We start from the raw sequence: 576,716 nt of genomic DNA, 5'->3' as shown, positions 1-576,716 counted from the left end.
CTATAAGGAGAGCTGAATCTGCCCATTCTGTACCAGAATTAGCTCTGCCAGCGTTTTTCCAAGAACAGCTGCTCTTGGTGGCTATCCCAGCCCTACATTTCTGTAGCATTCGGCAAAAGCCCCTTCCCTCTGCACTGCAGCACTGCCTAATATTCAGATGATGAGTCCTCATGCAGGCACCCAGCAGCACTGTCCACCGTTGTATTCCTGCTATCTCCTTCTGTGCAGAATGCCAAGTAAGAAAAATGGTGGGATATTTCGTGCTATTGACAAATGGCGACAGGATTCAGATGGCTGAGCTCATTTCCACTCTAGCCTTGAGCAGGTTTGAACCTCCATCTCCGGTATTGAGAGTTTTAGCATATCATCTGCTACCCTTTGCTACCTGCTCCAAGGTCAGACCTACTAAAGAAAGGAACTGCATTAATTGTCATGGAAAAGAGGGAATTTCAAGGTAACTGTCAAGAAATGAAAAGGCTGGAAACACAGAGCAAGTAAATTAGACTACTTCCACTTACCCTCTTAATGTTTCTATGCTGCACATGTGCTGGAGAAGGGCTCCCGGGCTGTGCTTTACCCGTCCCTGGACTCTGGAAGGCCAGGGGGAGTGGTATACGGAAGCACACAAAAACATAATTGTTTTCAATTTTCCCTTTTAAAGTGAAATTTTATGATCAGGATGCAGGGTGATCTGCAAGACAAGTTGGCAGAGGTTTTGGGCCAAACATCATTTGGGATCGCTGCCCCAGAACTACTGGAACCAGATAGAGACATAAAAATGCTCTGCATGCAGGTTGAAAACTAAGTACAATGTTTGTTATGCTGTCTGTCTTTGGCAAGATGCTGGCATAATAAGAGGTGGGGAAGCATTGTTTCTGCTATTGATACAGCATGATTACTTTTTCTTAGAATGTGTCTCTTTAGAAAAGATGTACTAAATTGACAAAGGCAATCTATGCATTCCCAGCAAAAGTCTGCAAAATTACAGGCTGCAATCTAAAAGGTAGTGTAGCAGAAATGCAGTGGGATCAGCTCTAGCAGTGACTTGTAATTTCCCACCAGCTATATTCTGATGGTAGAGAGTGAGTAGGACAGGAGGAGGGATGCAATGCCTAGGAGGAGAGAGCTGCTATTTATTCAGAAATACATTAATAACCAACAATGATGAGAAATGAAACAGAAAACTCACATGGCAGTTTAATAGGATTTTGGTAACATCTGATATACTTACGAAGTTTTGCATCAATCCGACAAGGACTCCAACAAATTCCTTTCCCCGTTTTAATGGAGGTTAAACAGATTTAAGCAAATCTTAGGGCAGATTTATTAAATATTATGTAGATTTTTACAAACCCACTGGAGATTCAATAACAGTTATTTTTGAGTTAGCAAATCTTTCCTTGTTCTTGTTAGAGATCTTGGTAGATTAAACAAGGAGCCAGGTCTAGCAAATGTTGAAATTTAATATTTAGAGTCAGACTGAATAAACCATGGGTGGATTTTGCAATGACGTGTTCAAGATTTAACAAATATTGTCTCATCTCAAGAAAATAAATGTTAAATAAGGATGAAGCTAATAAGGTTCAGCAAGACAAGAGCTCCATTTACAAATCTTTTATGTATTTAATAAATACATTTATTAAATGAAGTGCAGCGCTCATTGGAGATTGTATCAATGTAAGAAATTCATCTCCAGTATGACTTAGTCAGACTAATTCCCCATTTATTAAATGTTCTTGAGATTTAGAGAGTCCACATCAAGCTTAATGTGCATCTGGGAGGCTTTATAAAGCGTTCATAAGAAATGGCAGCCAGTGGCAGCCTTGGGGTTAGGAAGTATTTTCATCTTTTTTGCTTATGCTTCTCCCCAGGAAAGAGACAACTGAAGGAAGGAAGAGAAAGTAATTTTGAAATGAAAGTGTTTCTAATATTAAATATGTGTGGGAGAGAAGCTTCTGGAGATAGTCATGGGAGAAAGGGAAGCTCATATCCAGAAGGAAGAGGACAATGAAGTGACTGGGGTTGTGGTAGCTGTAAGATTATATAGACTCAGCACACTGGAACAGACACCAGCAAGTATCTGGGACACTGAATATTCAACATTTTTAGCATCAGGGAAAAGATGTATCCTGCAGATTGCAGTGGACTGACCCCTTAGCCATAGTGCAGGTGGAATAGCAGGGCAAACATCTGTTAGTCATTTGTCTTTCTCTTGCTCTACCTGTGATATCTATTCCTGGCCAGCTCAGCTCTTGGCCACCTTGCTGAGACCAGCAGAGAGGCAATGAGTTGTTCTGGTCATTTTAAGTGTGGATGTCTGTCCCCTGAGAGCTGGAACAAGGCTCTCAGGTCGTGCCTGAGGCCCCTGGAGAGCTACGAGATGGTCTCAGGGCTCAGCAGCTGCTGCTCTGGAGTATGTCACACTAAGTACTGCTCCCTGAAGGACGTACATAAATTAGAGCTACAGTCTCACAGACGACCCCATGCATGGTTTGGTGAATCAAAATTCACGCCGCCCGATGTCACCATGCTCTTCCCAATGGCATTGCAGCAGCATGCTCGCTGTTCCCAGAGCATTAACTCTTCCATGAACTCCTACTGCATTGTGGTGCCCTCAAAGATTGGCTACACGAACACACTAATATTTGGGGTGTGATTTGACTGGAGTGGGACAAATGTATTTGACTTACTTTCACATCTAGCAAACATCCTTCAGAGTAAAATCTTTAGTGATGATGGTTGCGAAGTGAAAATCTTGAATTCCGCTTGACATAGGTAGTTCAAAAGATAGTGTAAATTAAATGTGGAAGAGAACCAACAGTACGAAACCACATCATTTGCAGTCAGCTCCCTGCACTGGGACATTCCAGGTTTCCTGGAGACTAGAGGGGATGACTTCATCGCTTGACAGTGGCATCACCATTTTCACAAATGGCTTAAATAATGGAACAATGATGCAAATCCATTTCACTTAGATTCCCCTTGCCTGTGCCCATATCAAGCCTCAGCATGCATGCAGCAAGTCTCACCATTTCCCAGTCCTGCACAGTGTCTGTCTCGCAGAGGAGGTGCTGTTCCTGAGTATTTCACAAGAGGGTGTTTCGGCAGAGTGTGTCGACTCCCTGCTGTCTGCAACCCATCTTGAGAAAGTCTCCAACCATCTCTCATAGAGGGGGACAAAGCAAGGGGACCTCAACAAGGCAAGGGGAGTCCAGTGGGAATGCACACTTAATACAAACAAGACTATTTACTGCTGTCTGTTGCTGTTTCAGAGCAGATCAGCTAAAGAGATTTCCCAACAGCAGAAAAAACATCTCTCAGAGGAGATAAAAATTGTAATTGAAATCAGAAAACCTTCAAGTATCTTTGTGCATACAGTAATAGCACGACATTTAGAATCACAGTGGGATTAATAACGGGGAGCGTCGTTCTGCCACTTGTGGTCTGTTTCGTTTGGGGCGGGGAGGATGATTTGCACTGCCGTTGCAGCAGTCCCCAGGAATGGCTCCTGCCAGGCTTCTCCCCCAGACCCTTGCTGGGGGTGAGGGTGAAGGTGAGGTGGCATCTGGTTTGCCATTCAGTGGAAGAATGACTAGAGATCACACTGTAACCCCTGACATGATGGAAACGAAGCTATTTAGCATTCTGCCACTCCACACGGGAAGAAAAGAAAAAGCGCAAGAAAGCTGAGCTGAGATTCAGCTCGCACCAACCTTTGCAGGAACAATTATAAAATGCAAATACTATGGACACTTCCTTAACAAAACAAATCTATCCATTACCTGCCTCTGTTCTTTTATCAAGCATTTATTTAAAGAGAAAATTCTTCTCTATTTCTTTTTTTTTTCTCCCTCCCACGGTCTATGATGTTGATACAAGTCGTCCATCAGATTCCTCATATCACCATGCCAAAGTAAGCTGACTCCTAAATGCTTACTGCGCCACATCAGATAACCATGATAACACTTCTGGGCATCTCCTTGTGTTGAGCAGCTTTTTACAGCATGAAGGTTTATGGCAGGTGAGAACTCATTTTACAGTGGGAACAGAGAGAAAACCACACTTTGCCAGAGCAGCTCCCACATGTTGGCAGGGAGCCACCAACCAGATTAACCCATACCCATTCAAAGAGCAAGCAAGATGTGCTAAAGAAACAACCATTGCTCGAGACGGTCACTTTTATTTCTAAACCAACCTTGCCCTGGATCTGTATCAGCTCTGACTACAGCATCACCTGCTGATGATCCCTTCTCTCTTGGCCAGGGTCCAAGGGCAGCTCAGTCCCATCCAGTTCAGAGCCTGAGATAGTGAAAAAAAGCTCAGGTTACCGAGATGCCTGGCAAATATTGAAAAACAGGCAAGAGCCCTGAATACTGGGAAAAAAGCAGTATACAGCTGGAAAAAACCTCTTCTCCCCAACCCAGACAGCTGGGGTTTTTTTCTTCCTGTTAAACCTGCTTCATTCGTCACAGTGCGGACAAGCTTGACACGGCAACCCTCCTGCTATAAAAGCAGAGACTCCCTTTACGGAGCCAGAGGAGCCGGTTCTTTCACTGTTTTCAGGAAGATGGCTATGCCAGGCGGTTACGCAGCAGGTGTCAGCAGTGACGCGTAAAAACAGACAAGCGTGTCTCAGTATTCCCTGCCTGCCGGCCCCTCTCTTTCTCTGCCATTTGCATGATGTGCAAATTATCAGAGTATTTTGCTGCCTTCAACAGGATTTTGAAAATAGATCATCCAAAATTAAGGTCCCTTTTCTCCCTTTCTGATTAGCATTGAGCTGCTTCCATATCTCAGGGGTGGGAAATAAAATTTAAATGAGGTTCAACATCTATTAGGAAATTTTCTTTAAGATGCTGTTACGTTCTTGCTTCTAAGATCTATTTCCTTGCAGCGATCAGTTTTAAGAGTCTCTATTTAATTCAGGTGACAGGTCCGGTGGAGTGAGACATGGGTAAATCTGAGGCTTAAAGTTAGAATAAAAGAGAAATCGAATGGAATTGGGTTTTACACGCCGCCTTTCACACTGGGCGCATTGTTAATTCACATTTATCACCATCTATAAAAGACGCAAGAAGAAGAGGAAAAAAGCAGGAAATGAAATGCCAAAAAAATAACCGTCTTTAAATGATGAGCAGCTGAAGAAAGCCAGAGAATTGAGACTAAAAAGGACACCCTGAGATAAGGCCCTGAATGTTGGGTTTGTTAAAGGGAGAGAGGAGCTGGAAGACATAAAGTGTGATGTGGGAATTTACAAAACTGTTCACAGTGAGAACTCAGCTAATTCCTAACTCACTTAATCTGCAGACCCAATTATCTTCACCCCATCAAAAAGTCCTCCACAACAAGCAAAAAAAACCCAGAAAACAACCCACTGTAACATTTCTTTCCCATTTTTGCCAGTGTTTAATAGCAGAGTGCTCTGCTGAGATTTCCCAGCACTAAGAATCCATTACTTTTAACTCAATATGCCACAGTACTTTTATGAGTATGCTAACTAGCACTGTAAATAATTGAAAATAAGTGATACTTGTTAAAATAAATGAACAAAGTGTATTTTGTAATGCAGTATCTTTGATTTTTTTATTGTGTTTGATTGCTAATTTGCAGAATTCTGCACTCCCAAATACATCTCTTAGTCATTAGTGGAACTTGTTCTGATCCGCTTCATGAATAGAAATGACTGCATGGTTTTGATATCAATAAAATAGGGGATTGCATAGCTATGGAATATGTCAGTTAAAGAAGAGGAAGGGACAGGAGTTGCTGTTGTTATGTAGTTTAGGAATTTATCCTGCTTGTTCCTCATCCTCCTGAAACTGGAGTGCTTTGCAAGTGGGGGCAACAGGAGAAAGAGGAGTTTGGAAAAAACTGAAGTCAGAGATATTTCTTCTACATGGGGTACAAATTTGGTTTAAACTCAAATCTCTCTGGTTTTATTTTTGGTGGTAGGGGTGGAATGGAAGAACCATGCCATGAGTTCAATTTTTCTGAAGAAAGGAGATTTTTGAAGGAAGCAACAGGCTGAGCTGTTCCTTCCCTGTGTCAGTGAACACCGTTACTGTCATTTCAAGAGACACCAGGGTGAATGCCATTAGCCTGGTCTCATGATCCATGCTGGCCAAAAGATAACAGACAGTATCAAGTCAAGCAAATTATACCAGGAACCAGTTTATGGCTGCACCAGCAACCACCCCAGAGCCTGAGAAACCACTGGGCATCCCGATCCAGCAGTGCACTGCACAAGCAGGCACCACGCTACAGTCAGCAGCTCCTTGCTGGGGTAAAGGATCTGTATCTATTGACTCAGTTGCTTAACCAAGGTGTGTTTTTTTGTGCCTGCATTTACATCCAATGTCCATTGCTACTCACTTTGTATATGCTCATGTCTTCCCTCTGTTTCAAAACCTGCTCGTTATTTTAGAGCCTTATCCAGTACTGCTGATATCAAATAGGAATGTTTCCTCTCTTATACAATTATGGGCATCACATTTGGAAGGGACTTCAGCAGAGCAGCAGATCCATTTCCCTGCCCAAGGGCAGGATGAACTGTCCTCATGTCATCCCTGACAGAGGTTTGTCCCATTTAAAGACTACCAGAGACAGGCACTCTGCTGTATTCCTGGTGCTCTGCTCTCTTCATCAGTTGAAAGCTTTTCCTGATACCTATTCTGAGTCTTTCCTGCTGCAATTTATTCCTATTTCTACTTACCCTACTAACTCTGAAAGCGGAGGACAGATTATAGCCTTTCTAAGTGCCTTTTTAATGTTATTCAAAACTTAAGTTCCCCACTGAATTTTCTCTTCTCTCAGCTAACGATCCCAGGCTGTTCAGTCTTTGCTTGCAGGTCATGTTTTGGAGACATTTGATCTTCCTGCTTTCCTTTGGTCTCTCTCCAATCACTCTGCCCGTCCCTTGAAGTGTGCATTAAAACCTTAGGCCGATTGCCTAGCAAAGCCTCCAATACACCAGGTGTCGTTGCTGCTCAAAAGAGAGCGAAGTCATATCTCATGGCCTAAGATTTCTATTACAGGCTTCCACATTTCAGGCAAGCAGATACAATGAAACAGTCTACAGCACTCGGTCTGGCCACCTTCAATTGCTTACCATTCAGTTAGAATAAAAGTTGGCTACACTCACTCAAGCCAAACTCCCAACTAGCTTGAGCAGAAGATGTTATTAAGGACTCCAAGATTTGACCCTGTGTCCTAGATCATGTGAATGACCTCAAGATGTACCAGAAAACAGTCTATTAATTAGCTAAACTGTCTCCTCTGCATTTTTTAATAAAGGACTCTTTCAAAGTGAAAGAAGTCTAGCAGTGTGTCAAATTTTTTTTTCACTATATATGAATTTCTATGAGCCATATGGAAAGGAAGAGGGGGAGGGCACCAAATTTCCATATAAGGCCTCTTCACCATGATAACAAGGATTCAAAATTCTCTTTGCAGGCAGAATCTAAAAGGTTAAACGTGCCAGTGGAGCTGCCACTGTCACCCCCCCAGTTTCCCCCCAAAACAGCTCATTTTTTCGACAAAGCCAATTATCTGAAAATGACAGGAAATGATTAGTCATGTTAATTAAAAATAATTTTCTTTCCCACTCCTAAAAAGGTCAGATCGTCAGCTGTATGGAAAATTGAGCCTTCATGCACTTTCATTTGATTTCCCATTCAAAGTCTAATTAGTTACAATTTGTTGTTAAAAGAGATCATTTTTTTTGATAAAGCGCACATTTTTTATCCTCTCCCTAGTCATTATCAGGTTGATGTTATTATTGTACTATATGTGTATATGATTTCATCGTGGCTAGCCCAGAAAATAATGAACAAAAGCTCACCCAGAGAGGTGTATTTGGAGACTGTTTCTGTGCACGGTGCCTCTCTCGTGTCCTCCAGCCTTAGAGGTTTCTCCAGCTGGAGCTACACCAAGAAGCTTTCTATGGTTCAGCAACGGGGAGAGATGAGGCCCTTTCGGACACTCAGCAGCTTCTCCCTGTTGTGCACTTCTGGAGAAGTTAGAAGATAAAGATGATACTATAAAACAGAGTTCATTCTCTAGAAAACCAAATGGAGAGAGCAACATTCGGGGAGAAAATACGATTCTTGTCCTAGTCCTCACTTGGTGTTCCATGTGTTACCGTTGGTGAAGAACATCTTTAAGCAGTATAGGGTAGAGTTCAGCCAGTTTTTGAGGTTATTGACCGGCGGCTGCCTGCTGCCGTAAGACAACACTCCCAGCCCCTCCTGTTATTTCTCAGTGTCTTGTCTCGGTGACAAGAGCCGCGTGGCTCCAACAGGCTTTCGCTTGCACATTTGCTCAGTCAGGAGGAGTCAAAGTGCATCATCCGCAGGCGGCTTCCTCGTCATTAGATTTTCTTATTCCTCCAACACTAACAATCTCACTGGTGAACTCCAGTGCTGGTTATTTTAACTAAGAAGTGGTGCAGAGGGTTCAGCCTTCAGGCGAGGAAAATCGGCAGTCCCATCACTGTCCCAACTGGGTGATCATTACTAGACATTGTCGCTGTGCCTGAGGACACTAGACCGGGACCCCCATGCCTCATCATGCTACAGCTGTACAGGCATATAAAAATAGCCTTATATGATAGGCACAGAGGGAAAAGACAGAGTGGAACTGGTGAACGAGCGGGGGAAGAGGGAAAGTGCAAAGACTTGCAGTCATCCTTAAGCAACAAGAACTTGAACAACACAAGGCACTTGCACCAAAGGCATCACAGTTGGAGGGTTTTCTAACTATGCTTCCTTCCAAAAAAAAAAATGTTTGGAAATACCATTAGGGCTGTCCCTGCTGTTGTGTTTCAAAGCTCCTGAATGCAGAGCCAAGGCAAGAGACAGAGTGGGTAAAGCAGCAGCGGAGAATGGTGGAAAAGGTTCATTTTAATTTCTCAGTTAGAGAGGCCAGGGAATTTCCTGGGCTGACTAACCGGCTCTGCCATTTGCTCATTCAGTCCATAACCTTACTCACCCCATGCTGGGTGAGTTAACTGGTGGCTTCGGCTCCTGCGTGCAAGACACAACCTGGCTGTTCCCATCCTTTCTGTGATAAAGAGATAAGTCCAGTGAAAAATGCATGTTTTTCTGTCTTCCATGGAGAGTTTTCTTAAGATCTTTCTTGCCTTTTTTTTTTCCCCATTCCTTTCAAGGAAAATAAGTCACATGACTGGCGACTTATACATGGAAAATAACGCTGAAAAATGAGCACTCACAATTTGTTTATGTACAAGCTCTACACAGAGACACAATGCTGATAAGAGTGAACATTTACAACATTCAGCTGTAAAATATTGAGACACTCTCTATTCTTAGCATAGAGACTACCCGACAGGCTGCGAGTGATAAATATCATTTGGGGAATCTCCTCAATAAGAGAATTGATTAATTTAAAGATTTCCAGTCTCAGCTTGACTTGTACTGGAACCAGTGCTCTGTCCCTTTCCAGTCGCCTTGAGGTAGCTCACTCCCAAAGAAAATTGCCTTTTCTTTTAATGAGAATTTGTGCTTCCACATCTCCTCCCACCTCCTGTGGGTGCGGCAAACCTGGGGAACAAATAGGAGTGTTACTACTGAAAATAACGGCTTAGAAGAGTTTCAGACTAACTCTCAGTGACTTAATAGAGCCCGTCAACATGGAAAGACCATTGAGTAGCACAAGTCAAATGAGAAACCACTTAGCAGCACAGCAGTGTGGGAGATTAAAATGCCTCTTTGCAGAATATAAAGGTCAGTGAGGCAGTAAAATCCTTAAAGGGGAAGACAATACATTTCGTGCATGAAGGACCAAGCCTGGAAAGGTATGTGTCAGCCATGTGTGTCAATAATCCCTCCTAAAGGAAAATATATTTATAGATACCATTTGAGGACTTAATGGTATGTGAAGGCAACGGCAGCCCTGTGGCCAGCCACAGGCTCCCCAGCTGGGATGAAAACCCTCAGAGACTTAGGCTCATTTTTCTGTGCCCTGATATAAACCCACTGCAGATGCCTGAAAGAGCAGCTCATGCCATGAGACACCAACCCATCCTGCCCCACTCTCATTTCCACTGCTCTCTGCCATCCAGGCTTAGCCACCTAATGGGATTGCTCATCGAACGGGCACACAACCATGCATGTGTGTGCTAACATCCATCCTAAAGACTTTTAAATCGTACTTGTCAACCAGATATTTGAATGAATCTGTGCAGCCAGCAAGCAGCAATGGCCTCGTCACACTGTATGAGTCCACCTTGCTTAGCTAATTGGAGTGCTGTCGAGCTCACCTCAGTCCAAAGACTTCCCTTTCCTGCGCATTGGTGCTACCTTTCTATTCTATCCAATTGGCAAAAAATAACGGCAAAAAGCACAAAAGGAGCATTAAGGAGTTAGTTTTGATGTTGCACCAGGCAGTAGTAGCATGTGAACAAGTCTGCCAAGGAGTGGAGGAATGCGCTGAGTGCGCCTGATGTACTCACAAATAGAAACACGGAGGCAAAGAAAGGTGGAGAGCATTTTGTAGAGGTGAATTCTCCTGTCCTTTGTGACCCTGTGAATCCAGAACGATATTACTAGTGAACATAGAAAGCCGTAGCAGAATCTATCCTCCTGCCTCTGTTTTCCAGATCCATTTCCTCTGCATATTATTGATGATAATAATAACAATAATAATACCCAGCTCTTAAAGCCTTTCCAGAAAAAGCTAATGTCTCTAAGCCTGCTGCCAGCGGGGGATACGGAAGAGCTTGCTATGAGAAAATGCTGATTCTGAAAATCTGAATGTTTCAGGGGACAGTATAAATTTCATCTGACTTTTATTTAACATTCTGCTTGGGTAACGTTGAAGCACTTTGTTTCAGCCTCATCACATTGGCTCTCATATGAATTATATTATACACCAACAAACGTCGCAATGAGGCAATTTGCAAAAGCAGTTTGGGGAAGGGAAACTTCATTCCATGAGAAATTTCAAAATGCCAGAGTCCTTTTTCAGAAATTGCTCAGTCTTTTCTGAAATTTCTCTGGGATGGAAAGAACAGAAACTGCAATGTTTGGGGACCACTAGCTGGAAGCTAGCAGCTCGATAAAGACAGTGATTTTGAGAGTGAACTAGCCTATTCTAAAGACCACAAGGGGAAAAAAAGGGAGGCTGAACTCCTGTGAAATACAAGGATCAGCTTTCCTGAGGACAGCTATGTCTATGACTGTGGTTTTTTCCATCTTTTTCAAGAGCCCAACAGCCTTTTAGAACTGCCTCAAGGTTTCTCAGCAGCTTGGGCAGGACTGAGCACTGCCATCCCATGGACAAGGCGCTGGGACATCAGAAGGAGCACAAAGGAGGCAGCGAGCTCAGAAATGATGGCCGATGGCCAGAGCAGGGCTCTGGATCTCTCTCGGCATGGGAGACACAGTCATACAAGCTTCCTGGAGCTGTGCAGTTGGGAAAGCAAACCAAAGGCACTTTGCTGCCTGAAAAACACTATGTCAACACATAGCGTCATCCTCGAAGGTACTGCCATCAGGACACTATTACTAACTCAATGCATGTGGGCTTCCATCCATACCACTGACCTGCTCTGCATCCCTTCACAAATCGCTTCATCTCTGCCTGCCAACCACCTTCCTCCAGTTTTGTCCAATTTAGCTCTTCCTGAGGGCAGGAACTCCAGGTGGCTCTTTAGTGTCTAACACAACCTTGGTTAGTGCTTCTAGGCAGGAATGTGTTACAGATAATAAACTTTAGCACTTGGATGATGAAAATAGCCTGGAGTCTTCATTCAACATTGCACTCAACATGAGCATATATGAGATCAGATCTTGCATTATCTTGATCTTTGCAATGGGTTTTGTGGCACTAGGAACTCAATGAAAACCATAAAACTAAGACATGAAATGCTGCTGCCTGCCTCCATCCAGTCTTCGATTTGGATGTTAAACCACGTGGAGACAGCACACTCATTGTAAATACATTAGAAAGGCAAAACAAAAAACATCTTGAGGAAATGGTAAATGGGAAAAAGGTTTCTGAATTTTTTAGTAACGCATGCTCTGTTTGACGGGTTTGCTGAGGATCTTGTTTATAATCCTGCTGCAAATAAAGTACGCCGAAATAAAAGCTGTTTGGTCCTTTCAAGTTAACAGCCCTTTGTTCGCAGCACATTAGTGGAACAATTTTTAAATAATGACTTAATTTTTCTTTTCTCTTGAAAGACACTTTTTTGCAGTCAGAGGCTGGTTCTTTATTTTCCCAGTGTGCACTCTGATTCATTAGTACTAGTTGCATCCAACTTGTAGAGGTTTATTTGTTCAGCTAGAAATGGGACATTAACATTTTAAGAGAATGATGCATAGCTTTTGGAGATAATATTCTCTCTGCCCTATTCTGCTGATGCTCTCTTAGAAAGTGCAGAATGCCACATTCTCTCCCTCCCAAACCATGACTTTATCATAAACAGTTTATCACTTGGGGCATGATTTTCTATTTTTCTTCCCCCCGCCCCCCCCCCCCCCCCCATTTTTTTTTTCTAATAAAAACACTTAAAATTTTCTGCATGCATTTATTGGGCTGAAAAGTTGGAGACTGGCAGTATTATTCAGACTCAGGAAAAATACAGGCAGGTCATGAGCCTCAGTGTCCCCCCTCTGGAGCCTTTCTAAAGGCAAGCCAGGGTCCCTCGGCCACTCCTGCCGGTGCACGTTGGCCATGGTCTGGAGCAGTCACTTCTGGCCAGGCCTGATATCCCATACCTGAGCGTCAGCAGTCACTGTAGCTCTGGGACACCTGAGTAGGAGTTAAGCATCCAGATCACTCTAAGACACTGGCCCATTGAGGGAAGAATGAAGTCCTGCATTACGTGCAAAATACTGCATTGGAAGGGTGTTAAGGCTGTAAAATCAAGTGCTTGTAAATTAAGCCATGCCATAATTATAATTTCCTACACAGTCTGGAAATATAAGCACTGCGACATTCCACGTGCTTCGTATTGTCTCTTTTGCTGTTTTTAACTTGGCTAAAAGAGAGTAGGTGAGATATAGGGAAAACCTTATGTTTCTGATACAGGATGATCTCCTCACCAGCAGATTACATTCCTGTCCCTGTTGCAGAGTATGTGGACTATAGAATTTTTCCGTAAGATTGCTGCTAGAATTTCTTAATGTCAGTAAAGCAAAGAATTTCTACCACTTCAGATACTAGTAAATGGCTGAATGATGTGAAAAGTAAAAGTTAAAAAAACAAACAAACAAACAACCCAAAATGAAAAAGGCAAACTCATCTGGCATGAAATCAGGCACCTAAACAATTTACCTTAAGCCATGCCATAAGCCTATAGCTTATGAGACTATTGCACTACGTACCTGTGCCTTTTTAGCTTAAATATTTACCAAAATATAAGTATTTCTAGCTCCTCTAGTCCTCTCTCAGGAATACATTTTCATTTTGCCTTCAGCTGCAGCCCAGACAGCACTCAAACCTTGGAAATCTGCTGGCAGTGGCAAATGCACATCTCCTTCCCCTCACCTGTGCTGTAGTTGTGCTAACCCAAGGCAAGCTGCACGGTCCAAGATGCTCACTTCCATCTTCCAGGCACTGGCTTTCCCTGCTCCAGCTTCCCAATCTCAAATACATGGTTACATCTGCCAGGGTTAATTTTTTGCAGTGCCGTGAACCATCTGATACCAGGCATTGCAAGAGGGGAAGCAGGGGGCTGTGACCAAATAGTCAGAGCTGGTAAAACATGGGGTGATTTAGGTCTGAGAATTGAGCCTGTGATTGAGGTTGAGAGACATCATCCACTCCCTGAGCTGCCAGCATGAGCTTGCATGTTCCTGGGTAAACCACACATTTTTCTGTGACATCTTTCCCTTAGCACTTAGGTCATGGGGTAGTATCCACCTGGCTTTGAAATCCACTGGAAAAAGTGTTGCTGTGTTTCCTAACATAATGGCCATAGACACATATTGACTATTCTGTGACTGCACTTCACGTCCGGAAGTCACAGCTGACCATATTTTAAAATAAAAGGATATGAGGATTGTACTCTAGGTTTGAGAATGGTCTGGAGTAGGAGGAGGAGCATGGCATCATTTGTGTGAGTAAATGTAGTGTTTAAATGTGTCTTTATTCAGAGTGGTTCAACAGCAAACTAAATTGAATGCACCAGCTACCTGGCCACAAAGGGACATTGAAGGTACACAGAGACCAGATTTGTCAGACTGGACAGATTCAGGCAGAGTAACAAGAATAAAAATGTAATTCTCATGAATTTCCTGGCTTTTATCAGCTTGTGTCATACATAGTCCTGGTATTAACTGAATCTACGTTTGTATCTGTTATCATCTATTTGGGTGACCGAGACTAGAAATTAATAATAACAGCAACAGGAATAATGCTGCTTTCTGAGCTGAAGAATATCTGACACTGATTAAACTGCAAATCTAAATAATTGATATTAATTACATGAAGTTTTTAGCAATAATCTGCACAAAAGAACTCTGAAATTAGAGGATTACAAACCGGAGATAATGCTCAGCAGCTGGTCCAGAGGCATTATGCAGACACGTCGGTGACGTGAACCCAAAGACTGTGATTCATAGAGCTCTTCGTCTTCCTTTACCCATGTTAAACTGGCATTTGCTGAAGTAAGATGTCCAGGCTGGCAGAGAAGGGATTGCTTGGTCCCTGACTTGTTAAAAATAAAATCATTTTAACTTTCTGTCTTTGAACAAGCAAGCATTCCTGGATGATTTGCAGTAAAAAGGGTCTTATTTTATTATTTTGGACCCTTCTTTCCACTCCCAATTTGCAATCTCAGGACAATGTATACACAATCAAACACCATCCCACGGAGATGTGACCGGACAGTGAATCCAGATGTCGTGGACATAGCTTGGATCTCAAAATCAACAACAAAATTTTTTAATATTTATCTTCCCTGGAAAGGCAGTGATTTATGCTAAAGCTGCAGCAGTGGGAACCTGGTGGATAGATGTCAGACACCAGCTGAGCATCTGGCCCCTTATTGTGTTTTAAACGATACACATTTATAACTGTAAAGCAGACCGACAAGCGATACTGTCTAACATCACCATCACTAATAGCTCTAATAGCTCATGTATCCACAGCCTGCTTCATCCCATCCCATCTCAAAGCAATTTTGAGACAACGGGCCCAGCTCTTCTCAGATAGATATAAATGAGATGTATAGAAAAGGCACAATTCCCTCCACAACAATCAAATGACGCTGATCCCCCTTCCAGTCTGAGCCACCAGCCACCCAGTTGTACCGCAGAGAGGCAAATGCCATGTAGAAATCTGGGGGAAATTTTTCCATTTCTTTTTAACTCATTACTCTCACCTTAGCAAATGTTTCAACACTTTTTTTTTTTTTTTTTTTAGTGGTGCAGTCTTTTTAAGGAAAAAAGCTGAAATGTGCAAATATGCAGTACAAGCCTATGCAAATCCATCGTCTGCTAAGCCTTGCTGGTGAGGGTGCAGTTCCCCTTGAAGTCAGCATCAAGAATCGCCTTTCTTGTAGGGAAGGTCCCAGGGTGCAGGCAGTATTAGCACGTCTTTACCAAATACCTGCTAAGGCAGCCTTAGCACTTATGATTTTGAAAGCCACATTATAGCTCATAAAGGGAGGTGTGCAGACTTTGGGTTTGCCAGCTGCTAAAAAGCCTGTGCTCTGCCAGCATCCAGCCCAGTACCTACATGTGCTCCAGAAAGGGATACACCAGTGCATCCCTTTCTCCTTGGGCTGTGAGTGATGGGACACTGGAATTGGCCTCCTCCCAGCAAAGCAGAGGTCTAGAAATGCTCCTCTGGAAGGGAAAGGGAGGAAAGAGAAATGAGGCTGAAGTAATAATAAGCACTGGGAACCCATGATATGACATGTTTTGGCTCTTTCCAAACTTAATGCAGTTTTTATATGTAGACGTAAAAGAGCACATTTTCTGACTCCTCTCAAATAATTACCTGATAAACCCCCACTTTTGGAGTTGGTCCGAGCCATCCATTACACCGCTGCCATGAACTTTATTTCATACCACACCAGGGAGGAGACAGAGCAGTTGGAGTGCTCAGACATTACATGTAATAACTGGTCATAAAAATCAATGTAAAATTTAATGCAAAAGGTCTGTGGGCACCCAACCATTGGAATCCAGTGATAAGGCAGATGGAGAGCAGCACTATGCTTTCCAGCAAGTACTACATTTTCTTTAATGTTCCTGAGTTATATGTAATACTGTTGCTGTTTTGTCCATCTACATACTAGTTAAATGTGCTGCAGCCACGATGTTTATGTCTCCGGGTGGTTTTTGGTTGCAGTTTCTTGGACACAGGGTGTGTTTCGTATTCTGCATGGATCACATCACAGGACCTGGGAAGAAGAAATGTGTTTCTGCTGTTTTCTCCGGTGCTCCCTGACTGATACACAGCTAGTAGTCCTGCTGTGCCCTACTCTTCATGGAGGGACTGAGCACAAAGTTGTTGTGAACCGTGTGTGCCTGACCTAGAGAGTCCTAAAGAGCAAAGGTTGCATTTACATGCAAGCTCAGTGTCATGGGTATCACTCAGATGGTCTTCAATGAAGTTTTGGTGCTCAGATGAATAATTTTATTTTAAATAACTGTTCTTGTCAGCCAGAGGATCCTTCCCAACTCACTGGCTGCTTCACAACATGCAGGGGAGAAGGGAGTGAAAAGGAGCCTTGGACCCACCTGAAATATTAGAAAAGAAAAAATAATAGAAAAGACTAGAAGGTCATTGACCTTTGCTTCCAGCCTTACATGAACGGGAAGCTGAAGTCCCAGCAAAGGGACATGTCTCTTCAGTTCCTATCTGTCCTTGCCACTCAGCATACGACTTTTCACATGCATTCCCACAGGAATGAACAAAGGAAGAAGGAGATTGTTTGGTTATATCTATTTTAGCATGTGCAGGTGTTCAGAGAGTAAGAACTGAGACCAGAGAGATAGTTGATGCTCTGATGTATCTGTAAAGGAGAAGAAGCAGAAGTTTTACTTTGGTTGTAATGCTAAGAATTACATTGTTCCTAACCATTTTAGCAATGAGCTTATTTCAAACATCAGTAACCTGTAGAATGAGTCACTCTATTAGCTTCCTTTTAGATATACAGCTGTAGTGGCTGTGCACGAAGCTTATTAAGTCTGGGGCATTTTCTCTTAGTTCTGGAAGCTGCTATTGATTTTACCCTGATAGATACTTGGCTCCAACACATGACGAAAAATCATTTAAAAGAGAAAGAGAAAAGAATTCTTAACTCCTCACATTTGTGATTCAAAACATCCCTGTTTGGATGTCACAGCAAAATTCCGAGAAAAAAAAATGGCCTGAAGGATGGGGGTCACTGCAGATGAACTGGAAGAAGCTGAAACAGGATTTTGTGAAGCCATTTTACAGTGCAGCTAAAGTGCTCTGAAGTATTTATTAAAGCAAACAATTATGCCATTCTGTACTGTTTAAGGTTATTATAGAACTTGTATTAGAAGAGTAATTGCCTCTGGATGAGCATATGGCTTCGTCTGCTGGTAAAAAGGAGAATATTTCCATAGGCTAATGATTTCTGTATAAGAACTGGACTGCAGTGATTCAGAGGATGCAATAGCTGAATTTTCAGGCATAATCAGAAGGTGATTAGATAAAAGTCTGCCTCACAGAAATGTGAGTGTGAGATGCACAACAGGATGAGATGCTCTTGGATGCAGCACATGAGAGTGTGTCACTTGTATTAATACATATATGTATCAATGTCACCTGTGCACATATGCATTAAGGGAGAGCACCTTTCCTGCAGGTGCAAATGCCTACCAGGCTTTGCCCACAGTACCCAAACAAAACGATAAATTCTGCACCTTGGAAAATGTACGCATCTGCCCACCTCAGTACCTCCTGCAGTTGCTGCTTGTAAAAATAACAATTCAGTAAGTTCCATCCTGCTGTAATAACGTTTTGCCAACCCAACTCTGAGATGGGTTGAGGCCTCTTTGAACATATCCCTGAAATCACGAGATCAGTTCAGACCACCTCATTTGACTGATGTAGGGCTCAGCAGAGATATTTGATATCCTCACAAACACTCATTCCATCAACTGGAAATGTTTGGGACTTTGGGGTGCCAGGATTGTTTATACTGAATCAAGCTGCCATGGTTCTGTATAAAAGATAACATGGTTCCCTTCCATTGCTTCACGATTTACAACAGGCAAGGAACTGGCTAAGCTGGTGGGAGGTCAGCTGAGTGGTAACGGAGAAGTGGATAAAGGCAAGCTTTTGGTGCAAGTGGTATTGAAACTCCCTTCTGAGGTGTTTTAAACATGATTTAACAACTGGAGATGTTGAGCCTGGACCTGTCTAGCAGAATAAGCAAATGATATCTCCATTTCACAGAAAGGTAAACTCACCCCTGGAGGAGCTGCCTGGGCTGCTGGTTATTACACAGTAAGATAGTAGTAGAGCTAGAGAAGTGTGCGGAGAGCAACCTACAACCTCATCCAAGGCCTCCCTGGATGGAGCAGCAGAGAGGGAGGAAGAGAGCAGCAAGGAGAAGGAGCAGAGGGATGGTAAAGAAAGTGAAGTACCATCTAACTTCCTAAATTGTGCTTGGCACTGAGGCACATTGCTAAGTGTCATGGCTATCTCGAGAACACCGTGTGACAAGTACATCGGGGTCACTGCCTGGGAAGAGGCTGAAGTGATGAAAACTCACTGGAGGGCTGCAGATAGAGGGAAGTGCTGGGAAGGAAGCCAGCACCTCAGGCACTGGAAAACTGGAGGCTGTCCAAGTGACGTATACGGTGAGAGCCAGCGGGTGTCCTGTTCATGGGGCTATTTGTCACGCTAAACTAGATTATCAGAAAATAAAAGTCCAGCCTACATGTTTATAAATCCTTCCACATCCCAGCCACAGGGCTCTGGATGTGATGTGCAGGTAGCTGGCAATGAGGTTTCTGATTCATGAAAAGCAGGGCTCTCGCCATTCCCCATCCAGAGAAGGGAAAGTAGTTTGGAGGTTGAACTCTCCTTACAGCTGAGCTCTCCCTTACACATCCCTTCCCATCTCTTCTCAGCCAAGCAGTGTTCATCTTGTTGGCTGCAGTGTTTCACATATATGAACTGCGAACCTGCAGAAGTCAGGGTTGTTCATCTCTGCTGTTGAGCCTTCCTCTCACTGCAGGCACTGCCACACACGTAGGCAAATCATCATTGCTATTATCAGCTACTGTTGTTAGTGTTAAGAACAGTTAAACAGGCTGCACAGAATATAATCATCTCAATTGATGCTGAATTTGAAGTTTCCAATGTTAAATCAGTATAGAAACATCCAATTCAGTTTTAGATCGTGTTTTCATTTGCACAGTGAAAATCTGAAGTTGGTATGGAGAGAGCCAGGTAATTCTGGTAGTCTCGTGCTCTGGAGTTACGTCTGTGAGCCTAAGACCCTCAACTGAGGATGTCCTGCAGACATCTCTGGGGAGCACTCTAAGGACCCAAAGCAGAGACAACCCTGCAAGGCCAAGCCATCTTTGTGGCTGTGGTTCTGCTTCTCAGATAAAACTAGGACTGGGAGAAAAAATATAGGCATGGCCAGGAAACAACAGAAAAATTGTCATGAGTCAGGGCAAAACACTGGTTGCTGCTGCGTGGTGGCTCTGCTCTTGTTCCTGTGTCCCACCAACTGCCTCTTGCACCCACTGAAAACTAACCAAAACTTAAATTTTGTATAACATCCAACTTAGTTCTACAAGGCCTCTCTGAATGGGAAGTGACGGGCGTGTGTGAGCAGAGGGACTGCGCATCTTGAGTAATGAACTTGATTCATTACTCTGCAATACAGCCACCGGAGTCACACGGGGATAGAAAACACAGCGATGAATCAGGCCCAGCATTTGCTGCAAATTTAGACTGCTGTCTGGTTGGCAAATAGCTCTGAAACCAGTCCCAGTGCTGTGTAAGTAGCTTCATTACTCTTAAGTGCTATATTTACTCAATAATTTGGACCAATCATTTTCAGGTTCGTTAGTCCCAATTGTTCACTTTTCACGTGGTTTGATTGGTTTCTCAAACCACATGGTTTTGGTTTTTCTCCAAAACTGAGAGTAATGGGTAGAAAAGTGCTAATAACAAACAATGCACCTTCTGGAAACTTGGTTTGTTTGTTCTTTTTTAACCGAATAATGACCCGAACAAAAGCTCATTAAGCTCTAGGGGTTTGGGAACATCGTCTGGATGCACTGGAGCTCTCTGCATATTTGGGGAAAGCAAAACTAGAAACCCATATTAAACTGAAGATAATTCATTCTCTCAGGACCACTTCAGATTATATTTAGCAGTCTTGAACCTTGACCTTCAGCTGCGCTTCATAAATATGGGTGCAAATGACTCCTGAGGCTGTGCTCTTGTCCTCTAGGCTAGTGGCCCTCTTCTGCAGATGATAGCCTGATTTCAAGATAGCTGCACCTACACAGATACCATGGAGTGGCTGGGGTTGATCTGAGCCCACTTGTCCTGGGCATCAGAAGCAGTCAGTGATCTCCCTGTTACACAAACTTGCACTTCAAAGCTAGCCAAGAACAAAACCCTGCCAAGACTTGCAATTTTACAATATGAGGTTAAAACCTCCATTCTCAACCACAATTTCTCCAGCCAGCTCCTTAGAGGATCAGTCACCCGATCTGCTTCTTCATTTACTCCTCTGTCTGTTCTCCTCCTCACCCCTTTGGCTCACTCATTTGCTTCTCTCCACTGAGACTGTTCTTCCATTCTATTTTTGCTTTACATCTAGCACCTAAATGATAAAAAATGGCATGCAGCAAATAAGTGCTTTATCCAGAGGCTAGAGGATGGTTAAAGTCTAAATGAAAACAATTTGTAATAAAAGCTCCAAATCTACTGCCATTTAACAAAAAGTTGAAACAAATGATCCCCATAAATCATGCTAAGATTTATTAAGGATTTTCAAGCCACATGTATTGCTTAATTACAGAACAATAACATGCAAGGAAAATGCTGATGATAACTGTTCAAAATATATTCTTGAATGTCACACCAGACTTCTTGGGGGTAGTTTCAATCACCTGTGTATTTCTGTACAATGAAGAGGAGATAAAAATCAGCCATGTGGTTAAGGGAAATAGTTCTCAGCACAGACTGCAGGTTAAAATAATGTATTGAACCAATAACACAATATCATGAGCGTACCAATATCAGAACCATTAGCTTTGCAGACTAAGCATTGGCAAGTCAGAGATTTTAAAGTCTTGAAAGGGACTATAGAGCTGATTGTCCGTGTAATCCTGCCCAGAGATGCTACACAGACATCTGTGTATAAAGTCCATCTTATTCACACCCTGCAGCAGGAGACACCTAAGGGTCTCTGAGGAGGGCAAGTAGTTCAGAGTAGGGGAAGCAGAGGTGGGACTCCAAATGAGCTCCCAATGAAGGTACAAAGAGTTTAGGGCCTTCTGTTTCAAAAGCCAGACCCTGGTAAGTCCGCCAGTAATAAGGAAGCCCTAATATCCCTGCCACAAGCAGCAATGACTGAGGATGCTGCAGCAACTTGTATGAGTTTTATCTGGGAAGAGGTTGTGTATTCATACAGAGCCCCACAGAGGTGAGTCAAGCAGGCTGTTCTCTCAAAGCAATGGTATACCTTTGTCCTCAGTGCAAATAGAGTTGGCTGGGAAGTTTCACTGCTTTGACTGAAGATCTCTTGCTTGTTTAGGGTTCGTTTCGAGTGTTTTTTCTTAAGTCTCTTTTCTACCTACTACATCTGCGTTTGGAGCTTGGGAAAGGCTCATAGTAAAACCAGACTTATTTTCTTCAAGACATCAACACAAGTTTTTTACCCAATGTTAGGGTGGGTGATAGTATTGGACAGAGACTGTTGAAAGCTTGCATTGAAAAGGACTATATTATACCTGAGCTGGCAAGAGGACTTCCATTTTCAGGAGTGCTAGACTAAATTGACCTTCTCCCAACCCCAAGTCCTCCTGAAATGAGGAAAGAAATAAACAAATTAGCTAATGTGAAGATTTATCTTGTAGCATTTGGAATTTGCCCCCTTGAGCAAGCAAATTCATCAGCCAAATCTCAGTGGTGAATGGTAAGGCTTAAGGGTTGCTACAAATCTTGTGCTTTAGCACACCCAGAATGAACCTTCAGGCTTCCAACCCTCTATGAAATAATCCCAGAAAAGCCAGCTGACCTGTCAGAGGCTGTGCAGATAACACTGAAATACATAATATTAATGAAGTAGTGGAACTGTCACAAATAGTAGGGAACGTTGTAAAAATAAGCAGTGAGAAACTGATCTATTGCATTACAGTTGTTGTGAAAGTAGCTGGATTTCACTCCTACCCTTTAATTTCTTCATCTTAATCAGAGTCTGTCAAGGTTTCCATCCTAGATATGAAGCAAAGGAAGTCTGGAGAGCCACCTCCACTACCTGATGTAACGGTGTAACACAGCTCTGAAGTGGCATCTGTGAAAACCAGAACAGCCAGACAAATCTGATAACACAAGTTTGTACAGCCTGGAGTGTCTGGAGGAATCAGCTCCACAGACCAGACAAGGCGGCAGAGAAGTAAAAAGTTTTAGGTTCTCGCTTTGGCTTGCAACATTGCAAAGCAAACTGTCCTCAAGTCCTCTGGAGGGACTTTCTGTGCTACAATTATCCAGCTCTTCGTGTCTGAAACAGGATTAGTGCACGTGAAGCTGGCAAGGTTCAGAGAAGCATTCAAAAGTTCTGTCATTCAAGACTTCAAAATATGATCCTGCAATTGCCAGAGACCAGCTAGCACCTTCCTCCAGAAGCAGGGCAAACTAACCTCCATATCCTGCTTAACTTACATGTTGAGTGAACTTACTCCATCCAACATCCCTCCCTACTCCCTTTCCAGCTGCAGAAAACACGCTTCATATCCCACTCCAGTCCCAGGGACCTGGAATTGCATTGCACTGGTTCATCTCAGAAGCTGCCCTAATTCTGGTTTATTTCATTGTCACAGAGATACACCGAGTCACTTAATCTCAGTTAGTCCTTAGCACAAACAAGTTTTCACAGAAAATGTTGGCTAGTGGCACCTGCTGTGCTCAAGGCTGCAGCCCTGAAGATGACCTCTTTCATATGCCCCGCTTATTTCAAAACGACACCTAGCTGATAGAAAACTGCCATTTCTCCTCACTCTCCCAGAGCGCCAGGAGCCTGTGAAGAACTGTTCAAGTGTCCGGTGGTCCCTGGGCAGTCAGAGGGCACTGCTCTCCCAGGCGGGCACATCTGAGATGGTACCCGGCACCACCGCAGCAATGCACTCACCGCACAGTCCTGCAGGGACTGGGGTGGCTTTTGACAACACTAGCCCAGTAAGAGTCACTCCTTCCCACACCTTGAGGTCTTCTGCTTGGCCTCTGAGCCAAAAGTGAAGTCAGCGCCTCTCATGAGCCCCACAAAACTGCCTCCCAGTGCAACCCTGGCACTGTTTTCCCATATTTCATTCCACCAGGTTCACTTCCAAACCCTGACTCGTGGCTTGTGGCATCACGGATGGTTTGATGAAGGCAAGGGAGAACCAAGATGGAATGGTACCTGTTCAGAGTGGTAAAATGGGTAGAAAATTATCAGAAGGAAGAAAAGATTGAAATCAAGCTTCCCATGATGCAGTTTCCATGGCAACTACCCTTCCACCTACAGTTTTAATCCACTTTTTCAGGCAGCCATTCCAGGAAGTGCAGGGAATCACACAACAGCTGCACATATCCTATTTCTAACACATCTCCTGATTAAAATAATTATTCCATATATAGAGATTGTCCTGAATGGCCGTGGCTGAAGGTTTTGGATAGCCTGGAGGAGGCGTTTTCTCACAGTGCTAGATGCTTTCTGAAATAACAGATGTGGATGCAAATCCTAGCGTTTGCTGGAGGTAGAGTGAAGGAAGCACATCCCAAAGCTATTGCAATGGGATACTTCCTGCTGTCCCTACAGGACATAAGCCACTATATCCTGTGTATGGCACCCTGTCGTGGATGTATTCAAAACTAGTCTTGTCTATGCCACAGCCTCTAAGCTGCAGGTTGCTGAGACCTTATATTATCAGAAGTAGCAGGGACCAGGTTTAAAGCCAGAGCACATGACTTGCTGTCACACTCCGTGTTCAAACTCTGTAAAGATCTGTGACAGCACCAGAGCCACCTTTATGTTCAAATCGTCATCTTAGGAGTCCTAACTGATGAAGTATTTTGTAGGTGAATAATTTCTGTAATCCTAGTGGGACCAAGTGATGATTGCAACACTGATTCTCTGTGGGGATTATGTGGACCGAAATCAGAAGACAAGGAATCACCTTTGTAGTCCTGAGGATGTTATTTCCCATTGTCATTGTTATTGTTATCTCTACTCTAGTTTCTAAAGGCCCCTGCAAAGATCTGTGTTCCCTTCTGCTAAATAATGTGACAGGATGAGACAGAGACTATATCTAAGAGCTTGTAACTTATGCCAACATGGTAGAAAAAGAGTTGAAGGAAAGTAAAATTCTTGACAGGTAGAGAACTAAGGAATAGGGAGATTAAATGGCTTTCTTAAGGTCACACACAGAGTTTGTGGCCAGAGCTGAGTGCAGATCGCTGGAGTCCCACCCAGGTCTTTTATCAACGTGATGGCTCTTCCTTTCCTGCTGTCCCAGGCTGTCAGTCTCATTTGTCCTATAGAAATATTGAGATAGCTCTGGCAGATGCATTACCTAAAGAGGAAAATGTCTGAAATTATCCTTTCTTCACTCCAAGGAGTGCCAGGGGAAATCTACATTTCTACACAGTAACTATGTTAACCACTTAATTCCAAAGGAAGCAGATAGCAGGAAGATATTAGTGTGGGAATGAGTAAGTAAATAAAAGAATATTTCTCCCCAATAAACCTCAGTTCTCTGGGAATTATTTTTAAAGTCTACAACGTTAAATTACAAAGAAGTCTGCCAGAACAGGTAATGACTATACTTAAGGGAGAGGCAATTGTCCTAGAAAACTTTATGTACTATGGTTACAGTGCTGGAAACAAGAGTTTAGCCAATATGAGGGGATCTCTGGGTAACAGCATCTCCACCAAGGACTTCAGGACAAACTTTGGTACTTCCTAGCATTTAATATCTAAACAGTAAGGGCTAGATTACGAGTTCTTGACTTTTTTGGCTTAGCACCTACTCACACAAGTAGCTCCAGTGTCTTCAAGAGGCCAGGAAGGGCTGAAAAACCTGACTCTAAAATCCAGCTGAATGATGTTGAAATTTAGTGTTAATAGAGATAAAACGTCTCCATTTCTCCAAGATCACTTAGGTTGATACCCAGTGTTGAGCGACAGTGGAAATTAGAACAACACTATGTTTTCAGCAGAGTTGGTCCATGTTCATGAGACTTCCTGGCTTCACAAGGATGGGCAAGGCTCTGTGAGGAGTGTCATGTTTGATTGGAATGAGTAATGACCAAGAAGAGGCTTGTGGGTAGGGAATGCCAGAGATGGGATGGTGGCTATTGTAGGGTCATAGATAAAGGAAATTTTGGGTGCATTTTTGTTTAGCAGCAGTTCAACTGTGTCTGAGACAGAGGTGTGCAGGACAACTGCTGGGTGAATGTGACTCCACGGAGTGTTATTTGCCAAGTACAATGCGTACAATGCATAGAGAAGGAAAACTTATCTTGCACTTTCCAGGGTCCCCATTTCATAAATATGATACATTAATATTCATTACACCACATGCATTATCATTTTGGAAGGAGATTACTGGGGATTCACTATTTTCTCTCCATCATATTTTCCAATTAGGATCCCCTCTTTTGCAAATAATAAGCTTTTTGTTGCCAGAGGCTTTGCAGCAAAGTTCCAGTCAGGGCTTTGGAGTTCTGCTCAGCTCCATTTAAGAAAGAAGTGCAAATTGAAGAACAATTATATTTTTAATGACAGGTTAATCTTGCTGTACTAAATATGATTAGAGAATCGCCTGGCTAGTGTCGGAGAATACAGGAGCTGTTAGGAGTTGTTGCCAAAAAACTCCAGGGGGATGGGTAAGGATGAATCCTTACAAACGCACTGCTGAGTCAACAGGGGTTGATGAGACAAACTGACGGAGACTTTGGGGTTCTTGGAGGATGGACAACAGGATAGGAGAAGAGTGGAGAAGCAAAGAAAAAGGGGTAGCCTGAGTCCTTGTTCCCCACACCATGAACAAGTCTTTTGGCTCTGTGGTTTGCTTACATGAACAAAAGCATTCAAGGCTGTTCTCATTTACCACTAGCAAGAAAGGTGATTGGGGATGGCTTTGATGTACACTGCTGACCTGTGCCAGGCAGGGGAAGACCAGGACATCAATTTTGGAGAGTTGCCTCAGGTTCCTCTGTACCTGAAGTCCTTCTCTTAGGCTCCTTTGTGCAGAAGAGGCGGACCCAAACTCTGTCCTTCTTCAGAGAGGGAAGAAATGGTGAGGAAAAATGCAATAAAGACTCTTGAATTCTTAAACCTCAGAAACCTGGACACTAGATAATGCTTGAGATAAACACTGAGATCCCACCAAAGGCCACTGTGTGGCTATGTATGCAGCCAGCAGTGCATCACGCTTCTGGAGAGTGCATTACAAACAAAGGGAAAGAGGAAAGAATGGAAATGCTACTCAAAATGCACAGGAATGCCAGCAAAGCCTTTCCCTTCCTAGTCCTCCACGGCCTCTCCTCTCTGTCCAATCACCACAAGATTTTTTGCCTCAGTCATGTGTGGTAGAAAGAGGTGTTTCCAGGTGAACCTGCCCTATAGCTTTGAGGGCAAGCAGGCACGTGATGCCTACAGTCCTTCACGCCCATGCAGACCAGATGCAAAGTGCTCCAACCTCATTGACTGTAATTAGCTGGGCTCTAGATTTCACCTTCAATTAGCACAAGTTTTTAAAGAAAAAAAAGAACAAATCCCACAGAAAAACCCCAAACCAAAACACAAGAAATACAAATTTACAGTCAGCCCTTTGAGAGGCTAACTATTCCCTCCCCCCCCGCCACATACACATGCTAGTAAAAGGGCCCTTCAAAGTTGTTGGTATTGTCAGTTACAAGAGCGGCATTTAACATTTAATGGTTGTTTTTGGTCAGAGCTGTTACTTTTCATTGTTTGCTAGATTTGTTCCTTAAATTTGCTTGGCTCTGTGCCATGCACTTCCTCTAGTTTTGCTTTATATTGTGCTTGGGGTTGAAGGATTTTTTTTTTTTCCCCCCTTTGAAAACATATTATGAAATGATTTTCAGGTTTCTTGCCCAGTGCATTGTCTTGTCATGTCTGATATGTATCTAGAGGGCACAGATGTCCCCTTACAAGCCCTCTAAAAGTGCCAACTTGTTCTCAGTCTTCTCCTAGTGTAAAGTCACCAACTGTAGCAGTCACAGTGATCCCTAAGGAAGTTGTTGGGTTAATTAGATTGGGCAGAAGACTTCAGAAAAAATGGTACCTGGTCTGCCAATGCTGTAGCGCTATAGAGGTCTAGGGGAAAACCAGAGTAAAGAGATAAAAAGATGACTCAAATAAGTGTTTTGTCGCTACTTATTTTCCACTATCATAGGCTGGATTATCTGTTCAATGAAAACAAATGCAAAGCAAGGAAATCTTTCTGCGCATCTTGACCTTTTTTATAAACTGACATTCATTCCTGTGAATTGACCCATTATTTGCCAGGTCTGTTTTAACCAAAAATTCAGGCAGTGAGAGGTTTTCGCAAACGTTTGCCAGAGACCCTCTGTAAGTCAGAAATTGTGACCAGTCATCGAGTCCACATGGTCCTGTTGTCCCCAAGGTCCTTATTCCTGATGTGTGTGACCAAAATACTTATAGCAAGATTTTGAAGGCAGGGCATGATGATCTAGTTGTTAGAGCTCATTTCCAGCTGAGAATGTGTACAACATGTTTCCACAAAGGCCCCCAGCAGATTGCAGTGAGCGCTCAGCAAACTGACCCTGCAAACACTGAGGCCACAAACTTTACATTCCCATATATAGAATGTCTTTCCTCTACCTAGCCAGATCTTTCCTCAGCTAAACAGTATTGACCTATAGGTTTTTGAGTTCAATTTCCACTCCTATTACATGCTTCCTGGCATGTTTACAGTGCTTCCAATTAATTATTTGTAGTTGCCTGGGTTTTTCCCCCCTTTTTGTGTGCCTTTGTTTCTTGTTTCTCTCCCAGTCTTGGTAACAAGACGTTGCATCTCTTGAGGCTACAAGGGTAAAAGCGTATTAATAAATAATTAAGTGGTGAGGCTCCGGCAGTGTGGAGTCACATCTTGCCATCACATGGCTGTAGTCTCCATGGCGACTCACCAGTGTGGACTGAAATGTTCTCTTTGGGAGGAGGCGAGAGGAGGTTATACAGGGCAAAAATGTGTGAAGTTAAATTACGTTTTAAAAAATTAAAGGCGCTGTTACACTAGCTAGTTCCCTAAATAATTTGGAAAGATGGAAAACTCCTATTAGCCCCATTCCACCAGCATCCCTCACTTCTGTCTGCCACTGCTCCGTGTTTTTGTTCTGGTCCAGAGCCTCCAGCATTGAGGCTTTTCCACCCTGTAGATGCTCCTCTCTGCCAAGCAGCATTTTCCCTGTACCCAGTGCCCCTCCAACCTTCCCGATCTGCAACAATCCTGCCGCCGAACTGTGCAGCCTCAGTCCCAACGACGAGAGTGACTGAGCTCCGAGAATAGCGAGCATTGAATAGTTTGTCATGTGTCACCAAATTAAACCTTAAGGCCTGGAGTCCAGAGGTTCCCGCTTCTCTGCTCCTCTGTGTTCTCATCCCCTACCACAATAATATGTCACCTTTCCCCTGGAGTCACCCTGCAACCTACGTTTGTGCAAAATTCGCACCTGCTCCTCATTAGAGCCAGATTTTGAGAAGCTTTTGCTGTGCTTTTCTCGTTTTCTGGCAATACTCAGAGGCAGTTTCATGTGCTGGCACATGAAGTAGCCCTTCTATTTTTTCCCATCACATAATCCACCTCTAAGTATAGCAAAGACATTTCTTGCCCATTCAAAGCAGTAGTTTTCAAATGAAAAGCAGTGAGCTCAGCAGTTCCAACATCTGTAAAAGTATGTCCTTGTGCGGCAGCGTGATCTGAAACCCCCTTAGCCTGTTATCAGCTTTCCATCTGCGTTAGCAGCTACACTATTCACAAGCATCCTGATCGATGTATTTCAGCCAATATAATTTTCCCAAACCCCCACCTCTCCAATAATGTTTCATGGGAACACGAGAAATTTTAAGCTCCTTGTAATGCCAAGCATGTAAATCACACTAATTGTCTCCCAGATTTCAGAAACATCCTCGGCTTTCATTTCCTCTGCAAACTTCTGGAGCATTTACATTAACTTTTGGCAGGTAAATGGTAGGGGGCCCAAATCATCCATCACGTAAAACTGTATTGAAAACACATCAAGTTAGGAGTCATGACAGGTGGACAGGTCTCAGCTCTGAGGGAATGAAGATTTTGATATCACAGCTCCCTTCTCACAGGAGGACATGATGTGTAAGCCTAGGAGCCTCGCTCTTTCCACCCACTGCCAGGGACCATGATTTGCTGGCTGCTCAATGTCCACGGCCCCACGTGGAGCAACACCCGGTGGCAAGACTATCATCTTCATGTTACTATCAGTTTTCTTTAAGCTTGTAGGACAGGATCTGCTTGACAAAGGGTGGTTCTGGCCTTGCAGAACTGAAATCTGCTGCAAATTGGGTCTTCAGGGAGCATACAGCCCCAAGTTCAGCCTGGGAATGGGTCCGTTCCTTTTTGTTACCACCGAATTTCTGGGAAAGACTGTGAAATAGAAAAATCTCTCCCATCAATCTTCATTGGCCTGTTTTCCCCCTTTTCTTTTGTAGCAGAATCTAAAAAGGAGGTGAAGATGGTTTGAGTGAGGTTATCATAGGGATAAAAGAATACTTCAAGGAGTTTCAGACCTGTTTTCATGCTGCTCTCCTGTAGCCACTGCACAGGTTTTCAGAAATTGTTTCCCTGCCCTTTTCACCTTCATACTCCTCTCCTCCCAACAGACTGAGGCCTGGGTCAAACTGAGAAGAGGGAAATGGATTAATAATTTTTTTCCTCAGCAATCTGGCATCCTGTCTTTGCTTCCACACTTTCAACATTCACCAGCACCAGTGACAAAAAAGCAAGCAATCTGAAATTCAGGGCTTGTTAGGTAAAACAAAGAATAACTATGTCAATTATGCTGATTCTGAGGATAAATGTTTGCCTTTTTTTTTTTTAAGATTGCCTATGGATTCTAACACTGATTAGGGATTTAAAATAGTTCATCTATTTTTAAGTGATGTTAGCAACCTAATTTTGATTCAATAGTTCCATGATGCTGAAGGAAAAAGAGAAAAAGAATAATTACAAAATAAGCAGAAATGGTTTCAGCGAGGTGTTTTGATCACCCCCGTGAGCTGTTTCCTTGCTGTGGTGTGCGTGACTGAAAATCAGAAAGTGAATCTGCCTATTAACAAATGGGAAGCTGACCAAACCAGTTTCATCAGACTGCAGTAAAAATAGAGAACAAGGGAAAAATAAACTCAGGTGATTAGAATTATTTCCATGCTGACAAAGAGAATTCATGAACGATACAGGAAAGGCTTCCTGATAAAGAAATTTAAAATTCAAATTCAAATTCTTTGAATGGCGGAAAGTTAAACAGATTCCCATGGGTGGTGTCACGGACTGCCAGTGAAGGAATGGCCTTTGGATCTGCTCCCAGGGCAGTCCCTGAGAAGGGACTCCATCTCTCCCCTGAACCATAATCTGGTCTCTCTGTATGCTGCTGCTTGCTTTTGGAGTAAATTGCAAACCTGCACAAGGAGTTGAATAAACAAATTACTGCTTGCGCATGTGTGTTCATTAGAAAAAAAACATGCTGATTACTTGGCTGCCTGGTATTTCATAATATCACAAAGAGTTTTGAGAGATGAACAGCTACAGCAAACCCTCTGTGGAAACCAATATCTCCACCTGTGGGAAATGCAAAGATAACAGGCAATTGTGGCTAAAAATGCAATTACTACAAGAGCAAAAGATTCACTTTCCTCCATATGCATAGAAATAATGAAAAGATGTTTTCATCCTAAGCCAAGAAGGCCTGAAGCTGGGTTTTATTCTTCACTTAGAACCAGTAATAATCTCTTTCACCTATTATGTATCTCCCAGAAAAAAATGTATTCTTCTCCATCTCACCTAGAAGGCTCTCCACTTCACACAGATGCAGAGAAATAAGATAGAGAAAGTAAATATTTGACTATGAGCATTTAAAATTCCTGTTTGCTCTCTTTTTTTCTTTCTGTCTTTCAAGATCAGGTTTCTATTGCAACATGAGTGTGGACAAGACAGAGTTTTCCAAGTTTTAAAACAAAGCATCCTACATTTTAACCACAAGCAAAATTTGAGAAGCACAAGACCACGCAGTGCAGAAAACAAGGAAGGCACATCCTGCACATTGTGGGATGGTTGGAGCTGGCAAAACCCTACATAAACCTCAGCAAAATACCTTGTCTGTCACACTGCCTTTGCTGTTGCGTCCCTTGACCTGGCAGCTGATTGCTCTTCCTTTAGGTAGAGAAGCTCAGTCTCCTCTAAGAGGGTAAATTTTCTGATTTTCGTAACCAGAGACCAAAATATTCATATGAAGGACCCACACACCTGGGGTAAGCTGGATGCAGGGCAGCTTCAGGAGCGATGTGCAATGATTGCTGCTCTGCAGGGCTCCTCCGCTGCAGGATGAGGGGCTGCCTCTCAAAAAGAGGCGTTTCACTAGTAGCTCCAAACCCATGGGCTGCATTTAGGCTCATTTGCAGCAAATCTAAATTAACCTCTGCTTCATCCAACCTCCATTTGCACCCAGTGTTTGGAATTGTAAAGGTATCCTTTGGAAACAAGCCCAGACCACAAAGGCGATTCAAAGCAGCAGGGGGAAAAGGAGTCAAATTTCAGGATTATTTACTAATTTGGGGTTTGTGACCATGCAAAGCATGAATATAAATCCCAAAGCTTTGCAGTCAGACCTCTGTAGATAGATTCTCTGCACCATACACATTTTCAATGGCTTAGAGGGAAATTGCACAGGAACGAGGAGCCATCTTCATGGCCCTAGGTCTAGCATGGAAGCCTCAGGGCTCTCTTGCATTATCTTTTTGCTGCAATTCCTCCAAATTCAACGCACTGACCTCCAGATACAGCGTGCTGGCCTTCTGTCTGCAAGTCAGTGTACAAAGTTGACCTCCGGTGACTGTTCTGTGAGTGGGGTCAGCTAAGGAACACCTCCTTAAGGTTAAGCGGATAGAGGCCCATGATTTGGCAGAAGGGACAAGGACTCAGTGCAGCACATGCATTCTTGTCACACAGAGCATTGCTTCTGCACAACAGAGACAGAGAGTGCTTCAGCGTTCCTGAAAAGCCTTTTTGTTAAGAAGAAAATGGCTTAAGAATTTAAATTGTTACCCGAATCTGTCACTGACTCAAATACAGAGGATGAAACTATTGAAAAATAGGTTATTTCTTTCACCTGAGTCTTTCAGTGTAAGGCTGAGCTCCACCAGAGGTGAGGAGCATCACCAGTGTGTGAATCAGCCGGCAGCTAGGATCGGCTCCCCAAGGTTTCCTCAGGGTGCTTTCAGGGTCAGCAATGGCCGCAGCAGAGAGGACAGTGAGATCAGGGCATGGCAGGTGAATTAAAAGAAGAACTAATTTTCCAATCTATTTTTAAGGTATTATATTAGCTGGGGTAGTAGGTATAGTTCAGCAAAACCCCGTGACCACACCTTTGGTGGGTTGTGAATAACAGATTATCACCATTTTACAACAGCTACAAATCGTGGCTGTGCCATTACATCTAGTGAGAAAACACAGCTGCTTTCTGAGCAAATAACGGTCCATTGATAGGCAGCTTTCTGACTTAGGAGAGGTTTGACAATGTATAAAGCCTTTCAGCAAGGAAACCACTGTAAATCTTGCCCAGGCAGGCTGAAGTATCTGAAGAAATACTTATATCTCACTGATCACCGAGCCTTAGATTTGTGATAAGACAGAAATCATTGCCATCTGATCCACTAGCCTGTGAGATATGAATCAGAGAGTCTATGCCCTGTCCGGAGTTGACAAGATGTATCAACATAACAAAAACACATCATCGGTCTGACACCTCTGTTGGCAGCCTCAGGAGAAAAAAAAGAGAGGGTGACGCAGTCCAGGCTGCCCTCTGGTTCCTCCAGGGCAAAGCTGAACCTTGCTGGCAAGGCGAGGAAATCCCTGCTAGTGATAGCCTGCTGAACTGGAGGTCTTCAATGACACTGCAAAAAAAAAAAAAAAAAAAAAAAAAAAAATTATATACCTACCTGATTTTAGTAGCATCATCCCCATCAGATAAATGCTTTGCACAAAATCAGGCACAATGCCTCTGCCTTTGGTACCATCAGCCCCAGCTGGTGGGGTTATAAAGTTTGAGTGAAGAAACCTCAATTTTATGTTCTCAATAAAAAATAGAGAACAACCTTCCCAAGACAAGATCTTTAAGTATATGGTAACTTTCATTTCACCTTTCACACCTGAAACAGTGCATGCAACTATACAAAGCAAACACAGCCCTTTCTGGTGTGTTTTGAAATAAATTGTCATCCACACTTAAACATATTGCGCCGTACTACATTTCCCCAGGGCCTCTGATGTTGTTACTATCCTGACAGACACAGCCGCCTCCCAGATTATACTTATTCTGACCTTATACACACTGACACAGAAATGCCTTTAAGACAATGTTTTATCTCAGAGGTGCTGCACATTCACACACGCACACATACACACAAAATTATATCAGCCATTTAAGTAATCCTTGCTCAGCTGTCTTTTAACGTGCCTTTTCCATCTTTCTGTAACCAAGGGCTTTAATATTCAAATGTTCATGAGCACCAGCTTTATTAAAATTAGGGCTTGGGGAAATGGGTTCGAAAAGGAGAAACGAATATTACCCAACCATTTAAAAGATGCTAATTAATGGAATTCTAAAGCCCAGGGAGGCCATTTGACGGAGCAGAGATTCTTTTACCAGACAGATTTGTAACTTAGCAGTTCGAGTGGCAGAGGTGGAAATAAGAGATAAGTAAAATAAAATGCAAGTAGGTTAAGAAGAACAATCCTCCAGGTGTTATGAGGACTCCAGAGTTTAGTTCTGTGCCAGCGATTTGAGTTGTCTGCCTACAAGCTCCATGCATGAAGATTTTTTCCTGGCCCTGACACAAAAAAGAGTTTGCGTCTCTTCCCTGCTGGATCTGCCCTGTGCTGTGAACAAGAGAGCGTAACCCACACGGAGTTCAGCCACAGCCAGCCAAGAGCAGCGGCTGCCAGCTGAGATTGTGCTGTAGGAGTCACCAGGGGATTTATTTTAAGATAAATCCAATCTCGAGGGTACATGGGCATATAAATACACAAGTGCATAAGGAAAGAGCTTTGCACTGGGAGTAGCAGAGACACACCGGTATGGTCAGAGCTTTCCATGTAGGCTTTTTTATGATTATTTCACCTCAGTGTGTAAAATCAGGGGAACCTCAGCAGCCTCCCACTGTCATACTCCCCTAGATCCTGCTTATCACTTCTACTCTCAGCAGAATAACTGAATTCATATTTATATCTGTACCACTGAGCATAGGTACTAGTGCCCTAATTTTTTCTGTCTCCTGCTCCCCCCTCCTGTCCTGTTGTTCTCTCTGCGCACAGATATAACCCTGGGTCAAGAACTGAAAATACTCCATGGACTAGAGGTATAGATTCTTTGGGTAGGCCTACGTACATACATATCTACTCCAGCTCCGTAGTAGAAAAGACATCTCTGAAGTTTTACAGTGATTTGTAGCTGGAATTTCAGTCAGAGGATCTTTTTTACTGATGCAGTTCTTGCCAGGTCAGTTGCTGTAAAAAAGCCAGGGTGGACTGGTGATTTGAAACCCGTGATCCAAGAAGGAAACTGTGAAAGGGAAGGTAGCAAGAGGGACGGATGCTGGGAAAAACCTCCTCCCCAGCCTACCCCAGCATGCAGGGTGTCTTGGGAGGAAGGAGCACTGCATCCTATCAGCACAATTGCCCTCCACAGCTGTTGCTGAACTGAGCGATGAATTTTACAGGAAGAGTTTGCTGACCCTGTTCTGCTGTATTTAATCCATCACTAGGACCTCAGAGCTCCAAGATATGCCAGTTCAGCAAGCAGATGAGGGAAGTTACCTGTATTCTGTTTCTTCCAGGTGGGAGCTCTGTCCTTGTCCTTCTTGCCTACTTCTTTTCTCCCATGAACGCACTTGCTGAGCCAGGCAGGTCACATTGCATGTGGCTGTCCCCCACCTCCTGGTAATTGTGTTACAGTAGTGCCAGGAGGTGCTGTGGAGAGCAGCACCTTTGTATGCCATTCACCAGGCAACTTTAGAAGAAAAAGACAATTTGTCATCCAGATATTAATCCCAGCCTGGAGAAAATAATAGGAAGGAACAGGACAAATGAGGAAATCAATAAGGAGCCAACCATAACCTCAACCAACTAGACATTCGCATGCTGTGCTTGCCTTGTTCTTTCATTTGTTATTCTATAAATAATATAGAGAGCAAGTATCAGCCCTCGCCCTCCCAGTTCCATCATCTTCCCATAGATGGCAGTTTAAGTGGCCATCCCTATTTCCCCCAACCCACCTGATTTTCAGGCCTTGGGCTGAAGCTAGACAGCTTCACCCCTTGCTGGCCCCAGGTCCCAGGAGGGACAAGAAAGGGAAGCTTTGAAAGGGTCCTGGGAAGCAGTAGCCTGGTTACAGCTTCCAGAGGACTGGTTGGGATGTAACTTTCAGAAACATTCCCATCATTAATTCCATCCCTGGCAACTGCTAGGTGCTGCTGACATCGTGACAAAAGCAGAAGGAGCAGAAGGTAACCCAAAGAGGGGGCAGAGAGATAGGTGGCTTTCCAGATACACAATAAATAAAGTCTTCCTTGTCACTTCCTCTACTCAACCAGCGCTCAAGTTCTCTTCTCGCAAAACTTAGCCCTCCAAGGTGAGCACTAATCCCACCATCCTGCCCTGTCTACAGGAAGACTCCAGCCTCTGAGATCCAACCCGGCTTTCTGGAGGAAATTAGGGCAACAACAACCACAACAGAGCAATCCACAGCAGTGTACAAATGGAGCTCAGAGCAGCTCAGCACTCTCAGCTGAGACTGTCGCTGCCCTAATGAACTCATTCATGATTGATTTTCCATTTTCAAGCTCTCATTTTCTCTCTTTTTCTTTTTAATTCCCAAACCAAATACTCCTGGTTCAAAGTAAGTTCCCTACATTTTCCTAGTTGTTCTTTGAAAGCCTCCAGGGTGCCATTTGCTGGAGAGGGCACCCCAAACAAGTACAGGGAAAAGGCCATTTAAGTCTGTAAAAAGCCCTTAATGTTTGTGAGGAGGCTGAAATCCAGGCATTTCAATTGTGCAGCTGAGGCCTCTTTCTATAATGGGACCCTGTTTCGATTGACCTGAGTATGAATTAAGGTTTAGACGTTTGACCTCAGCTTGAAGATTTGAGTCTGTCCTGTGGCACGTTGTCTCCTTATGTTGCTGGTATTGAGACTGCAGACCTCATATTAGCTCACTGCAATCTGTTTGCATTACATTAATCTGCACAGGGGGTGGTGTGCCACTGCTGCCGTTCCCTGATGAACTTTGGCTAAAGAATCCCCTTCAGCTGATGTGGTAGAAGCTTAAGATATTTGAAGCAAGAAGATCTGAGGGTTTGGATAAAACATCGGGTCATGGAGGCTTAATATGTTATTGCACATCAGCAGAGTGAACGTACCTGTCCATACATATGCTCTTTGTCTGGAGCCAATGCAAAACAATATGATGTAGCTTCACTTTGTTTCACTGTCAGCTAAATTAAATTGCATTATTATATCTTTGTCACAAGCCAAGAACGTGTGCCCAGACTGCTATCTCAGCTCTTCTGATGTTTGGTAACTTGTTAAGTTGCTCTCGCTTGATCATATGTCAGAGCCTGGAGTCCTTCACAGCTGTCATGAAGTCCTTGGGAGTCCTGGGTTTGTTACCCTGGGATGTATTCTTATTTGCAAGGACTTGTGGCTGCATATAGCACAGATCTTTTTGCCCAGATTTTTTTACATGGGGTGTGGCAGATTGGATGCTTTTTATTGATCAGGAAAACCAGTGTACACCTCCCAAAAAACCAGCACTTTCTGATTCAAGCCCTTCCAAGTCCTTTTACAAGAATTAAAAATAAAAAAATAAAAACTGAAAAGGGATTTTAAAGATGAAAAAGGTTCTGTCAAATCTCTGATATCTGCAAAGCTATAAATAAAGAGATACTTTTTAAGTTCATAGAACTTCATCGTTTTCAGAGCGCTATTGGGAGGAACAGCATGAAAAAATGGTGTCTGTTTCTCTAGTGAATATAGATTGACCCTCCTAAATGAAGACAGTTGGCAAGAATGATATGATCTGAGACAGAAAAACAGCAAAAATTCAGAGTTTATACAAATTTATCTTTTTAACTTATGTCTCAACTCCAGTAGCCTGCCATAAAGAAAATGAAATGCAAACTGGAAACATAGGCCTGTTCTAATAAATGCGGGGGGAAGAATAAAACTAACAAATAAATTTGTTTCCCTACTAATCTCTCTTCATTATAGGACATAGCTGTTTTGCTTAATGGTCACAAATGAATCCAATATGAACTCAAACAAAGGGAGGTTTCTTTTCTGTTTGTAGAATAAATCATTTGTAAAAATATTTCAAGTGCAGTCGGCATCAACAAAGTCAAATAAAACCTCTGTCTCACACAAGCAAAAATTTACCATAGTGACTATCTTTCTATGACAACTGGTAAGAGGTAATTTTTCCCTGGAGCCAACTTCCATTGGATCAGTAATGCTCCAGTCTATAGCAGAGAGAGTTTGCGTTAGGCTCTGTGTACCAGCACGCATAATAATGAATCACACCCTACATTGATTTAGTAAACCAATAGGTTTTATTAACTCAACAATGAGATTAAAATGGATTAAAACAGGAGAGGGGCTCTATCATTGCACTAGTAATTTACCCCGATTCTACAGCAAGTGCAATTCACTTTGTTTTTAATACCTGATTAGACTCCTCTCAGTACTGCTGAAATGTTTTCTCCAGGGGGAAAAGCATAGCAGATATAGGCGAATCCTATACCCACATGTAACTACAGAGAGGGTAAGCAAACAAGCCAACTTTAATCAGAGTTGGGACTTTTCAGTGTTATCCCAGACAAAGAAGTCAATGATTTTTCTTGGCAGGGAGTTCTGAAGCCTCCTGTGCTAAAACACATAGAAAAGGCCCCCAGGATTGCAAGGAAAACACTGGCTCAGCCCTGATGCTCACTATGCCTGCACTGCCCTCCTCACCCTGATAGCCAGTGCCCGCAGTGCGGCAGAGGTAGCTGGGTCGCAAGATAGCTTTAAACTGCGTAGCTCTGGCAGCGCCACGGTACCGAGCAGCAGCCCAGAGCTGTAAGATCTGCCTGGGAATAAAGTAAATTAGGTCAAGCAGAGCTGCGTTGCTACCAGTACCCAAGCGGGCAGTTTTAAAGCCATGAATACTTCTCCACTCCATTATCTCTAGCTGAAATTTGTGCCTGTCCCATTAGTTTCAGCACATTCAGGATGCTACACCACTGTTCTGCAGGACTTCTTTGGGAGTCCTTTAGTGCAAACCAGTGGTTTTCAACCCATTGACCCAAGGATGCTTGGGGGTCTGTGGGCTATTTCTAAAGGATCTGCAGTGGGCAGCTATAAATCTTGCAAAACTGTAAAGTTATTGACGGTAGACTCAGAATTGCTGGACAGGGCTTACACGTGGAAAGCGAGTAGGTTTTAAAGGCCAGCAAACTGAAAAGGGTTGAAAACCACTTGCACATAACTTGTCCTAGAGTCTAGGGAGAGTGTAGGAGAGCTCCCCATTTTGCCTGGCCAAACCACCTACCCAAATGCTCTTTGGACTCAAAATGGATCTTAATGGAAATTCCTGTTACTGCCCAGGTGGCTCTGAGCCCAGCCCGGTAAAGGCCAGTTTTGTAAGGGTTGGCCTATGGGGTATGGAAGCATAGAAGACAGGGCTAGAGGAGACCCCAGGGAAGTGTCTAGTCCTCCTCCTGAGCCAGGAAAACTAACATAATGAGTATTTAATTGCTTTAGTATGTTTTGGGGGTTTTTTATAAATTGTATGTAATCATCGAGTTATGCTGTACATAGGCAATAAAATTAAGCAAATATTCAATGTCTCTTCACAGATAAAGCTAAAATAAATCTAACTCTCCCTTCCTGAGTTAATCCACTATGAACAGCTCGATCAATAACCATCCTTCTAAGCCATCATCCACCCACCTCACTCCTTCCCACCTCCTCCTGTTTTCTGGGAGAGGTTTGATTTAAATTGCCAATAACTATCCTCATGATCACTGTAATTATGACATTCATTATTGTTGCTATTTGTTATTAGATCAGTAAAGGAAACGCTTTTTCTGTCTGTGGGAATTTGCAAGATTTTGAAATGGTTTTCCCCATTCTGGATTCATCAGTGTTTGTTAACCAATAATCTGAAAAAAGTACAGATCAGATCAATGCATAATTTATTTAGATACCTTGAAAATATTTCATTTAGATGGCGGTGAGCTTTCTGAAATAAAAACATAATTAACTTAGCTGTTGAAAATGAGGAAATAGGATGTTTTTGCCATTTAAAAAAATTATGGTTTCTTCAAATGGTGAAATTCATTTAAACTGAGCTCCTTTACAAACAGTTTGTATTGACCTACTGACATTCACCAACAGAAAAAACATTTAATCTGAAAATTGTCAGCTTACCGTTTGCTATTAGAAGTTTATATAACACATATAAAGTTGCATAAATAGTTATTGCTGGTGTTCTCAAAAAGGAAAAAAAGAATGGCCTAAAGGAGTTAGGCACAATCAGGGATTTAGAGCCTGAAACTTCTTAGATATTTTTGATACCATCTCAGCCTTCAGGTCACACAGAAATGACCTCTAATTCTGCAGCTCTAAGAGAGCTTTCCAGAGCTCTCAGAATTTTATTCCAGGATATATAAGTTTATTTTTATACAATTATTAAACAATCACCAAACCCTTATCCATCCTTTTAACTCTGAAGATGTTTATTTAGAATGAATCTGATCTTATTACCTTTAACCATTTTTGTCAGTTTTTGTCAAGTGCTGTTCATCTCAGATATTTCAAATCCAGCCTCTCAAGCATGGGCAGCTGATACAGACTTGACTTGTCACGGAGTTCAATCTGTGAACTTGGCAATTGCATGAGCAAGTGACTCATGCCCCAGTTCGTGTTTGTCTCTTAGCTCAGACACATTCGTCTTGAGAAGAGCTGTGGAAATAATTGTTTCTTGGGGATTGGTGGCAATTCTGATTGTATAAGAATACTATAAATCACATTCAAAATCTGATGCCAGCTTCCTTTACCATCCTGCTTTAAAAAGGTTACATCTAAAGAGGTTTTCTGCTCATTTCTGGCATCTTGAACTTCTCTGACCCTTTGTCTTTGTCTCTTCGCCCTAAAACCTTGAGGCATGTAAAGTCTTTACGCCATTAACTGTCATTCCTCTACGAATGCCCTGACTGTGTTACCTTTGCCTGGTCTAACTCCAGCCAGATGATTTTGTCTGTATAAAGCAGTGATGCTCAGGCTCAGCAGGTCCTTACTGTGAGCCTCAGCAACAGTAGCAGCTCTGGGAGGAGCATCTGCAGACCACTTGTTTAACCACCCATAGAGGTATTTAGTGATGGCTGCACCAGCAGCTCCAAGAGGCAGCAAAAAGTCCATTGTCTTGAAGAGTATTTATAAGCCCTGGAGATTTAAGGATGCCTGTGGCAAATTGTCTCAGTTCCTGCCTTTGTAAAAAGGGGGTGATTCACTAAACTCCACCAGAGAAAGAGGGTTGCAATCAGCTGATACGTTCTGCTGGAGGCACTGGGGACAGTCACTATGACACTACTAGCTCCAGCATGTAATGGAGTTGAGCAGGGTGCAGCAAGCCCCTTGTGACTGGGTGAGAAGTCCAGTAGCACACAGGACATCTCCTTGCCTGATAAAGGAAGGAGTGGGACTGAAAATAGTACGATGCAAGGAAAAGCTATGTAACTCAAAGGGAGATAAAAAGAAGCTCATAAAATATGGTTCCCAAAGAAATGACGTAAGCTGAGAAAAGAAAAATGATGTGAAACTCCAGCCTCACCATTTCCTTACCCTGGTACCCTGCTGCCATGTTAACATGGGCGTTTGACATAGCACTCTGTGGGAGCATTTGCCTCAGGTGAAGAACAGCAATTAGAGTATTTCCAGTGTACCATCTATTTCTCCTTAAGCTATCTGAATTTTCCTCTGTTGAACAAAAAAGGCCAATCATATAAAAAGGTCTTTAACTCTGCTCCAAGTGATAGGAGGAAAGGGGAATATTTCTGAACATACCCACAAAGTTTGTGGGAATAGCCTGGGGAAAATCGTTCCAACAAATGTCTGGTTCCTAGCTAGGTTCTCCAGATGGCATCAATATATCATAAAGAGTCAAAGAGAGCCTTTCTGAATGCAAATTACTATTCACATTTTACCTAATTTATGCAAATTAGCTCATTCAGTCTTCCACCTAATCCTCTCTGGAGTTACTCCAAGGTTTGAAAGGAAAGATATTCTTCTTGCAAAATATATATAATCCATATTAATTGCTTCTGATGGAGATGAGTGGGATGGACAGCTATTCCAGCAGTTAATACTTTAATCACTTCACCTCAGCAGCAGCCCTGCCTCAGGTGAACAGACCCTGACTATCTGTCCCCATTGCTAACGTAAACCGTAAACGGCTGCCTATCGGGATGCTCCCAGTGGGGGCTGTCAGGCAGGCAGATTTCGGGAAGGAACCGATCGGCATTGACCAGGGTTGAGGAGAGAGCTGGTGTGTGGGCAGATCTGATAGGCAGCAGCCCAAATCGTCTTGGCTAACCCAGCTGGGAAGAGGGCTGCAGGAGGGGGATGAGGCTCGGTGATGGAGCTGCATGTATTGCCCCGGGGATGCTGGGCTTTGCGCAGGGATGTGGCGGCAGAGCTGTGAGTGGGGTGAGACTGAACCATGATGAGAAGTACCAGAATGCACCTTCTCACCCCTCTGGCAGAGGAGAAAGGAAGAGGTCAGCACAGCATCTCTATTGGGCTAAGGCAGAAACATGGGAATACTCCAGGACCCATCTGATCGATGGACTTTAATGCATCCCAAGCCCAGCCAGCATCAGCAAGAGTCACTGGTGTGCTCCAACAGCTTTCCCCACTCCATCCTGAACCAGGAGAAGAGGATTGATTTGTAGAAGAATGAATGGAAAAAGCAGAAGACGATTGAGTTAGGAAGTCTCTCAAGATTATCCACTTATTAAGAAGCAATTAAAATATGTTTGGGCATATTGACTTCAGTCTGTCCTTGTTTTAATGTTTGTGTGTTATCTCAAATAGCTGTTCTTTAACCACACACTGGTACTTATAGATTTCTTATCCCTGTCCTTTGTGTCTGGATGGCTGTGATCAGATACAGAGATAAAATAGAAAGACTAATGCTGAAATCAATGAATTAGAGATTTAATACATTGATATTTCATCGCTTATCTCTGTAGAGAGAAGAGATTAATATGCAAGCAGTAAAAAGTACTGTGCCAGTTTGTTGTACCTGACAGACCTCAGAATAACTCACTCACAGATTGGGTTTTGTCAGGATCAACGGAGAGCACGTGGCAACCTATTACAGCTGTACCAAAATCCACCCAAATCCGAGAGGCTGAAACATACGTTAGGTGCAACAGGTGACAATTGGACCTGGTTTAGATGTACCTTACTGATATCACCCAAGCCTTTAATACACTTGGCCCAACGGTGGACCTGCATCAAATTACACAATCCTTTTGCATTATCTGCTTCCCAGACCAAGGTAAGGGCATTGGCCAATGTTTTTCAGCAGATTTTTTTTTCCTATAGCACTGTCAGTAACGAGTCTCCTTTTGCCAGTCAGGAAAACTTGTCTCTGAAGCATTTTGAATTGACATTTCAAATACATTTTTTGTGTAAGGTCTGCAGGAAAACGCTGAAGCAATTGATTGGTGGCTTTCAAGAAATACGTATTTTTTTCTCCTCTGTAGGGAAGACATGGGGTTTTCTGACAACCCCTAGGGACAGGCCTATCACTGCACTGCACTGTATAGCTGTATTTATATAACCTGACTGACATCGCCTGCTACATTTCAGAGGGATTTGTAAGGTTACAAAGTGCAAGAAGGTGGGAAGAACCTTCTTTGCCCTCCAACTACACATAATGGTGGGGGTTTTTTTAATGTAAGTAATAGTGGAACAGAGAACATTACAGTAATTTCCAGGTTATATCACCTGAAATGGTGCTTTGATCACAATAGGTTGATCACTTTGATGTAAAAAATGGCTATGAAGTATATAATTCGTATAAAACCTTAGAAAGTTGACTTTGCTTGTTCAGACCTCCTCTTCAGCAAGATGATTACTTATGGGTGTCCAGGGACAAATCTCACACTTTTCAGCACAAGCTGTTACTCATTGCAGATGCCTACAGGAGCTCAGCAAATCATTCACGAACTGAGCTTGGTCAGTCAGAGCAAGCCCCACTCTTAAACTGCTTGGAGAGCATCTCTCATCAAATTAGCATTAAGGTGACTTCGAAAGGAGCCTTGAAAGGAAGATGTTTAAGTGGATCTTCATCAATTTCTAAACTGATTTACTTGAATCAATACAACTTTTGACCACTGCCAAGCCACACTTCTTTAAAAGCTGCGGACACTTCCACAAAACAGATCTCAGCACCTCCCCTTTCCAGGGCTTAGGACTCTGTCCAACAAATCACTTAAGCTTGGGCTTAACTTTAAGTACATGAATACCTCATTAGCATCAAGGAGACTATGTTAACTAAAGAATATGTGTAAAGTGCTTTGCTGGATTGGGGCCGTAGATACTGCAGTCATCCTTGCTAGGTAAAAATATAAGCCAGACGAAGTGTTTCGGCAAGAGGATAGTATGATCTTGAGAATTACTCAACAACAGCAAACTGTGAGAGCAGGAAGATGATTGACTGATTATTTTTCCAATTTTTGGGAACCCATGGGAGCATCTAAATCAACTCCTTCTGAATGCTGCAGGGTGACTTCAGACCAGCGATTACAGCTGAGTGAAATGTTTTGATTGAGAATAAATTAATTCAAAAGTACTGTTTTGGCTAAATGGAAATCTTTTCCTGACCTATTTTGATTTCCTCTAATTTTCCATTTCCGAAGAAAAATCCCTAATGAAATTTTTTAAGCTTTATGGATGTTTTTAGTCTAATGTGTATTTCCTTTTTGGTTTTTTGTGGGAAAAGAATCCTACTTAAATGAAAACATTGTGGCAAAAAATCAAAACAGAAGAACACACGCTTTCATTTTTAGCAATATCCCACTAGGAAAAAAAGATTTAAAAAATTGTGGTTTTTAATTGAAAGATTTGTGTATCTTTTTTTTCTCTTGGGAAATACAATGACTCTTTTTTTTAAAAAAGACTGTTTTAAATGTGGCAAGTTTTCATCAAGAAAAAAAAAAAGAAATTGAGTGAAATGAAGGACAAAGTGCCTCTGTTCTACATCTACACAAAATAAACTTTTTTATTCCCCACTAGCTCTCACAGTTATGTAAAGCTATTGAACTGGGAACTTTCACCTTCAAAGAACTGCAAGGAGACACCAATTTGCAAGTGGAGGTTTCTTCCTGTCCCATATCAAAAGGGAGTTTTTTTCATAGATTCAAATAGTTTTATAATCAAACTTTTTTTTTTTTTCCCCAAAAATCACAGGATAACCAGCTCTTGTTATCAGAGCATGATTATATTTTATGCTCAAAGAAATAAGAAAATAACGTACAGGATAACATCACTGCAGGCATGTCTTAGGGAGACTCTTTCCTTTGAAACACTATTTCCCCACAAAGTCAATGAACCAGAGAATGGTCTTACCCCACAGTATTCCCATTTTAAGATGAGCTGTACAAATATTCCCCTCACTTGCCTTGTGCTCATATTCATGTAAGAATTCGCTGCTCATGGTGACACCCTCATTTCCTAGAGATGGAGCTCATCCTCACTCCAGGGGCCTCTGCTTAGCTCCAAGTACTCCAGCACTATTCAATCAACCAGGATTGTATCTTGTTGCCTGTAATTGAATCATATTGATTTTTAATGAGTTTAATTGATTGTTATTGTCTCAGGGGCTGCCGTGACAGCTTTTTGTCAGAGGCTTGATTGTGTTGTAGAGTCTGAGGGCACATAAGGGGTTAATGAAAGGCTACACTAGTTAATGGGGAACTGGGAAACCAAAGGGAGGCCTAGAATGAATACCTATGGAAGAAGCCAATGATGAATAAAGGCAAACAATTTATTTGACTTGAAACAGGTTATAAAGGACAATAATTGTTTTAAATAGAAAGCTGTTGAATTATAATTGGAAGTAATTGAAACTTACCGAAATATTGAATAAAATATTAGATATTTTAAATGGTGTTATCTTCACAATTATCACTAGAAATAATTGCAGTGAAGCCCATGAACTGTTGTGAAAGGAAGAGAGTCATCCAGGGCCCATTGTTTTCCGCAGTCATTATGCGGAGTGTTTAATGGAGAGGTATTTATAAATAAGCGGCAGCATTTGTTTCTGATCTGGCATTTCTCGAGTAAATGCCAGTCCTACTAAGGGTGAGAAGGGAGGTAAGCAAGGAGCAAGAGGGAAGCATCTGCTATTTTCAGAGCCATTGCTTTAGAAATTAGTCAAGAAGACGCACCTTCCTGGAAGTCTTCCTGTCTTGTTTATTGGATTTGGGGGTTTAAAGACACATTTTCATGGCTGTGCGCTGTCATTCTGAAATGTTTTTCCTGAATGTTTTCAGGACAGCATGTACACATTGTCCTTTTTCAACTAGCAGAGCTGCTTGAAAACAAGGAACACTTTTCAGCAAAGAGTGTTAATTCGTCACAGCACTCAAAGGTTGTCACATCAACATATATATCTATTTTTGGTTTGGTGTCAAAAGTTGTAACTGCCTTAACTTGCTAGCTTCAAATACAGTTGTTTCACAGCAGAATTCATGGAAGACACATTACTCAGCTTCTCAGCTCTGACCTGAACATCTGCCCAGGTATGGCTATGTACTGTCCTCTCTGGAGGGGGAAGGTTTGAATAATCATTTTGTAGCAGACTATGGCTTCATGGTGCGTGACATCCTGCCAGAGTATCAGGGTGATTAATATAATTATTACACTGGGCTTGATGAATTTTGAGACAGCAACCGTTATAGGAGCAAAACAGCATTCCACATACAGAAACATCTCCACAGATTCTAATCAGCTCATACACGAAAATCAGTTTGTCAAGTTCTCTTCCTAATTGCCGTGGGCTAAATTTTCCCAGGTGGACAAAAACCAGGCAAGGGATTGAATTGCAATGATTTCAGGTTATTTTTGGTCCCATGGAAATAAACCATTTTCCCTCCCCTCTGTATAGAACTGGATATTAGATATTAGTCTATTAATGCTACGTTTCCTATGGACTAAACTGAAGAAAGAGGAGGAGTATCATTGAAATATCAGTTGGGGAAAATTGCTGAAATGGAGTGGCAGATGAAGAGGATCTGAATGATGGCTTACCTATAAGGCAATAAAGAGAAGGGTGAATATGGAACATGTACAGAGAAAAAAGCAGCTGGGCTTCAAGAGACTAACATAAGCTATAGCAGTCTGCTAATATTCCTGAAGGATCTATTAACAACAGGATGATTTCTTCCCAGATGATCATCTGTTCTGTCTTAGACTAATATCTACCAAAGTCATATGCTGGGCATCTGGCTTCTTTGTGCTCCTTCTCTTGAAGGACAAATTAGAAGGGGGATTTTGCGTTCTAATACAGCTTACAAAACCTTTCATGTTCCACACGGGCAGAGGGAGCAAATGAGAGTCAGCTGAAGGGGAAAGGATTGATCCTGCCATTCTCTGGGCCATGCCTGTGCTCCACTGCGTGGCGTGAGAGGAGCTAAGCAGGCTGCTGGTGAAGGTTTGGCACAGCTGGACAACTCCAGGTGCTCTTTTAGCATGCAGTGACATGTCAGAGTTACTGGTTGTGAGCTTGAACCCTGTGCTCTGTGTAACACCTTAATGCAATACTTCCTAGGGGGGTCAGACGCTGAGGTGAGGCCAGCTGATCCCCTCTCTGTCACAAGCTCTTCCACTGATGTGCCCATGCAATTTTCACAGCTCTATGTCTACAGATGTATCTCTTCCCACAGTTCCATCTTGACTGTTTAGTCTAGGGCAGTTGGCCCTCTCATTACTAGTAACAAACACCTACGTTCACATGATGTGATGGCTTCTCTAAAAGAAGTATACTTTCCTCATCACTGGAGTTCTTTCACTGTGACAGAAAAATAACAGCAAGCGGGCAATGAGTTGATACCATTTATTTGGATCTGCAGTGATTCTGCAGTAAAAGGTCTGATTTATCTTCCTTGGGAGACTGGGAGGCAAGGATCAGAATCTGATGCAAGGAGCCCTTGCTGACACAAGTGATGCAAAACTGGTGCAAGGATCCGTCAGTAACTGGAGAAGTTGGGACCTCATGGCTTATTGTTATGATGCAATTTCCAAACTCCTCCAAGGTTGTCTTCATTCTTTTTCTGAGCATAAAGTGCTGTGTGATGTATCTATCTGGAGATTCTGCAGGGTGAACGGGGGGAGCATGCAAATGTAAATTATAAGCACTAGTAGGAGAGGAAAGAAGCACTTGCTAGAGATGTCTAGACACCACAAAGAGCAATTAGCCAGGTTTAAAATTCTACCAGTAAGTATACAAGGCAGGAAACACAAACATAAGGAGAGCAAGAGCCACCAGGCTTCACTTGGCTCCTGCCACTTCATCAGGGCTGATTAAAGTGTTCTTCCTTGAGTCCTTAAAGAGATCGACTGTGACAGCAAACAATTTCAAGTGAGATGCACTAGTCTAAAGTGAGGGAGGGGAGGTAGCAACAGGGAGGTAGCAATCTGCATTGTCAATTCCCATCCTGATATGCTCAGCAGAGAACATTCAAAGCTAGGTGAAGCAAGGCCAAAGACAAGGCAAATGGATGCTCTCAAGTTAATTTGTGTTGCCATACCATTTGCCACATCTGAGGCGGAAAAGTCTCAGCCGTCTGCAAGGTCCTAGCCATGCTCCTCATGCACATGTCACTGCTCCCGCGCTGGAGTTTTACAGCCACATGATGCAATCACGAACTGTATTTGCCACATGTTCCTCAGGGAGTCTGGATGTAAGAAGGTGCATGTATGCATGCACTGCGGCCAGGCAGGCAAAATGGTAGCACTGCTTTTAAGTAAGCACGTGCACATCTGTAGAGGCACTGAAGGTAGAGGCTTCTTCTCCAGTCATTTTCATTGCCCTGTCCATCTTTGCATCATTTCCATAATGAAGTTGCCCTGTCTCCCAGTGCTTTGGGAGAAGGATCACAGGACACTGGTGATTTGGAAGTTACTGTTGCGATCATGTAATGAAATATGATATACAATTCCAGGTGCATAAGAGGCAAATGAAGTTTGCGCCGACAATCCTACACTTTCTGAAGTTTCCACTTTGCAGCCAAAAAATGCAAATGTGCGTGTGTATAATATAGATACATCAAAACTAAAGTCACAAGTTGGGCCAAAATCAGGTTGGCAGCTTCCCTTTAAACAGTTTTATGGATCATTAAGTACCCCACAGGAGGCTGACTACACCAACTACATTTTATTGATAGTTGAGAGTTTCTAGCCTGAAACAAAACAATTATTCATGTTAACTAGAGGCTGGAATAAACTGCCCCAGACCAATGTCCCCTCAGAACACAGGCAGACTCAAAACCCAGTTTCAGATTTATTTCTTGATGTATATTTCTGTCACCCAGGATTATAATATCCTGGTGGATGCTTTCTTGAAACAGGTTAGCACAACTGTTTTCCTGGGAAGGTCTTTGGCAGGCAAATGGACAGGATTTTTCACATGTGCTCCAACAAAATGTCAGCATATTCATATAAGTAACATATATTCCTCTAAGAAAATCAATGAAAATTAGCTTATCTTACCAGCAGAGCCAGCCTTCACAGTCCTGTGTGTCACACTTTCACATGAAGTTCTACATTCAGGGGCAAGTTGAATGGTGCATGGTATTTCTATTTACTGCTTTCCATCTCAGATAACTAATACACCAGTGAAACTTTGGAGATTCAATGCTACAAATTCCCAAGAAGCCCTTTAAGTATCGCAAATGCTTTCAAGGGAAACAAATATGAGCTAGTGTACATAAAAATTGTTAATTCACTCAGTACTTAGCTCATCACTGAACACTTCACCATCTCCCACAAGACCCACCTCCCTTAAGCTGCTGGGCAATCCTATTTATCCCTATTTCACAGATGAGGTACAATATGATGAAGGACCAATGGTTTTCCAAAGAGCCCAATATCCTCAGTCAGTATTAGCTTCCCAGAAAACTCCAGCCTTTTAGATGGGGAAACAAACTGGAAAATCTGCCTTTAAGCGCTGCAGTGCGAGCTAAGCTCTTCTGAATGTGGTTCTCATATGCAGGACCTCTCACAGTCCTGCGAAACTTGACCAGTATTGCACAGGAAAGCGAGGTAGCTGCACAGCAGAGGAGGTAGCTGAGCCTAGGTCTGCCAAAATCATGACCTGATCATTAGACCAGCAGATGACCAAACAATTTTAACATTCACTGCAGCAGCAGCTCATTTTAAAAATCTCATCTTGTCATTCAGCCAATGCTAATCTGCTACCACCAAAATGAAAATAGTCATCTAGCCCTAAAAGTTCACTTATTACTTGCAGTTTGTTGTTCTAGTGAAATATATGTGGGATTTATTGCATCACTACCACATTCCTCACAAACCCAGGGCAAAATCAGAAAAAATCCTGGACAGGTAGGTTAAATGTACACAAAGCTCCCCTCAACTCAGCCGTATCTTAATATTTTTCTCTTGGTATGGAAGTCTTCATGTAAAGAAGCTAAATCTGGGAAGTTTCTGAAGTGATAAATCAGTTATGAAATGGGAACCTCCATTACAGGCTGTCTATTTAATTATTTGACAAGTTAATTAATCTCCTAAGCAACTGTAGAACTGCTGTTTCCTTGGTAAGTGATGGAAACAAACTTTGACAGATCCCATAGGTCTTGGCACTATAGTATCAATAAGGCTCTAGAAAGTTATGTATAATAGACAATAAGTGAGGTCAAACTGCCTCCCTAAGAGTAACTGGAATTGTTTATTGCCTGAAGGTGTTCATGTCGCTAATTATTTTGCTGCAGCAAATTATGGTTTGCCTGTTTAGTTGCAGCTAAGTTTTCAAGAGATGCCTTTATTCCCTTCAGAAATATATCGAATCATGATAGGAAAGGACAGAGCCTCCTGCCTCGTTAGAACAATGGCATTGTCTGCCTCTCCTCAACAGACAACACAATTACAGCTGACACAATAATTGATGCTGAAGTTTTCCAGTGAGAAAGATAGACTCACATTATTATCCCTTCAATCTTGTTCCACATGGTGTCTTGTATCTCTGGTTTTTCCTACTGTGGCAGCAAATTGATTGAAGCATGCCAAACAGTCTGTTTGCATTCCCAAGGGTACCCCGTGACGGAGTGAGGGCATCTTACAGGGCACAAGGAGAAAGGTGAGCCCAGAGAAAAGATTACTCAGTGTGAATTGAAGCCAAACTTACTTCCACCACCTTCTTTACCTGCTTATGTCTCCATTACATAGTATTCATTTCAAAGGAAACATGAGAATGTCCAACATTTACTTATTACACGTGCATTGCATTACACTGAGCAACTGTTTGACCATTAACAGCAACTGTCCCTCATTCACACCCAATTCTATCTGAGTTTAAACACAGACTCCAATGAGATATCTGCCAGGTTTGTGAGTACATGGAAACCACAATGTGAGTGAGTTATTATCTATTTGACAACTTTCCAGTCATCTAATCTAAGCTTCAGTTTTGCCCAATTTGTAATAACGTTTGGCACCTGTTTATGTGTATTTACTACATTTCATGTGCTTCATAATCGCTACATCCAAATCATGGAGTCGAGCTTAGTCCAAATCCTACATCTACTGTTTTCTATCTCTTCTTAAAAACAATTTCTGTTCATATCTGAAAGATGCCTGATTTCTACCTGTCCACTGCTTTCCCAATAGCTGAGCAGAAAATTATTTTCTTCAGTTAATGACAATAATATGATTAGTCTACAAATATAATCGCATATTCTGTTTAAAAAAAAAATAAAGCCACTAAAATACAGTGTTTGGCACAGCTGTATTATTCCTGTAATGAATAATCACTAAAGATATTATTGTGGATGCAGTTACCATGCGGCAATGTGAATAAAATGCTTTAGATGGAAAATTGTACTTCAAGAAAATGTATGCAATAGTACAAATGTATTACTTCCCATTAATATGTATTAATTCAATGAAAAATGCCTGACTGAGCTGGTTTACATAGATTAGGATGGCAGGCCATGAAAGGAGGCACTTGGACTTGGTTAAATGGGCTGTGAAGATAGGAGGAACTCTAATCCAAAGTGTAGAAGTGAACTACCAGGATAGGCTGTCCAGTTACGCTGGTATGGTTTGTTCCTTCTCTCATTCATATCAGTGCTTTTATTATGATGAAGAATCAGCATTCAGTGCTCCTGATGCATTAGCTCTACTCAGTCCTCTTGAATCTGTATTTAAAAGCTTTCTATTTAAAAATAATAAAAATAAGACAATTCTCCCCAAGGTAGCTACTTAGCAAGAACCATCTCATTTGCTTTAGTGTCTCCAGGATGCAGAATCTGAGCTCCTGACATGCTTGTCATTGCCAAGACAAGCTTATCTGTGCCTAAAATACTCAAGTAATTCACTCATTACTCTAACTTCTGTGCACGACATGCAGGGTTTGTTCCAACTCCCCAAACTGCACCGAGTGGGGTATTCCCACAGCCTTGAGGGGGAGCTTTCATTGAGACACATCAGTGTTTCAAATTATGCCAAATGCACCCTTCTGTCCAGGCATGGTTAGTTACACACATAAAAAACAACAATTTCACTCTCCCTTCTGGCTAACAATCTTGTTATGAGACAAACTATTATGGCAGTCATATGCTCAGCATAAGATGTAGTTTTCCCTGCGTTTATTTAAAAAACACACAGTACAATTCATAAAATAATCCATCAATTTGTCAGCTCTCTCAGCCCCACTGCCTGCACAAAGTCCCACTTTTGGTGTGGGGCTGGCTGACACCTTCACTCTCCTCTGCCTGTGCAAGCGGGGAGGTAATGTTGGAGAAGGTTGAGGTGAGGAAAGGCAGAATACTCACTTCAGAGTCAGCCTGGGTTGGAGGGCAAGGCAGCCTAGTGTGAATCGAGTCACCAGGGATAGAGTGTGAGGAAGGAAGAAGAACCTGAAGAATTTGGAGGTCTCTGGACTCAGGATTACTGGAATATCAACAAACAACAGATGTTTGGAGGCAAAATATGCACATGATGGGTTTTGAGGACACAGGGATATACCCTGCAGCGTACATGGATTTTTTCATACTGCTCAGTATCAGTGTACAGATGAGTCACTACCAGGAATGTCCCTTGGAGATTTTTACTAGCAAAGTAAGAAACATCCCAAACAAAAACAAAACTCTTCTGTGAAATGCCCATGCTCAAAGCAGGATCAGATCAGGATTGGGCAAGAACCTAGAAGAAAAACTCTGGTGCACCAGTTCTTTAAGGGACAAAGTTACAACAGCTCTAAGGCTCAGTTTAGAGATCTCTGTTACAGTGATAATAATATTTGTCCCAAGAGACACCTATTGTTCTTCCACACTCTGGATAAAGGTTTAGGACGAGAGATGTGTTGGTGACTACAAATTGGGGCTGAGCACATTGAAGCCAGCCTCCTATCCTCATGTAATACCTGTGTGTCTCCAGGAACTTTAGTGGAGACTTCCTCCAAAAAACGAGGATTTATTTCCATTTGAGACTGGAGTCAGCCTTTGTGAAAGCAATCAGAACAGGTCTATCTCTTGCATGCATGATAGTTACTAATTCTGCACAGACAAGTCTGGTGAAGTTAAAAAATATGAAACAGCTCTGCCTTGGAACAGCACCACGTGTGATCTTCATTTAACCCATTTTGTATGTAAAGTCCTCCAGATATGACCAGTAAAAGATCTGGTACTTCAGCAGCCTTTATTTGCATAAACCAATTTAATTTTGACACTCAGAACTTGTTCCATAGCACTTTCATATCGGGGTACCAGGATATAAGCATGCCTGAAAGACAGAAAGACAAAAAGGAGGGCCTTATGTTTAGAAAAAGATCTTTATATATGACCTTGCTAGGACACAAAGGTTATCCAAACCAGTGAAAAATGATATTATAAATGACTACAAAAGATTTACTATCTTCTTTGCCCAAACAGCACCATAAATTGTATGTCTAATCGCCAGCCTTGCCCACATCCTCATCCAATTTCATCTGCCTTGCATAAAACTTAGTAACCTCTCAACAAACACAGCTGACCAACATGAAAGCAAAGAGTGAGGTCCCTGTAGTATGTTAAATCTATTTCCTCCAATAAAATATGATGGGATCTTTAATGACCACTTCTTATCTAGGAATTTTTGAAATGATGGAGCTTGGATCATTCTTTCCACTCTCGTTTTTGTGCACATGGTTCCCAGGGCTCTAGTGACATTCTAATAAGTGTATTGAATTTTGAGCTATTCAAGGGATTTTGTATATTATTTATGAGAATGGATTGATTTGTCTCTCATGTGAAGGAATATATGTAAAATTGAGTTTTGTTGTGGTTGTTTCTTTGCTCAATGTCTCTGATATGATCATGGCTTCATAACAATTTCAATGTATTATTGCCAGAGGTATTATAAAAGAGGGAGATATTATCCTTCATGTCATAATTCTTTCTCTGCTGAATAAACTCAAAAGCTTTTTTTGTTTGTTTCTTTATTGATCCTTACTTTGGAACATAGTAAATTAAGTGAGTGCTCTTAAACAAGAGGCCAAATTCCATTGTAGTTTTCACCAAAATGGACTTCAATTAGCTATGCTTCTATGACTATGCTATGATGCTATTCATAGGCAGGTTATGACATTGTCAACAAATCAGTGAAACTTAAGCTCCTGTTATTATCATCTTGAGCTAAAATATATAGATTATTTGTGCATATACCTTGTTCCCTGTATAATGGGAGCTTTAGCCAAAGTGGTCAGAAATAGTGCTGACATGAAACACCTGCAAGTTACATTGGCATTGTAAGACAGATCAGTCTCAAAGTAAGTCTGGGAAATGGAGGGAAGGGGAAAAAAGCAGAAAATACAGGGTCTTCGAGCTGTCCTAATTTCTGCCATCCCATTGTTCCAGCTGTGCAGCAAAGGGATATTTGTGACCCACTGTCTGACATGCCCTCAAAGCCAGAGTCTGTCGTGGTCAAAATTGGACTAAAATTATGGACACACAAGGAAATTGTTTCCTTCTGCTGTTATTTCACTGTAGACAATATAAACATGGAATTATCACGCACTGGCTCTTTCAGTAAGAGAAAGAGGGGTTATCAAATAAATTTAGTTGATGACAAGTTCAAAACATACATCAGGAGATTACTCTGCACACAACGCCTCTTTGAACCCCTTGCCACGGGATGTTGTGGATGCTAAATTTTTATATGGGTTTAAAAAGGGGCTGGATAAATAAGGAGAGAAAATTCTGTAAGGGATTATTGAATATAAGGATATCACCTCTAGTTCAGGAGGTCCCTCACCTGTAAGCTGTCTTTCAGAATGAAAGGTGCTCTGACACTATTCACAGCCAATTTGCTGCTAATGGCCAAGCTTAAAGAGTGCTTGATAGAAATAACATCTCAGCTAATCTTTAAATGACTTCTAAGTTCCTAATAGCAGGGACTGTGAGTAGAGAAGTTTACGCCTTCTCTGATGAAAGGCTGAAGTTGCTCCAAAATGCAGCTGTGTTGACATTACCGCAATGTCTTGATCTGTTGATGTGTATAGCAGGGACAGAGCCCCACAGGGCTGTGCAGTGTGTAATCGCTGCTACAGTCGCGCTGTTTGTAAGCTCGCAGCAGACCATCCTGATTTAAATCTACTTGATTTTACTCTGGGTTTGCATTTACACCGCTCACTCTGCATTATCCTCATGTCTACTAAATGGATTCCCAGTCCAGGGTGTTGAATTGATGTTTTATGGATTAGTATAGAGGGTGAATTCTCTGAGTCTACTCTATATAGTCATCACTATTTATCTTGCTGATGCCAATATCACCCCTTGTCCCCTACCACTCAAAAAAGATGCCCTTTAAAGTTTTTAATCCTATTTTGAAATATTTTGTTACTATTCAAAGATTATTCCTTTGTCTTGTCTTTTTTTTTCTCTTCAACTAATGGCTAAACAGCTGCAGCAGCATGCAACTTCGGAGCACCCTGCTGCTCTTCTCAAAAACGAAAAAATCTGTACTTAAACCAATTTGCTTGTAAACTGCTTCTATGCCTCCAGCCTGCTAAACTGTTCATGCCCATCATGTCAATCTGTTTTTCCAATGCAGAGATCACTCTATCAGTGCCAACTAACCCACTACAAACTAAGGCTGCAGGCTATGCCTAGGGAAGAAAAAATAATGTCTCTGACCTCATCAGCTAACTACATTTTATTGGAGCAACACAATTTAGATTGACCACTGAGGTCTGGATGAAAGGCAAGGTCATTTTAAAAGGTGAATAATACATCCATGTCATTGGGGTGCAGGATTTACCTCTGGAATCCATATTAAAGGGAATCTCACAGCTATCAGGGAGCTGTGAATATTGTATTTCAGTCTGAGCTCAATGTACCTAACTGCAATGCAAAAATATGTGCTAGAAATCGACTTGAACTGGTAAGATATGAGACACTGAGAATGAACACAAATAATTCTAAGCCAAGGCACCAGCAGGGGACTGATAGAACATATAACCAGGAGACTAGCTGTTTGTTTCCTTATTCATACTGTTTTATGATTTCATTTCTCTGTGCTGATTAAAAAGGGACTAAAAAGCAGTGCTGGAGACTGAATTTTTTGGGCATGTGCTGTTCAAGTCTCCCCAAAACAGCTCTGCCACAACCAATCCCTTTCCATCTTTAAATTAGCAGGCTTTTTAAAAACCATTTCTCCTAACCAATGTTCAGTATTCTGGTGGAATGAGATCGTCCTCTGAAATCTAAGCTGAATGTGTTTCTGAATATCTTTTACTAACAGGTATCTTCTTGTCCTTTAGGTTAAAGTGCTTTTGCCCTCTCCTGGTGTTTACAGTACTACATAGTTATCTCAGTCTTCACATTTTTAGGCTGTACAAGCCAGGTCTTTCTAATTCTTCTGGTAGGACTAGCTCTCCATTCTCTCAGTCACACTGTCCTGTTCCACAGCTACTCCACTTTGAATCCACCCCTCTTGACCGTCAGACACCAGATCAGTAGATCTGATCTTGCACAATAGCATCAGTACTTTTCTGTTTCAAGTAGAACTATCCAGCTGCTATACTCAAACCCCATATTGACTTTTTAATGGTGCCATCATGTTGGTGGGTCATAGATATCTTGTCATCAATTGTTACACCTATGTTTTTCTCCTTTTATGTCATTGCCAAGTGACAGATCCACTGATCATAGTAAAAAATATTGCTACTATTACCTAAATACATGACATAGCAGTCTATACTAATAGATTCCATCCTGTTTCTGTTATTCCAACTCTCAAAATCATCTAACTCTTCTTAGAATATTCCAACCCTTCTTCCCATTTGAAACATTTTCCAGGTTTGTACCCACAGACACAAATGTTATATGCACTTTGTGTACACAGAGTATTCATGAAAGTTTAAGCCAGATTGGACTCCAGGAAGCCCCTTTAGGACTGCCATTACTACTCTTCTTTCCACCTGGTGCTTCTCCCTTTAAACAAACCTACTGTTGTTTCCCCTTCAGCTGTTTCCTTGTTTGCCTTACAGTTCCTGTGCTAAACCCCATATTCGCCAACAAAACTAATAATTTCTCATGCAGCACCGTATCGAATGCTTTACTGAAATCCAGATAGATTAGATCTACTGCATTTCCTTTGTCTAGAAAATCAATTATCTTATCAAAGAAGGATATCGAGTTAGTCTGGCACTCTCTCTGTCTTTGGTAAACATTTTATCCCATTTTACATTTACTTCCATGTCTCTAATTATTCCTTAAGAATTTACTCTAAAGCCTTTATGTAGTCATCTCTATTTGTGATCCGAGTGGCTTTGACCTTGGTTTGCAGGGACCCTGCACAATGTGGTTCATTGTTCGGACTCAATATTTAGATGCAAATGCCTGTACAGTATCATGATGTGCACTCAGAAGTATCTGTGCACGGGGAGTGCAACAGGAGAACTAGAGCAATGAAGGGCTAAAACCATCAGGAATTCAGGAAGATGTAAAGAAAGCAGCATAAATTCTTGCCCTATTCTTATGCTCTTTTTCAGACCCCTGCTGAGACAGCTGCCCCTGTGCAGCCATTTTAATGATATTCTGATGAGGACGTTCTGAGTTTACCTTGCTTCCACCAAAGTGTACGTTGCACTAACAGAAAAGGGTCTCAGAGGGTGAAGGTTTTGGCACAAATAAGCATCTGCAAATCTACTGAGGCTGACTGAATTACGTCCTTTCATCTGTTCTGTCTGTGGTGTCCTATCCAAGTCCCAAAGGGAAATTCAGGTGTGACAAAAGCATCTTCTGCACCATTGCTTGATATTTTGCTAGCCACTTCACATCCTTCAGAAGAACAGGACCAGTAATTGGTTGTGGGGGAACACCTCAGAGATAAATACTGTTCTTTTGTTTTTCTCTTTTCTCTTGTCGCTCTTTTCTGTCCCATGAAATATACTACTCTTGTGCTACTGAAGCTGCTATAAATGAAAGTCTGTCAGTGCTGCCATTATAAGCCCTATTTTTAAACAGTTTATCATTCAAAGGCAAAGATTCATTTTCTTTCCTCGCCACAATTGATGCTGGGTGAAAAAGGTCAGGCACAGGCTACTGTCTAAAATATAGTTCCTCTGAATTTTAAAACACAACCATAAGCATTGTTGAGCAGAGATGGGCCAACAAGACTCCAATAAAAAGAGACACCAGCATTTCACCCTATGAAGCCAGGTGCAATGCTGGAATGGAAACCTGAGTCTAAAATAATGAATATTGTAATTATCCTTTATCCTGCAAACAGTCTTAACTGGATTCCCACAGTCAGGCTCCTTCGGAGTTTGGGAGATACACGAACCAGATCTGTTTTTGTAATCTGTGCTCATAGAAAAAGGAATTATCTTAGCTCTTTCTAAAGCAGGCAGAAATAGCAGAATTTCCAGGAACCACAGGGAGACAAAGAGCAGAACACAGTGTCAATAACTCCACATAAATTTAAACCTCTGCATAAGCTTTGGGATTCTATTGGGATGAACAGGGAAGAGAGAGCGATCCAGGAATGAAAGAGAGAAATTTGACCTGCATCATAGATGGATGATCTGTTGGTAGAAGATTAAACGTAGGATAGTCCAATGGCAGTTAACCTCCCTGTGTCCGGATTTCTCATCCGTAAAATGACAATAATGATACTTGCCTTGGTGAAGTACTTTGAGATCTGTGGTAGAAAAGTGATATATAAAGACAGACATTGTTATTTCAAAGGGACAGAGAATAGCGGGTGTCACAGATCTGGAATTACACAATAGACAAATATTGCAAGGAGAACAGTGGGAGCCAGCAGTACCCTATAGTTTGTTGTAGCTTTAATAATGTTGGTGGCTTTCTTGTTCAAGTGCGGTATTTCAGGTAATTACTCCACTGCTCACTTATCAGGGAGAGGATGAGAAACAGTTTATTTTGCTGGAAGGACATAACTGGAGTTGAACAAAATAACCTGGTGTGGAACAATTAGCAAATTCACGTATTCTATGCAGTTTTCCTAGAGAAATTCCCAAACACTCTTGCTCAGTTGGAGGATTTACCAATTTCTCAGCCATCAGTGACTTTCTGTAACACCAACACAAGTTGCCCTTTGGGGAAAACACTTTTCCTTCCCCCAAAAATCTACATACTTCCCTGTTGAGGATGGCACCTTTCATGTGATTCCTCATCAGGCTGAGTGTTTGTACCCATATCTACCTCTCACACATCACTCCCAGCCTGTCCCAGGATACAGTCTTGGGGAAGCCACAGCCCCATCCTTGCTGAACCCCTGCCGCTTCCAGGGGTCGTGCCTGACTTTGCACAATGCCTCCTTTCATCTTCCCCTGTGCTCCAGCCCAGTGCTTACTGAAGGAAATCAGAGTGAAATACAGCTGAGCAGATTAATATCCATCGTGAAGGGATGTGGGGAATATGCAATCATACAGCCTGGATGCTTGGCAGCTCCATGTGCGACAGGAGAGGAAAATCAAAGTGAAACGTGCACGCATCAGAGGGACAGCAGCCGAGGGCCCTTTGCTTAGTCTATACAGAGTATGCCTGGAAAAAATCAGAGGGGATTCTTGTCCAAACAGTGGCATTAAGGTCAGGCCACAGCTCACACCAGCACCAACCCCAAGCAGAGCACATCACTCATGCATCAACTGAGCAAAGCTCATGGAAGCTGCCAGGCTGATGGCCCATGTGCAAACACACCTCCCTGCAGACTGCATAGGGGAGGAAAAATCAGTGCAATGTATTCAGTGCAATGTATTCAGTGCAATGAAGTCAGTCCAGAATAACTTCACCAGTGGTAACATACAGTCCTCTTTATATCCCTGACCTCATGGCTCAAAAAGCATTTCAGATGTTTAGATGTCTAAATCTAGGCAAAGATTTCAACCTCTGAAGCTTTTGAGTTCATCCACAAGGAAATAAATTATCTCCTCTATCAAATGTATTCAGAGAGGCCTCGAGGAAAGAGTTTAGCAAACCTGCTTTGCCACAGGTTGTTCTCCAGTGCAGAAGGGAGAAACCCAGGGAACAACAGTGAGAAGGCAAAGGAGGAGCATGCAGACACGCACACCTCTCGCCTGCCTGAGGTGAGCCACCATCTCCGCCGGTCGCCTGCTGTCCTGCTGACTGCAACGCGGGGCTCCAGCCAGCAAATTGCCACCTAAAGCATGCACAATCACGGGCATTTCAAGTAGCTTTCAAAATCCCTGTCTGGATAATGATGGAGTGGGCGCATCAGGCCAGGCCGTCCAGCTGAGCTAAGTACACGTCTGAAGAACAGCGTTGAGGGCGACGAGGCAGCTGAGAAAAGCAGTTCCATCGGCGTTGCTCAATCGCCTGCGGATCAGCCGGCTAGGATCAGGCAGCGGCTCCTTCCCTCCATGTGCTCTCAGATCCTGAGCCAGGGAAGGCAATGTGAGGTGTCCATGATGAAGCACGGGTTGGAGGATACTGAGAGATTGGCTTTTTTCTGTGTGTGCCCATAGGTCAGTTGAAGTCTCCATCGCCAGGCTTTTCTCGGCCATACCCACCTGCCGGTGTGTTACACACTCAGAAAAGGGCTTGCTGCTGACCGATGGCCAGTGGTGCTCCCTCCACGCTGCAGACTGGGAGATCAACATCTGCCATGCCTTTCTAATTCATCCCCAGTCCTCCTCTGCAAAACCCACGTGGCTCCTCCATTTGCACAATTGTACTAGTCTGGGAAACCACTATTTCCCCCCACCTCCTTTTACTTATATTTTGCATAAGGAAGAAAGAAATGCTTGGGATAAAATACAAAACATTCCCGTAAAATTTGTGTCACTCCCTACAGCCCTTCTCCCCAGATTGAAACTAAATATAACAAAAGCCAGTCTGCTGATTGGAACAAATACAAATAACTTCAAGAAAGGTATGAGAAATCAAGCCCAGGTTGCTCTCATACTGCGGTCTAGATGAGGTGACTATCTTCTGTCTATGATGGCACTAGCAGGACATTTTTATGTACCAAATTACAAGGGATTCGTGATCACTGAACAGAGACATTACTGTAAAGCCTAGGGGTGACTTGCTGAAACTTTAGCTAAAACAGCTCTGCACTGTGTCCAAGAAACAGCTGCCTGATCTCTTGCATTTGTAGAATCATTTTTAGATCAGAAAGACATTTTGGGATTATTTTCTTTCAGTGGGCAATGCAGATTTGGTAACAGCATCTTTTTGCAAATTTATATTTGCTTCACTGAATCCTTCTCTGAGGCTGGAGGGGGAATTTATAAACTTCATTTTGACATTGAATTTGTTGTTCGAATCTAAATGTTTCATTTTGCCACTTTCAAACAAAATATTTTGATCTTTCCTTTGTAAATTTAGCTTGGTTAGAAATTGCCTTCCATTTTATTTTTAAAGGTGTGCTCAAAACCCAGCTGTTACCTCTTATAAAGGGACAAAAGAAATGTTTTGCTCAAACCAAGATGCTTTTTTTCCTTTACTTTTGGCTTGAAAATAACTGGTCAAAAACAACACAGAAAAGAAGTGTTCTTGCTAGTGAACCAAAAATTCAATTACCTGAAAAGCTCTTATTCTCGTTTCAGTATAAGGTCTTGTCTGCAGAGGGAGGTGAGTGTGTAGTGCACTCCAGCACACATTTACAACCCAGCCTGCTGCATAATACCTCCCCCAGATGGATGCCCTCCATTGAGGACAAAGTTAGACCATTAGAAGATAAGTTTTCCCAATCAAAGGCAGAATGAAGCTTGGATTCAACCCGCTTTCCTTGGCTCACCTAAGGTCTGAATTGCCATCTGGACATGCCTGTTTCTCTTCACTGGGTACCCAGGGATTCTGGGGCAACCTTCTACCAACTCAGACACCTTGGTGAAGAAGCTAGAAAGGAGGAATCCCAGCCTTTTGTGCCCATTTGTCCTCCCAGCATTGGGTGACTACATGACTACATTTCAGCCCAATGGTTAAAGCATCAGTGACCCTACAAAACCAAAAAAAATCAGCAGATTTTTGCACAACACCCTTCCTATGAGACAGGCTGCCTCAGGAAGGCTATGGAATAGTTTCCCATGAGCTCCTCCTCGGACACTTCTACCAAACCTGAGGGGATACAGAATGTGGAGAAGGTTCAAACAAATATCCACATGCCCAGGCCTTTATCTGAGTTGGACATGGACTTGCTCCATTGCAGTAGGCTGAGAAATGCCTCTTAGGAAGATACACCTGATTCAAAGGCTACTATCATGACCAAGGTAATTCTGTGAGTCCAAATAATGATCCTAGACTTGTTGTTGGGGTCTGAGTAGCATCTTCTGCAATAGGAAAAAAGTAATATTGCACCTCAGAATTTAAGAGTCCCAGAAAATGAGGTTTTTTTAATTTCTTAATCCATTTCATGGGCCAAACAATTCCTGTTTGTGCCTGAAAGCTTCCTGTCTCTGATTCATCTCCTTTCATGCTCCGCCTTGTCCATGGGATGAAACTTTAGACCCATCAACTCCTGTCATCCAGAATGTAGTCTGACGGTGACTACAAAACCTCCCTGGGGAGACTGTGAGTGCAAGCAGCTGCTAAAGCCGCACAAATAGGACTGTGTAGCAGTCCACAGATCTGACCTGCACAGTCGACATATCACCCTTTCAAACACACAAGCGATGCTCTTTTGTTGGCCTGGCTGATGCACCACCACTGCCCCTCTCTAGCAGAGCTCAGCACGTAGGGGAATGCAGGGAAGCAAATGCAGAGCTGCTTTCCTCCTTGTTCACCACTCTATCCAGACCCTGTTTTCCCATCAACAGCAGAGTCTGCAGGAGGCAAGGTTGGAGGCTCTCTTCTGTGGGGTGTTACGCTGCTGCATCATCCCCATCAGGCTCAGATGTCAGCAAGCCACAAGGGATCGGCACTTTTGCTACTATGATAGGAGTGTGACCTTTGTTTCTCCAGTAGCTCCATCTGCTTTATCCAGGGAAATCACAGCAAGTGCACCGTGCCAAGTCCTGATCCCACTGAAGTCAGTGACACAGCTCCAGTTGACCTCAGTGGGACTGGGGTTTAAGTAGCACCATGTAATTCCTATAGGCTTCTTGTGCAGTTTATGAAACATATGTGCTTGTTCTCTCTGCACGCTTATTTGACTTTCACACTCTTGATGGAAATGTGTCTTTATAAATTTACAAATAGCGCAGCAGCTGTGTGTTTATATAACCTCATTTGAGGGCCACATGTATTCTCACCCTTATGCTATTAATATTTATACTGTCACAACCACATACACACAAATACCTCACACAAATACACATGCATGCTGTGGAACAATAAGGAAAATAGATTAAAAACCCTTCTGAGTCAGTCATGCCTTTAAAAAAATCCATGGGAAGGCAGATCTATGTTCCTGAAAGACATTATGAAGGAACTTTTCAGTAGATCCTGGTGACTTTGTGCAAACCTCTATGCTTTTGCACCCTTAGTTTCTGCACAGCAACACCTATCCCTGATTTGAAGTGACCTGAGTCCAAAATGTTTTGCAGAGCAAAGTCAGAAATTTCAGCCAGTCGGGAGATAGACAATTTATAGGGCAGCCAGGACTTCAACCACTGCAAGCTATTGATGGCAGGGCAAGCGACGCCAGCTGCTGCTGCTGCTTCCCAGCCAGTGTAATGAGCATTGTTCAGAAGGCCACAATGGAGCTGGGTAACAGCTCTTGAAGAAAATCACTTTTTTTTTAGGCAAAAATGCAGAATCAGGCTGCTTTAGTCAATCTGCAAATTACTCAACTTGCTTCAAATGCAAACAGGAAAAAAACCTGCAAAACATACAGCCTAGATGTTTTATTTTGACAGCTCAGATGAAACATTTTGATTTCCTGATGCTGAAAAGCTTAGCATTCTTGAATTTGCCTCCATTTAATTTTGTCTGTTCCAAAAGATGAAAACTATTTGTCCTATCCTAAATATTAATTATTTTTTAACTTTCTGCTTTGCTAGAGACATTGGTTTAAATTATCATTTAAGGTTGGCCAAGTGCAATTTCTTCTCTTCCTTCCCTCCACACTGATTTTCCAGCTCAGTCAATGAACCAGCTCCCTGTAAGGAGCCCAGTCCAGTCTTTTTTTCCAAGGTCCTGAGACCAAAGAGCAAACATGTGAAGGTGTGAGTAGGACAGACTTTGTGCACCCATTTGCACAGTATGGACGAGGCAGAGACCAAGCAGCCTTGCTAAGTCTCCTCCTTTCCTTTTACAAGGAAACTTTGCTGTGAGACCACATGGCTGTTCTGATGCCAGCAAGTTCCCTGCAGATGGAGAGAGCAAATAAAAATGTGCATATTTACATTATACATGCAGATTAGATAGTGTGCATTCCTCACAGCCTGTCCCTGAAACACCCTCCAAAAGGAGCGTGGGGGAGAATGCAAAGAAGTTAAGTCCAACTCTGTTCTCTCATTGTCTCACTCCCACACTCCTGCTCTTAAACAATATGCACCCCTGGCTGATTAACCCTTTCTAGTGACCTGCATCATGGGCAAAACTCTCAGTGCTTGGCAATCTCTACCTTAGTGCAAAAAGTGGAAATATTTGCTTTCAGAGTACTGCTAAATTCAAAAGCAAGCAGAATTATCTGCAGGATGGCAGTGGTAATGATGGGCAAATAAATTACTGCATTTCTTAACCTTTGCATTATCTGGTGAAAGAAGAGAGGGGGGTGTGGGTACATGTGTGTGCACGTAAGGAGTCACCCTGACATGGAGCCAAAGCATTGAAACGGTGAACTGAACCCTGCTGTATTTACAAAGAGCTTTTGCAACCAAGCTGACTTCCACAGACCATCTCATCCCGGAAGCTCTCTCTCCAAACATCCCTCCTCAGCACCCACAAGCCTGCTCCCTCTCAAAGCCGGTGGCAGCCTCTCCTTGTTCACCTCCCTCCAGTACCCGTCCCTCCTCCAGCCTCACCTCCCTGTGCCTTTGGGGGGAGCTCCTAGGGCTCTGCAATGCCCTCCTGAGCACAAGTGTCCCTTCCCATGGAAGAGCTACTGCGAGCTCAGTTTTGGGAGAAGTGGGTTCTTGGGCGGAGTAAGTAGCAAGCCAGTGATGGACCATCCAAAGTCTGCTCCTGGGGAAGGTCAAATATAGCTTCTTTGAAAGCAGTAGAAGTACAAATGGGAGAGCAGCATCAGACCCATCTCTCCCCATACTATGTTGGATGATCTTTGGACTCAAAGCTCTTGCCTTCTGCTGAGCCAGGTCCTGGATACCTGCCTGTGGACTAGGCTGCTCAGCCCCATCTGCAGTGACACCACCAAGACAAGAGCTTGAACCCACGGTGAAACCATCAGCTTGCTCCAGTTGTCTCCTTCTTAAAAGGCCTGGAGCTAGACCCCCGCGCATACAAAAAAAAATCTGTAAGGAAAGAAGTCTGGGATCATGCTTCACCGCAGAGCCAGGGTAGCAAGAGCCTGTGGGCAATCAGAGGCCATCGCTTCGGCCATGAAGAATCACGCTGCTGAGCACACATGCTCCCGCACTCATCTGTATCTTCTCTCACACTGCAGCACTCATGTCTGCCCTCCCAAATGAGGTTCCTCGGGGCACTTGTTCTTCTGGCTCTTCATCGAGCGAGCAACATGCTCGCTCACACGTGCTCCCCGCACCCTCCCATGCAGCTCAGCACCGCAGCTCTCTGTTAGGAAGCTATGCCCCATTTCTCTCCAGAAAATCCTTGCTGGGCTCTGCCAGCTGCCACCTCACTGACAGATGTTCTGCTCAGGCACACTCTATCATTTTTACAAAGTGGCAGCCTGGTTAAATATTTCACACCTCGTGCCAAACTTTTAGTGGTCCTAGTCGGAGGGAACAGCATAGCCAAGTCCTGCCTGGGCCATGCATGACTTCGGGGCGCTGATCCCTGAACTCTTTGTGGTCTTCCCTGCAGGTGGGTCACAACGCTGTGCTTGGGAAGAAGCTTTCCTTTGAAGTGAGGTTGACTCCAGCCTTTTGAGCTGCAAGGAAAACTGCCTGACAGTACCAGCTGCAGGAAAGAACTTGGCTGAATATTAGATATGGAGGAATGAGAGATTCATGGCATCTCCCAGGCAGACGAATAAATTATACTTTTTGATATATTTTTAAAGATGCAGTTTTCCAATTTATAACCATGAGGTATAAATGCCTTTGACTTTTTCCATATAGAGAAATCAACAGAAAAGCAAGAGGTTATTAAGCATTGCGGAGTGGGATAAGGGGGGTGAATGGCAAAACCCTGAGTGGCAGATTCTGGGATGGACCACAAAGGGTGGTGGGATTTCTTGGGGTACTGTGGGTTTTAGGGATTATGAAAAGTGAGTCTTTAGGTGTTGAGGTGTAAGAAGCCTTCTCAGCTCCTTCTGACAGATTTTATAATGTTCTTACTGCTGTGATAGCAATGATAGCAGTGCAAATGAAATACGGCTTAAAATCATAAGGAAGCTAAAACAATTTCCCTGTTTCATGTTGCACATTTACAGTCTCTTCTTCAACGACCTTGCACGTAGCTATTTTTTTCTGTTCTAAATTGGCTTTCACACCACTTTCACCAGCATTATAGCTGGGTGCTTCCAGTATTACACCAAGGAATGTGACTAATATCACTTAAAGGTAGTTTGTGATGGTTCTTCTTTCTCATGAAGGATATTACAGGCTGGACCAACGCAGCTGTTTCTGACACTGATTAGCTCATATGGCTGTGTGAGATTAAAGCTGTAGCTAAAAAAAAAAAAAAAAGGCGCCTGTTTAAGGTTCCAAATCAACCCCTGAATATATGTGCAGACTTAAAATTAGGAAATTGCTTTTGCATTTTTAAAGAAGCTGTTTGAACATCCAGCCTTCATTCACTTAGCATATACAATGTTGCCCTTCAGAGCCTTGGAGCCCAGTTTACTTTAGTGTTACATCAATTTTACTTTCAGGCGCTGTAATTCTCCGGTAGGTCAATGCCAGTCCTCTTGTGTTCTTTTAAGGCGCAGTGTATCAGTTCACAGAATGGCAGGCGCAGAGTTAAACAATTAGTCCGTTGCTGTCCTAGAGCACAGGAAAATGTAATGATGACCCACGATTTTACTGCAGAAAGGGAGCCCCCGATGCACTGCATGAAGGAGGCTGACAGATCACCACATTTACAGCATCTTAAATGAAGGTCTGAAGTCATTTTGTTTAAAATTGGAGGAAAATAGTAAAGTCAATGTGGCACAAAGTACCATGCAAGTGTTGTGAATAAAAGCTTCAAAGGGTACTAAAGTGCCATTGATTACCTTTGAGAGGATCTTTAAGATCTCAAGTCCAAGATAAAGAACTTACACATACACTGTAATGTTAAACCATCATCTCTACATTTCTAATAGTCACCTCTTCTCCAGTAGATGAATCCAGCCATTAGCATCCTCTCAGGGGGTTCTCACTAAAGACACACAAGGAAATCACAGCAAGTTAGATTCCTGTTAAGTTCAACAGTATTATACCCTTCAAAAGGCACCAGTGGTCACCTCTGTTTTGGCAGCTAAGATTTTAAGAGGCATTAACATATCTGTTCTTAATGATGGCTTAATATCTTGCATATCTAGAAAGCCAGTCAGAATTCAGAAGTGGCAACAAGATGCCTCATCACCTTTCTCTATATTTTTATTGTACTTCACATCATGGCTTGTTTTATAGGAATAGAATCTAATAAACTAAGATCATATACTTTTGGGGAGAGGAGAGGAGGAGAAAATTACACGTTTCGTTGATAATGATAACAAGATTGCCATATGAAGCATTTGAATAGATACTGACTGTCATTTTGAGGAGGAATTTAGAACAATGCAGGATAAGCGTGGCATGGGTGAAGTGGATTTAAACCTGACAGAGTGCAAAATGGAGACAGAGAATGAAAAGGGAAATTCACTGAGAGTGTTTCCATGCGTAACCTCCAAGGACTAGTATTTCTAGCTCTCTTTGAAAGCAGTGACCCCCAGAAACACATGCCCATAGGTGATTTCAGGCTGGAACGTGTTCAGTGTCCTCTAAGCTAATAGGCTGAAGACAAAGGGAAAGGAGAGTAGGAAGAGCGAGCTGGTATTAACTACGGGCAGGTATCCACACTGGAAAGCTGTGCCATGTGCTGGTCTTCACAGTTCAAGAAAGCTATTGGCAAATGAAAGGTGCTTCAGAAAAAAGCATCAGTAATTGTTTCAAAGACAAGAAATGTCACCTTAGACTCAAATCTCCACCCAGGTACCTTACCAAAGACCAGTTGATGGCCTGACTTAGACACAATTTGGAAACTCTTACATGAGGAACATTGTGGCAATAAGCTCAGCCTGGAAGACAGAAACAGTCAATTACAGTGGCTTGAAATAAGAGCTAGACAAAGCATTTTAGTGCATTTAGCATAAAGCATCCTTCCATCATTACTGCTTATCTCATTCTTCTTCACTAGGACCCTTGTTGCTGTTTCAACCCTTGAGCAGTTTTCCTCATTTGTTTTTGATACTTTGGGCTTGTCCTAAGCATGCTGAGTGATGACATTCCCCGAGTTGCTTTTCAGGGAGGTGGAGTGAGAGGGAATGACAGCAAGGCATGTTCTGGGAGCACCATCCTCTGCTTGCAAGACTCCCATGAGCATTTTTAGGGTCAGACTACCTTCTGAGGAAGGAAGCCAGCACCAGAGACCCACTCTCTCCGCCTGTGTGGCCAGTACCTCTCTGCTGTTAACACATAGGCTGCATGCACTGGGACAGGGAGCAGCTTGTGTTTGCAGGGACCTCCAAGGAGAACAGCCTGGAAATGTCAGAACTCCTTTCCTTTACAGGCCCACTCTTGGGAAGCGCAGGAAGAAGCTCAGTCCGGCCATGGACTGCGGTAAGGAGGGTGCTGTCATGCAGAAAATCTTGGCAGAAGCCTTCAACTGCTGAACGCTCTCCCAGCACCACACAACCAACCCAGCCAAGCGAGCGACAGCTACTAACAGGCCATCTCCCAGCCTGGCCCAGATCCGACTCGCTGCCTGAGCCAATGCTCGCTGTCGCTGTGTTGCTTTACCTAGACAGAGACGGACAGGTGGCATTGGCAAGAAACCAAAGAAAAGCAGTTCATTCCTGGGGAGTAGTCTTCCATCCAAGATGGCACGTGATAGGAGATGTGGTGTGTATTGGCACCAAGATCAGATGTGCCTTATAACAGTTTCTGAGGCTTTGGAACTAGCTCAGGCTTGAAATTCAGAGGAATTTGGTTAACTTGTTCTGTTTTGTCTGAATAGCACTTTTTTTTTTGCATGTGGCTTCTGGCTTCAGCTCCTGTTGGGAGTGCTGAAATTCCATCACAAAAGCTGTATCATCACTTAGCTTTTTATTATAGTCTTTCAGAACTACATGACTGCTAGTGAATCTCCAGCCATGCTGGAAATGGGAAAAAACAACCAACAGCTCTTTAGATAACACAAAAAGACCATGTCTTTCTGCCAACAGCCACCCCCATTTGCATCTCCCCTCTCCTCCAGCAACTGATGCTACCACAAGATGGGATTAACTGGAGGTCCCCTTTACCTTCAGGAAGATTATCTGCAGTGGGAGGTATTTTTCAGAGTGAGTGACAGCACTGTGGTAGGAGGGAGAGATCCCTTGAGGGGTCTGTAATACCCCTCCTTGCATTTCCCATTCCTTAGTAATCTCTCCTTTGCAGTCCTGTCCTACCCAACCTTGCTTAGCTAGTAATTGCTGAAGGAATCAAAATACAAGGTATGGCAGCTGCAGGCATCCAGTGGAAAAAAATCCCTGCATGCACGTGCACAAGTCTAAAAGAGAGAGAGAAGGAGAGAAAACACATTAAAGGAAAGACAACGTTTGCAGGAGGCTGGTATGCCCTTGACCGAAGGAGACATCAAAGACAGCTTCAGTGATTTACTCTTTGACAGGCTGGCGTCTCTGTGATTCACGGAGCTAATCAATTAGGTGATACATTCCCCCTCCCTGCCACTCCTTTATTTTTAACAGCTTCTTGCCAAGAGTGGAAATGCTCCAGAACTGAATGGGTACCGACATTCAGACCACGCTGCAAGAGCTGACAAATACCATCCCAGTGGGTCTGAAAGGGAGTCAGGACACTGCTAAAGAGGATTTGTCACAGGGGCAAGAGCAGTTTAGCCCCATTGACAGTGGATGCCACCTATTCCTGGATCATACAACACAGTCAAAGTTGCACAGTTGCACAGCCCCTCCATTTAACTGGACTTAGGTCTATCCCTGCCTCATCCCTTCTGTGCCACATGCAGGCTTCACAAGCTGTCCAGCACTGCAGTCCTTCAGTCATATGCAAACAGAGCCTCAGCCTTCAGAAGCACACTTCCCTCTGAACATACATATCTACTCCTACAGGCAGTAATAGGGACCCTTTCTTAGACCCAAAGTGACTCTTCATAATTTCTCCCTGCTACATTCAGGCACAGAGACATATACATGCACACAAATAAAAGATGCACACAAAAATGTAGAGGCACTTCAGGCACCCACGTGCACACAAATACATGCCTTGATCATGTGCATATTGATGTTCAGTTGCCTGATCCACACTTTATGCATTTTACACATGCAAGCACCCACCCTTATTTCATACACTCTGTGGCATGTATGCACCAACCCCAATGTATGCACCAACTTTCTGCCAGTGGCTGCTCTGATGACTGCTAGTGGGGAAAAAATTAGTAAAAAGCAACATTCTCATTGTCTGTCTCCTCTAACTCATTCCAGGTGGGATGCAGGAAAGCAGAGTATGGTTTTACATCCCAAACCAACAGCATCTGCAATAACAAAACCCTTCAGACCTGTTCAGTTTTGAATCCTTGACATCTAATGATCAAAAATAAAACACAGCAATCCTGCATTTTCCAAATGCTGCATCGAGGGACAGCGCACTCCTCTTCATGTGAAAACATCATGTTGGCTGTCCCATTGCAAGATGAGAGACACTGTCACAACAGAGCAATTCTTAGTGAGGAGTGAGTCCCGGGAGGCACAGAGGCTGGGAAATGCACCGCAACAGGCTTCTTGGACTGAGAGCTGCAGCTGGCCAAGTACTGCGGAAAGCAGCCTGCATTTAATGTTCGTGCTTCCTCTCTCCTAATGAGAAGCTACAGAAATCTGGCCACATTTTAGCACAGTCAGGGAGATGAGAGCAGTTTTGGGGGTTCGGGGAATAAACTCCTCCATGCATGGGATTTTCTGAAGCCCACGGTCATCCCAGGACAGAAATCTTCTCAGGGACACACATAGAAACTAAACCATTTTGAGTCATAGCCAGAGACTGAATGAGCCAGTCAGTGCTGGGATGCTGAGCCAGCCATATCAGTATTTGCAGTGTTTAAAATTTCATTGAAGATAATATCAGAAATCTCTAGTCTTTATGGCTGCAAGACTTATCTTCTGAACACGGCCACTGTAGTGCTCCTCATATGAATATGCTTATGCACAGCTCAGAGCAGCAGGCATGAGTCTGAGCAGGTACAAAGCACAAGGAGAAAGCAACAGTGTTGCCCTGATGTAAATCCAGGTTCAGAAAAGAGTCCCAGTTACTCCTGAAAGAAAGGGGATTTTTCCCTACTTGTCTCAAGACCCACGACCTGTCCTGGTGCTTGACAGGAACCATTTCAGGGTAGTTCTTGGTGAATGTTTCACTGCTGATCTTTCTAGGAGAAACACTATGCTAACAAAGATGAGAGGACAGTGTTGTGCACCAGCAGAGCACCATCAGACAGAGATTTGTTGAGAAGGTGGGAACTCACACAGGTTTTACCCCTGCTTCTTAGCGTCATGAGATATAACATAGTTGCATGGTGAAGAAATCCTCCCCTCTGGGTTCAGACTGGAGATCTCTCACTCTGGCACACTGGGTTCAGAGAATGCAGGCAAAAAAATGACAGTCTTTACCTCGTTCTCTCCCCCTCATAGCACAGACTGTCTTGAGCATCCTGGGGCACACCCAGCTTGAGCCCTGGCTCCTGGCTCCCTCTCGCTGCTCAGAAGCGTCTCCTGTGAAAACAGAGACATTGTTGAATATTCTCTGATTTGATCTGGATGAGATCTCTCATCAGATCCTGCTGCTCTTCATGGCAAAATACCCACAGGCAACAGAGTCCAATTTTTACCCGTTCAGCTTCAGGCATAAATTTGCTGTTTTCAAACTGGAGACAGCATCAGATGGCAGAGCGAAGGGGAAAAAAAAAAAGTCCTTCACCAGCTGTGAAAACTGCCCTTTTAATTTTCATGAAAAGATATGAGACAAGAACAAAAGAAACATTCTGCTGGCTGTTTCATTCCTCATTGGTGTTGTCGACAGTGAGCATTTCCTCTCAGCATTCAACTCTTGGATGTCATTAGTTGCTGGATCTCTTTTTAGCTTCCCTCCTTTCCCCTTGTTGAATTACGTCTTTCTAGGTATCACCTCTTGAATTCACATTCAGTTTTGGGGGGCAAGTTTTATCTGTCCTCCCTGTGACATGAAAATGGTTGTTTCCTCTTCTCCTACCCAGGTTTCTCTGTTGAGGTAAATCCTCTACCTGTTTCTGTTACTCCACTTTGAGGTCCTGCTTCAGATGTTAGTCTTTCTGTTTTACATCTACACTGTATCTCATTAAAACTGTGCATCGGCCCAGATTTCTCCTCGTTACAACAGGCAGAGCTTACGGGAACACAGTTATAATGAGGGCAGAGAGTATGGCTCAAAACCAACTTCTAATAGCTCATTAGCAAAAAAAGACAAGTCAGACACCGCTGTTGTTTCCTCATTCCTTTTAAAGATCTGAGAGCCATCCCCTTCCCAGCCCATGGAGGTTAGCGTTTAGTCTTCAAAATCAAGGCAAAGCTGTCGTCTTCACTGAGGACTGTCTCACAGCCTTAGAAATGTCTTGGACTCCTGTGTCCTGTGATAATATCTGCAGATGTTCGTGAGTCACTTAATGTGGTTGCTCAGTTCTCATTTATCACCTTCTCAGTACTCCTACTACACCTGGGAAACAGCAAGGGGAGCAGCACTACACACTGGCAACCCAACTGCTGATACTCTTTCCTCTCCTACTTCAAGGTGGATCTAGTCCTGCCTGATGTTGTCTCTCTGATATTCTGCTTCTGCTCACTCATAGTTGCTCAGGTTTGTATGTTAGCCTGACCCAAATTTGGAGTACAGGTACAATTCCAAATATTTGCCAGAATCTTGGTGGTTGGATCCTAGTCTGGGCTGGTGATGTATTGCACACATGGAGAATGTCAGATTTCCCCTTTTTTTACGCAAATAGACAAAAACAGAGGGAGGTGCTCAAGCTTGCAAATAAGCTTTAAAAGAGCCCACCTTGTCTTTTGTCTTCTTCACCTTCTGGGTAATGTCCAGCAGGAGCTGCTATATACTTGGAAGTGTTATCAAGAGCTACTGGTTCTTTGAACTGTAAAGGAGCAGAGCTAAAGTCATTGCCTAGGCTTTACCCTGCCCTTACTCAGGCAAGGTGGCTAAACACTATGTAAAAGCTGTGAAAACCAAGCAAGGACCTTAGAATTTATGTGCTCATGTTGTTACTTTGCTGGGACATCTCTCAGGATGAAGCAATTTACATTGTAAAATATCAGTGCACTAAACAGCTTAGGAGGAGCTTCATTACATTGACAGCCTGGCTCATGTATTCTCATTAGCTACTCACAGTACCTATCAGAAAAAAGACTATCATCGGTGATATTTAAAGCTGAACTTTTGGCTCCATTCGGTGCAGGCTCAAAACGTAACATTTTGACATTCTCCCAAGATGCTGTGTCTCTTTTTAAGGGAGAGCTGACACAAAGGGTGCCTCTTCTGAATGGGTGATGTCTGGCCTTCAGAGGACTGAAGAGTGATGATGCCACAACTAGAGAGTGCCCCATCCTCAGGAAGAGTGTGGCTGGCGTCATCTAACAGGCACAAAGTCCTGCGCTGCAGCTGCAGGGCAATTAGGGAGCTGCTTGCTTTTGGGCTCAGCGTGTGGCTGACAGTGCTGCCCAGTTGAGATACGAAGGTATCATCTCCCCTGGAGGAATATGCTCCTTAGTCAGAAGTAGGAACACAACTATATTTGAAAGCATTTTATTTTTAGCTTATCATTCATAATTTCGCTTGTGTACGTCACAGTGACTCATGTTTTGTTCCTCCTTCCTCAAGCGGGTGCTTGCAGGGACAACATGATTCTTTGTTTAATGCATGGTCTCTCTATTTGAGGGCTTGTTGTTGCAGTGAGGTTTGGCAGTAACAAGGGCTTCTTCTCAACCAAACACTTTTTTGCTGTGAGAGTTTGGACAAATGTCTTCTTTTTTCCCCAAGAAATGTGGTTTTGGTAAAATGTAGACATGGTAAATGCATATGCGTTGGTCATATCCGTCTGAAACAGAAAAGGCCTCCAAATGGAAAAGGAGCTATTAACACAATGGAGAAGAGACTATCCCATGCATCAAATCCTGTTCCTCACTTCCCTGCCAATCCCTTAGCAGATGTTCAGTCCAGATGATTCCCCAGAACATCTGTGCCATATCCTCTACCTGCTGCAAGCCACAAAACACCTCCCTGCAAGACCTCGCAATAAACTTCAGACCCCGTGTAGAAAAGACAAAACCTTCAAAACTGCAGTGTATTACAGAGAAAAATGGGAGAGATCAAAGGCAAAGAAAGGAGCAAACAGCTCCTAATAGTTACCTCATGCTTTCTACATGCACTGGTACTGACTTTTCCTAATGTAAAGCCATGGCACTGTGCTAACAACTAGCACTTTTTGTTACCCTGAAGCTCACGGCTCACCTAAGCTTTCTCTGATCCCTCCAGTGAGCCATTAGTGCACCAACTGTTGTGAGGTTGTTTTAGCAACTGTTTGAAAAGTGATTTTTTATGAGCTGTTTATTACCTTCTCAGATTTATTATGTTCCATTCAGACCGATAATGTGAAACGAAAAAAAAAATCTCTAACAAAAACATGAACTAAAACAAAACAAAACTAAAACAAAACAAAAAGTCCTTTCTTTCTTTTTTTCTTTCCCCTACACTTTTGGAATAAATGTCAGAATGAATTTAAGTCAACACTGTCAAAAGCAATCATTGGTCTTCAATATTTCAAACTTTGAGTATTTAAATAAAGGTTCTTGTGAGTGAGTTTAGTTGCAGCAGGTGATTTGTGGATCCATCCCCAGTGATTGCAAGGTGATTATCTGCTTCTTCCTCTCTTCGGAAGTTGGGTGTCTCTGGCTGGACATGTAGAAGAGGATATACCTTAGAAAGCAAAACATTTTCAAACTTCCAAACATTTTCAGAGCTTGATGGTGCTGATGGGAACCTCTCCACAGCCCAGACCTGAAGGACTGCCAGGTGTTGCACCAAGCAGAGGTTGTGGGAAGGATTTTCTCTCCAAGAATATGGGGCTATGCAAACTAACGTCAAACCGGTCAGAAGCATCTCAGCTAGATGGTAAAGGGGAGTTCTTCTGCCAATAGCACTAATCTCTGTGGTTGCACTTTGGATAAAAGCTGGTCCATTGACAAATCAGGGTTTTTTTCCCATTTACCCTGTATTTTCCTTTAATGGTCCCAGCTGGAGATCAAAGCCACAAATTTCAGCCAATTTCCAGTTTTTGCTGTGCTTTGGAAGTGATTGTTCAAGCAAGCACATGTGCAAAGCAGCTACCTGGCCAGCCAGTCCCCCAACACGGCTGCAACAAGCCCAGCACCCCTCCATCCCAGCCTCAGCAACAAGGGAGTTATCCCACTCCCCTTGATGCCAGTGGGAGCAGGTCTACAGATTGTAAAATATAGCCTGGGAATTGCAAGATGAGGCCCTAGGAAATCCAGTGAGACTGAAAGTTGGACACCTGGCTGAACGTTTTCACTTTCCCCTGACAGTTAATGAGATGAAAGCCCAGGAGGATTCTCTGACAATTACAGCGTATGATGGGAATGTGGTTCCTGTGCAGCGATGAACAGAGCTCATATGAGCGGCCTCCTGCAGCGAGGAGGTAGCAAGTCTTTGTAGGAGCAGATATATCCCCTGGCTGTGTGAGGCACCAACGTGTCCCTGACACATCACTCATTGTGGGTTCTTTGCCTTTTTTCTGGTCTGTCCATCGACTGAAGAGGCCACAGAGAACAAACTCTCCTTCAGCCCTAAAAAATGGATTCTCTCAGGTTTAGCTGTGGCATCAAGATAGAAATAAAGATCTTCAGTCTCCACAGTAATTAATACCCATCCATCAGCTTTAGAATCACCTGCGTATAATAAATGCACGAAGCTAAACATCTTGCTGCTGAGCTTCCGCTAGTTGTCATCCAGGCAAGACAATTTATGACACCTTTCCCGAGCATCCTGTCGAGGGCTCGTTCATGTAGTTCCTCTAAAGGCCAGATGCAGCCCTGAGAATATGAGAATTCAGAGATTTGCCCTGCTGTCTTGTTACTCTGCGTGATCATTTCTGATAAGTGTTCTTGTTTAATCATTTCCCTGCATAAAACTCAGGGTTCTCTTGTGTTTGTCTGTGTCATATTAATAAAGGTCCATTTGGGAGGATGTTGGAGGTGGAAATGATTTGACCGAGGTTAAGTAACAATTGTACAAAATTGTTTTGACATTATGTTAATGTCTGCTCGTGTATTATCCCCAATTTAAAGTTAATCACCAAAATTACCATTGCAGTTCCCAAAATCTAATGAAATAAGATTTGTTGAGGTGTGAATAATACAGAAATTGAGAAGCGCACAGTCACTATTAAAAAAACCAAAATAAACTCCTAGCTTTAACTCTCTGAGTGCTCATATAAACTGAGGTGAGTTCACAAATTGTATCAGACCATTAAGACTTTGAAATTGTGCTGGTGACTGAGCGGGGTCTGGAGCTGAGTGTCCTGCTCATGTGCCTGTGTGTGCGCACAGGGCTCAGCGCAGTGGGGTCCCACTCCATGTCCCAGCTGCCGGGGCACGGCCGGACGTTTCAAGCTAATAAATATGAATTGGTGCTTTAACGGTCAGTGGGTTTGATCATGACTTGGCTGTGCTAGGATGAACATATCTGATCTGGGAAGATAAAGACAGACCATCGCTATCATGAAAAAGCACTTGAAAAAATTGATTACCATAAATTCAAATCAAAAAGCTGTGGGGAAACACTGGCACAAGGAACTAAAAGAGATGAAGGAGTCTGCCTCTTGTGTTACACCTGAATGAGTATGGAGAAAATGAAGGAGGAAACATCAGTGCTGCATTCGACCCAACAGCCCGGTCCACAGCTCACTGTTAGCTGATTTAAAAAAAACAAATACAGAATTTTTTTTCAAAAATCAGCTAAATCCTTTCCCACATGGAAGATTGGTGCACGAAGAATTCAAAGCAAAGCATGTACAACTGGAAAGAGAATTTTAGTAGCTGTTTCTGTAGAAACTGGAAAGTGGGAAATGATGGTGTATTTGAACCAGTGCTTCAACCACAGCAAGAAAATATATAGTAGTCAGGTTTGGGAAAGGGCATCCAAACAGCACACCTAAAGGCTTGTTGCCTTAGATATGTGAGTGGGGTACAATGGGAAGGGTGGGAGAGCTGCTAGGCTGCAGGCTTGGCTGAGAAGGAAGGAATTCAGAGACACAGTTGTGATCAAGGCTGGGTGGCTCAGGGTGAGTTTGCAGGGAGAGTGAGGTTCTCTGCTTCATCTGTGCCATTTCAGGTCCAGGAAGCAGGCACAGAAAGTAGGAAACAAGTAACGTGTGGCTGTAGCAATGGTGCACAAAGCAAAACACATGGATCCAGCTGCCCAAAAAAAAAAGAGAAAGAGAAATGAAAAGGACCCAAGAAAGGATAGAGGGGAAATCAAACTCAGGCAATTGCAGCAGCTTTCCTTCAGAGTTGCCCCAGGCATAACTAAAAGTTGCCATGAATTACAGAGCTAGCAACATAATCTTATGTCCAGACTGAAGTACAAGAAAGACAATAATGACTCACTTAAGGTGCTTATACAGTCAATACTAGAAGCAGCCAAGATGATCCATTTTTTGATCCTCACTTCACACTCCAAACTGGCTGACTTACTGGATGAGGCAGTAAGGATCACATTTTTTGATAGAAAATTCCAATTTTCACATGAAAAATGAAACAGTCTGCATTTGCATCTAGTTTTCCTGAGGCTGGATGTGCAGAGATATAGTCAATCACAACCCAACCTGTTCTGGCACAGTAATTGCAGCCAGTTTTGTGGATAACAAGTGCAATTTCAAGTGCGGAAACAAGCTTGAAAGAGGCTGAAGACCAGATCCTCTGTATGCCTCAAAAAGCTACAGAATAGCTGTATTGTTGGCTTTAATAAATTCCCCATGGAGATTTCATATCCTCTCTAAAGTGGTTCCACAAAATCCTGCTTTCAGTTTCTTTACCTACCAATATCTGTAAAATGACCCTTGTTCTTCTGGCCACTTTGGTGTTGGGACTTTTGCTGTGACTTCCAAACAAGGATGTTTAGATTCACAGAGGTGAAGAATTAAAGATGCTTTCCTCTTGAATTTTTTAATGATTTTTTATAGTACGATGGAGCCAGATACTTTCAGGACAAAACTGATAGCAGCTCCCAGAAATAAGAGAAAATGGCTCAGGCATAACATACTTCATGTGTGGACTCTAGCTGTATTTCAAAATGAAAACTAGTAGATTGAATTATTCCATAAGTTATTGGAGTTTGAAATAAACCCATCGCTACAATGGTTAGGAAGGAGGTAAATTTTAGAAGTATTGGTAAAACAGGGATTCTTCCTCCCTGAACTTTCAAGTTCAGGCTCAAAAATCTGTGGTCTTTGTAGACTTTGTCTAATCTCTCTTGCCTTATAAGTACCATGAGAAAACTGAGATAGAGAACATGTCTTCTTCTGGTTAAAATGGCATTAATGCTGAGCTATGTGTGACAATGTCACCCTCTTGTAGCTAGGAAAATAACTGCAAGCGTAAGCTTTGTAGTAGCACAACCACCTATGGTCACATCAGACTGCCTGCAATCAGTCCAGATCTTGGAAGCCAATTAGTCCCAGGCTGGGCTAATACTGGGCTGGGAGTGCAAGAGGGGATTGCAGGCTCCGAAGGCACAAGCTGAGAGCTGTGGTCACAAATGCAAAGTAAATATTAAACCACAGAACAACAAACCAATTTAGAAATAAAAATAAAAATCTTTGGATCCCATTGCTGTTACCGCTCTAGCAGTAGGCAGGGATAAAAAGGAAAGAACCGCATAGTGCTTAGTGGAGATTGTGAATTAGCTAAGGGACTGGGGATGTTAGAGGGAGCAGCTGCAGCAAAATAAAGGTCAAAACTGTTCGGGTGACCTTAATCCAAACATGAGACCACACACAGACATCAGGAGTAGTCTAGTAGATCTATTATTTGAACTCCCCTCATTTTCTGCGACACACCATAACTACCACAAAGCAACCAAATATGTTTCATGGGCTGATACCTAACTCCACTGGGGAAGAGCTAGGCTCTTCCAAACTGAACTACTAGTCTAGTTAAGTCTTTCTATTGCATGATCTCTTGGAATAACTTCCATTTCTAATATGGTCTTGTTAACGTAGAGTTTTCCAAACTTATCCAAATCAAAAAGCTCACTGGTTCTTAGCAATTGCTAATTAGACAAGATTTAATACCTTGGGAACCCTTTGCTTTATCCTTGACATGACCATTTTGCTTTTAATTGGAGAAGGCTTTGTGGACAGACTGGTGCCTGCTCAGCCATAATTTTTTGTCCTTCTCTGATTAACAGTCTCAGCACCATCTGCATTAACAAGTGTTCAAAGTTCATTGGCACTTTTGTTTTCTTGCAGAGGCTTCTGGGAGGTTACCAAGCAACTTAGCATTTCTGTAAGGCTGTGTTACGATAGTATCCCATATACACAAGATTACTTAATTCATTAAATTTATTTAGTATGCTTATAACTACAATTACAAGCACTAGCTTCTATGTACAGTTGATTGCTTTTAAAGATTGTCAACAGCCAGTTACAGCATTCATCTGAGCAATCCCAAACTTCTCATGACTTCAGGCACAGAGAGCCTGTTTCAGCTTTACCTTCACTCTAGCTGAGCCATCAGCCTTCAGGTTGTGTGGGTGACTTTGGCTAGCCTCTTCCCACAGAAAACAAATCATCTGCAAACTGGAACTCAGGCCAGCCTTGCTGAATGGTTCACAAAATGTTCACTTAGCCTGAAGCTGGGATTTGTGTTGTCTGAGCCAAATTTCAAGAGAGGCAACAAGGGTTTCTAGTGTTGGGTGGATGCCAGGCAGGTTATGGAAGTTATGAGCAAGTGTTGAGGCCGGTTTCAGACCCAGTTTTCAGAGATGCAGGCTTAGCAAACTGGAAGCCCTGAGAACTGAAATTCTCATGTAGAGCCCTAAGAACTGACATTACAGCTCTCACTGCTTTTTCCTTTGGGATCTGGCTGTCAGCTGGGGCCCATTTGCACATAACCGCAGGTTTGCAGGTACCTCCTGGACTTCTGAGACAGAAGTAATTTCATTTCAGCTTGTGATGATGATGCTTTAGAAGCCACAAGGAGAAACTCCTGCTTACAGGTCTCCTTAGCCATCTCTCCAAGTTACTTTCCAAGCTTTATGGCTTCTCCAGAGACACTGGGCTGCTTTACTAATAATTTCCATCGGCAGCCAGCCTGATAGCTGCCTGAAGCACTGTCCAGTCCCCTGCACACAAGGATTAGATGGTGCATTAAAGTTCTGGATGCTGGTGCATTTGCTCTGCGCAAGCACTGCAATGCTCTCTTGGGCTCTGTTCTCTCTTCACTACCCTGTCCTGGGCCCTCCTTGAAGTTGCTTATGTTTTGTCTGCAGGATCAAGGTCCTTCTGAATCTGAAATCATAAGGCATTGAGCACCTTAAAAACATGGGAACAGATGGGCCAGGGGAATTTACAGGTTCAGCCCCTACACAATGAGACTTTGTGGCAGTGACTGGCAAGTTGGATGGAAGAAGGGAGCTTGGAAACAGTGTTAGTCTTAAGGTGAGTCCTGCTTTGCGTCGTTGGCCTAGTACTCTGCTCAGGGGAAAAAACAGATTACTCCGAATATAAATCTAGGATCAACAGTAGAAGACTCTTCATGTTGGATTTATTAATCCATTTTCCCTTGGTCCTCTTGCTCCAGGCTTTCTAAACAAGAGACCTGTGTTGCTTGGCTGGCTGTGAGGGAAAGAGGTTAATACTGAAGACTACACAAGGTTCTGCAAGTAGACAATTTCTTTGTAGCATAATGTAGGCGCCAAGATGACCTCAGAGGCCTTTTTTGCTGTTGCAGAAACATATTGGATGTTTGCTCAGCAGCTATGCATTAGTGTTCCCTATTAAATGGGCTGATTATAAATTACAACAGCTACCCTAGGATCTTCCCATCACTTTGGATTTCTTCACAGCAACTTTCTTTCTTTCTTTCTTTTCCCTGGCCTCCAAGGGCTGCTTTGCAAATATGTGCCATCTGATGGGAAAGTAGATGGAGGGACAATAATAGTTATGTTTTATGGATTCATACAAAGATTGCTCTGTCCTTTTTCTCAAAAAAAGGACTTGCTTCATATTTCTTTTCAGGAAAAGAAGTTTCAGGCTAGCGGTGTGGGACTGGTAGCCATGGGAAAGATGGAGGTGTGCATATACCACAGTATCTGAAGATAGAAAGGAGAGATTTTTTAGAGGTCATGATATAGGTGGATTTTTATTATTGTTGTGTTGCTGCACCTTAGGCTTTTTATTTATATTCTGGTTAATCCATACCACCTGTACTATCTCCCTCCACACAAAAGCAAGTCCAATATATGGTGTGTTCCTGCTTGCTGGAGTGAAGAGCTCATGAAAGAAATTTGGGGAGAAGGGACTAATCACAGTCCTCTCAGCTGCCTGGGAGAGGCCACGTAGCTGCTTGGCTGAGTGCAGGGACCTCCAGACTAGAAAAGTGGCCCAGCTGCTGGGCCTCAATTTCCTTCGCACACTGAAAAGACCCATGCAGGGCGATCTGTGGTTTAGAGTTGCTGGGGTCAGGAGAGGGGGCTTTGTTGATTGGGAGTTTTTTGGTAGATTTCCCCCCAAACTCTAGCTGACTTTAGCTGTAAGATGTGTTGCTGGCTTTGATCCCCCTTAAATAATTGTTTCTTCTGTGTTGCCTGTGATGTTTTTCTTTCTCTTTAGTGTTACTTGTGAGGAAAGTTATGTGTGAGGGCTGTGGGTCTGGTGTGAGCAACTAGCAAAAGCTACGTTCTAATTAGATACATTTATTTTTCCAATTGCTTTCTGGGGAGAGCTGGAGTGTCCATGCTTTCTTAAGTGAGGTTTGATTTTTCACTGAGAAGCAGATGCTCTTTGTCGTGGAGAAAAAGGAACACAAGCTCCTCTTCAGCTGCGTTGTACCCATGTCCTGTAATCAATGGGTCTTATCCCCACTTGCAATGTGGGCCCCAAAAATTTTTGAGTGGCATGATGAATTTTCTTCCTAGAATTTATGGCTCTATTTGCTCTCCTAACTACCTGTTATGAACTCTTAGAAGTGGTTTGTGGATCCCAGGAGTCCTTAAGCGGCAGATTGAAAACATGGTTTGCAATTGTTTGTGAGCTAAGCCTAGAGCCTAAGTATTTTGGCTGACTTCTGAGCTTTGTCTTTTTCTCTTTTCTTCCCTTCTCCCCAATGCATGCATCTATCTCAAGGGACCTGGACACTCCCAGTCTAATTTTAAGCAGCTAAACCGAACCGAGTGTTTTTACAATGGTGTCGCAAGCTTTTTGGAGCCTGAAACACGGCAGGAGGTTTAGGCTAATACAAACCAAAAGCACATTTGCTAACCTGGCCTTCATGCTTAATGTGAGCAAAAGAGCTGTTAGGATGAGGTCAGTGGCACACAGCACCTCTGAGTTGGCTGAGATGCAAGGGCATGAAAGCAGCCACCTGATCTCAGGGACAGGCATGGGAGTGGGGCCCTCCAAGCAGAAAAACACTGAAAAGCCAAACTGCTCGGGCTGAGACTGATGATGAACCAGCACATTTTAAAGCTGCTGTATATCTGTTGTCTGTATTCTGCTCTAAAACTTGCATACCGCATAGATGGTAAGAGTAGCTTGTTCACAGTTCAGGGGAAAATACACAACAATACTAAATGCTAAGAGGCTTTTTAGACCAGTGGAGAAAGGAATGTAACAAGATCCAATGCCTGTGTTTGTCTAACATTGATTTCTGATTGGGAAACAAGGTGGATGTTTTTAACAACGGGATGATGAACCCCTGGAGCGGTTGCCTAAGGGATGCGGTAAGCTCTCTGTTACTTAAATCCAATATATCAAGTTCAGATCACTTTTCTGAAGGAGGCAATCCAGCTCAACTAGAAGTTCCTGAGCTCAGTAAAGGACCACCAGGTGAATTTTTACGTCCACAGGTAAGTGGGAGGTCAGATTAGATGATCATAATAGTCTTTTTTACCTTCAGAGTTGAATCCTTGAGCATGTACTTTATAAAAGTGAAATCAAAAAGATGAGAAAGGTCTTAAAGCCAAATATTGCCTGCCAAACCCAATTATCAGGACTGCAGTTCAAAGTGATCTGTGCCCTTGCTGGGCCAGAAGCATTTGACCACTGATTATGGCAAAGGATGTAAGTGCTAGAAGTGAGAGGGCTGCAAGAAAAGGATTTCCAAGTGCAGGAAACCTGCACTTTCCCCATGTAGAGAAAAGACTGGAGTGAAATGCAAATTGCCTTAGGCTAAACTAATGTCTACGTTTCAGAAGAGGACCTCCCAGAAGGGTGCAGGACCCAGTGCGTTCACAGTGTGGCTGCAGGGAACAGAAGAAGCGAGAGCCGCAAGCAAGCCACAAAGATGGCTCTGAGCCTGAGCTGGGATGAAATGTGAGATGGGCAGCTAGTGCCAAAATGACAACGTGCCTCAAAACCCATGCTTCCTCTCCTACCACAGCAGCCACCGTGCAGGTGGGCACAAAGCAGGTAATCTCACACCTTCAGTGTTTCCCTGGAATCCCTTGTAAGACAGCGAGAAGAGCCCTTGCTTCCCAGTGTAGAAAGGAGGGAGCTGGCAGCTCCATTAATGAGGATTTGCAGCCAAGCCTGTCTTGTATCCGATGCACTGCATGCATATAGGTTATGAATAATTTCTTCCCTAAGAAATGAGCCCAGGTTAAAAATAGCCTCTGCATTTAGCTGCTTGCTGCCTCCTTCCTGCTCACTGAGGCCGGAGATCTGTTGAAGTGCTGGCAGTCATTTTTAGTGTGGAAACGTTTAGAAGTCAAAATTGTCTGGCATCTCTTGCCAGTACGGGGAGCTCTGGGGACAGCTGCAGGGCAAACAGGGGAGTCTGGTTTTCTCCTTACCCTGGCCTGGAAGGGGTTGGTAAGAAGTTCCCTCTGGAGACAACTCCTCCATTGCCCATTCCAGACTTGACCCTCTGCTGAGGTTGTTAATGAAGGGCCAATTAACACTAGGTAGTTTTGTAATGTGGTACCTGGGGTTCGATTAAGATAAGGTATTTTAAAGCTGCTACGCAGACAAACTGAGCTTGATACTCTGCCTGGTATATGGGACAGCCCCCTGCGTGTAACATCCGTTCCCTGTTACTGTCTACAGTGAACTTGTAAAACAAGGCTTGTGTTTGGAGGGTACATGGTAACACTTTCCCTTGTCTATCCCTGCTCCTCTTCGGTGGGATTATATCTGCAAGGAGCGTGCAAAGCTGGAAGGGTTGCAAGTTTAGGACCTAAATTATGCTGATGCTTTCTCATTAATTCTCAGCTCAGGGCTTGCAGGAGTTTGTCACCATATGAGAAGCAGGGGCACAGAAAGCTGGTAACACATGAGGATTCCCTCATCACCTGCTGACCTGAAGGACTGAGTAATAGCCTAGAATGGCACTGTAAGTGATGAATTATTAAAGAAATTCTTGCAGTTTGCAATGAAATAATCAGGATTCAGGCCAAAGGCGTGATTAAAACTATGCAGCTCACACTGTGGTGAAGAGGATGAAAACAATCAGGTATTTACTTACTGAACTGTTAATGCGGTGGTTTTTACTCTGACTAATCAAAGCTCTTGGGGTGGGCAGGGTTTGGCAGATCTTGCCTGAAGAAGAGATGGAGAATTCTGGTCTCTGTGTTTGGAAGGAGAGAAGGACGGGGGAATGCAGGGATATAAAACATCTCCTGGCACCTCAGATATCAAAAACTCTGTGAGGAATGTCCTGTTTGAGTTTCTGGCATACAGATCCCCACACAGACAAGATCAATCATTGACGGATGGTGCTAGGAGGGTGAGAAATTTGATTTACACTGGCTCCAGAAGGGCCTGATCTAGGTGCCAGTTACTGAGACAGTTTAATTGGAGCCTGAAGCGAACTCAGAAGCTGTGACCCTCCATCCATATTATCAGGGCCATGGCCACACAACAAGGCAGGAGTTGTCACCAAGTAAACCCCTTCCTCTTTCCCCAGCACTTTGAAAAGACGCCATGGTTGTCTTAGTTTTGGACCTTTTGAGCCTGTAGTTTGTCCCTCACAGTGCAAACCTGAATGGCTCCCTGCTCATCAAATGCAGCTATGCCTTTGCTGTGGTGGCATCCTGGAGCATCCTTTCTGTGGGTGCTGTCACGTCCTGTCACTTCTTCCCTTCCTCAGCTGCCAGAGCAGTGCCTGCCCTCAGGTCTCACTCAGCCCTTCTCCCTTGTTTTGTGGCTACACCTTGCCTGCTCCCAGCCTCAAAGGTTCATTACAAAAAATGATCCAGTTTTCAGAAATCACAAGGTTCTGTGTCTTCCACTTAATTATTGTTTTATTTTAATACGCAATTATGTTTTGAAGGCACCTCAGGGCTCCAGGCATTAACCACTTATCACCTGCTGAGTGATTTAAAACTAGTGAAGCACATCTCATTTGCAGGTTGGAAAAAGGCCTGAATCCTATCAGCAGACAAATAAGTTCAGAAATACTCCATGTTTGTAACTCATGGTTTCATCTCCTGGTCCTCAGAGAGGGGCCAGTTATGCACCGGAGGGATGTCTGTTCCCTTGCTGTTCTGATATGAAGCAAAGGGCTCATCATAGGCTGTGAAAGGGAGACTATCTTTTGGCAGTTCTGTACTATTTACTTTGCCAAGTATCTTCCACAAGTCTCTCTCCACTACAGACCACAAAACCCTAGCTGCTAAATCAACCCACAGCTCAGGTATCCCTCATGTGAGAGATGCAAGTCACCTCCAGGGTGAGACTGTTGTAGAGGCAGGAAGCCAGTGAGTCTCAGCCCTAGAACTGATACAGAAAATAAACATAGTCTCACAGGGCTGAGATATTAGGTACAGTTATTGGTTTGTCTTCAGGACTTGTAATTCCCTACCAAGAGGCAATTTGTTGAGCCTACTCCAAGAGCATGAAACTCACTGGCTGTAGCAATTTGCAGGAATAAATCCTGAGCATTTCCATAGATTGCAGGGTGCTCTGAGCACCAGCACCTTTGAGAACAAAGACTTGGGTTATCAAATGCTGGCTGGCTTTCTCCTGGAGCTTTTATGACCTAATGGTTTGTTTTTCATCCTCCCACATCTCCTTGACTTCCAGGTGGCACAGTTGGAAGCCTATTTGAAAACATAAACCCATTACATCTTCTCTATTTTTATGTCACACATTAAAAATACAGCAGCCAGGCCTGCATTGAACTCCTCAGTTGGAATGCTGAGCAGCCCAGCTCGTGTGCCGTAGAACATTATTATTGGCATTATGTACAGTGTTAGTCAGCATATGTGCCATATGCTCCAAGGTGTACGTCCTCCACGTATTGACTGAGTCATTTAAAGACTCAGGGGAGTCTTTAAACACGTTTAAATCTCAGGGGAGATTTAAAGGCGGTGTAACCGAAACTAGCACTCAGTTGCCGAGGCGAGCAGCTCCGGTGCCGGCATGATCTGCAGCGGAGCACTCCAGTGCGGTGCACGGGGGTTTCCTGAACCGGGGGAGCCGAGAGACCCGCCGGGAGCTGGCAGCTCACGCGACAGCGGCTGAGGAGACCCGGGTGGGGCCACGAGCAATGGCGGCCAAGCCCCCCCCACCTATAAAAGAAGCCCTTAGGCAGTGCGAGAGACCAGGGCGGGCAAACGGGGCGTGGCGCATCAGCAAGGGCGTGGTGCGGCAGTTGGGGCAGGAAGGGCGCTGAGGCTCTGCCAGCTCGACCAGGGAGCAACGGCATCCACCCGGCAGAAGGCCGCGTCCTCTCTAAGCTCTGCACCCACCACAACTGACGCAGCTCCGCAGACCGAGCTGCGGTGGGAACAGGCTGCCGCCCCGGTGTCAGGCTGCGGGCTGTGCCCTGCTCTTGCGCCAGTACCGCACGGCAGCAGTGAGCGCACCCGTGGGAGGTGCGCCCAGGGAGAGGAGCTCCTCTGCTTAGTGACAGCTCCGGGAGGAGGTGAGTGGGTTGAGGAGTATCAGGGAGTGCAAGAAAGACACACCCTACACACCCTGGAATCGCACCCTACCTTCCCTGGGACAGGCCCAACAGGCAGACAGAACGCATGATACGGAGGATTCCCTATCCTCTCTCTGCCTGGCTGAACACAGGGACTTAGGGGATAGGGGGCAATGGCGACAAGGTCCTGCCCGGCGCAGCAGGCGTGTCTCCTCTGTGACTACCCCACCTTCCCAGGTGCCCTTGCATAATAGGTATGAGGGTCTGCAAGTGGAACCAAACAATAACAAGGACAATGGTTCATCTAGCTTGGAGGTGCCACTGAGGTTAAGTCTGCCTACGCCCTGTGTCAAAACTGCTTCCATAGCAGAGAGGAGGGCAGACTTTGGCCTGTTTAGGAGACTGGTTGACAGAGTCCCGTGGGAGGCAGTCCTGAAGGGCGAAGTTGTCCAGGAAGGCTGGACATCCTTCAAGAAGGAAATCTTAAAGGCACAGGAACAGGCTGTCCCCATGTGCCGAAAGACGAGCTGGCAGGGAAGAAGACTGGCCTGGCTGAACAGAGCTTTGGCTGGAACTCAGAGAGAGTTTATGACCTTTGGAAGAAGGAGCAGGCAACTCACGAGGACTGCAAGGATGTCGTGAGGTTATGCAGGGAGAAAATTAGAAGGGCCAAAGCCCAGCTAGAATTTAATCTGGCTACTGCTGTAAAAGATGATAAAAAATGTTTCTATAAACACATTAACAACAAAAGGAGGGCTAAGGAGAATCTCCATCCTTTATTGGATGTGAGGGGAAACATAGTGACAAAGGATGAGGAAAAGGCTGAGGTACTTAATGCCTTCTTAGCCTCAGTCTTTAACAGTAAGACCAATTGTTCTCCAGGTACCCAGCCCCCCGAGCTGGAAGACAGGGACAGGGAGCAGAATGAAGGCCCCAAAATCCAAGGGGAATGGTTAGCGACCTGCTACACCACTTAGACACACACAAGTCTACGGGGCTGGATGGGATCCACCCAAGGGTACTGAGGGAGCTGGCAGAAGTGCTCACCAAGGCACTTTCAATCATTTATCAGCAATCCTGGCTAACTGGGGAGGTCCTAGGTGACTGGAGGTTAGCAAATGTGACACCCATCTACAAGAAGGGCCGGAAGGAGGATCTGGGGAACTACAGGCCTGTCAGTCTGACCTCGGTGCTGGGGAAGGTTATGGAGCAGATCATCTTGAGTGCCATCATGTGGAACGTACAGGACAACCAGGTGATTGGGCCCAGTCAGCATGGGTGTATGAAAGGCAGGTCCTGCTTGACTAACCTGATCTCCTTCTGTGACAAAGTGACCCACTTAGCGGATGAGGGAAAGGCTGTGGATGTTGTCTACCTAGACTTTTACTAAAGCCTTTGACACCATTTCCCACAGCATTCTCCTGGAGAAACTGGCTGCTCATGGCTTGGACTGGTGTACTCTTCACTGGGTAAAACTGGCTGGATGGCTGGGCCCAAAGAGTTGTGGTGAACGGAGTTAAATCCAGTTGGCGACCGGTCACAAGTGGTGCTTCCCAGGGCTCAGTATTGGGGCCAGTTCTATTTAATATCTTTATCAATGATCTGGACGAAGTGATCGAGTGCACCCTCAGTAAGTTTGCAGACGACACCAAGTTGGGCAGGAGGGTTGATCTGCTTAAGGGAAGGAAGGCTCTACAGAGCGATCTGGACAGGCTGGATCAATGGGCCAAGGCCAATTGTATGAGGTTCAACAAGGCTCAGTGCCGGGTACTGCACTTGGGTCACAACAACCCCATGCAACGCTATAGGCTTGGGAAAGAGTGGCTGGAAAGCTGCCCAGTGGAAAAGGACCTGGGTGTATTGGTTGACAGCCGGCTGAATATGAGCCAGCAGTGTGCCCAGGTGGCCAAGAAGGCCAATAGCATCCTGGCTTCTATCAGAAATAGTGTGGCCAGCAGGACTAGGGAAGTGATTGTCCACCTGTACTCGGCAATGGTGAGGCCGCACCTTGAATACTGTGTTCAGTTTTGGGCCCCTCACTACAAGAAAGGCATTGAGGTGCTGGAGCGTGTCCAAAGAAGGGCAACGAAGCTGGTGAAGGGTCTAGAGCACAAGTCTGACGAGGAGCGGCTGAGGGAACTGGGGTTGTTTAGCCTGGAGAAAAGAAGGCTCAGGGGAGACCTTATTGCTCTCTACAACTCCCTGCAAGGAGGCTGTAGCGAGGTGGGGGTCGGTCTCTTCTCCCAAGTAACAAGCAATAGGACAAGAGGAAATGGCCTCAAGTTGCGCCAGGGGAAGTTTAGATTAGATAGTAAGAAAAATTTCTTCACCAAAAGCATTGTCAAGCATTGGAACAGGCTGCCCAGGGAAGTGGTTGAGTCACCATCCCTGGAGGTATTTAAAAGATGTGTAGATGTGGTGCTTAGGGACATGGTTTAGTGGTGGACTTGGCAGTGCTAGGTTAACGGTTGGACTTGATGATCTTGAAGATCTTTTCCAATCTAAACAATTCTATGATTTTATGATTTTATGTTTTCCATATGGGGTCTGTCTGCCCTCTGAGGCACCGGGATAATAATGAGAAACATAATAAGCGTAATAAGGGATCAAGAGGGCTGAACCTTGCAGGGAGCCCCTGAGCAGCAGGAATAGGAGGCTTCTAAGCTCATTTCTTCCTCTTGAGTTTGGAGATAGGGAGGGAAGGAGAGGTGGGAATGAGGTGAGGTGAAAGGGAGGGTGGTGTCCTTACTGCAGGGAACTGTTTCCTTCCCACTTGCTGCCTGATGTGTCCTTTGGGGGTAGTAAACTTGAAAGAGTCCTGTTCCATGCTGAAGATGCTTATTTAAAACTGTAGTTGCTCTGAATTAAGTAGGGGGTAGAAGTCCCTGGTGAAGCTGGTCCCTGGTGTGCTGTTGCCCACAAATGTTTCCCCCGAGGTGACCTAAGCTGTTTTGCTGTTGTTCCAAAGCTCCAAGCTCTTGGCCTGTGTAGGTAATGCCTCCTGGCCACTTTCTTCTCCACACTGCCCATTTTTCCAGCCAGACAGAAATGAGGAGAGCAGCTTTCTTTTTGGAGAAACACAGCCATTTCTAAGCAACAGCCAGCCTGAATTACATGTCAGGGCAGCCCTTGTTGTGTTCCCACCTGTGCATCATCAGAATGGGCCCAATAAAAAGCCCCGTTTCTCTTTATTTCCTTGTGATTTTACCTCCTCTGGCCATTTGACCTTCCATTGTCATCCTCTATTTCTTCCTGGCCTTATGTCTGCTGTGATTTAGAGACCAATGGTTCCAGTATGTCTCTCGACAGAGAGCAGGACACACAGAAGAGTCTGTGCATCAGTACCCAGAAATGTGGCGTTTGCAGGGACTGTTCCAGCCCTCCTTCCCCGTGCGAGGCCTGGGTAGTATTTGCTCTGTACCTGATTCATCGCCTTCCAACCCGAGGCTCCCTGGAGCCAGCTGGCCTAGGATGCCTCAGCTCTTTTCCACAGCCGTTTTGGTGTTCTCAGTTTGGATTTGGGGCACAGCTCAGCAGTATTTACTTGTCACATCCCCACCAGGCTGGGGACAGCAATGCTAATATTGCAACAAATTTAGCCGAGCTCAGTGATAGGATTCGACCCAAATTGCAGAGGGAAAAAGAAGCAGCTCTGTAAAAACTGAAATTCCTCTGGATGATAAATTCTATTAGAAGCAAATAAATAAAAAAGCCAGGTATGAAAGGGGCACATTCTGATTCTTCTCTTTTCTTAGTGTGATTTGAACATAATTTGATGGGGCTCAGATAAGCAAACAATGCAGAGACCTTGAGGAATGGGGCTATGTTTGCTGAGAAGGCAACATCATGCTTCCACAACGGTAGGAGAAGAGGTGTGAATGAGATTGCATAGAATCAGATCCCTTTCTCCCTGTTGGAAGCTTAAAGAGATTGGAAAGGCACTTGAAACCAAATAGACATAGCTGGACTTGCAGATTGTGTGGGCATTTTGATTTTTCTTGCCCTTCCCCAGGGCAGAGCTCAATGAAGAGAGCAATGAAGATGCCCTCAAACTGACTTGTGAAGATAGGACTGGGCTCTAAACCAGTGTGCAGGCCTACCAGGGGAGATGGTTTGGGGTAAAATGAAAGTAAGAAAATAGTGGACAAACTCAGTTAAAATTGAGAAGTACTAAGAGTTTCTTGGGTGAAGATATCCAGCTGCTCATTACCAATACTTAGCATATGATCTATCAATATTTATGGTCACATCCCTGCTTGATGTAGGGTCTATGCATTCCCTCCAGTCTAGTTATTGTGTTTCCCTGCAACTAGAAAGCAAGGTTTCTTTGAAACACGATGTTTTTCAGACAGCTGAAGGGACTCCCTTGCTGCACAGCACTCAGGGTGAGAGCGAAATATTTGCAATTCAATTGGACATGCTTTTAGGGCTGCATTAAGGAGCAGCAACCACTATCTAAGTGTGGAGCAATTATGTAGATGTCAGTTTATGCTTGAAGAGCTGGAACTTGCACATGTGAGCTAGACAGAGATATAGGGCTTGGTCTGACTAGTGATGGCAAAAGATGCATGTCTGAGTTGCACCAGAGCACGGTCCAAAGGCCATTGAAGGATGTGACCCTTTAGAGTTGTAAAATGCAGATATTAGAACTGGAGGTGAATCTTTGTGAGGTCTTATGATGGTGAATCCATCCTCCTTGCACTTGTCCTATGGAGGCAATACAAATATATTTCCTAGAAGATTTCCTCAAGTGTTTTTTTTCCTGTTGCTGTTGAAGTGAGGTAATGTTTTTCATACATAGTCTTGGTGGATGTGCCTGAGGCAATGCTGAAACATAAGTTCTCCAGCTCATCTGTCTCCATTGTTTCTATACAAGGCTTGGACTGGGGGATGAGCAACTACTTTGTAGTGTATCCAAGCCACAGAGGAATGGCTGGTGAAACAGGAGGGACACCTTGATAGAAGAGCCATTTGAAGGAATATTAATTATCAGGCAACTAGTTCTGGACAATTGAATCTCAACTCCAGATGTTCCCATTCTGACTAAGTAAGCGCTTTAGCAAAATGCTTAACTGATTACTATCTTGTGAGGTCTGTGTGTGTGTATGATAAAATCCAAGGCTGCTGAGCTAGAGGGATTGTCTGTTGATAGCAACACAGTGCAGTGAGTGTTTCTTCACCTTTTTAAACTTATGCTTTTTTATCATAGGGAAACCAGGCCAGGCTTCAAAAATGCTCTTTAATTTATAATCTTTATTGTAGTGTCATGGTTCTTATTAAAGTCACTGAAGGTCCCACTATACATAGCTGAAATGAAATAAAGACACATCTGTGTTTGGCCTGAAAGGCCTCTGAGCCTTGTTTAATGAGGGACTCCAGATTTAAGGCCTTCTTGATTTCTATATGTCTATATAACAAGTGCAAGGACAGCAGGGCAGATTAAAGAAGAAATAGCCTGTTGGGATAAAATGAAATCAACCTGAGCTTTTGCCCCAGGTTGTAATTGAACCAGAGCTGAAGTTCAAATTAGAAATTCTTTTCCTTTTTTTTTTCCTGGCCTTTGAGCTCCAACCAAGCTCAGAAATGTCGAACAAGTGTAAGGCTGTTCTAGGTGACATCTTTGGGGGGTGGGCTCTAAGCACCACAAGGTAAAGGAAGATGTATAACAGGTAAAGTGATATTTTGCAATGAGATTATAAGGTCCCAGAGATTTGATTTGGATTCCTGCAGCTGGATGGGAAGAGGTTTCTGTTGCAGACCAGATCCAGCTTCTGGTGAAATCAGAGAGATCTTTTCATTTAAGTTCAGTGGAAGCTTGCATGACCCTAAAGGAGATGGTGCTCACAAAAAGGTTCTTTTCATGGTGATTATGAGTTGATCCAATGTGATTTCTCACTGGGGCAAACACACTGATTTCAATGGAAACATCCCTGGCTTTTAGGTCTCATCCCTTTTCCGTACTACAAAAGCTAAACTGAAAGTAGTAGAGGAAAAAAATTAGTTTCACGCTTCTGAAAATACAAATGCTTTTGCTAAAATTATGAAAGGTACTCAATGGACAAGGCTTCTATACAAAACAGCCATATCGCTAGGTAATACTAGTGTGTTGTGCTGAGAGCAATTTTATGTTTTATTTTTGCCTTTCCTCTCCAGAGTTCCAGGGCATGAAATTCTGCTGTGTTGAAAACTGCTATGAAGACCTCAGCGCTGCCCATGACTATTTGAAAAGGACAGATTTAACAAGGGAAAGGGATCCGAATTTGATTTGCTGAAATACCCAACTACCTATTCCTTGGTGTTTGGTTATGCTGAATGCTTTTGTTCCAGACAGGGCTGCTCACCTGTGAGCAACAAACTGATGGCACAAGCCTCTGCACACAACCTTCATGCTTCTCCATCTGTGGCTTAAGAAGGTTCACAGCCCGCTTAATTTACAGGCACTGTCTGGATATGCCAGTCTCCGCCATCACTGGTGTGTGTGTGAACAGGTAAATGAAGATGAAAAGCCAATCTGAGGGCAGCTGTAAAGTAGAGACTTAATAGTTCTAATATGCAGAAATTTAGGAGTCATTAATTTGTTCTTTTAAAAAATAGCATCTATTTTTAGCTCTCAAAGGGGGTTGTTTTCTAGGGATTAGTGACAGGCTGTGCTGCCAAGGTGTATAGGCTGATTTCAGAGAAGCATCCAGCCAGCTTGCATGGAGGCTGATGTCTTGCAGACTCCTGAGAGCACACTGGCAACGGGAGACTTCTTATTAGACTTGGGCTGTAAAAACTACAGCTGAACTGTTCCTTTTTACCGACGGCCCTAATCCAGCCAGCTCAAAAGGAGCTGCAACTCTGGAGGAATCCAAGATGCCTTGGCTTCCCTTCTTGTTGACAAACCAAGTATGCTTCCTTCTGAGAGCACTGCTGCAGATAAGGCAGGGCATCCTGGCATCAGGGTTTATGGGACAGTGGCTATTTATATACAAAACATAAGGAAGGAAGGTGGGATTTTTTTTGTCGGCATACAGCTACCTGATCCCATTTCAGATGCCATTGATCCTCAGCAGAAATTGTAACCTTCTAGGCCATGAACTGACTGGCAAGAGCTATGCTCTGTCATGGCTCACATGGGACTAGAATCCAAATACCCAGAATGTCATGGACTCAGATCTGGGCATCAAATCCGAGCCTCTGGCAGGAAGATGTCAAATCCTGGGCTGAACCTCTTCTAGTTTGTTAGTTCCTGAGCTCAAAATGACAGATGGTTCCTGCAGCTAACAAACTGCTGCTCCAAGAGAAGAGATCAGTGGGAGCAGTTGGGCATTGATGAGCAAAGGCTGAGAGTCCGCTCCATGATGTTTAGAGCTTTGTGATAATAATTAGATCTTAAAATGTGTCAGTTCTGCATGAGACCAATCATCGGCGTAGGCCAGGAGTGTGTTTCCATGGGAGTGTGAGCATGTGTGCGTCTGTGTGATTTGCGCAAGAGCTAGCTAATGCAGCTGTGACCCTGCATAGCCATATCCCAGTTTGCAGACTATAGGAGTGGGATGGAAATTATGAGAGAAGGAGAGACTCTTCCTACCTCCTAATTTCCGCTACCTTCACCACTTCTGACTTGCATAAAACCTTCCCCCACAGAGCTGCAGTCAGCGTTGCTGCTGTAAAGACAGTGAGGAGCACAGCTGGGGTACAAGGGTATTTAAGTAACAGCCTTCCTTTCCCATCAGAAAAGCTGTTGGCTATAAATTGTCATTTGAGTGTTTTAAGAGAACAAAAATGTTATGTCTGTATTGTTTCTGTTTCTGTCGCTTCTCTTATCTCAAAAGTTTTCTTGCTCTGAGGAGGGAGGAGGCTGTTCCTCCTAGGGAAGAGGAGGTGCTGAGGTGACCAGGGATAACTGCAGAAGCAGGGAAAGGAGGGATGGTCACATGAAGTGGATTTGCTGGTCTGAGCCATTGTGGTGTTCTGGAGTCATGCTCTCTCTGTGCATCCATGCAACCACGTCATCCGGGGGCACCATGGCAAGCAACCTCAGCTGGTCATATCTGGCTTCTACAGACCAGTAATGACCGGGGAAATTTCCCCTACCTGTGATCTCCACCTTCTCAGGACTGAATCAATCTTCTATGTTCAAGAGGGTGAAGAGGAGGATTTGCTGACATCTTTGGGTCTTTCCAGGATCTATGGCACAAAATTGCAGCTTGCTTTCAAGACAACTGTAATTTTTTACCTTCTAGACTCTTCTCTCTTTTTCCCCTCCGGTCTTCTCAGTATTAGCTACATGGAGTATCCACAATCCTTTCAGTTGTTGCTCCTTTCCTTTCTTTTATACTTGCTGAGAGCTGGCTCAGGATCCGTTTCCTGTCCCTTTGGGTTTAGATCCTGGCCAGGTGTTTGTGAAAAAAATCATGCATCCCATTTGGAAACCTTTTCCTTTAGGATTTGGTGTAGAAGCTTGTTGAAGATCTGGACATGAATTCTGCACTCTGCTCCTCTGAACGTGACTGCTGCCATCTGCCAAACGGGTGGGTTCATGCAGGGTCTATTGCTGTTGGTTGTGAGACCAACATTGCCATCCTTGGGCCTGTCTCTTTTGAAGGGGTTGGCAAGACTACCAATCTTTACCCCTCTTTTCTAAGCCCTTAACTTCAGGCTAACCTTTCAAAGGGAAGAGCACTACAGTTGCTCTTGCACAGCCCCGATCCACCAGCATGACCTCATTGAGAATTAGGTCAAAGCTAATGCAAAATAAGTGAAACCTTGCAGAGCGGAGAATACCCAGGGGGACTCCAGACTCAGAGACCAAAGTGCTTTGTCACCATATTAAATCAAATCCACAACACAGCTAGTTTATTGTAGCGTGCAGGCTGCAAAGGCTTTGGAGGATGGGGGAGCAAGGTGAGAAGGGATCTGAGGAGCTATTAATTTTATTTGTGTGCAGTAAGTATTTTTTTCGACCCCTGTAGAGAAAGACAAAATGCATATAGCTTATGGAGCCTGAGGTTGCTGAATTTCACGTGGATTTGAATGCCAGCATCATAACTGTGGCTTGGGAACTCATCAGGCCTCATAACACAAGCAAACATGTTGATACTCAGTGCTGGAGAAGTCAACTGAGCAAATGAGCATCCCACAGAAACAATGGTTATAACTGCCACAGCAGTGCCAGAACCACCAGTTCCACTTTGAAGTGGAGTCCATGATGTGTGGCGGGAACCTACCAAGCCAGAGAGAGGAAGATGTGTTTCCTTTCAGCATCTTGGCTGGATTGCAAAGCAGATAATCTTGTTCTGTCATGCAAAATTCCTTCTTCATTTCTTTCATCTGTGAGGGGTACTGTCTTCTCTTCTGGCATGCCAGCTGCTTTGGGGGCCGTGCTGGTCTCTACTGACCACCAATTTCTAACATTGGAGAGGGCTGCATTTCAAGGATCAAACCAAGGAATTCCTCTGTCAGCTCATTGTGAGATGTCTCTGGCTAAAAGCCTGGGAAACAATTTTCTTATGACCTACTGTTTGATGATAGTGGACTGTTTTATGCTGCCACAGTCTGCCCCACATGCTTGGCTTTGACTGATAAAGCTCAGCTGAGAGAGAAAAAACCTGCTGATCTATATTGCTGCTGCTGGCAAAGGCCAGAGTCCTGCATGGGGCCCCCCGAAGAGGGACAAGAATCTATCTGTTGAGATTGAGCCTGATTTAATTCTTCTTATAAAGCATCTTGGCAGCTGTCTAGATCTGACAGGTTGATAATAAGACTTTCCCTCAATGCAAAAGGGAAAGTAATTTACATTGGCTTCACACCTCTGGCAAGCAGGAAGGATCCTGCCCTATGTTAGCATGAATGGGGAGCAGACGTGAGAACGAGAGCAGGCAGCTCCAGGGGGAAAGGAGGAAGGTTTGCTCCGTGCTTGAGCAAGCACAAGAAAATACCATTTGGAAAATGCCGATGGGTGAGAGAACTGGGCTTGGCATCAGCATTCTGTCCACGGTTGTGGTTCGGAGCAGCTTTCCAGCCAAATCCTGAAGGATCACTCTCTTACAAGGAGCAGCAGAGCTACCTGATCTCATTTTGCTCCATTTAGCCCAGCGCTTCTGCTGATACGCTGCTTGCTCTGCCTCGTTACAGGCACACAAGCACTAGCACCAAGCTGCCCTAAGGTTTTTTTTTTTTATCATTTCTTTGATAACCAGCTGATAGCCTCTAGGGAAGGACTGTGGCTCTCATTGTGCAGTGAACGCCTCTCCAAGAGGTACAAGAATGCAATTACCCAGCCTCTAACTCCCCCACTACCTGAGGAGATGCAGCCACCCCCAAGAGGACTGATAAGCCAAGTCCAAGTCTTAACCTGTATCATGTTCCACTTCAGACCTGCTGTCATGCTAGTTCTGGTTCTGAATTTAGTGCCCCTCGTAAGCTGGGCACTCACCAGCTTTCTGTTGGTCTCATCGCCTCCAAAAGGAATGACCTGAGGCAACCTCTCCATGCTTTGCACACAGACTATAATGCCCCCATACCAAGGAAGTAGCAGTCCTGGGATGCGCTTTGAAATCTTCCAGTGAAAGCATGCCAGGACAGTGCTATGTCCTTCAGGGAAATGTAATTTAGAAAGCTTTGCTCTTCACAACCCACCAGCTTCAAAGGCCCCTGCCCTTCCTGCCAAAATTGAGCTGTGAGGTGGTGGGGAGGGGAGAACTGGAATTATGTCGAAACAAAGTGGGTGGGTGGTGAAAGCATTTACTTTGCTTGTTCCCTGACCACTGGGATCATGCAGAGGATTTCTTCTGCTAAAAGGCACTGGCTAGGCCCCAGGGCTCTTTCTTTTGGAGTGCCCTCTGTTACAGAGATGTTTTTTGGAGACCTGGTTCTTGAATATGCTCAGCCTGGGGCAGTGCAGGCTGGGACGCTCTTGAGAGCTTTGCAATGCCCTGGCCAACCTTTGTGGAGGTGGGAAGGAGGACACTCAGGTGTAGAAAGCTACTGAAGGTGGCTAGGAAGCAGAGTAGAAGAGGACCTTGAGCTGTTTGGGACACAATGACCAGAAGGTGAGTTTGGTTTCTGACCCCTTATTTAATCTGTCTATAAAAGAAACCTGTGCTAAAGTTTGCGTTAGTGTATTCCAGCTTTGGACAGTGTCGTGCGGCTGCTTCAAGGAAAGTGGAGGTCCCACCTCAAGGTTGTGGCTGATTTAGGGTGTTGGCAGGGGTGAGTAGGGCCATAGAGTAGGGAGGAAGTGTCATTTGGTAGATGGGAAGGTTTAGGTGGTCGGAGAAGAGGTCTGAAAGGCAGATCTTGTGGAATGTCATTAGATGACGCTGTGGCAGAAGATTGCTCAGAGGAAGGTATGTGATCCCTTTTGGGGGAAGTAGTCTCTAAAAATCAGGACTATGAGAACTTGACCTGAGTATTAGTTGGAAGAGCAACGTATCTAGCTGTGGAGATTGCATCTGTATCCTGGCTGAGCTGTGCTGGAGGGCAGTGTGCTTCTGCAGTGGGTACATCGTAGCCTTGTTGTCTGGAGGTCTTAAACACTGCCTGTCATTGTGGCAGGTAAGTATGGGACCCTGCTAGAAAGGCTCAGCACTTACAACAATCTTTACAAATGAGAGATCTTGCCTGAAAGCAAAAGAGATGAAATTAAGACAAGTGCAAAGCACTCCTCTTAGGCAGGCAAAGCAGAATACACAAACACAAAACAGGGAATACACAATGAGGCAGCAGTACGGCAGGAGAGGACCGGGGTTGCACTGGTTCACAAGTAGAATATGAATCAACCCTGCGATGCTGCTGCAAAACAACTCATTGTATCCAATACTGTATTAACAAGAGTGCTCTTTGCCAGATATGCGAGGCAATTATTACAACCTGCTTGGGGCTGGCAGAGCTTCAGCCAAGTGTGGGTGTCCGGAACTGATGTGAAACTTTGTCTACGCCCATTAAGAAATTTGGAGAGAGAGCCCAGGGTGGAAAAAAAAAACAAAACAAGTGAATGATAAGAGGTTAGGCAAACAAGTCCTATGAACAAAGATTGAAGAAACTGCATTTGTTCATTTTAGGAGAGAAATGATGGAACTGGGATGCAGTCAGTCTTCCTACACATAAATTGTACTGATAAAAAGGCTGATGATGAGCTGTTTTCCATGGTCACTGGTGTAAGAAAAAGCAAGTGCTTGAATTCATGGTGAAGATGATTTAAGATGTTTATTAGGAAAAGCCTTCTAATCCCTACGGGGTAAAACACTGAAGCAGGCTGTCTAGGAAAGATGTGGCATCCCCCTTCTTAGTGAATTTTAGGAATGAGCTAGACAAACAACTATTAGGACAAACAGTTATTTAAGTATGTTTGATGCTGCCTCTGATGATCCCAAGAAATGCCTTTCTGCCATACGTATCTATAATTAAGCACAATATAAAAACACAGCCTCTTCCTTGAGGAGTTAAAAACCCATCTATAATTAGATAAAGTCTTTATCTTTTAATAGTAAAACTAGGTTAAACGTGCCTTATGTGACAGCTCTGTTAATATATCATTGTGGAACAAACATCAGGAGGAAGGGGAACTCTTTAAACCAAAGAACAGCACTGGTGTAACAACATGAGTATAAAACTGGCCAGGCATAAATTAGGCAGGAAATTGAAAGAAAGTTTTGAACTGTCAGAACAGCGATGTTCTGAAACAGCCTTTCATAAAGGGAATGCTGGGGGCAAAAATCAGAACTTGTTTTTAAAATGGAGCTTGCTAAATTAATTCAAAGGATTATAGAGAACTACTGCCTGTCATAGCGGAGTCCAGGACTAGGAGATCCCTTTTGTTGCTGGATTTTAGGAGCTGAGAGGAAGAGAAGTATTTTTTTGCTAGTGGGACTGTTTTCTGCTCTTTACTGACACAAATGTACCTCTTTCATCCCTGTGCTTTTTCATGTGTGAGGCAGTTACTGATGTTCCTTTTAAGATCTGAAGGTCACATCTCTGTTTAAAATTGCATAATTGCATGGAGGTGAAGGAGGGAAATCCAAGTTTGGGAAGACCTTCTTGAAAGGGACTGCAAATCCTCAGGTGCTGGGTGTTCCCCTTGACTTTTCCAAGGCTGCAAACACTTTGTACTGATTTGAGTGAGTGTCATTTGGGGATAATGTGAGCAGCTGGGAGAACTGCCTTGGGGAAGAGCTGAGCCACTGTAGTCTGCTAAACTGGAGCTGAATCTCCTGTCCCAGGCAGTCACTACTTGGCAGCTCTGGTGGGGCAAGGTGAGGTGTCAAAGTGGGGCAAGAAACTGCTGCAAACCAGTGCAGTGTGCCAAATGTAGCTAATAGGACAGTACAGGCTCTGTGCCAGGAGAGGAACTTAATTTCTTTGCTGACAAATGAAACAAAGATGTGATTGGAAGTGCCACGCTTTGGAGGTATGAGCAATTTCCCTATAATCAATCATCCAAACCAAATTGTTTTCATTTCTTTGCATTATTTAGCAGCCATTTGATGGCAGACAATATGAGCTGGATTTTGTTTTTCACCCATTCCTTACATTGATGTGATTTGTGGGCTTTGGCAGTGGGATGCTGGGGTGATGGAAGGCTGAACTGGGCTTCTGTGTTCAAAAAAACTTGGCAAAGACCATGTCTGTGATTATCAGCTAATCATTCAGACATAGATGTTGTTTGTCTGCTCTTATTAGGTCTGTAAAGTATCTGGCTGTGCAAAGCTGACAGTGAAACACCTACAGGAGCGGATGTCAGAAGCAAGAGGGAAGGAGTGAGGAGGTGATAAGGTAGAGCTGAGTTTGATAAGAGCCCCTGGCTCCTCCAGTAATTGCAAGAAAGGTGAGACTGATATTATTAGACCTATCAGCTCTCCTGGGTATTCCCAGGAGAATGAAGCCATTGATGTGGTTAGAGACCGTGGAGGGAGGGCTAGGTAGAGCAGGAGGGCTGGTTCCTATATCCAGGGCTGAACCGTATAGAACAATTCCCTTTCTTTTCCTAGGGGGAAACGTATCTCTGGATCTCGAGGGATCCATTTTACTTGCCCTTGGACAATGTGTGTGATATGGGAGAGGAAGGAGGAGTTAGTGGGAAGCATACATTAAGGTGACTCCAGTGGCTGGTTTATTTTCTAACATGGATTCTGCAGCTCAGACTTTTTTACAGCATTTGCTGGTACTGGGTCAGGCTGAGAGAGAACTGCTTGGTGCAAATATAGTAAAAAGAAAAGTTGTGGGGAGATATAGCAAGAGTAATGTCTACTACAGAGGGTGTGCTTTTCATCCCTTTTAAGTCTGATGACTTTGGCCCCATTTCAAGTCACAGCCAAAGAGCCTGTTGGCACCACACAAGCCAGCTAGAGCCTGATTTATAGAAGGGCATCCTACAAGTGCCAAGTAACACCCCATGTCCTTAGACGAGACAGGAGGGGCTTTTCTTTCAGGCAGGTTGAGCAGGACTTTCTCATGCATTAAATTTGAAGCTGCTCTTAAGCTGCTTTGTACCAGGGTATGTCTCTGCAGGCAGCATCCCACTTCATAGCCAAGATGCAGATCTTGCTGCATGCATATCAGGCCAGGTGTGTGTGACCTGTGATGCAGCAAATGTCCTGAAACCTCCTGTTAATGGAGCCTGTCCCCCTCTGTGGTGCTCCCCAAGGGATGCTTAGACTGGGATTGTGTGATCCCATGGCAGGGAGCTGGTAGGCGGCACTGCTGGAAAATCTCCACTCAGCACATCCCAGAACTGCCCAATTTTGTTGCCCATCAGGGCAGGATGCAAGAGCCGTCTTTCAAAGAGAGCTTTAGGATGGACAGAATTGGAGATTAATTTAAGGACTCATTTCTGCTCTAACTACAAGGGCTTGAATATTTGTTTAAGTATCACTGGTGTGTTTCAGTTTTCATTTAGCTGGTTTTCTAACAGATACCAGTGGTGTGGCATGTGTGGGAGTGGCGGGGGGGGAGGTGGCTTTGCTACTTGTTGTCAAATCTGAACAAATACAAGGCTAGGAGCCTGTGCAGTTAACACTGGGAATCACAAAGGCATCAGGGCCTCCTAGCATGTATAGGTAAACAAGAAAGGCATGTTGATTATATCACTGGCACAGCAGATTAGCTCTAAGTACACACTCACACCTCTGTGGCTCAGCTTCTTGTACAAAAAACAGGGATCATGATACTTTTCCTCCTGCCTTTGTCTGTCTTGCCAGTTTGGCTGGTTGCTCGTGGAACAAGGAGTATTTCTTATTGAGTATTTGTACAGTGCTTTGTACAACAGACCCCTGATCGCAGCAGGGGGCTTTCAAGTGCTGCTGCGTTAGAGCGAGCACAGAGATGTCTGAACCCTGGTGGAAGCAGCAGCCTGTGTAGCACTAACGAAGGTTACGGATTAGACGTGCACTTGTCAGACTGTAATGTAGTCGAATTTCACTGTAGCAAATGCTGCTTATAACAAACCACCACTTACAGACATCCCAACAGTAAGAAACATTATTTTTCCATTGCAAATTAGTTCTTGATAGGGCAAATGCTTACATGAAGTTGAATGGATACAAAGATCTTTGTTTTCCTGCTTTTCCCGAGGTGTGCTGTATTTACCCCTAAGGGTACATCTTCTCTTCTCCTTCATGTCTTTATTTTTTTTTTTTTAAGTGCCATTTAAATGTTGAGCAGTGCAAAGCCTCGAAGTACAGGGTATTTATAGACAATTCAAATTGAGTGTTTTTCCTCATTATTCTGAGGTGGTGAATTGCCCTCTCCTTTTATAGTCACTATCAGGATATAATGAAAATTTAGGTCAGCCTCTTGATGGCCACTTTGTGCAATACTGAAGGCCTTTATCTCTTCTTTCACTTCCTCCATCCTCTTTCTCCTGATCTTTAGAAAAGAATAAATCCACCCCCTGATCATGACGGTTGATATTTCTAAGTTCATTTAATTAAGCATGTTTTCCCTTCATTCTCCCCAACCCCAACTTACCACTTGTCTCTGAGGTCAGATTTGATGGAAGCAGAAGAAGCTTCAAACTTCAGAATTTATTCAGGTGAAACCAACAGAAGATACTGGCTCTTCAGAGAACAGCTTTTTTGCGTGGTGAGGAGTGGGAGGGCAGGAGGAAGAGCAAAAGCCCTTTAATTCAGCTAAGTAGAAGAAAAGTCAACCTTCCCCAGGCAGACAAGGGATGAAACTAGCTAAATACTTAGATAATGTTCGAGGTAAGACAATATGTTTGCCCATCATTTAAACTCTGAGTACTACTCTATTTGAGAAGGTAAATAAAATACAATATTTCCCTTGAACACTGTCCTTTTCCTCAGACTGTCCTCCATGTGTCGTTACTTAATGGCTCCAACCAAGAATCTGCTTCAGTTCCTGCCCTCAAAGCCATGGCTGCCCTAGTGATGAGGGCCAGTTTGGGGGAATACTCTGCAGTAATCATGAAAGGAACCTTTCACTTGTCTCTGAGCTATTGGTAAAGGTTGGCACTTGGGTGGAGGTAACAAACCGAGAAACAGCTCTTTTAGCTTTGCTGGGCTGGTGGAAAAAGCCATGCTGTTGATGCTTTTACTATCAAACCTTAAGCAGAATTACACAGTCAACAGGTCTTTAGAGTCCCTGGGATGCGGAGTGGTTTAACCTGTTCTTTGGCTCAGATTTCACTGATGTCTTGTTGCCTCAGTTCAGAGTTTACTTTCTTTTATTGGGAAGCGTGTGCTAGGGACTAGGAATGGGGTGGGGTTTTGCTGTGTCTCGTCACTACCAGTGGCACATACCAGCTGCTTCATGAGGATTATTAACATCCAGAATGAAACCCTCCATGCTGCAGCAACTGTTGAACCAGAGGAAGAAATGTGGTAGCCAAATAGTCCATATTATGTCTTTTGCTCTTTCTTCTCCTATATTGTCCTCCATGCTTGGCTGCTCTTTGCTGGTAAAAGTACAGTAGTACTTAAATACCATACGCAGGTCACCCTAATGGCCTCAGACTTCACTTGAATAGGGATGGACTGGCAAGAAGTGGAATCAGTATGTGCTGTACACTTCTCTGCATGTTCATGTGTGCTCAGGGAGGCTTGGTGTGTATGTGAGCAGACTGAAATTACCAACTTTGCTCTTTTCCATATCCTCTCCTTTTCCAGTGATCAAGCCTTCATAACCACCAGAGCCAACACACAAATATAGGTCCTTGAGATTCACCTCCCTTAGATGAAGGGGCAAAAAATTCCACCAGCTCCTGCTGGCAGAGTCATTAAAAGCTGCTTTGCCAAGCTTGCAGCAGCTAGAGAAACTCATCCTAAGATGTTCTGTGAGGAAAGTTCAAGTTACAATGGCTGCCACAGTCTGAGCAGCTTTACCTCCTGGTGTGAGCTTGTGATTACACGGTAGTGATGGAAGGCTTAGTCATAGCAGCAGGTGTCCAGGAAACCTTGTGTGGGGGAATGTTGCCTTGAGGCAGCAGTCAGTGTTATCAAAAGCCTACCAGGGACATATGCAAAAAATGGGAGTTTAATTGCCAAATTTCTCCTTTATCTTACTATAATTAACAAGCTGGTGTCTCTGCAGCTCTAGTTGAAGGGAATGCTCAGAAATGTGTCATGGATGTGTTAAGGAGCATGGGAGTTGTGTTACTGTGGCAGTGTTTATGAAGTCCTAGTGGCTTCTTTCACAAAATAGTTAGATATCTAAAACATTATTGAAGAATGATCCTTTCTTATAAAACATGCCAACAAAATAGTAGCTTTGCTATCAACCTTCATGGGTTATACTCGTCTCTCCTCCAGTCCTTGGCATGCAATGGGGCTTAGTTGACCATTCACTTGTAGCAAGAAATAGGCACTAAGTTTTCAGATGAGAGGTGGACCGATATTCCCTCGTAGTTGAGGCTAGCAGCTATCTGTGAATGGTGACTCACAAACTAATCGGACATACATCCACACACGTAATTTCAGCAGAGTGGTCACAGCGTGATATACAATGAATGGGATGACTCAACACTGCTGTCTTGCAGTGTTGCATGCAAACTACGCAGGAGGTGACACCTGGCAGTACCAAAAGATGAAGACTTGAGTTAAAATTTCCATTATGACTCAGCTTAGTGTCACGTAAAAACCCACCGGGTCTGACAACTTGTGCCTTGCATCTGGCGACCACAAAAGTCTGCTCGATTTGTGACTAAAGAGGCATTTTACTGTAAGAGCTGGGTTCTACCTCTTCCCTGTTCATATATCCTTGCTTTGCAGACGAGATGACATGTTTAGTCGCAGCAATGAGAAGCAGAGCTCTGGAGCGTGAAAGCGAGCTTTGCTGAGCTTGGGTGCGAGTCAAGTTCGAGTGGGACTTATCTCGGGAAGGGACTGGCAATGTTTTTGAAGGCAATACACTCCCAGGCCTTTCTGAAGCCTTATCAGGGATCTGGCTGTTTTATCTATAATGTTTTTTCATAGGGGATGCAGAATGCTCCAGTATGTTGCTCATGCATGGAGTACGCACAAATCATCCTGGTTCATAGAGCGATAGGTGGAATTGCAAAACTGCACTTAATAACTGAGTGACAGCCATCTGCAGTACGTGCTTTCAATGTGATATTATGAAGGATAATTTTTCTCCTGCCTGTGAAGCTGAAAGAAACCCAGGGGAGAGGATCTCTTGGGTTTATTTACTTTGCTTTTAATTGATTTTGGAGATTAAAGCCTGAGTGAAAGTATCAGCTTGAAAGCCCTGGGTACTGAGAGCTTCTGTTTTTGTCAGAGGCTGCACATGGGAAGCATATTGTCAGCCTGTCTGGGCCCTGACCAGAGGCTGTCAGGATGGTGTTGGTTAGTCCAAGTGATGTTGTTATGGGGGATGTGACATTGTTTTTACAAGCTCAATGGACTCAAGCTAAGTGCTTGAGCTGTAAAGCACTGAAGACCAGAAAGATTTCATAGGCTTTGAATCTGTCCTTCATAGCCAGACGCAGACAGAACAGGGACCCTGCTGTCTGGAGCTAGCTCTAACTTAGGCTGCAACCTGGTCTCTGTGGTGTTAGAGAGGATCTGATTTTTGGGGGAAGCAGAAACCGTTCTTGTGGCAGGTGCACCCCTGGTGTGTCTGTCCCTTTAGTGTTCACCCATCTGAATGCTAGGGTGAACACACTGATGGCTTTAAAAACACATGTGGTGGCTAGGTAAGCCAGTTCTCCTCTTGCCTTTCAAAAAAAACTCTGTGGAGAACTTGCTCTCCCCTCTGCCCCAGGAAGCAGTACCTGCCCAATACTCTAACAACCCTGTTCTGGAGGTAATGGGACCTTAGCAACACTGGTGTACATTTGGCTGTGAAACACAGGCATGGAGATAAAGCCCCATCCTGACACCAGCCCTTGTTCTGGCTCTCAGGGCGCAGTGGGATTTTGGAAGAGCTCCAGCCCTAACCTGAACTCTAGCGACAACTGCAGCAGTGGTCTGCTGATGGAGGTGGGGAGAACTACCCACACCATATCTCAAGGCATTTTGGGGCAGGGTATCATAACTGAAGCTTGCTTACGAGAGAATTGGTCTCTCATCTGCATTTTGTTGTTATTAGGGATGGTTTTTCTTAAATGACTTTGAAAGCTGGCTAGTTGTTTACACTCCCAACTTACTTGACATCTTGTGTCATAAATCTTACCTCAGTCTACCATGTATTTAATAAATAAATAACACAGCTATCCTGCTAGAGAGCTGACTTCCTAGACCTCCTGCCTTCTGCAAACACACGCACGCAAAATGCTTTTTCCTGCTCTGTTGATGGTTTTTAAAACAGGAGATTGGACAACAACAAAACCAAAGTGTTTGTCCATTGCAAATTGTTCCCAAAACTTCCCTCCCACCTGTTCTGACTCCATTTCTAATCTGCCTGTTTTTCTACTAGCTTCTTTGGGCACTTAAAAGTTATTGCCACCAATTATAGCACCTTTGAAGGACTTCGTCATAACCATTAAAGTGTTGCCTGGAATAGCATGAACAAAGACTTCCCAGTGAGAGGATGAATTGGCTGTTGGGCTCTTTTCCTGGGCAAACTAGGCCTGGCTCTTCTTTCAGTTTAATGACATCACTCACGCATGAGCTCCATGCTTCTGTGCCTTCCTCCAGCTGCAGCTTGCAAAAGTGAATGTCTGCATCTGCATACCCGGAGCTCTGTTTAGACACTGAGATAAAGTGCCTTGAAGATCAGAGGGGCTGGGTCTTTGTAGCTATGATTAGGGTGTGTCCTACGGCAGGGAGCTTTCCTGGGCATTGAGTATGGAGGGGCTGGGAATCCTTGGTTGACCAGCATTTAGAGATACTATGGAAATATCAAGCTGGAGGGCTATGAGTGAACCCATCTGTCAATAATAGGACAGTTTCCCCAGCAATGGGTGTTTTCTCTGTATTGTGCTATGGCCTGGAGCCTGATGTGGATAGGATCCAGGATCATAGCAGCCAGCAGGTGAGACTGGAGTCTGCTAACTGATGTGTGCTGTTTAGAGTTGCTTAGAAGAGTAAGATCAGTGTCTGGCATAGGGAAGAGAGGGGAATCTTTATTACTGGGCTGATGATTTGTTGTAGGCTGTATGGCAATTTTATCCAGGCCTGAGGAAAAGCCAACAGCCTGTTTCATTCTGGTCTTCATTCTGTGCTTTCCTGTCCAAGGAAGGTGAGGGCACAGCTGCAGAGCACGCCCTGCAAATGACTGTCAGACTCATGACCTGTATGAATGGGTAGCTCCTTGTGAGGACAGTGATTCATGCTCTCTCATCCTGCTCTTGCTCAGTTGTGCTTGGTGACCTCCTAAGACACACCAGGGCTAGGTCTCAGTGAAAGTGATGTGGAAATACCCAGGTTTGTCAAGCACTTTGCAGTGTGCAGCAGTTTTGCAGAGCCTGACTTTGCCTTAGTGCCTGCATCAGCCTGTAGCAAGCTGTGCTGCCTTGAATGTTCCTTGCTTCTGCATTCCCTGCTCTACATCTTCTTTGGATCATCATGATCCATGTGGTTTTCCCTGCTAGCCGTTCCCTCCAAATCTCTCTCCCACGTATGCCTCCTTTAGCACATGCCTGGCAGATCACACAAGGTGAGCAGGGGAGGTTTCCATGATGAGCAAGACAGCAGAGTGACTCCAGGGCAGAGGAAATAGCCTTAAATGATATTGCTGCTGGGAGCTTACCACTGGATTGGCTGTAATGACCTTCCTTTTATCTCAGAAAGGCTGTGTGATGCTCCCTGTCAGGAATTTGCTGAGTGAAAGAAAAAAAAAAAAAAAAGATAATTTTGTTTCAGTGATGCACAACCCTTGCTCTGCAGGCAAGAAAGCATGTCTCCCTGGTGTCTCCTCCTGCCATACTGGGAACAGGCTCAATACAAGATCCCAGTTTAGCATCCCCTGTGTGCTTCCACAAGGCTTTAAAACCACAGACGTCCCTTCCCTGAGCTGCTGACAGGTCAAGCATTCAGTCTGATGGTTGTGCTGTTAATCTGAGATGTCAAGGGGCATGCAAGCACAATCCTTTCTTGATGCATGACAATTCCAGCCTGTGTAGCTGTCAGGGATTTTGATTAGGCTAATTTCTTTGGGAATCTGGAAAAATCTTGGGGCCCTTCTGTGTTTTTTCTGAAGGCCCTCTAGAAATCCATTTGCATAATTAGCAAAAGTGCACATGTGGATGCAAATGGAAATCTTGTGCTTGCAGAACCATTGATCGCATGCTTGTAAGCAGACCTGCTCACCAGTACTCTAAACACAATCTAGCAACACGTAGCCCTTTCCACATTGAATTCATTCTCAGCTGCTCCCATGTAATGCATTTCTCTTCTCCACATATCTCTCAGCTGTGACACTGCTGCTGTTTTGGTGGATTGCTTCTTGTAATCTTTCTTCTTTTTTCAAATGGTAAACTTGTTCCTGATGTAATTACTGTGATAAAGTTCTGCGGCATGACGGATCATCCTTAACAGCACTGTTGCTCTTGACTTCAGATGAGGATATTTTATTTCCAACTTTTGCAGAAAGGGTGGTAAACAGTAAACAGGTTTGTTTTCCCCAGCACCATCTTCCTCTACGTTATGTCTGGCAGAGAAGATGGTCCCTGCGTCCATCTTCCACAGCACTGAGGTTCCTTTGGGACTTCTCTGCAGCCTAGAATAATACTAATGAAGTACTGAAAGGTGGACAGCATCTTCTGTAGGAGATGAGTTAGGTGTCACCTTGGTCCTCCCAGGCGTGTGCCCACCATGCTGATGACCGTCTCTCCCATCAGTGCTTCCACTGAGGGTGTCAGTGTTTGTGTGTTGGACTCTGCAGAGCAACCTCCACCCCCCCCCCGAAATGCAGTGACTCTGGGATGAAAAGGGTAATACTGTTGTGAGGTTTCTTCCTTGCTATAAGCAGAGGACAACAAATTGCAGTCAAAACACACTTGCTGATCAGAATGCAGGAGAGTCTTGTATGTAGTTGTTGCCTGAATCCTGTTTGTCCAAGTGTGGAAAGGCCTAATAACTGTATGATTCAATGAATTTCTGAGTAAGGGGGGTGGTAGAAAAACAGGTTTTGGGCCAGTCTGGCAGCTTCTCTCTTTTTACAATAGTCTGTGACCTATCTTGTCTTTTGCTATTTAAAAAAAAAAAAAAACCCCGAACAACTACTTACTCTCTGAAACTCATTTTTACTATTTGTTTTCACAGTCTCACTTGACAACTAAAAGCTGTAGCAATTGCAGTTTTCCAGGCTCTGTTGTACTGCGTGCTGCATGCAGTGGTGCCTCAGAACAATTTACAATAAATAGAGGGATCCATGGGAAAGAAGGATAAAAACAGATGAGTTGTCAGCATGATATAGGAGCAGGGAGTTTGCTCGGTTTCTGAAGGAACCTCATTGCAGTGAATTCCCAAACAAAGGGGAAAGACGGGATGAGAAAACAGGAAATATTGACAACCTCATGATGCATTAGGGATTTACCCCCCGGAGGAAGCATTTGGAGGACGTCAGGTTGTTTGGGGAGTTAGTGGGGTCCGCAGGGATTATACCACTTGGCATCTGCATGGCACGGTGTAAGAGAGGTTTGGGTGCATATGTGTGAGATATAGGACTGCAGGTCGTTTGGGGTCAGGAGAAGAGCTTTCAGTGCCTTTCCCTGTGACTCTACGAGCTGCACAGAATTGTTTTTCTTTCATGCCAAGTCCTTTCTTGGCCTACAAAATGGGTGTAGTCCCAGGTATACATCTCTTCTGCCTGTGGAGAGGTCGATCCCTGCTCAGCAAATGTGGCTACATGCTCTCCTCCACCACCTTGTGGGAGTGTTCATGCCACCCTGCTGTGGACATTTAGGAGCCTGGGCTGCTTCTGAAGCAGCCTTCTGAAGCCTTCTGGAGCCTCCGGAGGCCGATTTTCCATTAATTTGGTCCTTTGTGATCCTCAGGACTGACCTTGATAACTCCTACAAACCCACCTGTAGCAGGAGGAGTCCGGGGAGCCCTCTGGTTGTATTTCTTCGGTGACGTGGCTCTTCAGAGCTCAAGGACAGTAATTGAATGTAATGTCCAAACCCCAAACCAGTCTGCAAATCCCAGTGCTGTGAACAGGAAGCTTCAGAAGAGCTGCATCCCTCATCTTATCTCTCACAGACAGTTACTGTGTTCTTGATGTAATTATAGTGATAAAACAATGTGACATAACTGCTGGCTTCTATCATGGTATCACTGCTGTTGACTTAAGTGACAGGGTAATAATTTTATAAGAGACCTTTTATTTTTCTTTCCCTGGCAGCCACTGGCAGTGTTTAAGCATAGGAGCTGATATCTCTGATAAAGCACATTATGCACGTTCCACGAGTCCTACAACTTTTTATCGGTTTTATTTATGCACTTCTCTTCCAGGTGAAATGTCCGTTTTCCTGCGGCACCCAGGCAGTGGCTCTCCCCAGCTAGCGCAGGGACTGGTGTTTGCACAGTTGGATTGGAGCTGCAGTGGCAGCAGTCAGTCATGCTCAACGTTTGGGAGAGGAGAGAGAGAAAAAGGCCTTTTTCTGCACAATTCCCTCACTTTTCAGTTGTTGGTGCATTGCAGACATGCTGGTCCCCCTACTCAGCTGGAGGAGGTGTCCTTGGGATGGCTGCTATGACAAAGCCTGGTTAAAAATGAGCCACATCAAGAGGATTAGAGTGGACTCAGATACCCCCCTTTTTTAATATATCAAAGCCCTGACAGAGTATATATCTGTTGCTTCAACTTAGCTGGGAAGATGCAGCCCAGAGGCAGACTGAGCGGGGAAACTTTCAAGCCAACGGGAATCTAATCATATATATTTATGTCCCCGCACTCCCTTGTCTTGGCTGTACATTTATTGATGTAGTTTCACAGGAATGCAGAGCCTTGCTGATCTATGCCGCTGTCTAACGCTGTCAACCAAATCTCACTGTGAAGCACAGACCATTGGGTAAGGAGGGACATGTGGTACTTCTGGTCCATCTTGCAGCCATCCACACTGCCTAAAAATACTTAAGAGTGCAAAGCGTAGATCTTCACAGTGCCTCACAGCATATGGAAAAAGTGCTGTTCTTCTCCATAAATATTTCCAGGTGATATAAGAGGGCTGTGCACACAGTGGGGCCCGTAGGCTCCTTCCAGGAGCACTCGTGGGATCAGATTAGCTGGTACGACTTGCTGGATGTTGCTGATATTTCCTTACCCAGCCAGCTTGGCTATGAAAATCCCTATGGGGGATCTCTACAACTATGCGGCCCAGAAATTAGTTCCCTGTCCATTTTGGTTGGACAAGCAAGCCTAGGTGTGTAATGCTGAAAGCTGGAGGGGGAGATGCCCTCATAAGCTCTATTTCACTGTGTGCAAAATTGGTTGTGCAAAACAGAGTAAAAAATACATTTTGTTTACCTGTACAGAGTTGTCAGGAAGGATGATGAGCTCAGGCAATCTAGTTATAGGTAGACTGAGTGCTCATTTGCAAGATCTTGGATATTCAGATTATTTTTCTGACTTCCTTACTTTTTTGTTCATTACAAGACATGAGAATGTCTGGAAGAACTGATGTTTGCATTTGGTGACAATCAAATAGAGGCAGGAATCATCCAAGAATATTAATGGGCAGTGAACCTTACAGGGTTTATAGTTTGAGCTTGTCAAAATGGCTCTGTGAGGAGTTTTGACAGTCTGCAGGTTTTGAACAGGAAGAATTTTTCATTGCTTTAAACCATCCCAGAGTCTTCATATGAGGAATGTGTTTTTTATTTGGATGGTTCAGAATTTTCTGGGGTATGCCTCTCCATCCAAGCAGTAGAGGAGGAGGGAAAAACCTCAAACTTAGTGTAAAATCATTTTTCTGTCTTTGGTTTCTCTTGGAAAATAATACCAACAAGTTGGGGTGGGGTGGGCGGACAGCTCTTTGGAGAGGCAGGATGGGCTTTAAAAATTTCTACCAGTTTTAAAAGCCGTAGTTGGAAGCAAGCCCATGGAAGGTGAGACCATCATGATGTCTTTCCCAGAATGAACAACTGGGAACTGGTGCATTTGCAGAACTGTACGAGAAAGCCAAAAGCAAACTTACAATAACACTCTTCCTCTCTTGCACTGAGAAACCGCCTTCCCCATGTTTTATCATCACCTTTAGGGAAAAAGGGAGATCTCTGGCTGATGCAGGGGTACCAGTAGCTGTACCCCATTGCCCTGTGTTGCTGTGGAGGCTTTTCTTGCCGGCAGCATGCCGGGGGAGCGGGAGCTGCTCTCTGCCTGTGTTTGTTCGTGCTGCTCGTTTGTGATACAGTCACCTATGGCAGCCCCTAATGACAGGCTGAGAAGTTGAAACAGGCACCAGGGGTAAGAGAGGGATGTACCTGCTGTTTTAATGCTTCTTTTGTAGTCTTTTCCATCTGTGTTGAAGGTGTCTGTTTAATACCAAGTGATGACTGCCCTGACTGTCACTCTCTGGGAGATATTGTGTTTAGGTGCCCTCCTGGGCTTTTCAGGCAATCAAATGGTGGCATATGGCTGCGATAAACAAATGCCTTTAAAAATTCTCTGCGTTGCTATTGAAGCGCCGATCCTGCTGGACGCGCAACCCATCACACAGAGGAGCGGGGAGAGCTTTTCACCTAGCACTGTCATTCTCGCAGCCAGCAGCTTTTGTGTAGCTCAGAGCTGTGGTAGAGCCCCAGACAATGGAGAAAGGGATGTCTTAATAATAACCCTTTCTGCAATCGACCTGCTGCTGATGAGAGCCGCCAGGAAGGGCCCTGGGGCTTAGGGCTGGAAAAGGACCAGGTTTGTCCTGGATCTTGGTTGCATAGTAAGTGCTGCTTGTTGGAAATGATGCTTGGCTGGGGATGGAAGAAGCTGGGAATGAGGAAGAGGGGCAGATCTGGGCTTGAAATAAATTAATATTGATCGTGCAGGTGAGAGGGTACCAGACTTCTTCCCCAGTTACCCAAATGAGCCAGCAAAGAAATGAGATCGGGCCTTTCGTTGTGCTGAGTTTAGCCATTGCCATTGATGAAGAGGTGGCAGGATCATTCCCAAACCTTGGGCCTGTTAACAAAAATAGGCTAAATCTTCATTTGGCTCAGAGTAGTGGCTCATGATGCCAAGAGCTGGTGGGATAAGTCAGAGCTAAAAGTGGGGTGTTAGTTATTCCTGAGTGTGATGGACACAGGCATTTCATGCAGCCTGGTGTGGGGACCCAGCTGTGTATTAGACCCTGGGCAATTACTCTTGTTGCTTTGTCCCTGGCCCATGAGCAAAAATATCCCCCATTTCCCTACCCTGCCATAGCTATTAGGCAACTGATGAAGAAATTGGCTGCAGTTCTGTATGTCTAAAGGGTGAAAAATAGCTCTTGAGAAGCGAGCAAGCTCTAAGGTGAGAGATGCTGTCTTGCCAGGGTTCAGACACATCAGTGAAGAGGGAGTTGGTGGCCTTTGGCCAGCCTCCATGACGCTCCCCGCATGCACAATGCCAGGCAGCCCATGGCTGTGCTGGGGAGAGCTGGGTAACAGGAAGAAGACAGATGAGATTCCTTTTTCATTATTAATATAATCATAAAATATCTTACAAATAATATCATGTGTAGACATTTTCATAACTAGTGCTGAGACCTAAGAGGAACATGGCTTGCGTGAGCAAGTAGGTGCTGCTAAGCATGGGGATGCCTGGCTGGTTGGACAGGGGATAGATGGATGGAGACTTCAGGTCTGCTGTGCAAAGGAGGCACATTACGTGGGGACCAGCTCGGGGAGGTGTGGGTTAAGAAGCTGGACCACACCAAGTGCACATGGGAAGGCTCCTGCTCCTGACTAGATTTTCTTCATTCAGCACCTCACCCGTTTTCTTCTCTCTTCATTTCCTCTCTCCTTCTCATTTCCTCCTGCTTAGATTAGTTATCACTGCAGCTCCCCTAGCCTCTCCCCTCCCATCCCTTCCCATCATGAAGATCTGTACAAGAAAGGCCTAGAGCCCTGCAGGGATTTCTGTGCCGTTTTCATCTTTGTTAGGCCCTCAGTTCACCTAGAAGATGGGCTGTGGAAAGGACAGGTCTCCAGCAGTGCTTTCTTCTCTTGGCAGTGATGAATCTCCTCTTGCTCTGTTTCCCCTTCCCAAAGCACAGATCAGCTTCAGGGCCAAGCTTTCCACTGCTGTGTATGTGATAGTTTTTTAGAGTAAACCTGAACCATGTGAGTGTGTTTAATGGCTTATTGCAGCATCTGAAAAGGGATCCCATGCCTTCATCTTGTCTTCCCCTTCAAAAGTAATTCTGTTTGTTAGTATGATCCTGCTGCTGGGAGGGGTGTATGATTCTGCGGGGGAGCTGAGGGGTGCTAGCCTGTGTATTAGTTGTATTATACATTGCAGGCATGCCTATGAGGCTATGCAGCCTGCAGGGATTACATACTTCCAAAGAGTTAAATTAATTCTGATTTCAAAATAACATTTTGTTAAAGTGGAAAAGGAAAAGTTTTGCTTCCTTCTTTTGAGGCAGCTTTCATATTTTTGGGGGAAAGGAGGAGAGAGGAGGGAGTGATGGAGTCAATCCTCTGTTTCAGCTCGTCCAAAGTAATATCTCATTCTTATAAATATTTCAGCAGCTCTCAGTCACTCTGAGCATTATGCTTTGGCCAGGTAGTCCAGATTTATAAGGGATGTAACATCAATTAATTTGCAGCCACAGTCATCTATATTATGTCACCTACTCAATCACAGGCACAGGAGAGCTGCTGACCCAGGGCTCCAGCATCTTCTTTCCAGGTCAAGCCACAAGTCACCTCTAAATCTTTCCAACCTCTTTCCCTTTCCTGTTGGTTTGGGGATTAACTTCTCATCTGACAGTCCTTTGCTGTGCTGTGAGATCTCATTTTGGTTCCTGGTAAGTGAAGTCCATGAGGCTGAAAGAAATGCGGTGTCTGTTCTGGTGCTTTTCATCAATTCTCTTTTTAACAATAGATAAATAAAATAAAAATCAGTTTATTTTCTCAACAATCTCTCTATAGAACCAGTTTTGGTAGGTTGGTAACAGGTGGAGGAGCTCAGCTCCTCTGTCCTTGGGTGAGGTGGGAGCTGGGCAGAGGGTCCTTTGGAGATGATATGGTTGATGAGCACATGTTCTTGGAAGACTGGCACGTGTCCTGCCAGCGAGAGCCCAAAACAAGGAACACTGTATTGTGAACTGACCCAGGTCTTCAAGTGAGTCTTCAGCACTGTGAAGTGTTGCCACTTCAGTGCTCCTTCAGGACTAGGAGTAGACCTGGGACACTTGCTCTAAGCCATAAACATAAGAGCTAGTGTGGGTTGAGGGGCATGTCCTCAGATGCAGATCTGTACACATTCAAAAGAGATGGACTGTTCAAAAGAGGCTGGACTGCTCCATGTCTTTCCATGCATGAACACAAGAGGAGATATTTGGTTTAGTAGGGTGTTTTGTTGGGGTTTTTTTGACTGGTGGATCAGGTGTTCCCAGTATCCCCAGGGAAAGGCAGGCAGGACGGAGTCATCCTGCAGCAGAGGCCTGTCTGCAGACCACCACCTGATCTAGGCTGCACTCTGAACTACTGCAGGGCAATGCATTTTATTTGCTTTCTCCTGCATTGAATGCAGGAATGTGTTTGGCTGAAGGATGCCTCCCAGGGATAATTCCAAGTGTCTTCCAAGTTTTAATTTGAAGGCATAAAAAAAAAAAAGAGAACCCATCCTTTCTTCCTATTCCTTATTATTGCAAATGTATGCTTGATTTCCCATTTGGGTTCATCTGGCTTTATCTTTCAGCTGCTGTTGGTTCTCGCTATGCCTTTCTGTGTGTGAGCAGAAACCTCTCTAATATTTGAGATCTTTGCTGCTGGAAGTTGCTAAGTTGCTATCCCCCACAACTATCTTTTTTGATAAAGCAAATTGAGCTCCTGCTAGTCCCTCGCAGCAAGGCGTTTTCCACACTGCATCTGGTTCTTATAATTCTCTCCAGCGCCATCTCTAAGTGCTTCTTAGCAACCTTCGAGAAACATATTTGTGAAAGCTGTTATCAGCACACTAGCATCGGTCTCACTCGTGTAGTCTGAAGTTACAAGCCACCTCCTCCATCCCTTTGCATGCAACTAAAGACTGTACTAGACACTACTGACTATATCTTTCTCTGGGAGCTCACAGTCAGTTACTTCTTTATTAGGAAATAACTCCTCTTTTTTTGTGTGTGTGTGCGCATTGCTTTCTTTTCTTGTTCTTACTGCACAGAGACTCCCTCACACTTCCCTGCAGCTTTCCACCCACAGCTGGTAGGTAGATCTGTCCTGCTTTGTTTGTTCCCTGATGTATACCTCTGTGTTTGCCTCTATTAAGGTGTTTGGTTTGCGCAGGTCCAGCATACCAGGAGGTCTGCAAAGCTCTGTGGGACCTCCTGCTGAATCACTATATGCTGCTCCGCCAGCTTTTGTGTTGCCTGCAAATCTTAGAGGCAGGGATTTTATGCTGCCTTGCTGAACAGCACTGGAAAGGCTGACTGGCATCGGGCAATACCAGTCCCTCTGGAACCCTACTGAAACCGGCCTTTTCGGATGCTAATTTCCCCACACTTCCATCTGTCCAGTTTTATGATTTCAGCTCTTCGATTTATTCCCTCCTCCTTTCTCAATCCAAGATAGGTGACTACTTTATAGCGATTGTGGAGAAAACAAGACGTGGGGTGAGAAGGGCTGGGTAATGAGGGGGATAAATGGGGAATGGGGAAAATGCCGGGTTTGCAGGTACCAGACACAAATCTCTGTGTGTATGTGTACGTATTACAATGCAGAGCAGAAAAGCCTGAAGTCTCCTTTAGCACAGCCTGTAATCCTATTAGAAGGATTACTCTGTTGTCCTAGGCTATCTGATCGTGGTAAGAACTCATTTAGGTCAGCTGTTTAGGAAATTTACACACACACACAAAAAAATTAAATAAGCCTCTTGCTCTATTTCATAGGGATCGACAAGCTCCTTTCAGACTTCCTCTGTGTTACTGATTACATCCCTGCTCTTGTAGTTTCTCTGCATCCCTCTTAAACCCTCATGTAAATTACTTGCTTTCAGGTTTTTACTTCTAACAGCAGATGTTGGATAGATGGCGTGGTAGCTAGACCCCAGGTATTTCCGGACCTTGAAAGGATTAGAATTTTAAACAGTAAAGTACTTTGGTTTTTGCTCTCCCTCTGTGCGTTTGTGCACATTATAACTTCGAGAGCAAGGGTATGGGCAAGTCTGATTTGTGGGCAGAACTTAATGAAAGCTAAATCTGGTCTGGCAGGGCCCCAATCAGTTTAATCCCTGGTCTGCTGATTATCAGCAATGTTATAATTTAATTTGAAGCCTCTGTATTTAGAAGGTCAGTGAAGCACTCCCATGCTTTCGTTTATGGAGAGAGAAATCAGGGTGGCAGTCAGTTCAAGTGCCTGTCTCCCTTGGTGCTCCAGCAAAGCCAGGTATTAAACAGGGGAGAGCTTAAGACAAGCAACCAAACAAAGCAACTGGACACAGAAACATAACTATGCAGCCAGGTAGGAGGCCCTTCAAGTTAGGAAAAGCGTGATGGGAACTCCCACCTCCCGACTGGAATAAAGCCATGGCCATCCTGAGCTTTGCATTGTATTTCACAGCCCTCACCCAAATCTTTGCTGCTGAGCCGGGAGGGAGGTGTGTATCAAAACCTCACCTTTTGCTGCCAAAACACAACCCACTCACGAGGGACTCCACTCTGGTTGTTGGGAGGGCTGAGTCTACGACGGGCAGTTGAGCTGTTTCTTTTCCACCCAGTTGAGCTGTTTCTTTCCATCCAGAAGGAAATGTTGTCAATGCACACACCAAGGTGTGAATCCCTGTTTTTACACAGCATTTTGGGACATTAAGCTTTCCAGCGTCTCTGATCGGAGGAATCCACCTGCAGTCTAACAGGGCTTTGAGGAGATCCATGCTCTTGTATCTGTCCAGGAGCTCCACATGTCTGGCAGCCCAGTGTGGATCATGTCTGCCCAAGCTGCTGCACGCACTTTAATCCCAGCCATTTCTGCAGGAAGCAACCAGATCAACTGTGCAACATGTGTTTGTGAGGTGGGGACCCTTCCAGAAAGCATCAGACATAGTGTGACTGTGCTACCGTGGATTGAACAACTGGTCTGGTGTATACAGGCTATGTCTGTAGCAACACCTCTCCTCCACAAGCACCCTGTCTCTCTGTGTCCCTCAGTGCATGGATCTCATTGACAGTGAGCTGGGGCTTTATCCAAAGTTTTCTCCTCTTCTCCCATGGTGGGGTCTGAACAGCAGCCAGGTTGAGATCTTGTCAAGGTTGCTCCTCTCTTATACTGGCGTAGGGCCTTGGGGTAGAAGAGTGCTTGGTAAGGCGAAGGGAAGTGAAAGGCTTCAGTGAGCATGGAAGTCAAGGTGCTGATGTGCATCGATAGGCTTTCTTCATTGGGAGATATCAGATTATGGTGGCAGATATTTCTCCTTTGTACTGACAAGCAGGGCCCTCTCGAGAACCCTTAAGGCATGTTGGTACGCAGGATTTGCAGGGGGAGGGGTGGCCTCCTCCATCCCTCCACCTATCTTCTTTGGCAGTTGTTAAGGCTTGTGGACTGTTGGATATCTGGGAGATTCTTACGCCATTCTTGGTCTTGCTTTTCCCTCCAAGCTAGGATAGCAATCTCCTTTCATCCATTCCTTCGCCTCCTCACCTGGGTCTCTTTTGCTGGACTTATTCTGGTTCTAGGGTACGTTAGATGATCCTTGTTAATTCATGCCCAGCCAACACTTACTCTTTTAGCTAACCACACCGCTTGCTTTAAGAGTGGAGGTTTTTACTGCCAGATACCTGCTCCCTCCTCTGTGTTTCCAGTGGAGTGCTGGTGACATCCAGTGTCTAGTTTGGCTTATCACTGGCACGCGTGTGTGTCCTATGCCGATATCCCCAGGGGATGCTATAGATCTAAAGACTTGTTTTCCCCCTCAGCTAGTCTGCATTTGAATGAGGAATCATGCACCATGTCGGAGGTGTTTGTGACATCTGTAATTCACACATGAAGAAAAAGGAACCTTTGAGGCCAGAGCTCCTAGGAAAAGCTGCCTTTAAAAGGAGAGGCAACTGTGTACAAAGAGAAATGAGAACTGAGAAACAAATCACAGCTTCCATTGGAGATAATGAGGATCTCGGATAGTAACACAACGTGCAACTTGCTGAGGCCAGAGCGGTCCTGTCTCTCCGTTCCCCAGAGAGAGGCTTAGCATTTTGTAATACTCGCAGGGTCACTGCTTCCTTTCCCTCATTGAAAGCCATGCTGGCCCTGCAGGAAAAAGGTGCAGAAGAAATGCCGAGGGCCAGTGGCACACGCAGCTCTCCGCTTGCTGCTTTGTCGCTGCCAGGGGCGCATGCAGAGGGACTCTATTTTCACAGGCAGGCAGGGAAGGAGGCAAGTGCCCATAGCCCAGCTGCTGAGGTCTCAGTTGGGACTCACACTGGTGAAAAGGACTTTGCTGAAGCATTGGTGGTGGGAGATCTTATACAAGCCTGCCCCAAGTACTCCAGAGGTACAGCACAGGCTAAAGGCAATATTTACGCTCATCCCCACTTTCCACCCCATTTAGTTAACTGGGGCAAACACAGGCTGTGCCTCTGAGATTTCCTCCCATGGAGAATCCTGAAGCCGTAGAGTCATTCCCTGAGAGAGTAAATAGAAGCCCTGGTTGCTTGAGTCATTAAACACAGGACAAAGCGCAGGGGAGCAATCTGTTACTGGTGGGCTAGGAGAGAGAGCAAATGGACCTTTCCATCCCTAAATGCTGTGATTTTCTTCACTCCTCATTTCCTTTATGAGATCCAGCCCTAAATGTAGTTGCTGCTCCCGCAGCTGTGTGCCCAACCTTGGGGGCAGAACATGCTGCTGCTCTCATTCCCAGCATCCTCTCTCCCATTTGACACATCCTATTAGAAAACAGTCCTTCCTCAGCAGGGCTCGAGAGTTCCAGTTTGGTGTGGGTGCAAGAGAAGCCTCTGAAAGTCAGCTTTATACTTCAGCAACTTACAGATATCTCAACTGCAAATGGTGGGACTAGGCTTTAAAGAAACAGAACTTAGCTGCACATTAATGAACTTGGGATGGACTGCGCCTCTCCGTGCTTTGAAGAAAACTTGAGATGAAGGCAAGTGTTTTGATCCCTGAGGGGGTGAAGGGGCCCTGGACTGAGCTGCCAAAACCACTTGCTGCAGGACCTCTTCTGTAACTTCACCTCCCAGGTGGTCCTGTTCTCCCTGACCCCTTCTGGTGCAAGAAGTGCAGAGGAGTAATATGTTAGCCTGCCCAAGGCCAGAGGCAGCTGACTCCCAGCAGGATGGTTTCCCCGTCATCTAGCTCTGATGATCTTAGTTTATACTGTTTGTTTTCTTTAATTGAATATTTTATAAATTAACATGATTTCTGCATAGTGTTTATCTTTCTCTCTGTGAGCCTTTATGGCCAAGATAGCCTGGAGTAGGCTAATTAAAACACTGAACCATGACTGTGTCCCTAGCCAAGGAGTAAGAAGACCATATAATGTATGTGATGCTGATACAGATCTGGGAGCTGGTGAAGCAGAGCACCAGAGGATCTGTCTGTGCCCATCAGTCTTACTTAAGAAGCCTTTTCTATTCATTGCTGTTGAGGCCTGTCTCTTCTCTGCCTTAAGTGGATGCTAAGATTAGGAGCCTCTGGGTGAACATCATCCTTCCAGATGCCAGTGCTGCCAACGATGCAGTCAGGTACTTCTGCAGACGTCAGTGGAAAGCTCCCAGAATGCAGAGGCAAAGCTGCGCACCGTTAGCACCTGGAAGGACTTTTCCTCTGCACTTTATTGGTGAGCACTGCCTTGAGAAGTTGTCTCCCTGCCCCTTCAGATGGGTAGCTGTAAATGGCATGTTCACGCTTATCTCACTAACCAGAGACAAGGCTGAACTGTAGCTTTTCTAACCCTAGGTGCATTAAGGAACTGGGGAGAGAGCTGCCACGCACAGGGCTGGAGGCGTAGGAGTTAAGTCTCCTATGTTCAGCTCTGAGGCAGTCTTAAGGGGACTTTTCAGAAGGCTGCCTCCTTCCTTTACAGGCCTTTTTTCACTATTGTTCTTTCAAGATAAAGAACTTGGCTCTGTAAAGGAGTAAGCCAAGCACTGTTTTATTGCTACCAGCTGAATAGTAAAAAGCCAAGCATAACCCATTTGGTGGTGTGCAGTGGTTAAAATCCAGCTCAGTACTTTGCATTCCAAGACATTCTGCCTCATCCTTTTTCACAGATTCCCTGCAAGCAGTAAAAATATCTTGCAAACGACTTACACCCAACCACAAAAGCCCCTATGTAAATATGCTGGTGCTCAATTACAGAGGGGAAGTGATTGCACAACAGCAGCTATAGGAATCTTTGTTTAATTTAAAGGAGGTAATCGCTTTCCGCATCTGCAAAGGCACTTTAACGTTAACCTCAGACTGCAGGCTGGTTACCTGCACAAACAAATTCAGATCATAGCCAGGCTGGTGCTAATGCCTTAGGTCTTAACTGAACAAAAGCCTCCTCTGGGCATGGTCTTTTTAAATGTTTATGGTTACAGCCTGTGCTTACATATATCTGCAAGTATCTGGCTCCTCGACTGCATAACCAGACACAGGGTCCTGGGTAGGTGGGTATCAAAGCTTGTTTGACAAATTAGTTTTCCTCCTTCCTATCTGTGGTCATCTTTACCTCTGTAACCCACGTTCCTGTGCTGAACCTTGTCATTTTGGCAGCAAGCGCCTTCCTCTGTAAGACAGCAAGGCATGCTCTGTATTTACACTTGCACTGAGAGGATGGGCAAACTGGGGGCCTGGAGGAGACTGGAGGCAGAAGCTCTGCAGGGAAACAAGGAGACACTGCTGGGACAGGTGCCCTGAGCCTAATTCCTCCAAAGCTGTAGGCTCAGAATGACAGAGGCCAACCAGAGCTGTGATGGATGAATGGTTCCCAGTGAATTAGACAGTGGGAGCTGCTCTGTTTAAACTCATTCCTTCCCCTCCACAGTGTCCTTAAGGTCTCTGCTGAAGACCCTTAACATAGTTTGATGGGTACAAATCCTTTCTTTCATATTACCCTCTCTTCTCATTTGGTTTAATTTCCAGTACAGATCTGGCTTCCCGTTCTGTTTTCCATTTACCAGGAGTGACTGTATGTGAATCTCCTTGTAAGAGCAGCAAATCCAGTCCACTTTCCTGCTTGTCCTTTCCCTCGACCATTTCTGTATCGCAGTTTGAGCTGAGCTTTTATTACTTCTGACAGCTAGGGTTGTGGTCTCTGCAGCATGGCTTCCCCAACCCCTGTAAGCTCTCTGCCAAAATTAGAGTTAGCTGTTCTCAGATTTAACAGCCTCCAGTTCCAGACACAGATTTTCAGTATCCCTGGCCCAACATTCATTCCTGCCATAGCTCACCTTGTCAGCACCAGAAGCAACCTAACACTCACCTCATTCATTGTCTCAATCTGACCCCACTCTCTGCCTTTAAAAACCAACAAAGCAGTAACCTTCTAAGATGCCACCGGTGCTGCCACCCGTGAGCGAAGCTAATGGTAGGAAAATAAGATCACCAGGCTGTTTTCTGTCATTTGTTCCACGTGAGGGACTTGAAGTGCGTTTGTAGTTTTATAATGCATGTAAAACAGAAAGGAAGAGCTGGAAGTGTGGCTCTAAACAGGGAAACAGCAGTTCGGCTCCTCGCAGTCTGAACCCAGCAAGATGCATTTCTGATTGTCGTTCTTCTTGCAGGGACTCTGAGAGCCAGCAGGACAGGGCTTATAGGGCTTGCTCCCTTCTCTGCTTGGAGCAGAGGTAATCAGGATGTCTCCATGGGGTGTATGGAGATGACAACTGCTGAACCCTTCAGACCCTATTCCACCCCAAGGTTTTGGCTGTAGCTGCAGCAAGTAAGGATTAAAGCTGTTGGTGAGATCCCAAGCTCTTCGGTGTTCACTGGTTCCTTATGCAGACAGGGAAAGTTTTGGCAGTCTTGCTGTGGTGCTGTCATTAGCATACATTAATTTCAAATTAATTAAAAGCAAAGATGAGATTCCCAAACTCATTTAACTTCCTAAGCTTTGTTCTCCAGGGACTGATAGTGGAAAAACAGCTGGGGACCCAATGTGTCCTTTAGAATGGGATGAAATGCAGTTAATCCTGGTTATATCAAAGGGAGTGGAAATGAAAAGTAAATTCCCATTTGAAAAGAGTTTTTTTTTCCCCTGTGCATTTTCCCCACTCTGTTTTTCCATACAAGAACTTTCTTGTCCAGGAAGGTTGGAAGATATTTGTAGCCCTGATTGTTTAAATATTAATCTGTGCTTTAAGATTCGTTTGTGTGCATGAAAGAGAGAGACAAGTGCAATGGAAATCTTACAGATGTACTTTCTATCCGCTGGATAGAGCTGCTTCAGAGCGTGCAGTGATGTTAGCCAAAGCCAGAGATGTTATATGCTTTGACAGGACTAGTCTATTATGGGTTTCAGGAGTACTAACCTGCAGCAGTCCCACAATATTAGATGGGGTGCATGGGACCTGAGTTTGCCTAGAATCCATTCGTTACTGTTCCTAACCTGGAAAAATTCCCTTCCTGAGCTGATAGTCTTTGCAGAATTGATATCTGTGTTACATAAGGGAGGGAGTTTCAACTGTAAAGAGAGGAAGCAGAGGTCAGGCTGAGAGGGTGGGCTCCTGAGGTACTGGCTCTGAAGAAAAAGGTGTAGGCGCACTTTATTCTGCAAGTGAAATGTGTGAGTTGACAGTTATGTAAATCTAGAGTAAAACTGCTCTTTCCCTCTCCAAATAAGCCTCCACGTAGCTGGTTATTATTTTGAAGCAATTTTGCTCTCTGATGATTCAGTGAGGGAAGCTGCTGAAACAAAACAGAAGTGAATTGCAGAATAGTTAATATTGCAGAACAGCATAGGAGGCACACATCATCTTTAGTTTTTGGGTCTCGGTCCTCACTTAAGGCAGTTAACCCTCATCCAGCCAGGGAAGAGTTGCAGTATCTGTGAACTAGCTGTCCCTCATGCTCTGGCGCTGAACGTGGAGAACAAGTATTAAACTACTTGCAAACAAGCTCCAGTCCAAGAAGGTAAAAATTCGTAAACAGGCTGGTGAAAACATTTGAATAATGAATAAATAGGAGAGAGATGACAATTTATGTCAAGGAGGAACAGGCAAATTTTTTCACTACACTTTTATTCATCTTCCATTAATTGGCATTTTCCACTAAGGTAGAATGTGAGGCTGGAGAGCCAAAGACCGTGAAATTGAGATTTGGGATGTCCCGGTGGCAGTGGTTTTGGGGGCAGGCAGTTGAACTAAGTCCAGCAGAGCAAGAAGGTGTTGCTCTGGCAGCATTGCTCTGGTGCCGTAGGATGCGATGGAGCTGCACTGAAGCGCTGTATGAGGAAGTTTTCATAGCACCTGCCCACGGTCTGCTCGGCTACATCCCACAGAAATCTCAGGCTTTCACACATAGCTTTTGCGGGTCTGCAGTTTTTCTAAGTACACATGAATGATGGAGGGAACGAGCATTTCCTCAGAGAGCAGCGAGTTAATTAATGGCTCCAAAGCACATTGCTATCGCAATGAGTTGATGTATTAGAGATCACTTTCAACCAGTGACTGAAGGTTGTATCCATGTGCCATGAACCTTGCATGTGTGCACACAGTTTTCCCAGTCTTCAGTGAACATGGTACGTCCTTAGCTGAAATTGGAATTCAGACCTTTAAAACAAGTGGGCATAGAAACCACACTCCTGAAGTGTTTGAAATAAACCCTGCAGCTACTGCATGTCTGAGCTGTGCATCTAAATAGATTCTGGTGAGGCCTCTAGGGCTTTGGAGAAGCCTTTCCAAATGGATATGAGTCATATGCTACTTAATCATTTAGATACTGATGTAGATTGTTTGTTTGTGAGTTCTCCTCCTTTTTCTGTAAATTGAGTTGGCTTTTTTGGGAAAGGCAAGTGTTGCCTTTGCTGCGAGATGTAACTGGTCTGCAGCTGCTTGTTAAAACCGAGCTGTTCTTCCTTGTATCTGTATCACTGAGAATCACCGGTAAGCATTGCTTCCTGAGATGGAAGTGCCTTCCATTTAAGACAAGAAGTCATGAGGTGTAGGGAGACTGCGAGGGGAGAGGAAAGGGAAAAGTAGAGAGGAAGCATGTCCTAATTTTGGCTGGTAAATGGATTTATGCATCTGTTTGAATGAGAGCATAAATTTGCTGATCAGACTCACTATTTCACTAGTTTAACTGCATCATCCTCCTGTTCAGCTGTTGTGTGTTGCTGAGGGAGTTGGAGAGGTTTACAGGCATTACGTCTCCTTTCAATATTTGTGTTTCATTCTGCCCCATTTATGATATTTTCCTTGGAAATAAAGTTATTTCCACTGTGTAGGCTTTTGCTTTTGCCTTCTCTGTTTAACAAATGTTAATTTTATACTCTCTCTGAATCCTGTGGAGAATGGAAGTCCACCTAAAATCTGAGGTGGCTTGAAAATTGCGTTAATGAGCAGTTGTCTTCCTGTTACCTATGCAGCTACAACTTCCAGACAATTTCTTGAGACCAAATATATCGCGGTGCCTGATTCTACTTAATCCAAATAGAAGTAGACTCCTTTTGCAAAGCTAAACGGGGTTCGGAAGTATTTCTGAAATATAAGAAGGAATAGATCAAACTAAGATCTAGATTTCTGGATGGGGTAAGCTGAACTGGGAACATGCTGGAGAAGGGGAGGGCAAAGAAGCACTGACACAAGGCAGTGGGTTCAGCTCAAAAACTGGCAGCTGGTCTCCTTCCAGAGGCTTCTCCAGAAGGCAGGACCTCAGGGGAATAAGAAATACAGTAGCTACACTGCAATTAGAAGGAACCCTGCAAACCTGCTCGAGGCTCTAATGGATGATGTGCATCACGTGTCTCGCTTTTCATTTCTTGTGACTAAGGTTTGCCATACTGAGGTTTTCATCTCTTGGGATGAAGCCGTCTGCACTTTTAGACCTCCAGGACCTTCTGTACCTTTTATCTTTGATTTGATTCCATCTTGTCTTTCTAGCAGCCTTTGATTTCCCAAGTGAATTAAAGTTCCAAATGTCATATATCTGAGGATTGGCATAAAAGGGAGTTTAAAAGGACTTATTTTGGAGCAGTAGGAACCACATGCATCCAGCATTGAACAGCTCCCAGATGTTGCAGCTTCATTTAATTGCTGAAATCAGAGATGTTGGGAATGGATTTCATCTGAAAGTCTGATCTCCTAAACTAAAAGGCATAGGACAACATTTGCTCATCCCCTGGAGATGCTGCCAGAAGTCTGTCTCTGATTAGCAATGTTAATGGAGTATTAACATAAGCCACGCCAGCAAGGGAAACTGTAGAACACATTATCATCAGGAGAGCCAGCTGTGTAAAGGCGTGTAAAGATGATGATAAATGTAGTTTGTGGCTTGGGGAGCCGGCTGCTGAACTGCTCCATCCCCTAATCCAGAAGGAGCGGAGCGGGGACGGACACACCAGCCTGCTGTTCTCCATGCCATCGTACCAACAAGGGATGGAGCAGGGAAAGACTAGAACAGATGTTACCTTCATAGGAACAGGGAGATGAAGGGGACTTCCCAGCTGAGTCAAGACTTTTGCTGTCACAGGCTGAATACTTTTGGCTCAGCTCCATCTTTCAGCTGTTTAGGATCTTGCCTTTTGCAACCTCTGTGGAAGATTGATCCAGGGTCTAAATATCATGATGGCTCTGATTTCCACTCTAAACATCTCCAGAGATACTTTGTACTATTTGTTCTTGTTTTGTAGTTTTTTTTCCCCTTGACTCAGAGTCTGTGAATACTCTGGTCTGAGAGTGAGGCTCAGAGATATCGTAAAGCTACGCATTTCCTTTATTGCCTTGGATCCTTCATAGTCAAATACGGGCCATACAAGTCTTACAAATCCTCATACACTTGCCCCACCACATCCCTTATGGTGTCAATGTTGCCAGCTGAAAGAAGTTTGTTTCTCTGAGTTTGTGCTTGAAATCTTGAACATTCAAGTGGGCAAACTCAGTACATAAGCTGCTTCATCTATAAATTGTGGGGCTTTCTGCTTTGCCGTGTGAAGAGAGCAATGAGCTCTAGATCAGTAATACACAGAGCTCTGGAGCAAAATGCTTGTGCTTTAATGTGACAGGACCAACAGGCGCTTTGCAAGACAGTGCTAAATCCTACTGACATGAGCTTATTTGCATAGTTTCCTGATGGAGCTACACATTTCACCCATTGACCTTTTTGACATTTTCCTGGTTTCCCTCCTGCAGGAGCACTTCAGCAGTACAGTGCCATACTCTACTGAACAAATTTGGCATCTCGTCAAGCTGACTTATTTGGTATGTATTTACACTTGTAGACTTTAGTACTCTCCTGGCAATTCAGCTTCCTTCCTGCCTACATAAATATGATTTCATTATTAGCTTTGTTTAGTTGTTGTTCTGCATCTGCGTGCTTTCCTTTCCAAAGCTGCCAAAGAGAATTGCAGGTGTCGATCTTGATTTGTGCCCAAAGCATCCTGAATTCTCTACCCCACCTGCCAACTCTAATAATGGGCAGCACTCTTGACCTCCTACCTAAAACAAATCCTAAAAACTCACCCCAGTAACTTTTTACATTGAGAAGCCTGTAACTTCTGTTAAAGCTACGGCCGGTGTTTTTGTTTGTTTATACTTAGAAAAAAAGTATTCAGTTTCTCTCAAAGGTACTTTTCTGCCTTTTCCCTCTTGTACTTAGACCTGTAACGTTTACTCAATACACAATCTAAGCCAGAGAAGTTGCCTTTGCACAAAGGGCCCCAAAGTACGTGGGATTCATCTTGTTTAAGTTCTTGTGAAGTGCAGGGGAAGGTGCTATAAGTGTGATCTCGGCAGGAAACAAAGATCTTATTCCCACTATAAATGCTGTCTATTTGAGCAGGTCAGATGAAAGATCTCATACAATTGCTCGTAACATTGTATTAGCCCTCCAAGGGTGTTAGCAACCTCAGTTCCCATTGATAGTAGTGGGTGCCCATGTTGATCAGGCTTTGTGGGTTCAGGTGATGACTTCCAAAATGCCTCCTAGGAAGACAGGGTAACTTCCACTTAGGGGAAAATGAAGAGACAGTGGTTTGATCTCCAGTTTCTTTTGCACTCTAGGCACTGCCTGGCTGTTTCTGGTCCAGGCACTGCCAAGGTCTGACAGCAGCTGGCTTTGGCACTTCAACAAAGAGGCAGATGAGCTGCAAGCACACAACTTGCCACAATTCTGGCTTAAACCAGCTGCTATGCCTTTAGGAAGGAAGGAGGAAGTTTCTGCACAATTTCTGGACAATTCCTGTTTACTGGAAACTAACCATAAGGCTCCTTTAAGCCCCTACATCACTTTTTCATTCATGAAACCTTTTCTGGTTGGAAAAAGATGTATTTGTATGTACTGGACTGAGGATGCACCGAAGATGTGCTAATGCCAGTAGTCTGTGAATGCATTATCTTCTGTGCAATCTCGCAGCCCACGTACCTGTAGTTCTCTCCAGGGAATCTCGGAGTCAAAGGAAAGCTGTAGGGAGGGTGGCATTCACTGCGTGTTCAGGTGACTGTCACTTTGAATGACTTTTCTAGATTTCCTTGCAAGTTTTGCAATTTTCCTGCAGAGGAAAAATTTTCCTGCACATTTCTTGGAATTAATTTCTACTTCAAGTCCCAGAACTATGTTTGAATCGAAGCATTTCTGCTAGAAAATACCACAAATCTCACTTTACCAGGCTGGGACCTGGCTCTGTAGTAGATGGAGAAGCTGCTGGAATAAGGGTAGATTTGTTTTTCTCCTGGGTGGGGGCTGACAGGAAAGGTTTCATGAGATGGAGGAGAGCTGAAGAAAGAAAGTGAAACCAAGCGGTTAATTTGCTAGCTGCAATCTTTGATCTGTGGCTGTCTGCAAACAAAATCACAGCTCTGTGATTAGATGTACATGCTCATTATGTGCTGTACGCTTCAAGCAGGCATTGTACATACAGCACAATGTATTCCGCTTCCTTCTACCCAAATATCTTTTTTTCATCTATATTGCATTAAGACCTTGAGGCCTATCATCAGGGAGAGAAAAAATACAATTTTCTTATTGTACAATGCATTTCATTCCCAGCTGCTGTATTAAATTTATTCCTATTTGAAGTGGTGTCTGTGAGTATAAATCATTTAAGTTTATATGTTTTTGTTGCTGTGGCAACTGTTTGACTAATTGAATTCCAAAGTGTCTCTCTCTATTTCAAAGCCATGATAAAGGGCACACATATTCTTAGCAGCAGGAGTCTGAAATGGGGGGGAGGGGGGAGACAGGCAGCCCTGTCACAATGACATGTCCTCAATCTCCTGTCCACAGGCTTAGCAGTGGCACCTTTGGCAATGGGTGGGGAGGAGGGCAAGGGCTGTGGAGGAGCTGCAGCTACCTGCAAGCTCTCCCTGTGACTACCATGTTCATGCCCATAGCAGGATGGAGAAGGCATGGAAAGCCTGTAACTGAGGCATTGGGAAGGTCATGTTTTACCTGTGTCTGTTTTCCCCATCATTCACCAGCTCTCAGTGGACCTGAAATGCTAGAGTACTTCATGGTTATAAACAAGCCCAAGTTACAATAAGTCCCGTCTTTCCATGGGGACTTTGTATGAGCTCCCGGGGCTTGTCTGCTAGCTGGGATCATGCATGTGTTCCTAAGGGATTTCTTTCCCTGTCAGTTTTTAGCAGGAAAAGGCTCCTCAGAGCTATGGCAGAGGGCTAGGGAATACTGGGGTGTCCTGAATCTCCCCTGGGGGACTTGCAGGGACAATTTCTACCCTGCTCTGTAACATTTTTTTCCAGCTGCAAAGTAGAGGTAGATGTCCTCCTAGACTGAGCCAGGAGGACAGAAACGTTAAAACACAACTCTTTGCAAGGGAATTTGTCCCAGGAGAATGGAAGGAGCAATTCCTTTGCAGGCAGAAATTTCCAGGCAGGAACCAGTCTACCTGTGCTATTCCCAGCTTGTTCTGGCCACTTCTGTTAGCCTAGAGAGGGCTCCTTTTTTGTGTTAATTATGTAGGTGTTTATTACGGCCACAAAATGTTAATAGACAGCCTAATGGAAATCATGCTGGCTAATGAGAAGCTCCTGAATAACCTGCTGCTTTTCTCTGGGAATAACAGCAGCCACAATTCAACAGGAAATAATTTGCCCCGCTCCTGCCCTGCGCTTTTAGCTTGTGATTACATTGCGCCGTTAACCTTTCGTCTGGCTCTCTCTGCAACCTGGGGGAAGGCCAGGACCTCTCCCTTCCCCCCAACCAGAGGGGATGTGGGGGTCTGCTTACCTTTCCTGCTTTCTAAAGGGTAATCTGTGAAGGGTTTTATGGAGCTTGAAAAGGTTACTGTGTGCGCCTGAGCCGATTCAGGGTGGCTGTGGCAGGAACGAAGTACAGGGAGCCCTGAGCGGATCCAGTCCTTCCTTCGCCCACCTTCCTGCAAGGGAAGTTGGCTGGTCTGGGGCATGTGCCTGAGGACCGACAGCCCGGTTGTAGGCAGCCTCAGCTGCTGTTTATTGTGGTGTGGTTTTATTCCCAGCCCATTAGATGCTCCACCAGCCGCTGCATGCTCATGTAATCACCTCGTCTCGGATAGGCAAAGACAAATTGCAACAGGTACTGGGAGGAGGCAGAACAAGGTGACTCCTAGAGAACTTGGTCAAATTATGAGGGTTTTTTTTCTTCTTTATTGTATTTTTAATGAATTTACAAAGGTCTCTGTCACATAAATGCCTGAAATCGGTAATAAAGGGAACCCTGTCCATCAGGCTGCCTGGCCAGAGCTAATGTGGCTAAAATGCAAATCATCAGCTTCTGGTTTATTATTCTGATGTAGAGAAAGGAAAGGGAGCTGTGTTTGATGAGGGGTGAGGCTGCAGCCTGGTTTGGGGGTTCAGAAAGCAGCAGGAACTAATAGCTAGTGCAGCATTTATGTGGAGAAGAGCAGGCTCCTGTTGAACAAGAGCAGGAGTAGGCAGAAGAGCGGTGGATTGGAGTAGTGGGGTATATGTGTGCGCACTGGGTTGGGAGCAGTGTCACACTGGGAGGCTGTTGGTGAGAAGGTGGGTGTGTGCTGGATTGGGGGTGGGACGGGTAGACTTCTGGGGGAAAGGGTGAGTTTGGCTACGACCAAGGCATGCTTGTGTGTGCATCCGCTGGAGGAAGGCACACATCTTTGATTTCCACAAGGCGGCAAAGGTCTCCCTTAGCAAAAAAAAAAAAACCAACAAACCAACCAACCAAAGAAAACAAAAAAAAAAAAAAAAGAAAAAAAGCCCAAACTCAGGAGGCATAATCCATTGGAGATATTGGAAAGCTGCATAGTTGAAGCCGTGAATGAAATAAGAGACTCTGTTCACTGGGCAATATGGGAACAAGCTGGGACCAAGTTTCGCAATTTTTCCCCTGTGGGCAGAAATTTTATGCTTCTGTCTTTGCCTGCCAAAAATAATAATTAAAAAAAAAAAAGTGGTCTTACTGCCGCAGAAAGAGCCAAACATTTCCCTCGTGGGCTGTCTTAGTGAACAGTTGTGAAAACACCAGATTTCATTGTAAAGGTGGGATTTCTCAATGGTGAGGAGCTGCAAATGAGGCATGTTGCAGGGTCCATATGGAGTTGCCGGTAGGAACTCAACACCAGGCTCTTGGAAGCGTTTCAGAAGAGGCTTTCGGGAAACAGCAGAAAAGCATTTCAAAAGGTTGGCTCTCAGTAATACATAATGCTGTAAAAATAGCATCTGAGCATCTTCTGTTACCTGGGCACTGGTACCCGGATCCTGTCGAGTGATTTCTCTGGCATCCGTTCTCCCTGCCTTGACTTTAACGGGTTGTGCAGATTATTTTATGATCAATAAATATCCAGGCAGACACTGTGAAATTCCAATCAGAAAAATTTACAACATTAAGGCAGATATTGTATAGCGGGATATAAATAAATAGAAATTGTCAGTCAAATTCCTGGCAGCTAGAGTCTGGTGTCTGTTGCAGTAAATTAAGTGTTACTTCACAAATCACCTTTATGGTTTTGCCTAGTAAGTGTATCTGTGCAAAGGCTTTTTTTTCAATTTGCAATGGTAAATATCCTCTGGTCCCTGTGATTTCAGCATAAAGCCAGTGTCAAGAGTCAAGGGGAAGCGAGTGACAGCAGTGGATTTTGCCATAATCCTGAGCCTTGTTTCCAGCCCCAAGATTTACTTGGGGGAGTTGAGTTTAGGTGCTGAGCAATCCACGCAACAACAAACGAACAGCATGACAGGGAAGTGACTGGATCCTTTTAAGTCAGGGAGAGCTTTCTGCACCATGGGATGGTTGCTTGATGTAATGATGTGGAGACCCACTGACAGAGGGGAGGAGCAGCATGGACTCCTGTCATCTCTACCAGGATGAGGTGAACTATGGTTGGTGTAGGCTGTACCTGGGGGTAGGTGGGAAGAATGAATCAGGTCAACAGCGAGATCTTCATTTACTGCAGTTGGGACAACATTTCACCTGCAGTTTATTACATTTTGTTAACAACCATTATACTTGCTGGCCTGACCAGCAATACACAAGTCCTAAAGCATCATCTGGAGGTTCCTGCACTGTTGGGATAGCTGGAAACTGCATTAATTTTCAGCATAGACTTTAATGAATTAAAGCTGAATGTTCAGCATGGAACAAAAAGGAGAGGAGGACCTGCTAGTGGTAGTTTTGTACTTTATTTGAGAAGAGAGAGCTACATAAACTATGTCAGGAGGGTACAGGTCTACACACAGTTTCATCAATCAATAAATGGAGTTGTTAACATAACACTGAGGATATGATATTTTGAAGAAGACATAGACACATGACCAAGGAATATTTACAGCTCTAACATACAATATATTTATATTTGAGAGAGAGAGATTCGTGTGCATCTGTGCACACAGATACCACTGTGTACAAGTGGTGCACGCACGCACACACGTAAATAGGTATAAAAGGCTTTAAAAAAAACCTTACATAATTCAAGAAATGAGTCTGCCTTTCATTTGCAGCAACTGACTATTTTCAAGGTGGAAATGGTTCCAGTTTGTGGTGGTCTGGAGTAGAGGTTTCGGTTTGAAATCTCTGTTCTCCAACGGTCGTTGGCTGAACCTGAAGCAGGTTTCTGGTGTGCGGTACGCTGTGGTGGGGTGGTGACCGAGGGATGTGTGAGGTGAATGAAAAGGAGGGCAGTGGAGTTATGGGGAAGAGGGGATGCACAGCCTCTGGGGCTGGGGCAGTAACACGGAGATGAAAAAAATGACCTTTGGTGATGCCATTAAATCATCCTTTATACTAAACATAAATTATCGACACAGTTTTAAAAAAATAATTTTCTGTTTCATTTCAAGGCTGGGGAGAGAGGAAGGGATAAAGCAGGGCGGGAAGGAAGGAGAAGTCTGGGGAGGGTAAATACCTCAGCACTTTAAAAGGTCCCTTGACCTCACTGCAAATCCTTACTTTAAAAGGTCGTCTTGTAAGTCTGACTAACACTGTATCAGTCATCTACTTCCAGGGTAGCAGCGCGCTCGATGCACGTGATGTGGCAAGTAGGGGAGAAGCAGGGACCCTACCTTGGCCAATACTCAGATCAGGGTTCCTCATCCTCTGATTTGGAGCCAGTGGAGGTGGGATGGGCAGGCAGAGATCACGACCACCTTGCTTCCACCAGGTTCTCCCTTGAGGGGTAACCTGGGTTGTTCCCAGCAGGGGAAAATGGTGAGTTTTGATTTGGAGAAGGGGAGACTGCAGGATGGAAAATGTTGAGAACCGGCAATTCAGTTGCAAAATGGCAAATAGGATTCAAAAGGTGCAAAAGAAGCCCCAAACTAAGCAAACATGTAGATGGGTGCATGGGGTGAAAAAAGCCTGCCAAAAAAAAATCAATTCAGCAAACATCACCAGAGGATTTGTTTTGATCATGCAGACTTTCAGTGACATTAACTGAGATTAAAATAAGCTGTTTTAAATAATAGTAACAATAAAAATGCTGTCAAAACGTCTTTCCTCCGAGATGTAGCCCCATCCTCCTCTCAGTACCAGCTCGCCTGCCAGAGTGAGCTGTGGAGCAGCACCTTCTGGGGCCCAAGCCTGCCTGCGTCATTGAAGGGCAGTTCAGCTGCGAGTAGGAGTAGTTTCCTGGAAGTTCAGTCTACCCTTGCAGTTTTCTGGAGGCTGGGTCTTTCTCCTTGTGGCAGGAGTGCCAGCACGGGAAACCACAGTGGTTTCTCTGCCTAGGCCACCACACTGCCACACAAGCCACTGATGGACAATACTGTCTCAACACAGATGTCTTGCAGAAATTACCAAACGCGAGTGCACAATGCAGCCCCTAAACACCATCCCAAACACAGCCTGAAAGCCCCAAGACAGCCTTCACCCAAGAAGGCTGTGTATCCTCAACCTTTTCCTGAGAAAACCTTGCCTCCTTGCCTGACCCGGAAGAGGCAGAGGGAGCTGTAACACTCACTGAAAGCTAAATTAATGCCAATCATTTGCCTGCACAAAAATCCTTCATTTCGGTTGAAATAACTTATGTAAAATAGCACTTTGTTAAGATAAGGTGGGGGAGGGGGAGGTAATTTAGTGTATTTATTTATTTATTTTTGTTCTGCTTTAAGCCTATCTATATGAAGCTCTCATGCAAGAAATTGCCTCCCAGTTTAGCTGAAAATTTAAAGGACACTTCTGAAAAAAAAAAAAAAAAAAAAACAAAAAAAGAAAAAAAAATAGGCAATTCTCCTTCACACAGGGAATTGGCTGGGTGTGGGGGCTGAGCAGGGGGAGTGAGGGGAACTAAAATGATCTAGCCTGCTTGTACTGAAACCAGAGCTGTCAGAGAGCAGAATAAATGCAGTGAAAACTATGGTATTTGTAAGGGTTTGAAGTAGAGAATGTGGTCCTGGGAGAAGCCCAGCAAGGCTGAAGGTTTGGAGAAACCTTCAGGACTCATTTAGATGAGCACACATCATTTTGTAGTGACTGCTTCCTCACATCCATAGTTCTTCCCCGACCAGGGTTCTCTTCTGCTTCGCCACAGCTCACATCTGACTTTCACTACCCTCACGATCACTGACCCCTCACTGGGAATTAAGTCCTTGCCCATTTCCTTCCTCTCCCTGTGTCCCAGTAGGCTTCCTTGCTCCCTTCCCTTAGCACCATTTATTCTCTGAGCTCCTTATTAAATCATCTTTGTCATCCCCTGCAAGCTCTTCCTTTCTGACCTCCAGATGGCCCTAAGCATCAGAAGTCTAGCCTCAATTCCTCATTTTCAGTATTGTTACTTACAAGTTTTGAGGTCTTGTGTCTCAGGCACTTCCCAGTCCTCACTGTCTCTGAGTGTCCATCCAGATGTCCCATTGTAGTACCTGCCAATCATAGGCTGGGGAATATGTGGGAGATGGGATACAGAGGAAACTGCTTCTAGGAAGCAGCATGTGTTGGGCAGGGGGGAACAGCCTAACTTTCTGGCCCACTTTTCTGGCTTTTCTTCCTCACACTAAATTTTTCAGGGATGGAATGGGCCTGCATGCTCCTGCTCAATAACTTCTCACCATGATGATGAGGTTCAGGAGATGTTCAACCCTAATTTGAGGGTATGTCTTCCTTAGTGTGATCCAGGAAAACAAGTGGGATAAAATCCCAAGTATGCAGGCTGAGCAAGCTGGATACTGAAGTACCTGCCTTTTTTGTATGTGAGATATAACTGTTTCTCCATTTGGAGTCTTGCCTGTTGATGCCTGCACTTCCCTGCATGGCTCTTCATCTTTGGCTGACTCTTCTGACAACTCTCCACTACACAGTAATGTGGCTTTTTTATGGATTGATGTCAAAATAACTTTCAGGGGCCACGGTGTCATTTATATGCCCCTTTGAATTTTCCAAGAGATTTGTCTGTTTACCAATTACCAACAGTAAATTTAGTTGATGGCCAAAGCTGAATCACATGATGCTGCCAATAAAATACTCTGTTTTTAAAGGGCTAGCACTATAGTATCTCTCCATTTGTCAAACTGTCCCAATAGACGAGAAGATAGGAACCTTTCACAGTCCAAATTAGAGAAGGAGCCTTCATAGGTGGAACACCAGTGCAGGAAGAAGTGGGGCAGAGAGTTTAATTCTAAAGGAAAAATGGTTCTCTCACACATTGGATTGATTGTTTTGCATTTAAACCATCCTGCCTCCATCACTTGAAAACAAGATACCAGCTAACGATTTCACACCAGAAAAAAGTATGGGAGAAAAGAATGAAGGGCGAGACAGCCATGCCCTGACCGGTGTGGGCATGAGGTCCCCTGTTCCTTCAGAAGCGGGGTTCCTCCTTCAGAAGCAGAGTTCCTCCTTCAGAAGCGGAGTTCCTCCTTCAGAAGCGGAGCTCCTTCAGAAGCGGGGTTCCTCCTTCAGAAGCGGGGTTCCTCCTTCAGAAGCGGAGCTCCTTCAGAAGCAGGGTTCCTCCTTCAGAAGCGGGGTTCCTCCTTCAGAAGCGGAGCTCCTTCAGAAGCGGGGTTCCTCCTTCAGAAGCGGAGCTCCTGCAAGAGCGGGCAGACACCCAGAGGAAGCGGCGCGGGCGGCGCCGGTGGCGCGGCGGGCGGCGCCGCTGTCCGCGGTGCTGATCCGCAGGGACGCGGCTCCCCACGTCTGTCGGTCCGCTAAAATCTCCAGCGTACTGGGGCCTTTTTTATTATTATTCTTGGGGACTGAACTGTTTTATCCTCATTGTGAACACTACTTGCACCAAACAGCGGTTGTATTAAAAAAAAAAAAAAAGAAATTAAAAAGAAGGGGCACACCAGACACTTGCTACCAAAAAGGTGCTGGGCTACAAAGCTGTTATATCATCCAGCAGGATCTGGTCTCTCTCTTCCTCTCCCAAATCTGCCTCTTACCTTAATTTCAGTTTTCAAGAAAGCCATAAGCCAGGATTTGTTCTGTATTAGCAGAAGAAGGAGAAAAAGGAAATTAAAAGCGAGAGGCGGTTTGTAGGATAGAGAGCTGCTCCTATCCTGATAGCCAATGTTCTTGGTTGCCAGGGTGAATATTCTGAGTCTTTTCTCATGTACAGCAGTGGATTTTCTTGTATTATAAACCAACCAATGTCTTTTCTGATATAATGTTTGTTTTTTTCTTGTAGCATTTCTCTTCCTCTCTCCTGCCGTTCTGTTCCTAACATCATAGTGATCTTCAGTGCCTCTCAGCATCCACAGCCTTTACTGACTTCAGACAAAGTTGTGGGTGTTCAACCCCTTCAAGGTTTAGCCTGGTGTTGCACAAGAAGGTTTAGTTACACAGGAACAACAATTCATTCCCTTGCTGATTATTTCTATTGTCTAAATCTACCTACAGTAGAATGAGGCTGGACTCGAACAGATCGCAGCCGGAATCAATCCCAAACATCTCTCCAGCAATCAGAACAACCTGCTGGGAGCTGAGTAACAGCTGAATTCTTGGTGAGAGAAATTACAGGCATAAAAACAAAATCAAATAGACTCCTTGTGCTCATTCAACATTTCAAGGCATATTTATAGGTGCTGCTGCATGGCATCTTAAAATCTGAGTTTAAAAAGAAACTGGATCACTTCTGTTGGGGAAAATAATCTTTCTCTTCTGTCACTTTCACTATCTTTGCCCCTGATGAAAAAAGAAGGAGGAGAAAGACACTGAATTACACACCCATTCAGCCCCTGTCATCTCTTCCTTGGGCTGTTTGGGTACAGCCTGAGATGGATCTGTGAAGATAAGGAGATCTGAAGGTCATTCCTCAGAACTGGAGGAGGAACAAGAGAGCTGGGCAGGAAGCTGCTCATGAAAAGCTGGGGGTTTCTTGCTATATGAAGCTGGCAAGGGCCTAGTAGGTAAATAGATGACCTTCCAGTCTAGGTCCTAGTTGAGTCCCTTCCTTAGACTGCTCCACTGTATCTGTCTCCCCCTGCTCCCAAGTCTTGCTGTCACTGGAAGGAAAAGCTGAAAAGAAATCTTACCACTGATGAAAATCCCTACATAAGGGAGATAATTCCACCCTATATTTTCACTTTTACTTTCAAGAAGACAGACGACCTGGAGACCTGGGAAGAGAATTTTTTAGATTTTAAGATTTTAAGAGGGAGAATGTTCTTCCAAAAGGTTCACAGGAAAAATTGAAAAATGGGTCAACATTCGTTATAGAGAGCTGAGGCAGAAAGCATATGGCTGCCAAGGCCAGTGCTCTTTAATGGTCTGGGAGAAAAAGCACTGAACAGCTAATAGTATTTGCCTTGGGAACAGTAATCAGTGAGCCTCAGGTGGGGAGAAGTGTAGGAACCAACCTAAATCAGCAAACTTGCCATTGGTCCAGGACCAGAATGAGCTAAAACTCCTCTGTCGCATGCCTGAGACTCAAGTGCTATGTAATCTCTGTGTCATAGACATCTAGGAACCACTGAGGATAGCAGATGGCTGCTGAATGGTGAAAGCAGATGACAGATGCTGGGCAGTGCAAAACCAGAAGACCTCAAATCCTGATCACAAAAGTCAGTTCTTGAGATTAACTCAAACCAGCCACCTGAGCAGAAGGGAGCCACACAGCATTGCACAAAGCCAACATACTACCAGACATTGGAGGGCTCTTGTAAAAAGCTCCATCTCCCTTCCCCCCGCCAACACACATACACACACACTGCCACATACAGCAAAAACCATCGAGGTTATGTGTTTCCTGAAATATGGTTGGCTGAATAAATACACTTACAGAGAACTCTTTGTAAAGCAATAGCAGAATGAGTAACAGTGCATCGCTACCATGGGAAATAAAAAGAAAAGTAACCCAACTGCAATTCAGCCAGAATCATTCCAAACCCCAAAGGTTGGCCTCTTTTTTTTTCTTTAATGTGTCTGACATTTTATGGCATCAATAATGCAAACAAAGAGGAAATCATATTTGCAGAACACTAATGCACGGATGTCTAAAGCGAAATACAATACTGATTACTTTTTAAATGAAGCCACCAGGTTTTGATGTGCTGTGGTGGTTAAATTGGTCCATCAAATTCCTTCCAAAGCAAATTCCAGTCCAAAGCAACAGCTTGACCTTCTCTATAACCTTGGGTAGCCCTTTCAGCTGTATTCTGATTGGGGGTAGTAAATGTTAGTTTGAAGCAATCTTCCTGATGGGCCTGACTACAGAAATGCCAGGGGCACACAACTCCGTCTGAAGAGGAGGGGAAACTATGGGCATGTCCCCTCTTCATAGGCTATCCAAAGCCTTTGACAAATATAATGGTAAGCCTACTATGAAGAGCTGTGGGTGAGAGGATGGGTGGGCTCTGAAAGAGATTTCTAGAAGTACTATTGAGATTTTGCCCTTAGGGTTAGTGGCTAATCTGTTCGGCACCTGATAGCTTGTCTGTTGCCTAGAACCTCCTGCAGATGACTGCAGAGCAGCGTCTGAGTATGAAAATAAGTGTATGAATAAGAAGGTGTGGCAAAAACACACAAATAAAAAAACCTTACCTTCCTCTTCCTTTTATTTTTAGATGCTAGTGTTTTTTTCACAAAGAAGTGCATCTCAGAGATGCATCTTGAGAACCACAGAGAAGATTGTCTCTTCCCAGGCAGAAGCACAACAGCTTCTTCACTCTTGTGTGAGTAATCTTGCTGCTTGACCTACTCTTGCAGCAAAAGACAAAAGGGCTTGGGGTCTGGCCTATGCTTCCATCTTAAAAGTGGGAGCATTCAGTTCAGGAGTCAAGAGACTTCTTTTGCAATGTCCTCTGACTTGCCCTGAGTGAACTGTGTGAACTTCTTTAATTCGTGCAGTTTGGGTTTGGTAGACAGAGTTAATAGTGTGCCTGTGGGCTAGTGGGTAGGATTGGATGCCGTCGTCTCACATCAGCTGGGAGTTTGTCTGCCATTTAGTCCTGGATCACGTCTGATCAGAGCATCGTGTGTGGGAATTGTATGTGTTGGAGTTAATCAGTGCAAGCAGCTAATTGCCACTGGTTAACTAGTGCCTTTTAATTAGGACTGTGTTGCTGGGTGGTTACGTGAAGGGAGCTGTTTGTCACTGGCAAAAAATGTCAGCCTTGTGATGTAAACCTCTTTGGGGAATTAAAAAGAAAATACAGGCTGGAGCTACTGTCACTTTAGCACGGTAGAAAATCGGTTTCAGCAGAACTGGCCTGGACGAGGTTAGAGTCACGCTCTGCTGGGGTCAAAAATTATAGCGACTGCTCCCCGACCCTTTCTCCTGTGCAGAAGGGTGGGACACTATGGGCTTCAGCTGGGATTTACAGGAGATACCCCACATGCATTACAATGAGCTTTGCTGTAAAATTCACTGCACAGAGGTTAATCTAGATGTCAACACTGCCTGACAGCAGTGAAATTACTCCGGGGCAGTGCTCCTTCTGAAGTCTTAATATAACAGTCAATTCCATCCTGCCTGCAGGAAATGAAAGTTTTCTGCTTTGTGTGCGGAATCATTCGGCGCCAATTTTCTCACTGTTTGAAGTCCAAACTGTTTGTGGTCTTGGGATTCACCTCACATTAAGACTTTCGCTTCATTTAAAAACTCTGCTAGTCAAGTCCTGAGAACTGCAAGGACAGGAGCCGCGCAGGGAGAAAAAGAAGAGGGCAGGGAAGAGAAATCTTATCTCACCTACCACATTGAAATCAAACAGCTTCACCAGCTCTCTGTGCTCTGAAAAGGGAATGAATGCAGAAACTCAGCTATCTAAGTATCAAGCAGCAAAGATTGGGGAGGTTGGAAGCCAGCAGAGAGCGAGAGAAAGCGTACAAGAAGGCATGCGGACCTCCCAGAGCTATGATTTTCTTTAGAGGTATTTCAGTCCTTCCCTGCTGGGACCTTGTCCTAAGCAGCCAGTAGTTCAGCAGTTAAACACCCCCTCAGAACAACTGCTCAAGTTTTCAGCTGTAGGATCAGTCGCTTGTGCTGGGTGGGAGATCAGTTTCTATAGAGGACTCCTGACAGTGTGAGGAAGCGATGGTTAGATTTGTTTTGCCTCCTTTCCCCTTGGAGAGATGCTAAAATTGTGGGACTAGCAGAAGGAAGGAGAAACCAATGGTCACTCCTTTAGTCTGAAAAGACCTGTCAGATTGGGTTTGTGAGAAACTCAAGCCATCGAGATGAAACCAACCTAACAGCTCACTTAGCCCCTGACGAAAGCTGTAAGATTGTGTCCTTCTTTCTCTTTGGTCTCTTATCTCTTTCCTCAGTTCAGTTTTTCAAAGTTGCAAGCAAAGGGGCTCCTATCACTTCTCTCAGGGAGCCGTTTCATGGCTCAGTAGTGTACTGGGAAGGAATAAGAGGCACAGGAGAGATGGAATGCTCCTGCATTCCTCTTGGAGCAGCAACTGACGTCTCTGCCTGCATCATTTATGACACTGTCAGCCAGAACGGATGTTTTGAAAACACCTACTTTCTCCAGGCTTGAAACTCAATATCCCTGCTTACAAGGAGAGCGGCAAACGGAAAAGATTTTTTAGAACTTAGCAGCTACTTAAAGAAACATTAAGTGCATACTGATGTAAGAGACGCCTCGGGGTGGGGGTGGGGAAGGCGCCTTAGAGTTAAGCAAGTTTGTCCACTCCTGGAAAGCAGTGCTGAGAGGGGAATTTTCTCCTTTTCTGTTTTTGGTACTCATTTGGAGACAGCACTGTTATGCCAAGGCTCCATGACCCTACCATCCATCGGAAAGCTGCTGCATCTGAATGGAGAACAAGCCTTTTGGGTTGTGCCAAAGCATGCCTGTGCCTGCTGAGTCTCATAGCAGAGGAGCCCTGTTGATCCCTATAGCCTTCCAGCTATCAGAGGAGCCACTACAGCATGGTATCAGAGCCAGGATCCCATTTATTCAGCTTACTTATCCTCACCGTTGCCTTACGACCAGAGAACACATCTACAGCTGTTACGAAAACATTGGGTACGAGCCATGGCTGTAGTGGTTCAGCTGATTCCTGGCCAGATCAGGAAGCAAAGATGGACATATGATGCACCAAAAATTCAGCTACTTGCATTGCCTTTTCATTGACCATTCAGAGTCACAGTTGGGCAAGGGATGTAGATACTCCCTGGGGGGGTCGAGGAAATGAGAAAGATTTAAAAAAACTTCTTAAGATGACATGCTGAACAAAATACTGTCTCCACGCAGACTGGCACATGAAAGCCTGCTGATCAAGTGTTCAGAACTACTTCTGGTTTCGTGGGCTTGCGGTGACCCAGGTCTGCATTCTTCAACCCATATACTGAACTCAAGGAAACTCATGCATTTGAGTTCTGGGAGATAAGAGCCTTTCACATGAAAGGAAACAGCTCATGTAGTATTATACTTCTGTCTGTGGCCCTGAAAAAACATAACTTTTTCAGACCTTCTTTTAGTTATATTTTCTTATAGGAAAAAAAAACCTCATAAAAAAGCACAAACCCTAGTGATTTTGTTTTCTGCCTGCATAAATGGTCCTTTGCTTTTATTGGTTTCTGTCTCCTTTTTAAACCAGTATTTGCCCAGCGTTATAGCTAACTTTTCTTGGAGCTCCAGTGTGTTGCTATTTTCTTTTGTTTTTGCTTGTATCCACTGTGCTACTTAAAATTCTACACCACACTCCCGAAACCAGTCTCAATTTCCCAACCCAAGATACTCACTTGCCTTCTAAAACCAGCCTTTCCCTTTCCTTGGCTTTTTTATTTCCCCACATATTTTCTCACATTGTTCCACCCACTCCTGGGGACAAGCAGACAGCTCAAAGCTAACGATGTCTCTCAAGCAAGCAGCTTCTCTAAAGGCATTCCAGATTTTTCACATTTGTCTGTGCAGCACATGTTCCCAGAGTCACCTGTCTGCAATTCAACACCCTGTGGACCCAAGGACAGGCCTGAAATGATGCAGCCCAGGCTCTTTTTCACTCCCAAAATACATGCATTGAGGGACATTTAAAAAAAACAGATGGGCAAGCTTTGTGGGAGACAGGATGGACTTTCAGTCTGGCAGATCATTGCATGTCTTCCCTTTGCTCATTTTCAGTTTTCATCTTGCAACCTGACAGACTGGGCTGGAAGGAAAAGTAATGGCTGGAGAAGACAAGACAGGTCACTGATGAGACCCTAAGGCAGGAGCCACATTTACTGCCCACAATTTGTAGCCCTGACATACGATTGCCATCTACACCTTCGCCTCCAAAAAAGCATCATTTCAGTGACACCCTTGGGTAACTGAGTTGGTGCTAACAATTTTAATTTTTAGGGAGCAGGATGCAGTTGGGACAGGGAAGACCCCATGGCCCCTTCTCAGCCCAGTGTTCCTCCCAGCTCCCTTTCACAAGCCCCTTGAGAAAAATGCAGATGGAAGAGGCTAAGTGGTGGGAACGTCTGCCTGGGCATGCTGGGAATTAGGGCTGGCTTGCCCCAGAGCTGCGTGAGACCTGTCGGTGTTCCCAGGCAGCAGGGATAGCTCTCTGCTCTTAGTAGAGGTAGGGCAATGAGAAGTATTTCTCCTGGAAATGGAGAAGGAACATGAACTCATTTCTCTTTGCCTCCAAACAGTCCCCACACTCAGATTTATGGCACTCTGTGAGAGTTTCCCCCCAAATCTGCTCTTCTTCCTCCCCTCACATGCAGCGGGGCCACCCCAGAGCCTGTCTTCCTACAGGGAAAAGCACCATCACCCGTGCTGATGGGCAGCTCCGCTTCTGGTCCAGGGAAGGTGCTTCTGGAAATGAGGTCTCAGAGTGTTCACCAGGAACTCAGCACAGCTGCTTTCCCTCTTCCCCTCCAAAACTGTCATGCCAACAAGGGATGTAGCAGTTTCCATCACATCTTCAAACACAAAACAACCTCCTCCTCCCCCCGAACAAACCTCCATCCAGCACCAACAGGCCAAGGGGCATAAAGCAGCAGCAGCAGTCGGGGAGACGTCACACCGCAGAATTGCAGCTTATCCTGCTCTTCTGAGCAATTGTTCACAATTAACTTACTTTGACAAAAGGACCTTTTTCCGAGGCAGTCACTGCACTTAGTGGGGCTAAGAGTAAAGCAGTCAGACAGCCTGAACCTTGGTCTCAGCCACTTCACGTCTTCTGGGGACCCATCTCCTTGCCTTTCATAGACTACTTATTCCTAACCATGCAGCACCAAGGCTCGGTGTCACGCTCGGCTCCTGAGCTCGCCTCGCTGTCGTGACCATACAAAGAGGTGGCAAAAGGGACAGGGTGGTGGTGCTGGGGAGGAAGGGAAGGAGGAAAGAAGGAAGGAAAGGAGGATGTAGCTGCTGTGCAGAATGGTGACAGGGGAATCTCATTGACTATGGGAACACGGTGTCTGTAGGTGATTTGATAGTGTAAAGGCCTGTGACATTGGCCAAAAAAGAAATGAGAGCATGAGAGCGAGAGAGAGGGGTGGACAAAATGGTGGCCTTGCACAATCTGGCACAGCGCCTGGGAGCCACAAGAGCAAGAAGCCGTTTGGGGTAAGAGACAGGCAGCCCCAGGGAAGGGTTTTCTTTTGGAGACGCTGGGCAATTAACAGCCATTGCTTGTTCTCCCCCTGTACAGAATCTCCAGTCCTTTTAGCCAAAGCAGCCTGCATACAAAGGGAGCCAGGCCAGGGCTAGCAACCCTTCAACCAATCTTCTTCACTTTCAAAGCTGGACCTAAGTAGGCAGATGAGGAAAACTGGATGTCCTCTCCCAAAGGAGCAAGATCCTGCAATTGAGGGGTGGCATGGTACGCTGTTCCTGTGTGCGGACTCCCGGTGCTGGTCTACACCCTTGTCCCTGACCATGCCATCTTTGGTGTCCATGCTGTGAGCTGCTGGTGCCTGTTCAGTGGCAGTCTGTCCAGCCTCCATTGGCACGAGTCTGTCCCACTAGCCCAGGTCTCTCTAACACACAGAGGAAGGTTACATCCTTACTCCCACATGGTTACCGCCACCCATCATCTCCCATGCTAGGCTTCCACTGCTCTTTACACAAGCACAGAATAAACCCATGGCCACTGCTGCTGCCACAAGCCTCCTTGTAGCAGTGTCGCCTGCCTCTGTCTGAAACCATAAGCCAGTTCATGCCAGAGCCATGGGTGGGAGGTAGAGATTGGCAAGAGACAAGGAGGATGAGGAGAGGATGCAAAATCTTCCCTTTCAGTAGCCAGCCATAACCAGAGTCACCTATCTCCCCTTGCATCCTGGCCATGAACACTACTCTGGCCATGGGGAAGGAGCCAAGATCCCTCCTCCGTCTCCTCTTCCCCCATCTGCATTCCCTTCCAGGCAAGCGCCACATCCAAACAGGCTATTTTTGTGCCGGCGGTTGTTGCCTTCTCAAAATTGCCTTGACAATGCCTGTGCCGCCCGCTCCCTGCCTCCTGAGAGCAGCTGCCAAGACGAGGTTCCCCCTCATCCTCCATCAGCCACATGAAAAAAAGACCCAGAAAGGTTTTGTATTCTCAGCCCAGTTTGGACAGACCGGATTCAGCATCTGACTCAGCCTTTCCCCAGGTCAGGATTATTTCCTGCTCGAGGGAGACGGGCTACAGGGAGGATGCTTCTATCTCTCCCTCACTGTCCCCACCACCCCCTGTTGCTGCCTGTCAGGCCTTTATCCTCATTGAGATGCGAGGCTGGCTGCTGCGGCCATCCGCTGAGCCGTCTGCTCCTGAAGGCACCTTCCCCTCCTTCCCCCCCTCCTCCCGGGGCTGCCTGTGGAGCTATTCTTCAGCCTCTGCATTTCACAACAGCTCAAAGGCAGATGCATCAATCCTTTCAGGGGATGGGGACGTGAGGAGAATGGCAAGGGGGCTTCAGGCAGGTGTTGGTAGGTTCCCAGCCATCTTGCAAGCCTTGTCCCCCTCCCTGTCCCCCGCTGGCTTGTGCCTGAGGCTTGGACTGAGGCATGGGGCAGGGATGGGGAAGGGAAGAGGATGGGAAGGAAGAGTGCTGGGATATGCTGACCCCATAGGCATGCCCAGCCAGGATGCAGGCATGCTCCCAGCTGTCTGCACGCTGCAGTCTTTCCCCCATGAGGGGAGCAGGGATCCAACCCTGTCCGCTGAAGGTTTACACCAGGGACCAATTTGGCCCTGGTGCAGACAGCTGAGGGAGGAGGAACAACCCCGTGGCCGCTAGCAAAAGTGAAGGGTGAGGAGAAAAAAGAGGGGTGGGGATGGGGGGTTGTTCCTCCCAAAGTCTCCTCCTGCGCTGGGCGCCCTGGGTGATGGCACTCCTGTCTCGCACACTGAAATGGGTTGGGGATGATTCAGGACCGGGTCTCCAGGACTCGCCCTCGACTCCCTCGCGCAGCCGCTTTGGTCCCGCTGCTCTCCCAGCCCTGGCAGCAGCCGGCATGGGGCAGGAGGGAGGTCTGGGTCAGGCCAGGTCACGGTCTGCGGGAGGGCGGCTGGTTCCCGGTGTGTGTTTTACCCGTAGGTGTCACAATCCTTTGACTGTGTGTTCGAAAGCCTTGAGTCTATACATTTAAGAATCAGCAAATTAGAAAAATTGTCCTGAAATGTTGGAGGGAGGAAAAAGGCAGGAAGGCAGAGAGGGATGGGGAAGGACTGAGAGGGACAGGGGGAAGGGGTTGGTAAAAGAGAGTTCATCCAGGGGCACTGCCCTGGCTTTGCGCCCATCACCTGCGGGCTGGGAAGGAGGGAGGGAGGCAAGGACGAAAAGGGAGGACTGATTTCACACATTCAGTGCATATCATACAACCAGGGCAAGGCTTTCCTCCCGGGGCTCCTACCCGGGATGGCATCGCTGCCATAGCCAGTCTAGAGCCCTGCCCAGCAGCCCGAACCATACTCACAGCAGGGTTACAATTCACTGCTTCATTGCTCAGGGAAAAGATACCTTCTCCTTTCTTTCTCTTTTTTTTTTAATTATATATATCTTTTTAAGTACTTTCTTCTCCCTTTTTTGTTTCTTTTTTTTTTTTTTAAAGTCTTATAATTTTCTGTAACAGCAGCTTCTTTCTGTATTGGTGTGGAAGTTATATATAGAGAGATATCTATAAATATATATAAGCCAAACTGCCTTACAGGTTGTTGTTTTGTGGGATTTTTGTTGGTTTGCTTTTTGTTTTGTTTTTTTCAGTGTTGTATGTGTAGCAGGCACTTGAGTTTATATGAAGATGTTTGCTTGGGAACTGAGGGGCAAAGGACTTGGGAGGGAGAGAGGGAAGGAAGGACGGAAGGAAGGAGCAGAGACTTTCGACAGGTGGCCACTGCTAGCCAAGGATGTCCAGGTAGATTGGTGTGGCCTTGCCCAGAGCATGAAGGATCTTGTAGATCTCCTTGATGTTGAGCCGTTGCTGAGGTTCTCTCTGCCAGCAGCCCAACATGATGTCGTAAACCTCCTTGGGGCAGACTCGAGGCCTTTCCAAAACTCGGCCTTGGGTAATGCACTCAATGACCTGAAAGAAAGAAAGAAAAGAGACGTTGAACACCAGTCAGCCAGTTCCTGGAGGACGCCCTGTCCCAGCTACTTCTTGGCTGATGCGTTACTGTTTAGTGAATGGGAGTGCTGAGAAGCCAAGAGGTCTGCAGATCCTCAGCACTCACCTGTTTGTGTGTTAATGATAATTTTACAGTGAAAAGTTTGTCTCCAGCTGCAGTCTTGCGGTTCCCAAAAACCTTCCCCATTTGACACCTACCTACCTCAATGCGCTCTCCAAACAGGAGGTCACAAGCAAATGAAATGAAGTTTTAATTTATGTTGTCAGTGTTTTCTGCTAATTGAAGAAGGAAAAAAAGCCTTAAAATCCCCGAACTAAAGTAATATTTTGCGCAGCTGAAATGATATTTTTGTTCCCTGAAAATCAAGAGTCCTTTCCATCACAAAGCCCAGGAGAGTTCTACAAGGGAGAGTTCAGAGCATCTTTTCCTACCTCCATCTCCAAGGGCAGCTTTGCCTCATTTTGACATAGAAAAGCAGCCAAAAGAATGAAATTTCATCTCAAATCACGTCTGTGATGGAGAAAAAAAATTTGCAGTGCTAACACTGTTCTGGGTCAGGTTGGTGCTGCTAATGACAGAAATGTGAGCTCTTGGATAGCATTAAAGTCTCTTCAGAGGGATGCCATTGGAAAGGACTCCCCTAAGTGTCTGTTTGTGTTTTGTTCATCGGAGGAATGGACGCAAAGGGAAGGGAGGGATGATTTGTCAGAGAGCTGCTATTACTGTCTGGCCTCCTTGGTTGGAGTTGATGAGTCCCAGCATTGCAGTGTGCGAGTGACCTGCCACGCTCTGCAGATAAACACAGATCCCAAGCAGTGTGTTGAGGGAAGCCACCCAGCAAGGAGTGTTTGGAATTTATCATTTATAAATAGTAATGAGCCTGCCACACAGCTCAACAGATACTTATCGCTTTGCTGTTTGCATATAAATACAGAGGGGAGAGATGAGGACCTGCTGAAAGCGGGGCAAGGAAGATGGAGCATACAGAGAAGCCTGCATTGCCATAAAGCTGGTGGCAGCGGTGACTTGTGGGAGGAGGTGAGTTGTGGTTTCTGACAGGACATCCTGGACATGCACAGGAGCCTTGTGGTGGGCCCTTTCTCTCCAGGGCAAAGGAAGGGCACAGACAGAAGTTAATGGACTGGCTGAGGCTTTCAGACAAGGTGGTGCCCTGCCTCGTTCCTCTGCTCAGGCAGGGTCTCTTCCAGCCTTGAAAAAAACCTGCTAAAAATGCTCTGGGGGTATGAGGCCATGCGGATGCCACAGGAGGGAGCGGGCATCCCAGCCTCGCTAATGCCCACATCCATCAGCGGCGATGCTCGACCAGCCTGGTGATTGCTCACGATCCAGTCCTGGCAGCCTGGAGCTTGGCACAGACTCAGTTAACCTGCCTCTCCACGGGGCTCTGCCGCTGCGGCCAGGCTGCCGCTGAGACTTGCTTTGATGCCTCACCATCCAGGAGCTGGTGGAGGTGTCAGCCCTCTGCAACCACCCAGGTTCTCCCCAGCTCTCCACAAATTGTGAAAAATGAGCCAGATGATGAGAGCTAATGTGGCTGCCTCCCACCAGGATAGTGTGGTCTGGGGTAGGAGTCCTCAGCTCTCAGAAAATGGATACAGCAATATGTAAGGGAAGGACAAGATTTTTTCCAGGGATGGTAGCAAAGCCAATACAGCTGCATGTGTGCAGACTTTAACCAGCCCTACTCCCTCAAGGGTAAGGGTGACCATTCTCAGTCCAACTGCCCTGCAAAGGAAACTGAGGCAGAAAGCATGGGGGTAGCTGAGCTGTCATATTTCAGCGTGCCTATCACCCATGTACAAGCTACATGTGCTCATTTGTGTGTGTTTGTATTTACCCTCCCAGGGAAATGCAAGAGCAGCTCATTAAATAGTGTGACAAATAACTTCTGTCGCTGTCAATTCCGTTGTTTGTGTCTCTAAAATGTTTGCGTGTGCTACTTTGGGATATACAGTCAGGCCCCATTGAGCACACGAACGGGCAAGTATTAGAGCTGTAAAGCAACACCTTGGATTTGCCATCTCTGCAACTCACTTAATTAAGGGATCTGTATCCAGAAAGCAGAAAATGCACATTTCTCATTACAAAAGGTGAAATTTCTGAAATCCATTAGATACACAGCAGGATAAGAATGTGCAAGGTTCCCACACACTGCTATGTCAATGCATCTTGTTCCTCTTCTATAATACCCCCTGCTATTCTGAGCAAAAAATCTTCCAATGCATTTCTGCTGATGTGCCTCAAACCTCAGCTCTGACACCCTGCTAATCCCAGCCAGCCTTCCCTCAACATTTTTGCAGTGCAGCCCTACGCTGATAGGCTGCAACTTTTGCTATTCAAAGAAATAACAAGGACAAACCAGCTTCTTGGGTTCCACCCTCAAAGAACCGGGGCATAATAGATACCCCTATGGCAAAAAGCCCCACAGAAACGTGCTACATGCTATATAACAGGCTTCAAACACGTTCTCACAAACTGGAGACTGCAGTAAGAGCCTCAGCTACAAAGGAGAAAGAGAGCAGAGAAAATTCAGGGCATGACAATAACTTAGATCCCAGCGGTAATTTGGGTATCCCCAGTTCTGCCAGCACCCCGAGAGTTTATCAGATGTGGCTGTTATAGAGGTATGTCAGGAACCTAGAAGGGAGAGACTGAGGATGAGCCAGTACGTGGCTTCGGCAGAGGCCTTTGATTCCTGCATGCCTCAGTTTCCCCAGCTCTTAAATGGAGATAATGACACTTGTCCCATGGCGAAGCCATGGGAGTGCCAAGGAGGGGACCATCGACGTACGAACTGCTTTGCAAGCAATCTGGAAAGGAGAGATGGTAAAAAGTACAGTTTCCAGCTGAGGTGTCTCAGCACTGTTGTACCTCTGTGTTCGAGAGCTGAAACCAGGGCTGCTTCCCATACGTGAAGATCTCCCAGAGGATCACCCCGAAGCTCCAGACGTCACTCTCTGTCGTGAACTTCCTGTACATGATGCTCTCGGGAGGCATCCAGCGGATAGGCAGCATGGTGTGTCCTCCGACCTGGGTGAGGGCAAAGGCACAAGGAAATCTGAGTGATGAGAGCCCTGACAAAGGGGTCAGCCCTGACATGATGTGGACAAAGTCAGGGCCTCTCTGTGAGCTACATCAGCAAGAAGCTGTTCAAAAAAGCTAGGCTGGCTACTGCCTCCCCGACCGCCCATGGGCTTACCCGCCAATCCCACCTGGTTAACATGACGGATAGGGAGTGAAATGTATCAAGATAAATGATGTCCTCTCCTCCCAAATTGGGCTTGTAAAGAAATCAAATGACAAAATGCCAAGAGCATACTCCAATCCTCCAGTCTGACGAACCGGGAGGCAAGGCAAGAAGCAGTGTTTAGCCAAGTATTGCACTGAGTTTTGCAGGGCCTCAGTGCTCTGAGGCACCCACCAGAAATACAGTGTGAGGTTTGTCCCTCTTTGGTAAGGTTTTCTAAAAGCCATGCACAGGCATCTGCACATCACCTAATTGCACGAAAGATTTTGTGCTCATAAAACTGTGCTACAGGCCTTTTCAAAGAGTGCTTTGAATATGTAAATGACTGCAGGACCGCACTGCAAAAAGGCGGTCTGTTTGTAAAGAACAGGCTCTTAAAGGCAGGGATATGCCCAGCATTTAATGGAGGCAGGAAAGCCAGCCCCTTTGGAGAGTCTGGAAATGGAAGAGCCCATGGGCAAAGTCCCATTGGGGTATGCCAAGCTGGGGAAAGGCACTTTCTCAGTCAGGGTCTACCCTTCTCTAGGGCACATGAATCCAGCAGGTATACAGCAGGTCTGCAGCATACACGCAAACAGTTTGAAAGCAGATGGATTTACCTTCAGATTCACTAGAGATTTCTAAACAAGTGTTTCTGAGCAGGACAAGTTTTTCTCTGTTCTGTCCTTCTACATAAGAAGCACCATCTGTGGGGAAATAGCTAATTGATAAGACCAGCCGGTGCTGGAAGCAGTATGGCTGCAAGTCTCCAGCACTCGTTTCTGCTGAGGGTAAAGTGTCTGAGGTTTTAGTGGTGATGAGAAACAGCGCTTTTGTGGCGCTACTTGGAAAACTGCTTGTCTTATTACGGACACCAAAAAAGCAAGTGCTAATAACTTTGTAGCACTGCAACTGAATCAAACAGGCAGAAATCTCTCTGGTCCTATGAAGGATCAGGGGAGAAGGTATCTGGTATCTAGGTTTCCAGCATATGTGTGGCTATTCAAAATAATGAGATGGTTGTGCTCGCTTGGATGAAAACGTTTCTTGTACAAACAAAAGCTCTCCTCTGAGCTGCCAGTTTTCCCAAGCTACCACAGGTTTCTTTGCCTGATTAAAGCAGAACTAGCGTGGGGAAGGGTCAGTACAGAGACACACTACTTGGAAGCAAGAGGGATAGTGCTGGGGAGGTGTGTTGGAATAGGGTGTGAAATGGGTATGATGCTTAGCAGGCTTTCTGCACGGAGAGTGCGAGTCAGACTTCTCTGGGGTTTGACAGAATTTGGACTCGGGCTTGCAGTGTTGTACTCAGAGGTCTGCAGACCAGACCCTTTTTATAACTCTGAAAGAGATCCTGCCTCAAAAAAGAGAAGGAGTTTTAAAAGTCTCAGGAACATCTTTCTTTCCTAACTGCAGAGGTGCTCAGACCTGCGATGCATGAAGATAAAAAGCTCTTTGCAGCTCTACACCTCCTGTTGTGGCTGGTGTGTTCTCAGCTCACTGCTCTGAACTCCCAAGAATGTTGTCCTGTAATGGAAATGGAAATATGCTTTTCTTTGTTTGTTCTTTTGAAACTCTGGCTGCAATTTTAGCTCTTTCCTGCATTCCCAGCTTTTACAAGTTGCTTTCCCTTCTTGTGAAGAGCTCTGAGGAAATTTTGTCAACAGAACAGGACATACATCAAACTTGATTGTTGCAAAAACTGTTTTGTGCTAATGCTTATTTTATTGTCCTTTAAGTAGCACTAACTCTTCCGTTTTCCAGCACTCTCAAAATGATTACTTATTGCAAAGCTCTCTACATTTGCAATATCCTGAATTTTGCAGGATCATTTGAGATTACAGGTAGTACAATGTATTGAGCACAGATAACTCCCTTTCGAACAGGTCTTACAGCAGTTCATAACCTATGAACCAGGTCCTCAGCTTAGACAAACAGTATTACAGCAGTATTGCTTGAATGGAAGTGCCCTGATTTACACCACTTGGGGATCTGGCCCTGAAAGCAGAGCAGAAAAGCCAGTAGTCGCATCTCAGTTCTAATAAGCTAAAATAAAGTCGAGGTCTTTGGTCTCCTTTAGACACATCCTGGTGAAGAACTGCCAGTAAAGTGACATACACAGTCAACAGTCGTCCCAAGGATGTGACGACACAGTCTTGGCTTAGCTCATATGGTGGAGTCCAGGGACTGTCAAAGCATTCCTTCCAGCCCTGTATGTCATGTGAGACATATCTTTTACTAAAAATTAATCTGGTAATAATTAATAATCAAATTTTGGGGGAAAAATACCCCCAAGCAGTGCCCAGAAATGTGTGGATCCCAAAATATGGCTCAGCTATGCTCATAGATAAGAAGGTATTCTTTGCAGAGGTATTCTTTGCATCTCAAATAAGATGCCACATTTTTGAGAGCAAATGTTAAGTCTTGCACTTACTAGCTAGCTATAAGCAGAACAGGCATCAATTAAACTGTACCATAAAACCACTCCAATGTCTAGCCTAGCACATAAGGCTGACTATTACTTTTTAAAGCATCGCCTTTGACTATCCCTTACTGCTTCCCTCGCAAACTGATTAGGATTAAAATTCCCATTTCACAGATGAGAAAACAGATGCAGGAAGGCAGGGAAAGGCCCTGCTCTGAAGCTGTATAGTAAGTGAACACTAAGTCAAGTCTTCCTGGTCTGCGGTCAGCCGCACCCTGTTATTTGCTGAGGTAGCAAAACGATTTAGAGCTGAGCACAGAGGGATTGTGCTACTGATGCCATAGGAAGCAGAGTGTGTCCAGGGTGACAGAAATCCTTTGCATAACATGTCGTGGCTGTGATCTGTGTTATGCCACTGTAGATTTGCATGTGATTCCCACGGCTACGTACTTCTTTTACAGGACCAGCCATTGCCAGAAGCATAAAAGCAAAATTATGCTATTAAATCAGGCTAAAAAAAAAAGATGCTGTTTTTTTCTTTTGCAAAGCCAGTTTACATGGCATGTCCTTGAGTTTGGAAAGAATCGTTATTGTGTCTTTAGAGAGAAGCTGGAAGTTTGTTTCAGTCAAGCCTCTGTTCGCTCAGAGCTGGGCCTGGCAGGTTTCAGAAATAAGTGACCATGCAGGACTGATGCTTGTCAGGAGCATGCTACTTCTAAGTCTTTTCTAAAACAGTCATGTCATCTTCCCACCCCATCTTCCTCCATTTCCCTTGGGAGCCAGGGATGGGGGAGCCCAGCCATCATGCAGGTTCATCTTCTAAAGGCCCCTAAGGGTGAAATGTCCTCGAACAGTGGCATTGCAACATCTTCCCTGGGGACACTCCACAACCTGGAAGAGGGATTTGCTTTCAAGCAAATAAGGCAAGTAAATCCTCTTCTGTTCCTCTCTTTAAATCCTGTGATGCTGCCAAGCTCGCCCTTTCTCCTTGTTATTTTAATGCTTCATAGGCCTGCAGACTGGCCTCTTTATCCCATTGCCATGGCTGTCTAGCTTTGTTTGACATTTTTAGCTCTCTAACTTTCTCTCTCTAGATCAATTCCTCATGCCCACATCGACATGTTATTCCCACTGCTTTGCTCTTTCAGTTTACAGTACTATCCTGGTAATAAACAGAGCAATCAGTGCATATCCTCTAAGCAGCCAAAGTTTCCTTCTTCTGTCTCCATTTCAAGATCGCAGTATCACCTACTCCATTTCCATTTTTTTCTAATGGATACTCCCAAGTGCATGACCTTGTCTACAGCCACATGTTTCTGGTACTCCAGGGCACCTGGCCTCTGCTCTGAAGCCTCATTACACATCCAAGCCCATAGACTTGCAAGATAACCAGCCACTCCCTTTGAGCAGCTTATTGCTGTATTAGATATGAACCTCAGGGAGCAGAGGCAGGTTCGTGAAAGGCCGGCATTAATGGCCATTAGGGAGAGAGATAATTACTTAATGCTAGTACAGCACTTTGACGATGTAAAGCTATATAAGTGCTATGTACAAGTAGTATTATAAGGCTTGAGGTTTGTCTGCTATCAAGGAAAGCTGGTGTCTGGGGAAAAAATTCTCCTTGTCCCAGCTTTCTGAATGACATCCAGCTGATTAGGAAGGGAAAAGATGACATGTTATTCCCAATGAGTTCAACAGTACAGCAGCAGGTAGCGGAGCAGCAGTGTTCAGCAAAGACTGTGCAATATATCCGCAGTTTGGGCCACTAACAGAGATACCATGGAAATCAAAACCAGAGTAGGGCTGAAAAACCCTCATGAGAACTTTGGACTGGTGGGAATTGAGATTAACATGTTAAAGGCAGCTTTTGGTGGGCAGCCCTGTTTTCCCCCTCCTGGCTCACATACTAGCTCCAGGGCTGTAGCCCAAAGTAGCGTTCAGAGGGGAGCTACTGAGCCATCCCCTCCGTGCTCGCAGCTGAAGGTTGCTTCATGGATCTCAGCTAAGAATGGAGTTTGGTCTCTGGCAGACTCTAAGGCTGTGTTTTATTTCCCTTTTTGTACAGTTTCCTTCCCAACTTTGAAATAAAATAAAAAATAAATCAGTGCTTTTGTTTTCCTTGGTCATTTGACATTTGCTTTCTAAGGTCATTTGACAGCTTTCTTCCTGTTCCTGGCATACTTCAGGGAGGCTCTGCTCCTGCTCCTGCCTTGGGAAAGTCACAAGAACCACTGTAGGTGTCTTCATATGGTGCAGCATTATTTGAACTTCCCTTTTTTGTGCAGGAAGCTGAGACATTTGAGTTTGTACAGAATCACGTAGCAGTAGTGGAGACCTTGGCACCATTTCTCTCCAGGAAAATCCACTCAACACTCAATCCACTCGACCTAGTGATAAGACACACATTCTCTGATTACTGTAGGTAGGGATGACCTGGGATCTTTAATTGCAGACCTGGCTGTCATCCCAGGCTGGGCTGCACCAGAACATATGTCCTTTAGACCTCAGCTCTAGGAGCTGGGTGATCCCTGGAAGATACTTAGCTCTGAACCTTCCCCCAGCAGCCAGATGTATGTCCCCATCAGGACACATCATTGACTCCTGCTGCAGGCAGGATGTGTTATTCAGCAGTTCTGGACAGCCTTGTATGAGTAAGAGCCACAGGTGGCTGAGTCACTCGAGAGCACACAAGGGCAAAAAAAAGCAATGCAGGCAAGAAGCAGGAAAAGCTTCTCTGTTTGGCTAAGTTGAGCTCTTGGAGAAAAACAAACAACAAACAAAACTGCTGTAGATCACGCCTTTGTGAGCTGAAGTTTGTCAGATCAGGTTAGGGCATGAGAAGGTGGCTTCTCAGGGGTGAGGCAAAGGGCAGTACGTGCTCATGGCTGGGGATCCAGGAGACACTCCTTCCCTGCCTTCAGTGCTGGATCCAGCAGCACTGGGAGAGGTTTCCCTATCAGATGTGCCCGTATCTTGCCTGTGTGAGTCCTGACAGATTCCTGGGCACCTTTCGCAAAGCAGAGGGATTAACTCTGACATGCCAGACAGAGCTGAGCTTTGCTTAACATTAGCTGTCCCACACTTCATAGTTTTAACTGTCACCTTACTAGGCTTTTAAGTATCCAAGTAGTTTACATCAGAGGTAGCTGAATTTAACTGCAAGTTGTGACTGGATGTGATTCCCAAGTACTTTATCTGTAATTTCCTTTCAGCTTATCCAGAAAGAAAGGCGCTAGCTATATCTGAGACTGCGCCATTGCCGGAATTACTCTGGCCTCAAAAAATCCCCAAGGTGTTCTCCTGACTGAAAGGCATCATGCGTTATGGCCATACCAGCCTCCAGGCCGAGCCTCTTCTAAGTGATTCAGAAGCCATCTCTGCAAACTCTCAGCATAGCCCTGTCCTTGCCTTCAGGTCTTGTGCCTCTGCTGCTGCTGCTGTCATAGTGCTGAACATGAGCTTAAAAACAGTCAGCAAACAACAAAAAGCTTCCGCCAAACATTTTGGCTTACTTGACTTATTGTGTCCTCACCATGCAGCACTCTGCATGTGTATGCTCCACTTTCTGGGAATGGCACATCTGATCCTCTCCTAATCCTCACTTTCTACACCAACCATCTCTTCCGTTGCAGGCTGTGGCAGTGCAGCAGCTTGGGGCTTGCTGCCTGCTCCCTTGCATGCCAGTGACTGGAGACATCTCACAGCAATTTGCAAGGGATCACAGAGGGGTTTTGGAGTTTTACAGAACGCACAAAGCAACCTGTAGCTGTTTCTCCTACTTGCATGCAGCTGCACTGGGTATCCCAGCCTTGCCCAAAGCAGGGGAGATGCAGGTCGCCTGCTGCCAGAGGGGAAAGGGTTGGACTTTTACCCAGAGAGAGCATGGGGAAAGGAACCAAATGTCCCTGTTGTGAGGTGATGTAAGGAGCCAGATGGACTTGCTCAGGAGCAGGAAAGACTGACCAGGCAGGGTTAATGCAAAAGTGAGAAGGGGGTGAGACCTTCCTGCTGTCAGTAGGACTGTTTGGCAAGGGACTGTTTGTTCCCCCCAGATGCACATACTGTGTTTAAACATGAGTCTAAAAATAAAGCCTGCCATTGACATTGTTTTTCCTTACTTCATTTAACAATCTAGTTGCTTTATGACCTGTAATTCTGAATCACGTTGAATCAAGCAGTGTAATTTGCAAGCAGGGACAGCGGCCTCTCTCCCCCTTCCCCTCATCTCTGCTCCACTGAGTGTGTTTTAATCCCACGGTTTTCAGCATTCTTAATGAGCCATTAACAAGCTGCCAATTACTTATGCAAATGAGGGGGGGTAGACATGGAGGGGTGGCTGTAGCTAGAGGTAAATTCTGCTACCTCAAAACAGCCTGAGATAAATCACTGCTGCTCTAAGAGCTGCCTGTACCCAAGAGTCCTCTCAGTTATATTATCTGCCATCTAAAAATGCCAGAGGTAATGCAGAGGATGGTTAAGAAAAGGGAAACAGAGGAGTAATCGCACATATATTTTTAATTATGTTTGCCAATAATCTATTTGGTGTGCTCCTTACCACAGTTCAGCCCTCCCCTTTTCTTCCCAGAACTCAAAGCAGCAGCACCCACTGCTAGGAAAGGGCTGCACAACCAGCCTGCAGAGGAACAAAGGTCAGTTTCTCATTTTCACATAAATAAATGCTCCAAAAGCCATGAGCTCCAACACCGGGACATAAACTGTGAGAAACCCCAGCCATGCCTCATTCAGCTGGGGAGGCATGGGAGCAGAGCAGCTGTAGTTTGCAAAGCACCTAGTGAAGAGGTCAGTGAGGCCACCACCAGGTCCTAGCAAGTCCTAAACTGCTGTCCTAACAGTTGCTGCTAGAGCCTTCCCAGACGAAGGAGAGGTGATCCCCTGGGCCACCTACTGAAGCTTCTTGTGGCCCAGAACAACAAGACCCCACACTAGGATCTCAGACAGTGGAGGAAAGTGATAGCACTGGGGAAAGATTCACTGGTGGGAGACCCAGTGGCTTCCCAGGAGTCCCACTGTCGGCTGTGGGTTGGCACTGGGCAGCTGTGCAGAGGGGTGCATGCAGATGGTGGCCTCTGCGGTCTTCTGCACCACAGCCACAACATGGGCACTGTATCTGGGCTATTCAAAAGCTACCAACTAAGCCATCTTTCTCCTGGTCACTGCCCAGATAACAGCAGAGGCTGGGAAGGCCACTAAACCTATTCAAACTACAGCCATCAGATAGTTTGTCAGGCACTGTATGCATTTACCAATTTGTCTCCACCAGGCTGGAGACCCTTGCACCGCATCACACTTTTTTAGGACAGGCCTGCTCAGAGACGTGCAATACCCATGAAACAGCACAGCTGCCGGCTGGTTCCAGCTTCAAAGGGGATCTGTAGTCTGCAAAGACTGCATGTGCCAACAGAAATTGTCCATGACTGATCTGCATTATCATTTTGCAGTGAGCTGGTAATACTACAAGAAGTGTTTAATAGCTCAAAAGCTAATCAGATAGAGGCTAGGTTAAACCATCATGATGCAAGAAATGCGTCCATCAGGGTTCCGCTCTTTTGGCGACGCAGAGAATGAAAATCAGCTCAGTTTCTGGCTTTGGAAAGTAGGAAGATTTGCCCAATAAATCTTAACCTGGCGATATAAAAGCAAAGTCTCAAAATGGCCTGAGAAATGCAGCTTAGGAAATAGGACCAATAAAGCACTTGCATGTGCGATCACTTTATGCTAAAATGCTTTCAGATTGGTATCTCATAATCTCCCCTTCCATCGTCCCTCTCTCTGTCCTGACAGTGACTCCCCTCTGGGTAACCAATAATGCTCTGTCTTTGTCTGCAGCCAGAGCCATTCCTGACTGACGACTATACATGATTTAGATAAGGCTCCATTACTTAACTTCTGGATGCTGGATAATCAGTTCAACTGCCTTGGCATTAATCATAATAATATTCAAAATTCATTAGGCTAGATTGTTTGGAAATCTCTTTCTTGTTAATGTCAGATTCACTGAGCATAGGCCCGGCAGCATACAGACAGAAATTTAATACAACGCAGGGTATGGGAACTCCCTATAGAACCAGTCCGTTTCTTTTCGTGCAACTGGACCGTGATCTGGCAGCTCCTGCCTGGTTTGTCATTTGTGACTCTTGTTAAGTAGCAGTGAAACACTGTGAGCATGCTGCCTGTTGGTTCATCAAGGGGCGTCTATAGAAATATATAGCTGAGTATGGAGTTTTTAAGGGGGAAGGTTAGACGCTCAGATCTGCGCCCACAAATCTTAATAGTATCTTTTGTATCTAAAAACTGGGCAGGCAAACCAGAGACTTTTATGCGCAATCATGGTATGGAGGTACGAAAATCGAAAGTCTTTTTAAAATAGAAACCTGTTCCTTGCTTTCCTGAAAACTTACAGTACTTTAGATTAGGGAATGGGGCCTTAGTGCTTTACCAAGATCAAAAACTTTCAGCAATAAAATAGCTGGATTGTTCCTTCTAGCCAGTTTCCTGTAGGCCAATTGAGGATGGTTCCCAATGGTGTGCTTCCTAATGGTTTATTATTTGGCCTGTTCAAGCGTTTTGGGTGATGGTGCTTTCCTTCAGGTACGAGTTCTCACCCTCTAGTTGAACAGTGGTTTCTCAGCAGGAAAACATCACAGAAATATAGAACAACTTCAGAAGATGCATACACTTTCTCTCCTAATGAAGGCAGTGCAGGCACAGATGGCATCTCAGACAAACACGTTGCAAGCTGTGTTAAAATAAAGAACTCATCATTGGAGGCTGCAGTGTCACACCTACTAATGATGTGATTAAACTAATCAGTGCCGGTGGGAAAGCTGTGCCAGCTCCAGCACTGCTGAATGGAGAGCTGCATTTCACGGCAGAGGCAAACCCCAACCCCCGCCCCTCCATGAGTTAGGCCACTGTAGAGACACATTGAATATATGATGCTGATGGCTAAATTTCCTGAGACCTAAAATAGGGGAGGTTGCCCTGGACACGCTCTTCCCAAGCCTGCCTGAAGCATCCCTGTCAAAAGGTGGTGTGGCACGCAGGAGGAGAGGCTGCAGATGGTGACAACAGCCAAAGAGGGACGGGCACAGGAGAAGAGAGCGACTGCACCCACCTGAGCACAGCTGCGATGGGGGAGCAGCAGCAGCACTGGGAAGTGGCAGAACTAAAACCAGCGATAGCCAAAATGGTGGCACGTGCAGAAGGTGAGGCTGGGGTTTGGCTGCGGGATTCTGCTGGAAAACAAGCTAAATTTGAAGGAATCAAGCATTGCATCCTCTTCTACTCTATTTTTCCACCTGAGACTTTCCGTGCATTGAAGTTTCCTCCATTCTTTATCAAGTTTTCCAGATGCCCTTGAGTAGGACAGAGTTGCTGGAGTCCTATGCATTTTAACCACTGTGTTAAAATTCTTCCTCCCTACTTTATTTAGCCAGGAGCGTAAATAAATAAGCAAACCCACAAACACAGGAACCTGGTTCCCAGACGCCATTAGAGCCCTCGAGCACTAAGTGGCCATCGCAGATATTGCTAGTTGCCTTCTGCTCCCCTTCCTGCAGCCAGCCAGCCGCTCCACCCCAGTGAGCCCCGCTGGGACTATTTCACAAACCCAGCACCCGGTAGGACACATCTGACTGGTTTTGCCGTAATATAGGACTGCTTCTATATGGTCAGCTCTCCGAACTGGGCAAGTTTTCCTAGAGGAGTCTCTAGCCACCAGCTCTCCATTAGGGTTAGCCACAAGAGGAAGGACGGAAGGAGAAAGTGAGTTTAAAGAAACTGCTAATGATGTTCTGCAGTGTCTGATAGGATGAATGCCCCCTGCAGACATATGCTGAGCAGACAGGACAGTCCTCAATTATGTCATTGCTGGAGCATTTACTTCAAGGAGAAACGTGACTACAAATGCTGGGCTTAAAGCCTTGGCTGGTTTCACTGCCTCTGGATAAGCCGCTCTAGTCCAAGAGCGTTAGGTACGTGTATGCAGCATGCACAGGCAATGACATGCATGTCTGCGTAGGAAACAGCTTTACAACCCAAAGAGTAGAGCTGAAAAAAAACCCTATTAAATTTCATTCTGCCATCTTTCCTTTGTGAGAGAGGGCCCTAAAGGATTTGCTAAGGTATTGATGGGTGCCAATCCATATAGCCCAGGGGACAACCCACAGCCTCCCTCAGGAAATCACAAGCAAATCTTGCCTACATGATGGAAATTTCCTGCCTGCCACACTGATTTTCCCCAGCCTCATTCTCACCGCATTATCCCTGTGCTAACTTCTATATACTTCTCTCAATGTTTTCTAACCTTCAAGCTCACAACTTTGTAAATATTTGCAATCAGGTAGCATATCTCCTGTCATGGTTTGACCCCAGCCAGCAACTAAGCACCACGCAGCCACTCCCCCCTCCCCTCTCCCAGTGGGATGGGGAGGAGGATCAGGGGAAAAAAAAAAGGTAAAACTAGTAGGTTAAGATAAGAACAGTTTAATAACTAAAGTAAAATAAATGTAATACTAACTAATAATAAAAAATACAATAATAATAATAATAATAATAATAATAATGATGAAAAGGAATATGACAAAAAAAAAGAGAAATAACACCCAAGAAAAGACAAGTGATGCACAATGCAATTGCTCACCACCCGCTGACCGATGCCCGAGTAGCGATCCGCCCCCCCCGGCCAACTCCCCCCTGTTTATATACTGAGCATGACGTTCCATGGCATGGAATACCCCTTTGGCCTGTTCGGGTCAGCTGTCCTGGCCGTGCTCCCTCCCAGCTTCTTGCACACCTGCTTGCTGGCAGAGCATGGGAAACTGAAAAATCCTTGGCTTAAGATAAGCGCTACTTAGCAACAACTAAAACATCAGTGTGTTATCAACATTATTCTCACACTAAATCCAAAACACAGCACTGTACCAGCTACTAAGAAGAAAATTAACTCTATCCCAGCTGAAACCAGGACACTCCCCACTCTGGTCATTCCTTAGACAAACTATTTACGTATAGCTCTTTCTATCCTCAGGAATCAATTGCTTCACACTGTCTTTGTTTCTGCTGCACCTCTCCAGAAGCTGTTGACCTTACGGATAGTCTTTGTGGGACTGAGTCAGGGACATGCGGCTGTGTAATAGAAGAGTATTTAAAATAATGATTGCTGTAGAGACACACACGTTGCTCTTTGACTTGGGTTCTTTACATGGATGGCTTCAGAAGAGCATTTGTTCCACTGGCACACTGCAAGCCACAAGCTTGCTGGGGAGCTGCCACTTCACAAGGGACTGTGCTTGGTTCAAAGAGGACAGGGTTTATAAAGACAAAATGCAACATGGCCTGGGGTGGGCACAATCTCACTTTACAGCGATACTTGCTGTATATTGATCAGAACTGGCTCGGTGCTTTATTAGCCACCTGAGAGGTGTGATGAGCTGCTACTAGAATTTGTGCTTGATAATCCAAGTTATTTGTCATTCTTCAAAATGCTCCGTGGGTAGGTGTTTTATTTGGATGTGTGTGAAAAATGGAGGATAGCAATCTGGAGCAAGAGGCAGGGAGGCAGCAGGCACGGGCAGGGTGTCCTGCTGCCCACCCCTTGTTCTGACCCACGGGGCATCCCTGCTGCGGCATCCCACATGGCCCTGTGGACGCCATCCCATGGGGCAGGACCCAGCGGCCGTGCAGCTCTGAGGCTCAGCAGACTCCTCCACCACTGGCAAAGCTCTCCCTGATGAAGCTTGAAGAGCAGCAGCCATTGCTGCCGTTCAGCCCCCAGCCGCCTGGCACACGTAGCTCCCTCCCTCAAAGCCCTCCTTTCTGTTTTGGCTTTCCCGCATTTCCTAGACAAACTGCTCTGGTTTTTTTTCCTCCCTCTCACTGGCAGGTACAGGTGGCCTTGCTGCCCTCTCATTGCACCTCCCCCAGCTTGAATTATAAACTATTTAACAGCTTTAAACGCACCTAATGAGGTTTCAGGCTGCACTTTGCTGCCATCCCTCTGCTTCTCTGACACCGGGAAGAAGAGTGGTTTGGAGATCTATCGTGGACTTCCCTGTGTTGGAGGTCTAATTACATGGTAACTGGTGACCTTGTAAGTACAGGGTAATCTGCTGTGTAATAACAGGGTAAATTATCCCAGTACTTCCGTCTTTTCCACTGCAGCCTTCTGCAGAGATGGAAATACAGCCAGTTAAATGGTGATTAATCTTTGAACCATTTGACACTTGCCCAACCCAGTGAGGAGTAACCAGCAGAAGCCCACCGGCTCTGTGTGGGGCACAGGACCAGCTCAGGAGCCACCGCTCTGGGAGTGTCTGCTGTCACCTGGCCAAAGCATGGGCTACTTTGTCACCCAGCCTCTCCGGGTGCCAGCTGCCTGGGGCAGCAGGTATGGGCTGCTTTCTCAGAGCTGGATGTGGCTGTCTCCTGCCTGCCTGTGTCAGGCATCGCTTATTCGGAGGGACACATCCAGAGTCATCTGCAGGAGGAAGGGGGCACGAGGGGTACGTGGATGCCTGAGGGGAACAGGCACCGGCTCTGCCTGTGTTAGCAGGATGGGGCCAGAGGTTCAGAGCGGCTCATCCATGATGGGGGTGAGCTGTCTGGAGCGCTTTCTTACCCTCACCGCGAGGGAGGTGCATGGGAACAGCACCAACGCTTTCCTCTGAAACCATCCAAACCAGCCAGGCACAGCCCCAGGCATTCACCCTGCAAAACTCCAGGAAAACCAGCCAAGAGATCCACTTTCTCCGTCCCCACTGTGAGATGCACTTCGTTCCCTCCCACGCTAACAGCCTGTCACCCTGGGGCTGGGGGCTGCCTGTCTGACCCCTGGTACCTTTATGGCAATGAAATATATTTGCATACATTTTAGACCCGCTGACATCGTTCCCTCTGGAGAGCTTTGGGTTTTTATAGTAACCACAGTAATGATTTTCAGATTATAGACTAATAAAATATTTTAATTTGTTAGGAAAATTAAGGTGGGCACTGTACGATCATTATGACATTTAAATAGTGCTTAAAAAAAAAGGAAGGGGGGGTTCTGAGTGCATTTCTTTTCCAAACAGGAGCACTGAAATAGAAATTCAAAATCCCACATGCTGGTGCTGAGATCAGCTCTGACACCTCCTCTCCGTGCCTGTTACACTTGAATACCTGCCAAGTTAAATAAGCAAACATGGAATTGTGGCGTCCTAGTTGCAAACCTGTTTTTGGCAAGTGAGTCCTCCTCCTTAGTCACTCTAGTTATGCTGCACAGCAGTGACCCGATCTAAGCATATACGACTCCATGTGCCATTGCCCTCTATGGGCTGGGCCACAACTCATGGGTAACACAGAGTTTTTGCGCTTCAGCCTGTACTCACCTATTTCTCGCCCCTGCCCATTCATTGTGCACTCTGATTAACTAACCGGAGAAGACTGTAAAGGAAGCAAGTCACGGGTCTAGAGCATCCTATCATTTCCATGGCATGCAACACACACTGTGCCACAAGGCAGACTGCTGCACCAGCCCCTTTCCTCTGGCTGGGTGGCAATTGCATGGTTTGGAGTGAATAAGACTGCACTGAATAAAGCAGGGGCATTTTGGAGGAGGAAAGTTGCCCTTGCAGCTCTACGGGTTGATATGGCTGATATAGCTCTGTGCTTCGTTTCCTAACCTGTAAAATGGGGCAACGCAACTCACTGACTTCTCAAAGATGCTGTGCAGGTAATGGCTTGTACAGTAAAGAAATAAATGGCATGGAAAAGCCTGCCAAGAAAGGGAAAAATAGGCAAATGTTTAGCTCAGCGTTAGTTATACCTGGCGAAAGAGACAGAGGGTTACACAATGAATATTATGGAGAAGAATAGCAAAGAAGTTCCTTTGTTCTGTGAGTACTTTTGCCTTGTACCTCAACCGGATCATACAAGATTAACGGCAGGTGATTATGTGAAGTCTGTACTACAAGGCAGAGGCAAGTGTGAGCTCGGGCCTGCCCATTATCATTACCTGACCTTGCACATTCCCTTTTGCAACCTCAGCATTTTTTTGTGGATAGGATTTCTGGGTGGTTATTTTAAGAAAACTGTGTTAAATTTCTTGCTTCTGTGCCAGGTACCTGCTGTTTAACAAACGGGCCATGACTAAGCATAGACTGGAAATCAGAAGCATCTACGAGATAAAGCAATGAGATTCTGGGACTGTCTTCCCTTAGGAGCACATTTAATAGTGGTGCTTGATTATGAAAAGAATAAATCTGATGTGATTGATGCAATGGGGGATTGGATTTGATGATCCAGGGAATCCCTTCCAGCCCTCTCTACTCCTAATGAATTTATTTTTTAAGGGCGGGGGGGGATGCAGTGCTCTACTGATGGCAAACAACGGCAAAGCATGTAGATACCTGCTGATGGTTAGTGGGTCTCCGTCCCCAGATTTAACCACTTCCCATCACCAAGAAGGTGGAGCAGGTCTCTCTCCTGGTTCTGCCCATCCTGAACATACCAAACAGAAGTGGGCGCAAGGATCCTACCTGCTTCCCTCTTTGCATTTTCCAACTACTAAGGGCTTCAAAAAATCGCTCTCCTTGAACCAGTACCACAAATGTCTGAGCTCACAGGTTCCCTATGTGTTTCTAAGGTACTTACCCGTCTCCCAACACCATAATGACTGTCCCCCTTGCAATCTTTTTTTCGTGTGAATCTCCTCGGTGAAGATGAGGAGGGATCACCTTTTAACAACGGGAAACTGAGGCACAGAAGGACTAACTGAATTTCCTATGGTGGCAGAGGACAATGGTAGCATGGAAGGGACTTGCACCCAGTCCAAGGCTGGGATCTCTGCTGGACTCTTCTTCTCCATGCACCTAACTGGGCTCTCCCTTTCACAACAGGAATAGCAGAGCAGAAAGTATTTTTCAGCCCAAGCATTCACTGGTCTGGGATTCCCATCCTCTGTCAACCCAAGGGGGCTGAGCTTGGGGTTTCTGAGGGCACAGTGCAAGATTGTTTCAGAAGGGATGCACAGGGAAAGAGGTTATGTTCCTTTTTCCCCCTGAGTAGTTTTAATTCTTTAATTCCTACTTGCCAATAAGATAAAACGCTGTGATTTCTGCAGGATCAAATGGTGCAGGATAAGCTGAGGGAGTTTGTTAATTAGCATGCTTTCAGGGCTGGGAAAAAAATAATAAAAAGAAGCAACAGGGTTGTAGATGATCGCTACAAATATGACTCAAGCATTACCTGCCATGACATTTTAGCCAAGAGGAGGCTGTCATATTAGTGCTGGGCATGGCACTCTGATAGTGAATAAAAATCATAAATGAGAGGATAAGGCTTTCTCTCTCCAAAATGTGGCTATTCACAGACATGTGCTACATTTCTCCAGGGCCTGAGCCTGCAAATAATACCAGGTATAGCACTTCTATGTGTGAGTGCTCCTCTGGCTTCCCCAGGGATTGCTTGGAGCAGTGAGTGCTAAGCCCAGTGGCAGGCAGTTGCAGGATCAGATTCATAGTGTGCCAAGCATTTGGGATGAAAAGAGCTATAAAGAAGTCACATATTATTATGTCACATTGCAAAGGTCAACCCCAGTATTTGTTCTGTCATAAGGACATAATTGAAAGGCAAAAAAATAGTGTCAGGGCACAGGGGAATATAATTTTTTAAAAACTGCCTTCAGGGCTGAGGATACAAAATTACATCAGTGCTTAAAACTAAATTCCCATCCACACCCTGCAATTCAATTTTGGCTCAGAAAGGCATAAACGTAACAAAATCACCTTTTGGTGGCACGTCTTCTTATCCGCTGACATATTCCCTGTAAAACCAGCGATATCTAAACTCACACTCCCGTGTGATTCTGGCAACAGTCAGGAACTGCCAGAACCCTGCTCCGGCAGGGATCCCAGGAGGGCTTTGTGAGATCCACTCAGCTGCTTAACACCGCGTAGGCATTCGCTTAATCCCCATCGCTGCCGGGGTAGGAGGAGTGGTGGTGACGCTGGGAGGAGGCTGGGCGATGGGACAGCTAGTCCTTCATCTCCTGGCCAGGAGCATACACCTCCCCTAGCAAGGTCACAGGGAAGTCTGGGTAACTGGACCCTGGCAATTTGTCCCAGTCACAGCTACTTTGCAAATATTTATGCCCATCTCTCTGGGCTTGCTGGCACAGGGAAGCTATTGAGAAATAAAGTGTGGAAGCCATCACTTTCCTGTCTTAACTTATGAGGGGTCATAACTGTTCTGCACAGACAGTGTCTTTGGGTGGATTAGCTCGATCCACTTCCAAAACAGACTCAAGCAAAGGTTCCCCAACTTTCTGGATCAACAGAGCACTTCCTTGTGTGCCAGCAGCAAAGCCGCACAGGACAATCAAGTTCAACGTTTGCCCCTCTCACAGGCTTCTGCAGCTCACCTCCAGCAGCTTTGCAGCTTGCTGGCAGTGGCTTCTGGGATGCTGTGACAGCTGGGAACCCACTGGGCTGAGCATCCCTACACAGAGGCTCCAGCATGCAGCGAGCACAACGGGATGATGGCTCACCTCTGTGGGAGGGAGGGCAGGGCGAACAGAGGTGCTACCAGCCCTCAGTTGGCTCACACGGCTCCCGTCAGCCACCACCTTGGCAAACCCAAACTCCTTTGCCCTGTCAGAGCATCAAACCCACACCAATCCCTCACTGCCGCTCCTCCGGGCAAGGGATGGGAGCAGCAGTGGGGCAGTGACAGTTGACATCCACTCAATCTCAGCTGCAAGCACCCAACCGGTCAGACACCGAGGCTGTGTCTAGACTAGCAAAAAAAAGGTGTCAGGGTTGGCACGTGATGGTCCAAGTGTTCAAATGGTCTGTTTTAGTCCATGCCAATTTGACAGCATCCAAACTGTTGAGAGGACAACACAAGTCAGGGACAGTCCCCAGTGAGCAGTGCAAATGCCTCCCTGCTTGGAGGCGCAGAGTAGTTTAGCTGCACAGAGACAAACCATGCTGTGCCCTCTGCTATCAGAGCCAGAGGACGGCCCACGCTGTCCACTAGTGCAGACACAGCCTGAACACCCACGGAGGAAGATTGCACTCAGGACTTTTGCATTCATCCATATTATCTCACCATACAGACAAGCCCCAGAGAGTTGCTATAGTAGAAACATGTGCAGTTCCCATCACACACAAGAGCCCTTTCGCTGCCAAATGCAGTAGACCCGACCTAGTCCCAAAGCCGCTCAACCCCACGTGTCATTTCATGCTCAAGCAGCACCAGTCCCCCGCTTCCAGCTGCCCCAGGGGTCGAGATCCACTCACTGTTGCAGCTGCCGGCGGTGCCAGTCTCTGTCGCTGCCACGCTGCGCTGAACTGGCCCTTCGGACACGGCCCTTCCTGACAGTGAATGGGTGAAAACAAGGGAAGGAGACAAACAAAAGAGAAGGGAAGGGTGAGAGAGGGAGGGAGGGATGGGGGGGATGAAGCAAGGGGACAAGAAGGGAAAGGGTATGTCTTTAACCGAACCGTACGTCTTTCACTGGCTGCAACATCCCAACACTGCGCAACCCTTGCTGCAAGGGCATGGGGCAGGTGAGACCCTCTGGCCCTGGTCACCACCACCTTGCACCCCACACCATCACCTGCACCAGTGCAGAGGGAAGGCAAGCTGGGCAAGAGTCAAGGGGGGCTCGGCCTCCTGAAACTCCTCCTTGGACTGTGAAGCCACATCCCTTCGGGGACACAGAGTCCCTTTCCAGACAAGTTTTAGGAGGCTTGAGTGGTTCCTCTGTATGTGGTACTCAAGAATCCTGCTCCTTACCCATTGCCAGCCCTCCTGGGCACAGTGCAGGGACCCATCTGCCTCTGCCAGCATAACAAGACCCAGGCCTGATGTCTTTACTCAAGCAAGCTCGGGTTAGCCAGAGGTAAGGGCATCACTGGCCAAATGTCCCAGTGAAGCAGCTGGTACATCACCCTACACTTCCCCAAAAGTCTTTGTCCCATCAGTACTGTCTCAGGTTTGGGGAGAAAGAAAAAACCTCATCCCACAGCTTCTGATCACCCACAAACCTGCCAGCGCTTGCAAAACTGAACCTTAGGAGGGGACAAGGGAAGCGAAATGATGGAGCAGAAAATACAGCACTACATTTTCCCATGTATGAAAAGTAGGAAAGATTTGAGGAACGGGAGGGAGGAGAAGGGATAGGGATCTCAGTGTGCAAATTAAGAGCGAATGACAAGCGTAAGGTCCGCTGACTTTCTAGTAAGGTGTTCGTGTTCCCACCGGGACAAAAAGGAGAGAAAATCCCAAGACGAAAGGGCAGTTGGTGAGCATGGTGGTTTTAGGGGGGAGACTTCTGGCTGTGCTACTTAGGAGCTCAGGCTGACAGCTGCCTGGGGAATACCAAAAATACGACCTCAGGGTGTGTCCAGCTAGTCATCACCCTGGGCGCCTTCCCACCCCGCACCAGAGGTGAAAATTGAGCTGCTAAATGTAGAAGACAGCTCATTCTACTTGGGGAATTGCCCCGTGAATGACTGACTCACCTCCTTTCCCAAAAAGTTGAGGTAGGAAATGGGTGGGGGAAAGGTTTAGAAAATTGTTTCATGATGGTTGTTTAAATTGCCTCTGCATTACAATGTTACATGTAGGGAAAAAGAAAAGAGAGATCTATTGCATAAAGCCACATCCTAAAGCCAGCTGTGGCAGAGGTATGGACATTGGAAAGAAGCAGAGCAAATGAAGTCATCCAGCAGTGGAAAAAAACCATCAATATAATATAGTGCAGAACAAAGCAAATTCTACCTCAAACACAGAGCTGAAAGAGAAACATCTTCCTCTGTCAGATCTATTACCATGCATTTATTCCAATAACAAATAACTAACCCAGAGAGTAACCCAAACCTGATTTATTCCTCCATCTAAGTAAATATGAAGAGGCAGCCGAATCTGACTGTAAAAACCACTGATCTCATATGTTTTCCTTGTATGTATTGGAAAAAACAGGAATGGAGTTCCTGCCTTACTGCCAGGGGATGCTGGCAAAGCATTTGAGCTATAGATATTGTATCTTGTCACTAATGACTGCAGGGAACTAAAAGGGATTTGGGTTTTTTAATGCTTCACATTAATTGATAATTTGGTCTCAGAATCCACAGTGGAACACAGGATTTGCTATATTGGATCAGTCTAGTGGCCCATAAAATCTGGCGTCTTGCCTCAGTGATGCTCAGAAAAATTATCATCCAGTGTCTTTGCTTGTAAGGTTGCTGGCCATTTCTGTAAGGCCATACAACTGAAAGAGACAAAAGGTCTTTCTGGCCTGCACAGCAAGCCTCTCTAAAACCCTGAAACATGGTTTTGGCAGGGCTGTATTACTTTTTTTTTTTTTTTTTAATGCAAGGAAGAAACTCTGTAACTACAAACATTTTCAACAGACATGCTGCTGTTTTCCCTCTTGGTCACCACAGTCCAAATAGTGAGAAGGTGATCTTGTGTTTTCAGAGGGCAAATGAGAACACGACTGAGGCCAGAGAGGGGGAGATGCCTTGTACTGAGCAGAACAATATTGATTAGGCAGCGTAAAGATTTCCCTCACTAATTCCTTTAGCAATCTTATCATGTGTTGCCCAGATAATTGGATGGGGAAGAGAGAGGTGGAATCACTTAAGCGTTCAAAGCTCAACACACACCGAGAAAAGATTCCTGTTTTGTGTGTGTGTGCAATTTTGTGCATCGTTGCCCCTTGATTGTACATTGAACATGCTGTCTTTGACAGCCTAGCCCTAAACAGCTCTGTGTATTAAAGACAGCTGCTTGCAAATAGGGGCTTTCTCCATCCAGCTGGCGTGGAGAAGGAGCTCACTGTGGCTGTGAGAGAGGCAGGACTGTGAAACAGAGGGGGATCAGGAGGGGAAAGCCTGCAGAAACTCTGACCGTGCAGGAATCAGGAGGAAAAAAGAAAGGCAATGGTTTCTTTCCATGCAAATATCTTAATTAAGGAGGATGATGAAGATATTTGCATCTTAATTTTTCTAGGGAGGTCTTCAGTTTGTCTTGAAGCAAGGCATAATTTATCCATGCTCCCACTAAACTGGCTTATAACTCCTCTGCCTCCAGTTCTTTTGCTGATCATACTGAGGTTTGGGGATGCTCCCCACATTTCCCCACCGATGTGTGATCTCATGGCTGTCCCCATGGTAAAGGAGAGCTGAGATCATGGTCCTGCAGGTGGGAAGGCAGGAGGAGGCCACTGGCCAGCTGGGATGCAGTGGGGAAATGGGTCCAACAACCTAGATAAGGTGAGAGGGGAGGGTTTTACACATCCAAGTCTCCCTCGATTGTAAGCGGCAGTGCTCCTTCCAAAGCATGAACGATTCATTTCCGTATGCTCAGGAGCACACACACTGTTTCTGGTCCATCTGGGGCTAGAGTAATGAAGCTCGCTGGCATATGGTTCTCCAGCTTCTTCTGCTCTAGCTACAGCTTAAATCAGGCCACCTTGGTAAAACCCAGGAACCAGCAGCTTCTCTGGCCTGCCCTGTACAAAATGCTTCCTTGTTTCTGGTGACACCACAGAGGAACATGTTTTGGATGGATCTCCACCATGGGAGAGTCTCTCTGGCTCAAAACTAGGCACTATGCTCTTTTCCATGTATCTCACAGCTTTCAGGCTAACGGGATGTTCAGAGTGCGGACAGCGGGAGGAAAGGAGCACATTGCATGCAGGCAGCCTCTAGCAGATGGTTGGGAACCAGACTTGGACAATACAAATTAGAACAGGGGAAAAAAACAGTTTCACAGTCAAGGGTGGGGAAAAACTACTCAAGGATGGGTGGGGATCACAAGTAGCTTCTTTTGCCTGTCTGCATCTGTTGGCTGCACCCAGGGAACACTGAAAATGGAAGAGTCCTGTCCTCCCTAGTTAAGTTTTACGGGAAGGGAATTGCTTTGAAGGAAAAGGTTCCTGAAATCCCTGCAGGAAACTTGCTGTCTCAAATTTTCACAGCAGAGGTGAACAGGCTTGGGTAGTTTGGCGACGCTGAGAAACAATCCCAGCTTTCTGAACTGAACTGAATCTCTGACTTCCTGGGGATGGTGTCACTACCCCTCACCTGGGTCCAGCACTTGAGTGGTTACTCCCAGTACTCTCCCCAGCTCCCAGGAAAGCAGAGGTCAGCCTGCACAGCTTTTAAGAGCAGCCAAAGTCCAGTCAGCTGGGACCCTGACCTCAGTCAAGAGGGAGGGGGTCCTGCTGCATAGGGGAGAGTATGGAAACAGAAGAGCCCACAGCATATGTCCCACAATATCTTCCAGTCCTCAATAATCAGTGGCACAGACATTTCCTGAAACAGGGGAGGTATTTTATGTCTGATAGCCCCTGATAAATTACTTTCCTTTTACAATTCTGTTCAACTGCTTTTTCAACCCATCTCAGCTGTTGGCACCTACCATCTCCTGAGACAAGGAGTCCCACCACTTTACTACCCACTGTAGCATCTCCATTGGATCTGAACCTGCCATGTACATCACCAGGTGTTTTAGGTCAGCAAATACTGAACAACAAACGATTCCTCCCTATTTGCCTACATCTGTGACCTCCACAAATGGGAGATCAGGAGTTAAAAACCATCAGGAAGCTAAACTGAAAGGCTTTGAACTCCCAGCTCTCTGGAGCTCAGTCCAATGGTTGGGAGAAAGCAAAAGCCTCAATTCAAATGCCTGGGAATGGGGCTGAGCTTTGATTGAAAGATCGTAAGTTTGATTAGCTCTCAGTAACTGTGTGAGGGTTTGGGTGGTTTAGGGGGAACAATAGTGGGGTTAAGGATGGAGGTCAGTGTTTGGGTGAATATTGAGACTATATTAAACAAAAAATCTGAGCCAAATGACTTGCAATGCAGCAGCAACGTATCCCGAGCAGGAGAAGAGGTGACCGTGGAGGTCAAGTACCATAGCAGGGAGTTTATATTTTTTAGAGTTTACTGCTCTTTTGTGTCTGTTCTTCAAAGAAGATGTCACCAGATTGTGAGAGCTCTTCACCTGCCACATCCCTCTCATTACTGAAATGAAATAAATGGCAACAGCATGAAAACAGCAACTCAAGCAGGAGAAAGACAGGTAGACAGTGAAGAAAAGGGGCGGGGGGAAACAGGGAGTGGGTGGAGGTCTTGGCAGGGTGGAGAATTAGCGCAATTACCATTTCTGAGAAAATGCCAGAAATAAACACAACCTAATTTCCCCAATTAATTCTTCTGCACTTGACCTGCTTTGTGTGAAGGGCTCTTAATGTTTCAAACAGGAGGAAGAGGGGGGAAAAAAAAAAAAGACAACATTTGTTTTTCCCTCAGTGTAGAAATGGGGAAGTGTTGAGGAAAAATGTCTGGCTAAAACACAAGATGATGCTGTTACATCTTCCTTTCAGGAGATAAGGAACTGTGCCGCGAATTCAATTTGCAGAGGTTTTTATAGGAGCCACAGAGATATCAAAGACCAGCACGTTCAATATCACACTGACTTTTCCTGCACGCAGAACACACCAGGACAGGCACAGAGACACTTAACCATGCACCCACATTGAGTGGTTCCCTCACCTCCCCTGTTTCCAGCCCTACTGCAAGTTAGGGGAAAATTGGTTCTTTTGCCCCCGAACCACCAGTCAGGGCAGTTGTGAGGCACCATGGCATGAGCAGTCCACATCTCATGGGACATACAGGCGTAATCTAGGGGGAATGATGGCAATGAAAACAAGGAAAGAAATAACAAATCAGGGGTTGGGGTGATGGGACACATGGGGTAAACAGATGCTGAGAAGGGCATGTAATACTTTCAACAGCAGACACGGGCTCCTGCACATAGCAAGACTATGGCTCTGCCTGGCTGGCCCATCTGTATCAGTACTAGGGGTCTCCAGGTCACATCTCCAGGTCACTATGAGACTTTTTTGCCCTTACTTATGTAGATATGACAAAGCAAGACATGTTCTCCAGGATCCCACTTAGTACAGGAGAAAATTAAAGCACTTTTCACTTCTAAGTCCTTTCCTTAGTGGAACATATATTCACAGATATGAAACCTTCCCAACACCCAAGCAGAAAGGATGGAGAGAGAGTAGTACATTATATTTTTCACCTCAGAGAAGGGGTAGAAGAGACACAAGGTAATGCTCAGCTGCTTAGCATCTGCACAGCATTTAGGTGCTGGAAATGGTCCTGATGTTGGAAGCTGAACGTGGCGCACACACATTGTACCATCTACCTAAGATCCCACACAACAGCATGGCCAGGGATTGAATTTGCTTTCCCCCACCCATTGGCATGGAAGCGGAGCCTGAGCACACTGTTTGGGTGCACCCAGCCTGGCTCGCTCTCTGTCCAGAGCTGGCTACTCCTGCCAGTGTACACCAGGTCTACTGTAAAACCTGAGAGTGGCAGCTTTTTTCTGCCCGCAAAGTGAGTCAGCACCATATCCCAGATAGATAGAAATTCAGAGGGATTTTCCTCCCCTCTGCCTGTTGGTATTCCCCTTCGTAGGTGATGATGCAGAGCCCTCGCACACTCGTCGCATGGCTCCTTCCTGGTGCTAACAGGGCTGGGCAGCAGTTTCCCTCTGCTAGGATTGATCTCCCATGCTGTAAACACGCTGCATGAGATGGACAGCAAAGCAACAAAGAGAGCATCAGGGGACACAAAAGCGGGTGTTGTACAGCTGAAGGATACACACGGGCATTAAGGGGCCCTGGCAAGGATGCACAAAAAAATGCTGGCGGGAGGGTACAGCTAAACCTCTGCAGAGAGTTCAGAGCTGGTGGGAACAGAGCACCATTCAATGATGGTGTGATCATTTAGGGACCCTCTATCTAGGAGAGTGTGGGTCAGACTAAATCTACTTTCAATGTAAGGCTTGTCTATTAGTCTTATCTACCATGCTGAATGAGCCTCCAAAGGAGCACGACCCAGGCAGCTGCTAAACCTCAGTAATCTATTACTTGCATGGAAACTTCACTGAAAAAATAACTGACTGTACCCAGGAGAAAGAAAACAATTTTGAACTCTAGAGCAGAAGAACTGAAGTAAGAGATGATCTAGATGGGAGATGGTCATCAGAAAGCAACCTAACAATGAGTACTGAAAATTATCAAGAATATGGGGTTTTTGCTAGCCATTTTAAAGAAAGAGAAGAAAGAAAATGTTTACACAGTAAATCTTCATGCTTCAGAGGAGGAGGCATCTGCCAGAGGGATCCTAGACTTTTTAAAGAACACTGACCTAAGGCCAAAGTCATAGCAGAAATGTTTTGGTTCTGATGGTCTAAGCATGTGAGAGCCAAGGTTCATAGGAAGAGATATCAATCTTTTATTAAACTTACTGATACTACTGGGGGGAAAAAAAAAAAAGAGCTCAGAGAGGGCTTGTGTATCTAAAATTCATTCTTTTTTCCCCCCTCCAACAATATCGTATGTTCTATTAAAAGATATTACTTCTTCCTGCAAACCTTGTCTCTCCCAAACCCAAACAATGCTCCAGAGTGGTAAGGACACAGAAACAGGGAGCATTTCTTGTTATTATGTTTAGCTCTGTGTAGCTAGAAATAGAAACGTATTTTCAGAGCCCTTTGCAAATCCTGCATATGTCTTTTTTTTGACAAGCAGGTGTCCTCTGCATGGTGAACTGTGACCAGGAGAACACTCAGGATAGACCTCTGGGAAAGGATGGAGCTAAATCCCCAAGAGGTTTCAAGCCCAGCCCAGGATTTGGGGCAGGATGCCAGAAGGGTAAGACATAGGAGATTTGGACAGAGGAATGTCTTAATGAGGTTTAATGCCTACATAAATCCTTCCTCTACTTGACATGTGTCTTCACTGCTGATGTCCCACCCAGGTCAGGACATTACCTTGGAAGTTATTAGGGACTGTTGACTACGATTTAAGACTGTGTTCTCTTCTAAGAATGAAGAAATACTGCCCTTTCCCTGGGAAGCTGCCACATGATTTTATTTTGGAATTGAGTTATGCATTTTGGGGGACAAAAGGAAAATGATCTGGATTTTACTGGAGCACAGGTGAGTTCAGAGCCACAGAAGAGCTCTGGGAGCAATCAAATCTCATTCTGCTGGGTGAAAGAGCAGCTGGGGGTCCTAAGCCCAGCCCCGGTGATGCCCCCAGCTCTGGACAACCCCCTGCCAGCCATTGTGACAGCCTCCAGCTCCCCGGGCAGCACTGGGCAGGCACTGTGTGCCTGATTTGCTGCAGTCTCCATGCCACACTCAGCTTGGCTGAGGCATAATGTCCCTGACCTGCAGCGTCCCACCACCTGCTGTCACGGTCCTGAGTCACACCTAAAAAAATCGCCTACTCACACATTTTTTTAAAGAGAACAACAAGAAAAACTAAATCCGCCCAAATCTTTTCTCTCCAATATGGATATATTCCATCCTGCCTTCCCACAGAGACCCACACCAAAGATTGCACAGCACATTACACAACACATCACAGAAATGCTTCTTCAGCATCCCGCCTTTACTTTTCACACAGAAGCTGGGCTACTTCTCCTCATCTCTCCAGTCCCTCCACTTTCCTCTGCTTTCTAATCAGATGCTGTTTCACCTTTCCCCACCACCTACACCTCCTCAACGATCTTCTCTCCATCCTGTCTTGTTGAAAGAATGTTTAAAGGCAACAGCTGACGGGATCCCTCTGTGATGCACAAGGAAGAGGACGCATCTGTCTTCAGGCAGAACATGGAGAGCCTTGCAGAGAGGGGAAACAAGCCTCTCTGCTGCTTTTGTTATGCAAATGTTTGTTTTCTGTATCCAAAAGTGTAACAGGAAATTAAGCAGTTCACCTTTGTTAAAGCACTTTTGCATCCCACAAATGCAGGAGCCAGATGGTGTTCGTTCTTTGTTTTAAAAGATTAGAAATGAGAAAGAAAGGAAATGGCTAGGAGCTAATCCTCAGCCTGGAACACACTCACATATCCAGTTAGTTATCCATGTTTGTGGGGCCTGGGCAGGAGCAAACACGGGGACCCAGCAGACTGAAGTGAGTCTGCTTGCAGAGAGCTCCAGACCTGTCACTTTGTGTCAGCTTTGAGGTGGAATCCTTCACTGTATTCCCAGAAAATGACAAATTACAGTATTCTCCCCAGGCTGCAGCTTGGACACACCAAGCAATATTTTCAAGAAACGACCTGAAGCAGAACTTCTGGAAGCAGAACCTGCTCCAGGTCCTACTGGTGGGAATGGCAGGCTGTCGGCAGGGGAGAGCTGCTGTGCACAAACACTGAGAATCAGACTTGGGAATTTCACCAGGCAGGTTGTAGATGTGACCAGGGACAGTACCAAAGAGTTTCAAAGTTCAACTCTTCAGCCACATCTCCACCTTCCATAGGTGAGACCCAGGAGCAGTTTGGTTCTCACACTTGAGCTCATTTGTTCTCTGTCTGTATCCATTCAAAAGCCCTCACTTAGGGTACCTTGGTGAATTTTATGACAGGTCTGTGCACTCAAAAAGATTGTCTCAGGAGCCTTGAAGAGCCAGTTTTCATGCAAGGGATGTTAGGAATTAAAATTACAAGGAAGACAGAGCACAAACGCACAACTGTTGTGAAGCCATATTGTTTTTCTCACCTACGTTTGCAGGAGAAAGCGAATGCTTCTTACCAGAGTTAAAGTCAAGTCTAATACAGTCCATTCACATGAGCCCCATGTGGCTTCATTAGTGTCACAAGCAGGTTTCTGTTCAAAGGGTTGACTACTCTTGTTCGTAGGGAACTTGGAAATGCAGGTTGCCACATAGAAACCAAATAGATTTCCCAGTCCAGAGACAGCAAGGCTCACACCAGTTCTTGCAGAGAATGAATGCAGCGGTGCTGTGCAAAGGCAGAGGGAGGGGAGAGGACAGGTACAAGACAGTGGTGGATGGGGAAGGACAGAGACTGTCACATAGCCGTGAGTGCACCAGAAGGGTGAATAATGAGATCAGCTCCATGTGCTTTCCTGGTAAACATGTCCCACAAGGTAATGATTAGAGAAGGAGATTGAGAAATGAACCTGTCTGCGTTCTTCTCATATGCTGGAAGGAGTGTGGTTAGGCTGTGGCTGGAGGAGGGATGAAGGACACTTGGCCCCTGGACTTTTGTTCCTTGCTGGGGGGAATATATGGCCTGGATGGGCTTCCCAGCTCTGCCACCGAATCTTGCTTTGGCCTTGGGCAAGTCACGTAAACCCTCCGCCCCTCACGTCACCAATGTAAATATGGGCAATCAGAACCTTATTTTGCTAGGACCCTTCTTTGGACTGTAACAGAGAAAAGGTCTCCATGCATGCAGAGCACGGACTTACTGATCAAGAGTTTTAAAAGTACCAAAAGTCAGTGAAAACAGAGAAAGGAAAATCAACTAAGAACAAAAGGCTGTGCTGGTCTGAAGCTCAGCTCTTGCTCTGGTCAACAGGTGATAACTAGTTACTGCTGTGGTCATGCGTGGCAATTTGTGTTAGCAGAGAAAAGTCCACTAAAAAGCCTTATGACACTGCACAAGAAAGCATGGAGCAATCCTCAGCAAAGCATTTTGCACAGACAGGATGAGGTCTACAGGACACCACCACAGAGAAGACAAAAAATCCCATAACAACGAACTGACCTGTGGAGATTATCTCATTTCTCACATTTTGGGGGCCCTCCCAGCCTTCACATGTCAATAGCAGCAAATTCTCCCATTGCATAGAGAGCTCTCGGTGCTGCAGGAGCACAAACTCAGCTGGGATTGTCTCAGGTGGTGTGACGCTGACTGTGGTTGGATTAGGTCTAACACGGCTGAAGGAAAGGAGGCAGGCAAGAATGCGCGTAGTTGCATGGGCTGCTTTTCATCCTCCCCCGGGCTCTTCTCTTGCCTACTTGCTCCTTCATGAAGTTTCAGCAGTCATGGGACCGTAGCCACCTCTCTTCCCTCATCACTGCCCAGTAACTGCACCGAGAGCTTTTCCCAACATGGGTTTTGTGCTGCACAATGAAGATTGGTTCCCTCACTGGTAATTAAACTTAGTGATAAGCCAATGCCCTGGGCTGGGAGAGGTGATATGTCTCAGCAGAAATCTAATCACATTTTTCCTCCTCCCCAACACAGTAACTCCACTTGGCAACTGCCTATCACACAAAGAAAACCTTCTGAATCAGATCAAGACCATAGGTCAATCCTTTTTAGGGTAGCTGATAGAAATCATCCTCAAAGCTAAACATCCATGTTGTAAGCAGAAATAAACCAGCCTTAGTCCAAGCATCAGGCTAGAAACCACTGCTCCTTAGCCTGAAAAGCCTTTCCCTGCTGGTGGATGGCCCAGCCACAAATGCCTACTCCAGTGTGCTTCAAACGCTTTGCACATCACAGCTTCTCCTGTAGCTGAGGAAGGGTGAGAAACACGCTGTCCCTCCAGGGAGGCTGCCATCCTGGGCAGATAAGGCAGTGCAGACAGGTACAAAGGGAGTGTGCAAGACAAGGGGACAGTATGAGCACAAATCACAGAAGAAAAGGCTGGAAAGGCATTCCTGACTCATTGAGTCCATCCCCAGAGACAAGTGCAGGATTAGCCTCTCCACTAAACCCAGGCATTTTTACTAGTTGCTTCCTGAACTTCTTTAATGACAGGCCCTCAGCAACCTACCTCGGGCAAATTATTCCATTGTCTAAATGATGACTCTGCTGGAAAAAAGTGTTTTGAGGTTGAACCTAAATTGCCTATTATTTCCTCTTCCATACTTTATGCACTTATCAGTCTTTCCGTTGCCTTTTCTCTAGATCCCTGTATTAAGTTTCTTTAATCTAACACCAGAGGTCACAGCCAGTAGTTTTTGTCGTCTCTTTGGATTACCTTCAATTTATCACTGTCTTCAAAAAAGAGGGAGAAAAAACAGGAAGGAAGGAAGAACGGGATGACTTCAGAGCCATCCCAAAGCATGTGACTGTGTGCTGGGGTATCACAGAGAGCTCTGCGTGTAGGCATCTGCATGGATATCTGAACTACAAGCATGCCCAGGACTGAAAAGGAGTAAGGACAGTGGTTCAGGGATGCTTGATCGACATCTGTGCGCATGTTTCAATGAGTGAATAACCAAGCAAGTGAGCCCAAGAGCTCCGAAAACTGATTTACTGTAACATTTCCTGGTCTCCCTTTGCTCTGAGCATCAGACTGCCGCTGGAGCTGCCTTACCCTGTAGTAATCAGTGCTGTAGACATCTCTTGACATCCCAAAGTCTCCAATCTTCACCAGCAGGTTGGCTCCGACCAAGCAGTTCCTGGTGGCCAGGTCTCTATGGACAAAGTGCTGGGAGGCAAGGTACACCATTCCAGAGGCGATCTGGCTAGCGATGTGGAGCATCTGGGATAGCCCTAGCTCCCCTTTGGCTTGTCGAGGCTGCCCATCCACGAGGATCATAGCATCTGGGCCATGTGCCCTATAGGGAGGAAGAAGCAAAAAGCATAGAGTTGGGTCTCAAAAGTGACCAGGAGATAGGAATCCCACACGGTCGCTGTTCCTGTGGGGGTGGGGACTAGCCCCCAACTCTGCACTGTGAGGATGTACACACAGCTCCAGTGGAAAGAAAAAAAAGGAAAGCTTAAGAGAACAGGAGGTTGGGGAAACATTTGGTGGGTAAGTGGGTGCCATACAGTCTTATCCTATCCTCACTCTACTGCAAGTAACCTCTTATGGTCACAGATGGAGACAGACTGCCAGGACAGAGGGACTGTTGGCTTGATGCAACACGGACATTATTCTCTGGCAAGACCTATGCAAAACTAATGAGCCTCCAGATATTTACATGTTGGTTCCAGTTAATTCTTAGACCTTGGAAACCTTCCCAGAGGTAGAGATATCACCCCCTTTTCTTCCATAGCCATCATATTCTTGCTACCTAGTCTCTTTATTAATCCCAAACAGCCTCCTCTATTTCCTCCAAACACCATACCACTGAACAACCACTCCCTGATCAATATCAGTACAGCCAGAGATCACAGAAAAGGTTTCAGAGGAACACCAGCAGCTTCATCCCTGGAAAATACCTTTTATACCCTAAGCTATCCCAGAGGTAACAGAGGTACTGCGAACCGTGAAGGCACGAGTACAGGTGCAAAGGTTAGACCTGGATGTCAGCAGATGCAGAGAACATCCTGGGCAACAAAAGGAAGTATTTTGCTGAACCAAGTGCATTGTAAATGCAGGACTTAAGGTGAGTCTCATTCCTGTCCTGTCCCCTTTTTAGTCACCTTCCTTGCTGTGTACCTAGCCTGTCTTTGCCATGCTCCCTCTGTGATGTCTCTTCCCCTGACAGAGCTCACCCCGTGGTAGCCTGTGTGAAGGTGGAATAACAAAAGCCCTCATATTTAGGGAAAAACAAGAGATTTTGCTGTGACCTTCCTCCTTGTGACTAAGATACAGTACAACATTTCCTCCGAGGCTTTCATACTGCTCTCTTTGAAATGATTCTTGGCATTTCACCCCTGTCATCAGCAGTAACCCCACAGAGAGATAGCAAATTGAAATTGCACATACAGAGCTTTCCCTCCTTCTTGACATGGGACTGAACAACCCACAACAAGATCCAAACTGTTTCCCTCCTTCTTCTCCATTCCCTAATCGCTCTGTTGAGTTTGAGGGAGCACCAAAGTGATTAGCACCCAGGTGTTTGGGGTTCAACCGATAGTTTTTCAAATGCTCCCCTCTTCAGCTACCTCCTACTGCCCTACCACTGGGAACATGTCTCTGAAGGTCCCCTCCTGGTAGAAAGGACAGCTGGAAGAGGAGAGGAACTCCAGAAATGAGTGCTGAGGAGCCAGGAGTGTTTTGGGGGAGCCACGAGTGGGTGATGCTGCAGTGAATGTGGGATGAGCCGGCTGGGAGCAGCACCATGGGCAGCAGGGCTGGGGCTGCCAGAGGGATCTTGGAGGGTTGTGGGCATGGTGGGAGCAGCAGCACACTGGAGGAACTGCTGAGGGCAAGGAGGAGCTGCAGAAGAGTGTATGCAGAAATGACTCCTTGATGTCTTATTTAAACAGCCCACAGACGGGTTTACCCCAGGAAATTAGCTGGTGGTGACAACAGATGTCGACAGCAGGTGAAGCTGAGCCAGGACTGAGCAGGTTAGCTAAAAACAGCAAAGCAGGACAAACATAGCTTCTAAAACTGTGCTGGACAGTTTGTACCAGTCATGCCTTGCAGTTACACCATATTTAGCTGCAGCTGATGCCTGTTGTCATCAAAGGTAAGCATTCCTAGGTGAGAAGTGAAGGATATATTACTATCTCATTACTGCCACCTTTTTCAAATAGAATAATGGCCCCCAAAGAAATGTCTGTGTCTGAAAGGAACAGGTGATGTTTAAAAAATTGTCAGCCAACACCTTTATTTCACTAGCTCTTTGTACGTCCTACTATATAGGACACATCTCGGTATGTCCTATATAGTACCTACACTTCCCTCCCTCCCTTTCTCCATCCCACATGGTTATAGTCCAGAAGAAAGAAGTATCAACACATTTATGAGATTAACAGGAAGGATAATAGTACTTTTAGTTGTGTCAAGAACCCTACAGGGAATATGAGAAGGGTCTGCCCATCTTTTCTCGGGGAAAGGGGTTTAATTCAGCTTTACAGAGAGGCCATAAAATTGGGTGGATCCCCTGTTAAAGAACTCTCGGGGTGTTTTTACTTTGTGGCGTGATGGAGGATTTTATCAATGTGGGGCAGAAAATCACCCCTCTGGCTTCCTCTGCTGAAATTCCTCTTTCTGTCCCAAGACAATCCAACTATGGGGCTGCTTCATTGGAAGGGCTGACACAAAAACCTCAGAAATTTGCAACCTTTCTAACAAAATCTATTGCCTGAGTTAAAAGCAAATGGCAACAACTTACTGTAGACTGCAAAGAGGGTCTGTAATGGCAACGTGCAAATAACCCTACTTCAAATTTGCTGCCTTCACGGGTAGAAAACAGAAGCTAGAAAATCAGTGACAGAAGGAAAGGGAGGAAGCGATGGAGATATTCGGTAGAGCAGAGAGGGAAGGCGGTTGCTGCAGACCCCCGAGCAGCGGGTCTGTGTGCCGGGGAGCACCCAGCCTTGCCACACACAAAACCTGCAGGCAGTCTCCAGCCCCTGTGTACACCACCAGCCCTAGGGATGCTTGCTCCCTGGAGAGCAATGCCTGTGTTTCTGTACAGCAGGATCTTTTCACTATCCCTTTTCTATTAGCCAGGACACCATGATTGCATGTCCCCCGGTGCGGACAGCAGGGTAAGTTTTTGCACCACCAGCAGTGGTCTTACATGCAGGGGCCCTGGGAGGCGTGTAGAACCATCCCAATACATGCCACCTCTAACCCACCTGGTAGGTGTTGATCCTAGTGCTTCCCCTTGCCATACCAGTTAATTTTACAGACCAGTAAAATCCTCTCTCTTCTCTGGGAAGCACAAAAAGGTCTTACAACACTTAGGGGAATTTATTTATTGTGCTTTTCTCTAGGAAACTGGGTCTAAAGTGAGCCTCTTCCATTTTACTGCTTTTCCAATTTCTGCAGTTAAACTGGGAAAAGCCCATCTGAGTGTCTCTTACAGACTCCCAGCGTCCCTGGCCTCCAGTGCTTGGGAGCAACCGTCTCCTGCTGCGGGCTGGGTGAATCATGCCACAATAAAAACTGCTGCTTGCCGAGGGATGCCAGGCAGCCCTGCACCACCAACCCTCTCTGACCCCCTTGCAGCCCCTGTCCCCCAGAGTATCCCACCAGCAGATAGCTGACCTGACAAACAAAGCCCAAGACTCTCTTTCCATATGCCCCCTTAGGCATTTTGAGTTCCCGTTTGCTGGGTATAAGCTCCCTTGTCCCAAAAGCCAGCTTCCTTTGGGACACAAAGGGATTTCACTGTCTATCACACACCAACATGCAGAGAACAGAGCTCGTAGCTGCTTGCTCCATAGCTGCATGAGAAGGAGAAGCTGGCAGCTAAGTGCAGCCGGAAGATGAGAGGCTGCAATCCCAGGGACAACACATCTGGAAAGTTTCTTTTCCTTCATAAAGGCCGAAGATAATACAACAACGAGCTTTCTTTTCCAGTGACACCGGGACAGGCTCTGGCCTTCCAGCGTGTGAGTGTTTCTCAGACATGTCCCAAGGCAGGGCTGGGACATGGGGGTGAGGGAGTCCGTGGCTCCAGCACGATATCAGCCTTAGGAGCACACTGTTGTGTGAAGCAATTTCACGAGGCATTGGCAGTGGGCACGAGACATCCCTCTGAGACAGCAAGAGAGCCTGTTTTGGACTATACTGTTTGGGAGGTCAGTTAGAGCAGTGAAGGAGGCTATGCCTCAGCTGTAATGTCTACCTCCTCTAAGGAGAGTAAGGTTGCTGGTTCTGCCAGGAAAAAAGATGGGTCAATTTTCCGCTCTTCCTTGTGAAGCACTTCAAGAACGCAGTCTCTCATGCTCTTTTTTAGACTGCCTTCCTCCAGTCACTAGGCTGAGGCACTGTCCTTAACACTACATCTCCGATCTGCACTAAAACATCGTTTCAGCCCAATGCACGGCTTCATGCCAGTAGGCAGAGTTCGGTCCGCTGCTGCTGGGAGGTTGCTGAGCCCCTGCAAGACAGGGTACCACAAGAGAGGGTCCTAGGGTAACCAAAGCTGCTTCTCCTTGAAAGTGGGTCTGAGGAGCTCTGCAAAGCTAGCGTAGCATCAGCCTTCACTTATCCTACCTTGCCAAGGATGTCATCTATCCACAGCCTGAGACAGGGACTGAGCTATAAAATCATATTTAATCTACCCACAACTATGCCAAAATGAGGAGGGAAACCAATGCAGGGGTGTTCCCAGCTCAGCCACTGCCCTGCGAACACCCCAAGGGAGCTGCAGACAGGTTGGCACTGCTTGGCAGAGGAAAGAAGAAACCTCTGGGGTCCTTCCCCATAGCTCTTCTGGTGTAGGTCATTGCTTAGAAATCAAAACCTCAGGGAAGGACCTGTGTTTCCTGGTCAGAAACTGACTGTGATTGTGCAAAAATAACCACTGAGTGTATCCCAGCCCCAGATCTAGACCTGCTGCGTTCAAGCTTCTTGTTCCTGCTGCAATCATGTTCACACTTAACAGTCAAAACAGGAAAATATCAAGGGTCCAATTTTCTAAATACTGGGAAATAAAACTACTAATTATTTCAAGAGGTAAGTACCACTCCACTTGCACGCAGGTTTCAGAGCGTAATTTCTGTATCATGGGAGAACAGCACCACAAACATCCTCCCACAGTTGCTCCCTGCCCCTCACCACTGGTGGATTCAGGGCACACAAATGATCTGCCTCAAGCTGATGAAATGGTTGAACGATGATTGGGGGGGGGCGGGCTCCAGCAATTTGCATCTCTCTAGAGGGAGGGAAGGCAATTACAGCACTTCGTCAGGCTTTGCCTAGCTTCTTGAGTAGCGTGATGCCACAGGTTAGCATATTTTGTATCTTGGTCAGGATCTCTGTCTGATAAGGCTTAGAGAACAAGGACCAGGGATGGACTCCACAGGCACCACCTGAGGCCCCTGCAACATTTCTCACGTCTTTTCTGGATATAGGAATGAGAACTAGAGATCAGTAAATGCCCAGGATACTAAACAGAGCAAGGACTCCAGCAACTTTCTCAAAGGAATATTTTGGTTCTTGTGCTATTGAACCAGGAGCTGGGTGACATGGGGAGTGATGGCTAGTGGCCTTCCTGCTTCAGCAGGGCATGGCTTTGCTGGGTGTATGGGACTCGGAGCTGCTGACAGCCATGGCTTCATGTCCTTCTACCCCCACAGGGCAGAGAGGGATTGCAGCCATGCTTCCTGCAGCTTCAAACTTGCTGGGGTGGGAGAAGACAAGTCTGGTTTCCATAGCTCACAGGGACCATCCCTGGGACTACCTAAGAGGAAATGTTGGGGTAGGGCTAATAAAGCACCACATCTGGTGAGGACCACCATCTCCTACAAGCTGTCCTTGGAACAACCGTCTCTCATTACTCAGCCCACCAGCATCCACGCAGTAATGGTGTCACTGGTGCACCACAGATCTATAACAAGCCACACCGAGGCTGCGGAGCGGCTGTACAGCATCTGCCGTGCCCTCCTTCGCACATACCTCAGGAACTTGTTCAGGTCGCCATGCTTCATGTACTCGAAGACCATGATGAGTGGGTCACCATCACCACACACGCCGTAAAACTTGACGATGTGCTCATGCTGCAGGTTGGTAAGCAGCTCTGCCTCCCTCTGGAAATCCTTGCGGGCTGCCAAGGTGGGGTCTTTCAGTGCCTGAAAGAAGGGGCACAGATACACACAGGGTGGGCTCAGGTTGGGGCAAAGCCAGAACAAACGGGTTGCAGCATCGCAGAGAAGCTGATGAGGAAGGGAGGGGAGAGGAACGGCTGCCACCGGCCCGGTTGCACTGGGAGGGCTGGTGGTTGGTGCTGGTGGTACCACCTCGGCATTTTGTTCATGTAGTTACCGGCCCAGCGGGTTCCCCAACTCATTTCCCAGGCAGCAGCAAACATGCCTCAGAGGGTAATAGCTTCCAATTATTCCCAGCTTGGGCAGGATTTGTACTGGTGACCTAGGGGTGAATGGCTTCATATCTCATTATTATTAAAGTCCTGAGCCAGCCAGTCCTTGCTATCTGTCTTTTATTTTGAAATAGCTGACTACACTGCCTTTATTCAGAAGATGGATTTGCCTGGGTGTGCAGTTATTGTGTGGATTTTTCAAACTGCCTCTGAAGAAGGACACTGTCAAGTCTTTTCTCATAATTTTTAAAATCAAGTTTTTATTCCCTGCTGTTTATAACAGCTCCCCTGGCAGACTGATGCTGAAATCGGTATCCTTATTGAGAATATCTCATCTTCCACGTTGCCACTGCAGGGTAGCTTGCAGGCTCCCGGCTGGCGTGGACCAGCCTGACGTCGCAGGGTTGCTAAGAAGATGTTGCTGCGGGTGCAGCCGGTGACTGGGGAGGGTTCCTCAGGGTTAGAGTCTGGCTTGTCCATGCATTACTGTGCAGTTGCATCGGAGAGCTAGTTTGAAAGCAGCATGTTGTCATCCCAGGGTATCAAGGGAGGGCACTTAGTAAAAAAGTTGAAGTCTGGAACATTTGACAAGATGGGATGGCCGTGAGAATCAGCATGGTCTTTGCAAACATTTAAGGAAATGAAGAGGCAATTCTGGTTTTGAGTTGCTGGGTCTCAGTTATATTCTCCCCACGCTCCACATGCCAGAACTCTTTAGTACCAGTTCTGGCTTGAACCGTGCAGCCTAACAGGCGTCAAAAAGGATTCAAGGCAACTTGTTCCTGTTATCCCCAGACTCAATCTGATGTGGACCGGTTCCCCCTCAGTGGTGGGGGACACTAGGTAGTTCTCCCCTTACCTACACACAAATATACCTGCCCCCTTTTCCCCATGCCTTGAATCTCCCCGTGCGGACAGGAGAGGTGGCATCAGGAGGTGCAGGCTCCAATTTATGTGCACAAAGGGATGTTAAGCATCAGAAAGCTGTGCCTAGAGGAGGGGGCCAAGCACACTGTTAATGCACCTCCGGCTGGTCCATGGCACTGCTGGGTGCAATGCCATGCACAGCGAAGTAGTGAGTCCTCCAGAGTAGGTGCTTTTCCCCTTGGAGCAGATCTGCTGTGAGGTTTTTACCCAAGCCTTAGGACACTGCCTCATCTCCTTCTTCTGCCCCCAAACTGCTAGTCACATGGCATAAGTTTATTTTAATTCTATGTCCTCTGGGATAACTTGACTAGAGCTATTTAGATGGATGTTAGTTACACGGTGCAGATGGCAAAGCATCCATCCTTATCTCAGGCACCCAATTACTTTCAGTAATTTAATATCTTCATAATGTTGATGCTACCTTATTTTTCCCCAGGAAAACAGTCCCCTCCTCCATCACCCTTTTCTCCCCCTTTTTCCTGTGGTTGCTTGTACTATTTCAAGCTGCAGTGAGTTTAGGTTTCCTCTCCTTCACACACAATCATTTCTACAAGGTTTTAGGACCGTAAGTTTGTAAATATCACATACACACACGAAAAAAAAAGATATTAAAACCCCCACATTACTAAGGTTGCACAGCCAAGCATTTAGAAATGAGGAAAACAGGAGCTGGAAGTGGTAGAACAGGGAAAGAAGACCAGGACCAGAGGAAGAGAAGGGATGTCTCAGCAAAACCACTGAAATGCCTCTCCTAGGAAGGTTTGGGGTGGATTGTATTTGTGCCTCCATCACACAATTCCTTCGTGACATCTGGCAAGTCACTCAGCATCTGCAGGTTGCAGCCATTGTCACGAGTGTCAGTTTTTCCAATATTACCCAGGAAATCCCCTCTCACGTGGCGTCAGGGCCAGGTCTGCACAAGCGCTGCGTGTTTATTGCTGCAGCAGGAGTCAATGCGGGTCTGGTACCTGCTGTCCACGGGGCTGGAAAGGCAGGTCAGTAACTCCATCCTCCACTTAAGGGGGTCCTTTCAGTTCAGTTTCCCTGCTTCTCCATCTGCCCTCTGCAAAATGGGGATGATACAACCCCAGCACCTCGCTGGGAGGCTGTGAAAATGAGCGCACTCACATGTAGGGAGCTCTCAGACACAGGAGTGATCATCACAATGGAGCAGCCCATAGAGAAATGAAAAATACATGTTCGGAGGACATGCCCTGAATACCAGCCCCTGCAGCATTTCTAGTACTTGACTTTGTAACCTCAACATTCTTTGCTGAATATAGTTTTTGTGCATTTCTTAGGATGTTTTTAGAAGCAAGCTGAATAAAACAGGAAGCTTGTCCATGCCATCACATCAAAACTCAGCTTATCTGCAGGGCTGCAACCTTTAGATCTGCTGAAAATCTGAGTCCATTTAACTGAGTGAGTAACACAGCCACTTTCTTTGGCACTGGGAGGGAGTCCCTGAGAGCAGAGCAGAGGCAGATTCTGGGCTGTGGACTAACCAGTGTGTTCTGCTGCTGCCCTGAGCTGCAGTGACTGGGGAGGTAGTTCTCAGCCTCCGTCGGGAGCATGAGATCTTCGGGAAATGCAGCCAAATCTCAACTTAATATGTAAAGCCTTTTTGTCTTTCCTTTTTTTTTTTCCCCTAAGACCTATAATGTGTCCCAAATTAGAAGGATTTTTTCCCTGCCCACCCTCCCAGAGCTGGCAAGAAGCCAGATTTCAAGACCCTGCTCTGAAGCTGGATCTGTATGATCTTGCAGGATGAAAGGCACTCTGGAGATGTAAGCTCATAGTAGCAATTAACAGAAACAAGTTCAGATGCTGTTTCTGCTTACATGCAAATGAAACTCAGAAGACACTTGAGAGACAGGATCGCATAAGGGATGGCTGACGTTGATAGGCAGGTACCAGCCATATAATCAGGCAATTAATCATATGGGTAGCTGTGCTACCTTGGCTTTAAGCAGTTTCAGAGGTGAAAGGTGCAATCTTGGAGTTCACGGCTGGAGCACAAGGGGACAAATGAGCTAAAAAAAAAGGCTTGAACTGCCAACGATTAAAACAACTCTCAAGTAACTGGGTGCCTCCAGCATCCTGGAGAGAGTGCTGGAACCTTTCTCCCTGTAGATCATTGGTTCAAATGCAGCTCTTCTTCCAAGGAGTTAGGAGGCATCAATTAACTCCTGGGGATTAGACTATGTGTGTCTGCCAACTGGTGCCACTTGAGAGGAGAGCACTTTTCTGCACTGAGTGGTCTCCTCTGCCCAGAGCCACACTGATGGGGCACAGCTCACGTGAGGATCCTCACAAGGATGCAAACAGCACAGCACAAGCCCAGCTGAACTTGTGTTCATTCATAATCAACAAAACAGGAGCAATCTGTGGCTATGCAAGCAGGAGCTGAGTGGAGCCGAGCCGAGTTGCTTTGCCCGTCCTGCAGCAAATTGATCCCAGCAAATTGGTTAGTCGTGCTTAGCTTTTAAGTGCTCATTTTTGCTAAGGCCCTTTTTTGTTTCAGCTTCTGCATGTTCCACAAAGAGATAAAATCCGGAAAGAGAAGGGCCCTGCTCCCTCGCGGAGGGAAGGTGGACTCCACACTGCGCTGCTGCAGCTGCACGGGAGCTTACAGCTTCCAGACCAGCTTCTCCTCCCCGTCTGTCTCCTGGCCGCGTCGGCAGGAAGAGAGGCTTTGGCATTGGCAAGAATAGACAACCTTGAAGCGAAACACTGAAACTTTGTGTGACTAAGTGGATTTACCACAATCTCCAGTATCAGATAAATCTCCGCCCCTGGCCCCCAGCCCTCCCCTGCTTCCCTTTCCCACGCAGGCTCATCCAGCCTCGCTTCGCTGGCCAGCCCCTGCCCTACTCTCTGCCATTTGCCCTTGGGATTTACCTTCACTGCCACCAGCATTTTGTCGTTGGTGGGGCTGAGGTTGTAACACTCGGCCAAGAACACCTTCCCAAAGGCACCTTCTCCCAGCTCCCTCTTCAAAACGATGTCTCTCCTCTTAATATGCTGGACATCTGTTGGAGGGAGGGGAGGAAGAGGGAGAGGGTTGAGGGAAGAATGAATCAGGGTTAATTCAGGGAATGGAAAACAACTAATTCAATTTTCTAGCAAGCTGCAAAGGATCTGAAATTGCTTTGCAAAAATATCTACAGGGATCTTTTTACCCACCCACAGAATGCAGCCATCTCTGGGATGGAGCTAGTCTCATGCAAAACATCTGCAAGGAAAGTACTTGAGGTTTATCATGTTTTCACTACAAGCTTGCAGCAAGCTTGTCCTCAGGGAGAGGAACTTTTGGGGCAAAATCTGCTACAAAGACCTGAATTTCTTTGGAATGATCCTGGAAATAATTCATCTCCTGCAAGGCGTAGCAAAGGTCACATACCTCTGGTGACAGGCCAGGTGAGATTAGAAGGTCCTGTTGAGTTTTGCATTTCAATCAGGATCAGTTTAAACCCAAACTCGGGCAGACTTTTGAGACTGAGCCTTGGCAAGTTAAAGCGTTCCCAAGGGGAGGAAGACCACTGACCCCCAGGCACCTTAGAACACTAGCAGGAGCTGGTTGGAAGTGCTGAGTGCTGCCCCACAGCAAGACTCTGACCCTGCAGCCATCTCCTCACACGACTGTTCCCTCAGAGACAAGGTCATCCCAGGATAAAGTCACTGGTACAACGGACAAACTGAACCCATTAGTTTCAATGATCCTTTCCACTGACGTTTAGGACAGCGAGGACTGACAGAGAATAGCAACTGAGGTTTCAGGAAGAATCAAAAGAGCAATAGCTATTAATTAACAAAGGTACAGAGGCCTATGAAGATTGGTCTGCTCAGCTAACAGGGTCATTCATAAGGGCTAGATCTACCCAGGTACTAGGCACCTACAAAGGTAGATAAGCGACTAGCAGGATCTCCACAAATGTTGGGTCATGATTAAATGCCACTGGATGCTGGGAGAGCCTGGGGGTCTCCATACTCTCTTCTGGGGACAACACTAGGGCACAGCTACTTGCTGCCAAACCTTTAAGCACCTTTCTGACATCACAGCACCCATACAGCTCCTCTGGCAATACAAAGAGGCTTTTTTAAATGCCTAGAATGAACTGTGGAAGCAGCTAGAGATGCACAGCCACCATAGCATTTTCTGGAGGCACAGTACCCAAAACTTCATATCTCTAAACCGCCCTTCACTGGAGCTTACTGCCTCCCTTGAGAACTGTGGTAGCACAGACTACCCCCAGCTTCAGCCTGATGGTCATGGCAGGGCAGTGAGAGCTACACACTCTTCTCCAGTGCTTGGTGAGCAAAAGCTGATGCATTAGAGGTCTCCTCAAGCAGAGGCATTAGATGGGACAGTGCCCTCTTTCCACTCCTACCCTGAAGCGTTCATAACTTGGCCCTGCATCTGTTTGCTCACAAACAGGACTGCTTTTGAGTCTTTTCCATCTCTTCCATGTGCCACAGGAGCTGTACAGGTATGCACCCCTTAGCTCAGATGCATTTCCCTTGAGGCACTGGAGATGCAGGAGGTGGAGGTGACTAACACCGGGTTTCAAACTGGCTGCAGGGAACCATCACTAACAGCAATCCCTATCTGCCACCAGCTCCTACCACCCAGGCGCCCCAGTAGGCGCCCGCACCAACCCGAGGAAGCATATGCCCCACAACAACACAGGTACCACTTAATGCATCAAAAAGCCAATGGATTGGAAGACTAACATCCTAAGGACTTTCATACAAGTAAGCTTTTTAATTAGGAGCTCACAGGCAGGTTTAAGAAGCGGCCATCTCTGGCCTTTTTGCTTGTTTGGGAAGATGGATGCTGCAAGATTGCATAAGCAATGGGCCTTGTAATGAACAATGCCTCTATAGAGAATTCCCGTTGACCTTTTCATTAATTGTTCAATAGACTGAAAACTGTTAGTTACCAATATTAATAATATTAGTAACATTAAGGCACAGGATGGTAGGCACATCCAAAATGACTTTGGTTTTAAATGTGCGGTGACAGCCAGGGAGAACAAATCACATGTGGACTTTGCCTTCTCCACCTGGTTTAGTTGAGTGTTTAAGGAGTACCTTGAGAAATCTGAAATATTATGTGTTGAAATGTTAAGTGATGCACTTGGGTGAGGAAAGTCCTAATCTAAGAAAAGCTCAAATGGCACCAATTTACTTAATAGAGTAGAAGAAAAGGGTTTTTCCCTCTTTCTCTTGGCAAGCATTTCTATAGCACTCATCACTACAGTACTTAGGATTTACTGTATTGACAAACCATGTATTTGCATTCTTGGTCTCCTGAATAGCAGCAGTCAAGCAAGCTGCGGGGAAATGATCTTGTATTAAGAGGAGCCCAAGGACAGTTTAAAAAACTCAGAATCCCAACAGAAATGTAGCAATTGCAATCCGATTGCCCCATTTGGTATGAGATAAAGTTAAAAAAGAAACTATGTCAGAATAACCAGCAATATTATTTGAGATTATTTACACTTCTAATGAGTAAGTAAGTAAGTGGTAACACCATGAGAACTGAAGTGAACCTCTCTTTCTGAACTCCACAGGGTCTTTTACCCAAAATTTTCACCTCCCAATTTTCCCTCCCAACAACATGTTAATAAATGATCAGATATTTCTGAGAGCCGGCATCCAGATTGTGTAATTATGTCTACATTATTAAAATAATATTCCATCTGTCTTCAAGACCAGATTTTGCAGCAAATTGTTAGGGTCACCTGAGAAGCTCCAGGGAAAATTTATATGAAGAATTAAAGGAGATACTGTGGCAGACAGAGTTGAACTGAGGGAGGAGCAATCCTTTTGAGGTAGTGGGCTCACGTAGCACTGCTGCTTTTAAAGTAAACTTGGATGGTTATAAAAAAAAAAAAGGCTAATGAAGTTAAGCAGTTTGACAGCAACTGGACAATCTTAATGTAGAGTCAGAAAAATACTTTTGCTGATCACAATTTCTCTCAACTTCAAATGGCCATAAATTTTGCTTCATAGTATTTTAGGCACAAATGGAATAATAAGTGAGTTATAATAAATTGCTTTTTGACATGCTATAGGCCTAAAATACTGAAGTTTGCATCAAATTCTTCCATTCACAGTGAGATCAGCACTATGATTAATTCTACATTACTATTAAATACAGGCTTTAAACATAAAGTAATGACAAACCGCCCTGGCACTGTGCAAATGGCTGTGTTATTGTGTTAACCTTGCATCTCTCTGCTCGTCTGTCCTGGCTGTAACTCATAAGGAAGGCCGAGTAGCCATGAAAGATGCTGTGCTGCAAGGGCACCTGGGAGGTTCATCTGCATAAATCTGTTTACCTCCTCCTGGAGAAAGCTGAGCCTTGTCTGATAAACAGCTGGTGTTTATTTGTTTTAGGCAGGCAGTGGTGTGCTAATCTGTCTCGGCTGTGTTGCAGTCAGCCCTGCTGACAAAGTGTATGCAAACTGTCTTCCCATAAGTACCACTCTCTTTTTTTTTTTCCTCCCCCATGTACCATTAACTTATAAAAACAAGCCAACAAGACAATTCAAAAGAAGAACCTATGCAGGAGCCACAGCAAGACCTGACAGGAAAATAACCAGACTTGACAGCATGATGGGAACTCGTTCAAGGCCGTGCTGTATCTACAGGAAAGATGTGAGTGCACAACACTGAAGCAACTCCAGTTTTAAATGAAACATCTTGCAGTCCTTGTTTTGGGATTACTATGTTGCTGCATGACACAGAAGGAAAGTTGGGCAGATTCCCCACCTTCCTTCCTGTCCATCAAGATTTAACGCACGGAGAATGTGTTTCAAGCTCTTGCCTTCACTGTTGTTCTGAATAACACATGAACCACATCAGAAAACACCCGACCTGCAGCTGGTTGGAAATGCCCATGACTTCAGTTCAATGATGGTAGCACGTGGGTAAGCTAGAGCATTAACAAGAGCGTAAGTCTGGGACGCTGCACTCACCTTTATAAATTGCCTCCAGAGCTGAAAGCTTTCCTTTTCTCTGGAAGAGCCAAGGCAGAAGGGTTGCAGCTTTGGATCTGTGATGGGATCTTACCTAACCTCCTCTGAACCTTTTGCAGGATGGCTGACTTCATCTGCGCTTAAAGTGCACTCAGTCAGAAAAGTGGCTGTCTAAAAACAGCAACTTCTTCCTCCCCCTTTTCGCTCCCATGTGTCCCTTAGTCATTTCTGCTCCTCTCCTCGACACAAACATATTCTAGTTTGCTAGCCTTGCAAACCCAGCACAGCCATGAGATATAGGAGAAGAAGAAGAGGGAACAAGATTAATTCTGCTTTTCTCATACATCAGTCTACCATGTCCTGATGGGTCATTTCTGCACTGGCCCCTGGGATAGTGCCTGGAAAAGCCAGAACTTTTTGGCTTAAATCACTGATTCAATGACTCTTCACCCATCTTTTATGCTCATATTGCAGAATCTCTCTTGCTTGTGACAAGGTCAAGGCAAAAAGACCCTGACTCAACCTCCAAATCCCAGGCAGAACATATAGAGCTGGTAACAGACTGTGTGCAATGAAAACACCCTTTTTCTAATAACCACCACATTTCAATCACATGAGCAGAAATCGGGAAGTTGCATGGGTACATTTCATGAATCTAATTTTCCAATTATTGTCTCATTTCCAAATCAGTCCTCGGGGCCAGATGAAGAAGAGATGGGTTCGGTGACACTGCAAATTCTGCCTTTCAGATTCCCATCACAGCCAGCATCCTTAAAACCATGGTTTGATAATACTCTTGAAACCTGGATGCGTATAATTGTGTTTGGACACAGGTGACTACAGTGGGAGGTAAATGGACAAATAAAACTCCAAACACAGTAAACCACGAGCAGTGCCAGTACTTAAGTTACAGCAAAATGCAAAACTACTTCTTAAGCTGGATCATTTACACCAGGTCTGAAATTAACTCCTCACATCTCCTTCTTTCAAACTCCCGAACAGCGGTCTGTCTGGTTGCTGTATTTCTAGTGGGTTTCCTGTCCTTGTCCTTAATTCACAAACAACGTGTAGCTCACTGGGGAAACAGAGCAAAATTATAGAAATGTCTCCTTTTATTTTTGCCACCCTCTTTATCAGCAGCTTTCTCTTCTAGCCTAGAAAAGACCAATATCAATTTTCTATCAGTTTCTTCTTCTCCTCCACACACATGGCCCTGTTTTCCCTAGAGGTAGGTCCTTTTCTGCACCTCTCCATCACCAGCTCCTCCCTCCCTTAGCTTCGTCACGTCATGGCATTTCTTCTCTCTTTTTCTTCTTCTCTATTTCTTGCCCCTCTTGCTGTTCAATCTCTGTTTTAAAACTGACTTCTTTTAGATGTGTTTCTAGGATATCCTGATTTGAGTCTGATCCTGGGCATTTTGTGGTAATGGCCTTGATTTTCATAAGCTTCTAAAGCCTCATTTGCATCAACAGCACTTTATAAATGATAACAACAATGACATTTTTCAGTAGTGGCTGAGTCATTTGCTGTAACAACTAATTTATGCCAAAAAATTGTCTCTTTTTTTCTTTATACATAAGTTGTCCACAAAAAAGTAGCAAAGTTCTCAGTCAATGTGATTCATTCACTTCTTTCTTGACTTACTGCAAAAATAATTCTTATGAATAAACACTGCATAGCTTCCCTGCTCCATGACAATTAAAATCAAATAAACAAAGCTTACAATTTACAGTGGAAATCTTGTCATTAAGACATGTAACTACCAAAGAGAGTGCCTTTCATGTCAGGCAGTCAGTTGCAACCTGGATGTTAACCAAACATGTTGAGTTACCCAATGCACCTGATCAGAGCAAAGTGTGCAGATTGGGTAGGACCAGATCAAAAAGCCTTTGCGCTGGAGGGCTGATAAGTCATTCTCTCACAGACTTGTCTCATAGTGAGAGAAGATAATGCATAGGCTAGCTGCACAGAGCCTGAGTCTCCCTCCTGGCCTGGCGCAAATCCATCAAAGTCAATGAAGGATACTGATTTCAATCGTAGACTGCTGTGAAGTACAGGCAAACAAAGGGGGCATCAGTCCCACATCATTTAAAAAAACGGAGACATAAACAGACTGTTTCTTATCACTGTATGGACTCCGAGTAGATACCCCTCCACTTCTGGTGGCTTCTCTCCCAGCTCTGACATGAGCCACCTCTGGGAAAAGGCCCGGATACACACTTTGGCAGGTCGGCGCTGTGCCCAGATGCTGGTTCTTTGCCAAGTTCCTCTGTTAAGGCACCCTTCAAGGACTCAGATTCAAAAGAGTCATGATTATAAGCACCAAGCAGTTCTGAGAGTCCTTTCAAAAAGACCCCAAATCATAGAGCATATCTGAATCTCTGGGAACTTGGTGGAGCAGACACAGTCCTTGGCTGAGCCACCTGGGCTCCAACACGTGGGTGCATCAAGGTCCTTCCCACCCCGTTCTTTGCAGGCCCTGTGGACAAGACCACCTCGCTCAGACCTTTCTCTTCACTTTTGGGGCACTATTTCAATCTTACTAATTCTGCATGACAGCTCTCATCATAGCCATTTGTGTGTGTTCAAACAAGAATACATAGGGAGAGACTTTCTCACGTCTTCCATCCATCTCTCCTTTGGCCCTGATGGAAACAACCTGAAATGCAAAGGATGCTCTCCCTTTTACTGTGTTACCCCTCTCTTTGCATCCCTTCTCAGGCTTTTTGATCTCCAGCAAACCAATATGTGTCATTGGCTTCACAGCCTCTCTTCAGACTGTTTCTCATCTCTTGTACCTTGCCAAGATGCTGGCAACTTGCTTCCAGGCAGCCCCTGGTGCCTGACTATATATTACGTTTTCAGACAGTCATGATCATACTCCTTCATAAAGACCTTAAAAGACAACTACTGTATATTTCTGCAGTTCTTTGCATTTTCTTACCATCCCCTTCATTCCTTGGGAGCCGCTGCAAGGCACAAGTGCAGATCCCAGATGTGAAGGAGGCATTATTGCCCAGCTGACCCAGCAGACCCGGAGCTAATGCGCTACATGCTGCTAAATGGACCTTGGTAAAAAATACCAGGCCTTGACACATTTAGCTGGACAATCTGGGCTAAAAAAAATTATCCAGGAATACCAATCTGCACCAAGAGCTGACGTTCAGTGTAATCAAGCTCAAGAAAACAGGAGAAGAGCAACCTCTGCAAGACAGATCTCTGATGCCTTGAAAATACCTTACATCCACCACTTCCAAGCATACCTCTAGCAATCAGGACATCATCAGCTCCTCTGGCTTTTGCTGTTGCAATAGCAGGTGGAGAGGAAGCCCTGACCCAAAGGGCTGCCTTTCAGTCATCAGCTGACTCCAGCCAGCTTCGATTCGAGGGAGAGCCGCATTTCTGCAAAACAGCCCTCAAGCTCCACAGAGTGATTTGATTAGCGGCACGGAGCGACTGGATTAGCACCCGCTGAGCTGCCGTAACTTGAGCTGCTGCATCTCTGCTGCAGCACCAGCTCTGATATCAGCCACACAGCAACCGCCGACAATGAGAGTCTACATGTACAATGCTCTGGGAGCTAAAGGTAAGTGTAAAGGGAGTGTGTGTGTGTGTGTGTGTGTGTCTGTGTGTAAAGGAGCTGACAGAAAGGCAAAGCACAATCACTCCTTAAACCAATAACTCATCAGATGCAAGCCCAGAGCCTGCCGGACTCCCTCACCACATCACGCTGAAAACCATTTGGAAGCAGGTGACATTACCTGGTGTGACATACCTGCAAAGTTTAAACCCAAACCAAAGCAAACTCTCATTTTCTTAATGAAAAAATTCTGAAAAATAATAATGTTAGAACGTGTTTGGCACCACTCCACACACACTTTTAAAGCAAAAAACCTCTGTCCCAGCTTAAACCACCTGACATTCCTACAAAAACAAAACATGATTTCAAGCTCTTCTCATCCATTTCAGTCCCATAAATCCCAGTACTAACCACTTAGTAATTATTTTATGAAGAGAGCAATACAAAGTGTCCCATGGATACTGGGTGCTGAGCAGTCTCAGCTGGGATGCACAACACCACATAGTCCTGCAGAAGCACAGCCATCCTGGGGAGATGCCAAAGCAAAGGAGCTACAGCAAGAGGAAGGCTCCTGCACATCACCCCCAGCAAATGCTTGACAATGACTACAGAAACAAAGAAAGGAAGCCTCCAGCACATCTGGGCCTTGCAGAGCAGCGGGCTCTTGCCTTTAAGACAGCATCCACCTCCTCCTCTTTCTGCAGATTTGCGACTTACTGAAATCACTCGAGCAAGAGCTCATCATATAAATAGGACCCTTCCTTGATCCAACAAGGTAAATCCGTTCACCCATGCTGTTGTCAATGGTTAAAATGTCATTTAGTATGGAGACCTGGAAGACTTCCCAAAAGAAATCTAACGCTCGCAAGGCTCCCTGCAGCCGCTGGGGTCAGGGTTAGAGAGCAGGCACGCAGCTGTAAGCGGGTTCCCAGTTGTGCCCCAACCCAGTCTCTGCCTCTGCCCAACCTGCTTGTGCTCAAGGGACATGTCAAGATCCCCTCGGGTTAGAACAGACACCCTGGTCCCCCTTGCTGCTGTCACCTCTACAAAGCCTGGGTGCACACTGTGCCTGCCCATGCCTCTGTATGCACCAACTCCTCCTTAGCTGGCTCCCAGGGGAACACAAAACACTGTTGATGGGACCCAAACCTTATTAACATTCCAGACAAAAGACTGAAAAGCTGACCAATGACTCCCATCGTCTCCTGCACCTTCTCAATTTCTGGCTGACACTAGGCTGCAAAGCCAAACTGCCTCTCCAGCTTCAGCAGTCTGTCACCTTAGACATCCAGCACCAACTTCACATCCCGAGGGGACACTTGGGCTCTGCCTTTTGTATACAAGGGTTAACTACACAACTGCGCTCTTCTGAGGAGGAAGACTAAGCCCATCAGGAGACAGGTAGAGGAGGGACCAGAGTGGGCTGCAGAGGTCTTTGCATTGGGTGAAATGCCCAAGAGCCCCATGGCAACATATCATAAAAGGGACCTTACGCAAAGCATTGTCCTCACCAACTCACTGGTACACTCACGCAGCTCTCGGAAACAGGGATTGGGATTCTTGGCAGGGTGGGAGGAAAAGGGAAAGAGAGAGGGAAAGGGAGTCTTTCTGGTGAACATGTTTTCTTTCCACCAGCCAGGCCCCTAGGTCCCCTGCTGCCAAAGCACTCAGAATAAAACATTAATTCAATACCACACATTTAATTACACATTATTTGAAAGTGAATTTATTTAACAGAGGAAAATAGTCTTCAGAGAGCATCTGCCTCCCTCAGACTCATGTGTCTGCAGGGAGGGGGCTTGGAGAGGAGATAGGAGGAATAATGGTTTGTTATACAGCAGCAGCTATTGCTGTTCAGTTCATCCCTTCAAAAGGGCAGATTTTAAAGAGATAGAGTTGTGTTTTGCAGGAACTTACCGGCTGATTTGATTTTCCAGCTAGTTTTCACTTGATTGGAAAGTGCTGCTGCAGACAGATATCACTTGTCTTTCTTTTTTATTATTTTTCCGAGGGAAGGGAGGGATTACTGGTGGAGGGATGGAGGAGGATTGGCTGCCCCTCAAGGGACCACGCAGTAGTCAGATTTCAGGCTTAAGGCTTTAACAACGCAGTAATCAGACACTTAACAGCATCCTATTGCCGAGATGGATAATCACAAGAAAGCTGGAAGTGACCGGGTCTCAGCAGCAGCCTCACAGCTTTGAGACTGTCTCCCAGCAGGAACGCAGAGGCTTACCTTCTGCCCCGGAGGTCTCAGAGGCTCTTGGCTATCGGCTCCCCCAGTCTGCGAGTTCACTGCCATGGCTCTGCCTGCTCCAGTGGAGCCAGAAGCCTGGCAGCGCCTGCTTTCAGGCAGCGTTGAGCCTCCTATTTCCCCAGTCAAAGCTCCATTGCAGAGAGACGGGGACTGACTCCAGTACCTGGCACAGGCAGCAGCCCCTCCTCGGCTGCATGTGAATCATGCTGAGCTGCTGCAAGGCCAGAAAAGAGCTGCTGGGTCCTTTGTAGGAAGGAGTTTGCTCTCAGTAAACTCAGCCTGAGCTTTCACCTTTGCTCTCCTCTGGGTTTTGGCACCCCTGCAATGTCCCAGCAGAAGGATGTCACTCAGGGCTGGGTTAACTGGCTCATGCCACGACATCAGCCTTTCTCCCAGCCCTCATCCCTGCACTGGGTCTTCGTCCTACTCCTTAATTTGGGAGCAGCACCAAAAAAATCCCTCGTCTTTGCAACAGCCTTAATTAGACTGCAGTCCCCACCTGGAGTGACAGGCAGACATGAAATTGTGCCATGCATCACTGCCGCTAGCACCCAGTGCTCCCTTCAACTGGTAACAGGAGAGCTCAGTCCAGCTAGTACTTAGCCTGCAGCGGGCTACGTCTCTGACCAACAGACGTCCCATGGTCAATCTCTTGCCCTTTTCGGCCTCACCAGCCAGATCCTGCTGGTGCCATCCTGGTCCCAGCAGTCAACCTCAGAGCCATGTTGCAGTTTGCTTGCACACCCAGGTAGATACTGCAGCATTGGGTTCAGGTCATAGTGTTAAGCTTTTCCTTGCAATTTTGAGGATTTAGGGGGTTTTGATACTACTGTTTCAATGTTGTTCAGTCTCTTGCCTGATCCATGGTTTGAAGGATCTAGCCACAGGCGTGTGCTGCTTCTGCCTAGTCCGACTCTACTGTCATTGTCTTCCTAACAGTTTCTGATCTTAATGTGCCCCCACCATAAATGCTAAGAAATTCCAGATATATTGAATATGTTCTGGGGACTATTTGACTATTAGAAGGGTGGCATTAAAGAAAGAAGTATGGTTTGGAAGTGGTTCGAGTGCCAAACTACAGCTGTGGTCTTTAGTGCAGAACCCACTCTGAACAGAGTAAGAACTGGCCCCAAAGTTGGGTGCAAAATGAAGAAGTATTTTTAGAAGCAGCGCAGTTCCCTCCAGATGTGGAAGTGCGAAAAGACTTTCAGAAAAATCTGTGGTGACAGAATTTCTGGACCGTCTCAAAGCAGGAAATTTGGTGAGAGGGCCTGGTCTTCTGCATTTTCCAGCTAGAGCTCCAGGCAGGTTGGAAATGCTTCTGACTGTTGCCAGCCTCACCATCATCACAAAGGAAAAGGACAATTTTGGACAAAACATAGCGTCTTCTGCTTTTTGTTTTCCTTTTTTTTTTGCTTCTGTGATCTCTGGGTACCTATGTCTTTTCTTGCCCCATGCCCAGTCACTCTCCCACCAACTTCCTTTGGTGGTCATTAAACGAGTGGCTAATGCAGCCAAACTCATGGAACAAGAAAATTCCAGAAGTGAGGCCATATGGAGTAAAAACATGAGGTGTTGAAAGACAGATCTCAGGTTCAAGTTATGATTTCATTAGAAAGCCTCTCTCCAATTTGCCCAATTTCCATCTCTCCCTTTCCTTCCCACCTCCTCCCACTCCCTTTCTCGCCGACTGACACAGGAGGTGCGCTTACATCTATGGCTTGATGAGGTGTTCCCTCGGACTCATGTTTTCCTAACATCCCGAAGGGACCTTGTTCCGTCTTTGTTTCTGCCTGAGGTTTCCTTGGCTTTCTCCCTGCTTGTTCTGTCTGCACAGCCCCATCCCTTTTTTCATCTTGCCAGCTTCTCCTGCAGAAGGAAACCCCTGAAGGAGGAGTAATGTGAGACAGCTCTGCCTGCTGGGCTCTAAAATTACTGTGGTTTGGGTGATTTCGGCAATTGTTAAGAGGCAGTAAATTATGCAAAGAGGAATAAAGAGAAGGACGGACCGTACAAAGGAATTAGCTAATCTGATGGAGATAGCAGCTGGTCCTCATTTAGCTCTCCAGGTCTGTGTGTAGTTGGGGCTTCCTGTACTCCTTTGGTCTATGTCTGAGTCACAAGTAGGATGCCATCAATATTGGACTGGTGCTCCTGTGATGCTTCACACAAAGAGAAATCCACCTTTCCTCTCAGGTCTCCCTCGCTGCTGAAAAATGAACAGGGTAACGGCAGGGTGGCTCTAGACGACAGAAAGGAGCCCACCAGTACCCTGGGTCCATCCTGCAGAAGAGGACCTCTGAAAGGCAACGGCTCGGCCATGCATCGACTCTGGAGCTGCTCCATGGTGGGATCCAACTCATTTCACAGATACTGGCTGAGCGGAGGCACTGTCGTGCCAACACCACCTTCCTCTCCTTGGTTTAAACAGAGAGCTTTGAGGAGCAAGAAGTGAACCAGAAAAAGTTCTCCTTGGACAAGGCTTTGGAAATCCCTCATCACCAGTTCAGGACTACTTAAGGAACCACATGCTCTTGTTAGGACACTGCCTTTCCTTCTTTGATGGTACTGCTTTATCGTATCCCTGCCATGTCCTGCCTTTATTATGATTATAAATGAGAATCAACCTTGGTTTATTGTCTCTGACACTCCCAGCGTGGGGAGAACATGGGGTAATAAAACACTATATATTTGTCCATTTGTCTGTCTGTCATCTTTTAGTGATGTCTCATGCCATTATGAGCCAGATGGTTGGGGTGAATTTTCACAGAAAAACATCACAAACTTCACTGCGTGCAAGAGGGAAAAAAAACCCAAAAACATCCTACAGTTTTCTCCTGTGGCAAAACATCAGTGCCTGCACCAGGGGAAAAATACCCAGTTAATTCTTCTTAAGGGCCCTGGTGAGACTCGAAAAAACATTTTGCAGTGCTGGTAGCCTCAGAAGACATGATTAATTGCAGATGGTGAAAAGGTGCATGTTCAGCTTTAACCGAACTATGTGTGAGGACTGGATGATTGCTAAGTTGGTATTCAAGACACATGGGGAAGGCAACCTACTAGGATCTTCAGCTACAAAACCAGGATTATATAAATATACTTTTATATATATATCATATATGGCTTAACAGCTTAAATTTAAATGTGTATACTGAAGTTTTACAGCAAGAACATACTGCTAGTGGAAAGGACCAAAATGAGCAAGATTGCTGAGAAAGGACGGAAAGGGAAATAATGTTTTGCAGTTAGCTCAGGATGCAGAGGCATAAAAAGGACCTCCCAAAGCTGGCAATAGCAATTTGTAAATGAATATATGTGGGTGATGCTGCAGAGCACAGAGTGGGTATAACAGTGGAAAGATCTCCGATATGCCATTAGCTGTTTCTCCTCACTAGCCTAGGACAGGTCTCATTTAATCGAAAAATGTCTTGAATAAGAGTATATATGTTGCTTTCCTGGATTGTCTTAATTGGAGAGCCAGCATCAGATATTGGGATGGTTACATGGAAAAATCAGAGGCCAGTTTCCACTAATCTAATCCATTAGTCTGCCTGCAAATCCTGTTTCATTATTGCAATCTGAGCTTGGAAAGTGACCCCAAATTCAGCTTGTATTATAAAGGTCACCTTGATGTCTCTTCTTTATCAATCAGAGTTTAAATCAAGTCCCTTAACCTTTTCCCAGGGCAGACATTTTTCAAGCAGGTAATGGACAAACCTACCCAGGTCAATATAAGAGTGCAGATGAGCACCCAAAGTTCAAAACTTCACTCAGACTTCTTGCATTTACACAGCCAGGCTGCAATTCTCCTGCAAACAGAGCTCACATCAAGTCATCCGAGGTCTCCAGACTAGAAACGGGTATTGTAGAGACAAGAGGACAAAATTAAAAAATAAGGAAGGAAAAAATAATTACCGAGCTGTTCAAAATCACATCTTCATTTCTGGAAGGAGTTCAATGAAGGCAAAGATTCCTATGCTGTCCAGCTTGCTTCATTTATCCTTTCTTCACAGACAGTGCTGTGTCTCCGTTGCATAAATTGCAGTCTCCCCATGCCACATCTCCTCCGGTGTGAGTATATTCCCAGTGCTGCTCACAGTATTGCAGGAGGGTCAAAGAGGTCTTCTTTCTCTCTCTGCTTCTCTTCTCTCAAACACATCTCAAATCAAGAGAGGCACTGGGCACGCTTGAGACCTCGGCCATAGTCAGCACTGGTGAAAAATCACTCACGTCCGTGGTGTTACAGCAGTGACAACTCTGGCTCCTGCTTTCAGTGTTTTCTTGCAGATCATTAGCAGACATTATGAAAAACACAGATGATTAAGACTGACCTCCAGGACACATCACTTTCAACCTCTTTCCAATTGGAAACACTTTTAGCAGTAGCTCCTTTCTGTCGCTTGCTCTTAGGGCAGATTTCTACGCAAGCTCTTATTTTAAATCCTACACCAATGCTTCTACCCCCAGTCATTAATCTCTGATGCTGGTCCTTGTCAAATACTTGCTGAAAATCTCAGTGTACTATATCCACTGAATTTCCCTTATATATAGTGGCAGTTAGCTCCTCGGGGAATGCTAGCAGATTAGTTGACTGTGAACTCCCACTACTTCAAGCCACATAAGTTTGGCCTTCACAGAGCGTTGCTTTTCCAGGTGTTCTCCCACAACATCCCTTAAAGTTTAAGAAGATTTCCAAGAATTTCCCAGAGCAAACATTAAACTTACTGGTCTGTCTCTTGTCCCCATTATGTCCACCACCTTCCAACTCTCATCCATCTGCCCCATTTTAGACAGGCAATTTCAAATGTCAGTGAAGAGCTTAGCAAGTCGTGTGCATGCCCACAGGTGTGTACGTTAAGGGATGTGCCCTCCATCGGTAGAGGATGCTCACTTTGTCCCATGCCCTTGAACTGATATGGGGAGATCTTTCTCTTCATCCTCTATAAAGTTGGATGCAATTTTGGCAGATGAAAAATATTTAATAATCGTTCTCTCCTCTTATCGCTGATATAAGCTGGCTTTCGTTCTGTCATCAGTCTAACTTCTCCATATATCTCCCTCAAGATAAGCACTTTCTCCTCCATATCCTCCATACCAGCTCACCTTTCTCCTCGAAACTCCAAACCCCTCCTTGCTGCGAGGCCAGTTTTGTTGTCTCTCAGAGATACTTATGTGCAAAAGGACCTTGCTGTCTGAAATACACCCTCAGCATCCTGTATGGCTGCTGCTTTCTGTCCCTTTGTTTTCTCCTGCTTTCTTCCTCCTCCCCTCTCCTTTCACTGTGATACTTCAGCAGTGCCCCATCATGGCCTCTATCTCTTGCTTAGCCAGCCTGGTGTACGTCAGTCCTTTCATCCCATCTTTTATTGTCTTTATTTTTACTAGACTGAATGTTTAGGGCAGCCTTCCCAACTGTATCTTAAAGACCTGCATTAAAGCCCAGCCATTCTTCAACTCATTTTGCATTCCCTGTAAGCCTGTTTGCCGAAAGGCCAGTGGTTTGTACAGCTGCCCTTTCTGCAGACCCTCCTCAGCACTTCAGCTCTGCAGGGAATATAATCACTGCATCCTAGATGCTCTTCAATTTCAAGTGTATTTATTACAGCTGCTCAATTTCCTTTAATCTGTCATATCTCCTTCTCCTCCCCCCACAATTGCCTTCTTTTCACTGAACTGTAAGTGCACTGAAGGAGGCTTTTACCTCTGACCCTCACTGCCTGCTCCAGCCCCATCCCTGCACTGACTCACGCTGGGTGCCTTGTGCACTGATTATCGCTCATTACCTATGTGGCTTAACGAATGCGCCAGGCCCTTTACAAACAAGTGCAAATGTCGCAGACAGCACGCTCCCACTGGTGACCCCTCGGGACTAATTGAGGGAGAGAAGACAACACTTTCATGCACAAATTGCCTGTATCATCAGCGCTGAGATGGAAACAAAGACCGAGAAACTCTCCCAGGCCTGCCTGAGAGAAGAAAACCTTAACGACAGAGAGTGCCCATGTCTGCCAGAGTCTTGTAAAACAACGTACTTCTGGGGGTAGAACTATGTTTTTATGTAGGGGATGCGTGTCCCTTCGGTGACAAGGTTGAGCGTAAAACCACAAGCATCCCGTCAGAGCTGGAGCTGAAACAGCCAGAGAAGCCCCAGTTGGTATGAAAGACATCAACGTGCCTTCCTGTATGTTAAGCTGTGTGAGCACGCACACACCCCGAGGTTTAATTGGTGTATTAATGTATTAAAGCACTGACACAAACAAACAGGGACTGCTTTCATAAGCTACAAAATCCTTGAGTATATTGTAATTAGCTGGGCTTGTTAAACCACTTAATAAGCAATAGATAGCACGTGTCTGATACCCCCGTGCCTTGGCTCAGTGGGAAAGACAGGCAAGTGCTTAAATATGAAATGAGTTCAGTTCTTAGGTGAGCCCCTAAGAAATACCATTTCATTCCCTGTCATAGGGAACTTTTGTCCAGGGCAGACACAGCGGAGGCCAGTGCCAGGGTCACAGGTTTCTCTGGTCACAGTTCCCATTCTTCTCCCGGCGTCCTGTTCCCTGTCTGGCCATGCACTCCCCCGTGCTTCTGTATGAACTGCAATAGCCTGGAGAAGGCAACTCACTTGCCTCAGTTTCCCTTCCTGAAAATGGCCTCCAAACTATACCCTTAGCAAGTCTTATTGACTATTGATTGCAACAGTGCTCTAAAAGCCTTCAAATAGGACAGATACAGATAAAGGGAAGCAACACAGCAGGACAAAACACCACGTAGACAGCATTTCTCAGTAGATCCCAAAGCTTTAGAAACTAACTGTAGATTGATAGGAGTCCTTTCTCCTTTGCAATCCTGTCCTCTCAACTCACTACACAATGATTTCACAGTAGCAATCTCACCCTTCAGCCTTGGCGGGAAGGGGTTATGGGGGAAATGCATTTCCCTGTGCTTACCCAGGCCCTTTATTTGGGGACCAAACCTGGAACCTGTTGGACTAGAGGCTGTATGAAGCTCCCTGAGGATATGCCTGATCCGGTTAGAGAAGAGGAAAGAGCTGCCACGTGCTTGCTCCACGACCAGGCAGCTCCCAGGCTGCGTCTGGTGGTTTCCAAGGAAAGGTGGGAAGGGCTGGCACTGGGATCATGGGGGAGAAAGCAGCATGCTGGACACGGTGGGGGTTACCTTTTCAAATGTTGGGCTTCTTTCCTTGTGATATCTCATCTTTTGGGTATTCTGGGGAGGAAATACCTGGTTTCTGAACTAGGTAACTAAGGAGTGTGAAGCATATGGCTGTATCTTAGCGTCCGGTATGTTGATTTGGATGGAGTAAGGAGAAGGGAATATATTCACATAACTCCATATGACACAGTGGTGCTACCATGACTTTCACCAGCTCACAAAGTGGACCAAAGTAGCAAGAGCCATGAAACCATCCAAAACACAGCCCAAAAGCTTTCTGTCCAGCGAGTCATTACCAGGACTTATGCTGTGATCACCCTTTTCCCACTCTGAGAGGTCCCAGGAAAGGGAAAAATCAGCACAAACACAACCAGAGCAGGCAAGACATCTCTAGGGTTACTCAGCATCCCTGAATGCAGAATGGGCAGGCAGTGCCTTAATTTTATCCCAAATTCCAGCTTACACCCACAACGATACCACAAATCCAAGCGCTCCTGCGCAGTCCAGCTGACTATCCAGCACCTGACTTAACTTTCCCCAGCACATCACCACGCACAAAAGCAGCTTTCAGAGACTGGGCAGAGAAGCTCCCTTAAACACCGCCTCCACCCAAGTCCACCACGGGCACTTGCAGCTCTGCAGCTATTTCTAGATCCCAACTGGATTCTTCTTTTCATCTTTGTTCTGCCTCCTATTCTAGTGCTGAACCCCAGGCCTGCTGCCTTGGAGCTTCCTCCAAACGCTGCATTCATCCATTTTTAAAGGTGACCTTCCAACTTTAAAGGAAGTTAGCAAGCCTCACTGTCTTCGTTTGCCCTCTCCTTCTTTTCAACCTGTTCTTTATTATGAATTAAAAAGGGGCCTGAAAGGTTTCTCTATTAAAAAATAAAATCTTTAGAAAGAGCACATGTTTCCAAATCATTTCTCTCCCAGTTTTTGCAGCAGCCTTCTTGGGTGTCATGGTGCTTGCTTGCTGCAAACTATCAGCTGTCAGCCCTGATGGTGAAACCTGCTTGGGTGTTTGGCCTCCTCTCATCCCCACGGATGCCTGCCATCCCCACCCCACCACTGGCCTCCCCCTCCCTCGTGCTGTCACTGCTGTTTGGCAAAGCAGTGCCCTGAAATGTTCTGGGTGAAAAATAACCTTTGAGGGAGCAGGGGTGGAAGTGGGGTTGTTTTTAACTTGGATCATACTAGACACCCGGGTTAGACTAGGGCCTCATAAGCTCATGTGCTGGCACAAATGAAGAGCAGCAAATAAATGAAGTTCTCTTTATCTCACCTTACTGCCAAAGCTGCATCTTACAAGCCCCGGGGCCATATAGCAATGGAAAGAGAAGGTGTCTCCAGCCCTTAGCAATAATAATATTACTCTTGACAATGAATTGGTCACAGTAATTAAAAAGGCAATAACAAAGCAACATTACAGTTTCCTGCTGTTGTGGTACAACATTTTGCCATTTAATCAGGACAAGCAGAACCTGATTTTTTACTGCAATACAACTGAAATAAGAAAGAAAACTATGATCTTATAAAATGAAACTCAACTTCCAGCCCTTCTCTTAGATTATAGAATCAAACAAGAAAAACCACAAAGAAAAAGCAAGCAAGGAAGCAACCAACCAATCTCTCTTCCACCCTTTTCACTTTCTTGGCTATGAGTTCTGGTGCTGTTCAGACAGGTCGTGTTGACTATTTCTTTTTGCCAAGAGGTCAGGACACCACAAACCAGTACCATGCAGCCATGCTCTGGGTTTAGTCATCGGCATTTGCCTCCATCTAAGAAACCACAGACATTTTCTGTGCTATGGACATCTGGCTGCCAGGAACGAGGCTGACACCCACAAACTCCTTTCATGCTGACCATCAAGTGACCACAAATGAGCAGGAGCCCTTATTCAGAGCTGGCTTGTGCCCCACCGAACCTGGAAGTGCCTGGCTCAGTCAGAAAGCAGCCAGCCTCTCTCTCCAAACCATTCAATTACATGTTCCCCTGCTGCTGTTTGCCAGACCCAGTGCTAACCCTTCAACTCTGCTTGATCCCAGAGCATACCTAGGACTCTTTCATTCTCCATCCAAGCCAACGTGTCCATGCTTTTCGCAGCAGCCCCGATGTGCTCTCACATGCTCACAAGGACATACCCTTTACTCCTTTAAAGGCCAACCATCAAGCTGCACAAGGGAAGCAGCTGATTAGGTTCTTGCTACAATTATCTACTGAAAGTAGGAGAGTACTTCAGATTTTTAGGAGAAAAAAGGGCTTCGCAAAGCAAAGGCAGGATTGCAAAGAGAAGGTGCTACCAGGTCAAGATTTAGTACAATAAATAATGGAAGGTTCCTTGCCTCACACCTTCAGCCTTTCCTTCGCTCTGATGCTCAGTTTCATCTTTGGGCTATGAATGATTCATGGAGCCTTAAAATATATATAATCTATATCTCCTAGAACAAAGAGTCTTTATTCAGGGGGTTGTGAGGGAGCAGGGAGCAGCATGTGTGATGCCTGCACTTGGGCTGGGATGTCCCTTGGGAAAGGACCCTTGTGGCTCCCCGCTTCTTTCCAAACCCAGAAGCAGTTCTGAGCTTGAAGCCAAGCTCTGTGGGAGACCCCAGCTCAGTCTCTATGACACAGGGATGTGCTTCCTGCTGAGGGTCTCAAGAATTGCTTTCTTGGATCACGCCCAGGACGAGCTCAGAGCCAGGCTCTTCTCATCCATCCTTGGCAGCCGGAGTATACAGATACCACCAGTGCACTGAGGGGGACTTAAATCATTTATGCAGGATTACAGATGGGGAAGCTGCAGCAAAAACTCACCTCCATGTCACAGCCTAATCCACTGAAGACTTTACCTTTCCGACTTCCAGTTCCCTGCCTTGGGCAGTAGATCACATTTAATGATTGTGTCTCTTCCCTTGGAAATCCAGCACCGCCTTTCCACCATCAATATTTGATTCCTACTATGCATACAACACAAACATACACACATCCCTGCACCATGATCAGCGAACATCTACTTACTTCTCCAGACAAGAACATCACTTCGGGCATTTCCAAGGATTTTATGTCAAAGTAACCTCGTTTCCAACCAAAGAGATGGCCATCCTCTGATTTCTTGTTGGGGAATCTAAGCATGGGCCTGGGTAAGATCTGGTGAAAGGTCCAAGCCCACGAGTATCCGTCCTTACTCAGAAGGGAGCACAGGCAAAAGCACAGGCAAGAGATGGAGAGGTCTCAGACAGGGCAGGCTTGGCAGCAAAGTCCTCCGTGGCTCGTGTCCAGCAAGCTATAGGATGCCTCCCTCCCTGTGCTGGCAGGCCAACAGCCCAGGTAGCTGGCAAACCTGAGCTTCACAGTGCTATAAACTAATGGTACAGACATGCCCCAAAAGGTTGAACCATCCTTTCAAGGGATCACCCAAATATATTCCCGTGCAGCCCATTTGTTTTCGGTGGTCCTTTCAGGATCAAAGAGCCAGGTTTCAGTCTATGCTGTATCTACAGCTAACGATCACCACATTTCCTTGCTCTTTGGAGCCTTAGAGATCTTCTTCCTTAGAAGGGACATTGTCAATCCTCACCCATTTGGGTGTACCTGATGATATCTTTTATGCTCAGGAGTCTTCTTTATTTCCTAAGGGTGATTCTGTTTTTTTGGCGAGACATATTCTTCTTCCCTTGTAAGACTGCTATCGATATCAATCTGCCCATTTTCTTTGAGGCTCAGGCCAGCACCACTGAATCCAGGGAAGGAAATTTGGCACAAGTTTAGATGCTTCAGGCATTACAGTCATACAGAGGAGCTTAAGGACCTACACAGAACAGTACCCAACTCCCAGGAGTCCCCTCTGAGGTTAACAGGATTAAACTGAACTTTCAGTCTAGTCACAGGCCAGTATTTTCATCCAGGATGCACTGTCAGGGACTTTGCTTCCTTCTTTTGAAGCTGTGGCTATACAGATGATCTGTTGGGATTGAGTGGCAAGCGTTTCCTATGGCTGCAAAAGAGGCGATCCGTCTGTAATGCACGCTCTGCTGGCACCAGGCAGAAGGGTTAAGGCACACCAGAGGCTTTTTTGCTTATTGTCATTGAAAATGAGAGACTGGTACTATCAAGTAGCCACCCGTGCAGTTCTGTGCTCCTGAGCTTTCTAAAGGAGTGAACAGCCATGCCGAACACCTCCCACAGCTCTGCCATAGCTGCTGGCACTCCGGCTGCATCCACCAGCTGCCAGCCCTGACCTGGGCAGTCAAACAGGAGCAACAGCGGGCATTAACCCCAGTCTCCAGCAGCACTTGGCTCTTCTGGTTTTCCGCCCTCACACAGTGCCAGATCTGCAGCATTTCCAGCCAGAAGAACCCCTGCTAGTTCCTGAGCAGGGACTGACAGTTTCTCACTGATACTGTCCAATGCAGTCAGTTATCCTTTATGCATTTAGAGCAGATCCATCAAAATAATTCCTGCTAGAGGTCTGAATTCAGCATATTACACACAATAGCTCCCTGGAAGGAGAAAAATGACACTTACCTGTCTTTAAGCGAGTCCCTTCTCAGACGCCTGCAATGTCTGTGCACTGTGAGATGTGATGGCTTTGGGGGACGTGTACCTCTGGAGTTGTTCTAGCAGCGCTGAGCATATGACTGGAGCTTAAACACTCTTAAACTTGCAACCCCCTCTGGCACCATTCGATGAACAAATGTGTCTCAGGAAACACAAAGCAAACCTGCAGCCACCTTCAGCAGTCTACGGGGGACTGGACCAGGCACTACCAAGGAAGGAGTGACTGTGCACAGCTGCTCCTATCTTCCCCAAATATTGCTTGGCACTGATACAGCAAAACCAAAATGCTCTGTTGATCCAGAATATCTCTAAAATAACCAGGCAACAAGGCTTCATGAGGAAATATGAGCAGAGGTACAACTCTTTAGCCTGGCAAGATGAGCTCACATTGGTGGTGTTTGAAATGTGCATACTGCATTATCATGATGCCACCTTACATCCCTGTTATTGGCACCAGAGACTGAACCCCAGCAGGACCAGGCCCTGAACACATGCAGAACATCAACTTGCAAGACCATGAGCTCCTTCTCTCTTGTATCAGATGTTGCAATACACTCCACCGCCTCACCGGTCTAGTCCACAGACTGCAAACATCCCTCCCTCTCTCTCCCAATTATCTTAATAAACAGCCTGGACACATCTCTGACTCACTTAAGATAATGATGACCTGGCCACGATTAGCTTATTCAGACATCCTGGCAGTTTACTGAGCTTAATGCGACTCCAGTCTGGCTCTTTCTGACTTCTCATGCAAGAGGCTGACCTCCAGCAGCGGCTGCACTCTGATCAGTGGATGGAGACCCACATACAGATCAGACACAGGCTGCTCCCAAAATTCAGGCTGGAGCCATGAAGGCTACTTGCTCTGAAAACAAGCTCTTAACTACTCCAAAGGCCCGGGGAACAGCAGTTTTTCTTGCCTGCAGACAGACCTGGTGGGGTGGTACCAGTCCCAAGATATGAAACAGAAACACGGGGTTAAGGACAACCCCAAATACCAGATTACCAAAGAGCATCTCTGCATATTACATTTCTGGCTGCCTGTCTGAAACATTCACTCACCCAACCTGAGAGCAAAAGCAGCACCAGTCAGCCAGTCACACAACACAAATATTTGAAGCAAACCCTTGGAGGAAAAAGGCTAAATAGTCTGAAATCATAGGCAAATCCTTACAAAAAGTCAACTCCTCTGCAGGAATCGGGCACAGGTCACAAATGACTCACTAACAGCAGAGCAAATCATTTAACCAGCACTTGGAATGAATCCCTCCGCTTTGTAGAGAACAACAAAAATTTATTCCTGCTGATTAGTCAGCAGTTACACTCACAAGTTCAAAATTAATATCAAAGTTCAAATGTAGCTGTCTTGTACTTGCACTCTGCTTTACTGCTGGAGAGACCATCTTCTCTTAGGGAAGGACTCAGCCTGCATTTATTTACCAGGGCTGGGAGTGTGGGTTGGGATTTATTCCAGCTCTTAACTTGACAAACTCAAAGCCTGAACTCCACCTCAAAGTGCTGTCTGGCAAAAGCTCAGTTAACACTCCTTTGAATTTCTGTACTGATTTCAGTAAAAACAGGCACTTACCACTTCTCTGGAAACCAATTACCAAATCCCAATAAGGAAGATGGACAAACAACCCCCAAAACTCCAATGGTGCATCCAAGGAGGTGAAATTCGGAACTGAAGAACGTCAGGAACTGACACAACTGAACTGAGCTCCCAGCAGAAGCAGAAAGGCGTCGTATCTGCACCCCTAAGCCCTCTGTGTCTTCCCCACATGTCAGTTTACAAGAAACACAAAGGAAGCCACATAGGGCAAATTAACTTATTTTTACCATTGGGTTTCCTATGTTGTTTTTTAGGGGTCAAGGCAAAGCAGTATCTATGTGATCCCCCATGGTGTGGACACAGGGTAGGATGTCCTACAGCCTGCCGTGCACCCCTGTGGCACAACAAGCTCAGGCCACCAGAGATGTGGGGCCCGTGGCTGATGCTCTGTGGCATCAGACCACATGCTGGCACCACCAAGGAGCCTGCCTGTCATGAGGAGAGTAGGCAGGGGGGACATCGGAGAAACCACAAAAGGTACAGGCAAAGCAAAACGGACCACAACAGCAGAGTAAGATATGTCATCGCTTCACCAGGTAAAGCACCTTTTCCAGCTGTGTGTGTGCCGGTCTCCTGTCATACTCTTTCCCCTTCAAAGTGGCTGTATGTACTTTCCCGCAGCTTGTTAAACTTTTCTGCCAATTGATCAGGGTCTGCAGGCACTGGTAAATACACAGTTAATAAGGACTCTTTGACTCACTGCATAAACCGCACCAGAAGCACTTCAAAATGTTAAGCAAAAATGAAGTCACCCTGTATTGATTTCTTGCATGCTTTTTGCCTGCTGCTCCTCCAAACCTGTGGTTTTTAGCTCTACTACTGTCTCTAGGCCTCTTTATCCTCTGCTAATGCCAGGGCTTAACCCCAAGGATCTGCAGCTTGTTCTGGGTACAAATCAGAGCAGAGTGGTGACGCACTGCTGCAGTTTGCTGAAACAGCAGAAGCACCTTCCTCTGACTGTCCACAGCTCCTGGAACTTCTGCCCCTGCCTCCCTGGACAGCAGGGCACAGACACATGCTAGAAAGGCCAAAGACCCGGTGGTAGAGAAAACCACCACCTTCAAAAGAAGCTCCACCCCCTTGGGAAAGAAGGGCTGACTCCTTAAAAGCACATCTAAATAAACAAAAGAGCAGCAAAGAACATCAAGACTCAGCCGGTGCAACTTGGATAAGCAGCTATGGAGACTCAATATACCCCGATCGTGACCTACAGCATCACAAACATCAAACACTTGCCTGCAGCAAGTCCAAGTCCAAGCCCAAGGTCCCACCGAGCCATGCGTTGCTTCCATCATGCAGAGAGGTATTGTGACAGAATCATACCGTGCCCATCACGCTCACTCCAGGCATGAACTAAAAGAAATGTGACTCTATCTTTTTAGAGTCAAAACACAAGGAAACAAAACTTTGCTTCTCTGCTTGTTCACATGCAGGCTCCACACTCTACAAGAACCAAGAAGGCAGGGTTGTGATTTTCAGGAGGAGCTGATATGTACCACTGCCTGCACCCTACCAAACCAGCACCCCAAGCTCCTTCAGTAATAAGCTCTGTAAACAGCTCAAGAGTCATTTGAAGCCAGTGTGGGGAGGGAGAGCAGGACAGCAGTATCAACTCATGGTCCAGCTGTCTCGAAGAGCATGGAGCCTTCACATGGGTACATCAGGCAACAGAGGCGACCAAGAAGCAAGCACAAGGAGAAACAAGTGCCCAGCCCCTCTGCAATGCATGTCAGAGCCCGCAGGCATAGTTAAGCTAGCTCCTTGGGAACTGGCAGCATCAAAAACATTGTGGGAACTCATATGTAAGGAGTCAGTTGCCCTGAAATACAAAGCAAAGTGAACTAAGGCTGACCATACCAGCAGCCTAAGCAATTGCCTAATCAACCCCCTGTTTGTAATGTTTCTGGGCTGTGAAATCTGATAACAGACCCTGGAGTAGTGGGGAGGAAAAGACAGAGCTTCCAACACCCATGTTTGTTTCCCACACCTCAGAAAGGAAAGGGAAATAGGGATGAAATCCGATGCAGCTCAGCTGCCCATCCCATGTGTAAGGTTATATGTCAGGAGACAACCATTTGTCTCAGGCATTGCAGACATCCCTGGAAAGGTAAAGATCTCAGCCATCACCTAATCCTGTGAACCACAGCACCCGATCACTTCTAGAGGCATACTCATTAGAAGGGAATAGCATGCAGAAATTCACTTATAGCATCATTTTGAGAGATTTGCTTGAAAGTCGTGCCAGGAAGTTATAGGAACAGAAGGATGCTGGAAAACATGTTTCTATTTTGCTCATCAAAACTCTCACCAGGTTTTCTAAGAGAGTTCAAGCACCATCCACCAATACCAGTTCAAACACACCCCCAGCCTCATGCCCACAGTCACCTGCAGGTTGGCACAGCAGCTTTAAGTCACATAAATGACATCTCCCATTAACGATACTAAGACACAGCCACTAAGACACATCCTCATGCTGAGCCCCGCATGCTGCAGAATGGTTCCTTTCTCCTCCTGGAGCAACCAACTGTCCTTACATGAACTCCTGATGAGGAACCCGAGTGCAGCACTCACTTGTACCCCACCGCCTCTACATCAAACACATCCTTGCTAGCTTAATAGGAGGCTAATTGTCCCTGATGAAGGGACAACAGTCCAACACCCAACAGGAGAGCAATTTGCACAGCCAAGCAGGGCGACCTGCAGCAACAGGATGTTCTGAAACAAGAGGACTGCAGCCAGAACAATCTTTTAGTGTCAAGCTCCCTGAGAGATAAGGCTCCTAATAAAACTCCTTCTGCTAAGTGCAGAAACTTGTCTTCGCAAATCCTGACACCATCTCCCAGCAGTGCCGCCTTGTCCCTGAGAATATGACCTTTTTGAGCTACAGAAACCAACAGGTTGTCAACTGAGTTCATCAGCAGCTAAGCTCTCAGGCAAGAAAACATCTTTGTGCCTGATGAGGGTGACAGAAGCAAGAGCTACACCTGAGCAATGTTCACATCACAACTGTAAACCCACCCTCTGCACCCCCCGAAGAAGCAAACAAACCAGACTCCCCCCACATGGACCATCTCAGAAGAAGTAGACTATAGGACATGTCATTCTGAATGTTTATTTATTTTGTCTTCAAAGAAGAGACCTGATGCAGCGCTTTCGTTAGAAAATAAAGTGTTTATTAAGAAACTAGACATTGAACACCCCTATAGTCTCTGTGAAAAGGGACCGTCCCATTTCCCATTAGCACAGGATGATAGTTATGGCAAGATAAGAATGCTCAAAGATGGAGGAGTCTCATTGACAGAAAATGAGGTAATGATTTACAATAATTAAAAATAAAATAAAATTTAAAAAAAACCCCATCCTTAGACTTGCTACTTAAAGCCACCAATTGCAAACGGCCATGACTGGCTTTCGTTTTCAGCAGTGAGGAACCAGAGACTTTAATTGGTGTTAAACAAATTGAGACATCGATCACAGTGGGGAGAACTGCTTTAAATTATGCTGTATGGTCCGGAGGATTTCTTCTAAGCAGAGATGGACCTGAGCTGCAAAATTCAACCCTTCCTCTGCTAGGGTGTTTGGATATAGGCTTCTGGTCCAGGCCCACAGATGTATCTCTATGACTGATACACACAGTTGAGAGCAGAGTCCCCTGAACAGTGCTAGGGAGAGGAGACAGTTCAGATGGACAAGACATCCCCAGGTCAGGTGGGCGACTTCCAGGAGATGGGGAAATTCAGTTCAGACAAGCACCCAGTGATTCACATGCTTGGCAAAACTCCTCCTCACTCTGTGAATCTGCAGAATTGAGGTGTCAATAACACATGGCCGCAGGTCCTCTCTGCTGGTGCACCTCTTGCATTTCCAGCTCCGATGCGGGCAGGAAACACTGTTGGGAGCATTGGTCATGGTTTCTGAAGCCATCCAACCTGAGCCAAGCCTCCTCGTCCTAACGCAGATGCCCCCCTAAGGCATGTCCATTAACTTAAAGCGATTTGCTACCGTTTCTCCTGTACTCTTCTATTGCACTTTACCTTTTTACGCGAATGAACCAGGAGAAGAAGCAAGAGAATGGAATATTCCCAGGGACATCCCTATGGGAAAGCTGACAATAAAACTTCCTGGCAATCTCCAGGGTGGTTCATGCAGGTCACCTGTAAAGGCAGGATGAAGCAGAACATCCCATTCTGAGGCTTCAGACCAGTTCTGGCGGAGGGGGACCGTGACTCTTTCCAGCGGCAGTGACCCTTCAGGGCTGGTGATTTAGAGACATCCCTGATGTGATAAGGTCGTCTCAGGCCACCAAGAAGGCAAGCAAAGCTGAGTGGCTGGTGAGAAATCTCCTGGTTCAATACTCCTCTCAGAAAAGGATCTGGCCACAGCTGAAGCTTTTGGAAGGTTTTTTTCCTCTAGAGAAAATCTGCCTTGCTTATAGGTTATCACTGACATGTGTGAGCAAATCTGTATTTCCCATACACGTGACATCCAGAGAGTCCAAGGAAAGCCCAGCAAGTTGCCGCAAGGGCAGCTGGCTTCTCTTGAGGACAGGATCAAAGGGTTTACTTTTCCATCTGAGAGGCTTTGGATGAAGTAAGACAAAAGTGGAATGGGAGAGGGGGAGAGAATATGAATATCAGCCAGAGAACAGGATCAATATTCCTGTTTATGCCAGAGAAGAAGCAACAGAATACTTATTTTTCCTCTCCTTCAGTCGGTCAGCCTCGAGCTGATGGTTCTGGGTACGTGACTGGGTTACAATCAATCTCTAGTTGGGTGGGAATACAGGGGAGAGCTAAAGGAGGCTGGAAAAGGCCCAGCAACTGGGACCTGCGTGTGTCTGATACACTTTTCCACTTTGCTTACTGCCCTAGTCCTGGCAAGGACACAGACCCTCCTGCACTATGGATTCTCCATCCATGCGGGAAGTCCAGGCAACTCCTCAGATAAAGCTCATCATTCAAGCAGCAGGGAGAGACCAGAGTACGACAACGATATAGTCAGATCCAACGAGCCGCTCTAACACACAGAGACAGACAGACAAACAAAAAAAGCCTCCTAGAATATGTGCACTTCAAAGATAACCACATTCTCTTCCTGTCAAAGAAAGATTTTTTTTTTTTCTTTCCATTATTATTCCTTCCAACATTATTTTCTGTGCAAGAACTGGGAGCGGGGCTGCCTTTGTTCTTACCAAAAGTCTTCGTTCTGCTTTAGTTTCTTCCAGGCTCCCCACCTCGGCTCGCTCTGGGAGACCTCCCGTGGAGGTGCCACATAAGAGGTGATGCCGGCATTCACTGGGTGTTGCGAAGACACAAGCTTACAAGGAAAACTCCAAGCAGGGAGGACATAACTAAAGATGTCAGTTTGGTTGGCTTGGTTGGTTTTGTTTTGTGTTTTATTTTAAAGCAAAAGTACAATTATTTACTGTGTTATTAGGATGACTCCTTTCAATTGGGTTTTAATTCTCTTTATTTGCTCTCATTGCTGCTGTTGTGCCTTGCAGGAATATTTAACGAACACAGCGACCATTGGAGGAAAAGAACAACCCTGTTATCTGGTGACAGAAAACCACAGTTTCAGTTGGCTTTAACGTGTGTACAGGCAGGGCTGTAGAGTCCTATTAGGAGGAGACCTCAATCCATACAGACCACGCTTACTGCTTCCCACCATTTTGAGGGCACAGCCTATAAACTTGACATCAGAACAGGGACTTTTAAGGAGTTTTTAAAAGCCATGACGTCCTTTGCTGAAATAAACACTGACATCCTCAACATAAATGCCTTGGTTAAGAGGTTTGGAATGTCCAGGGAGGCTTATTGGATTCAACATAATTTCTCTGAAACCTAAAGGGGAAAAAAAAACAGAAAAAAGAAAAAAGCAAAATAAAGTAAACGAAAAAACAAAAAAGAGCAAAACTAGAAAAAAAGAGAGATATCGACACACATGTAATTATTAAAAAAGAACCAAATGAATAACCAGCAAACATCTGCTGTTAAATTAAAGCCAAAATGCCCTCTCCAGGCAGGGCTACCTCGCTCTGTCTTTCCATAAAGAGCAGGCAATTATTTCATGTGGTGCGTGCAGGCACAAGTGCTCTGAGGACAAGGGGCATGCAAGCAGTATGGACAGAGAACGGGGAACAACTCTTTTCTAGAGGTTCCCACTAATCAGGGGTGGAAAAGTCCTAATTCCTACCTAGTCCATCTTTCCCCTAGGCAGGGAGTGAGGAAAATGGAGAATCCTTCCTATGTTTACTTTTCTCTCATGATTTATTTAGTCCGGCTTAACATTTCTGAAGCCAAAGAGTACCACTGCAAGACTGGGGAGACCTGACTCTCATAACTCTATAGACTTCCTTAGCCCCAGCTGTCCCATCTACCCTGAAACCTGCACACTGGAGGCATCTTCTTACACAAGCCCACCTCTTTGAAAGTAATTTGAAGGTTTAGGATTTGCCAGAAATACTGGCCAGATGAAAAGGAAAAATAAGTGGAGCAGAGAACATAGGCGTGCTCCTTCCTTCAGTCCCAACGAACTTACTGGACAAATACAACATTTTCAAGGACTGTATTAACCATCTCTTCATAATGCTCTTGCCTTGGGATGCCCCAGCCAGGGAAACCCACTACTAGCATATTTCTAATATAGAAATGATTAAATGTTAATTACTATTAAAGATGAACATTATTCTCTGAAGCTAAATAAATGCAAATATTCAGGACTTGTCAGAGAATAGTTCTCTGGACTGGAGGGAGCAAACCTGGTGTGGAGCACTGGATGTGAGCTCCAGGAGGGAATCCTTCTGCTGAGACATCGAGTCCCACAGCCCTCTCCTCAAGGTCTGACTGAAGGAGGGCACATTCTGGTTCACTGTTAGGACACAACCTGATGTTTAGCCTACATTTCCCTTCTTCCTGACTTGAACCCCTGTTTTCCATCACATTCTGTGCGAAGTCCTGCAAGTTCTTGCAGAAAAGACCCATGCATTTGTCTTCAGGTGTCAGCTCATAATTTTTTACTTTACTTTCTCAGACACCCGTTTGTAACAGTATTTCTACATCTGAGGCCATCCCAATGGACTAGAAAGAGACATGGCAGGAATAGGCATAGGTCATTGAAGATAGCTGCTAAGACTGCAGTGAAGTCGCCCTTAGCTCAGATCAAGTATGTGGACATAAGAGGCTTCTACGCCACCTTACCAAAATCCCCAGTACAGATCCACCAAGTTGCCAGGACCAAGACATGCATGGCAGGATCCTGGGGATTGCTCTAATCTGTCCCAACTTCTCATGGGCCCAAAGGGTTTTTCCAAGAAAATTACTGGGATGTCTTGGCTACACAATTGCTCTAAGGTCTGGAAAATGCTCCTGCTCCTCATACAGTCACAGGATCCTCAACAAATCGGGTAAGCCCAAGTCTGGCATCACTAGAGCAGCATGGAGCTTGGATGCCCTTGTGAATTGATCTCAATAGGAAAAGTGCTTTCCGCTAGGCTAGGAACAGAAAGTTTCTCACATCAAATCTACACCAGCCAGAAGATTTTTTTTTTTCCCTATTTCTTCTTTCTATTTTTTCTTTTATATCTATTTATATTTCTTCCCTGCACTATCTTATTCTATCTGCTCATCAAATGCACACTTCTTTTGATGAACCTGAGGATGCAGACAAAAGCTGTTTGTTTGGTTTGGAACTGTTTAAACTTGTTTGGGGGAAACTATCTGTTATTCTCAGTGGCCCTGAAGGGCTGATCCACATGGGAGAGGAAGCCAGGCTCAGCTTCAGTTCATGTGTCATACACAAAATTCATAGGCAAATTCCAAGTGTTGAAATATCATTAGTAGTGAGAAAGAGCCTAGCTCAACTCTCAGAGCCAAAGCAGAGTTTAAAGTGCTGATGCTTGGAAATGTGTATGTAAACTAAGTCCATTTCTTATCAGAGTCACTGGGAGACAAATAAACATGGCATCCCTGAACATCACTAGTTATCGTGTTTTGTTTTTCATAATATAAATATATTTTATGGCCACCAAAGGATAGCTGGGAAAGTCTATACTCAACAATACCAAGTATCTCCAAGGAGCACTCCTGTCTGCTTTATTTTCTTTGTATTTCTTAGCTCTGCTAAATTAAGGCAATTCCACTTCTGCCGGACCACATCCAACAGACCTAAAAACCCACTGGGGACACACAGCCTCAGCAAAGGGACATGTGAAAGATCAGCAAGACTTAAGGCTGGGGACACCGAGGGCTTTGCTCTTTGTTGTCAGCACTATGCTGTGAATCCCAGCTGCAGGGATTTCCAGTGACAGCAGGGTCTTTGCAGAACGGGACTGCAGTAGGGGTTACCCCATAACTGACATGCAGTCGCTACCAAGGGACGATGAGAATGTGGCAGGAGGACAGCCTACATTTCTGAAGCTTAGGGGCTGAACACACATACCGCTGACTTGGGAAAGTAATGCAGCGTCGGTCATTTTGGCATCCTCTCCTTCTGATTTATTAAAGTCCCCAAAGAATCTGAAAAAACCATGCTTCTCTCCTGACTGGTTTTCTCTCTTTCCTCCCTGCTGTCTCCCATATTGTACCTTCAACCCCATTCTCTTGTATGGAGCAGAAACCAACAAGGCTTTTGCTAGGTTTATGTCTTCGCTGTCAGATGTGAGATGGATGATGTTCACTGAGATGTCCAGGGTTAAAATGGGTGAATCTCAACAGGTTCAGAGTTTGGATGCTGCTATGACAAATGTCATCTTTCTACCATCAAAGCTATTAGCTCATGAAAAACTAGCTTGGAAATGTCTTAATGAGTGTGGGGGGGGTTGTTTTACTTTTTTTTTTTTTCCAAAAGAAAAAAAGAAAGAGAAAGAAAAGTGTTCACCTTCTTAGAAGGAGTTGGGGAAATTTTAAAAACAATCCCTTTTGTGGAGTTTCGCATTTGTCAGTGCTAGCTGGAAAATGGGAGGAAAAACACTATCTTTGATATTGGTTGTAGATTTGGAGGGAAACTCCAATATACAAGCCTGAAAATAGTAAGGAGGTAAAAAACCCCACCCTGTAGATTCAAATAAAAAGCATCTCCAAAGACCTACAAAATTGGGAAGGGTCTGACAGATTATTTGTGCTTCTCCCCACTCTAGTGAGACCACTTTTTGAATTAAAACATGATACTGTCTCTACTAATAGCCATGGTATGGTAGTGGAATAAATGTATGGAGAGTGTTGGAGAACAGGGAAGGAGGAATGAGCTCAGATTTGCTGTGCAGCTCTAACAGCTTGAGATGGAGGGGGCAGATGGGGCATTTCTCTAAGCAGGCTGGAAGGATGTGGCAATGAAAGGACAAGAAAATTGAAGGCAACCGAACCATGCAAACAGTTTTTGCCATCCACTTAGTCCTCCAGAGCTGTCTTGCATCTCCCAACACCCTGGCTAGTGGGTCTCAGCCACTCTGCCCCATGCACATACCCAATCCAGCCTACAGACAGTGCCCTGCAAGGAACACCCTTCCTCCACTGACTGAGAGCAAGACTAAGGAGACAAACCAGATAATTTCACCTCTCCTTCTCTGTTTGCCTTCTGGTAAAATTGCAACCATTCAAATATACCATGCTTATAGGGCTTTTGAGATCTGAGGCTGCTCCAGGTCACCTGAAAAGAGCAGCAGGGAACGTGACGTGGGGAGGTGAGGGAACGACGCAGAAAACGATGCACAACTCCTCACGGCTGCCCCATCTGCCACGGCAGGAGTGGTGCAGTCTAGTTTTGAAACTCAGGGATGGAAACTGCTTCTAAAACAGCAGCATGCATTGCTGTGGGAAGAGATGAGAAAAGCAACGGGATGCCATGTAACGCCTGGCAAAAATGGGTTAAACAAAACCAGCAAATTAGGGGCAACGAGCTGGCCAAACATAATACTGCTATCCACACAGCCCACGTTAGGCAACAGAGCTTTGATCTCTCTTCTGTGTTAAAGCAGAATTTATGATATACAGGAAAAGCAATAGGAGACTCCAACAACTGTGTACATTTTATCTTTCTCTATGCACAGATATAAAGTATGAATAGCATCAAAGAAGGCATGAAAACCATAAAGCCTGGCCCGCATCCAGAGCGAAGGAAAGAGCCATCCATCTACTCAAAGCCAGGACTGATACGTCTATATCTGAGGGGAAAGTAACACAGCAATCCAGGTTTCCTATCATGGATGGGTTCATCTGCAGGGCTATGATAAGAAACCCTCTTCCCCCCCCCCGCCAACATATAGCAGGGGGAGATGCAACCCAGCCTGAGGCCTTGCTTGCCACAACAAAGCAGGTCACAGAAGCTCAGCAGAAGCACACCATGAGGTTCTCCTTGATGCTCTCAGCTGCAGATAAGCACATCGTCTCCTCTACTGTCCAAGGTAAAGTCAAAGAGCCTAGACCTTCTCTCCTTTACACCAGCCCAACACTTGACCACAATGGAGAACCGCAAGAAAATTCAGCCCACAGATGAATTTCACGCCGATACACAGACCGCAAGCAGATCTTCAAGTAGATAACAGCTCTTTTAAGATTCACAGAAAGGCTCTGAGAGCTACAGAAATGCTTATGATTGTTCATTTTCATGTAAACAGGGTCCTTATTCCCCTCCACAGCAGCTCACCTTGTATCTTTGTTCATTTTCCATGGTTTAACCTCAGGCATAAGAGTCTCCCACTTTAGTCAATGAGACTTGACGTCACTGGAAACCTCTTGGGAATGTGCTAGATGGAGCTTTAGCTACAGTTTGTGGCATCTTCATCTTCTCCACGACCCAAAATCACGAGCAGGGGATTGCAGCACTGCATGTGTTTTTGAGCACAGGAAAGGGAAGAGACGGGCTGAGAGCAAGAGAAACAGCAGAAGCAAATGGGTCTAGAAGATCCCATTTCCACACAAATTTCTCTCATGCTTAGCTAGAGCAGAGGAAGGGGTAGGAGAATACCACAGGCACTCAACAGCTGAACAATGTTCCTTGAGAAAAGGGCAGCGTTCACAGCTTTCCACGCAGTGAACTCTTTAAGACTATGTAAGATTCATTAAACCTTTGGTCGGAGGAATTCCAGTATCCATTGCATTTCTACTGTTGCCGCCGTTAATGTGGGCCATGTCCATATTAGCCGGGATCACAAGTTTGTTTTCTCTGGAACTCTTTCATGGATGGAGTAGTTCCAAGATACTAAATGATGTAGCCTGATAGCTCAGGAGGCAGAGCTCCAAGATTCCCCACCGATCCCCCTCAGGAAAAGCCCCAAAGTAGGAAAGCACTTACCAGGGTATAAAATAAAAAATAAGAAGGAAAAAAAAATAATAAAAAAATCTATTTAAGACCAAGGACAAAATAAAAAGGCTATTTTCAGGTCTGAGATGCCCTGTGATTTGAGTCAAAGCTACCCTCCCTGTCCAGAGACACAGCCAATGCTTTTCTCCAGGCTGCACAGAGGTGCAGCTATTTAAAGCCACTCAGAGGCCCACTGCATGATGGAAGGCAGCCAGATCAGTTGGGCCTCATCGGTTTTGTTTTAGTTAGATTGAAGCCAGAGTATGTGAAATTACTTGTAAGAGGACCAGGGAAGGGGGAAGGACTGGGCATCCAGCAGTTTCACCCACTATATGCAGAGCTTAGTCTCTGCCTCATTTAAATCGTACTGGGTCAGAAAGAAAGTACCTGAGGAAAGAGGATGGCTGTTTTGTCCCTTGTGACACCCATGGCCGTGCAAAGGTGCATGGCAAAACTCTTGGGGTTTATAGGTCAGCCATGAGAACAAGCTGCAGGGAAGTGTTTGCAAAATGCCTGAGAGTTTGGTGGTAGCTGACATCCTGGGCATTATCAGGCTGCTGCCCTGCCTCCGTCCCTCTGTGTGCTTGCACCACTACGTCCAGGAGCCTTCTCCTCTGCAGTTCTCACCGCCTGGAGGAACAACCGCATCTCCCTGCCTCCGCGAGTCCCCATTTCTCACTGTCGCGTACTCTCTCTGCTTCTGCACTCCACAAAGCCCATGGGACCCGGTATGAAAGATCCCATCCCAACAAGTAATACATCATTTTCATCACTTTGGTTTTCAAATACATTCTTTTGTCAATTTTTAATTTATTTTTTTTCAAGTCAGCCCTCAGAGTGCTGCCAATTTAAGCACTGTGCACAGTGTTACAAGAGCTTCTCATTTCCACTTTGCCTGACAGGTATCCTCATCCCTCTGACACCGCCTCTGTTCCCCAGCTGCTTCAGATAGCAATAGTTACCCTAAGCGTTTTACACAGAGTTATTGAAACCACTGACTAATCTGCCCAGAAATGAATATCCACTGGGAAAGAATCTGGTTGGGCTCGTGTTCCTTAATTGTTGATTAATTCCAATTATGGTACAGCTGATCCACCAGTACCACAGATCACCACATCAAAGAGCCAACCAGCAAAGGAAGCCCCTAAGTTAGAACAGAAGAAGCCCTGTTGCAAGCTTCTTTTCAGCCAGAGCACGCTTCATAAACATTAATTTGTTACGCTTCGCTCATTCCCTGGGGAGGCAGGAGCTGTTATATTCATTATGCAGATGGCAAAACGGTGGCATGGAGCAGGACCATGGTTTCTCCAAGGTCCTGGACGAACCGATGCCACTCATGGGCACTCAACAGGGAATAGCCCCAGCTCCCAGGCTCACGTCCTCTCCAGGAGACCTGAGGTCTAGAAGGGGACAGAAGCACTTGGTAAAGCCAGATAGCCAGGATATGAGAGCAGACACCAAAGGAGAGACACACGGTGGATAGGAAAGCACACAACTGCTGCAGTCTGTGTCTGGGACCTTCCCTGCCCAGGCAGGGCCAATGATGCTCTCCAGCTGTTCAGAAGGCTGGTGGAGGAGCTGATCAAGGCCGAGGATAAATCCTTGCTTGCTCAAGTCTCTTTACTCTGCCATCTGCTCCAGCATTACCTTATGTCGTCTAGAAAGGCCAGAGCTGCCCTCCAGGAAGCCCAGGAGCAGTACAAGCCCGAGAGCCTGAAGTGCTGACAGGAGCATCCTGTGGGGAAATGCCATTTAGTGGAGTTTACAAGCTGAGGATGGAAACTGAGGAGCACGGGAGATCTTGGCAGGCAAGGAGGCACCGAGCACTACAGGGGAGTTGTAAACGGGAACAGGAAGAGCTGAGGGCAAAAACACAGCGAGAGCAGCAGGGAGCCTTGAGGAACGAGGTTTTGTTGATTTTTTTAGGCTGTTTGGATGCTGCGTTGTCTGGAATTATTGTCCTTCATCTGTGTCTCTCCAGCGCTCCTACTCTGCTGATTGTTTTAGAAATGAAGGCGGCCACCATGGCTCTTCTCTTGATAATTGCCCCACTAGATGGTTCTCAAAACAAGTTGCCTTCTGCACCAGAATATATCAGAAGAATGTCATTAATCTTCCCAGGGGAGAGCTCCCACCTCTAGATTTTGTTTCAAGACCATGTTTTGGTACCTGCCAGTGTGTGGCAAGCTCTAAAACACACACCCCAGGGCACAGGGACAGCTGTGCTTTCCCCAGGGGAAGAGGGGACAGCAAGCAGAGGAACATAGGTTTGCGCTGGGATCATGCTGCTCCTAGGGAACAATTTGAGTACTGCCCACCAAACGAATGGCAGGTATTTGTGGTGGCCTTCAGTCACTAGGAGGGGAGAAAGGGCTTTGCTCCCACAAAATACACGTGAAACATAGTATGTTTTTGCAAGAGAAGGTATGAAATGCCTGGAAAGACCCTTACAGCCTGCAAAGCAGAGATGAGATGAGTGGGAAGCCCCCCAAGCAGTGCTCCAGGGGGACTGCTGGGGGAGGCCACTGCTGTGCAAGGAGACCCCTACTCCACCGTGCAGCAGAAGGTGAGCTTTGCAGAGTGGGGAAGATCTGGCACATCACAGCAGGGCAGCAAATGAAGACCTAAGCCCAAAATGTGTGGCTGCTGTGAATTAGGAGTTTTCATTCAAAGGAGGGAGGAAGGACCAGGGTTTCTTTCCTATAAGGTTTTTCCAGCAAGTGGAATAGCTGTGAATTTTTGCTCTGGCAGTCAGCTCCAAGCTTAATGAACTACATGACTGCCAGACCCTTCTCTGACCCAGTTTCATTTTGGGTCTGAAGATAAGTCTCCCTCTCTCCCTTCTCCCTCTCACTTCAAGTCACCTAAATGCACAAGGCATTTAAAGCACTTCAGCCTAATCTTATTTCACACCATATAATTCTGTGCAAGCCTTTGTGTCTGCCCCACTGGTATCATTGGCATGTGCTGATCAAATATCAGCAGAGATGAGGGACAGGGAAGGGGCTGAGTTCCCAGGCCTCTGGATGGGGAGGCACTGCAAAATGGAAACTCCCAGGAACGCGACTGTCCAAAACCCATTTTCCCCCTGCCAGAGGATTTCACGTTTGAGAAAAAGGGAAACAGCTTTACTTAAAAAATAAGTTCTTTCCTATTCTCCATCATCTATCATCAGAAGTCCTGCCTGCCACCACAGCCAGGACATGTGCTCTTCTATGTACACTGCTTGTCGAAGCAAGAGCTGCCCACACCGGGGCAAAAGCATGCAAAATCATACACTTCTAATGGCACTGTCATACTTGTACGTGCAACTAAATGTAAGAGATCACAGTCCACAGCCCTGAATTCAACCTCAGTGTCAAAACTAGCCTGTGCACAGAGGAAATCAAGCTGAGCGATACCAAAAGTGCCAGCAGAAAGCAGGGAGAGTATGCACATAACCGGCTGCATGTGGGACACGTGGGATGGCCAGTGGGGAAGCATGCGAGAGGAAAGCGGAGAGCGATGCTGCAGCACAGAGCACGTGGCAGGGAGCAGAGGAGTGCCAGAGAGGGGCTGGAGAGAGCGCGAGCGCACACGTGTGGGGCTGAGAGCATAACGCTGCTGAACATTTACTCTCACTTTACATTACGGATTTAATGGCTTTTAACAGGAGACTTTGTAAGCGATCAGGAATTGGAACAAAAGGAGCTGGGGGAATAATTATTCTAACCAGGGGAGCTAAAGAACATGGCAAAATCGCGTGCTGAGCAATCATGCTAATTAAAGGCACCCAGAAGAATCAGGATAGAAACGCCAAATGGTTTTCACTCTGCTGCCCTAATCCACTAACTGCCTCGTCACTTTGACTCCCACCAGCTGTGGGAAGGACAGCTCTGGGTGAGTCGGTTTGTAGCAATAAAGGATGGAGCTAAACAAGTGACATGGGAGGGCTGGTCCCCTCTGCAGTGGGCTGGAGCGATGCTTGGCCTGCCAGACTGAACAGCAGCTGCTTTGCACCAGCAGCCCGGGGGGGGGGGGCAAATGCCCCCACAGCCTCCAGCTGAGCAGCAAGGATCCAAACACACTTCCCAGAAAGCAGAACAGCTGCTGGCAACTACCAGCATGAGGCTAAACACAACCCACAGCCACAACCCTGGTCCTTTCAGGCTGGTCAGCCCTGCTGTGTGACTGCCTCTCTGTAATTAGCTGCGTTACGTGACTCAGCACGGTGGTCTGTCCTGGGCTGTGTCCGGGGAGCATGTTTCCAGTGCCACACCAGAGCTCTGGCAGCACTGAACATACTGTTTCCCTGTCTCCACAGCTTTGGTCATCACTGGGTTGGGTCCATTCAGGTTGGTGCAGGGGCTTTCCAATGGGTAAGGACATCTTCTAAGCAGTGGGTATCATCCTGACCTTCTAGCACTTAAAATGCCAGCTGGGGTTCATGCCATGCTAGCATCAGAAAAGCAAGAACTAACACTACAACATGGGCAATTTTTCACCCGGAAAAAGTGGAGACTAGGAAAACGTCCTTGTTGTAGGGAAAGGAAATGAACACAATATTGCTCCAACAGACTAGAGGCTTCACAGACCCAAATAAAAACTCCCATGCACTCAGCCTGGTGTAAAACCCAAGACAGACTCCTCAAGGAGCTGCTGGGTCTCAACCTGTTGGGGATGTCAGGGGGAGATCTTCCTCGGACATTGCCGGAGTCCAACAGGGCATTACATGCCAAGGCAGACGGGTGCAGAAAACACAATTAACAGAACAAGACACACAGTGGTGAAATCACACGCTGAGTACAAAGAAGTCTCTCTCTGTCCTTTCCAACCTCCAGGACAAGGTCCACCTCTGATAACTGCTTGGGTGAGATGCGAGAGCTTTTCTCTCCAGCAGTGCAGACCTGGGTTTTGTTGCAGCAGTCGCCTGCATTGGCACAGAGTGAGAGCTGTACGTAGGCGAGGTGGGGCACCAGAAAAGCAAATGCTAACAATTGCCATCAAGTAACACCTTTCTATTTAAAAAGCAATGGTTTGTTTGTTAATCAACAGGTCCATTAACATGGAGCAAATGCTTCTCTAATGGATACCCACAGGATCACAGACTGAACTATTTGTGTGCGGCATCTTTTGATTGATTCATCCTAAAGATCATCAAGTAAATGAGAGAGGATGTAATATTTCTGCAGGAAACATTCCACAGCGGATACATTGATTGCGACACTCAGCCAGCTGCTGTGTGCCAGTATCTTCTTAAAGAGACTTCATATTTGATTCTCTGATTAAATATTTTGAAACCGAGAACAAATCAGGGATATTGGTTCGACTGTGCCAGGCGCTCAGCCCATGGAGACCTGGTATCCTGCCAAGGAGGATCACACGAGTGGCCAATGTCCAGCCTGCTCCCTTTCTTCCTGACCTCAAGGCTCATGATCCTGTTCCCTTGGTCCTCGTCCATCTGCACAGATCACTGCCATGCTTCAGCCACTCCGCTGCCTGGCCTCTTCCTGCCACCACTAAATCCTTCACCCAAGCCAAGGGAGCCTGCTTGGTGACACACCAGGAACACAGATCTGTTGACTCATTTATTCAACTCCTATCTGCAGCTAAAGCTGCAAAATCATGGTCCGTTTTGCCTGCCAACGACTCTCTGACTCCTGCTCTGTCACCACAGCAAATCCATTTTTAATCAAATGCCCAGTGAATGCCCAACGGGACAGGAGGAAGCAGGGCTGAGAAAGAGGAATACCCTGAGAACAAAGGAAGAAAGTCCAGGACCCATAAGGAAAATAGCAATGAAACCATCAGCTGAATAATTTGCCACACCAGCAATCCCAGCTGGAAGAGATGGCCCACAAGCCAGAACTAAGCACTTGCTGCAATCTTCAGTTTGCAAAAGCGGGTTCTTTTTCCCACAGACCAAACACTGGGCTGACACCTCCTTTGAGCTGCTGAAAAAACCACTGTCTTCTGAACAAGCTCAGCAAAAACACAGTGACACTTCCAGTTTATGAGCAAGCCCTGCCACTGCTCACCAAGCCACAGCCTTGGAGCTGTTGAAGCCACCCTGAATGAGACCAGCGGGGCCAGGAGACCCGGGCTGCTGCCACCACTTCTGAAATGACATGCTTATTTCACGTGCAAATGAGCCACACAAATTGAGACCAGACCCTCTTTTTCCCCTCTGAGCTACTCATAAATAACAGAAGCGTAAGACAAGTTAAGGGTCTTGAGGCAGGTGAAACACACAGGTACAAAGGACCGAGCATCTAACTGGAGACAAAAGGAGAAAGCTAAACACTCACCCAGGTCCCACGGGGAGACACAGCTAACCCTGCCCTCTGGAGATAAGCTCCATCAAGAGGGTGTCCAGCCTGCTGGAATAATGACTCCTTGAGGCAAATCAGAGGTGCCAGCAGCTACAAATGAGGGCCTTTCTCTGTTGTAGCTTCCATCCTTTCTCCCCTTCAGTACCGGCAGGAAAAAAAAACCAAAAAGAGCCTGCAGGTCCCATTCAGGCTGAACTATGTGCGCCATCACAGCCAGGCAACAAGGTAAGAGCTGCAGGTATAAGCTTGGCCATGGATGCTGGGCTCCTGCCCCCACTTCCTTTCTTCTCAAAGAAAATAAAATCGAGTTTGTATCGACTACTGAGAAAACGAGACAACATTATACAGGACACGACCCTCCGCAATCAAATTAGGTCATTGCAACACCATAACCAGCACAGAATATGTAGCCCTGATAGCATATAGGATCAAGGAGAATGATTTTATGCAGCAAACATTAAATGGCAAAAGGAAAATGAATCATATCAGGACATCAAGCATAACCAGAGTGTGAGATAAGTTTGGAGTGGCAGGAACAAGCAGCACTCCTGTCTCAGGGCTTCCCTCTCAAGCCCTTCCTGTGTCCCCATTCAAACTGGCCTGCCACTTCTCAGAGCTGGTCATTAAAAACATGGCAAGTGCTGGGAAATATCTTTGCCACTTGCTGCACAGCTTCCTCACTTCCCCTCCCCAGAGCTCCGACGGTTTCCAGAAGAGCAAAGCCGCTATTCACAGAGCAGGTTTCCAGCCGTGGCCCTCACTGTGTCAGCAAAATGCCCAACAGCAACACATTCAAGGTGCTGATTTCAGGAGTGCTGAGATCTGTTTAGATAGAGGACTTAACATCCTACTTTTGCTGTAAGTCACCACTTCTGTGTCTATATATACATTGCACACAGATCATCAGAAAATAAAACCCAAACACACGGGCCAGCTGTGCAGACTTTTGCCATCATGGTTTGGCACTCAGCTCTCCTCCCACCTCCCTCCCCCAGCTCACATCTCTCAAATATCCCCTGTCCATGCCCTCTTCCTCGGCGTACCCCTACACAGGTCACCCCCCATCCCAGCTCTCTCATACCCTGAGCGCTTGGTCTCCCATAGGAAAGCCCTCACCACCCAACTGCCGAGCAATCACCAGCAGAGACAGCTCCATAAAGCTGCTTCAACCCAAACATCCCTCTATGAGAGGGGAGGGAGGTCTCCAGCGGTCCAGGTGCACATGTTGGTAGGTATTTATGATGATGTGGAGGCCACCACACGTCTCTGGAAAGGTGAGGGTGGGTTAGCACTAGGCGTAGCAGCAGTGCTGTTCATCACTGTACCAAGACTGTGAGGATCTAGGTGCGGAGCCTGAGATCTGCGTAACCTGGGAGGCTGGTACTGCCACCCCAGGCAGGTCAAAACCCAGCTCAGCACAACTCCCCCAGCGCCTGTTTCACCCCACTGAGCAGAGGAATATGCAACCAATCTATTCATCCTGCTACATGCAGGAAGGAGGACACAAAGAAACCTTCCTAAAACCTATGATTTACATAGCAGTCTGTGGCAGTGGTTTCCCAACTGCATAATGAGTACATTAACTTTAGCTAAGCTGATCCTCCAGAGATGAAGAGATGGAAAAGAATAATCGAAGCAAACTGTGATAGAGTTTTTGATTAAGCAGCTGATGATCAATAAAAGATATCTGCAGGGCACAGAGTGTTAATGAGCTACCATTCCTGTAGCAAAGTAACACCTGAGCCCACGTTCCCCGCTCAACATAGCCCACAGAGGTCAGCAAGACCTGCTCCTCCAGGACTGACAATGCGAGAACATGGGCCACCGAGTCCACAGGTCTCCCCTGCCCTTGTTCCTGTTAAAACGGCAATGGTGGAAGAAGGAAAAGAAATAACCTTAAAGAGGAATGAAAAAGGTTAACAGCCTGATTCAAGGCTTGAGATGCTATGTTTGGGGGGAACAAAAATAAATTGAAAAGGCATTCATAACCTTCTCAGACAGCTCCATTAATTTAAAGAGGCCTTAGAGCTCTGCAGCTGTAACGCCAGCACCTAGCACACCTACAGCAGGGAGCAATAAGGACCAGCCAGCTGGGCTACCAGCTCTCTGCAACCAGTGATGCAAAGCAAAAATGACCCACAGCACATCCTGCAATTACTATCCCGCTATCCCTTCCCCCACAATGATATCACTGCAAAGAAGTATTAGGTGTTAAATCTTAATACTTATTAATATCTTAAATTCATCCCCAAAGATTCTAAGGCATTAAAGAGTGGACTTTATAGAGAATTTATCATAATAATGTAGCCACCTGTTTAATAGCATGCAGCAGCAAGGCTGCACAAGGGTTTCAGAGAGCAAGTGGAAAGGAGAGCTTCATATTAAAGCTACAGAGAAGAGACAAGGCTTAGACCGGCAGAGACATAGAATATATTTACCTCCACCTGAATTTAGCTATTTCACTGTAACTAATCATTTTACTCTTCCAGAAATGTGCAGAGAACCGTTAGTGACCACAAGGAGCTGCTAGGATCTTTGTATTATATTTCCTCCCAAAGTTGCCTCCTCTGACAGGCCAGCCCAGCCTGCCTACAAAAGGGATTTGTTTTCCCAAAACTCACTTAGCCTTCCCTTCCTTGGAGGGTCCAGGGAAAGCTGAGAAAAAAATCAGCAGACAGGATACTCTTTCTGGAGTGTCCCAAAGGGAACAGAGGGGATGAAGAGCACATTAGGATTTCTCCCCCAATTTCTCAAATTCTCACGGAACTGGGGTTTGCAATTGCCCTCTGCAGAGACCATGTCAAGACAGATCATTAATACTACTTGACACTGAGGATCTCTTGTATTAAAAAAGCACTGCAATTACTTAGTTCAAATCTCTATATTATTCATAAGATCCATATCTATCATGGATATAGTATTTACACTGCTATGGGGAAATGTAATAAATAAGGCAATAAGCGCTTCCTTCCTCCACGTCAAGATGAAAGTCTGCATCTTGGAGAGCGGTGCTTTCCTTGGGCAGCAAAGCTCGTATCCCAGGCTCCCTGCTCAATTCCTTCAGCCAGGAACTGAAGCCAAGGTAAAAAATAACTGCCTTTCCTCGGAGCCCAGCACCCAAGCTCCAACCAACTTCAACTCCAACCAAGTGGGCCAGGAGGCAATGCCTAGGTGGAATGAGGTTGGCAGAGCTCCTAGGAGGTCAGCAAGGAAAGGGCTCTTCAGAATTAGTCAAGAGAGCAAAGCAGAAACAGGTTAGACTGTAGCATGGCCCCCACAAAGGTGGAAAGGGAGAATTTCATCTAACCTATCTGAAAGGGAGCAGGAAAAGCTCAGAATTGCCGTTTTGTGGGACCATAATATACAGCTGACAGCTCCAAGAACTTGTTTGTCCATCTAAACTCCTGACTCCAAAAGACTGGCTGTGAAAGGACTTCAGGTGGTGACTCATAAACACACAACACGGTCCAGTGGGCTGAACATGGGCCAGACTGCTAGCTGTCAGCAACCTGGTGTGACCTCGAGCAAATTTATGTCTTTCCAGCTGCCTCTCCTCATCCATAAAATGGAGATGAAGATGCTTGGCCGCCCCTTGATGGGCTGGAAGGAGAAATGCCTCTTTCCAGGAAACAGCGGAGGTGCAAGATGCCAGGCTACTTCTCCTTGTTAAGAAGAGGATAAAATATACCCCATCCCTCAAATACTCAGCTGCCTGCTGTGCTGTCAGTAAGGTTCCCCTGACATTTGGGCTCTGCTGGGATCTGGCATGAGAACAGGACAGTCCCACCGCACCCCGTCTCTGGAATTTGCCCGGAATTTATTTTTAACACAGCCCTCAGTGTGAACATTTGTGGTGGGATTCGTATGAATTCATGCTGATCTCTGACTCTGAGCTAGCCTCACCCTGGCTGCGCCAATAGTCAGGACCATCAAGAGAACAGACGACACAATCTCCCCCATCCTGAACAAGGTGTCTAACATGGGACAGACTCAAAGCATCCTATCTCCTTCCACATGTAGGAAGGAAGCTTTGGGCAGCCACCTCAGATGGAGCTTCTCCTGCTGTCCAGGGGTAACTAACTTGTCTTAGAGCATAAGACACATCAAACAGGGCCCTAAACTGGGCTTAAAATGACCTTTCAAAATCATGGAGCCCTTTGCCAAGCTCTTTACTTCCTTTTGGGTTTGGACTGTGAGCAATGGGATAGAGCAGAAGCTGTGGCCCATCTGAGAGAAGACTTGAAGATTAGGCTGCAACTTTCTGGAGTATCAAGACCTCAGGTATGGCTTGAAGCATGAGGTCCTTTGCTTTGGTATACACCTGATGGCCATCATCTCCCCTTGCTCAATGCTCCACATCAATTACAGTGCCGAGATGTAAAATGACTGATACTTCTAATACAAAGGGTCTGTCATTTATTTATTAGCTGGCGACAGGCCCTGCAGTCCAGGATGGATGCATTATAAATTAACAGCATTTCTAACCATTAAAAATTCATCCAATTCATAATGTAGGACGCCCGTAATTTCCTTATTAGTGTTGAGTGTGAAGGATTTTTCTTTCTCCTCCCTTGGTTTTACTTTGCTTCTTTGCTTTCCCAAAGATCTTGCTCGTCTGAGGATTAGCGTAGCTTAATCCTGCAAGAGGGAGGTGGAGGGGTGGGAAGGGCTGGGGGAAGGGAGACAAGGGCTGAAGTAATTTTGTTCCAGTGTTTTCTTCTAATTGCAAATTTGCCATATATACTTAGGAGACTTAGCTGCCTTGTCTCCTAGTCACGCTTATGGGAGCCAGAGAAACGGCTTGTCCTGAATTTAAGAGATGCTTGTAGGGAAAAAAAAATAAAAGATCCCTTTTCCCTCGCAAAGGGAAAAAAAGGAGGTATGGTGGTGGGACAGGGAAGGATGATGTAAAACCTGTTAAAATGTATTAGCAAGATAAGAACAGGTGTCCAAACATTATAAAACAGTACATTTCAAATAGATCAAACATATATATACGATATATATATAAAAATAGTTAGGTATAGTAACCTTCAGACTCAGTGCTCCAATTCATTGAGGAAAAATAGGTTAGTAGGGCTGAAAGAAAGGTGTGACACTTTTGCAGACCCACAACTGTGACAGAGAACCACAGGTACTGCTGTGATATCAGCAACAAATAGGAACTTGGAACTAACATCAGGAAAAACTGAGTACACAAAGCTGTAAATCATCGCTTAGTCTGAGTACTGCATCCCGTATTGACCACACTTAGCTGCAGACGGCAGGACAGCCCGATCGTTGATGTACATACAGAAATTTTCATGCTTTCACTGAGTCTCAGTTTGTTCCTGTCTCTTAAACAGATCTATCCGGGTAGGGGCAGGGAGAGGGAGCCCGAAAAACAGACTCAAGCAGGGTTCAGCATTAGGTAACTTGCAGTCTGTTTAGGAATGAGCGTGCAGGAATCTAAAAATAGATTATGCAGTAAACCCTGCCTTAATGGGAGACAAGCCCAGGCATCAAGAGCAATCCTTACATGCTGTGAATTCAAGGTACTTTTCACCTCGAGACACTTGCATACAAATCTTACATCAGCTACACGTGGAAATGGGTTTGCTGAGTTCTCAGCCAGGTCTGTTCACTTCAGTAAATCACGGCGAGTTCAACAAGGCTAGTGCTTTACGCTTAACCGCGGTGCAAGACAGCTGCTTCAGGTCAGGGCTTCAGGAGCACACCAGCAGAAGTGGTGCTTCCATTAGCAGCAGCATCTTCCTCCATCCCATTGACCCCACTGGCAATGAACCCACTCCCTGTCTGCACCCATGACTGACGAGAGCAAGACAGCCCGAAGGATGCTGAGGCAGACTAGAAATGTTTGGCAACCAAGAACGACAACTGCTTCTTGTATAATATAACAAAAATGCAGAAATCAAGCTCCACTCTACAGAAAGCAGTGCTGCTCCGCCTGCCTGGTGCCGCCGGGAGGCAGGAGCCATCACTGCCTGCACACACCATCTCCTGGGAGTCAGCCACCACGCTAGGCTGGGAAACAAAAGCCCCCTTTGACATGAGAAGCTGTTTAGGCAGAATATCTTTTTACGTGGGTCTTTCCCCAGCTTTCAGGACTCAACAGGGTATTTTGGGCTGTCTAACCCAAAAGCAGCACTCAAGGTAGGTTTTTATATTTTTTAACCTCTACTGACATACAGCTTGTCTGCTAGATCCTGGGCTGTACTTCTTGTCCCACAGGGCAGCGCTACTAATAATGTTCCTGCTGTGTGTGCAGTCGTGCAAAACTGCTCCAACTCCGAAACAATAGCAGCTATTTTTAATTAGGATTCATAATTTAACCGGACAATGAACAAACAATGAGAGCCTGCAATCTTCTAACCAGAGAGACAGCTCCTGTCTGACCACGACAAGTCCCCACGCATTCTGAGAGCTAGATTTTAAACCTGAAAACTGGCCTGGTTAGACTAAAAAGTCACAACACAATGTCATTCCAAACTCTGGGAGCTCCCAGTGCCTCCAGGGGTACCCCACAGCCAGGTACCATGGGCATATCCCCCTTGTCCCAGGAACACAGAGGTACCATAGCCTCCCAACAGCCAAGCATTATAAGCTGCAGTAAACTCATTAAAAAGCAAGACAAACGTTTAACTGATGGCCAAAAGAAATCAGTACCACAACTCTACCCACACGCACATACACACACCAGCTATCTTTAAAGCAACCCACAGCAAAATTCACACAATCCATGAGCCATTAGGAGAATACTCTTGAACCCCCTTCGTTACCCTGGCCTGAGTTTGCAATAGCCTCAGGTCATGCATCCTGTCGCTATCTCTTGTCTTGTAGGGATGAAGCCCTGGGCATGAGGAGCGTTGGCTGATGGACAGAGCCCTCCTTCCTCAGGCATGGACACCTCCTTCAGGTTTAAGAGCACCGTGAGGTCAAGAGCACTACAAGTGAGAAGCATCAATACCTGGGCACATAGCCAATAATGTAGGGAATGACAACCTGCTTTATCCCCTTTTCGTCCTACTCCTTTTCTCTCACCCTGCTGCAATGAGTCTTGACTCATGTCAGATCACAGGTGAAAAACACGCCTGTGCTGTCAAGCCCTGAACACCCACTAGAAACTGGAGATGCAACCATCCTTGACAGCTTCGGGCAATCCTTGGCAGGGGAACTGCCTGGTCAGGAGCATCGTGGCGTCCCTGGCTTTGCCAAAGAAAGGCAGAACTGCAAGGGTGCTCAGCAGAAATCCACACGTGCTTCGGCAGCATCAGTCATGAGGTGGAGGTGATCGCTGTGTAGGTGTCACCGCGCAGGAAGCTGTGCCACGGGGAATGAAGAAGAGCTGATTCAGCAAGGGTTTTACACCATGCCCATCCCACGGTGCATGGGTTAGCAAGTGGGGAACAGGTGCCCACGTACGCAGGGACGGTGGTGTGTGCGTGGGGACCACGGGATGCTGCAAGAGCAGTGGGAGGGTGTGTGAGCCCCTCTATGAGAAGAGCAGGGGGTTGGATGCAAGACGGAGTATCAGGAGTGCACGTACACATCCTCCATGAGATGGTGCATGTCTTGGGCAGTCCGGTCCAACCCATTTGATGCAGAGATGAGGCTGCCACGCAGCGAGAGCAGCCTGCTGTGCTAGAGCCGCTCCAAATCCAAGAGGAAACCAGCTCAGGGCCTCCCCTCATCTGGCTTGTTAAGTACTTAAGAGTTCACACATCACGGGCTCCCTTTCCGAAATCACCGCAGGCGAGCCAACCCTGCTTCCTACCCCTACAGACACCAGGATTAAAGGGTCCGGAGGAGCAGGCAGAGTTTTGCATGAGAAAACACTTCCCTCTCTACTCCTTGATGTCTGTATCTGGGAGTATTTCCATCACCAGGACAGCCTCTCTGGAGGCAGGTCAATGTTAGAGCCCAAAGCCATGTTCTCCTTGATTTAAGAGTTTCTCTTCCTAATGGATCCTGGTCCCCAGGAATGTCCCTGCCCGATGTGTCGTCACCCACAGCAGCTGTGCTGCCACCATCATTTCCCCACGACAGAGCTGGAGCCTGCTCAGCCCCCTTTGATCTTGGGTGTTGCTATTTTTGGTAGACATACGTTGAAGTAACGGAGATAGGATCTAAAACTCGAGTAGCTGCAGGAGGTAACTGGCCTGTGTGCAAACCAAGTCGCTGTGCACATCGCACCTGGAGCAAGGCAGGGCTGCACTGCTGGCTACAGCGGCTCCTTCCAAAGCAGGCAGGGGCCAGGCAGAGCCACGTCTCCCACCCTCCCACGCTGCTTTTCTTCCTCTCGATACAACAACGCAGACAACCCCTGCAGAGCTGGCCGAGGGGCAAGGTATATGCAATGAATTCTGCCGGCCTTTCCAAGACGGCCTGAAAAACTCTCATTTCTGTAGCACCATCATGGCAGGAAGGTCTGAAGATCGACTTGCTGAGCATGAGGTTGCAACTCAAACTACAGGTGCAATAGGTGGGATGGGCACTCCATTTCTGCAAATACAGGCTGGACTTCTGAGTTCTGGAAAATGTAGATATTTCTTCCATTCGCTCTTTCAGAGCTGGATGAAACGACGCAGAGCATAAAATAGCCACAGGTAAGGAAAACCAGCTGAGAGGGCTGGGAAGAGCTGAGCAGGTTGGAAAAGTCCCACTGGCCATGGGACCTCTCCTGTTAGTCAGATGTTGCAGCCTGGAGAAGGGGACGAGAAGGCGATGCTGGGCACAGGAGTTCATTCCTGCTCTGGGGGGTGACAGAAGCAGTAATTTTTATTGCTCACACTTTTCTTCAGGTACCTGCAACATCTGCTCTGGGTGCAGCCAGCTAGAGCCTGCAGGGTTTCTTCGACATCCAAATCTTTTGCAGGACATTCACATCAGCACTTGGAGCTCAGAGCAGTTTCTATGAGAGGCAACCGCAAACCAGAAGGAAGGGAAATGTGGAGGCAGAAGGTCATTGCAGCAACCTCCAATGCCTTCCACCTGCTAGCAGCTGAGGGCTTTTCCACAGACCCAAGCCAGAAACCCAGGCTTTGCTATGACAAATGAGGAGACACAGAATAGAGTAGCAAAACACAAATAAATGAGTATACAGCGACTCATAGCTCCTCATTAAATCCTCTAAAAGTATCTCACATGGGTTGACTGAGAAGGACAAGACCGTAAGACAGTGAGGAGCCCCAGTGCAGAAGAGTCTCGACCCACAAGTGCCTACTTTGGAGAAGTAATGGGTGTTGGGTCCTGCTGGAGAAGAGCCTGGGGCTTTCATGTTAGAGGAGAGAAGAGGAAAAGAGAAGTTTGGAGAAACTGGAGAAACAGCAGAGACCTGTGGGAGGAATTGAGACCTGTACAGCATGGCCCCAGGCTGGGCACTGGGCAGCAGAGTGCTGTTGTCACTTCACACTGCGCTCCACATTTACATTGCATGAAAATAATGTTTGACAAATCCTCTTATCCCTGGGGAAAAAAGAAAGAACACTTTCCCTTTTCCACCACCAACAGTTTCAGTTTTCTTTTTTATCCAAATGAAACTGCAAGTATTTATGGCTTTTTTTTAATGTTGTTGTTGGTTTTGGCGAAAATGGGAACATGAACTGACCAAAAATAGAAATGATGCATACTTTTTAGCTTCCCATGCCCGGGATGAACAAAACACACTAGGCAAACAAATTTACAGTGGTAAGGATTCACATTCAAGACCTGTTAGAAACAGAGGTGAGGAAATCTATTTGTTTAAAAAATATGATTTTTGAAATGACCACAATGTTCCTTTTAAACTGCACTGAAATACAAGATAAAGACAGGGTACTGAGTGAAAGAGTGCTGATGGCGCTTTTATTGTGTGATTTGCCTTGTTTTTTTCTGAAGTACTTCTTTTTAGCCGATTACCATGTATTTACAGTTAGTGTAATTATATCTAATTACTTAATTAGCATGAATACGTGTAATTACTAACTTCAAATATGTAATTATGTCAGGGCAGCCTGTAATAAATGAGGTTGGAAAAAACCCTCATTAGGACTCTATGGAAGGACGGCTGCTCCACCCGTGTGGAGAATGCATCCCAGTCCCCAGACTGCGCCAGTCCTGGAAGAGGAAAACGCAGCCCACTCCAGTCGTGTCTGGCAACAACCTCCACCAAAATCAAACCATTTGTCCCAAAAGTCTAGCTTCACAGCACTGGTGGGAACCGAGCATCCACTGATGGGAGACAGACAGGGATCTGCAAAGGATCTGCCCCCCAGATTAATTTTCTCCATTAAAGTTTGGATTTTTTTCTCTGATTTGTGTCGTTCTTGAGAACACCTCTTCGGTTGGACAAGAAATATGAGAGAATAGAATAAGTGCAGAACTGTGCTATGGCATTTGAGTAAAGCTTGAGAGATCAGATCCAAGAACTAATCTGCATCTGATGCATCGTGCTAATAATTAATTACTACTACTAAAGTAAAACAATCTTCCAAAATGTTTCTTCTGAAACACTACCAGTCTTTCACCACAAAAATCTCCAGCTACTCATAATTACCCATTTTGCAGATTTGAATCCTAAACATCAGGAGAGGGAGCTAAGGTTAAAAGTTGCTGTTACTGCCAAGAAGTATACGTATGAAAATGATGTCCTACCAACAGCCTCATGAACTTATTTCAAGCCGATGTTCCCTTTTTTCCCACTGATCAGGAGCTGTCCGCTGTAATGAGCTGACTTTTCCTGCCCAGAAGAACTGATAGCCATTTTCTGGACACAAATGAGGGTAGACTGGATCATGTTTTGCATTACCAACACCCCTGACGATAGGATTGAGCCACATGGTCCTACACCATATCTCCTCATCACATATTCTGTCCACAGTGCTTGCTCCACAAGTCCCGTTCTTCTCTTCCCATCTGTTTGTTTCCAAATATAGAGAGGTGCACACTCATCACAACCTGTCGCTCCTCCTGCTGACATCTGCCAAGCAGATACGCCACTTGGTTTCTCTTCCATGTGCAAAAGATCAGGAGAAAAAGACTATTTCAGCTTATTCTTCTGAAATCGATTTGTGGTTGGACTGTCCCTATTGCCAAGCTCTTTGTTTAACCCTCCAGGTAGGGCTGAGGATGGCTGAAACAAGGACTGGTTGCAAATCCTAGTGCTGCCCAGCATGCCATGGAGTTACAGCGTAAAGATGGGGGGAGCATCTTCTCAAAGAGTGCTTCATCACAAGAAAACAGGGGTGTGCAGTTTCTTCCATGGCTCTTTGAGAAGCCCTCAGCCAGGAAGGGAAAGAGGACCCTGAGCCACACTTGTCCCTCCTGCTCCTCTAAATCAGGCAGTAGCAGAAAGGGGGTGAGAGACAACTGCAAAAATCCCAGAAAATCAGAGGCAAGAGCTGGTTCCTGCACCCTTCATCCCATCGATGCGAGGACAGCACATTCCCAGTGAGGAACACGTCTCTATCTCCTTGAGGACACATTAACAAGAAGAGCCCACATTGCACAGCGGGAGCGAGAGGGGCTGCAGCTCCGCGGGCAGGGAGCTGCTCTCCATATTTCAGCTGCAATTCCATTATGCAGAGCTAAGTGGCTGGGAATAAACATCCGTCATCCCTGCGTGATAAGCGATGTTTGCTAGTATAGAGGGTGACAGAAATCTATATCACATCAATGTACTATTAATACTGCATTAAGCATACAGAGTTTGCTCTCCTCGTTGCAGCGCAGCAATGGGTATCGGCGTGTCCTCAACCCAGACAACATCCAAGAGCACAGGGATGCTTGCAGGAGGAAGGAAGCAGAAAAGCTTCACGATGGAGAGAGAAATTGCTTGTTGAAAACATTGCTCTAGCAACACCTCAGTGCAAAGTAGAGATGCTGGGTGCCATGGAGCACCTTTGCTCACAGCTGGACAGCAGCTCTGTGGGAGGTGGGTGGCAGGAGAGAGATGACAGCTTGCATCAGTACAGGCTCAGCTGGGCATCGAGGCATTCCCCAGCCCAGAGCAGTTCTCTTCTCTACAAGTGACAGCAAATGAAGAAGTGTTTGTGTCCAAGCTCTGCACAGGGGGAAAGAAATACCCTCTGGCATGAAAACCACGGGGAGAATGGCAGCAACAAATATTCTCCAGCTCAGGTTTAAGTTGAGCAGAGCACATCAGATCAAACAAACCCCTTACAGCAAAAGCTCCCCAAAGCATGATTAATTTAAAAGGTGAATTATGAAACTTTCCAGCCTCAAGCAAAGCCACCAGTGAAGTCAGAAGTTTTGTCCAAGTAAAGTCTTGGGGACTAAAATACAAAACACACACCAAATCCAACCCTGCCTGAGGTCTCAAAGCCTGGGTTGTGCCCCGTGAATGACAAGCAAATCTAAAAAATATAAAGGTTTTTAGCTTGCCAGCATCCAGCTGTCGTTTGCCTCTTGTTAGCACCCAAAGGGAGTGCCTGTGTGCGGTTTCAGCCCCGCTGCCTCACAGCCCCAGGAAACCTGGAGCTCGGAGGTGGCGATTTGCTGTGGATTTCCAAGTATGCACAGTTGTCACTACTGCTGCATTTCCCCCCCGTGGCACCTTCCACGGGAGAAGCGGCTCCAGATGCCATCCCCAAGCATCTCTGTGAACTCTTCAGATCCTAATCAAATAGCCCCGTGAAACTCTGAGGCCAAATCCTGCTGCGAGCGACTTCCCCTGCAACCCGCTCGGCTCTGACAAAACCCACAGGGCAAATGCTCAGAGCACAACTTAATCCTCTGAGGTTTAAGCTCTGCTACTGCACAGCTGCAACAGCACCCACGTCTTGCAATGGTCGGCGCATAGATTAAAGAGATTTGAGAAAGCACAGGAGGGGAAGGAAAAAAAAATAAAGTGGGGAAGCCCCCCCTCCCAAGCCATCAGAGTTTGTAAATCATTTTGAGATGAGGTGCTATAAGAAACGTAAAATATGTAATTAACGGCACAGAAAAACCACGCTACATTCAGCTTCTCTGCTCCTGCCTAATCACCGCCCTCCTCCTCCCCTCTCTACAAACAGACCAAATTTAGCACATTAAAATGAAAATCAAAGGGAGAGCCGGGTGCATTCATTGGGTACACCCCATCGTTCTGGCAAGCAAAGCATGGTGATAGTGGCTTGGGCACCTGGGAGGGGCTGCCCCAGGGACACCTCCACGGGAGCAGCGGCTGCAGGTCCCCATCCCCTGATGGGAGGAGCGGTGGCCGGGGAGCAGCGCGCTCCTGCGGAGCGCTTGATGTTGAATGAGTTTCCGCAGGTTGGGAGATCAGCCTGCTCCCTGTTTCCAGGGGCAGAGTTAAGTCTCCTGCACTCATGAGTCAGCAGCAGCCAAGGGGAGAGCAGAGGCGACTCCAGTGCAGTACTCCCTGCTTCTGGCTGGGCCACAGAGATAGCACAAGTTAGGGTTTTTTCCCCTTTTGTTTGCAAGCTTTTTATTTTTCACGTTCTACCTGGAACCAAGACACACCAAAAGGATGAGCAGGAGAGAAACGTTATCCAAACCTCCTGCATTGCTTGGCTTGCATCTCAGAGTTGGTAAGAGTCCTGGGAGAACTCAACTACCAGCTGCAAGCCACGTGTCAGGGAGGTTGCATTTCACTGCTCGCATGGGAAGCAGTGTGGGACTCCCAGAAAAGCATCCTTTTACCCGGCGCTTTTCTTCCATGCTCAGAATTTAGGAACGCAAAACGGAGAGGACCACTTGATCACCACCTGCTAGTCTAATGAGCCCAGTTCAAAACCCAGATTTATACAGGAAAGATGCAAAAGCTTTACAGAAGCCCATGAAAACAAGGCGTCCAGCATCTAAGCCTCCTGGTTTTTATCTTCATGCATCTGCCCCATCTATGGCCATGTGTCCTGAGCTTCTCCCTGGCCCAGCGGAGAGCCAAGGAGGCAGGCCCATGGCTGGGAAACTGCTGGAGGAGGAAGGGGAGGCAGGTCCTTTCCCCAGCCAGGCAGGGGTCATGTCCATCCCCATGCTCCCAGGCGGCTCTTGCTCACGCCTGGGACCTCATGCTCGGAGCCAAAGAGGCAGAGCCCAGCTTCAAATGACACTTTCAGGCAAGGGGGGAAGGTGACTGGTGGGTGGCAGAGGGAGGGTGAAGGGAGGTGAAGGTGAGGGTGGAAAGTCTTCTCTGGAAACACCTACATGTATGTTGTGATTTCTGAGACCTGAGATTCACTTTGGTTTCTGGACCATACCAAGACCCACTCTCCTCAAAAACCTCCTTCTCTTCTTCCTCATCCTCTTAACCTCTTCCTCCTCGCCCTCCTTCCCCCATCCCCCCAACCCGTCCCCTGGTCCTTGCAGGGGGCTCCGGCCGGATCGGGCACTCACACGTGTCTGGCTTGTGGCAGTTGTGACCTTGTCGGAAGTACTGGGGGTTCTCGATGACGGGAATTCGGGTCATGCCGATCACCACCGTGTCCGGGCCAGCATCCAGGGACGAGGGTGTTGTGATGCCGTGGTTGATGTGGTGGAGGGGACTGGCTGAATCCTCCTCTCCGCTGATCACTGCCACGGGACCTGCAAACACCACGCACATCCATCAGGCGCAACAGAGGAAAGGGGACCTGCAAGCCCTGCTGACCACACGGGTACGGATCACTGCAGGTTGGCAGTGGACCACCACCAGCCCCTGGACAAGATGCTTGTCCTAGCACCTCTGACAGTTGGACCATCCCCAGGCAGCTCACAGGGCAGGGAAGACACCTCAAGTTTTCTTTCCTGGTTTTGGGGTACCAGGCTGACAATCCTGCAGGGGTTAAAGTAGCTACAGGTGACACCACAGCAGAGGTGAGTGCTGCACAAAGTCCCCTCCTAGGGCTGTATCAGGATAGATCAGTCACTGTGGTGTCTGTAGACCCTGACATCGTGAACTTGGCAGAATACATAGCCGAGCTTAGACTGGAGAAACACCACCCCCAAAGAAGATCTATTTCACCCCAAACTCATGTTCACAGCATTTCTCTTGCCCAATGTGTCGCCCATCTTGTCTCCCCTCCTCCACTTTCACTCAGGCACACACATGGAGACCTTTGGTCAGGCTGATACCTGCAGGGACACACGATGTACTGGAGCAGATCCTGCTTAGCTCATGCTGCATCCCACCACCACCACCACAAATGGCAACGTCTCCTCCTTACCCCCCTGAACCCAAAAAACTCACAACACCATCAGACAGGCAAGGAAATGAGGCAAAGTAGTCACCCCCCCGCCCCGGACAGGAGTAATGGGAGTCTCCCATCCCTCCACAGCCTCTCTGATGTTCGTTATTTGCTCTCACTGGAGCAAGGACACAGAGGGAGTTTCCCATGAGAGGAGCCCTGTGCCATGCTGGCACCCCTTGGAGGCCACAGGCACCCAAGGATGGCAGAGAGGAGAGGCCCCAGCAAAATATGGAGAAGTCAGCGCCACAACCTTTAAGCTGAACTGCAACAAACCCAGAATATTCCCTCCTCTTTGTCTCCTCTAATTCATCTGCCACCATCTCAAGTACTTCTTAACTCCCAATTCCCCATGTGCTGCTTGGTCACGGGACCCGTTATCGATCCCCGCCAGGCTGCGAGGGACCTGGTGCTCACAGTGGTCCCTCTGCACTGACCCCCATGCAAAGTTCTGAGGTTGCTGTTCCATGAGCATGGAGCCCTCAACACCCACCTCCTTGGTCAATGCACACAAGAGACCTTCCTACTCCCCAAGCATCTCAGCACCTACCAGCACCCCAGCCAACCTCCTGGGCCAGTCCACGTGCCTCCCCCAAGTCCCACAGCACCCACTTAAGCATTCTTGTCTACCTCCGTGGAGCAGGTCCCCAAAACACCAGCATGCCCAAATGCACCCACATCGATCTCCCTCCTGCAGACAGACAGACAGCAACCGTGCTACAGCTCCTTCAGCCTCCTGCCCCAGCTATGACTCCTTACACCCAAGTGCCTGCGCCCAAGAGCATCACTGCTCTAATCTTGCCCTAACCAATAGCAGGCTTGTTCCCATAGGTAAAATAAAGTGATGAGGAAAAGAACATCCATACCTGAGAGCCAAGGCCTGCTTCCCACACAGAGCTATTTCACAATATGTAGCTGTACCCCAATTTTTGGCTTATGCTTTATTTTATTTTTAGACCACCTAACTTCAGCCTTTGCTATCAGCTGCCAAAGCTGGAAACCTCAGAGGACATCAGGCCATAAGACATTATTCTGCACTTCCATCTACTCTCACCCATCCTGGGGTCTGACCTGCCAGCCAATATCACAAGCACCTCCATCACGAGTTGAAACCCTTTAATCCATGCTGCAGCCATTCGTGCTGTGTAAACACAGGATCGTGAGGAGTTGGGCAATGTGGGGACCGCACTGCAACCTTTCATGAGGACCTCCCTTATATATTCACATGGGAAGAAAAACCACACTCAACTTGAGATGCTCCTTTTCTTCTGTCTGGATGCTACCAGGGACTACCAGAATCTCAAGCAAAAACAAGCAGAGGTGCTGCATTGAGGCTTCAAACCTATTCAGAGAAGCCTGTTTTTTACCCACATCACATAGAAAATGCCTCTCTCCCATCAGTAATCTACTTCTAATTGCACAATTACTTTATTATGTAGCACTAGCAACAAAGAGAGGAGTCTTCAAGCCATTTTACTCTCTGGAGCTTCTGGGAGGACAGGGTGAACACTGGCTCCATGCAGTCATTAATCTAGTCTAAAGGCTGCTCATTTTTGGAGCTTCAAGTATCGTTTGTTCTTCCAAGCGGGATATAATAAATTTATTGTGTAATTAGCAGAGTCCTAGCAGCCGTGACAGGTGTTTTAGTCACAAGGAAAAAAAGTCTCCCCCTTTATTGTGAATTCCTTCTGGCAGGTTCTGGCTTTTTTTTACATTACTCCCTGGGCCCACGTGACTTCCAGCTTTTGAGATGCAAAGGCAAAATTCAGCTCTTGCAGCAAGATGCCTCTGTTGGGACTACACACGCTGTATTTCTCCAAACACAAAAAGCAAACAGGCAATTTCAGTTTGAATGACTTTTGTTCTTTCACGTTGTCAAGCCTTTGCATGCAAACCAGGAGGACTGGGTTTTGCATGGTGCGCACGTCCCTTTGGCCGTACCCTGCACCGCTGGCTGGCCTGACTGCGGTGGGAAGGGGAGACCTCTGCATTTCAAGGTGCAGTTCACAAAACAAGTCATAAAAATATCAGCTGGTATAGACTGGTGTAATTTGAGGAGAGACCATAAAGATCTCCCTTGTAGTGGAGTGGTGGGAGAGGCTATTGAGGGCTTAGTGCTTTCCCTAAGCAGCCAAGGTGTTGCTTCAAAGGAAGGTACCTCATCACGCAGTGGGATGTGAAAGGCCTCTCTAGTGAATGTTGTGAAGGAAGTCTTCGTCGTCCTCTGCTTTGAGAGCAGAAATCACACCTTTGTGACAAGGAGCAAAGAGGACATCTCCTACAGCATTAGTACTGGAGAGAGATGGTTGGTTTCATAACCAGCCACGGGATGTATGCCAGGCTGGCACAGACCCTGCTGGGGACGTAGTTCTTGGGGGCTCACAAAGCCCTGCCAGCATGTAACCCTTACTGTCATTGCTTGCACAGCACCTCCTCGTTTTTAAGGAACACAGATCACAGCAGTGTCCCTCTGGCACAAGCAAGTTAGAAGGACACAGCTACATCTAAAGGAATAGGGCATAGTCAAGGAGGTCAGGTACTTGTGAAACTAAGCACGGCCAGCATCTATTACCCGATGTCCTGACGGCAATTTACGTGCCAATAAACAGACCCAGAGTCTGACCTTCTTTACACTCCACAGGTTTTTTTTCTGCAGCTCACTTCTTAGGAGGACTTTCTACACGTGTTATCCCTAGTTTCATGCCCCAAACCTGTTCAGGTTCTATGGGCTAAGAGGTAACCAAGTCTCAGCTGATCCACAGTTGCACTCCCATTCCCCTGCAAACACTGGGTCCTGTGAATGGACTCAGCCTCTTAGTCATCCAGCTTAAGTAGATGCTGCCAAGCTTGGACATCTACAACATCTACCAACCCTCAAAAGCCTCAGAGCCAAACTCTGATGCTCCATGGCCATCTCAATCCCTTCCCATTTCTGGAAAAGTGGGAAACCCCAAGAACTGCCAAGGCAGTTGCAGTCCTGACACCACAGGGATAGTACACCACATAAAGTATATTCCATCCTTGCAATAATCCAGGGACAGTTCACTGCCTCTGACTGTATTTCCAGGTCTAGAAAAAAACCAAAATAAATCACATTCTCAAGGCATCTAAGGAACATACTCAATGGACACAATGCACTAGCTTTCAAGCTTTCAGAAACGTTTCTGATGACAGTAGGCACTGAGCTAGCATGGACTACAACATATCATTCAGTCGATTCATCCCAGTATAGTCCACAGGATATAATTGGATTAAAGACATAATTTACAGTTGAGGACTTCTCCAAGTTTCTCCTATTAACTTTTAGGGCGGACGGGGGAGGTGTAGAAATCTGGACAACATTAACTCCTATCACACAGTCATGGCTTTTTATCACTTTCATTCTTTCATTCCCATCTTTTATGGCTGATCACAGCTGAGGTCCAGTTCCCTCTAAGCACACGGCCACTCTGTTGCCCCTCTGAGACTCAGACAAGTCCTGGACTCACTGCACAAGCCTGAGACAAACTTCAAAAACATCATTGATATCAAGCAGTCACCGATCACTTTTATAGGTTTAACTATTGCTCTGATACTCAAAATATATATAGCCATTAGTAACTCCTGGAAATAAAGCAGCTACCTAGACTTCAACTTTTTTTATCTATCTTGGCAATAGCATACATTTTGTGCTGTTAAGTAGGTAAAGAGGTTGAGTTTCTGATGTATAATGCTGATGAATGGCTTTATTTGGAAGAATTCTCACCAGCTTCAGCAGTGCATTTTCCAGGTAAGGTTAAAGGAAAAAATGGAGTAAAAAGAGAAAGAGAGTACAGATTTTAAGATTTAGGTCTACCTGCCACTTGACAGAGAAATAGAGGGAGGGACATAGAAAAGAAGCCGGTTTTGTACTGTAAAAACACAGAATAATAGTCAAGGGTAACCTGAGGTAACTCCTGATATACCATCCTATGATCTTAAAACACAATATACAATATTTTGGAGCTCCTCTGAAACTTCAAATCTAAACAGTGATGCAGTAGCTGTTTCTGTGAGTAACTCAGCCTGTGCTATGGACAAACGTACTGTGGATATTAACTGTAAAAAGAGTCTAATTTTTAACATTTTAAGAAGCCTTTGTATGTTCTGAGCATTGAACATGTCATGTCTATACTCTGAAAGGCTTTTGATGGCTCTCCTTCCATCCAAGCAGGGGTCTCACTAGCCAGCAGCATCCACATTGCCTGCAAGGACAGAGTTTAGCTGTTCTCCATGCTAAGCTCATGCAGTTTTCCTGCCAGGGAAGCAATGTCAGCAGCAGTGATGGAGCCACAGAGCTGCAGGGAAAGGCTGGGGAGATATTAAGGATGTCCCAGGGCTACCCACGGGCAAAGAGGCAGTCAGCCTCTGCTCCAGCCCAGCGGTACAGCCACCGCCAACATGCCCCTTTGCAATGCCAATAGGAGAGTCAACCACGACGACCAGAAAATTAGAATCAAAATGAATCTGATGTTAACCGAAGAGCAGCGAGACAGCTTGAAAATGTTGCTTTTGGAAACATCACAAGGAGCAATGTGGTTCTCCCTTCCCTCCCACATCTCCTCTACAGCCAACTCCTCTTTCCCAAGAAAGATTCCTCATTCAAACACCACCGTTCCTGGCCTCATCTCCACCCTCTTTTCTCCCCCAGCCTCCCGGTCAGGCTATGCTCCATCCGTCCCAGCAACGTTCCAGCTCTTCTTGCTTTGCATCCATCCCGGTATTATCATCTCTGCAAATACTGAGCAAATACTCTTCCAGATTGCCCCAAAATCTCTGCTTTTCAGAAAATCTCCTGTCGTTCTCTACTCAGCACTCTTCCCTGTGGCTAAACTGGAGTTTTGCTTGGTGTTTTCCTTCATCTCCTTGCTTATCTGGAAGGTCTATGAAATAGGATATACCTTTTAGTCCATGTCTGTGAGTCGCCTGGTTCACTCGCAGTGTTATATGGACAACTTGTTACTTAAGAAAAATAAAGCAAATAATAAATAGCTTAGGGAGCCCCTGTTTGCATGATCATATCATAATGGTAAATTATTTATCAAGGCTAAGAGCTATACTTTCTGATAAAACATAGGCTCAGGAATACAGGGTACTTTATAAACAACCACAGATTAGAGAAGATAAGATAATGGTCACTTCATACACATCTGTAACATAATGAATGCTCGAAGGCAGACAGGTGAAGAAACAACAAAAACTCCAGGTTGCTATCACAGTAACCTCTCCAAAGCAACAAAAATGATCGAAGGTGTACAAAACATGACCTCCAAGGGAAAACGGAAAGAACTATGCTTTGTATTGAGAGGAGAAGACTGAAGGGACACATGAGAACAGCCTTCAAATATGTAAAAGGTTGCAGCAAAGAGAAATATAATAGCTGTTCTCCGTGTCCGCTGGGGATAAAACAAGAAATAATAGGTTTAAATTGCACTGAGGGAGATTAGGGTTTGAACGTTTTCCCTAATGCCTAGCAGTACGGATGGTTGAGCACCTGAACAAATAATCCAGGGATGCTGCGGGGGCTCAGCCACTGATGGGCTGGGAAGGGAAAGGTTAAAGAAACTTCTTTCAAGGACTTTTTAGCTACAGGACCTGACACTGCTCAGAGCCCTCCCAGGCTGCAGCACTTTTCACTTGCAACCTTTTTGATGGTTTCAAAGAAACTCCAAGCAGGGACCTCGCCGGCGCTGCAGACCAGGTTTGGGCAGCATCTGAGGCACTGTGGGTGCAGCACTGGATCGGGATGGGGCCGTGGTCTCTCCAATGTGGTTTCAGAAAGGACAACTCCATCCACATCCCAGGCAACGTGCTCAGGACAGAAACTGAGTTTGCTGAAGCAGAGAGCGATGAGGTGCGTGCTTAGGGCTGCAGGGCAATCCCCCTCTCACCATCCATGCCTCTGGGAGCTGTTGCTCAGAACATCAGTTTTTGATCAAAAATGATCACTGCAAGAGCTAATTGTGCCTTCCACATTTGCCTGTGTAATATAAAGGAGCCATATAATTAACCTAATTAATTAGAAACTGTATATGACCCATAACTAGCAAAAAAATGTTCTCCTAGTAAAGTGGGTCAACCATGCATTGTATAGCAAGTGCTGAAACAGACCTCATTAAACTCCAGTATATATTATATATAAAATCCCCTCCTCCTCTGACTTCAAACCTCTGTTGGCACTTCCATATTTCCTTGATCTTAATCTTAAATGCTGTTCTTCAAAGGGCCATATGACCGACTGGCAAGTAGATAATTCCAAGGCAGGATCTCTCAGCCTAGCTTTACAACTCAGAGCTATACATATGCACATACGCGTTTATTTTTAATGCAGATAGAAAACTAACCCCAAACTTTGGCTTACCAGGAAAACAAACAAATAAAAAAAAAAAAAAGTTTAAAAAAACTCCAACCTTTTGCTGGAGCTGAAATCAAACCATCCCCCAGGGCTGATCTCTGCACCAGCAAGGAAGGGAACGGAAACTCATAAAACAATAAGCGAAAGCACAACAAATACAATTAAAAATCTAGCCGTGCTCAGAGCAAGATTGCATTTACTGTCTCATAAAAAGAGCCTTGTCTTGTCAGGCAAACAAAAGGAAATCAATTTCTTAATTTTTATTGGCAGATGTTGGCACGGGGCCAAGTCAGCGCTCGGTGCCTAGGCAGGACCTGCTTGGAGCCAGACTGCTGTGGGCTCCAGCCTGTCCCCTGCCCTCCTGCAATGGGAAGCAGCCGCTTCTCCTCATCCCCAGGGTCACCGATCCCAACCACAGGATGGTCCCTCGTGTGGTGCCTCTTCCCCTGAGCCGCAGCAGACCCCTTGCTTGTACAAAACACTGGGCTTTAACCGGAGACCCCCCTAATTCTAGCTCTCTGCACGCTTGCTTTGTTGCCACAACCTCAACCAGGTCCAAGCAGCTTTTCCCACACCCATACAGCTCAGTTCTGTCTCCCTGCCCCAAATTCATCCCAGGTTGTCCTCGCATTCTTGCACAAACCCTGCACACATCACACACAAACCCTGCAACACATCACAGGAGCTGGAGAGCATCGCTGCAGAGGCTGGTCCGTACAGCACGGCTCTTGCTCGAACCACACGTGGCCAGCTGCGGAGCCTGCAAAGGTGCCAGCCCCTCCTCTGCCACGGCCCATGGGGTGCAGACTCTCCCATCAGCTTTTTGGGGAAACAGCACCTATAAAAAGTCATATCCTTGAGCTTTGCAGGCAGATGAAGACTCTAAGAACATAAATTTGAGATCTCAAAGGGGTCTACTCCAAATCCTCAGCTTCCAGCCCCTCAGGCAGTAAAGGTAGGAGAAAATGGCCAAGCAGCAATCCATTTTCCCCTCTCCTGAATGAGATGATGGCTTTGGGGCCCTGACCATCTCGAGGAGGTGAAGATCCCACCGAACTTCGGGGTGAAAGGGAGCGAGAGACAGGCCTGGACGCCCTGCACCCACCACCGCTCAGGTTGGACATGTGGCTTTTCCCTCACCCTGCTGCCACCTTCCACCCTCTTATAAATGCAGATGCATTATCATATAAAAAAGGGCTGTCAGATCCATTGTCAGTGGACGATCCCTACATAAGCGATCCTCAAAGAACATTCTTCCCTGACGAAACAGTGCTGTTTACAAAAGCGCCTTTCCTGCTTTACATATTGACATTTCCTTCTCTCTCTGATTTTTTCAGGTGTTTGCAGGGGGAGAAGGCAGCTCTTGCTGCAAAAGGGGATGCATCAGGACGGAGAGGCCGTGGCAGCCCTGTGCACCCTCCCTTTGCCCATTCCATCCTCCAGCCACCCTGGGAGTCCCAGTATGGAGCATCACTCCAACCTCACTGGGGGTAGAGGATCCCCAAACTTCTCCCACTCATCCCATGTCCTTTCCTTCCACCCCTTTCTCAAGTTTATTTATTGAGCTTAGACACAAATCCTATAAGCACTTACACTCAGGAATGGAAATATTAAGATCAAATTGTATAAAATATAAAGTTAATGCATATGATGGCACAAATGCATAAAGCCAGCAGAACAAGCAATAGAAAATGCTTACAGTAAAAATGACAAGACAAACTGATAATTAAAAAGGGAGGAATCTGACAAGCCAGGGCCATGTGTGACAGCAAAGCCAGCCAGCACCTGCAGGAAGGCAAAGCAGGAATTTTTACATCTAGGCTTAAAGCTCCCGGCCCAGCAGTACCAAACCTCTTCAACTCAGAAAAGGTATAACCAGGAAAGGGACTGCAAACAGGGCACGGGGGTAACCAGGAGAATATTTTAGATCCTGCAACGCAAGGATCTGCTGACTCTAAGTATTGACAAGCCAACACCTTCTCCCATGTAATAGGGGATGGATACTGGGAAGCTGCTCCGTTTGCCAACAGGAAAAGATTTTCACCACTGAGGTCAGGTGAAACAACTAGCTAATAGTGCAGACAACAGGAGAGGAAGAAAAGTGTGTTTTATTTGATTGTCACTGCAGGGAGAAAGACAGTATTTCATCTGGTGATGCCGGTGCTGGCATTCAGACCATCCCCAGTCACCTTCCACCATTCCCCTCACCTGGCTTCCCCCATTTGCTGGTCACAAGCCAATTTTTCCCTCTGCTGGGCATGCGTGCTCCTCATGGGATGTGAAGAGCCAGCCGGGGTCCAACACATCCATCCTTGCAGAGAAACCTCCTGAGATGGCATCTTGGCATGGCAGAGCCAGCACCAGCAGCTCCCAGAGCAGAGAAACACGCACCTGGATGAGGCAGAAGGAGTGAGCGGGGGCACCCAGGGATGTGGCTTCTGTGCGCAGCCAAACTCCCTGCATGGCCCTGCTGCAGCCCTCCTGCCCCAGCCCCAAGGTCAAGGCTCAGAAAGGGCTGGTGGGGCAGGATGGGTGGCTGTTGGGTACCGGATGCACAATGAGACATCAAAACGAGGTCCCTGTTGCCTTATCTCCCACACACGAGGCCATCATTTCCATCCCTCTTTATGGGATCAGCTCCATTTGAAGCCAAAACCTCATTTTCTTCCCCTCAGGTCTCCACCATCCTACCGCACTCAGCCCCCAGCTCCAGAGCTGCACACCGTCCTGCCTGCCCCAAATCATCCACTTATTGCCATTTACCTTTTTTTTCCCCATTCTTCCTCTTGACTAAAGATTTGCCTCTTGGTTTTTTCCAAACGAAGTCACCAAGCTGTCACCTGAGGGGCACCTTGAACTCTGGAGCAGCACAGGGTTTACGAGGCAAGAGCTGGACAGCGGCTGGGTAAAGGCCTCAGCAGCACCTATTAATCTCTTGGCTCACTCATCCCTATCACAGACACACCGTAAAAATGATATAAGCATTTCATTCAAACGGTGCTGCAGAGGGAGTGGGGAAGAGCACGGGGCTGATTGATTTCCAGTATGTCTGCTCTTTACCTCCAGGTATAAATACAACAGCAAAATCAATCGGAATAACATCATATCTGCTTTCTAATCTCTTCTGTTCGTAAGATGCGCTTTATATACTGCGGCTTTTCCTACAGCTTGTCTACAGGAGGCCCCAGCACCTCCACACCCCCCAGCCCGCCCATGTGCAGCTGCTTCCTCACTCTCAGCCCCTCCGGTGAAAAGCTTCAGGATCTGCAGATCCAAACCACAGCTCTTCGCCCGCTCCATGTGGGAGGTGCCGAGAGGTCTCCCAAAGCAACGTGCCTCGTCCATCTAAGAGCACAACTAACATGCGCTTGCTGAGCCCTGGGTCATGTCAGCACTTGCTAAAAGGGAGATGCTCGCTCACTCACACCCCTTCCTGAGTGGATGGCAGCTTCCTCAGGGTTGATGGGCATCCAGGCATGCTCAAATCTGCTGCCAAGCACACCGAGGGGAGCAGTCCCACCAACACAGGGACACGAGCAAGGCAGCAGCAGCATCTGCTTTCCCCACACCCTCAGGACCCCATGGCTGTATTCACCCACGGGCTCACACGTGGCCCTGATGGAGCAGGGCTGCCTGCTCAGCACTGAGCAGATGCTTTTCCTTTCTGCATTTCCAATTTATCATCAGCCCAAGGCTTTTATCCTCTCTCCTGGCCCCCAGCCACTGCAGAGTGAGACCGTGACAAACTGATAAACATTTTCCCTGAGCCCTTGCTCGAGTGAACGTGCGAACGCAGCACGAGGCTGGGGAAAGGGCTGGCTGGCGAGGCGTCAAAGGGCTGTCTTCTGCAAACTCCAGCTCAGCACCAAGGCGATGCTCTCCCCCACCTCAAACCAGACCTTGGCTGAACAGCTGCAAGATGGAGAGGAAAGCAGAAATGGTGTAAGCTACACCTCAGTCTTATCCTGCAATTCAGCCAGCAAAGAACATGCACATGGTGTGCATTAAGGCTGCAGCAACTGCATCACCTTCAACACGGTGGCCAGCGTTAGGTGAAAGCTTTGGGACGTGCTATCTAACCCCCTCAGCATGGAGCTCCCTTAGCACAAGGGGGCCACCAGTGATGTCTTGGTGAGGGGCTCCATTGGCAGCTCCACCACCAGCATGTCCAGCCCGCTGCTGGATCACTGACCTGAGCCAAGAGCACGATGCCGCAGGAACTTGTGTCTGTGCCAGGAAATACTTAAAACAGCGAGAACCACTGAAGGTCTCAGAGGCAACAGCTGGGACCACTACTGCCCTCCTGCCCAAGGGTTATCCTGACTTTTGCAGAGACTGGTGCCCAACGCTGCTTAATAAACACCGTCCATGGAGAGAAAGTCCTGCCAGCAGCAGCTCTGCAGCACAAGCCAGGGCAGCAGCACATGCTTCCCACCAGCCAGGACCATCGGAAGCTGAGGGCAAGCGTTGGGCATGTTTCTCATTAGCTCCTCGCCCGGGTCCACCAGCCACCTCTGCCTCCCTCCCACCGCTCCCCTTCCCATGTCTTGGCCACCACAAGATCAGTCTTGGGTCATCTTGATCTACTTGGAAAGCTTAGCCGCCATGAAAGCAAACCGCTTGCCCTCTGGCTCCAATGTCTTACTGAAATTAGTGCCAATGGAAGTGTCACTATCAATTTCATAATGTTATTGGATAGACGTAAAACTGGGCCAAGTCCCATATTCCTGACGGGCCATCAAAGGGGTGGGGATTATGGGTAAGGAGACAGGCAGCCCTGGCAGGAAAGGCAAAGGCTCCAGATCAATTAGCCTGACGAGGCTATCTTCCAGCCACATCACTTTGTGCTGACACCAGCCCCTCCTCCCTGGAGCCCAGCCGCCCCTGCACCGAGAAGGTTTATTTTCTCCAGCAGTAACCGGAGCCCCTCCAAGCCCAGGGAGCTGTGCGACCCCTCTCCAAATATCCAATTTATGAGACTCCTGAGACACCGAGGGATTTTGCTGTCATTACAGGACATCAATTTTCAGGCCTCCTGATTTTGGTTTAATATTCTGTCAAGATAAAAAAATCACACATTAAAAAAAAAATAAATAAATGCCCTGCTCTGCATTGCTCAGACGTTTCAAATGGAAGGAGCGCTCAAAATGTAAAGTACCTGGCACAACACATGGTTTGTCTTTGCTCTGTGTTTTTCTTCTGGGTTTTCTTTCAAGATCCTGCTTGGACCATGAAACTAAACTGATCAGTACCACCATCTGGTTTTCATGCAGTAATTAATAGTGCTTGTAATTTTTCAAACAAAAATAGTTTTCGGTTGTTGCTTTTTTGGTCAACTTTTGACCTTTTTGTTTTTAAATGGAATTTTTATGAAAACGTCAAGCAGCCATTGAGGCTGCAGATGCCAATGGACTGGGTTGACTTCCAGCAGATGCCCCACGTGCCCGGTCCCAGCCAGCAAGCAAGCAACTGCATTCGCTCAGGGTGCAAATCTGTAGACCCAAACTTAAAATCAGACCTGTGATGTTTACTTTCAGGCCAAAAGATAAATCCTTACATGGTCAAAAAATAATAAAGAATCCTTGCAACCATAGTATGGCTTAGTTCATGCATGAGGGCAATGAAAATTTAAAACTTCTGCCTCTCAGAAAGTCAATTCTTTTTTTTTTTTTTCCCTCCACAGCCCTCCTTGAGATGATCTCTGGCAGTGATATCAGTCTCTCAGATTTATTCTATCCCAAGATAAATAGTGTGTTGCTTACAGAATCAAAACTTATTTAACTTGTATAATGGTTTAAATCCTGAATCTGCTCCCGCAATATTATGAGACTCTTCTGGAATATGAAGTCTATGTCAGAAATATCTACAAACAAATAAACAAATCCTTTTTCCTTCGTGCTGAGCAACTGGGAGAGGAAGTGAGGCCGGGGTTTGTGCAGCCCTGGTGCTCCCCAGCCCATGATGCTCACATCAATAATGGCACTGGGGGTGTTGAGCTTTGCTGCAAGTCCCAGGATCAACATTTTGCTAAAGTGAAAATTGCTAAAGAAATGAGGTTTTTCAGGTTTTCAAGAAACCTTTGTAGACCTACAGGGTAGGGGGGAAGCCCTTGACATTCTCCAGGCAAAACTCATTGGAAAGGGACTGATGTTTTTTGGCTCGACTAACACCAACCGCAGCATCAACATACTGGTGTTTTCCAGGATGTCATGCCTTACTCCAAGATTTATGGCCCTTGATCATAAAGGTGATGGTTTTGCTTAAAAGTCACAGAAGTGGCCCCTAGAGAAAGGCTCCGAAATTACAGCTTTCTGGGAGCTGACAGCTCATTTGCAAAGAGTATCGCTGGTTTGGGGGTTCCACCTGCCTTGCTGGGACCCTCATCAAGTTTGAGAGGGGTCCCGTGAATAGGGAGATAAAACAAGCAGGGGATAAAAGGTTGGGACATGCAGAGGGGGACAGAAAACAACTCCCCACTCAGAGAACTTGCTGCATTGCCAATCCACCAGTGCAAACAACACCTTTAATAAATTAGAGAGCTATTCATTGAAATGGCTTCCTCTGTCCCCATGCTGCCAGTTAATCTGTAATTCAGATAGATCAGTCAGAAGGCAAGAGTCCAGCATATAAAATGATTAATTCCTCCAAGGCCTGGGGAAATTTCCCTTTCTAAACAACATAGCACGCTCCCTTCCTCACCGGTGAGCTACAGGCATGGACGTGGCTCCCATCAGAGGTCAGCAAGGAACACCACTTGCATTTCAATACAGGCGCTAGCAAATGCATCGCCTGTCACCATGTCGCTGAGTTGGCAGTCCCAGGGTGGCTATCTGCCATAGCCCTTGCAAGGAGCTTGCCTCACACCTCCGAGCGCCTTCCCGCTCTGTAAGTCCTCCAGTGCCCAGCTAGAAATGCTCGGCCTCTTGCCACTCTGTCAGCCCGACACCAAGGCTTTTCAAGATGAGAGTTTTTATACAGCAAGAGTGTAACTTGTCAATTAAAGTAAGCAGGCTGGTCTGCAGAAATGCAGCATCTACCAATTCCAGTTGAGAAACAAGCAGCTGGTGCCCAACGCGAGTGTGAGGGTTGGGGCAGAGCACATCTCATCTCCTAGCTCCCTTGAGAGGAATCACCCCCAGATCCACCTCTGTCCTTTACAATGTCAGGAGCTAACCAGGCCACTGGCCAGAAGACACCAGTGAAACAGAGCAGCTTCAGAAAAGAAATGAAGGGTGGGAGTTAACCAGATGGACACGTTGCAGCGGGTGGTTAGGGAAAGGGAACAAGTCATATGAAGCTCCACGTGAGACCAGAGGCACCTGAACATGGTGCCAGCCCTGGAGGCAGCAGAATCAAAACCAACATCTTCCTATAGCCAGGAAAGAGGCATGAAGAAGGGGAAAACCCTACTAAAAAGGACTCTTGAAAGGATGCAAAAGATTGGACATCACAACAGTCATCCCACACATGGCTGGCACAAGCAATGGCCTGACAATATGAAGGGACATTAAAGCGGGATCTTCAGAGTCTCTTTTTGATTCTGCTAGTTCTTGCAGCCTCAGTTGCCAGCTTTTAAAGCATGAGAGCGTAAGAGCCATCACCAGCCAAATCCATCTCCCTACACATATTCCACATCCTACCCCCAAGCTACTTCATCAACATCCTGAAGGTAGGTGGGAGGGAAACTGTTAGCCTGTGAGCCACGAGGGCAGAGATATACGAGGCGTTCAGCATTTACCTCCATGACTAAGCTCTGTCTCCCTGCTCCACACCCCATGCCCCCAAAACACATCCCTTGCTTGACAGCTTTGTAGCTCACAACAAGAGACATGACAACACATCCACACTGGGAAGCCAGACCTGAAGACGCGCAGAGGTCGAGCAACTTCTCCACCTGCACTGTTGAGGGAGCAGGAAGGAGCAAGTGGGATAAACAGCATCCTCACCCACAGCATGGTGACAAGGGGGGAAAAAAATAAAGAAAAAAAAAAAAGGGAGCTTGCACAAGGCTGGTGGCTTTCTAGTTAGGAGTAGCACGTGTCTGCTGAGCATCAGGCCAAGTGCTCCTTGCACAAAGCCCACTTCAGGCTGCCAGAGCATCCTGCAGCAGACCCTGCCAAACCCACTCCCAAATTCACCTGCCTGGAGGCACCCATTGGGCTGGTAGCACCCTACGGACCACTGCTCGAGTGTGCAGGCAGCACAGGCATGCAACGGGAAAGCAGCACAAGGCAGGGAGAGCTGCAGTAGTGGAGGCTCCTGGACCGCAACCAAGCCCCTTTCTAGAAGCAGCTATCAAGTCTCTGCAGGAGTAGTGGAACGGAGCCACTTTTCATCCTACCTCTCAAGGAAATCATCACTGCTGTTAAGCAGACAAAATTATGTCTCCAGAGCCTTTTAACTGAAGCTCTTTAGGGCTGAGTGGGTTGATAGAAATCTATTGATAGGGCTGACATTGCTTGGCTGGGTAGGGACACTGCCACCAAGTTAGTGGCTGGGGAGGGATCACAAAATAAGACTGGCTATGGGGGAAGTCCTAGGTGATGCCAAGGCAGCATCTCCTGGGGGACCCGCCCCTACTCTCTTGACAGTATACCACAAAGGCCAGGCCAATTTCTCATCTTATTCTTCTAGAACTTCCTTTTAAAGAAAAACAAAATAATATTATATGGGGGCTGCCTGCTTTCCTTTGGTTTTGTGCTCCCCCTCTAGAGGGGACCACCACTCAGAGATGGATGGCCGCACGTGCATGTCAGCCGCAGCAGGGCAATACAGAGCAACATAAGGCTGTCTCGTCCCCAACATCCCCACTCTCCGGGTAGCCCTAAGCAATGCCAGGATCTGAGCACCGGGCAAATGAGAGCACAGGAACACGGCTTGGCCATCAGTCTCTCAGACACCTTGCCAAATCTGTGTCCGGAGCAGAGGGATGCAGGAAGCTCTTACTGTGGGACACTTGAACTGCATTGCAGAGCCCTCTGAGCGTGGCAGAGCCAGCCGGGGGCTGCTTTATCATATCTGCCATCTGCTTGTTTGCTTTGCCATCCTCTGCTCCTCCTGGCTACACTCAAAGACTCCTACCTGTTCTCCAAAAGCTTTGTCGGGTCTCAGTAAACAAACCACAGGCAGGGACAAGAATGGGGAGGGGGAAGGCAGGGAAGGAGGGAAGAGGGGAGAGAATCAAAATTTAATTAAAGACACTTTTGCTTCAGGGCCTCTGAAAATTACAAATTCATAAATCTCTTAGTAAATGCCCTGAGTGGTTGCTATGCCAGGCTGCCTGCCAGTCCCACCAGGAGGGCCATAAAGCGCAAGCACACAGCTCGCCGGCTCCCTCCCTCCACCTCCACCCTGCAACATCATGCAACCTTGAACAGCCTGTCAAGCCACTGACAAGTGTTTCTGCAACCAGGAGCTATCAATCTGCAGCCCCATTAGCGGCACGGTGCAGGGAGCTGCTCGTTTCATTTACAGCTGTAGCACAATGAGAGGTGGGAGAAGGGTGGGATGTGGGGGGAGAAAAGCCATGGTAAGATGGGACCAGAAGACCCCCAGGACATATTTTTGGAAGCACTGAGTTCTTCAAAAGCATATTTTCTAATGAGAATGGCCAAAGAACCAGCATAAACCAAGAGGTGGATCCAGAGGGACTTCTGCTGGCCAGTGCCCATCTGAGGGCATTATAGAGAAAACCCATCTTCTGATAATTCCCCAATGAATCAGCCCAGTATTTTCTTCCGTGGCTGAGATGAATCTTCGCCAGGGGATGCATGAGTGTTGCCCAGCCCAAACGTACTTCTCACAAGGACGACACACAAAGATAGCGAGCATCTTCTGCCTAACAGCAGCAAGAACAAGTTTCACCGTGTTCATCGTTCGGCATGCAGCGAGGAACAGACTGAACGTCCGGCACGTGGGGGCGTTGCACGGCTCTGCTATATTTAACAGAGCTCTCAGTACAGTCTCTGGTAGTGCTACGAAACAACACGTCTTTGCCAGCAGCCTGTCATAGGAAGGCTTGGAAAGGGGAATCTGGGGTATTTTTCACCCTTTACTCACAACCAGTCACAACTTTGAAGGTGGGAGTAGAGTCTGTTCTCAGTAGCATGGTCAAGTCTTGGACCTTCTCTGCTAACAAGCAGGTGGTTGGTAAAGTGGTAACGAAATCTTCCTGGCTTTTCTTTAAAGTGGGAACCAGCGGGTGAAAAGTTTCTTGCACAAGAAGAGACTGGTACATAATAAAATCATTTGCTGAGCCGTATCTTTGGCTAAATTGCAAGAAAAATAATAAAGAGGTAAAGAGAAGCTTTCAGAATAACTCAACCCACCATGGGTTACACTTTGAACCGTATCAGCTATTGACCCATCTAGTAACACTGATTTTTCAAGAGACTGAGTCAAGTGGGATAGACCAGTGTCGGTTATACCAGGAAGCCAGGGCAGATAAAGTAAAAAGTTATCTGCCAGAAAGGAGAAGACAACTGCTCTAAAGAAGCATCACCCGCACCAACATTTACCATTTCTAGAACCAAGCTGAACACCCGAGTCTTTCTAGGAAACCACAAAAATCTCACACGCTTCCATTTAAGCAACTACTGCACTTCTGCTTCAGGTCATGAGTAGAAGCATAAGAGCTGAAAACTGAGGCAGAAGCATCTGTAACAGGAAAGCTTTGGGAGCCAGCCAGTTCTCCAGACCTTCCCAGCCAAATTCTCCAAAGCATGGTTTGAAACACCCAGGACACATATATAGAATATTTGAATCAAATTCTGAACAGCCTACAAAGGAAGGATGTCAATAGTCCACTCTGAGACTTTGTTTTGCATTTCTAGACCATCTGCTAAAGGATGAAACCCCGCTAGGCAGAGGAGGCAGCACAACAGATGCCATCACTTCCAGCAGGCACCTGAGCACTGGAGGGGCGCAGGCACCCACCGAGGCTGGTTTCCCCACAGCTCAGGTCCCCTTGTCCTGCTGGATCAGGAACTCACAGGAACAGAACTGGAGGCAGGTCCGAGTTGGGCTGGTTTTGTAAATGGATTTTCCTGCCTTTATTAAGCTGTTTCTTCCAAGTCTGCTCTCCAAATTGGAGATGCAATGCTTGGAAAGCTACAGAGTATGGAGACTGGAAATCAAGCTTTCCCAAGAAAAAGCAGCAGCTCACCACGCAAATGACTGCTCTGGCAGGACCATCAGTGAAGGGGACAAACAGTTCAGAGCAGGATCAGGGCAATATAATTAGTGTGCATCTCTCCCATTCTACAAGAGCATCCTGATATCGTCCATGTCTATGGACTGGTTGTGCACCCATCTGTCTACATTATTATTTACATTATCTAAGTATTTATCCACAGCACTTATTTATCTAAGTGGTGTCTCCTTATTCTATTTATCTTTCTATAAAGCTATAATATTTGTCTCTATTTTAAGACAGCAGCACTTCTTTTTTCCCCAAAATTCCTGAAGTAGGGCAGTTCCCAGGGGACATGGCTCCTTCCTCCTGTGTCCTCACTGCAATTCAGGGAGGATCACATGGAGGTGGTGGGGTGGGATGGTGATAGGATGTGTGCCCACAGGGCAGCGGTGACTGGGGGAAGGTGGGCAGGCAGGCAGGAGGACACATCCCTGTGCGCGTGGGGGTGCGCATGACAGCAGGCATGCAGGCAGGGTTCAAGCTTAGAAATGTGGAATATGCTGCCACAGGGTAATTCTTTTTAGTGTAAGCCGGGATGGCAGCTGACCCAGCTTCCTCCTTCTACCTGCCTAGTCGAATCTCTCTCTTTCCATGGCACTCTGCATGCAGAAACGCACAAACCTGGCAATGCTCTGCTCTCGCTCACACTCGGATAACTTTGCTAGGGATGACTATGCCTGGTACCTCTCAAGGTTGAGCCCCTGTTTTTTCCTGCAAGCATGCTCACAGCTCATATCCTCACTCCCTGAGTGGGCAGCAAGGGCAGACCCTTATGGACTCAGCAGCAGAGACCAGCCCCCTCATCAGTACGAGCAATGAGCACCCTCAGACCTCACAGACAAGGGAGGTCGTGCTCAGTTCTGTATCCCCCACACTCCTTTACTTGTGGCATTGCCTTCTGCTTTATCCTTCTCTTTTTTTCCCCTTGAAGAGTGAAAAAGGCAAACAAGAGCTTATAAATTATCAATTCTTGATTGATTTTGCTGAGAAAAGCACATAAAACAATTGCACAACAGAGAATAATTTAGCATTTCAAGCGGGGAACGGTGATGCTGCTGAGACAGCTCTATGTAGGCAGAGCACTACTGAGCCGCCCAGCAGGATCTCCTCGCTCCAGCCTCTTCCTCCTGCCCTTTGAAAACAGACAAGCAAAACCATAATCTTTTCTAGCAGCTGCCTTAAAACACAGAACCTTGTACTTCCATTAGCAGGACGGTCCCCTTCCAACCCAGTTATCTGATGGTGCACACACGTGAACACAGCTCCATGCACACAGGCTTCCACCAAGAAGGTCCCATGGCATGATGGTCCAGGAGTGACCCACAGCCTGGGAGCTTACCTGCAGCAGAGCAAGACTTCTGCACAGAAGACCACAATTTCCACCCCAAAAGCTGGATCACAAGCTAGGCGAGGCTATTAAGAGCAGGTCTGTTAAATCAGCCTGCATCAGCAACTTGCTGCTGTGGATGGTTCATGCAACTGTGGTTTTCCCATTCACACGTAGCTGCGTACTAGCAGATAGTTTGGAGCTCTTTTCCATCTGTGGACTCCTAAAAAAAAAGTTCTGCCAAGTGTTCACAGCTCTAGAGTTTCTCCAGCGTCATATGCAAACTTTCTTTTCTGAGTCTATGTGGGAAATGACTGTTTTTCCCCCCAAATTAGCGATAGCAGCACCCTACTGCCTGCTAAAAGGCTGTACATGTCATGGTTCAACCATTTCATTGAGACCACAGATGACACCATACAACGGTACTTAGCCATACATACAGCTTTTAGCTTCTGTTTATGGAATTAGTATCATATTGTAGCTAAAATGCTTTCCAAGGTAGCTCATAAAACCACCCAGGGATTACCTGCAAAGTCAGAGGCAGGAGAGAGCAAAACAAACCACCCCACATCCCTCAAAGAGCTGATGTCTGGGGACCGAGACATCCAGAGCACTGCAGACCACCAGCTGAAACCCAGCACTAGACCAGTTGTCAAATGTGCCATAGAGAAAGCAAAGCTATTACCTGTGTCTTAAGCCAGTCAGCCACCATACACTGTTACAGCAGCAATAGTATTGTTTTTTGATAAGTTTTGGGGTTTTTTTAGATACGTTCACTTCTTCCCATCCCTTCTGTTCTGTAGCCTTTGGCCATGAGAGCCCATTGTGCTAAACAGACATACAAGTCCAGTAGCTGGATTCTGGATGCAGAGGAATATTATTTGGTTGGCAGCAAAGACGCTCATGCATATGTCTATCTCAGCATTGGATTTCAAACCGTCTGGGGTCTTTACTTGGGTTTAATTCTGAAGAAAAGAACATTTTCCACGCTGTCTAAACCTGGCTTACTTCTCCTCCTGCCTTTTACACAGAGTGGTTTCATTTTTGACCACACAGCAAAAAAAAAAAGAATATATATATATTACTTACAAATAAATAAAGATGCTGAAACAGGTGGTGGCTCATGGATGGGAAATTATATTCCTTCACTGCTACAGTAATGATCTGATTAGGATCCAATCCTACCACATCCTTCATGCGCTAAGTCATCTTTACAGAGTTGAAGTCGCCTGAGGGCGAGGGATGGAGGGAGGGGGGCACGCGGGAGGCTCTGGTACAATGCGGTACCAAAAGAATTGTGCATTTGCCCTCTGGTCACCTTACAAAATGAAAAATTTCCTTGGGCATCGAAGCACCTTTTCTGGGGATTTTGGCAGCAATGTCTTTTTAAAACCACAGTTTCATCCCTCCAAAATAATTTATGTGCATATTTGGATCCTCTGCATGAGCTGGAAATCCATCCATCCTTTTCAGTCTGTTATTTCCCCCCGCTCCCCCAGACTTACCACTTTCCTTGCAAATCTGCCTTTCATCTCTCTCTCGCTCTGGTTTCCAAGCTGCGTAGGAAACCAAAGAAGTGTGCCAGCGCTGCTCCACCAAGCCCTATTCCGGCTGCTTCTGGCTGGATTTTCAGGATATAGTCAGAATATCCAAGTTTTTCCTTTTTCCCCTTTTCAGAAGTTAATTTCCTCTGATCCACATAACACTCTCAGCCCAGACAAACTCCTGGGGAACTTCCCACCATTAGGTGCCCTCCTCCAGGCTTCACATTTGCCATGATTTAGGACAGGCTCCCTCTAAAGCAGCCTGAAAGCCAGCTAAGCTCCTCACGCAGTAATGCCTGCACACGTGTGCCAAGCCCAGAATGAGCCGTGGGACAAGGCCCAAAGGTGTGACCCCAGAGCTACTCCATCACCCTCCAGGAATGACAGATGGACAGAGCATCAGTTCCCTGCCAGCCTGGGGGAACTGGCCCTGTCCTGGTAGGCTCTGACCGTGACAGAGGTGCTGCACTTCCAAAGGGCTCAGCAACCCGCTCTGGACTCAGGACGTGACCCATCGCATCTGCTGGGGTGATGGCAAGGTGCCAAATGGGTTCGGAAGAGGCTCCCCACATTTTCAACAGTGCCATGTCCACAGGCACAACCTGCAATCCTATATTGACCTATACCCACCCATACAGCTGCCCCACAAATATCTCCCCTCCCAATTCAACGCACAGCAGACGCCACCACAGGCGTCGGGAGAAAACAGTCCCCGCTCCTCATGCAATTGGGAACATCTCTCATCCACAGACATGGTGCGTGACTTTTTGACGTAATGCTGTTACTGCTGCTGGTATGCACGCTCCCTTCACCACTACAGAAAATAAATTCTGGGGTTTTTTTCCCCTGCCCTCTTACTTTCATATTGACTTTTTTGCGGCCAAGGAAATATAGCCCTAAAGACAATGCAAGGACAGGGGAGGTGGAGCAAAGGAGATGAAAGACTCCAATTTACTCTCCCCCATTCCTTGTAGGAATTGGAGATCAGTCGGCAGTAAAGCTTTAATAGTAGAGATTAAAAGGCAAATAAAGGTAATTTTTTTTGTAATGAAAGATGTGATTAACCTACAAAAGTCACACATGCAGGACCCTGCCCTGCTGACAACCAAAAGGAGGTTTCTGCAGGTCTCAGATGTAAGAACAAATCACTGTCCATGCCATTGTAGCACCTCCGGTGCCCAGAAATCAGGGAACTTTGCAGGGGCTGTAGGTGCCCTTTGCTTCCACTACAAATGGGTGACAATAGGGACAGGAAGGCTTGAAGCCTGGGTCAGCTGCAGAGCCAGAGGCACAGCTCAGGTCCCCTAATCCCCCATCGCCTGCATTTGCTTGGACATAGGACTTCCCTGGCCAGAAACCTTAGCCACGCACAGCTCCGGTGCTGCCGACTCCCATGGATGGGGGCTACCAGAAGGACTCCATCCCTTCCTCATCCCACCCTGGCAGGGCAGGAATGTCATCACACAAGTTCAGAAATGGCCAAAACGGACCATTAATCTGTTCCTGCAATTCAGGAGCTGGGACATTGGACCAAAGGGAACTCCAGGCTGGTTTGCAGACTTAAGTGTGTCCAAGCTAACGTGGCAGAGCACGGCTGTAACTTGTCATACGCCACCTAGAACACAGCTCACACAGCCAAAATAAGTATTTTTTAGACAGTGACATAGAGGAAAACAAGCTTGGGCCCAAGTGACTTCACGGCCAAAGATTACTGGCTGCAGCCTGCCCCAGTCTGTGCGCTGTATCATGGTAATCTTGGAGGGTTGCGCTTAATGCCATGTATACAAGAACAGCATATTCTCTGTGTGCAGCTCAACCTCCTTTATCAGAGTCATTTGGTTCCAACAGATCTAAAGACCGATTCAAATATCACGACCGTAGCGTTACACCAGGAGAGCACAGGGCAGGGCTGCACAAGGCTATCACAGCAAAGGCTGCAGGCTGGGAACAGTATCGGCTCCAAAAAACCTCCAAGAGCTGCTTGTGTTGTCTGTCAACACAGAAATAAATCATTGCCTGTGCCTCTATCCACACACCATCTTTCTTATTTTCTTCCACTTGGTAGTTCAAACTCAGCCAAATTCATTAGTTTAGGTCACGTTTATGGATGACATATGCTGTACAGCCACGAAACAAAAAGCAAGCTTGGCTCTTGGGTGCAAAATATTCTTGCCGTGTCCATTGCAGCTGAGGTCACAAGAAAAACAAATTCACTAGGACTTAGCTGGTGCATACTACAGCTTCGTTTCCAACCACAAAACATTCCTCAAAAACAATGGCCAAGAAAGTGCTGTTGCTCCTTAAACGCTACGTTTCCCAGGGGTACGCGTTGGGTTATTGAGTGTAGGGAAGACAGGGGGAAAGCTTTCGTTCCTGTTTGGGGATTCATTTGGCTGCATTTCTTTTCTCATCATAAGTTACGTTTTTACTTATATTTTATTAAAGCATCTAGAGGCCTTTGGGAATGGATGCCCAGGAATAAAAAAAAATTAAGATGAAATTAAAAAAACCCAGCAGGATCAGGACTGCTGCCTTCTGCATACGGATTTTGTCCAGACTCGAGGTAAGGCTCAGCCTGGTCACTCCACTCACTCCGAGCCCATCACCTTCACCTGCACTGCCGGCCATCTGCAAATTGGTGTCCTCACTCACCTGCTGCCCCTCTCCTCCAAGCTGGTGGCTCCTGCTGTCCCCACGCCTCTTGGACCTGCCCCACGGCACCGGTCTGAGTGGTGAGACAGCGCGAGCCCTCATGCCTGGCTCAACTTGCTGTGCCAGCAGTATCTTGTGCTCCTGCGTACATCAAAAGCTGCTTTATGAGTTCAGACGCTCCCTTTAACGAAGCAATGGGAAAAAAAAACTCCTCTCATGCTGCTGAACACAGCTGAACACAGCTCCCTCCTCCTGCCCCCTTTGCAAATTACTGGGATATTGTCACTAATTATCAGGCTCAACAAGTGAAATTGTGCAATTTGCTACAGACACGCTGGAGAACGGATGCGAAAAGCAGAGTTCAGCGCAAGGAGGAGAGGGGAGCGTGGAGAAGCCCTTGGGGCAGGGTGCCATGGGGCAGCCTCACAGGTACCAGGTCCCGGTGCAGGAGGGGGTCCCGCCGGTGGTGGTGTTGTGTTTGCATTTCAGAGTGTTTGCTTTTTTTTTTTTGCCTGATGTTTACTTCAAGCATTGCGCTCTGAGGGCTTATAAAGAGGATTAAGTAGTGAGGAGGTCTCGCAGAGTTAGGAGGAATTAATCAAGCGGTAATCAGAAAGGAAATTAATCTGAAGAGTTAATTAATCAGCCAAGGCAGGGAGACTGCAGCCAGTCGTCCCTATCATGCCTTCCAGGTTGCTATTTCATGCACCAGCACAGCAGCATGGAAGGGAGAAGGCGGTCCGGGGTAGGGGGGATGCCCAGCCACCCCTCCACAGTTTCTAAGGAGAAAGCAGAAGCCCAACAAGGCCAGGAGGTTTCCATACCTCCATCCCACCATGCAGGGACCTCAGTGAGGGCATCTCCACCCATGTGCCACAGGGTGAGCACTCTTCATCTGCTCCCTCTCAGCCTGGCTCAAAAGTTTCCAAAGGCCAAGGCATCCATTTCAGAGACTCTTCCATGCTCCTCTTCCTTCTTTCCTTTGGAAAAGGGATCTAGATATGCAGCCCACAGGTTTTTGATTGCTTAATTGATTTATACACCCCCTGTTCTCCTTCCAGCATCCTAAATAGTCTTTTTATGTCTCCATTGCTCAACTCTTCTAAATATGCACCACTGGGGATCACCTCCCCTTCACTCTGGTCTAGCTGCATTTTATATATTTATCTTTTCTTTTTCTTAATCTTTTCTTACAATACAGTCTCTGCAGAACCTTAATCATTTTAGTTGCTCTTCTCTGAATTCCTTCCAAAAGGCGTCAGGCAGAATGTTTTGCAAATTTGCTCTCGTCCCTTCCAGACTGCATTTTGACTAATGCCTGTTTCCCTTGGGAAGAGACATACCCTGTGCAGGCTGCCTGATCTTTCATTACAGCCTGAAGCACTTGGGGGAAGAAAACTCCCCAATTCAAAGGGGCTGCAACACGACACATCTTTGAACTTACAAAACCTAGGCCAGTTTGCAAAGACATCTGAAATCTCATTAACTTCATCATTATTATTATTAGACTTTTTATGCACAGAGTAGACTTTTTAATTGCTTGGATGTGGAAAGCAGCTTCTATTGTGTGTTTTATAGACCGTAAGCAAAGATTCATCTCTACGTGCTGCCTACAACCTGCCTCCAGCGAGGTGCAGCCAGTTCACAGCCGAGCCCAGGGTGCAAGGGGTTATTCAGCAGCCCCAAACCAGCTCCTTCAAAGCCCCTTCTTCAGAGGGCAGTGGGGCCCATCCCTCCACGTGGTCACCCCGCGACCATTGAGAGGTGTTTATGGGGGCTGCTGCCTTCTGTGAGATGATAGCTCAAACCCAAGCCAGCTCAGCTCGGGCAGGTTCTTCCCCCAGCATCAGCAGCCCAGCTACATGCCATGGTGATTAGGGAAACAGCAGACAGACCAAGGTTCATCTCACTGAACCAGGGCCACATCCGTGGTTAAGGGGGAGGAAGACATGTTGCCACGTCTGGGCAGCACAGGCAAAATGACCTTCCTTGTGCAGGTGGTACCATTGCCAGAGAAGTCGGGACATGAAGGAAGCATGCACTGCAAGAGACCATCAGTATTTAACATCATATTAGATACACAACCTTCTCCCATCCCTACTGTGTCAAAATAAAAGGAAAAAAGCTGCATTTCACAAGAAAGGACCTGTGGAGCTGAAAGCTGGCCAGGGGGGTTGTAGTATGCAGAGGTGATGAACGACTGGAGAGAAGCCAGCTGCAGTTAGGATGCCAGGTAGGGGCTAGCTGGCCACTCTCAAGCAATGTTCTCCATCAGCAGAAGGCCCCATAAAGTAGCTACAGCAGCCTCAAAGGAAACCACATCCACTCCACAGCTTCAATAGCCACGTAAGCCCTTAAAGCATTCATTCTCATTGTCGTCCCGTTCCCTTCACACCAGTTTTATTTCCAAGGAAGACTGGGAAGAGCTGCCTTCTCTCCTTGAGCAAATGCCACCCTCACACAGAAAGCTCCCGCATCACCCAAGGCTGTCCCTCCCCCTAAAGCATGAACTTGCCTCTTTTTCCTTTTGATACATAAAGACTATTTTCACACATCCTCTAGGGAAAAAAGTGACCTCGAAAAAAGAGGAAAGGGCAAAAATCTACTGCTGTTGCCTAAAACAAAGCTAAAATCTGCAGAGTTCAGAGGGAATGGTGAGCTTCCCCTGACACACACACATTTCTGGATATCCTGACCCACAGAAGCAGCTCCACGTGGATGCTTTTGTACAGGGAAAACCCTGATCTTCTCCCATGTCCCCCTACACTGCCTGTCTGTAAACCGCTGGATCCATTTCATTATAACTCACTTCTACTGTTGACTACCGATTATAAAAAATTGATTTTAATAATTTATAGCCTGCCCAGCACCACAGCACTCTGACCACCGACAGGTATCCAAAATGCTGGTTCTGATCTGGAAATCTCTCCATTCAGAGCCAGGGCCTTGGATACATCAGCAATTGATGTATCTCGGTGTGGTACCCCAAGAGCTGTGATAAAAGAGATGCTGCTGCTTTTTTCCACACTAATAATGCCAGAAAGAGGGCACATCAGTAGACAGCAGCTCCTTCCTTTGAAACCTCCCTCCCCTCCTGGCTCCAACAGAGACTAAGGAGTGAAGATCTAGTCCCTGGAGGGGTTTGCCACTGTGTTCTGACTTTTAGGGGTGCTATGTTTTTGATTTAGGCTTTTCAGGTGGCAGTTCAAAGGAGAAGGCATTAACCCCTTGCACAGCATCTGAACCCACTGCAGGAGGATCCCACAGCATCGCCTGCAACACATCCCTGGGTCACACAGAGCTGAAGATGAATAGATAAAACACCCCAGGATAAACTGAAAGAATAAACACCCTGCACATACACACAAATATGTAAGCTTGCATATAAATATGCACAGATAAACGCACACCCTATCAGATGATGCTATCAAATGCATTACTCCCCAAATCCCTGCAGAGCAGCAGACCATCTCCAAGGTCATATTAGCGTGGAAGTAATGTAATCCCATTACCCAGACTCCCTCTCCCTCTCTTAGTTTCTATGTTGATGTTTGCTCTCTTAATTTTAAACACCAGCCGTGTATCTTGTGGCCCAGCCTGGGACTGCTTTGCTCAAGTGCTAGTAAACACACGGCTTAATTCACTCATTCTCCAGGAGAAAAAAAAAACACGCTTCTCCTGCATGAAATACACGCGTCCGCCAGTGCGATGATCTATGCAGGGTGTGCTGAAAGCTGCCGTAACTAACTGGGGCTCGGGGAACAACCGGAGCACGCAGGGCGGTAAGCGGAAAATCCGTACATGCCACTCTTGTCAGGAGAAAAATATCCAAGTGGCACGTAACTCAGCTGCCAACAACGCACCACGCAAGCCTCCCTGGTGCCGGGGATGCAGCTCAGTGCTTGTGCTAAAGGGTATTTGCTAATTCCCCAGGCGAGGGACAGCGTCATTGAGAGGAAAGCTGGACCAAGGGCTTAACACCAGGGGGAAGCAGGGAGGGAGGGTGAAGCAGCCAGCAAGGCAAGCTCCCAAGAGAGAGGATGGAGGATAGTGGCAGGCAGTGGCCACCACAGCCACTCTGCCCCATGGCCAGTAATACTGGTCCACACAAGCCCTCTGCCAGCTTCTCCAGGGAGTTTGTCCTTCGGAGCGGAGAAAGCTTTAGAAAGCTGGGCCCTTGGGGTCACGGTATGCAAAACCTCTTGGAAATCCAGCTCCACTTCTCCAGTCTAAGCCCTAAATCCCCCCCCAATACTGGACACCGTCCTCCTCTACTCTCCCAAAACTTCCCTAACTCCTCTACAAATCTTCCTGAAGTTCAGGCCATTGCTCTTTGTCTATTCACCTTCTGAAAACATCTCTGTTCTCCCTTTTTTTCCTTTTGCTGCCTGCAGAAGGCTGTGATAATGTATTCTCCTTCACACCTCATCTCTTCTAGCTGACACAATAACAAAAAAGTTTAATAATAACAATCTCCAACAAAGAGCACAGTGAAAGAGCGCGGGAAGCACTTCTGATCGGCCAATGCTGGAGAGATCTGCCAGGAACATGCATTTCAAAAGACACTGAGCATACGCTTAGACTTCTCCCAAAACCCACATGTGCCACTTTGTCGCAAGCCCATGCTGAATGAAGGCCACGAGGGCAGTCAACATGCACACCCGCTCTTCAAGGAAGATGCTCAGGACAGGGTAAAAGCATCCTGAAATGCTAAGCATGCTTTCACTTTTGGGTCTCCCAGCCTTTAACCAAGTCTGATGGATGTCCCCGAGGCTCACTCTGCAGTCAGTGGTGAGAGAGACACAGCTCCAAATGCTTCTGCATCTGTCTAATGAGGAACCCACCCCTCCTGGACGGCTGTGGAGGGAGTCTGCAGCGATTAGTCTCATTAAGCCTCTGTGAAAGCTACTCCAACATCAAACTGAGGAACTATCCAAGGCAGACTTGTTAGCAGAGGATAAATGAAAATCCAGCCTTGGTATTTTAACAGTCTACAAGGCGTCATTTCTGCTTGGATGGCCCTTAACCCTTTGATGCTCTGGATGGCTCATTTGGCTGCTGGTCACAGCAGGGAGCCTGTCTCAGTCCCCAAGCCCATTTGTGTTCAGGTCTTCTCATCGACACCATACAAACTTACCCACTCTGAGTTACTGTGAGTAAAGCTCTTTTTCTCTAGTTATTGAAACATTTTATTAAGTACCATCCCCTGCTCCCATCATACATACACCTCAGCACTCGTTAGACATTAAAGCCAGAATTGGCAAAGGATGTTAGAGGAATTTCAGTAGGATTTGTCTAGTAATTCCCTTTGCTACTTTTTAAACTCCTACGCTTAGAAAAATGCTGGCACACATGTCCTTCTCAACAGGTAGCCACTAATGAAATTATCCACCAACTGCTTTTTCAGTAAAGCTCAGCTGATCTGGTAAGAGGAGCTCCCCCAAAAAAGTACCACTGAGATGGTGGGGCTTGGCGCTGCTGTCACAGCTGACAAAGGCTGGAGCAGTGATGCATCACCAGCTCCTCACTCCTCCAGAAGTGCACACACAGCATCTCCCCACCTCCCAGCCCACCTTTCCCATGTCTGCAGCAGAAGGAAAGGCACAACCACAGCAAAAGCCTAATCTGTGCATTTGTGATACACCCCAGAAACAGGGATGAACTACCTCAAACAGACGAGGACCACTCATTTCTTTATCCTCTAGGAGTCAATATTTACTAGAAACATTTCCTTCAGCCAACAACTTCTAGGAGATTATGTCTTGATATCCCGCAGACTTTCTTTGGTAGCATGATGCATTTGACCCCCTGTGTTTCAACAGCTGCAGCACAAGACATGAACACAGGCAACGCTGCCTGCAGTGCTCCTGCTCGCTCAAAACACACGCAGGAGTGTCCACACCTATTTCCAGGCTCTGGACTGATGAGTTAAAAGTTCAAATCCTCAGTCCTGTAGTAAAATTCAGGAAGGTGCTGAGATAATTTTGTTGAACCTGATCTGAGCATGATGGAGACATGAGGTTAATAACTGCAGGCTGCCACACAGTTCCCCCTGCTCTGTACTAGCGTAGGACAGCCTTTGGCTCCCAAGAGACAGGTTTGTGTATTTTGCTTTAGTTTTATTGCTACCTGATTGAGACAGTTGTATGTACCTTCTCAATAATTTAAACTGACAAGAGCTGTGCTGGATTCTGTGTCAACCAAACCTCTTTATCAAGACAACAACATCCTTCAGCAGAATGTCTCAAGGACTGCAACATGTTCAGTGGAGCCACATCCACGCATCTTCCTTAGCTGTTGTACTTACTAGACCAATAAAAAAAAAAAAATCAAGATTCAACCACCATCTTTCCATCTCCCACATCGCTAACCAAAATGGGAAATGCTTGCTGCTCCCTCGAGCCTCCTCCTGCCTTCCCCATTCACACCCCAAAAAAAGACGCAAGCACTGCCTTCCCTCCTTCTCCACTGCTGAAGACATGCCAGCACACTTAGGAAATCATTAGAGCAAATTCCAGCCAAGATTATTTATCCTTAAAGAGCCTACTCAACAGCAAATCTCCCTCCAGCCGCTCCCAGGCTCTGCAGCTCAGTGCAGATAAATACGCAGTTACTGCCAGCTACTAACAACTTCATAAAGCATCTCCCTACCTTTATTCCCCTGCGATGCCTGCACGTACACACGTGCACACACATGCTTGTGCTCCACATGCACAAAGCACTCGGAGAGAGGAGTTTCCTCCTTCCCTACCTGCTTTGGCAAGGGTGACATGAAGCATTAGGCTGTCAAATAAGCGCCTGGGCTGCTGCATCGCCTCTCCCTCATCCTTCCACATCCTCATTTCTTCTCATCTTCCAACCACAGACTTCACAACGCCTTTGCATGTCATAAAGCGCCATGCTGTCCAAAATACGCTGTAGATAGTGATGGTGCAAGGGCCATAAAGTTTTCAGAAGACGTGCGTGCCATAGATGAGAGCTCGGAGTTCCCAAAGCACGTGGGGCTTTGTATGTACATGCCAGCTTAGTACTGGCAGCTGAAAGTAAAATACTTGGAAATGGCTCCTGGGAAAAGCTCTCAAGTGCTGGGTTCAAGATTGAAGGTTCTCCGCTAAGAATGGAAGATGTTAAAGGACCTGTAAGTTATCATGAATTTGCACAAAGCCTGATGGCTTTGAGAACCACATATGGGTAAAAAAAATCTAAGGGTAAAACCTCATGCAAGGAAAACATACAGATTTTTGCCACTGGTTGGAAATCAGGATTTCTCCTCAAGGCACAGTTTCAGGCAGCACACTGCCTCCCTGCCTGCATCCAGGAGGGTTTCGAAACACTGGTATCAAAGCGAGTTCTGCACCATGGGTCAGCAGAGCAACCAGGAATTTGAACTAAGGTACCTTTTGAAAAAGAGAGCTTACACAGCTTTCTGCAAACTGTCTAGTAGCAGGGAAGTAAATGCCAGTTTTTGTCTCATCTGAATAATAAAATAAAATAAAAAAGAGAGGCATCTGGCAGGCATTCAAAGGCCCAGTAGCACGTGCTAGTAAAAGACTCAATCAACAAAATTTAATAGCACCTCTCCTCTTTTAACAAAAAAGTAGAACCTCATTCTTTTTTGGCAGATTAACAAGAAGCCTGCCCGTACGACTGGTCCCAAAACCATCAGCTGAAACCCCGGCAAAGCTCTGGCAGGAGCAAACCCAAGTGAGATGCTCTTTGCTGAAGCATCCCGAAACCCAATATAGATTTTAGCTTCTCTGTTGGGATGCACTTAAGAGGAAGTGACTTTTCTTGGTGTGACCTGATCACAGCGAGTTCAGCAGAACTTAAATCAATGCCTTTACCTATACATATCAAAAGGTAGGAAGGTGCCCTGCTTTACCCTTACAACTTCAGTTTTAATATGCCAGGGTGGAATACATTGCTGTGCTGATGAGGGGTTTTGGCACATGCTGACATCCCATTAACTCCAATATCACGGTTATAGACAGTAGCAGCCAAGAAGCATTACTTGAAATCTTGAAACAGAGAGAATAAGCCCAAATCACTCCTAAATACACCAGTAGCATAATAAACTTAGATAGAAGAGAAACATAGTGAAGACCATATGTTTTGTCATTAAGAACTAAATAACAATATAAAAAAGGGGAGAAAAATCTAAAATCCAGCTGCCCTGCAGCAGCAGAGTGGAAGGGGATTTCTGCAGACACCCAGAAGTGAAATCAGGCTGTATCTAATTTCAGTTTCTATCATGACACTTTAAATGAAGGGAGATTGAGAGCAAACAGGAGATAGAAGAATTAATACTCTTTTAAATTAAAAAAAAAAAAAAACCACAAACCCAAAAACAAACAAAAAACAAAACCAAACCAAAAAAACAGAGAGAAAGAAAATGAATTAATGGTCAAAACAGCTAAGCAAAGTCTTACTGGAAAATTCAGCAATATTTCCTCTCTTGGTCCCACGTGCCAAGGGGACAGACCTGCAGCAGTCTATAGCAGGATACTCAGCAAAAGCACTCAGCTGCCCAAAAGGCATGAAGTCGCATTACCAGATGCTGCTACCAATTTAATTCCGGGCTGAGAAACTTTTCAAGAAGGCAGATGTACTGTAAATCTGTAAAGACATTTCCCTTTATATACACGTATATGCACACAACTTGTATTTGTTCTCCTGACTGATGTGCAGAAGAAATTAATAGGCCTAACTTTAAATTTATAGTAAAAAAATCAAAGGAAATATTAAGAAAAAAATTATTTAAGAGCCTAAATTATAGTGGAATCAAGAGGATGAAGCAGTTGGTCTATAAAAACAAATCACGCTGAACTACCTTCAATGCCTTATTTTCCCCTGATTGAATTACAAAATTAGTCAATGAAGACTGTAATATATTCGGGCTTAGTAAAATATTTGATAGTGTCTCAGAAAAAACTTCCTTGGAAAATTAATTCAGACTGGCTTGGATACGAGCACTATCATACAGCAGTATTAATAACAACAGTAAATCTGATTTACGTGGCTCTTCCCTGCTAGTGCCAGTCTGGGAGGCACAAATATGGCAAAGCTTTAAGCCAGAAAGGCTTGCCATGGGGACTAGTGTTAAGGCTGGGTTTATCTAACATCTTTATTAATTATTTGGAAATGAAAGAAACCCACTGAATTAGCTAAGCTGTTGATACGTGTCTGTTTAGGGGGCCAGGTTGGACCTTAATAATTTCTGAAAGCCACCACTGATACAGTGGCTCAATGACTGAGCGGAGTTGGTTCCTTCTCACCATCTCTGCTATCTTCTCATAAGTCAAGCGGCACCGGAGGCACAAAGTCACACGGGCAGCGCGTCCCTTAGCCAGCAAACACGGGCACAAGTAAGAAAACCAAGTTGCAAACTTCAAAAACATTAAAGAAAAACAAGATTTGGAGATAAATCACCAATTTACTGGGAGGCAGAAACCTGGAAAATAGTTCACGTCCAAATGGGCTGGTGGCGACAGCAGGCTGCAAACGGGTTACGAGCCTGCGAGGGAGCAGGACAGCGGGACCGTGCTCTGCACAGGGAGGAGATGTCCCCATCGAGTGCCGGGGGACCAAACCTGGGGTAACTCCCAACCCTGCTGGGCACGGGGCCAGGAGCCTCCCGCACACTGGGGAAACTCGGCAAAAGGCAACAGCAAAAAAATACAATGACGATGCTGGAAGGACTGAGCCGGGATGAAAGAGGGTTTGCATCCACACCCTTGCTTAGCGCTGTGGGAAGAGCCACCTGCAACGACCCCGGGGACAACCAGCGACGCTGAAGCCAGGGGGAAGGGGCGTAAAAGCATATAACAAATTAACTTAAATAAACAAAGACTGAGCAGTTCTCTGGCAGCAAACTGCCCTGCCCCTGGGTCCAGCCCCAGAGCACCTTTGGTGACCAGCACAGAGCAGCATGGGGACCCTGCACGTCACATGTCCTCCTTGCAGCTCTCAGCAGCCAGTTCCCCAGTGTTACACCCCCCCAGTGGAAGGGGTGCCTGCCCTGCCCCACTGCGCCAGAGCCTCTCACCAGCTACTCAGCCCTGCTGCAGCATCCCACTGCTGTGTGCGCAGGGATGAGCATGGGAACTTACCCAAAATCCAAATGAAAAAAAGTCAGAGAAATCGATTAAGAAATCGATAGGAATAAATATTGATCCTAGACCATTGTTACCTCAAAATTATGGGGGTTTTCTTCCTTTTTTTATAGTATCAGACATCTCTCCTTCATAAAAAGTATATCACAGCTTAATAGGTAAGACCATGTTAATTATTACCCCCAACATCAATCAGAAAAAGAGCACATCATTACTACGAGCACTTTGGCTGAAGACACGCTTTGCTTATTTGCACGGACTGTGCACCTGCTGATTGTGGGAAACTCTGGCCCTGTTTTCCTCTTCCCAAAGCAGGACTGAAGCTGGAGCCCAGTGGAAGCACCGCAGCCCCTGGGCCAGACCCAGGGGCATCCCTGGATGCCGTGAGAGGGTGCCAAGGGGCTCCTGAGCAAGAGGCGAGCAGACCTGGCCAGCAGCTCCCGCAGAGCCCTGCAGCCCAGGAGGAGAAGAGGCAGAAATCAGCCCATCAGGATGGGGATCTACAGCTCTGATCCACATCTCTGCGCTGCATGGTGAGAAACCTGCCTCAGCCCAAGGGCAGCAGCAGCTTTACCTGCTTCCCCATGTGCCGGCTCCACTTAGCGTAATGATTATTAAGCCCTGTCAGCAGATATGAAACCAATGGACGCAGCTCCACAGGCAAGCGCCTCGAAAGCCGCCGAGACGCCCCTGCTCACAGGTTTTCATTATCCATCTGGAAAATTGCGGATGTCACAAGAGCTTTTAGAGCATCAAGATGAAATCGTCTTGTCAGCAACAAAAGGGCCAGTTCTCCCCTGCCCCAATCCCAGCAGCTGTCTCAGCACCGCAGGCTTCTGCGCAAGCAACTGGCGTTGCATCAGGACAACGATGCCACCGGCACCGGGGAGCCTCACCAGCACGCTGCCCGCCCTGGAGCTACTGCGGCAGTGGCATCTCAGTCCGTGTCGTGTGAATCTTACCATGAAGGAAAACCAGGGTGAAGGAAAACAATGTTTTTCCTCTCACACTAATTCACAGCCTCTTGTCTGACTCTTGACTGTGTTAGGCTGGGAAGAACTTGCTGTTTGCTGTGGAGGATGAAGTATGGCCTGGGACAGAGAAAAGATGGAGATGCAGGTTCACTGGCACCAGCTCCTCCTATAGCTGGTTCAGGCGGAATGAGAAGCAAGCCAAAGAGTTTTTAATCCAAAACCCAAGCAGGCCCTTCCCTTTTCTTTGCCATAATTGTACCATTTTTCACCCCTCTGCAGTTTTTGAAGCTGCTGCACTGCTTTGGCTGGAGTGGCATCAAAGGCAGGTGTGGCAAAACCACCTGGCCAGAGAGCATGCTTCTCAATGGGGCTCTGATCAAAAATGGCTTTTTCCTTTTCTGCAGGGGAAAACCCCTCGCTGGTCACAAAGTGAGGTCTTGCAGCACGATCAGAGGGCAGCCAGCAGAGCCACAAAACCACCCCAACACCAGGGTGCACAGGATGCGGCATAAGGGTCCTGATGTGAAACAGTCCCTTCCAGAAGAGGCTGGTAACTCCTGCAGATGCTGGGCTGAAGTGAAGTAAAACAACGAAGAAAAACTTTTCTGCAGCTAGCAGGTTCCGGCAGATACAGGGAGCAAAGAGGCCATGAGACACAGAAGATGGCCATGAGCACCAGCTCCACGCTCTTCTCACGCCGCAAGCTTGAGAGCAGAGGGGAGATCCTGCAATATGGCCTGAGCATGGATCAGAGCACATTGAAGGCTGATGACGGGGCTGGGGTGAGTTTTTGTGGGTGCACTGGGCATCATTCCCAGCATGGTGCCCCTCAGCGCACCCTGATGGCAGCAGTGCCGCATACACAGAGCCCAAAGGGAGACCTGTGGCCAGTTTACGTGGCCACAGGCAATGATATCTCCTGGGTCCCTTTCCTGAACCACAAGCCAGGTTCAGGGTAACAGAGCATCCCATCCTCTATCCTCCTTCATTATCCAGGGCCATGGCACTGACTGAAGACCACTCTCCCAAACAGAAACTGGATTATAACCCTGCCCCTCAGACACAAAATATGAGAATCCAAATGTGATTCATTCTTCCTGTGCACAAAATACTACCCAGCTGCCTTTGTGTACAGGCATTATCTTCTGGTCCATTGATTTTTAATAGCATAGTTGATCGAAATGAGATGCCTGAGCATCACATAGGGTTCTGCACTGCTCCCACCTTCATCAACAGATGCTAAACACTGGTGCTGATGACGGAGTTTCTTGGGGCTGTGCACGACACAGGCAGGCTCATTATTGCACCACAAGAAATAGAAGCTGGACACGGAACAAGCCCATTAGATCATCAGATGCTCCAGTGCTCTCTACAATTTGCTTCCTCAGCGCTTTCTCCAGTCGAATCTTGAACAGCCCAAGTGACAGCTCCTATCTGTTCCCTTGGGAGGTTATTCTGCTGCCTCCAAATTTCTAGGCATTCCTTCAAGCACATTCAGCCCAGGTTCAAAACCAAGTAGCACCATTCTCTTTCTTCTCTCCATCTGCCTTCACAGCTCCCAAACACTTCCCTTGCCAAATCCTGCCATTTACATCGCAGTCACCTCTACCTTGACCAAGAGCAAAGCTCTCCTGCTCCAGGGTTTAAGGACAGAGTGCCAGATCTCAGCATCCCTGGCTAAACACCGCATAAATGAATGACAATCCTACAGCAAGTCACGAGGAGGAAGAGGTGATGATCTCACCAGGGACATCTGCCCAGAGGACCATTTATCAGCATTAACAGTAGCAAAATCTTTTTCAAAGAATAATTGGACAACTGCACTACAGACAAACTACAATTAAAATATTAATTAAAGCCCTTTGCTTCTTCCCACATGGCCGTGCACCTTATTAAAGCCACATCAAAGTTGATACTTAGTTGTCTGGTTGTTGGCTGCCTTCAGAAAGGCACAAGAGAGCGCACAGGACACAAGGCTTGTGGAGATGATGTCTCTTCATCAGACTAGTTATATTGGTTAAAAAAATAGCCTATCCTGCTGCTGTATGTGGTACCTGTTCTGGAGATAAACAGAATTATTCTGACTCTGTGCTGTCATTCCAGCATCTTTCACTAAAGCAAAGACATGTGAAGACAGACGGACAGACACCATAGGGCCAAGCAGCAAACACAGGTTGGAGCCATGGAGGCAAGGAGCAGGCAGGCAGGAGCGTCACTGCCACGGAGAGGAGCTCCTGATGGTTAGCACCTTCTGCATGGTCCTTGGGGGAGGCTGCTCAGGTGACTGAGCCTGGGCGATTTCACAGCCGTGGAAAAGATGTTATGCAAGCAGTTGGATGAGGAATTGGGGTGACTCAGTTGCTCCTGAATGGTGAGCGGATGAAGGACATCTTCCCAACCCTGCAGTGCAAGGGAAGCAGCCACGGCTCATTCTCACCCTCTCTCTCCTCAAGGTTGTGCTCACCACGTACACAAAGGCAGAAGCAAGCACGGTGCCACAAGCAATGGCGTCCCCAGTGCTGCCACTTCTTAATGCTTTGCTGGGGGAAAAGCCGACGCCCTGAGCCTGGAACAGGGAGAGCTTCAAAAACATTATTAAAACAAAAAAAATTTCAACATCTTTCCACCACCTCAGCTGGGAGTTCGCATCATGCCAAATCACAGGTAAGATGAGGGTCACTCGCGCAGCTTTTGACACCGCAACGTGAGAACTGCTTGTGAAAGTCAGCAGTGAGACACCTGCTAACGCAGAACTGCCCCAGGCAAATGCCAGCCGTGCCATGGGGCTCCTTCGGGATGAGTGGTGCACCCAGGGTCCAGCACCCGGCTGGTGACCAGAGCAAATGCATGCACCCGCGAGCGAGGGCCGTCACGCATGGGGAGGAAGAGCTTGCAAGAATGTGGCATGAAGGAGGCTCGGGGCTTCTCAGGTCACCTGAAGACTACTGGTCTGACTTTTTTTTTTTCTTAACTGCTTCTAGTAGTTGCCTAAAATAGACACCTTGGTTTTGTAAAAGCAACTGAAATGGATAATGGCTGGTCAGTGCACTTTACATTTCCTTTATAAATAACCTATTAATACTTCTGGGAGTGGGAAGATGTTTTATTTCTAGATCTAAATAAATCCTGATCTTCTGCTAACCATTTGTCCTGCAAGGTCATTTGATACCTCTCTCCAGCCAAGGGTGGTTCCTTGCTCCTTCAGGCAGCGACAAGCGACAGCACCACCCCGTCTTTCAAAGCCTTCACTGGACTAACACCACCTGGGACCAAAGGACAAGGGGTGTGAGCATTAACTGCTGGCGTGAAGGCGGATCTGCCTTCATAAAGAGGAGAGGCAGAAGCAGGGGCCTTGTCACGGCACCTCGGGGGAGAGGTGGGATCTCTCAAAGGTTTGCCAAGGAGCCCAGGGCCGCATAGCAGCTTTCCCTTGCTGCCACCATACTGGTTACGGACTGCACGGCTTAGCAGAGGGTGAGGCACTTATCAGTTCGAAGAGCTTTATTCTTTATCACCTTGAAGGCACTAAATAAATAAACAGCACAGCTTGCACTTCAGCAGAGTATAAACAGGCATTTATAGAAAGAAGCCCCAGTGAAACCACATGCCCTTTCAATCCACTTCCCAGGCAAATAAAACCAAGTAATACCAAGCGCAAGAAGTATATCAAGGGGCTTTTCAAACAAACAGAAGGATACCAACAAGGAAAAGCCCCGACCTCCAACAGCCCCACAGTCGCTCTGCCTGCGCGTTTCAGGGGGCTCAGCCCCTCAGCACCGCTGGGCTCTGCACATCGCACACCCGGGCTCAAAGAAAGCAACAGCAATCAGTTCCCATTTCCAGTTCGTTAGTATGGCTCACCATACATCCCTGAGCCCCCGTGGTTAGCCGTGGCTTTTAATGTATGGCTGTTTCTCTCCCGTAGCCGTGCCAGGTTGGCCGATATTACTTTGCTCTCTCCTTCTTCCTGCTCCCACTACATGGCAGGCTCCCAGGAGGATGAAATGAAAGGGCCCTGATCACCGATTTCTCCTGAGCAACTAACCCTTAAGGTGCAGGCTCTCCAAGCTGCAGGGTGTTTGTTCATGCCTATACAGCTGCAAACAAATAATCAGGGAAAAACAACCAGTGCATGATTATAGCCAGGCTTGGCCAAGGCAACGTGGGTCAAAATTAAGCCTCATCTGAAAGGTAGGTCGTGGCTCTTGTATATATTTTTTTTCCCCCCTTTAAAGCTGCAGAGATAATTGCATGATGAAGGAGGAAAGCAAAAAAAAAGTAAAAGAGAAACAAAAAAACAAATCAACAAAATCAAAAAGCCAGGCACCCAAGATATCTTTGCAGGAGCTGGTCCTCTTGAATCAGAACCCTGGAATTGTTCTGCAATCGACTCAGGAGACAGTTACCATCTGTTTATGGAAAAAAATGTTAATAACCCCCAATCATAATCAAATAGGCAACCACTTTACTTTAAGTACCTATTAACTAATGCTAAATTACAATGGAACAGCTCTGCAAGTACTTCTGACATCCACATGCACATCAGCAGTGCCAGCACTTTGATCAGGGCCATTAGAACAAATACCAAAAGAACTGATAGCGATGCAATTCCTCAAACATTACAGAAAGCGTGGGCAGTGTTTATTTACTGTTCTTTCATTTCTCCCCCACATCCTTGTTGTTTCTGCCTATTCAGAAAGAAAATATGTATATGCATGTCTACAGATGTACACACCACCCACCACAGCAGACCCCGTGAAAGCCTAGTCCCCTGTGCTTTGCTTTTCTGTCCGAGAGTGAGCTTCCATATGGATTCTCCGATGCCCAGAAAGGCTAGAGGTATTTCCTTCGGTGGAGCATCACCTGAGTTGTCATCCTCTCTTTACCCCCTATTTCCGTGATGCCTGTAAAGGCATCTCTCAGTCCTTCCCCGCTCTCCTCTGGGTGGAACCGGCCGGCAGATCCAAAAGCTGCAGCAGAGAAAGGGAAAAACCAGGCAGGCAGAGCTGTACACACACACTTGCATGTGCACAGAGACGCAGCGTGATCACACGCCTTATTTCTTTAGGAAATCAGATTAAAAAGCAATCGACTCTTTGCCAACTGTAACCAAGTCTGAACCATTAGCTGACACTGTCTCCACCCGAGGAAGAAAACCTCATTTGGAGAATGTAAGTAGTTTTTAATCTCAGAGCCTGGAAAATAGTTCATCTCAGCAAAACAAGAAGTGCTCTCGTCTCTGGATTTTCTCTAGCATCTTTCTCCCCATATCTCAGCAAACTCAATTTGTTTTTTATTTTTTTTAAAGCTGTGCAGCACCAGGAATACATCACACAAATATGCATGAGCACACGTTCTTTATCCCTAGGCACTTGCAAATGTAACAGAAAACAAGCAAAAGGAGCATATATTTCAGTCCATCAACCTAAGCATTTACACGGCCCTCCATCGCTGTGCCATCCGAACATTTTGTTAGTCCCAGGACTTTTCTGCTGTTATTACTGTTCTATGAAATTTCATTTTTGTTAGTCCCGGGACTTGAGTGTGGCTTATTTATTATATTATGAAATTTCATTTCCTGTCTTCTGCTGGGATTAAACTTTGATGGGAAGACGTGGGTTTACAAGGCTTGCAGTGACAAGCCTGACCCCAGAAGGTGAGGTGTAAAACCCCCCACCTCCGGCGGGCGGTCAGGGAACGTGCAACACCATGCCCAGAGCCGGAGCAAGCTGGACCATGCGGTCTATCCCACCTGTAAAACCCACTCCGCTGGGACACGGCAGTAAACTGAAGGGCCTTGACTCCCAATTTCTTGCTCTGTAAGATCCTCTTCTTTTTCCCACACTAATACAAGGCTTTAAAAAGCATCTCAGCTCCCCCTCTGGATACATCACCCTTCAGCAAGCGGTTGCAGCCCATGTCTGCAACTTCAACGTGTCTCAGTTTTTACATTCACTTTTCCTGGCAGTTTCCCTTCCGCTGCCTCCGTGTTGCCCATGTAACACCACATTTCACAAAAAGGCGCTTTGTTTGCCATTTTCCTGCCGCCTCTGCCACCCCAGCTCCGGTGATCCCCCAGCCCCCCTCCCAGCTGCTTCAGCCCACCCCTATCCCCCCCCAGCTACAGGAGCCAAAGTCGACAGGCAGCCAGAAAGGGGATCTGACCTCCGCCATCCCGTGTTAATGAAAGCCCTCTGCGGAGGGAGCAGGGGAAGGCGAGGGGGATGGCACGGAGCCAGCCTCCGCGAGCTCAGCCGACGGACGCCAAGGAGCCAGGAGCACAGCGCGTCAGAGTCCCCTTCACAAGGAGCTTTTGTTGATGCCACTGCTCCAGCCCGTTGACGGCGCGCTTGGCAGCGCAGGCTTTTCCACTGCTTGGCCGTATCAGTAGCCGGGTCGTAACCAGAGCGGCAGCTCTGCCAGGACTCTCGTGCAATGCTCCAAGGGTGTGCTACCAGCCAGAAGAGGACAAACATGGACACGCCATCCTCTCGTAGTCCTCCCCCAGCACATGTGCCCCGAGACACAGTGACTTTCTTTTCAGCAAAGGCAGCTGGGATGTTGGACACTTGGCAGCCCATTAGTCCACTTTTAAGACTGGTGGGCAACCCAGCAGGCTGGCCCAGGGGGACTTTCCAGCCTAACGTGACATCCAACCTTGTCAGTCCAAGTTCACCTCTCTCTAGGAGATAAACCATCTGCTTAATGCTAGGAGATGCAGAAGGAAAAAGATGTGCTCAGAGAGATTCACGAGGCGCTTTGGGTAACGTGTCCAACATGAGCACACAATGTTCTGTGTCCATGACAAAAACAACAGGAAAAACCTGCTCCTGCAGGCTTGCCAAGCTGGGATTTCAACAAGTGGCAACATATCAGCTGGCGACAAACAGCTCCTGATTCAGGGAATGATGCACTTTCCCAAAAAGACTCAGGGTTTGGATTTTTTTTCTTAGTAAATGATAACATGCTGGGTGCCATACAGGATGGCTCCTGCCCAAGAATTAACTGATAATGAGGGATCCAGAGGAAAGTGCCTGCTTAAGGAGATTTGGAGGTGGTTGCCAGCTGCACTGTCCCGTACAGGGTGTCAGAAGGCAGAACCTGTACATGAGCCCCTGGAAAAGCAGCTCAGGACCACTCAGTAAAGTGATTTGATGATTTGGACAAGGGCATCAACCCATGAACAGGAAGTCTCCAGGGAGAAAGAAAGGAACAGCAGCCCATTAGTGGAGTGAAAGAGGAGACACTGGGGAAAGAGACACCCAGCACACACAGGACAAACACAAGCTTCAAGGTACCACTGCCAGATTGGACCATCTCCAACACCTCAGCTGAGACCCCAAAGCAACCGAAGGAGAGAGCAAGGCTCTGGACTCATGGACCTGCTGAGCAGCAAGGAAGGAGAGCTTAGAAACTCCATTTTCGAAAGCATGGAGGGGACTGTGACATTTCTTGTGGGGGTGAGAAATAAGTCAGCTACAGCTGCCAGGGCAGACCATAGCCAGGGTACCACCGAACATCCCAGCCACTGCAGGTGAATGGAAGAGGTGCATTTGTGTCGTGGATGAAAAAGTGGTGAGGTTTGGCAGCAAGCCTGATGCAAAGAAGGGAGATGCAGGCTAAAGATGCAAAGCCTGGTGGCATGGCAGTTGACAATGGCGCTATGGCTAAAGAAAAAAGTGTAGGCAGAAGAGACGCTGGGGAAAAGCAGAAGGCTCACAGCAGGTAAGGACATGTGCCAGGGAGACTGTCCACAGTGCAGGAGGATCTGCAGCCTCCAACGGGGAGCAGAGCTTAGGCGGTATGGGTAGGCTGCCCATGGTGGTGCCCATGACACTTGTGACTCATTAAAGAGCTATGTCCCCGGTGTTAAAGATGTATTTAATTTCTGTCAACTCCATCTCTCCAAGCAATGTCATCAATAAAAGTTTCAGAAACTTTGCAAGGTTGTGATTTCATATCAGAATTGGAAGAAATACAGCATGATGAAGAGGAAAGCAGGCTTTTCTGGCTAAACATTTTTCGCTCCCAAAAACTGCACACAGAAGGGCCCATCACAGCACCCCTCTGGTTTCTGGGAATGCAGAATATCCACTAACACACTTATCCAAACACCTCTGAACACATACACACGTCTGTTCACCAAGACTGGTTACTCACATAAGGTTCTCTCCTCTTTGATTCTTCCACTAGGGTCAGAAGTTACTTTTCCTTTTTATATTTGTATCTCTAAGCCCCATCAGTGGCAAATGCCCAAGCACTTCCAAAGTGTTCTGACAAATCCCTCCAGAAGGCACATAAAATCATCCCAATTTTACAGATGGGGAAATTAAAGCAGAGACAGAGGTTAAGACAGCTAATTGCCTACGGACACTAAGTGAGTCAGTAGAAGAGCTGGGAATTGATCCCAGGAACTCTGTCTTCCATTCATCTACTCCACCCACCAGTCAGTACACCCTACCAGATGGTTCTTATCATTGGACATATGGACTAAATATTGCTAAGTTGGTGTAGAAGATTCACTATTTAATTAAATGTCCTGTCTTCTATCTCCATAGGATGCACAGGGGAAACTCCAGCCAGAATCCCATCTGGACCCACTCAGGAAACGTCTCCGTAAAGCAAAGCCCTAGACCAGCACAAGAAATGTTCCCAAACCTATCAACCTGCCCTGCAACGCAGACCCCAACAAGGCCAGGCAATAGGCTGCGCCTCAGGAGCCTCGGAAGAAGCTCCTGTTTGTCAAAGCCTGGCTTCAGTGTATGCATGAGCCACCAATTAGGCTGGGAACTACTTTGTCATGTGCAGGCTCTTCCTCCAGCCTTCACTGCGCACCACCAACGCTGCCCAACTGGAGATACCGGCAGAGTCATCTGCTTTCTTCTGGCATTAGCTCTATCACATCACAGTGCTGGTGTTGGTAGGACAGAGAGACCAGTTCTGCCCGGCAAACATCAGACGCCTTCTTGCTTTCCAGTCACTACCAAGGACACTTGAAATAGCTCCTAAAGTGGTTATTCATCATGCAGAGGAGGAAACCTTCCAACAGAGAGGCAGCAGGAAGAGACCTTCCACATTGCTGAAAGACAGGTCAGTAATTGCTTTCCCAGCATGGACCTTACCAACTTACAGCAGCGTCTCGGTCCCCATTCACAGACAGGCACAGAATGGCTTCACCCGCCTTTCCAACAGAACCCAAACCAATTTCACATCCTTCTGTTCCCCCTTCACACCCTGTGCTCTGCACCCAGTGTGACGCAAAGGGAAACCCACGCATCATCAAGTCCGAAAAAAAGATTGCATCCAAGAACGTGCTCTCCCGAGTACAACTCCTTCAACGCATGGCTGGAGGGAGCAGGCTCAAAGTTCTTCTGGGCAACCTGTAGATGCACTTATGTGCTGATAAGGAAAACACATGCATACTTCTGCCCAGAAGCACATACAGGTGAGAACCACCCACCTGTATATCTCCATTACTCTCTCAACAAACAGAAGAGGGCTGGACAACATCCTCTTCAGAAGGCTTTGCACCAATACTGACAATGTAGGAATAAAACCACAACACCTTTCCACGTGTGCTATAAGAGCTGGGCAATCCTGGAAGGTGCCTCCTGCTAGAGGAAAGCAACTGCACATACCTTTCATCCCAAACTTGGACCGCCGGCCATACTTGTTGATCATAATAAAGAGGACGACCAAGAGGACACAAGCAAAAGCTGCCAGCCCAACTGCTATGGAAACCTGAAAGGAAAAAACCTTAGAGTCAAGACTGAGGAATTCAGGAGTCTAGACTGGAAATACAGCATCTCCTTGCCCAGTTAACCTTTCTGTAGGCTCATACCATCTGCTGCAGCCTTGTGGACATCAGCTGTGGAGGAAAATACAAGCTAAAGCAAAGGGCTCTGGCACAGCTTGGAAGCATCACAGGCTGTTTGCAGGACTGGGAGGTCTGGGATCTCCCCGTCAGTGATGTTCTGGCACCAGTTCTCCCCAGCCTCTCACTCCATATATCTGCAGGGAAGGAGGACCTCTGCTCCAATGCCTGGGCTCTCCCTTCACTGCTCCACATCATGAGCCTCCATTTCTGACACCGCTGTGCCATGGTGTCACAACACTAAAGCTATACTAACCTGAGCTGGGAACACACAGGAGCAGCAGAAAATTCTTTAGAAAGAGCAACTCTGTCTCCATCCAAACATCCCTCAGGACAAAGAATGAGGGAAAATAACACACCACAAAAAAGAAAACAGAAGAAATTAAGTATAACTGGTTTTTTTTTTTTTCCAAAAAAACATTTGGTTTTCCTAAAGCCTCTAATGGTTCCCTATTTACTGTAATTTTTAGGAGTAAATATTTATACTACAACAGTGTCCAAAGTCCTTCTCTGGAACTGTAGTTCCACTGTGTCAGTGTACGAGCAGAGGAAAGAAAACCTCCTTGCCCTAAAGGGTTTACAATCCCCGGCTTATTTTAATATTTATGAATATTTATTCCTTCAAGTCTTTGCTCAAGATACTTTTATTGCATTGATGTAAACAACAATTTCTTTGGCATTTGTCCAATTGTTCTCCTGTACTGGGTCTTGTGATGCATTTAGACTTCACTTCCTTCTACAAAACTGTATTCTGCTATAATAGAAAATACATCATTTAACCAAGAAAAAGTAATTTCATTTTGCAACGCTTTTCCCTGCCCTTGATACATTAGCTACGATATTTTTAAATTTTTCATTTTACCACGCTCTATTTTCATCCCCCAGCTTGTTTTCTGTGCTTTATATTTAATAATCAGTGCACATTATTACTCCAGTCTCACTGTTCAAAGCTTTCGTTTCAGTTATAGGAGATTTTCAGTTGGATGAGAACGGAAACCAAGGTGGATTGAGTTTTGTTCATTCTGTTAACACCTGGTGGGTTTAAAGACCTTAAAACTTTCACAGAATTAGACCAAGTGTGTAACATGTTAATTTTTTTTCCCCATACTTATACACAATTTTTTTTTTCTTTTTCTATCTGGATTCTGCAGAAGACAATGCTGAGATCTGATAAGCCATAGGCTTTCTTTCCTTTTTCATTTTTGGCATGCCCTGCAGAGCAGGAAAGAGGGCAAGCTGGCATTGACAGAACTGAACCAAGCTAAATCTGAGTCCCTCACAGGGCTAAACTTAACAGCTCAATAATAGTATGAAACACACAATTGTCTGTTTGTTCTCTGGGTGCTACTTTTTCAGAGTGAGAATTTCTGACCCTGCCAGCAGCAACTTCACAGGATGCCTTATTTTCAAAGAGCTCCCTGGTTCCACACTGCAGACCCAAGAGGATCAGATGGTTTGTGTCAGTATTTTACTTGCCTGACACAAGCCACAAAATCCTTCTGATTGTTGTCTTGAGTCATAAAGGAAGAAATTTTCCTTGCAAACATCTCAAAACATCACAGGAACGTAAATACTGAGTCATCAATAACACGAAATGCATGCAAAACAGTTCTGTAGAGAAGAGGGCAGGACTCACCCCAAAAGTGTCCTCCTCCGGTTTGTGGGTCACAGTGATTGGTGGTGTGGGACTCACTTCATAATCACCAACTGAAATCAAAACACCAAAGACAGAAGATTCAACGTGGCTCCCATGGGACTTCCAGGGCACCAGCACATCCCCAATCGCAGTGCCTGACCTCATGAGATCCAGGTTCACCCCTAACAGAGGCTGCAGCTTTCTATTTCAGAAGGCACCAAAATCAACCATCAGAGTTCCCTGTGCACATCAGCAGAGAAAACACAGACCACGACAACACTGATGTCACTCCCACCTTACAAATGAAAAACATTTGGGTGCCTGGTATCCTAGGGTGGGTGGCCTCCACCACTGAGCCATGTCCTAGAGTTTTCAGGAGTCTACTGGGCTAAGTAGGGTTAAAACATGAGACTGACTCCAGCAGAATTTGATCCAAAGAAACAGTTACTTGGATGTTTTTTGGAGGGGGGAGGGGGAAGGAGAAAGAAAAAGAATCTGTTCAGGAAACACTACAGAAGTTGACTCCTCCTTCTCATCCCAGCCCACGCTAGAGAGCATGTTGTAAACGGGCCATGACACACAACTGCTTTGGGGATGGGCCAGTTTGCATCTAGTTAAGACCCCTTCCGCCACACCACAACCAACCGTCAGTTCCACTATAGGACCTTCTTCAGGACATCACTAGGGGGAAATGAGCATCTCCTGGGCTCTAGAGATTACCCAGCTGATCAAAAGCTCCCCAGCCATCTTGCTCATGCATGGGGAAGCCAGGGCTCTGTGCAACCTCTGCCAACTTGCTTTTGGCTTCCTGATTTTTCCTCCAGGAGCACGCAAGTCACAGAGGGGCAGGGGGAACCAAAAAAACCAAAACACCCACAGCACGCAAAGGGCAAGGAGACACTTACTTGAGACAAAGTTGTCCGTACTCTCTGTGGAAAGGACAAAGAGAGAAGCAACACAGTTAGCAGCACAGCAAAGGGAGAGTGGTCTCATTCCCGACTCGCCTCAGACACATTCCACCACCCCAAAGAGCCCAGGAAACCAACTTTTCATATTTTGTCTTGTTGGGCAACTGTAACAGGAAATTGCAGCACATGTGCCAGCAGGACATGCTGGAGGTGAGGATGAAGAGCACAGGGGTAACTGTGCAGGGCCTTGGGCTGAAACAGGAGGGGAGGGATGCTACCAGAAGGCCAAAATGGAGAACAATTAGCAGCATGCTAACTAAACTTTTGAATGGTCATTAAACGCACCTGCTTTCAGCAGGCGAGCAAAGCTCGACAGACACACAGGGCTCAGCAGGATGGAAGTGGAGGGGAGAGAAGCAGATTTTGCCTTGCATGGCAGTGTTCACCCAAGGACAAAGTCCTATGAGGATGAGGACCAGCTACCAGGGAGGAGAGCCCAGCTGGGGGCAGGGGGCTAGAGGAGACCTCCTCTGACCTCATTTTCATGAGCCACTCATAAAAGCTAATAGCATCTGAACTGGACATGGAGGCTGTGGCTGTCCTAGAGCTGCCTCTTGCCCGAGACAGCCATGGCAGTCCCTGCTGTCAGCCCCTTGACTGTTCCAGTCTATTCAGTAAAGCTCCTTCAGCTCCGAAGGCAGCCAAGGCCCCAGACGATGAGGTCTAAAGCTCTCGGTGACACTCAGTTTACATAGCATGAGAATAACGTCAGCTTTCAATTCACTCGCCCATGTAAGAAACTGAGCCTGATATTAACTGGAGTTTACACAGCTTTGCTGGCAGAGGGCTCCTGGAAGGACACTGAAACGTTCACGCTGAAGTATGGGTGAGGTTTGGAAGGGAAGCGTAAAACAACCCCCGGGTGACAAACATGGCTTTCCAAACCAGGGGAAAAAAACCTGAAAAAATATTTTTGTTTCAAGTCAAGCAGAAGAGTAACTTTCCTTGGCTTTTTCGGGGGGCAGGGGGGAAGGAAGAAATATTTCATTTGAGTCTAGTTGTAAAACTCTTGCTGCTTCTACATTTTCCCCTTTCTGTTTTTCTCTGCTGGACTAAGCAAATTCAACAGAAACCCACAAAAAGTTTTTCTCACTAAACCCTACTCTTCAAAGTATAAAACATAGCCAAGAAATTTCAGCCAGCTTGAGTTCTGTGAGAAGTTCCCAAAGAACTGGACACTCATGGGGGAGCTAGGTACATTAACCTTTGTGGATTAAACAAGGAGATAGTAGCTTATGGCAGAGATGCCAATGACAACATGCAATGAGATTTTTATCAGGATAGGACACAAATCTGTCCTGGCAGCCACTGCCCTGGCCTCTAGAGCCACCATCACAGAGAAGCAGGATATGGCACGGGGTATATCTCCCAGCTCCCACCCAGCTTCTAACAGCACCTTTCTCCTCTCAACCTGGGAAGCACAGTCTGGCACAGTACCAACAAGAGGTTGCAGACCAGGGGTTTCTAAAAAAACATGGTCACAGGTCCTTTTCTATACTGATAGGAAGTCTTCCAGGCACTACACTTTCATTAATTAATGAAGACTAATAATCTTATCCTGGGTAGCGACAGCAAAACCCTTGCACATGTGAACAGCTATAGGCAATAAGCTTCTTGAATGAACCACACTGGGCAACCTTCAATTTGTGGCATTTTCTGGAGGAATCTACCTTCAAATGGGAAATTATAAACGTCAGCTACATCAAGTGTTAATGTCAGCTGTGGCAGTGGACGGAGCAACAAACTTCAAAGAAAGTAAATTACATCCTGCATTGGGCTGACAGGGTCTGCCAGGATAAGGAATGGCTTGGGACTTTGGATCAGAAGAAATAACAGAAATGGGTCAGTTCCTGCTGTGAGATGGTTCAGGGGCTGTAAGTACTCCACACCAACAACACACACAAGGCGTGGGTGAAGATGCACTCACAAGGGCAATATTTTACATATATTTCACACAATCCCATTCTCCCAGAGCCTCTGACACAAAAGGCTCTTCAAACATCAACGTGCCTTCCCATATCACAGCACAGCTCAGATCCATTTCCAAAATCAGCTCTCCGGAACAGCAGATCTGCCCCCTTTTCTGGAGGTCCAGCACCTACTTAAGAGCTGTCCCCATTTCACAGATGGGGAAATTGAGTCACAAAGGTGGGACCTGACAGAGCTGAGACTGCGAACCTGTGCGCCTCTCCTCACCCACCTACATTTGATAAGCTGCTCTTCTGCCCTGACAGAAGGAAACATAAATAGGTCAGATAGCCAAACAGGGCATCATCCTTGAAGCCAGAATACAAATTTTCCACTCCCATCCATATCAGCTCATTTGTTCATTTGTCAGATCTTCAAGGCAGAGATTTGGGTTTGCATTTACGATATTTGACCTGCGGGAAAACTCTATGTACATACATGGTGTGATATAAATAATAAATAAGAGTACCATTGGTATTTTTCTATATTTAGCAAGCGCCCTATTTTGCTGGATTTTCTTGGACTGCAGGGGCCAGTTTAGAGCTGCCACTTTCTCATGGCATCATTCCTGAAGGCAGCAGCGTGCACAGGTCTTAACTCCATGATGGCCAGCGTGGTGTTGCAATGCGAGAGAGCAGACCAAGACCCTCCACGCTCCTATAGAGTGGACAGGTCACCACAAAAGTCTCTACTGCCCTCCCCAGAGCTGGATGTTCATGTCTTCAAATGCTTTGTTTTTTGCAGTTAAGCCCTGAATCACTAGGGAGTACAACAAGGAATTCCAAACAATCAGTTAAGAAATCCCAGCAAACTGATGCAAAGCGACTAATTGAGCGTCGCATCTTTTGTAGACCTGTCATTCTGGAATTGCACGTCATATTCAGAAAGAAAACAATCCTGACACTGCTGCATCCAGCTTTAATCATTTCACAAATGCAAGCTAGAAGAAAAAAAAGGGAAGAGCTGCATCACTTCAAAGGGCTTTCCTTTCTTTAGCTTATAACTAGCAATCACATAGAATACTTTCTCTCAAAAAAACTGGGCAACCTCTTTGGGGCACCCTAGAGGAGATCCAAAATAATTGACCAAACTTACATCCTATTCCCACTGAAATCCCTAAAGATCTTAAAAAAAATAAATAAATAAAAAAAATACACTGCAGAATATGTTACACAACAAAAATATCTAAACCAGTTAGTGTCTCTCTCTGCATTAAAGAGTTATTGTGACACCAAAGCACATCTGAGTAGGAGAATCATACTGGTCAGAAGAGGCCTCCAGACATCACCTTTTCCAACCTGCTGCTCAGACAAAAGCCAGCTTGGGTTGTCAAGGCCTTGTCTAGGTGCAAGGATTACTGGTGGGACCATAGTAAGACCTTTGGATTGCAAGCAACTCTAATGAGACAAACTGAATATCCTACCTGGAAAGGGCTTTTCAAGGAAGTGTCCTTTGATGGTTTGGTTGGCTGAGCCCAGCTGGTTGGTGGCCACAATCGTGTAGTTGCCATTGTTGTAGTGAGTGGGTTTGTTGAAGAGCAGGCAACCCTCAGACACTTCCCCTTGTTGGTAAAACTCCATGTGGATGATCTCTGTCTCCCGGAGGACCTGGCCATTGTGCAGCCAGTGAAGGGTGGGAGCTGGGTTCCCGTGCACTGCAAATGCAATGCAGTGCTCCAGGTGTAGCACCGGCTCCTCCAGAGTTAGGATGCGAGGGGGATCTAGCAGAAAGAAACATGGCAGGCTCACAGCACACCTCCACCCACAGCATGTCTCTGTGCACCATGGAAATTAAGATTATTGAAAACGCAACCTCCAAAATCCCTTGTTCTTTCTACTCTTCCCATGGATTTCTGCAAAGGAGCAGCGCTAAGTCACAAGAACCACTCCACGCTCCCCAGAAGGAGGATCTGAACCATAGCCCGCTCTCTTGGGCTTCTGAACAGGGGTACAAATTAACAACAGGGATGGTTCTTTCACCAGCCCAGAAACAATTAAGCTTGGAGTTGCCCAGTACACACACCTACTGCTGCTCTCCTTCCCTCAAGGGATCACAGGGAGGCTGCCTGTCACTGTTAAGGAGGACGTGGCGACATAGCACTGTTACGTTACATGTGTGCAAGGTGCCCATGGGAGCTCTCCAGTCACACTGAGCAATTTTGGATCGCATAGCTGTGGAAGCAAACATCCCTCAGCGACCGCCTGTCCTTGGGGGTTTTGACTGCCTGAATATCCCAAAGGAGTTCTCACCCGCCGAACACCCTCCAGGGGTGTTTTAATTAAAGGGAGTAGAGTGGGAGAGGGAAAAGAAAAGCAGAGACTCAATCTGCAATTTATTGCATATGCATTGTCTTCCCCCCGGGACACCCCAAGAATTCAAATGTTGCTCTGCCATCGCTTCTGAAACCCCATTTACAACACCTACATGTAAGGTCCCAAACCCCAAGGCTGGCAAGGTCTGAACTAAAAGAACCGAGTTTTGTGCAAAGACAAAGGACACAAAAAGATGTAGGTCTTCCCTAAAACTCTCCTTTTCCTGGTACCGTCCAGCTGCAAAGACAACCCATGGGGCATCCGCAAGGAACAAAAACCAATGCACCAACTTTGACCCATCTTTTGGAAAAAAGAGTGAATTTTTCAGGCAGTGAAGGTGGTAGAAGAGAAAAAGGTGCAGAGCTGGTTGAAGCTGAGCAAAATTCTCCCACCAACAGCCAGCTACCTTGAACCACACAGCCGTGTCCCAGCCACCTCCTTTCACTTGCACGCCTAGATCTGCATGTGGCTTTTTCACATCTTCCTGGCAAGGAGGATTCAAAACAGGCAGCCACCTACACGCAAAAACCCAGATCTTTTCAGCGTGAAATTACAGCCAGAGTGATGGGTCTGGGCGACAAGAGCAGGGGTAGCAGAAACTGTCAGCAGCTTAGAGGATTACAAAGGTGAAAATAGGCATTGGCATGGTGCTGTTTAAGGTGTGGAGGAAAAGGTGCTAAAACGCAGTGCAAAAAACACCCACCTGCTGACCAATCACATCTGAGCTGATCTGAACTTTAATTACCTCCATTCTTCAATCCATCAGTAGTACTTATTGGGAGGAAGATGAAAGTAGTAAAGCATCTGCTCTCCTTTTTCCTATCCCTTGTGACTGCCTTGTCTACAGGACTCCGTGGTTCCTGCACTGCACTGGACACGCAATACGCGTGGGTTCCCCAAGACTAGCCAGAATCCCGCATGGGTCTCTGCTCTATCTGGCAAGGTTGGGGGCGGGGGACAGATTTTCAAACTACAGAGTAAGGGCAAATATTACAGACACAGCAACATATAGTAAATCTCAGCTGCTTGCGAGCGCAAAGCTGTGTCAACTTCCTCTTAAGGTCAGGTTTGTGTTAAGTTATATTAGAAAGCACAAAGGAAGTCTAGCTACTTGCAGCTAAAAGTGAACAGTTGAAATTTGACATGTGCATGTTTACATGGCATTTGCAGTTTAACTTTGTGGGAACAGATCTGGGAGGAAGCACTAGCATCCCTGAAATCAGAGGCAAGATTTACACTGGCTTTAGCAAGGGTGACATTTAACCTCTCATATAGCATCAGGGCAAGCAACTCTGTGTTTGTAAAGAGAGTTTTAGTCCCTCTATGGTTTTCCTTACTCTGCTGGATCTTCCAAGAGGTGGGTAGAGAGATGTCCACCACCAGTGTGGCACTGCTGCTCCTCCCCTGCTCTAGTGCTCATTTCTGCATTAATGGAAGCAGCAGGACAGCAAAAATACTGACACTTAGGAGACAGATGTGCAAGGATCCACCTCCTCCTCACTGTGCTCAGCTCCTAATCCTCACCCACAAAACCAGTATGTCACAGGTAGCAAGTGGCCATGCATTCAAACAGTTCCCAGGGCAGCCCTCCAGGCTCTGTATGGTCAAGGTCTCTCCACTGCTACTTACAGTAGACGGTGAGCAGCACACTGGCATTGCTCATCCCCACCACATTCTCGGCAATGCAGGTAAGCAGGAACCCGTTGTCCTCACTGGTGACATTCACCAAGGTCAAATTGATGGCATGAACATTGGTCCAGTTGAGGTTGGTCTAGAAATCCCAGAGAGAAATACAGACAGAAATCAGTGTCTGGTGGCTCCTCTCCTCCCTGCTACTGCCCCCAGAAGATGAGGATCAGTTTCCATGTAAGATGTGAGAAGGTCTCCAAAATCCAAGGACAACTAGGAACTGGGTAAAGGGAGGTGTTTCCTCACCTGATTAAATACACCGCATCTTGTAAGAGGAACTACTGGGAGGGGGAGAGCCACAGCATTGTAGCACTGATAAACATGGCTTGCCTCTAGAAAAGCTTGCTTAGCTGCCTATTTCAGCTACAGCTATTGCAGACACCTCTGTAAACAGGTAGTTTCATTAGAGGAGACATGAGTTAATTCAATTAGGGAGCACTGAGACATGAAGCTATCTCATCTTCACTTTCCAGCCATACAGAGGGAAGGTTTTGTTGCCTTCAGGTAGTTCCCAGGTTCTCATGTGGATAGGGTATGGCCTCAATTTTCCTTTGGATACAACCATTTCACATTTCTCATAGCAGTCTCCACCACCTACCTGACCCTCTGTCCTGCATGCACAGACCTGGGGAACCCACGGCAGCTGCCTTGCCCTTGCCACATCGGGCGCAGGCAGCACTGAGGTCCTGCGGCCCCTACCTGGTGCGTGTTGATGGAGTGGAGATCGGCCACTGTCCAGTCGACGTCGGGCAGCGGCGAGCCTGAGCCATTGCAGGTGATGATGGCGTTCTCTCCTTCCCGCACCGTCAGGTTCACGTGGCTCACACTGATCTCAGGGAGGTCTAGGAGAGCCAGACACCAAGGCGCTCAGGTGTGGAGCAGCATTTGCTACAGCCAGCCACAGGACACGCGTGTGGACCCAGATCCCACCAAGCTGTTTCCCAAATCAGCCTCCAGCAGCCTGGGATAAGTAGCAGGAGGCAACAGCATGGCCTTGCCCTACCAAGGCAAGGAGGGATCTTGGAAATAGCGGAAAATGTAGACACTGGAGATGTGCCAGCTGAACAGACCCTCCCATCACATTCGAATACAAAGGTTGGTGTCCAGTTCTGGCTGCCCTTCCCTTCACACAATCCCCATCTCTTCTACTCCCACAGAAGCTGCTCTCGAGGGCAGTCACCTGGGATGGGAAAGCTGCGTGTGCTGGCAGAGGATCCAAAGTGTTCCCACCTCCAGGGACAAGGCACAGAGCGCCCAGCACTCCAGGTGAGGAAAGTGTCCCTCTAATTTATAACAATCAAGAGAAGATGACCAAGGATGTGTCCTCATATCAACTGCAGCTCTCCTAAGAAAAGGTGCCCTTGTTCTTCCTCGGTGGTGGCAGAGAGATTCACTGATTTATGGTGGCTCTGATTTACACCATTTCCTTACTTGCTGCCACAGGTGCCAAATACCCTTGCAACATAAAACAGTGCTGGTTGCAAGAAGAAAGGCAAACAGCCTTCTTGCATAGGGGAGGCTTTCTGGGCTGTTCGTAGAGGCAAACTGGGTAGGCAGGGCAGGAAGGAACTGACCAGTGGTCCCCTGCCATCATAGGGCAGCAGCATCCATCACGCCAACCCAAAGCCAGGGATGGGGGTACACATCCTTCCATTGCCATCAGGGAGTGACAACAGCAGGGAAGCAACATTGTACTGATATGGGGGGATGCCAGAAGAAAGGAGGCAGCGGTCAAGGCCTGGCAAAGTTGCATAGGTGGCAGGAATCAGTGGAGAGGGAGATGGGAGGGACAAGTATGGTTTCTCCAGGTTGAGCTGGTATCAAACATGGCCACCCCAAGTCACGCCAGCCCTCAGCACCAACAGACAAAGACAAATGGGGTGTTGTCAAAACATCCCTTGAGTCATCTTAATGCTTGAACAGAAAGACTCTCCTCTGGAGGAAAGCAGAGCAGTGTGGCTCCCTGCCCTTCCAGGAGACTGCGAGGTCAGAGGAGGTGCTCACCCTGCACACCAGCACATTCGTGTTCCCAAATCAGCACCCTGCTGTCCCCTAGAGTCTAATACCACCGTTGATGGAGTCACCTCTCCTCCCTCCCTGTCCCTGATCCCTAAGGTTTTTTTTTTTTTCCTCTAATCCTTGCAGACTATTCTTCCCATGTGGGGAGGAAATTACAGCATTCTCTCAAATCTTTTTTGTTCATCCACATGCAGACACACTTTGGCCAATGTCCAGAGCTTAATAAAGGGACATCATGAACTTGGGGGGGGGGGGGGGGGGGGGGGGGGAAGTCATGCAAATCCAAATGTGCGTGCTGTTTGTCTACTACTGCTACAACAAACAAACCCAAATTCCTAGAACAGAGGACGATCATCGGAAAAAGAAAACCTCTGGTTTTCCTCCTTTTTTCAGCCCATGAGTTTGACAGCTGCTTGCGTATACAGCTTAATTGTTCTGCTGAAGGTACACCTCCTTCCCCTTACTCTGCAAGGGATGCTTTCCAGTAATGGCAATAGCTGAGCAGAAACTGACACCGAACAGGCAGCTGATGTGTGAACAAGGTGAAGGAAAAAGGGATAACTATTGAACATGCCTCATGTTGCTCCTGGGGCCACCGGACTCTTTAAACATCAGCAGGAAACAGAAAGAGATATAAAGTCACTCCTGCCTCTCCCCCACAGATATGGGCTTTCAATTGAAAAAAATGAAACAAAAGAAAATGAATAGAGACGTCTATTTCCTAAGAGTAATTACAAAAGATACAGTGGCAGCATCTTTTAACAATATGCCATTTCTAGGATTTGTTAGACAGAGGAAGAGCAACATGAAACACATCCCTTTTCAAGACATCACGTAAATTCATCACAGACACTTTGTCAAGTAACAGCATTACAGTGAAGGAAATGCCCCAAATCACCCAATACTTTCACACATGCAGAAACAGCAGCCCCACATTTACCCAGATACTCTACTTTTAACCCACGAACCCCAATCAGCTTCAATCGTCTTGTTCTTGACCACATGTTGGGATTCTGCTACACCAGGTTCCCCAAGCAAATGGTTGAATCAGAGGTGCCGGATAGGACAGAACTCCCTCCTGGCTTCCCTTGTGCCCGGCCCCGGGAGCCCTTACCGCACTGGGTGATGTTCATCTCCTGCAAAGGGATGATGGCTGCATCCATGTTCATGCAGTAGAGCTCCTGGTACTGCAGGTTCGCCTCGCCCTTCTCCTGCCAGAGCTGGATCCAGCGGATGTCGCAGCTGCAGTTAAAAAGGTTCCTCTCTAGTCTCCTATGGGCAGAGAGAGCATGAGAAAGGACGGTGGGGTGGGGAAGGACAAACAGGGCCGTCGCCTGGCTCCGGGCTCCCTGAGGAGGACAGCCACCATGCAGATGCAAGGGGCCCTTTAGAGCTAAGGGAGAATCTCCTCCGTGTTATTTGCCTGGGGTCTTCTGGCACATTCATGTCTCTTCCGTCTCCAGAGAGACAGAGCTTACACATCCATGCGTTCACACAGTCTCCTTCACGCACACACACAAGGTTTTACATCTCCCAGGGCAGCACGCGGATACACGCAACGTCTTTCACCGCAAGATCTGCACATCTGCAGCTTGGTCACACAGCCATCCAGAGACCCAAAACATTCATCCCTCAAGCAAAGGAGCAGGCAGCTCCCCACTGCCCTAAAATACTGATTCACATCTTCAAATCCCTCTTCAGTGCGGGTTCAAGACTCTGCTGGGCAAAGCACACCTCCAGTCCCCACAAGCGCTCAGTGAAGCTGGCAGCTCTTCTCCCGAGTACCTTGTACGAACACAGCCTCCTGGTGACCCAGGACACGAGCTAATGTGCAGGATATCATGCATTTTAATCAAATCAAACAGCACTGCACTGAGACCCTGCTGACCTGGCCAGGAGAAATGGAAAAAAGCACTGCCTTTAATGTACTCCATTTAAAACACACTTACACATAGTTTATATACCAGGAATGTTTATTATAATTGATTTTCCAACCTATTAACCATTTCATTTACATTTTTAAAGCCCTGCAGCTCTCTGTGGAGATGCAAGGAGGGCAGGTCCCAGCAGGGAGGAGAGCCCAGTGCCCTCCCAGGACAGACTGAATTACCAACGTGGGTCTGCAACAATAACTTGAGCAAAACAGAAGATACAGCCTGAACAAACAACATATCTCCCCACATAACTGCAAAGCAAAAGAAAGTATGGAGCAGAGGAGCCAGCACTGAAAAAGGTGAGCTCAGTCACCCCAAAGCAGAAGGGCATCTCCAAAGGTCAAACCATTGCTTCACAGGATATCTAGATCCCCCTGTCATACAGGGGGAAGCTGTTTTTCTGGTCTGTTCCATGTGTTACTGCAAAATTCATGCTTGCTTTTACAAAATTAATTCCACTGACTAACAGGATTTGGAAACAACCTTCCAAACACACGCAGCTGCTGTATCGTCAATAACAGTACTGCAAAAGGAGGAGGAGGAGAAGGGAACTTCTGGTAGCAGCCAGGGGTTTTAAACCTGAACCCTAATGATACCACTTTGAATCTTCTCATAGAAGAAGATGCCATCTGACTTTTTTTTTTTTTTTTTTTTTTAAGAACAAACACTGAGTTAAACTTCACTCTGTGGCTTTTCATTAGTTCATTCCTTTCCTGTCAAAAGCACATAAACCTTTGCAACACAGGTACAAGGCTCAGACAAGCGACTCAAAGGCCAAAGCACTAAATTTAACAGACCAGAACAAATTAGTGCAGTGATTTGGTGGGATTCGAATGACAAGACATTCCCTGCACGCTACGACAGGTACCGCCAGTGCCTCGCACAGGCTTTGCATCCTCTTCAGCATGGCCATGAATCCACATTCTCCTTGGGATTCTCCCAAGGTCACTGCTACCAGCAGGACATGGGATGGCACATGGGTTAGAGCCATGGACTTGGCTAACAGCAGATCAGGTAACCGGAGCTGTACCCTGGGACCCAGCAGGGAGCCAGGGGAGCTCAGAGGCAACGGGGGAGAAATTCTGCTCCACTGCAAATATCCTCACGAAACCAGGCTGCTGGGGAGAGCCGCTGTCCTAGCACTTAAGGGCAGCTCTGTAAGTAATAGATGGCAGCCTTCCGGGCCCATTGCTAATTCATGAAGGCCCATGAATAATACAGGAGCAGCGGGCTTCAGGGCAGAACTTACCCACAACCTGCCCCAACGTCAGTGATGTAACTCGCTCTAATCGAGACCCCCACAGGGGCTTTTGCACAAATTAACTCCCATCACCGGCTGGATGTGCCGAGTGCCACCAGCAGCTGGCATGGCACAGCGGGTAGAAGGGGCACAGATGTGTGCACCCGTTTTCCCTAACACACATTGCAAAAGCACTCTTGACATGCAGGAGATGCCCTCCCTCCTTGCTTGGTGCCTGCCCTGCCATGCCAGCCAGCTCTCCAGAGAGGTGCATAGGGATTTCCATGCTCACACTGTCCTGCACCTGCCCAAAAACCTGGACCTCCATTTCTCTCCTCAGACCCCATCCCTTGCAGGGATCATTAGGAGCAATGATCATTAGGGATCATTCCAACGCTTCCTCCCACAACTTCTGTAACACATCTCTACTACCTACAACCCTCTGCTTGCTGAGATAAATGCGCCTTCCCTTCTCTGCAAGAAGGGCCTCAGGAACCACAAGGCATCCTTTAGCCAAAAGCCTCTGTTGGGCCAGAAGACATGGCCGTGTGCTGCAGAGGTGTCTCCCATCACAGCAGGAAGGACAAAAACTGGTGCTGAAAGGCACGGCGGGGCAGCCAAGAGGTCTTCATTGCTGTTCTGTGTTTAATGGGTGCAGCAGCGCCGCACTGAGAATTAAGGCAAGGGGCTCCTTCTCATGACACGTATCCAGCAAAACTTACTCCCAGAGAGGACAAGTAAATCCAAAGGGCATTTTTCACACATAGCCTTAGCCTGGAAATGTTGCCAAAGCATCACTTGGTTACAGGCGTTCAGGAGCTGTGCACACTCCCACACCTTCTGAAGGCCTTGTTAAAACTGAAAATGCCTGTGAGAAATAGCAAGTGTCACAGCCGCAAGCAAGTTGGGCTCTCTCTGCACAAGCAGAGCTGCTCTCTGCACCGAGGAGTTGGCCCAAAAAGGGACCGAATCTGCACCCAAGCCAGAGCCATCCACCAGTCCCAGGCAAAGCACAGGCTTGCAGCAGGATGTGCTCTGGGCACAGCCCCTTCACAAAGCAGGCACACTGCAGGGCTTGTGTTTAGGACAGAGGAAAACTGGGACAATCATGCCCTGCACTGTCATTCAAGGGGACGATGACAGAGCTGAAACCCTAGAACCGTGCAGGCACCAAGTCAACTCTTCAGAGAGAGAAGCTGTAAGTGCCTGGCTGAGCCCAGCTTTGCTCCCCGCAGAAAGCTGTACCCCCTGCCTCCCAAAACTGCCTACACCAGGGTGGACCAGTGCAGGAGAGGGATGCCATCATCATCCCAGTATGTACTGGGACAGACAGGACTTCAGACACACAGAACAGGTTTTTTTCAGGCTAGGCAGCTAAATGAGACACATGTCCTGTCCCATGCCTCCCCACTCATCAGCTAAAACAAAGTTGTCTGCAGCTAGAGCCTCTCAGAGGGCAGTGGAGATCCTTGCCACACTTCTGCTGTCTGTTTTAATTCACATAAAACTGCTGCCAAGGTTTCATACACTTGCAATTAAAACACTCTCCTACCTCGGGACTGAGACCGCTTCCCTAAGCTTGAGAACTAAAGAGTGCCCAGCAGAGAGAGAACAAAAGCTTTTTTTTTTTTTAATTTCCATTTATTTCCCAGAACCAGGGCTTCTCTTGGCGGTCCAGCCAGAATTGTTGTTTCCAAACCCCTGCCAGAAAAGGATGGGATAGAAAGGGAAGAACTCAGACAGGGAGCGACGCGTGGCGTCTGACGGCTGGATTAGCTAATGCAGAGAGCAGGCAAGTACCCACTGTCTAGCTACAACTCTATTAGTGTGACTGTTGGCAGCAATAAGTTTTTAAGCTAGAGGCACAGACGATGTTAAGTTGCACTCATAACATTAACAGAGCTGCTGCTGTGCCCCATCCCCACCAAAGCCTCTTGCTGCAGCATTGCAGAAATCTACTGCAGGGCAAGCTAGCAGGGACTGCTGGTATTAGAAATGCTGATGGGCCGGGCAGAGTGGCAAGATGTTCAGGACTACAAGGTTTTATACGACTAAAGATGTAATTGGATCCAGAGTCTTAGGTCTTTCCGGGAAGGAATTTCTTGAAATGTCAGCCCTAAGCTCTCTGAGGACATGACAAAGGAAGCCAAGGACATGACAGAGGAAACCAGCTGTGACTTCTGGATAAGAAAGGCTCTAAGTCCAATGTTTATGAGCTGTTGCATGTGTCAGATGCTTCCCTGTGCACACTCAGCTTCAGACTTAGGAGAGCTGTGCACACATTAGCTCGAGCCCTGCTGGTCAAGGTCAGCCTGTGCTGCGGGAATTAGGGCTGGAGTTACTGGAAAACATTCCAAGGCTTGCTTCTGGCCAAGAGGAGAAAGAGATAACATTCTTTGGAAATGTGCCTCATTTTTGCCATCCTTTTTTCAGCAAGTCGGCAGGGGAAAAGCTCAGCTCTGTTGAACAAGAAAAGAAACTCTGCTTTAAAGCAATACCATCTCCTGGAGCTTGAGAGGCCTTGAATGCAGTCAGGCAGCTGTTTCAAGCCCCAAGTTCCCATCCACCTGCCTGCTCTCATAGCGTGGCATGATCTTCACATTAGTCTTCTGCTCTTTCCTCCTCTGTGTTCACTGTGAGTGGCTTTGTCAGGTCTCATGTTCCCTGGCAATCTTCACGTCACATCAGCTGTAGTTCCTCTCCTCCCAACACTCTCCTGGAGACAATCCTCCCATTGCTTCCCTTCTCGCATGCTCTGCTGCTCCGAGCTGCGTCGCTGCACGTCGCAGTTTTGCCTTCCATGACTATCCTCCCTCTGGATCCACAATTGCCTGGTAGCACTGGGGCATTGGTACTCAATAGGGTGCCTCTGGTGAGGCAGACCTGCGCTTGCTTGTCCCACCTACCCTCCCCGTAGACCTAACCCTCTCGAGAAAAGCAGACTCTTGCCAGCATCTGTGTGTCCCTGGGGACTTCTAGCCTCTCCACAGCCGTGCACAAGTGCTGCTGCTGCTGCTCAGCCTGCCTTCCTTGGGCTTGCTGCCTCTGCATCGGTCTCTGCTGCTCACCGCCTTCTTCCTTTCCAGAGAGTTTTGGCTCAACTTCAAGTCCTTGGCTGATGTCAGTCTGCAACTCCCTTTCTAGCTTTCACCAGTGCTTCAAACTCACTTTATGTGGGCCATGTATTCTGTCTCCTTCCCAGATTCTGGAAGCCTCCTTGGAGCTCAGTGTGCCAAAAAACTGTCTTCTACTCACCCATCCTCTGCATTTCTAAAAAAAAATATAATATTTCCCACTTTTGCGCATCTATTACTAATTTCTCCCCATCTTGGGGATTTGCTTTTCCTCATCAACAGGTGCCATCCTTCAAGCACTCAGGACCATGACCACCCCACAGTAGATAACATATGTCTTTACCTTAATTCCCAACATCTTTATGTGAATGATTATTCAGAGCCCATAGCTCAGGCTACACCTCCATGCTGTCTTCTCTCAAACAAATCCAAAGTTCAGCAGGACAGTTTCATGGCCCCAGGGAGGACACTGCAGGCACATCCCCCTGCCCCATTAACACCAACGTCCCAGTGGGTGTCAGCTAAAATATCCCTCTCCCGTCACGCTTTGGGGAACAGCATCTTCATGTTGTTCTGGTACTGACCATCCTACCTGTGCTCTTGTGGATAGAGGGTCCTTAGTGACAAGGAGTCCAGAGGGGAACATTTGTCAGGAAGCATCAGTGACAAAGCAATTCTTCAGAAAAAATTAACTTGACCAGGCTCTTACTCCAACCCAGCCAACAGCAAGCCAGATCCTGCAGGCATGCACATTTGTAGGTCTGAGTTGATCACCGGAGCTGGTGCCAGGGGGTGGTTTGCCAAGACCCCTTTCACAGCATGGTGGCAGGAGAGGTCCAGCTGAGGCTCCAGCCCCATGCGGTGCCAAGCCTCCCCACGGGACACCGTGGACAGCACGCATCACACCAGTGCTGCTTTCCCACCCCATACCTCTTCCTACCAACCAGCCCTGCGATCTCCCACATTTCTATCGGCATTACTTCTTTCATCAATTGGAGCTTGTTATCTCTGAGAAAACCACTCTGAGCACAGCTCCAACTGAAGCCAAGTAATTTAGCTCCTTCCCATTTGCCAGGCTGCAGAGCGCTGGCCCCAAGTGACTCTGCTGACACCAACCAAAGCCACCCCAAGCACACCAGCTTCCCTGTCAGGATCACCATAGCAGGACAACACAGATGTATTCTTCATCAGGTGGGGACAAGTACACTTTGCTGCCCAAACAGCAGCATCTCAATTCCCTTCGTGCATGTTATTTGTCTTTTGAGCCTGACTTGGGCTGGCAGACCTGGGACATGCTTGAAGAAACAAAATATGACCAAATGAAACAAAGCCACATTAAAACAAGCCCTGTTGGAAGTATTCCCATTAATCTGCAGGCTCACTGTTACCCCAGGCCCTGCCAGTGCCTCTAGCTCAGGACTGCAGCCCCGTTTGCTCCTCCACTCTTGGGTCTCTCTTGGGTAACAACCATCAATCTGAGTTTTGCCAGACAGTGCAATGACAATAAGTAAAGGTCTAAGAATACAAATGACTCATGCTATTAAACTTGAAACCTGAGCCAGGCTTGAAAAATATTTAGAGCTGTAATCAGAGAGGAGACAAATTCCAAATTCAGCATTTTAACTCTGCAAGCCAGATTCCCCATCAGAAGGGCGTTTCTCTATTTTCTAATATCACTATTAGTATTTTTCATTTAACAATTTGACAGAAATAAAATACACTGCAGTAACACCGGTGATAACACACTTACTCCCACTTGAAAGGCTGTCTTTATTCTTTCATAAGTCACTTCTAGCTTACAGCTCTATTGATCATCAGTGAGGATGAATGGAGCTTCCCAGGATCCTCTGGGACAAATCCTACATATATATATTTTTTTATACCTACCAAACAACTATTTCTAAAATTCAACAAAACAGGTCATCAGGGCAACGCTCCATTGATTTCATGTCCACTTATTCTTCAAGCACAGCGCTGAATGCTCTATCAATAATTCAGCAGGCTGAAGGCCACCGGTGCCCCAGGAGAGACACTATCTCATCTCCCACATCGGAGCTGGGAGGTGCCTCGATTGCTAGAGAGCAAGGGAGTCATTCGCCTAAAAAGCAGGGGTGTCTTACAAAGCATGTCCATCAGCTAAAGAAAAACAGTTAGCCCTACCCCGCAACAGATGAGGATCAAGTATTTGAGAAGATTCATTCAAAATCTGGCCTAGTAAGTATTTCTGATGCATTCCCGGAGTTAGTCAACCATTTACTACCCTAAGCATGACTTGTTCATCATCCTGACGTTAATTAGCCAGCTGCTGCGAAGTTAAAAGAGAAGTAGTTCTGCTCTGGTGCTCCCGTACCCAGGAAACCCTCCCAAGGATGGTGCTGCCCACTGGAGTTTTAGGTAATTATTCACAGGCTTCAAAATAGCTCTATTTGGAAGTCATTCCTCCTCTCAGCCTCCCCTCTTCTCCCAGGAGATACCTCCAGGGTGGGACTTACAGTTCAAAGAGTCGCAGGGTCTGGAAGAGTTGCCATGACAGAGTGGTAAGCCGGTTCCCAGAGAGGTCTCTGAAAATTAACAAGAAAAAAAAAAAAAAAGAAGTCACGGTAAATAATTCCTCCTGCACGTGGCCCTACCGCCTCTGCAGAGCTCATCGTCCTCCTTGAGGGGGAGGCTGTCAAGCAGTTTAGGACCCAAGTTTAGATTTCATAATGAGAGATTTTAATGAGGATGAACCCAAATGGAAGTTTCTCATTTTATTTTCTTTCCAAGGGGGAAAACGGTTTATATCCTGCTGCAATGTTAAGAAAAAAAAAATCCAAACAGAGCAAGATGTGTCTGATTCTTGCCCATGAATCTGGAGCTCGACCAACCATAAGCAGAAAGAACAAGTCTAATTTCATAACTTGAACAAAAACTTAAATACAAACCTCATGTTAAAAATAGTAACAGCCAGGTTCAAATGACAGCACGATGATTACCCAAGGTGTTATCATATGATCTGCAGTAGCTGCGTGCTCAAAGTGTCCCGGTATGGCTGTGTGTTGTTTGCACCCAGGGGTACCGCTGCTACAGCAGCCAACAGCTCCCCATCCCTCTCTCCATCTGCCCAAACTTGCAAAAACATAAATCTCATCTACCTGGGAGAGATTTGCAACCCAGCAGACATCGCCTCTTCAGCTGAAAGCCAGAGAGGATAAAAGAGTGTAAAAGCAACCGAAGTACTAAAAACAAGAGGAAGAAATGTGTTTGGGGCAGAGTGAGCAGAAAGGGAAAAGTGCTGGGTTTCTAATGGCGTGAGAAGATGGTAATGAAACACTTTCTGTAGTGGGCAGCCTTCCTGGGGACACCTCACCAGCCTGAGAGCCACCAACTGAGGGATCAGCCCATGGGGTGAGCAGAGGGATGGGTGGTCACAAGCTCTGGCAGAAACCCAAATCCTCCCACATCTATGCTGGCCTCTAGAAAACATAGGAGGTGCTGCCTCGCATCCTTTGCTGAATCTGTCCCTGTCCCCACCAGCTCCCTCCCTGTTGCAAGCCGCCCGGGCAGGCTGCGGGCAGGCAGGGCAGCTCAGTGCAAGGCTGCCGATGCCCTCCTGCCTCAGCCCTGCTCGCTGGGAAGAGCGATGCAGGGCCAGAGGCATGAACCACCTGGAGGTTCATTAAACTCTTGGCTGGCCAGAGAGAAGATACAGGACAAGGTGACACAGAGGTGGCGGCGGGCAGCCCAGCTGTGCCAGGCTCAGCCCACAATCCCTGTTTGATTTGCAGAAACATGCTAAAACCAAGAGAGCGAATCCTGGAATGGCTCCTGCTAGTGCAGGTCTGATGCACGAGGATTTGGGGTGAGAGATTCACTTGTCACCTTACGCCGGGTTGCAGCAAAGGCAGACACGTGTTGGGCAAATGCAGAGAGTGCACAGCCCAGGGACCAACGAAGGAAAAGCAGCTCTGGTCCTGTCCCACCTGCTACCAAGCGATGCTGCGAAGCCCAAAACCCTGAAATTAGGAGCGGGGAAGCCGCTGCAGCTCACACAGCAAACCATCATCCCAAAGGCTCTCCACGAGCCTGGCAGAAGAATAAGCCCAAACATCATGATGGCACAGTGCTGCATCATTAAATTCTGGCTCTGCTTCACATCAGACTATCCTGCTGCGGAAACCACAGCAAACCACAGGTACCTCATTTCACATAACTAAGATCCCACCATTCCTATGGCTGTAGACAAACTGCTTCCAGCCTCCAATAAAGTTTAGAAAGGTGGCAAAAATAGCAGGTGAAGCGAAGCAGGGGGGGGAAAAATATTGCAAAAAACTCCCTCTTTTATCCACCCCGGAGCACTGAGCACCTGGAAACTTTGCAAAGACAGATGAAAAGTAGGAGGGGAAGGAGTAGCTCGCTGCTACTGAAAAGCGAGACAGTAAACTCCCTCCCTCAACCCAGGGAGAAGAAGGAAGTGTAAAGCGGGATGCATGAGAGACAGCAAGATGTGGGAGAGAGGCAGAGATGCAGAGGAGGGAGTGAATCTTGCTGGAATGTCCTTTCTCAAAGGTCATGTTTTGCTACATTAGGCAGAAATGTCAAGAGAAAATTGGATTCTGAAAGAGAAGAGAAAAAACAACAGGCTTTCCACGCAAATAAGGGAAGCAAAAATAGCATGATCGTGTTATTACAATTTAGGACACAGAGAGACGGAGAAAGGAAACATCCTCACTAATGCAAGGAGCTTTGCCAGGCAGATGTGCTCCGCTTCTCGTCTCCTACAGTCCCTGGAAACCAACTCCTACCACCTCCTCCCTCCCCCAGACAACAAACCAGAGCAAGTATTAGGCACAGAGGAGATGGGTCTTCACTTGCACACATCTGGCAGGAGACTCTGCTCTCAAAGGGCAAAGCCGGTGTCCGATCCGACCTGACCATCAGCTTCTGTAGGGCTGCTTGGGGGGACATGCACCGATGGCTCCGCTTCAGATCAGCCAGGACACACACGGGGAGGAATGTGTTTGCCATTGGAAACAGACACCTCAGACACTTTAAAGTGTCAGAAAGGTCCTTGCAATGGACCCTTGCAAAGGTCCCTGATCTCAGCACTGAGACAGAAAAGGGCTGCACATGTAAACACACATTAAAAATACACCATTTTGGTCACAAAAACTCCAAAGGTCAGAGATGCCAGGATTGGGTTTCCACGTGCAAAGGGTACATCATCTGACTTCTGTCGCAAAAGATAGAGAGCTCCTACAGAGAAACCTCACTGCACAGCACTGATTTCTCCCCAGAATAAATCCATCCCGTGCGCCGGATGGGGCAGGTTTCCTGGGGAAGCTAGCGTGTGATTGTGTAATTAGAGACAGTATCGCAGTACATGCACACGAGGAGATTAAATTACGGCTCCACAGGTGAAGCTCTGAGCTCTAGCGCTTTGTAATTCCTGTTCAGCACTCATGAGTTTCCCCCCATGCTCAAACCTCGGCTGCGTGCACCAAGTTTCCCAATATTTTGTAGAGCATAAATGGGGAGGATTGGGGAAAATCAAGGCCCTCCCAGCCAGGACTAGTCATCTCCCAGCTCCGGCTGCCCGTTCTGCCTTCCTGCCGCTGTTTCCAAGGCTGAAAGTCTGTTGTCACCTTCAAATCCCCATCGTTTGCACCAACCAGAACCCATCCTTCTGTGCCCATGGCTGGGCAGTGCCAGGTCTCTCCTCCCTGACCCGCTTGCTTTCTCCCCTACCCAGCCACTTCGCCCCAGCAGGCTGAATCATACTACTCATTGCTCTCCAGCCACTCCCAAATACTTCTCAGCCCCAATTTCCTTATCCACACCCAAATTTCCTATGATCTTCCCTGCTTTTACGTCCTCCCATCCCAACCTCAGTATCCCAAAAGGAGCTGCTGCTCCTCGTCTCCCCAGTCCGCTCCCAAACATCCTTTGCAAAACTTCTCCCCTCCAACCAGATCAAGAGCCTTTCTGCCTATGTAAGGAGATGTCCCAGAGCAAAATCAAGTCTTCCAAGCAAAATCTGCCCTTTGACAAAGTTTCTTCCCCTCCACAAAAGGAGAGTGCAGGTGCTTTGTAACAGGAGCATCACCAGTATTTTCTAGCTTGAGTAAAACAGCCCATTTCCCTCCCTTCCTTTCACCGCCTCAAACATTTGAGCAGGTTTTTATTTGAAACTAGAAAGAAATAATCCAAAAAAAATTAATTCAGCCAGGAGCAGACACCCAACACAGAAAACTTCAGCCTGAGCAATTAAAATCTGGCAGAGTTATAGGAAAGTGGAAGCAGTCCTGTAGTGGAGCGTGCCAGACAACCTTTATAACAGCCTATGCATCAGCTCCACCTGTAATAAAATACGGCACATCACACATCAAGGAAACACAGCGAGAGGGAAGCAAAATGCCTTCCCTGCGTATTTCTCAGCAGTGAACAGGAGCCTGTCTCTCTCAGGACAGACCTGCCATCAGTGCTCCTGGAACACAGCCAAACTGTTTCTTTGCCATGGGACGTTTTCTCCATCACTCACACGAGGCTATTTTCCACAGAGACAGTCTTTAGAAACGGCTGCCAGAGTCCCTTTTTGCCTCTGGAGCAGGTTTCAAAGAAGTTGGGTAGGGAGAGGGCGTTGGATGGAGCTCACCTGAACCAGGTCCAGGGCAGCAGACACCCAACCCACTCGTGACTCAGGCTCAACACCACTCCGCTCTCCTCCTGCTGCAGCAGCCGTGCTCCTAACCCTCCTGCTTTGCAGGTGGCTGGTCACACCATATCCCCACCAGCCTTCTCCACCAGCAACCCCACGCACACCTCAAAGGCAGGATGTTATCACTGAGTGACAGCAAGTCCCAGTCCTTGTTCTCTCCCTCCCTCCAGCCTCCTCCTACGCTTCAGGAGGGGACACGCTGTGTCCTGCATGCTCTCCCACAGCTCCCGCAGGCATTGCGGACACCTTGCTGGGGACCAGCAGGGGAGCGGAGGTGACCATTGCCATTTTGTCCCAGCACATGAGTGACAGATGGGGCCATGGAGGTACATCTGCTGAACAAGCTCCTGCGTTTAAAAAGGGATGGGTGGGCGTGGGACAAAAAGAGGTGTCTGGATCCATGTGGCCCAGAACAAGTGGACTTCAGTGCAAGAGGAGAGGGCATGTTTTCTTTTCCTTCAATTACTCAGCAGCCAAAAGTGTTTCCACTATTAAAGCCATTTTTATTCAGCTAAATTAAGCCAGTTGCCTCATTAATGACACCAACAAGCAGAAGCCCCTGTAATTAAGCTGTAAGCTATATTATGCAGTTCAGCCCAACGCAATGGCAGAAACGCTGCTGCCGGGGAGGGACCCTCCGTGCCTGTCTCTCCTCCACGCATCTCCATCCTCCACTCGCCCTTGTTTCCAACCTGACACATTTACTTCTGCATGGGAGAAGTTTTTCACACGTTTTAATAACATAGTGCCACTCTGAAAATCCTGATCGGGGGAGGATTAACTGCACAGAGCAGCTGGGGCTGAGGGAGCACGAGCGACTGCCTGGCAGAAATGAGAGGCGAGATGCACATCCTCAGCTGTAGTCCCCAGCACTGGATATGCCAGTGGCACTGCGTGGGACTCCCTTGATATCCCCTGTGCTCTGGGCACAACGGGTGCTTCCCATCATCTCACGGCTCGCTGCAGCCTTGGCCGGGTGCTGGTAGCCACAGGACAGGAAAATGTCAGCAGCCTCACATGCTGCTGTAGGTGTAGGGGTAGCTCCATCCAGGCTTCATTTCTGCAGCAAGTAAGCTGCTACAGCTTTGGGTTTGAACCAGAGAAACTCTGGAAAGTCACTCTGGGGCTTGCTTGTCCCTGCCAGATAACTCCAGTGACCTCTAAAAGCAATGTTACACTCCCCATCGCCTGCCCTGCCCTACCCTTCCCCCTCCCTGCTTTTCCTGTTTAGTAAGCAGCTTTGCTCATTAAGGGAAAAAATGTACTGTCCTCCCTTAATGAATGTGCTAAAATTACCCCAGCAAGTCCCAGAAGCTGTGGCAGTACAGGCCTCCCCACAAATCAGGCTCTGCAAATATTAGACTCAATTGAAATCTCCGATAGCTCGGCACAAAGCCCCAGCAGGACGCACTTGAGATAGAGCCTGCAAAAGCACCAGGCAATGCCAAGCGCCTGCAAGCCTCACACGCCTGGAAAGCGGAGTTAGCAGAATGGGACATGGTGTTAAATTGGTCAGCCTGAGATTTCATAGCTGCCAGCAGTTCTCCCATTTGTGCTCCCTGTCCGGGCTCAGCACCAGGACGTGTATTGGTGCTATGGAGGAGTAAGGCAGTATACAAAGGTCCTCCAGCCACGGTCTGGTATTACCTACAGTCCAGTTCCACTCCTCAAGCAACCCCTTAGCAACATCCAGGTCTTTACTGACCCCAAACACAGCAGAATCAAAAAGCCCCTGAGGTTCAATCTTCCTTTGTGAGTTTGGACAGCATAATTAGCTCCTTTCTCACGCCCATCGGTACTGTCCTGTGCCTTGTAAGGCACGTGTCACACAGCATGTCCCATCGCATTATCATCTCATTCCCCCAAATTATTTCTTGCTCTAGGGCTAGAGCCACAATTTGCAATAATTTCCCAAACTCAAAGCATCCTGCATCAGAGGAGAGCAAGAGACCATCACCAGTGACACACAAGAAGAGACCCTGCCACTCCAAGTGCACACCTGCTAGCCCTGGAGGTGCAATGCTGGAGGAAGAACCACCAACCCCTCTGTATTTCCCAGTTGCACGACCTTGATTCGTAAAATCCCAACTGTCACTGAAACAGGGCTGAAGGAGGTGGAAGGGGCTGGTCTCCTGCATTGTTCTTTAAAAAATAGCATTACAAAACAGAAGTTGCAGAGCAAGTGGGAAGGCATAAGGCACCACGCCTCCATCTCAGGGCTCCCGCAGCACATCTGCCCCATGCTTCTCCTCCCACTGCCTTTGCCAAAGCAGCAAACCATCTCCTGCTGCTGCCTTCATCCCAGCCCATTCCGAAACACTTTAAAGGCCATTTTAAAGGCTATCTCCAACCCCATGACGCTTCCACACCCTCCAAGTCATCTCTTCTGAGGCATCTCCCAGCTGCATGAAGCTTTGTTTGGATACAAATCACCCCTCACAGCTTATTGTTGCTCACAGTTTTGGTTCAACACACAGTACAGATGGGAAGTCGTCACCAGATGTGGGTAATATTGTCCCCTATGCTTGAAGGCAGATCAGATGCAGGGATCTAGCCCTCTGGAATATACTCATCTCTCCCTTGTTGTGTGCAGTTTCCAATGCTCTTCTCCAAAGACATCTGGGCTCTCAGAGGACTCGAGGAAAGGTTAAAAGCTGGGTCAGCCCTGCAGTTGCTGTCCCCTTGCCTGCCAGCTTCCCTGCAGGGCAGAGTCCAGCAGCATTCACGGAACATGACAGTCTTCTGCTCAAGGAAAAGAAAAATCGACCTGCAACAGGCAAGGGCCCTTCCCCACGGCTGCCCTCCTGCAGCTGAGATGTCCTCAGGGCTGCTCTGCCCCCACCCCATCTCTTCTCTCCCAAACTGTAGTAATTTTATATCTATTAGGCCTGAAATATAACTGTACGCTGGGCTTTTCTCCTGCTTCAGCAGGCAGAAATAATCCTGGAGATGTGTGCCAATTGAGAACAAGGGTTGCCAGCTGACAGCTCCAGCGAGGGGTTGGGTTTATCCTGCCTGTTTGCTTCAAATTGCATGTTTCTTCAAGCTAGGAACAGAGAACGGCTGGGGAATGCCTCCTACTCACAGGTTTCCAGTGCACCCAGAGCAAACTCGATCTCTCTGTGCGAGAGAAGAGAGCTCTGTGCTGCAGCGAGGCACAGCTCAAGGAGACAGCGTGGGAAGGAGAGCCGTGCCCCAGGGGCATCTCCCAGCATCTCTGAGTACACGGTGACACCAGACCCCAAACACGTGCCCTCCCAGGCTCCCGCATGTTTCCCTACACCTCCCCCTTGAATACACTGAAGGAGCAAGGACAGGTGCTCAGGAGGTACCACCCCAGCTGGGAGGTCACCCCAAACGCACAGGCAGGCACTGGGAGAGCTGGACAAGGTCCACACAAGAGCCTCAACTTCAACATATCGAGCACAGATGCGCTGGGACAGGGTCTGGTCCTCCCTCTCCCTCCTGAACTAGGGCTGTGCTCTCAGCTGTTAGAAGGCTTTCGCATTAAATTTATATTGAAAAAAAAAAAAAATCCCCACCTAATTGGATGCCCAGAAATCAATGAGCCCTGAATAATCTCAAACATTGCTCTTGCAGGGGGTTAGTAAAGAGAAAAGTAACAGCTGGGCCTGAGCCCCGATTTGCCTGCCTTGGGGAGGGGTGCCAAAAGCTGCGATGGGCTGGGACAGTACCAAGCACTCTGCAGACAGAGCCTCTGAAGAAAGGAAGGGGTACGAATATGAATATATACACATATACACACACATATATATATATCTCCCAGCAACAGCAGAACAACAGGGCATAAGGCAGGCTAAGCTCTCGGCAGACACTGCTAAATGGTTTCCAATTAATTAACTGATTACATGATAGAACAGAAGGGGATTCAAGTGAGTGCTGTTGACCTTTAAGAATAATTAATATCATCAGGATCGCAAAACTCGTCCAAGAAAAATAATTAGGAAGACTCTAATATTGCCTCCAAAGCCACATCGAAGGGGGACAGGAAGGTTCTGGTTAATTCAGAGGCACAGTTCCCAAGTATTTGCTAGCAAACCCATTTCTCCCTTACACTTGCTTCCCCCTGCAGAGCTCCCACACACACATGCTTCTTCCCTACCCCAGTCAACCCTCCCTCTCCTCCCCAGATCCATTTTCCCCATCACCTTTTCTACACCCCATCCCCCTTCTGCTCCATTTCAACCTTTCCTAATTACTCCTTGCTCCAGTCCTTTCTTGCAACCCTCTCTCTCCAGACTGGTCCCTGTCCCTCCCACAGCCACATCGCATCCCCTGCTCATCTTTGACCAGCTCCGAGCTCCACTCGCTGCCTTCCTGCACCTCAGGAAGGAGCCCTGGTCCTTTCATATGACATGGATCCACTTTTTATCTCCAGTCACCACTGGCAGCTTCATAGGCTGACAGAAGGCAAGCGCTACATGTAATCCCAAAAAAGCCCTTCCCTGCTTTTCCTCAGCAGTCAAATCCATCACAGAAGCTGGTCTGGGAAGCAGATGTAAGCGGTGCACAGCAACAGGAGAAAGTGAAAGACAGGGAACTCGTGACTCCCTTTTCTCCCATTACACCTCACCAAGCACATGAATACTCCCACCTCACTATATTTTCCTTGCTTCTCCTTTCCCAGTTTGCTTGGCACACAGGTACTGCGTGGGAGAGGGGCTGGAAAGCCACTGAGCCAAGCAGGAACTGCAGTGGTGAGCTTCGCAGGGAAGGTCACTTGAACACACTGGAAGGGAGGTTGCATGAGCAGCCAACACCTCTTGCGAGGGAAGCATAAAAAAAAAACCCCACAGCTCTGGAATGAAACTCACCTTTGCAGCAAATAAATAAATTTCCTCTGCTGCTTATTACCGTTAAAACTTCTGTAGCTTGACGCTTCACTAAATTATAGATAAAAGGAAAAATGGTCTTCCTGGGCTCAGAAAAGCAGGCTGCTGCCAAAGAGCTGTGTTTACACCAGCTAATGAAAAGAAAGCCCGCCATTAGCCTACAGCACTCGCTCCGTCTCAGCGGGGAGCAGAACTACCTGCACCCACAGCACAGGGGCCCTGGGAGCAGCAGCTGGACACCACGAGGGACCAGAGCTGGGGAGCATGCAGGGGCAGTGGGCTGGCATAGGGAGGTGCACGCGTGGGGAACGGCGGACTGAAAGGACCACGTCGTCAGCCAGCAGAGATGGCAGCTGCCACATCCCATGCTGCGCAGAGGCTCCTGGCCACAGCGGGAGGTGAGGCTGACGTGCTCCAGCTACGCCTCATCAAACAGCAAGAAAAACACTCAGCCTAGGAGACAGACAGCATCAAGCAGGGAGCTGCCTCGCACCAGGCGGCTGCTTCCCTCCAGGGGCCCGTGGGGTGGGGATGGGGAGGCAGCAGATGCCTGGAGCACACCTGAGCACGAACATAGCCTTTTGGGCAGAAATGCTCCTGCTCGCAGCAGCTGAGCACACACAGAGGAGTAATGCTCTGAGCAGAGACCTGCCCGCAGCTACACCTGAGCCGTGGTATGATGTGCCTCATCACAGCCCCAGGCACGCTTGGCTGAGGAGGACAGGGAACTGTTGGTGACTTCATACAGACAGAGTCCAGCAAAGCCTGCTTGCTACACTCCTCAATTATAATCACCCCAAAAGCAGCAACATGTTTTGTCTTTGACAATTAGCTGTCAAAAAACACAAGAATGGACACGGCAGTTACATTTTTCCTGTTCTTCTCAATACATGATGTACTTAAAAAGAAGAAGTATCTTTCACCCACCTTATATCTTCAAATATTGGTCACTGTGAGAAATATTTTCAAATGAAAAGACTAATCACCATGAAGCACCGAGTGCTTCAGACTGCAGCAGGCATTCTTTCATTATTCTGAGACAGCAAATTACCCACAATTATCAACACGCACAACTGGATACAACAAACATTTAGCCAAAGCCGACAGGTTGCGGTTGCAGTGAGGCTGGATGGCAGATCTCCTAGAGAACTACTCATGTGAGAAACCCACAGACAGCAGCTGGGTAGCGGTGCTGCAAGACAACTCCATTCACGCTGCAGAACAAAGCCAGTGCCAGGAGCCACTGCAGTTCAGAAAGTTTGTATTGCATCTGGCAAACAGGCATCACGGCAAACCGGCTTCATAGCAGGAGAGATGGAAGAATAAAAGCACCGCTGGCAGTGAAACCAGGCTGGCCGCCCCTCAAGGTGGGCTCACACCTGACGGCTTGATCCGGCTTGCCCCTGCAACCAGGGGTGCATAGCCACTGCTCCGCTCACTGCCCCGGGGTGCTTGGCTGGGGCTGGAAGGGGAATGAGTTTGTTCCAAGAGAAGGGCAAAGGAGGCAGGGGCTGCATGCTGGGAGGCCAAGCTGCAGGTTGGGGCTGAGCAAGAGGTAGGGAAGCCGGGAGGCTTCAGTGCAGGCAGGGAGGCTGGGTCAGAGGCCAGGCTGCAAGCAGAGAGGCAGGGAGGGCCAAGAGGCCTGGACGAGGCTAGAGGCCAGGGCCCATGCTGCAGGCAGGCTGGCTGGGGCTGGTTCCAGGCTGCAGGCAGAGAGGTCAGAGCTGATTTGGCAGCAGGGAGGCCTATAGCTGCAGGCAGAGAAGACAGGAGGCTAGAGAACTGGGTTGGAGGCAGGGAGACCCGGAAATCTGGAGAGTGGGAGGCAGAGAGGCCCAGTCACAGGCAGGAAGGCCAGGTCTAGGTTGGAGGCTGGGAAGCAGGGAAGCTCAGCTGCAGGCAGGAAGAGCGGCAGCTGGGTTGGAAGCCAGGAGGCTGGGGGTGCAGGCAGGGAGGCCGAGAGGCTGGGGGTGCAGGCAGGGAGGCCGAGAGGCTGCCGGCCCTGTCCGTGGTGCTGAAGCGCGGCCCCGCGTGGGGCACGGTGCCGGGCACAGCCCCACCCCACGGAACACCCGTGGGCACCAGCAGAGCTGCCTGGGGAGCAGTGCCGGGAAAGGCCGCACATGACCTCACGGCATGCCGGAGGACAGCAGACATGAAACACACTCATCCTCAGCCACTAGCAAGTCTACAGACACGGTTACCCACAGCTCCCGGGGAAAACAAACCTCTGGCTCTTACGGGCAGCCTTGTAAATATCCCACGGTGTCTTGTATCCAATATAATTCACAGCTCATCCCTTCACAAATACAAATGAGGGGAGGGGGTTGGTGGGGAAACTCCACCCCCTCGCCCGGTTTTCTAGTAAAATTTTATAATTCCAATAAAACACACGACTGCCTAACTTATGACATTTAAATTCTTGCCTAGTCACACACCATCATGAATTAGTGTCCCATCATTCATGCCCTGTCGTATCTTATTGCTCAAATAACATATGATTTTAATGTTTCTATTTTTCTGCCCTGGTGCTTATTGCCTGTACATCAAAAAGGGAAAATCAGCCCTGCAATCATACTGTTAGTAAACCAGTATCATGGAAAGAAAAATCCCAGGTGAGATAACTTGTGTGGTCACTTAACTTTCACTCATCCTGCCATGATTGTTCACTCTCTCCCCCAGCAGCTTTCAAGCAGGTTTCCATGTTCTCAGGTCCCTCTTGGGGAGGGTCCTCTTCCCTGTGCAGCACCTCTCACACTGGCATAGGCAGGTAAGACATGTCTTGCACCACATCTAATCAACTGAGCCACAGGGTTTGGGGAGCAAGCAAAAGGGACAGCCAGAGGCTGTTTCTGGAGTACCTCCATGCTGCAGTGACCTCAGAGGCCTAGGAACAAGATCCAGTCCTTGTCATGCCCAAATCTCCAGAAATCAGCTCATTCTCTGCTGCTGGTGATCTCAGAGATGTGGTGAGCTTTAACCAAGACACAACTACACCTCTTCTTCAGGATCACATCCGAGATGAATGTTTGGCCTCCCTGAAGGGAAGCTTACAACAAGACATCCATCAGGCCGTTGTTGCACAGCAAGGACTATGTCACAGAGGATGAGCCCCCCAAAACCCCAACTTGTCTAAAGTTCACATTTTACCCCAATCCTGAAACAAGGCTTGTAAAAACACACACAAAACACACACACACATGTAGGAACAGCCTTATTCAAAACATCCCCAGCATTGTCTGCAGCCTTTTTTAAAGAGGGGATGGGAAAAACCAGAACCTTTGCAAAACCACAGTTGCCCATTTCACATGTCTGCTAAAAGACAATTGATCAAACTTCAGAAAGGGAAATAAGTCTCATAGGCACACAATGCAGCTGGAAAGAACATCTCAACATTTCAAAGGAAGGAACGAGAGACAAAGCAACAGCAAAATCCTGAAAGCTCAGGTACCAGAGTGATAGGCATAACATAAGAATTCAAGCAGGCAACAAATATTTGTGATAGTGTTATTACAACTCATCTTGCATTGCAATAGCATCCCACAATTCAAGGCCAGGTTTCACTAGAAACCATATAAGGTGTTATGCTGCAAATAGATCAAATAAAAGCAGAGAAAACAAACATTATTATTCCAGGTTTTCAGACGGGGAACCAAGGCAGGACAAGTCCTGCCATAAGGTGCACAGTGCTTGAGTTGGAAACTTTCTTTCTCAGGTCCCACTAGAGTACACCAGTTACAAACTCACCACTCCGCCTCCTACTACAATACAATAAATCCTCTCCACAGCCAAGTGAAGCAGCCTGCAGGCAGGAATTAGTTACCCAGCCCTCTGAATGCAGGTCAAATGATTTTGACCCAGCCTGAAGGAAAGCCACAGTCCTGCAGGGAAGTGGTCTCTCCTCTGGCCTTGTGCACAATGGCTGGTAAAACACAGGACCTACCTCTGCCGCTGCAGAAAAAGGAATAGCTGCAGTTAACTGCTTATCACTCACCTGCCGTAACAACTGGGAATAAACATGCCATCAAACCACTGCTGCTGCTTAGCATATCAGCAAGGACCTGCGCTACACTGGCATCTAGGGGACAAAGCAGATGGGGGGCAGAACAGGAAAGTTTATGGAAGCAGAGGAGATATTACTGCTGTTTATTTTAGTGACTGTGCTATAAGCATGCCCAGCATTTATAGAAGAACAAGAGACACATGGGGGAAAATGCCTCCCTGAGTAAATCGCAGCACAGAGGTTTGCTCCTAGAAGGGGCTGGAGCAGGAACATCCTCAGAATCCTTAGAGTACAAATGGGAATCAAAGGGTACCCAAGCTGCCTGCCTGATTAGGAATAGTAAAGGAACATTCACCTAACAGAAATTAAAGGCTGTTTAAATCTTTCTCATACTTCTTATTTTGCCTATATTCATGGAGAAATTCAGTTCCTATCTAGTCCTTTGCAAATGCAAAATAAAACACATTAAACTATCAAGGAGGTGGTTTAGGCAAATGCATTTTACTTCACCCTCCCAGTGAGCTAAGAGCTTACATATAGTCATATACTGTGCCCCAGCTGATACACACGGACTTGTTAGGCTGCACTGACTCGCGAGTATGGATGGGAAATCAAGAGCAATTAACAGATGACAGTTTGGGTTAGGAGGAGATTGCCAGGATGGGTACGACAGCAGTGCAGTGATGAAAGGACAAAGCAGGGAGAAATCATCAGGAAGGAGGAAGAAGGGTAACAGGACATCCAGAATCAAGCAGAGGGTTGCAGGCAGTCACAGGGCCTGGAGCTGGTTACAGGAAGAGAGCAAAAGAGAGAGTTTAACCCTGCTTCATATATAAGAATGGCTCTTTCAGAGCAAGACAGTAGATCATTAACTACAAAGTAGGGGAAAATGACCCTCAAGCCATGACTGAGAGGGAACAGTGCTATACTTGCAATAATTCAGCATCTGATATTTTGTTTATTCCTTCTTTTAGTGTAAGATCTCTATCAAGCTTCCAGACACACAGATCAAAGAAGGTGAACCTTGCCAGCCTTGCAAGATGGTTGCCTGCAGCCCTTCGAAAGCGCATGGGCCTCAGTTGCTGAAGGGCTTCGAGTGCTGTCCTGAAACAGCACTGAAGAGGGCAGAGAGTGACTCACCAACCTTGTGCTGCTTCAGCCACCTCAATTTTCAGGGGATACAGCCCAGCTTCTTTCCTATCAAAGCCTAAAACCACAACACATCTCTGGGAATTCCCATGTCAAAGCTACAAACTACATCCAATACCAGGGTACCAGTTCATACGACACTGCACAACTGCCATGAACCCAACCGGGACACCAAAGCTAACCCCGTCCTCAGAAAACAACACAACCTACAGAGGAGGTTCTGGGAGGCTCCAGATTAATCACAGCTCAGGTTTACCTATGAAAACAAGCCCATAGATCAGCCAGCTCAGTCTTTCACCAGGCAAAGCAGGTCCCTGTGCATTCCTGCCAGCACCTTCCAGATCATCCCCAGTCCTCATTTTTGGGAGAAGACGACTGACAGGATCACACGGATAAAAATGCCTGTGGAGCAGAAGGTGATCTGACCATACCATACTCATAAAAGCTACACTCAGCACAAAGCAAAGACGGAGACCCTGGATTAAGACCCTTGGGTGAAGACTGGAAGAGAAACCTTGATCCTCAACCCCATCCTTACTCTGGCAGGCAGTGCTGAGAGAGAGCTCTTTGACAGAAGCTGTGTCTTGGCCAGCCCACAAACCAATTTAGAGCATGTATAAACCTCCAGAAGACAGTTTAAGAAGAGCCTCTGAATGCAGACAGAAATGGCAATTATTAATTTTCTAAACAGAAATCTGACTACTTAAGCCCTATTTAAAAGTGTGCCTGTCTCTATAATTACACAGTCTTAATTTGTTTTCTTTACGACACAATAAATAAGGTGTGCACAATTACCCTGTGCAAATACAAGGCAGTGCCTCCTGACTGGCTGGCTGAGTACGCAGCCGCTCAGGAAAGCATTTAGAGGGAATCACAGTCTCTTAAGTACCTGCTTCCCAGTAAAGGGAGACTCAGGCACTGCAAATGTCAACTTGTCTAGCTCTAGGCACAACCTGCTGGGAGCCTACTCTCCTACGTGCACAGCTCTAGTGTCCCACAGTCAGCAAAGGCTGGACGCTTTGGCCAGCAGCAAACAGGTCCTGTCCTCTCCTGTGCACCGATTCCTGGTGCACTGCGAAGCTGAGCTCTCCTGTGGACTTCCCAGTGCCTAATGAGGAATGTGATAATGCTGTATTCTTCCCCACAAGGCACTACAGCAACCTCTCTTTATTATTCCTTTGCCTATTTTCATGATACGTGGAGGAACTTGATATTCTTATGACTTGTAATCCTCTATTAAGTTCAAATAAATTGGCCAAAGCATTCCAGTGTTATTAGGAGAAGGACAGAGAGAGTGAGAGCATGCAAGACTTTTTCCTCAATAAGCTGTGCTAAACACAGTGACATAGTAAATATGTATTCAGATTGTTTATATATCTCAAATTTAGGAACTGTATCATCCTAAAGTTTTCTTGTACAGCCTCAAGCCAAAGACTGAGATTTTCTGTCAACACCAAACATTTCCTACAGTCACCTGCATTGCCTGCTAACACTAACTTCCACAACTCTTGGCTACAAGGGCTCAGTTTTCCACAGCGTAGACCTGCTGGTCCTCTCAACCAGTGCATGGTGTTCTTCAGGACCATCCCCATATTAGCCAAAGGGCTGTCAAAGCTGCACAGAAATGGGACCAGGAACCCACCAATGCAACTTTGCCCAGCGAGAAGACCTCTAGTGAGGGCACAAAATGACACTGGATGATATCCAGTTTAGATCAGACCCACATCCATCCCTATTCAACATCCAGCCAGTACTTGTTCTGGTAGGAGTCAACTGCCTCAGCCCAATTGCCAGCAGAAGAGGTAGATCCACATCGCAAAACCCACTGTTATATTTTGGATTAATTGCCTCCATAGCAGTGATAGGCTTCACAGCACCGACGATCAGACAAGGCAGGGAGCCCTAACTCTCCTCGTACAAGGAGAGGGGAGAAGGATCCAAAGCTATTTCTAGATCCACACCTCTGGCTCCCCATCATCCACTGCTCCTCCACTGATTAGGTTGGCCTCAAGCCCCTTACACTTACACAGCTAATTTCAAACTTTAAAGGACAGGCATGACCTTGACAGGCTGCACTTTGGAGCACTTTGAGGTCTACCACTCGGGCAGCTGAATGCTGAAAATCCCCTTCATGGTTTCTTGCCTTTCCTCCCTGATTCTGTGATGGGGAAGGGGGAAAAAAAAAAACCAAACCAAACCTCATCCAGAACCATTATCTTAAACAAACCCCCACAAACCTGAGCTCCTGCAATTAGAGCTGGGTTAAGTGATCTGCTTGTGATTGCACAGCTGGGGTCTGAAGACAAGCGCGTGCACAGAGGAAGGGCCAGAAATAGAAGTTGCTCAGAGAAGGCAGAGCTATCAGGCCCATCTGAGAGGAGGAAACCTTGATGAAAGGCACTGGGAAAAAACTCACTTCAGCAGGAGGCTGGAATTTAACCCAGGATGGGGCGGGGGGGGGGGGGAACAGCTTTTGAGTCCTCACAATTTGTACAGGAGCTTCATGTGGAAAAATGCCTGCTGCTGCTCAGAGCCAGCTTGTAGTACCCTTCAAAGGTCCAGCCCAGGGTCCCCACCACGCTGTTGCCAGCCTTCCCTGGGAGCGAAAGCTCTGTGTCATTTATTAGACACCTTTGCCATCTTATTGACTCAACTCCACCTGTAACCATGCAAACAGCCAGCAAAGGAGAAGGAAAACCAGGGTGGCAGTGATAATGCGTAGCAGTAACTCAACAAGCCTTAAGCACACCATCCCACGGTCCCCAGCCCTGCACCCATACAGCTGCAGCCAGCCCCACCACAAGGGGATTGGGACAGTATCCCTTGCTCCTGTCAGCTACTGTACCTGGTTACGACAGCCCAAGACTTACAGCAGACTGACATTTCCATTAATCCTTTTATTCCTGGCTCCTACGTGCAGCGGCTGCAGAAAATGTCAGGCCTTCAGCAAGCCAAGCTCCCCAGGAGGCAGTGGCTGCGGAGCAGCCGAGGAGGCATCCCGATGTGCTTGCACAGTGCCGTGGCCATGGAGGGGACCCTGGGTGGCATCAGGTGCCTGCCAGGCTGTGCAAAGCCTCGGGAGCCACCGCGCTCCCCCCATCAGGGAGAGAGAACCCCAGAAAAAGCAGCCTGGCTGCAAGGGAGCAGTGGCACCATGGCCCGAGAGCCTCTGGGGAGCAAGAGGGAGCCACCATCCCTGCAAGCACCAGGTCTCCATCCCTGGGTGCCCGGCATCCGCCACGGGGGACATCCACCTTGCAAACATCCACGGTGCCGGGTCCCAGGAACAGCATCAAAACCCACCAGCAAACACTAACCAAATAATATACTTACTTGCCTCGAGCTTCAAAAGGCAAGGAAAGAAAGATGTTAAGAACATGATCAATCTTACATGGCCCAAGCAGTAAACAAACACATATTTCATCACCACATACCAACCTTAACTCTTGACACAAGATGGATGTGGGTTTTTTCCCAATCTCAAAAGTAATCTCAAAAGACAAAAACAAACACTTTTGGAAAAAGCAGCAACAATTGCATGTGTACACATTAACGACACATTCAGCCTCAAAACAAGCATACGTGGCCTTCTAAACTCCTACGACATCCAAACTGATTTCATCAGGAATCAAATGTTATTCATTTTATCTGCTAGATACATAAACAGCAACTTCACAATGGACAAACACCGCCCCCCCCCCCCCCCCCAAAATCAATTGGGAGAGGTATTCAGAGGGAACACTTCCCAGTAACAAACAACTACAGAAAACACAAAACAAACACTACAAATCAAAATAACAAAGCACAGAAATCAGAAAAATCCCAGTGGTCAGCATTAAGGAAGATTTATTATGACAAAATACGCACTTTAAACTCAAAAAGGCTCCGTGCTTGTTCACAACCCTTAACTAGTCATGCCCTTTGGTACTGCAGATCTCCTATTTAGCAAGTACTTTACCGTCACTTAGCAACTGTAACTGGTTTTCCAAAAAGGAAGCTTTTGGGGTTTTTCAGCTCACATCATCTCTGAGCAGACATCAAAAAGACAAATCTATCCTGCTCTGCAGGTCGCATCTCTCTCCCTCCACCAGGAACATGCCCATATCCATGGCCGCCTGCATCCACAGACTCAAACAGATGTGTGTTATGGCCGCTTTTCATGGAAGAAGCCACTAGCATTGGTTTCCAAAAAGCAGGGATATACACACACTCTCCATCCAGCCCATCAGCTCGTGCCCAAGGCTGGGGCCTCTCACCAACCCCTTTTCACCTTTTATATCTATACCGGAGTTGAGAGGGGTTTGATCTCAGACACAGTCATTTTGACGAGATATTTCAAGCCCATGGAGTGCTTCGCACACTGGCCTGAAATTCAGGCTTTCCTTTATTGCCTTGGGACAAGTAAATACAGATCCAGAAAAGAAATCAGTGCCCTTGGCCCCAAGGATGTGGGAATTCCCCAGGAGACTGTACCCGGTGGCTAATGATGCCCCAGCAGCTGGACACTTATGCAATGTCCCATGATAACAGGCCTCCAGTCTCTCTGGCACAAAATGTCCCTACCCGAGGCCCGCTGCAGACACCAGTTTAAGAAGTCAATAATTAGGAGCAGAGCTGGCAGCCGCATGCCCCAGGATTTGTGCCGGAAAAGTGCCCTTTGGTTAAAAGCTAACAAGCAGGGCAGGCTCTGGCTACGTGCTGGGGCGTGCAGCCGCCCCCCGAACTCTGCAGAAAGGGAAATGTGCACCGGGCACCACAAGGCTGCTAATGACGCAAGCGCTCGTTAGAGCGGCGATCAAAGCCAGGGCAGTTATTAGAAACCGAAACCCATCAGCTGCCCAGCAGGAGCTCACCCCATCCTGCATCGCAGCCCATCGCATTTCTCTGCGCCTTCGCTTTTCCTTCTCCCACCCTTTATCACCTCTCCCTCCCTTTCCCCATCAGCATCCTCCTTCCCTCCCGCCGCTCTCTCTGACGGGCACTTTGGGAATCGCCTTTCCACAGGGAGCAGAGGGAAAAGGGGGCAGGAGCCGCCGGCACTCACATGTAGCGCAGGTGAGGGTTCTTGGCAAAGGCGCGTGGCTGGATGTTTCGTAGTCCTGAGTTCCTGATTGTCCTGCAAAGAGATGCAGAAGGGCAGCGATGGAGTCAAGGGTGACGACTGCTCTAAAACCCTGCGCTCAGCACCCGAGGTGCACTGGGAGCCCTGCGGTGTCCCCCCGGGGAGGCACATCTCTCCCCAGACAGCCTCTGTGAGTTACAAGCAAAGAGGAAATGGGGCTTTTCAGCTTCACCTGATATGGTGACAGCACAGGCTCAGCGCAGAGTGGCTGCTGGGTGAGCCTCTCCCCCCACATCCACCAAGGCTTGCTGGGGTGGCCCAGAGCATCTCCTGCTCCTCTCTTCCCCCTCCATCTTCACAAGCAGCACTGCCTGGCCCCACAGCAAACCTAACCCTCAGCACCACCATCTCCCCTCTCTTAAACCCAAGAGAAAACCCTTCTGCTTGCAGCTCTGATAAGGAGGGGTGAGTATTTTGCGTAGGGAGTTATGGACATTGAAGGGGGAATCCTCTTTCCCCTCTGTTTTGGAGAAGCTGTATCAGCACTATGACCAGTGTTTATTAATATCTGCTGCAGACAAAAGTACACCTGACTCCATTGCTGCTTTCTTGGGTGAGATGAGAACAGCAGCCAGCCTGCTTACAAGGGCCAGGGGGGGGTGTTAAAAGTACAGCTTGCTGGGGTTCGGTTATCAAGCACTCAGCAATGTACACCTCTCTTCCAGCCCGTGGGCAAGCTGTACCTGATGCAAAGCTCCCAGTGAAACACATTAGCAGAGTCTCCGATTAACCCTGAACAACACCGTGCATCTCATGCTAGCAGCACCCAGGCTGCTCCCAGCTCCAGGAGGATGCAGGAGAGGGAATTAAGACATTGGCTGGTATCCTCACTTGGTCAGGCTTCCCAAGCACCTGGCAAGTCCCTTCAATCTCATGGACCTCAGTTTCCCCTCTATGAGGCACACAGTTGACCTCTCCCGGTTCTCAGAGGGTTGTGCAGGGAGATGCAATTCTCTTATCATGCAGCACCACCGTGATGGCAATTGCACTAAATGAGGACCAACAGCCCAACAATGAAGGATCGATGGAGACAGCTGGAATTTTGCATTGTGGGACTGAAATGAGTCAGAACAACGCACAAGCCCAGAACCAGAACAGCGGGGGAGAAGAGAGGTCAGAGCTGATGTGTGTTGACAGAGCTGTCAGGAGCTAGCAATCTTCCTTCTCGCAGACCCAGCAAGGACCAAAAAGCACTTCATCTCCATTTTGCGGAGTCTCATAGCAAAATACGGCAGAGCCGGTAGCTTAAACAGGCTCTGAACACTGCGGCATGGAGACTGTGGATGGAGGGAAGCCACAGCTCTTTGCTGGAAGGAAGCGGCTGCCCAGTGCTGTTCTCCTCCCCGACATGAAGGACATACTCACAGCCTCTGGAGTCCCGTGTACAGCTCCATGTCGACGGCGTTCAGTGTCTGCAAGTTCTTCCAGTTCTCTATGTGTCTGTGGAAAAGAAGGAAAGGCTCAGCTGCGGCACAACCAGATGGTCACTCTGCCCATGCAGGGGATGGCACACAGAGGGAGTGTGTCATGCCCTACCGCCCAGCGCCATTCTGTTTTCCCAGCGTTTTAGAAAAGCCAAAGAACTTGGTTTTATCCACAGTTTCAAGTGTGGAACGTGCAACCGAGGCATTGAATGTCCTTGCCCGAGTCATTGTCCCTCACTGCACCTCACTGCACACATCGGTGAAACAAAGATATGATCGAGACAGCTCACGCAAAAGGAGTGAAAGCAAATAAAACCTCTCAACAAAAACTTAGGGCCTAAATGAAGAAAAAAAAGAGTCATATATTTATCCAGTCTCTTACTGGGGTGGACAAACAGGGTCCTAGTCTTTGCTGGCTGGAAGCGCTGCTGGCAGGAGAGCACCAAACTTAGTTTGGAAACCGTGCCTTTATTATAAATTCCTCAGTTGCCCGGGGCACTCTGGCAGGTATGTTATAGAGAACAAAAACAGAAATAGATCTGTCACCGTGGGATCGTTATTCAGTAAATATTAAAGCCGGGAGAAGGTGACAGATCAACAGCCCCAGAGAATGGGGTCCCCTGTTATTGGCAGCACAGGAGCAATGCTGGCAGCAGCGCGGCCGGCTGGCTGCAGCCACAGGCCTCTGCTAACAAGCTGCAACGCTGCATGGTGGGGAAGAAGCTCAGTCCTCAACCCCCAGGCAGTCCTTGGCCAGTTCAGGCTTTCTCCCAGATTAAACTCAGACACCCTCCCACCAGAAAGCACAAACATTTTCAAGACGGTCTTTGCTGGGGAGCAGGTGGAGGTGGTCCTCTCTCAACTGAGAGGGGGAAAAACATCTGGCTGGTCCCCTTAGACAATATGCGAAAGAAGCTCAACTTTGAAGTTTATGAACACATGCACTCAAGCTCACATCTGCCTTGATGCAATAGTTGGCTTTGGACTTGGCCCTGGAGAGGGGAAACATTTCCAAGTGATGCAGGGTTGGGGTGATAAGCCAACACGGAGAACCATCCCATGATTCTATGATTCTAGGCAAGAAGGTTGCAGGACCCGACGTGGTGGTCCACAGGGTAAGCAGAAGAGGGACCTTTGGCCACTTCCAGAGCCGTCACAGGGGCCGCACATTCCTCCTCCAGCACTCGCTACACCTTGTGCTTGCACAAGAACAGATGAATTAGTGTGACAGAAGTATACGGACCTATTTGAGCCATATTCCAAATACCATCCAGCTCAAGAAAGAAAAATACAAAGCCTGGACTAAATCTAAACATATTTCTCTGCTCTCACCATGCAGACCCAAGAAAAGCAGAGGCCTGCAAGAATCACCTCTGCTTTCCACATGTTCCATAATTGCCTGCATACCCCAAGGGGTTAGCGTAAGGACGCAGCATAAGCTCCCAACTGGCTGCTGCATGACAGCGTAAGTTACGGTTCATCCTCAATGACCTGCTCATCGGCTTGGATCGCCTGTGTCCCAGACAGAATAAGAAACAGGACATTATTACAGCCATTTCATATTCCCTGCCAACATCTAAGGCCCCTGCGAACACTTGCAGAACAAAACACAGACTGGGAGGAGTCAGTCAAGAGATCCAATGGCTCGCTGAAACCCTTCTGAGACAGGGCAGGACTGTGAGTTCAGGTCCTGGGCCACAAGATTGCAGGACTGAGCAAGGTTAGAAACACAAGTTGAAGACATTTCCCGTCTGCAACTCCTACGTACCAAAAGAGAGGGTCCTCCAAGAGAAAGAAAGAACATGGGAAGAAGCAGGAATGGGATGATGTGAGTTTACCACCAGGGCATGCTGAAGCTACAGCATCCAAGCAATGACCTTTGGGGAGGGATGGAGCAGCCCCAAGCCAGGAGCTATGGAGCAACCACAGCTGGGAAGGAGGCGGCGGCCAGATTGCCTCTTGTTTTATTGATTGTGTTTGCTAAAAAAAGTCAAGGTTATTTTTGACCTGACACTCAAAGCCATATGGGAAGCATTCTAGAAGAGGCAGAAAAAGACCCAAGCTTGTTCCCAGCGATATGCACAGGCATGACTTTCTGGTGACTCAGCACTGGGGTATGGGGATCTTGGGGGGCCCCCCATGGCCAAGCCCCCCTAGAAGTGACATTACACTAGACTCCACAACCTGTGTTCCAGCCTCCCAAACGAAGCCCATGAGCTTCCTGAGCCAGGTATGCTTTGGTATGTTATTCAACATAGACACACAACACCCATAAAGGGAGAGACAAGAGAAGCAACAGTGGAAATAAATATATACACATACACTTACGTATAGGATAATCCCCTAACCCAGCAGCTGCTTTACGTAGAGTGCAATACAGGGAAATAGAGTCTTCTTGAATTAGGTGCACAGGTCAGCAAGGGACTTTGAGTCCTTTAAGCTACACAGACACTTCCCTTCTCAGGGACTCCCAGAACTGGCTCTTCCCCTTTTTTCTCTGATTTTTCAACTTAGCAGGAGTTACACCCTTGCTCCTAGAAGTGGCAAATCAGTCTTGGTTCACAGGCACCTCAAAGATACACCAGGAAAACCATTTTCTTTGGTTCTCTTGCTTTGGAAAGAATAGTGTAACTTTGCACTGGCTAGGTTCGCCTGAATCCACTTTAAAAACAAAACAGAAATGCATCTTATTCTGAAAGCTCAAGGAGTCAAGCTGTGATTGCAAAATTGGCAGTGGTTGCACAGGAAAGCAAACCAAGCAAGCAAAGAAACCCCACCCTTAAAATTGAAGTCCCTCTTCATGTCCTTCTCAACTAGCTCCCCCTCTTTTCCTTCCAGAGTTTTGCTTGCCCTAGAAATCTTACATCCTCCCAATTGCTGCCGAAGACTGAGACCTTCCCTTCTCCTCTGCCTCGGTTCATTAACCTGGCAGGAACACGGGTGCTGGGTTCACGCCAAATACAGATGTGACAACTCTCAGCCCTGCCCTGGTCTCTGCAATCAGGTGTTATGAATTACAGTCAGTGCATTACTCCGTCCTCCCTGCAAATGTCTCTAAATATATATTCCTGTGGCATTCCTCAGTTATTACTAAGGTAAGCTGCTCCTCTGCAAGATGCAATAGCTTCAAGACCAATACCATACTTCACAAATCCTGAAGTGCTGACCATGTACACATCTACCTAGACTCATTTCCAACTTCTAATCGAGACCATATGAGATGCATTGCTAACACAGATGAGATTGCTTTTGGGGGGGATAGAGGGAAGGCAGTGTTTAAATACTCGCTTCCTTCTCATACTTCTTGTCTGTTTGGAGGGTCCTGCTGGTCCAGGTCTCCTTGCACTGCAGAGCTGCCATTATACCATGCCTTCTACAGACTGATCAAAGTCCACCTTAGGAGTAGCTAGGGCTTTGCCCTCCCAACTCATACTGAAACACTGCACCAGAACTCCCTCGCTCTTCTCATTTCTTACCCAAACGTACTCACGAGCATTTTACATCCATTTTCTCTTGTGTCAAAACTGTCTTTGCTTAAGCAGCTCTTTTCCTTTCCCGGCATTTCCTCCTCCCTCCTTTACAAGCAAGAGACAGACCCACCCAGCTATCATTTACGAGTTACATGAGGCCAGCTCTTCTAAGGCAGCACGTCTGCACCAAGCAGTGAAGTGCAAGGCAAATTGTCTCAAGTGCCTTGAAGAGATACTAACTCAAGTCCCAGAAGCGATGCAGATATACTGCTCAGGCAGAGTCCTGCTGGTGAGGTTATTTTGCTTCTGGTTTCAGACCCAGCATAACTGGCGCTCACACTTGGTGACCTATGCAAGAAGGACCACTGTGATAGACACTGTAATAGAAAACGGCTCTCTATTTTCTTCATCAGCCTATTTAAGTCCCTTTTTCTTGAATAAGAGTGACCGAAAACACAGAGCAGTCTCCGGGAGGTCTCACTTGTATAACAGTACAAGCAACTCCCCAGTTATACTGGAAACACCATGACTCGCAGCCCAAGATCACACTGGCCTTTCTCACAGCCCCATCAGCCCGGTGGCTTGTTTTCGCCCCGTAACTGAGCATTGCACCAAGCACTTCTATCCACCAGGTTGTTTCCAACTGACATGATTTCCTAGCTGGCAGCAAAAGCCCTGTTACACCCACATTTGCATTCATCCCACTTTGCATTACAGACTTTCTCTTGGTTTTGCTACCGCAGCTCTTCCCCTTGGCCATCCTCACTCCACTTTGTGTTCCCACAGCCCCAGCACTGTGCCAGCAGCAAAGCCCATGAGCATGCTCCTGCCTTTTGTGCCAGCGACCTCAACGAAAGCAGGAGTCAACATCACCTCCAAGGAACCTCAGCAGTTATCTCCTCCTCCAACACCTCCCACCACCACTTCTCCGTTATCCAGCTCTTCACCTACAACAGCTGGGCTATACTGTGTCTTCTCCAGAAAAACAAACCACTTCTGATGTAACGCAGCATCATATTAACCTCTCACCATGAAGTCATCTCTTTGCTGACGAAATCAGTTACCTTTCCAGAGGAAGATACGGGGTTAGCCTGACAAAAGCTAACTTTAGGAGGCCAAATCTGCATCGTATCTCAGTTCCACGTACCTACAGCCATGCCTTTACAACTTGTTGAAAGCCTTGTAGACCACTGAAGTCAGACCAATGGTCAATCCACAGCTTGTGTGCTGTGTCCCAGTTAATAGCAAACTTGCGAAGCGTGAAGCCCTGTTTGCCAGCTCTGCAGCTCACGGGCATCACTTCTCACTCCCAGATCCCAGGGCATCGTGTGAAGCCAGTAAGGAGGCAGGTGTCTTTGCCCCCACGTCACACAGAGAGAGATCAGCTATCTTGTTGGTGGCCATATGGTCACCAAGTCACAGGGTTTAGGTTTCAGCTGGTCTCCAGGAGTGCCAGGATCTTGCCCCACTTGCTGGAAGGGGACCAGTAGCCACTGACTCCATGGGAACGGCAGTTCCTTTCATTGCCAGAAGGACACCATACAAGGAGGTGTTTGACAACACAGATGGGTGTGACCTTCTTGAGGCCGCACAGCAAGCCTGCACAGCTCGCCGTGCTCCCCTTCCAGCCCAGGGCCAATGCAGCAAGGGAGACTAGAATATCCACTGGGATTTAAACGCAGCCAGGCTCATTTCGTCCCCCATGCATGAGGCAGAGGTGAAAAACAGCCTCTTATGCCAATTTACCAAGTGATTAGCTTGAGGCTACTTAATGTGTCTGGCCTTCCTTCACCCTCCTCATACAACAAGGATAATATTTATCTAATCTCTCTCAGCTTTTCAAGCACTGCGGTCAATAGCTAAAAAAGGCACTCGATAAGCACCAAGTATTATATAGCACGTGTACACACATACTACCCAAATCTATATCTAGCCCAGACCAGAGAGGAGCGACTTTTCATCAGGATGCCATCAGCTCCATTCACTGCCAGAGCAGATCACACGTCCCTGTCAGAGCCATGCCGTGCAAGGGCCACTGCTTGTGTTTGGATGCTGGGCAGTGAATAAATTGTGCACCAGCAAGCAGGTAGCACCCCGACACACAATTTTTTATATATATTTATATATATATATATATATATATATAGGAAAGGCAAGCAGAGTGTTTGACTCCTCTCTCATAGGGCAACAGGAAAATTGATTCGTCATCCAGGCATGTCATACCTCGCGATCCAGACAGAAGCATTAGCTTTCAATTACCTGATATGTTTAGCTTTATAAACAAACCTCCTGGCACGCCAGCTCCAGACCATGCAAATATGAATTGGATTGCAGGGGGGGAATAGAGGAAAGACATCTCTTAAAACCCTTGACCAGTAAGACCTGCCTCCTCCAAGCAGAGGTGCTGCAGATGTTGACAGGAAGCCCTGGAGGCTGGGAAACCCGTGGCACTGGTGCAGGTCCCACACCCCAGGGCAAAGCACAGCCGCGGTGGGGACTGCCAGCTTCTTTTATCCATCCTTCGCACCCCACGCAGGGCTGAGGAAGCCATAAAGGAATCAGCCATCTTTCATATTATTATAATGCACTTATCGCATACATTTAATAACCAGAGGCATGAAGGACTTGATTCCCTCAATATGGAAGTTATAAAAGTGAATTGGTAACTGAGCATTAAAGGCAAGTGCAGCTGAATAAAGACTTATGAGGGCAGTATTTTCCCCATTTAAAGTATGGGCTTCCCCTTCCCAAAAACGCATGGAAAAGTCACCCAGCGGTGGATAACTTTGCATCATTAAGGCTAATTTGAGGTCAGTGGGAAAATGGGGGGGAAGGGGGGAGGGAGTGGAGAAAGCAAATCCAGCTTTGTAGAAACAATTATGAGCATAACCCCACAGTGCAATTTTGATTCGTCAAGGTAACGATCATAAAACACACCACTGCGACACAGCTCCCTCTGCACTAGCAGATCTGCTCCTCTTGCCGAGGGCCTGTAGGGGTACGTGGGTGCTGCAGAGGATGCAAGGGGGATGCACCCAGTCCCCATACCATGGGCCCAGCCACATCCAACCCAACGATCCAAAGCAGGCCCTTCCAGAAAGGGTGGGCAAAGGAAAAAGCCCCCGATGCCCCCAGCTAGGGAGGGCATGGGAACAACGCAGCCATGCACAAGCCACCGCAGTGTGGTGTCTCAACAGTCTTCCTGGAGAAACCCAACTGCTACACACAAGTAACTCACACAACACAAGATATTCAGAGGAGAGGACTCCCCTGCAGGACACCTTTCAGATGAGCCCAGACAAGCTTCACGCTCACCCCAACACCACCTGCCTGGCCTCAGGCTGGCTAGGAGCAACCACTAGGTGCAGAAGAGCTGCTACAGCTGCACTGTCTAACAAGATTGCCATATAGAGACACCCTACTGTGGAAGATACCCTGAGAAAAAGCTTTAAGCTCTGCTGAACACATGCTTTTTCCAGGCACTGCAATTAAGCCATGCTGCCTGGCACCCATAAGGATGCACAGGAGCTGTACCTAAAGGAGAGAGGGAAAGTGCATGTGTTTAAAAAACAGACAGCAGTGCCAACATGACCAGGACCTCACCCTTTGCTTTTGTCCCCAAGGACACAAGACCCTCTCAGGCACAGGGTGCACTGTGCCCCGTGTTTGCACATTCACCTGTTTTCCTTCTACGATCTCCACAAGCCTCCAGCTCACCCCAGGACAGCCTCCACATCCCGCACCAGCTGGTAACTTATGGAGCAGAGAGCATCCCTTCCAGGGACAATGTGTCAGTATTACTAGAGGACAGCGGGCTGCCTGGACCCAGCATGGACAGATTGCTGCAGCACACGGGAAACACTATGTTCCCATTATCGCACACTACCTCCAAGGTTTTTCAGTGCAGGAAGAGTTATGCCCAGTCACTCGCTTTCAGAAAGGAAGAAATAGGTGCAAGTGGGACTGCAGAGCTGAAGAAGTGCTGTGGGCAGCAGTGCCACTGCCATCACAACAAATACCCTCCTTAATATCCCATCACTATTACTCAGCTAGCGCTGGGAGAAAGCAGCCCTGGGGTCCCGAGCAGGAATTGAGGTGTCCAAAATCATCCCAGTGCTGAAGAAACCTCATTTATCAGAGATGAGCAACAGTGCAAAAGCTTCAGGAGGAAAATCCCAAGGGCTGCAGCATCTCCTACACAGGGAGCAGGGTCGGGGGGACAGTGCCCCTGAACCCCTCTGCATACAGGCTGGGCTCCTGGCTCAGCCCCAGCTCCCTGCCCACCACCTCGGCACCTCCCAGCTGCTGCAGGCTCTCTCCCCACCTCTTTCTTATTTATTGCCTGTCACTATCTGACCCCTGCACAGTCTCGGACACCATCTGAAGTGAGAGAGCACAAGATGGGATGAGCAGTTTAGTCCTGGAGACATGAACATAAATACATGAATGCAACTGTCCCGGGGTGAAGCATCAGCAAAAGCGAGAGCTCACCCCCCGCCTGCAGCATCAGCCGTAGCTCACTCCCCTCTTCCTCTGGGTGGCAGACTCAAAAATGGTATTTCCCCAAAAGAGCATTTCTTTCGTTACTCTCCAGCAGGAGAGCCTGCAAAGCCAGTTCTCTGTGCCCGGAGAGATGCTTCCCACCGTTAGACGCAGATCTAGGGTATGCAGAGCAGAGGCTCCTGCTCAGGACCACTAACATCAACCTGTGCATGTCTAATCACACCGCTTCTCCGAAACAGCCGTGGAGCCAGCTGGGATGAGAGGGCAATCCAAGGGCAGAAAAAACAATTCCCCTGGGAGTTTTACACCAAGCACAAACCTCAAGGTGAGGCAGCACCCTTTGCTTTACGGGGTACAGGAGACCAAAAGAGCTCCCATTTTTAGGCAGCTCCCCAGGCACCTGCCAAGCGAAAGGAAAGGATGCTTTTATCGATAGGATTTCATAGGCAGTGAGAGCCAGCAGTGTGCAGCTTTTTGTGGTCTTTAAAGATCAAACGGCATTTTATAGAGGAAGCAGCACCCTGGTCAAAATCGGCTTCAGTAATCAAATTCTGCCTTATTAAACCCTCCCTGCAACTTCAAACTGGAGGTCAGATTCCCTCACACTCCCATCTCCTAACAGGTCCGAGGCCTTTCAGAAATTAAAATACCTATATATAAATTAATACAGGCAGACAGAGCTGCCAAGCTCTGCTCCAAAGGCAGCTGTGTTTCTCTCCTGGAGAGCACAGTGCCTACACACATTAGCAAGACAAGGAGATGTACTAAAGGTACAGAATCACTAGAGTTCAGCTTGGCAGGAATAACTCTCAGTACAGAGTAGTGCCAAAGAGCGTGTGCTGGAAAGGAGGCCCCCAAAAAGGCACAGGGCCTTGGTAACGGTCAAAATGATGTCCCGATAGACCGTATTAGCTCAGCTAGGACCCAAAGGGGAGCGCTGCCAGCCACATGCATGCAATGCACTTCATGCTGTGCTTGAAGACAGGAAAATGGATGGAGGAGGAAAAGGAGAAAATAAAATCTCCCACGAACTGGCCGTTACTGTGATATACGGCACTGGGAATGAGGAGGCAGGAGTGAGAGTCCAGCAAGGGCAGACGCAAGAGCCGGGGACAGGGCTGCACAAGTGCCACGGTGGGAGGGGGCTGCGGTCCTTAATCCAGACCCGTCGCCTTTCCTGGCCCTGCCCGCTGCCACCCACCCACGCAAACCCACAAGCACGCTTTCTAAGACCACAGCCTCCACGGGAGTCTGAATTCGGGAGCTTTTTACATCCACAGCAGCTTCATCTCAAATCCTGTTTCCATGTAGCTGCACATTTTTGGGCAGATCCTTCCCACTGCTCCCGTGCCCAGATCCCAAAAGCGTCATGGAAACCAGAGCTTGGAGCTGCAAGTGCCAAAGGGTCCCTCTGCTTCTGCACAGTTATGGCTATTTAGCAGCCAAATCCAGCACCCTCCCTCAGTCCCCCATCCCACTTTATCCTCCTCTGCAGCTCCACCGCCCCTGTAGCACGGCTCATCCCGTTTCCAGCTTTCCCACACACCCCAAACACCGGGAAAGCCGCTGCCCGAGCAAGGGGAAGGGAGAGCCAATCTTTCTTGGACTCAGATCCCGCTCCCACGAAGCGTTTGTTTTCCCAAACGGCTCCCAAGGAGCCTGAACTTTGATCCTCCAGCATTTTGGCTCCTCAGATGTTTATGAAGCTCGAACAAGCGGGCAGCAATGCCCAGCTGGACTGGCCACAGGCCAGGCTCCCAGCCGCTCCGCTCAGGATGGCCACAGGCAGAGCAGATCCAACCTGCAAGGAGACTTGCCAGGGTCCCCGTTACCTCCGTGGCAGGGCAGATCCACCTGCCCAGCCCGCCAGCTGCTCCCCGTAAAGCCAAAGGACCAGGCAAGCTCTCCATGGAATTTATTTTGAGCCAACTGCCACGACCCCCCCAGGCTTGTATCTGCATTGCAAATAAATCACAGCCAGCTCTGCCCACCCTCCCCAGCAGCGACGGAGGGGCTCCTCCATCACCCATGAGAAGGGCCCGGTTCCCTTCTCCCCAGCCAGGAAAAAACCTCCCCCTCCCCAAGCTTTTCCTACGAGGGGGACACACACTGGCTTGCACTTATTGCAGAGGTGTAAGAGCAGAAGCATCACTCAGGATGTACACATTAAGACATTGTGACTTGGAGCTCTAGGCTTCCCAGGATAGCATGTATTTTGTGGGAAGTCAGCTGGCTCTGAAAAGGAAAAGCTAACCAGCACGCCTATAAACATGACACGGGCAGGAGGAGGCAGGGAAGGGAAGACAGGAGAGCAGGGAGGGAACAGACACTTTAAAAGCTCCTCTCCCAGCGCTCTACTTTGTTCATATAAACGTGAAAAAAAAAAAAAGCACCTTGAAAAAATGTTATAGGAGAAGACAGTCTGACAGCCAGAGACACTGCTAACCAGGTTGTTGTGTTTGAGCTGATCCAGCTATGCAAACAGCAAACCTGGGGACTGTTTCTATCTCATAGTGCAGCTCGGTCTGCCATTCCTCTAAATAAAGGCATGACTGAATTATGGAGAAGCCTCTGCTTGCCCAGCACCTCAACAGACAGCAGCACTCACAGCCAGGGCTTGCCAGCACCCCAAAACCAGCCACCCCGACCAAGCCCCCGCCCTTCGCTCCCCAGAGGCACCTCCTTTACCAGGGCCAAAGGTGGGGTGAAACCCTTGAGCTCACACTGTCCAAACGTGCTGCTGTTGAGCTGTGCTCAACATGTGGCAACTCATTAACTCAGTGCCGACATCCCCACCCTTCACTAGCAGGCTCTCCTCGCACCGTTTGAAGATGTTGTTCATCGTCGGGGCCTGGGGGTTTGCACGGAGGTTTAAGGCCACAGCGGTGAGAAGCGATGACATCCAGTCCCAGACGGGCCATGGCAGCCCACGCTTGCCCCTCTCCATAGCCCAAGGCCACGTCCCCTCATACGAGACATAAGCATAGACATGACGAGCCTGATAGCTTGGTGCTCCTGAAAATGAGCCTCCTATTTCTGAAGCATTTCCAAGAGGCTAGCGTTACACTGACAGGTATAAATCTCACAGGAGCATTTGAGGGATCCAGAGGTCCTGCTCAGTTGTAATTGTGGAGAGGCAGCGAGCGAGGAAGCCAGGCTGCACCTCCTGCCCTTTCACAACTTGGGTTGAAGATGTATTTAATGGGACACATGTCTTCTTGGCGCTGTTTAGGGTCACGGAGCAATTTCAAAGCCAGAAAGCAGATCATCGGACAAAGTCCTTCCAGGGAGATTTTGTTGTTGTTGTTGGATTTTTTTTTTTTTTTTTGCAAAGAATCACTCAAACTTTGTTTCTGCTCCTGGGCAGCTGGAGAGCCAGGAGGGTCCCAGCACCAGCCCAACCTCAAAACAAACTACATGAGCCCAGAGGGTTATCAGCGAAGGGAAGCTCATTCTGCACAAAGAATACAGACATTGTCTGCCGCCGGCCCCGGGCAGCCCTCCGGGGAGCAGGCTGGCTCGCTCGCAGCCTGCAGCAGCTGTGGCCCAAGAGCCCACGCTGCGTGCCAGGCTGGGGCTTACTGGGGATGGCAGCTGGCGAGGGACAGCCCTGCTGCACGCCGGCTCCTTCTCCCTCTGCGGATATTGCAATGGGACGGAGAAGGGCTGCCTTCGTGCTCCCTTCTCTGCAGCAGGAGGGCTGGGACCAGGTGTCACCAACCTACACGGTTGGTATCAACCCCCAATATACCCTCACCCACAGACTTCCCGCACCAGCCTTGCGCCAAGCTTGCGGGATGCCCCCCAGCTAGCTTTGAGCTCGCCAGGCAGCCAGCAGACCTGCCCAAAGCCCCACTGGTGGCCCCCAAACCCAAGCCACCATCAAACCATGGATAAGCCCCAACAGCACTGGGTCAAGCCGCTCTTTGATCTCTCCTGCTGCAATGCCAAGCCTCGGATTCAGCCTCTGGGACAGGACACACAGTGTCACCATGCCAGGCTTGTCCCCGTCACTGCATTCCCAAAGCTTTCTGCCCCAAAAGCATCATTTACAGCCCTTCTAGCTGTTTCCCTGGCTCCCAGTGAGGGCAGGAGGCAGAGGAGAAGGAAGCAGGACGGAGGGGAGGGCAGAACCCAGAGCAAAAGCAGCACTGGGGTGCTCCAAGGCCAGAAGCTGCCTCTCCCTCCCCCGGGGCTCTGGGTCCTGCGGGAAAGCAGGGGCAGGTGAAAGGCATCCCCAACTCCCACCTGAGCTGACACAGCCCCCAGCACTGCTGGAATCGCCTCGCCAGCAACGAGCACAGCGACACCACCAGCTTGGGAAATCACCCTGTGCATCAGCAGCTGCAGCTGGGTTGGTTTTGGTTTTTCACATCTTTCCCCTATCTCCCCTTTGAAAAATCCTGTAGTTGCTATGGAAATAGTCTCATCAGTATGGGTGGAGTGTAGCAGTACCAGCCAAAACTCCCTGTGTCTCCCAGTGGACACCAGTGCCTAGGAACTGGCAGCACTGGAGGTTATCCCAAGCTGCACAGGGGATACCCTGAGCTTAAAGCAGCACTTGGCACCGATGGGTGAGTGAGACCCTTCTGGGAGTCAAGGGCAGGGACCTGCAATTCACCCAGGGATAAACCAAGACAAAAAAAAAAAAAGTAATCGAGACATCCTCACACTGGCTAAGGGATGAGGGTTATAAACAGCAAAAAGCTGCAATCTGCCCCAGCGATACCCTTGCCACGAGCAGGAGGTGGCCACAGACAAGAGTAGCAGGAGCAGAGCTGAGCTTTGTCACTGGCCCTGCCATCAGTTCGATGCACCCCTCCAGGGAGGCTTCTGCCGCCCTCTCTGTACTACCACATCCCCACATCTGATATGAAGCTAATAAACAAGCAGAGTGCGAACGGCAACTGTCAAGTGCTGTGAAGAGGGTTGGAGAGCAGAGCAAGAATCTTTTCCATTCGGCAGAGACCATCGTGTTGGGCAATTGCTACATGCCCCAATGGACCCGCTTCGCCCAGAGTCACCCACTCCCATCCGAGAGCAGCGGCTGCAGACCATTCAGATTTTACACCGTGAGCTGATTCCTTGCTGAAAACACTGGCAGGGTCTTTGCAGGCAAAGGATCATCCTTTACGACTAGAGCTTGGAGCAAGGTCTCCAGGCACCGGAGACCAGCTGAGTGGGAAACACATCTTCTCCATGGGAGCAGACCAGCTCCCCTGAGCAGGCCAGCAGTGCTCAGTGCACGTGGAGGTGCTACTGCCATGCTGGCAGAGGTAATGCATCTGTCACTAACCCTAGATTTAGGGTAAGTGCTAGGCACCCCCATCTCCATCACCCCACCTGGCTGGGAGAGAGGAAGGATGTGACACCCCTGCCAACAGTGTGGACACCTCCTGCCTCCGGCCATGCTGAGCAGCTGTATTCAACCTGCTGGTGTCCCTCACCTTGTCACCAGCTGCAGCCCATGACAAATGGCAGCTCCCATAGCAATGACAGCAGGAGGCTCTCCCAGCTGCAGGATGCAAATGCAGGTCTGTGCCACTACCAAGGGCTGTCCCCAGCCATCCCCAACCTGAGATCACTTCACAAATGGCAGTTTAACCCTGATGCAAGCTGGTGCCACAGCAATGAGCTTCTGAGCTCTGTGGTGGACAGTCACATCACCAAACCCTTATCAGCACTCATCGTGGACCACCACGCGTGAAATTCCTTTCACAGCATCACTGCACGCTTGGCAACGAGCAGGCTACAGATGTTTCCACAAACATTTGTCTCCTGGAGCGGGGGTATTCCTACGTTCAATGCTGATGCCACCATGCAGATCTCGCCAAGCTTCACCATCCTCCCCCACCAGCCCTACGCTAAGCCGCTGGGGCTGTCACACAGCACATCCCACCCTCTGCTCTCAGTCCTGCCTGCAAAGGGGGAAGCATATGGGCAGCACCACTGTGAGGCACTGTGGCACGTCCATTGGGCTGACACGTTACTGGTGCCAGGGTGGATCTGAGCACAGCACGGAGCATTGCTGAACCCTGCCAGTCCTTACAGGTGCGCAACCCTAATTAAAGGTCTAAATAATAATTTGCATCATCAAACTGCAAGGGGCAACATATACCTCGGGAGCCATCCGCGCCTTCAGTCTTGCCAGTTCCCGAATGCTTTCCCAAAAGGATGCACTCAAGAGAGAAGGATGGGCTTGAGCTGTTACCAAGCCATCCAGGCTTGGTCAGAGATGCTGCAAACAGGAGCCTGCACTCCAGCGACTGTCCTTTCCTATCCAGACTTAACAAGTTCATGACCTAAAGCATAAAGTAGCAGCCAAAATGCTTCCCACCCCCACTGTTTGGTCCCATGCCTGGGGAACACAGTCTCTCTTGCTCCCTGCTGGCAGAAATCTCATTGCACCAGCCCAAAACATTTTGCTCCAGTTTTGGGGAGCTGTTATTGGAAGAAGTTGCATGCAAAGCTGCCTGCAAAGCAAAGGGACTCTACAAAAGCAATGGAGAGGCCTGAATCGGCCCCACTTGGACCAGGGACAGCAAACCCAGGCATAAGCCAGGGGAGCAGCCAGCTGCCTGTGACACTGCCACCTCCATCTCGCGATGCTATGCCAGCACACATCACCGTCCCTCATGCAACATCTCCAAAGGCCTAGGTGACAGGCTGTGCAGTCCAAGCTCCTGCAGTCCCTTTATCCCCTGTGACCAAAAGGGGACCTCAGCGATGGAGCAGGGACCCTCCCATACCACAAAAAACTAAAGCACAGACCAAGAAAACAACTTATCTGTCATCGTAAGGCATCCTGAAAGGTTTGCTGTAAGATGCGCATCTCCCGACATCCACCTTTTCACCGTCTTTACCCCAACCCAGGGGTCCCCATCAAAACCTCAGCAGGAGGGATGCTTTGGCAAGGCCGGGTCAGCCGTGGGGATGCTGCTACCGGGCAGATGCTGCTACCAGGCAGCAGAGCAGTATTTCGGGGCTGGCTCCTAGGGAGGGCACCCAGGTGGCTGCCTGGGTGCACCCCAGCTGCACCCCACAGCATTCCAAGATGCCCGGCGGAGAGCCGCTGGCTGCGCCCATTGCCTGCGTAGCAGCACAGTGCCTCAAATAAAAACTCCCCACAGCCAACACAGCGAATAAGATTACAACAAATATAAACTAATGATACAGCTGTCAAGACAGATTAGACTGCACAGTGTAAAAAATTGCAGGGCTGTTTAGTCACAACAATATAAGATTAATTTATCAATACAGCTTATGTGGCACTGGAGAGATAGCAAATTGAATAAGTGAATCTTTTCTACACTTTGCACAAGGAGGGAGTCTCAGACCCGATGGGCACACGGGTCTGGATGCCAGTGAGGATCCACAGGCTGGGATCAGCCCGACGGGGCTCATTTGATACAACCCAGGGGGGCCTGCACCCCCATCCCAGGCTTAGAGGATGGGCACACGTGCCACCCACACACATGGCTCTGCACCCACACACTCCAAAAGGTGTCCACCCTTCTGCAGTACCAGGCTGGAGAGGGATGATGCTAAATCAAGACATCCAGAAGCTGCTGCTGCAAGCAGGAACTTCCCAGACCCCTTTCCACAAGCTCCTCCAAGTCCAGCGTTACAGGACTCGAGCTGTTTGTGTCACCTTACCTTTAAGCTCTGTCTCAGTTACAGTGTGTGCGTGTTTTGGTGCACACAGCGATCAGAGGCAGCAATCCACTGTGCTAACGCATGCAAAAATATGCGCAGCCATCTCCACCCTTTGGGGGCTAAGCCCTGGCAGACACAGGCAAGCTTGCAGACCTGAGAACATCTCTGAAAGGGTGCCCAAAAAGCAAGAATCCAACCCGCAGGTCTTTAGGAGATGCTTCCCTATTCATCCCGCAGCTTCTACCCAAAGACTACAACATCCCTGGCGGGCCTGTATCATTTCAGATCTCTCATATATTGCCATCTGTGGGTTAAAAATGTGCAAGTAAATAAATAGCTGCAGCGATAATGAGCCAAGGTTTCGATCTGTGAAGGTGAGAGCATAGCGGCAGCCGCCGATATGAAGGAAGCGCCCGTTTCTATAAATATTGAAATCCGGTAATTATCATCATTAGAACTAGTTGTGATTTAGCCATAGCTCAATCCCAACAAGTAAGAATGGCATTTATTTGCTACAATTAGAACAGCTAAAAATACCTCCCGAACCTTGCCTGGTTTGGCCCCATCCTGCCACCCCCCCAGCAGGCTCAGCCTTGGGCAGGGAGCAATGCAAAGAGGGGGAAAAAAATCACTTGAAAGACCATAGAAGGGGGTGAAGAAACCCTGTACTCCCCCAGGGAGACCAGGACACCAACACAAGGCCACCCCATCTTCTAGGAGCCCTTCCCAGCTCCACTCCATGGCTTTCTCCCTAACTCTGGTTTAGCTCACCTAACTCCTGCCCCGCCACGCTGGCTCACCAGTAGCTGCTCCCTATGCAAAGCGACGTTCCCGTTAGCAAGCTGCCTTTCCTGTACTGAAAGTTTCTTTGCATTTGTGTCAAAAGACACAGATTTGCTTTAAAAGGCAAACAGAAAGGCCCAGCTCACCCAGCCCATCCCACTGGCAGTGGTGGGCAACAGCCTTGGTAGGACCCAGCTGATCGGAAAGAGCCATCACTGACGAACACACACATTTCCTCACCTCACGGGAACATTACAGTTGTGCCAAGACCCTCCACACACTTAGCATCTCTTCCAGGCCCCAAACAAATGCTGAATGACTCCAAGAGCTCAGCGTGCCAGACAGACAGACAGACACCTTCATGGATGAACTTGCTGGAAGACCTCATCCTTCCTGACTTCTACAGACAGGGCTCAACCCCTCATATAAAATCCTGCGAAAGGCATCAAGCTATCCTGTCCTACCTCTGCAAGGTGACCAGGGGGCCACCACCTCTCCACAAGTCTTTAAACATGAAGGGACTCAGCCATCCTCCCTTGGGGACTTGGCCATCCTCCCCTGGGGACACAACTGCACTCCAGCTGCCACCAGCAGTTTCCCAGCCTTTTCCCTGAAGATAAATAAATGCCTGTGGGGTGCAGATAGATATTGCAGGAGGCAGCACCTCAAGGCAGCTACAACCACCTCTTGGCTTCCCACCCAAGCCCACAACCCAGGAAAATCCCCATCTGCTGACCCAAATCACCCAGGGCCATCTCCTTGTGCTTGCTCCTAGACCTAAGATTTTCCCTGCGGAAACGTGCCCAGCTCCCCCAGTCAGGGATGTTCTTTCTGACAGTCACGGTGAATATTTTCCCCTGCTTATTCGATAATATCTGGAAAGGGCCGTGAAATGGGCAGCTTAGCGATTCTCCGCTGCGCGGGGGCGAAGGCGCTGAGGTGCTTGCTGCCAGGTCCCAACAACAGCCCAAATATTCATCCCAGCCCCACGAGTCACCACCTGCTCCTCCCCGAAATGCCTCCAGCCCTGGGACTTTCTCAGCCCCCAGCCTCCCTCCGAGGGTAATTTGACCCCTCCGATGGCTTTTCTCCCTTGCTTGCCTCTGAACTCTCTCCAGTTTGTCAATATTCCTGTAATAAGGTGCCTCAAACTGAGGCCACATTCCTGGGGGTTTTATTATTATTATTTGGGGGGGGTTCTGTCATTTTGGGGTTTTTTTTGATAAGAAAAGCTAGCTTGTAGCTCTGCTCCCACAGCTCCGTCTCTCCCCAAACGCAGCCCATCACTATTTGTTTAGGGCCCTAAGCCAGTTTTCAGTCCATTTGGCAGCGTCATATCCAAGGCAAACCGAACTAATTTTAAGAGTAAGATTTGGTGACACACTATATCAAATGCTTTGCTAAATCCAAATATATTAGGATTTCCACGTTCTGCTCAGCCACTAATTTTGCGATTCCATCAAAGAGAAAAAGCAATCAGGTTTGTCTGGCAAGATTTATTCTTTCTAAATCCCTGCTGTTATTGCTCATGCTTTCCTTATCCTCTAGTGCTTCACTTTCTTAATACTGCAGGACTGGAAGCGTTTGCGGGAAATTTATTTTTGCTATTTATACGGATTTTGAAAATCTACCTCTGCTCTCCTCCGCTGCCCCCTGCCTTCCCCACTGCTGCTAGCATCCCTGTGCTTCCATGGCATACATCTCCTCCTCCGTCCTCCTCCAAAAGCCAGAGGACAGCGGTATCATAAGCCCAGAGTTAATACACAACTGGCCTCAGACACAAGATACAGGAGAAAAACTAATCCAAAAAAAAAAAAAAAAAAGGATGTTTGGCAGCAGGAGAAAGGTCTAAAGGAAACACCCAGCTGGGTCAAGCCCAGGTCCATTGCAAAGCACTGTGTGAGCAGTTAATATTAATGCCTGAATCAGCCATCCCGGAGCATCACCTTGCTTCTCTTGCAAGTCTTCTGGCAACTACCCTCTGGGCGGTCAGGCAGAGTTGAGCCACAAATGACACTGGTCGGTGCCTTTCCAGAGGACACACATGGTCCATGGTGGGTCAGGGCCAGCACGCCTGTAAACTAAACCCTGAACCACTCAGGCAGTTGAGGCTTGCAACTTCCAGGCTTGGGGCTTGCAGAGAGAGGTCAGGAAGGGCTGCACTCCCCTGCCCTAGGCTGGCATCCCAGCTTCCCACTCATACCTTGGGGATTTGGGGCACCTGGAAAGCCACATCACAAGGCACTCAGATCTCCTGCAGCATTTTCCTCCACAGGGAGCCAAGCAGAAGTCTCTAAACCCTGTGTGCACACAGCAGCTTTGCAGACAGCACCATCCCAAAACACTCTGGTGAACCCCCCCGGTTCTGCCTGTGCATCTTCTGCTGTGTGCTCCATGGACCTTTGTGGGAGCGGGGCAGAGCTGCTCACGCATTTCAGGGCAATGCTCACTCCTGCTCATTAGGAGGAAAAAGGCGGCTGTATTGGAGCATAATCGGTTTCTGCTCACTAAGTCCTTGGATGTAGAAAGGCTCAGTATTTTGCACACCAAATAACACCCTGTCGGGGTGCCAGGTGCGTGCGCACCCTCAGGACACCTCATCCAGCTACAGCAAAGCAGCAGCACTACCAGCCTGGATCGAGGCAGAGCTGCCCCCACGGGCCAAGCGACCAGCTCTATAGCCTTTCCCATGAAGACAGAAACACCTCCTCTTACACACCCTGCCACAGCCCAGCATGCCCGGGCTGAGCAGTGAGGCCATGGTTACGGACAATACAGCTCAGGGCACTGTGCTGATGCCCCCATGCTTGGCTTCCTACACCTCCCTTGGGTCAGGTCTCTGCCAGACCCCTTGCCTCAGCTCCTACATGCTGTCCCAGCATCATCATAAGGGGAAAAAAAAACGCAGCATGGTCATCCCAGCAACTCAGGGCTCAGAAACGGGGCACCAGCATCCAACAGAAGCTCAGGTGATGGCTCTCCATTATCACAAGGGATCTCTGCTGCATGCAGTTCCTTCAGCACTCACTGAAAGGAGCTCAGATAGGGGCACAGCAAAGCTAGGCTACGGCATGACCCCAAGCACTCGAGGGATAAATGGAGATTTTCTCTTGACTTTGGCTATTTTTACATCTCAGAAACATGTCCTGGGGGAGCAGCCCTCCCCAGGAGCCCTCCTGAGGGCCGGGGTGCCTGCGATCAGGTGCAGGCTCCACCAACACCCTCCAGTTTGCACTCAGCTGGCTGCAGCCCAGGGACTGAAAATGACAGCCCAGCCCTGTCCTGCTTCCAGCACAAGGATGACCTTCCCTGCAGGCAGCCAGGCAGAACGTCCTCCACCAGCTCCCACTGCCGAGTGAGTCCCGGGGGAGCTGTCGGGAGGGATTAACCCATCCTGGGGCAGCTGCCCTCCATCACCCCATCACTGCACCCTCCCTCCCTACATCCCCCCCAGCCTCACCGGGGCTCAGGATTTACAGCGCAGGCAGAGCAAGGGGGTTGGCAGCAGAAAACTGATGGGGACAGAGGATTTACAGGGAAGGGCCGGTTCCAGGGGAGGTAGAGCAAAGCAGAGGGTGATTTACAGGGTCAGCAGCAATTTACACAGCAGGTAGCACCAAGGAGGCAAGGATTTACAGGGGTAGGGGAGAAGTACTTTTTATGGGTGTTTATTAGGAAATGAGTGTCTCCTTCCCCTGACCGCTGTGACCCAGGGAGGGGCGCAGGAGCAGATGGATTTGCAATGAGCCTTCCCCTTGCTCTGGAGGTCACAGACAGGCCAGCATCGGGGACCCTCGCCATCCCAGCGTGGCTGCACGCTGCAGCTGGTTTCTGCTTGGCCAGGGCACCCTCAGGGTCATTTCAGCATGTCCCTGTCCTGCCACCGCCCCGAAGCAGCGTGCCAAGGCCAGGCTCGGTGGTCAGTCCCTCCAGGGAGGCGACAAATAGCAAACCCTCAGACATCTCCTCCTGGAGCTGGAGGCCCTTCCTCCTGGCAAGCCCCACAGCCCCTCCCTGCCAGGGTCTGATCCAGCCCATCTCCTGGCAATGAGGCAGCCTTTGTCCCACTGCCAAGGCTCCTCACCGCCACCAGGACGGGGCTGCCAGGCTGGCGACAGGCAGGCAGGGGTCACGGTCTGCTGTCCCTCTGTCCCGTGGCAGGGCAGGCGAGCCAGCCCCGGGGCCACCAGCACAGACGCACACGTCACCCAGTCTCTGGTCCCGTTTTCCAGCTGCTTCTGGCACCCAGCAGGAGCCAGGGTCTGGGGTCAGCCCCACACGTGCAACCCTGAGCACACTGGTTTGGGCAAGCAGGTCCTTTCGCTCTCCCACCGCATCTTCCTCCCACTCCTGAACTGCAGCAGGGCTGGCAGGGGATGCACACCTCGAGCGCATGGTGCAAACACGAGGGGTGGCAGCACATTTGGGCCTCCAGCTGTCACAAACCTCCCAGCCCAGGCTCATACTAGCAGCATCCCTGAGCTGGCAGGTGCCAGGATGGGCACAGAGACACATGGGTTACTCCTGGCCTGCTCACGCTGCCGGGGGTCAACCTCAAGGGTTGCATGGAGTAAGAAAAGAAATATATAGGAAAAGTTGTCCCAACACCGAGACTCTGGTTGCCACCCCACCACATTGCGACATCATCCCATCGGAACACACTGCGCTGTGCAGGGCACTCAGGGAAGCGTGACAGGCACTACGCCGGCCTCTGCAACCCCAGGAGGTGCCAGGACCAGCTTGACTTAATGTTCTGGAGTGAGCCAGGAAAGCCTGCTCCCCCCAGCCCTTCCCTGCCACTGCTCCCCATCGGTGGTACAAGCCGAGGGCTGCCAAGGCAGAAGTGATGTTTGCAACGCATCATGGCTGGGGGACCAAAAATGCAACCATGCCAGCAGGAGGGTGCCCCTAGATGACGTGCCAACCCACGTCTTACATGCTCCTACATTTACTCCCCAAAAAGACACCAGGTCTGGTTTGCAACACAAAAGGTGGAGAGGTTAGTCCTAGAAGAGCCCAAGAAAGAGGGAATTTACTCAGACTTTTCATCTCAGTTTCGTTCTCCAGACGCTCCCCAGATACCCTATTTTGCAACAAATACCAGGAGACCGCATGCTTAACAAGTGTAATCCCTGCAGGGGACACCCAATTTCTCGCAGTGTTGGGTTGCTCAGCACAGGGGTGCAATAGGACCAGGTGCCACGAGCAGAGGGAGGGAGAGGAAGGGCTCCAAGCATTGATCGCAGACACCCATGAAAGCATCAAGCACTGCCCAGCCCTGGCATGGCATAAATGAGATGAAAATAAATTTGTGAGCAGCCTACACAAAGCAAGAGAAGAAGTTTCTCTCTTTCAGCCTGCAGAGACAGCAGTGTTGCAGCGCAGACAGGTTACGAGTCACAGCGGGCAATATCCCAACGCATAAGATCCCAGATAATGCCCCTTCGTTCGCAGGCAAGGACTCGGTCCCAGCACAGCCCGGCTGATCCCACAGCTCCTCAGGGGCATCTCCCCAGCAGAGAAACATGGGCAGCACCAGGGCAGCGTCCCAAGCAACCTGGTTCTCTTCTCCGTGTAAAACTTCCAGAGAGGCACAATAGCAGCATCCAACACTCATGACATCCCTGAGCAAAAACCTGTACATCTTCACCCGAACCACAGGCAGTGACAACACCATTGCCCCCACCCCTCTACCCCAAAGTTTGACTAAAGCTCAGGAGTATCTTTGCTTTTATAAATCTCTGCCTTTTAATGATGGCTTCAAGGCTCAGAGAAAAAAAGGCCCATTAAACTCACTGAATAAGTTAATGGGGCAGAGAGAATCCATTTCAAAGCCACCCCAGGCTATTTTCCTCTGGAGCTAAAGCCTGAATAAGCAAAAAGGAAAAATTAAAACTGTACAGTGCTTTGCCAATAAATAACCCCCAGTGTAATCCGCTACCAGGCAGGCCTCCATTTGCAGAGATAATAGGAGGCAGATCAGTTGCAAACCACCTCCCCTTGCAGGGACCACCACCTTTTAATTGCAATTAGCTGTACCATGGCAGGAACCTCCATCTCCTGCCTGTCCCCTTCCACCTGCCTGGGCAGGAGGGGGATGGCACATCCTCAGAGAATTACCTGAATCCAGCACTTGGCTCTGCAATTCCCCAACACCCATGCTCTGAGCACACATCCCTGCTTCTCTGCCTCCTTTTTCCCAGCCCTGCTGTCTGTTCATGCCCCTTCACCCCATCCTCTCCCCCTCCTTCACCAGCAGCGCCATGGGTCGGTCCCTCACCCATCAACCAGAGCCCACACACAGCCGCTCCTCCCCAAACACTTAAAAAACAAGTGCACATCCCAGAGAGGGGAGAAAAAAAAAAAAAAATCCCTGTTTGTAAATGTTGATCCTGCTAGACGCAGTTTGTTTACTATTTAATATTTAAAGATGCTAATTAAGTCTCTGAATAAATAAATTTATGTTACCCATGCCTTTTGGAAGGCAGGGATCCTTCCCCTGGGGCCAGGGCAGCCCAGAGCACACTGGGTGCTGGGCAGCCTGCCTGGGGCTGCGGACAAGCCTGGGGCAAAGCCTGAGGATCCCACCGCCATCCCTCCTGGAAGGGAGAGCTTATCTGCAACACAAAGCAACGCCAGGCACAGCTCAGGCTGGGGACATCAGGGACCTCAACCATTAAGACCTGGAGGAGAGCACAGGCAGGGCAAGGCACAGATAGGAGGATTTTCAGGCCGAGTTGCCCAAAGCAGTGCCTCTTAGCCCCAAGATGGGATCTCAGCTGCAACCGAGGAGCCAAGGGCTTGTGCTCCCAAGGGCCAGAGGACAAATCCACAAAGTGCTGGGGGGGGACTCAAAGACAGGCACCAACACACATCATCGCAGCCCACCACCGAGCAGGAAGCCAGGGCTGCTCCAGCAACCAGCTACAGGCACCCACATCCCTCCTGGCTGCCCCGCTGCCCGGAGCCAGGGCAGGCAACCCACGCAGCTTCATACCTGAGAGCATCCCAGCTTCAGCTCCTCTTCTCAAAACCGCTACTGCAGCGTCTTGCAAGGAGCACTGCAACTGCCTGCCTGCCTGCCTTCCTCACCCACAAACCCTAACATCCCCCAATGCCCACACCTCAGCTCTCCCACCTGATACCTCTTCAGCTGCATTAGGCTCTGCCTCTCCGGAATCCGCTCCAGCTGTACCATGCACCTTGCTGTTAACCCACCAAGTGCCAGGCCCCACAGAGCTCCCTGTCGTGCAGGCTCCCTCCCTGCCCAGCCAGCAGCCCTGCACTGCATCAGAGACCTGCATGCACTCCCTGAGCTCGGGTTTTGCTCTGATACTCCCGAGGACACCCTCCAGCATCTGCCCCAGCCTGAAGTGAGGGGCACAGCATTTGCCAAGGGAGCACCAGGCTGCTGCCCGGACGCTGACCCAGCTCTGTGCTACACTGCCCTCCCCACTGCAGAGCCTGGGACAGCCCATGGGACTGCTGGCGGTACAGATATGTCCAGAGCCCATGTGAGGCTCAAACTAGGAAACAGTCCCCAGTAACACTCAGCTTCTCTGAACTGGCACGAGGAGAGCCCCAGGAGGACAAGTATGCTCTCCGCAGGCTGGGGAGCCAGGAATACACAGCATCCTTGATCCCGTGTCCCACTGAACTTTGCTTGCTCCCCATGCTGCTCAGCAGCAGCCACCAAGTGACTCGATGGCTTTCAGCTCGCTTTTCCTGGCATATATTTTGGCTTGGAGAGCACAGGCAAGGCAGGAGACAGCCAGAACCAGGCCCCACATCATTGCCCCAGGAGCTGCCAGCCACACCCTGGAGGCAAGAAGTTCGGGGGACAAGAGAGATCTTTCCAGCCACACAAGTCACAGAGCTCCCCAGAGGCAATCCCATCTGTACTGGGATGGACACGAGGGATGCCCAAGCTGGTCTTGCCTGCCTGGGTTAGAAGCAGGCAGGAGGAGGGCTGTGGTCCAGGACAAGGGCAGGTAGCCCAAGGGAGCATATGCACAGATGGATCACAGACCGGAGAGCCAGGACTCCTGGGTTCCCAGCCCAGGTCACTGCACAGCATTTCCATGGAGACCATGGGATGGGGGATGAGGCGAGAGCTGCTCCAGGACCAGAAGGAAGGTCAGCAGCTGGAGGCACCCAGGCTCTCCCCCATGTGGCTTCATGTCCCGGCAGGGTCAAGAGTTACAGCCTGGCATCGCTGCGGCTCAGCTGAGCACTCATGTTCCTCATTTATCCTTGCAAAACCCTGAGCATGCAGGGTCCTCGGCAGCACTCAGATTCCCAGCATCTGTTTGAGCATTTCCACATTAACATTTCCTAGTGGGAACTGCCTGGGGACAGCTCAGGGAGAGCTAGTTAAGGGGCAGCCTTGCACAACCCAGGAGGATGGGGACTTCACCATGCTCACATCTGCTCCTACCCACTTCTCAGTCCCCCAGGGACAGCATGTGGCAGCCAGCAAGGGCACCAGTGCCCTGTGCCCTCCCTGGCACAACTGAGGCCAGCACAGAGCCGTAGGAGGGCTGCAAGGAAGGGGCTGCATGGGCTGCACATCTCCCTGCACCCTTCCCTGGACCTCTGGGATCCCAAGGCCATTTAGTTGTCACTGCAACAGGCACCGAGGTCAAGGAGAAGCACCCCAAGCCACCCATCTGTGCTATCACACCATCACACTCTCTTGGGAATCCTTCCTGACCTCTCTGCTCCACTCCTGGGACTTTTGTCTTTAATTAAATAAATAAGCAGTTTTCCTTTCTGTTTAGGTAGACCGAAGCTGGGAGAAGGGGAAGAGGTAGGGGTGATGGCACATGCTGGAGGAGGGTACAGGATGGGGACGGTCACTAACAGGCTCCATTATCTCCTACACCAGAGTGTTGGGTGGCAGCTGGAGGGAAGCTGGCCGCACACACAGTTCTGGCTTCTCCTTCGACTCCCCAACTGCTATGTCACATGAAAACAAGCTAAAAATACGGCACATATTTTCCTGGTGCTACTCTTCCAGGCAAGCAGGGGCCAGGTCTCACACAGAAGGGGACAGGGCAGGACCCACGGCCCCACGGGGTCTGGAAGCAGGGTGGTACATGGAGGATGGAGATGCACAAGGGCACATGCAGCAGGGCACATGCAGCAGGGCTGGTGGAGGAGCCCTGCTAGCTGGGCACTGACTCCAGTGCAGCCTTCCAAGGGGAGTCCAGAGAGATTTTAATCTCCTTTTCTTCAAATGAAGTGAAGCCCAGGCCCTGAGCAATATTCACAGCTCTAACCCATGTCCATCACCTGTGCCCCAACACACATCCACCCAAACGTCACCCCTGCCATGATGCTGGGGACCCATTTGCTGTTGTGTTGCGGGACCACTGGGTGTCACAGCCCTTCCACCACGCTGGCAGTGCATGGCAATAGCCAGCAGGGAAATAACCAGCCCATCTTTGGCCCAGCTGCCAGGGAGGATGAGAGACGCCCCAGGAGCTGCACACGGAGGATGCTACAGGGTCAAGGCCAGCTTCCTACCACCACTCACCCTTGCCCTATCTCACACCACGCTCTTCTCAGCCTTCCCCCCTTGGGGAGGGACACGTGGCCTCTTTAGCCCTCCAACCTCCATCCAACCCCTGCAGCAGAGGGCTAATCAGAGGAGCAAAGAGCATTGCACCTACCCTGGAGGCCTCCAGAGACAGCTCTCAGCCCATGCCCTCTTGCCTCTACCACCAGGATTTCTCTGGGGACATCTCTCATGGCTGCTAGATACAACAGGACCAATATAACAGCCTTGTTTATTCCCTCCTCCATGCTTGGCCTCTCCTTGAACCCTGGCTGGTGCTGGGCTGAAGGGTCTCCATCCCCAGCTCTGCTGCCTGCAGGCCAGTTGCACCACTGCTCTGTGTCTCAGTTTCCCCATCAGTAAAACAGGCAGAGCTGTTAGGGGCTTCCTTGCAGATCACGCACAGCCAGAAGCCTGTGGCAGACAGCAGCACACCACCCCGATCAGACACCTCTTGCCCAGCACTTCAAACAGCCCAGAAACACCTCCTCGCAGCGCCCGCTTTGCTCTGGTTGGGTCAACACCTTCCAAAAAGCCGCAAATCACCTCAATTCACAGATGGGCTGGGACTATATTGCTTGCGGCACTGGTGTAAGAGCTATCGGTGCGTGGGGGTGCACAGACCGCATCCTCCCGCAGCAGCGCGGAGGAGAAAGCCATGACCCAGCAACCCAGTCAGATCCCAGGGGACCCTCTGACACGACTGGGTGCCCACCCAGGGACCGGGATGCCGAGCTAGGGAGCAGGCGGGAGCCCAAGAGGGGTACAGCAGCACGGGCGCCCCAGAGCAAAGGCTCTTCTCCCACGCAGCATCCATCAGCGTGACAGCAGGCAAGCGGCCACTTGATCCCTCAGCCCCAGCAGCCCCCGGCCGCTCCCGTACCCGGCGCTGCCCCCGGTGCCAGCGGCCGGGGCTGGCGTGCGGCTCCCTCCCCGGCTGTGCCAGCGCAGCCCGGAGCCGGGCTGTCTCACGCTGCCGCTTGCCCTCTAGCGGCACAGCCACCTTCAAACGGGGGAAAGAGAGGAGAGGATGAGCCGGGGCTGAGCCGGGGCTCCGGCTGCCCCCGGGGGGCACAGGGCAGAGGCTCGGTTGGGGCTGGGGGCCATGGCACATCCGCGGAGCTGCTCATGCACAAGCAGCTTCTGTCCGGAGCAGCCTTGCGACGCTGGGAGATGAACAGGGGGAACAGCCCGGTGCAGCTATGGTCCTGGTGCCCCATGCACAGTCCTCCGGGATCTGGAGCATCGCGTGGGGCAACCGGGGATGATGTTCCCCATCTCTTCATGTGGGGCACAAAGTGCCTGCGGTATCCAACCACCATACGCGAACTGCAGCCTCTGAACAAGAAACTCGCCCCACAGCACCGCCTCAGCAGGCGTTTTCCTGTGCCCCCCTTGGTGCAGAGGGGAGAGCAAGAGAATTTGGGGGAGACCAGAGCCCACAGGCTGCTGTCAAACACACCTGCTTAGAAAGCACCTACACAACCTGCTGAAACCCCTGCTGCAGGAAACCCAAAGCTCAAAATTACTGCTATTGCACAGTGCCTGGTAAATAATACACTGAGTTACAAGCATTATTAACACTCACTTTTGGAAGCCTGGCAGGCTCAGGGGTTGGTTCACTCCCCGCTTGACTGCAGCCCCCCTTGAATGGGATGCACCAAATCCAACCATAAACTCATGGGCAACACCTAGCATGGGCACTGCATTGAGCAGAACAAGCCAGTGTGCCAAGGTAGCACTGGGCAGCATCACTGAGAATGACCTACCTGCAGGACTCCCCGAGGGTGATCCCATGGGATATCCCATGGCCTGTTTGGGGGGTTCACTGAAAAAGCCCAGCACTGCTGGATGCACGGATGGTCACAGGCCTTTGGGAGACCACGAGCAGCCTCATGACAAAGCACGTGAAGGTGTCACCGCCACAGGGGTGAGCTGATGGGGTAGAGCAGACCCAGAGAGCTTTCCCTAACCGAGCTCTACAAAAGCCCCTAGCCAGAGGGAACACATCTCCGAGCCTCCAAAGGCAGCAAGGCAGGTCCTTCCTCAGTCTCTTCCCCTCCATCTCTGCTTCTTCCCACCATGAAACACCTGTCCAAGACCCAAAGCATCCCCATCCCACCTCTCCAAGCCCAGGGAGACAAGCCGGCAGGCAGAGCTGACTTAGACCTCCCCAAACCCTGCAGGAGATGAAGGCTGGGGATGTGTCACATGCACCCTTAAACCATCCGGGTCACCAGCTCCTCCTGTCCAGGCAGCAGCTCAGGCCCCATGTTCAGCTCAGAAAAAACCTGGAAAGTCCTGGTAGGCACCAAAATTGTCTTTCCCAGAGAAATACCTGGTGTGGGCCATCGGCAGAGCCAGGCAATGCAGACATGGCTGGGGAGCACTTGGGAACCCCAGTGGGATCAGGCACAAGGGGGGCAGAGAAACCAGCAGACTCTGGTATGAAAAAGCAGGTGACTCAACCCAGCAGGAATCCTGTGTCCCAGACAAAGCAGGGCTGTAACCCTTGGGTGCCTGATGTCCTCTGTTCAGCATTAGCTCGGCCACTACTGGGAGAGCTGAGCTGAGACCTGGCCCTGACAGCTGACTCCTCCAAAAACCACCTTTTATAGCCCATCTACCCCAGATCCTTCTGCTCTGCCCCCACACATAGCCTGGAGGGCTGCAAAAGTACTAGAGGTCCCAGACATCACCCATGCCAGGGAACTGCCTCCCTCCAGGACCGGTCAGCAGGGAGAAAGGCCGTAAGAGCAGGGCAAGAAGCCAGCAGCCAGCCCAGGGGACACATCCAGCCCCGGGTGCCCCTGGTGCAAGTTTAGCTGCTTTGGTGCACAGTGCAGCACCTACCATGGACCCAATCCCCTGATGCAAGGGGGATGCTATGGGGACAGTCAGGACCAGTGCCCCCAGCTTAAGGCACCTCTAGAGCATCAAGACCATGTCTCAGCCCACCTCCTTGTCCCAAACATCTCTGCATCTTCTTCTGTCCTCACAGACTCGTGCTGCACCAGCCTCCCCTATCCTAACATCCTTCAGGACAGCCACTCTGCATAAACAAGAGCCCTGCAAAACAAAGCTGGATTGAGTTAGGGACCTTTTGAATGGTCTCTGCAGCAGCCAAAGCCTCTGGGACCAGGAGATGGGAGGAACAATGGGATGGGAGGCTTTGGGAATGCAGAGCCCTTCGTCTCTGGAGAGCAGCAGCACACAAGACACACTGGGCATGCTGTAGCTGATTCACAGAGAGGGGAAAGTTTGTGCCCTGTTGTGTGAAGCAGAGCAATCACCAACTTGAGCATCACAGAAGCCCCTTTCCCGGCTGCTTGGGCCACCAAAGCAAGTTCGGCTCCCCCCAGCCCTTCCAGGAAGATGCCTGCCCTTTCCTTCTTCCCTCCTTCCCACATGTGGGTGCACGTGGGCATCACCGGTTCCTTGGCTCTCCCCGCACTGGCAGTGAAGGGGTGCTGCCGCGCTGAGCACCCCCTCGCTCTCCCCCACGCCACATGCTCTCAGCTCCCGCGCAGCGAGTGGGGGCTGCGCTGCCGCTCACCCCCCAGCTGCCGCTCACCCCCCACGGCGCCCGGCTCTGACGCAGCTCTCCCACCCCTGGCCAAGCCCATGGGATGGAGCGGACCCTACTGTGGGCTGGTGGGACAGCCCAGTAGGAAAGGATGGGGCTGCTCTTCTTGTCCATGCAAGATGCTTCCCCTTGGCTCTGTAAGTGAGACCCCAAAATCCTGCATCCCACAGTGCTCCGCAGGGACCCACCTCCTCTTGGGTTGCTCTGAATTCATCTCACCTTGTTGAAGGCAGCTACGAGCTGCACAGATAAACCCTGCAAATCCACCCATCAAGGGTATTTTACCATAAGAAATCCCATTCTCTCCTGGTGAGGCTGGGTAAGGGACCAAGGCTTTATATACCGGTGACATCTCTCGACCTCGAGGGAGCCCAGGGGTGACACACGCAGGCCATCGCCGCCTGCCTGGCAGCATCTCTGCAGTGCCATAGCAACAGCTGAGAAGTAGGGAGGCCCAGATGGCAAACTCCTCCGTCCGTCCTTCCCCACGCGCCGTGCCGGCACACGCAGACACTGCCCACGCTGCCAGAAGAGTAACTCCCCGGCCTGCCCCTGGCACGCTGCGCCCACCATCACCCCGACATGCAGCAGCACAGGCGAGCCCGGCCGCCCCGTGCACCAGCCAGACCCCTACAGTGCCATGGATGGGGACCCAGAGTGGCAAATGCCCCGGCTGCTTGGTACACAGTGGCAGAAGGGGTTTTGTGCCGCAGGACCCTCAGGACCAAAGTTCTCCCTGTGCATCTGGTCTTTTTAGGGAGGTCTTGCAATGGATGGAGCCCCACAGCGCAGGGGTGAGGCTAGGTTAGGGGAAGCTTGAGCATTTCCACAAGTCACACCTGGCTGGGGACACAGCAAAGGCCACCCAGCTGCACAAGGAAAAGCGATGGCATGAACGTACCCCAGGCCGATGGTCGTCCTCTCTCTGAATCAGAAGGGGGAAGTCCAGCAGCATGACTCCAAACTGGAGCCGTCTCAGCCGGGGTCCAAGCTGGCCCCACGGCTAGACAGGACCCTTGGCAGCTCTCACAGGGATTTCTGTGTGCAGAGCCATGTCCCCATGGATGTGATCCGAAATTGGATACGTTTCTGGGCAGGCTGGGAAAGGGTAGAGGGCCATCAGCCAACCCAATCTCCTCCTCCTCCATCTCAGGGCAGGAACCTCCTTGCCCTTCTCCTGCTTCACCATTAACCTGGCACTGCCTGGATTTGCACAAAGGTTGTGTGCCACCGTCCCCCCCAGCCCAGCCAGGGCAGGAGCCACCCAGCCCTGACTGCGGCTGCTCTGCTCTCACCAAAAGGGGGATGGGTGGGAAACCAGAAGCAGCAGCAATCGGAGCACAGGCCATTCATTTGAGGGGTGCAACAGGAGGCTCGATGATGGGGTACCACACTGGGGGCACCCACAGGGCTGGCCTGCCCTGCCAGCCTCCGTGGGCAGTGCTACGGGCTGGATGTCTCCTGTCCTTCTTCTGTCGTCCTTGCCTTGGGGGTCTCCTCAGCCGCTGAGATGTGAAATAACCCAAAGTTCCCGATGGCTTGGCCCCCGATGCTGGGGGGACCTGCTTGGGTGGGGCCTCTGCCCTGGCTTAAGGGGGTAAGATGGACGAGCCCTCCAAGCCAGCTCACACTGCTTTCTTTCTCCAGCCCTCTGAATGGGCCCTGGCAGGTTTTCGTCAGCACCACCCAAGCTCTGATTGCAAAGCTGAGCTCATCTTTCAGACGTGAATAAGGCCCTGCTTGGCCCCAGAGTGGTTTCACCACCCCACATCCCATCTGCCTTTTCACCAGCAGCAGGATGGAGCAGCGACCACCACCTTCCCCAGGGCCTGCAGGGAGGACCAGCTGGAGCATTGCATTCCCCGGCCACGGGGACAGGGCTAAGCCTCCCCTATTCACCCCCCAGCCTAGCAGGAGAAGGTGCTTTTGCCCACTCGCTGCCCACAAACGAGGCAAGCTGCCTAACGAAGCCGAGCCCCCGGTGAGCGTGGCAAGCAGGGGGAAGCGCCGTTCGGTGCCCAGCTGAATCAGACCCGCGTGCTGGGAGTGATTCAGCGATGACCAGGCTGGGCTTCGATGCACCCCTCGCCCCAACACCCGTGATGTGGGGGCTGGCAAGGAGAGGCCTGACATCCTCATGCCTCCCATGCAAGAGCACAAACATGGGTTCAATCCTGGCTCCCAGCAGGGATTCCTTTGCTATGAAGCGGCCCCACCACCCAAACCATCCCTCTGCTCCCATAAGCATCCCCTACAAACCACTGCTGTCTTCCCAGTAAGCACAGACCCCTGGGGAAAGTTTTCTCTCCTACTCAGTCTCAGCCGCTCCCAGCATTTTAGGGTTCACCCCAGTCCTGTGCCTCAGCCGCCCCAAGCCCGAGGAGGGAGGCGTGGAGCCGGCAGCGATGCAGGGGGTGAGGGAACATGCTTTGCTCAGTGTGGAGCAGAGATGCATACAAATTCCAGCAAAAACTGGCACCTTCTCCTCCTTCCCCAACTTAAGAGAAGCTCCTCTCCAAAAAAATACCCAACATCTCTGTTTCTGGCATTGTCCGTTTTTTTTTTTTTCCCTCCCCTCTCCTTTTTACAGACTGCTTATCAGCATTTTTCAATTTCAAAGCAGTAAAGACATTTTCTGGGCACAAAGGACTCACGTAATACTACCTCTCACAGCAGTTCAGATGTATGTGTGCATCTGACAACGCACACTCACTCATGCTGGCGGCTTCCAAACCCTTCGCAGCCTTTCCTGCTGCTCCCCACCCACCAAAGGGTTAAAACCAAACCACAACAAACAGCAAGCACAGGAAAAAAACACGAGTTTCTCTGGCTTCCCCAGCATCACCCATGTCCCTCCGGCATCACAGAGAAAACACTCCAGCACCACGACGCAGGATAAATATGGGGCAATTGGAAGGGGAGCGTTGCATTAGTTTCCCCGTTTACTTTCCCCATTCCTGCTGGGTTTGCAGAGGTTTGCTGGCAAGGTGAAGGCAGGGCTGGGGGTTCAGGGTCGGTGGTACCTGCTGAAAACCTGCTTGGGCATTGCATGAACCTGTAAGCAAGCAGGGAAAGCGGCTCCCATCATCTTTACCCAGCAAAGGTGACAAGCAGAGCTGCGAAAGAGGCACTGCAATTACTCCATGGCTCTGCTGCAATTGCACTGTGACCAAATAAACCAGCCTCAGGAAGAGACCCAGCAAAGCCCGCTCCCTCCATGCAACTGTGCCATCGAGGTGAAAAAAATAAATAAATAACCCTCCATTACTCATTTCAAACCTTGCTGCATTTAACTGCCAGAATAAAGGATTCCACCTCTTCTCTGCTCAACTCCCACTGCCAACTTGCTCTGGGGGCTACATTTCCCTAAATGCTCACATTTCAATTAGCATTAGAATAATGAAATGGCTCGGAGTTCATCTCACCCAAAAATGTACTGGAAAATAAAGAGCAGAGATTGGAAGCAATGAGGATTTTTTTTTTTTCCTTCCCCACACACACACAGCATGATGGATTCGGGAGAAGGAAATATGTTCCTTTCTCGACTCCACGCTGATGAGATTAGCATGGGCTTTGCTAACTGCCTCTCCAAACAAGGATAATGCAACTTCAAGTTGATTTTCCAGATAAACAAGCATGCAAACAAACGCAAAGTGCTCAACTAAAAATATCTCCCTGCTCCGATGCTTCTCCCCACCGCCACCACCCCGAGACGAAAACACACAAATCCTATTGCAGCACCACGGCGAGTTGCAAAATTATAACAATGCGAGTTAAATAAGCTACTTAAGGGACATCTCACTGTCCTATTTTTTTTTTTTTTTCCTCCCCGTAAAAAGGCGAAACCGCAGATCCCCAGACACATTCAGCCAGGGCAGGGAAGGGAGCATTTTCTGTTGTGGGGACGAAAAAAAAAAAAGACATTCTAATCGGATCCAAAGTCTCGAAAAAGAACAAGCAGCTCAGAACTTGCTTTTCTTGCCCTATTTGGGTAAATATGTGGCTGTGTGTGGCTGTGGCGTCCCCCCTCCCCTTGCAGAAGCAAACAGTTAAAGGAAGCAGCAGCTTTAGCATCTTTGCCTGCTGCTCTCTCTCCTGCTAAGGAATCAGATCTCATTTACTTTATTCCTCTTAAGCCTTTGCCAAACTGTTGCTGGGCCTTTTTTTTTTTTTTTTTGGGGGGGGGGGTAAGGGGGAAAGCCGGATCTGCGTCCTCTGCACGGGAAGCCGGGCTGAGCTCTGCCAGGCAGCGCAGCAATGCCGAGGGCACCTGAGCCCTGCACCGGCAGCCCAGCCCGCACCCTGCCGCCGGGAGGGGACGGCGCCCCGGGAGAGCCCGAGGGGACCCCCACTTACATGGAAGTGATGTTCCTTGAGATGTCCGTGATATTGATGCTCGTGTTGCCATTGCTGCTGCCTGAATCCTGCCCTTCCAAGAGAGGGAAGAGGTTCCCATCATCCGGCTTCTTGCAATTGATGTCTGTCTTGCTGCAAAGACAATTAGCAGGGCAAGCCAGCACCGAAAGCAGATAGTCTCCCCAAATGCTCCAGAGCAAAAATACCCTCCAGAAAGTGCACTTGGTAGGGCAAAGAGAGACATCCATCTCCGATTGCTGCTTCTAAAAAAGAGGAGGAGGAGGAAAGGGGGGATGGAGGGAGGGGAAGGGGGGGAAAAGGGGAAGGAAACAAAGACAGAGGGAGGAAAAAAAAAAAACAAAAAACAAAAAACACAACAAAACCTCAAGCGATCAGATGCAAAAATCCTCCAGCAGATGAAATCATGCTGGCAGCTGGCTCGAAGAGGCTGTAATTCCTGCTACGGTAGCGGCAGCGGCAGCGGGCGGGGATGCATGCTGGCCCGGCCGCCCTGCGCCCGCCGCCCGCCGCTCCCCGCCAGCCGCTCCGGAGGATTGCAACGGGAGGCTGGGGAGGCAGCCGGGGAAATAAATAAATAACAAAAACGGTGCGAAAGTCACCAAGTCCCACCTACTGGGCAGAATTAAAATTGACACACCTGCAAAAAAAACACACAGAGGGAGAGGAGGGGGCGACCTCCCCTTCCCATCGCTTCCCTCCCCCGGCCCGGCCAGCCCTGCTGCGGCGGGCACAAAAAGCAGGGGAGGAGGAGGAGGAGGAGAAGGAGGAGGAGGAAGGCTTGCAAAGCGAGCCGGGCTCTGCAATAAAAAGGATTCCCCACCCCCTCCCTCTCCGCTAAAATCAGTCTAGGGGAGGGGGGAGGAGAGAGGGGAAAAACCCACCCCAGCACTGCTGGAGCCCCAGCTCAGCCCCGCCAGCAGAGGAAAAGTTGCAGCTGGGGTTAAATTTGTGCTGGGGGGAGAGCCGAGGGGCTCTGGCTCGGCTCCTGCTTTCTCAGGCTCTTTTCGTCTTTTGGAGGAGGACGATGCTGCCTTTCGCTTGGTTGTTGGGTGGGTTCCACCCCCCCCCCCCCCCCGGCCTCAATCCGGACACAAGGGCGGAGAGGAAAGAAAGATTAAACTGAACTGGAAGAGAATAAAAGCCAGTGTGGATTACAGCAATTTAATTTTTTTTTTTTCCTTCTTCTTTAGAGGATCCTAGCGAGAGGCAGATCAGACGGCTGGGTGGGAAAAAAAGCGACTGGAGAGCACCCAGGAAGGACTTTCTAGAAAAGACACACACGCACACCCCCCCCTCCAAAATGCAACGGGGACTCAGCTGGCTGCCGGGAAGTGCAGGCAGGAGCACCCAGGGTCGGGGCTCCCGTCCTCCCTCCCCTGGCTTCCCCCTTCCCTCCTGCAGCAAATTCTGCAATCAGACATGCAAAAAAAAAAAAAAAAAAAAAAAATCCTGAAAGAGGAAGACTGAAGTGTTGAAAAGGCTGAGCTCAGAGCACCGAAATGGCATCAGGAGAGCAGTGAGTGCGAGCTGAACAGCAGAGCGAATTAAGATGCATGGTGCATTTTTGGCAAGCACAAACCCAAGCAGATCAGAGCTCTGCTTAATTTGCTCTGCTTTTCTACAGTGCTTTTCTGCATGCCTTCCCCCCCGCCCCCCCCCCCCGCCATAGTTTCGTGGCTCTGCTCCTCCACACGGAGACACAGCGATAAAGGGACGGTGCTGCAGCCAGGAGCACGGGTGAGGGGAGGAATTACAGGTGTAGGACTCCAAATATTTCAAGAGTCTGCTGCTGCCAGGCACAGGGCTTTGCACAGGGAGGAGAGACAGAGGGATCTCTGCACGGGCTGAACCAACACCTCCAGGCTCTATGTACCCTGAATCATCCTAGTCCAGAAAAGGCAACAGGATTTGGTGGTAAAAAAAAAAAGGGGGGGGGGAAGCAGCTGCAGGGAGGATTTGCAACTGCAATTCTTGCACCCACACCCCTTGGTGGGGAGCAGGCTCCCCACAGCCACACTCGCAGGGAGCCCATCCCAGCAGGGAACAAGCAGGGCTCACGCTTGGGTAACTCCTCACCCATTGCTGCAGAGCTGCATCGCAGGGCCTGGGAACAGCAGTGATGTGCAAGGGGCTGCATATACCCGGGCATCAGTCCTGCTCCCGTGAGGGCTTCTGGGGTGCCAGGCAGCTTCATCAGAGCTCCTCCTGCCAGGGCTCCCCAGGGGAAGCAGGGGCACTTGTCTAGTGAATAAATAGCGAGGTGGGAGGGCTGGTTTCTCCCTGAGCCCTACCTGCTTGCAAATTACTGAAGGGAAACAGCTGGATCCAAAGAGGTCACTGAAGTGCCGGGCACTGCAAGGAAGAGGAGCGCGGGGGGCTTGGTGGGTCCCCACCCCCATGAGAAGCAGCTTCCATCCTCAGGCACCTGTACGGAGATGGGGGCTGGGAAGGCACCAAGCAGCTGGTGCATGGTCACAGCCTACTAGTGGCACTTGACATCAATCACACCATCGCGTGTGAAATCAGTGTGAGGCCATCAGCCTACCCTGGTGTGTCACCGCAGGGCCGGTCACAGGGTGGGGACACGTTCAAGGGGCACACACCTGCCTTGGGGACCCACTGCAGTCCCGCAGCACAGCAAGGCTCTCCTCCAGGCAGATCAGCACCAGGACCTGGGGGAAGCCACTGTCACCTGGAGGTGCCAGGGTGGCACTGCTTGGTGCGGGACGGCATGCATGAGCACCCTGCACCCTCCGTGCCCACCCGGGGGGCAGCCTGCCCTGTGTGCCTCTGTCCCCCAGGACGTGGGGTCAAGCCCTGGCCTGGAGCAGAGCACAACTGCTAACGAAACACAAACCCACCCAGAGAGGCTTTTGGGTCCTCCTTTGCAACCCGAGGCAGCTACGTGCTTTGCACTCTCCTTGCAAAGACAAGGTTGAACATGTAGAAAGGCAGGGAGGTCTCAGGCCAGCTGTCCCGGGTGGGGGGGACGCAGGAGTCCACCCGCCCCCACGACATGCACACCCCGCTCTGCCACCCGGTGCCAGGCGGGCCCCGCTTCAGCTGCTGATGAGGAGGTTTTGTGCCAAGCCACGGCTTCGTCTGCCACTAGTAGATAAAGCTGCCGCTCGCGGAGGAAACGTAGCCGGGCAAAGCGGGGCAATGGGAGGAGCGGGTGCATCCAGCTGGGTGCTCAGAGGGCAGGCAGAAGGTAGGCAGGAAAAGACAGAAACCAGGGGGCTGTTCCTCCTCCCCATCGCAGGCTGCCAGGGGGGATTGGCAAGTTCGCTGGCAGAAGAGACTGCAGCAACAGCAAAGTCCCTGCCACAGAGAGCAGACAGGTCACCAACCTTCACCCAGCACCAGAGCTGGGCGGCCCCGGGTCCTGCTTCCTGCGCTTGAACCCACCACTCCTCACCGGTCCACGGACAGACGGAAGATGATGCTCAGCGAGGGCAGCGCTACCTCTTGCACACCCAGACCCAAAAGGGGATGGGAGTATTGGGAGCTGCCGGTGGTGGGAACGCACCATCTCTGCCTCCATCCCTGCCTCCATCTTTCACTCCTGTCCCTGTGGAAGAGGGAGGCAGGAGCAGGGCATGAGTGATGGGGCTGTCAGAGCGCAGAGATAGTATCTCAAGCAGAGGCCTTGCCGTTATTGCTCTGAGGGATGCTGGCAAATTGCTCTTTCAAGAAGCATCTCCATGAAGGATGAAATCACTGCCTCCTGCGAGAACTCTGGCCCGCAGGGGTTCAGGGGCTGGGTTCCTTCCAGCCCTTGAGAGCCTCCAGAAATTCCATGGGATGCACTTGGCCAAGACTAAACCCCAGTTCCTCTGCAGAGAGGTCCCCATCTCCCCCATCCCAGCTGCCATCTGCATGGGGACATGAGTTGTTACCAAAACACCCAGCTCAGAAGAAGGAGCAGGGCTGGGAGGTACCTGGGGAGCTCCTGGCCCCAGACAGAGGTGAAGGCAGCGGTTTTGTTTGCATTTCTGTTCTTCCCACCTATACGGCTGCCTTTAGCATCGCACTCTCGGGCTGGCCGTCCCTCAGGGACAATCTTTCCTTCTGCCACCCTGCTTCCCAGCTAAAGGCTCCCCAATGCACTGCTTGCCTCCCGGGGCCAGCAAACACCACAGCCCTTTGGGGCACGACCAGAAAGAGATCCGTGGTCCAATATCTGCTCAGTCATCATAGGCTCCGACGTCCACTCCTGCCTCTGATCTCTGTATCGATCCAGCAGGCCCACGCTGAGGCATGCACCGCCCCGCTCCCTATTACCAGAACAGCACTCGCTGCTTGCTGAAAATGATGAGCTGACATTTTTCTAGCCCCTCTCTCGTCCAGAAGGATCTGCAAATCTGCCTACAGCAGGACCACTTTGCACACCTCTGAAACGCAGCCAGCCCCGGGGTGGGCAGAGCTGCTGTTTGGCAGCATGCAGCGATGCCAGGCAGCAGCATGGGGTGTGAGCTCTGACAGGAGAGGCAGGGAGAAGGGTTTCGTCCCCTGCGTTGGGAGTTCGGCTGCAGGTTCACGCGCCCCTTTGCAGAGAGACCCCAAGAAATGCAATTTTGGAGAGGGTCCAGCTTGCAGGGTAAATGCCCAGGAGCTGCTGCCAGCTTTCAGGGAGGGGGTCAGGGCTGGTTTGGGGGCACAGCATCCCCCACGGCATCACTGGCACGGGCTGCAGGAGGAAAATATCAGCCCCTGCAGAGCCAAGTGCTTGGCAGGCGGAGCCCCCATGCAGCAGGGGAGGTCGCATCCTGGACACGGGTCAGCCTGGCCCCAGGAATCTGCAGGGAGAGGGGCAGGAGGAGGCACGTGGGGCAATCATATCTGGGCAGCAACAGCCGTGTGATGAAAGGTGAAGGTCTCAGCTGGGGGAGGTCGCTGGAGAGCAGCCGGCGGTAGGAGACTCCAGCCGTGGGTTGTCCTTGCCCATGCTGAGGGCATGTGGGGACAAGGGCAGGATGAAGCCATTCCGGCAGATGTCCTGTTCATAAACTCTCTGAGGCTGTTAAGAAAGCGTAGGGAAGAGCATCTAACCAGGAACCATTTGCTCAAATAAACAGGAACAAAAAATTCAGGAGAAAACATATTCAAGTGAGGTCTAAAGACACAGCCCTGTCATGAAGATAACAAATATTGCTGTGCTTGCATTCATTGCTAGGACCTGAACCAGTCTCCCACCTAGGCAGCTCCTGATTTAATGTGTCTAGCCAGGGAAAAGATCTGGTCGTGGCTGTAATGTCCAAGAGATGGTCCAGGGAGGATGTCTGCAATGGTCAAAAAGAAAAAAAGACTGAAACGAAGGTCTTGGAAAGCCCAAGGAATAGGAAGGAGAATAATGTGGAGCAGATTATAGCTGCCATCAAGAAATCAAGCCAGCGCTTTGATCTGCCAGCGATGCCCTGTGCAGAGCTGGTCCATCTCTCACCGAGAGGAAAGAGGACTAATTCCGAGTCCCGGGTGGGGAAGCTCTAACAAGGGTGAGGCTGCAAAGCCTGAGGGCAGCTGCTGGGAGAGGAGCTGGGGAGGGGGCTGCAAAGGAGTCCCAGGAGGCACTTGAGATGGCCATGCTGCAGGCAGATAACAGGAATTATAGTCCCAGCATTGTTCCTCTGATGCCCTGCCATCTGCACGTCTCTCAGGGTGTTTTACATGCTCAGAGGCACTCGGTTGTGGGCACAAGTCAGGAAACTCCTGATGTGAGCGGTCAGGCCACACAGTCACAGACACAACCCTTACCAGGACAAAGGAGTGGAAGTCTCTGTCATGTTCCCCCTTGTTTTTCCCCAAACCCAGCCTGTGCTTTCAAAAATCCTACGTTCCTAATTCAGTCTCTGAATGCGCAAGTGAAGCATGTGGGACTGTGGGGGGGGGGTCAGAGAGAGCCTGGAATATCCCACAACGTAGGACCTTGGTGTAAGAAAAATTGCTTTAGATTTTAAAAATAACCAAAATGAACCAAAAGAACCCCCCAAACCTTCAGCTTATTTTCAAGCATGCTTTTAAGAACAAAAGGAAGAGCTATGTCTGTGCCAAGCCCTGTTTTCTTGCATTGCGGTGCACCATCTGAGTGTCCCTCTCCTCTGGCCAGGCACCCGAACCTGCGGCAGCATCCCTCCTGCACCGCCGCGTGGTTCGCAGAAACTCAGGCTGCCACTGAGATGCTGGGGAGGAAATTGTGCAAAAGGAATAGTGGCCGTGACACACGCCTCATCAGAGAGGTAACAACGCTCGTCTCGGGCCCCTACCAAGCCTCCAGATTGAATCACAACTCACTGGAGAGTCAATTCTTCCTCACCCTGAGCTCTTCCCTGCACACATGCACAGAAACATGCTCCGCAAACCCCAGCCGCCCTTGTGAGGAAATTAAATTGCTTTAGAAAAAGCTCCCCAGCCTGTTTATGCCTCCAAATCTTTCACTGATCTTCCTTCCTGGGGGGCTCTGTTGACTTTGTGGAGAGGTGCCAGAGCAGGGTTAAGCAGGGAAGAAACTACTATAACCAACTCTTCGTAAAATGGTTTACCGAAATCTTTTGTAGGGTGCTGCTCTCCCAAATAAATCTGGTGAAGTTGCTATTAGCTACAGCAGGGTAGGGAAGGCAGTTTTTACCTGGGTGTCAGGGCTTTGACGTAGGAAGGACATAGAGCCCCATCTCAGCATCACGTGCACCTAATGTGCTTCCCAAGTGTCAGGGGGACAAGGGACTTGCAGCCCCACAGCCAACTGAGGACATGGCTGCAGCCCCAAAATAATTTCAAAAATCTCTGCTACCTCTCTCGTCCCAAGGATGAGTTGAGTCAACAGCTGCTTGAAATGTTTTCCTGGTCCATCAGGGGAATCACGAAACCCTGAATTACTTAACACATCTCCCCATCCCATGATGGGTGCAAGTGAGACAGCTGGTCCCACTCTCAACCCACCGTGCAGGGAGAAGTGACCGTGCCGAACCCAAGGGGACCACAACCCACAAAGTCTGGCTTAGCCAGGAGCCCTGGGCTGAGCAAGCAGGACCCCAAAATGCTCTGTCCCAGCCACCTCACCCCACTCTGGAGAAAAGCAAGTGAAAGCAGAATGCTTCCCCTCGGCAGCTGGTAGCATCTGTGTTTTCCTACTTTGATGCCTCTCCAGCATCACCTGAAAGCCGGAGCTCCCGGAGCATAAGGTGACAGGCTGACAGCAGCCCCAGTAGCAGGACCGTGCCTCTGAGCCCTCCTCTCTGGGCACTGCCACGCTTGTTTCTTAACATGGGTTTTGCAGAGTCGTTAACAATCCCGCTAATGCGCAGCATCTAATCTCTCCCCGCCCGGGGATGACAGCAGCTGGGGCTCAATGGCATAATTGTGTTTTGATCCTTTGTGCCAGACTTCCTAGACACACGCTGAGAGTTGATACCACCTTACAGAAGGACGCCTTGCTATGGGAAACAGCTACCACAAGCTCTGCTCACCTGGGGAGAAAGGCAGGGCTTGGAGGGTGGCTCTGGTTTTGGCTCTGCAGGAAAGCCCTTCACCGTTCCCACAGGCTAATGAGGGTTAACCCGGGAGACCCTGGGGCACACGGGTGCGCTGGTGGGGATAGAGGGAAGTTGCCTTCAAGCCGGGGCATATGGTCCCCAGGTCACCCCTCTAACACTGCCCTCAGCCTCCGTGAGCTGCAAGGGGAACCGAAGGCAGGAGCCTGGTGTGTGAGCTGTGGCGAATGTCCTGCCAAAGTGTCTGTAATAAACAAATCAATAATTAAGGGAGGATGTACATTAGCCTTTGAACACACTCCAGGTAGAGCTTATTTTAGCCCTTCCAAAGAAAGCATGTGGGGTGAACAAAGGTGGAGGGGGCTGCATAGGGCCAAGGGGCTGCAGGAGGATGAGGTGCGGGTTAGGGATGAAGATGGAGGATCAGGAGGAGGAGGGTGAGATTTATCAAGCAGGCAAGTTGCAGGATTAGGGACATGTGTCCCAAGCTGGGGGAACCATTGGTGGGCTAAGAAGAAGAGGGCTGCGGGCATTTGCAGTGGCTGGAGGTGGTGTGCATGAGCACGCCTGCAGGTGTGATGGGCACAAAGTCCACATGCTGGAGCTGAGAAGTGGGGATGTGCCAAGAGAGACCATCATGGAGGAGCTGTGCAGAGAGCACATCACCTACGCCCCAGTCCCCCACCCCTTCCCATGCCTGGCAGGTGAAATCCCACCGCAAGGTCTTCTGCTCCTCCAACAACAGTGGTGCTCAGGGCCTGCCCCAGCTCCTGGTGGGTTGACTAGTGGCCACTGGCTAGGGGCTGGGCGTTGGATGGAAGAAGTGCTCATCTCAGCCCCAGCCCTTACAGACCGACTCAGGATCACCAAAGCAAGATTGTGCATCATGGCTCCGTTCAACTGTGGCTGTTGATGATCCACAAATCTGCCCCATCAGGGGAACAAAGAGTCTAGATGCCTGCACATAAAACAGCTGGGAGGTTTTCTTCTCCTTGAACATGCAGCAGTTTTGCTTGCCTACTCCTGCCTGGCTCCATCTCCAGCCATATCCCTTGCTGAAGATCACTGCCTTCCCAAAAGCAGCCTTACCAACCTCACAGTTGCCTGTCCAAAGCTCAAGATGCCAAATAACTTGCCAACCTCCTGTCCAGCCAACTCCAGCCCTACAGTCCAAGAGAGCATCCTACAGTGGGAAATGATCTCTCAGGACATTTTGGTTGGTGACAGGCAGCAGCAGGTCAAGCTCCGAGGTCCCCATGCTCATCTGGGACACACTGCCAGGGTAGGAAGGCAGAGGAGGACACCTGCAAGCCCTGAAGATGTCTGGGCAGCAGTGCCATATTGTTCTCCACATTGGCACCCGTATCATCCCTGCCCTGCCACTTTTAATACCAATGGGGAAAAGCCAAAGCCCAAGATCTCACAGTGCAGATAAATCTTTGTTCTGCTAAAAGGCGTTAAGTCCCCCACATCTTTTAGCCCATTGCTGAGCAATTCTCAGCACTGAGCAATTCTCCCTATCACCCCATCAGTCTGAAAGGAGGTTCTCCCCATCCTTACAGAGAAAGATCTGGCTGACGTGATTTATGCCTACTGCATATCCGAGCTGGCTTGCCACAACCCTCTGCATTTGGGCTAGTGCTGGAAACCACACAGGAGCATCAGCTAATGTGAAACACAACCCACCTTCTCAGCGGGATGGGGTCCCCAGAGCCCATCTTCCCATTCCCCCCTCCCTTGGCTCAGCACCCGCTCCCCCTGGCAGGCAAGGCTGCGGTTTGTGACAGCCAAACGCATCAACAGCCGATGGTGCAGGAGCATTAACCAGAGCCCTGCCAGCCCGGCTCCTCCTGCGGAGCTGGGGAGGCTCTGGAAGAGCCCTGGATGGCGACAGACCTCTGCCAACCAGAGGTGCTCAGCCACCCACCGCAGAGCTTCCAGGGGAGCCTGAGTTGGTCCAAAATCTCAAACATTGGAGAGTTTGCCTTCAGCAAAGAGCTTCCACTATGAAGAGCTATCAGTGAAACACTTGTGATGCAGTTCAGCTGAGTAAAATAAATAAAAGTGACTAATGACTGATTAAATATTAAAGGATCACTTTATTCTTGCAAATACACAGAACATTGCACACAGCTGAAATCTGGAGACGGCCCCTACAGCTGAGATGGCCAAGGATAGCTGAAATGACACCAAGTTCTTGCTTGTGCTGTAACGAGGAGCATCTGGATGGAGTCCTCTGCTTCCCACCAAGACAGAGGTGGGTCCAGCAACCATCTCCATCAGCTGCTCATGTGCAGATTGTCCAAATGGAGCTTCTACAACCAAGACAGATAAGCTGAGCCTCCAGACCACGCTGTGCCAGTCTGACCTGTCTGTGTGTGCAGACATTGCTGCGCTGAACAGGCAGATTCAGTAGCAGTGGCTTCATCATGCTACAGGGCTCCCCTCGCTCCGTCACCTCCCTCAGTGATACGCCAGAGCCATCTAATGAAGTTAAGATAAATATTTCCTCCTACTGCCTATTAATGCTGGCTAGAGGGGAGCTCCTTCTCTCATCAGTCCTGCCACAAGCCCACACCATTTCACTGGTCCCAGCAGCCCACTCCCATTCATTCCTCTTGGGCCCCTTCTCCCCATGTCCTCCTGGGGGTCCCCCAAGTGCTCCTGGTGCTATTTGTCTCCCCACCTGCAGCACAAAGGGTTGCTGTGGTTTTGGTGGGCGAGATCTGCCGGAGAGGATGGAGCAGGGGGGTCTGGCAGTTCTGGGTGCTCTGGACCCAGATCCACCACTCTGAACCCACAGGGAGAGCAGGTGAAACACACCACCACGTACCAACCGGAGCAGCCTTGCTGCAGGACCCAGGGGGACGCGGTGCTGAGCCAGAGGAAAGCAACGGATTGTATGGCCCGACGTCCAAGTCCCGTGGCTCAGACACGGGAGCCCTGGGCTGAGCAGCCAGCACACCTCCATATGGGGGATACACATGAAAAGCACGTGGTCGCTTCACAGGCAGTTTGCACTGGGAAGAAGAGACACATTTTGTTATGAAATAATTCCCTCGGCACCATCTGGTTGTTTGTTCCATCCCCAAAAGCCAGCCGGAGAGGGCCATCCTGATCCTAAACACAACTTCCTTCAGAGTTATTGCAACTGAGTGAGAACATTTGCCTCGGTGCTAATTTTATTTTTTTGGTAAGGAGGAGTCCAAGAGGCACCGTAGCATCACATGTGCACCAGCCCCGTCTCTGGAGGACCCCAAGAAAACTACTGTCCTGTGCCCGTCCCTTCCCCTGCCATCTCCGGCTGGCCACAGCCACTGCCCAAGCACGGAGAGGGATGCTGCTTGGTTAAAATCCGGGTTATTAGGAACTCAAAGGGAAAGGAATGAATGAGTGCCAAATGGTGAAGGATAAAATCAATATGGGGAGAGCTGTTATTTAAGCTTCTGAGCTCCGGGGTATTACAAACATTGGAGAGCAATGAAATAAAAATGATACATAAAGTGACAACATCATCATGTCTGTATAACTGACGCCCTTAGCAGCTGTTTGGTCTGAACAACAGAAGTAAATCCAAATCTGTGCCTGCTGCCCAGGGCTGTCTGGCACTCCTAAGGGGGCACTTTGTGATCAGAGAGAGAGGAAATTACAGGGTATTTTTGCCAACCAGATCATTTTTAACCTCCTTTTGTCACCGTGCCCTGGAAGCCCAGAGGATCGTGTAGTCAGCAACCCACTCCACGGACCAGCACACCAGCTCCTCTAGAAGATGTTGGGCCTTTGCTGCAGGTGGAGGAGACCCCACGGGGCATCCCAGCAGCTTCAGGAGTACAGGGTGGCAGTGGGGCTCCCTGGGCACAGGAGCCAGCCTGCTGCCATGGCCAGGACCTGCCCTCGCAGGACATCAGTCCCTTGGCCGGCCGTGAGCCAAACTGCACTGCACGGGCAACTCTGGGGAGAGATCCTGCAAACCAGGAGTGAAAACACTAGGCTGGCATGCAAAGTGTCCTTTCCTTGCCTCCGAGGCTTCCTGACACCCTCTTATCACCCTTTAAAGCTTCCCCACACCAACACAAAGCAATAACATTTTTATTTCTCTCTATTGGTGGAAAATCGAGATAATTTTTTTCCAGCTTTCTCTGCCTCTCCATCATCTCTCCTCCTATTGACCAGACCCTGGAAGCTTGTCAGCCCTCCCAGCTCAGCCTGCAAGCTGCTCCTCGCTGCCAACCCCCTCAGCACATCCTCCTGCCTGGCCCTGGGTGGGTACCACCATTGCCGCCAGTGATGGTCGGTGTTGCGGCACCCTGGGTCCTCCAGCAGCCGCTCAGGGCCAGGCTGGGCTGCCGGACAGCACGGATGGGGAGTGAGCCACGGAACACAGTGCTGGGTGCTTTGGGAGGCAGAGGGACATCTTGGAGGATGCAGAGCTTAAATACTAGGTTGCGGGAGGATGCTGCAGCAAGGGATTCGTACTGCCACCTTAGGGAAAGCAAAAGAAATGCTTAACCTGAGAGCGGGAAGCGATGCTGCTCTTGCCTTGGGTTGAAGACTAGCTCCTGCAAGGCCAAGGCAGGAGTTTAACCTCCCCGGCAGCGTGGGGAGCTGGGGGAGAGCGAGTGTGTTAACCCTACTTACGGCTGCGCTCTGCAGCTGCCACTGCATTAACCCGGCTCTGGGAAAGTGCCCGGCCCCGCTCCAGCGCGGGCAGGCAGAGGCTTTTAGCACAGCCCAGCCATTATAGCTCCATGCATTATGGGTTTGCTGGAGGGAGAGGAGCAGCCTCCAGCTCCCAGAGCACTGTTTAACGTCCCAGAGATGCTCGGGGATGCGCTGGTGGGACGTGCTGGCAGAAAGCGAAATGGCGCCAGAGCCGAACAAGGCAGCGTAGAAATGCCCACCAGCACTGGGGCAGTGGGGATGAACCCAGCGGCGGGCTGGGGCTGGGGTGGCCAAGCTGGACGGGGACAGGGAGGGGCCAGATGTTCTCTTCTCCTTGCTCGCCTTGGCATGCTGCTCCTGAGCCTCGGGAAACCTGACATGGCCTCCAGCCTTTCTCTGCCCGAATTGCCTTCCCTGGGATTGTTCCCTGGGCTTTCCTCACCTTCTCCCAACCCTGCAGCCCATCCTGCAGCCCCAGCATGAGCTCACGGCTGCTCAGATCCACCCCATGGGCTACGGTTTTCTCCTACCCTCCTGCCTGCAGCCAGCTCCCAAGCAGCAGAAGAAATGGGGAAGGAAAAGGGGATTTTTTGGACTGTGAGCTTTCTGAAGGAGAAGTGGGATCAGTGCTGCTTTGAGAGAGGAGATGGAACAACAGGGACAAAGCAGGGGGTCAGGGATGCAGGATGGGGGATGCTGACAGCGTCACATAGGATGGGATGGGATGGGATGGGATGGGATGGGATGGGATGGGATGGGATGGGATAGGAGAGGTGGGATGGATGGGACGGGTTCAGGTGTTGCAGGGAAGGACAGAGGCTGCACTCTGGAGAGATACGGCATTTGGGAAGTGTCAGAGCTGCCAACAGCAGCTTGGCAGGGCCAGGAGGTGCTGACAGCCACATCCGGAGAGTAAACATGGGCCAGTGGAAGAGAAAGTGTCTAGAGAAACCTGAGAGCATTGCCTGCTCCCTGCTGTCCCTGGTGCTTGCAGTCTTTCCTGCTTTGGTCAAGAGGTGGAAGGTCCTGGCTGCAGCCACAGACACTGCCTAACCCACAAGTTTCTCCCAGCCTCTCCAGCGTTCCTGGATTTTAATTCTTTCCACCTCCTCCCAAGCCCTCATCCACGTCTCTCCCGGTGGTGCTCAGCTCCCACACATGACCCCAGTCGAAGATGCAGCACAGAGCATCTCCACAGTGGGTGGTTACACTGCATTTCACCTACTGGAAATGTTGGAAGTAGGGAAGAAGAAGAAGAAAGGAAAAAGAAACAGAAGCAGAAAAACAGCCTCCAGGCTCTGCCTCTGTTTTTGTGAAACTGCAACTAAGTGGCAACAAAACCGGGGAAATCAGGACTTTTCCCATTCCGCTCTACACAGGCTCAGTTCCCAAAGCGGGGTGAGCACAAGAGGCTGGGAGTGCAAGAACAAGGCAGGTGCATCTCGCCTTATAGACCTCCCGAAATCTTAACCCGGGAGCACCGAGGAAAGCCGAGAGAAACTTGCCGAACGGAAGCCTCCCTGTAAGCAGCAGGTTAAGGCAGGTTTCCTTGGATACAGGGAGCACTCCAGCTGTTTAGCAAATGGCCAAGAGAAAACTCCAGCCTTGCTTTACAAAACAGGCAGGGATTGATGCCACCCTCTTCTGGCTGCCGGGGAACTGGGAAGAGGATGCTCCAGGGCCGGCGGCAGAGCTGGGTGCCAATCGCAGGCCGAGGGGACAGCAGCTGTGGAGAGGGTGCTGCTGCCCGCTGGGCTGGGATGTAGGCAACTTGGGGTTGGGCTCTTGTCCTGCGTTGATTTTCAGGCTGGTCCTTTGCAAAGTGCTCATCTCTCATGAGTGGATGAGGAAGGTCCAGCTTTAGTCCAGTGGATAATCCATCTGCGCTGATGAGCAAGGTTCCTTATGGATAATTTAGTGCCAAGGAGGGTGCACCTGAAGGTCATGAGGGATGCTCTTGTGTCTGCATTCACATCCCAAGCTGTGTCCCATGAGCAAGCATGCAGCGTCTCGCAGCCTGCCTAGCTGCCCAGCCAGGAGCTGTGACGGGCAGCTGCGTGCAAAGGAGACTCACTAGAGGTGTCCCTGCCTAGAGAGGTGGAAGGGTTTTTCCAAGTAATTAAGCAAGCAATGGGGGCTGGGAGAAGCCTTGTGAGGAGACATGACATGCAGCTCTGTTCATCGCTGAAAACGTGCGTTGCAAACAGCTCCCACAGGAAACACAAGATGGAAGAAAGAAACTCATGCATAAGAGAAGGGAGCAGGTCTTCTGTCCTTCAAACTCACCCTACAAGCCTGGCCTCCAAATTCACAAGATGTCGAGAGACACAAGCGCAACGAGGATGTGTTGAGACAGTAGTGGCAATTCTGGGAAAGGTCCCTCATGTCCCTATGTGTCCGTGGCAGCACAGCAGACCAAAGGGGGCTGGCTGGAAAAAGGAAGATGAAGTGCAAGGAGTGTCCTGTTTATTTGGTACGGCACTTTCTTCTGGTTTAAGATGATTATTTTTTGGAGGGGGCTAAGCTGAGGTAATGACAATCTGCATGGGAGATGAGAATGCCACTAGGACAACTGTCCTAGAAATCAGTGGAGTGAAATTTGGCTGGCCTTCAAAACAAAGTCAATGTGGCTACTCTAATTGGAGGGGGAAGGCATACTACTGTGCATGTCCCTGCTAGATGTTCAGTTAACACAGTCCAGCAATTCCCGGGATGGTGACAGAGAGCCCTGGTTGGGCTCCCCCAGCCATTTTTCAATTCTGCTGCATCTTTCCCTTCGCTTCGTCAAGTCATCGTTAGGCAAACACTCAAAGATGACACCAGCAGCAACACAAGGGAAAGCAAAGCTTCCACATCAATGCACATGACTTGACAATGCAAATAGCTTGGGATACACAGTGCATAAGTATATATTATTAAGCAGCAATAAATGAATGAATTTCCTGTACTCGCCTGGTGGGTAGAGGAGGGAGGATTCGGGAAAGACCCGGGGAACCGACAGCCTGAATTGCTCCCTTCTCAGCTTGTCTCTATCGAGTGGCTCGTTTGCCCTGGGTGTTTGAAATCAATTCAATTAAGATTCTTTGTGCACTCAAGTATAACTAAATAGGGACAATTAAACCTAATAAAACTCAGGTAGTTGTGTCCCACCCTCCTTATGCCTTCTTGTTCCTCTTACAGCCTCCCATGAGAGGCCAGGGCACCCCTGACAGATTCAAATGGGGCAGGGTGAGGGGTCAGCCAACATAGCCCTGCTCTGGATAGTCCCAGATGTCCAAAACCCCACAGAGGAGAAGAGATAGACAACAAGTTCCCATTCCTGCATTGGCCCAGACATCAGCCCAGGTGCAGAGCTGGCCTGGGATGGATGGGTTGGGACAGCTGGAGGACTAATAATAGGAAGCATGGGGAAAGTATTAAACAGGGGTCTCCCCAGTTACAGATGGGCCCAAGCTGAACAGATGAAGCTAGATGGAAAGTAAACACTTGGCTCCATTGAAGAAACCTGGGAGCTCACCATGCCTCTGAGGACTGGATGACACAGAGAAATCCCATAGTGTCCTCTTGAAGACTGGCCCTGATGGGAGTTGGCAATAAAGTGCTCCCAGTACTGTCACTAAGGAAGTGGGAGAGGCAAATGTACTCAACAGGCACTACCACAGAGAGACCCCATAAAGGTCTGGGTCCAGTGCCACGGGTGCACATCCAGGCTTCTAGCAGCTGCAGTGGTGGGAGGAAGGAACAGACCCTTGGATGATCTTCTCGCAGGGTCCAGCCACCACCTTGGAGCATCTCTCACCAACAGGGTCTCTTGTGCACACAGCAAAGGGATCAAGGCCACATCATGTCGAAGGCAGGGCTTAGGACCTGAGAAGTTAGACGGAGAGCGCTGCATTTCTTCCCCAGAACTGGATGAAGAGTGTGTGGTTATGAGCATGGCCATCAATGAACCACAAAGCCTTTTAACATCCATTATTTGCAACTGCTGCTGAGCAAACAAATGCGACCACATCAGTCACCAGGCCCATCCCCAGATGAAAGCTGTTCGCATCAGCCGATGCCTCCCCCCAGGAAAGAATAGCTGACCCTGAGGGAGCGTGGTACAAACCCATCCCCCTTCCCCTTCTGTAGGCTTGTCAGGAAGAGACAAAATGGGGTATCTCACCTCTCCCTCCCTCTATCATGTCCCCTTCAAGTGGGTCACCATGGTCCTTGAATGATCACTGTGGGCCACATCTTCCTCCCCACGTCAGCTGAGTAAGTCCTGCTCATGGGCAGGATTGAGAGACATGTGTACGTCCTCACCAGACTCCCATTTGCAGCCAGCAGCATGGAACAACTGAGGCCCCCAACATGGGCACCAACACTTAGAGGTCAGATCCATGTGAGGACTTTACTTCAGCCCCACATCATCTGCCCTGACATAGAGGAGGTCCAAGGCTGGGTGTCAGCCCAACGGGGGTCAAAAAGAGGAGGCTCTCCTAAGCAGCCAGGGTGATTTGGCTGGCATCCTAAGGGCTGGTTTCACTGAGCAGATGCTGGGCTCCCTTGGCAGAGCAGACAGCAAAGAGCCCTGCAGATGCCTCTTCCCAACCGCAGACCTGCCTGGCTTCAAAGCGAAGGCTCGTGCTTTGCCAGCACACTGGGGCTCCTGTGCCCCTCCGCCTGCTTGCCTGTTTATCCTTAGGCTGCCAGCTTAACAGGATGGTTTATTTATTTATTTTATTGGTCTGTCTTTCTTTTCTCCCCCTTCTATCCCTCTCTCTTTTCCCTTTTGTCTTTTTTTTTTTTTATGAGTTGTGCCGCACTTCTTGGTAAAGCACTTTAATCCATTTTAATGCCCCAGTTCTGCTCCTCAGTGACAGCCTGGTGGTTAGTCTAATGCGTCCCGCTCACCTCGGGGTTACTAATGAGGTCACAGCGAAGGCAATCTCCAAACTGAATAATTCACTAATCAGATGCTGCAGACTCCAGTGGTAAAATTTATTTCTGACACCTAAACAGCAAATGGGTTTGTGGACACACACACGCGCGCACGTGCCTGCACGCACGCTTTTTCTCTTTTTCTTTCTTCAGAGCTATTTTTGGTGAATTGGTGCTGCGCCATACGTTTAACGACAGGTCTCACCACAAGGAAGACTGGCTCGTCCGGAGCTCAGGGCAAGGAGGAACTAGTGTGATGAGCAGGTGCCTTGGGCAGCTCCATGGGATGGCTGATTGAGTGTGATGAGACAAAGATTTGGGGACAAAGGCACTCTCGTGCCATGTACAGAGACTATCTGCTGCCAGTTTTCTCCTGGCCTGAGCCTTGGGGGAACTGCCTGGCCAGCCACCTGGAGGGACTCACCATCGATTGAGATACAGGGAGCTAAGGGGTCTTGGGACTAAGGCCTAAGGGCTAGTCTTTTATATTTTTATAGCTGGGAAATAGCAAAAACGTGCATTGAATTGAAGCATCCAGCCTGTGGAGGGTTTGGTGCTGGCACTGCTAATCTCATACTCTATCCCCTCTAGGACAAGTCTCCCAGATCTCCGCTCACCTCTGCCATTTTGTATTATCCAAATAACATCGCGTGAGTTCCTTCTTGTCCCTTTTCTCTATTGAAAGCAATGTCCATTACTTCTACGTGCCACCCCCAAGCATCTCCAAGAGAGGAAATAGTAATAATCCAATTAATTAGAATTGCAATAATAAAAGTCACAGGGAGTCATTAATAATAATTAACATTCCATATTCCTGGAGGAGGCAGCGGTCCGAGTAATTTTGCTTCTCCGTTGCTAAGCCAGAAAACGGGTGGCTGTTGTTGTTACGTGCCTGGTGGGTCCTCAGCATGGGATGCATGTTGGCAAAACCTCCCCCTTGCCTTGGACCTGAACCAATACTGCCTCAGCAGACAGCCAGAGCTGGAAAGCCCTGGGAAGCTCCATCAGTGCCACCCATATCTGTCCTCTGCCACAGAGGGGCTGTGTTTCTCCTGAAATTGCCGGTCCTCCTCCTGATGGTTCTTCTGCAAGAGATGGAAGGAAGGTCTGGTGCTGTTTGGGGGGCAAATGGCTCTGTGGATGGGAAGTACAAGGGCTGGGGGTGGCTAAGCTCTGTCTGAGGAGGATCTCATCAGGCACAGAAGGGCTCTGACACCTCTTCCAGCTGGATTTAGGCTGTGCTGGGGGGAAGAGAGGGCACAGAGCTCTTTCAGAGAAGGGCAGCTCCCCATCAAAAGTATAAGCTGAAGCTGCTCTGAAAAGGGGTGGTGAGGACACAGTGACAGAGCTGGACACATGGAGGGGCCCATCCAGGAGTCTGGCTGAAGGAGGAATAACGGCTGGACCTGGATGCAACATTGCTGAGAGCTTTGTCCCAGCCAAAATGTTTCTTGGAAATAAGCTGGTTTCCACAGCCAGGAAAGGTGAGAGGACACAGGGGAGCGGGTCTGCAGATGGAGCATTAGGGATATGGGACACTGAAGTGTCCAGGAGGGAAAATAATTCAAGCAGAGAGAGGATTTGAATCTGTGCTCCCCAGCCCTGAGCCACTGCCCTGCACACCAGCCCAGCCCAGCCCTCATCTCTCAGTGCCTGAAGATTTGGTTTTCCTCAAAAAAAGAAACAAACAACAAAATCTGAGAGCAGTGACGAAGTCAGCTTTCTTGTCCTGTGGCCAGCTCCAGTAATTACACAGCTAAGTGCTCATCTGTGACAGGGCCTGTACAAATTAGCTATATGGTTTGGCACATCACCGTTTTCCTGGAGATCCAGAAGATGATGTTAGTCGCAAAGCCCATGCACATCGGCTGCAGAGGCAAGGTGCAGGAGACGTGGCTTGGTGGGCATCCAGGTCCCACAGCCTGGCACTGAAACACCACGTGCAAACTTTTTTGATAACCCACCCCCAGTGTGAGATGCTGCCGTGCTGGACTGAACGGTGCTAGCAGCACAGGGGATTCGTGGGTCTAAAGAGAAGCATAGGTCTCCCTCCGATTTACAGGCTGAGGAGGAGGAAGAGCGGATCCTGACAGAGCCAGAGCAGCTGCAGCCGGTGGGGTTCCCTGCCCCAGACACTCACAGCCCCGGACAGGGAAGAGCTGCTGGGTGGTCACGGAGCTCCCACCCCCCTGCCTTGCAGGAAGGGTCGAGCAGGGGCGAATGAGCTCATCCTCGCCAGAAGTCACCCTTTGATGTCCGGCCATTCCCCTGGGGTGCGGATCACATATGGCCCAAACGCGGAGCAAACCCTAAGATGCAACATGAGCAGGGAGTGAAATTCCCTTGCTGCTTCCTTTTGGTAACGCTTTCATGCTGACCCCTTTTTGCAGTGGCGTTTCAGCAATGCCTCTTTTTATGGCTAGGGATGAGGAAGCAGTAAATCCAGGTTCCAAGCGAGCAGCTAACACAGCGTGGAGCCAAAATGGCCCGGTGATGAAATGTCTCAGCACAAGCAATGACCTGACAAGATGCCATCTTTTCTGAAAAAGGGTCCACAATGAAGCAGCATAAGCTCCAGTGTGGCTCTGGGGAGGAGGGAAGCATGCAGGGGACAACGGCGAGAGCAAAATGAGGCAGGTACCACAAGCACAACAAGGTGGTGAAAGGGAAACCTCAAGCCCTGGAGAATCCAGGAGAAACAACCCTCACCAACTGGAGCAGGGTACCAGGGGCCAAGAGAGCCTCCTCTGAGTGCCAGGCACTGCCAGGCTCCCTGCCCAACTGCTGAGTGATAAATGATTGCATTAGTCCGGACAGCTTCTCATTTTCGTCCAATCTGGCCTGTCTGCCCTCTTAACATGGGACTCCTGATAACATTTCTCCCTTCACTGACTTCATATTTCCTGTTAGGTTGTCAAGCTGTCAGGAGGAAGAAAGGAGAAGCATGGACAAGGCTGTTACTGTCTATGCTCTGAGAACGTCCTGTACCTCTGCTGTCCCTGCCCTCCCTGGCCCATCCCGGGCAGGTGCCTTCCCACTCTCTGCTCATCTTCCTTGGAGACCTCCCTGGGCATCACACGTATCCCCACTTCAGCTCAGGAGACAGTGGCTGCCTCTGCCTCTGACCATGCCAAGGATGCAGTGGGGTTTTGTAGAAATTAAGATTAGAAGGGGTTTTGCAGACACTCTCTGGCTGAAGAGTTATGCATTGATAACAGTTTTGGGGAAAAAGGCTCATGGCTGCTGTGTTGGGGTGCACAGATGACGCTTATGAGCCCTTCTGAGCGAAGCAGATGCTCCTGTCCTGGTTGATTGTTGATGGAGGGAACGAAACTGACAGTGGGAACAAAGCCAAGATTGTTCTGGTATAGTTTTCTTCTTTTCTGTACAGCCTGCTTGACGTTTCTGCTGTGAAGACAAAAGGGGGAGGTTGGGGGAAAATTAGTTTTCATCAGTCTGCTGTGTAATGTTCAGCTTGGTGTCCAGGCAGCCATCCCTCCTAGCACCGAGTAGTACCGCGGAGTGGAGGTGGTGGCTCCAACAAGGCTGTAGCTCCAGGGTCCTCTGGTCCAGACCAGCGACACAGTTAGGGTGAAACAGCCCCGTCACCCGGCATATCTCCGGTTCCTCCTAAGGCTTAGGGGGATGCTGGAGGAGGGGGTGGGTGAGCTTGAGGCTTGGCCTGATTTGGAGGAGAGACACGCAGCCAGAGCTGAGCACTTGGATGTCTCCTGGGTCCTTCAGGCTAAAAAGGTAATGGTCCAGAAAATATTTTAGCTACCCTGCTCCCACACATGGAGGTTTTTGAAAAACCCAACTTGATTTCCAGAGAGAACATTGTGCCTCTACAGCAGCATTGTCAGTCAATATGTGCTTCCTAAACACCAACGTCTTCAAGTCCAAGTATCCCCTAGGTGGAGATCACAACAGCATGCAGGAGTCTTCCCTCCTAATCCCAACTCCGTGAGAGATGTTCAACAGCTCCCCTGTGCTCTGCATCCCTGTTTCTCCATTTGCTAAAATGGCATGATAATAATATTTGCACCTTCTGCCCATGCCCAACACAGGTCACATGCTGTGAAATCCTTGGGTGGAAGATGTCCCATAGCTGCAATCCTCTCACCTGAGCGAGAGCAGCACTGGGAGCAATGGTGCTCATACCTGCAGCATTTTTAGGATGTATCCCTTCTTCAAAGTGCTTTGCAAACATAAAATAACTCTCCTAACCCCCTGTGAGGGAGCTGGGGAAGCCTAGTTATTCCTAGTAACAGAGCACCCCTCGTTTCCATTTAGCATAGAGCAAGTAGGGACTTTCATGTCTCGTTCCCCACCACCACCCCTAGATAGCATTCCTTCATGTTGATACGAGGGTTAACAGCCATTTGTAATCGCATTAGAGAGGCGGTTTAATTCCAAGGAGGCCTGTTCCCTGGACTCGCTCCCTTCCACTGCATCGCAATGAGCAGATCAAACAGCACAAGTTCCAATGTGAAGATCGATCTGGGATGAGGGGAGCACATCCGCGGGCTGGGAGCACGGTGGAGACCGCAGCCGGCATCCTGCTCCGCCAGTGGAAATCTTTGCAAACATCGTTAAGGAAGGGCTGAATTAGGATATCGGGTACCAGGGAGCAGGGGATGGCTGCAGGCAGGGCTGCACAGCCAAGTGATGTGGGAGTCGGGTGACCTGGGACGTTATCACTTTGCTGCTGCTCTGTGGAAAGTGCCAAGCTCAGTAAACACGGGGGATTTTGGCTTTTCAACATCAAGCAGAAAGCCACCTTCCCTGCGTGGGGTGGGATCAGCTGCTGGGAAGGTCTGAGGCAGGGTAACAACTCCGTGTGCCCATAGTTCAGGATTATTTAGGGTCTAGGCAAGAGGCCAGCATGTAGAAATTGGTAAAAAATGCTGATTTTCTCTTCAGATACCTTCCCTGCACCCCCTCATTAGACAGCCTGTTTAGCTATTTACCTGCTAGATGGGTCTTTTTATTGAACTTGTCAATATTTGCATTTGCGCCCTTTGAAGCGGGTGAAGCTTGGATAAAGCAGCAGGAATCAGATGGACCTGCAAAATTTCCACACACCTCATCTGTCCAGATTCGACAGATGAAATATAATTCAGGAGGAGAAAAATCTTAGCTGGAACAAGGGGTCAGCTCAGAAGGAAGATACAGAGACACGGAAGATGTCTGGGAGATTAATTGCTAGACACGGGCTTCCCGAGGAGCTGGTACTTTGGTGAGGCTCTGGCAGGAGACAGAGAGGCAGTTGTGGGGTGCCCCACTCCTGCCACAAAGGGGTGGGACCCCCAAGACGGAGCTTATAAACCCTGATGCAACCACAAGAAGGTGCAGCTCGCGAGCCTGCAAAGCCTCTCATCTCCTCTAAACCAAATTTCTGCCCCTTAGCTCTCCTAGCTGTCACCACCGCCTTGCTCCGACCACACTGTTCCCTGTGCTGCCCCTTTGGGGACTGCTTTCAGGGTTTGGCTGGTTTTGGTGCCCGCAGAAAGCACCAGGCTGGTAGCTGGGGAGGTTGGAGCACCACGAAGGGGTCCCCCAATCACCTGCCAAGGGGTCCCCGCTCAAGCATGCTGCTGGGAGGGGAGAGGACTCCTCTGCAGAGACAAGATCTCGTAGTTCCTGGTGTACAGTTATTTTCAGATAATTAATCTCTCAGAAGAAGGACATATCAGTCACTGCAGGCACTGATGAGGTGTCAGCCTGCTGTTCGCCGACAGTAATTGCTTTTTCTCTCCCCCATCACTGGAGGGAAACTGAGGCTCCCTCATTGCTGCCAGCCCCTGCCTCCAGCAGTCACTTCTGCCTCTCTGGGGCCAGCGTGGCAGGGCCAGGGCTGGGCTGGGAGCAGGAGACACTCCCCAGCCTCCTTCGCTACCTCCTGGCAAAGCTGGGCTGCCTTTCCATGGGACATGCTCCCTCTCCTTGCTGCAGTTCTGGGACATGCCCTGCCCAGCCACTATAGAGACATGGCCCTGGAAGGCACCTTGTTGGTTGCGAAGACCAGCTCTGCTACTGATGAACTGCATCAGCCCCTAATCCTTATCAGCCTCCTCTCTTAATTCTTTCAGGCACAAAAGCTCCAGCACTTTCCCCAGTTTTGTCTCCTTTTCTGGCTGAAGAGAGGCAGGGACAAGGTGGGGGAGGGACCCCAGGATTGGGGTCCATGGTCTGCAGGAGCCATGCTAGGTCAGAGGAACCAGCAGATTTAGTAAGGACGCAACTAGTTCTCTGCAGCAATAATTTCTTCTCCTGAGCTTGCAAGCTCAAGGGCTGGTGATTCCCCTTGTCCATCCATGTTGTCTCCATCCTTCTTCCAACGCTTTCTCCGCCCTGGAGACCCGCAGGACTCAGCACCACTGAGACTTGCAGCCCTCTGGGCATGTCTGAGCTCTTCGGTGGCTTGTGAGTCCACCCCAAACGCTTTCAAACAGGCGCGCATCCCAGCCAGACACTCGAGGAACCCGCTTTATTTCCCCCAGAGTCTCTCCAGAAACCCATGGAGTCTGAGTTTAAGGAGGGAGAAGCTATCGTTACCAAAAAAAGCTCCCATTCTTTTTCTTTTAGTGCTCTGTCTGGAAGGAGGGTTCAGCTGTCCCGCAGGGAATGGCTGATCTGCATTTTGACAGGGACACAGGGCCCAGTGGACCATGTAAGTATCAGTTTTCTAGAGTGGGCAGATCATGTGTAATTATAGACCATGCCAGCGTTTATGGCCGTGGAGAATCTCTCCGACTGACACTAAAATGCTTATGAAGTTGTTTTGAACTTTTTCCAGGAGGAAGGGATCCAGCGTGGGTCATCCAGCCCTCCCAGCCCCTCTTTCTGCCCCTCCAAATACCAGATCACCCCATGCTCAGGGCTAAGCCTTGGGGGAAGAGTAAACAAGCAGCAAAGGGCTATAAATGCCAGAAAAGCAGCGTAGGACTTTGCTTCCCTTCTCCAAAACAATGTGCAAAAAGCAAGAGATTGGGCTGATACTCTCGACAGCTCTAAGAGAAGACTGCAGCTGAGAGGTTGCTTTGGGCTGGGCCATACCTATCAAGCCCTGAATATAAGCAGATCATAAAACGTCTCCAGGATCCTGGATTGGATGGAGATGGACCCTAGGATCTCCTCTGTTGTTTATTTCTCCTTTCTCCTCAGCACCAATATTTTGCCAGGACCAACTCAAAGAGCAACCAGGCAAGTGCAAGTACAGGTTTGCTCTATAAGACATGGTGGAGGAGATGCAGATTCTTGCACTGGTTGCTACTGGGAGAGTTGACCTCAGGTTCCCTGGCACAAGCTGAGTCAACTTCCACTGAGCCTGGTGCAAGCAGCGTAGAGAAGGTCAGAGCTGTCTCCAGGAACTCAAAGCCAATGTTTTGGCACTGAACCTGGCTAAATGGTCCCTGCTTCAGGCGCAGCTCCCTCCTCATAGAAGTCCTCATCTTTCATAAAAAGAACTTCTCTGCGAATTACGGGGAACGAGCCACGTGAGACACCAGGCGGTCTCCTGAGAAATGTTTAGACTAAATCTAGGCTCTCCAGTGAGTCAGTAGCAAAGTAGGTGAGGAAAAAAAAATGCTTTTAGAAAAAAAGTGAGACGTTCTGAGAGAAGGAAAAAAGCCCTCCAGAGCAGACATTTAATAGCATGGTCATAAAACAGTGGAATAAATAAAGGACATGAAATAACAGGATTGGTGCAATCTTTTCTAATTTCTGAATCACCGCCTCTTCTGGGGCCCGTAAGCATGTACTGGGGGAGTCCACCCGAGCCCCCCTCACCTGGGTAACCAGCCAGATACATCCACACTGCTATCTCCTTCCCCAGCTCTCCTCCAAACACCCCCCAGAGCATCCCACCCACAAACGCTGGGACTTCTCCAAGCCCAGGATGTCTCAAGAAGGGGACACTGGTCGGTGGAGCAGCAATGGTTCCAGATGGCCCGCTTGTGCCAGTCCCAAATAGGGGGAGTGTCTACCTCCACGTAGACACTCTTTGTGGGAGAAGAGAGATTTCCCTTCCAGAATAATTACTCCACTTGGAAGCACACTAATTAGCCTGGAACAAAGTGGCTTGAGTGTCCGCATGGGGAGATATTGTGGAATAGCTTATTCTGTCAGAGCTATTCTGGGCAATTTCCTCTCACAAACAGGCCATGAGATTTAATTTTCCTCCTTTCTACAAACAGATGAAAGGTCTGTGCTTACCAACCCCCAATTCATCCCAGCCTTCCCTGCCAGGAGCAAGCGATGAGTGCAAATTGTCCTGAATTCTCCTCTCTTTGGGACTCCCTAAATTCCCTTTTTTTTTTTAGGGGGGAGACATAAATCAGGAAGATTTACACCACCAGGACTCTGGACCCTTTCCAAAGGGTGAGGTCTAACCCAGCATAAATTAACCCGAACAATGGCAAGTGAGGACAATGTTCTGAGCATCCCATGAACACGCCGAGGACTTACGCAATACATGTTTACCAGACAAAGGAAAAGACAGAGAGGAAAAAAAACCCCAACGCCAAGTGGCTCTGTAAACAGAAGGACCCTCTTTTAACTCAGATCGCAGTTTTTCAAGAAATGCATTATGCGTTTCATTAGCCTGTAATTAAATTCACCTTTCCCCAGCATGCAAGATGGCAATGAAAAAGGGAAGGAAGATACTGGGGCAGAAGAGAAGAAAAGCCCATGGTACTCATGGGGTTGGAAGATGGGAGGACAGTGGGGGCTGTTTTGTGGAGCCTTTAACACCCAGGTGCCCCAGTGATGGGCAAACTGGTGGCCATCAAGATAGACCCACCTCTAGCACAAATGTAGCCTTCTCACCTCTTTTGGCATCTTCTTGGCCTGATTCATTTTCTTCATCTCCCTCCGCACACAGCAGGTCTCGCAGATATGGAGAGGGAGAGCAGGCTAGAAACACAAGAGCAGGCTAGAAACACAAGAGCAGCTTCACAGCAAAGCAAGGGAGATGTGGAAAGGACCAAGACCAGCTGCTCCGGGAGACGAAGCAGAGGGTGGCTTCAGCTGCGGGTCCGAAAAGGCTCAGAGAGAGCGCTGCCAGCCTGGGATGGCTGGGGACACCTGGGACGTGGTGCATCAGGGCGACGCAGGGACAGCGGAGGACAGCCAGGGAGCCGAAGGGTTTTGGAGAGCAGAGGACAAACCATCCACTTTCCGCTTGGTAAAAGCACCACCACTTTGGTTTCACTTGTACCTGATCTTCTCAACATCTGTCCCACTTTATGACAGCTCCCTTATTTAAAAATAAATCCTTGCCCAAAAAAAAAAAAAAAAGAAGAGGAAAAAAAACAACTCTGCAATTTGTTCCTCCAAGCTGGGCCGCCTTTCTGGCCCTGATTTTATCAGAGTGGAGACAGGCTGTCCTTGCAGAATGATTTTACCATCTTGAAAATGATTACAGAGCTGCACAATGCCTTCAGCTCACCATGTAACGATATTTTTATATGCTGTCTCGTTAGATCACCGCCCGGGTTGAGGATGTTTTCAAACATTGTCTCTTCATGGTCGGCGTACCGCAGTACCAGGAATAGAGTGATGAATTGGAAGGAGTTCAGAGGGCAGCGGCAATAATCAGAAATCTGATTTACAAGGAAATGTTAACAAAGCTGAATCCATTTTGCTTGGCTAGAGTGGAGAACTGAGCATCCACCCACAAAGATCTGGAAGGGCAAGGGGCAGGCGCTGGGGAAGGTGGTAGCTGGTCTAGAAGTAGAGGAAAAATTAATAAATGAAAAAGCACAGGTGCTTTCTCCAAAATATTTTGTTTTCAGCAGATCTGGCATGGACTCGTGGAAGGGTCACTGCTGGAGGTGCAGGAAAACTCAACTGGAAAAATTAGGAAAAAATGACCCCTTGGGAATAGTTCTGCTTAGGCAGAGATGTAGATTACAAGACTTACTGGGTCTGCCACTCCTCCAACCTCCCTGCTTCCCAAACCACCACTGACCAGCAGCAGCAGCCAGCCATTAGTGACCCGAGCTGCCGCCGAACCTGAGCTCAGAAGGTGGCAGGCTCTAGAGCTCACTGTCACCCCTTGGAGTCGCCTGAGCCCCCTGTTCCCCTGCTCTGGGTAGGTCACACCACGTGCCTGAACGAACTGACATTATCCCTGCAAACAGAGTTCATGGCGTGTTGCACACTTGGTTTTTTTCCCCTTTATAAATACATGTGCTATAGCATGGCTGCACTCCGTGAACCGAGGGTGTGAGCAGCCTGTGATTAGAGGAGAACGAAATGCTGATTATGGGTTAATTAGCTAAGCTAATAAACTGCCTGTAGCTTCGTTTAGGAGAGAAACTGTATTTCATCGTGTAGAAAACAGTGAAGAACATGGAGGGGAAGAGTGTTTTTCTTAGAAAGGTTGAAACTTGGCCACTGGGAAGGAGGGAGGGAAGGAGAGGGATGCCCTGCGCAGATGCAGAGGAAGACCAGCGGATGACAGCAGGTGGAGGGTCTCAATTCATCCCTGCTCCTGCCCTATGGCCAGGCTGGAGGAGCAAACTGGGGCTGCTGAAGAGGCTGGGGGAGCCGCAGGGAGAGGAAAGCCAAAATCACGCTGATAAGAAATGTTATCTCCAGACGTGGTCCCCAGCCACAGCCAAAGGTGGGTTGGGACCTGGCAGGGAGAGCATCTCAATGAGACAGGGCTGGGGGGAGCCCCAGCAGGAGCCAGGGCAAGGGGCAGGAGCCGGGGGGGCAGAGCACTTCTGGTACTGGTGAAATGAAAGCAGTTCACCCAAACTTAGCCAGGGCAGAAGCATGTGTGTGAGACCACAGGAAAGGCACAATCCTGCCCTGGGTGAGGATTAAATGATCTACAGTCCTTACACAAAACAGTTGTTTCCATCGCTCATTTCTCCCTGAATCAGATGTTTAGAGGTTTATCTGAAGTGGCTTTTCTTTCTTCCCTTCTTTCTTTTTTCATTGGAGGAGATGGAAACCCCAGCAGCAGCCCTTGCCTTCCTGGTGACGTTTCTGCTCCCAGATGTCCCCACAACAACCAGCTGCCCCAGAAAAAGCCAAGCTGGCTTCACCAGGCTCTTCCCATGGACCTGGCACCCAACCAGCCTGGCACCACATTGGCCATGGCCCCATGGGGGCTGGTTGTCTCTAGCCCAGCATCTTGGTCCGCAGCTCAGCTGCGGGCAATGCCCCTTTCCCCTTTCATGCTGTCATGATGGAAGCATACGTGCAAGGCTCTGGCATAAAAATAAATCCCCTCCCATCACATTCCAGTGTATTAATAATGACACTTAATAACTTCTGCTTAATAGCCTCCATATTTGTGTGGGAATCTGTGACACGTGGAGGACTGGACATGCTTTCTCAGCACATGCAGAGTGGTTGCCCCATATGTTGTGCAGCTTGCAAAAAAAGAAAAGGGACAAACAAACGGCACTTTGGGAAAAAAAAAATTTCAGATTTTAATTGAATTTCATGTTGCTGATAAAAATAGGGCTGAGCTCTGGCGATCAGGGTCTTCTCGTTCTACAGTGGATATAAGCACCAGGTACTCATGGGTATGGCCAAATCCTGTCCTGGAGGGTTTGAGAGGACTTCTCTTAGTGTGCATTGCATCCTCATCCCTCAGCCACTGTACGTACCAGGAACAGGCCAGGGTTACCCGAGGATGCTCGGCTCTCGAGGGCTGTGCCTCGGCCATGCCCAAGCCACGCCTGTGGTTTGCTCCATGTACGGACAACAAATCTAATCGTGAGGGCAGCCAAAGTACATCCCTGAAGGGACAGCCTAAACATACCATGTGAGTCTAATGAGCCCATTAACAAGCTGGATGGCCACCAAATAACGTCCTGTGTTTAGGATCACGCAGAGGGGAGGGGAGTCCGGGGACAGCCCCAGAGGGGTTTCTCTCTGCAAGGGTGGAAGACCTCAATGTCTCCCAAGGGGTTCATGGGCCGCTGGGAGGGGATGTCTCTGCCAGGCGCCCAAGCTGAGTGAGGAAGCGGTCTCCTGCAAGGATCTCTAGTGGAGACGGTGCAGGGGGAAGCTGCTGGAAAGTCCCCCCATGTCGGAGGCATGGGTTTCACCTCCCCGAGCTCTCCCTCATTTGCAGCCTTGCTCCTCTCAGCTGGATTTCCAGCACGGGTGATATTTCTGGCTCTGCTCACCGAGTAATTAAAAACAGTCATTTAAAAAATGGCAGAACCAAAAAAACTAGAAATCTCATCAGGCAAGACTGCTCTGAAGCAACCAGCAGCTACAACCACAGAAAGGCTTTGATTCCCAGCCCATCGCCCCAGGTTTGGCATGAGGGACAATCATCTTCCTCACATAGAAGAGGCTGCTATTACAATTTTTTGCAGTCAAAAACCCCTCCTGGGCAGAGCTGCATAAATCCCAGAGCACCTTTCCTTGTTGCGAGGAAGGAGACACAACCTGAGGTGACTCCCAGGATCTGGAGGAAGGCCACCCCTCCAAACCACACTGCCATTGTCCACCCAGCTTTAATGGTCCCGGGGAGAATTTTGCCACCTAAAGTCCACACATGGGGTTTCAACCACTTAAAGCTCCTTCCTGTACCATAAGTAAGCGAGGCTAGAAATAGTGGTGATGGAAATGGTGGTGGTGGGGAAAGAGGTTCGGACGTGGTGATTCAAAGGTCTTCCTACAAAATCTTTCTAATTGGGCATTTACCTAAGCTGCATTCCCTGCCACACAAAGCCGTTCCTTAAAGCAGTGCATACAGCGAGGCAATTGCCTTTTTATTTTGCTGGTTATTATTCCTCACTGGAAAAGGAGAAAAAAAAGCTATCGCTCTGGATTTTTTATCAGGTTTCAGCCACTCTGCCTGATGTTCAATAAAAGAAAACCTATCTCTGTTAGAGATGAGTAGTCCTTTACAGAACAGTCATTGCCTGAGAAGTAACCTTTAAGCACCTGGCTGTCTCTTAAGTTAATGCAGGTAGAGGATGGAGAGGAAGTTACAGTCACTTCTGTATGTTTGAAAAATGCAGCTATTTCTCTTAAAATTCAGCAGCCAGCCACACACACTTTGATTGGTTTCGTTGATGTTGTTGTTTTCAGTTTTCCCAAAATCACTATCCGTCACCTTCCCCCTGCCCAGCTCAGCTGCCCAAGTCCCCACGCAGGCAGGAGGAAGGAAGCAGAGTCAGCCCGCGCTTTGGGGACAAGCATCGTGTCCCCTTCCCACCACTGATGCTCGGAGCAGGAAACCCCTAAACCTTCCCTTTTAGCAGCTCCTTCAGGAGAGTGCAGAAGGAGCCAGCAGGTCCCAAGTGAGGGTCTGGGCAGCAAAGGGGGGGCTGTTAGAAGGGCTGGTGTTGCACCTCAAGCCCTCGGTGTGCTGGACCTCACCATCACGGCAGCTCGTGCTGGGACATTCATGCACCTGATGTGCTCTTTCTGCACATCTCTGAGTGTGACTGCGGCAGCCAGGAGTGGCCTCAGGGTGACAAACCATCCCCCAGTGCAACACATGCCACCGGGCAGGCAATCTCATCCCACCAGGAGACTGGGATCTCTGTGTGCCTGCACCTGCAGATGCGTCACACACTTCTAGGGCTTGCCATGACCATAAGCTTTCCCACTACAACCACCCCAGCAAGGTAAGTTCACAGCCAGGCTGCTGACATGGGCAGGGTTTGCCTAAGTCTTTATAGCAGAGCCACGTTAGAGCCTTTGGAGGCCTTTGGCATGGCAGCCTAAGATGCTCCCAACCTTGCATGACAAAGCCCAACCCTTTTGCAACACAGATGGTCCCTGCAGTGCCATCCTCCTTCAGGGACCACCACCAGGCTCCGGAAGGAGAGCACTCAGGACACGGGGCTGCAGGATGGCCAAGCAAGAAGGACACACACAGGTCACCCACTGCCTCCCTCCACGCACATCCATCCCCGTATGCTCTGAGCAACATCAGCAGGGAAGAAACCCGTGCAGCTTTGCTGGTCTGGCTCTACGGAGAGGGGTGGCAGAGCCCAGCCAGCGAATACGCGCCAGAGGAAACCTGAGCCCTCCCCACGCGACTCGTGCCACGGCTGTGTCCCGCGTTAGGAGGTTCAGGATTTAGGGTACCCCCGGCACCTACTGCATAAGTGACAAGCAGCTGTCAGCAGCTTACGGGGGTCTCCGGCTGCCTGCAAATTTCCGCATTAAAGCTGTAAGCTCTCATGCCTCACTTGGGACCAATAAAACAGGATAGGGTAGAGGCTGTCGTGATAAATGGGACATAAATCACACCTCCCCCTCCTCCTTCCCCTTCCTTGGGGGGAGGTAGTGCTGCCAGAGCCTTCGCGAGCCCTGCTTCAACATGCTTAGACAGGTCCTCTTCTGCCTGTGCAGTCAATTAGAACTTCATCAGAAATCAATTTGCGAGGCCCAGCTGAGATGTACCTATAGATCAGGCGATGCCAAGTGATTATTACACTAATGGAATATTCCATTGATTAATTGAATATTTAAGTCCTGAAATGTAAGCCCCACTGTCTTATCCACGGCTTGTTACGGAGCTGAGCAGCAGAGACGTTGCACCAGCGTGAGAAGCTAACCTTGAGTCTCGCTCTTTTGGGGTGAAAGGCAGAGGGTCTGGCCCTGGTCACATAGGAAACATTTCTACCTCTTTGGCAGACTCCTCAGCCACCCTGAGACACTCCTCTTTCCTGTGGCAGCAAAAATAATGTCCTACCTTTTCTAATAGGGGGGGGTTGGACACTTGTCCTGCTTTGGATGTTATGCAGAAACTGCATTCTGGGTGACGAGTGAGAAGCTCCATGCAAAACAACAAACGCACCTACAAAAAGCACATACAATAGCTAATGAAGTGGAGAAGATGCTGTTGGGTCCATTGCCTGGATTCCTTCCCAGGGCTCTCCAGCTGCCCTCCGCAGCCAGGCAGCACCCATCACACCCATCTCTTCCTCCCACGCAGAGCTCCGAAAAGCTCAGCCTTTCTCTGCCTGTTGCACAGCACTAGCTTGGGTGGCCCAGCCCTGTCCTGGGGATGGCACTGCTCCTGTTCCCCAAGCCCAGGGAGGAAATCCTCAGTGATTTATTTTCTTTTTTACACACAAGCAGATGTCAGGACTGCGGATCATAGCCAGCAGGTCAGGAAGGCCATCCGAGGGTTTTCTGAGCTCCTCTACCCACAGTCTGAGAGCTTCTCCACGCCACGAAAGCCCCAGGTGTCCAGAGGGCAAAGGTGGCCAGATGCCTCCTGCGTTGGGCTTCCGGATTTGCCGCACAGAGAGGGCCAGGTTACTTGTTCGGTGAAACACCTGGTTAAGTGCTTTGTTGGATGAAGGCCATAATGACCAAGAGAGAGAGAAACAAGACAGAGATGGGGGAGAAGGGAGGGACAGGAGCGGCAAGTGGAAGAGAGGTGGGTTGCAGCTGGAGTAATCATCACCGAAGGGCCCAGCGGTGGGTTAAGGAATATTATCCCCGAATGGTATTACATGATTAACTCAGCGGAGAGCCATTAACTAGATGAGCAAGAGAGAGGACTCCAGTCCTCTGCACAGAGCTCCTGCTCCCACGCCAGATAGTGAGGTCTCCTTCCCCAACTTGAAGAGCACCGGCTGCCCGTGCCCAAACCCTGCGGGTTGGCTGCTGGAATAAGGAGCCATCCGACCCAGAAAGGTGAACTCCATGGCAGATGTCCAAAGGACTGGAGAGCCATTTGCTTTCCTCCCAGTGGGGCTACAAGCATCCCCTCGAAGGCTTCTTCCAAGGAGGTGGTAGAGGCTACAACAGTGGTCACTATTTTCAGAGAAATCATTGCAAGGGTGAAACTAGATCCTTGTTCCCACCTGCTGCCTATCTGCAAGGCCTAAAGCGATGGCTATCATACGTCCATAGATGGCAAGAGGCATACAGGCTCCCCGTTGTTCCCACCTTCCCTTCTCCCTGTGCACAGCATCTGCCCTTCTTCCTGCCCTAGGTATTGGAAAGGAACCTGGAGCCAACCAGGCTGAAGGGAGCACATGGAGAACAAGCACTGTGCCTTGCTTCTTGCTAGAGAAGATCAGGTGTCCCTTCTGCACCTCAACTTCACACCCGTCTTTGCACTGCCCTGGTCATCACTGGGGACTCCAGGTCTCCACTATTGCCCCCAAGGTGTACTGGGGTCTTTGGCCTGAGTTCTGGCAGTAGAAGCTGCTTAGCTGCTGTCATGGGAAGCAGCATTTTTTCCCCCTCTTTATGTATGTTTTTCTGAACAGGAAGGTAAAAGTAAATGGAGAGGAAAAACAAGTATTGATGGAACAGCTAGAAGGGAGAAAAGAGCTTTTTGTCTCACTGAGAGACCTGACCTTTCAGTGGTAGCTTCAAGAAACCTCAAGCAAATGTGCTTTGCTGGCACTTGCTGCAGGTGAATCGTTGGGAGTTTTCATCCCCTCTCTCAGGAGATAACGTCTAGACGTTTATTAACTTGCAGGCTCTGGGGGTCTTGGAGACCTGAGGAGTCTAGAAACCCCAGCTGATGAGATCAGGCTCTGAAAAGACGCCTGAAATCATGGCCCTCAGTCTTTTCTCAAGCAATGGATCCCAATGAAACCCAGCATTTCTCCTGCTCAGCAGACCCTCTTGCCCTCATGCATGGACCTGCTAACAAGGCTGCAGTGGGACGCGGTTCTGCAGTGGCCTCATGCACTACTCGTGGTCTTCAAACCACGCTTTAGTCACAAAACACAATAGACTCATAAAAGCAGCATGGAAAGATGGGCCAGAAATGAAACACATTCCACTGGGTTTGGGTTTGCGTTTGCGAAAGAGAAGAGGAAAGTTCATCTGTGCTGGCATAAAACCATACAGCCCCTCCTCTCCCATAGCAATGAGGAGCAAAGTGTCCAGGCTGCCTTCCTCGTAGGAGAGGCCTGGAAGTCCCAGGCATACTGCTGACACCAGGAACCAAGGGGGGAACTGGAGATTGGGCAGCAAACAGGGTTGTGCTGTTAATCAGGGAGAAATGAGATGCAGAATGATGGAGAATCCATCTTACCCATCTGGCCTTGAGTTCCCTTAGCCTCTCCTCGGCCAGAGGGATGTGGGAGGCCCACGGCAAAGGTATTACAGCAGCAGCATCCGAACACATGCTGGGGAAGGCATGCAGTCCATCCAGACACGGGCCTCCATCTCCCGCTGTGCACAGAGCAGGAATCTCTTTGGCAAGCCCTGAAACACGGCCCCTGGGGCGGAGGGCAGCAGAAGCAGCCCGGGAGCTGGCAGCGCAGCAGGCTGGCTGGTGCAGGGTACCACAGCCGGTTCAAACAGCGGTCGCTGCTGACATGGGAAGAAGAGATAACATCGCTTAAGCGGGGTTTGCTGCCCCTCGGGCAGTGCACAGAGGTCAAATGCTGTCCCCGTGGCTCTTGCCTCCCCTGCAGCCTCCTGCCACGGGGCTGCTACAGCCACTGAGTGCCCATAAACATGCACACCATCTTTCTTTCCCTCTGCAACAAGTGCAAACATCATTGATTTTAGAAGGAGAATCTGGAGGCCTCCCTGCAGAGGCGTTTTGCACAAAGGCAGAAAACCTGGGGTGGTTTTTCCATTCCAGTAGCCCTGCAAGTGGAGCAGCAGGCAGCTCTCCCTTCTCTGCCCTCCCCAGGCTGCTCACCCTCCCCGAGGACTGATCCTCAGCCTGTAGGGAGCCAATCCCTCTGGGGTCACGCCAACCCCCTCCATCCCAGCCTTGTTAGGCGAGCCAAGGCCAGGGGAGAGGAGGCAAAGATGCAGTCCTGCCCACTGCAGCCCCATAGTAGAGACCCAGAGACCCTCCTTCTGCCTGGGGAACCTCAGCTTCAAACATAGAAGATGGAGAGAAAAAATAGAGGTATCAAAACCATGGCATGAATCGCAGGGAGATTTCAGACTGATAAATATTTCAGACTGACAACTATTCCTGTCCTTGAAAGTTCATTCATCAAACTCTCAGCAAGGCCTCCACATCACAGGACCATAAATACTAAGACCTATTTTAACAACTGCTTTCAGTGTGGCCAATACCTAAAGTATGGAAACCTGTTACAGATCAACCTATATCCTTGTGTATTGCGGTATAATTTATTGCACCTATAAAGGCTATATTCAAATATACTTCTGTTGTAATTACAGTCCGGGATCTATTTGTGAGCTGATTGTACCTTGTTTAGATACGACTCCACACAATGACGATGATTTAGAAACAATGGCAGGCATTAGTATCGCAGCAATATAAGCAGCCTCGGTCGTATGCGCAGGAAGAGTTTTCCTGTCTGTCTGTGGAGGGAAAACTTGATCCAAAATCAGGAAAACCTGCTTGCTGTCAGGAGAACAGAAATGTTGGAAACTTGGAGCTGTGATACTCTCCCCTCCTCGGCACTGATGTCGTTTCTGAGTGATGCTACACCAGCTCATCCCTGACCCCTGCAATGGGTATCACAAACTCCAGCAGGCAGGCACGGGTCCTGCTCCTGATTCTCTGCAAGCCTCAGACCCCTGAAGAACTTAAGGGATTGGTTTTTGTGGGGTATTTGATAGCTTTCTCCTTAAATTAACCCTGAATTTTTGGGTTGCCCAGATGCTCCCCGCATGATGGAGCAGAACCAGGAGCCTCTTGCTAGATGCCACAGTAGGAGGGAAGCACAGAGCCCTTCATTGCAGCACATCCCTGTTAGCAATGGCCTACGATGATAAAGGGGAAGTTTGCTCTGCTCCTTTCTGTCCCATGAATAAATTTCATCCCCAGATCCTTACACCAGCCCCAGACTGCGACATCCCAGTGCTGAGCAGCCACCGGGCTTCTCGGTTCCCACCTCCAAGCACCATCTTGGCTAGGAGCTCTTTAAGCAGAGCCTTTGCCTACCAGGCACTCTTAAGCACATTTCATTCATGAATTAAGTCCCTGACAGCCCATATCTCTATGATCAATATGTTTGTTTATTAGCAGCAGCTGCTGTGTTTTAGCAAAACTGGAGGGCTCCAGCAGGAGCAGTGTGCTCTAACCACAGAGCAGGGCTTGGGACGGGGAGGAGAAGGACCTCCTGCTGGCAAATGGGAGCTGGGCTGGATAACATTTCATCCTAATGACCCTTTAATTGAAATCACTGCTTGGGACAGATTGCTCAGCTTGGGAATATCTGCACTGATGGCTCCCGGTTTGGCCACTCCTGAGATGAGTCCATTAACTCAGCAGCAGTGAACAAAAGCAAGCAAGAGGGACAGCGAGGGGTCGTCCATCCCCAGCAGAGCTGATCCACACATCTAAGGAAGCCCAAGTCAGCAGCTGGTGTAAATGGAGACCCGTGCAAAGAGAGAAGAGGGTGTGCAGCTTGTTGGACCTTATGCTTCTGCTTCGCCGTGTCTGCTGACCCAGGCTGGATGTGGCCCCTACTGTCTCATTTTCTGGGCAGGACTGTCCCCATGTGCTGGTCTTGTGTGCCCAGGAAGGGGAATCAGGACACCTGGGCCTCATCCCCAGCTCATGGTGTGAGCCTTTGCTTTGCATTGTCTCTACCTTCATCTCTCAGTCTCACTCCGTGGATGTCACAAGGCAGTAATATCTGTCTACCCTAATACATGCTAGGCAGGAAGATGGACACAGCAGAGAAAAACAGGAGCTGGAGAGAGGGGAAAATCCCGGTCTCCTGTCTTCTTGTGCAAGTGGCAAAGCAAACTCCCTCGCTGAGGTCCCTTTTCACTTTGCCTTCCCCTGCCATAGCAGCAAGGGCAGCATCGCACAGGAGCATAGGCACAGGCAGGGCTGGTCCTGGCTGGACTGGCAGCGCAAGCCAGCAGCTCAGGACAAGGGTGAGCCGTACCCACATTCACCGCACCCGTCAGAGCAGGGCATGTGTGTGGGTCTATGCCCTGTAAAACTGGAGACCCTTCCCCGTGGGGCAGGCTCCAGGTGAAGGGCAGGACATGGCTTTCCTCCCCACAGAGGCTGGGGAGCTGTGATATGAAACTAAGAATTTGCACAAAGTCCTCAACAGCCACAGAGATGCTCCAAGGTACGATTCCTGCTCTGTGCATCCGCCTTATTCCCAGCCAAGAGGGAACCTCCCCATCCCCGGGGACCCTTTGTATCACAAGGTTTATCATGGGACAGAGAGTGCTAATGAAACCCGAGCTTGTTAGATGTAGGCAGCTCTTTTGGGCCTGTTTTGTAAGTGGAAATGTTGATGTGTGTCTCTTGCAATGCAAAGAGATGTCTGAGTGCACAGAAAGGAGGGTTACGAACCTGCTTTGAATGCATTTATTATTCCCATTAATTACTATGCCTGCTAAAGAGGACCAGCTGTTCTAGGAGGCTGTGGTACCAATTTATCAGGAGAAGATTCCAACAGAAGTCGCAGAGAGTTTTCCTCTGAACTTGGGAGGATGGAAGATGGAGGTTTTTTAATTAGAACTTGTTATTAATGGGAACGTAGCAAATTAAAAATAGTCTCCCTCCCCCCCCTCCCTATTATATGAAGCTCTGATCTCAATTAGAAAGATCAGGGACTAACCATTGAATGGGAATTACTGAGATGAAAACTGATTGAAAGACAAAAAACCAAAGACAGAGGCATCACAGGGAGAGAATGGAGATGGGGAGCGGCAGGACTGGGAAACAATGAGCAGAGGCTGGCGGAGGCTGCCTGCAGCTGCCGGGCGTCAGAGGCACAGCTGAGAGCTGGTGGCTTTCTGCTTTCCCCTGCAGCGAGGACACCCTCCCAGGGCTGCTGCTAGCAGGGACTGTCCCATCTAGAGCCGTGGAAGCTCATCTCTGTTTGGGTTGGGGCATGAGACGCGCTGCTGGGCATCGTTTGTACCCCTTTGCAGGCTCAGCAGAGTGGGACCATAGGGTCTGGCCTATATGGACATTTCTATAGGAAGGTCAGGTCCCTGTTCTCAGGCTCAGGGCCATCTGGGGTGTTTCTGTGCAAGCCCGCTGGCGAGTGCAGGCTCCCGTCTGCTTGTCATTGCACCTGCAAAAGTGTCCCATCTCACCTCGCCTCCTTTCCTCAACCTTCCTCCCATCCCACCCCACCATCGCTGCATGGCCCCAGCCCAAGGCTCCTCGCCCCAGGCTCTGCCCTTAGGCAGGCTATGAACAAGGCTACATCACACCCGCAGCTCTGTGGTCTTGTCCTGCTGGTTCCCCAAATCCGGCAGCATTGAGGATGCCCTGAAGCTGCTGAGTTCTCAGCAAGAAATGATCAAATTGGTCCCCAGGCCCTCCACCCTGGGAGCTGTAGCCCCACCACCCAGGTGTGGAGAGGAGGCCGGCTGCAGGATCAGTCCCTGCTGCATCTGGGTGGGCAAGGAGGGGGTAAAACAACCCAGCGTGGGTTGGGACGGGGCTTTGTATTTCGTTTGGTTTTTGCCAATCTGAGTCATGCCAGGTTGGGGAATGGGCGGTCGGGAGTCAAAGCTGGGGTGATGCAAAGGGACAGCTGGGTCTGACCAAACCCATCTCCTGCATCCTGCTGTTTGAAAAACTTGGATTAATGACTTCTTAATGAGAATCTCATCTGCTCCTTTCTCTGGTCACCTGTGGATCAGAGCCCCTGTCTTCCTTCCAGCAGATAATCCATGCCATATTCTAGGGCAGGCAGGGACCTTAGGCTGAAATTACAGCCTTGCTTACTAATTGCTGCATGTTCTCTCTCTGTAGGTATATCATTGCCAGCAATTAGCGCAAAATCCTTTCCCACTCTTGTTAAGTTCCTGTGCTGCAGTTAAATACTCCCAGATCCCATTTAAATGATTTCAAATGCAATTCATTCTGGCTCGTTAAATAATTCCACAGCAGTGTTTGTCGTCTTCTCTCTCTGTTTTCCAACAGCCACTTTCTCCCAGAAAGAATACGACAACTGAAGAACGGGGAAGAATGGGGAAGGGGAAGCAATATGAAAACTGAGAAATTTGGGGTCCATCCTCTGCACCCATATTTTCACTCCTTTTTTTCCCTTCTTCTCAGGCTGAGACTTCTGGTAACTGGATTTCAAGATCTTATGGCCCAGGGAGAATAGGTCATGCCAGGGCTCTGCCCATGGCATGCTGCACCACGTAACCGACCACAGGGAGCTGCCTTGTGCTTCCCGCTGTGTTCTCCTGGGTCCAGGGCTGTGGATGGGTAGGGTTGAGGGTCAGTGAGACAGCAAGCAGCGGCTCAGGTCCAACTCAGGTTGCCCTGGGGACAACCTGCCTGTTCCATGCGTGTTTCTCCCACTTCCAAGCCTTATCGCTCCTTCCCCCATCTCCTCTTCTTTTCCTTCCTGCACCAGCCAGCTTCTGTCCCCGCATCCCCATGCTGCTGATCCAGTGCCCCACAGCATTGCCCACCTCTCCTGAAAGACGTGATCTTTACCTTGACTCCCACATTAGGCACAGAGGTAGTGGAGGGGGGAGGCCAGGACGGGCTGAGCTCGATGCCTGCCTGTCATCACCATCTACACGGCATCCCACAGCATTTGCCTGTCACAAGTCACAGGACACAGTCACAGACACAGAGTTCTGCCCTTTGACCAGGCTTGCGTACACCCCCAAACACAATTCGCGTGTTGTCCTTCCTGACGCGGCTGTATTACATCATCTTTTGGTTTCATCTCCTGGTGGCGCTGCCAAGTCTCACACGTACGCTGCACATTTCCCAATACTGGATATTTTCCTTAAAGCCCCAGTTCCTGGAGACAAGTGATTCAGCAAGACTCTCAGCTTTCGGTTTATACTGAGGAAAAAAAAAAAGGAAAAGTTCTAGTTCTTGTGGCTGGGGGAAAAATAAATAAAAGCTGTGAGTGTTATTTGAGTGCAACCTACTGGTTCCAGAGCCAGAAGGCAAGCAGAATTAAAACAGCATTTAATGTCTTTGTTTGAATTTGGAGACCAGACTGGCGAGCTCTGACAGTCTGGGGTCAGCAGTATGGCATCTGTTGTGCCTCTGCGCTGGAGAGGGGGTGAAGGAGCCAGGCTCGTCTCCTTAGGCAGATCTTTGTGGCTCCAGAGGCAGGGCTCTGCCTACCATAAGGAGGGACATTGCGGCAGTGAAGAGCTCCCCGTCTCCATCAGGAATATCCAAACTCCCACTGCAATTTCAGTAGCTTCTTATTCCCTCCTGTATCTGCATGAAATGCTGTCGCTTGCTAAATTTGATGGCTAACCCATTCCCACCCAGACACGTTACCTGAAGTGATCTCCATATGCAGCTTGATAAGTCAGTGGCTTTCAATCTGCAGTCCTTGAGGCCTGGGGGTCCAGCGACTACTTGCAGGGAGTCGTGAAAAGGTTGCAAAGAAAAGCAATTTCCTTTCTGCCATTCAACAGTCTGTGGCTGTGTTACTGTCAGAAAATTTGTAGTGGTCCTTGAGTTGATGAAGCTGAAAGCCACTGTGCTAAATGCATTACAGATCCTGTGGGATGAAAGGTGGAAGAACAAGAGAGAGTGCTTTCAACAGGAGGGCAGCTGCCAGACTGCCCGTCGGGGAAGGAGGAGAAGGACACGTGCATGGAGGGATTCACAGGGTTCAAAACATGACTTTGTGTTTATTGCTGTGTGCATTTGTTTGTTTATGCCAGAATGAGTTTCGAGTGAGGTGCGTGGATGAACTCCTCAAGCCACTTATTGCCAGGGTGGGAGTGGGCACCATCGAGTGTTCACAGCTAACGATCCTCCTGAAAGGCTTGGATGAGAAATGTGAGTTTGGTCAGAAGGGAATTAGCACTGAAAGGGGTGAAAGCAAACCAGAAATGTCACAGCCGTGTTCACGCAGTAAAGTTTGCTACTGAAAATCAACTTGGCCAGCCACAAACCTCAGACTGGGATGCCATCTTATTCCCTGGCAGCCATGGCATTGCAAGGATGGTCCTGAAAAACACCCTCTGAAATAAATGGGGCAATGTAAGGGAAATCTCTGCTTGAAAAATGTGTGTCCCCATCTGTTAAACAGTATTCAGGTGCTCCTGCATTTATGCTTCCTCCAGATTTATGCAGCGATGGCTTTCGAAGGCAGATTGTCTATGAGAAGAACAGATGGAGGGAACAATCTTCCCATCCAAGCTTTGCACCAGAACTGAAGAAGTTTGTAATCTGGTTCTTGTTTACAGAGCTAAGGCTTCAAATTAAGCCCCCTCTGGTCTGACTTGCCGGGTAGCTCAGGAACCCGTGGCAGAGCTGAGATACTCCTGGTTTTACTTATTCTTTTCTGCTGGTTTCCCATCGAGGGCTATTTTGTGAATGCAACAATGCTCTTAGTGATGTTTTCTGCGTGGGCATCCACTGGAGTCAAGAACATGGGCCAAAGATAACAGGGCAGCCGAGCCGAAATTTCCTTCATCCCCATCAACACAGGAGAGAATCTTTTCAGGTGTCTGAGCCAGCTTCCCAGCTTCATGACCAACTGGCGAGCAAAGTCTTTCCACTACCCTGAACCTTTCATCAGCACAAAATTTGCTGTAAAATGGAAAAAGTCATTTCATGGAAGCAAACTAATACTCAGTCATATTGGCATCTTAGCTCCCAATTTCTCTGTTTTCTGTATCTCCGCCGATGTTCAAAGGAAGACAATGTGATTGTTAATTACAAACTGTTTTGAATGCATGAAAGAAACCGTTTCAGAGGCAGAGCCAGCCGGAGGCAGGAAAGCTGAGAATACGACGTGTGCCGTACTGCTTTAAAGGGCAGAAAGTCCCATTGTAATTAAGGCTGATGCAATCGTTGTAACAGACACAAGGTGGAAACGTTACCTTGCTTAGTTTCTCACTTATCTCTTCTCTGCCTATTGGGTTTTGCTTTGGACTTGGTGGAAAATGCTGAAATATCAAGGGAGTGCTTTGCATTTCAAAGAAGGTAATGCATAAGTGATGGTGTGATTCATTAGTCATCTATCGATGCATTGGTATTCCAGGGTCCACGGATAAATCAGCAGCCCTTATTGAAAGCTGGTGTTCCCCTATGCTCGTCTTCTGCTGGCAAGTTGGAGGTGCACAGGAAGGAAGAGACCGGCTGAAGTCTGGCAACTCAGCCTCGGTGGGAAATAAAACAGAGCTGGAGCTTGGTGCAACAGTTAATGCTCAAAACACAGCTGCTTTCCCCTCTCTAGATGATCTTTTTAATCCCTTCATGATCCAGCCCACCATGGGGAAAGCCATCACAACAACCTGATGGTGTATAGGATGAAAGAGAAGCACACAGCTGTAAACAGAGAAAGAGTCTGGATGCAGTACATGTACAAGGTAAAATATACATAGGCATGGAGCGAGGCGTGCGCAGTATCCCTGTGAACACTGGGCAAGGCGGGAACAGGCTCAGATGCAGACACACAGACGTGCACCACATCTATGGAGACAACAGGTTCCCAGAGGAGGTCCAGGCATGCGGCACATGGGCAGCCGTGAAGCAGCAGCTCACAGGGGAGGGATGCTCAGAAGGTCCCAGGACCAGCCCTGGGCACGGTGCATTCCTGGGTTGTACACTCATAGCTCACTTCCTAGCAGAAGGTCCCACTTGAGCAGGACCACCCTTCTCCAAGCCCACCTGGGGCTGGAGAAGATGTGGAGGATGGCAGTTCACAGCAGAACATCTGTGGGGCAGGAGAGGGGGAACAGTGGCTGGAGTATGTGTAGGAGAGCAGGGAGGAGAGAAAAAAAAGATGTAAAAGACAGGCTGGATTAGACACCCAAACCCAAGGAGGCTTTTGGACAGAGCCATGTGGAGGGGCTGTGGGAAGGTCCCAAGAGCCCAGGATGGCTTGCAGCACCAGTTCACGGGCACCTGCTCATCACCAGAGAAGGACTGCAGAGCCTAGTGTGCTTGTACCTGCCCAGCCAAGGACAGCCATGCCACCGCCACCTCTGACTCCCCTGGCCTCTTCTCTGCCAGCACCATTGCCAGAAATCACCAGCACCCCGTGGCCAGAGCTTTACGCCTGCTGACTTGTACTTCCACCCACCCTGAAAATAGGGCAGCTGCCTGCTTTGCAGTTCAAAGGCAGCCTGCTTTCACTTACCAGCTGGGCTGAGGCTAATTCGTAGGGAAGGAGATAGTGCTAGTAAGCATTTGTGGTTACTCTCTCCTCCGATCCGCTGCCCACATGCTCCGCAGGACTTGAAAGCTGCAGGTCGAAGGAGCTGGCAGGCAGGGCTCCTGTCCCAGCTGAGCGATTGCTCCATGCTTCTCGGCCAAGGCTGCTGCTGTTGGGACCTCTCTTCAGGACAGCCAACCAGGCTGTCTTCTCATTGTCGTCTCTTGGAAACTACTCAAAGGGGAATGTCCCTTTGCTCAACCCTGCTCTGCTCCCCCTGGAGCCCCCCAAAATGCCCTCAGCCCCGCCACAACTGCCTTTCTCTGCCCCTGCCCTGGTTTCTCGCCCACATCAGTAAGCCAAACCGCCCAGGGTGCTTTACTCTCCCCTCTCCAGTCCATCTCCTCTAACTTTATCTACCTGCCCTCACGCTCCTTCGCACCCAGCTCCTCCTCCCCAAAAGGGACACTCGGAAATGTGTCGGCTCCATCGCAGGGAAACACTCCCGTGGCTCTGCCCCTCTCTCAACCTAATCCCAGCCACGTGTCCCTGCATCAGTGGCTCCATGTGTGGCCCAACCCCTTCCCTCCCGGGGGGGCTGCAATGCTCCCAGAGTGGTTTTTCTCCTCCGGAGGAGTCGTGCCAGCATCGGTGCCCCCCAACAGCCTGCTCACAGCCCCCAGCCGGGAGGCTGCCTGACCCCAACCCAGCCACACAATTATTTTGTCCCCCCCCAGCTCCAACTGCAAGAAGCAGGATGGTCATCGGTGACACGGTGCCCGAGCCGGTGGCTGTCCCTAGGGCTGTGGTCTCGTTCCACATTGTGGCTCTGCTCCTCCTCTGCTCGCAACCTTCCTCCTACAGGAACCGGTGACTAATGCTGATGGCACACGCTCCTCTCCGGCGTGCATCATCCCGGCGCGCGTGGGTGTGCGAGGGTGAGAGAACGAGCACGCGGAGGAGGGGGGGAGCTCGCTTGCAAGAGTGTGAGACGGGCTGCAGGAGCCTGCATGTGACGGCAGGAGGGGGGGACAGCCCGGGGACCACGAGGGCAGCCGGGCTCCCTGGCTAGGCGCAGCGAGAGCTGGGGACACAAAGGGACATCCAGGTGGCACTTTCTAGCAGGACGTTGCTCCCAGGGTCTTGATCACCCGGAGTGAGTTGGGGCACGGATTTGAAGGAGCTGGAATCACTGGGCACACTGGGAAGATCGGGACTCCTGGGTTTCTCTTACATGAGAAACAGAGCAGGAGGCCAGGCAGAACGGCTGAGACCCTTAGGGCAAGTCATGCCCCAGCCCCCTGCCTCAGTTTCCCCCGGGCAACACTTAATATTGCCACAGCCATTATTTTTAAGCAGTGTCCGAGGCTGCCATTCTCTCACCAGCATGGTGCAGCTCCAGGATTTGATACGACACAGCTCATGATGCACCGAGCCATCAGCAGTGACTGTGAAGGTTGATGTGTGGGAATAAGGAGACAACAGGGCCGCATTGCCCAGTGTCCCCTTCGTGGGCTGCTCCATCACCCATGGAGTGTCAGACCCTCAAGAAAAGGAGCTGCTCTGGGTCAGACACTTAGGGGACCCTTCCTTCCCTCAGCAGTCCCACCAGTCTCCATTTAGCCCATTCCCCACACAGGGCACTGGTTGGTGGCTCCTGGGGGACACATGGTGCTGAGGGATGCAGGATGCTGAAGGAAGCAGCCCCAGGAAGCCAGATCCACGCAAACTCTCAACCCAGTCACAGAAAAGCACATTGCATTGAGGTCTCTTCTTGCCTGCTGTGTCCTGGCCAGCCTTGAGTGCCCACCTGCAATTTACCTGTGCACGAGCTCTCATGGAAACCTTGGATGTTGCTCCCAAAGGCTGCAGGACTCCAGCCAGGGCTGCCCTTGCTCTGTAGGAGCACACAGCCAGTGTTTGTGGCCGGGATGCTGCTGTGATCTCAGGCTTTGGCTGCAGGATAAGTCCCAGTATCCAGGCATGGTAAAACCCCATCTCCAGGGTCTGCTGTCCCCTCAGGCCAGTATGTTATATCATTTATGGCAGCCACGAACTGGTTTTGGGGAATCATGCCACATCTACCCACCTTCAATCACTCCACCACATGCCTGCCACCCATGCATGGCCAGGACAGCTGGGAGCGAGGTCCTTTGCCCTCATCTCCTCTTGTCACCCTGGGTGCACTTCCTCGTCACCCGGCTGCAGGGAGGCTGTCCCGTGGGAGGCCAGGCAGTGCTCTTAAACAAGACGGTTAACCATGCCTCTGTTTTCCAGGCACGCAGGCATGTGTTTTGTTTTTTTACAAGCCCACTTAAGAGCGGAGGAAGGGGCGAGCTGCCGGCTGCCGTGCTGGCGTCCCAGCGGCCTCCGGCGCCCCGTGCTGCCAACCGCAGCCCGGCAAGCCTGGCGTAATGGCCTAAAGAGCAGCGGAGAAAGCCAGAGCAGCCTGCTAATGCGAGCAGAGCAGACAGCGCTGCCCACGGGCTCCTCGCCCCCCTCCTCTTCCTCCTGCCTTTGCCAGAGCCCTGCCCAGACGGAGAGCCCGGGAAGTCTGGTTTTCTCTCTCCCTCGAGGAGACCCCACACCCTGAGACCCCCGACGGGGCTGGATGGGGAGATGGGACCAGGCTGAGGCCAGGCAAACCCTCTCCTCCCACCCTGCATCCCCCCGGGGGTTGCTCCAACATGGCTGCACCCTGCCCTCACCCTGCCAGCTCCATCCGAGCCAGGCTGAGGGACACGATGTCCTGGAGCAGCAAGGAGGGCAGCAGGATCAGGCCTCTGCAGCCAGCTTGGAGGCTGGGAGCCATCTAATTGACTGAGGATCTTAATTACCTGTGCACTGGATAGAGCCCATGGGGAAAAGAGTGACAGGCAGGCAGCTGGACCAGCAGGTACAAAACAGGGAAGGTCATCACTGAAGGTTTGGGTAGCAATATTATGGAGCGAGTGCCACTGAAACTGCATCTAACAGGCACCGTTCTGCACGCTGCGTGTCCCCGGGCAGGTACGAGCCATCACATGGGACCCTCTTGCACCTTTCCTTCTGCAAAGGTCCCCAGACAGACCCTACACAGGGCTGGAAATGCCACCTTGTCCTGGCAGATATTCTGAGTCTTTGAAGATGGGATGGGGATGCTGGAAGGAGCAGCTCACTGACAGATAACCTGGGCTGGAGAGGAGAAAACATTTCTGCTTGTTTGGAAGGAAATGGAGTGGCAGCTGTTGGCAGCTGAGGGCAGGTTGGACCAAGTCCATGTTACCAGGCAGGAGGCAGATTCGATGGTCGCAGCCTTGGCCCTCCCATTTATCAGAAGAGTGTTGTCTTCAAAGGAGATGGGGATGGATCCAGAGCACAGAGGGCAGAGACGGAGATCCCTCATCCAGGTCCTGCCCAGATCTCACCAGAAATGTGCTATGGGACAACAAGGACAGATTTAGGGATGCTGAAGGTGTTCACGCCTCTGTTTGCAAAGTTTCAAGGCGCAACAGCCAGCAAATGTCAAGACAGCAGGTCAGCATCAGCGTTGACTTAGAGGATTTCTCAAGACCTAAAGAATCCCCTCAAAAGCCCCTAGACCTCAAACCCCATCATCGACCCCGTGACCACTGGCAGCAGGTTTCACTACCTAACAGCAGTGGTGATTTGTCACATAAACCTTGTCCATTAGCAGCAGGATGGAGCCCCAACCAGGAGGTTTCATGGAGGGTCCTGAGCAGTTTTTGGCACCTGCTGTTTGGATCAGAAACATCATCCTCACAGGCACCTCCAACCATAAAAATGGACAGGAGAAGCAACAAGTTCTCCTCAGTGTTTCGCATAAAAGCATTCATAAAGGAGGAAGAAGAGCGCCTCAGCCCAGGTGGCAAGGACAGAGCATCTGCCAACCCAGCCCCATGTCCCCAGAGTCCTCCAGTGCAGGCCCTCATGCCCCCCAGGCTCACCACGACCTGTCCCCCTGGCATGTCCCATCCTCAGCTGCCCACAGCATCCATCCATTGCACCGGGGACATATTTCCCAGTCAGCCCTCATCCGGAAGGACCTCAAGGCTTTTGGCAGCTGCTGCACCACAAAACATTTTCCCAGCTTCTACGTGAACATCTCTGTTCCGGGAGAGCCCATAAACACCCGGCAGCGGTTTCGGCATCGGGGTAGACGCGGGCTGGAAGATGCTGCCTGCCAATTCAGCAGTGCTGTGTACGAACGCCTTGGAGGGGTCTGTTGCAAGCGGAGAGCTGGCCAAATCCTGCTTATCAGATGGGATCTACCAATATCCCTGCTCACAGCAGTATGACTGCAGGGTTTTTTGTCAGCCGATGATATGAGGCTGAAAGGAAGATAAATGAGAGCAGAAAAAAAGAGAAATCCCTCATCAAAACACATTTGAACTCATGATAAAAAGCAACTTGGTGACAAGGGTTTCTTTTTTTCTTCTCCCCAAACTTTGGGAACTCGGATGTGGGTGTGAATATCACTTTAAGGATTTATAAAATGACACATGGCCTCACCTGTCAGCATGCCAAAATCTGAATGTCGGTTTTAATTACACCGAATATTTTACTTTCTTATGCAGAGGCATAATCAATTATCTTATTTAAAGGCATTACGATAATGTGTGTGTAAAATGGAGCCATTCCCTGTATTGCATTAGATTCTCTAATTATAGGAGAATGTTTGGAGCTAAAATGTCAGGCTGTCATCTGGCGGGTGTGTAATTCATGATCTGCATTTGCCGGCACGGATGGAGCTGACAAAAATTGCATTCATTCCCTTCCACTGCTTTGGCCTCAAATTTGCCTGGTCTGGAGGTGACAAATCCCACCCCATCTCCCTTCCTGGAGCACAGCGACTCCATCCCGTCCTGTCTTGGGTGGACAATGCTGTGGGGAGCTGAGTTTGACAAAGTGCTTTCTGTTGGTGGGTGTTTCTTAGTTAAACCTCGGCGTGCCCAGAAATCAAGTGTGGGGTTATATATCAAGCTCTTGGGCAGTGTGGAGCTGTTAGGATGTGATCATGGGCTTAGCAAATGGCTTCCTCGTGGTCCCACCTGGCAGGAGGAGACCCAGGCACGACCAGAGCTGGAGGAGAAGACAAAACCCACCAGGGACTTTTCAAAACACCCTCATCTGAATTACGAATAATGAAAGCCCTCCAACTCTCAGTTATTAAAGCAGAGAGATTAGATAAAAATAGTGTGCTTGTTTCTTGGGAGCTTAGTCCTTTCTCTAAGCATTACCCAAGTGAAAGCAGCCTGGATGGCTTCGCTGCCTGTATTTTACAGGACAGTTCGTGATTGCATCCACATTGTCACTTCTAGGTGGGCAACCACGCAGAGCAGCGGGAGGAGAGAAACCCCTCTGACTTGGGGCAGGGGGAAGGAGGAGTCTGGGTTTTTTGGAAGTTACGAAACTTTCTCAGTAAATGAAAAACACTGAGGGGGGATTGGGGATTGCTGCGACAGTACCAAAACGGTGATCACTATCCCGCAGAGCGAGGGGCAGCGAGAAGCCATCACCCTGGAGGTGACACCTCAGCAACACCACCACAGAGGGGATGGTCCCAATGAGGGAAATGCAGCTGATGGCTTTGCCATTGACCAAAGGGACAAATCTCATGGGGGAGCACCGTTGCTTTGTCCAGCTCCGGGCAATGCTGCTCCCTGGGCAGTAACTACCCAGTCACCCTGAAAACAGGCACTGTAGGACCAGACAGGCCACACCGTGTGATGCCACTGGCTGTGAGCAGTGCAATCTCCTGGCCTGCCCCTGGGCCTGTGTCCCAGCTTTCAGACCAAGCCATCTTCTTGATTTTCTGCAGTGACCCGGATCTGTGCAGCAGAGCTGGACCCGCATGCACCCCTCTGCTTTCCGCATCACCCCTGCCTCTCCAGCCCTCCAGTTCCCGCACCACCTTCCCGTGCATGGGTATCCTAACGCAGGCATCATCCCAAAGCTGCCAGGGATCTGCACGATGCCATTAAGAGGCTTATTAAAAAGTGATGCTCCAATTTAACACCTATTAGCCAGCGTGGTGCCCTTTAGCAGTGTGGGGGAACCTGCAAATGGAAGCCCCAGCTCCCAGCAGAACCCTAAGTGGCTGAGTTTAACTTTATGGCTCCAATTAGAGGAACACTAAAGCAGCACTGGCACTGTGGATTTATTAACATTCATCCCATCCCCAGACCGCTGCTGGCCAATGCTAGCAGCAGGCACAAGCGGGTGCTTTGCCAGCCGTGCCTGTGCCACAGCAATGCTCCATTCACCCCAAGGGTAGGTTTTGGGGAGCTTCTAGGGAAGGGATGGCATCAAACAAAGGGCTATCGGAGGGAGCAGAGGCTGAACCCATCCCTGGTGGTTGCCGCAATTTGAGTTTCCTATTTTGGGGGGATCTCACCAGCTGGTAGGATGTTAAGGCAAAGCAGGGAAAAGTCCCTCTGAGTCCCAGCTCTTCCTTCGGTCTGGATGAGCAGGACGAGGTGCGCTGCGAGAGCAGGAGGGAGAGCAACCGCCTTCACGCACAATCTGGAGTTGTTTAAAAAGCCTGTTTGTTCCAGGAGGTTTATAGGCCACCTTTGCCTAATAAAGTAATTTTTTAGCATCTCGCTTCACCCTAATTACTTGTCACAATAACGAGAGACAGCTCTCGCACGCTGTGCTCCCTGGCCTGCCCAGGGGCGGGCATGGCCAGCAGGACAGACAGCGGGATGTACAAGCCCACGGGAGGATGGAGACTTGGCGTCATGCATTCCCACCCCTCAGCCCCAGCATTTGAGGTCATTTCCCCACACACCTGCTGTTTCCCATTTCCCCATCACAGCTCCCCAACGCAACAGCCCAAACACCTCACGAGGAGCCCCTCTCACCCAGGTCGCGTTGCTGGTGGGACCCTTTGCCAGCTGCAGGGATGAGAGCAGCGTTTTGGCACCATGCTGCTGCTCCAGGACCGCAAACATCCCCTCCCTGGGACAGAGGGACATCCCCAGCCCTGAGCCACTAATGCCTGCTAAGGAGAGCCAGAGGCAAGGCAGGACAGCAGGACCAAGCAGGTCCTATTCTGGACCCTCCAGCCGCACATCGTACCCATGCAAACCACCCATGGGGCTGTGGTCACCCCATGGCGCTGCTGCCCCAAAGGCTCAGCCCCCCACCGGCTCCTACATGCCCCCATCGCTGCCTGCACAGGCAAAGCAGGCAGGGCAGCTCCCACCTTGCCATCTCTCCCACCCTTCTCAGGCTGCTGTGAAAGCCCAGGAAGGATTTCATCGCTGCAATTTTCTCCCCGTCTGCACTGCTGGCTCGTTACCCGGCGTGCCCCCACCAGCACGTGCTGTCATTTCCTCACCATGAACAATGTCTAACAGGTCTTTTTCCCCTATTCATTCAAACAAACCAACCAACCAACCATTCCAGGCCTTCATAACCAGAGGAAAATTAGTAGCAGGTGAAAGCAGATTTTAATGAGACCAAACTGTTCCTCATGTAGCCCAGGAACGGCATTTTGCTCCCCTCCCTTTTGCTGTTCTGCAGTTTGAGTGGGTAAAAAGCAAATTAGCATGGGGAACACTTAAGCTTTTCCTGAGCAAAGTACAGGTCTAATAGAGAGCTTGTCCCAGGCATCTGTGTCCCCACTTGCTCCCTGCATGGACCCCCCATCATCCATCCTCTGCCTGTCTTCCGCAGGCTGAATCCAGCCCTTATTCATGCATGACACTCCACAAAGTGGGAACTTTTCAGGCTGAAAACCAAAAAAACTCATTCCAGTTCAACATGAAATATTTCCTTTTGTTCTTGCATTACTTGTTTTTTTTAAGCTTTTAAAATAAACGAAGATCAACCGCAAACCCCAAACCCCCAACATTTGGGAACAAAAAGTCCCACGTTTGGATTGGATGTGGTCACACACTCCCCAAGAAAAGCCGCACCTTTGAGCCAAACCAGGGTGTTTGACTTGAATTCATTAGTACCTTTTGTTCCTCCTGCCACTATTTTCTCTGCATTTGTTTACAGGAAGAAAATCCCCCCCTTCCCATTCCCCAGCTTTCCTCACATATTAGAGGAACATTATGGGATATTTATAGCTCAGCTGAGCTTGCTAAATGCCTTCTTCTAGGAAAATAGTTCATCAAACTGTCTGTTTTAACTCTTTGTTTAATCTCTCTTGCCCATCTGTTCCTGCTGCCATTGCTGGAAGCCCGGCACCGCCTGAGTGCGAACGGGCACCGATGGGCACAGGTACACAGCTCAGTTTGGGGACATTGCCTGGGTTTAGTGGGGAGCAGCAAGCGTGAACCCCAGCCCTACTACTGACTTTGTGGACATCCCTTCAGTGTCATCGCACAACAAAATGTCCTCGGTGCCATCACACAGCAAAACACCTTTGCTGCCATTGCACACCTGCAGCCGGGCTGGGCACAGCAGGGAGCTAAACCAGCCCCCAGCTAAGCTGGGGCTAGCTAAGCTGAATGTCCCACCCCTGGGGTAGCCAGGGCTTTGAGTGGCCATGGGGCAGCTCAGATGGAAATAAAGGGACTTGCAGAGAGGTTTGCCTCGCTCCGAGGGAAATCCCAGTCACTTGGAGCAGTTCTGGCTGGAGGACAGACGATGCACTACCTCTGCAGGAGGGGAGAACAGCTTTTTAGCGAGCTGCACCCATTTATCACATGGGCAATGCAGAAATGGACCCCCCAGGGCACGTAGAGCAATGTGCCGCCTGCCACCCTGGCCGGGAAAGAACATCCTCTGGCACAGGGCGCTTCACTGCACAGCTCCGCTTTCATTGAAAGTCTGGCAAACTTGACAAACTTTGAAGAAAAATCCTTGTGCTCACAGGCTGTCGGAGCCAGCTGTAATGTTTGCGAAGCAGGGAGGGGGACGCCTCCGAGAATCCCACAGCAACACAGGAGGAACAGCCCAATGTGGGAAGCCTCTGCTTTTTTCCCACCAGAGATTATTCGGATAAGGAGTGCCAGCCTCCTCCCTGTCCCCAGGGTAGCTCCAAAGCCACATTTGTACCACCACATCTGGCCAGTGCCCCTCAGAGCAAAAGCTTTACTCACCACCTGAGAACACAGCTCTGAGGCATCCCGCTAATCCCCCTGCATCCCCACCTAGGACTGCGCAGCCAAAAGCTCCTCTGCTCCCCTTTCTCTTAATATATAGGAGGGAAACATCTGAGATCACTGCAGTTTTATTGTCAGATTTGGCAGCCTTTTCATATTTGCTTGGATTGAGATATAAATTGAATTTGGTTTTCTCCCGCTGACTCAGTTATTTGTTATAGGAATAAGCATGTGGTAATGGATTAGACAGGGGAAAGAGATTTCTCTTTCAAGGGTGTGCATGAGGTAGGATTTGCCATGCCCTGTCCTGTGTTTTCCTGGTGTGGCTTTGCATCACCAATGACTTTGCAAGCTCCTTCCCCTTGCTGTCCAGCCACAGCTGGATGTGGGATTTTTTTTTTGGCAGACTTGTGCTTCTTTCCCCAAATTCTGCAATGTTTTAGTGCGAAGGAAATTTAACCAATGGTGAAATAATTTTCTAAATCTGCTCACCACCCATTCCCTTCCCGCTCCCTCAGTCCCCATCAGTCACTTTGCTGGAAACAGTGCAAAGCATTTCTGGGGGTCCTCAGCTGTGCCTGCAGCAATCTCCCTGCCCGAGGAGCTGTCAAGCTCCCTTCACCCTTCCAGCTTCCATTGAGCAGACCAGGAGTGGCACATGATGCTCTCCGCATCCTAGCCACATCCTTCCCATTCACAGGGGGGCCGCGCTGCACCACCACCAGCCCCGCAGGGACTGTGGCCAGGGAGAAGGGCAGCACACGCAGCATTAACGCCTGGATTTGCCCAGCAGCTCTGGCATTTCTACACTCCCCATCCCAGCATTGCTGCTTCATCCAGGGTCTGGCACCCCTGGGCTTCCTCCAGTGCCCCCAGCCCACCTGGGGGCATATAAAGCCCCCCAAATCCCCAGGCATGCTGCAGGCAGCAGAGCCCAGCTCTGGCTCCCCAGCATCCCTCCTCCATGGCACCTGTGGGGAGTTTTCATGGAAAACCCATAAAATCCTCCTGTCCCCAGCACTTGATGGGGGCTGCGGGTCCTCACAGCATCCCTGAAGCCACAGCACACTCTGCAGGCACTCGTGCCGCAGCACCGACCCCAAACCCTCTGGCCAGTCCATCCCCGCAAGTGGCACAGCCCCGAGCCCAGGCCACCCCATGTGCCCCCAGCGATGGTGGCACTGGGCTGCAGAGGGATCCATGCCCACAGCCCTGCCCAGTGGGCACTGAGAGTTGGGGCCACGCAGAGGCCATGTCCACAGACACCAGCAGGCAAGGAAAGGCATCAAATAGAGCCCATCACATCATCCTCCCACCTGCCCCCGCAGCTTTACCTCCCCACTGCACCCCACATTTGCAAACTGCTGGGTGCTCGCTGCCTGCAGTTCCCCCACAGCAGAGTTTAGCAACTGAGGGCAGCCACCACAGTGCTCTGCCCCTTCCAATACTCACCCCAGCTGCAGGGCTCCAGCACCGCACAGCAATGGCTCCGCTAATTGTATCAGCATAAACATGGTTCATAGCACTGCTGCTGTGTCAGCTTTTCTAAATCACCCTGTGCAGTAGTCTCCATCCCTCATTAGAGCACCAGCCCCTCTCCCAACCCTCTGCTGAGGTCAGAGGCACTGGGACATCCCCCTCAGCAGCAAACAGCATTAAAGGAAAGTTTGCAAAGGGCTGTCTGGCAGGGATGGGGCAGGCTGGAGACATCAAGAGCAGCCTCCAGCAAGGAAACCCCCACACCAGGTCAGCCCCTCCACACCCCTGGAGCACATCCTGCATGGAGTCATTTAGAGAGAAAAAAAACCAAAAACCCTAAGAGAAAAGAAAGGAAGAGCTACACAACATTATCAAGATAAGAAAAGCAGAACAGACACAGCCCAAACTCCCTTCCAACCCAGCTGCCTCCCCCAGGGCTTTTTATACCCTGCCCAGCTCTCCCAGGACATGCCCAGTACCTGCTCCCAGCCCCCTAGGGCAAACCCCCCATTTAACAAGCCCACATCAAGCCAGATATGGAGTAGCTGTGGCTTCTGACCCCCTCGCCAGACCCAAAAAGCCCTCACAGCAGTGGTTTCCCCCGCAGAAACCATCTGGCCTCAGCTCCTGGGCATCTCCCTGTCCCAGTGCCACATGCCCCAGTGCAGGGAAGGAGGCCAGAGCTTGCCAGAAAGCAGCAGCATTTCTGAGCAGAGCTCTTGCATAATCCCCATCCTTTTCCCGCACCATGTGCAGCAGGAGCAGCCACAGCATTCCCACCTCAGAGGAAAGGAGCCGTGAGGCAGACGGAGTCTTTTGGCGATGAAGCACTGCGGCGCAGGCTGCCAGGAGCCGGCCGGGATGCTCCTAAAGAGCACCCGGCAAGCCTCAATAACGTGAATCTGCTGCCGAAGCCCCGTGTGGCAGCAAAGCCCTTGGCTGTCATTCCAGTCGGGGAGGCTGATGGCCAGGAGAGCCACTGTGGGCTGTCCCAGTGCTGGACTGGTCCCACTGATGGCTGCTGTGGGGCGACACTTGACCTCTGAGAAGGCCCCCCAAAAAAGTGTGTGGGTGGTCCCTGGAGACAACAAGGATGATGGGGGCCCTGGGGAGCTGGGCGCTGGGGAAATCTGGCTCCAGCAAGTCCACACATAACCAAGGGGGACGCGTGGGACGCCAGCTCGCTGCCTGCAGGGCCTGAGCCTGCAGAGATGCATGCGTGGGGGTTAAAACCCGCTGCTCAGTTTGCACTTGCTGTCGGAGGCGGTGGGGTCCCCTGGGCTGCTGCGTCCTCCCTGCTGGAGTTGCACACCGCGCCAGGAGGGGAGCTCAGCATTCCTCCCTGGGGGTACCCCCGCTCTGCCCCCCATCACAGCCTGCATCGCCCAGAGGCTGGCATCTTCAGGGCACCATGCCCAAAATTGGTCCCAGACGTGTAAAACTAAACAGCTAAAGCAGCACGTCTCAGTCCTTTAGGGATTTTGTTGCTAAAGCTGCCGGGCTGCAGCGGGGCCTCTCGGCTGGCTCTGTCCACCGCTTGTGTCTCAGCTGGGCTGAGCCTCCGTTCAAGCACGTGTGCCTCTCGCAGGTATTTAAAAATAGAAATAATAACAACCTCTTCTCTCTTTCCTGCCTGGTTGGAGAAATAGCTTAATTAGTTAATAAGGGGTTTAATTTGTTGTGTAGCTGTGTGAAGAACTTGCAGAGGGCGAGCTAAGTCAATAAGTCAAAGCAATGAGCCTTAGAGGTAGGCTGGGGAGGGGAGGCTGTCCCCACCGTGACCGGCCATGTCCCGCAGAGAGACCCGGCTCTGCCTCCAGCCTCAGCGAGGATTTCCAGGCCAGGCCTGAGGAGCTTCTCTTGGTGGTGAAATGATTGTGTCCCAGCAGAAAAGCTGGGGCAAATCAATGTTTTCTGTTTTGCCGAACAATTTCTGCCCACTTTAGCAGGGCAGCTGGATCTCAAGCAAGATGCTGCTGGCCCCAGACACGGGGGTCTCCCCTTCTCTGCACTGAGATGTGGGGCTCCCAGTACCCTCCCAGCACTGGGGAAAGGCAGGGAGGTGACCAGAGGACAGCTCTTTATTCCCATACACTCAAACCCAGTGGCAATGAAGATGCTGACTCCTGAATGTGGATTTCAAAGTCTTTTTCTCCAAGTGCACTGGGCACGTACACCTGGGGAAACTGCCCGTATCTCCTGCGTCCCTGTCCCAGCTGCAGCAGCAGGACCTGGTCCCTCAACACCCAGTCCCTTTGGCCAGCCTGGCCAGTGAGCAACTGGCCAGGGCATGCACTGTCTCAGCAAGCTCCTGCCTGATTCAAAACAACCTGGCAATTAGTGTTTATCCATAGCAACATTAAAAAAGGCGTAAAATAGGTCTTTTTGTGGAGTCACCGCCACGCTGCAGAAGAGGCTTCAGCACTCCTCATCCCCAAGACGGGCAGGGGACGAGAACCCTGTGATGGCAGCCAGGATGCTCACCAGCAGTTATAGCTCTCAGAAATGTCCTTAGAACCCTGGTTTCTGCTGGAACTTGTTAAGGGTGAGCTCTTAGACGGAGATGAGCAAGGTGGAGGAGGAGGAGAGAGATCTGATCTAGCCTTTGGCACAGGCTGTTTCAGCCTGTTAAAGTGCAAAGGGCTGATATAAAAAGCTGCATGCACACATACAGGCACACAGACTGCACCAGCAGTTCGTCACCCCCTTCTCCAGTCCTCTTCCCCGTCAGGCACCGTCGTGCAGCCCTGTTGATGGCTCTGGACCGTATCGCACAGCACCGCTCAATTTAATGCATGGCTCTATCAAGCCCACAGCTCTATCAAGCCCACAGCGTCCAGGCTGGGCTTCGCAGATATGCCTTGACCCCGCTGAGCACCGGCTGATTTCCTGGCGAGGGGAAGGGTCGGTGCTGGGCTGCTGATGGAGCCGGAGCCAGGGAAGGCTGCTGGCGTCCACCAAGAGCCACACCGGGAGATGCCAGAGGAGCCAAAGGCTTCTCCCCAGCAAGCCAAGGCAAAGCCATGGAAAACTTCTCTTTCTTCCCACATGGCAGCTCTTGGCGCCCCGTTTGGGTGTCATTATAGGTAATTCCCTGCTTGACGTCTCGTCAGAGGTGGGGGAGGGAGGCACCATTTCAAGAAAAGACAAAAGGGCTCTTTCTTCATCAGCATTAACCTCAGGCAGCTCTCAAGAAAAATTCTGGGCAATTAGTGGAGCATAAGAAGATTTATAATTGAAATCTAGTTTGTAGCACTACAGGCGGCTCCCTCGAAAGACATTTCTCAGAGACCAAAAAAAAAAGGGGGGGGAGAAAAGAATAGAGAGAGACAGAGGGGGAGAGGGAACTAGTTAAAGAGTTTTAAAATCTCGCCGAAAACTCCATTTAGTTTAACATTGCATGATAGCTTTCATAATTCAGAACAAAGTGCAAAGCTCTTTAATGAGGCCATTAATGACCCTTTAATTTACTCCACCAGGGCTGAATTCATAAAACATTTATGTTCCATTTACACAGGATTTTCCTGAGACTCTTCGGGGCAAGTCACCATCACAGAGCAGGTGGGTTGAAACAGAGGGCTCCTCTCTTCTGTTCCCTCTCTTCTTCACCCTGGCGCTGAAGCTCCGCGTGTGTCTTTTAATTCTGCTCGAGAAGCTGCAGGGACCCAGGAGGGAGAAGAGCCATTTTTTACCCTTCTGCATGGTAAATAGATGCAGAGCACTCTCTTGTGTTTCTGCTCTAGGAACAATGAAACCCTTTTTAAGATCTAGCTGGGGCATCGACAGCCAGCCTTAAAAAACATTTTTTTAAAAATCATTACAGCCCAGCTCCAGTTCATTACTCGCTTGCCCGCTGGGAGAGGTCTCGCTTGCGATATCGGATTTGCTCTTGGGCTAGCGCTGTTGATCTCAGAGCATCTGGGGGAGAGATGTCCCACCAGCTTTCCAGGCTGCTTCCCACTGCTTTGGGTGGTGATGGAGGAAGGGATGGGGGGAGGCTCGAAGGATGCAGGTACGTAGGTGGGTGCTGAGGCTGCCGATGCCGCCTGCTCCGCGTGCTGAGGAGGGTGGGCTGGACTGGGAGCTGCTGCCAGGCTGAGCAGAGGTGCGTGGCGGGCTGCTGGTAGAGGTGGTAGCTGAGGTGGTCTCTTGGCATCTCAATATCTCCTGTCCCTGCAGAGGTGGGAAGCTCAGTGAGCTGTCAAGGCACACATGGGGCAGCACCCTGTAGTGAGAACGGGGCTGGTTCATCGCCCCCGTTCAGCACTCCGTGAAGGCCACACCTGAGCTGCAGGTGATGGTCCAGTCTGATTGTCCCAAAATTGACCCAAAATTGTCCAAATTGACCCAAACTAAGCTATTTGTCTCTCAACGGTTTTTCTTCTGTTACAGATTGCAAGCAGGGAGAGACACCTAGGAATGTGTGATTGTATTGGCTGAAACATCTTTTAAAAAAAAACAAAAACCCACACCACACAACTCTTGCTAGTTTATTCCAAAGACCTCACCCGTGTTTCTTCAGAAAATGTTAGTTTCTAAGCATCTTCAGATAAAAAGAGCCATTAATCATCGCAACTGGGTGCACAGCATCTTAAGTTTGCTTTTACCAGTCTTCTCATCTGCTTTCTCGGCTTTAGGACTGTTAAGCACTTCTGGTCTGCTTGTGGCTTTGACCTAAGGAGGGTTTCTTGCACCAGCAGACACAATATTCATGGCAAACTCAGGGGGACAGAGGTGCCAGCCCACAAGAATCAGTCCCCCAAAAGCCTCTGCAGAGAGAGGCAAGGAAGAAGCTCTCAGGCTATCGGCAGAGGAAAATTAAGAGCCTGTTGGAGAACATGTCAAGAGTCAATGTTTCTAATATCTATAAATGACAGGAACAGTCCATGCCTGAAGGCCTGCAGAGCTGGGTCTCCCTGCAGCATGTGTCTGGTAAGGAGTGGGGACACAGTCTCTGAGGGAGTTTTATTTTCCATATCACTTGCCCTCTCCCCCTCAAATTCAGGTTGGGTTGTCATTCTCATTTTCTTCTTCACCCCTGATTTTGCTGACGCAGGTTAGAAACCTGATGGACCATCAAGGTACTGACACCGCTTGCGTCTGTATGGTTCATGAGTCATCCTCCTCGTTTCACAGCTAAAAGGACTGCTGACGCTGATGCCCTCAGAAAGGACACATCAGGAGGAGCATCAATACATTTGAAGCCATGTCAGCACTCATCAGCAGCGGGCTGTGTGCACATTGGTTTGTTATTGTAGGGTCTCTTGCGTGCACCCAGTTCTACGCACCGGGTTTGTGGTTGTAGGGTCACTTTTTACTTCAGGGGAAGGAACCAGAGAGGAAGATTGCTTGACCTACCTGGTTCATTCATGCAGAACTGCTTTGCAGCGTAGGGTCAAGTTTGTCAGAACGCTTACATCACAAAAAGAAATTATGGCCAAAAGAAATTTTAAACATGGACAAGAAAAAAAAAAACAAAACAAAAACCCCACAGATATACATTCCAATGGAAAGAAAAAAAAATAGACACCATTTTTCAAATATTCCAAGTCATTTTGGAATCTCACACTGAAAAGTGATCTAAGCACTAAAAGCACCAGGTCCCTGACAGGATAAATAGGGAACTGGTCCCAGTTCAAGTCCAAAGTGCCCAGTGTCAGCAATGCAAGTGGTGTTGCAGGAGATCAGTGAACAGGAGGGGAGCAAACCTGCAGCAAGAAGAGGAGGCAAAATGGAAGTGGCTGCCCAAGGGAGCAGCGCAGCCGGCAGCAGCAGGTCGCCCACTCTGCCTGCCATAGAGGGATGTTCTCCATCCCAATGTGGAGGTGGGATGCACCTAGGTGGATGCATCTAGCCTTTGTGGACCACACAGGCAGGAGAAGCCCAATTTCCTTGCTGAAATCACCCCCAAGGGAAATGGAGAGGCAGGAGGTGCAAGAGGAGCCATGCTAAGGGGAGCCCACGGATGGAGCTGGCTGCCCCCAGGGCTGGGATCATTCCTGGGATGCTGTCCTGTACAGCGACGGTTGACCAACAGAGAGCAGGGAAATGAGCCAGGCCGGAGCAGCACAGGGACCTCCCGCTGTCACACAGAGCTGCCTGCAGACCCGGATGCTCCGGGGGCTCTCACTCCCTTTGGCTCTGGCAGCAAACAGCTCTGGGCAGCTCCAGGAACAAGTTGCCTTAGCTCGATTGTTATTTGATTTCCAGAAACATCAATGCAGGGATCCCATCCAAACTGGGCCCTGGATTGTTTACTAAGTACAGGCTGCCATTTAGTTAGAAACATGTGGGCTCTTATTATTACATTTCCCTGGAAAAAACCAACGGTTTAAATTAAAGGGGAAAATATTTAGAAAAAATCAAAACTTGCACTCACACACATAGAGGCTCTGATGCTTCATAACCGCTCAATTCCCTGCTCCTCCATCCCAGTTGCCTGCTCAGCACATCTCTACTTAGAAAGATCATCTCTAGGGAAGCCTACAGCCAAGGGCTTTGGTTTGCTTAGGTTACCCATGTTGACCGTGTGGCCAGCCACATGGGGTCAAGACTTGCAGACTACGAAGTACAGGCAGGCTCTTGAAGCTGCCTACATTTGCACCGATTTCTTAACATTTCCAGATAGCTCACACACCTCCAGGGCTCCAAGAGCCGAGAGCTCGCAGCTACTGCCCTTGCGGGCACGCAGTACTTGAAGCCAGACACACCGCCTTTATGAGGATCTTTTTGTACTTTAGCTAAAAGCAGAAATGCACAGTTTCAGCCACACTGAAAGACCCCTGCGCATATATCCATGAGTGACCTGAGCTCCTCTGAGCAGTTCAAGATCTCTCTCCACCACTACAACTGAGTGCACAGACACCTGAGGATCTTCGTGCAGCCACTTTCCTTCTGCTGCTTTAAAACCCCCAGGAGAGGGCAGATGAAACATTTTAAAGCCTCAATCTGGTCACTTCAATGGGCCCCAGGAGGTGGGCCAATGCTCACGAGGTGTCTGTCCTACTGGTGGTGTTGATGCTTTCTGAAAATCAAGGTGGTTTCACAAGCCAAACCAGGAGCTACAAACAGGAGAGGATCAGCAGGCCAGTGGGAAAGCCCTGTTTTCCTTAGTGCAGCTGCTGGATCTTATAATCAAGACTATCTGATACACTGATGTCATGCTAGTAATCGTATAACTCTATATCAGCCTAATGGCACAATGGGTTTACAAAAGGAGCAGTATATGCAGAAATACGCATTCATGCTTGCTAATCCCTCATAAGCCTGTAATCCTGATTCTTTCTTTTCCAAATAATAAGTGCAGATCTATTAAGACCCTATCTCACTAGCTGCATGCTAAATTCCCCTCTTCCTGCCTGGAATCTGCTGCGTACCCTACACATCGTGGGGCAGGGGGGAGACATGCCATCCCCGTCAGCCCTCAGCCCCCTGTAACGATGACTGTGATAGCGCACGCTTAAAAATCCCACCCTGGAGTTTGTCCCTCACCTGTACCAGGGGGAGCACAGGGAAGCAGCCACAGCTTCGCTACCGCTTCCTTTCTAGAGGGTCTGAGGATGCCTTCTAGAGGGCATTTCTGCATCAAAATGAAACGCGTTTACTCACAGGCATACCAGTAAGCAAGGGGATACCCACCAGTGTCTGACAGCCTCCTCCAGCCAGCCCTGGCAGAGTTTTTCACCCCCTTCTTGCTGGCTCTGTCCCAGCGCTGCCAAATCCCCACCTCCACCAGCATCCCCAGCCACAGACAGCTACTTCCAGGGAGTCTTGGTATCAAACAGCATTTCATAACCATTCCCCAGCCACTGCATACATACAACCTGGAAATAACCCTTCCAGGAGTGACAAAGTAATAGTCACTAATTACACAATTAATTTATTCTTTGGCACTAATAAAAAAAATGAATTTGTGTTACAAAGGAGGAGAAAAAAAAAAATCTAAGGATTTGTTTAATTAAAACTACAATGTATTGAAAAACCAAGTAATTTTAATGATACAGACAATGCTGCGATTGTATAATTAGTAATTAATTACCTACAGAAATGACACTTTCTTTTCTTTAAAGCTATTCATTTTTCTTCTTGTTTGTTCTTCTTTCTTTTCTTGCATGCGACTGTCTTTGGGGCACACAAATCATGGGAGCGAATTGCTGCGTGGCACATCAGCTACCAACCTGGCTCTGCGTGCGATTCCTTACCTGTGGGCAGCGGTGCCGCATCCTCACCTCTCGCATCCCGATCCCCACCGAGGAGCAATCGCAGGCCTCCCTCCCCAGCCTCCCTCTGCCCCTCACAGCCGCTCTCCATACCGACAGCCCAGCAAAAGCGGGCAGTGGTGCAAATTGTGACTCCAGCCACGAGGAGCCACTGGGACAGAGCTGACAGGCAGAACAGCTACAGCCTTCTGTAGCGGGAGTCAAGGAACAGACTGTTAGCCCAGTGCTATATATATATTATGCTCATAAGTCCTGATGTTAACCAATGTTATATATATATTTTAAGTATTCATGTATTCATAGCTATAAAGGCCTTTTCTCTACTTGAGCTAAATTGTATAACCGTGACCTACTGTCCCAGAAGGCTTTTTATTCATGTTAAATGGGTATTGAGATTATAGCGCTCCTTGGTAGTAGGTGCAGAAGCGTTCTGGAGGAGACAGGAGAAGACGGATGGTCCTATTGAGGCTCAGCAAAGAAACTAAAAACACGAGAACCAAGCAGCTCTGCAGCATAGCTGGCTTCGCATCTGAAAAATCAGCTGGGGTGTTGGCTCGCTCTTGGGAGAAGGACGGGATGTCACCCAGCCTTGTCCCCTCCCCAGGGAGGTGCTAACTGCACCCACAGAGTGGGGACAACAATGCCTAGCATGCACCCTTCGCACACTCCCGTGTCCCCAATTCTGGTGACCCCGACTTCCCATGCTGGTCCCTGACGGCTCACCGGTCCCATCTGTTCCATGACCTGTAAGCCAGGGAGGGTGAGCCAGGCTGGCCTCCGCGGTACCGCTGACGGCGATGCTTCACAAGCGCTCCATGCTGCATCTCTGACGTGCTCTTCTGCGCTGCCCTGCTCCTCACGGACAGCGTGCCCACTCACGTTGCCCCACACAAATGGCGCGATTTATCGCTGGCTCCCTGGTACCCACGGGAACCTCCAGCCCCATCACAGAGCCCAGATGCACCCTGGCAGATCCCATTTAATATTTAAGGGGAAACACAACCTCCCTGGAAAAAAGCTCTGCATCAGCATCCTGCAAGGAGCTCCTGCACCCTCGTCCCTCCCTGCCCAGCCAGGAGATCACTGCAAATCATGTTAGTGAGATTGGCAGGTCCCCTGCTCGGATCTTAACCTTTATCTGAGGCCTGGGGACCCCTCTGGCTGCTGGCTTTGAGTCTCATGGTCACAGAGGCACAAGCAGCGAGATGTTCCCAGTCCGTCTGTTCATTCCCGGTGCACGCCAAGGAGAGCCCACAGTTCCTCAGAGACGTGTTACCTCCACACTGTCTTGGGAAGAAATCAGGACAAGGCTGGCCCAGGTGCTGGTGCCAGGACACACGGTGGTGGCCAGGGATGCTGGTGTCCCCTCGCCGGCTCTGATACTCCAGTCGCTCCGACGCAGTCGGGGTGGAAGTGGCAGCAAGCTGGCTGCTGGCTGTTATGCTGGTGCCAGATGGTGGATGAGATTAAAAGAATTTGATTTTCAAATAATCCATAAACCTGGCTGAGCTAATGTCGTTTCATATGCATTATCTTGTAATCCCAGGAAAGAGAATGTTTCAGAGCAAAGAGCCTTATTCTCCCTCCCTGCAAGGATTCTAACAAGCTATAGATAATCCCCTTTTTGTTGGAAGGTACTTACAGGGCACCTACAACACCCAGAGCACGGCACAGGGGCTGCGGCTTTGCGCCGGCGCCTGGGAAGAGGACAAACAGGCACCCGGCACCACCGGGGCTGTCTTGCCCTGAGCTTCGTAGCGGTGGGATCAGCACACAGCAGGGCCCAGGGACACCTTGAACTCAGATCCCTGGCTGATAAGGGAGAATAAAGGAGAGATTTTGCCACTCCTGCCCCATAACAGTGCATGGGAGCCCATGCTGCATCACTGGGGTAGGGGGCGAGACACATCCCCTCTTATAGGTAAATGCACTTTTATGCCCACTTTTGGGGATAAACCCCCAAAACCCAACCCAAGTAAATCAAAGGTATGCTGTGCCACCCTGGGGAGAGGATCAGGCCCTCCCTGGTGACTGAGCCCCACAGCCAGGGTCTGGCGACCGCACTCCCTCTCACAAAGTGAGGGACAGCGTGCGGCTGAAACGTGGACACTGCTGGAAACACCTTCACTGCCCTCTCCAAAGCAACCGCTGCACAACCAGGCCATAGGAAATCCATCCTCAGGGATTTCTTGACTTCTCCTTGCCTGTGTCAAACACCTACAATAACGTTTTGTCCTTATCCCTACCCCATACGGATGCACCCCTTCTGCACCCCCATCCCTCCCTAACCCCTGCATAGCACCCTGGGCAGGCCTCAGCACCCACCTGCCATCCACCCTCCATCCTCAGATGCTGCCTGCCTGCTCCCTGCCTCTCTTCTCTGCCCTAGAGACTCCTTTGAGCCTCGGATTACTTGTCAAGCCTCCATGGAGCAAAGACGACCCTCTGGGGTCGCTGGGATCCTTCAACGTGCAAGGCACCAAGCTTTGGCACAGCGGTTAAAAATTCATGATCCTTACTCCAAGCTCCCATGCTGGAGCGTGCGAGAGCTAGAGCAGGAGATGATTTTAAGGGGAAAGGGAAGGAAAGCTCCATGGATTTTCCAGTCGCTGCCTGCCATCTAGTGCTTAGCACCGAGCTGTTTCACGGGGAGCAAGTGACATCCACCTCCATCCTCAGGGGAATTTAGCTCTTAAATTAGAGCCAGCAACATTTGTGCATCAGGCTCCCAGCACTGGGGAGTTCCCCACCGTGCTCCTCACTCTGGCCAGGGCGAGGGTTTTGGAGTCAAATAGCCCAAATCGTGGTGGGACCCGTCAGGGAAAATAGCCTGGGAGCAAGATGCTGTGTGCCTGCCTGGGTTGCGAACGCGATGCCCAGCTACAGCAAGCTAACTAAATACAACACATCTCGCTTCACTGCATGCTGTTACCTTCAAGGTCGCGGCATCATCGTCAGCAGCTCCGATCAAAGCGGTGCACACAGGCATTGTGTGAAGAATGCCACAGACAGGCTAAAAATAGGGAGACAAATGGAAGCGCGAGGGAAAGGGGCGAAGGGTGAGGCTTGTCAGCTGTGCAGGAGACTGAAAACCTACAGAAAATCAGGAAACAAACAAAAATAATCAAGAAACACTGACTTTGTGACTCAGATATTCTGCTGCTCGGAGACACTACTGGAGTTTCCCACTCAGTTCAATCCATGAGCAACCACTGCACTAGGAACACAGTCCCTACAAACCACTCGCAGCCTTTGGGTTAGCACCAACAGCAGGTGATCTGGAGTGTTTTACAGGTCTTCAGGCAATTTGGGGGGCTGATGCTCTCCCTCCCCTCCCTTCAGTAGGGGTATACCTGTGCTCACCTTAGGGGCTGGTCATCTGGCAGTTTCTTGTCCTTCTGAAAGGGCTCTGATAACCTACCTACCCACAAAGGCAGGAGAGAGCAGGCAAGACAGCTGCAGCTCACCACAGTCCTGTTTCCAGGCAGAGAAAATTAAGGGATATGAAATCCAGAAGGGCCTGGGATAGACAACATGCGTCCTGCTCACTGCCTCCAGCCCCTGCTAGATCAGGAGCCTCTAGCACGCTGCTGGAAGGGCACCCTCTGCTGTGCCACATCCCCTCCTTCTGCACAGGGGACAAGACTGGACGTTGAGCTGTGAGAGCTGGTGGAGCAGGAGCGGAAAAGTGGGTCCCCATGGGTGCCACCTCCAGCAGTCACCCATCCCGCACCCTGAAGTGAAGAACTCGCTGCCCCTCCACGCAGGGCACTGGTGGGATCAGATACCCCAAATGCCCAGCCTCCCTCCTCACCAAGCCCCTTATCACTTGGCTGCCTGCTCCCCATCACAGCCCGCTGCTGTCCTCAAGCTCATCCAACATTCGCAGCCTGTGCCATTTGCTCGTACCACAGCTTGGGAAACAATCGCCGCTTTGCAGAGGGGTGCGTTGGGTCTGACACAAATGGGCTGCACTGGTCATTTGGAAAAGGCAGGCAGGGCAGGGGAGCAGCTTACAAACACGCAGAACCAGATTTACTGATTAGCACATGGCTCCGATTTCCTCCAATGCTTCCAGAAAAGCAATAGGCGACATTAACAAAAGGATTACTCAGAATTCAAAAGCAAATGGGATTTCTGACCCATTATATTAACTGGGGACTGGGGAAAGCTCTACAGAGAGAGAACACTGCCGGCAGGTCACCAAACCAATTATTAAGAGCTCACAGATCACGAAGCTAGATATATACACACATCAAGATAAATTTCTATTTGCCTGCAGAAGCAGGATGCTGGCTGAGCCGCCCTCCCAACCCAGTGTGCTTTTTCTATGTGCCCATTAAACCTGGATTATATCTAGTTACTTTCCCCAATAATTCACTTCCCCCACGGGTTTAATGCTGTGGAATAACATTTGGGAGGGTAAAACCTGAAAGGAGAAATGTAATGGGCATAATTACTTTGATAGATGAGAGAGAGCAGAAAGCAGGCAGGCAGCACGTGGTGGGAGCAGGCCAGCAGTGCACACACTCACCCCTGACATCGCTCGCTGTCCTCCCAGCAGCAGCACTGGCCCGTGCCTCGTGCCCCGACGTCCCCAGCTTCCCTCTGCCCAGATGCTTGAGAGGGAGAGCAGCCCTTAGACAGAAGTTAATCTGCCTCCGACATCAGCTCTCACCTTCATCTCCAGCAGAGATCAGCTTAAGCTGCAAATTGTTCGCTGTAAAATCTTTTCCTAAACTTTTGCCTCAGTTAATTATGAGACTGGATGTTCATGGTAGCCAGGTAAAGGGCCAGCTCCTGCTAGCACACTGTCCTGCTTCTGGAGTAGGCTGTGATAGTGAGTCCTAAAGCCTTGTATATGCTGCATAAAGGCTTTATTGCCTTGCCTAGGTTTTGAAGAATTTTCATTTTAATGTTGCTGAATAACCTTTCATATTTTGATTGAGAAATGCCCCTGGGTCTCCGAGCACTGCCTGTGAAGTCCTGCCAACGGATTTTATACCCCCCCAAGATCTGTTAGGGAAAAGCAGCCTTGACAGCAAAGCTGTAGCTAGAACTACCTGAAGGGACTTCCTGCTGTCAGAATTTTGCACTCACCTCACAAATTCCTGGCTTTGCTTTTTGAGGGCTTGGTGTTGGATTGGGTATTATCAGCAAAGCTTCTGGAGCAATTTTACCCTGAGCTCCGTTCTTACCTTTGCAGAGATTCACTCAAGTGTTGCCTTCTGCCTGCCCCATTCTGCATCCTTCCAACGTGCCGGTTATGTCAAAACACAGGGGTGATTTCACAAGAAAAGGGAGGAAAAAGGTGTCCACAAAACAAAAGGATGAGACCTAATCCACTCATATCACTGGTGACCTCAACCAGATTTTCCATGCCATTTTCTGCTGGGTCTCTGGGCTGCTGTGAGCAGAGCACCCCACCCTGCATCCCCTGCAGGCAGCTGAGCACAGCAGGAACGGGCAGCACTTGCAGAAACCCCAGGCACCACCAGAAAAACTCCCTCCAAAGAGACAGATCCCTTCCAACACAAGCACGGGAGCTTGAACAGAACAAAAACAAAGTGACTGATGCTGCTGGAGACCCCTTATCCTCCAGGACAGGGAGTGAGCCCACAGGCTGCCCCAGCTGGGATAACCAAACTCCTACCCTCTCTGAGCCAGCCCACCCCTTGCCCCAGCAGCGAGGGACACCACAGGGTGCCCCCTGCACCCAAGCATCTCTCCCTGCTCTAACAAGCTCAGGGCTGTATTTGGGAGCAATGGCATCTCTCCTCCTACAGGTTTTCAAAGAGCAGGAAGCGGGGTACCCCATGGCCCCAACGGCCTCTCCTGGCTCTGCATGTATTTATCTTCCAAATGTTGAAGCCTTTGGTTGCTTGGAGCCAGCCAGGAGGAGCAACAAACAGCAGCTTCCTATTAGGTAAGAAAGCGTGCGGTTCTGAACAGTTCACAGTGTATCACAAAACATGCAAGCAGGGCTCTGCTTAGAGAGCACCAATCCCCAAAAGTCCCGCAAACAGGGAGGAATATCAGCTAGGGAAGATATTTTGTAGGCAAAGTAGAGGAAAGCTGTAGCTGTGAAGCTGAAAAGTGGTTTTATTAGGACTTGTTATCTCTCCTTCGATGGAGGGGAGTGCTAGCATCAATTTGTCACAAAGAAAACCTTCATCTCTCTTCTAACATGGTGGCTTAAGCAATGGCTTAGATGCTGGTGTTTTAGACTGCAACTGATCCTTCCATTTGTTTCTGCTCCTGGAGGCTTTTAGCAACAGCTGCTGGACTGTATCGCACCAGGGAAAGGTCATCTTGATATGCCTCCTTCCCCCTCGGAGGGGGAAGGATCTGGCTTTTGTGTATCACCCTCATGAATGGAAGCGTCCTATGCTGAAAATGGCTTTGAGAAGCAGGAAGCCTCTGCAGTCCGACTGCTCTCCAGCTTCCTCGCCGATGCGCGCAGTCAGGGTAAGGTAATGCTCAGACGCTGGCCCTGGCAGCCGCAGCACTGACCTTAAGTTGGACTTCTTAGATGAGCCCCACATTGCTGCTCTCAAAGCGAGGAGTCACAGGTCCTTTCCAAAAACACCTCTCTCCGGTGCACACTTCACAGGAGAGCTCTTCAATTGATCTGACTGTGCCTTGCACTAAAGAGCCACAGCAAACTCAGTGCCTTCCCAGGTACGTGCTGCGGCTTCAGGTTCTGGTAGAGAGATCTCATGTGAGGAGGCCTTTGCCAAGGTGAGAAAAACCCTCCAGGCTTTGGGTGCAAACAAGCTCCAGACACCAGCTCCCTCAAACCCAGGCAAACACTCATGCGGTTCTCAGTCACATTTGCAAGGGGAGTTTTGTGTTTCGTGCCACACAAGTGAAATGCTGCCCCTGTTCTTTGTGCTGGACCACGGGAGACACACCGCAGCTGCGGCAGCTCTCTCCCAGCCACGACTCGACAGGTTTCTTCTGTTCCAGAAGAGAGAAAAGCACTCTCAGAAAAGGTTTTAAGACTTTGTTCTATCCTTTCAGTAGTTAGCAGCAAAATATATCCCACCAGCCTGCCTGATCAGACTTCTGCAACTCTGCAAGGAGTATGGGTGTAGGTTTGCACTGAGTGGAAAGACAGCCTGCAGCCACCAAGTTCTCAAAGGAAAATAACAGCCTCAATCATCTACCGCAGGACCTCTGGGAGTAGAGAGGAAATGAGAAGATACAAACCATCCTCTCCGCTAGGAAACCTGCGTGATATCCTCCTGCATTCCCTCTCACCAAGGCCGGAGCAGTGGGAACAGGCCACACAGAAGAACCGAGCAAAAGCACCCAAGTTGCAGGATCTGGGATTGTTTGCAGCAACTGGCTGAGGGTTTTTAAATAAAATCAACTGCAGGGAGGAAAAAAAAAAGGCACTGTTCCTATGCAGGCTGCGAGCAGCAATTTGTGTTTTAGGTGATGAGAAAACAACAACTTCAGCTTCCAGAAAAGACTAAACTTCTCACGCACCTGCTACCTGTAAGAACAAAGGCTTGAGCCTAAGGAAAAAAATAAAAAAACATGAAGGAGGCCGTTGATTCTGACCTTTCCACTGCCAGAGGGAGCTACACCTCTCTCAGCACAGACAATGCCCAAAGACCTGTTGCTTGAGTAAGCCAGAGAATAAGAACTGCCTGGGTTTGAAGATCAGCAAGCTTTCAGTACAGCCTTTTCTCTCTTTTGCGTTCCTCGTTTTGAGATCAAATAAGCATTAATTAAACAGCATTTTATATGCTTTGAAAGTTTTGTTCCAGCAACACACAGCGTGCCTTTGACGTGGGAAACAGGACAGAGACCTTGGCAAAGGGCATGCCCTAAGTCTGTGCGCACAAAGCTCTGCTCTGGGGCTGCATGCTACAGAGCCAGCGACAGCCTGAAACAGCGTGGCAGAGAAAAGCCTAATCCTGAGCTGACTGCACCCGTGGCCGCCCAGGCTGGTGGGGCACAGCTTGTGGGGAAGGACTCACCTCTCTCTGCGGGAGCTTTCAGTCCTGGAGAAGGCAACAGCCTCCCCTTCAGCAGTGCTGACCGCAGACAGCAGCCAAAATGCTCCGCATTTATCTCCTCTTTGCAAGTGCTCTCTGTTGCAGACACAGCCTCCTTGCCAGGCCAGGCCTGCTTCAAGAAACCAAGTTTTGTTTTGTTGGTAATTTATGGCAAGCCTGCAGCTCCCAAACTGCCCAGCGTTAGAAAATAGAAGGCTGCTGTGCTACTCCCCCACCCCAATGGCTTGTGGAGTGATTAAGGATAGCTTTAATTTGAGGCCTGCAGCTCAACAGCTCCCAAAGGATTGATAAAATACATATAGCAATCTCCAGTTCCACCTCTGGAGGCCGAACTCTCTCTCGATGATTAACGACAGCTATTTCCTCTCTCTCTGCCGCTGAAGAAGGCTGACTCTCTGCAAGGTCCAGCCAGCACTGGGCCCACACTCTGACTACCAAACAGCAACATTTACCACCAGAAAAAAACGCCCAAGAAATAGAACCTGCCCCAGAGAGGTGAGACAACACCATATAAGCCCAGGATAGATCTTCTAATAAATAAATTGGGGCAATAGGGTCAGGCTACCTGAGGCAGTCCCAGCTGGGCTGGGTTAGCAGAGCTGGCCTAATGCACTGGGAATGGGAGACAAGAACTCCCCAGAGCCACCTTTGAGGCTGCTCCCAGGAGCCAGCAACGTTAGAGCAGCCTTCCCCCGCCAGGAAGTTAGCCTCGCAGCCCAGACAGAGAGCTGCTGCTCAGGTGTTACCCTCCTTCAGTGTCTGTTGCTATAGCTTGAGGCTCAAGAGGAGGGCAGTGTGGATGGAAAAGCAGCACTCATCTAAAGAAAGAGCTGCTGCCTATTCCTCATGCATCCGTGTCCTCCATGGCCACCACTTATCACAGACTCTAGGCCAGAGGCAGCTCCAACGCAGATTAAACGTTAATAAGCTGTGAATATCCCAGCTTCCATCTCCCCAGAAACCCATCTTGCCCAGCCTTATGTCCAGGAGGGTCTGTTCCCACCTGGACACACAGATAACCCTCCAGTGCTGCTCTTATTAAAGAGCAGGTACCAGAGACAAGCATTAGCCATTGCATAGAAGAAACCATTTGAGCTTGAGACTATGACAGGAGTCTGGTGAGGAAAGCGAGCCTCCCGGGTACAACAGCCCCAGGGAATCGCACACTTGGGAGAGGAAAAGATCACAACATGCATTTCCAGAAGAGGTGGAGGAGGAGGATTCAACAAGAGCAAAGAACTCCCTCAGGAGAGCTTCACTTCCGAGTATAAGTTTTAATATTTATTCAGTACAGGCCCGGTGAAGAGAACTGGGAAATAAGGCAAAGGCAAATTATCCTCCAGAGCCCAAGTTAACATCTCATACACACAGACCATGCAAAGCAGCAGCTGTGCTCCTCCCTGGAGTCGCGTCCCACATCTTCCCCATCTGCTGGAGCACAGCCTATCGCTTACAAGTCCAGAAGGAATCGATTGACTTTTTTCAGGTATTCCGACTTCAAGTAATCTCCCAGCTCGTCCTTTGTGACCCACAGGTAATCTTCCTTCAGCTCTGCCTGGGACAAATCACTGCTTTGGAGGAAGGCTTTGAAGAAGAACACTTTGGCTCCCACGTTATCCTCAGTCCTGATGGCCCTGGGGAATTTGTACTTGTAAATCCCATATGGTGCATTCCCCAGGATTTTGGCTTGAATGTGATCTCCTGCAAGACCCCAGCAATGCAAGAGAAAGAAAACAAGACATAAGAACACAGAGCAATAGTAACTGCTCTCCTATAGTAACAAAAAGGCAGCATAAGCCACTCCTTGCATCTAGTTCAGACTGACTGTTCCCTCTTCTTAGCAGAGCTACTACCAACTGTAAGCCTTTTCTCATGAAAAAACAACTTGTCTGGAGTCCAGCGAGTCCTCTCAGAGTGAGAGAGGGAGGGAGAGGGTGTCAAGCTTTGCCAACCCACAGTGAAAAGCAAGGACACGTGGGTTTGCCATCACCCATCTGCCACAAAAGCTGCTACAGGGCAACAAGAAGGAAAGAGAAGCTGTACACCTGGAGCAAGCCTACACAATTCAGGGGACATCTGGTGATGCTCCAACATCAGACCGTGAGGGCCAGACCCGGCACCGCAGATGCTGGCAGCCAGAGATCCCAATTCACAGTCTGCCAGCCCCGTCAGCCCTCCGCACACTGCAGTCGCTCTGCGACAACATGTAGTTACAGAGCCCAGGATCACGGCTCTTGCCAGAAAGCACACCCCATTGAGCTCCATCCCTATGCCATGAAATGCCTTTTCCCAACAGACGGGAGGCGATTCACTACAGCAGATGGCAAATATCCCTCAGATAGGGCACAGGAAGAAAACCACTGGGACAAAGAGGAGGGAGGGCCAGGCACACGGCAAACTACACACCCAAAAATGTAGCCATGGCTCGCTCAGCTGTGCTCCGCAGCGTCTCTCCAGGCTGCCATTCCACTTGAGGCAGGAGCCACAGCTCCTGGTTACCGATTTTCTGTTTCACCAGAAGCATCAGGTTACTGTCCAGCTTCCTGTTCAACGACGTTCGATTATTGTTTTTATCAGCGTCTGCCAAAAACCAACACATGCTGGAAACAAAGTCTCCTGGCAGCACTGCTCTGATCCCCTTGATTCATCAACCCTCTGCATCTCACACCCTTCCAGCAATAATACACAACCATGGATACACAAAACAAGATAAAAATCTAGACAGAAACGCTCTCAGTCACTCTGGAAGCCAATGCAGGATTCAGCTGGAACCCACTGCTAGACTGTACTCCGTTTCATTTCCAGAAAGAGTTTATAGCAAGCAGTCTGGATCTCTACCTTGACAAAAATCAACAAAAGCATGAGGTAGAACTTGGGAATGAACCAACCAAACATTTCTCTTGTCTGGAAACAACATTCACTTTCACCATTTTGCACTGGTAAGGTTGAATACACACATGCACGCACGCACACCTACCCACCCCACCCCCCTTTGCAGCACGGGAACACTGATTCCCTTGTCAGCCAGTTAATTCCTCACATGCTAACAGTGCTGCCACAGAGACAAGGCTCTCTTTAAAAGAAAAACTCAGCAAATGCCTTCCCTCTACTGAACTGCACTCAACTGTGTTTGGCAAACAATCAGGGTGTTCTCACCCACCATGAACTTCAGCCTGTACCTGTTATCCGTGGAGCAGCTTTGAATCGCAGTAACTTCTGTTCCCACTTGTCCTCCAGGTCTTGAGCCATGATGACCGTTTTGCCAGGTGCTTCATCATCATCGTACATGCTTTCCTTCCTCCTCCTGAGCTGCTCCTCCTCCTCCAGCTTGCGGATTTCATGATCTGAATAGTGGCTTTTCTCCAGCTCTATCTATAAGACCAATGCAGAGAATTCGTAAGCCACCAGCACTACTGGCTGGACTTGGCATGCAAAATTAAATTATTTCTACCTCAGCGAATGCAAGATGACAGGAATTTCCCCGAGATTGAGCAGGACTTCCCTGCTCGCAGCAGGAGCGTCTAACAGGGACACCAACAGCATCGAGGAACACCACGGGAGCGCTACCAAGACCCACGATACCTGGTGCAAGCAGCAAATCGCACACAGAGCACTCGGTATCACTTCATGGCGGGGAGCGACATCACCCAGGGTGCCCCCAGACTGGCTGTACAGGACCATCAGCACCTCCCAGCCCTTGGCCTGTCACCCCCCTAGGGCTGGCAGCCGTGGCCGGTCCCCGGTAGCGCCTCAGGCGCTACCGGGGACCGGCCACGGCTGCCAGCCCCACAGAGTGCTCTCCCTTCCAGGCCTGAGGCGGCCATTTTCCTATCAGCATGCCCCCAGCGCCCCCCCTCTACCTGCCCCATGAGGGCCGCCATCTCTTCTTCCTCCTTCTCGAGAGGCTGCGTGATGCGTGGCAGCCGTAGCAGGCACATCGCCCCGAAAAGCCGCCACGGCCGAGGCGCGGCAGCGGTACAAAGCCACCGACCCCAACCCGCCGCTCGCTGCGTGGGCGCCGCCATTACGCTGCCGCGCGGCCCACAATGCACAGCGGCGCGCGCCGCCATCTTTCCTCCGCGCTCCCATCGTGCCTTGCGGCGACCTCTCCGGGCGCGCTACGGGAGCCGCCATGAGCGCGGTGCTGGCGGTCGCCTGGCAACGGCTGCTCGGGGCAGCCTGGGGGTGAGCGGCGGCGGGAGCGGGCCATGGCGGGGGGGAGAAGACCGGGCCGGGCCCCCCTCACTGTGGGCTGATCGCTGGGGTCCTCCCGCCCCGTGATGGCGGCCGACACGGGAGGCCCCGCTGGGCCCGCCCCGCCCCGCCCCGGGCCTGCGGCTCGCCCACCCCACAACCAGCGCCCGGCGGAGGCCCCGGTAACCTTACTGCCGGCTGCCGTTTCTTTCCCGCAGGGGCCGTACTGCCACCCTGTGCCGCGGCCTACATACCGGCCCCCAGAGGCTGCAGGACCTTGCGGAGGCGACGGCCGCGAAGCAGGCGGAGAACCAGAGCACGACCGACCTGAGGTGAGACGGCCAGGCCGCACCGGGAGGGCTCTGCGATTTGCCTCTTGCTGGGAGGTTTTATCGCCTTTGGTCGTTTTTCAGCCGAGGAAGGAAAATAAGTGACTTGACTCAATCACAAACGCAGCTTGTGTCTTTTGGAGACATGATCCCTTCTTTCTTTCCCAATATGAAATAAAACTTTGCAAAATTTAACGAGTGAGTGCCTGATAACTCTTGTTTTGCTCCTCAGCCCTTTAATCCTGCAGAGGAACTCCATGAGATGGGATAGCAAGATCTACGAAGAAATCCCAATAGCTCACATCAAAGCTACGTACAACAAGTAAGCAAATGAGCTGCTCCATTCCTGCTCTCATGCAAATAAAAGCTTGTAACATACCCGGGCTTTGGCCAGTCATCATTTTGATCAAAAGGCTCAAAGGAAAAAAGCCAGGGGAGTGGTGTTCATGACTGGGAAGATAATAATACTGAATTCAAACCTCAGCGCTGTTCAGGAAGCATAACTGTCCTTATAGTGTCTTTAATAAGATTGTTATTACATGTTTTGACTACATTCTGATCTGAATAATTAGATGCTGACAGCTTTAATGGCAGGTTACTTCCAGCCTTCCACTCTAGCACTATTGCTGTACAGCTGTTGGAAAAAATTGTCATATTCTCCATGAGAGATGGTTGTGTTTCATTAGTGATTCCTAGTGTGATATTTTACTGTTTCTTAAAGCTCTTTCAAGTTCTAGAAATGTTTTGTGCATTTTTTTAATAAACGGAAGAGGTAAAATGCTCACGGTGAGAGGTGGGTCTGAAAGGGCTAAGCAGTATCTGAGGTGTACCTGGATAAAGTACACCTTATCCAGAAAGGTTCTGCCACCTCGCTCAGATTCTCTAGGGTGACCAGAAGGTCACTGCTGGGAGGTCTCTGCAGCAGGTTCCTGTAAGTGGGATACCTCGAAAGGGAGTGCTGAATTAGGGTGGCTTGGAGAAGGGAAACAGGAGTCCTGTGGCGAGCTGTGCCAGTAAGGTGAGCGAGAAGAAACCGGAGAATAAAGCTTTGTTCTAGCTTGCTTCTTGCTTTTGCCCCTCTCTTTCTGTAGCACCCACATTCAAGTGGTCAGCTTTGACAACAGGCCGTTTGCCCGTACGTCCTGTGGCACAGAAGGCTTCCAGAATGCCAAGAAGGGAACTGCCATCGCGGCACAGACCGCAGCCATGGCAGCAGCAGTGGTGAGTCTGCACTGATGATTCTCACCCTCCCAGAGGGGAGCACTGACTGCCTCCCCCCACTACCTGGGTGCATGCCTCGCTCCCAGGCAGCAGTCCAGAGCTCTGTTCCTTAGCGCTCGAGCAGCACACTGCTGTTTGCTGACAGTTTCCCTAGCTTCATCTGACACGCTGCACATCTTCACACAGACAAAGCGTGTTTGAAACAGCAGTTAGAAAAGCCCAGAGGGTGAACTTACCTGTGCGGGTTGTGATTGGGAACTGTAACTTGGAGCCTGTCCTTTTCTAGCACCAGTTTGCCTAGCTCCTTTTTTCTAAGTGAACATCTCTCAGCCATTTTGGAAATACAGCCCCTGAATCAGCAGCAGTTCAATTTTTGCACTGTAGGGGACTGAGAAGCAGCTGTAATTACTGGCTGAATGTTTTATATTTGCTCTCTGCTACAGGAGAACTGAGCTGCTGCTGCTGCTAGCAGTTCCAGTCAGAGAAGGTGATGTCCTTGCACATGTAGTTTCCAGCTGCATACCATTTACTGTAATTGTTTCTAAAAAACCATGTGGGTGTCCAGGTGGCAGGAGAAGATGAGGTTGGCTGTCTCATGGTCCTCATTACAGCAGAATGAGGCAAGGTTAAACTGAAAATCCTCATCCTAAATGAGGTGGAACTCGCTCCAGCCTTTCATGTCAGAGGTGTTTGGTGCCACTGGTGGCCAACAGCTTATTGTTGTTGACTCAGAGGAATATAAGAACATCTTCGCTATTAATCTGTGCTCATCGGAGCCTCATAATAGCTGCATAGCTGTGCTTGGCCAGATTTATTCTGTCACTGTTAAAGTTGTTAGTACATTAATTGCATCACAACACAGAAAGCAAGAGATCCAGAGGAGCTCCATCCACGTGGTGGCAGCACGGCTATGCTTTACAGCAGGTGTTTTTCATTTTCAATTTGCAAGCCCCTAGAATTTTTGCACTGAAGGTGTGGACTCCTGCACAGCAAATACAAAGCTTGCCTGCTTTTCTCATTTACCCTCTAGAAGGAATCCACTGATCACAGGAGAGAAGTCGCTGCATTAGAGAAGGGAAAACAGCTTTGAGTTAGTCCTTGTTAGTCCCTTGCCAGTTCAGTCACGTATCCGTGGATATGTCATTTTCTGCCCTGGCTTTAGGTCACAGATAGTTTGATCTTAAAGCTTTCTCTGTACGCAGAGCTGACAGCCTAGCACAGAAGTTCTCTTGAAACTGCCATGGCTGTATCCAGGCCTCCTTTTCTCCTAGTGTCTTTGTGCAATAATCCCCATATTTGTCTTCTGTATCTGTTACTACCTACTCTTTATTTTTACTTAAAGAATACTGTGGTAGTGGGTCAAAAGGGAATGAAAGACTCCAGGGGAGCCAGAGCAGCAGTAGTTATATCAGAGAGAACACTGACCAGTTGTTCTTTTTGCAGAAAGCACGTGGGAAGGGTGTATTGCATGTACGAGTCATGGTGAAAGGACTGGGACCAGGACGCAAAGTAGGTGTCAAGAGTTTCTTTTCGTATTTTTCTTTCTCAGGCATCATCCAGGCTTTCTAAATTCAGGCTGGTCTCATGACTATACTTATTAACTTGGTTTTTCTGAAGGTGATGTAAAGAATTCATCACTCAAGTTCCTAGTAATGAAATTTTAGAATCATTAGAATTTTAGAGTAGTATCATATTGGAGGCAGAATAAAAGCTGTATTTGGGACTTCTACGAACTACAGTAGGAAAATTGATGGGAACACTGATGAAAGGACTGGAGCAGATAGTTTTAAACTGGGTTTTCTGGTATGAATTACTTATTTTTAAGATAATTACAAAGTAGAACCATTGGAACAAGTTGATTTTCAGATGGGGGACCAAACTATTTTCCCCTAAGCTTCTTCCCTTCACTGCTGTTCAATGTGTTGATAACAGCGTGTCATCTGCTGTCGTGTTCTTCCAGGCTGCCATCAAGGGTTTGACTATGGGAGGTTTGGAGGTCATCTCCATCACTGACAACACCCCGGTTCCACACAACGGCTGCCGCCCACGGAAAGCCAGGCGAATGTGAGAGGGGAGCGGAAGAGACACACAGCTTTCAACATCGATTCACGCAACAGGGACTGGGTTGAATGTTGCTCCTGTGACAGATTCTGGAAAGCTACCCTCCCTGGAAATACTTGCTGAGGGAAGCTTGAAGAAGAGAGACCATCCTGGGCCTTAAAAGCCCAGGTGGTAGAAGCTGGTAGTAAAAGCAGGAATACATGTACTCCCTTAGTAGGAAGGCTCTTGTGTAGAAAGTTTGTTGATTAAAATGTTGGTCTTTTGACAGCCGTTCCTGCTGTGTTCCCAGAAGTATTTTGGATTATTATTGCCTCTTGACTGCTCTCTTCCTCTTACCACTGTATGTGGCTCTTATCTAGCCCCCCGTGCGATTATTGCCCTTGTTAGGTGGAAGGGGAGCTTGAGGTCTAGATCTCCTTCTAGTCACCTGTAGTAAACAACTGCATGGGGTCACGTCATCTTCCTTCCCTCTTTCTCTCACTGCACACATTTGGAAACAAGGCATGGGGTAACTCTTCCCCTTCCCCCTGGCTTGCAGAGCTCAGCGTGCCGTGCGAGAGGCAACTCCCCCTGTTCGCACGGCATGGAGCACTGTAGTCTGGATCCAGTATCGGCAAAGATCTGTTGCAGTGCTGTGTTTCGCCCCAGCTGTAGCTGGCCTGCCAGTGCTACTGGCAAATGGAAAATGCCAGTCCTTCTAAAGGGGCTGGGATCTTGCCAGTTTTGATGCTTGCAGTCTCTTTGGTCCTGCCTTGTGCACCACAAACTGGATTTTCTGGGGTCCTGGGGAAAGCAAGCAGGGGGTTAGTAGGCCTGAGGAACAATGAAATGCTGCCAAGGAGATTTAAAACACTTAAGTCTTGAACTGTACCTCTATATCCACAGGCAGCACGAGCTTGTCAATGGGTCTGTGATGTACTATTGCTGTCCCAGCTCCATCCGGAGAGAATTTCTGCCAAGGAAATATGTCTGAGGCTCTCTGGAGCATTAACCAGGGAAGGTAACAGCAGTAACTGACTACGGGATTGATTTCCTGGATGGCAGAGGCCCACTGCCTAGCAAAGGGCACCTCCTTGAAATCCACACTGCCAGAGAAGCCCTGGCCAGATACAGCATACACTGGGCGAATATTTCACCTGTAAACAGACTGTATTTTGGCGCAGCCAGCAGTTCTATCACAAACCCACAATCTTCCTTTCTATTATTTCTCTTTCTGTCGTTCCTCCTTAGTTTCTTAAATTGCATAATTAACTATTCTCTTCCTCTTTAGAGAAAGGGTACCATGGCAACAAGGCAGTGAACCTCCTTCATGGGGCTGAATGGCATACGGCAGGTTTTGAAAGAAATCAGTCTGCTTAGAAGAGCCTGTTGAGTTGCATTTGACAGCAGAGAAGAAAACAAGATTCAGATGAATCTCCTACCTTACTCAACTGTCTGAATTTGAATAGAGGGTAGGTTATCTTAAAGGGAAGTTCCTTGAGCTGTCACAGATTTGACAGCAAGGAAGAGCGGTTCTTCCATAGATGTTTGACACGCTAGAAGAGCTTCCCCCTAGCTCCAGAAATATGGCTGAGCTTCTAGTGACTTCATATTCTTCTTTTTAACGAGAAGATACCAGGTCAGCTATAAACTGCAAAGATTAACTCTCCAAGTACTTGGGCAGCTAGCTGGGGAAAGCATGTGTGAACACTGATGTGCGTTAACAGCAAGGCTGGACTGGTTTCTGTGCCGAGCACAGTGACCAGCCCTGAGAAAGGAGGAGCACCAGTCCACGCTGGCAGGGTTGTCAGCGATGTACTGCCTAACACACAAAGAAAACCAAACACTACTGTTCTCCACCACAAGCTGCTCGTTGCATCAATGCAGAAGTGCCCACATCAGATAAAGATGATAGAACAAATTGAAAAATAAGATTGGGAAGAGATCTGCGGTCTTTCCGAAATTCAGGGAAGAGTAGGTGGGTGACTCGAGAGTCAGAAAGCAATGGGAATAAATCTTTGTCTTATCCAGACTTAGAATCAAGGCTGTGCCCTTTGTAAAGGCCACTCCTTAACACTCTCGGTTTCTGAGCATTTGTAAACATAATATGAAGTCCACCAATGCATCGCCACTGCTTGTACAGTGGGAAGTTTTATCTCCCTGTCTGCCCTGCCTAGTTCTGGTAGCTACCCCTACTTCTTCCTCCAACTGACATTTATATAGCACTCTCTGAGCTGGACAGAAGAGGCTGACACTATTCTCCATGGTTCAGTGGCTGGATCTGTATAGTATCATGCAATATTTGTCTTTCATACCCCCAGCTCTGCGTACCCTCCCTGTGCTCTCCGGCACGGTGCTTCAGTTGTGCAGCTTTCTGTTGAAGTCAGGTTTTCCACCCACCTTCTCTCCTGCCCTGATGGAGCACCCTCAAAGCCATGTCCTAACTTAATGCTCAGTCTGAACTGTTTATTGTGCAGCACATCCCGGGCCTCTGGGGCAGTCATCAGTGAAGTGGGAGAGCACAGATGCAGAAAGCAAGCTCTCCCACCCTGTGCAAGGGCTCAGTCGCTCCTTCCTGCACATGCTGTACGGTGAAAGAAGTCTTAAAACTCGCTATTGTTGTTCGTCGTGCAGGGAATTAATAGACACCAATAGCACTTAATGATTTCCTTACCCTTCAGATGAAACTATTAATTAAGGGCCTTGTTTTAGTCAGCCACTGGTGTTTACCAGTTCTAATTGCTTTTTTTGGCGCCTGGGTGGAATGCTGTTTTCTACTGGCTCACGTTCCTCCTGAGCAGCAGTTACTTTACTTGTCAGTAGCATGGCCACAGCATTAGCACCCTCATTAGGGTCACATCCTCTCCCTTTGGGTTTCCCCATTGCTTTGGGACATTTTTCTCTCCACTCCCTCCTAACATTTGATTCCCTACTCTCAAAGAAGCCTTTTTCTGTGAAACAAGCTCAGAAGCTGCTACTGACCGCAAAGCTTCATCCTGGTTCAACCCTGGCCTTTCTGGGGTTTTGCCCTCCGTTTTAAAATACCACATGGACCTTTCTCCATTGTATAGGGGGTGAAACACAAAACAGTGTTCTGACTTACAGATAAAATGCTGCCTCAGGTCTGTTTACCCCTTAGTGACTGCCATACCACCTTGGGGAGTTAGTCTAACTCGGTTACCCTTCCCTTGGACAGGGATGGCACCTGGTGGCTTGGAAGAATAGCCCCCAGTCTTCTCCCTAATAGTACATTATTCTGCAAAGAGGAATTATTTCCCTATCCCCAGCAACAAGGACTTTCTACCTAAAGCTGCCACTTTATCTGCTGAATTGGTGGTTTACTATTTCTTATGTGAGCATCTCAGTGACAAGAGTCAGGCAGCCACTTTCGATCCCTTTGTGAGATTCAATTAAACCATTCATTAAGTGATGGCAGTGTCCTTTAACAGCTGACTGTATACACAAGCAAGCAAGGAGAAGGGGACAGACCCTGCAGTGCTAATAAACTGTAGCAGCAGGGGTGGTTTACCGCAGCCCAGCTGCAGCTGTTAGGGACATCTGCGCAGGTTTTGCTGGGTTTCCCTCTGGTGCGGGAATACCTGGCTCGAGATGTGCACAGGGCAGGTCGGTGAGTAGGTGTTTATAACCCTAAAGCACCCCTCGGGAGCCTTTGACAAGTAACACTTCAAGTCAGGTTATGTTTTTGCACTCAGACTTCAGCAGATAAACACGGTGCTGCTTTCATGCCTGGCATCCCTGCCTGGCCCCTCTTCCCTTCCCAGCCGCCCCTCCAACCTCAGCCCATGACCTCTCAAGACCAAAAAGAGATCAAGGACCCTCAGATTGTTTTTGTGCTTTTCCAATGCTCTCCTCTCCCCTCAAGAGGCATTAATGGGTACTCAACGGCAGTGGGAACTGCTCAGAGGTTTTACTAATGAACTGCCTAATAGCATTCAAGTTCCCGTGATGATGGTGAAGCTGGGCTGCGGGGTCCTCTTGGGGAGATGCAGAGGGGAGCCAAGCCTCGATGCTATTCCCTTTTTCTGAAACCACTCACACCTCCTCTGCTGTGCTCTCCAAGCTTCCCCTGTGCTAGTGCCACTTGGCAGGGTCCTTTCGTTTCTCTGGAGTTTGTAACTCTCTTCCTACGCCCACATCTACCGAGAATCGGACGCTGTGCACCTGGACCCAAACCTCTCAGCAGCTATGGAGCCCTAATAGCCATTGCTCGGGATAGCTGCTCCCAGCCGCAGCTTCATAGCTTGCTTTGCCAAAGAAAGCAGGCAGAAGGGAGAAGGGGTTGGGTGCAAGGGGCTGAATGCTAAGCAAGGATGCGGGCAACAAAAAGGTGGGTCAGGAAAGAGAGAGAACATGGAGCGAAAAATGCAGGAAGAGAAAATACAACATAAAAAAAACCCAAAAAGCTTTCCTAAGGCTAAAATCTCCCAGCTGGTGGTCTAAGAGTCAGCACAGATTAGGAGAAGGATGCAGGGAAGTGCTCTCCAGAATCAGGCTAGATGCGCTCCCCTTTGCGGTTCTCCCAGCCAGACCTCCACGTCAGAAGCACGGGGTGGCCTTGCTCGGGAGCCCTCCCTGCCAGCACAACCAGCTCTTTGGGGCTTTCACTTCAACATTTTAAAGAAGGCACAAAGACCATCCCAAAGCTGTATTTAGAAACTGCTCCAAGGCCTCTCCAAGCAGCAATGACAGTCGTCAAAACCTTCCTTCCCCTTCTGAGCTGGCTCCGAAATCCCTCCTCTGTGCCTTGCCACTTAACGATTCATTTTGCAAAGCCAAACTCTAAGCCACAGTGGCTGGGATTGATGTCCGCCATACCTCCTAGCCACATCACTAGAGACTCCAGCTTTTGGCCCTTTCTCCCTCTGCTTGCTCCTCCGTGCAGGTGCAGGCCAGGCTTCCCACCGCATACAGGACTCCAGGTAACAAATAAAACTTGGGGCCCTGGGCAGGAAAAAGACACATATTTCATCCCCCGGCCCCTTCAGCAGGTCCCAAGATGAGGTGGTGAAACAGGACTCATCTCTGCATGCACCAGCCTGCAGGCAAACAACTTGCTCTCCTAATTGCGAGCCATGGCTCTCACGCAGCCCCTTGCCAAGACCTGGATGCTGCCTTTCATTTTTCTCCTGCAGAATCCACAGAAGTAAATTACCGATTTCCTGAGCTGCCAGGGTCAAACCGACCAAGGAATGCAAATGAATTTAGACAGGCCAGCCCTCTGGGCTTCTCTGTAATGCCAACAGCCGGGAAGCAGCCTGCTCCAGCGCTGGGAGATGCTCCGAAACGATCTGCCCTTGGACATGGTTGTAAAACCAGCCCTGTTTACCGAAATCCCTGCAAGAGAAGCAGAGCAGCCGGCTGGGGAGATCCCCTTCCTAGTGATCCTGCAGCCAAGAGTGGTAGTGCTGTCACCAAAGGGCCAGTGTAAAAATGGGACAAATCCTGATGGGTCTCAAGCAGCCGCACGGCAGAGCTGCTCTCCCCAGCCCTTATCAGAGCCAGCAGGTCAGCACCGACATCTCCTTCAAATCTGAGCCCTCTCTGGGAAAGAAGCTGGCGTGAGCAGAGCCATTGTCTGGGGGTTTAAGGGGTAGGAGGCAGGGAGAGGAGAGATTAGCTCGGACTTTGCTGCCCAAAGCCAGATGGGCTGCACCGCACAAACACACTGTCGACACGACATTTGTCTGCCCTATGTTACAGGAGACCTTGTTTGGCTGCCAGCTGCCCCTTCTCCCTTACAAAGAGGGATTTTACTAGCATTAAGGACTCACCGGTCAGAGCTGAACCAGTGACCTACCGACGCTGCTGCAGGTATCAGCACAGATAATCTGGACCTTACCCTGACCTCAGGACCAGCCCCAAAAAAATAGGGCAGCAGCAATGAAAAACCATCCTTCACGGCTGGAGACACGAAAGCGCACGCTGGCTTTGCGATGGGGGTGACGCCGGTGTTTCAGGAGGGGTGTCCCACCCGTGGGGATGGTGCCGATGCTGTGGTATCCCGCAGGATGCAGGTTCAGCCCAGCGGCATGGGCCAGGGCTCCCCGCCGGTTGCCTCAGGGGTGCCGGCGGCCCTCACCTCTCCAAACTCACCATTTGAGCCGGTTTCCCCCCCCAGTCGGTTGCTGGGCGCAGCAAGGCCGTTTCCATGCGGATGGCTGTTTCTCCCCGTTGCCGTGGCGACGGCGCTGGGCGCCAGCAGGCCGGAGGCGGGAGGGCGAGGACCGTATCTCCCCGGTGCTCACCAAGGGCAGCGGGTACATCTAATCCAGCATCGCTCCATTTTACGCCTTTGAGGAGCACCGAGGTCAAATGACCAGCTCAGCGGCAGCGAGCAGGCGCTCAGAGGGATGCGGCGCTGCCTGCTGCTCTTATTAACACCCTAAAATCACGTTGAACAGCGGCTGGCTAGCTCTGGCAGGGCTTCCCTGCCACCTGCCTGGCTCTCTTCCCCCCCTTGCCCCCTCGCGCAGCCGGTCCCATGCATCCCCTGGCTCCAGCACCCCCAGGGCTGGGCTGTCCTCTGGCAGGGCTCAGGCCTGGGGTTGGATGTCAGCACCATCAGCGCATCCTCACCAGCCCCATCCAAGGTAACCAGAAGCTGCTGCCCATTTCATCAGGCACTGGGAGGGAGACAGTGTGCTGGGCCACGCAATTCTCTCTCATAGAATCATAGAACGGTTCGGGTTGGAAGGGACCTTAAAGATCATCTAGTTCCAACCCCCTGCCATGGGCAGGGACACCTTCCACTAGACCAGGTTGCTCAAAGCCCCATCCAACCTGGCCTTGAACACTTCCAGGGATGGGGCATCCACAACTTCTCTGGGCAACCTCTTCCAGTGTCTCACCACCCTCACAGTAAAGAATTTCTTCCTGACATCTAATCTAAATCTACCCTCTTGTACCGCTCTGCCTCCCTATCTGAGGCTGTCACAACGTGCCTGGATGGAGGAAGGACACTGGCAGATGAGAGGATGAATCTGTGCAAGAGCAGCTTTCAGAGGGGGATGGTGCACTGCCAAGAGTAGGGGCTCAGGGAGTCCTCCAGGCAAAGCCAGGGCTGCTTTGGCCCACGCTTGGCATGTTGCAAAGCTACTGGGGAGAAAGAAAGAGGACAGCCATGGAGAGTAGAAGTAACGTGTTCCTGGCTTTAAAAAGGCTGAATTCAAACTAGTTCTGTCACTCACAGAAAATAAACTCCTCCAAAGGCTCCAGTTCATACCTGGACAAAGCAGAATGCAGAAAATGCTGGGGGCTTTGTAGTGTTACCCACGACTTTCCATTGCTTTGTTGCAGTTTCTATAGGATTTTCTTCCACAGTGGCCAAATGTCATGCTGCTCCTCCTCTAGCAAAGCTCCCCTGGGAGGCACCTCTCCCTGTGGTCCTCCTCCCTCTGGCCTGCCAAGGGCCCTGGGCACCCACCGAGTACCTCCCTGCCACGCTCCTCTAAAACTGTCCTCAAATTTTCAGGTGCGCTTGGCATCCTCACAAAACCGAGAACAGACAGCAACCACCCTGCTAGCAAACTGCAACAGCTAGAAGGTGTCCTAGGAAAGGATTTGACTTCTGGGAGGAAAGAAACAAGAGACATGGTAAAAAATTACCTCTGCACAAATGCAGCAAAGCCTGTGGGCTCATACAATGTCCTCCCCTCCTTGTTAACCAAGCGAGGACCAACATGTTACCCAGATGCTGCAGCACAGCCCTAAGCAGCTGGGACTAGGGGCACTGTGCCCCTTTCCAGTTCTCCTCGCATGCAGGACCACGGTAGTCGCCCACGACTTACTGGTTTCCAGATTGCTAGTCTAAAACCGGTGCGGTATTTTTATGTCAAAACATCAGGAAAAGAATGTGCAATTCAGGGTTTTCCCCACATTATTTTTTCTGAGAACTCATTTCCTTACGCAATAAGTACAGCTCTTCCCCGAGAGAAACAAAGGCAAACCAGACCTTAGCCACCAAATGGCTCTAGCAGGGGACGCTGCTGCCTGATGAGCAGTCAGCCTGGTGGGCAGGTAGTGCCAGGCTGTTAACTGCTACAATGACTGACTTTGCACAGCTCAGCCCACGTCCCTCGCAGCCCTGGAGCAAGGAAAAAAGAAAAAAAATAAAAGCCCTTTCACCATTCCCTCCTCCTGGGGAGTATTTGGCCAGAAAAGCTTTTAGAACCATATAACAAGACAGGGAAGAACAAGGATTCATGCACATCAACAACCTGGACGCTGAAATGCAGAAAGCAAGGCAAAAGCAGATCCACAAAATCCTGCCCCATTGCTTGCCCACAGGACCATCTACTTGCTCTGCAGCGTCCGCCTATCCGATAAAGGTTCACAGAAGGCTGAAAGCTGTCGGAGGGCCACATGTCCCATTGCCATCCAGCCTTTACCATCTCTCTGCCCACAGCCTTGAGAGATCCTGCAGGAAAAGCTGGCAAAAAAGCGGCAAGACAGAGGACACAAACAAGAAAGACAAAGAGACTTCTTAAAGCATCAGAAATCTGATTCTTCTAGCTGGGTCAAAAGGACCAAGTAAAGCATAATAGATGCCAGTACCTGAGCAAAAGGAAGGTCCTATAAGTACACCGAGAACATCAGGGAGCTAAATCAGGGCCAGCCACTCAGTGCTGGAAGGTTAATTGAAAGGAGTCTTTAGTAGGGACACACCATTACTGGATACATAGATTTGATTCTAACAGGATTTCTGTGGCTCGCTGTCTAATGCAGTTTATATAAGAAATACTGCAAGTGTCCTGCTTTTACTACCTTTTTTTTTTTTTAAAAGCAAAGGCAGCACAAGAAGTAGCTAAAGATGGGATTCTGCTGCCAGTCAAACACGGTTTCCAAGTCAAGCATCTCCTCATCACTTAGCGCCCATTTGAAAAGCCACGGGCTCAAGAGCTTTCTGATATGCTCAAGGTCTCTAAAGGAAAGCATCAGAGAACTGCACACACAAAAATGGAGGAAGGGATGAAAGGAAAGTGGCTTTCATGCCCAGGATGTGGATGCTTAGAGGAACTAACACAAACAGGGATGCTGCTAGGTTTTTACAGAGCAGCAGTGGATTACAAGGGGATCCCAGACTTTGGGAAGGTCCCGTCTGCATGTTCTCAGCCACAATGTTCTGCAAAGCTGCATCGCAGCTGGGAGCAGCACACTGGAAAATCCGAGTGCCTTAGCCCAACCCAAAAGCAGTGGACAGGTGATGGCTCTTCTGCCAAGCAAGGTGTGCTCAGCTTTCATCTCTTGATCGTGGACCATCAGCAGAAAACGGCCACAAGGTTAGACAAATGCTAATAAATGGAATAAAGGAAGAGTCTCCGAATACAAGGTGGGCTAGTAATAATATACAAAGGGGAAAACGTAACTGAAGGCCAAGAATTCCTCCCCCACCATTAGCTCATGTAGACAAGAATTTGAGAAATCTGCAGTAACTACAGAAATGCCTCAGGTAGGAACATCCTTGAGCATACTTGTACTCCAAGTGCCAGGAAGAGGCAGCAAACTTGCATGCAATAAGCCTGCGTAGTCCAAGGCACACTCCTGCCGTCTCTTCTTAGCAAAGGGATTCCCATCTGCACCATTAAGATTTTTGGAAGACAAAGACAATAAATCAGGCTCTTAAAGCAAATTCTGTTTATTCCATTTTTGTCTTGTGTTGCTAACAAATCTTCATCCTAGCCTAGGAAAAATATCAGGTAGAAAATATCTCCCCTTTCCTCCCACCCTCCCCACCACACACACACTTTTTTGTTTCTTAAATAAAAGAATCAAAATTTCAAGCATGAGAGACTTTTCTTTCAATACATTTCTGTAATAAAATTAACTCTGTTGTAGATATAAAATGCAGCAGCCAAGACCAGAGGATCTGCTATGCTACTCCAAGGCAATTAGTACCCAGAATGATCAATCAGTTTGTCTGCAAACATAATAAGAAAATACTTAGCATTTGTCCAGCACTTTTTATCCACGAATCTCAGTGTTTTACAAAAGCTGAAAATATGTTTTTGGCCTCATTTATGGAGAAGGAAACACCAGCTGGAACAGGAAGAGATTTGCCCCCAGTCACAGAACAATTTAATAGCAGAGCTAAGAACAGATCTCTGGTCTCTCAGCCCCAAGTCCAACAACCTGTGCCATGCTCTCTGCTTCACACAGGACAGCCTGAATTTGGCAAAAGCCCCGACGGCAGAAATGCTGAAGTGGTTTATATTTTTGCCACCCAAAAAAAGTCTAAATGGAGATCTGACAGCTATTTTAGAAAGCACTGACCTCCCAAGGCTGTGACACCAAGGAGTAAACCCAGTCTTGGATGGAGCTGCTGAGAGCTTTGGAAAAGAAAAAAAAAAAAAGTCTCATACTGGAAGTGTGAACAAATGTGAGCGTTGTGCAGAAGGAGGTAAATCCATGATCTACAATGTGCAAATGATTCTCCACTTGGAGCTTTAATTGAATGTTTGAGGAACAGATCACAGGATAAAAACCTAAAACCTTGACAAATAGTGTTATTAGATGGAGAGGAACCTGGAGCTAAAGCATGCACGGCCCGACACCTCCTCTATTAGCAGTCTTCTGACCTGAAATCGCTCTCGACAGACCTGAGAAACCAACAGTGCAAACACCAGGAAAAGAGCAGTGAAATACAATGTCTTACCCTAGAAATATGTTTAGCAAGGCCAGGAGAGGCAAGAAGTACCATGAGACAGAGTAAAGGCTGATTCAAGGACCCCAGGGCACCCTCCATTACGAGGTCCACTATTCATGCTATACGCAGGCACCAACAACCCACACAGTTATTCTCCTATGTATTACCATGCAAAATGAATGCATGACTTCAACACTGTTCTTCACAGGCATGTGGCCACAACACATCACCCACAGCTCATTTTGGTCCAAACAAGACACCCACAGGGTCCTTTAAAGTAGAGGGTCTCCCGTGTATAAGCACCAATTTTCTAATGCCCCCTCTGTACCTCTTATAGGAACAGGACAACAGCAGGCTCCGGCTTCCGACAGAGCACCTTGCGAGGCTGGGATGGTTGCATTGCCTGGCAGCACACAGTCATAAACTAGCCTGTGTGCAGAACAACCCAAATGTCAGCCTACAACCAAAAACTCCATTTTTAAGAAAGAAGGGCAGGCCAGCATCCTCATCATCCCTTGGTGGCAGGTAATATTACACCCAGGAGCTTATTTTATCAGCAGCATAAACACTGCAGTGGTCCAGTCAGCATCGACGCACCAGCCAGCTGTGCTTTGAAGCCTGGGAACAGCAAGTCACGTTCTCACAGAGAACGGCATATCAAACAGAGATAGGTAAGCAACCTAAGTCAACAAGCTCATCTCCTAACTGCAAACCTGCAGCAATGCACATTAATTCAGGTCTCCTCCCTCCTTTCTGGGCAAACCCAAACGCTACTCATTCTCCACACTCGTACTTGAACATGCAGGAGGGTGCCAGCAGCTGGGTCTCCCTTCCCCTCAGCAGCAGAACCTGCAGATGGCCGTGAGGATTTACCCCCATGCTGCAGAAAAGTCCTTCCGACGTGAGCAAGGAGCTGCTGTTGCTCCCCACACTCTTCCCAGTCACTCATCTTCCTTCTGTGCCCACCTCCTCGTGCATTAGAGACACAACCAGCTGCCCTGGCTTTCTGGTATTAACACACCACCTTTCACTTAGGAGCTTTTACAGATACTAAGGCACAAAGATTAAGTGATTTGCATAAGAGTCAGGAACACACCTCATGTGTCTCAATTGCAGTGATTTCTCACACCTTTTTTTCCTGACCTCTTGCATATTAAAATCATGCAAGTAGATTGTGTGGATGAGAACAGGATTTCATTTCCCTAGTAATACTGAAGATGCAAACACGGGTAGCTGTATTTCTAAGCCCTCCTCGTGGCTCCCATCCATTCCCTCTGCAACAGGCTGTTTGTCTCAACAAGGCAGAGCACCAGTGCAGAAGGGAGCACTCCACAATGCGTTGCAAAGCTCCATCTTTGCCGTCCTAAGACCTACAACAGGAGAGAAAACAGACATGCCTCTGGGAAACCAAGAAAGGAACCTCAGCTACACTTTGTTCATCAACAGAAATAGGGAACAACAGCAGCACTTAATGCAGTGGGACCTCCACAGTACAAATAGGGTCAGAAGAAACATTCACACGCCTAACTTGAGCAGATCGGCTTTCTGCAGCTGAGGGCCCTGCGAGATGCCGGCTGGTAGGAGCTCCCAGGTCAGGTTTCTTGACATGAGTGATGGTTTGGTTTCCTAGAAGGCGCAAGTGTCTGGCTTTGGTGCATCTGTGGCAGAGGCCCAGACCGAAGGAAAGCAGCCGCCCCAGCTATGTGTCGTACTACGTGCAGCTGTGCCTCATGTGGAAGTTAACAACGTACTCTGCGTTAGTGCGCTGCACCGAGATGGCAAAGGGCTCGAAGGGGTGGAAGGTGAACGCAACCAGGCGTCGCACTGTGTGATTGATGGGTCGCCCCAGGAGTCCCGCCTGGATCTCAAACTTCAGGAGGCCAGAATCACGAGCGTAAAATCTGAAAGGAAGAGAAAGTCAATTATGGCTGTTCCCGACTATTGACTTTGCCATCTGGGCTCTTCACACACAGAGACAAGTGCCTTGTTCAATCTCTGGTACTCCCTCAGGGGCAGGAGGTCCTCAGCTGGGTGTCTGGCTCTTGGCTATACAGGAAAGCCCCTCCTGGGGCAGCTAGTTTTCCACTGTCTAGAAAACCTTGACTTCATTTTAGTATCATCAGTGAGAGAACTCTGCCTGTCATTTTGGCGGATGTAGCTGACTTCACAAGAGGGAATAAGTTTGGTCCAGACCGCACCTGTGTTGGCTCTCCATCCTCTCTTAATGCAAGCTGCTCCCCTTGATCCCTAAGGCAGATATACCGTACAGAACTGAGCTCAATTCCCTTAGCAATGGCCTTCACTCTGAGTGTAAGGCCACCCCTTCCCTGTCCCGGTGCTGCCAGGTAGGCTTTACGCTGCTGCTCCTGTGCCTCACTACATCCCCATTCAGTCCAGGTAGGTGAACAGCTGGATCCAGTTCTGCTCAAGGGTGCCAAGTTGTACCGTACAGCTCAAGCAAGGCTTTGCAGTTCCTTTTACATTTCCATCAAAAAATCATTAACAAGATAGGCTGAGCAGGAAGTACCTGGCAGATTGCATTCAACAATCACAGCAAGGGCAGAGGTCAAGGAAAACCTTGTGTCCTTCTGCTGTCACTCACAAACCTGCCTGTGGGTCAAGCTCATTTGTGTCTCCAAACAGGCGAGCTCTGGAACGTAGCTTCAGCACAAAGCGAACATTGCAAAGGGGATGAGGCGAACAGCGCTGAAGAGACAGGCAAGTCTAGGAAGCTCTTTGCTTCTTGAACCTTCTCTGCATACTCTGTGTAACCAACATGAGCCCAGGTAACACCACTGTCCTGCTGTGGGAACAGGGGACTCTGCAATGACCCCACCCTCCCCAAGACTTTGGTGGAGGTTTCTGGGATGTGGTGGTGGAGGTTTCTGGATGTGGTACCTTCACAAAGCAGCTGGGCTCTAACTCCTCACCCTGCAGTTGTCTCAGTTCATTAGACCATTTTCTCTGCTCTTTCAGTTTCGGGCACAGAATGGCCATTTTGCCTCCCAGCTGTTGCCTTTTCTACTGTCACTTAGTACATGTGGGTATTTTGCATTTTCCTCTGGTTTTAACTCAGAGAATGCTTTTAATCTCAGAGTACATTTCCTCCCTGCCAGCAATACGATGCACTCAGCTCTCAGCCTGGAAGAATGGGTGATGACAGATACAGGCAATGCTGTTTCAGGAGCAGACATACTCCACATTTTAACAACACAGCCTATTAAGAACCTCATGTTCTTCCTGGAGGGCCACTCTCCTCTTCCTTCCTCTGAATGGAAGCGCCAGCCAGCCCTGCCTGAAAATTGCACACAAGAACCCAGCAAGAGAGTCACAATCTTGGTATTTGGCTTTTCAAAAAGCCCTTTCCCGCCTACACAAGGCTAGGTATGCAGAGGGTCATTCTTTAAATAAAGCACAGTCCCCCATCTGCTCCTCTCTCTCCCCAATTCACAATAATTTACTACTCAAGATGAAGCTCCCTGTAATCTCAAAGATGTGCTCAGTTTGGTATTTTTAAATGTATTTTTAAAAGTGCTCTGCAATCAGAGGCCATTTCCATGGGCTCTTACTCTGGGGATAAATTAGGCACTGCAATATAAAATTGTATGTCAACAGAAACAGCAAGACCAGCCTTTTCAAACTGTATGAAAATGGAAGATTTATCTGCAGACCAATTTTTTTGGTTAAACGGCTCTTTATTAGCCATCTAGATGGATTTTAGAGACCCCCTACTATAGGTAAGGCTGTGTTAGAGCCTCTTCCTCACAAGTGCCATCATTTCACCCAGTGAATATCTTTTCAAGCCTCCTGAAAAGATACTGAAAGACTGTGGTGATGGGGAACCAAGTCCTTCCCACCTGAGAGCAACCAACCACTGGTCTCTCAAGTAGCCAGAGTCGGGAGCTGAACCTTCTGGGATGCAGAAAGGCACTAAGGGTTAAAAGGACACAGTGCACAGAGGCGCTGAAACCAATGCGTAAAAGGTATGGAGGCCCTCCTATCTCGCACATTGCGCCAGGAAACTGCACACAGATTTTAACACCCTTAGCTGCTGAAGGGTTTTGCATTCCAGCCAATTATAGGACTTACATTACAAATCCTGTGGCCCCTCACTTCCAAGCCCTCTAACCACAACAGGCAGCAGCATTATTTTATTAATCCCTTTGTTTTGCATGTGAGAAACACAGCAGCACTATTTCAGCTACTGAATGGTTAAGGTTAGCACCTCATCTTCTGCTTACTTTCCAAAAACCATAAGCCCCACTGCTCCAAGGCCCTATTCAGGTCCTAATTGACTCTGCACAGCTTTGAGCTTTAAAAGCTCCGGCTCTGAAATGCCGGTTTGCTCAGGGGAGGGAGGGAAGGTGGCATTTTGCTTTGTTTACTACAAAGACGTAACCGCAGCAAATGACTGCGGTTTTGCTCCCTTTTGTCTGCAGGAGCCATACGCAGGTTGGCGCTGGCAGACAACTGCCGCCCTGCAAGTTTTCCCAACGTCAAGCATGACAAGGGGGAAAGGGCAGGCTTTTCTCTGCAGATAACATGGGAGCTGGAGATCAAACCAAATCATACAAGCAGAAAAATCAATTAAATATACATAATTTGGGAATTGAGAGCGCAGGAATAATCAGAGGTTCCCCGCCACCTGAGTCAGGGCCAGGGGAGACATGAAGCCACTTTTTGAGAATGCGTTGATGAAAATAAAGTTGGGAAACTGGCCAGAACGGTCTCCCTAGGCTGCCTGAGTCCCCAACATGTGTACAGTCACTAAACAAAGCACTTAGGCATTGAAGGCTCTCTTTGTTTTCAGCGCATAGGTTTGCTTTTGCAGTACGCTAAGTGGAAAGACTATTCTGCCTGGAGAACTCAGCGTCTTTGAGCCTTTCAGGCAGAAGATGTTGGATTTTTAATCACTACTACTTGCAGCCATGGCTGCAGCCAGCAAAAAGAAATAAATAGTCCTGGTGTTTCTGCAAGAAGCGTTGCAAACCTCCTTACTCCCAAGCTTGGACTTATTCCTTCTGCCACCATCGAAGGCTCAGACAGAAGCAGCACAGAATGGCCCTTACACCTGGCTAAAACTCCTAGTACAGAAACAAATTTCCTACAGATCACAGAAAGAAGGGGGGTATGAAGAGGGGTACACCTCCCACGGTGAGAACTGTAAACAAGGAAAGTCTGAAAATAGCTAAATCAATACCACAAGCATTCTGAATAACACCTAACCCAGCTGTTATTTTATTCACAGGACAAACCAGATCATCCTTGCCAGCTAAATCCACGTGCTCAAAAGGGATCCTGCCAGCACAGGAAAGCAGGCATCCAGAACCATATCACTCTGCAGCCCAAACACAACAGCAGGACTGCAAGAAGAGGAGGAGGAACAAGAGCATTCATACGGAAAAGGCTCAGGCTTCACTACCCAAACCTTCCCCAGGGCAGCTCAGCAAGAAGACCTGAAAAGTCCTCCCACACATACAAGATAACACAGTTATTGCAAGAAGAGAGGCCAAGCTTTGTGGGACTGCTGAAATAAACTCTCTGGTGAAAGGCTACTGCCTTTTCTGCACATTTGATGCCACATGGCACAGGTGATTTAGAATTACTCTCACACTGCTCTCCTCACATACAGCCTCTTGGCCTGTTCCATACCTTATAGGGTGATCACCGCAGGTCTTGGGTCGCTCCATGACTGACACCCACTTGTCATCATAGCTAAAAAGGGAGAGGTCGAGGTATGGGCTGCCACTGTACGACTGGGCGCTGATCGGGAGCTGGCCCAGCAGCCTCCGCACGGCCTCGGTGTGCCCTCCGTACTTGGCATTCACGATAGTGTCTTTGAACCTGTAGGAAAACAAGAAACAGGTTTTACTCACAAAGGCCACAGGTGAACAGCACAGCTTAAATAAACTAAGCAGGAAAACTGATAGGGAAAGAAAAACAGCAGCAGTGTAAGAACTAAAACAGCTCATTTCCAAAGATGTATCATCATATAATCACTATTCAAGCATCAACCAGTTCTGGTGACCTTTTTATCCTCCCTCATCATTACTGTTTCTGCTCTGAAAGTCCAAACTGACAGAAGGACAAGACTGTGCCTACCTACAAGGTCTGGCCCCAGCTGCTCTGCAGTACAGGAAATGAACAGGAGCAGAAAAAGGGAGAGATGGATTAGCAGCTTATCAGTCAATCCAAGTTTTACCATGAAGCCTGGAAACAGCATAAGCAAAAGCCACAGGGTTTCAGAGTAACAGTTGAGCCCTTAATGTTTACTTGAGAATCCCCCTCTCTCTAGCTGCTGTTTTAAAAGCATAAGGGAGAAACTTTAGATGAGGAAGAACCTTGATGATAAGCCTAAAGCTTTTCAGAAACTACAGTGAGCTGAAAGTTCTTCCTCATGGAGAGATTAACACAGGCTGGATTTCTCTTTCCAAGTAAAATTTGAGCTTTCCATGTGCAAGAACAGTCAGATCAGCTGCATGGATGTCATACATCAAGGAGGGTTGACCATTTGACCAGAAACACTCAGCCAAAAGCCAGCTCGCTGTGGATTATGCTCTATTATACTTTTCTATGGAAGTTAAACACTCCTGTTACAGGCCCTTGTAGCCAAGGGGATGAAAAGATTCTCCGCTCTACTTTAACACAAGGCAGGAGTTGTTCTTCGGGTGTCTGCGGTGAGCTCTCTCATTCTCTCTCCCACTAAGCATTATGGATTTCCTGACAGGCAGCTCTAGAAAGTTACAGACACAGTCAACTTCCTCTTACTTATGTGACGTCAACCTAAAATCAACAGAAGCTTCATGCCCATAAGTGATTGCCAAGTACTTTGGATGATGTGAAACAAGCCACTGGAAGAACAAAACACCCTGAGTCACATAAAAATATATTCCAAGAGAAATAACACACTCTGCCTCATTAAAACCACATTTGACTGTTAAAGCACATTCTAGAAACCCCGGTTATTTTGATATTTTGCTCAGTTTTCACAATAGGTCTAGGCAGATGAGTTTCCTTTCCCCTAGCAGTTTGACAAGAACCACAAGCTTGTGACTGATGTTGAAGAAAATGCTACAGAATACAGTTTGATACATACTAAATTCAGAGAATGCCACTTGGCAAAATATGTCCAATTAGATGATGTTAGCATCTTGACAAATCTTATCTTCAGGGACCTAAGCTACCGGGCAGTAACACTTTAATAACCTCCAGAAGAGTTACTGCTCAAGGAGAGCCGGAAACACCTTTCCCTCAAAATTCCTTTTCCTTCTTCTAAGCACTGGATTGCCACTGCTTTGTTCCTTCCTGTAACAAGACAGATGCTGTGGAATATAAAATCAGATGCATGAAGCTGCAAGATGAACCACATACAAGCCAGACCCTTGCATCACCCAGCGACTAAAGGAACTGGTTTTCTCAGGGTTGCCACCGTTATTTGATACTAGCCTTCAGCTGACGGGTGTGAGCGTGTGTCTATACGGTATAAAGCATGCTCCGAATGGCTCACCGGCGCTGGATCTGCCTGGCAAAGTTGTTGCTGGAAGCTGAGCAGGGGAACTGGACCGCCTCACTGTGCAGGGTGGCATTCCTGAAGAGGTCACAGAAGTTCTCAAACAGCTCCAGCAGCTCATCGGACGTATTCTCGAATACGGCAATAACCTCTGTGGTCACCATGTTGTACACGACGAAGAATGAAGGCTGGGGAGAGAGGCAGAGGTTACCCAGGAGCGCACAGGTGGGGAAGCTGTCCCTTCCCTCTCCCTACATGACACTGCAGACCCTATCCAAATTTCTCTGCAGCGCAGGAGAATCCCACATCCTCACACTAATCCACTGTGCTATTCAAATGCCTCAACAGGTACCAAATTATCCACCTCTTAACTGTGATTATTTATGAAGAAAACTTAATGGACTTCCAATTTTTCAACTCGAACTGGATGTCAATATTTCTGTTTTCTCTTCCTCTCTGCCCTCCACCAAATCCAAAACGCTTTCTAAAGTGCCAAATTTAATTTTCATTCCTGCTGACAAAATGGTTTTAAATCCAGTGCTAGCTGGCCACAAATTATTTTTTCCTTTGCATAGAGACATTATTTTCTTCCCCTTCTTAATATTTCCATCACACAGACATGAGCCTTTTTACCGTACTGTGCACTACACCACTGCCCACAAAAGTTGTGCCCTTCAGGTACCCTGCTGGCACAGAAATGAAAATCTGAAAGACGTTAATGACTTCTTTTTAATGCTGACATTCTCGTGCAAGAAGGCCCAGGTACCACACTGTGGATTGGCAATGGCAGTGTTTCATGGCATGAACGAGCAAGAAACCAGGAAAAAGGTGACATTGTGTCAGCACGGCTACATCAAAGGGAGACGACATTCCCATCCCATTGGGAAAGGGCAGATTTAACCCTTGGTCATCAAAGGTAGCTTTCGTTAGAGACAGGAGTGCTAACACCCTGGAACCCTGAAGTAAGAACCTGCCCCTACTTCAAAGATAACTAATTCCCGTGGTATGTGCACGTATCTGGTTAAATCTTCTGTCAGTAAAGGCAATTTCTAAATGCTTCACCTCCCGCTCCCAAACAATGCTCAGGGATGACGGCAGGCACTCTGCCCACCCCACCCACCTGCAAATATCACAAGGTTTGTTTGTTTTACAGCCCCAAAATAAATTGTGATAATACAATCCAGCCCCCACATGTCAAAATGAAGCGCGCTAGATGAGGTTACTCACTAGACTACTGCCTAAGGAAAGGGAAGCCCTTCTGAAATACAGGGTTGGAGCAGAGAGAAAATAAGAGGAGACAGCAGAAGGAAAAGCTATTTACATCATTGAAGATTGCAGGGAGTATCCTCCAACCTTAAATAAAAAAAGTTCCTTTGCCAGGTTAACACATAGACACATCTACAGGATGCCCGTGACCAGAGAAACTACCCTCGCTGCTTTTTAGCAGCACCTGTAACACAGGCAAAACATCATCACAGCATGGGTGGCAGAAGTCGAGCGTCACAGAAATCACGCAGCAAAGCTGTCGAGTCTATGAACACAAGCCTAGAACAACAACGAACCCCAAGCTACATATACGTAGCACGCGATTAAAAATCTTGAAGGATTCAGTGCAGACCCTGACAATATACAAACAACCCACAAGCATGACCAGCGACTTCCTCAACCTTCTTTGCAGAGAAGCCAGAGAGAAGAGAGGAGCCTGAAATTGGATGAAACCTCATGTTCCTCTCCGATAGACGTAGGAAAAATCAGAGCTTTAGGTATTTTGTGAGCCAAGTTCTCTTCAGGAAGCCCTAACACAAAGCCTACATTCAGGCAGGTCTGCGGAGACTGCTCCACATCTGGAATTATCTCCTGAAAGAACTGAAAAATGAGATCCTTTTCCTCCAGGATAAAACACACTGCCTGAGGAACACCGCAAACAAACCACAACTTGCATGTTAAAGTAACCCTCGGGTGAAGGGAGTCAAGAGCACACTGCAGCAAACCAGGCACAAAAGCCTTGGTAACCACAGCAGAGAGCAGAGCCAAGCCTACCACAAACATTTACATCAGGGTCAGGAGCACCGGTCCAGATACCAGCAACGAGCAGAATGCCGCAGGTCATTTCCACAAAGCTTTAATATTTTTGAGACAGCCGCTCAGTTTTACACGAACAGTTAAAATCGATTAGATTAAGCCTTACCTACTCCCTCCCAAAGCAACTACCCCAAACAAACACCACATAAGAGAAAAATAAAACAAACCAGAGTCATCTTCCAGAAAGAATTAGACTAAGGCAACACACAAAGAACTACTGTCTATTTCTTCTAGGATCTAAGTCCTGGATCTGGCAAAGATAGGGAGGAAGAGAAGGGTATGAAAGAAAAACAAACATCTAGGGAACAATCAGACCTACATGCAGCGCTGGAGAGTTATTACAAATTCTTGCTAAATACTTTCAACAGAATAAAACCCAAGCAGATTAAAGGAATAGAACAGGTTAAAAAAACATCCTTCTCAGTTTCACAGAGCCCAAAACCTGACCATCACTCTAACAGTAGTGAAAAGAGATGATCAGCCTGTGGGATGGTGCAACGTCTGGAGGGACCCAGCACCGACTGAGCTACATTTGCTCTAATTCGACTTCTTTAGTACTAAACTGAAAGGAGAAGCAATTGGCACATTAGCTAGATCTAAGAGCTGCTACTCCAATTTGGAGAGATCATAAATACCATCTCTCACTGAAGCTTGAAAGAGTAAGTACGTAGGCAGAACAGAAGAGGTAATTCTACTGGGGAAAAATGAAGACTATTACATTTAAAAAACACACTTGAAGACACATGAGAAAAGGGAGAGACTACCTCTACAATGTAAGTGTACTATATGAAATATCAGCTAAAAAAAAAAAAAAATCATTTGGGGATTTGGGAGGGGAAGAGGGTTGTACAGCATCTATGAGCATGGGGAACAATCCCTGGAGAAAGGGGACTTGATAACCACGTCAGATCTTTCCTCTCATTTTCAGTTGAGAAGGAAGCGATGAAATTATGAGAGCAAAAGATACAAAAGTTATTCAATATCAGAGGCGTCAGATGTTCACACAAGAACGGAGTACCAGGGATCCTAAACAACATTCACAGGCTCAGCTAAGAAACACAGCTCACAGCATTGTACCTGCTTGAGCACTTGCCCGAAAGCAGCGAGCAGCCTGAGGAGGCAGGCAGTACCTGGGAAGGATCCGTCACCCTCAGCGTGACCACGTCTTCACTAGTGTATTTGATAAATAGATGGTTCTCATCCAAAAGCTGCATCTTCCACATGCGGAGCTGCCTCAACTGATCAAAGTACTGGAAGAACCTTCTTTTTGCTATAGCGCTTCCATCCTGCTCGGCCCTTCTCCACAGGTACACCAGCAGCCTGTGCTTCAAAGAGTTTATGAAGGGCTCTTTGTAGGGGTTAGCCATCCCCGTCTGAGTGTCCCGCTGCACCTCGGGATACACCGCAGACAGAGTCAGGAGATCGTCCTCGTAGCAGAAGCGGCCGATAGTCCGTACGTCGATGAAGGTACCCTCGGGTGTTACTTGAAAGACATGAATAGTCTGTTGCTGCACAGAGAGAATGGCCAAGATGTTCTTATAGAGGTACAACCCCTGGTTGTGAGACAGGATGACTTTGTCACATTTGAAAGTCCGTGTGTCACAGAGTCTCCCTGTGTGGAGGTCTATGATATGCAAGGAATAATCCTCCAAGGGGGACCGGGGATTAGGGGTCACTGACTCACTGTTGCGGTAAACCTCAAAGAAGGGAGGGTGAGGCTCCTCCGGCAGGTACGCGGCAGAGCCGACGATCACGTACCGACAGTCATCAGTGAACAAGCTGCACTCGCGGTTCAAGTGCTCCCCGTTGGAGGCCACGTTGGTGATATGGAGCAGGACAAAGAAGCGTTCAAAGAGCCGCCCCCGGATGTTGACAGATCTTTGGTCATTGCCGTTGGCCAGGATCTCTCCCTCGTAGCCTTGCAGGAGGTCTTCCGCCGCCTGGCAGCCTTGATACTCGTAGATCTCCAGAGAGGTCTGGTCAGAGGAGAAGGCGATAAAGTAGCGGCCATCGGGGGAGAACTTGCGCAAGAAGCAGGGCGGCTTCTCCACGTTGACCACGGTGAAGTTGGGGAAGACATTCTGGTGGAAGACGCGGACTTGGTGCCAGTGGGTGCCGGCTTTGCCCGAGCTGATCCGGCGGCGCTCCAGGCGGTGGATGACATTCTGGTTCTGGATGCGGCGAGGCCTGATCGTGGGGGCGTCATGGTCCATGGTCAGAGCTCTACTTCATCTTCACCCTGCCGAGGAGAAAGCACATACGTGCCCTGGGACCACACAGAGATGAGGGGAGAATTCAGAGCACTGAAGGACCTGCTTGCAGGGATGGGGTAAGGGAAAGCCCCATAGCACCCGGGGAGCGGGGGGCAGCTGAAAAGTGCAGACTACCTTTGGAAAGGGGGGAGATGACACAGGAGAACACTGGGGAGAGAGGTGGAGAGACCGGGAGGAGACCTCAGTGGGAAGTACCAGGGAAAACAGCAGAACCCAGAGAGAACCCCAGTGCACCAGGAGGTGATGAGATCTGCAGGCCTGTCTGCTGATAAGGGAGACATGGTGGGCACCAGGAGGGGATGGAGGGAGCCAGGAAGGGGGGCAGGCACAGGTGGACACCAAGGGAATGGAGGTAGCCCCCAGGCACTGGAGAGAAAGTGAAGGGAGCCAGGGATAATCCATAGACCTGCCTGCTGACAGGAAGGGGGAAAGGATGGAGAGAGCTGCGGGGGGGGGGGGGGGGGGGGGACGGCACATGAGGGGTCACCGGGAGGCCTACAGGCCTGCCTGTCGAGGGGGGCCGCAGGGAGCCCCGGGCACCCGGGGGTTGTGGGGGGACACCGAGCTCCAGAGGAAGCCTAGGGAAAGCTGCGGGCCCGCCAGCTGCCGACGGGAGCGGCTCCCCCAGCTGCTCTCCCGGCGGCCCGGAGGGTGAGGGGACACAGGGGAACCAGGGGCCGCGGTGGCCTCCTAGCCGGGCAAGAACCCGGGGGGGCCGCCCGAGGAGGCCGTGCGCCGAGCGGGAGGAGGCCGCGGCTGCGCTCACCGCTCGGGCCCGGCGCTGGGTCCCGCCGCCGCCGCTCACTCTATGGCCGCCGCCATCTTTCCGCCACCGCACGACGACGCGCCGCGACGGCGGCGGCGGAGGGTATCACCCCCTCGACTTCCGCTTCCGGCCGCTGGGCCAGCGAGGCGGTCCGAGCCGGGCCAGACTGTCAGCAGACGCAGAAGCCCGCGCCCCCTGGCGGGGGGGGGGAGCGCTGCAGGGCGCGCCCGGGCACCTCCCGCACCCCTCGAAACCCTGCACCCATCCTGCACCCATCCGGCACCCCTGCAACCCTGCACCCATCCTGCACCCCCTGAAACTCTGCATTCCCTGCACCCATCCGGCACCCTCTGAAACTCTGCACCCATGCAGCACCCATTCTACACCCATCCTGCACCCACCCTGCACCCCAGCACCCATCCTGCACCCCCATCCCTGCACTCCGGGCACCCCCCGCACCCCCTGAAACCCTGAACCCATCCTGCACTCATCCTGCACCCGTCCAGCACTCCCTGCAACCCTGCACCCATCATGCACCCCCTGAAACCCCGCACTGCCTGCACCCATCCGGCACCCCCTGAAACTGCACCCATGCTGCACCCGTTCTACACCCATCCTGGACCCACCCTGCACCCCAGCACCCATCTTGCACCCCAGACACCCCCTGCACCCTATCCCAGCACCCCCTGCACCCATCCTTCCCCCTTCTCCCTGCACCCCGGGCACACCCTGAACCCTTTCACCGCCTTCACCCATCCTGGACCCTATCCCAGCACTCCCTGCACCCATCCTGCACCTCGGCCACCCCATCCCAGCACCCCTTGCACACCCATCCAACCAACCCCAAGCTCCCTGCACCATCCTGTACCCCCATCCCCGAACCCCAACACCCCCTGAACCCCCCCATGCCTTGAGCATCCCAGACCCCTCCATCCCCAGGCACCCCCTGCACCCCGAGTCCCCTCATGGGGACACCCCAGGGGACATCACATCTGTTGCCAGCCAGTGTATCGGGGTGCACCCCGACACTTCAACCCCGGTACTGGCAGCAGACATTGGGGTCACCACCAGGCACCCCTTTAGGCTTTCCAAGGGGCTTGAAAGCTTTTTGCTCGCCCAGGCTTTTAGCGGCAACCCCCTCCCGCCCCGTGCATTAGCGGCCAAGGCGGCGAGGGCAGCTCCGAGGGGCACTTGTCCTTCAAAGGGAAGGAAGGAGGAATGTCAGGGGGGCCCTTGAGTTCCATTTGCCGGCTTCTTGCCGAGGTCGAGCCGCTGCACTGGCGCTTGGAGCCACTCCACCGGCTGGCGTGGGAGCCGGGAGCGGGGGGCACGGGACGGGATGCTCAAACCGGGGTGCTGGAGAGCCCGCTGGGGCGCACCCCGTTCCCGTGGGGTGAGTGGTCCCACAGGGATGCGGCAGCGGTACCCAGCCGGCGTCGCACCGAGATGGAGGGCAGGTGCTCCTGCTGCGCCAAAGCTCTCGCCATTGAAATTCTGAGGGATCCTCCCTGTGTTTTGGGGGATGCTTTAGGGTGCCATCAGCAGCGGGGCGGAGCGGGACCCCACCACCCCAGGGGATAGGACCTGGGTGGCTTCAACTGCCTTCCTGCGGGGATGGGGGAAGGCAGCCTGCCTGGCACTCCCGTGCAGCGGGCAGGGGACCCTGGGGGACCGGGGGACCCTCAGGGGGACTCCACTGCCACCCCACCTGCCTGCCCCATTCCCATCTCCCAGCAGTTTCATGCCCAGTAGCCATATCCTGTGTTCCTTCCCGCTCTCCCCACTGCCTCCCAGTTGCAGAAGGCGTGATGACAAGACTAAAATGAATGGCCCTGGCATCTCTCTTTGTCTCTCTGCCTCCTGCCTAATTAATTGAGATCCACCTTAATAGGATCAAACTAAATACCAAAGAGCATCCAACCACACAGCAGCTGGCAGAAAAACAACCGCCCAGCACACATACACCGAAAGACAGCTCGCCGGACAAAAGAGCCATTAATACAGCAGCGATTAGTGCTTCCGGAGCTAATAACTTCATCACCGCAATCTTCCCACAGCCGCAGCCCCCCCAGTGCTGGGGAGGGGGTCGGGGGACGCTTGCTGGAGCGGTTTCATCTATCGGCAGGGATTTGCATCACGTGCAATAAATCTCATCACGGGCACAAGGCTGGGAGCAAAGTTAGTCCCCGCTTATTTGGGCCTGGGGGGAGGCGGGAGGTGGGGGGTTGCAGGGCTGGACATCCCCCCCAGGTGGATGCTGAAGGCTCAGGGCTCCTGGGATGTTTCACCAGCTGCAATTTCGCACTTCCCACAGCATTTCATGCCGCCCCTTGGGGGTCCAGCACTGGGGGACATGTGGCTGTCCCTATCCTTGTCTGCTGGGGGACAGCAGGAAGGCGGGGTGCCCCTCCGCATGTCCCCAGGCCCGGGGGAGATGGCAAGCCCCAGCCCAGAGCCCACAGCACTGGTACGGGGGTTACTGGGGGCTGGTATACAGGCTGGCATGGGGGTTGCTGGGGGCTGGTATGGGGGTTACTGGGAATAGGTACAGAGGTTATTGGGGGCTGGTCCAGAGGGTTGCTGGGCTCCTCAAGCCTAAGCCATGGCTTAGGGTCTCATTGGGCTGGTTTTGGTGGAAGAAGCGGTGTTTGGAAGACAATCCCTGCTGTCCCCAGGTCAGAGCCCGCAGCCGGGCAGCTGGGGTGGTCGGGGTATCCCTCACCCAATTCATCCCTTGTCCAGCTCTCGGCTCCACGCTCCGGCTGCTCCCCTATGCAAATCCCCCTGTCCCACCCCAAACGGCCTCGAGCGTGTCCCTTCCTACAGAAACAAGTGATTCCTCCCCAGGGGGGACAGTTCCTTATCTAGGCTTTAGCAGTGTGCCGAGGAGCGGGATGCTCCGTGCCTTCGCAGTGAGCCTCAGCGCCGGAACGGTATCACCAACCCCACCACCACCCTGCCAGTGCCACATCCATCTCCAGCCTGTTTCTCCAAAGCCAGCAGGTGGGTTAAAAAAGAAAATAATAAATTGCAGCCCATTTAGGCTGGTTTGGATGATTTCTCCTGTTCCTGAAGCAAGGACCCTTCTGTTGTTCTTGCTTTGGCTGTTTACCAAGAGCCTCCCGGCTCTGGATCCCGCGGCTGCTTTCCTGGGATTAGAGAGGGTGTGTAAGGAGAACAGCACTGGTGAGATCGCAGGGGTGGGCTGCTCCCATCCTGGCTGCTCCACCAGCCAGATACAATCGCCAGCATGAAATCACTGTGGGGAAAAGCTGGACCGTCTCCTCGTAGGGATGCTTGCAGAGGAAGAATACCCTCCAGGTCCTGAGCATCGCCATCTCCCTCCCATGGCCGCTGAGCTCAGTCACTGTCGACTTCCCCGTTGTGCTGAAGGCGGAGAAAAAAAAATAAACCCATTTTTTTTTAATATAAAAAAAAGAGGGTGAAGTTTGCACAAGAGCCCGGTGTGGGGAGGAATGCTTCAGCCCTGAGCAATGCTTCGGTCCCCCCGAGCTCCGGCATGTGCAGGGCTGAGTGCAGCCACTCTGTGGGAACCGGCTGCCTCCACGGGGTTTTTTTAGGGTGAAGCATCCTAGCGATGGTAGCGGCAAACTTCAGCTGGGGAAACTCTTGTTGGGATGAGAAAAGAGCAAAGGGAGCAGAGGGAGACCTTGGATGTCTCTTATTTTTCCAAGAAGAGAAGGATGTAATTTAATATTTAGTTCTTCCCCAAGCCTGGAGGGTGACTTCATTCATGTTTGCAGAGTTTTGGGCTCCCCTTGCATGGGAATCCACGTACACATACACACATGGTTTTATAAGGGGGATGAAAAGGTCCTGTCCACCGTGGCCGGGACTCATGGCTCCCCAGCCCCACTGAAACCCGGTGGGAGCTGCGGCCTCTCTCCCCACGCTGGGCAGGTCTCACTGGGATCGGGCTCTGTCAAAACCAAGTTTGCAGGCTGCAACACCCATGGACCTTTGCAGCACTAAGGAAACCTCTCTTTCCGTCAAAGCGTCCCTTGCTCTGGTTTTGACTGGTGCCAGAGGCTCTGTTTGAAGTGGAACTGGGTGATTTTTAGAGGCTGTTAATGGGATCACCACCATCGGGATGTGGTGTGCAGGTCTGGGGTCTGTAGGTGTGGGACTGGGCCCCCCTTTTCTTGTTCCCGGGGTTGTCTTGTCTCTGCTTGAAGGCAAGATCTGCTTTAAACACCTTCCAAAACTCTCCTGGCCTTTGCAAAACACCCCATTGCAGGGGCAGAGCGCAGGCAGGACCCTAGGGGCAGGAGCTGGGGGCTCACTGGGGTGCCTGGTCCTCCCAGGGTGCCCACGGGGACGGCTGGGGCTGGGTGCCACCGCTGGGTAACAGGGGGACCAGCACCCTCCTGGGTAGGGGGACAGCAGCACCCACCCCTGCAGCAGGGCGTCCGGGCTGGGGGGGCACCCGGCTGCTCCACATCCCGTGATGAGAGCTGGACCTGCCCACCTGCTTAGCCCACAGCCAGCTCCCTGCGTGGGGTGACAGCCCTGTCCCCTCCCATGCACCCACCACAGGATGACAGCCCTGTCCCCCCCCGTGCCACCCATGGGGTGACAGTCCCATACCCTGCCGTACACTCATCACAGGGTGACAGCCCTGTCTCCCCCATGCCATCCACGGGGGTGACAGCCCTGTGTCCCTTGTGCCACCCGTGGCGTGACAGCCCTGTCCTCCCCGTGTCACCCGTGGGGGGGGGGGGGGGGGGGCAGCCCGGCAGCCTCCTCCCGGCTGATGCGCAGTGACATTTGCAATCTGTTGCCATGGGCGCTCGGGGACTTTTGCTGTGGAGGGGGATCGCGTTTCTCCCCCCTCCTCCTCCTCCTCCCCTTCCCTCCCTCCTGATGACGTCATGGATGACCACGGTGGTGACAAGGCCACCTGTGGGCTGGTGAGGGGTTTAAAGAGACAGTCTGCAGCTGCAACAGGAGCCCTGGCTATTGTCTCCGCACCTGAGAGCGGGGGGACCCGCAGCCCCCAGCCCACCCACCCACCCACCCATCCATCCATCCCACCCACCCACCCACCCCATCCCATCCATCCCACCCAATCCCATCCCACCCCATCCTGTCCCATCCATCCCATCCCACCCCATCCCCGCATCCCCTGCCTCCACCACTGCAGCTCTCCCGGGACCGAAGCATCCCAAGCTGGGTCCCGTATCCCTTCCCCGTAGAGGCTCCTCCAAGGTAAGGCTGCGCTACGTGACCCCCCCGTCCCACCGGGGACCCCGGCGGGCTGCAGCCCCGAACGCCGCCAGCGGCGTTCGGGGCTGCAGCCCGCCGGGGTCCCCCAGGAATCCAAACCCCAGATGGGGTACCCCCAGCTGGGACCGATCACTTCTGTCCTCCACTGGGACCCTGCCACCTTCCCCACACCTCCAGACAGGACACGGGGATTATTCCAGAAGACAGGACAACCCCTGAGACAACAAAACCCCTGAGGTGGCAGGTCCCTGCTCGCATAAAGGGGCCGGGATGCTCCTGCCCGGGGTAGCACCAAGGTGTGGGGGTCTACAGGGTCTTCATCTGGTGTTCCCAGACCACCTCAGAAGATGCCCACCACTGGGCTTCTGCCTTCCTTCTATGCTACCCCCCAAGCAAGAGCCTTGGGCATCTCCTTGTCCCCTCTGTGGTCCTCATCAAGGGGACCCTCAGAGCTGGTACCGTGGCGGGCACCTGAAACGCACCGTGGCCAAGCACTGAGGGGCCACGGGTGATGCCAGGAGCCGTGGGTGATGCCAGAAGCCACGGTGCACGCTGTAGGAGCAGGCAGGGGCAGGGGGAGAGGAGCTGCCCTCCTCATCTTGGGGCAGGGGAAGGACCATCTCTGCCCGGTCCCCAGGGCTTTGTCCCACTGTCCTTCCAGCTCCGATGGGGCAAGCGGCAGGTAAGTGCCTCCGTTTGGTGTCACTCGGATGTGTGGGCAGGGGGCGGGGTAGAAAAAGAGTCTGAGTCCTGGGAGAGGCTTGGAGAAGAGCAGGATGGAGATGTGCATGCAGGGATTGGCGTGTGCGTTCCCGGCGAAAGGAAGGCTGTGTCCCTTCCCACAGGACATACCCCAACGGTGACCGTGCAAGTCACCAAACTCCTCGGCGGCTCCCACCGAGCAGCCCTTGAGGGTCTTCCTGAGCCTGCAGCTGCCTGCAGATCCAGATCCACTGGAGCCTGCATGGACTCCCAGCAGCTAGAGAGCTGCTGGTCTCGCAGGGGTGGCCGTGATGGGAGTAAGGCAACTGGGGCAAACCCCATGGCTAGTAGCCTGGGCTGCCTCTGCAGCCTTCCCAGGGGCAGATGGCATGGGGACATGGGGCAGATGGGGATGGGGACCGTGCTCCAGCGACTCTGTGATCCATCCTTGAGGATCTGGGCAAACCCGAGGATGCAGCTGCCCCTGGCACCCTGGGAGAGAGAAGCCTGCTGGAGCTGGGCTCTCTGCGTCCCACTCCTGCAGTTCTGGGAGCTGAAGGAATAAGCAGTGGCACATTTCCACCATCCATCCCTCAAAAGATGCAGAGGGCTTGGGCTGGGCCTGGTTTTTGGGTAGAAGAGGTGAAATGCAAATTGTCTAATAGGTGGAAATCTCTGTCTGGGTGGCCTTGGCGTTTGCCCACCTGGCAGCAGCTGAAGCGCAGGGACACAGCCTGCGCCTCCTGGCACATGGCCTGGGAGATTTGGGGGGAATGCCCGCAGTCCCCCGTGATGCTCTGCCACCTTTGTCCCCCTCGCTGCCGCAGGCGCAACCCATGGGCACACCCAGTAAATTGGGGAGCTCTGGCTGTGCTCAGCACCCCAGCGTGGCACGGGGCAGCCCTGGCTGGACCCACCTTGCTTTAGGAGGGCTTTGGGGAGGCTGAGGCTGCTGCTCCGTGGACGGCTCCCGAGGGGATGCTTGGAGAGGGGTGCAGGGTCCATGGCAGAGAGCTGCTGGGGGGGTCTGCTCCCAGGCGTGCAGTCAGGCTCGTCCCCTCCCTGCACTGTGTGGGGCAGGGGCTGCTTGAGCAGCAGCCATGGAAAGCAGGAGTTAATTTAATACTAGATGGGCATGAGCGAGGACTGCCTGTTGTTCCAGTGGTGCTAAAAGGTGTGAGTCAAGCTGAACAGACCTGCGGTGTGGGGTCTGGCTCTGGTCTGTGTGGACAGACACACGGAGCAGGCAGGGGATGTACAATGTGCGGGAGGAGTTGTGGAGTAGTGACTGGCCATGCCTGAGGGTCCAGGGATGTGCTATCTAGCTGATCTTCTTTTACTGCTTCAAAATGCTGTGAGAGCATGTAACCAGAAGAGAATTCATGCCTGTGCATGAGGGCACCCAAATACACACACACACACACACACACACACACACACACACACGTGTCATACCCAAATACGTCGCGGCGCTGGGGAACGCCAGTGCGCGTGCTGGTTACGCTCCCAGCTCCCCCCAGCAGGCGCTTCCACCTCCCCCCATTCCCACGGGGGAAACTCTTCCAACACTGGTGATGGATAACACTGCCGGAGCGCGGGCTCCTCTCTTGACCCTCCTGGCAGCATCTGAATTCCCTTTGCTGGCTTTGTAGGCTTCAATTCGAGACGGTGCCTGAGCTCGAGGCTAAGCGCCTGCTTGCCGCTGTCTTAAGCAGGGATGGGGTCTCCAATGGGGATTTTGCCGCGTGATGAATGAGGTCAGGACTTTGCTCCGGCGGTGAGGAGCCCAACCCTTTGCCCGTGAGAGGCAGAGTTAAGGTGAAGTGACCGATTCCACCTTCAAGGCTCCTCCCTGGTCTGTACTTTCTCGTCGGGGTCCAAGCCCTCCCAAGGCTCAGGCTGTTGCCATGTGCCAGAGCGACGGCTCCCTCTGGTCAAACAGTGAGAGGAGATGAAGGTGCCGGCTTTCATGCCACCCTCGGCATGCTTTGGGCTGGATTGTGCCCAAGCCACGGGGGGGAAGGCAAGGAATCAATGCCACCGGGCAGTAGCCAGCATCCCTTGCCTCCCAGCCCAGCTCGGCGTCTGCATGCAGCAGGCGCTGGCTCCTCGGCAGCGACACACAGGCTTTTCAAGCGCAGCCTTTTAACCCCACTAATTCCCTTGTTTTCTCCTGCCAGGCCCGCTGTGCCCCTGCCAGGGGGTGGCCCAGAGCCTGCTAATTGTGCTAGCGAGCTGCAATATGTCTCTCCATCGCCGGGGTGTTATTCTCTGGGGTCATTCTGGGGGCTGCTGGCCCTTGCCCGGCAGTGCAGGATGGGGCAGTGAGTGGCAGCACCCCTTGCCCCTTCCCCTTCGCCATCTCCAGCCAAATTATCTCGATTCTGGATTGACTCCCCTGCTCCCAGCTCACGCTGAGATGGGGTCTCACCAGGCATCAGGGTGATCCTCAGCACAGCGCAGCGCTTCTCCCATCCCTTTTTCCCTGTTGGGAAGGCATCAAAGGCACAGTGCAAGGAAGGGCTGCCTGAGCTCACCTAACCCATTCCCAGCCCAAAAGTCCACGTCTCCAAGGCTGATTTGGAGGTGCCAGTGTTGATTTGGAGGTGCAACAGCTCATCCCCGCAGTGGTCCCTTGCTCTCCTCCCCTCCTCATCTGGGGAGGCTCAGGGTGCCAGGAGCACCCCAGAGCATCCCTCACCTCCCACCTCCCTGTCCCCACCTCCTGTCCCCAGGCCATCTGGCCACACTCATCCATGTTAAACAAATGCTGGAGTCTATTATCAGGCCCTGCCTCCCCCTTCCCCCCGGACAGATGGAGGCTGAGCGCACCCAGAGCCCCGGCCCGCAGCATTCATGTGTGTGAATGAGAAAATTGAATTATTTATGGCCATGTGAATAAGGCTGGCGGCTGCGGAGGCCGAGCGGAAAGGACTCCATTACGTGGCAAGTACCTGTTGCTATGGAGCCAGGGCTTCTTCCCCGCGGCCCCCGGCCCCCCATGCATGGCTGCATCCCTGCCTGCCTCCCGTCCTGCCCTCGTCCTCACGGCGCCAGGATGGAGAGCAGAGCCACAGTGTGCCCAGCCATGGGTGTTTTGCTCCCTGCACTGTGCCCACTGCTCCCCCAGACCGGTTTGGAGGTTACCCTGAATCTCCCCACATTTCAGAGCAGGATCCCCAGTGCAATGTGGGGATGGTGTGATGCTGGCAGCCGGTGGCTCCCCGGCCATCATGGTCTGCAGCACATGTCGAAACCACTGGGAAGCATTGGGGCGGGCAGCAGCAGCATCTCATGGCTGGGACTGGGCAAAGCAGATCTGATCTCAGCACAGCACGGGGCGAGGGGTGACTCTCAGCTTGGATCCCTTAACTCCCTTTAAACTTCCTATCCCCGGAGGCAGCGGGAGCTGTGACTTGAGGTCCCCCACTCCCTCCCATGCCCAGGCAGAAAAGCAGCTTTACAAGAGTGGGGACTCCTTCCAAACCCACCTACATTGCAGCCGCTCCCCAGGGATGCCGAATCCTGCAGCGATGCTGAGAGAGGTGCTGGGGCATCCCTCCCTCCTGCTGTCTCCCCAACTCCTCCCTGGCCAAAAAGTAGGACTTTGTCCCTATCAGGGTACAGTCCTTCCCACCTCGAAGCCCCCCTGGAGTCATGCCAGGCTCCTGGGGACCACGAGGGGATGAGACCTGGCAGCCCCCAGCCCTGCGCAGCAGCAGCAGTGCAGGGACTCCCGCTCCCTTCCCTGCAGGGCTAAGAATAGACTCCAGCTCCACTCCTGGTGCTGAGTGGGCTCTGCTGGGCTCAGAGGAATAAAAAGCAGGCAAACGCTTATTTTAGTCGCTGCAGTCGGCAGCTGTGACTCTGATGTACCCAAGGAGCAACTTCGCACCATGTTTACCCGCCTGCTACTGGGAGCAGAGGCACCATTGCAGACCACTCGTCCAGGCTATGGATGCCCCTGCCATGCTCCCAGCCCCAGGCCCGAAATCCCGACTGGCTCTCAACCCTTCTCCAGCACACTCGGCTGCTTCCCCTCTTCCTTTTCCCACAATTCTGGGGTGAGCCTGGAGGATGCAGATGCTCCCACCCTTCCCCACGCCTTGGGGCATGCTGCCCCCCCAGCTCCCCACACCGGCCACTGCTGGAGGCCAGCAGAGCCCTGCTGAGATGCTTTGGGCTTGCATAGGGTCCCGGGGCACATCCCGCTATACAGGACATGGGGGGCTTGTCCCCGCTGCCTGACATAAAGGGGGATTGCAGACATCCCTATGTCCGAGTGAAGTATCTGCCCAGGATGCTGCAGCGGCGAGCTGGTGCATGCCAGCCGCGGCTCCGGGCACAAGGCCAGGGGAAGCACCCGCTTTGGGAGAGCAGCTCTGCCCTCCGAGGTAAAATCAAGAGAAAGCTAATTGTTACCATAGTTACGTGAAGTGGCCTTTCTCAGGGAGCCGCGTCATCACTGCTGTCACAAGGTTAAGGCGGTGGGGAGTGGTGGTGGTGGGGAAGGGGGGGAAGAGATGTGTTTTCTTTGGAAAAACCATGGCAACAGCTATTTCTAAGGGAACAGCTGTGCACAGCGAGGCCGTGGGGAAGGGGAAGGGGAAGGGGCTGGGGCGTCTCAATGCCAGCCGTACTCTGAAGGCAGCAGCGCCAGGTCCAGCATCTCTCCATGGCAGCCTGTATCCCCGGAGTCCCCTTCCCACCAGTGCCAGGGCTTGCCAGGTGTCTCCCACAGTGCCAGCGCGGTGCCGAGGGCTCCAGCACGCCCAGCAAAGCAACACGAGGCCACTCCAGTTTGCTTGCCATGTGCAACCCCTCCTGGCATGCTCCCGTCGGCCAGGGTAGGAAGGGGTGCCAGACGTGTGGGATGGCTGGGACCACCCACCACGGGGGGGTGGGATGCGACTGCTTGTCCAGAGCAAATACACCAGGGAAAAGGCCCAACGGAGAGCCCAAGGTTAATCAATGAATGACATGAAGTTTGAACAACCATAATGCAAATACTGGTGGAGATCGTAAGCATGGAATCAACACCACTGGAGCCAGTACAGCCTGGGCTGGTAAAATAGCCTCCTGCAACTAATGCGACCACTTTTGATGGAAGCTGCTGCTGGTGGGGCCCAATGTGTGGACAAAAATGGGAAGGTGCTCTTGGGGCTGAGGACCACTAATGGAGGTACAAGCACCATGGGGATGTCCTGCAGGTCTAGGCAGGGCTGGCTAAGCCCTGGAGATGCAGAGGTCTGAGGATCTGGCACCCTGGGTCTGCTTTGCAACAGCCAAGTGGACCCAGCGAGGAGAAGATGCCGGTCTCAGCCACAACCTCCACCCTGGCTCCTGTTTCAACACGTAGCTGGAAATTATCTCTCTTTGCAAGACAGACTCTTAATTAAGACCATTTCCCTGAAGGAAGCCAAGATGGAGAGCTTCACTTCTCGGTATTCCAGCGCTTTCTGGCATTCGTTTCCACACCAATTAGGGCGCAAATTAGTCATCCGGAGTGCAATTCAGTGGCTGTGCTCAAGAGAGGCTCTTCAGCACACGTGCCATCTTCTTCCAGGAAAGCGGATGGCAGGCGCAGGCGGGGTGGCCACGGCAGGGACAGGGAAGGGGCAAGCATGGTCCTTGGGGTGTCAAGGTCTGTGGCTGGTGGTAACAGCCCAGGGCTGGGCTGGAGCCTGGGACTGGGCATCGGAGCAGAGTCAGCAAGAGGGTTTAGGGTGTCTTCATGAGCTGTGCGTGCTTCTTCTTGGCCGCTGGACCTTGGCATGACTCAGTGGACTCTGGACTCTGAGACTAAGCATTGGGATTAAATGCTGGAGAATCTGCAAATGGCAGGAAAATGGCAACAGAAAGGGTGGGAGGAAGAGAGGAGCCAGCTGCTCCCCAAGCCCTTCTGCAGGGTCCTCACCACCCACCTTTGCTCTCCGGCAGGAAGGCTGAGAGAGGACAGGGGCTTCCTCGAGCCTTGGAGGGTGGCTGTGCCCGGCTGTCCTGAGCCTACATGCCGAGGAGGAAAGGCAGGAACTCCCTGATGGCACTGGCAGGGGAGGAAGCGGGATCTGAGGATGAGATGCTCAGCTCTGCGCCCGGCTGTGACAGCATCCGACCCGAGGGTGCATCGGAGGGCTGGCACAGAAATGTGGTTTAAGGATGGTTGAAATCCTGATCTTGAGGTTGTTGGGTCTGGACAGTCTCCTGTTCAGGTCTTAAGATGGACACGTGGCAGCACCTCTGCCGCGGTCGTGGCTGTGTGTCCGTCCATCTGTGGGTGAACCTGTCCTGGTTCGCTTTAGCCAAGAGGTTTTTGTAGAAGATGCAGCCGAAACGCGGGATAAGAGTTCAGGAGGAGGAGGGTCCAAAGGGGAATAAGCAAAGCCCCTCTGGGCAGCGGCACAGCTACGCTGGCTGCTCACCCGGCAGAGCTGCACGGGATGCTGCGGTTGTAGGAATTCATTGAACATGACTTAGGGTGCCTGCGGGCAGTACCAGCACAGCCATCCGGTGCGCGAGGGAGAGTCTGGATGGCTGCTCGATGGGAAAGCCTGCGCGTGGCAGAGCGGCAGACGGAGACCTGATGGAGAGGCGGCTGGGAGGAGGCATCCGAAGGCCATGGCTGGCTGTTCACGTCTCCCCAGGTGACCCGGGGAGCGGGATCTCGCTGCAGCGCCAGGCATCCTCCCTGCTTTCCTTCCTCACTCTCTTCAGAGGGGAGGGGAGACAGCCATAGCCCTGCAGAAACACTGCACAAAGCTCTGTGCCTGACCATAAGAGATTCGGGACGGGAAGGCTTCAGCTAAAATACCAGTCTCTCAGCTATCTCAGTTGCAAGGCTCAGTTCCCCTGTTACTTTTGAACCCCTTTTTTGCTGAGCCCTGCGGGGCAGTCGGGGCTGGTGCATCCTGCTCTGTCAGAGGACTCGTGTCTGTCTCTGCCTCCTTGGGACAACCTCAGGGTCACGCGCTCAGCGCCGCTTTCCCTAAATATTCCTAATTATCGGCAAACTTTCTCATTTCCCATGGACACGGCCGCCATGCAGGGACTAGAATTCTCCCTCACCTTCTGGCCAGCCTGCCTGCTGCCTGCTACCTGCTGCCCACTGCCAGCTCCAGCTCCTTCAAAACAGCACCAGGAGCCCTGCAAGGAGCCGCCTGCCACTGGGGCATGCCCTCCGAGCCCCCATTAGTTAGCTGTTGTCTTAAGCACTGCAACATTTGTAGCCTTATTCTTCCTAATCCCGCCTGATGTAACCGTGGCTGTCCTCATTAGCCACATAATTGTCTAGCAAACACAAAACAGGCCCTGACACGGTCGAAGGAAATTGGTTTAAAAATATGAAGCCGCATTCTCAGATGTTGTCGAAGGGGGCTCTTTTGTTTATTTGCATTCACACAGCGCCCCGTGGAATAATGAGAGAGAGACTCTGCCGCAAAAATAACCTATTTTTCTTAAAGATCATCTTAGGAGAAGGTGGATTTGAAATGCCAGTTGGGGAAATCCAGCCTGGCCCCTGCACTGGTGAAGGACGACTACATCTCCACTCAGTCTCATCTGCTGCACCAAGGGGTTTCCAAGCAGAGAAGGTGGCATCTCCCACCCATGCCCACACTGGTATTGCTGCCCAGGAAGAGGTTTAGCCATCCACATCTCCCAGTGATAATGCCTGTGAATTTCAAAGGGGCTCCAGCCACTTCTGACAGCAGATGACAGGGCTAAGTTAATGGAGGCAGCGGTAAGAAATCTAATTAACCTGCAGTATGTTGTTTAATTTGTGCGAAGTTGTTGTGGTTACTCAGCTATAAACTCCATCCCCAGCTCTAATGACAGTGACTTGCATGGCAGCAGCAGAGAGCATCCTGGAGGTGGGTAGCCGCCTTGTGCTCACCCTTGAAGGTGCCCTCAATTACGCGCGGAGCGTTCCAGTGGTTGCCTCCATCTGGTTCTTCCATGGCATTTGAGACACTTTTCTAGCTCCAACCTTTGGAACGGGCACCTGTGCTGCTTCTCTGCCTGCTCTGGCATTCAACCCTGGTGCATGGCTTCCAAAAACCAGCCTTCAGGACCCAGCAGTGTCAATCTGTTGATTGCACTAAAGTCCAGGAGATGGCTTCAGGTCACTGAGTTTCCACTGCAGCTCTTAGACTGTAATTATGTTCAAGGCTCTTTGCTTCAGTTATTTCTTTTTGCTAATGCTTGGAGCCACTGTACTGATCTTTTCTTCAAGGCTGACCTCCATGTAGCTTCCCAGGAGAGAGCCAGGCCTGTTATTTAAACCAATTCACAAAACGGCTCCCGAAGGCCAGTTGTCCATTATACAATTTTTTGAACAGCAGGAATCAGCAGGGTTGATGGTGGCTGAGCTCTTTGTGTCGGTTCGGGGAGAAGCACAGGAGAAGGGACGGATGTCATGCATTAGCATCTCTTCCAGGTTAACCTTCCCCCAAGATCCTGGACCACCCAACAGCTCCCCTGCATCGCTGCGCAGAGGGGCTCTGGAGCCTGCGGTGCCTGCAGAAGGGTGATGCTGAGCCTCAGCACCTCCTTCATCTCACACCAAAGCTCCGCAGTCCCCCCATGACCACTACAAGAGACACAGACATACTCGTACCCTGCAGGGACATCCTTCCCATGGAGGGAAAAGCTTTTAACCATGTCCCAGAAGATTCCCGGTTGCCCGCTGAGGTGAGGTTTGACAAGAATGGAATTGAGAGGGAAGATGATCCACCTCTGGGGTCCATCAAAGCCAAGTGGGCTGGGGCCACGCTGCCACGGGTTTGTGGGAGCAGAGACCTCCAGCACCAAGTGTGCCAAGGTCCCACTCAACGCTGGTGCTCCAAGTGTGTTGAGGATGTGAAATACAAGAGCACTCTTGCCAGCAACGTATGGTTACTCTGAGCCCTGCTAGATCCACAGCCTCCTCCCTGCAGTCCACAGCAGCTCACACTTGCATTTCGAGGGGACTTCAGCCCCCCTGTTCAGTGGGAAGCCTGGAGACCTTGGCTCGCTCCTCCCTGGACAGAGGCTGTTCCTCCAAGCCAGCCGTGCCGGGAGCCCAGGCAGTGCCCAGGGGTTGCCCGCCAGCCAAGACGGGATTCCCGGCAAATGGGACTCCCAGCAAGCCAACCTGCATCTGCAAATGGGGTTCCCGGCGGAGTCCCGTGTGCAGGGACACAGAAACACCCTCGGAGCACCGCTAGTTTGAAGGACAGACCAAGAGCGTGTGCCCATGCAAAGCTCTTGACATCCTGTCCCCACGCCGCTGAGCTCCACAGCTCTTCCCCTTCAACCTGGGGACAAAACCAGGTCCCTGGGCAGCCGAGGGGAGAGGCAGCGGCCACTGAGAGGAAGAGGAGCTCAGTTTGGGTTTTTCTTTCTTTTTTTCTTTTTTTTTTTTTTTAAAGAATTAAAAAGTGGCAGTGCTGGCAAAGGGTAATTATCCCTCTGTTCCAGCTGAAATACAATTAAGGCAGCTCTCAACGAGCCCCCGGGATATTGTGGTTTACTAATTAACAAGCGGATATGCTGTGGCCCCTGTCATGGCAATTACAGCATGAGACAGGCTTCAGGAGCTCTAATTACACGTCAGCCTGCGACACATGCTGCAATACAAATTAACGAGGGCCTGGGCTGGTGATGGAGGGAGTTTACCCAGCGAGAGGCTGAACAGGGCAGCATGGATGGGGATGGGGGGACCTGATGTGGCTCCAAGCCTGGGAATAGCGGTGCACGCTGCAGGATCGGGAGGATGCAGGGAGCAAATTGGGGGTAAAATACCCCATGGTTGCCAAAAAAAAGGTGCATCAGAGGAAGGAGAGGGGCTTTTGCTTTGCAGAGCCGTGGCCTGATGAGTGGTATTTGGGATGACTGCAATGAATAGCAAGTATCACATCTTCCGCCGTTAATTCCCAGACCAATAAAGCTGCTGTTAAGAAAAGAAGTCAGATGGGAAATACCCAACAGGGTTTTGACTGCTGACAAATAACTAACAGGTCTCCCAGAGCCAAGAGGAATTTTTCTGACAAATTGTTTATTGGGAAAAATTATGCAGTTTCAGGTTGAGTTCAACTAATAGCTTTGGCCAGGTATGGAAAAGAAAAAAAAAAAAGCCATCAGGATTTTTGTAAATGCAGTTTTGACATGTTGCATTTTAAAAAGCTGTTTCCTTTCAAAACGTATTAAAAAGATATAATTAAATGAAAATACCGATCGCACACCTAATGAGGACATTTTGTTTCTGACAAAATGAAATGATGTTTATCAGCTTTGCTGATATTTATCAGACTTTTGCTGGTCCCTGCCCAGCAGCGACACAGGTTTTTTGTGACATTAGCGTGCCTTTTGAATTTATTTCTCCTGCCATCTCCTCTCTGGCACCCACCTGCTGCAGGCACCCAAGGAGGGACGGTGGTGAGGTGACATGGTGGATGCCCTGGGCTTTGACCACCGGCATCGCCTGCAAATGCCGCTGCAGACGGGGTGGTTCTCAGGCAGACGGCAGGATTTGGGGAAGCTGAAGCGAAGCCCCTGGGTTTTGGGGCTCCCTCCAGCATCACGCAGGGGTGGGATCAGCGGAGCTCGGGGGCAGCCCTTGCAGGGGATGGAGTCTGACGCCGTGGGGGTGCGCAGCAGGTCTCTCATTTGCTCCCGGCTGTGACAAAGGGCTGAGACGAGGCAGGCGAGGGGTTTTCAGACTAATCCCCCTCCCGGCATGCTGTCCCTGTGCGCTGCGGGGAAGAGACCCTGCCCGGTCCCCGCTGCCAGCACCCAGAGCACGAAGCCACCGGAGGCCACCTCCGCCGCAGAGCAGTGGCAGGGGGAGGGCGTGCACCTCCTCGCACATCGCTCCCAAAATAGATCTCATTAACCATCGCAATTAACATGAGCCAGGCCCTCTCTCCTCGTCGTCGCCCCAGCCAGAGCCGTACATAAAAATAACTGTTTATTACACAGCAGGCAGAGCCCGGCTTATCGCTGCAGACAGGAAATTGCTGCGCAGAAACCGCACGTTTCACTTTTAATAAGTTTGGCAATAAAATGTCTCGTCAAATGAGGCCACGATAGGGCGATAATGAAGCTTCCGCGTGGCCTGTAATTGCTTACTGCTCTCCTGGGGGCGAGCCAGAAAACGGGGAGTGAGGGGGGAGCTGTATGGCAGCAGCATCTGCCCTCACCTCCTGCTTCGGGAGCATCCCTCCTTATCCCCGGCAGCATCCCCTGGAGCACCAGCACCCGCTGGGACATGGTTGAGGAGGAGGTCTGTCCATGTTGGAGGGATACAGGCAATTCCCACTGAGCAGTGGAGGAGGTGTCAGAGGAAGAGGGAGGCTGTTGGTGCTCCAAGGGAAAAGAAAAGGTTTTCTGCCTCCCAAGCAGAACTTTTCAGCACTGAGTAGTTGTCGTGGTTTAACCCCAGCCAGCAGCTAAGCACCATGCAGCCGCTCCCTCGCTCCCCCCTGCTCCCAGTGGGATGGGGAGGAGAATCGGGAAAAAAGGTAAAACTTGTGGGCTGAGATAAGAACAGTTTAATAACTAAAGTAAAATGTAATACTAACAATAATAATAATGAAATAGTAATAATAATAATAGTGATGAAAAGGAATATAACAAAAAGAAGGAAGAGGGGAAAAAAAAAAAGAAAAAAACCTAGTAATGCACAATGCAATTGCTCACCACCCGCTGACCGATGCCCCAGCAGCAATCTGCCCCTCCCGGCCAACTCCCCCCTGTTTATATACTGGGCATGACGTTCTGTGGCATGGAATACCCCTTTGGCCAGTTCAGGTCAGCTGTCCTGGCTCTGCTCCCTCCCAGCTTCTTGCACACCTGCTTGCTGGCAGAGCATGGGAAACTGAAAAATCCTTAAGATAAGCGCTACTTAGCAACAACTAAAACATCAGCGTGTTATCAACATTATTCTCACACTAAATCCAAAACACAGCACTGTACCAGCTACTAAGAAGAAAATTAACTCCATCCCAGCCAAAACCAGGACAGTAGTCTTCAAGGCTGGGCGGGTGCTGTCGCACCCAGCCCGTCCCCGTCCTTAGCCAGGAGGTCTCCTGGAGGTTTTGCACAAGTGGGCTATGGATGGGGAACTCAAAGACCAGCTACAGCTGAAGCATAGAGGGCGTAAAGCAGGAATGAGGAAAGCACTCATTGACCGAGACCCTACAGACACTCCTCACTTCTTCACAAAGGTCCTCGCTGATGGGAGCTGCAGAAACCCTCGGCTTCTGCAGCCAGTGTTAACATCCACACACCTCTTGCCTTCCTGCCCTTCAGGCTTAAGGTGGTTGAGCATGAGTCTGAAACACGTGCCCAGTCCCAGCCCAGCTCTGCTGAGCAGAGAAGCCGAGGACTGGCCAAGTGTTGGAGGATGAACCACTTTGCTCTCTTCAGAGGGGACTGAGGCATGGCAAAGGAGAGGTCCCGCCGGCACCCCTGTGCTGGACCTCTGCTATGGAGCAAGAGGGCTGCAGTGCTCCAAGACCCATCATGGCAAAGGCCAGGGAGTGACATAGTGCCTGTCTGTTCTGATGTCCTCACACTGGTGACCTCAGACCAGCAGCTGATGACATCTGCAGCCAGGCGGCACCGGCTGCCCGAGCTGGTCCCTTGCACCAAAGGATGGCAGTGATGTTTCCAGGTGCTCCCGTCACAATGAGACTTTCTTTCTCTAAAGAAACCAGGTCCAGCAAGGGACCAGTCACTGCCCTGACCTATTTTTGTAGCTTCCCAGCTTCTGTTTGATCTTCTAGATGCTGGTGGACACAAACCAGCCCTGCCACAAGCCTATTCGGAGTGATGGGAGCAGCTCGAGGGAGCCCTGGTGGGGTGCCCCAACCCATGGGTGGGTGACAGGGAGGCACCATGCAGCCTGCAAAGCCCAGGATGGTGAAGCGGTCCCTGATCACCTGTGGAAGCAAAGCTGGGTCCTTGCTGCCTTCTCCGAGTTAACTTATCCCTGAGCTCCTCATTCCCACTAGCCGTCCCCCACGGCAGGGAGGGGACAGAGAGGTCCAGGGGGACACGGGTGCAACCAGCCCTGCAAAGACGGGCGTGAGCTCTGGCGTCGCGGTAATAGGAGACAAAATGAGCCGTGTCCAGGCTGGGACTGGGAAATGAGGCGGTTTAGAGTCACAGCAGGAACGTGCTGGCGCTGTTGGGGAGCGCTGGCTGCTGGCACACTCCTGGGCGGCTGGGAGGCTTTGTTCGCCCATGGCACTGCTCTCGGGGAGTTTACCTGGAATTACTGATCCGCATTCATAAACATGATCACGTTAATTGGCTGCTGCAGCCGCAGCCGCCATCTCCTCCCAGCGCTGGGACTTCATCTCCCTTCCCATCCCAAATGTCAAGATGTCTCTGTTCCTCCATCCGTGCGGCACCACGGCCGAGGACGCAGAAGCGGTTGGAGAAGGGAAAGAGGCAGAGGACGGGTGAGTCCACGAGCCTGGAGCTGGCGACAGACACCCACTGCCACCACCTCCGCTCTGCAAAGCAGCGCCTTGAAAATAAACCGCAGACACCTTCGCGAGGGGACCAGGAGCTCTGCAGGAAGCCCTGTAGCCTGGGGCAGCGATGACCTAGGGACAGGCACCTCGGCTGGAGACCAACTTTTATTGCAGGAGCAATGACCAGGTGGCAGGAGAGGGACCAGCTCCCAGCTGAGGACAGAGCCACCCGGGCTGCTCAGCCTGCGATCAGGCTGGTGCTCATCTCGCTTGGAGCGGGGCCAATCACTTCTAGTAAATTATTCATCTGACAGATTTAGCCTGTTATTCTAGTTGTGCTCTACCGAGGGTTTTACAGATCTCGTTATTATTTCAAATTGTGCAAACACCACAGAAACCTCTCCTGGGCTCTGGCGCGCTCTGCCTTCATCTCAGCTCTCAGCTCATCTGCCACACCTGAAACAGGATTTCTACCATCTGGTGCCAAACCTGCCATCCCCAGCGAGGCCACAGGACCTTGTGGAGATGAGTGGCATCCCTGTTTGGCACGAGGCTTCTACCAAAGGGAGAATCATGTACCATGTGAGAACCATCTGCTGATGACCCAGAGGTCAGTAGGATCAGAGGAGGCCACGGTACAGCGATGGACCCATTCAAAGCTATTTTGACTTTTTTCCACCTCCATCCTTGCATCTGGGATAGGGGAGAAAAATGACACCACTGTTCCCTTGCAGCCTGGGCTATCACGGCCTTGGGAAACCGGAAAAAGCTTTTCCCTTCCTCCCCACGTGCCCATAATTTCTCCTGGCAAGGTTCCTTTGTAACCATGAGGGTACAGCTAAAACTTCACACTGCCAAAGAGAATCATGTGCCTCTTGCAAAATATACAGCCTGGGAAGGAAGGAGTCACTGAGCAAAGATGAGGGGAGATGGATGGGTTTGTTGTGGATGAGCCAAGACTGATCAGACCCACGAGTGCAACAGCAACGTGTCCAGGGAGAAGGTATCAACCAAGAAGCACTGAACGGTTGAGGGGCTTGAATCTCCCATCCCACCACAGGGCGTGAGGGAGAAGAGCAGCCGGAGATGCCACCTCCTCACCCGCCCCGATCTGGCAAGGAAATGCCATGGGCAACAAGAGCCCGTTTCTCTCGCACCAGGGCTCAAGCTTACTCCCACTCATGCAGTGACGGTCAGCTCACACGGTTGCTTAGTGGGAGAAAAATGGGGTGAAGTGGCCCAGGAACCCCAAATGAACCACCCCTGAGAGCTGTTCTGCACGGTTTCACCAAAAATACTGGAAATGAGTAGAAATTTCTACATAGAGACCTGCCAGGGCTCTCTAGCAAGTTATTGTGGGACACTTGAACTACTCTCATTAGGGGGAATTAATTAGCTGAACAGCAGGGATGGAAGCAATAGATGCAAAACACAGAGCAACAGATTTAAGGAAGAGGTTTACTAGCCAGAAGAAAAACACAGAAGGAATAGGAAAAAATAAATTGCAGGGTGATCTAAACCTTTTCTTTCTGACCAGGCAGAAGCAGCTCATGGGTGGCGAAAAGGGGGAATGACAGAGCATGAAAACACTTGTCCTGCATCCCCGCAAGCCCCCTCAGTGGCGGGGAGAGGGGATGCTCAGCACAGGGCCCCATAGGACGAGGATGGATGCGATGCCTGGCTCCCTCTGGAAGACTAGTGATTTTGTTGTTGTATGGCTCATCCCACCACAACAAGTCACAGTCTGCCCTAGGGCGCATGGCCTCTCCGGCGATGCTAAAGGCACGGGGACAAGCTGGTGGCTGGGGCTGCCTGTGGCCCTTCTCCACTTCTGACCACCTCGGCCGTTGCTTTTGTGAGCCTTGAGAGTGAAGCAATGAGAGGCTGGTCTGAAACCCCATCCACAGCTGTGCCCCGGCCGGAGCCGCCCCCCACAAACCATGGGGAGCACCACGGGAGAGCCTGGAGGATGCAAACCCCATGCTGCGGTGCCTCAGCCCACCCACAAGAGTGGTGCTGCCCCAGCCAGCAGCCCGAGGGTCCCCGGCGGGACAAGGGATGCCCACAGGGTCAGCACTGCACCCCAGTAAATGCACAGCAATACTGCAGCATATTGGTGCTGGGCTGACCTCCAGGGCATGGGGCTGGGTACCCTGGTGTGCATCCCCACCCCAAACCTACCACGCAGAAGGGTCCCCTCCCACCAGGGCCAGAGGTGGGACAGGCTGGAAGCCCTGAGCAGCACCCAGGTCTGGGATGCAAGCACCAGATGTGATCCAGCACCAGCACCAGCACCAGCACCAGCACCAGCACCAGCACCAGCACCAGCACCAGCACCAGCACCTCTCGCTCGCCGAAAGCACACCCCGCGCTATAACCGAGGCGCCTTATAGCGAGGCGGCGACAGCCCCGCCCTACCCCGCTGCGGCTGTGGGCACCGCCCCCCTGTATGCAAATCACTCCTCCCGCGCAGCCAATGGGGAGGCAGGGGGCGTGGCCACGGCGGGACTTGCCCGGGCATGTGAATGCGGCGGCTTCCGGGCCGGACACGTGGGAGCCGCGCCGGGTCCGGGCGGGCCGCGGTGGGTCCGGGGGCAACCGGGGGGGCTCGGGGGCGGGTAATGGGGTGGGCAGGGGACTGGGGCCGGGATTGAGGCAGAGGGGGCCCGGGTAATGGGCAGGCAGGGCCCTAGGGGGTAGGTAATGGGGTGGGCAGGGGGCTGCGGATTGGTAAGGGGGTGGGCAGGGACCTGGGACCGGGAATGGGGCAGGCAGGGGCCGAGCAATGAGGGGGCAAGGGTGTAGGGACAGGGTGTGACAATGTTTCCGTGTTCCCCCTTCCCCTGCCCCATAGCTCCTGCCTGGACTGGCTGTGCCTGCCCACAGCGCGGGGGGGGGGGGGGGGGAGGTGTTGATGCTGTGGGGTATGTGGACCCTTTTGCATGGCACTCATGCCCCCCCCGTGCCCATTCCAGCAGGGATGCCTCCTGGCAAAGGGCAGATGACCCCGCTGCTGCCCACCCCGAAGGTGTCTGCACCCACCCTGCAGGGCACCCATGGCCCCACCGTGGGGGACTGTGCTCAGCCCCCGGAGGGTCCTGGCTCACCGCAGGGTCACAGCAAGAAGAAGAGCCGTAAGCACCAGCGGTTCATGGAGCGCCGGGCACTGCTGGAACGGAAGGGGTTGCTGAGCCCCCGTAGGCGCCTGGGCAGCCAGGCCCCCGTGCGGGGCCGGAGGCACGCAGCACACTCACCAAGGCAGATTGCACCACGGCACCGCGCTGCGGGAAAGTCCCCAAGCCCAAACAGGTCGTCTCCCCATCCCTGTCCCCGTCCGCCTCTCCAGACAGCGTAGCCAGGCACTCTTCCGTGCTGCTGTCCCAGGGGAATGGCAGCTCCAAGGGGGTGCGGACGTCCTTCCCAATCCTGCGCCCAGGCAAGTATGTGGCCATCGACTGCGAGATGGTGGGCACCGGTCCTCAGGGCAGGCTGAGCGAGCTGGCCCGGTGCTCTGTGGTGAACTACGAGGGGGACGTCATCTATGACAAATACGTCCAGCCTGAGCTCCCCATCGTGGACTACCGGACACGCTGGAGTGGCATCACCAAGCAGCACATGAAGAGCGCAATTCCCTTCAAGGCTGCCCAGGCGGAGGTGAGGAAAAAGAGAGAAATTTAAAAATAAATAAATAAATAAATAAAATGCTGTGAGTTATCTGCCAGACACAAGTTGGGATATTTTTTGGCCCGTGCTGAGCTGTTCTGCGGCATAGACACAAGCACAGGACAGGGAGCCTCTGAAGCTGTGCAGTGGGTTGGTTTGCTTGTTACTGCTCCGTTCTGGGAACATAAAAGCTAGAACTGAAGGAACTGAATTTAACACAAAATGGTTTATTTTATGCTTAATTGGTGTTTCTTTTGCTGCACCGCCTGTCTAACCCTTTCTGACGCTTCCAGATCCTGAAGATCTTGAAAGACAAGATTGTGGTAGGACACGCCATCCACAATGACTTCCAAGCCCTGAAGTACTTCCACCCGAAAGACAGGACCCGAGACACCAGCCGGATCCCCATGCTGAACCAGAGGGCAGGGCTGCCCGGCAGGGCCAGCATCTCGCTCAAGAGCTTGGCCAGGCACCTGCTCCAAAAAAAGATCCAGGTAAGCACCAGGAACCTTGAGATGGGGAGCAGTTCCTGGGTTTGCTATGAGTCTGTTAGGTCAGCCTGGTCCCCCATCTCCATGGGTGCTCGCTGTGAGATGGAGATGAACCTTGTTCATCCTGTGCTCCCTGCTATGATCAAGCTGGGGGAGCCCAGGACCTCCCAACCTGACCATTAAGCGTCTCAGTAAATTAGGGACAGGACCTGTGCCCTCTAGAAAGTGCTCAAGAGATTCCTGCATCTCGTGGGCTGCACTGAACCTTTGCAGTCTCCAAAACCCTCAGTACTTGTGTCCTTCCGAGCAAGCAGACAACGTGACCTGTGGGATTTTTGCCACCCCCTTCATCTAACAAGGCTTTTCCCCCTTTGTTCAGGTTGGCTGCAAAGGGCACTCATCAGTGGAGGATGCTCAGACAGCCATGGAGCTGTACAGACTGGTGGAGGTGCAGTGGGAGACAGAGCTGGCCCGTAGCCTGCCCACCCGGCCCCCCAGCCCTGTCACAGACCCCACTGCAGACAGCAACCAGTACATGGATGACCGGTACTGGCCCACAGACCTGATGGCAAGCAGCCTGTGATGGGGGACATCATCTCCTCCACGTGTTTCGGGCCATCCTGGTGTCTTCAGCTATTAAAGGTGGAGGTGGCTGCTGACCTTCTTCCCTGGGGCTTGTGCCGCATGGGCTCTGCCTGGCACCCTGGCAGGCAGCAGCGCAGGGGAGTCAGACACCCCCAGCCCCGCTCGGGGACGGAGAAATGGTGACACTTGGACACCGGCAGTCTGCTGAAATTGCTGTCTGCAGCTTCTTGCTGTTGCACAGAAATAAGCGCTGTGGCTGCACCGTGTTCATCTGTCACTTGGTGCTCGGGGATGAGCAGGGACCTGGTATCAGCCTGGAGGAGCCCCTATGGGTGTTCGATGGCTGCAGCGGTGGGCTGGGGCTGCCAGGGCATCTCCCATGCCCTCTGGGAAGGGGATACCCCCATGGTGGGCAAGTGGCAAGTCTTCCTGTGGGAGGACTGAGGTGTCTTGCTGATGCCCAAAGGCTGCAAACCATCCGGTGCCAGTTAAACAACCAGTTTCCTCCTCACTTTCTTTGCACAGTGAAGCCTGAAAAGAAAGTCTGGGTCTAATCAATGTCCAGCCTGGACAAGAGCATAGGATGCACTTCATTTTAAATAGACTAGTCACATAATTGTCCAATTCTGAATTAAAAATTATTCTTGCTAAACCCGTGTGTACGTGCTGCATGATCTGATGGCTCTCCAGGAGAGAGAGGGCAGGGATGACATTGGCAAATGGCTGCCTGTGTACCATGCCATGCCCCAGGGCTTAAAACCCACCTGCAACCAGAAAAGATGCTTTGAGTGGCCTCATGGTGGCTGGAGTAAGCAGTTCCTTGGGGTATGGGCTGGTCCCCTGCACTCTGGGGACAGCCCTGCAAAGGCAGGAGGAGCAGGGGATGGGCTCAATCAGAGCCTTGCGGTCCAGCGCTGCTGGCTGCTTGGAGAAAGTCCAGTGCAAGAGAAAGCACCGTGCTGTGTCACCCTCCAGCAGCTGGGCTGTCCCAGCTCGGGGAGCTCCCTGACTTAAGGAGAGGCACTGTTGGGATTTGCTCACCCTGCAAGTCAGCGTCCCTGCGCACAGGGTCTGGGAGCGAGAGCTGTGCCTGCTCTGCAGGGTGGGGATGATGCTGCGCTGCGGCGTGGGCTGCTGTGACAGCGTGGGGATGGGGTGATGCTCACCTGCAGCAGCTCTGCGTGCAGGCTGCTGCTTCATGGGTGACGGATGTAGGTACCTGTGGCTGCACAGACGTACCCCAGCTGGGTGTGCGAGCACTGGAGTGGGGTTTGGGGCTGGACAGGGGGAGTCACACATTTCCCCGGGGAACCAACCAACCATGGTTATTAGAAAATCAGTATTTTCTTGCTGGGTGCCTCAAGGCTGAGGCTATCCCTTTAGCACAGGGGTCCCCCAGTTGCACTGCCCAGGCTGTGAGACGGGAGGTGGCAGGAGGGGGCTGGAGTGCTGCCAGCGCCCCGGGGGCTTTCGGGAGTCTGGCCACAGCAGTGTGGGTATGGCAGCCAGCACTGGAATGGAGTCCGTGTCCCCTGCGGCCAGGCTAGACGGGTCCCGGGCTTTTCCCAGTGGCCGGGGGAGGGAAGGAGAGCTCAGCCCAAGCCTTGGGAAGCGGCCAAGGGAGCCGGGTGACGCAGGCACATCTGACGCACACATCAGTGCCATTACAAGACGCATCTTGCACTTCCCATCTTAACTCCTCCCTGCCCGGCAGAGGAAGCCGGGGACAGCTCAGAAACACTTCGAAATACATTGGACGTGTCTGAAAATCTCTGCCCTCCTGGTGGCCCAAGCACAACCATCCTTCAATAGAAATAATAATAACCTGGGCTGTGCTGTGAGCTCATGGTCTAGGCACTCTCCACCACACCTGGTAGGAAACATGGCCCCACGGTAGGTCTTTAAATCCTACTCGTGCCAGTTTGTCCCAGGCGTGTTCCTGATGCAGCAAGCTGTAAAACACGGCCGGCACCACCCTGCATGCACGCCATGGGGTGCAGCTCAGCTGAGGCCCAGCACGATGCCATGCAATGTCAGCAGGACCTGGTAGGGTATGGGAGGGACCTGAACCCCAGGGGGGCACCCAGGGGGGTGCAGGAGGAGCACAGCTGGCACAGGGTTTTCTCTGTTTCCTCCTCTCCGCCACTTCCACCTCTCCCGGGGTGGTGGGAGGAAAGCAAAGCTGTAGGAAAGGTGAAAGCTCAGCGGGTCAGCAGACCCACCATCAGAAGATGGTGGCATCCCAAAGCAGACGCAGCAGTGCTGTCTTCTGCTCTCAGGAAAGCAGACCCGGAGGAAGGGCACAGCGAAGGGATGCATGGCCATACAACCTGGCCCATATAACTGCATCCCCTCAGGGGGTACGTGGGTTCATGGGGAGCTTGCATGGGGCACCCCACAGCTCCCAGCTTGTTTGTCCACCTGAGCCCCTCCTTGCTGTCCCCCCCAGCCCACCCTGTCTCAGCACCCCATAGCACTGACTTGCCCTAAGCCACGTGATAGCTCGATGTGAGACCGGGTACGTTGGGGTGAGGCTGGAGAAAGCTGCAAAAGGAGGTGGAAGGCCATGAGGCTTTATCAGCCTGTGACTCAGCCTGCCTTGCCGTCAGCCAGCAGCAAGGGGAAGGCATAATTAAAGAAAAAAAAAAAAAAACATTTCTGAAGTCTTGACCATCCAAACACTTTAGTGAGACCCACTTCCAAAAGTAAGCCTGGGCTGGGCTCCAGGCAAGGTACAGATTTCTCTAAGGACTCATCCCCTGTGACCCAGGGCAGCTTTTTCCCTGCCTGCCCACGGCGGAGTTCCCCCAGCCTACCTGCACGGCTGCCTGCATGCCCTCCTGGCAGCGCAGCCCCAGGCTTGCACAGTGTCGTGAGGCACTGGGGAAGTCCCAGGCTGCCTCTGAGAGCTTGTTCCCACTGCCACCGCACTGATTTAACCCCTTGCTGAAATACACCTCCTGCTTTGGGGACAAATTTGAAGGCAGCAAGGCAGCCAAAGGCCGGCTGCTCTTTGGTGCTCACATGCCCTGCAAGCTTTGCCTCTATGCCGTGATCTCCAGCTCTTGGGGAAGCTGAGAAACAGATTTGGGGGCATCAATCCCCATTTACATCAGATTTGAAGGGCTGGAAAAACCCCGACATTGTGCACTGCAGCCCCCCAGCCCCCCGAGGCAGGGTTGCTTATGAGCAAACCCCACCACGGATGGTGAGGGGTGGTGGCAATCCGCTCCCTGCCGACGAAGCGATGTTTGCCCTGAATAATCTGAATGGCAACATTCGTCCTGTTTGCACCCGGTAAACCCTTCAAGAGCTAATCAGGATTTTCACAGGTGTTTGTGAATATTCACCTACATGCCAGGCAGTTGCTATGGCTGAAAGCAGCCAACCTTCGCTCTGGTTCATCACTCGAGCGGCCCGCTGGTGCTTATTCTGGGAGGCTGAGCATCTTCAGGCAGGCTGAGCATCTTTAGGCAGGCGAAGGAGAGCTGGGCTGTCTCACCATTTACGCTAAATTTCGTGATAATTGAAGAATCTGCAGAAAACTCGGCCATTATCTCAATGACCCTGAATAATGATTAACCCAAGCCCACGAATCCAGCAATGGGCTTTTTTATCAGAGCGAAAACATTGTCAAATGAGTTTTTTCCAGCCAGCTGCAAGAGCAGGTAACTGATAAGCCGGTCATTGGAGTGGGGCTGAGCCAATGGGAGCCGATGGCGACAGCTTTTACTTCTGTCTAGCAACAGCTTCTCCTTGAGCAGCAGACGGCAATTCAATGCTTTCCCTTGCTTTTATTGAGCTTCCTCCTTCCTGCCCTCCTGCTACATGGGGGTTTTCATGGGGAACACTCAGAAACTGAGTTTTGCGTGGGTTGTCCACGGTTTTCTGCATGTTTTGGTGCCTATTCCTACCCTGCATGGCGAGAGCTTTGCAGCTGTAAAAGTGGATGCATGCCCCCACCCTGCTCACATCCCGGGCTCTGCTCGCACCCTGCCTTGCCCGTGCACCCAGGGCTCTGCTTCTGCTGGGTGGGTGTCGGACACCCACAGGATGCTTGAAACAGCGCCATAGCAGAATAGCAGCTGTACCAGGAGACCCTGTGCCAGGGATGTGTCTGACCCTCCTGCCCTGCATCGCCAGCACCTGGTCATGGTCCAGCACCTCTCCCGGCTGCCGGGGGCTGTTTGCATGGGGACCACGTCTGGGAGTGACATCCCCTGATCAAACACCTGGTTTGCTTTGATGCTGGCTCTGGTTATCACGGTACATGTGGTTGAAGTGCCACATAAGCCCCAAATGTCTTGGGGTGGAGCAATGCTGGCACCTAATAACAGCCCAGAGCGAGCCCCTAACCTGGGGCAGTCTGTCCCCTCGCTGAGGGGACACAGAGGGATGATTTTGCAGGCAGAGAGTGGAGGCTTTGCTCACGCAACTCGCCAGAGACCAAACCAGTTGCAGCGGAGGGAGGAACTGGCCTCCCTGCACCCCCACCCCATCGGTACCCCCACCCACCATCACCCCTCTCCTCTATGCCCCGAGCGTAAATTAGAAGGCAGAAAACTCGCAGCTGGCTATAAATTAAAATCTCAGGAGCCTTAATAACCTGCTTGGCCGGAAGAAGTGAATAGGTGTGATGTGGAAATGAATAGGCACATCTGGCAGCCGCTTAGCACTTCAGCTGCAGGAGGGGTGTGCGTGTGCATGTGTGCGTGTGCATGTGTGCGTGTGCGTGTGCATGTGTGTGTGTGTGCATGAACCGCCAGCACAGCCTCCTGGATTGGCTGCAAAACCCCTTCCCGACCAATGCCAGGGACCAGGGTGGCCTAGCAACAGCCTTTTCCTAATGAAAAACAAGCCACTTACTTACTTACTTACTTAACCATCGTGACTGTCTGCAGATGAGAGGAAAAAGCACAATTCCCGGCACGCTCCATCCTCCCCAGAGAGCTGGCCCCAAAGGGGGCTGCAAAGTCTGTGCTGGACGGGCTGGGGTGGCCCCACCTGAGTGCCCGTGTACCCCTTAGTCCCTGCTCTGCAGATGTGTTGGGTGCACGGGAAGAGTTTGCTGCAGGCACAACACAACGAAGCCCCCAGGGGAGAAACCCCCTCCTGCTCAGTCGTGGCTCCATCCCCCTGTGCAGGCAGCCTCGATGCCGGGCTCACTCCCAGCGTGGCAAGGGGACCTCTGCTGTGGGCACCCCACAGCCCTGCACCCATGGGGTGAGCTGGGGGCTGGATGCCAAGTGGCTGTGGGGGCTGTGAGCTGCTGAAGATGCCACCTTTAGAGCAGGAAGGGTTTGCGGGGTGCAGTGCCGGGGGCATGTGGGGCGCTCCCCAGCACCGCCGGGTAAAGGAGGAGCCAATTGGTCACCACTGTGGTCTTACTGGGAGATGTCACCTTCCCTTGTTCCTGCCCTGGGATTCTCTCCTCCGACAGCTGCCCAGGGAAAGGGCTCTGAGGACAGCAGGGTCGGGCCTGGGCATAAGCCCAGGCCTTAGCGATAGCCTCTCTGTGAGGCAGATCGTAAAATAACCCCTGATCTTACATCTGGGGGGACCAGGGGCTGGCCCTGGGGTCAGTGGGCAGGGGGACACGCTGCAGGAGGCAGGCTGGGAGCTGGGGACAATGGCAGAGGATATCGAGGCACAGCATCACTTTTGGGCTGCAGAAACGCCTCTTCCTAGGGGAACAGCAAGCTGTAGGTCAGCTCTCTCCTGGCAAGGCGTGCAGTTCCCTGTAAGGCAATGTGGGGAGAGAACCCAGCTCGGCCCACCCGGCACTGGGAGCAGCAGCAGCAGTGTGGCATGGCGTTTCCTTCATCCCCAGCTGCTGCAGCGTCTCAGGGAGCTTTAAGCTCTGCACCAAACCTGTGGTCTTTCAGCCTGCTTTTCCCCTACCAGCTCACCCTGGGGGTGATGGGGAGATGTTAGAGCACCTGTGGTGCTTTTTAAAACTTCTAATTCAAAAGGGAGATTTCAGCTCAGCTGAAAGCACAGCCCATGCCTCCAGCTCAGACCTGCCCGACAACAGAGCTGCCTGCACCACTCCGCTCCCGCACACCCGGGCCCCCACAGAAAGCATTAGAAACAACCCTTTATTATTTCCCCCCCCCGCAAACAAGAAAACAAAATAACATCATCTTTCCAACGCCACCTGACCAGGGCAGAGCAGCAAGTGTGGTATGCCCCAGGCCAACATCTCTGCCGCGATGGATGGAACGTGGCGAAGGCTCTTCTCTGGGGGAACCTGATGGAGAAAATCAAAAAATAACTGGAGTGGGGGGAAAGCACAAAACGTGAGTCTCCACTGCTCTGGGCTGACTCCCTAGGGAGCACCCCCCTTGGTTTTCACTCCATTTCTGCCCATTCCAGGTTTGTGCAGTCCCGGCTGTTCACTAGATGGTGCCCTCGGGCTGCTGGTTTCTGAGTTATCCCCTCGCAGGCTGGGGATGGGACGGGGCCCAGCTCTGCCCCGGGTTCCCAGGGTGTATTTTAGGCGGGTCACAAGCACAGAAGGAGCGTGAAAGCCACTTGCATCGCTCAATTAAATCCCTGCGCGTTTTGGGGCTTCAGGGTCTGGGACCTGTGACACGCTACAAGCACTGGCCTCGCTCCCGTATCCCGCGTTTACCTGAATCCCTCAGTATTTTATATTTCTACCACTGTGAAGGTGGTTTACATCCCCAAGACAGGAAGAGAAGATGGGATGGGCAAAGAGGCAATTCCACGGTGAATGCATTTGAGTAAAATAGCAACTAACCATCCACAACCGTCACCAAAAAACCATGTACAGCCATAGTTCTGCAGTTTCGGTGCAAGGAGGAAAGAGGAGTAAGACAAGCTAACACACATTAGTGTTACTAGGAGGATATTTATTAATTTAGAAATGTAAATCAATGGGCATAAAGCAGCATTAGCTAGCTGTCTCTGTTAGGGAGGAGCTCTGCCACGGAGCAGGAGGATGCGATGGAACAGGGATGCAGGGCATCTGCGGGGCCGCCCGTGGGCCCAGGGCAGGAATAGCCAGTGCTGCTGCAGGTCAGCACCGGGGTCTGTTTGCCACCTGGGAGGTCACTGTTTGCATTTGGCCTTCACCTGGCCAGGATGGAGACTCTTTCCCTTTTATTAGAAACCACTCCTGCCTTTATAAGATGGGGATCCCAGCCACGAGCAGCAACTTCCAGGGGCCAAGTCACACAAGGTCACTCTGTGGTGGCACTGTAGGACATGCCGGCATCCCCCTTCATCTTCTGGTCTCTTAAAATAGCAGAATGATGGAAAAGATCAAAGCCAGAGCTACACAGAGCAGCATTTGTTGTCATTTTAAGATGCCATTAATATGCAGTTCTGGGTGAAAAAGTTGCTCCAAAAATGGTTTCTTATTGCTACTCATCTCTGCCCTGACCCAGGCAAACCCTGAGTCCTGCCTGTGCGCAGAGACTCACACCGCTCCAGGTCCTGCAGAGCTGTCCAGATGTCAGGGTCTGAGCCACAAAGGCCAGGGACTGCTCCTATTTTATATTGGTTTTTTTATATTTTCATTTTTAAAAATTTTTTTTTTTTTTGGGATACTAGGCAGATCAAGCTGGAAATAACGTGGGAGAAATTATGTTTGCCTTCAGCATTAGCTGCCCAAATGTCCTGGAGGGAGACACCTTGCCAATGAGCCTCAAGGAGCTAATGTCAGCAGGAGGCAGGAATGGTCCTCTTGGCCTCTGGCATCATTGGTTCCAATAAAAAGATGTAAAAGAGGGCAAAATGGCACTCAGAGGCCTCCACAGCATCTCTCGTTTTGGGGACAAATGTGGAGAATGAGCACATGAACACAACTGCCTACAGAGCCTGCTTTTGATCTTACAGGTCTCCCTCACTGGAGGAAAGCTTGGCCAAGCCAACCCATTAAATTGGGAATTCAATCCCAGGTACCTCCGTGGGGGCTGCTCTTCAACAACCAAATGATGCTCCTGCCTTGGACAGACACAGGTTCATCCCACCTCTAGGAATGGCACCTTCCTCCCCGCTGACTCCCACCCTCAGAAACCTTCACCTCTGGGCAAGAGGCAGACCTGCCCCTTCATGCCTGGGGACCTGACAATCCACTGCCTTCAACCCTGCAAATAAAACCCCATGTTTAACCTAAGTCCAGTGTCAGGAAAAAAGCTGCAGTAACGCTACACACCCTTGTCATCTCTATAATTTACCTTTGTGTAAGCTCAGAACATCCCCTTATGAAGGAGTTGTTTTTGTAGCCCATGCTGCATTGAACATTATCATGGTTTGACCCCAGCTGGCAACTAAACACCACACAGCCGCTCGCTCACTCCCCCCTGTGGGATGGGGAGAGAATTAGAAGGGTAAAAGTGAGAAAACTTGTGGGTTGAGATAAAGCCAGTTTAATAAGTAAAGCAAAAGCCGCGCGTGCAAGCAAAGCAAAACAAGGAGTTCATCCACCACTTCCCATCGGCAGGCAGGTGGTCAGCCATCTCCAGGAAAGCAGGGCTCCATCACGCGTAACAGTGACTTGGGAAGACAAACGCCTTCACTCCAAACATTCCCCGCTTCCTTCTTCTTCCCCCAGCTTTATATGCGGAACATGATGTCCTATGGTATGGAACATCCCTTTGGTCAGCTGGGGTCAGCTGTCCCAGCTGTGTGCCCTCCCAGCTTCTTGTGCACCCCCAGCCTCCTCGCTGGTGGGCAGGGTGAGAAGCAGAAAAGGCCTTGACGCTGTGTAAGCACTGCTCAGCAATAACTAAAACATCTCTGTATTATCAATCAACACTGTTTTCAGCACAAATCCAAAACATAGCCCCATACTAGCTACTATGAAGAAAATTAACTCTATCCCAGCCAAAACTAGCACAAACATGAATCTGTTTTCCATGTTTACTTGTAGCTCAGCAGAGAAAACTTGCAGCAGGGAACTAAGTCTCTACCTGCCTGCTCAAACAGGTGAATTTTTCATTAAAAGACCACAAAAATTGTTAAAGGTGTCTGGTTTTGACCCATTTCAGCAGGTTTCCCCAGTTCACAAAGAATTTAACAGAGAATAAATCCATTAATGCATACGCTGATGAAGGAATATGGGCACAAAGATAAGAGGGCAGCATCCAGAAAGCTGTCCCCTCCTCCATCCCCGAGCATCCCCTGCTTTGGGCTGTCCTGCACAGAAGCTAGCCAGGACGAAGCGGGCTAAACCTGAGCCCCAGCTTGCATCCCTGGGACACGGTCCCTTCTGTGGCTCTCCCAGCTGTGCCACAGCACCGATGCCCTCACCGAGAGGCCGACCAGGGACTGCAGCCCTGTTCAGCCGGAGCTGACCATGGCCGCTTGTCCCAGGCGGTGGGAAATGCTTGGCACAAGCGGGCTCTGTCTCTTCTCAAAGCTCCTTTGTTGGCACCAAGCAAGTGCCGAGCCCCCTGGGAGGGGATGGGGGCAGTAGGTGTGGGGAGAGAGAAAGATGAAGCAGCTGATGGGGAATGGGTTTAAGGGGAGAGAGTTTTCCCTTGGACTTGCCTCTAAATGCATCCCTCATCTCAGGCCACCGCTGCCTCCCCCAAGGGACCCATTTCACCTCCCGACACCTCCGTGTACGGGAATTGCTGCAGCAGGAACCTGCGCGGCTTTGCTGGGCTCCACCAAGGGGTTTGGGGCACACGCTCACCCCCTCGCCAGGAGTGGGCACCAGGTATGAAGGCAGGGGGACAGACAGCCATCCCCCAGCCCCCCGATAGCCTTCACAGGCAGGATCAGGATCAATCCTGGCTGCCTGCATCCCCCGAGGCTGGAAAACACGCGTGCCAGGACCAAGACACTATGCGTGTGTGCACCTATTTGGCCTGTCTCTCCGTCCCTGGGAGCGGGGCTGACCTGCTCGGCAGATCCTGATAACGGGCCGTTTTGAGCAAGAGACTAATGAAACTGCCTTTCACGGGCAGCACAGAGGACGGTTGTTCCCGGGGCCAAACCTCCCTCTCCCCTGCTCCTGCCGCGGGATGCTCGGCTGCTCAAAACCCGCCGAGCCCGTGGCGAAGGAGGAGACGTGGGAAGGGGGATTTACGGCTTGCTGCGAGGCAAGCCGGGCGGCGGCAGGAGCCGTGCCGAGGCAGGGGTTTTGGGGGAGAGGGCGGCATCAAGGCAGGGCTGTAGCCGGCTGACGCCAGCCCTGCTCTGCGGCCTGAGACCCTTCCAAGGCGCCGGCCGAGGTACAGATGTTCCCATTGTGCATCTTGGGAGCCTTCTCGGAAAACTCCAGCAGCTTCGTTCCTCAAGATGCCTTTTTAGCTCCAGCTTTTGGGTTTGGTTTTTTTTTTTTTTTTTAAATCATATATATAAGTTTGGAAGAGAGCCTTCTCACTGCTGCATTTCTTTGCCTCGTGCCAACCTCCCCAGCGTTTTAAGAGCTCCCTCCCCGCTTTGTGTCCCCCCCGCCTGAACGATCGTCACCATCCCACGGATTGGCACTATTAGGCTCCGGTGCAAAGCAACCGCTGCCAACCACAGCCTGTTTTGTATCGCAGGGTCTGGTTAGCAGGGTAAAGCGGACGGGTGGAAAGTCAGGCTGTGCACCAGGGACCCTGCAAACCAGTTCTGCTTCGGCACTGCCAGGCATTTGATGCTATAAGTGCACATGATCCCGTCGCAGCTCCCTGACTCAGTTTTCCCACCATCAGAACAAGCAGCATAACAGTGGGGAGAAGAGTGGTTTGCAAATCACTTTGAGATCCTCAGTTACAGGGTTTTTATTTCCCCCTCTGCTTCCTATGGGCAAAAGCAGCTAAGCAGGGACAAGAAGTGAGACATGTGAGAGGGATGTTAGATCAGCCCTCAGACACAGCAGGAGAGGCAGCTTTGAAAAACCGAGCTCAGAATGGAACTAAAAAAATGATTGAAGGATTTTGGGAAGAATCAGCCTCTTAGAGCAGGATCAGGGCCAGGAACCAGAGCTGCAAGGTGCCTGCCCCTGCCTCTAGCTCCATTGTTGGTCAACTTTATGGTGTGCTTGGTCCCTGCAGGGAGAGGGACTGACCAAAACCTTGGGTTGAACCTAGGTGTGAGCAGAGAGGATAAAACCCTGTTTTGGGACCTGCTCTGCTCCTGCGTCTCACCCTGCCCTTGCTTCGAAATCATTTTGACCAAGCTGCAGAGCACTGCTGGTTCCCCATGGCTGAGGTTCCCAATTAGCCTCCAGGTCCAAATGCAATGGAAGGGCAAGGAGAAAGCCCTGCAGCGCTCTCAAACCCTCATCCTGGCCTGAATCCTCTCTCAAGTACAGCATCTTTAAGGTTAGCAGTGGATCCAGGTGTAATTTAGTTAGGAAGTATAGCTTAGGAGGGGGGAAATTACCCCATCCCTCCTGGCCAGCACTGGCAGCTTATGGAGAAGAGGGCAATAAATGAGAATCAACTTCCAAAGAGAAACAAAAAAGCAACAACGCTTAGAGACAGAAAGCAACTGAAAGGGCACAGTTGTAACAGGAAAGATGTTTACAGCCTGCTAGTAGCAAGAAAAGCCATGGCTTTTAAAGGGAGCAGGGGCAGAGGGCATCTGTCTTTCAAAACAATCAGGAAAGAGAATCTGAAAAGAAAACACAGCTCCCAGACATTAAAGAAAGGCAGCAGCTGGTGGAAGTCACCCTCGGATCACGAGGGCATCCAGAGCGGGGATCACATCAGGAGGCACGCCAGCAGCAGGGTGACAGACAGGGCTGGCAGCAGGAGGAAAGACAGGGCTCCCGCGAGCCCTTTGCTGGCGACAGACTGCCTTGGGAAACTCCAGGCCAGGGGGTTTTAATCTGTTCCCGCAGATAGGCTCTTCCTTATCGGCTTCCTCCTCCTGGCACAAGGCCCTCGGGGCTGGTGAGCCAGCATGTCCCCCCACTCTGTTGGTGGCAAGAGGAAGAGGGCAGCTCAGGGCTGGCATCAACATGGTGCTGATTTCACACTGCTTTGCTTCCTATGTTCCCTAAAAAGCATGGAGCAAAACTGTGGTAGCTCCCAGCCAGCCCCCTGCAGCTAAGCCCCCCATCCCCAAGCCCACCGGGACACCAAGCCATAAGCACAACCCAGACCAGCGTCCACTACTCTCCAATGTAGGAACCTGGGTCTTACAGAGGCTCTTTCATAGCCTGCAAGTTGCATTTAAATTGCCCACAGCATAACCTCCACCCCACCACGTCCATCTTCAAGGTTTCTGTGCCCGCCAGGAGCTGTGGCCCATCCGCCTTCCCCTTCTGATGTGCACCCCAGACACAGAGCGTGGGCATGGTGAGGTGCCGCGGAAAGGGGTTTCAAAGGCTGCCTCGCTAAATAGGGAGTTGCTTAAGCAAGACAGGAAGGCAGCGAGAGCCCCATGCGACAGCTTTGAGATGTCAAATCTGAGAAACTGAGAAGCACCTGCAGGGTTAAGGAGCTGAGCAGAAGCTTTGAGAGCACCCTCAGCCCCTAAATGATGAATAGGAGCCATCTCCCTGCCTCTGACACCTACACCCCTTTTGAAGTCTTGGCTCATATCCTAAAAAGCTAACAGTTTTAAAGAGAAACAGAGAGAGGAGGAAGCATCTTCCAGCAAAGAGTAGGTGAGCATGCACATCCTACTACTGTTCATTAAAAGCAGCTAATAATCTCTTTTTTTTTCCAGCTCAGATAAAGAACTGTGTATAAGTAGATAAGAAGCTTACATACCCGGGAGGCTCAATTAATGTTTAGTTCACACGGCCTCAAGCAGAAGGCATTGCTGACCCTAGGCTGCAGCTACTAACTGTTTAAGGAATAGCTTTCTTTTAAGTCCTTATAATCCAAAGGCTTTTATTTTTAGGTATTCCTAGTACTCCTCATCTCTGCGGCACTTCAGCACAATTTTCCCTGACTCTACAGGTACTGCTGGCTGTATACCAGCAGCCTAACTAAAATTATTTTTTCTTCCCTCCCCCACCACCTAAATCCTTACACAAAAGGAAGAGGCCCCTGATGAACCCGGTCTCATATAGCCCCACTGCTGAGCCAGGCAGGCTCAGCGGTGCTGGCGTGAAGGGCTGCGCTGGCCCACCTGTAGCCTCTGTTCTATAAAAAGCAGGAGCTGCCTCTGGTGCTGTTTTAAGTGAGTATGTGGGAGCCCAGGGTGCCTGGAGGAGGGATGGGTTGTTTTCCTCATCTGAGCCCACTCGTCAGGCTTGTTCACTCTGAGTTAGTTTTAGCTATTTACCCTTTTGTAGTCTTATCAGAGAAGAAGCACTTGGGGATCTATTTTTCTTCTAGAAAAATGGTGAGTATTTGAGCTGGGAATGTGTTTTCTAAGGGATGCGCTGGAGTGTAACTCCCAAGGAGTTTCTCTGTCTTTGAGATGGCTCTCAGGCTGCACCCTGTGCAAACACCCTATGCTGGGGTGTCAGCAGGTCCTGCAGCTACTTAGTGCTTTTTTCATCACTTCCTGACTGCAGCAGCAGGGTTTGGGTCTGTCTCTTTTCTAGGGCTGATCAAAGGAGCAAGGTGTTCTTCACTGCTGAAGCCAGAAGGACAGTGGTAGCAAAAAAATCCAGAGATGCTCTTGAGCTGCCGGGGTACGGTCATGGGAGAGCGCTGTGCTATAGAAGCGCTGGTGATCATATGGGTACAACACTAGTCCTGAGAGCTGTAGATGCTCAGAGGCACATCTGGGGCACAGCTGCTACGAGCAGGATAACCATGGATCAAGGGAATAGCAAGGATCAGCAGAGCTGGGCAGGGTTGTGGTCATGGCCGAGGTTTGCAGTGTGCCAGCCTGTGCCGCTGGGGTCTTCCTCCTGCTCTTATGTCTCTGCATCGATGGGTGCCAGAGCATCCTAAATATTTACAGGGTGAGGCAAGTGGCCTAAGTGGAGGATGCTGTGCAGATGTGGTCAGGAAGCACAGCAGTGGTGAGCAGGGCGTTCTGCTGCCTGCATGGGATAGCGGCATAGCTGAAGATCTGCTGGCAGCTGCAGCCCACTCCTCATCCCTACTGGCATTGACCAGAGCACTGCCTGTGCCCTGGCCATGTAACACAAGTGTCTGTTTCTTCCCTCTGCTTGGGTTGGGTCTGTAGCCTGACCCAGCCTTCCAGGCTTTGGTCCCTTCTGGCATCATTAGTGACCACATGTGAAGGTGACTTTCAGATACAAATGCTTTCAATTCCCAGCCTTATGCTCCCTCACCACCCACCCCACCTTGTAGCTGATCTTACTCATAGGTGGGTAAACCTGACATAGAAGTATGCAAGTGCTGAGATAAACACTGTGTTTCATCCCAAGTTGAGGTGCACACTGTCCCTATGCTCCTGGACACACCGTGCTCCCAGATTCATCCTGCATGTCTAAGCTGATCACTATTTCTCAAGCCAGCACACACCCTTCCCCTCCTGCCCTGCTCCTCTCCACCAGCTCAGCCCTCCTCTGGGACTGCATGGTGTCTGCAAAAGACAATGTGGGCCGAGCTCTGCTGGCTATCATGGCAGGGAGGCTTCAACAGCATCTGCACTAAATGGGCTAGAGAAGATTAAGTGCTCTCTCTGCTCCTGAAAGGCCCATTTAATTCACTTTCACCGTCTCTTCCCCCTCCCCCAGACCTCCCTGGCATCCAGGACACAGGGACTTTTATTACACCACTGAAAACCTTGAAGGGGACTGATCTTTTTTTTTTTTTTTTTTTTGCCTGTTCCACTCCTTAGAGAAATGTCTCCTCTGATGGGCCACCAAGCTTACGTGCCTGCTGTCACGCACAGGCAGCTCCGGCCCCAGGACAGCCTGCCAGTGGGTTTGCTCGGCCAGCATCTGCTTCGGGCTCAGATGGCCCCGAGAGCAAGATTTAAAGCTTGGCACTGGGGAGGGCTCTGAGAAAGGATGTGTTATCATCCAGGGACAAAGATTGTCTCTTGCTACTTGGTCCCCTTTAGTGTTTCGGAGGGACCTGGCAGAAGGCCTGAGGTGCTGGCAGGGTGGCAATAAGATGGGCAGGAGGCTGCAGCCAGCACCGGGATGGCGCCAGCCTGGCCTTGGCCTTTCCTCCTCTGTTTCTTTCTGTGCTGGGCTATCAGCTTGCTTCTTGCCAACCCTTAGCACCGAGTGCCTGTGGGAGGACACAGCTGCCTGATGAAATAGTTGAAATTCCAGAAATGTCTGAAATTAATTCAGCTTCCTTGGTTTGTGCTGGGGATGCTGAAACCCACTTCACTCTGGGTTTGTCCTACTGGAAATGAGCTTTCCTCTGCATTGCACAGGGGCCAGCCATGTAGCTGGGCTGGTTTTTTTTCTTTGGGGGAAAAGCAGGCTGTGGGGATTGCGAGGTATCCTGGGCTTTGCATGCATGTGCCTTCCTCTGGCTCAGCTCAGGAGCAAGTTTGCTGTCTACATGGGGCCAAGCTCTCTCTGGTGTAACAGCCACAGAGGCAGCAGGAACACAGATGGGATTACTTTGGCCCACAAAGCAGCAGTCACAGCTCAGCATCAGGTGACTCACCAGCTGCAGGTGTCTGAGTTTAACTGGAAAGGGGCTAGATTCCCCACTGGAGCAGACAGCTGCAAAATGTACTGGCTGTTAGATACTTAATTGAAACCTCTTTGGACCTGCCTCATTAAAACAAACTGGGAATCAAAAGCTTTCTCTTAAGAGATGCATGAGCAGGGAAAGGTATATCTGCCTGTTTGGTGAGCTCCCCATCCCAGAGAGATTTCCCTCTATTTGCTGCCCTTTACAAGGAGGGTTTTGGATTAATCCTGCACCCTGTGCCTGACTTTGAGATATTGCTTTGTGTCCAGTGCCCCTCCAGCCCTCTTGTGAGAGATACAAATGCGCTGATATAACTGTGACAGCAACTCTGCACTGCTGTAATTGCAGCTTCTGCAGCATAGGAGGGCATCTGTAGAGACATGCTGCTGCCACTGCCTTCCAGCCCTATTCTCAGCCCTTTGGGTTAAGACAAGACTGTGTCCTTGCAGAAGTCCATGGCAAAACTCCAGCTGAGCTGAAAGGTCTCAAGTTTCTTATTAGGAAATCTTGCTGAAGGTACAGTAATAAAAACAGTATTTCTGAAAGAAAATCAAATGCCAAGCAAGAATAGTATTTTCTCCTAAAGAGGCACCAATAATGAGAAAATCCTCAGTCAATAAACAGCAAGAGAAATGCTAAGTGCTAGAAATCAGGTGGGGCTGTCTCCAATTAGCCTGTTACCATGTGAATGCAGCACATCTGGATTTTCTTTTGTTGCTCTGACATTTCTTTTCCAACAGACATAAATGTCCAACGTCTTTTTTTTTTTTTTTCTCTGAGACAGTCCCGCCTTTCCCAGCACTCCGTCCTCTGGCAGTTGTGCTTCCTTACTGTAAGCGGGTGCGGTGCAGCCTGTGCCGCTGGGCTCTGGAGAGACAGTTGTTTATCCCAGGGAAGGTCTGGCAGGTGAATTTGAGCTGCATCAGAAGAGCAATAGGCTTTGAAAATCTGAACCTGAAAGGGACAGATGCACATGCTACTGCAAACCACCACCTTGCCAAAATATAGCCGTCCCCTCTCTTGCCAGCTGGAGTGTGCTGCTTTGGGTCAAGAGCAGCCCAGGCACGCTGGTACTGTGGCACAGCAATGTCAACGCATCACCCTAAAGCAAGTCTTGCAGCTCTCTGGTGAAGGGGGCATATGGCACGTGTTCCCATTGTATGGGAAAAGTAAAGATGTGAGTAAGGCAGAGTGAAACGAGGCTTTCTGTTTCAAGATAACTGTGGGCTTTGAAGATCAAGAACTCTTCCATAAGGTCCGTGCCATGGGCTTACCCAAAGGCTCCTGTAGACCCCTGGCTCTGCCATGGAGGTTGCAAAGGGGGCACTTTCCATCCACCACTCAACAAGCTCTCAGGGGAAGATTCAGGCTATGAATAAGGGCAGAACTTCAGAACAGCCTGGCACACCCACCATTTGGATAAGGTGCGTTGGCAAATATCTTCCCTTCGCTCAATAGAAATGGGGACAACCTGTCAGCCAGTGGGTTACTAAAGACTTTGGCCTTTTTCCCTTGTCCACTGCTTGAAAAGAAAACACAGCTTTCTTGAAAATGTGTGTTTATTTGAAATGAGCTCTTTAACTCCTTCCCTCCCTAGGTGTCGGACTGTAGGACGTCTGTGGTGTCAAAGCTGCATTGCTTGCTCTGACAGGACACAGGTCAAATTTCTTTCTCAATTTCTCACTCCAAACACCCTCTCCAATATTTGCTTAAAAAATCACTCTTTCCATGTCCATTCTGCCAGGGATTTCTCTTACTGGAATCTCTTGTAGTTCAAGTGCTGTCAAAAGAAGAAAAATTGCCCAAATAGTCTTATTCCCTAGTGTTATCACATACTGGCTGCTCCATCCAGGATGTGCCCACAGTAAGGCAGAGCTAGAGTCGCCAGTAATAATTTCTATTATGGCGCTGCTAAAAGCCTTAAAAGGCACAGTGGTTATGGGCAGGAAAACCTGCAGCTAGCAACCAGGTCCAGTTTATACAAACACAACCTGACTCACAAAAGCTGTAGTCAGATGAAGAGTTGAGAGCTCCTTCTGTCATCCCAGGACTCTTTCCGGCTTTCGCTGGGCTGGCTGAGCTCTGGGATGAGCTGTAGCCCGGGCTGTACACTGTACCAAAGCACGCTGTGTGCGTCCCAGCAATGCGAGCCCCTCTGTTTCCTTCCCCTGAGGCCAGCCTGAGCTTGTGTGCACACCACAGACTCCTCTCATCACTTAACCAGCTGCAGGACAACAAGCGGGGCTGAAACCTGAGCGGTGTTGACTGCCATTAGGAGAGCAGGAGAAGGAGAGCCCTGAAGGATTGCTCTTCAAGTAGCGTGCTCATTTTCCAAGCCTCAGTACACATGGAGAGGATGCTTCTGTTTCCAGATCTGTCCCATCATGTCAGGGCTGGGGAAAGCAGGGGTATCTATGACTTTCCCTGGGCACAGTCCCTCAAGCCCACACCTCACCCGTTCACGCTGTCTGTAGCAACAACAACCCTCCCAGCTCTCTGGCCATTCAGAAACAACCTGTGTCTGACTGTGCTTTATAAAGAGATAAAACCCAGAGGAACCTGAGCTTTCTTTAACAGCATAGTACATGCTGATGTTCTGCTGAGCAGCACCCATGCCTAGAGACACTGGACAACATATCCAGCAGTCGTTATGTGATGGAGAGTTAATGCAGGATATGTGCTTGTGTCCTGGCCAGGCTGTTCTTCCTGCCCAAGATCAAGTACAATCTCCTTCTGGCCCTGTCTTTTTGGGGAAGCAGAGGGAAAGCAGGTCTCCAAGACCAAGACTTCAGAAAAGTGTGTTCAGTTCACATGGCAGAGATGTGACTGCCTGGTGCCTGCACCCTGTGTCTGCAGAAGGGATGATCTTGCTGGGCTCCCTTCCTTCAGAGATCCTTGGTGCCTTGCACGTTATCCTTGCAGCAAGGCACATTATCCTGGCAGTATCTTGTTCCTACCTCTTTTGCACGTCTCTCTACCTTTCCCTCTTCCAGGGGCAGAGCTCTTGGCTGGGAGATCAGGGAAGGCAGCTGCCAGCAGTGACAGCAAGACTTCTGCACCACCATGTGCAGAAAGCTGGAGGTCTGGAGGTGGGATATTTAGGCGGCAAGTATTTGGTGAATAAATGTTTCAGAGCCATTAACTGAGCAGGAGAGGAGCTGAGTTTTTATATCCTAAAGCACATATCTCTGCTTTTTCTCCTGCTGCTTCACTGCCCATCTGTCCCACCCCTGGCAGCCAGGAGACGCATGAAATGCCAACCTCCGTGTGTGCGTGCAGCCGTCAGAAGCTGTCAGCTGGTCACAGAGGTGTGTGGTTTTGCTGGTGAACTCCGTGAGCAGGGGTAAAAGGTGATGCCAAAGGCAGCGTTGCACCCAGGGCAGAGCCTCGCACATACCGGCCTCCCGTGCCGCAGGAGCAGGCGATCTTGTCAGGGTCTGTGGTGTTTCCCCGCATGCTGCGTCATGCCAGAGGCTTCCAGTTCACGTACGCGAGGGGACAGCTACCGGGACTCTGAAACATATCACTGCATCTTTCTCCCCAGACATCCTGGCTCCATCCTCCGCAGGTTACCATGGGAGCTGCGAAGCTCTGCCAAAATTCGCACCCTATAAGAACTTCTGAGTGGAAACTCCAAATCTGTGCAATTTCCACACTTTCGGTGGCAATCTCTCCATCCTTCCCCCCCTTTTCCCAGTACTTCGTTATCCTACGGATCCACGGATTGGACAGGCCCCCTCATTTCAACGTCCGTGCCCTGCAGCTCTGCGCTGTGCCTGCCCTGGCACTCAATGGAGCCATTGATAGCAATCCCTGGTTTGCTTTGGCCTCCGGTTCAGCTCCTCAGAAACCCTGAAAAAAAGACACCAGCATTTCCCTGGTGTATATCTAGGAATAAAGCATTTCAGGAGGGCTACACAGCCCTGGCCCTGCCTGAGAGGTGCAGCAGGACCCAGATGAGGATTTGACTCCATCTCCTCCCTGCCCCTCCTTAGCTCTCCCCAGAGGTGTAGAGCAATGGCTTTCCCGAAGCAGACATTGCTTTCTCCATGCTGTGGGTACAGAGACCTCACAGCTACTTATCTCCAGCCCAGGCCCTCCACCACTTGTTGGCCAGCTCAGGGGCTGGTCTAATTTTGGGACTTTCTGCATGTGTCGTGGGACACCCCGATGTCCCCTCCTTCTTGCCCCTGGCGTGCCCTGGAGCAAAGGCACGTCCAGCTGGTTCACAGGCTGATGCTTTTGGCTTTATGCTAATGGAAAGTTTTCCTCCACAAGGCAATTTTTTTTCCTCCGGCCAGTCGCAACTAAAATCCAGTCCTCAACTTAGCAAGGACAGAGCAAAGGTCGCTGTATATGACTTGCGGGTTCTGGCTGGCAAATCTTAACATCATATATCGTTGTTGACTTTTCAGGTTTACAAATGTACAAGTCACACATTATGTAGACCAGCTGGTGGGAGGTATTTTCTTTAAGCTCTTTGAAAGCCCCAGTGAAGAACAGTGAACATTTCTTATCCCCAGGCTACATACTTATTTTATCCTTAAATGTTCTTAGTAACTATTCACAGATTAAGTCTCTAATTTTCTTTAGGAGTAAAGGCCAAGATAGATTATAGATAGCAAGGGCTATCAGCAGAGACAGGAGAGCACAGCTGAGATCCTTTTTTGATCACTCCAGGGTGATGCAGAGAATTTAACAAGCCGCATGTTGCAAGGTGAAAATTATACAGACCAACATTTTGATGAATTATGTAAAGACTTATATATACATATTATACATGTATAAAAATGCATATACAAACACATGCACATGCACATGGAGAAAATGAGCTTAGCTAATGGTTGTGCCTGGCACTTACATTGCCTTCGTCATATAAGGAGCTCAGCACGGTTTATCAAGCTATATGAGAGCAGTTTTCCCTCGCTGTTGAAAAATGGGGGTAGTTGTTTTAATGTTTCATAGCAACAACTTGAAAGAGAAAGCACAGTGTCCAAGTGAAGCTGCTGGCTAAGTTGGGGAGGCAGGTTTATTGGAGGCTGGCTAGCGCAGCGGAGTTGATGCACTTCTTCCATCAGGTGCCGGGGGACTCTTTGGTGACCACAGGCTGCCAGAGACTTCGTCTTCCCTGTCAGCCCAAAGGTAGCCTTTCGTGGTGTGGCTGGTCTTTCCATAACAGCTGGCTTGTGCTGACGGCTTCTTACTGAACTCACAAGAGAGATTGCCAGCATCTGTCCATTCCGGCAGGTGCTCCTTGGACCGGCCTGTCTGCTGGTCTGGTGGGCAGCCCGGTGCTTGGACAGGCTGGAAGCAGTCCAGCTTCCAGTGTGACCAGCAGGTAAAGGTGACCTCCACACTCTCGAGGAGACCAAGAAAGTTCTCGCCTTGTGGACAAACATCCCACAAATCAGCTTCAACCACGTCACGCTTGGGTTCTCTGGAAATGCCTTATGGATCCATCTGCCAGCATGAAAGGTATTCATCCCCTGTATCATCTACAGTGTGGTGGAATCCAGTCATCCCAGTCCTGCCCAGTGCCACATTGTGCTTCGTTCTTAAACCATCAGCAAAAAAACAGATTTTGTTCCAAATTGTGCCGTTCCTGATGAAGCATGTTGGTTGATCGAGTTTTGGTGCCTGGAGGTTCAGTCTAAGCTGCTTTCACCTTGGCACACCATCAGGGGGACCAGTGCTGGATTTCCATGACTGCTCGTGGCCCAGCAGAAGGTCTTCTAGCAAACGAGCAGATGAGAGGCAACATCTAGTAGAGCCAGCTGGGAGAGGAGGGGAGAGGCAAGGGAAGGAGCAAGCACCACCACATATGGACCAGAGTTCCCCTAACTTCGGGGGATACTACTCCATCCCAGTGAGCACCCTTCCATCAGTCACTGAATTGTACGGTGCCGACAGAACAAGAAGATATCATTGGTTCTGGCTTCATCCTTACTGTTGCCCTCTTCTCAGTTCTAATAGTTGTTCTTTTTTCCTTGGTTCCCCTTTTCCTTCCCTCCCTGTCTCTTATCCCTGTGCCTGCTCCAAGCCATCTCTTCTTAATTGCCTGCATGTATTTTTTAAAATGAAAGGGCTATACAAACAGAACCCTGCGAGTGCCAGGCTAAATTCCTAAAACAAGCTTTCTCTTCCGGGAGGAGACCCAAACACATTCACTCATTGATTGGGTCGCTAGCTGATACTCAGCTCACCCCCCTCCTCCTGTATTTCAGATAGGTTTTCTTTTTTATTAAACGTCTCTAAAAAGACCAACAGATTGCCTGTGAATGACCACACAGTAGAATCCTACAAAGCTCCCATTCATGGCCAAGAAACTTGTACAATCCCAGTGGTGCAACAGAAAGACAGCTCTTTATAAACCAACCTGAGTTAAAAGGTCAATGGCCATAAACTCCCCCTCCCTGCTTTCCTGCAGGGTTTGGGTTTTTAATAGTGATCAGTACATTTTTACTATCATAAGGAATAGGTCTTTTGAAGGGCGAGGGGGAAGGGTTATTTTTTTGCTTGAGGACTGCAGTGAAAGAGCTGTATCATGCTGAGAGATGTGCCCCAGGACCCTTCCACTGCAGTTCCCTTTATCCAGTGGAGCTTTTGGCTGGATGGATTAACCCTGGCTTGGTTTGTTTTATGCTTCTGGCCTTGGAAAGCAGGAGGATTCTTTGGCTTGAACATGGTCTGAAGCTGAAAGAACCTCCTGTGGAAGATGACCATGGACGTGGTCTCTGAGAGAAGACAGGCAATGGAGTTATGTGGTCAAGAGTCCTAAAATCAGGCCATCTGTTCTGACCAAGGATAGGCAAGTTTCCACAATGTGAAAAGTGTCAGTACTTCCAGCAGCATCCTCTCCACTTGATCGTTTGACCTTCCTGCCGTGAAAAAGCTGCTCTGGCTGCCTGAACCACTTTTAGCCTTCTGTTGCTTAACTATAATGTACAGACAACGCATAGGTCTCTTCAAAGCTCTTTCATTTGCTCTAACAAGAGGCCATACAAGAATGCCTGCAAAAGGAAAAACCAAAAAGAAAACAGGTCATCATGGACAGAACATCCATGTGGCCTGTGCCTGTGTGGCCAGCTAACATCTATATGTCTCTCCACAATGGCAGAGCTATGACAGTAATTAGGTGTTTCCTAGAGACCCAAGCGGAGAGGCAAGTAGAGCAATTTAGCTTTGCTACACCTATGTGAACACAAGCACTGCCCTCTCCAAGCAGGTTCCTCAGCCAGAAGGTTATGAAGAGCCTATGGACATCGCACATTAAAGCATGCGGTGGATTCCCAGAGAAGAAAGCATATGAGTAGGCTGTACTGTGCTAAGTCAGGACCAGTGAGCCCTGCCAGCAGATAACCCTCAAGGGTGTGTCCAAGTAGGAATAACTCTTGCCACCATCTTGGACTTTCAGGAATTGACCTGGATAGTTTCATATCTCTGATAGCTGTAAAATGTAACTGATTCTGAAAATGCTAAGTCATTTTTATAGGAGACGATAAAATCCCTTTCCTAAAAACCCTTGAAGGCAAAGGAGACAGAGTCCTCCATTGCAATAAGTAAGTCATGGGACCATAAGTAAGAGGACTTGCAGCTGAAGTGTTTATGAATTGAGCATGTATTTCCTGTCTCAGAGACATGTCTTTATTCAGGAATTATCAGGAAAGGACTACAGTTCCTCATGGCAGTAGGGATGGATGAATGGGTGGTTCTGGATGAAGGCAGGTGTGTGCCCATGGAAGTGTATGTTCAAGTGAACTTCAAAGGCATCAGTACACAAACATACACGCTTGGCATAGTGGGAATAAAAGGTTATTTAAGTTCTTCCATTAAAAAATATCATTCTTCAATTATTTTAGCATGTTTAAGATGTTTAAGCCCTCATTAATATCCTTTAAATCTCCCTTTCACACATACTGCAAAGCCTTTCAACGAAGGACTCATTTTAATGGACTTAGAGGTAATCTTGGTTTTTAGCAAATAAAATAAAGGTTTCACTAATTAAAAATGTTACAACATTTAGACTGGTCTTTTCTTTCCACTGCTTTAATTAAAAGGCATCTTGGGGGAAGGTTTTGAGAGCTGGATCCAAGTTTTATTTAATAATCCTAATACCGAGGCCAAAAAGGAACAAGCAGTTCTTGAAAGAATTTGTCCAGGAGATGTAGAGAGTGGGAAAGGCTTGGCTTAGCTATGAGCCACTAGTTCAGGTGGTCGGATCTGAGCAAACCCTTCACGAGAACAATGAGGGGGTACGTGAAGCAGAGACGGCATTGCTTTGTCTCTGTTGCCATGGAGAGCGGGGTTAAAATAGTCACGCTTTTGAGTTCAAGAATGGGGAATATGCTTCTTAGGTCCCTGGAGAGCAACCACAGTGATGGCAACTCTAGCCCCATGTTGTTGGCTACGCATCCCATCAGCTATCAGTCGCCTCTGCAGAACATTATCCCGCACAAGAGCTGCATCCCTTCCAGCTGGCCTCGCAGCGTGCCAATGGAGGGATGTGAGTGCTTGCTTTGTATGCTCATTTGACAGCCCACACCACCCCTGGTAGGCGGTTGAGGTACAAGCTAGAGGAGCAGAGTTGAGATTTGGTGATCCGTGTGTATTTGCAGAGAAAAGGCAGGTTACCTGTTACTCAGGTTAGCTGTCTGCAGGAGATGGTGTGAGTGCTCCCTACAGAGCCCGTGCTGACTCCTATGTGCGCTGGGCTTGAATTAATGTCTTGGTGGAAAACAGGTATGGTTTCTTTGGTGGAAAACTAGATAGGAGAGGTTCTGCTCCCTCCTCTTTTCCCTTCCCTCACCTAAACTTCTGTTGATGAGCACCTCTTTTGTGCTTAAAATCAGTGAAATGATCGAGGTTTGTAAGAAAGCTTATATTTATTCTCAAGGGTTTTTTTTAAACACAGATCCCTGACTCAGTTAGACATGAGTTGGCACAATGGAGTGGGGTGGCCAGCTGCCTCACAGCAGAGAGGAACGAGTAGCTGGAGGCTGGCAAGATGCGAACTTCAACTGGCTTTGCTACTAGGAAAATTGCAGTGGCACCACACCCTGCACCTCCTCTCCCTTCTCCTCCTCCTAATGGTGCTTGAACAAAAGGCCAAATCCCAGCCTGCTTTGCAATAGACACCCTACTGCACAGTGCTGCTCTCTGCTTGACCCCAAATCCCGCTACCTTGACTTTGAGATGCTGGAAGGCATTGGGTCAGTGCTAAACCGCAGGGGGGCAGAGGTCCTGGTATCCACATAACGCACAAGCTGATGAAGAACAGCATCCTAAGGGTCGCTGCTGTTGTCCCTTTCAGGGAATGGGAAAGGGCCAGGGGCTTGCTTTTCCCCATGGAAGGAAGGAAGTTGGACTAGGTGATCATTATAGGCCCCTTCAACTGAGATATTCTGTTCTATTCCATTCTATTCTATTCTGTTCTGTTCTGTTCTGTTCTATATCATCTAAGCCCATTTCCTTTGGCTAGTGCAGGGATAGCTGGAGCTTTGGCTCCCACGTCGTTCCAGTGACCAGGAACGGGTGAAGCCAGGTGGTGATGATGAAGGCTTCTCTGGCACTGACCTAAACAGATACCCATGGCTCTGACCACAGGAGAGGGACTGCTCTTCCACCTCTCAGCACTACATGCCTCATCTCCCCCTGGGTGGAGGAGCTCTGAAGGGCTATTTTGTTCTTGGGAGCATTTTACAGCCTTCACCTGAGCCATGAAAGCATAAAGGATGAGACGGTGGGAGTCTGAACCTCAGATTCAGCGGGCACCTTGTCACTAACTACCATAGATGGTCTCTAGGTTCATTCACTCGTCCTTCCTAGACTATAAAAGCTATTTTCAAAGCCTGGCCTCATGTGTCTTTATTGGTGTTGAGCAATGACACCACTTCCTGGCTCAGTCACTTGCATCCCTCCCACACATCTGTTAAAGGACCAGCAGCAACTGTTGAAGGGTGCATGAGACATCAGCCACTTCTGGAAAATGTTAACGTTTTCCTGCCTGATATGCTCAGCTAGCCTGGAATTATTTTAAAAAAAAAAAGGAAGGACTTTTCCACAAGATTTCTGGGAGGGGTCTCCAAAGAGGAACTTGTTGTCAGCCACAGCTCATGACTAATGTAATATAAAAAGCGTATGTTTGGCAGGATTTTAGGCAAGTGACTGTTTCAGGAATGAGGGTATTATTTTATGTGCAAGGTTATATTTAGAATTTGTAGACTGCAGAGTCGCAAGAAAATAATTGCATCAAGGAAATCTGGTGGAATCATAAACCATGAGAATGCAAAGCCTGAATCATCCAAGCCCACAGGAGCCTGGGATTTATTCCACCGGAGCTCATAGCAGCTCATCCAATTGTTGGTGTTTGGGATATTTCCTTAGCTTTAAAGGAGTTTATGCTTCCGTGTTGATATATTTACTAAGGCAATAATTGCAGCATGTGAGAATGACTGAAGCTGTAAAATGGTTTCTAGACCCTTAGAAAACAGACTTCAAACTGTCTCATTCTGAACTATACCTCCTCCTCCTGGCACGGGTGCCTCTGAAAGCTCCAAAGATATGAATCCTCAGGAATTTGACTGTTGTTCAGATGTGGCTTTCCACATGATGATTCACACCCTCCTCATTTTGGGCATCCTGGCGTTCAAGAGATGATGTGTCCCTTGCTCCTAAGTATCAGTCTAGAATACAAAATGACCCAAGATAAGACGGCAAAGCATTAGGCTGTGACACCCTCACCCCCTGCCCCCTGCAAGATCCTCTTGTGTCAGCTAAAAGCCTCCCAAAGGGCTGTGGAGGTGTTTATGGTGCCTAGATATTGCATTGCTTATATATACGAGGTTGGAGGTGGGAGGGTTGTGTACAGTGACTCTTGCACTCCCATATGGCAGGACCGTAGATGTATGAGCTGGATGTTTTGAAAAGAGGGGGGAGTTTCCAGCTCAGCTGGGACAAGAACATGCAACAAACTCTCCGACCCTTATCTCCCTCTGTCAGCTCCAGACCCCTTCTCCTCGTCTCTCTCCGTACACGTGCACAGTGCTTCCCCTCTGCCTCGTGGGGCAGACAGCCCAGGACTCCTCCTTGTTCCAATTCAGAAAATCCCACCACATCTCCCTTCAGCCAGGTTGGCATCCCCGTCCTGACTCAGCCATCCCCAGAAACGACGTTCAGCTTTACGACTCTTGCGAGTAGGCTGTAGTGACGTTTTTGGACACATACAAAATCTGACTATATCTGCAAAGCAGTGCTGACAGTAGAGGCCACAAGGAAAGCTGAGAGATAATTCCTTCCAAACTCTTGTGCTGTATCTCAAAAATGGTCTGATCTAATGATTTCTTGTGTAGTCTTTAAGACTCCTCAACAGGTTGCAATTGGCTAAGCTGAAACCTGCCTGCATTTTTAAATTAAATAGATATTTTATTGAGTCTTCACTCTGGTTGCACAGTGTGATGGGTCAGGGATGATCCCAGCAGTCACCGATCTTGCCTTTTCTAACAATAAAGGCATGTGTTTATCCCAGGGCAAGTAGGACATGTGGATGGTGTCAAGGGTTGGCTCAGGTAAATTAGCCTTGCAATAAAACCGTAGTGCCTCCTCTTCATGTCTGCATCTGAGCTGAAGAGCATAATGGGTTTCAGTTACTTTTATTTGGGCAGTGAAGACAAGACCCTTGTCACAGCATCTCAAGGGACAGTCGAACACAAACTGTCCATGACTCCCAACCTCCCTCCAACTGAAGGGCACGTATGATACCTAAGAAGAGTCTCTTTCTTCACAAGTCAATACACTGCCATAGTGTCCTCGGTGAGCAGGAAGGAGGGATGGGGCAAAAGAGTGCTTCAGAGAAAGAGATGAGAGGGGTGGTGACATTTATTTCAAGACCTTCATGATGAAAGCTTCCCCACGCTGTGAGGACTCATTCATGCCATTTCAGAGCTGGCATTCAACCAGGGCTTAATCCGGTGCAGAATGAAATCGGGCATTATGAAGAGATGGATGGTTGTAATTGAAATAATAACATAAATATAATTGAAATATAAATATATGTATGCACACACACATGCACACTGTATAAAACGTCCGTGGAAACAACAATAACCTTTTAGCTCTGCAAGCCAACTAACCTATTCCTGTAACCGCCTCTAATCTGTATGTTTGCACCTGGGGTTCTTTAAGGAAACGCAGAGTTGTAATTAACTGGGGGTGTGGAGAAGTCAGATGAGTGAGATATTCACACTGCAAGACCAGAGTGTGAATTTGCACCAGGTCACAAGCATAAAGAGAGCAGGCGTGCCAGCTTCGTCCCAAGAGATCATTTTACGTGCTCTCCATCATCAAATAGCCACACATTGCAACTCACAAATTTCCTCCAGTGACTGTAAAGCTTCTCAAAAAACTTTACTTCTGAGTTAGTCATTCAAAAAGTTACTCTGTGACACTAAAAAAGACCCTTGGATTTCGTTAGACTTCTGCACAGCTTTAGCAGCCGTGAAGCTGGTACCAAGCTGCCATGAGACGTTACAGTACCTACATTGTTGGTGGGAACCTTAGGGAAAGAGGTTTCTGGACGTGCCCTAGCGTCCACTTTCAGGTGATAACTTCTTGGCTAATAAACACATTTAAAACACAAAATATGAATTTCCCTTATTGCTCATGACGGAGTGGCTGCCAAGCATCGGCAATTAGGATTATGTCTGGAGAGGGAAGGGGCTTAGCCAGCGCCTTTGGTGTTCAGCGCAGGAGTCTTGGCTCACGGCTGAGACCGCTCTCATGTCTGGCTGGAAGGGCTGGCTGGTTGTGATGCTTAGGTGAAGCTTTAAACTGGGCCTAGGTCTGGCTAGATGAAGCACAGCTCACCCCAGCTTCCCGTGGCCCAGCCTCTGGGCAAGCGGTTCCTTCTTTTTGCCTGTTGACAATACTGTTTCTTGGCTGGATTTATCTTGCAGCTGAAAGTTGTCTGCAGAGTCTCCACATCCAAACCAGTACTGTCAAAGGTGTTTGGGAGGCCTCATGAACAAAACCGAAGAGTTTATAAATACAAATCTCCAATCAGTCTAACACAGCCCGCAAATGGGCTCTTGTCTGTTCCTCTCTTGGACACTACAGCCCACAAAGTGGCTTTTGAAAGGAGATGATGTTTGTATTGTTTGTTAGAAGGGTGCTCTGTAAACAATTCAGACATCCATAGCTACCTTAAGCTAACATCATAGTGTGGCTAGCGGGGCAAACGTAGAGAATTTGACAGAGCGAGTGATGGAGCTGAGAATAATGTGGAGGCTTCATTTTGTCAAGGCGGATGTTGCCACTGGGTGGAGGTGTCTGGTGTGTGTTCTTGTCAGTGACAACTCTGAAAATGCCAAAAAATTGTCATCGGTGATTAAGCTCCCTCACGCAGGGAGGCTTTGGGAATAACAGTCAATGGCTTTATAATTAGCAAAAATTACTGAGAAAAGAGTCATTTGGATGCTTCTTTTTTCTCATCAAAGACTTTCTGTCTCTAAGTCCCCTTCTGAGCTGGTCTGTCTCCCAGCCCAGCCTTCTTATGCTGACAAGAAACAACAGACCACCTCAGATCACACAAGGCAGGACAAATTCACACTTGCCAATGTGTGAATCATATAATGACTGAAGAAACTCCACTGGAGACTGCTCCTCTGAATGCCAGTCAGCATTTGCATGGCACCTGATCCTGGCTGGGTGGTAAGTCCCGGGCACGGTGTTCCCTGCTGGGGCTCACCCCTGCCAGCTAAAGCAGTTGATCGTTCAATAGACTTGGAGGCGGCTAACAGACCCATAAGCCTGTGCTCTAGAAACTCTCTTTAATCCTCCTAGCCTGCAGCCCAAAGATCCAAATGTAAAAACTAGGACCACGTCAGGACCTTCAGCTCTGAGCTGGTCCTGCTGGACTGAGCACAGCTTCTGCGCCTGGTACCTGTAAATCCTCTTTTCTAGCTGGATCACGTGTGTGGCCGGAGGAACAGGAGCCTGGCAATGTTTAGAAGCAGGGTTGCTGGCGTTTTAGGCACAAATTACACTCAGGAAATATAGCTAGTGTGGTTTGCATGCTTAGCTCCCCGCCATACGTGTACGAAGGCTTGGCCAGCACATCCTGGCTGATACGCAGAGCATGCAGAAGCCTGAACCTTTCCTTCTGGGGCTGATGAGCCCAGCTGAGCCCCAAGGAACCGTGACAGATTCACAGCCCTGCTGGATGAGGCCCCAAGAGGATGCGTAACACCCCTTCCACAGGCAGATTGCATACATTAGTGTAGGAATTTCTCAGAAAAATCCATTCTTAGAGAGAGCTGGCTTCTATTTAGCAAACGCCACATTAAACGAGCTGTCATGAGACTGCTGTCTCCTATAGTGTGATGAAGATCTTTTCTTTCTTGAAGGAGTCTTCTCAGATGTACAGATTTTATCTGCTCCCCCCCTCCAAAAAAAAAAATTCACCGTCTTTGTATCTGCAGCTATATTCTCCTTCCCAGAGGGCTGGACATGCCTGCCAGTGAGCCTACTCCCACTAGTATGAACCAAGGGAGCATCAAAAAACCCCAGTGTGATGAGGGTCTGAGTGAATGGGAGTACAAGGGAGCTGGTGGCACTCTGCTCAGTGGTCATGTGCTGACCCTGGACGATATGGCGACAGCCAGCAGTGGGATGCTGAAGTCACTTGTCAGTGTATAAAGCATGTGCTCAAACACCCATGGGTTGCTCTTGGTTACTTGGATGTGACTCCATTGACCACAGGGGGAGCTGCGATGGATAGGGAGCAAAGCAGACCCTTGGGAGAGGGACGCGATGTCCCAGTTGCCATCTGCCACGTGGAAGTGGCAGATATTGCTTCTGCTGCATTCAACAGCTGGTCCTGTAAAACATACCACCGAAAGCGGCACAGATCTTGACAGCAGGGGCCCCTTACCAGAGAGCGCTGCCTGCTTGCTGCTTCGGAGTGACACTCAGGAGAGGTCCCCAGAGGCATCGGTGGAGCCTGGGGCTCCCACTGGAGCCGGCGCTCAGCTTCCCCGAGTCCCGCAGCCTCCGGCAAGCCCTGAGCAGCATCCTGCCAACAGACCGGAGCTTCTTAAGGCTCGAAGACTGGAAGTGTTGTTCCAGGCATAAGGCAGCAGTGTTTTAAGCCGCCAGTCCCCAGGGCTTTCTCTTGGGAGCTCTGTGATTACGTCATGTCTCCAGTGAGGTCAGCGCTCAGCTATCGAGATGGAGTTTCAATTGCTCCCGGGCTTGCAGGCACGCTCTCGCCCGTGCAGGATGTGGCCAAGCCATCACCAGAAGGGTGCAATGGGATCGTCCCTCCTCAGTAGTCCTTTCTTCGGGGACCACCTTCCCCCCACACGCCTGTGCAAGTCCCGTGGTGGGAATAAAGGGGTGCTTGTTTCTTGCCTACCGTTAATAGAAAGGGCTGGAAGTGTAACCAGAAATGACAACTCGAGTGAAATGCGATGCCTCTGGAGGGGCCCAGAAGGCAGCAGAGTGGTGCCTTCCAGCCACGCTAGAGACCCCGTTCTCCCCCTCGCCGAAGAAGCAGTCAGCTTGGGAAATCTTGTTTTCACAAACGTATATTTTTCCCTCTAAAAACAATAAATGGTGTTATTGATGGGCAAAGCTGAGGTCCAATGTGGCCACACACTGTGAGGTTTGGCTGGCTTCCTCTGCTGTCGCTACGCTCTTCATTTCCCAAGGAGACTTTGGATACTTCCTTCTGCTGCGAGGGCCACACATAGAGACAGAACAACCCATTGGAGGATCCTCTATACCCCATCCAGTCCCATCCAGGACCTGGGAGGTGCAGAGGGGCCCAGGAGGATGAGACGCTGGCCCCTGACTGTAATCTGTGCCTCCAACTCCTTCTGTCACTGCTGACCTGCAAGAACAGAGCCTGCCTGAAGCCTCAAGGTCCAGTCCAAGCTGACCAACCCATTTCTCAATACTAAGCTTCAATTGACAAGGCTGTAAATTCATGTGCACACAGAAACATTGCTCAGATGGAGAAACAGCTCTGAGCAATGGCTGCTCTTTCAGTCCCACATACTGCATGGGCTGGGCTGATTTAGAGCCATCCTTACCTCTCAGGTACAAGTGATTTGGGAGCTTTGTTGAGCACAGATGCTCAGGCACAGGTCCAATCTCATCTGGACAAGGTCTAAGCAAGGAAGGAAACATTGCTTAGTGTCTGGCTTGGACAATGCTTAATTCTCAAGAGCCGTCCTCACAATTTTCCCCCAACGCTGTCTCTAACCAGTAGTTGCCAAAAAAAAAAGGTCAGACCCTAGACAGATGTTAGAAAAGAAAAATTAGAGCAAATAAATAGCATCTGGCTTCGTATCAGGAATCCGAACTATGAACAAAACCCAACGGCCGGTCACCATTAAAGCAAACATAGGAGAAGAAAGCGGAAACTGGCCAAGCCCTTGATCTCTCCCACACATCTGTAACACCAAGCTGCTTCGCTGATTTCCATCCCCTCCTGTCTCTCCCAGCTCCCATGCATCAAGTCCCCCTTCACATGTTGACCTCCATATGTGCATAGGCACACTCACACACACTCAGGCTCACACGCACTCTTTCCTCCCGCCCCCCCCAGCCCGCACCGCTGTTTCGGTCAGTGCCCTGGCTGCCATGGCATGGATGCTGCTGATTCACATGTCGTCACTGGCGGCTGCCCTCCCACAGTGCCCCCATCCCTTGGATCTGCTGCGCCGCACGTCGCTGGCACATAGCGGGGCCAGGAGCACTTACTGGTGTGAAGTAGGGTACTGGGGCAAATGCCCGCTGCATACCAATGAGTGGAAAGCAGCCCATGAGCAGCCGCGGAGCGAAGGTTCCCTATTCTCTTTTCTTGGCTGCTGGCACACGTGGGGCAGCGGGGATGTGGGAGAGGAGGGAAGGAGCGGCGTGAGCCAGAGACAGCAGTAGGAGCTCTGTCGCACTTTGGGATGAATGCTAAGCAGACCCCACCGGGCGGGAGTGCCCAGATGAATGGGATCCTTTCACATCAGCCTGACAGAGGAGGGATTTCATAGTTCTCCGAGCAGCACAGAGCTGCCTTAATCCAGCAGATACAATGCCCTGCTCATACGGCTCAGGAAACAAAATAAATACGTTCTTGCAAAGACATCACAATGAAGCTTTTAAGGACTCAACACCAGAAGGCTCTACCTGGTTCTTGGGTCTCCTCGCATGTGTGGGAGCTAAGAGCCAGGCTTTTTATTTTCTCGCTCTCTTTGCTTTTCTCAACACTTTCCTCCATCACTGAACCTGGCCCTGGGGTGGAGGAGGAGAAGAACATTTCCATATAGGCTCTCCTCTAAAAATAAACAGAAACAGTCACCCCCAGGTTCATTCTAAAGAAAGCGATCACAGATACACCTGGCAAAAAAAAGTCGAAATGCAACTGACTCTGCAGATCAAGTAAAAATAACCAAAAAAGACTAGAAGACCTGAGGGGACCATGCCTGGACGGGACAGAGAAGGTGTCTGCTCCCCATGTCTAACACCTCTGGCGTCTCTACCAAACAGCCATGACAGCAACAGCAGGATGTAGTAGTTGTGACTATAGGATAACCATGGAGTGAAGCTCACCTTCGAGGACCAGGGGCTGCTCCTTCCACCTTCCCATTAATCCCACATGCAAGCAGGGACGCAGCAAAACAGTCCAACAGGATGCAGTGTAGCAATACCGAAGCCAGCGTATGTCAAAAAGCAGCCATGGGGCTCGAGATGAAGCCGTTTGCACTGTGGCTTAGTCCTTCAGCAGGTACACTAGCCTGCAGGACTACACGCTGCCGCAGCTTGGCAGAGTCTAGTACCCAGCAAGCTCTGAACGGCTTTGAGACACCTTCTCCACTTGCATCCAACCATGGGTGGAGAGGAGTCTTTAGCATTAGTGGCTAACCCAGCTGCCCTGCTCTGGACACACACCTGGCTTTTGATATTCTCCTTCTGTGATGTTGCTGCAGCAAAGAGCATTTACTCTGCTGTACAAGTGTGATACTATAGCGGATCTATGGCACATTTGCTGTGCTGCATGGGGTTGGTTATGGTGCTGCAGTCAGGGCTGCTTGAGTCCATCCCTCCCTCCCAAGACTGCTCTTTCCCAGGTGGCATGCAGCCTTGAGAATAGGCTGGGCGACTTCAACCCACTTAAGGCATATATGGTTCATTTCTTATTTCCATGATGGTTTGGGTTCCCAGCTGAAGGTTACCCTTGTTGTGCTGGGAGGGGATATATTAATATCTCTGCTAGGAGGTAATGAAGGCTCTTTCAAACACTGCAGCTGAATCTCCCCTGGGAATGGCTCCCAGGAGATGGGCTTATAATACCCAGAGGTTACAACAGAATTATACCATGTATATGGGACGTGGCCTTGTTTGGCCATCTGTTCTGTCCCTGTTGTGGAGGACCAGGTACGTGGTGATACGTGGGCAGCCTTTGGCACCTATCTGGAACAAATTTCAGACTGCAGGACTCTCTGTTGTCACACATCAGCTTGGGAAGCTGCCTGCCTGTTCTGCACATGGCAGGTACCAAACAGCAGTATAAAACTGTCAAATCCATTCCTGAGATAAAGAGCTTGCGTCAAGCTGATCAAAGCATGAAGACAGGAGAAATGCACAGAGGCAAAGGTTTTAAGACCACAACCGGTGGCTTTTCCTCCAGACCTCCCTGCATACACCCAGGCCATATAATGTCAACTGGCAAATCCTGCAGTGGCAGAAATCGTTCTTCCTATCAAAGAGGAGAGACGTACCTTTCGGAGACAAAGCTCTGCCTTCCAAAACCCTGGCAGCCAGCCGTCCCACTGTAAGACTTCTGGCCACATTTTGCTTTCCCAGAGTGTTAAGCTCTGTCAAAAACCCCATGCTGGTGCCCGCCACTGAAACGGAAACATGCTCTTCCAAAAATCAGCCTAACCGTGGCCTTTGCTGTTAGATGTGTGTTAGCTCCCATGCTCTGCAGCCTGTCTGGATGTGGAGTAAAATGCCCATTTTTCTGCCAGCTTCCCCTGCCCCTCTGTGTGCGAGTGCTGCCGTTCCCGTGCCAGGGCTGCCGAGATGAGGCGGTGGGTCGGCTGGGATAACAGCAGCTCTGTGATTCCCCGGGCCGATGATCTACCAGAAGTGCCAGACTGTGTCAAGCGACGTGTGAGTCACCACTCACAGCTTCTGCTCAGTGGTGAAGTGGAAATCCACAATTCTGGCAAAATGTAGGCCTTTTTATTATTCTCTCTAGCAGCCTTACCAAGCTGGCATTTTTAGCGTCCCAAACCAAAGTTGAATAGAGCTGCCAAGGGCTGTCATCCCAAGTTTCTGCTTCTAATTTCCTTGCAGTGGAGATGCTGAGATGGCTGAGAATATTTCATTTTACCACCTGGCCACCAAAAAGCTGGGTCTGCATTTTGGGTGATGTCACATTTCCTGAGCTTTGGAGAATGGTTGTCTCTCCTTTCACTTTTGGCGCAAAACGAGCTCGATCATTCAAAAAAAGAAATCCCTCATGAGCTGCCAAGGAAATACCAATGAGAGAGACAGGAACAAAAGCACAACTGTAAAATCAGAGGAGACAAAAGGATTCAATAAATCTGATTTTTTTTTTTCCCCACCCAGACTGTAGCATCCATGTCAACTGATGACAAGAATTATTTGGTGACGTTGGAAGAAGTTGGAACAAATCTGCTCTTCCTTAACAGCCCTGTGTCTAAGCCACCCATCCCAGTGGGTTTGTGGTTAATCTGGCTAAGGTCTATGCCCTCTTTGACACAAGCTGTAGCTCCCATACAGCCCTTCCTAGCGGGATTCGTCTCAGAGATGTCAAGGAGATGACTAATAACCGAATGTGCTCTCAAGCTCGGTGACTGAATTCATTTGTGTGGCCAAAGACCCCATTAATAGTCTGTACACATAATATATATAGTTACTTTTTAAATATAGAGGCATTGTCCAGAGGTATTTCTATTAGCCCTGTTTACTCCCAAACCGCTTGGGCTCAGACATCTCGACGTCCTGAACCTAAATGTGGATAAAGTGTAAGGCAGTGCTCCAAAGGGTGAGACAGAAGGGAAATCACTGCGTCAAGCAGCTTTAATGGAAAAAACATTTGAAGTTGCCACAGTTCAATATTTCTTTTTGTTAACCTGGGTAACCCAAAAAGTGCAATGACTGGGTTACATCAGGGGTGGGGATTAGGTGCTCAGGGTTACACCAGAGGTGGGGGTTAGGTGCTCGTGGAGAAGGAAAAGATGTCAGTCACGAGGGGAATGCCAGATTTGGTTATTGGAGTATTGGAAAAGTTTGGAGACTGATTTGCTGGGAATTCCCACAGAGGCTGCTGTCTCCTCTTTGAGTCGTTATTTGTCAGGGCCTTTTCTTCAGTTTGCTAGTGGAGTGACCCCAGCTTCTTTGAGAACATTTGCTACTCCAAAGCACCTACGAATGAACATCTCTTCAGTGATTTTTAGGATAAGAAGTATCTGATGACTATTTCCAGTTTGCTCCTTACACTCTGCCACTCAGGAGCTGAATTGCACCAAGTTTTGACTTCGGTTTGGGTTTGGTTTTGTTCTTGAGGGTGTTGGGTTTTTTTTTTCCCTTTCTGAATGAAGAACAGGAAATCAGTTTAAAAGAGGAACAGCAAAAAATAGCACCTGTATGGCAAGGACATGTGAGCAGATGATCAATAAGGCTTAAAGAATACGGGGGTTTGCAAATATTTTCACCCAGAAACAACGTTCCACCACCTGTAAATAGCAGTCATTCAAACAGAAGGCTCAAGCTCAGAAATAACTGCATGAATCACTGTTTTTATTCTTTAGTCACATTTATTACTAAATACTTGGGAACTCCAGTTCTTCCGCTCTCCTAGTTGGGCTGGGAAAAGCAAAAGCGTAAGGCCAAATGCTGACTCAGAGGAGCGAAGAAAAGCGTATATGTGACAGAAGAACTTTTGAGAACCACTCTCCTTTCAGTCTGCCTTGTTCCTGTTAGAGCTCTTCTGAGGCTATCGCTGAAGACTCACATCTTTAGAAATGTGGTTTGATTTGATCAAAAACAAAACAAAACTTTCCAGCTAAAGGAAAGCCTGAGGGTCTATGGCTCTGGGGTGATTCTGCTGGCTGGTGTGAAAAAGGATGCAGTGGAGATCTGATCCCAGCTGCAGATGGCCATGGGAGTGGATTCCTCTGCCCTTGCCGTCACTGCCTTAGACCTGCAGATCCTGGGAGCTGTGTGGTGCAGGAGTCAGGGACCATCCTTTTGGCTGACTGCAAAGGCAGCTAGTGAGATTAGCGCAGGTCCCAGCGCACCAAGCAGGCTTCTGGAGCATCTCCCGACATGCCAGGGATGGCAGCCACACACAAGCTTTGATTCCCACATTTCGCCCCTGTAGAGAAACGCTGTTGGTGGTTTTGGCAACAATGAAAGCACATCAAAAAAGAAAGGGTTCTTGGGAGAGGAAACTGGGAGAAAGGAAAGGGAAGAGCCTGAGGCTGTGTCCCTGTCACCTAAGGGACAAAGAGAAATAGGCATTGCTAATTAATGAGTGTTTTCCAACATTATGTAAAATGTTTTTAAAAGTCTCATTTGAACAAGAGCTGCCCTGATGTGCCGGGGATGTTTGAGCCCTTTCAGGTCTCAGCTGGCTCGCTCGCACCTCGGCCCTGCCGAGCCCGCCCGGCTGCTCCCGCAGAAGCGGGGCATTCATGCTCCCAGAGTGTTAATGATTTCACCCTCCATAAACCCGGCCACTCAACCGCATGCTCAGCGGGACACACACCAAGATGAAATGCTCTCTTTGAAGGCCAGGATAAGGTGACAGAACTGAAGTTTCTTCCTGGGACAGTTTCGTCTCCATCCCAAGGGAGTTCCCCATAGGAAGGGTTGTCTGATTCCCATCACCCGCGGAGGTATCTAGTCCTCTTAGCCTCACTGGTATTGATGTATTATAACATAGTGGGCCAGCACTGGGCTCATGGAGGCTGTTAATGCCTGCCCTAGAGTATTTCTCAAAGCCAGTCCTCCTCTTGGCTCCTGCTTTGACAAAGGGGCATGGGGACTCCGTACATCCCGCAGCTCTGCTGGCAGTGAGGGGCAGAAGACCTTCTCGTTGCAGAGCTCTCCACCCCAGGCACACACGGTTAATTTGTTCCCCAAGCACTCTGTTGACATATTTTACAGGAGGCTGGGAAAGTAATGAAAATAGTCTCTGCTGCATGTTTATTTGAAAAATGCTATAAAACCCCCTGAATATTTTTCACACTGAGGTGATCTGACCAGCCCAACATGGAATACTTAAGTGGGTAACAGCCCTGGACCTGCCTGTGTAACCCAGCTGGGCATGATGCTCTTCGTTGCCGTTGCTTGCTCCAGCCATGCCTGGGGGTTAGTGAGAGTCTGCCGCTGGATCTGCATCCAGCTGTGGGATCCACCATGCCACTGCCAGGACTGCCGGTGCACCAGGGTGCTCCATGATCCACCCCCCCCAGCCAGGATCATGCGACACACAGAAGGAACCTGAACCAGGGATGCTCCTGCACTGGGAGGTTCTCCGGTGGTGATGTAGGGTAGCACAGCATGTTCCCAAGGCAAAGGAAAGGGGGAAGGACACAGCAAGGAACACCCAGGATTTTCCTTCTGTTTTCAAGGAAAAAAAATGATGCAGCCATTCAGATGTGGTGAATTAAATGTGATCCTATCTCATAACTACAGCATCATGGGGAGACAGCTCTTCAGATGAAACTCCACAGGTTCCTCTCCCTGCAGTTTGGACATTTGCAGCTCAAAGGAACTACAGATCCCAGTATGCAATGTTCCCTCTCCTTCTGAAAGGCCTGAGGGAGATGTGGGTACTACTGGATTAAACTGTTTTTACTAGTAAGAGTCCACACCATTACAGATGTTTCTATAGCTTTTATTCTCGCTCCATCCACTTGGCTCCAGGAGTCAGTATTTCCCTCTGTGACATACTAATGCTTTTTGCATAGGTGTTAATGGCAGGAAGGTCCAAACCCGCCAGCTCCATTGGGCAAAGCAGCTTTACATGCTCTCACACGGCGGTAACATCCACTGAGAAAAGCCAAAGGAAAAAAATTGAGCCTCCTGCTGCCTGCTGGCACTGTCCTGCTGTCCTGGGTGGGGAAAACCCTGTTAACCAGCCCAAGTGATCACACGAGAGGGCAATGGGGCAGAATAAGATGCAAGTGAATGGTTTTACTCCAAGTACAGCTCTCAAAGCTTGTTTTGATGAGAGGTCATCTGATTTCCTTGCTGTGCAAGTTCAGCCACCCATCTCAGGAGCAGGTGGGGTGGTCCCCTGCCAGCAGGTCCATCATGGATGCGCTGGGGCAGCGAGGGGTGGGACTGAGAACTGGGGGAGGGCAAGGGTCTTCTCCAAGTAGGGGATGGAGAGGCACAGCAAGTCTTCATCTTCTGGAAGATCCATGGTCCACAGCAGGTAGAAAAGCAGGAGAGGAGCAACACAGTCTCCATAAAACTACATAGTGCTTTTGGAGGGAGGAAGAGATTTCTTTCATGGGGTAGCTGAGGTCAGAGTTTGCACCAGTATCTGAGTGAGACAGCAACTCATGTTGTGCTTCAGGAGGACCCAGCAATTCTTCTCCCAGTGACCAGAGCTCTTGCTCCCTCCTCTGTAGAAAGAAATGCCAGCGTCTCTGCCTTCCCATTTCAGGACCTCTATCCCCCAGTAAGGCAAGGAGCAGCTTCGGAAGGATGAGCGAAATCCCTTAGCTGCTGGCATCATGAACAGGACGTATCACTTAAGCACGGGAAGACGGGAAGAGGACACACACAGCAGACTTCCTGAGCAAACCAGCAACTCCATCCTGTGCCTGACACAGCCCCTCCAGCCGCCTTTGCACAAACCACCCGCTCCCCTCCACGAGACTGACCATCTGCCAGCCTTCCTGCCTGTCCCTCCCGTCCTGTCCTTCCTGCCCGCCCAGCTAGTCTCTCCTAGTGAGGGAAAGCAAATAGCTTCTGTTTATTCCCTTTCCTCCATCTGCTAGTGCATAATATGAGCCCACTCTGACATTTTTCCCCTTTTTTTCCTCCTTTCGCCTTGCTAAAGGAGCTGGTCTCCATTGAGCCGAGCGACAGCCACCCGCACCGCCCCACTGCAGATGTCCACGCTGAGACATGGTCCTTGGTCCAAACAAGAAAATTTAGAAACAAACAAAATCTTTCATTTGCCTTCAGCAGCTTCAGATATTTGTCACAGGAAGACAAGCTCAAAATATTGACTTCACGTGAAAAATGTGTCTTCTATTCTTGACCTTCCAAGGCTTTTTTTAAAATTATACCTGTCATCCCCAACGAATTAAGAATGGACCTTTCCCCAGGGGGAAAGTATTAAAAAACCTAATTCTTGTGAATATGCCAGCTCTTCTGGCTTTTCCCATTCCCTTCCCGTCCTACTCTGCTGTGTGGGACAGCTGCATGGTTGCATGCTGAGCGGCCCTGCATGGGACACTGCAAAGCTCTGCGGGTTTTTGGGGCTGGGAGGTGGCAGGGAAACATTGCGGCTCGGTTTCACAGCTCCTCCACCACACAACACCACCGTTACGAGGCAGCTACAGCCGAGCACAGGACACTCACTGTGTTTGCCCTGTTCCTGCACACTTCTCTGTAACCTTCTGTGGAACACTTAGCTTGAGCAAGAAAATCCTGCATAAATACATAAACCAGAATATTTTCTAATTAAGCACTCTGCTCTTAATTTTTCTGGAAAGAAATGGCTAGAGAATAGCCAGAGGTGCAGTGGGGGTTGAAGGTCCATCTTTTTTTCTTTCTGTCTACGCAAGTCATATTCTCTGCATGCGACATCAGATTAAGCTGTCCCCCTTGCAAGACTGGAGCAGGTCCCCAACAGGGACTCGCAGCAAAGCCACACTTAGCACAACAGTATTTCTGTGACAGCACGTCAGCTCCCTGACTGGATGCTCTTGCTACCCTGCCCGTGAGTCCCACATCATCTATTTCATTAATACTCCCTGGAAGCTTCACCCATGGGAAGTCGGGAGTGTGTTTGTCACATCTAGAGATGGCAAAACCCACCCCAGCACCTGGGAGCACTAGGAGCTGCTGCCAGCGTTTCTGAGTTGTACCTCTGCACTGCACAGGCAGTTCCCAAAGCCCGGCAAATAGCCAAAACCTCCTAAAACTCACTGTTCGGTAATGGGTGGAGATGGGAGGAGCTCTCCCACCCCCGCTGCGAGTTATCCAAGGTGAGTCTCAACTATATGGGTCTGCTTCCAAATAAAAAACATCATTGCTGACACATAGTATTTATATGTTCCTCCGCCCTGGTTTTGGCTCCTTCCCACTTTTCTTCACAAACTGCAGGCTGAAAAGGGCTATTCAGGGAGGCTCACCGATGCGAACGCGGCTCCAGCCCCTCTGCCAGTTCCCTGCTCCGGAGTGAGCACAACAGATTTTCAGCAGGAGAAAAATCTTTCTTGGCCTGTGTTAACATTTTCACTTCTTAGACACTTAGACTATGTTCCCCTGGGCTTTTCTTTTTTGTCCTTTCCTCTTTTGATGCCAATTGTTGCAATAGAGACCATAGCAGCAACCAGGCAGCAGAGCTGCAGCCCATGTAAACTCCGGCTGAATTCTGTATATCCGCATAAGCCTGGGGAAGCGGCGCCTTCTTCCCACAACCCTACTTCTGAGAAAACACTAACCCGACATAGACGTCCTTAGTTTCTGCTCCTGAAACACATTTGCACCTGGTTCGCTATCAACAAGTGCAAAATGGAAAATAAACATGAACGTGGGTTTCCTTTAGTGGATCAAACAGGTCTTTGCTTCCTTCAGTGATTAGATGGGAAAACGTATATTCACCAGCAGTTTTGAATGGCAGATGCTGTGGGCATCAGCAAAACGCTCCTTGCCTGCTGCTAGCTGGACGTGTAACCATTTACATCTCTTACTGTGTGACAAACCACATGCAAGTTAAGGGGGGGAATATGCCAACAGTAAAATTGTCTTTTCTTTTTCTCTTTTTCCTAAATCGTGAAATTGAAATGCAAATAGCTGTTTCCTGTGCTGTAGATTTCCTAAGTTGCAGGGTGTTTCCAGGGATACCTGACAGCCCCCCGACAGCAGCCAGGGCTGGGAGGAAGGGGCAGCTTCCTCTCAGAGCTTGCAGAAAGCTCAGTACTAATCATTCCTGCTGCCATCCTGGATTTTATTGTTATGCCTATCAAATCTTAACTAAAAATAACATCCTTTCTGCTTAATCTCATCACTGTCTGTTTCTGATTAGATATATTCCCTCTGTCTATATAGATAATAGGACAAGCTGAGCCACGAGTACAGTAAAAGAGAAGGAGAGAGCCGCAAGTAAAGAAATAGTATCTTCAGGTTTTACTAAGAGTAATAAGGTTGAAATCTAAAAACAAACAAAAAAATGTATTTTACCCTCTTTTGGAGACATGATCTTTATCTTTAAGGATAAGGATTTCCTTCTGCTAAAGAAATTCCCGAGGGGAGCCAGCGTGTTTCCTTTCAAGGAGAGACTTGAATCCCATGCTGATCTTTTATTCTAACAATTTCATTTCTTCCCAAGTGATGCTGGAGTCCACATTATTTTACCTGATGGATATTTACACAGGAGGGTGCATGTTTCTCATTACAGCTCGACAGAGACGTCACTTTCTTTCTAAAACAGCCCAAGCCAGCACCAGCTCCGTCTTCCTCAACTCATGGATGCAGAACAACCTCAGATTTGGGCATACAATTTCTTTGGGTTTTTTCTTGTTGGAAGCTGAATTTCTTGCTTTCTATAATACATTAAATGTGTCCTAGCGATCAGATCTGCAGCTGGGAGAAACCCCTGTGGCTCCACTTAGTCACTGGAGCGTGGCTGATTTGCATTTCACAACCGTTTCGCACCTCACTTCCAGTTACTTATAGGCATGTATGAACACACTTCCAGTGTCTCGATAATCACTGTGAAGCTGATTTTCAGAGGAAATTTGAAATCTCTTCACTGTATATCAAGTCACTGAAGACACTCTTAGCTCCAATGGAAGAGCTGGATTGATAAAGGTGGGTTAGACAGCTTCTGCTCATCAGTGCAGGCACAGTCTGGGCAGAAGTGGGACAGAAACTTCTCATTGATCAATATGCTCAAAGGTAAGCTGAACCTGCTGGCAGAAGCACAGGGAAAACTCTGGAGTATGTAGGGTGACCTTGATCCTTTTGCCGAATCACCACGCCAAGCAATGCCAAATCCCACAGACGCTGGGTTTTTAAGCATGCTGTCACTGGGACCAAAACTGGGATTCCTCAACTCATGTGACGAAAAATACTACCAAATTGTAATGGCTTTTGGACATAGCCGGTGTGAAAGCAGAGAGGGACCACTGCTCTAGAGAAAAGCTGTTTTCTTCTTTCAAGTACTTATCCTGGCTGTGCAGTAGACAACTATTCCCCCCAAAAGGCACCAAGGTCTATTTGCTGTGATTTAGGGTCATATTTATTGTACACAAACACTCCTCCAGCCATTGGGAGCTTGCAAAAATATTTGCGAGTCCAATGACGGTATACATGGTAGCACAAAGATCTAGCTGTGAAGGAAATGTCTAAGGAGAAGCACATTATTATTATTATTTTCTTGTTTTTGAAAACATGCCTCATACAATCAGGGGGCCGGACTCTGGTGGCCAATCACAGAATGTAGATGCCAAGTAAACAAAGCATGTGGCACACAAATGACCCACGGGCTGGCTGAGAGGACTCAAAAGCTCCTTACAAACATGTAGGAGAACATGCTGGAGACCTGCTCCTATGCCAGCGTTTGTGGTGGGGGTGGCAGGGTGCTGAACAGGTGCCCCCATCAACTCCGTCCCAAACAGCATCTCCTCTCCAGGGGGGTTGAGACAAAGAAGCTGGGGAGAAGCCGGGGGCTGAGCTGAGGATGTGCAAGCTCTTGTCTGGGAGACAGGGAGTAATGGCAAGTTGGGGGGAGGCCCTGCAATAAACCAACCTGTGGGAAGGGCACGATGCTCTTTGCTCCCACAGCACCAGCCAGAACTAAACCATCCCCTGAGGACTGCTCCTCTGATAAATCCCACCCCTGCCCAGCTTCGCTCTCCAAAACATCTCTGGAGCAAAGAGCCCTGCTACCCACCATGCTGTAACCAGACCTTGTCCTGGTGAGCTTGGCAGAACAGCCCCCGGGAGCAAAACCAGACCACATTTCTCTCCCTGACGTCCGTCACAACACTCTGAGAGCTACCCAATTTAGGGATCTTACAAGCCTTTCTTCTCCCCTTGCGTTTGCTACGTGTGTTTGCTTTGGCTGCCTCGCCCCAACCTCCTTTTCATTTCTAATTTTTGTATTCAATCACTTTACACACAGCAATTGGCTCCAGTCAGAGCACACACAGGTCCTCACTTGTTCCCCAGCTGGAGCCATAGACCATGCAGTGTTCAGAGCCGCAAAGAGGGGGAAAATGGAGACGGAGAAGAAGCGACTTACAGACCCAGGTAGACGCAGGATATGGCAAGTGGAGGGGACTGGTTCACGGGGATGCTGGCCCAAGGGGATCGTGGAGCTGGGCTGAGCTCTGCTTTTCTCAGATGGCTTTCTGTTGTCCACTTGAAGGAACATCGCGTTTTTTAAAAACCCCACCAAATCACAACTGCCAGCCAGAATACAAAATGCCATGTTGTTCATGGTGGGATTTTTCATCCGGGACTGGTTTTGACTGTTTTTTTCCTGCAAGGAAAAAAAGTCACTGTTGTTTATTGCCACTTGCGGTGTGTGCATAAGCTGGTGTCGGCATGGTCTGGCGAAATGAGACATTGGTGGTTTGATTTGTTTGCTCTTCTCCAGGAAGTGTGGCTCACTTGTGGCAACCTCGTCCTGGCTCTCTCTCCTGCCTCATCATGTAAATGCAGAGGTTGTGATGGCGTCTGTGCTAAAAGCCATTGCAAACCTTGGCATAAGGGATGTGCCCAAGACAATACGGAGGATCAGGGTGAAGCTGGGCACAGAGTCCAGCTCTTTGTCTCAGGCAGTCTCTGTCCTCACACAAGGACAAGAAACTATCATCTCAGCCATGCAAGCCAATGAGGGAACCTCAAAGGGATAAATGCTTGAAGTGGTGGCCATCCATACACCATGCTCTGCACCACACACTGTAGCTGGGCTGCGCGAAGGCTCATGATGCAATTGCAGTTAGCTGAAGAGCTAGATAACACCCTCCCTCTTTCCTCCTAGAAGTGCTTAGTGTCTTGTAAAATGTGTACTACGAGATGCTGCCAACTTTGTCATGCAGGTTTTTATACTGATCTTCATAAACATCAGTACACCCACCTATAATGTCACCAATGGCCTTAGGACTTGGCTAAAAATCTTCCGGTCTCATGGCTAAAGTGGTTTCTCAGGATCTCTTTTCAATTCTGTTTTGACAGGTAATTTATAATTTGACTCTATTGTTATTACAGCACTGAAGAGTCCCATTACGAAATAAAACACCGCTGACCAAAGTCATACATTGCTTGCGGATGCTGCCCAAACACAGACCAAAAACCATCTAGATCACTCAGGAAAGGCTCAGAAATGAGAAGCAGAGCTCGTCCCTGCTCTTGGGGGATTTCCCAACCTTCTTTTTCTCTCTTTGCCTTTCTAAATCTTGTGTCACAAGCATCAAGAAAGTGGATGTCTTTTGAGAGGGGGAAGACCACAATTACCTGCGGCTGTGGTAGCCTGGCACTGGAGGAGTTAAACTCCAGTGGAGGGGCTGGAATCCACAAAGATGTGCAAATGGCAGCCAGCCCCTCAGAAGTGCTGGGTTTGCCCAGGGGCTGCTAAATTCCTGCCTCTCCCCATGCAGTTGACATCTCCATCCTTACTGGCTTGCTGGCTGCCTAGCTGGGAGAGAGAAATGAAAATAAAGATGACTATGAGGCTGGAGAAAAAGCTGCTGCTGCTGCCATAAAGGTGGTTCCTGGCAAAGGAGGGTTGGCCACGTCACAGGACACTTCTTGGCTTCAGCCTTACAAACAGCTCCCACCGAGGCAGCCAGCAGCCTGCGAGGAGGAGGATGGAAAAGTACCAGTGAGTGCTCACTCCCAGCTCTCCTCCGGGGAGGGAGAAAGCTCCCCCCCCCGGCACAGGCACTCCCGTGCTGTGGTATTTAACACTGGGCTGTGGGGAGCGTGATGCTTTCGGAGGACACGGGCCTCGGGGGGCCGCAGACACTGCAGTGGGAGTGGGGAGAGCGCAGGGGAGACAAGACCAAGTGACCTGGTCCTTTCAAAGGTGGCATTAGAAATGGGTATCCATCTGACCCAATTCCCATAGCTGATCTGGTACCCAAGGAGGACGATGGGGGAGTTGCTTGGACAGTCTTAAGGTTTCCCAGCCTGTCTCCAGGCAAAGGAGTTAAATCTATCGGCAACTCTTACCAAACTCCAAGCCCAAGCACCAACAGATGCCCCAGAGACGACAGACTGCCTGATCCGAGAGCTGTCTATATATTTTGCAGTCATGACTTAAAAACGGGAGGTGAGCAATTTATAATGAAGCAGTGTCACCAGCTGGCATGTGAAAAGCATTTCCTCTCTGTCAACGAGCAGGAGAAAAACTGGAGGAAATTATGTGAAACCAAATTTCATTTGCCTTGATTCATAAAACGTTTCCCCAGCTCAGCAGCTGAGCAGCTTCAGGATGGTTTTCGGGATCAGGGCTCAGAGCGTGTTCCCTCAGCCAGCAGCAGCAAGTTCCTTAAGCCCTGTTTGCAGCGTGGCACGGATCAGTACCCGAGTTAAGACTCATCCTGGTGTCAAAAAGCATGCCAAGACAGCCCATGTGTATGAATATCGGCAGTGGAGGCATGCCCATATTTTCTTAAGCTGATGCTATGTAAGAGTTGATAAGAAAATTCAGATCCCATGTTTGTGGGCTTTGTGCAGCCATGCAGAGGAAGAGAAACAGTTTTCCTCCACCTCTGAATCTGATTTGCCCATTATCTCCCAGCTCCTGCCCTCCAGCCTGGGGAATAATTGGGAATACAGATCTCTTTATAATTCTCCTCCATAAGCACATGAGTCAGAGCTGCTGCCTTCATTTGCAGGTAATCACAGTAGTGAATGCAGCCACACTAGCTCCTTGCCTTTTAACATCCTTAGAGGGGGTCTTCAGAGTTTTAATGCTCTGGATCTGGATCAGCTCTCTCGGCTCATTATTTATGGCCATTTCTCCTGACCTGAAACGGGTCTTACAAGTTCTTTGGTAAGTAGGATGAGAGATCACCTAACTCCAAAGGAGTTTCTGGAAGTGCTACTGTCCTCTATTAAAAACAGCGTCGTTCAGAATATTTAGCTTCGTGATTTTCCTGTGAGTTAATGTCATAACCATCCCTTCCTTGCCTCTGCAGCTACCAGGGAGTCCTGGGGCCTGTGCAAGTCATTCTGCTCTGACGCAGAAAGACACTGTGCAAAGCGTGTCCCCCCTGTCTGGGAAAGCGGAGGGGAAAGGTAACGTGTTGCATTGCTGCATAAGTGACAAATTATTATACTGGTTCCCCTTTCAGCTTTACTAGGCAGTAGGTAGTCGGTGCTTCATTCATTCCTCGATTTTCACCACTCCTGTGGCTACCACCATCAGACTGAGTGCTCCAGTCTTCATAGAAGTCTTCACACCTCCAACCACCTCCCAAAGCTTTCAGCTTTGCTCACTTAGAAGGACCAGCCAGTGTCTTCGTGGAATGCGGTGGGTGGCTGTAGCCCAGTTCTCTGCACTGGCCAAGTGCAAGGCTGTGCTCAGACCACACAGATAACAGTTTCACTCCAGATAACAGTTTAAGTCCTGCTTAATTCAGTTAAAGGATTTAGCAACAGATGTCTGTTGAGTTCTGCTGGGAAAAATACAAAAGCAGCAGGCACAGGAGCCTGTTGATTGAGGGAGGGTGACAGGGAGAAAACAGCTGTCCAACCAAGCTGGGGAGCGTGCAGCAAAGTGCAGGGCCCTCTCTGAGCCTCGCTAAACAAGGGCGCTCTGTGCGCAGAGAGCTGCAGGACTTCCAGTTCTTCCAGAAGTCCAGGTCTTGAGTCGCTGCTCCCTGCCAGATGCCTGTGGTCATCAGCTCCAGGGCACCGACAGCCAGGACAAGATGACCAGAGCTGCCTCTTCTATCCTCAAATCACAGAGTTATGCAAATTGCTCACTGGCTTAACAAACTGCTTTAAATTAAACACAGATCTCCTTTTTTACCTGAAGGTTGCAATGCCATCCGTGCTACCACTAAGACCAAGAGTGTGTGTTAAATTCCTGCCCTCTTTATCCATGGCCCGAAAGAAAATCATGGCCAACAGGCAGACCATCCTCACTAATCCATCTTGTACCCCAGGCCCACACAGTCCCCAGCATTTATGTTTACCACCCAGAAACCCAGCTCCATGCACCCCCATGCCATTTTGCTGATGAATCTTAACCTTCTCCCAAAGAACTTCCTCCTGTTGTCATCGGCAGGCACCCTGGGTTTATGTCCTCTTTGGTACCTTCAAAGCCTAAGCATGAGAGCTGTGTTAGGACCACTTCTTGCACTCCCATAATATCTCCGCTGCCTTGCCCACACACGCACTGTTTAAGGAAACTGCCCTAAGACCCCTGTAGAGTTCTGGTTAAGAGCATCAGAAGCTTTGGCCATTTTCACACAAGAGCCTTCAAGTACACCCTATTGCTTTAATTTCTGCTCCTGACTTTTCTGAAGACAGGGCGTTTACCCCCTCTCCAGCCAGAACAACTCAAGATACCTATTGTATCAGGCCCGCCAATGATTTTAGGAAGATTCACTACTGGTTGCTGGAACAATGCCTAAGGCCCAGAGAAAAGACATCCTCCATAAAATCCCTCTCTACATCTAATTAGAGCTCAGCAGGCTTTTCTGCTGAGACACTAATGCGATCCTTGGCCTCAAAGAGGGGCATTTCAATAACCTGAAGTGGCTTGGTTAGTGAATTAAGCACTGGACTGGGAACAAGATTCCTGCTTTTCAGCCCAGAGGCCGTGTGCAGCTTTGGTCCTGTCCTTTAAAGCCATCGAGTCAGTTTTTCATGAGTTTCTATAAAGGGGCTGCTCTTGGGCACGTCTGCACTGCTAGCGCCATAGCAAAGTGCAGTTATCCCAGGTAGCTTTAAATGAGTTAGCACAAGTGCTGGAAGGAACCTAGCCCTAGATGTCTGGTTTTCTGTGCTGTGGATTCAGCCCGGTCCACCACAGCAATGAGCCAGACGCTGGGCTCACCCCAGTGAGCTGGGGCAGGGGGGAGCAGGAGGCTCCCAGCACACCAGGGTGTCACTGGGAGAGATGTCCCAGCACACCACTCAGCCCACGGATTCGCATCACTGCAGTCTGGGGTTTTGCCCTGCTCTGTGCTCTCCGGTCAGACAAGGGCCACCTTCATTTAATGTGTGAGTGCAGTGATACAGACATGCCCAAACTCTGCTGCCTACCGCACCTCCAGTCCCTCATCCCAGACATACACCTGGCCAGGCAGGCACTTCTCCAGCCAACACAGAGAGGGGAAATGCATCTCTGATCAAATCTTAAAATCACTTTTTTTCTCACTCCTGCTCGCTCTCTGCTGGCATTTTTTGGTCCCACTGGGTGCTGTTGCTTATGCAGAGGTCTCTGACATGTGAAATGAAATATGGAGGCGGCCACAGGCCCTGCAGTTAGGATCTGTGAGTCTCCAACGCTAGCAGGTTGGCAGCTTCTCAGAAGACAGTGCTAGCACTCACCCCAGGACAGAAAATTATGTCTGAGTGTGTTTGAGGACAGTCTGCTCTGAGCTGTGTCAAGCACCCCATTGAGGTCTGAGCTCTTATTAACCAGTTCCTTCATTCCCCTGCAGCTTATGGTCATGCCTAGAAAGGAAACCTCTTTCTCCATCTTTACATCCTGAAGTTCCCTCAGCAGGATCTCGCTGCAGCACAGACCGAGGCTCGGGGGGAGGTCGGATCCGGGTGGGGGAGGCAAATGTATTGCTGTCTGGAGAGCCAGAAGCTGTTATACCAGACCAATTCCTTCTTCATCCAGCCTCATGTCATCTCTCTCTTGCTATATTGAAAAATGACCATTTATTCCCAATCCACCTGATCTCTCTCAGCTGGTTTCTAATCCTGGCTCTCTGATGTTGATCTTGGGGCAGAAGTTTCCCATCAGCTCTCTCCACGCTTGCTACTTCGAGGGAACTTAAAATAATTGATTTGCTATTTCATATTGTATGCTTATATTTGCTTGCTAAGTGTTTTGCAAATGAGCTTCCTGCTCAAAGCTGGAAGGAGTCAAACTCAAAGGGGTCCTTGAGTAACTTCTTGTCACGTAGCAAAGGAGTAGTTTTCCTCCTGTGCTCACGCTGCCTTTCTGGTACAAGTTATGCAGGTAAGATAAAATTAAGGTGCCTTAGGTTGTTTTGAGACTGTTGGAGAGGACAAGAGTGAAAGAGCTTGGCAGGGCCAGCAGCAGGGAGGCGATGCTCTCAGCATCCGCTCAAATAAATGGCAGGGAGTGTGATGGACTCTTACTCTGAGTATGCTTGTAGCTAGGGACTACCAGCCTTTTGCTGATCACGTACCTGGCCCGGGTATTTGTGGAGGCACGGATGCCACCTGAGACCAGTACTGTGGTTTCTGGGGCCTGTGGGGAGAACCCCCGGGGTGTGGAGCAACACCAAGCCCAGGCAGTGGGAAGGGAGCATGCTTTGGGCCACATCGTTTCTAGATCTCCCTTTCCCACCACTTGTGCTGCCCTGTTTTGCTCTGGTGCACGCTCTCTTCTGCTTGTGGTGTGCCACACGCTGCATGGCTGCGGCAAAGGCACTGGACGACTGGTTTTCTTAAACCGGAGACATGCCAATAGCTTATTCGCCCACCTCAGTAGAGAAAGAATTAATATCACAAACCAACCTCAGCACTAACGGACATGGAAAGTTGGGAGGGAAGAGAGCAGCATAATCGCAGCGGTCGAGGGAGCATGGAACAGCACTGCCCAGAGACACACATCAAAGGAAAATCCCTGGCGACCTGGCTGGCTCTGCCATCAGCCCTGCTTCCCTCCTCCATCTTTTGTCTCCTATCCTGAGGGTACCACGAGCCAGAGCGTGCCTGCCAGCCCTCCACCTCTGCATCCAGACTGGTAGGTAAACAGTGTGGCTTTAAATGAGGGAAGAGTGGCAACGAAGAGACTGACGCCGCCTAAGTGTCTCACGGGCTGCCAGGGATGCGTGCTGTCCTTCCTCACACTCCAGCCTCCTCCCTACAAGCTGAGCAGTGTTGAATAGAGAAGCCTGTTTGGGGACAATCGGGGCAGTGGCTTTTCCAGGGCTGGCATGCGTCAGTGGACAAAGATGAGAGCCATACACAGGGCAAATGGAAAAATCCAACTAGCTCACCTTGCTAGTGGCTAACGGAGGGTTATTCTTGGCCACCCTCCTCCTGTACCAAGGAGGAGTGCTGTAAACACTGTCCCAGAGCCTTCCCTGCCTCCTGGTACTGCTTCCCAATTAATCCGCATCCTGAGTTTCAGGCAATGGCTTAGTAACGGGCAGAAATACTCACCTACTTAATCTAATTCCCAATGCCCAGGTGCCCCTTGGCCAGCAGAGGCTAGATGCGTGCTGTGCTCCTCGGGTCTGTTCTCAGACCCAGCAGTACTAGTGCATCACTTTCACCGGTGACGGACGGGGTTCACCAGGCAGATCCTGCCTGCCTAAGCCCAAGTATCTTTCTGGTCCCTGTGCTAACCACCAGGCAACGCTCCTTCCTAACGTCTAATAGCAACCACCACAAATATACCTCACTCATCTCCTAAGCACAGTAGGAAATAAACGGCCACAGTATATTCATGCCTTTTGTAGAGCTGCTGTTGTAAAGCTGGCACATGTAAAGACAGAGGGGACACGGGCTGGGAGTCAGGGATGCGCACAGAGAAATGGCCTTCTGGATTGGAGATAGGACAGAAACTTCAGGAGAGCCAGAGGGATATTCCAGCAGGGAATATCGGGCAGGGAAAGGTACAAAGTCCAAGAGGAGAAGAAGAAAGGAGACGAGCTCCCAAGAAAAAGGGGTGGGCACAACTTGAATGTAGCGCTGAGTGACTTGTGTGCTTTGCTTCACCTCCATAGTCCTCCATGCTCAACCCCCCTAACTTTGCATCCTCTAGCCAAGCACTACCATATAGCAGAGCAACGTGGTACGGCAGCTGAGGTGACACATAAAGGATTGAGCAGCCGTTGAATTACTGAATTATCCAGGTGCTGCCAGCCCACTTGTGGAGTAGTTAAATACACTGATGCCCCTGTCGAGGATGAGGACACCAGGTCATGTCGCTTTGCCTTCAAAGTCAGTGGCATTGCTCTGAATATAACCCAGGAGTCCTGACTGCCGGTCCCGACACTAACCACCAGGCAATGCTCCTCCCTAATGTCTAATAGCAACCACCACAAATATGCTTCGCTCATCTCCCAAGCACAGTAGGAAATAAATGGCCACAGTATATTCGTGCCTTCTGTAGAGCTGCTGTTCAGTTCTGGCGTTGCCCTCAGGTAACCTGGGAAAGACTCTTGTAAGACACCCAAGACATTGCTGGCCACAGAATGATGTAAGCTTTAAAAATGAAGCGAGCAGCAACAATACGGAAGACAAACCACCCGGCAGTGAGCACTTCATTTTCATAGGGAAGAGCAAGATTTGCAAGCAGGAGAGCCTAAATGCTGCTTCCCCTGCCTGGGAACAAGTGTACTGGGCCACTGTAGGGCTAGTTGTAGGCAGCTAAGTACATGTAAAACAGAGTTTTTTAACATAGCCCTGGGCAAGGCTGTGCACTTCACTTCTGTACTTTTAAAGCAGGAATAATGGTACTTCTGTGTGTCACAAGTTAAAGTGACACCTCAGTGTGGGTGGAGAGCTCAGACAGATCAACAATAGGTGCCATGCAATAAGGTGGCAACATGGGTCTCATGGACATGTCAGTCCTCTACTCCCCATATCAATTTCTCTCAAACTAGAGTAAAACAGAAACTCAAGATCTTCATTTTCAGGGATCTCACTGAGCCCAAGGGATCCAAAAATCCCAACAATAGCAAAAAACTCCACCTAAATAAGGTCATGCCTCACACAACTCTCTTTTTGGAAGGAAACACACACACACAGAGATACAGCAAGGTCCACCAGGGAACTCAGAACACTAGGGGATGCAGAGCCCCCAGTGAGGGTTTCATGGAAACACACGGAGAGAAAGAGGTCTATGATGGGCTTGTCACTAGAGTATGGACAAGGCTGAGCAACTTGAATCTGTCTTGGGAGTTTTTGCATTAAAAGAACTGCTGTTCTCTGTGGAGTGGGATCAGTAGATGGAAGAAGCAGGCAAGAGCTCTTATAGTATGTTGGAGAGGTCTTCAAGACAGAAGGACCGGCTGGTTTTACCCACTGACACAGGACTGAAATTAGGTGGATTTAGCTGAAGGAGACACCAAGGTTTTTGATACCGAGGAGTAAGATAGTCTCTTGGTCCTTGGTCTCCTCCCTCCATAGGAGTGGTGTCTTACCCGTGCACTCCACACCTGACCACCCAGGTTGGCAGTCTGCAGCACTCGCGGGGTCTGGGGGAGGGAAGCAGGGAGCATCATGGCCCGCAGTAGCTTAGTTTAATCCCAGACCCTGATGCACATGCTGCCCTCCTGAACAGTTTCTTTCTTGCAGCTTGAACACTCCACATTGTCCTTCCCCACCATTTTGCAGGCAAGGTCCTTCTCCTGGTTGCTAGTGTTAACACAGGTTTCCCTTGTTCTGTCCCTTGAAATTTCCAGTAAAGCGCCTTTAATACAATCTCTCTGTGGCTGCTCTAATTATGTGTGAAATATTTTTTCCCCCCATAAACCAAAGAAAACAAATCAACACAGTAAGATCCTTTCTCTCGGGCTGTTTGGCAGGTCTCACGGTCTTCAAAAAAGTTACCCAAGGTCCACACAGTCTCTGCTGTCTTTTCACAACAGCTACTTTTGGGTTCCTGTAAAAGGACCCAACAAAGGAAAAGGTAAAACAAATCACAAAGCCCTGAAAGGCTATTTTCCCACCTGAATAGTCCCAAGCCAAAGGACAGGCTGTCTGCTGAACGGCAGAACGTGTGTGCTCCGTGCCAGGGCTGTTTCTGAAGGAAGGAGGGATATGGGTAGGGTGGCAGCAATCAGGGATCCTTTAAAGGCAGGGATGGGTCAGTCAGTCCTTTATTCTCACAAAGGCCAAGATACATTCACGGTATCCAGGAAGAGAAAGGGAATTTATTTTTTCTGAAAGTGAGGGACTGTTCAATCTCCTCCCCACACCAGTGCATCTCAACACCTTGCTGCTCCATCCCTGGGAAGCATCCAGATGTGCACACAGCCCTGACAACGCACCTCAGTCAGAACCTACGGATCCTGCGCCCTTCCCGGTGCTCCTCCACCTGCAGCCCAAGGCTCTCTGCTTGCACCTCCATCCTGCCCCGCAGCAGCCCTGCTCCAGCCCAGCTTTCCTCGGGGCTGCATCACCAGTGCTCTGGGGTCCCCACAGCCCTCACTACCTAGTGTGAGGATTTCCTTGGTCTGCTTAATTCTGCTCTGGTTTATCGCTTCCTTCTTTGCAACCCTCAGTTGCTGCTCAGTTCCAGTTTCCCTTGCAGTAGCTCTTGCTTTTGCTTGCCATCCGGACCATGTAACCAGCCTTTTCTAATAGTGCTTGGGAAAAGAGGATCCAGAAACTGAATGACCTTCAAAACGAAGCATGGCTGTCACTCCTTCCACACAAGGAAGTACTCTTACATCTTTTTTTCCGAAATCAATACCAAGCACTTACCACTTAAGGGAACATTACCCCCATGTTTAGGACTTATTTGAAACACCACAAAGAAGAAAGAAAGAAGGGAAGGAGGTCAAGCGTATATGCTATGGGAGCAGCTAGTCTTGAGCGTGTAACTACGTCAGGTCTGTTACTCGATCATTGGAAGGGTCCTGGCATTATATCAAGTTCAGGCTCCTAGCCCATTCTTTCTGAGGTGGCTGGTCCCCTCCTGGGGACAGTGACGTTACACTTGCAGCCTGCCATCAGCACCATTATGTCAAGGCTCAGCTTCTTGCCCGCTCTCACCTGTTTCAGGGCTGTGAGATTCACATCACCGTTAACTTGCCCCTCTGAGGAAGCAGCGTTTTGACACAGTGACCGCGCCGGAGTGGCATTATTCCTTTGCAGACATCAAGGCTCTTCCCCCCTGCCCTCAGGCAAATCTGCCACCGTATCAAAGCCAATCCACTCATGCATTTTGCCAAAGCAGAAACACCACAGCATCAAAGCAACGCCTGCTGTCTGCTTCTCTGAAGAACAGCACAAATCTCATCCTAACCTCAAAGGGGCAGATGAGGGTTGTGAGTGGAGCCATCCCACCTTCGCCTCCCCCAGCCTCGCAGAGCAGGTCCGGTCGGGGGCTCCTGCAGCAGCCCCAGCCCCAGGTGTCCCAGGCTGAGCCCCGAGCAGCTGCCCCAGCCCTGCGCACAGAGGCTTGTTTCTGGAAATGCTGCAGCTGGCAGGGCCCTTCCTACTTCACAAATATTGACACTGAGATCTCTGCATCCCAGCCAAGGAACAACATTTTCAGGGAGCCCTTGATCTGCAGAGCTTCTCTGTTGAACAGGGGGGACTTGGATTTTAGTCCTTTGCTTTCCTCTCCACTGTAGCAACTCCTCAGGTGGACCTGTCCAACCCTGACCCAGCTTCAGGCACCAGGAACCTCTGGAGAGCTCACAGAAATGCCTCCTGGAGGTGCAGCTATCACTTTGCAGGCCAATGAGGGATGTTTCACAAAAACGTACAGATCCCAGGAAGCAGCAGTTGTCAAAGAAAAACCTGTTAAGAGCTCTGAGCACTGTCCCAGATGGGTTTTTAAGAAAGCAACAGCAATCGGTAAAGTAGAAGCATACAGACTGCTGGGAAGGTGTCCTGAGGACTTCTCCCCTGCGTACTTACTTGGTCCGGTATTTGGCAGTGAGTGTGGATCGAATCCCAGCACGGATGCAAAAACCTAGGGCAGTTCAAGATGTTCTCTCCCATGTATGCCTCAACCCAGGCTCAAACATCTATCGTTCGTCTCATCAGCCTAGAAACTCAGCAGAGGGCACAGAGAGACATCAACATGTGGCAAAGGGCTGAGCTGCAAGGAGCTAAGGAAAAGGAGGAGGTTGTCTAGAGGTGTGTTTGGTGATGGAGAACCATACGAGTATCTCTCTAACTCTGGATGCTCCTCAGAGAGGCACTCCAGTGCTGGGGGAAGGATGGGAGGGTCACAACTTGCTCTCCAACCATGGGTTTTTTAACGGAAGCTTTGATCTGCCCACCTGAGTACCCAGAGCTAAAAGGTGAGGCAGGTTATATCTTCCACTGGCAGAAAGAGAAGAGGTGTGCTATTAGGAGTAACCCTGAGGATATTTCTAGGCCTTCTGAATTACAACTCCAGCTCCACCTACCCACCCTACAATCCAGACAGAGAAATGTCCTCTCTTCTGCAGCAAACAAAAAGATACATTTGCTGAAGACTGAAAACAAGGAGTGAAATGCTGAAACCAGAGGATGAGGTTTCATAGGTAAATAAACCAAGAAAGAGAAAGACTAATAATAAATGCAAGAGAAGTGGAAGGAACAAGCTGCCAACTCACTGTCAGCCCTGGGGTTGGATAATTTATCAAGGTCTCCATGTGTCATGCCTGGAGAAGCTCCCTACACTCTTCTCCTTCTGTACAAGTCTGCTACTGAGCTCTGACCACTCGAGCAGGAAAAGGGCTGGTGGCAGATAGCAACATCCAGCAGTGATCTTAAATCCACATCTGTTATATGCGGGTCAGTATAAGTATTACTGTCGAATTGTGGAGCTTTTAGCGGGATTTTGGTTTTGAGATTGACTTTTTTACAACACTTTCTTGTTTACCAGCATGAAACCTGTTTCACTTGCAAATTAGGAACTGACATATAAATGGGAAAGGGAAAATGAATACTCCGGGGCAGGACTGAGAGGGTTGAAAGGCTCAAGGGGATTCTTGTGTTAATGGGATGACAGAAAAGGCTGACCTCCAAAAGATGACTGTACACCTCTTGCTGAAGGACTGAAAACCCATTCAACTACAGTAAGAAAAGCCCACTGCCTGCTGTGAATGTTCTTGGACTTTTTGCTTAAAAAATGACCTCTGTGCTGTTGCATGCCAAAGAAACTGAGTCTGTCTGAGATCCCCTTATTTATCAGCTGAAGCTGCTCAGCCTAGAGGATTCCTGGAAAGCAGGAAGCTCTTTGCAACCAAGTGCCTTGGCCTAGTCCTCTGCAGGGACTTTAAAGCTGCCAGCATAATGGCCATGATGTTCTGAGTGAGAGATACAGAAGATGTTCCTTTTAGCTCCTAGGAGGAAGCCTTTCCCCTTCCAGAAATAAGTGTGAGGAGCATCTCATTCACCTCTCAGCACTGAGATGCACAGGTTCATTCCTCCTGTTTCTCAGCAAGACTGGCCAGAGGACACGTGGTACCCAGAGCTGCCGAGCAGCCCCTTCCACGCTGGCAGGCTATCATTGTTTCTGTTGAGCTTCCTTTTCACCGTCGACAAATCAGCTAAAATATTTCTTTGTAGAGGGGCATTGGTACGCTCGTGTCAAAAGCCTCTCCAGCGACCTCTCCCACTTCCAAAGCAGCCGAAGAGCCTGACACAGCCCACCGAGGTCAGAGAAGCTTTTTGAAGACGGCAGACAGAGCTACACCTGCTGCCGGACCCTATTTGCTGCCTGCTCTTTGCACTCCCTCATCCCCTCCCCGCCTCTTCCTCACCGAGCTCAGACAAGCAAACACCTTTCATTGGAACAAAACAAACACCACAAAAACCTTGTGTCGTGGTTTAACCCCAGTCAGCAGCCAAGCACCATGGAGCTGCTCCCTCACTCCCCCCGCCCGCCGCTCCCAGTGGGATGGGGAGGAGAATCGGGAAAGAAGGTAGAACTCGTAGGTTAAGATAAGAACAGTTTAATAACTAAAGTAAAATACAATACTAACAATAATAATAATGAAATATAATAATAATTACAATAATAATAATAATAATGAAAAGGAATATAACAAAAAAAAGAAGAGGGAGGAAAAAAAAGGAAAAAAAAAACAGTGATGCACAATGCAATTGCTCACCACCCGCTGACTGATGCCCCAGCAGCGATCCGCCCCTCCTGGCCAACTCCCCCCTGTTTATATACTGGGCATGATGTTCTATGGTATGGAATACCCCTTTGGCTAGTTCGGGTCAGCTGTCCCGGCCGTGCTCCCTCCCAGCTTCTTGCACACCTGCTTGCTGGCAGAGCATGGGAAACTGAAAATCCTTGACTTAAGATAAGCGCTACTTAGCAACAACTAAAACATCAGTGTGTTATCAACATTATTCTCACACTAAATCCAAAACACAGCACTGTACCAGCTACTAAGAAGACAGTTAACTCTATCCCACCCGAAACCAGGACACCTTGTTCAACAAAAAAAACCAAAGCAAAAGGAGAAACTCTCTGCAGAATTTCCCCTGAGCAGCCAATTTCACTGGGGGTCAGGGAGACCTCCGGGCTTCCCCGCTGCCGCGCCGGCGTGTGGGGACAGGCGGCCGACCCCGCTTCGGAGCCCAGCACGCGGCTGAGTATGCGCAGCGTACGTCACCTCTGCAGCCAAAGCAAAAGGGTGCGAGATCGTAAATATCCAGCCCAGCAAACCTGCCGGGCTTGACGTAATCTCTCTGCCAGCTTCCAAGGTCAACAGCAACCTGTTTATACTGCGCGGGGCGAGAAGAGGCATTCTGGGAGGAAAAGCAAACAGAGGAGATGTCCTATGCCCGTACAAAAGGTGCTGTATTCCCATGTTGCTCCATCCCAGGCGGGAGGAACATAAAATTAGCACTGTTTTCATTCATTCATTGTATAAATATTCTGCATGGTGCCCACCCCCACGTTTCCTTGCTGAGCCTGCAAGTCTCCATCAGGGAGGCTGGGAGGGGGGGCGAAGTTAGGTTCAGTCCAAGCAGCTGATTAACAAGGTGAGGTGAGGGCATGCATGTGTGCAAAAGGGAAAAAAAGGAGAAAGGGAGAGCCGGGGGTTGTGTTCGAAGGCAAGCAGTGTGCAAGGGGAGCGTACACGGGCAGGGAGGTGTGCACAGCATCACCCTGGCCAAGAGAGCGGTCCACACCGTGCCTCCTGGACAAAAGCCATTTCACCATCACCCAGGGATGGCCAGGAAGGCTGGACACGTACTGCACACTCTGAGCATGGAGCTGCACAGCAGGAGGGACAGCAGGTCCCTTGTGCGGCGGGGGCACCATGGATAGAGCTTGACGGGCTGTGCAGTCACGTCTCGGCCGATTAACAGCCCCGTCCAGCCCTGCCACCCCAGGCTGCAGCCTCGCTGGTGCCCACTCCCCTCGCTGAGGAGGTGTCAGCCCTTCCCTGCACCCCAAAAGCCCAAGCCAAACAGAAGAAGTTGTTTCCCTGGGGTGCCCTCCACGAGTGCAGAGGGATGAGCAACCCCAGGGCACCGGCCATCCCCTCTGTGTGCCAAGCCCCAGCCCAAATGGCAGTGTAAGCCCTAACACTGCACATGTTTAAGCTAGTGGAGCCCATTCCCCCCAGACCCTCCCTTCACACCCTGCCTGTGGCCATGCGAGGACGGAGATGAGATGCTGGGCAGCCAGGATGAGAACAAGAGGCCTCGTCTAGGCGAGCCTGCGCTGCCCAGCACTGAATCTGTGACCGGAGTTGTCCGTCCCCTCTCCCTCTGTACAACCCTGTTGAGCAATTGGAAAGACACCAAGAGGACAGGAGAAGCAAAAAGAAGAAAATATTTTTTAAAAAATCCGCTGCCAAACAAATGCCGGTCTGTGCGCACCATCCCACCCAACGGCCTGGGCTTCTATTTTTATCAGGTGATGAACAAGCCACAATATTGGGGTGGGGGCGAGCCCCGCTGTTTACGTCTGCCGGCATGGGGACGGCCACTGCGAGCAGAAGGCAGCTCATTCAGCGGGAGCTGGTGTGTCCTGGTTGCTGCAGGTTGAATAGGTACATTGTCTGGTGCAGGAGGTTCAGGAAGGGCACCGTTTCCAATCCGGGATGCAAACAGGGCTGGGAGAAGCTGTGTGTGTATATGGGGTTTGCTTTTTAAATATGGGGTGAGTTTTCCACCTGCACCAACAAGGCTGATATTCACTCTGGAATAAAGGGGCACAGGTGCTGTGTTTGGCGGGGAGGCTCCTCCGTGTCCTTTTTACCCCCAGATGTTGATTCATTTCTTTCAGTCCCCTCCCATGCTCTCGGGATAACATCTCAGTGGGTAAAGCCTCTCCTGGGAGGTCTTAGACCCCTCCTAATTTTTAGCTAGAGGGGTTTCAGCACTGTCTCTTCCCAGCCCTCCAGTGGGACCCCAAAGTAAGACCATACATTCCCCGCCCAGGACCCAGTGACGTGGGCTATGCAGGGGCACGGACGCTTCTACATCACACCATGCTTTCCCCATCTTGGGATCTTGCCTTGGAGAAGTGCAGGACCCAAACATGAGGGTCAAAGCTGACATTGAGGCACCCTGACAGCAGCACTTGGGCAACAGCTATTCAGGCTTTGCCCATGAAATACTGGAGGCAATCCTTGCTGATGCAGCCTCAGCACCAGCTCTGGAGGGGTTTCCTCCTGGTGCAGGAGTTTCACCACCAGGACACCCAAGGCTGTCCCTTGGGTAAGCAAGAGGAATCTGCAGCACCCATGCAGCGAGGGCTGCGTGCATGGTCTGGGCTGTCAGCAGTACCAAGCAGCCCAAAAGGATGCTTATGAGCATGTATGTGTGTGAGTGCACAAGTCAGTGCGTAAAACCCCAGCATTTCTCTCCCATGCACGCTTGCACACTCAAGCTGAAAGCCAGAAAGGATGCAAAGTGTCAAGCACCTGAGCTGAAACACAGAAGACGGGCCATCTCAGCCCTCTCCCCACCCTCCCAATTAGAGGCTCCTTTCTCTCATCAGCCAGGGCACGAAGTGTGCTCGCTTTGGCGGTGCTTGTCTCACTCCCACTGTGGGAGGCGTGGAGGCTGTCAGCTTGCTTCCTCCGCTCCCTATTTCCCAGCCACCACTGCTGGGAGATGAGCTCTGGACTGGCAGGTAGGTGGGAGCTGGCTTTTTTTCTTCCCAGCTGGATCAAAGCACAGCAGAGGTTTCTCAGCGGCAGCCTCACGCTTGCGGAGCATGGCTGCCCATCACTGCTTCAGAAAAGACATCTTAGCAGTGCAGGCAAACCCGCTCCTGAGCTGCTGCAGCCGATCAAGGCCTTTGCTGGCTTCAAAAGAGGGAATAGGACTGGGAACGGAGATGTTCTGGCTCTGACACTGGCTTCACCCATAGCCTTGAGCAAGTCACCTTGCCTCTGTGTGCCTCAGTTCCATGCAGTGCAAGGGCTTCAGCAGCATCACGGGGAAGCGAGAACTCAAATACTGTTATCTAAAGGCACCTGTGACGGCTGATCAAGAAAGGTCTGTTTTAATGTGCTTTGAACTCCTCAGATATTGACTGTAAAAGCATAAACAGTACTTTTTGGGCACAAGCTCAAAGCTCCTGTGTTGCCCCTAGATCTCCAGTGCCTTTTCCTGAAGACAGGTCACAGACTTAAATTGTGCACCACCCCACTCAGCTACCTTTGCACAGAGTAGCTGGGATCCCATACCCCCTTCTTATGTCCCTGCTGGTTTTTTTTAAATGCCTAATTAGCTTTTAATAGGACACAATAGTTCTAGAAACAGTAAGTGTTCTAGGGACACAAAACCCTCCTTTTCAACCCAAGAGTAAGACAAGAGTTTGAGCTGAGAGCCATGAGATGGCTGCACTGGTAGTTGGAGGGAAGGAGCAGCAGTTCACAACAGTGAGTGGTTTGATTTGTGCAATTTTTAAAAGCAGTTTGATGTTTTTATTCTTTATGCTACTATTTGTTCTATTTCTTTTTTTTCCCTCTCTCTCTCAGCTGGAAAGCCACCCAAGCCTGCCTTTCATTGCTTTTGGAAAACTGCAAGCAACTATCACCTTAACCGATACAACCTTTTTCTGTCTGGTATTTTTTCCTTTTCTGCCCATTTTCATTTAGTGACTGCTTCCACCATACAAATTCTGGATATCCAATAGTTTTCACAGCAAAGCTATTATCTACTCTTCCTTGGCCACAGGGTTTGTCCTCTGTTCAAATATTTGCGCTCCCTGAAGGCTGAACTTCACTGGCAATAGACATAAGCCTCCTTTGAACTTTATAATGACATGTAAAAATCTTACCTAACTGTAAGCACTTTTGCAATTTGTTACCTGTTGTCGTGGTTTAACCCCAGCCAGCAACTAAGCACCACGCAGCTGCTCCTCAGCTTAAAAAACAAACACAAGAGCAGTTTATGAATCACAATTTCTCTGAATGTGTTTACCTGTTTTTCCAATCGTTCCTCATGCAGACAAAAAACTGGGACAGTCAGCAGGTAATGAGCAGTTTCTACCCCTTTCCTGAAGTTGCTAAGAAACCACTTTGTGTGGAGCATCACATTTTCCTAGCTGGTCAGCTCTGAAGTGGAATTTTCTCTGTTCCCTGGCTTAAGCTCACCAAAGTTTTAGATGGGATGTTCTTCGCCAAACCACAGTAGCAGCAGAGGGTACACAGGACTCACAGTTATTCCACAGCAAAACAACTAAACATATACATTTCCCAAAAGGTCTTTCTGTTACGGGGAGAAAGGGCTACGGTCGGGCATGAGATGTTTCAGAGTCTCTCACGTACATGAGTCCGAACAAAATCAGTCAGGTCACATTTTATAGTTCCTGTCTACGTGCTTGTTATCCCCAGCTGGAAATACCGAGTCCTGCCTAAAGCATGAGCTGTCATGCCCCATCTGAAGTGTGTTTTGCCTGTCCCCTCTCATTGCTACAGCTACACCGTGCTGCCTGGTGCAGAAACACCCCAGCTAGCAAGGAGGGGAGGCAGGCGATGCTCCAGCACAGCCTGTGCAGCTCTGTCTGTCCCAACCCACCCAACAGCTGGAGGTGGTGGCAGCCCTGGGATGGATCCAGTGCCCTTTGAGTAGGTGGGAAGGACCCCGCCTGACCTCAGCAGATGGAGAATTAAATTTTATATGGACAGGCAGCACTCTTATACACTGAAAGGCATGTGAGGTGGGGGAAATAAAGCCCAGGAGTTTCAGACGGGGCTGTAAATGTACTGTCCTTTCTAATGGTTGTGAAGCTTTCCCTCACTGCCCTTTTGGCTTTTAAGATAAGGGCACCTGAAAAGTTTTTAAGTTAATATCTAGTGCTTCACTGCTGACAAAAAGGGGATGATCCAAGGGGGAGATTCACAACCAAAATCTGGTCTTGAATCTCTAAGACGGAATAAGGTACTCATGGGAAGAAGCGACTCTCCATGCTCTGTGATCTGGGAGCATTACCTGTCAGGATGATGGATGCCCGGCTCTCACGAGAGGGCATGAGTGCTGTGAAAGGGTTATGAGCCTCAGATTTAAAAGTGAGACAGTCAAGGAAGCAAGCTTTGAAATGAGGCATGGGATCAAAATAATTCCTGGAGAGAGGAGAAACTATTATATCATAAACCAGAAAGCAAAGGAGGGTGTTGGAAGAGAGAAGGAAGTGCAGATATTAAAGATCATATTAAAAGAGAGCTGGAGGGAGAGAGGCTGAGGGCAGGCGTGTGGCTTGGGTGCAGGGAGGGCACAGGAGGACCTCCCTGCACTCAGTTTTGAATTTTACCTTTACTTTAGGCTGGTGATGCTCTCTTCCATGTTAGGGGAAACAGCTTTCTCCTTCTTAAATCCAGAGGGTTTCCCACCTTTTAAAACCTCTTTAAGAACTAAGGGCTTTAAAAACTTTTCCCTCTTTCCCAGACGAACAGCAATGCAGAAAGTAGGCTGTTAAGACTTGGTATAATTTGACCTACAAAATTATTCATCTCTGTGTCTCCTGCTCTTCTCTCTGGTAACCCATGTCACAGCCTGCACAAAGACTTTCCCTTGGGCTGAAGATACTGACTCTGCTGCAGTGGAGGGACCTTCACCGAGGAGCTGTGAGGAGTAGTTACTCACCAGGCAGCATCATACTGTTGCATTTCTGCACTCAGGATCACCCCACCTTGATCTCTTGGAGATCTCTTAGCAGCTGAAATGGTGATGAACAGGGAGGTGAAAAGACTGAGTCACAGTGTGGACAGTCTCAGCCTGAGCTGGGGCCTTCTTGCAAGCCTGAAGAACTTCAAACCCAAGATAAATAAGAGGAGTTAGAGGCGTGCGCACGCTTGCAGGGCTATGCTCTTACTGGCATCATGGAGACGTGGTGGGATGGCTCCTGTGACTGGACTGTTGGAATGGAAGGATACAGGCTTTTTAGGAAGGACAGGCAGATGAGACGAGGAGGGGGTGTCAATCTCTAAGTCAATGACCAGCCAGAGTGCATGGAGCTCTGTCTGTGGATGGATGAGGAGCCGACCGAGAGCCTATGGGTCAGGACTAAAGGGAGGGCAGGGACAGGTGACATTCTAGTGGGGGTCTGCTACAGGCCACCCAACCACGAAGACAGAGCGGATGAGGCCCTCTATAGACAGATAGGAGCAGCCTCATGTTCACAACCCCTGGTCCTCATGAGGGACTTCAGCCACTCTGTTATCTGTTGGAGGGACAACACCACAGGGCATAAGCAGTCCAGGAGGTTCCTGGAATGGGTTGATGACAACTTCCTTCTCCAAGTGATAGAGGAGCCAATGAGGAGAGGTGCTATGCTGGACCTTGTTCTCACCAACAAGGAGGGGCTGGTGAGGAATGTGAAGCTCAAGGGCAGCCTTGGCTGCAGTGACCATGAAATGGTGGAGTTCAAGATCCTCAGGGCAGCGAGGAGGGCACACAGCAAGCTCGCTACCCTGGACTTCAGGAGAGCAGACTTTGGCCTCTTCAGGGATCTGCTTGGTAGAGTACCATGGGATACAGCCCTGGAGGGAAGAGGGGCCCAAGAAAGCTGGTTAATATTCAAGGATCACCTCCTCCAAGCTCAGGAGTGATGTATCCCAACAAAGAGGAAGTCAGGCAAAAATGCCAGGAGGCCTGTGTGGACGAACAAGGAGCTCCTGGACAAACTCAAACACAAAAAGGAAGCTTACAGAGGGTGGAAACAAGGACAGGTACCCTGGGAGGAATACAGAGAAATTGTCCGAGCAGCCAGGGATCAGGTTAGGAAAGCCAAAGCCCTGATAGAATTAAATCTGGCCAGGGACAAGAAAAGCTTCTGTAGGTACATTGGTGACAAAAGGAAGACTAGGGAAAATGTGGGCCCTCTCCGAAAGGAAACAGGAGACCTGGTTACCCAGGACGTGGAGAAGGCTGAGGTACTCAATGACTTTTTTGAGGAAAGATGGGGAGAGACTCAGGGAGTGTAGTGACAGGACGAGGGCTAACAGTTTTAAACTGAAGAGGGTAGATTTAGATTGGATATTAGGAAGAAATTCTTTACTGTGAGGGTGGTGAGACAGTGGAAGAGGTTGCCCAGAGAAGTTGTGGATGCCCCATCCCTGGAACTGTTCAAGGCCAGGCTGGATGGGGCTTTGAGCAACCTGGTCTAGTGGAAGGTGTCCCTGCCCATGGCAGGGGGGTTGGAACTAGATGATCTTTAAGGTCCCTTCCAACCCAAACCATTCTATGATTCTATGATTCTCTCTCTGTCCACCCTCAGGTTTCACCACTGAGGTACAACAGGTTTTTCAACCAGAAGAGGTTTTCTGAACCGTGCAAATCTCAGCAGTTTCCTGCCTCCTCCCAGATGCCATCTGGCCCCTTCACAAGCCAAGGTGTGGGCCTGCAGCAACAGACCCATTCCCTCCTCCCCAAGCATAGCTTTTTCTCCCACTCAAAGGTACCAGCATCCCTGACAGAAAAAGAAAAAATTTAAAAAATATCAAAACACATTACAGCCTCTTCAGCACTTTCTCGCAGCACCAGAACTGCCAAGGATTCAGTTATGAGATCCTCCTCAAAGTTTTGGGGTGGTTGCTTCAGTCTCCACCTAGATACTAGAATCCACCTAGGTGCTTACAGGCTCCGTAGTTCTCCCCAGTTCACCCCAAACAGCTTTTAGACAAATTCACTCCCAACAGCCTCCTTTCTCTGCCTTTATATCACTTATCAGTTACTGACGCTCTAGGTGCTTTCCATTTCCTAATGCCAAGCATCCCTTCCCTCCCTCCCTCCCTCCACGCCGAGCTCCACTGCCATCACCTGCCTCCTCCTCTGCAGCAGCCAGCAGAGCTGTGCAGGAGTTTCCTAAACTTTCCTGTTTGCTGCTCTCTTTGGGCTTCCCAGTAAATCTGTTCATTTCTACTCAGACTGCAGTGATATTGACTGCATTGCAGACGCACATACTTTGCTCAGGTTCCTTAATTAGCTTCATCTTATTTTAGTTTGCATAAACCACGTTCTCTTTTTATTACATAAACTATTTCTTCTCTCTCAACCACTTGTGGTGCTCCAGCCAGTTTGCTTCCAAACCAGAGGGCTAAATTTAATCCCCTACTCCCCATTCAGCTTTCTCCATTTACAGTATTTTTTTGGTAATGCTTTTTTTTCCCCTTTCTTTTCTTTTCTGGGTTGTTTTTTTTTTTCCCTTCTTTCCAAGAGGCTGGGCTTCCTTTTCTGTCCGTAAGCCCTCCTATTTCCCCCTGCCCCCTGGATGCCTGCCTACCTTTACTCTAAAATCCAGAGGAGGATCCAATACACTTAGTTTGCCAGCTCTTCAAGAGGTATCTAAGGAGGCTGACAGGAGTTTGATGGTCTCTCTTGCAGCCAGTGGCAGCTAATGTGGTCTGAAACCCTCTCTCTCTTTTTTGCCATTCACACACAGTACTTACTCTTCAAGCCTGCTGCTGCTGCCACTGCCTGAAAGGACCTGAAATACCACACAGGGAATTTTGATTTCTTCTGGGGAACCGGGGAAGAAAAAAAAAAGGCAGGAAAAACTCATCTGGAGATTGTGAAGAAGACATACAGTAATAGCAAGAAGTGGCAAGCTCTTTCCTTCTTGAACGCCGAAAAGCACCTAATTTCTCTGCCAGGTGTATGGGACTTAGATTCTGGAAGCACTGCACTGAACTGTTAAAGGTAACGTATTGCACTTTCCTCCCTCCTCTCTCTTTAGTATCTTTTCCTTAACTTTCCTATTTCTTTCCTCAGTGCTCTAAAGATGCAGGCTCTCAATCAGTGGATTGGTTGTTTCCCTGGTGAGCAGCCAGTAGAGAAATGTGAGAAAAGTTGTAAACTGATTGAGCCCGAGCTTCTCCACAGAGTTTCCCTTCTGCAAGCAGCACTGCTGTGAGAGGGGAGCCTGTGCTTGGAGTGTCTCTCGGCGCGATGGTCCTCACCAACAACCCACCCATTACGGGGAGCAAGCCTATAGCCAGAGGCAACAACTATGTGTCAAGTTTGTTAGTTGGCTTGGGGAAGGAAGGGAAAGCAAGCCACCGGCTTAAGAGACCCTATAGCCAAAACCACGAGGCGGGAGAGCAGAGTCAGGGTTATCCCCAATCTCCCTCCCCAAAAGACCCTCCGACCCATTGGTGTTTCTTTGTGATGGATTTCAGCTACCGCTCGAGCCCTGGTGATGTGTCTGATCCTGCTTCTGAGCACTGGGGAAGGAGACTGCCGTTGTGCTGATTTGTTGCAAGTGTCCTAAATGGCTGCAAGGTTTCTCATGACTATTGCTTTGATCAGTGTCAATGCTTTGCTACAGGGAAGGCAAAGGGTGATCTCTGAGCTAGAGAGGTGTTAAGCTCTGTAGGGGCTGACAAGTTGAGAAAGAGAATGAAAAGAGCCTGGATGAAGGAGGGTTTGACAGCACGCTCCCCTTGCGTAAGGATGGCAGGGACCGGCAGTTGGCAGAGCCTCCTGGGTTATTTCCAGCTAGCTGCTTCGGGCGTTACTCAGTACCTGCCCTCTTTCCGAATCCATTCGCAGATGAAGCATATTTTTAGCAATAGCTTGCAGGGAGCTGAGCTCTTTGCAGAAGTGGACAGAGAAAAAAAACATCTTATTTTTCAGAATCTCTATCAGAAATTTCTTCTTTTCGTTCATTTACTACTTTTTAAGACTTTTCATTTAAACCTTGTGCTAAGTAACCCTCTGCATGTAGCAGAAAGCATGCATTTTAACCTTTCCCTCTTGAGTTGTTTAGCCAAAAAACTTCAGTTTGAAAAGCTTTCCTAGCTTTCTAAAATAACTTTGCCAGATGTGGAAAGGGGGGAACATCCCACAACGAAATAGTTGGGAGAGAGGAATTTTTTAGCATTCCTCACTACTTTGGTTTTCGTCTATAAGCTCCCAATAAAGGATGTTGGCTGGGCAGAGGGGCCGGTGGTTTGGGGACTGAGTTTGGTGGGTTTTCAGATCCTGCAAAGGAGGGCAATCCTGTGCGCTTTTGGAAGCTGAGCTATTTGTTTCTTTGCTTTGGTTGTTTGATGTTATATTTTCCTGCTGGCTTCAAGAGACTGTATCTGCCTGATAGGTCAAAGGGGAGATGTTGCTCCTTTCCGAGATGTTTCGAGCTGCAGTCAGAGTGCAGAAAAGGGAGGCATCCCCTCCCACCATCGCTGGACGGGGCAGAGGGTGAGGGCTGGAGATGTACCCATGCCGGCTGAGCGCTCTCAGCAGCCTGAACGGTCTTTGGGGGAAAACTCCATCTGTTCCACTTGAACTGCTGTTTAATGTTTCCTATAATCACCTCCGTGTACAGTAGCAGGGTTTGACAGCAGCACGAGGGCTGGAGGATGGATGGACGAGGAGAGCCGACAAGATAGGAAATTGAGGGAGTGAAAGAGACGGAGGGAAAAACTTATTAAGGAAAAGGGGATATTAAATAAAATTCAGCAGACTTAACACTGTCAGAGCAAACAGCAGCCCGTCACTGTAAAATACTACCTAATTAAAGAGGACCATTAAGGGTTTTAGAGGAGAAGAGGATGGATGGTATCACTGAAAAGACAGAAACGAATGAATGAATGTGTAAATGAAAAGAAAGACCAGATTGTTGCTCAGTGCTCTGGTATCACCCGGGGACACGCATAACGGTCAGAAACCCTGGGGACTCCAAAATCCACTCCATTATTGGTCTTTTCTCTCCTCTTCTCTCTCTGGGACAGATCCTCTGTGAACGTAAGTTGCACAGATCCAGTGACTTCATTGCCTTCCCATGCTGACTTACACCTGGCGGGAACATGGGCTGGTGGAGGGCCAGCTGGTCCCATTTTAAAAATCAACGGGACCTTTCTTAGCTGCCTGAGACATCTTTTCCACCACCACCCTGCTCTGTCTCCTTGCTTCCCTCTTTCCCTCGCCAGTGGTGGGGCAGCTGCTCTACCACAAGACAACCTTCCCCAAGCTGCTCTCTTCCACCTCCTCCTCCTCCTCCTCCTCCTCCTTTCCCCCCCCCCTCCGAACCGCTGCAGCCTCCACGTGTGAAACAAGCCAGGCTGTGTGTGCCGCTCTCAGGCAGCTTCCCAGCAGCAGCAACAAAAGCCGTGTTCATAGCGGGTCTGGACCACATACGGAGCCAGCGCGCGACGGCTGCCGAGCAGCCCAGAGCAGCCGGGGCTGTTTAAAGAGTGAAAGAGAGAGAGAGACGGCAAAGAGAGGGAGCTGTTATATATTAAAAAAAAATACTTGAGCCCAGTGCAACAACGGAAACCTTACAGTTTACTTTTAAAAACTCAGTGCTTCCTTGTGAGAGGGCAGAACAGCTCAGCCTGTGTGTGCGGGGCAGGTCTGCGGGCTCTGCCTGTGTGCACAAGGGCGGGTGTGTGAGTGCTGCCTCCCCTCCCTCTCAATGGACTCACAGTATAAATCTAAAGAAGCTTTTTGTTGGCCTGATGAATAGGCGGGGAGTTTCGTCGTGCTACCCGCGCAGCCTTTTTTGAGACGCTTCGCACCGAGATTTTTTTCCTCCATGTGCTTTTCGTTGGGCTTTCCCTTTTTAAGAAAAATTTCCATTTCTCCCTTGCATGATATTCCCCCTCCCCGGTGATTGCTCTTTACAGACCAGAGAGCAGAAGGGTGGGGGGAAGGATGAGAAATACCAGAATCATTTGACTTGGGTACCTCAAGAGCCTCCATGTGCTTTAGCTGTTGAAATGCCCTGAGGTGTTAAGTAGCAGCCCTATGGACCGCCTTGCTCCGATTTCCTTCCCCTGCTTTACAAGCCCAACCGCTGTGCAATCGGCTTTAGTGATCTAATGCTCCCGATGGCTTCAGCCCATTGACGGAGGCAGCTCGAGCTGTGTCGCTGCCCCCGTGACCAAGCGAGGATAAGGGAGACGATATGACTTGAGCACGTTGGCCATGCAGCGAAGTCCAGAAGCCACCAGGTCCTCGTTCCTGCTGTATAAGCTGCATGGAAGCAGCCTGGGAGCCAGCTTTGCCTGCGGGTTTCCGTGGCTCTGCCTTTCCCTGAGGCTGGCTGAGGAGGAAACCTTGCTGTGCTTGGGAGCTGGAGGGGAGGACTGAGCGGAGGCCACAGAAAGGACTCTGCCGAGAGAAGGGAGCAAGAGATGAAAGCGAGGGAACGGGAGACCTCTGACAAGCATAATCGTCTGGGTTTTCACCTTTGTAGTTGCTCTTTATGTCAACCAAGGCATGGCATTTCATGACTTTTCTACAAACCCCAGTGCAAGCCAGAGGACACCTGGGTCAGTTGAAGTAGGGAGAACTTTGTAAGAGACTCAAAATTAACTCAGGTGAAGAGTCCTACCTCACTGCTCAGTTCCCCCCAGGTTGTCACCATGTCCTGAGAGTGTGGAGGCTTATGATGGAAAGGAGCAGTGATTGCTGTGAAGAACTTGGGTGATGGGATGTCCCAGGAAAGGCAGGTCTGTGCTGTTTGACCTGGCAGCTGTACTTGCCATGACAGTTAGCAAGGCACCGCATGAACCTTGAACACGGGGATAGTCCTGGTTGCCACCATGTTACCAGGGAACTACCTGAGAGTCAGGGTTCTTCTGACACACCTTGGTGGTGCACAAGGGTGGAAGGAGCTGAACCCAGCCTTCCTCCGTGCCCAGCGATGGGTAGGGCAGGTCCCAAAGGAAGGGCACTGGCTTCAACAGAGGCCACATCAGGCAACACAAGACAAAAGGGCATCTGCGAGAACAACCACATCGTATCGTAGGGACAAACTGATCAGGACAGGAAATTTCTTCTGGCAGGGTAGTGCTCATGGGTTAGGCTTGAGAGGAGTAAAACCATCTAATAAGCCATGCCAAATAAACCTAGCTTACATTAGCAGGAGAATATGGACTGTAAATGCTCATGCTTCAAGGCATAAGGTAACCACTAAATGCCTAGTGTTAAAAAGAAACTTCCTCCTCAGCAATTTATTCCCTATTTTTTGATGATGAGAACTTTGCTCTGAAGCTGGTGATACAGGTCTTGTCCAAGACAGGATACTGGCCTGGACACACCATTGGTTTCATCTGGTCTGGCAATTTCCATGTGCCTTTGGCTTCTCCAATGCCCTTGGTTAGCAGTGGGCAGAGGACTTGGACACTTTCTTAGCAGTAGTGTAGAAAACCACTGAAGGACAGAAGGAATCGTCTGTGATGGCTGCAGGAGATACAGATTTGACTTAATAGGCAAGAAGTTTAAATAGGAATAATTTGACAGGAAAAAAAAATCCGTAGGGGAAAGTAACAAGAAATAACCAAGGAACATCTCCTGACTGAGGTTAGATCACAGACTGGAGGAAAAAGGTGTGTAAAGAAAATGCAGAGGCCAGCAGCTGATAAACAGGTGAAAACGATGGTGCTGATCCCTTCCAGCTGGAGCTCCCATCCACCATTCACACCTCCACTGGGAGAGGAGCCGCTGTGCTGGTGATTGAATAACCTGTAATCCACAGCAAAACCTGCTGCTCCTGCTGGGATCCTGCACGGGGTCAGGGATAAATACCCCACCACAACCCTGGAAATCCCCGGGCACCGCAGGCTTTGCACAGGGCAGGGGCAGATTCAGTAGTTTTGCTGGCACAAATCTATTGACTTCAGAAGATTACTTCAGCTTAGCAGTCCTGTGGTACAGCAGCCGTAGGTCTAAGTGTAATTAACATTACATCATCTGTACCACAGTTTCAAGGTTGAAATAATCACGTAGTTCACATATTGGAAATTACAGGATGGCTTTCATATAAATGATTAACTGTCACTATTACTTACCCCAGGAAAAATAGTTTCTATGGTGTTTGGTGTATAAATAATACCTTGTACCTCTATAGCACTCGGCTTCAAAGTAATACTTCAGTGCTGTACCAGAACGAATACCCTCCCATTCTGTAATAACCGGTCTGCAAATGATGTCTTTTCCTCTGTTGTAAATTATACCGTGCAGTTACTGCCACTGCTGCTATTGCATTCAGTCTGGTTAGTAAATAATACTCTTTCCCTACTATTGTATCTGGGGTTTAAATAATACCCTGTCCTCATACAGTAGTTGGCGTGTAAGTGTCACCCTAATCCTGCTCAGTACTTTGGAGTGCACAGAACATCCTGCTGCTGCAGAACAAATTGCAGCCTTCCTCTCCACAGTATTTGCCCTCTAAATATTACCCTGCTGTTTTATATAGCACTTATTGTATAAATAATACCCTGCTGCCTCGTCGTAATTGATATGTAAGTGATACCATCAGACTGCAGGCTACTTAGTCTGCTAATACTGCCTACTACACTGGCATTAGATGACACAGCAGGGCTGTGCAGTGGGGGATGCTGGGCTCCCACCTCAGCCCTTCTTCACCGTTACTTGGGCCTTCTCTCAAAACAGGGTGCTCAGCAGCTGCAGAGCTGGAGCTATCCTGCAGCCATCACTACATGTCAGCAGGGAAAGGGGGTCACTCCTTTGTTTGGCCAGCTAGCCCACGGGATCTTGACCCTTCCTGGTGTCCTTCAAGATCACAAGCCATTTTGCCAGAGACAGGGCAAAATCCTTGTCCCTTCACATTCCCAGATTCCCTGCAGTTTGCCTCCTAAAAAAAACCGCTTGACGCTAGCTAACAGCAGAGATCACATTCCGGTCTCAATGTATGGTTTCCTGCCTGTTATAGGACAGCACGAAATGATTCAGCACCACCGATAATGTTGAGTTGTGTTTAGCAGAGGACAGAGGGTCTTCACTGCTCTTATTGTTCAGCTCTGAATCTGTCCAGCGTTTTGAAACTCTCCAGACCAATCCCAGCGTGCCCCTGCGACTACAGCACTCTGTAGTGTTGTATTCATTTCATCTGTGTAATTATTCCCATATCGGTACACCGATAGGCATGCGTACCTTCCTTTACACCTTTCTGAAGTATGTGAATGCTGTTTTGAGCCATTCTCTTGCTGTATCCAGGCAGGCATGTGGGTTACAGGCATGAAGATCTCAAAGTCAACCAAGAACTTCATTTCAGTTCATCTTCAGTGCTGGTGCTTCCAGCTCTCACTAACATACCCAAAGTAACTTTGAATTAGCTAGCCCAGGCACCCCCATCACCATTCCAACCAAGACAGCACTGAGTTAAGTGTGGGCTACAAAATCTTCCTGAGAAGCAAGATAAGTTCTTGGGTTAATTGTCCCCTGCTGGACATCACACTGCCACAACATAGTGCTTAGCCGGGTGGCAGCCAGCTCAGTCTTGTCTACAGTACCTAGTGACATTCCCCTTGAAGAAATTAGGGAAAGTGCCCCTCAGTCTTCATCTGCATTCTCCATTAGGGAAACTATGTATTTTCCCCTAAAGATCCTGTTTCAAAGAGTTAATAATCTTCTGTCCTTCCTTCTGCTGGCCCCACCAGATGTTCTCCTTTAGTCAAGGCAAGGTTTGTAGGCAGAGGTGGTATCTCCAAGAGCAGCTGAGAACACTGGAAAATAAATATTCTTTGGCTAACACAAGCCCCTTTTCCAGCTTTTCAATCCACGCAGGCCACCTCACTTCTGCCCTTGTTTTGGCCAGTTTCATACAATTGCCACTGACCTCCAACTTTGAATAAGCGCATCAGACCAACATAAACCCGCGTACTTTGTGAATATTATGCTCAGCCCTTTCTTTCCTAGGTGCTAAGGCCCCCTGCTCCCCCTGCATCCTCCATGGCAGCTCAATTGTTCACGTGTTGTTGGAGTGAGGGTGTTTTGGCAGCTTCAGAATCAGTCTAGCATCAAAGACAAGAAGGTTGGGTTTGCTCATGCTTAAAATGGAAACATCTTTCTCATACTGCAGTCTCAGAGTAATGCTGAAGCTTTACTCATGCCTCCATTATGTGTATTGGTGAAAGTGAAGACACTCAAATACATTGGTTGGCACCTTCTCTTCGATCCTGGCAGTTTATTTCCAATTCCTTCTGTTCTCCAGCTGGATTGCTCTCTATTCTGCAACTGCAAATGCAGCTGACTTTTTCTGTAGATCTGCGGTGCCTCATCCATCAGAGATGTCTCTCTCATCTGTGCTGTTGGTGTAATTAAACAATAATATTTCAAAACTGATTGGGTATCAGGGTCATTAGACACTCAGATAGCTGGTTGGATTTATGTCCCTTATAAAATTATGTCCTTTTCCAGAAGTTGCTTTAGGGATTGAAGACCACGTTTTGCAGAAGCAGCAGAGTGCCCAAAGACACAGAGAAGCACTTCCGCAAATTCCATTAGGTGCCTTGCTCATCCATTTGCATCTTTAAATTCTGAAATACCATGGACAATTTGGCAGGCTATCAGAGTTTTACTAAACAATTTTGACATTCCCAGAAATCTCACGGCATCTCACAAGAGTGCATTGTATCTTTTGCTGTTGTATCAAAACTTGTATTCAAAATCTTTTAAAGCTCAGTTTAGAAGCCATCCGCTAATTTTGTTAACAACCAGTGGGGCTTGTTTCTCTTGCTCTCCAAAATACGTGCTTATACTTTTCATTCTCTTTTGTGACTTCCTTATGGTAGGAAGGAGATTTCATTGAGTCTTTCAGAAAGCAAGCACAGAGCGCACAGCCCAAAAGGAGAGGATGTCCAACGTGGCTTTTGAACATCCTCAGTGATGCACAGGGGGCTCGAGAGGCCCCAGACGTTGGCTGGACAGGCCTGGGGTCTGCATGGACCAATCTTTTGAGGGCCAGAACAAATATCAGCTGTAGCCCCTCGCCTTCCCAGTATGCTTCCATTAAAAATCATTAACTTAAAGTATGACTCATTCAACCATGTTTGCAGGAATGCTCATCCTAAATGTTAGAGAATATTTTTGTTTTGAACATTTAGCTGTCAACTAGTTTTCCTGAACATCGCTCCCGTTGTGTGGTTTATTTAAATGGTGTGGATCAATGTACATCAATGCTGTGATGGCTTTTCAGTTGCAGCTATGGAATTACCACGATCTGCAGACTGCTCCGCGACAGTACCCAAATGCTATGTATGATTAGATCCAGTTCTCATACTGTGTGTAAAAGCCAAACAGGATTTTCCTCACTATATTGTCTTATGGAATTAATTCTTCTTCTGTCTGAAAGCAGAGTGCTCTGTACAAACTTGTGGGGATTTAGACTTCCTTTTGAGAGTTCTCCCTGCTGTCTGTTCGGGACTTGCAAGCAGTTACTTGTCTAGACTAGGTTTTAATACCAGAACTCGGGCTTAATGTTCCTAACCTCAGAGGTAAATGACATCTTTTCTACTGATTCCAGTGGTAACTGGATCTGGCCACCAGATAATTTACCTGCCCATCTTATTGGAAGAATTACAAGATAGTTTGGTTAAAATAGATCATAATTATTACTTGCCTTTGAATTGGTCTTTGATGCCAATAGTGTAAAACAAATTTCACTTTTATACAGTTTCTCTTGCTAGCGTTGTGTGTCTGAGTTAAAATACCAGTGTAGCATGCTCCAGGATCCATTTTAAAGTCCATCTCTCCTCCATCAATGCTGGAGCGTATTTGCTGGTTTGAAACACTTTGCTAGGCAGTTATTTTGCCTACAAGGGGATCTGTGTTGGTGCCTTTCTGTTCCCCAAAATGTGGGCACTGTTGGTTTTAAGCTGTTCCACATACCTCAGGAAAAACAACACTTTCTGTTGCCATTACAGAACGCTTCACCAAACACTGGGCAACGTTTTGGCGCTCTCCCTCAACCACATCTCATACATAAGAATTTATTTGCCTCTCAGAAACCTTTGTGTTCCCATCTAATTGCTGTTTTGGTTTCCTCCATTCCTCACTTTCTCTTTTTGAAGGTATGACATATGGACTTTGCTTAGCAAACTGTAGATTTGGGCTTAGCAGTAGTAGCTCTCCAAGCGTCTGTGGCTTATGTTAAGGTTAAATTTCTTTCCCTTTGCAGTCTACACCTCACAGAATGATTTTATGTTTCATGTAAGAGCCTTGCTTTTATTCAGGATTCCCGTGGTCTCTCCAAATTCACATTTGTGCACTCTAGGCTTGGTCAGCAGCATACTTTCTAGATTGCAAGATCTTTAAGGCAGGGACTGTTGTCTGCCTGTACTGGGGTAATTCAGCAGAGCCCTGACATCTGAGCTGTAATGAAAAGATTATTGATACGCATTCATTGACCCTAGACTGACTAATTTTGGAGAGGCTAATTGTGTCCGTCTTGCTCTCTCTTTTAATGTCACATCATCACAGTTGCTTCCTAAGTAATACCGTACCTAAGCCCATTTATAAATTCATGTATATGTAGAGAGAAAGCTCTATATATACATACATACATTCAGGTCAAAGAGTTTGGCTGGTTTTAAAGTGCAGTGTTTCTATTCTTCAGGCTAGTTTCACCATGTGTTTGAAGGGAACAGACCTTTCAGTGTGGGCAGAGTTTTGTGAAGACACTGAGATCTCCTTTGGAAAAAAGCAAAAGGCTGTGATTGAGTTTTGGATTGAACAATGGGTCTCATACGATTAAAAATTTATCCTTTTACATTTTTTGCTTGTTTCAGAAAGTGTTTGTTTGAAGGGTTTTCTTGGGGAAGATTTGGACTGACTCAAAATGGAAATCTCAGCCAGGGAACTGAAACCCCTCTGCCAATTATTCCCTCTCCTATGCTGAGGGCTCCCGTTATCTTTTCTGCTGGGCGGATGAATACATCACCCAGAGACCGACATCCACCTTCATGGAGGAGCCAGTGGCTAGAAGAGGACAATTTCTTAGGCATCTTTTCCATCACCTTGCTCCTTCCCTTCCAGCTCCCTACCAGTCTCATAAAGTAGGACTTAAAGCTTTTGAGGTCTCTGATAGATGTTCTTTCCCTGTGGCAAACCCAAATCAAGCTTGTTTGGCTGTGAACTATTTTGTCGTTATCTTCTTTCTTGTCATGTTTTGTTTTCCGCTGTGCAATTTGGCTTGGTTCAAAAGCATCGCTATAGTAGAAAAAAACAAGAGGAAGATTTATTTTCTGCCTGGAGTCCCCGTTGATTTCTTCCCAAGAAGAAAAGAACAGGCTGAACCAAAGGCAGGAATTACTGTTCGGATAAAGTGACTTGACAAGTGAACAGGAGCAGTGGCTGAGTGTCCATGCCCGATGGGACTGCCCCTAGCAAGGAGAGCTGAGCATCCCTCAGTGTTCCCAACATGGTGAAATCCCCTTGGAACGACTGGTGCAGAACAGGGCAGTTGACTGCGCTTTGAGGTACCTCTGTCCCCCAAAAGGAAGGGAGCAATAATAAAATAAACAGGGACGTTATTGACTGAGCCAATTAAATTGAGTTAAATACACACTGTGTGTCTTGGCTAAGAGGGAAGAGGGCACAGCATGCCAGAACAGTCTCCTGGTACATGAACGGTTTGAGCACACAAAAAAAGGAAGGAATTGTACAAGGATGCAGAGCTACCAGGTGCCATGAGATGGCACTGGCTGGGGGAGTGACTGGGGATGAATATAAAGGAAAAACCTGAAAGAAGAGATAGCTTGGTGAGTTTTTAACAGGGCCTTAAACCCTCCACACACTTACAGGAAAGCCCCTGGTTTGTACAGCCAGACAACAGCCACGGACACTGCCCCTGCTCAGCACCCGCCTGCTGCGTGACTCGGTCCCTGGAAGGGAGGCGAGGGGGAGCACATTGTCCGTGGTCCACATAATCTTCCACCACTGCTAAAACTGTCAAGATGGGGACAAAGTGGGGTATGACAGCTGGTCTAGGAGGAAATGAGAGGAGACAGTGAACCTTTCTCCTGCATGTCATGCATGAGGCCGTTTCAGGGGGTGCAATGCCCAGGCACTGATCAAGCTTCCCTAGAACCAGAGATGGGAGTGAAAAGCTGCTTCTCTTTCTTAATCCTTCCTGTACCATTCAATCTCCTAGATTAGTACAAGCTGGCATGGTTCTTTTGTGCTCAGTCTAGTTGTCAGAGGTTTGCTGGCAGAGGAAACTGTGAAGTAGGAGAGTCTTCCTCAACACAGCCAAGGCAGCAAAAACCTCGTTATAGTCTGAATGTGAAGTCTGTGGTCTCTGTTTATACTGTGTGCCCTCTCTGTAAACTGGAAAGCAAAGCCAGCCCAGTGCCTCCAGAACCGAGGTTCATCATATCAGTCCCAGACAATTTTGATGAAAACCTGTTCCAACGTTTTGGTAAAGACCCTTCTTCAGACACCAGAGTGCATGAGGTCCTTCAGCAGCAGTAGCAAAACCCACACGTGCATTATGGTTGGGGGTTCACGTTGCTGCCAGAAAAAATATCCGAAGTTCTAGTGACTAGAGGTTTGAGAGGAAAAGCTCTTTTGCTCCTAGGAGACTCTCTCAGCTTGCCTGCACAAGGAGTGCGTGTGAACATTTGATATGCATGTGCCTTTCTAAGGAGTCACAAATAGTTTGAGCATCTGGAAACAGGAGAAAATAGTAATCCCTTGCTTCTCCACTGAAAATGCCAGTGATCTGCTCAGAAGGAAAAGGTGGTTCTCCATCTTCTGGGGTTATGAAGAAAAAAAAATGACAAGAGATTGGTAGATTTCAAATCTTGCAGATTATTTATGGCAAGTAGTAACACTCGCTTGGACCACTGGCACTACCTCCTGAACAGCACACGGCAGGATGTCTCCCCCCTTTCCAGGCAGTAACCAGAAAGCCCCAGGCCCTCTCCCATGCCATGCCATTTGCCCTTTTGTCTTCAAGGTCATCCCAAAGGGAGGATCAAGTCAAGATTCCACCTTCCTAGCAAAACTACACTGTGCATGTCTTGAATTTATGAGACAGGAAATCTACTTGGGAGGAAAGCTGGGGCTGAAACAGCCTCATTTAAGTAAATCTAAGCACAGTGTTTACACAATGTCTGGAATTAATGCAGAGAAAACTTTCAGGTGCCAACTTTGGGAAGAGAAAATGAGGAGCAAAAAGAGGCAGATACTGAGACTGTGATGAAGCTGGAAGCTCTTCCTCCAGGTTGGATGGAAGGTTGCTTTTACTGCTGTTAAGCACCAGCAGCATGCTATACTTGGTAATGCAAAGGCCAGATAGGATGTGATTGCTCACCTATCTCTTTTGTGCCGAAGATGTGACAGTGTGAGGATGTTTAGTATTACCAGCTGTGTGTATTCCCAGCATGGACAGCCTCACCAAAGATTGTGGTGCAGCATGATGCGCATAGCACATCAGTAGAAGGTGTCCTTAGCAAGAGGTTGCTGCAGCCTTTGTATCTTACAAGAGGTGCCTATTCACATGAAGGGACATTAATGCAAGCCAAGGCTATGCACAATATTACACATGACTGATACCAACTAGAAATGTGGTCACACTACATGTCATTAGCATGATCCAAATGGGCGGTTATTACAGAGGCCCTACAGCCATGCACATGGTCTTGTGGCTCTCACCTTGTATCTCCTACGTTTGTTGACTTTCCAAGCCAGTGTGATGTTTTCTGTCTACCTGGAGCACAGCAAGAGGAAAAATCTTTACCATTGTGAAGCTGACAGGGACCAGCTTCGTGATGTCTCTTCCAGTCCCACCCAGTGGCTTGTTAGGTGAACTTCATGTTTCTTAGGAGTACAGATGTTGTATCCAAGGCAATTTTGGGTAGCAGAGTATTAACAGATATCAGATTTGGGCAGTAACTAGCCAATCACTGAAGACTTAAGTCTCTGTGCCTATGGATTCTGTACTAAAACATGGTTTCAAAGGCGTTTATGGATTTCTGGAAAACTAGCCTTCTGAAGGACTGAGCTGGGTCAGAGCAGAAGGGAAGCAAAGCAGAAGATGTCCATGAATCTTCTGCCAGCGTAGAAGCGCTGCAGAGATTTGCTTCTCTACAGTCACATTTGCATCTTGTTCTGTAGCCAGAGGGACGTTTTCTCATTTTTAAGGCTGTTTCTTTGCACAAATGAGGTTTCAGCCCACTCATGAAACAAGTGAAAAGTCAGATTGTGCACAAGTGAAAATCCCCAGCGCAGCCTGTGCATCATTCTCACACTCCAGCAGAGTAATGGGCCATCCCCCAACTGGGGCAAGCAGCTGCTGTCAGTCAGCTGAGATTTACCCGTCCCACATTAGCGCTCTCGGCATCTGCAGAGGACCTACCTGCCTGTTTAGCTGATGCCTGCTTGGAGCGGGTAGTTATGTGCTGATTCAGAGAGGCCTTACCAAGTTAATGGAAGGAGGGTTTTCCAGGTCCCTCAGTCTTCTCTTTCTCCTGCTTTGTACTGGGCTTAGATAGCTCGGATCCTCAGTGCACAGAAACAACAGCTTTCATATTTCTCGGTGGGTTTTATAGTGAGCCAATGCATTTGAATGGAAAAAGTTGTCACTTGAAGGGCTTGTTCTTGACTTCCTTGGATCATGGAGGATCTGGTTTCTCTTCGTTTGTGTTTTGGTGGGTTTCCTTCCTGTGTCTAGGGGAGCTTCGCTCAAGGCTGACAGCAACTCCAGAAAACAAGTGTAGATTGTTACTTTCTTTCCCGGGGATATAATTGTTTACCTGCCTCTTGCTACCAAGGAAGGGTGATGGGTGATTGTCATTCCCAGCGACAGCATATCCTGGAGAAAAGAGATTTCTAAGTTCCATTGCTTCTCTGTAGATTAAATTCTTCCTTCCTATCCCACGTGAAGGGATAGATCCCAATTACATCCGACTGTTGTGTATAAAAAATAGGGTATAGGGATGGTTTATGAAGTGCATAATCACCCTCCCATCTCTAAAAGTTAGATGTCTAACAGTGCTCCAGGCTCCCTTACTAGCCGACAGAGAAATGGCTGAACCACTCTTTAAAGGTTCTCAACCAAGACATCTATTTCATAAGGAGATGAATTGCTCTTTAGAAATTTCTTTTTCTCCCCTTGGAGTAGAGAGGATTTTGAGTGCAAGCTTCAGCTAGTCTCAAAGGCTCATTGTTCCCTTGAATTTAGAGGCTCTAGGGGCTGTTTGAATGTGGCTCTTGCTTTCCATATTGAGCAGACACTCAGAGCCATGGCAGCTCAGGACTTGGTGCTGATCCCACACCTTGCATGAAAGGCTCCAGCTGTCATCTGCTTGCTATAATGGATATTTTGCAACTTCTCTGTCCTTGAAGGGTAGGAAAATTGCTGGTGTTGCCAGTGACAGACAGTTCTGGTTTTCCTGCAAGACAGCTAGTTTTGGGGTGGCCAGTGGTATGGGTTTCTGCTGTTCTGGAGCCTGTGTGTTTAGCTAGCTTCTCATCTCTCAGAGGGGAAAAAAGAAAAAAAGAAAAAAAAAAAGGAGGAATGCTGCTGAAGTTAATGGAGATGTAATGTAAAACCAATGTAAATCAGGGGAGAATGAGAACCGATCTGTGGTAGATACCAGAAAAGAGATAGATGCTTATAAAGCTTTTTGTGTTCAGTAGGATGTTTGTTCCAGACCATACGTCTGAGCTTGGATCACTAACTGAACCTAGCATATGACTCTTTAGGTTTTGCTATGATTTCCTGTGGCATCTTGCTTATTGAAAGCATGTCTGTACACCCGTGGGTATTTTGGCTTTTCCTGCAGTGTATGTGCAATATAATTAGATAAACAGTGAAATTACAGCAGACTGCAACTCTTTTCTTGAAAGAAGAGTCATAAAGACACTGAAAACGGTATAGCATAGAACCAAAATTACAGGTCCAGTCAACTTTGGTTCTTCATGGAGGAGGACAGAGAGGAGCTGTGGACCACACGTTATGGCTGAGGGGCACGCTGACAACATCACCAGGGTGTATTAGCAGAGCTGTGTCTGACCATGTTCTGCCTGCAGTAGCAAGGGGTGCTTGAGGACAGGAGCCAGCTGAGGCTCGAGGTGAAACCTGACATTATTCCTAGTCTTCAACAAATGTTCTCTGTTTTGTGCCTTATGCACTAAGAACACCTCGGTGCCGTCAGTTTGCCCTCTCCTGCAGCAATCCAGGCAGCCAATGCTGCAGGACTGTCAGCGTGTGGAGGACTACATCCTCCATGACAAAATATCTGAGCAGTTACTGCCATGTGTCTTTCTGATTGGGGAAAAAAGGACTTTATTGTTCCAGGGACGGTTTCAGAAACAGAGCAGGCAGGAGCAGCATCCAAGCTGCTCTGTACATAAAGACCTTACTCTCAGAATGGTTTGGAAGCCAGACAGAATGGAATATTTCTCCTATTTTCTTTACAGCTGAAAAAACATGAAAAATCACAGGAGTGCATTTATTGCCATATTTCAGTTCCAAAGTTTGCCTTATTTAAAAAAAGAAGAAGAAATAAAACTGGTTTTGCCCACCCCCCTCCACACACACACTTTTTTTCACCCCCCCTTCCTTCCCTCCGATTTCCTGGAGCAGGCTGAGGTTTTTAACAGAAAAGCTCTCAGTCCTGCACGGAGGCTGGGAACACGCAGATGGACAATAAAGTGTTTGTTCATAGAGATCATAGAGGAACGGTCTGTAGTTTTACACAGTAGAGGAGAAACCACCATTTGACTCCGAAGCCTACAAGAGCATGGGACATGCTGTCTAAACATACATGAGAACCCTCCTGATGTCCCTGCTGGGTGATGGTGTCTCCTCAGACCTCATCAAACCCTTGGTCCCCGGTGCTGGTGCCTGAAAATAATAGTGCTGAAATAAGGCTGGATGGAGGTGACCATGTGTCCTAGAGAAACTAAGGTCCGTTCCCTGATGGGGAATAAACTAGGGATGGAAAACCAGTTGAAGAGAGAGAATCCAAGGCTGAATGAGTAGTGCTGGTTTTGACTCTTGTTCAGAAGTCTCTTTATATCCACAATTTTAAAGGAAATATTGTCTTTGGAAATACCTTTATGCCCAGGTATATCTTCTAGGTAACGAGTGGCATTTTATTAGCTGCCAGAAACAATATGTAAGTGTATTAAAGGTCTTCCAAAATTGAGAAACCAGGAAGCTTAAAATGACCTATCTGGCCCCATCCAAAAAAAAAAAAAGGACAACAGCGGGATTAAGGGTGATGAAAATAAATTTAATTGCAACAAGGGTGATTAACATGGTCTGGAACAAGCAAAGGCCACAGGAGAAACTGCAGATGGGACTCAATTGAAACAGACTAGAACAGAAAATGCTTTCCAGCAAGCAAACAAGTTAGACTGTGCTGCAAATGGGCCATCTGGCTATTTTCCACTGTACAATCTTACTGTGTAGGCACTTTGTTGGACTTTCACTGTAGTGACTTTTCCTTTTCTTGCCCCCTCCAGATTCTTCAGTCCTTGAAAACCTGGGGACAGGGTTGGAAGAGCAAGGGATTAAACCTGTCTGCACATATGTACACACTTCCCTCCACACACACTTAGATTCTCAAATAAACATATTTATATGCAGCCAATTTAGGACAGTCTGCACACAACCTGATACAGAAGCACAGCCTTAGGCATAAAATAAAGTGGCAATAAACTTCAGTGAAAGGGACAGTTGTTCTCTGGGGTGGAGAGCTCCTGAGCCTACCAGCATTTCCCAACTCTGTCTTTTTTGGAAAGGCAAGAGCTTTTCCTGAATTCTTCCTGGCCCAGGCTGAATTGGAGAGGGCCTTGTTTCTGTCTCGGTCACTGGTTAGAGAAGGTAGGATGGCCGGGATTTTTGTGGCAGTTTGGTTGGATGCTTGTTCCTCCAGACTGCTTGGTACCCTGCACAAGGACAGTTATTCTGATGCAGAGGCATAGCCGTGACCTTGTGTAACTTGTCCTACCTCCTCATCTCTTCTCGCCACAAAAGCTGCCTGCTCCAGCTGTTCTCCCAGCAAGCGCAAATGGAGTTTTGCAAGAAAGCAATCTGCAGGGCTGGAAGGTGTTTTTGTAGCATGGACCTTGCAGAAAGCATAGCGTGTTCATTGCTGCTTGTGTGTAGGGCTCTGTGCTGCAAGAATTATTCCCTCCCAGTGCTCCCCACTAGAGCTTGGACAATCCTCTCTTAGTAGTCACCCTAGGAAGAGCTCCACCAAAGTGTCTGCAGAACTCTTCACGGTGACTTTTTCTAATAGAAGATAAGGACGCTGGACCCGAATTGGAGTTTGTCAGCAGTGACCTCGTACCTCCTATGGGTTCAGTAGCTCATAAAGTAGCTCAACTTTTTCTAGTAGCCAGGCTACCTTGATGATTTTCAAAAAAGTAGTCAAATGAAGTTATCTCCAGAGGCCTGTGTTATTTATGACATATATGGTAGGGGCATTGACTGTATCCCCAACATGTTGCTCAGGTCCACCCCTCTCCTTAGCCATTCAGCTACAGTTGAGGGCCAATCAGTAAGATGCTGAGCAACGGACGTTCCTGCCAGTTCTTAGCCTGCTCCAGGCTTTACTCTGCCTTTACTCAGTTGTGCAGCTCAGGCACTTCCTTAACCCTGAAAACTTTTCCTTTGTGCCCGATCCCATCCCAGTGAGCACACACTGCTCCAGGTTGGTTCTTCCATGTGCTGAATTGTACCTTCATACCCCTTGGGCACAGCTGACCTAATCTGAACTTATACCTCTGTAGAGACAACATCCACACTTGAGCTAATCACCCTCCTCTGCTCTGACAGTCAGTGGAGAGGGATCATCAGTTTTGAGGTATGTGCTATATAATCTGTTTTAGATGTTGCTTTAGAATGAGAGGAATGACCTCCCCAGTTCCCTTGGCTAGACAGACCAGGTCTCCATCATCTGTGCTATCCATGTCTGCTCAGACAGACCTCTGTCTTTACTTACTTGCTTCCAGAACTGCTCCTTCAAGCAGCTGTTTGCTCGTTGTCACGTGCTTGGACATCCCACTAGAGACAACGTAGAGTGGAAGTATTGCAGCATGGAACCATTGCTGTAACAACGGGACGTTAATCAAAGGCATTCCCAGCACAGTGAATCCCAACAAGAGCTGTGTGCAGACTCAGGGTTGGATCTCTTTTGCGCACTTAAGGGGAATGAAAAATGAAGATCAATATTGCAAACAGCACCCTGAGGAGCAGATTGGGTTTCTTACTGGCAGGGAGTCAACACTTTCACAGAATACACCCAAAACATTGTTATTGTGATTTGTTTAACCACTGCTCACAAGGAAAAGCCATTGCCTCTGGGCTTCTGTGGGATAAGAGGAGGTTGGGCTTTTTTCTCCATAGCTAAACCAAACTACAAACATACTGCTGGTCCCAGCTGTTATCATATGAGGCTATTTTCCTTCTGACAGATCAGCATAAAGCTTGAATAAGACTAGGAATACATGGGCTTGTCTTAGCTTTTGGGACAAAGTTAATTTCCTCTATTTAGGGCATTTTGTGCTGTGATGTCTAACTGATGCACAGATGAACCTGCTCTCCTCCTACCCATTGCCAATGTACACAGAAATAACAACTGTGTGGGACTCGGAACAGTACCAGTTTGCTGTACACATGGACCCTAAAAGTCTTTTCAGCCAGTCAGCTCCTGTTTTATTTAAACATTTCTGTTTCCATGTTCTAGGATGTTTCTATTCTTTAGTAGGCAATCCTGGTCTACAGCTGCCTGCCTCTCTTGGCTGAGTTTATCGCATGACACTCAGGGTTGTTCAGCTTACTTTGATTCTGGCAAAACACAGAGCCAGCTGAAAAGGAAGAGCTGTAAGTAAGTAAGTAAGCAAGCAAGCCAGCTGAAAAGTAAGAAGCTTACTTCTCCACCTGGAGAAGTAAGAGCTTTTATTTAATGCTCAAGCAGGTATCATGAGTAAAGACTTAGTTACTAATGGCTAGGAGAGTGTCCT

The 576,716-nt window shown here is 48.6% G+C and overlaps 5 protein-coding genes across 10 annotated transcripts; 2 read left to right on the top strand and 3 right to left on the bottom strand.

Annotated features, from left to right (window-relative positions):
* Nucleotides 1-147,882: 147,882 nt before the first annotated feature.
* NTRK3 (neurotrophic receptor tyrosine kinase 3) lies at nt 147,883-366,092 on the bottom strand. 6 transcript variants are annotated; one of them, XM_050903162.1, is made up of 19 exons: nt 365,845-366,092; nt 331,873-331,947; nt 330,430-330,501; nt 311,176-311,244; nt 303,550-303,707; nt 301,116-301,258; nt 300,357-300,498; nt 297,839-298,135; nt 294,385-294,408; nt 293,480-293,550; nt 291,608-291,710; nt 246,964-247,152; nt 191,756-191,886; nt 187,507-187,679; nt 181,565-181,813; nt 153,944-153,956; nt 152,878-152,901; nt 151,610-151,768; nt 147,883-148,674 (listed from the first exon to the last, which is right to left on the bottom strand). In XM_050903162.1, the coding sequence occupies exons 1-19, from the start codon at nt 366,090-366,092 to the stop codon at nt 148,489-148,491; spliced, it is 2,526 nt and encodes an 841-aa protein (XP_050759119.1). In that variant the 3' UTR covers nt 147,883-148,488. The 6 variants fall into 6 exon arrangements, with proteins under 6 accessions (XP_050759119.1, XP_050759116.1, XP_050759117.1 ...); XM_050903159.1 differs by lacking the exons at nt 152,878-152,901; nt 153,944-153,956 and adding an exon at nt 169,689-169,763 and having other exon boundaries at nt 181,570-181,813; XM_050903160.1 differs by lacking the exons at nt 152,878-152,901; nt 153,944-153,956 and having other exon boundaries at nt 181,570-181,813.
* Nucleotides 366,093-436,976: 70,884 nt separating this feature from the next.
* MRPL46 (mitochondrial ribosomal protein L46) lies at nt 436,977-439,849 on the bottom strand. Its single transcript, XM_050903523.1, has 5 exons — nt 439,844-439,849; nt 439,576-439,809; nt 438,895-439,087; nt 438,122-438,295; nt 436,977-437,416 (listed from the first exon to the last, which is right to left on the bottom strand). Exons 1-5 carry the CDS (start codon nt 439,847-439,849, stop codon nt 437,166-437,168), a joined length of 858 nt encoding a protein of 285 aa, XP_050759480.1. The 3' UTR covers nt 436,977-437,165.
* On the top strand, nt 439,843-443,790 carry MRPS11 (mitochondrial ribosomal protein S11). Its single transcript, XM_050903270.1, has 6 exons — nt 439,843-439,900; nt 440,128-440,241; nt 440,471-440,560; nt 441,330-441,459; nt 442,903-442,968; nt 443,420-443,790. The coding sequence occupies exons 1-6, from the start codon at nt 439,848-439,850 to the stop codon at nt 443,525-443,527; spliced, it is 561 nt and encodes a 186-aa protein (XP_050759227.1). The 5' UTR covers nt 439,843-439,847; the 3' UTR covers nt 443,528-443,790.
* A 9,483-nt stretch (nt 443,791-453,273) lies between these two features.
* Nucleotides 453,274-466,856, bottom strand: DET1 (DET1 partner of COP1 E3 ubiquitin ligase). The gene is made up of 5 exons (XM_050903648.1): nt 466,794-466,856; nt 464,885-465,993; nt 461,670-461,860; nt 459,815-460,006; nt 453,274-456,063 (listed from the first exon to the last, which is right to left on the bottom strand). The coding sequence occupies exons 2-5, from the start codon at nt 465,965-465,967 to the stop codon at nt 455,874-455,876; spliced, it is 1,656 nt and encodes a 551-aa protein (XP_050759605.1). The 5' UTR covers nt 465,968-465,993; nt 466,794-466,856; the 3' UTR covers nt 453,274-455,873.
* Nucleotides 466,857-488,761: 21,905 nt separating this feature from the next.
* LOC127020575 (apoptosis-enhancing nuclease-like) lies at nt 488,762-491,702 on the top strand. The gene is given in 5 exon segments (XM_050903265.1): nt 488,762-488,784; nt 489,178-489,423; nt 489,426-489,856; nt 490,159-490,359; nt 490,736-491,702. Coding segments are annotated over 4 exon segments (1,077 nt in total). The 5' UTR covers nt 488,762-488,784; nt 489,178-489,182; the 3' UTR covers nt 490,940-491,702.
* Nucleotides 491,703-576,716: the final 85,014 nt, after the last annotated feature.

This window comes from Gymnogyps californianus, chromosome 11, assembly GCF_018139145.2.
Source record: "Gymnogyps californianus isolate 813 chromosome 11, ASM1813914v2, whole genome shotgun sequence".
Classification (NCBI taxonomy): domain Eukaryota; kingdom Metazoa; phylum Chordata; class Aves; order Accipitriformes; family Cathartidae; genus Gymnogyps; species Gymnogyps californianus.
Note: the sequence above shows the minus strand (reverse complement) of the source record. Positions and strands in the feature narration are given on the sequence as shown.

What these genes read in the sequence shown, in the direction of transcription:
- DET1 (XM_050903648.1), bottom strand. Translation starts at nt 465,967, where the DNA reads ATGGACCATGACGCCCCCACGATCAGGCCTCGCCGCATCCAGAACCAG. An exon ending in GGGTGACGGATCCTTCCCAG is followed by an intron (nt 461,861 to 464,884) that starts GTACTGCCTGCC and finishes CTCTCTCCCCAG; the next exon opens with CCTTCATTCTTCGTCGTGTA. An exon ending in GCCAGGCAGATCCAGCGCCG is followed by an intron (nt 460,007 to 461,669) that starts GTGAGCCATTCG and finishes GTTTTCCTACAG; the next exon opens with GTTCAAAGACACTATCGTGA.
- MRPL46 (XM_050903523.1), bottom strand. An exon ending in AGCTGCTCCACGGATAACAG is followed by an intron (nt 438,296 to 438,894) that starts GTACAGGCTGAA and finishes GGTTTTTGGCAG; the next exon opens with ACGCTGATAAAAACAATAAT. An exon ending in AGCCATGGCTACATTTTTGG is followed by an intron (nt 437,417 to 438,121) that starts GTGTGTAGTTTG and finishes GGGGTCTTGCAG; the next exon opens with GAGATCACATTCAAGCCAAA.
- MRPS11 (XM_050903270.1), top strand. Translation starts at nt 439,848, where the DNA reads ATGAGCGCGGTGCTGGCGGTCGCCTGGCAACGGCTGCTCGGGGCAGCC. An exon ending in CTGCTCGGGGCAGCCTGGGG is followed by an intron (nt 439,901 to 440,127) that starts GTGAGCGGCGGC and finishes TCTTTCCCGCAG; the next exon opens with GGGCCGTACTGCCACCCTGT. An exon ending in ATCAAAGCTACGTACAACAA is followed by an intron (nt 440,561 to 441,329) that starts GTAAGCAAATGA and finishes CTCTTTCTGTAG; the next exon opens with CACCCACATTCAAGTGGTCA.
- NTRK3 (XM_050903159.1), bottom strand. Translation starts at nt 366,092, where the DNA reads ATGGATGTCTCTCTTTGCCCTACCAAGTGCACTTTCTGGAGGGTATTT. An exon ending in TGTGCTGCTCACCGTCTACT is followed by an intron (nt 298,136 to 300,356) that starts GTAAGTAGCAGT and finishes TCTTTCTGCTAG; the next exon opens with ATCCCCCTCGCATCCTAACT. An exon ending in CACCGCCGGCAGCTGCAACA is followed by an intron (nt 151,769 to 169,688) that starts GTGAGTGGATCT and finishes GCCCTCACCCAG; the next exon opens with GTCGGAGGACACACCATGCT.